The 576,716-nt window shown below is 39.4% G+C and overlaps 3 protein-coding genes and 2 pseudogenes across 26 annotated transcripts; 3 read left to right on the plus strand and 2 right to left on the minus strand.

Annotated features, from left to right (window-relative positions):
• Positions 1-227: 227 nt before the first annotated feature.
• On the minus strand, positions 228-137,891 carry AKAP7 (A-kinase anchoring protein 7). 8 transcript variants are annotated; one of them, XM_082634100.1, is made up of 10 exons: positions 137,820-137,885; positions 130,999-131,130; positions 122,010-122,149; positions 113,932-114,068; positions 111,452-111,511; positions 101,358-101,518; positions 82,065-82,177; positions 63,667-63,814; positions 34,120-34,188; positions 1,571-2,583 (listed from the first exon to the last, which is right to left on the minus strand). In XM_082634100.1, the coding sequence occupies exons 1-10, from the start codon at positions 137,836-137,838 to the stop codon at positions 2,387-2,389; spliced, it is 1,176 nt and encodes a 391-aa protein (XP_082490226.1). In that variant the 5' UTR covers positions 137,839-137,885; the 3' UTR covers positions 1,571-2,386. The 8 variants fall into 8 exon arrangements, with proteins under 8 accessions (XP_082490228.1, XP_082490230.1, XP_082490226.1 ...); XM_082634102.1 differs by lacking the exon at positions 34,120-34,188 and having other exon boundaries at positions 228-1,703; XM_082634106.1 differs by lacking the exon at positions 122,010-122,149 and having other exon boundaries at positions 137,820-137,891.
• Positions 96,883-98,118, plus strand: LOC309811404 (ubiquitin-like domain-containing CTD phosphatase 1; annotated as a pseudogene). Its single transcript has one exon. The product of its transcript is annotated as a ubiquitin-like domain-containing CTD phosphatase 1 (transcript).
• Positions 137,892-159,657: 21,766 nt separating the features above from the next.
• LOC309811283 (small ribosomal subunit protein eS27-like) lies at positions 159,658-159,907 on the plus strand (annotated as a pseudogene). Its single transcript has one exon. The product of its transcript is annotated as a small ribosomal subunit protein eS27-like (transcript).
• Positions 159,908-195,034: 35,127 nt separating this feature from the next.
• EPB41L2 (erythrocyte membrane protein band 4.1 like 2) lies at positions 195,035-470,888 on the plus strand. 15 transcript variants are annotated; one of them, XM_082633256.1, is made up of 24 exons: positions 195,037-195,146; positions 253,779-253,892; positions 295,952-296,436; positions 297,142-297,354; positions 328,462-328,566; positions 338,809-338,851; positions 342,996-343,071; positions 346,789-347,007; positions 348,597-348,684; positions 353,230-353,382; positions 353,883-353,980; positions 358,333-358,505; positions 363,501-363,673; positions 368,242-368,304; positions 370,463-370,609; positions 371,955-372,056; positions 375,892-376,059; positions 378,018-378,071; positions 378,285-378,863; positions 380,749-380,871; positions 382,655-382,753; positions 384,481-384,561; positions 390,874-390,979; positions 412,110-413,377. In XM_082633256.1, the coding sequence occupies exons 3-23, from the start codon at positions 295,966-295,968 to the stop codon at positions 390,976-390,978; spliced, it is 3,333 nt and encodes a 1,110-aa protein (XP_082489382.1). In that variant the 5' UTR covers positions 195,037-195,146; positions 253,779-253,892; positions 295,952-295,965; the 3' UTR covers position 390,979; positions 412,110-413,377. The 15 variants fall into 15 exon arrangements, with proteins under 15 accessions (XP_082489384.1, XP_082489382.1, XP_082489390.1 ...); XM_082633264.1 differs by lacking the exons at positions 375,892-376,059; positions 378,018-378,071; positions 412,110-413,377 and adding an exon at positions 470,478-470,888; XM_082633250.1 differs by lacking the exons at positions 375,892-376,059; positions 378,018-378,071.
• SMLR1 (small leucine rich protein 1) lies at positions 416,934-424,251 on the minus strand. Its single transcript, XM_082633979.1, has 2 exons — positions 424,043-424,251; positions 416,934-419,313 (listed from the first exon to the last, which is right to left on the minus strand). The coding sequence occupies exons 1-2, from the start codon at positions 424,173-424,175 to the stop codon at positions 419,228-419,230; spliced, it is 219 nt and encodes a 72-aa protein (XP_082490105.1). The 5' UTR covers positions 424,176-424,251; the 3' UTR covers positions 416,934-419,227.
• Positions 470,889-576,716: the final 105,828 nt, after the last annotated feature.

Consider the following 576,716-nt stretch of genomic DNA (forward strand, 5'->3'; position numbering starts at 1 on the left):
CCTGGTAAGCAGCTCCTTGGTCTTTGCATCTGGATGGACCCTCTCTCTTCATCTCTGCTACTGATATCACTTCAGCGACCCACTGTTAGCAGTTTATGAGATGCTATTGAGATTTTCTTTGCCTTCAATGTTCTGTTGTTAATTCTCTGTGAAACTGACTGATTTGAAGAGCTTTAAAAATTTCAGGTTAAAGGTGCTCTGACAGCTGTGCTATCTTAGCATGAGGGACAAAAACATAAAAGATAAGAAACACTAAACTCTCAGAGTGCCTGTTTCTGATTTCACTATATTCACAAAGATCCAACAGCTTCTAAGAGGGAGAAAAAATGAAGAAAGGCAACAAGGGAAAACAATACATTTATTAACGGGCATGAAAATGCATAAACTCACTTATAAATAAATGTAGTATAATTTACCCAGTGAAAAAATAGCTAAAATCCATGAGTAAACTGGATTTTATCTTTGAAATGATCACATATTTGATCTCTAATAATTTCCCCCTCCATCATGATCTCTTAGTAGCAGCAATTTTACACTGACTATAGAAAAAGCTGTGATTATCGTATGGGAGGGAAACTTTTCAAGAATTTTCTTTAAAAATGAACCAGTGCAAACAAATTCAGATTATGAGGGATACAGTAAGACCGGGGGCTTATCTTCAGAAAAGTAGAAAATAAAAATCCCAAACGTTCATTAAGAAATGAAAAACCAAATTACATTTTGATCACTGAAAAATAACACATATGGATATTATAAAACATTCTTAACCAGTGACTGCAATAATTACATTTATAAATGTTCATTCAAGTACTAGTGATCAATAAACATTCAAAGTCTCATTAAAAGTAACACTAGGGGCTTCCCTGGTGGCGCAGTGGTTGGGAGTCTGCCTGCCGATGCGGGGGACGCGGGTTCGTGTCCCGATCTGGGGGGATCCCACGTGCCGCGGAGCGGCTGGGCCCGTGAGCCATGGTTGCTGAGCCTGCGCATCCGGGGCCTGTGCTCCGCAACGGGAGAGGCCACAGCAGTGAGAGGCCCGTGTACCGCAAAAAAATAAAAAATAAAAAATAATAAAATAATAAAAGTAACACTAGGCATAGATACATGTGAACAATGCTTCTGATTTAACAACAAAATTCATGTCAACAGGAGACAAGTTACCCTTAAAATACTGTATTTTTTTTTTGTCTGTAGAAGATTTTCCACGGTCTGTATATTTTATTTGTGAGGACTCAACGAACATCTCACAATGGCTAATTAAGAAGTCCTTTCTACAAAATGAATCTCGATATTATAGAGATAAACATTCTAAAACGTTTAGCTTAAAAATAACAGTGCAGAATCAGTTTTCTTTGGTAAGAAATTGTTAACTCCTTACCAATGTTGGTTTGCTGTTGTGCAGACTCTATCAGAACACTTCTGTGGTATTTACCAAAGAGCTATTTAATGAGCTGAAAAGATTTCATAAACTCTGGTACCACGATAGCAATGTAGAGCTTATGTCAAAATTGCGCTGAAATCAACATCATTTCCTTCATTACTGTTGTTAATGAATCTTCCTTCAAAAAGCTCCCTCCTAATTTTGGCCTGAGTCTCAGGCTTTAATAAAAGTTCCTTTATCTGTTTCACTTTGGACTGCAGACCCATCCTCTCTCGACGCAAAGCTTCATTAATTAAGTCCCGGATTCCAATAGGTTTCTGGCCTATGGAAAAAAAATTATATGATATATTTTACATACAAATGCCAATGAAAAACATTAAATATGGCACACTGACTTATCAAAAGAGGGTTAAAAAGAAACCTTTAAAATGCTGCCCACATTTTATAGAAAAGGTTGCATTTCACCAAAAATATATCATTTACATGAAACAAACTTACTGTAAATAAAGATCACTGCATAGCGACAGCACGCATAGGACAAACACGAAACATTATGGACTAGCTATATGGATAATAATTTCAACAGTGATCATTTTAATCGTAGCACTTGTCAGCTCTGTGTGTGTTTTGGCCTCAGATAAAGTAGTCAAATGCCCTGCCAAGCAATATAAATGGCAGTATTCCATTTATGGCAAGGCCCCTTCCATGGCCTTTGAGTCCACGAGGCATCACGCAAAATACTCTCTCCCACAGCCTCGGCTGAGGGCAAGTAAAACCTGGGCCATTCTTCCTTCATAAATTAATTTCCTCTGATAGTCCCAGCACTCCATTTCTCTTCTGTTGTGTTTCAGGAATGCAAACACACGGATCATGAAAGTATCAGGCCATCTCCACAGATTGGACAAGAGACACTTAAATAGCAAAATGCAAATCAGCCCATTGACTCGGCAGAGGGGAGCAGGGATGCTTCTCACGGAGCGGCGGGGGCCTGCCTGCCTCCGGGTCTCATTTCCTGTTGTTGTCACTGTCAGTGCCATTCCTATCAGCCTCTTCAGTTTTCACAGAGCTCCCATCCCCCGGCTTGTTTCTGTTCTGTGTTTCTTCCAGATACTGCTGGACGGCCTTGAGCACCGCATTCTCCACCAGCCTCTTACTGAGCCTTACCAGTTCAGCATCATCGGGCTCACCTCCATTCTTATCACCTACATTCCACAATAAAGAAGATAGGTCACTGAGATCATATTGCCATAGAAACTCAGCATGCAGGGGCCAGCTAGTTCAGTTAGTTACAAAGAGCAAGTGTCCTTCAGTCTGGTAAACTGGATCTATCAATCCAAGAATACTGGTTTGGCTTTTCATTTGGTATTTGCAGAAGCAGGAGACTGCCTGTTCCTGAAGACTTCAGGCTGAAAAGCAGTTCATTAGCCCCAATCAAAAAACAGTCTACCTAGCGATGCTGGAAGTTCCCCATTTCTACATGGGATTTTTGTTTTTCTCTCATCCAAAAGTGATTACTACTACTAAAGTCCACATACCCACCACCTGGAGCCTCAGACATGTGAAATCACCAACAAGATGTATTTGCTTCCACTTCGCCACTACCAAACGTCAGGTAATTGAGATTTCCTAATCAACTAGCCACATAGGATCAGTAATTTTATAACCCTTGGCCTGGATGGTTGGTAAAGTCTCAGCCCTCCCATGAAGACAAAAGCAATTACTACTGCTTAGGAAATGGTTAAAATAAGCTTGTAAAACTAATATTCTTTTTAATTTCAGAGCTATCACTGCAATTTAAGAAATAGGAAACTCTTCAAGGAAGAGTTAGGATTATGACAGTAAATTACTAGATGTTAGTATTTTATTGCCATTTTGCTTCCCTGCTAGTGATGATCAAGGTTAAATTGTCCTTTCATTTTTCTGTAAAAGGGGTGGTTGTCATCTGTTCAAATGCTGCACATTTCCCACTCATTCTCTTTCTTGTCTCCCTTAACTGAGAAAAAAAAACTAGGGGGCTCATCTCTCATGCCCAGTCAGTCTTTCATCTCCTTCCACTGAGCTATGGATCCAGGAAGGCAGATGACTGGAAGCAAAGACATCTGAGCACCTAAATATATTAAGTAAATGCTAACAGATCTCAAGGGAGTGATAGACAGCATTACAATAATAGGGGATTTTAATACTCTACTTTCAACAATGGATAGATCATCCAGACAGAAGATCAATAAGAAAACACTGGATTTGAACTATACTTGAGGCCAAATGGACCTAAGAGACATATAAAGAACATTCCATCCAACAGCACCAGAATACACATTCTTCTCAAGCACATATGGAACACTTTCCAGGATAGATTATATATTAGGTCACAAAACAAGTCTTAGGAAATTTTTAAAAATTGAAATCATACCAAGTATCTTTTTCTGACCACAATGGTATGAAACCAGACATCAATAACAAGAGGAAAACTGGAAAATTCACAAACATATAGAAATTAAACAAACACTCATGAACAACCAATGAGTCAAAGATGAAATCAAAAGGGAAATTAAAAACATATATTTGAAACAAACAAAAATGGGAACACAACATACCAAAGCTTATGATCCAGCAAAAGTAGTGTTAAAAGGGAAGTTTATAGCAATAAATGCCTGCACTAAGAAAAAAGGATGATCTCAAGTAAACAACCCAAACTTGGGACTTCCCTGGTGGTCCAATGGTAAAGAATCTGCCTTTCAATGCAGGGGACGTGGGTTAGATCCCTGGTCAGGGAACTAAGATCCCACATGCCACGGGGCAACTAGCCCACACGCCACACTGTTGAGCTTGCGTGCCTCAACTAGAGAGCCTGTGTGCTGCAAACTACGGAGCCCAAGCATTCTGGAACCCACACGCCACAACTACAGAGCCCAGGCACCCTGGAGCCTGTGCGCCACAACTAGAGAAGAGAAAACCTGCACACCACAACTAAAGAGAAGGCCGCGGGCCACAGCGAAGAGCCCACGTGCCACAAAGAAAGATCCTGCATGCCTCAATGAAGATCCCGCATGCCACAACTAAGACCCAACACAGCCAAAAATAAATAAATAATAAATAACTCTTAAAAAAAACAACTTAACTTGACATCTCAAGAAACTAAAATATAAGAACTAAGCCCAAAGTTAGCAGAAGGAAGGACGTAAAAATCAGAGCAGAAATAAATGAAATAGAAAAACAGTAGAAAGATCAATGAAAATAAGGGTTGTGTTTTTGAAAAGATAAAACAAAAACAACAGACGTTTAGCTAGACTTACCAAGATAAAGAGAGAACTCAAACAAAATTATAAAGAAAGAGGAGACATTACAACTGATACCACGGAAATAAATATCATAAGAGACTACTGTGAACAATTATAGGCCACTAATCAGACAACCCAGAGGAAATGGATAAATTCCTAGAAACGTACAACCTTCATGTCTGAATCATGAAGAAACAGACAATCTGAACAGACCAATAACAAATTTAAGATTAAATCAGTAATCAAAAACCTCCAACAAATAAAAGCTCAGGACAGTATGGCTTTATGGGTGAATTTTACCAACTGCTGATGTGCAATAAATCTTACTGTACTGAGATTGCACACAACATCTCCTCCAAGAATCGCACAGCCATTGTGGAGAGAGCAGCCCAGCTGGCCTTCAGAGTCACCAAGTCCAACGCCAGGCTGCGCAGTGAAGAAAATGAATAGACAGCTCGTGTGCACATTTTGTTTGTGTTAATAAAACCGTAAAATGGCAAAAAATAATAATAATAAAAAATAAAGAAGAATTAATACCAATTCTTCTCAAACTCTGCCAAACAAAACAAAACAAAACAAAAAAACATCAAAACAACAATAACAACAAAAACCCAAAGAGGACATAACACTCCCACACTCATTTTATGAGGTCAGCATTACCCTGATATCAAAGCCACGTAAGGATACTATAAGAAAAAAAAACAAAAAAACAAAAAAACCCCAGGCCAATGCCCTCATAAATTTAGATGCAAAAACCTCAACAGAGTACTAGCAAACCAAATTCAACAGCACATTAAAAGGATCATACACCACAATCAAGGGATATTTATCCCTGGGATATAAAAATGGTTCAACATATACAAATAAATCAATGTGATACACCATATTAACAAAATAAAGGATAAAAATCATATGATCATTTCAATGTATGTAGAAAAGACATTTGACACAATTCAACATCCCTTCGTAATAAAAACTCTCAACAAATTGGGTACAGAAGGAACATATCTCAACATAATAAAGGCCATATATGACACACCCACAACTAACACAGTCAAAGGTGAAAGGTTGAAAGCTTTCCCTCTAAAATCAGAAACAAGGCAAGGGTGCCCACCCTCACCACTCTTATTCCACATAGTAATGGAAGCCCCAGCAAGAGCAATCAGGAAGAATAAGAAAAAAAAGGCATCCAAATCAGAAAGGAAGAAGTATGATTGTCTCTGTTTGCTGATAACATGATCTTGTGTATAGAAAATCCTAAAGACTCCACCAAAAAAAACTGTTACACCTAATAAATGAATTCAGTAAAGTTTCAAGATACAAAACCAACATACAAAAATCAGTTGCATTTCTATACAGTAGCAATGAACCATCTGAAAAAGAAATTTTAAAAATAATTCCATTTAAAATAGTAGAAGAAACAATAAAATACTTAGGAATAAATTTAACCAAGGAAGTGAAATATCTATATACTGAAAACTATAAGATTCTGATGAAAGAAATTGAAGAAGACACAAATAAATGGAAAAATACCCTATGTTCATGGATTGGAAGAGTTAATATCATTAAAATGTCCATACTATTGAAAGCCATCTATAGATTCAATGCAATCCCTATCAAAATTACAATGGCATTTATTCACAGAAATAGAAAAAAATATCCTAAAATTCATATGGAACCACAAAAGACCCCCAAAAGCCAAAGCAATGATGAGAAAGAACAAAGCTGGAAGCATCACACTTTCTGATTTCAAAACAATATGGTACTGGTATAAAGAAAGACATATAATAGGCCATGGAGCAGAATCAAGAGCACAGAGATAAACTCACACATGTATGGTCAACTAATATTTGGCAGTGGAGCAAAGAATATGTAATGGGGAAAGGACAGTCTTTTCAATAAGTAGTGCTGGGAAAACTGGATATCCACATTCAAAAGGATGAAATTTGACCCTTATCTTACACCACTCACAAACATTATCTTGAAATGAATTAGGACTGAAACTATAACATTCCTAGAAGAAAACATAGGAGAGGAGAAAAGCTCCTTGACTTTGGTCTTGGCAATGCCTTTTTTGGATATGACACCAAAACAACAAGCAACAGAAGTAAAAATCAACAAGTGGGATTACATCAAACTAAAAAGCTTCTGCACAGCAAAAGAAGCAATCAACGAAATGAAAAGGCAACCTACAGAATAGGAAAAAATATTTGCAAATCACATATCTGATAAAGGGTTCATATTCAAAATATATAAGGAACTCATACAACTCAATAGCAAAAACACAAAAAATCTTATTTAAAAATGGGCAGAGAACTTGAATAAACATTTTTCCAAAGAAGACATGCAAATGGCCAACAAGTACATGGAAAGGTGTTCAAATCACTCATCATCAGGGAATGCAAATCAAAACCACAATCAGGTATCACTTCACACATGTTAGAATGGCTATTATGAAAAAAAACAAGAAATAACAAATGCTGGTGAGGATGTAGAGAAAAGGGAACCCTTGTGCACTATTGGTAGGAATGTAAATTGGTGCAGTCACTATGGAAAACAGTATGACGATTCCTCAAAAAAATTAAAAATACAATTACCATGCGATCCAGCAATCCCACTTCCGGGCATATATCTGAAGAAGATGAAATCACTATCTCAAAGAGATATCTGTGCTCCCATGTTCACTACAACATATTTCACAATAGCCAAGACATGGAAACAACCTAAGTGTCCATCAATGGTTGAATGGATAAAGAAAATGTGGTGTATATATATACAACGAAATATTATTCAGCCATTAAAAAGAACGAAATCCTGCCATTTGTGACATGGATAAACCTTGAGGGCATTATGCTAAGCGAAATAAGTCAGAAAAAGACAAATACTGTATGATCTCACTTACATATGGAATCTAAAAACACTGAACTTATAGAAACAGGAGAATGGACGTTGCCAGGAACTGAGGGGGATAGGCCCGGAAAATATGTTGGTCAAAGGGAACACACTTTCAGATATAAGATGAATAAGTTCTGGGGCTCTGATGTACAGCATGGTGACTACAGTTAACAATACTGGATCCTATACTTGAAAGTTGCTATGAGAGTGGAGCTTTAATGTTCTCAGCATAACAACAAAATTATAATTATGTGAAGTGAAGGATATGTTAACTAATCTTATTGTAGCAAACATTTCACAATATATAAATGTATCAAATCATCACCACTGTACACCTTAAATTTATATAATGTTATATGTCAATTATATCTCAATAAAGCTGGAAAAAAAAGAAGTAATTAGAATGCTCACACATTAAACTTCAGCTCAGTTTTGGAATATCACCCATGACCTCCAGAAGCCAAAATCCCCATGCCGCACTTACGACCTCAGGTCTGGGACAGGCAGACACAAAGGGTGTGAACAGGAAGATAGACATTATTTTCTAACGTCACATGTAACAGGGATTGGAATACAAAAGCATATATGCCAAGGGTGAGAACTGGCTCCTAACCTTCCTTCTGAGCCCCACCACTTCTCCTTAACACATGTCCGAGGCCAATTATGCTTATAACCATCATTCCTAGCAACATCCAAGCAGAAGAGGGATGGGTTAAAGGCCCATCTGGACACACTACAGTGGGAGGCCTTAGCAACTGCTCTCCCCTCAAAAGTGACAATATGGTACTCCAGACCCATGATCAAAAGTCCTGGATAGGTAAGCTTCAACTCAGTGATCTCTATATAGAATTTACTAAACTAAATATGTCAAGATATTGTTAAAAGAAAGATAAAGAAATTCATTACTAATACCATACTTGGGAGCAAGTTAAGACTATTTTTATTAGTAAGAATGAATGAGTACATTGCCTCATATTTAAAGAATTCTATTAATCTTACAACACAGTGTTTATACTGTATAGATGTACCTCCAGATGTGTTACCTGGAACTATTTTATAGTGGCTCTTCAAATTTAAGAGGGAAACTCAAACTTCACATGAAGAAATACTTCTTAAGTACCCTTCAATACACTGTAAACGACTCTCTACATCTGCCACCCTATTCGTGCTCTGCATCTAGGCCAGAGATTGCATTCTTGCAACTCTTCCTGACCCCAGTCAGCTTTAAGATAACATCACTCGTCACATTACTGATACATCACCAGTAAGATAACAGGGTTGGATTTGAGTCTAATCATTACTCAGTCTCCAAGAAGCATCTCAGGTCAAAAAGTGTGTGCTTCAGTGATTTCTCTCAGTACCCAATAAAGTGTCCCATTACTTCAAACATTAAGAAATTTAAAACACAAAAAATCTTCCCACAAAAAGTTAATTTTCCCTTCTGACTTTCATATTTCTGTTTATGCTTTTACTATTAACCAAGACAACCAAGCTCAAAACAAGATTATTACCATCTTTAACTCTATCCAGCCTATGGGTCAAATATTAACTATCTACAATAACAAACTAATTAACCAATCAATAAAAAATAAATTTATAAATGAATCTTCCAGATCTGTCCTGGATTCTTGCCCCACCCATGATTTCCACAAAGGCATCCTCAGACTATCAACGTTGGCCCAGGGAAAAGCCTATTGCAAGGCTCATCACAGAGGCCTGCGAGAATGCAGCAATTCAAGAAATGCATATCTTCGTTCCAGTGAGATTTTTTGTGTTCCCACTTTCAGTAGACTTAATTCACCTTACTTGAAAGAGGCATTTTAAGATTAAAGTATTTTTCTTTTGACCACTACTTGAATAAAGGTATCTGTCTCCCACAGTGACCTCTAAGATAAATGATTGCATTCATTTTACCTGAAGCCTAGTTAACAATGGCAGTTCAATGTGTCACCGCAAGGTACATGATTTATCATTCGATATTCCAACAAAAGTACACACAAAAAATATTCCCAGTGGGCGGAATCTAAAAAGAAATGATACAAATGAACTCATTTACAAAACAGAAATAGACTCAGAGACTTAGAGAAGGAACTTGGGGTTACCAGGGAGGAAGGGCTGGGGGAAGGGATAGTTAGGGAGTTTGGGATTGACAAGTACACACTGCTATATTTAAGATGGATAACCAGCAAGGACCTACTGTACAGCACAGGGAACTCTGCTCAATGTTATGTGGCAGCCTGGATGGGAGGGGAGTTTGGGGGAGAATGGATACATGTATATGTATGGCTGAGTTGCTTTGCTGTGCGCTTGAGACTATCACAACATTGATAATCGGCTATACCCCAGTACAAAATAAAAAGTTAAAAAAAATAAAATAAAATGTCTGCATTTTTTATGTTAAAAAAATATTCCCAATGTATGCAGCACCCTCTCGACACAAATATTCTTTCTTGGTCTACCAAGGTTACTTACTATCATACCTATTTAAAATGAAAGATTAATCTTTCTCTTTGACACTGTTTTTTTAGAAATCCCCCCCAGAATATTTTTAGTCAATTTCTTAGGAGAATACTAAAAATATAAAAGAAAGGGAATGAGAAATGCTATCAAGTCCACCAAACATAGTAGTGTACCTAAAAGAACAGACTTAAGAAACTTTTCAACAAATTTGAAGGAAGCAATTCCACTCTCTGTAAGATCATTAATTAGGATCATTAATCCAAGGTATGTACCCAAGATTCAGCTTTTATTTATATTACCTGAGATCGCTGATACCAAGCCAGCACATAGATAAAATTTATATCTGTGATTATAAAAGAGAAAATAAGTGACCTCCTTTGTGGTAGCAAGAATATGTGCTACCTACTGCGATAATTTAAGGTCAACATTAGTGTGGGTCAGCTCTTTTTATGTGTGAGCTGACCCAATAATTGCTTAACTGATATCACATGAAGGGCTCCAGAAACCATTACCACCCTCCACCCAATGCCAATATCTAGGTGCTTATTTGTCCTGACAAGAATAAATCATATTAATAGTTTTTAAAAGAGAACCAAAAAAATCTTCATAACAATGCCATGTAAGATCTGAGAGAAAGAGTGCAAACACATTAAAAGTTCTCATTTGTCCCAATCAAAATCCCAGGAAATTATTTTGTGAATATCAACAAACTGATTCTGAAGCTTACATGGAAAGGCAAAAATAAACATTATAACCAACACAATATTGCAGGAGAACAACAAAGGCAGAGGACTGACACTATCCAACTTCAAGACTAACTATAAAGCTACAGTAATCAAGACAGTGTGGTATTGGCAAAAGAATAGACAAAAACATCAGTGAAAGAGAACAGAGAGCCCAGAAATAGACCCAGACAAGTGTAATCAATGTGATCTCTGAAAAATGAGCAGAAGCAATACAATGGAGCAAAGACAATCTCTTCAACAAATGGTGCTGGAACAACTGGACATCCACATGCAAAAAAATAAATCTAGACACAGACCTGAAACTCTTCACAAAAATTAACTCACAATGGATCACAGATCTAAATGTAAAAAGCAAAATTATAAAACCTCTAGAAGAAAACACAAGAGAAAAGCTAGATGACCTTGGGGATGGCAGTGACTTTTTAGATACAACACCAAAGGCATGATCCATGAAAGAAATAATTGATAAGTTGAACTTCACTAAAATTAAAACCTTCTCCTGGGCTTCCCTGGTGGTGCAGTGGTTGAGAGTCCGCCTGCCGATGCAGGAGACACAGGTTCGTGCCCCAGTCCGGGAAGATCCGACATGCTGTGGAGCAGCTGGGCCCGTGAGCCATGGCTGCTGAGCCTGTGCATCCGGAGCCTGTGCTCCGCAACGGGAGAGGCCACAACAGTGAGAGGCCCATGTACTGCACAAAAAAAAAAAAACAAAAAACCTTCTCCTCTGTGAAAGCCAATGTCAAGAGAATAAGAAGACAAGCCAGAGTCTGGGAGAAAACATTTGCAAAAGACACATCTGATAAAGGACTGTTATCCAAAATGTACAAAGAACTCTAAAAGCTCAACAGCAAGAAGACAGACAATCTGGTTAAAAATGGGCCAAACAGGTACATGAACACATGCTCAACATCACTAATCACCAGGGAACTACAAATCAACACCACAATAAGATATCACCTCACACCTGACAGAATGGCTATTATCAGATTAAAAAAACCAAGAGATAACAAGTGTTGGAAAGGAAGTGGATAAAAGGGAATCCTTGTTGCTGGGAATGTGCATAGGTGCAGCCACTATGGAAAACAGTATGGAGCTTCTGCAAAAAATTAAAAACTAAACTACCATGTGATCCAACAATTCCACTTCTGGGTATTTATCCAAAGGAAAGAAAAACCACTAACTCAAAGAGATTATATGCTCCCCCATATTCAATGCAGCATTATTTACAATAGCCAAGATACGGAAACAACCCAAGTGTCCATCAATGGATGAATGAAGAAAGAAACTGTGGTACATACATACAGTGGAATATTATTCAGCTGTAAAAAAAGAATGAAATCTTGCCACTTGTGACAACATGGATGGACCTAGAGGGCATTATGCTAAGTAAAATAAGTCAGACAGATAAAGACAAATACTGTACAATATTACTTATATGTGGAATTAAAAAAAACCAAAACCCATAAATACAGAAAACAGATTAGCAGTTGCCAGAGGAGAGGGGCTGGGGGTAGGTGAAATGGGTTAAGGGAGTCAAAAGGCATAAACTTCCAGCTATAAATAAGTCATGGGCATGTAATGTACTGCCTGGCAATTATAGTTAACAACACTATACTGCACATTTGAAAGTTGCTGAGACAGTAAATCGTAAAAGTTCTCATCATGAGAAAAACGATCCTGTAACAATGTGTGGTGATGTATGTTAACTAGACTTACTGTGGTGATCATTTTGCAATATATACAAATATCAAATCATTATGCTGCCTAACTGAAACTAATATAATGTTATATGTCAATTATACCTCAATTTATAGAAACGGGCTGAGGACCTTCATAAACGCCTCATCAAAGATATACAGATGGCAAATAAGCATATGAAGAAAGGCTCCACATCATATGTCATCAGAAAATGTAAATTAAAACAACAATATATCATTATACAACTATTAGAATGGCAAAAACTGGAGCACTGACAACACCAAATGTTGGTGAGAATGTGGAGCAACAGGAACTCCCATTCATTGCTGATGGGAAGACGAAATAGTATGGCCACTTTGGAAGACAGTTTGGCAGTCTTACAAAGCTAAACATATTCTTACCATAGGATCCAGCAGTCATGCTCCTTGGTATCTACCCAAAAGAGCTGAAAACTTATGTCCACACAGAAACCTGCAGAGGGATGTTATAGCACTCTTACTGATAATTGCCAAAACTTGGAAACAACCCAGACGTCCTTCATTAGGTGAAGAGAGAAACTGTGGTACATCCAGATTATGGAATATTATTCAGGGCTAAAGTAAAATGAGTTATCAAGCCATGAAAAGACATGAAAGTACCTTAAATGCATATTACTAAATGAAAGAAGACAATCTGAAATGGCTACCTACTGTATGATTCTAACTATGTAACATTCTAGAAAAGGCAAAACTATGGAGACAATAAAAACATCAGTGGTTGCCAGGGCTTGGGAGAGGGGAGAAAGAGATGAATAGGGAGCGCACAGAGTACTTTTACGGCAGTGAAAATACTCTGTATGATACCATAGTGATGGGTATGTGTCATCACACATTTGTCCAAACCCACAGAATGTACAGCACCAAGAGTGAACTGTAATATAAACTGTGGACTTTGGGTGATTACAGTGTGTCCACATAGGTTCATCAATTGTTAACAAATGTATTGCTCTGGTGAGGGATGCTGATAATGGGGATGTTATGCATGTGTAAGGGTAGAGGGTACATGGGAGATCTCTGTACCTTCCTCTCAATTTTGCTGTGAACCTGAAACTGATCTAAAAATAATAAAGTCTTAATTAGAAAAAAAATATTCTCACTTGCTGACACCCCAAGTATCAAAAAACTTGAGTTGGTAACTGAACCAAGGCTTCTTAAGCACCTTCCCATCACCTGCACAATCTTGCCCTTCTCATTCCTGCAGCATAATGTATCCTCCTTAGAAGCAAAATTCTTTTTAGCTGAGTTTACCTTTTCTTTCACCTACATAGACTAAAAGAAACACTAAATATAGATCTACAGGCTATTCAGAAAGTTGAGGTGGCACGCTCAGCTTCCTTGCACACCACCTGCAACTCACTGGAGATGAGGGACAGGTCAAGAATTGCCCCCAAGTACACATTTAAACTGACACTGTCCTCGGACACTTGTCTGCCAACACTGCAGAAAACAGAGTTGCTGTAAAGAAAGCTTCCCTCTTCTTGTCAAATACCAGAACTCTCCCCCACCCCCAACACACACACACACCAGAAAATGTTAGAATTAAAACAACAAAACCATATTTTAAATATTTTCTAGAATATAAAGTCCAAAGAGGAAACAATCCTGCCTTTGTAAGTTTTATTCTTGATTTAGGAGCACAGAATAGATTTTTTAAATGATGATGCTTTAGGGCTTCCATGGTGGCGCAGTGGTTGAGAGTCCGCCTCCCGAGGCAGGGGACACGGGTTCGTGCCCCAGTCCGGAAGGATCCCACATGCCGCAGAGAGGCTGGGCCCGTGAGCCATGGCTGCTGAGCCTGTGCGTCTGGAGCCTGTGCTCTGCAACAGGAGAGGCCACAACAGTGAGAGGCCCACGTACCACACACACAAAAAAAAGCCTAGAAACAAATGACAATGAAAACACAATGATCCAAAACCTGTGGGATGCAGCAAAAGCAGTTCTAAGAGGGAAGTTTATAGCAATACAATCCTACCTCAAGAAACAAGAAAAATCTCAAATAAACAATCTAACCTTACACCTAAAGGAACTAGAGAAAGAAGAAAAAACAAAACCCAAAGTTAGTAGAAGGAAAGAAATCATAAAGATCAGAGCAGAAATAAATGAAATAGAAACAAAGAAAACAATAGCAAAGAGCAATAAAACTAAAAGCTGGTTCTTTGAGAAGGTCAACAAAATTGAGAAACCTTTAGCCAGACTCATCAAAAAAAAGAGGGAGAGGACTCAAATCAATAAAATTAGAAAAGAAAAAGGAGAAGCTACAACAGACACCACAGAAATACAAAGTATCCTAAGAGCCTACTAAAAGTAACTCTATCCAATCAAATGGACAACCTGGAAGAAATGGACAAATTCTTAAAAAGATATAACCTTCCAAGACTGAACCAGGAAGAAACAGAAAATATGAATAGACCAATCACAAGTAATGAAATTGAAACTGTGACTAAAAATGTTCCAATAAACAAAAGTCCAGGACTTGATGGTTTCACAGGTGAATTCTATCAAACATTTAGAGAAGAACTAACACCCATCCTTCTCAAACTCTTCCAAAAATTGCAGAGGAAGGAACACTCCCAAAGTCATTCTATGAGGCCACCATCACCATGATAGCAAAACCAGACAAAGACACTACAAAAAAGAAAATTACAGACCAATATCACTGATGAATAAAGATGCAAAAATCCTCAACAAAATACTAGCAAACAGAATCCAACAACACATTAAAAGGGTCATACACTATGATCAAGTGGGATTTATCCCAGGGCTGTAAGGATTCTTCAATATACGCAAATCAATCAATGTGATACACAGTAACAAACTGAAGAATAAAAACCGAATGATCATATCAATAGATGCAGAAAAATCTTCTGACAAAATTCGACACCAATTTATGATAAAAATTCTCCAGAAAGTGGGCAGAGAGGGAACCTACATCAAAATCCTAAAGGCCATATATGACAAACCCACAGAAAACATCATTCGCAATGGTGAAAAACTGAAAGCATTTCCTCTAAGATCAGGAACAAGACAAGGATGTCCACTCTCACCACTACTCTTCAACATAGTTTTGGAAGTCCTAGCCATGGCAATCAGAGAAGAAAAAGAAATAAAAGGAATACAAATTGGAAAAGAAAAAGTAAAACTGTAACTGTTTGCAGAGGACATGATACTATACACAGATAATCCTAAAGATGCTACCAGAAAACTACTAGAGCTAATCAATGAATTTGGTAAAGTTGCAGGGTACAAAATTAATGCACAGAAATCTCTTGCATTCCTATACACTAACAATGAAAGATCAGAAAGAGAAATTAAGGAAACAATCTGATTCACAATTGCAACAGAAAAGAATAAAATACCTAGGAATAAACTTACCTAAGGAGGTAAAAAACCTGTGCTCAGAAAACTATAAGACACTGATGAAAGAAATTAAAGATGATACCAATAGATGGAGAGATATACCATGTTCTTGGATTGGAAGAATCAATATTGTGAAAATGACTATACTACCCAAAGCAATCTACAGATTCAATGCAATCCCTCTCAAATTACCAATGGCATTTTTTATGGAACTAAAACAAAAAGTCTTAAAATTTATATGGAGACACAAAAGACCCCGAATAGCCAAAGCAGTCTTGAGGGAAAGAAACAGAGCTGGAGGAATCAGACTCCCTGACTTCACACTATACTACAAAGCTACAGTAATCAAGACAATATGGTACTGGCACAAAAACAGAAATACAGATCAATGGAACAGGATAGAAAGCCCAGAGACAAATGCACACACCTATGGTCAACTGATCTATGACAAAGGAGGCAAGGATATACAATAGAGAAAAGATAGTCTCTTCAATAAGTGGTGCTAGCAAAAATGGACAGCTACATGTAAAAGAATGAAATTAGGACACTCCCTAACACCATACATGAAATTAATCTCAAAATGGATTAGAGGCCTAAATGTAAGACTGGACACTATAAAACTCTTAGAGGAAAACATAGGAAGGACACTCTGACATAAATCACAGCAAGATCTTTTTTGACCCACCTCCTAGAGTAATGGAAATAAAAACAAAAATAAACAAATCAGACCTAATGAAACTTAAAAGCTTTTGCACAGCAAATGAAACCATAAACAAGATGCAAAGACAGCCATCAGAATGGGAGAAAATATTTGCAAATGAATCAACAAAGGATTAATCTCTAAAATATATAAACAGCTCATGCACCTCAATATTAAAAAAACAAACAACCTAATTAAAAAATGGGCAGAAGACCTAAATAGACATTTCTCCAAAGAAGACATACAGATGGTCAAGAGGCACATGAAAAGCTGCTCAACATCACTAATTATTAGAAAAATGCAAATCAAAACTACAATGAGGTATCACCTCACACCGGTTAGAATGGGCATCATCAGAAAATCTACAAACAGCAAATGCTGGAAAGAGTGTGGAGGAAAGGGAACCCTCTTCACAACTGGTGGTGGGAATGTAAACTGATACAGCTACTATGTAGAACAGTATGGAGGTTCCTTAAAAAGCTAAAAACTAAAAAACTAAAAAACTAAAAATAGAATTACCATATGACCCAGCAATCCCACTACTGGGTATATACCCAGAGAAAACCATGATTCAAAAAGATACATGCACCCCAATGTTCACTGCAGCAGTATTTACAACAGCCATGTCATGGAAGCAACCTAAATGCCCATCGTCGACGAATGGATAAAGATGTGGTACATATGTATAATGGAATACTACTCAGCCATACAAAGGAACAAAATTGGGTCATTTGTAGAGATGTGGACAGACATAGAGACTGTCATACAGAGTAAAGCAAGTCAGAAAGAGAAAAATAAATATCATATGTTAATGCACATATGTGGAATCTAGAAAAATGGTACAGATGAACCATTTTGCAAGGCAGAAATAGAGACACAGATTTAGAGAATAAACGTATGGACACCAAAGGTGGAAACTGGAGGGTGACGGGGGTGTTGATGGCGGTGGGATGAATTGGGAAATTAGGATTGACATATATACACTAATATGTATAAAACAGATAATTAACAAGAACCTGCTGTTTAAAAAATAAATAAAAAGAAAAAAATAAACTCACCCATATTTATCATCATATAAAACATAAGATGCTCTAAATACTCCAATAAAAAGTCAGGGGTTGTTAATTTGGCTAAAAAACATGAATCAACAGTGATGTCAACAAAAAAAATCCTTCAAATATAAAGACACAGAAAGGTTAAATGTAAAAGGATGGAAGAGGATGTATCATGCTAACACTAATCAAAAGAAAACTAGAGAATCAATACCAGACAAAGCAGGTTTCAAGAAAAAAAAATTACCTGCCATAAAGAGGGACATTTTACAATTATAAGTGAGTCAGTTCATCAAGAGGAAGGATATAAAAATCCTAAATGTGTATGCACCTAATAATAAGAGCTTCAAAGTACCTGAAGCAAAAACCAATAAAACTGAAAGTATAACAGATAATCCACAATTACAGTTTGAGATTTCAAGGCCACTTTTATAGTTGACAGAACAAGGAGAGAAAAATCCAATAAGAATATGTAAGATGTGAATACTAGTAACCAAAGCTACCTAACTGATAATTATAGAACCCTCCACCCAACAACAGAAACACACACATTCTTTTTAGTGTACAGAAAACCTTTACAAAACGAGATCGTATTCTGAGCCATAAAACAAGTCTCAGTAAATTTTAAATTATTACATTCATCCAGTGCATTGATTGAAGCACAATGGAGTCAAATAAGAAATCAATAACAGAAAGATATCTTTCAAAGATAATCATTTTAACAGCATAACATGTGAAACAGTTAGGTACAATTCAACAAAATGTATGCAACACCTAAACACTAATAACTGCAAAATTTCCTAAAAGAAATGAAATAAGACCTGAATAGAGATAATAAGCTATACTCATTGATCGAGAGACTCAATATTGTTCAGACGTCAATTCTCCGTCAATTGCTCTATAAATGCAAAACTACAGAGTTTTGCAATCCAAACCTCACCAGGCCTTTTCATAGAAATTGTCAAGTTAATTCTAAAAGGCATATGAACATGTAAAGGAATTAAGACAGCTGAAACAATTTTTTAAAAACGAACAAAGTTGGAAATCTTATACTACTTGATTTTTAAGACTCATATAAAGCCACAGAAATAGAGACAGTGTGGTATACGTATAAAGACAGACATATAAATCAATGAAACAAAACAAAATCCAGAAACAGACTTACAAACATATGGCCAACTGATTTTCAACAAAGGTACCAAGACAATTCAACAGAGAGAATAATCTTTTCAGGAAATGGTGCTTAGAACAATGGTATGTATAAAAAAGAATCTCAACCCTTATCTCATACCATATATAAAAATGAACTCAAAGTGGATCACAGACCTGTTATAAGAGCTAAAATTATAAAGTCTTTAAGAAGAAAATATAGAACTTCTCAGTAGCCTTGGATTAGGCAAAGATTCTTAAATAGGACGTGAAAAGTACAATATATTCCCTATAAAGGATAAATTGGACTTCATCAAAATGTAAAACTTTTGCTCTTCTTAAGATACTGTTAAGGCAAAAAAAGCAAACTACAGTCTGGGAGAAAATATTTGAAAAAAATATATACATAATACATATAAAAAAGTGTATCCAGAATTCAAAAATAACTCCAACAATTTAGTAAGACAAAATAAAATAAAATAAAAAAACAGCCAAAAAGAATCGAAGCATTACTTCACAAATGATATACAGATGGCCAATAAACATGTGAAAAGATACTCAATATTATTAGCCATCAGGGAAATGCAAATTAAAGTCACAATGAGATATTACTACTCATCCACTAAAATTAAAATTTAAAAGATAAACAGTATCAAGTGCCAGTGAGGATGTGAAGCAAATGGAACTCCCATTGCTGGTGGGAATGCAAAAATGGCATAGCTGGTTTGTAAAAAGTTTGGACATCTCTAATAAAAGATTTTCTTATGAAAGTTGGCTATATTCTTGCCATGCAATCCTGCAATCTCATTCCTAGCTAGAATTGAAAACAAGTGAACTGAAAGCATATGCTCACATGAAAACCCACACATGAATGTTTGTAGCTTCTTTATTCATAAATGCCCCAAACTAGAAACAACTGAAATACCTTCAACTGGTGAATGGCTCAATAAGCTGTGGTAGATCCACCCAATGGAATAGTACTCAGCAATACAAAGGAATGAATACTGATATGTGCAACAACACAGATGAATCTAAGGTGTGTTATGCTAAGTGAAAGAAGCCAGAGTCAAAAGGCTGCACACTGCATGATCTCATCTTTCTGACATTCTGGGAAAGGCAAAACCATCAGTACTGAAACAGACCAGTGGTTACCAGGGGCTGAGGATGAGGACAGGAGTTATAAAGGGGCATGAGAGCATATGAAGGATAATGGAACTGTTCCCAGTTTTGACTGTGGTGGTGGTTATATGACTCTATGTGTTGATTAGAACTCATAGAACTGTACACACACAAAAAGAGTGAATTTTCCTTTATGTAAATTATACCTCAATTAAAAAAAAGTACTAATAAGAACAATTTCTTCCCCATGATGAGGAGCTATTGAGAGGTCTATTCAACATGTGGCCTCATTGAATGGACTGGCACCCTATCACTCTTTGCAACTAGCATGGTAGCTAGTAATAAGGATGACTTTCTCAGCTCCTCTCTGTTCTAAGATACACGTCTCAACTGTGATATCTGCCATCTCTCCCAGGTGCAGGCCTCAGATTCTCAAGTGCTTTCCTTCTGAATCATAGTTTTTCTCTTGTGCTCAACATCAAAATTTGAAAATAATTTCCAGTGAAAGAGACTGGGGTAGTTTCTGAGCATGAATAAAGCCGAATCATTTTAATTCTCCTCCTCAGTGTATCAGACACGTATCACTTGCTCCAATCTACTCAAAGACTGTAAACTAAATTGGTACCCAGTACTTGACTGACAAGTGATTACCATCACTCTGTTGCTGAAATCTGTTTCCAAGGGGCACTGTACTCACTGTGGTTTGTTTTGCTCACCTGTTTTGCCTTGTATTGTTTATAGTTGTCTATCTGCTGTTCTATATCATAAATTGCTCTCTATTCAATGGAAACTGTGGTTGTTGCCGCCCTAAATTTTGATTCCTGTATTTGTTCAGGTAGGAATATAAGGAGTTCTCAATATCCCTGACTGTTTGCTCAGCACCACTATATGTCATTTTGTGCAGATGGTTGAGGAGTGCAATTTGAGCAGTGATAAAAGAAGCAGACGTTCCAAACACAAGTCCTGGTGCAAAGAAGTATCAACAGAAGTACAGCTATCGTTGGAAAATTATTCTTATGACAAAGAAGAAATAAATAAGTTTCAAACATGTCAAAAGCATAGATTTTCAAATAATCATGCTCTTGTCTGGCAGAAAAACAAGGAGGCTAGGAAATGAGCCTTAAAATGAGCCTTGAACCTTAAAATTATTACGTTCATGTAATTTATTATCTTCTATTTAAGAGAGTTTTACATAAAACTTAAAAGTACAACTAACTAGAATTAATTTTCACTTGTTTGATGAACACACCTTCTCATGATAATATATACTTTTGTTTCTAGGCTGACGTTCCAGGTTGGGAGTTGATTCAAGCAGAAATAAAGGTCACTTTCCTGTTTTGAAGGCAATGTTCACCAACGTAGATCAGCAGCATCAATGTTGCCATTAATCTAACTGGTGAAATAAATCATAATTGTAGATATCACTTTACCTCTTTTATAAGCAATAAGGACACACCCAGATCAGAAGGTTCCAAAGGCTGCGAAAAACCCCACGGTACCAGGTCACTAAATAGCAATGCAGGAATGCATCCTCCGTCTGCTTAGGTAACACTTCATACTCTCCAAAGTGCTTTCAGAAACATTCTCTCATTTGGTCCTCAAAGAAATCTTACGAGGTAAAATAAGTATTATTCTTCCATATTACAAGTAAGAACAATGAGATACAAAAGGCTACACAAATTGTCTAACAATACCACACAAAAGTGATGGGAGTCCATAGCTCCCACTCGAAGTCAGGAAGATGAGTTCATCCAGGACACCCACACCCTGGCAGATACTCCACAGCTCCCTGGTGCCCCCCATCCTGGGGAAATGAAGGTATACATGTAAGAAACACCACATCATTTAATGATTGGTTGACTGGAAAAGAGAAAGATTCAGAAGGTTTTGCAAGCAGATTGAAATTTTTATTTTATTTTTTTACAAATATTTAGTCTAAATAATGGGTGTTGATTAATGTAGTACAATCCCTTCCTTCCTTCCATCTTCCTTCTCCCTTGCTCTCCTCCTTCCTTCCATCTTTCCATCCACACAATCACTGAGCACCCTCTATTTGTGATAAGCATTGTTGCTGTGAATACAGAAATGAATCCAGCATGGGCCCTGCCTTCAGGGAACCTGAAACTGAGTAGAGGTACAAGTGTGTGTTAATAAATACGGGCTCATGAATGCTCTGAAGGAAAGATGTACAATACAGAGTGGATCCATAAAGAAAAGAGTGATCAGTTCTACTGAGGAGAAAATATCAAAAGAAAGTTTCATGCTGGAGGTGATGCTTGAGCTGGATCTTGTGAAATGAGTGTTTCTCAGGCATGACAGGGAAGGAAGACTAGGCTGGCCTGTCTGGGAAACTGCAGAACTCGGTCTAGTATAAGGTGACTGAGGTGGTGGCAGGGAGGGAGAATGATGAGGCTGGGAATGTACACAGGAGAGACCACGAAGGCTCTTGTAGGACACGCTGAGGAGTTTGTACATGTCTTGTTTCTAGAGCATCTAGTATCATCAAATTACACTTCTAGATTCTGAGATATACACAGATTACTAAGGCTTGTCTTCAAGGAATTGCTTATTTCGACTCATGAGGTATAATGTTAAAGAAAATTAGATTTTCACAACCCTGCTAATGCTTCCAGTCATCAAACTTAGTGACAGGGATGAAATCTAAGCATAACTACAATGTGATCAAGAACATCACAAATACTTGAAATATCACACACCGGTTGAAAGAAATCTGATTTTTTTAAAGTATTCAAAACGTAGCTCACTTTAACACGGCTAGCTGCCCAATCCAAAAGCAAACGCTTTTGGGATGAGCATGCAGAGTACGTTTTATTTTATAAAATTTACCACCTAGTTATTCAACTAGAGAACACATAAAGTAGGTTAAACCGCCTCTCTTCATTTCCTTTCATGGCTTCCAAGATCTACTTTTTAAAGTCTGGCCATGAAAATCCAGGTGCACAGGACGATTTAGTCAGTGTACTTGGCTTGTGAGTACTGAGAAAACTGTGGACCCCGTCAAATGGGTATCACACCAGCAATGATGGTGGGTCAAATAAAGAGTGTTCTGTGCTAAAGAAAACTTGAAAATGAGATGATTAAGAGTTAAAATAAAATCAGGAGAAACCTGATCATTTACAGTCATCCTTGGCTATTCTTCCAGGCATATAATAAAAATGCATAAAGAAACCGAGCACGCGTTCAAGCACTGAGTTCCAAGCACTGGAACTGTTTCCCCAACTGTAAAATGCGGCAAGTCATCCTGCTCTGCTGTCCCCACAGAACTTTTGAGAGGCTCTGAGGGGGACGGTGCGAGTCCACAGAGAGGGGAGAGGCGCTGCTCCACCACCCTGGCCACTACAGTCCTCATAAACACTCCGTCGCCTGAGCCCCCATGGCCCTTGCCTGTGCTGCCCACTGTGTTCAGTACACACGGTCTCGTTATATTAAAAAAAAAATGAAGCTTGGTGAACTCCTAAATTTATTGCTTTTGCCTCAGGAAGAATGACTGAGAAAAGTAATTGTTTAGGATATACTTCCCTTTTCTCGATGACCTAAGGCTATCAATTTACTAGAGGCTTCCACAAAGCATTCAGACAAAAATCAAATGATGTTTAAGTTCTCTTTGGTGATATCCCCTGTTCATACAAGTTCTCTGAATATGTGAATTCCTCCTAGAGGAGATTAAATGAGCATTTGAACTTGTTGAGTAATTAACTGCCGGTGGTCTGTAAGTGTAAATTCATTTCTTCCAGGAGTGGATGTTTGCTTCTCAAGCTCTTGATGTCTAAATAGGGAAGAATTGCTCCCAGTCAAAGGAATTTCAGGAATCGGGTAGAAACACACACATGTGGTACGGGGTGGACAAGGGACAATCACTACTGCACCGGGCTTCCTCTCCAGGCCCCCTGAAGGCAAGATTGATGTTCCTGGGGAAAGCAAGGCACCAAAAAGATGGTTAGAAGGAGATGAGAGATGATCTCCACGGTGTCCACTGTTCCTCTCTGAGGATGAAACCAGAGCTGCCCCCATCACCGCTGCTTAGAGACTCTTCCCAGGAGCCTTAGAGGCTGAATAGCCACGTTCCTTCATCACCAACTTCTTCTAAGACCTAGTTAAGTCCTGCATATCAAGTCCCAAGACTCTGCATACTTATGTTTCCATGACACGTAGCACATAACTTGAGTTGTAATAGTTATATTTATGGATCCTTTTAATAATAATAAACCTACGATTAACTGCCTATTATGTGCCTTTTGTCTTTACACATTTAAATCAAAAGCTTACTATTATTATTGCTATTTTACCTACGAGAAAACCAACAGTTAGAAAAGCCATGAGACTTGCCCGCATCTACACAACTAAAGAATGGCCAAGTTGAGACTCAAACCACATTTCTGCCATTATACCACCATGCTTCTTTATATCTAGCAACTGGAAATTATTCTTATGTTCTATGATATTTTTAGTTCTAAAATGAGACTTCCAACCAGAAAATATTTATAATGCTTCCTGTTTAATTATAGAGTCAAAATACCTGGACTAGAATCCTAGCTCCCCCATTCACTAGCTCTGTATCTCTGTGAAATTTACTTAACCACCTCTAAGGGTCACTTTCTTTATTTGTAAACCAGGGATAACAGTAGTGTTATACTACAGGGCTGTTGTGAAAATTAAGTAAGATAATAACACAAAGCACTTAGCCCAGTGCTCCCCTTACAGTAAATATTCAACAAAATTAGCTACTGTTACTACTGTTTTGATTTAAATGAAAGGGATACTATGACCCTCTTTTAATTTATAAGGCTACAAGGCTATTTGTTTATGAGCTCCCTGCTATAGGGCTCTGTAAGCAAACATGATATGGGCAACCAATTCACTTTATACAATTGGAATAACTGCAAACAAGAAATGTATGCATTGCTCTATATAGTTTACATTCACATTCTTTTGCAACTAAATGATGTTCCTTCTTAGGTAAAGAGAAGAGCTACTGCTAATTAATCTTGTAAAAGGCCTCCAAGCAGACATATGAACAGACAGTACTCAAAACAGTGAGATACAGATGGTTTTAGGTTTCTAGATGCACCAAACTGAAAGGTGAAGCATTGAAAACAGTGATTTTTCTGTACTTGAAAATCACAATAGATAAAAACAATCATATCAAGTTTAGTATATATGCAACTTCCCAGGAACATATCAACTTTAGAACGTGTGTTATGCACATGTGGTAAATGTCACCATCCTTCGTAGCCTCAGGTTTGCTCTTGTCTTCCTAGTAGAGCCATTACGTACTTTCAGTCACAGTGCTTCTTTCCATCCATTCATTCATTCACTGTCAAATACTCAAAAGACTTGAGATAATTCATGGCAAGAAAAAAAATACAGTAAAAGGTAAACTACAAGTAAAAAGTAAAAATCAGGATGAAGGAAAAACATAAATTACAGTAGCAAGTAAAGAACAGAGGGAAATATGGATCACAGAAGTGCAGGTCATGAGAGCCATGAAATGGAGTTGAGCTTCCTGATATTCGGAGTGAAAAGGGAAACATGGTGGTTCCTCTTGTCAAGAGTAGAGAGAGCAGGCACCTCCCTGGTGGTCCAGTGGGTGAGACTCCACTCTCCCAATTCAGGGGGCCTGGGTTCGTTCCCTGCTCGGGAACTAGATCCCACATGTTGCAACTAAAGATCCCGCGTGCCGCAACTAAGACCTGGTGCAGCCTAAATAAATAAATAATTAAAAAAAAAAAAGTAGGAAGAGCAAATCATGGTTCCTTTCGGATCAGAGTGACTGCTCCATTGCTGACACTCCCACAGGGCTCCAGGCCACATCCACTTCCCCAAACCCCTTCCTCATGTACCTCCAGCCTTTCTGGTAAAAGCAACCACTTCACTTCTCCCCTTCAGGTAACTGCCCATCTCATATTCTATATGGCTCCAGTGGGGCCGCTGATCTGCCAGAGCTACACTGGTTCACATGATACATGTATAAATTTTTTTAAAGTGCCTCTTCCTCAAGATACTTCATTTCTATCTCTTGGAAATTTTTCATAATATACTTTTGTTAGTATACAAAAGTACTTTATGCCACAATATATAAATTACAATGTCTCTGATATGTATAGTGCCCTCCAGGGTTGTGTAGTTTACAACCTGTACCTTCCCTCAGATTTTACATATGGGAATTAGAAGAGAAGAACTCATTCTACTTGAACGTTGAACAGTAAAAATACTCCCCAGAGCTGTTGGAAGTCATATCCCCACCAATGAGTAAAACCTGAGAAGGTGAGGACACAGAGGATGCCGGAAGCCACAGCCACCACCAGCAAGTAAATCCCGAAGTGTGTTAAATTGATCTGGGTGAGGGGTTTCCCTAGAAACATCAACAATTAATTTGAATTACTGTAGCATGTAATTAAAAAAAAAGTTCCTCCAAAACTTAACGAATTCCCTGTGTTAAATTCTGTTAAAATAACTGGTGTAACTCTGACTTTCTTGACTGGATCCTAACTGACACAAACTATTTCTGTATTTTTCCCCTCACAATGCTGTATTTACAGAGGACTAAGATATAAATGACAAAGGCAAAGGGTACAAAATTAAAAGCAGCTGTGAGGCTAATTTTTTAAAAAATATTGCTAAAAATTGCATACTTCATGAACTTGCTTCCCTACAAAACAATTTGTTTACTATCTTTTAATTTAATATTCAAATTTCATATAGTTTTACATATACTTTTTAGGTTTTATAAAATCTAAAAATCTGTATATCTAATTTTACATTGAAGATTAACTAAAGGATAGTGTATATTATACATAGCATCACAATGAATTTTTATCTTAAACTTACTATACCCATATTATGGAAATTAATTTAAAATAGATGTAAATTTGGACAAAATGTTTTCGTAAATATTTTGTTCACAAAGACAATCATACAACAGGCAATATATACCTTAGCTTGTTATCTCTAGGACTTATTGATACCAACTGCCTGCTGTTACTACAGAGTTCAGTAATCAACATTTTATGTGCTGCTTAGGTGATACAACAGTGTACCTAGACTCGAACCCAAAGTTGTATGTTACATTTCTATTTTAAACAAAGTTTGTTGATCCTAAAGGTACTAATTTAAAATAGGCATTAACAGTCATTATAAACTATGAAATAATGAGGCATATATTTTTTTCATAAAAATTGTGGTCTTCCACTTAAAGAAAGAGTTTGATGGCTTACAACAGTTGAAAACGTTACCTTAAAATATCTTCTTTCAGGCAATGTATTAAGAAGTATTAAGGTAAAATCTGACTGTGATAACTTCTTTCTCTTTTAGGGCTCCATTTCAGTACTTTCGTTATTTAAAATGGGAATTATGCAAACATAATTAGAATACTACTGGGTAAATATATCTTTACCATTTGGCTCCTAAAATCACCAAAAGAAAATGTGTTAAAATGAACACTCACTGTCCTAATTCTACCACCCTGGAGCCATAGAGAATAATTTCTTTCCCTTCCACATTAAAGAATCCTCCAAATAATTTAAGACAATTAATTTATCATCCTAGCTAAGCAGCTGCAGTCCTTCAGCCTTCTTCTTATGATGTGGTTTCCAGCCTCCTGACATACTCCTGATTGTCAGAATTCTAAATAAGCTTTGACTGCTATAGATCTAGATAGAAAGTTTTAGATTAACAGATCAACTGCTTGCCAGTTTATTAGTTATCATAAACACCAATCAAAACCCAAAAAGCTGAGTTTCACAGCTAACTTTAGCTGGGTATTTTAAATGCTTAGAAAGTGTGAATTTTATTTTTGCTCTAACAGTCAGATGTGAGGTATCAAACTGAAACTTGGTATAATTCACATGGCAAATGCCAACATCAGCTATCTAACCACAAAGTTGGGGGGATGGGGGAGCAGAGACTGCTGAGACACGTTAAAAAAAAAAAGTGAATCACCCTTTTCCATCAGATTCTTACCAACTGGGTGAGTTCTCTCCATGTACTCCAAGTACCCTGTTTTTACATCACTTTCTCCCGGCACTATAATTTTTCTGTATATATATCTGAGGTTTAAAAATGACCTTGACTAAAGACCTAAGTTTTGGGGGGGGGTGTAAAAACAGAAAATTATAAGCCTCAAATATCTTTGACTCAGCCTTTAGTAAAATTAACATCACTTATATCCTAGTTAGCATAGACTATACTTACTCTTTATATTTTCAGTATATAGTTAAAACTGTACTCATTCTTTATATTTTCATCATATAGTTGTTTTTGCCTACGACTATTTGTTAAGGGCAAAGAACGTTACTATACAGCAGAAAGGTTGGTGTTAATAATTCCAAGTTCCATTAACTTGTACCTTTGACATTATAAATGTTTGTTAAGGGAAACTTTATTTGCTAAAATGTTTGTTGTAGAAACTGTGTTTGCCTGCGTCAAGCTGTATCCGCTGCCTGTGATAGGAGCTTGAGGTAACTTCCACTCTGAGTGGTAATTAGCTCACTTTCACTGGACTTGGCTGACTTAGCTCTGTAACTTTCCTGGAATGAAGGGGTGTGGCTCTGCTTGTTAGACTGAGAGCATAAAGATCTTTCATCCCGGCTTTCTCCCTTCAGAGCATGATAAATACTGGGACCCAAAACATCTCTTTTTAAAAAGCCATGTAAATTAAAAAGAAATCCTCCAACAATAGGGACCTTGTATCATCACTGTATCTTCCTAACACTTGGCTCAGGGCTTTCCAAATGTGACATGCTCAACAATATTTATTAGTTGAAGTGAAGTGAATTACTCTTCATAACAGCTCTCACTTAAGGCTAAATTTCATTGCCACTAAAATGGAACATGAAAGTTGAGAAGAAATCAAAGACTTTTTACCTCTTCACTAGGTTTAGAAATATTTGCTCCAGAATGGATGTACCCTTAGACACACTGAGTGTCTTCTAGAATATATCCGAAGCCTTTTGGTTGCAGGTGACAAATATTTAACCCAAGCAAGTTAAACAAAGAAAAGAAGGAGGATTTATTGCTTCATAAGATAAGGTCTCAGTCAAAGCTGAACTCAGAGGCTCAAACAGTATCAACAGGACTATCTCTTTCTCTCTCCTTCTCTGGCCTCCTTCTGTGCTTCATTCTCAGGAAGACTCCCCCTCACTCCCTACCAGCTAGCGACCTTATGCTTACATCCTTTCCACTCACAACCCGAAAGGAAGATAGATCCTCCATCAAATCTCAGGGAAGGCTATGGTTAACTCCACATGGACCACATGTCTCTCCCAGGGCAGGGAAGCACGGCATCATGATGGACAGAACCCCAAGGAGAAGAGGAGGGAAGCTACAAAGATAAATGTTGTAAGGCTGCTATACAATTCAAGGTCTGAAATTCTAAGTCCCTTTTTTCCCCTCCTGGGCATGATGGAAATAAAACCATAGTCTGCCAGGTTGACTTCTAAGGTGACTATGGTTGTACAGTACATTCTCATTCATTACAGAGAAATTAGATTTACTGGGTCTATTATTAGCCAATCACTGTGTCAGGCATTTTATAGACATTTGCTTGTTTAATTCTCATGATAAGTACACATTTAAAATGGGGGTACAGAGGCTTAGAGAAGTTACTTAGAATAATAAATACTAGAGCCAAGGATGCAAGCCGAGTCCCTTTGCCTCCAAAATCCTCTGCTTTCAGCACTGAGAGTTCAGGGGCTCTTTTGAGTTTCTTTACTGTGGGCATCAGAAGTTGGTGGATGAAAGCTCAAAGATCTACATATTAGGCAGGGTCAACTTAGTTAAACAGAAGGCAACTATCTACAGGAAGTGACTTATCAGATGCCCTGAAAGAGTTTACTAGTTGCCTGAAATTCCTTCATTAGAGATTATTTTGGGCTCAGTCAATATCTTAATTTATTATTTTACTACAAATACTTCCCAAGATCACTTGGAATAATTCAGTCTTGTTAAAGGCAAATGTCCCAGGAAGGGGTAATGTTCGAGGCTTTCTTCTATTTACCAAAACCTTTATGTACATCAGATTCCCCACTCCTTTTTTCACATGGCCCCCAAGAAAGAAGATACAGGGACAGGTAGCATCACATTGTTTGACAAGGCATCTAGGCAGAGCTCACAACAGCCAAGGACTGCACTAGGGGCTGGGAAAAATTCTACAACCTTTGTACTCCCAATGAAAATTAGCATTTGATCATAGAATCAGCAACAAAAAATTCAGTTACCATATAGCCTATGAATTAACAAAGGGAACCAGGGAGGTGACATAGGCATAGTAACTATTAGCATTTGCTCTAATGTTCCAATACTTAATTTTTGAAACATAAACCTCTTGGGTATACATTATTTAATAAAGGAAAAATCTAATTTTTAGTGACTAGGGTTAAATGTTTGATATTGCACATTACTGTTGCTACCACAATGTCACCCACAGAAACCTTAGGCACAATGTAGGCTCAGGTTACACGGAGCACCACTGGTTTTGCTGTGCTTCATCGCTTCAGAAAGGAGGTAGCAGATAATGGGCTGCCTGGCGTCCCAGCCTCCTACAAGCTCTTGGCCCCATAGCACCCCTGGAGGACAGTAACTGAGAAGTCCCTCAAACTACTAGCTTTCAGCCACTTCCCCTCTTAAATGGGACAGATGGGAAGCAGTTTTTTCTAATAGTTTCATTTCATAAGCAGTTTTCCAAATGGCCCTGGCAGAGTACCTAGCACACAGTAAGCATTCAATAAATTAAAAAGAAGAGAATGAGGATGAGGTGGGGAGAAAGACCAGGAAGAAGAAACAACTGCATCATATCTATAATATGTATTTCCTAGACTCTTAGCTCTAAGGGACAATGAAGAAACTTTCAAGATCATGGTAGTTCAACCCCCACTTCTTAAATATGAGGAATTGAGGCCCAGAGATATCAGCAAGTTGCCCAGCGTCAGACTGGATGTTAGGAGCAGAGCTGGGTTTATCACCCAAGTCTCCGTTCTCCTAGTCCTGTACTCTTTCTATAGTAAAAGCTGCATGCCAAGGGGTGGGCCATCTGTATTCAATAGGTAGCAAGAGACTGGAGTCATGCTGTATCCCCTGCAGAAACACATTTCTAAGGAAGGAAAATGAATGTTGTTGTCCACTGATGTGGGGTTCCCTATCACACATTTCCTGGGGCCCATGCTGCAGTGTCTAAGTGAGAACCTGCTGGGATCTGATGCTATGAAGAGAGGTATACGACCTGGGTCCTGCTTGAAATCTATGAGATGAAACAGAGCACATGTCTGAAAGATAACCGTAAAGTCAGTGTATCTAAGTGCAAGTGAGAAGAGCAGAGTATATGGCTGTAGCGTTTATAGGAAGCCTTTCGGAAAACTGGAAAATCTAAATGCTTCTCTGAGTATGACTGAACAATAACCACCATGGTAATTAATGTTCAAAAATGAAAGCATTCACCAGGCATGAAATGAACAAACTGCTTACCTCAGTTTATATATTAATGTTATATCATCAAATTCCAAATCATCAGAAACAAACCACCTTGAGATTTGACTCATATTTATAAAATACTATAAATGGTTCATTTAACTCATCCCACACAAAAAGACTAGAGTAATGAAAATAAAAACAAAAATAAGCAAATGGGATCTAAATATACTTAAAAGCTTTTGCACAGCAAAGGAAACCATAAACAAAACAAAAAGACAACCCTCAGAATGGGAGAAAATATTTGCAGATGAAGCAACCGATAAGGGATTAATCTCTAAAATATACAAAGAGCTCATGCAGCTCAGTATCAAAAATACAAATAACCCAATCAAAAATGGGTGGAAGGGCTTCCCTGGTGGCGCAGTGGTTGAGAGTCCGCCTGCCGATGCAGGGGACACGGGTTCGTGCCCCGGTCCGGGAAGATCCCACACGCCGCGGAGCGGCTAGGCCCGTGAGCCATGGCCGCTGAGCCTGCGCGTCCGGAGCCTGTGCTCCGCAACGGGAGGGGCCACAACAGTGAGAGGCCTGCGTACCGTAAAAAAAAAAAAAAATGGGTGGAGGATCTAAACAGACGTTTCTCCAAAGAAGACATACAGATGGCCAAAAAGCACATGAAAAGATGCTCAACATCACTAATTATTAGAGAAATGCAAATCAAAACCACAATGAGGTATCACCTCACACCGGTCAGAATGGCCATCATCAAAAAATCTACAAACAATAAATGCTGGAGAGGGTGTGGAGAAAAGGGAACACTCTTGCACTGTTGGTGGGCAAGTAAATTGGTACAGCCACTACGGAGAACAGTATGGAGGTTCCTTAAAAAACTAAAAATAGGACTACCATATGACCCAGCAATCCCACTATTGGGCATATACCCTGAGAAAACCGTAATTCAAAAAGAGTCATGTACCACAATATTCATTGCATCTCTGTTTACAATAGCCAGGACTTGGAAGCAACCTAAGTGTCCATCGACAGATGAATGGATAAAGAAGATGTGGCACATATATACAATGGAATATTACTCAGCCATAAAAAAGAATGAAATAATGCCATTTGCAGCTACATAGATGGACCTAGAGATTGTCATACTGAGTGAAATAAGTCAGACTGACAAATATCATATGATATCACTTCTATGTGGAATCTTTAAAAAAAACGATACAACTGAACTTATTTACAAAACAGAAGTAGAGTCATGGATGTAGAAAACAAACTTATGGTTACAGGAGGGGTGGGGGGGGGAACAAATCGGGAAATTGAGATTGTCATATACGCACCACTATATATAAAATAGATAATGAATAAGAATCTGCTGAATAGCACAGGGAACTCTACTCAATAATCTGTAATGGCTTAAATGGAAAAAAGTCTAAAAAAAGAAAAAAGAGTGGGTATATGTATATGCATAACTGATTCACTTTGCTGTACACCTGAAACTAACACAACATTGTAAATCAACTATACTCCAATAAAAATTTTTTAAATAAAAAATAAAGACTATATTGAAACATATTTCATATATAAAAGTAAAGTGTCTGTGTACTGTTTAAACACATACTTATAAAATTAAGATATGTGTCTTGTTAAAATACATACTAATACTCTTTCATTTTCAGCATCACAGAAGATCAGGGCTAGAAAGTAACTGAGTTGTCAGTGCACCCATTCATTAGCTGTCCCATTCTCCCCTACGACACATTCCTATGACAAACTACCATGGGAGGAGGCTTGGTTCATCTCTGGACATTCACCTGTTTCATTCTACATAAAACAAATGTACTTCAAAATGGGAAAATCTGGGGCTTCCCTGGTGGCGCAGTGGTTGAGAGTCCGCCTGCTGATGCAGGGGACACAGGTTCGTGCCCCGGTCTGGGAAGATCCCACGTGCCGCGGAGCGGCTGGGCCCGTGAGCCATGGCCACTAAGCCTGCGTGTCCAGAACCTGTGCTCCGCAACGGGAGAGGCCACAACAGTGAGAGGCCCGCGTACCACAAAAAAAAAAAAAAAAAAAAAAAAAAAAAAAGGGAAAATTTGCACTAGGAAAGGAGCAAGTAAAATGTCTTCTAAATTAGTTATAGGGATATCTCTTTAGTGATTTAAGTTTCCTTTTCAGGTTTATTTAGTGAGTCTGATAAACTGCAGGGGCCAGTAAGCCTGTGCAACAACATTCTTATTCATGAACATTCCCTTCAGGAAGCTCACTATGAGACATGCGGTAATTCAAAGGACACAAGCGCTATAGAAGAATTCAGCAAAAACTACATTGGAGACTATCTACAACATTTGTTAATCCTACAATATCTACGGGAATGTTTCAGGTTAAATATGGTCCTGTGTAGCAATAGAAAGTACTTAATCTACCAAGAAATATGCATTTATTGTCAGTCTATTCTACCTTTTGTGGCCAAAAAGTATACAGTTTGAGAAAATGTTCAACTGCTGGGATTTAAACAAAAAAGGGTCTAGCTGCTTTGTGCCGCATTAACTGAAAAATAAACCATGACAAGTTCTACTGTATTTGACTATTCACCCCACTACCAAGATTTCTGGCTGTGCATACAGTTAACTTCCCACACAAACATAGCCCTTACACAACTAGTTGATTTTTAAAAAACTCATTTCGTTTGCTCTTAATAGATTAAAATGGTAGCACTAATAAATCAATGAAATGAGAATACTTTCTATCTACCACCACCACCAAGGGCAAAAGCAGGATAAAACAGCAGCAGGAGGGGAGAGGGACCACTTGATTCTTACCACTTGGCCAGCTGGGTACCTCCTTTCTGTATCTCTGCAGGGCTACAGAGGATGGGCTTCCCAACTCACCTGTTTTGAGAATGACAACCATAAATTTCAACTTTCACCAAAAACTTGTTTAATTCTCCATTTGAGCTGCTCTCAGAAGATACATTCTACGGCCACCACCCTTTAGAGCAGAATTAGAAGGGTGTGGGCATAAGCACTTTTGTGCTCTGCGGCTAGGAGGTCCTCACTGAGCATGTGGCCCAGAGCAGGCTAACAAGGCTACGAGGTGGGGTCCACGAAGATGCATAAGACCCAGAAGGTTACTGTACAATCCACTAGCAAGATCAGGCCCTCCCAAATGTCTACTATGGGTTCTTTTACATGCAATCAACATAGCTTATGAACTGTATATTTATAGTTAGTGCTAATTTACATGTTTCTTGAAGCATGCTGGCTAAGGAATTCTCTGCCTTTTTTTTCAAGTCCCCTTTGTAAGTACTGGTAGACATGTATTACCAGCAGCATAGCAGTGCCTGGCAGAGAACCTTCTCTTTAGACTATCCCGTAGCAGAGAAATTAAACACAGCACCAGAAAACAGCTGATGTGGTATGTGAACAGAGCGTGGAGCAGATTAGGAGGAGAAAAACAGTGAAGTAACGACAAAATCAAAGACAGATGAAAGAATAATGAGGAGAGAACGGGGAAGATCTGGGACCAGTGGGGGTGAAGAAGAGGAAAGGGGGCACAAATGCATTGATTCTAACCATAATTTGCACTTTCAGATTTGAACTTTGCTTCAGACACAGTGTCTTAACTTAATTTTCTTTTTAAAATTTTGTAACTTGAGAAGGTAAACCCCAAAAGCACCTCCTGTCGATCAATATTGAGAAGCGCTGTATGTAAAACAGAAGACTTTGCACTCCAAGGATCCCAGGTGAGAAAGACAGAAAAGAGCAAATTCCTCATTGAGGTGAAACTTGATTTCTTCAGTTACAGACAGGGGACAAAGAGAAAGAGAACACAAGGAAAAGCAGGAACTCCAAGAAAACCTGGAGCAGTGGAATAGGAAGTGGAAAAAGGTAAGGAAAGAATTCACTCTCCCGACATCTGTCCAGACCAAGGTATTTCAGATCGAGATCTTCCTCAAGGAATCAATCAACCAAAACCCTCAGGAACTACAAATGGATCATTCTGACAAATATCTGCAAAGCTTCACGCTGCCAAATGAATACCAATGCTCACTGTTAGAAAATGAACAATTCTGTTGTGAAGTCACCTCAGGTTTTAAGCTCAGGACCATCGCCTACTGTACAGTATCATTTTCACAAGTAAAATTTAGAGCACAGCTATGGGCTCTTGTTAATAAGCAAACGCTCCAAAGCCTCCCAACATTTATTCCACAGCATTCTCAGAAGATTTCTTGTAAAAAAAAAAAAAAAAAAAAAAAAAAACTGGCTTATCTTCCCAAGTGAATATGTATAAGATATGTATTAATTATTTTTAAACCTGTCCCTGGCTAGTTTCCTGAGGAATGAGCAGCAGGAAATACAAGCCAGATGTGTATCTTTGAGTATCTGAATCAGATATCAAGAGATTCTGTTGACCTATTTAAATTGATTTAAATAAAGCACTGATGTGACATAAATGTGGCTGCAAATTTTCATCAGTATGTCTGTAAACATTTTACTGAAAAAGAACTAAAAATTCAATATTTGGGGGCAACTGCCATTAAGGCAAATTCTATTCAGCAAACTAACTGCAATGCCAGTACTGTCTTTAACAAAGTTGAAATGTAAGTGCACACACATAAGCCAGTGAGTAAGAAATTTCAGTGCAATGTCATCGGTTTAAGTTCTGTTTTCGGCCATAAGCAGATGTGGAACCTGCCTGACATTAGTTTAAAAATATTCAGTGAAGTTTTTGCAGACATTAAAGTGGCATCACTTGTTTGAAGGGATCTTACAGTTACACCCGAATTCCCTCCATGGAGAACAAAGCAGAGGACACATGAAAATATCTGCAAATGTATAATATATGTCATTTTCGGACCAGCTTTACTTCTCTATATGTTATTATTGAGCATTGCTCTGAAAACATCCCACCCAATTTCAGATAAGAAAAATGAAGTCTGGCGTGTATAATTTATCAAATTGTATGCAGTGATATAAAGAGACTCAAAATTAAATTCTGACTCTAGATAGTGTGATAAAAACGAGCTGTAAAATACCAACAGAAGAAAATGAAAAATGACTTCGGTATTCTGTATCTTTAACATAGCTCTATTCATTGAGTTGCTGTACTTCGACAGTTAATTATTAACCACACATCTACCAATGCTTTCAGTAAATGCACAAGAAAAATCACAGCTCATTAGTCTGCTATGTTTCCCATAAGAAAAAAACAAAACTATCCCTAGAAGACAGCCACATAAAATAGCCAGGCACTTAGGATTTGGCACAGGACAAATCACACTTACTGATTTTCTCCTCATCTCTTGAGAAGGGAAAGCAGCAGAGCTGGCCCATGGCACTAGTGCTCTCTACCCTTCCTGGTGTTCTTCTCCCCGGGCTCCCCAAAGAGCGACTGCGGTTTATCCCACGGTCCGCGGAGCAGCACAGGAGCACGACGAGTGGCTGCACAGGATACCCTGCCGGCAGGCAGGCAGGCAGGCAGGCAGGCAGGCAGAGGAGGGGGCACTCGCCGCCGCCGGGAGCAAAAAGGCTCCGCCTCCCCGGGCTCCAGCCCCACGCAACTGCTCTGGGACTGGCTCTCGGAGAAAGAACTGGCCCTCCGCTCGCCTAATTCTCGCAAAACTGGGAGCTCTCGCCCTGAGGTGAGTGCCACGTGCGCTGCGTGGCTCTGCGGATGTGTCTTTAAGAAAGGTAATCTAGAACAAACCACAACCGGTCCTTTCTCCTACAGACAAATGCAGTAATTACACAGGGAAATTCAAAGGGGAAAAAAAACCCAGATTTTCTGTCTGCATTTAAAGAGGAAGAGCTTTCTTTCATCCCCAGGAGATTTTTCTTTCTTTGTTTTAGGAATAGGGAACCTGACCTTGCAGAACACAGAAAACACAACTTGAATGAAGTACCACGGACTTCAAGCTGCAAGAAGGGTAGAAATGCAGGGTGGGGGTGGGTGGGTGGGTGGTGGTGGTGGTGGTAAAAGGACACCAGTTGTCGTCTGCACTCTACATCTTATCTTCTAAAGTTAAATACCTGCTTTCTGAAACACTGCTCTCTTCCTCAATTAAAGCATTAAACCAATACTATGAATTTTAAAATTAGAGCATCAAGTATGTCAGTAGCCCACAAAATGCCCCAAATCTAGAAGCATCGCTGAGAAAAAGATCAGCGATAATAGCATCTTTCTTAATGAAAACACAAGGTGGTTAGGCAGATTCAGGGACAACAAAGCAGTTGATTACCAGACATGACGATATATTTTGAACTTCATGACATAAGATTTCATGTAACCGTTCCAAATCTGTTATCTTATCTTGGGAAGAGCCTTATTTTATGACACCATGAGAAGGAAAGACTGCTCATAGTGCCAGGGTTACCACCCAAATTCTTTTTTTTTTTTTCTTTTTTTTTTGCGGTACGCGGGCCTCTCACTGCTGTGGCCTCTCCCGTTGCGGAGCACAGGCTCCAGACGCGCAGGCTCAGCGGCCATGGCTCACGGGCCTGGCCGCTCCGGGGCATGTGGGATCTTCCCGGACCGGGGCACGAACTCATGTCCCCTGCATCGGCAGGCGGACTCTCAACCACTACGCCACCAGGGAAGCCCACCACCCAAATTCTTAACTTTACTCCTCGACTTCCCAGCTAAGCACTCACACCCATTCACCAGGCACTGAAAGGAGAGGGCAGTGGATGATAATGAAAACTGCCCGCAGTTCTGCAGGCAGTGTGTCTACCTTCCTACTCATCTGAACAAAAAGAGTGTGTAGTCTGGAAGAATAAAACCTGTCAATTTTTAAAATCCTAAGCATTACTTTTTGTGTTAAAGAAAGAGATATTTGCAGTGAACACTCTTCATTGAGGAAAATGAGCAACTCCTGGCATCCCCCAATCCCGGCATTGGTGTAGTGATAGAACCTTTAGAAATAAAAAGCCAGAGGTTTGAATCTCAGATCTGTCAGGTATTAACAGTTCTGAAACATTGACCTCTTTGTCTGAGTTTTGATTTCTTCATCTGTAAATCTGGTAAGTTCAATATAAAGTTTTAATTTGTTGTTGGAAAGTAGGTAGTGTTTGGGAGGAGAGAAAGGAGAAGAGAACAGACTGTGGGAGCAGTGTATCAATATGCGCCTCAGTCTTCCCAGCACCAGCTAGCAATCTCACCTCCTCCTCTACAAATTTCTGGCCCCCCTAGCCGCCATCTTGAGTTACTGCTTATCCATGGAAACTCCAAACAAGAAGACCCCTCACTCCAGTGCAGCATCCAGGATAACATTCTGCGATGAATCCTACCAACTTCACTTTATTAATTAGTCCCTGTTGGCACTACTACTGAAAACATACAATTAAGAATGAAAGATATAGGGCTTCCCTGGTGGCGCAGTGGTTGAGAGTCCGCCTGCCGATGCAGGGGACACGGGTTTGCGCCCTGGTCGGGGAAGATCCCACATGCCCCGGAGCGGCCAGGCCCGTGAGCCATGGCCGCTGAGCCTGTGCGTCCGGAGCCTGTGCTCCGCAGCAGGAGAAGCCACAACAGTGAGAGGCCCGCGTACCGCAAAAAAAAAAAAAAAAAAGAATGAAAGATATAAATTGTATCATTAGCTAAGTAACAGTGTGTATCTCAGGATATCCTGCAATCCAAGGCGGGGTGGGCAAGTGGCGTGGCTATGTTAAGAGGCTTTTTTTTTTTTTTTTTTTTTCATAAGCGTTAAAAGTGAATTAACCATAATAAAAGATTAGAAAACAACTGAGAAATTCAAGACAGGAGTTTTAAAACTGGCTTTTAATTGTGCAAATAATTAGCACACCGTTTAACCTCAAAGAGGGGGTGGGGTCTGAGTTCAAGGTCACTAAGGTTTTTCTCAGTTCTGAAAGGCTGTAATTTCACCCTGTAGGTTTATGACTACTCCTAGCTCAGGATTTCCAAGAATGGTTTTTACACTGCATAGTTTTAGAATTTTTCAATAAAGATGATTCCTTCAACATACAATTAAATGTGATTTTCCTTCTACAGATTTCATACGTTTTCATATACACAAATTTTCAACTCAAAAATAACTAAGAAATTCATGTGTCTGTATGTTTTCATTTAGGAAACAAGCTATATATATGGAATTCTGGTGAAAAAAATAGATCTTTTTCCCTGCCATTCCATGCCCCCTCCCCCCCGCAAATCTGAGTAGCTATCATTCAGAAGGACCTAGAAAGTATCCATCTTTTACCCAATTATTTGGAAATACAACAGTATGTCAGTATGTAACTAACTAGAATAGTTTAAGATGTAAGCCCCTCCTCACCCATCCCTATCTCACAAAACAATCAAGTTGTAAGTTAAAATTAAAAATAATCGCTAACATTTCCTGGACACCTACTATATACCAGGCACTTGCTAAGGGCTTTACATTTACTCATTCATTTAAGCCCTACCACGGCTCTGAGGTATAGGTACAATTACTATCCCCACTGCACGGGCGAAAAACTTAACCTCAGGAAAGTAGCTTGGCCAAAATCTCTCAGAGAACTATGACAATAATGGGATTTGAATTCAATCTGTCTGGCTGCATAAGCCCTGAGCATCTCATTGCAGAGTTCTGTATTATTCAACACAATTTGTGTGTGGTATCAGGTATATACTTTAGGAAACCTCTTACAATTTCAGAATAATGTTCAGAAAAATAGTTATTTAATCAAGCTCTATGGTAATATGTTGTAAATGCTTTGGTTTCTCATGTTTTGTCACCAGATCCTTTTATTAATGGTGCTAGAGTATTTAAAATCCTATTTTAAAACAAAGACTTAAAGACAGAACCTTTATTGGAGCTGGAGCCCTGCTGCCTGCTATGCCTTGGGGAAATGACTCAAGGGAGAACACGGGCACCAGAACAACCCTGGGAAGCCTTCAGCTTCCAGGAAAAAGAGCAACTTGGACCATTCACAAGTAATCCTAGAAAATATTAGTAGGGTTTTATTAGGGGGTTAACAGACTCCTTTCAGTAATACATAGAGATCTACCATAACTAGAAGATTAGAAAAAGAAGTAAGGTTAACATCAATGAGAAAAAATATCGGATATCATGTTCATAAATTTAAAACCATAACCTTTTCATGTTTTCTTTTCTCACAGGCCTCGCTACAAACAAATCATGGTTAAAACAGTTGCCCATATCTGCTATAGCTGTTTCAATTTTTATAATGGTTGAAATGGCAGGAATAAAACTAAAAAGTATGAGGAGGCAGCAGCTGCCACTTCTTCATGTACTTTGAAATGTCAGCTCTGATCACTATCTCCAATGGGAAAATATAATTCTTAACTATGACCAAAGACTCTATTCTCTTTGTCATTGTTTGGCTTTATTTTCTATCTATAACTAAAAACATGTATATGTGGATTTCTGGGCAATCTTGCTATAAAAGTCTGACTCTAAGGGAAAAAATCTCACTGTAATATTCTGACTCTGTAAAACTGTACAGATTACCAATTCTTCTGAGATCTCCCATTCATTAAGAAAGGAAATCTGAGTTTGACAACTTACAGAAGCAAATGAGAAAGAAAAGAAAAAGTAAATGTTCCTGTATTCAAAAGAGTGGAGAGAAAGAGGACATCAAATCATGAAGTGTAAAAAGACGGGGAGGGCTTCCCTGGTGGCGCAGTGGTTGAGAGTCCGCCTGCTGATGCAGGGGACACAGGTTCGTGCCCCGGTCCGGGAGGATCCCACATGCCGCGGAGCGGCTGGGCCCGTGAGCCATGGCTGCTGGGCCTGCGCGCCTGGAGCCTGTGCTTCACAACGGGAGAGGCCACAGCAGTGAGAGGCCCGCGTACCGCAAAAACAAAACAAAAAAAAAAAAAAAAAGAGGGGGAAAACGCTTTATCCCTCCAAATTCTGGAACCAAGCCTTAGGAGACATGCCTTTAAGCACAGAAGGCACACTTCAGGAAGATTTCCTTATAAAGCAGGTAGCACTCTTACAGAAACTGTTACACCAAGAAATGTCACAGTTTCAGTGAAAAGTTACATGACTTCAAGAAATGCTTGGGGCTTCCCTGGTGGCACAGTGGTTAAGAATCCGCCTGCCAATGCAGGGGACATGGGTTCGAGCCCTGGTCTGGGAAGATCCCACATGCCGTGGAGCAACTAAGCCCATGCTCCACAACTACTGAACCTGTACTCCAGAACCCGCAAGCCGCAACTACTGAGCCCACGTGCCACAACTACTGAAGCCAGCGTGCCTAGAGCCTGTGCTCCGTAACAAGAGAAGCCACCGCAATGAGAAGCCCACACACCACAACGAAGAGTAGCCCCTGCGCACCGCAACTAGAGAAAAGCCCGCACGCAGCAACGAAGACCCAACGCAGCCAAAAATTAAATAATGAATTAATTAAAAAAAGAAAAAAGAAATGCTTGACAATTTATGGAAACACAATTCATAAAAATTGGGATGTTCTGGAATATATCCCAGTTTTTTTATGTTGACATCAGTGTACCAAAAACCAAGCAGTTACTCTGGGCTTGAAGAAGTTTAGATGGACTTACTCAATATTGTATTCTGTTTCTCTATGTTCCTGTAAAACCAAATTTTAATTTTCAATAATCAATCCACAGTAAGCATATATTTATCACATAGATGCTACTCCATTTTGAGTCATGCTACATCTATGTAGCCATTTTGTACCCAAAGGGCAAGGTTCTGAAACTACATCATTAAATATTGATATTTGAAAGCTGTTCTTATGAGTGTCTATCTGCAAAGGAAAGAGACTGAAAAATTATAACTGAAAAACTTTAAGGGTAATCTGTAAATCTCACCAGTAAAGTCCTTTTTAATTACCAGCTAAAAGAATCTTGACCAACCAGAAATTTGGGAGCCAAGAATTATTTTTTAACATTATTCCTACTTTAGTCATATTTTCAACAAAGACTTTTTAACTTCTCTCTTCAGTGCTTTAGCCATTTTTCTCAAAAACTGAAAGTTATAGTTATCTGCATTTGAAACTGCCATATGCTATACAATTTCAGTAGGTAATTGGAAAGACAATGTGTTTTTTCCTATATATGAAACACAAGGAGAAAAACATAACATACCATGTGCATTTAGGAAAGGAGAGGAAACAAGCAGATAACCAGAGGTACAAAGGAAGTCCTTCCTTACCAATCCATGATGTCCTTCCCAATCTCCACTGACACATGCCAGCTTAGCGCCCAGCTTCAAATACCTCCACCCTGCTTATTATTCAGTCAGTTCTCTTCTATGTATGTGGCCAAACCTTGAACAATGTATGTAACTGAAGCCTTTTCCTTAATGGTGAGAAATCAATTAGGGCAGAGAATCTATTTCCCTGCTCAGAGAACAGACAGCAGCAGGGCTGGGAGAAGGGCTGAGAAGTTACAGTGTGTACCTGGACACCTTGAATTTGTGTTATACCATTTTATCAATTCAATTTGATTCCAGGTGCTATTTATTACACACTGAGTATGTGCTCATGTGATAAGCACGTCGGCTCTTGGGGTGAAGTTAACTCTTGAGTCGAGGGGTGCTGCCAGAGGAGGTGAGAGAGAAAGCCTGGGTCAAAGGAAGGTGGGGGGCCCACATGTGCAGGCACGCGGGAAGGGAGCAGAAGGAAGCCCAGCATTTGCATTGTGGTAAATCCCATTGGACAGTTTTAGGAAGGCAGTGCAGGACCAGGATGACAAAGGCCGGGAACGGTCACCTACCCTGGACAGATACTGTTCAGGCCTGCTTTTTTTTTTTTTTTTTTTTTTTTAGTTTCTGCTTTATAACAAAGTGAATCAGTCATACATATACATCTGTTCCCACATCCCTTCCCTCATGCATCTCCCTCCCTCCCATCCTCCCCATCCCACCCCTCCAGGCGGTCACAAAGCACTGAGCTGATCTCCCTGTGCTCTGCGGCTGCTTCCCACTATCTATCTACCTTACGTTTGGTAGTGTATATATGTCCATGACTCTCTCTCTCGCTTTGTCACAGCTTACCCTTCCCCCTCCCCATATCCTCAAGCCCATTCTCAAGTAGGTCTGTGTCTTTATTCCCATTTTACCCCTAGGTTCTTCATGACATTTTTTTTTTTTAATTCCGTATATATGTGTTAGCATACGGTATTTGTCTTTCTCCTTCTGACTTACTTCACTCTGTATGACAGACTCTAGGTCTATCCACCTCATTTCAAATAGCTCAGTTTCGTTTCTTTTTATGGCTGAGTAATATTCCATTGTATATATGTGCCACATCTTCTTTATCCATTCATCCGATGATGGACACTTAGGTTGTTTCCAGCTCCGGGCTATTGTGAATAGAGCTGCAATGAACATTTTGGTACATGTCTCTTTTTGAATTATGGTTTTCTCAGGGTATATGCCAGGCCTGCTTTTTTACAGGCATTCTTCTTTGCAGGCATTAGCAATGAATTCACAAAAACTGACATGAGTTACGTACTCATGGACAAGGCAAATGTTTGCATGTTAAAACCTATTTAAAAAAAGAAAGAAAGAGGGCCTCCCTGGTGGCGCAGTGGTTGAGAGTCCGCCTGCCGATGCAGGGGATACGGGTTCGTGCCCCGGTCTGGGAGGATCCCATATGCCGCGGAGCGGCTGGGCCCGTGAGCCATGGCTGCTGAGCCTGAGCATCGGGAGCCTGTGCTCCGCAACGGGAGAGGCCACAACAGTGAGAGGCCCGCGTACCGCAAAAAAAAAAAAAAAAAAAAAAAAAAAAAAAAAAAAAAAAGAAAGAAAGAAAAGCAGAGAATACACTTAATCTGCTGGCCAGTATTTGTATTACCCGATATGGCTGCTTTCTTATTCAAGTGCCTTTAATCCTTTAATGCCCTGAACCTTTCAGAGAGAAAGAAACATCCTTCATAGGAAGAAAACATGTATTTCAAAAAGCCAAAAGGACCCAATAAGTAGATTCTATTTGTAGTTTAACAATGTAAACAACACAAAATTTGGTTCTACAGTTCCCAGCTTATTGGGGGGTTTTCACAGGTCCTAATTCTTTATGTAGAATATCCTCCATATGTGTAGTTCTGAAAGTGGTTCACTGTTTGTCTTGAGCAAGACAACAGTCACATTTCCTGCTATGTAAAGTATTTGAAGACTTCAAATAAAAGGTGCTTTAATAACTCAGTATATAATTATTAAAGTTTTTTCCCTCTAATAACATTTAAAGTGATACAGAAGAATGAAAGTGAATCCCCAAGATAAAGAAAAGAAAATTCTCTTATACTAGATGAAATGCAGTTAAATCAAGATTGGTTTCAGCAGGTCTCAGGATCTGTCATGAGCCACCATGGTCTAGGCTGACATTCATCTGATACACTATGTCAGTATTCATTCTGTTTATGGATTCATCTAACAAGTTTTAGTAACTATCAGAACTGTGCTAAAAACCCAAAACACCGAGTCTATTTTCTGTTAATACATTTTGTAATTTACATCCAAAATGTGTATCTGTTAGGATGCATTCAGCTGCAAGTAACAAAAAACACCTGATTCAAGAGGTTACGAATTTTTCAAAATGTCATTACCCCCTATAATCTGAGGTAGAGTTGCTCTAAGGTTGGTTAATTCTGTGACTTAAGATCATCAAGATTCACCTTCTAGTCTCCCATACTCAGCACATGGGCTTGAAGTCACCTAGTGTCCCTGTGGTTAAGATGCTGCTAAGTCCAGGGATTGCATGTATACTCAACAATTTCCAGCTAAAAAATGACGTTCTCTTCCCAATAAATTATACATCATCAAGAAAACTGTTCTCTGAGGTCCCAAGCAGAGTTCCCCTCACTTATCAGAACTGGGTCACGTGACACTTCCTAAACTAATCACTAGCAAGAAGAATGGAACCAATCAGGGCGAAAGTGGAGCCCACGTGCCCTAAAGCCCACCGCCTCACAGGGAAGGGACAGCTCTGCCAATCAGCAATCAGGGCAGGAAGAGAATGGACTCAGAAGAGGCAAAACTCAGAAGAGTTTTATATTTAACTTTTAATAAAAATGTGGTATCTACTGTTTGGTCAATTAAACTTAGAAAAGTTCTTGAAAAGCTCTATAAATAATTTTGTATAGCAAAAAAAGATAAAAGCCTTAAAAAGTGAATCAATAAAGGGTGGCATGGTAATTTTTATTTTTATTTATTTTATTTTATTTATTTATTTATTTTTGCAGCATGCGGGCCTTTCACTGTTGTGGCCTCTCCCGTTGCGGAGCACAGGCTCCGGACGTGCAGGCTCAGCGGCCATGGCTCACGGGCCCAGCCACTCTGTGACATGTGGGATCTTCCCGGACCGGGGCACGAACCCGTGTCCCCTGCATGGGCAGGTGGACTCTCAACCACTGCGCCACCAGGGAAGCCCAGATTTTTTAAAAAATCTATCATATATAGATAAATGTATGCCACACTTATCAACTAAATTCTTGCTAAAAATGCATAGTTGGAGCAAAACTGTGAACTCCCTTTCTCTAAACCATATTAGGCTAAGATTGACTTCTTAAGTAAAAGCTTTTGCTTTGATCAGAGCTGTTAGCAATGAAAATATATTTGGAAGCTATGGTTCCCTGGTATGAAATATAAAACATGATAATCAAATGTAGTTTCCTGTACTCAAGAGCCAGAATCTAAACAAAATATTCCCCTGAATACCCTAGTCAATAGAAGATCAAATAGAGCCACAATTCATGAATTGACAAAATGTTGTTCTTCCTGTTAGCTACAGATAGTGCTTTAGGTATTTTATACAAAACATAGGTAACACTTTATTGTGTTTTTCCCATAGCTCCCCAAACATGTCAGTTTTCCATATTCACCATTGTATTTTTATACATAAATTATATATAAATATGTGTGTGCAATATAAAATATTACATAAATACAAAAAGGCACTTGATAGATATATCATATATGTGTATATATGCATTTTTATTTTTGAAATGCACCAATTAATCCATGCCAATTTAAGGACAGCATTAGGAATGAGGCAAATTTATAAAAATCTGACTGGGTGTTCTGATGTTAGGAAAGTAAGAATACTGTTGCAGTAAGTATTCTAGTATAACTAGTACTGCCATTAATCTTAATAACTAACATTTTTATAACTTTATATGTCAGGCACTGTGTTAAGTACGTTTAAAACATTAATAAGCATTAATTAGTTTGGTGAAAAAACACGTTCAGAGGCAATTAGGCAATGTGATGGGTTAGCCATAACTTTTGGCAACTTAGGCAGGCTCTCCTAAGACTAATTCCCTATATCTTAATGGCTTCTTTTGACTGCAGAATCTGCCCTCCAATCATTTCATTCATTTATTTTTCTTTTTATTTGGAATTCAATATTTTCTTTCATGTTTTCTAAAATACACTTAAAATCAGAGGCTGTACACATAAATCATAAAATAACACAAATTATTACTGCATCATCCTAGCAGTGATGCTTAATTTGTCACATAGTTAAATTTACCACATAGCACTACCCCTTTAATATGTAAGGTTCCCAAGGCATCTAATATAAATCATAAGGTTTGAAACCAGGCCAACAGATGTTGGATTTTCAAAATAGCCTGAGCCACAGCTGCCACTCTGTGTTAGCATCAGATTAATAGCTGATATACCAATTAAAATACAGTGAGCCATCATTACGATTGATTTGCTCAGTTACTTACCCTGCAACTTCCTCTAACTCAAGCAGATGGAAAGCAACAAGCTGAGAGTTCCAACTATCAGCTGCTTTTCAATTTTATTAGGGGCATAAATAATGAAACTTCACTTTCTTTTTAGAAGACAGGTTTCATCAAGGAAACATTGTAAGAAGAGGACAATTACATTACAAAAAGGAACAAGATTGGCATTTGAAATATAATATTTTACCACGTCAAAGGTTCCACTTTTCAAGAACACTATGCTTTCTAGGTAGGATGATGTAAGTCCCATTTAAAGCAGGATACTCTTGGTTTTCTTCTTTTAACCCAGCATAGTACACTTACAAGTATCCATCTGGGTAATAAATTACATGGTTATTCAATTTGTGTGTCATAGAGTAAATAATTAAATACCTTGCACTCAGCTCTTATTAAATTACTTGATAATTAAGTTTTCAAGTAAAAAAAAAAATGTACAGTTCCCTTAGGTGATAAACTGTCTTTTCTCTTTTCCCTCTTCTAACATGCTTGAGGTAGATTCATCTTACTCAGTCTAACTAGAGATGAAATTTTGTTAATCATCTCCCTGTCAGCCTGTGCAAAAGAAAACAAGACAAAATGTTTTGGTCCTGCCTACCACAAAAGAGGCATTCCTATATTATAGAATATACATTTCACATAATAATGATTTTTTTAATGCATCGTTTCATATAGATACGCTATTGTCAGTCTTGGGTATTTTTCTACTTGTCACATTTTTACCACAGAATGCTTAAATGGAAACTTAAAAGGGATGAACAGAAAAATTAAGGAGAGAGGGATCAACCTAGTTTATATTTTATAGAGAGATAACTGAGTAGCCACCAAAATTAATTTGTTCAAAGAAAGAGTAGGAAATATTGATCAAAATTAAGTTTGGAATGTTGTCTGAGGATTAAATTTTTTCATAGTTTTCTTGGACACATGAACTAAATCAGGAGTTCTTAAATGTTTTGGCCTTAGGACCCCTTAACATTCTTAAAACTTATCTACAATCTCTCCCTACCAAGAGCTTTTGTTTATTTGGATTATGTTGTCAATATTTACTACATTAGAAATTAAAACAGAATTTTAAAAAAATTATTTATTCATTCCTTTCAAAATATCAATAATAAATCCACTATATGTTATAATAAATAATGTTTTGTGAAAATACCTATATTTTTTTAATTAAAATTTTTTCTAGTGAAATGAATGGCATTATTTTTCATTCTCATAATTTTCTTTAGTGTCTGGCTTAATCAGACAGTTTTATCCTCATATCTGATTCTGCATTCAATCTGTTGCAATATGTTGTTTCATTTGAAGTATAAGAAAAACCCAGCCTCACATAGAAGTATATTTAGAAGAAGGAAGAGAATAATAGCCTTTTCAGATAACTGTGGATATTCTTCTTTGATATTACATCAAAACTTGACAAGTTGTAGTTTCTTAAAGTTTAGTTGCAATGTGGAATCTTAAAAGCATAACAATGAACTTTTCATACTCTTTACAGTCAAATCTTGTGGTCTATATTGACCTTTTAATGGGTCTTTTATCCATGCATGTCTTTGTAACAACACACACCAGTCATTTTAAAAATACTGATTCACTGAGTTATGCAGATTCTCCCTATTTTGACGTATTTCATTATATAACATCAAAAAATTCATTAATATAACACCATCTCATTAGGTAAGTCTTTATGGATTACCAAGGGAAGCAAGTAAATGTTTGGGGGTGAAGGAAATTTTCAGTACCTTGATAATGATAATGGTTTCACAAGTGCATACATATGTTAAAAACTCATCAAGTTATACACTTTAAACAGGTAAAAGTTTCGTGGATAAGTTATACCTCAATAAAGTAAAGACAGATAGTGTGATAGATAAACTGGAAAAATGGAGTTCCTTTTTCTACTCTGTGTTCTCTACTTTTGTGTATAAAATTTTCCATTAAAAAAGGGGGGGGGCTTCCCTGGTGGCGCAGTGCTTAAGAATCCGCCTGCCAATGCAGGGGACATGGGTTTGAGCCCTGGTCCGGGAAGATCCCACATGCTGCGGAGCAACTAAGCCCATGTGCCACAACTACTGAGCCTGAGCTCTAGAGCCTGTGAGCCACAACTACTGAGCCCACGTGCCACAACTACTGAAGCCCATGTGCCTAGAGACCGTGCTCCACAACAAAAGAAGCCACTGCAATGAGAAGCCCATGCACTGCAACGAAGAGTAACCCCGCTCGCCACAATTAGAGAAAGCCTGTGCACAGCAACAAAGACCCAACGCAGCCAAAAATAAATAAATAAAATAAATACATTTTTTTTTAAAAGTGGGGGAAAGTCTTTAAGTTTAGGAATCTGTCAACTCATGGTAATAGATTAGTTTTCTAAAATTCTTATTATTGCCTGAAAGCTTGAATTTTATTATTAGCAGTAAATCATGTCAGTTGTCCTTGATGTGACAGGTTTATTTATTTTCAAGAAGATGTCTGCCAAACACCCAAGTGTGAAAATGAAAAATGTCCATGGGTCAATTTTCAAGAAAAAATGGTGTTCCATGAAGGAAAGTGGCTATTTTAGCTCGCAACTTAAACAACCAGACAGTGCTCTTCCCTGAGTTAATCTCCCACTTCAATATGCAGAGATGCTTTATGAGCACCTCCCATTTTTGTTACACAAATATTGAAAAGACACATTCTCAAAGGTTGAGATTAAATACAATTAATAATTCTTACTACTCAGCAAGACCATTCTTAGGTGAAATTGGCTTTTTTTTTTTTTTTTTTTTGCAACTGCCTTGATTCACACTGGTAACCCACAGTTTTACCCACCACTGCTTTTGCGTCATCAGTGCAAATGTTAACCCAGAGGAAAAAGCAAATAATATCTTAGTATTATTATAAAAATAGTTTTGCCCTCACAGACCCTAAAAGTATCTCAGGGACTGCCAGGGATCCATGGACCAAACTTTGAGAAATAGTGACTAAAGCCATAAGAGTATAAAGCCCAACAAAAGTGTAGCCTTAGACTATTAAATCATTCATAAGATAAGCACAATGAAGCACATTTTTACTGGTCCTACAGAGTGAAGGCAGAAAGAGAAAAACAAATACTATATGCTAACACATATATATGGAATCTAAAAAAAAAATAGTTCTGATGAACCTAGTGGTAGGACAGGAATAAAGATGCAGACGTAGAGAATGGACTTGAGGACACAGGGTCGGGGGAGGAGAAACTAGGACGAAGTGAGAGAGTGGCATTGACATATATACACTACCAAACGTAAAAGAGATAGCTAGTGGGAAACAGCTGCATAGCACAGGGAGATCAGCTCGGTGCTTTTTTAGAAGGGTGGGATAGGGAGGGTGGGAGGGAGACGCAAGAGGCAGGAGATATGGGGATATATGTATAGCTGATTCACTTTGTTATACAGCAGATACTAACACAACATTGTAAAGCAATTAGACTCCAATAAAGATGTAAAACAAAAAAAAAGTAAATGATTTACGTGAGAAAAAACAGACATTTAAGCACATATCTAATGCCAATACCCCTACCTACTAAGTAAACCTTTAAGTGAGTGTATGACATTATAGCAACATAAACATGTTCAAATTAAACATTTTAGAAATTTATTACTTATCACTGATATGACAAAGGCTCAGATTTATGGATTCTAGAAAGCTGAGATTTGTCCTAGCTACGCCTTTCACCCAAGGAAGAGAAACTGTTCACTTCCTTTTCCCTCCACCCCTTCCTACCCTATCAACCAATGGGTCAATTACATTGACATCATTACCTTCCATAGAGAAGACTCTCATGCTTACATACCAAACTGGGCAAGATCCAGAGCTTTTGGAGCTGTGCCCTGACCCCTAATGGTAAAGAAGTACTGAAGGTTAAAACACCAAAGTCACATCTCAGGGTCTCCTTAGAAGTAACCCCAAAAAGTACTTTCCTTTTGGCTGAACCACCACCTATACAGGACCACCGGGAATCACTGGATGGACCATGACAAGGCTTTTAAGACTGACAGGACTGGTCTAAGCTGTCCAGGTCTAAGAGTGATTCTAAAAAGGCGGGGACACCTGGATAGAATAAAGTCATTGACTCAACTCACTTGGAATTCTCCGTAGTTATTTCAGCCCATAAAGTCTGAGTCTGGTGTCTTGTTGGTCTGACCTATTTGACATTGGCTACAGACTGCTGACTACAGCTCTGATGACGCTAACTTACTGACAATGACCCCTCTCCTCTTCTATCACCATATCTGCATAGGCCTGTTTGTTTCTATTTCAGCTGATGGTCGGCCCAACCCTAACCCTCTCACTGCCTCTGTTCTACAGTTAGAACTAATTGAACGTCTTATCTTTAGGATCCAATCCTAAGTCATTATTGAGTATTAAACTTCACCCTCTTTTTATCTCACATCTATCTACTCAGTTTCCTTTATCACTTACTGACTTAGTATATTCAACTGTGCCCATCTCCTTTTTCCACCTCCCTCACCAACTCCTCAAACACACAAACCTCCCCTCTGTAGCCTCCTCAGCTAACTAGACTGTAGACTCAGTCACAGTGCCTCCTAGCTCTAATATTACTATTATTCCTATCGCTTAATATTATCACTAATATTACCCCCACCCTGCCTCCCAATCTATTGCTTCTCTCCCCCTGTAAACTGTACCTATTGTTCCTGGACAGTGTCCTTTCTCTACTATCCACCTCATCCTATTTATCCACGCTCTGCCACTCCCCATCCCCACTTTCCTAGAAGCTAAAGTTATAATAAGCTTCTTCCACTGTGTCCTATCAAAGCCCATTACTGTTAGGGATGAAGCCCTACTGCTCTACTCCTCCTCTCTCTCCATTTCTCAGATGTAGTCTTAGCTCCCCAGTGATGCTATATCACTCTTAAGGGCTATGTCTTATACTTCTCTGTATCTCATTATACCTGAGAGAAGTGCACGCATTGTACACTTTCAATAACATTCATTAAATTAATGGTGAACAATTATTATTAAACCAAAAAACAGCTGGGGTTCTCAGAAAATCATGTTTGTACCTCTGCTTGCAGAAGCTATAAAGAAGTACACTGGCCTGCAAAAAAAAAAAAAAAAAAAAAAAAAATATATATATATATATATATATATATATATATACACACATGTATCTCTTCTAGACCTTTCCAAATTCCCCACTGCCTCCTCTGACAGCTGAAAGTAAACTAGCTTTGCAAGCATTAAACTGCTCATCAATCTTACAAAGGGTGTCATTTAGTCAATTACCTTCCCTAAGGAAATATAAATGGAAAAGAGCTGCAAGAGAAAAATTAATTCACCCAACTCCAGTAAGTAGCTCACAGAGAACAGCTTTCACCACCCTAGGATATCTGAGCTATAGTTCATTCCTGGATTCACCAGGAAGAACTGGTTTTTCACTTTTTTTTTTTTTTTAATTTTAGCTGATTAATGCAGTTAGGTTTGTAAGAAGTTATACCTCAATATTAGGTAAGCATAATATCAACCACATTTCTTATTATGAGAGAATTAAAATGTAGTTCCTTTCTCTTGCATCTGAACATGTGACTGTTGCCTCCATATCCTACCAAACTCCCCTAACACTCCATATAAAGATGCATGATGGCAGAAGCTGGAGAGGAAAATGCTCAGCATGGAAATGAAAAGTAGACCCAGGGAAAAGCAGCAGCTGCCAGGGGATCCAAACTCAGATGCCTTCAGGAACCAACCAAGTAGTGCAAGTGAGTTAGGCAAATTGTAGAAGAACAAGAGTCAGGGGATGATGAAAGGCAGCTACTTTCAAGGTGTGCCTACTACCCCACCCAGGAAATCACTGCATGCAAGAACATAGAGCACGTGTGGCCACATTTCTGGATTGTTCAAAGGCATCAGAAACCTAGATTTTTTACATAAAATCACCCCCAGATTGGAAAGTAAATAAAATTATAAAAACAAATTTTAAAACCCTGTGTTAGTTGAGTACAACATGAAAGGCTGCTGATTTGTGATCTTTGGAACACAAAGTAAGGTTGGTGGGGTGTAAAAAAAACATTCTAAAAAAATTTCCTAAAACTAAATCTCTATTTCACAACCACTTTTAGTAACTGGATTTCTATGTTAATCCTCTATGTCTGACTACTTAATTAATGATCACACCAGATAGATGAAAAGCTCAAATGCAAAAATAATAACAAAAAAATCAGAAGAAAATATAAACAAAAATGTATCAAATCTTTGGTTTGGAGATGACTCTAATCATAATAATTAAAGAAATCACAGAATTTTTTATCTATAGTTTTACAAAAATTAAAAACATTCAATATGAAAAATATCTTGTGACCAAAACTAAATGCAAAATAAAACCTGGAAAAATATTTGAAGTCAATATGGCAAAGGGCTAATTATCTTTACTCTTAAGAAAACCTCACAAGTTGGTAAGAGACACAAGAAGAATGCACTCCAACTCCTTACGGACAAAGATGGTTGCTGTTGCCAGTTCCTAACCTAATACATAGTAGTGTACCCTGTGGGACTAGGACTGAGACAGCTGCAAAACCACACATGGGGTTATGAGGGGGAAACTTGCACAATTAAATGAGCTCTCTAAAAAAACTTTAAAAGCACCAGAGGAAATCAAGTGCCACAAAAGACCCAACAAATAGTAGAATTCTATAGAATCCAAGGAGAATCCAAGGAGTCAGATTTTCAAAACCTGAATTTTCAAAATTAATTACATTGACATCATCAAAGAAATAAATGAAGGAATAGCATCTATAAAGCAAAGATCAGAACAGGAAAGGATGAAAAAGAATCAACTGGAAGTCTTGGAAATGAAGCATATAGTCATTATTTTGTTTTTTTTGTTTTCTTTTTAATGTCCTAAATGATATAATTGAGACAGCTGAAAAGAAAATCAGTGATTTGGAATCCAGTGCTCTCCAAGAATGCACCATTAACAAATTAAGAGATAGGAAGTATGTAAATCTAATAAATTCTCTCCCCAGAAAAATCCACATAGGTACCTACATACAAAGTTTTATAAACAATTTCAGAAGGTTCTCAGAGTCCCTGAAGCCTAACTTCTACTCTAGAATTCTGAATACAAAATATCTTAAGATCTGAAATCTGTCTCACTCTTTAATGCATACAACACAATACTGATTCAAAGTTCAGGAAAGGACATTAACTTTGAGTTAGTATCAAATTAAAGATAAGCCATACCAATGGAAGCCAATTAAATCTGAACAAGAAGGCAGAAGATCTAAATAGACATTTCTCCAAAGAAGACATACAGATAGCTAAAAAGCACGTGGAAAGATGCTCAACATTACTAATTATTAGAGAAACGCAAATCAAAACTATAATGAGGTATCCCCTCACACCGGTCAGAATGGCCATCATCAAAAAATCTACAAACAGTAAATTCTGGAGAGGGTGTGAAGAAAGGGAACGCTCATGCACCGTTGGTGGGACTGTAAACTGGTACAGCCACTTTGGAGAACAGTATGGAGGTTCCTTAAAAAACTAAAAATAGAGCTACCATATGATCCAGCAATCCCACTCCTAGACATATATCTGGAGAAAACCATAATTCGAAAGGATATATGCACCCCAATGTTCATTGCAGCACTATTTACAATAGCCAGGACATGGAAGCAACCTAAATGTCCATCAACAGAGGAATGGATAAAGAAGATGTGGTACATATATACAATGGAATATTACTCAGCCATAAAAAAGGACAAAATAATGTCATTTGCAGCTACATGGATAGATCTAGAGTTTGTCATACTTAGTGAAGTAAGTCATACAGAGAAAGACAAATATCATATGATATCATTTATATGTGAAATCTAAAAAAAGGGTACAAATGAACTTATCTACAAACAGAAATAGAGTTACAGATATAGAAAACAAACTTATGGTTACCAGGGGGTAAGGGAGGGGAGGGATAAATTGGGAGATTGGGATTGACATATACACATTATATATAAAATAGATAACTAATAAGAACCTGCTGTACAGCACAAGGAACTCTACTCAGTACTCTGTAATGGCCTATATGGGAAAAGAATCTAAAAAAGAGTGGATATATGTAATGTATAACTGATTCACTTTGCTGTACAACTGAAACTAGCACAACATTGCAAATCAACTATACTCCAATAAAAATTTTAAAAAAAAAGATAATACAAAAAAAAAATCTGAACAAGAAATGAAACTCACAAAGAAAGAGACCTGAATCCTGCCCAGTATTCTCTGTTGCAAAACTCAGGTAAGATCAAGAAAATCAGTAATTATCCATAGCAAATACAAGACTCTAGTGTGTATTAAAATTGGCTAATTATTAAATAATTATCATTTTAGATGCAGATATTGCTTTAATGTTCATAAATGCAGGAGAATATAGAGTATGTGTAATAGGCAAAAACCATTTTTTAAATAATGTTAAATGATTGATATGGGGATATAAGATGGGTGAAGTTTGAAAGAAACTAAATTGCTCTGAATTAGAAAAGGGTGAGAGATAAAGAAGCCTGAGAGAAAAATCTAGAGAAATTGCCTACAATAAAGGGAATTTTAGAAACCAAGCTGGTAAAGAGCAATAAAAGAAAACTCAGTGAGCGGAACACAGTAATCTGGGATGACCTGAACAGAGCTGTCTAATGGCAATATAGGAAATCCATGCTGTAAGCTATATAATGCAGCCCCACAATACCTTCAGTAAAATCTACATACTGCTTTTTTTTTTAAAAATGGGAGTGGGAAAGGCAATGAAGCACTGAGTTCTCCTTCAAGGTTGGTCTAAAGTAATTACAGAGAAGATATGGAAAGCCAGCCAAAATCTATATTACACAAGAAGCATTTAAATTTGCCTTTTACAATGAACCTAAACAGCAATGTTTGGTCTTCATCAAAACTTTGATGGAAGGCAGCTCTCTTACAGAGATTCTGAAAACACAAAAATCTTCCTTAAAGCACACTTGAAGTGTTTCAGAACATAAAATTCAAATGACATATTAATTATCTTCTGTTTAAGATAGCTAAGTTCTTTGGAAGGTAAAATAATGACTTCTCTGAAGATCTCTAGTGAGAATTTAGAAACAAAATTCTGTCTCTTGAACATTTCTAAAATACTATAAACTTCAGTATAAAGATTCTTTCAGGATGTATATTTCCATAGGTTTTCTTTTTTTTTCTTTTTTTATTTTATTTTTTTTAAGTCTTTTTTTTTTTTTTGCTTTATAACAAATTAAATCAGTTATACATATACATATATTCCCATATCCCCTCCCTTTTGCGTCTCCCTCCCACCCTCCCTATCCCACCCCTCCAGGCGGTCACAAAGCACCGAGCTGATCTCCCTGTGCTATGCGGCTGCTTCCCACTAGCTATCTACCTTACGTTTGGTAGTGTATATATGTCCATGCCGCTCTTTCACTTTGTCACAGCTTACCCTTTCCCCTCCCCATATCCTCAAGTCCATTCTCTAGTAGGTCTGTGTCTTTATTCCTGTCTTACCCCTAGGTTCTTCATGACATTTTTTTTCTTAAATTCCATATATATGTGTCAGCATACAGTATTTGTCTTTCTCTTTCTGACTTACTTCACTCTGTATGACAGACTCTAGGTCCATCCACCTCATTACAAATAGCTCAATTTCATTTCTTTTTATGGCTGAGTAATATTCCATTGTATATATGTGCCACATCTTCTTTACCCATTCATCCGATGATGGACACTTAGGTTGACTCCATCTCCGGGCTATTGTAAATAGGGCTGCTATGAACATTTTGGTACATGTCTCTTTTTGAATTATGGTTTTCTCAGGGTATATGCCTAGTAGTGGGATTGCTGGGTCATATGGTAGTTCTATTTGTAGTTTTTTAAGGAACCTCCATACCGTTGTCCATAGTGGCTGTACCAATTCACATTCCCACCAGCAGTGCAAGAGTGTTCCCTTTTCTCCACACCCTCTCCAGCATTTATTGTTTCTAGATTTTTTGATGATGGCCATTCTGACTGGTGTGAGATGATATCTCATTGTAGTTTTGATTTGCATTTCTCTAATGAGTAAAGATGTTGAGCATCCTTTCATGTGTTTGTTGGCAGTCTGTATATCTTCTGTGGAGAAATGTCTATTTAGGTCTTCTGCCCATTTTTGGATTAGGTTGTTTGTTTTTTTGTTATTGAGCTGCCTGAGCTGCTTATAAAGTTTGGAGATTAATCCTTTGTCAGTTGCTTCATTTGCAAATATTTTCTCCCATTCTGAGGGTTGTCTTTTGGTCTTGTTTATGGTTTCCTTTGTTGTGCAAAAGCTTTTAAGTTTCATTAGGTCCCATGTGTTTATTTTTGTCTTTATTTCCATTTCTCTAGGAGGTGGGTCAAAAAGGATCTTGCTGTGATTTATGTCATAGAGTGTTCTGCCTATGTTTTCCTCTAAGAGTTTGATAGTGTCTGGCCTTACATTTAGGTCTTTAATCCATTTTGAGCTTATTTTTGTGTATGGTGTTAGGGAGTGATCTAATCTCATACTTTTACATGTCCCTATCCAGTTTTCCCAGCACCACTTATTGAAGAGACTGTCCTTTCTCCACTGTACATTCCTGCCTCCTTTATCAAAGATAAAGTGACCATATGTCCGTGGGTTTATCTCTGGGCTTTCTATCCTGTTCCATTGATCTCTCTTTCTGTTTTTGTGCCAGTACCGTACTGTCTTGATTACTGTAGCTTTGTAGTATAGTCTGAAGTCAGGGAGCCTGATTCCTCCAGCTCCATTTTTCGTTCTCAAGATTGCTTTGGCTATTCGGGGTCTTTTGTGTTTCCATACAAATTGTGAAATTTTTTGCTCTAGTTTTCTGAAAAATGCCAGTGGTAGTTTGATAGGGATTGCATTGAATCTGTAGATTGCTTTGGGTAGTATAGTCATTTTCACAATGCTGATTCTTCCAATCCAAGAACATGGTACATCTCTCCATCTATTTGTATCATCTTTAATTTCTTTCATCAGTGTCTTATAATTTTCTGCATACAGGTCTTTTGTCTCCTTAGGTAGGTTTATTCCTAGATATTTTATTCTTTTTGTTGCAATGGTAAATGGGAGTGTTTCCTTGATTTCACTTTCAGATTTTTGATCATTAGTATATACGAATGCCAGAGATTTCTGTGCATTAATTTTGTATCCTGCAACTTTACCAAATTCATTGATTAGCTCTAGTAGTTTTCTGGTAGCATCTTTAGGATTCTCTATGTATAGTATCATGTCATCTGCAAACAGTGACAGCTTTACTTCTTCTTTTCCGATTTGGATTCCTTTTATTTCCTTTTCTTCTCTGATTGCTGTGGCTAAAACTTCCAAAACTATGTTGAATAAGAGTGGTGAGAGTGGGCAACCTTGTCTTGTTCCTGATCTTAGTGGAAATGGTTTCAGTTTTTCACCATTGAGGACGATGCTGGCTGTGGGTTTGTCATATACGGCCTTTATTATGTTGAGGAAAGTTCCCTCTATGCCTACTTTCTGCAGGGTTTTTATCATAAATGGGTGTTGAATTTTGTCGAAAGCTTTCTCTGCATCTATTGAGATGATCATAAGGTTTTTCTCCTTCAATTTGTTAATATGGTGTATCATGTTGATTGATTTGCGTATATTGAAGAATCCTTGCATTCCTGGAATAAACCCCACTTGATCATGGTGTATGATCCTTTTAATGTGCTGTTGGATTCTGTTTGCTAGTATTTTGTTGAGGATTTTTGCATCTATGTTCATCAGTGATATTGGCCTGTAGTTTTCTTTCTTTGTGACATCCTTGTCTGGTTTTGGTATCAAGGTGATGGTGGCCTCGTAGAATGAGTTTGGGAGTGTTCCCCCCTCTGCTATATTTTGGAAGAGTTTGAGAAGGATAGGTGTTAGCTCTTCTCTAAATGCTTGATAGAATTCACCTGTGAAGCCATCTGGTCCTGGGCTTTTGTTCGTTGGAAGATTTTTTATCACAGTTTCAATTTCAGTGCTTGTGATTGGTCTGTTCATATTTTCTATTTCTTCCTGAGTCAGTCTTGGCAGGTTGTGCATTTCTAAGAATTTGTCCATTTCTTCCAGGTTGTCCATTTTATTGGCATAGAGTTGCTTGTAGTAATCTCTTATGATCTTTTGTATTTCTGCAGTGTCAGTTGTTACTTCTCCTTTTTCATTTCTAATTCTATTGATTTGAGTCTTCTCCCTTTTTTTCTTGATGAGTCTGGCTAATGGTTTATCAGTTTTGTTTATCTTCTCAAAGAACCAGCTTTTAGTTTTATTGATCTTTGCTATCGTTTCCTTCATTTCTTTTTCATTTATTTCTGATCTGATTTTTATGATTTCTTTCCTTCTGCTAACTTTGGGATGTTTTTGTTCTTCTTTCTCTAATTGCTTTAGGTGCAAGGTTAGGTTGTTTATTCGAGATGTTTCCTGTTTCTTAAGGTGGGACTGTATTGCTATAAACTTCCCTCTTAGAAGTGCTTTTGCTGCGTCCCATAGGTTTTGGGTCGTCGTGTCTCCATTGTCATTTGTTTCTAGGTATTTTTTAATTTCCTCTTTGATTTCTTCAGTGATCACTTCGTTATTAAGTAGTGTATTGTTTAGCCTCCATGTGATTGTATTTTTTACAGCTCTTTTCCTGTAATTGATATCTAGTCTCATAGCATTGTGGTCAGAAAAGATACTTGATACAATTTCAATTTTCTTAAATTTACCAAGGCTTGATTTGTGACCCAAGATATGATCTATCCTGGAGAATGTTCCATGAGCACTTGAGAAAAATGTGTATTCTGTTGTTTTTGGATGGAATGTCTTATAAATATCAATTAAGTCCATCTTGTTTAATGTATCATTTAAAGCTTGTGTTTCCTTATTGATTTTCATTTTGGATGATCTGTCCATTGGTGAAAGTGGGGTGTTAAAGTCCCCTACTATGAGTGTGTTACTGTCGATTTCTCCTTTTATGGCTGTTAGTATTTGCCTTATGTATTGAGGTGCTCCTATGTTGGGTGCATAAATATTTACAATTGTTATATCTTCTTCTTGGATCGATCCCTTGATCATTATGTAGTGTCCTTCTTTGTCTCTTCTAGTAGTCTTTATTTTAAAGTCTATTTTGTCTGATATGAGAATTGCTACTCCAGCTTTCTTTTGGTTTCCATTTGCATGGAATATCTTTTTCCATCCCCTTACTTTCAGTCTGTATGTGTCTCTAGGTCTTAAGTGGGTCTCTTGTAGACAGCATATATATGGGTCTTGTTTTTGTATCCATTCAGCCAATCTGTGTCTCTTGGTGGGAGCATTTAGTCCATTTACATTTAAGGTAATTATCGAAATGTATGTTCCTATTCCCATTTTCTTAATTGTTTTGGGTTCGTTATTGTAGGTCTTTTCCTTCTGTTGTGTTTCTTGCCTAGAGAAGTTCCTTTAGCATTTGTTGTAAAGCTGGTTTGGTGGTGCTGAACTCTCTCAGCTTTTGCTTGTCTGTAAACGTTTTATTTTCTCCATCAAATCTGAATGAGATCCTTGCTGGGTAGAGTAATCTTGGTTGCAGGTTTTTCTCCTTCATCACTTTAATTATGTCCTGCCACTCCCTTCTGGCTTGTAGAGTTTCTGCTGAGAGATCAGCTGTTATCCTGATGGGGATTCCCTTGTGTGTTATTTGTTGTTTTTGCCTTGCTGCTTTTAATATGATTTCTTTGTGTTTAATTTTTGACAGTTTGATTAATATGTGTCTTGGTGTATTTCTCCTTGGATTTATTCTGTATGGGACTCTCTGTGCCTCCTGGACTTGATTAACTATTTCCTTTCCCATATTAGGGAAGTTTTCAATTATAATCTCTTCAAATATTTTCTCAGTCCCTTTCTTTTTCTCTTCTTCTTCTGGAACCCCTATAATTCGAATGTTGGTGCGTTTAATGTTGTCCCAGAGGTCTCTGAGACTGTCTTCTGTTCTTTTCATTCTTTTTTCTTTATTTTGCTCTGCAGCAGTTATTTCCACTATTTTATCTTCCACCTCACTTATCCGTTCTTCTGCCTCAGTTATTCTGCTATTGATCCCATCTAGAGTATTTTTTATTTCATGTATTGTGTTTTTAATCGATGCTTGATTCATCTTTAGTTCTTCTAGGTCCTTGTTAACTGTTTCTTGCATTTTGTCTATTCTATTTCCAAGATTTTGGATCTGGGAAATAGAATCTTGGATCATCTTTACCATCATTATTCTGAATTCTTTTTCAGGTAGACTGCCTATTACCTCTTCATTTGTTAGGTCTGGTGGGTTTTTATCTTGCTCCTTCTCCTGCTGTGTGTTTTTCTGTCTTCTCATTTTGCTTATCTTACTGTGTTTGGGGTCTCCTTTTTGCAGGCTGCAGGTTCGTAGTTCCCGTTGTTTTTGCTGTCTGTCCCCAGTGGCTAAGGTTGGTTTAGTGGGTTGTGTAGGCTTCCTGGTGGAGGGGACTAGTGCCTGTGTTCTGGTGGATGAGGCTGGATCTTGTCTTTCTGGTGGGCAGGTCCACGTCTGGTGGTGTGTTTTGGAGTGTCTGCAGACTTTTTATGATTTTAGGCCACCTCTCTGCTAATGGGTGGCGTTGTGTTCCTGTCTTGCTAGTTGTTTGGCTTAGGGTGTCCAGCACTGTAGCTTGCTGGTCGTTGAGTGAAGCTGGGTGCTGCTGTTGAGATGGAGATCTCTGGAAGATTTTCGCCGTTTGATATTATGTGGAGCTGGGAGGTCTCTTGTGGACCAGTGTCCTGAAGTTGGCTCTCCCACCTCAGAGGCACAGCACTGACTCCTGGCTCCTCAATTTGGGATGATGTGTTGTCTATTCATGTATTCCACAGATGCAGGGTACATCAAGTTGATTGTGGAGCTTTAATCCGCTGCTTCTGAGGCTGCTGGGAGAGGTTTCCCTTTCTCTTCTTTGTTCTCACAGCTCCTGGGTCTCAGCTTTGGATTTGGCCCCGCCTCTGCGTGTAGGTCGCCGGAGGGCGTCTGTTCTTCGCTCAGACAGGACAGGGTTAAAGGAGCAGCCTCTTCGGGGACTGTGGCTCACTCAGGCTGGGCGGGAGGGAGGGGCACGGAGTGTGGGGCGAGCCTGCAGCGGCAGAGGTCGGCGTGACGTTGCGCCAGCCCGAGGCGCGCCGTGCGTTCTCCCAGGGAAGCCGCCCCTGGATCCCGGGACCCCGGCAGTGGCGGGCTGCACAGGATCCCGGAAGGGCGGTGTGGACAGTGACCTGCGCTCGCACACAGGCTTCTTGGCGGCGGCAGCAGCAGCCCCAGCGTCCCACGCCCATCACTGGGCTCCGCGCTTTCAGTCGTGACTCGCGCCCGTCTGTGGAGCCCCTTTAAGCAGCGCTCTTAATCCCCTCTCCTCGCGCACCAGGAAACCAAGAGGGAAGAAAAAGTCTCCTGCCTCTTCGGCAGCTCCAGAGTTTTCCCGGACTCCCTGCCGGCTAGCTGTGGCACATTAGCCCCCTTCAGGTTGAGTTCTCGCCGCCAGCCCCAGTCCTCTCCCTGCGCTCTGACCGAAGCCCGAGCCTCAGCTTCCAGCGCCGCCTGCCCCAGCGGGCGAGCAGACAAGCCTCTCGGGCTGGTGAGTGCCGCTCGGCACCGATCCTCTGTGCGGGAATCTCTCCGCTTTGCCCTACCCAGGTATGTGGGGAGTTTCTTGCCTTTTGGGAGGTCTGGGGTCTTCTGCCAGCATTCAGTAGGTGTTCTGTAGGAGTTGTTCCACGTGTAGCTGTATTTCTGGTGTATCCGTGGGGAGGAAGGTGATGTCCACGTCTTACTCTTCCGCCATCTTACCTGGAAGTCCCCATAGGTTTTCTTCAAGCTGACGTGGAGAGAAATTACCTTGGTTGAAGACCTTGAAATATTTAGATACTGGTATTTATCTTCTCTGAGTATTTTCATGTTACTTCAAAAGTATACAAATCAGGTTTTCTTGAAGTTCACAATTTTATAAGAAGACTGCCCAGTTTGAAATTGTATATTTTAATCACAACAGATCAGGCTCCTTTAAAAGACTTTCACATTGCAAACAATGAGAAATACCCCTGTTCTGGTTTTTCAGATTCTTCATTTGGTGTACACACTTTGCACTCGGAAACATAATTGTGTATGAACCTGTCTCATCACATGCCATCTCCCTGATACGATGACAGAGCATTTATGTATGAATCTTTGTTTCCCCTTAAAACATGTTTTTCTTAGGGAAGAAATTAAAGGACAAGTTTTCAATCTTTGCAGGCCACCTATGCTTTCCCTTCCCAGAGTGAAACTTTCTGGCCTAGCACATTCTCTTCCTAATTAGAAGCAGTGAACACAAAAATGCCTGGTATAGAATGCTGTGGTCATGTAGGCCTTCACTGGAGAAAATGCTTTCTTCATATTCACGAAATAAAATTAAACTGAAATGAATTATGAATCAACATTTGAAGAATTCATGATGATTGTGTTTAAAGCACAAAAGTATAAAAACTACAGGTACTAAAATCTTGATTGATAAACATGAATACTAAATATGTTCCACAAAATGTTTAATATATTATTGTCAAAACGTAATATTTAGGAAAATATGTCATTGAGAAAAACATACAACATAAACATTTGCCAAAACAAAATGATGCTAAAGAAATCAAAATCAAAGATAATAAGTAATTTTTAAATGGCACTCACCAATCACAATTGAAGACTCACAGTGATAATAACCATTACTTTGCTTTTTCTTCAGCATGGAGCAAAGATCTATGCGATGTACCATTTCTTCTCCAAATCTGTGACTGATAAATTTTTCATAGAATTTGGGGTCTATTTTTTTCACTCCCTTGAAATAAAAAAACAAAATCACATCAATCAATCATTTCACCTAAGCAACCAGTTCACATCTATACCACTTTCTTAGAACCTGCTATTACATTTTGACTGCCTACTGGCATCTTAAAATGGATACCACAAAATTGTTGTAAAGTTGTTTTTAAAGTCTCTCTGCCTAGAATGAGTTGTATTTTTTTTAAAAAAAATCATTAAAGAGTGTTGAGTTTGAACGTGGAAGCATTCAAATCTTCATATACTTTAAGCTTCAGAAATAATAAAATATATCAAGTTGAAATTTGATATACCATGGGAAGAGTAATCGTCTCCAACAACAATGAAGCAATGGGTGAATTTTTTAAAGTGATATGGATCTTAACACTTTACAGTGTGTAAAATGTTTTAATAAATGGATGCAATTTTTAAACTTATGTAAAAATCAGCTGAAAGACAAAGGTTGTTTGAATTAGAGTAGAGCGGTCAATGGACCTTCCAAGTTTTTGTTTACCTGCCCCTCCTGATTCTCAGTGTACTTTCACAGCAGGAATACGGCTGGTTGTTGAAAAATTACAGTGGGATGCCCTTGGTAACTTGGTAGTTCCCCCAAATATGGGAAAGAACGTCTTCCCCTCCCCTTACTATACATGGTCTTATACCCATCTCATAGTCCAAAAACACAGTCCATAAGATGAAGATACAGTACTTTACAGGGCAAGGTTACCGGCTGACCGTGCGCAAACTTTTTCTTTAAATTCATATATATTTTTACATCACCCTGGAAATACCTGTTATTTGTTAAAACTTAGAAAATATAAAGAATCTAGAAAAAAAGAAAAGAAAAATCACTCATGACCCTGTTATTTATATAAAATACATTAACCCTGTGGTGCATATCCTTCAAGTATCCTTTTTATGCATATGTATTATCAAATTATATTTATATAAATCTTACTCAAGTGCAATTAGAATACATACTCTCCCTTTTTACTCACAAAAGTTACAAAAAAATTTTAAATAGAGATATAAAAACAAAAGTATTAAATCACCCCAAACTACTACTACTAAAATTTTACTATGTATTTTATTTTTCCTATGCACAACGTGAGTTATACCACGAGTACTAACTGACAACCAGCTTTTTTTCCCAGTTAATATGTCCTATCAATAAATAATATATTGATGTGCAAAATATTTTTACATTTCCATAGTACTCCATTGTGTGGAGATATAATTTATTCATTCAATTCTTCACTGTTGAACATTTAGGTTGGTCTTAAGTTTTAATATTATATTTAACATGTTTTGTTGATACATGTTTTTGTTCTATGTCTGAACTGAGCTCCCCACCTTTCCTAACCCCTTCACTCACAGACTTTCTTTCCCACCTCAGTTCGAGTTGATCAGACTGGAAGCCTTGGGGTCATCCTTGATTCTCCTCTTTCCCTCAATGCTACCTCCAATCAAATCCTGTTGGTTCTACCTTCAAAACACACCCAATTCTCACCACTCCCCTGCTACCTTTGTCTGAGCCACCTCTGCTTTTGTCTTTCACCTGGATTATCCCAACAGCCTCCTGTTTTCCCACCGTTGCCTCTTCTAAAGCCAGAGTGATTTTATAAAAACATACATCCAGATCAGGTTATCCTCTGGTCAAAATTCTCCAAAAGGTCTCCTTTCTCTCAAAGGAGTCAAACTGCCAGACCAGCCTGCAGGCTCCTGTTCTGCTCTCCCCCTACTTCCTGGGCCTCATGCCCACCACTCTCCCCCTTGACCCTCTCCAGCCTCCCTGACCTCCTTGCTCTTCCATGAACATGCCAGGCATATCCACCTCACAGCCCCTGTGCTGCCTGTTCCCTCTTCCTGGAATGCTCTTCCCCAGATATCCTCCTCATTGCCCATCCCCATCTCCTTTAATTCCTTGCTCAAATATTACTTTCTTAATAGGGCCTCACTTAACCATGCCATTTAATTTGTACTCCCCCCACCCAGGAGGTACTCCCAAATCCTCTCTATACTTCTCCCTTTATACATACTTATGTATATTTTTAATAGCACTTACCATCTTCTAACATACTCTGTAATTTATGTTTATTTCATTGTCTGTCATTAGCTGTCTCTCTCCATTAGAATGTGAGCTCCACACAAGGATTTTCATCTGATGGTTATTCTCTGAAATATCCCCAGTGCCTAGAACAGTGCTTGACATGGAGCAGTGCTTGATAAATAATTGTCACAAATGCAAAGGAGGATAAAGTTTCAAGAAGAGGATAGTTGACAATATCAAATGCTGTTCATTCAGAGTTCAACAAGAATGAAACTGAATGGATTTCTTTTGATTTGGTGAGTTGAATGCCTTGAGAGACAGCAGAGCCTAATACTGAGGGCCAGTCAGTGCATGAGTTCAAGTCCTGGCTCAGCCACTTTTCAGCCATGTGACCTGAGTTTCCTCATCTGTAAAATGAGATGAACAATACTACCTACCTGTAAGTGTTACATGCACTAAATGACTAAATTTATAGAAGTGCTTAAAACAGTGAAATATGGTAAATGCTATAATATATTGATATATATAATTACCATTAGTGAAAATAATAGGTAAGATTTCAGGGGGAAATGGTTCCAAGTAAATGGAAACTGACCATTCTTATTTCTCTTTCAAATGCTTTTTCATTTGTGTGTGTTTATTGGGTGGGGGTGGGGTGGAGTAAGGGTGTCATTCCCTTTGACCAGACAGAAGATCAGTGATAAGTCAGCAGAAAAATCAGGACCTTCAGTTTTCAAGATACCACTGCCAGCACTGTCTAGCCACTATAATCTCCATTTCAGTTTTGTAAGATGGCATTGTTTAAAAAATAAGAAATAAGGGAAACCTAAGAGCTACTCTAATCTGTTAAGCTAATTAATTTAATTTTAGCAAAAAGTAAGCACCAACTATTTTGCAAGAATTCTCCATAGATGACTTCCAACATGAATATTAAGGAGTTATTTTTTACCAAAGAGTGAAATGGAATTAATTGTTTAACTCATAATTTATAGAGAGAGCTATGGTTCAAAGAGGCATGAGGCCTTAGAAGGCACTGAAGTTATATGTCCTGATCAGAAAACATCTTCAATAATAAAGATCTAGAAGACCTTTAAGATTCTATAAGAATCTGCTTTGTCTGATATATAATATTAGCATGATCTTTGTTCTCTGGGGAATTTTTTGTTTGACAATATATTTTGCAGGATTTTTTTTAAGCTCTTTTGTCCCATGGCAATATAGCTCTTTTCTAGTAAAATCTATGTGAATTAGTCTCACCATCCAGCTACAGCAGGTGGTGTTCTTCCTTCATAATAAAGAAACGACTATCATTCAAAGAAAATAAACAAGTACATCAAAATTGCATATCTTTAGAGTAAGACTAGGCAGCCTCATATTTTCTGAATGGATCCACTGGGTTGCCAAACTAGTCCCAGAGACATCACCCTGGCAAGGTTATATTATAAAGCTTAAAAGGCTGGTTTTCAGGTTTTGGACCACAAATTTTTCTTTGCTTCCCTTGTTCACAGCCCAGACCCTTTCCAAGGTACCTTGTCATTTAAAGAAAGATGGAGGTATAATATGTTAGGAAAGCTCAAAGAAAAACCACAGAAAAATGGTTAAAGCCAGGAAAATTTGACCTGTAAAGGCTGAGAGAGTTGGGATTATTTCCAACAATATGTAGGGTATCTTCAACAAAGCCACGCTAAGGATGTTGCATTTCTGGAATTCTGAATATGCCTTGTGATTGTCTAGTACTATGTTTGAAAATTACGTTTGCCTTGGACTTAACAGAAACGGTATATTTTTTTAAGGCTTCATATTGATAATTGTACCCAATATAACTGACATATCAATTATGCATCATAACATTGAAGGAGAAAATAGGAAGTTAAAGACAGAACAGCACACTTTGAAACAATAAATTAGTGGCAAGAAACATCAAACAGAAAAACTTTTCAAGACTATCCTAATTAATCATCAGAAATGACTGAAGTTTTACTTCCCTTTGGCCTAGTTTCAAGTATTGTTTAGGGAGAATTATCAGTGCTGTTCAAAGCCACTTGATAACTTCTGATACAATGGACCATGAAACCCTGAGGAAATTAATTCTTGATTGTAACTTGGCACGCAAAGAGCCAATACAGGAAAAATGCCATTGAGAGTGTGATGTGTAGTTTTAGAATCGTCTGATGGCTGCATCTGGTAAGTCATGGAAATTATTTACTCGGGAAGCACTCACCATATCATTTATATTTAGTTAAATGATGTGTATAATTTAATAGGCACCAAAGAGGGCTCAGTCTTATATTACTATGCATCCAACTCTATTTTCAATATAGGAAGGAAACAGAGCCACAAAATATGTAAATTCACATTAATGTGTGAAAATCATTCAGTTAAGGTTCTGAAAGATGAAATACTTATTATTCATCTTTAGTTTCTACAACAAAGTTATTGAGATCAGAAAAACAATGGAATGCCAGTTTTGTTAAGGAGGTTAACTTTTTTTGTAATAGAAGATAATTTCATATTGTTACTTGTTATTTTATTATAATAATCGCAACTTCCACGATGAAAAATTAAACAGCCTGCATATCAAACAAAAAAATTGTGTCCTTCTGAGGTTACACTTGATATTCCTGGAGCTCTGTTGTTTTCCAATAGTTTATTCCTGTCACCAACAGCTATGAAAGAAAAGTATGTTTCCTGTGATAATGGCCTGAAACCAAAATTCAGGATGCAAATTAAAAACCAAACCAAATTGGCCTGTCATTTTGGGCATCACCTGATTAAAGAGGAATGGTAATCTTTTACACTCATTTTCATAAGTGGAAAACAGTTACATATCTTTAGTGATACGATATTGGTTAAAAAACTAAAATTATTTTTAATGATGAATAGTCACCCTAGTGAAAGGTTACATACTGGTGATTCAAAGTTATAAAAAGATTATATATTGACAAGGGGCTTCCCTGAAGCAAATCTTACTTTACGATTCTTAATGACTCCATCTCTCAGCAAAACTACATTTTTCACTCTTACTTGTACTGTTTTACTTCCATCTTTCTCCTGATACAGACACTTGATGACCTCCTTGTTGGCTGCAGTCCTCCCTCAGCCCCTCTCAGTGGAGAAAATGGAGACACTTCCCATTCAGGCTCAATTCCACCCAAACCTGTTCCTGACAGGGATGGAGAGAGACGAGGAGTCTTTACCACACAGCTAATGTTCTCTGGAACAGCATGGTGGTTTGAGAGCCAGTGCCCAGCACCCCCGAGTGAGAACTGCCTTGAAGCCTTCCCATCTCCTCCTGCAGCTCTCGGCCAGCCTGCGGGCCTGGGTTCTGCCTCGACCCTCTGTCCAGCAATGCCCATTTCCTACCTGCCTGGGCCCTGACACCCTCCCTCGTGCCTGTCAGTAACTTCAGAGATGAAAAAGTAACGAGTGATGGAAAATAGAAAAAACAGTTGTACTTTGCTCATTGTTTTGTACCAATCTGAAAAAAATGATGCTTCCTACCATCAGTGTAACAATAATAGAAAATACTTACATAGTATTTACTATGTACAAGCACTGCTCTAAGAACTTATTAACTTGTTTAATAATTGCAATAACCCTATAAGATTAGTACCATTATTATCCCCAGACAAGGAAATAGTCACAGAGAAATCAGGTCACTTACCGAAGGACACACAGCTAGTAAGAAGTAGAGCTTGGATTCAGATTTAGGATAAGTGGAGAACACAGATAAATGGAAAAGAACAGAATGCTAATATTCAAGCTCTTTCACTATTTAAAATACTAAAATTCTAAGAATATTAATCATTCTTAAGATATAATCATATATACTATCATATTTCTAAAACCAATGTGAAAATTACTTTGAGAATCTCGAGCATCTAAAATACCTGCATTTAATATGTGCATTAGTATTAATAAATAAAGTGATAATTATATGTCCATAGTAAATGAATTTCATAAAGGGAGATGAGAAAGAATTCATAGATGCTACTTCCACATAGTAAAAATTACCCAAATAATCCAGCCTATAAAAAGAACTCTTCTTAGATATGGGAACATATGTATATGTATAACTGATTCACTTTGTTATAAAGCAGAAACTAACACACTGTTGTAAAGCAATTATACTCCAATAAAGATGTTAAAAAAAAACTCTTCTTATACTGCAAATATGCAAATAATCAACTAAAATACTGGCAGAGATTATCTGCGTTTTTTAAACCATTTATTTGAGTATCCAGTATTTCTCAATTCTTCATTTTACCTTACGCTGGAGCATCTATGCATCTTTTTTCTTTTTTTTTTTTTTTTTTTTTTTTTTTGCGGTACGCGGGCCTCTCACTGCTGTGGCCTCTCCTGTTGTGGAGCACAGGCTCCGGACACGCAGGCTCAGAGGCCATGGCCCACGGGCCCAGCCGCTCTGCGGCATGTAGAATCCTCCCGGACTGGGGCACAAACCCGCATCCCCTGCATCGGCAGGCGGACTCTCAACCACTGCGCCACCAGGGAAGCCCTATGCATCTCATTTTATGAGGCTTTTCAAAAACCTCATAAGGCTTTTGAAAGAGGTCATCCTCTTAATCCCTATATTTATATACTTGCTTTTAGCACTACTGTTTTGTTTAATCTTGAGGCTTCAGAGAAAGAAAAAGCAGAAACTCTTTACCCTAGCACTATATCTAACATTTACAATATTGCACCTTTCAGCAAATAACAAGTAGAAACAAAGCTGCTAGAGCTAAATTTTTAATCTATTGTTGACACCCCCTTCTCCCTGTCCTAACACTGAGAAGAGCTGGATGCTTCTTGGGTTTATCAAGTGACAAGGAAAGCTGTCACAGAGGGCAGGTGATAAGACAACTCCTGGTAGCAGAAGCCACCTCACAAAAAGCACCAAGAGAATATGCTGTATTGTTTCCTGGGCCTGGAGTTTCCTTCCATGAGGTGCTGGCCTCAAAAAGAACAGAGGAAGAAACATGAATTTGGTCCACAAACATGTACCTCATTTATACTGACTAACGACACGTTAACTGGGAGAGAACATGTTGATGGCAACCAGGAAGTTCTCAAGGCCGCAGACTCAGTGCAACAAGCACAGGGATGTCTCAATACCTTTATTTACAACACAGACTGTTCCCATATAAGCTCATTCTTTGTCTACTTAGCAAACCGCAATTCCTTCTCAAGCTTTCTCAAGTATAGCATAAGAAATCAGATGCTGTTTGGCCATATAACTGTTTATGATATTTGTGTGTGGCTTTTCTCATTCCAGTGAAACAAAAAGCCTCATAACTCAAGCATCCAAGAATGTTAACTTGATAGCCCAATCCAGGCTGGACCCTCAACTCGCCTTGATCAAACTCCAGCTGAGTTCTTGGCTCGGCGCAGCCTGTGGTCACTCAGGTGTAAACAAACTACAGCCTGCTCTTCCCCACCACATCTGTTTTCTTAATATTTTGCTTTTTGGAGCAAATAAGGACATGTTCTCCTGAATTCACCCACTTAACCATTTATTTCTATCAACTAAAGATAAAACATGAAATATCCCCCACCTCACCAACTCTCTCCCCAAATACAAGCTATACACATAACTTAACCTGTTTTCCTCCTTTGTTGCAACAGCTTTCCCTTCTAATCAATAGTTCTCTCCACATTAAGTAATGCCAGCAAGCCACTGATGCAAAAAATTCTCAGGATCTCAACAATGAAAGGACAGTGAAGCGTTCTGCAGAAGCACATTCAGAAATCAGTTCATAGAAAAATCCTAACGAACAATTTTAACTCGGCCTATAACACTGACCTATATACCGCAACATACTTCTATTGTGGTTGAATCCATTCTGCTTTTATAGCCTAGAGGTCAGAAGCATGGAACCATTCCTGTAAACTGGTTGGATTATCCACAGACAGAATTTCAGACCAAATTATAGCCTCAGATTCAACCTAAATGAGAACTGAGTACCTAGACAGTGTAGCAGGGACTGTACATTGACAAAATATTTTAAATGCATCCATAGACATCACTAAGTACAGCACTTAATGTTAAGCAAGAAACACCTAGAGCCTTTTTGTAGCTCATTCGGCTCCTATGCATCTAGTACTTTCTTCTTTTCCCACTTTCTTATGAATTAATCAATTTCCTTGACTCCCCTCCCATCAACATTCTTCCTTCCTCCCTCCCTTCATTCTCAGAGAACATCTTACTTCCCCTAACTCATCCTCTTTCAACTGCCTGGGCATATTCCCTGCGCACCACTTAGGACAAAGCTCCTTCCTAACAGAAAGGCATCCCAACAAGAACTAAGCTAAAGAATGGGAAAGAAATAATGACACCAAGGTTCACACTGAGTGTGCTATAGGGTAGGAAATGGGGCAAGCAAGAAAGTGCTCACCAATACAAGCCTTTTCACTTACTTGGTTGGAAACATTCCATGAATATCATATTAGATAAAAGGAGATTTAGGGGAAAAACCCCCACAATAATTGGATATAGAACAGTCATTAAACATATATCCTGGGAATCACGTGTAGCCCTTAAACCAATTTCAAAATGAATATTTCTCTCCAAGTAGAGCAAGAAATGTATTCATAGATTTTCTTTTTCAATGTGACACAGATTGCTATGTAAAATAATTTTATATATAATATGCAATAGGAATCTTTCTTTTGACCACATTTCAAAATTAATCTAACATTCATTTGTGAAATCACCCTTTGGTGTACTCTTGAAATACAAAATTAAAAGGATTACATAGTTTTTCTACCGGACTCATAGCATAATATATGAGTATTCAATTACATACTGCTTCCCAAAAAGTACAGTAAAAAATAAGATAACACACCAGCCAGTAATTTTTAGACATTTTAAAAATTAATGGGCTTCCCTGGTGTCACAGTGGTTGAGAGTCCGCCTGCCGATGCAGGGGACACGGGTTCGTGCCCCAGTCCGGAAAGATCCCACATGCCACGGAGCGGCTGGGCCCGTGAGCCATGGCCGCTGAGCCTGCGCGTCTGGAGCCTGTGCTCCGCAGCGGGAGAGGCCACAACAGTGAGAGGCCCGCGTACCGCAAAAAAAATAAAAAATAAATAAGAATCTCTTCAAAATTTCAGAAGCACTTCCAGACTAATAAAATAAGCAGCGGGTTTAGTAGGCAAAAAATAAATAAATAAAAAAATAGAAGAGTTAACAAGAAGCAAGGACCCTTAGGATGACAGTATGCCAAAGAGCATATACACTGGCATATTCCATTCGCTCTTCTGCTCTACCCAGTACATTCATCACCCAGGGAAGCTAGAGAAGCCAAACCTGACACCATCCCCTGCACGTCTACCTCATCCCTACTTTGTACAATTTAGGCACATGCCAGTAGGGATACGTGTGATAGAAAGTTACAATCTGTTGGGAGGTATGTTTGACATGATTCCCCTGTCCATTCAGCTAATTCCCAGGTGATTACTGCCCCCACTTGATTCCTTTGAATTAAGTTCTAGAAATATTTGCACTGGAAGTTCAAGAGCACAGAGTCCTCTGTTTATCGTTCTCTGATTATTGGGATAGGTCAGGGAGGGTGAGGGGCAAGATGGAACCCAAAGGGACCAAGTCATGAAAAACAGAATGGGTACGAATAGGAAGAGGACGCTGCCAAAGGTGCAGGGCCACTAGAAAAAGTCACAGAACATTCTCCCAGGTAATGGCTGACTAAGATCCCACAGTAGTGAGCTTCCCTGGTGGTGCAGTGGTTGGGAATCTGCCTGCCAATGCAGGGGACACGGGTTCGAGCCCGGTCCGGGAAGATCCCACATGCTGCGGAGCGACTAGGCCCGTGCGCCACAACTACTGAGCCTGCACTCTGGAGCCTGTGTGCCACAACTGCTGAGCCCGTGAGCCACAACTACTGAGCCCATGTGTCACAACTACTGAAGCCCACACGCCTGGAGCCCGTGCTCCGCAATGGGAGAGGCCACTGCAATGAGAAACCTGCGCACCGCAACAAAGAGTAGCCCCCTGCTCACCGCAACTAGAGAGGGCCTGCACGCAGCAACGAAGACCCAACTCGGCCAAAAATAAATAAATCAATTAATTAGAAAAAAAAAAAAAGATCCCACAGTACTGCTGAAGACATGCGAAATCACTCTGAAAGAAATGTTCTGGTCTAAATAATGTTATGTAACAAATTGTTGTAGTCAAATTCAGCTGTGGGGAAGGCCACAGCCAAGGAAGGAAGAAAAGTATTTTCACACTCTGGCCATCAGCTTGAGGGCAATGTAAAGACACAGTTGTACTTAGAAGGCCTTAAAGACGGGTCTCCAAAATGGTGTCACAATGTTTACTAACAATTAAAAATGTTGCTATCAGGTAGGTTATAGAGAAAGAACACTTACTGCAGGAACCAAGCTGGAGTTCCTCTAGTCAAGGGTGGCTAATCCCTCAGGCAATATGAGCTAGATTTCTTAGGTCTTAACTACAGTTAATGTGAACTTTTGCCCTGGCAAAGAGACGAATAACATGTTTTTCCTTTAATTTACAGGAGTAATCAATTAGAAGAACTGAGCAATTTAGTATTATTCTATTTTTAAGGTACCTCTCCTTGGGAAAATAAGATTCGAATGAATGGTCAAAATAAATCAGCTCATACTTAGGAATGGAAATATAATTCCAACATAAGCTAGTTATAGTTTTGGATTGCAACCTTACCTTCCCCTCAAATCTAAATGAGGTTCGCAAGAAAAATACAGCTTTACCTTCTTTTATTTTGCAGTTAATTATAGTTAACAAGAGGTGACTGGCCAGTGAGCTTGGGCACTCTTTGCAGTGGTAGAGAAAATCTCATTGTCATTCATATAATTTTAGCTTGCTTCCATGTGACTATTCACGTGGGTTGGAAATTAGCTGTTACCTATTAAACAAGCTAATTTTACAGCAACACCATTTTGGAATAAAGTCTACATTTTCTTGATCATATGTTCCATTTTGCCTTTAACCATAATCAACCCACTACGGGGCTTGCCAGTTTCGTACAAGATCATTATGCTCCATTCTGTCCTTGACTAGAAAAATGAAATCTAGAGAGATCTCAAAATGTTTAAAAATGACTTGTTGAGAAAAAAATTTTCCCATCACTAATGGTAATAGTTGAGACAGAGAGAACATTTATCTTTGAATACGGTTAAGGCAAACCCATGCAATTCTAATTACCCTGAATACTTCATTATTGCATCTTTTAATGCCAGCTCTAAAACTCTGTTTCTTAAATTACACTTAAATCAGAATTCTGCCTGTGGATACAAGTGCTTGAAAATAAGTAAAAATGTCCACAGAATCTGTATGTTTGAAGCAAAAGTAACATTTAAGCCTGAGTTATCACGATCAGCATTTCCTAAACCACGTGCTGCCAAACACCAGTGCTACAACACGATGGATGAAAAAAGGCCAGGCTGATGAACTATATCTGGAAAATGATGCTGAAGTAGAAGGTATAACTGTTCAAAATATTCACTGCCCTTCTGGTGGGTCCTTTTCTGCACTCGGGTTACATCTCCTGCTCTGATGAACTCAGAAAGGACCACATGACCTGCTTCGGCCAATAAGATGTGAACAGGAATTACGTGTGTCACTTCTTAGCAGAAGCTTTCAGCTTGTGAATCACCAACTCTCTTCCTTCTGCCAAAGACCAGCAAAGTCCTAAACGGAAGCTGCTCGGCCAAAACCCTGAATAAAGACAACAAAGACCAGAGCCACAGATGACCCGTGTCCAGAGGCAAAAACTAAACCTTTGTTGCTGTAAGCTCTTAAGATTCACACTAGACGTTCGCATTTCAGAGATCCTAAGAAGTCCTGAAATAAAGACCCAGATTAACTTTATTTAACCCATCACTGCTAGCACGCATTTGACCACAGAATCGTTACCTCACATAAAATCCTGAGAAATGTTCTGAGAGAACATTTTCAGGAAATGTCAATGAAGATACTTACTTCAAATCTCCATTCCACTTTGCACAGGCTTATTATTAGGTTGACTGTGTCATTTCTTCCAGGGTTTTCAAATTTTTCAAAATCTCTAACAGAATAAGGGTCAACCAGGAGCCATTTTGGTATTGTGACATTAATCAATTCTCAGAATCCTTCCTTAAAACTAATTTCACTTTCTGCTTATTATTTTCTATATGTTTCACTATTCAAAGACGTATAAATTACTGAAAGGTTACAAATGAACATTCAGTCTACCTTTGTAGATATCATTCCAATTTTTAAACAATTATAAGCATACTTATTTAGGTTTTTTTCAATATATGGAAACAGACAACAGAACAGCATGAAGTTGAAAAATGCATTCAAAACAAAACTGAAGTCAGTTGCTATAGATAGTGCTCGGACACACAACAGATGACACAGTTGACTAATAGCACCTAGAATCTCAGAAGAAATTACAGTTCCATCTCACAGCAGATTTCACTGAATTTTTAGTTTAAAAAAAAAACACATTAAAACAAAATGTGTGGGCTTCCCTGGTGGCGCAGTGGTTGAGAGTCCGCCTGCCGATGCAGGGGATGCAGGTTCGTGCCCCAGTCCAGGAGGATTCTACATGCCGCAGAGCGGCTGGGCCCGTGGGCCATGGCCTCTGAGCCTGCGTGTCCGGAGCCTGTGCTCCACAACAGGAGAGGCCACAGCAGTGAGAGGCCCGCGTACCGCAAAAAAAAAAAAAAAAAAAAAAAAAGTGTGATTTTTAACTAAGAAAAATCCAAAGAGAATTCCATACTATAGCCTTAAGTCTAAGTGCACTTGACAGTATGAAAAGAGACTCAAAAACAACTAAAAATTGTGATTAAGTCATTTGGCATTGGGAGATTCGGGAATAGGTTACTGAAACAATCTGCTTTATCTTGTACCAAGGATATTTCTAAGGCCAGCTTTTGTCTGGAATAATAAAGGTTCGCTGGTACTAAGGGCACCTAGAGTGCCTTCTTTCAGGGAAGGAGAGAAGACAGTGGCAGTGCAGTCTGGCGGGGCCTCTTCTGCTACAGTGATGGGCTATTCTTCACAATAAGGGTCCCTGTGAAAGTGACCTGTTCAGCCTCTCTAATACCCGCCCTGAAGACACTCCCCTCCCTTTCTGAAGGTGGTACCTGCCAAGACTCAACCCCTCTGGTCCCCTTTTGACGTTTTCCGTGCCTCCTTACAGTGGAGCACTCACCCACTGGGAGTGAAAGTCTGTGGATGATTTCTGAGCTCTCTCACCAACAGGCCTGCTCCTCCCTGCACAGCCTTCCCCACCCGGAAGCAGCTTCTCACGCAAGTCCTGCTGGTCCCAGCTGCTTCCTGGCCACACCTGCACGTGATCTGGCATTTATAGATTTCTCTATCTCCCAGTTTCACTAAAAATGTAGTCTGTGATATATTCCCAATGGTCTTTACTGTTCTGTAGGTTTTCCAGGAAGAGAGGTAGCAAGATTGCCACCATACTCCTACCAGTACTTAAAGACCTTTCCCCTGTTTGTCATTTTCCTTCCACGCATACAAGAAAGCTAATCTACAATCAAAAAATTCTCCACGTCAAGCCAAAATTAGCCTATTTGGTCATAATGCTTACCTCATAAGACATGTCAGAAGAGGCCAGGAGTCAAGAGTCATTAAGACCAAGCTCCTCCTTTCACTCTGAGTACAGAGGTCAAGAACGGTAATGAGATTTTGTCCAGGGCTAACCAACAGAGATAAAACAAGAAATCTCAAGCTCCTTCCAATGTATTACAGAGACTCCTTTGAGAGGAATAGTCAGTACTCCTGAGTTTTCAAATGGTTTATAAAGGCCCATTATCATGCAGACCCAGGAACAGGCGTGGCAGCCAAATTACACCAGGCCAGTTATCAAAATCCCGAGAAAACGTGCGACCTGATAAATGAATAAATAATAATTGGTTGTAGGTAAGGAAAGATGACAGCAGAGAGTCCTAGCTGGGGAAGGATGTAGAAGAAAGTTGGAATTTGGCCAATTTTTAATTACAATCTTGGTCCTGTATATCCAATCACCAATAACTCAGGGATTGGGTTTTCCTTTTAGTTGTACCGTCAGAACAGAATTCTCAAACACACACTCTTGTTTTCCACTACCCATTTCCACTCCTACTGATGCCTGCCGCATATCTTCATCCCTAATTCTCCTAACCTCATCATCATATGGTCCAATAACCACCCCTCTGCCCTTACTATGTGCATATCGAATTCTGCACTCAAAACAAACTAGTCTAAGTGACAATGGGAGCGAATAATTTCAAAGATCATTTCTTTCATTCTAAAGTTCTCTCACTGACTCTGTGAAAAGCTTCTATAAGGAAGTGCTGATTAATAACCTACAGCTTTGATTTTAAGTGCTACATTAGTAATTTGAAAGAGTCATAACTCAGGAAAGATATCTAAGAAGCCCAGAAAAGAATTCATGCTTAAAAACAACTGATCTATCCATGAAAAGACTGCATTTATTTCTTGAGGAATCTGGATCTGCATTAAGATGCATGTTTGATTTGAAACTGGTCTTCTTCTGCCACCAAGTGTTAGCACACACTTCTAACCAACCAGTTTCTGCAATGTTCAAATCACAGAAATACAACGTCACTCAATGCGAAAAATAAATCCCAAAGAATGCACTGTAAAAAAGCACTGACCTAAACAAGTAGTAGTCTAACCATGTGAAACAAATATACTCTAAAGAAATTATACAAATAAATAAATTTTAGCTACTCTTTCAGAGACAAAGCAATTTAATAAGATTTTCTGAGGCTTCATTCATTTGATTTAAAAAACTACAACTTTGAAAACACAGTGATAATCAAAATAGCTTTACGATACACAAAACTACTTTCAAAGGAATTCCCTGGTGGTCAGTGGATAGGACTCCATGCTTTCACAGCTGAGGGCGTGGGTTGAATCCCTGGTCAAGGAACTAAGATCCCGTAAGCCTCATGGGCAGCCAAAAAAATAAATAAACTACGTTTAATACTCTCTTACGTGATATATTCCACTAGAATTTTATGAAACTAAGATGTAAAATTAACACATTGACTAAATGCCTCCTGGTGTTAGAAAAATATATAATTATCCAAAAAAGTCTTATGTTTCCCAGAATCTCAGTTAGAGAACTTAGTTCTCTAGCTTGGGAACCAGAATACCATGCTGTAGCAGAGGAAGCTTCATATCGAGACATTTGAAGGAGAGTTTCTATATATGTTGGTAGTGTATAGGAAAAGGTCAGGAGGATATAGTAGTAGTGGTACCTAAGACAGAGAAAGTATACTGGGAGGAAGGGAGTGGGAGATTGGTGATGAGGGAAAAAAATGTATCTTTCAATCTGTAGGTTTGTATGTATCAATATTTGGATTTTTTACAGTGAGCATATATTCATCTAGCACTTCTGTAATTAAAATAACTTTTAAAATAACAAGTACTTGAAATGAGACAAACTTCCTAATATGAGTGAAAAAAAGTATTCCACACCCCTCTCTCTCTCTCCTCCCTTTTATTTCATTATCAATCTTAAGTAAACTGAATGCTGGTAATACATTCCACTATTGACTTTATCAATGGTCTGTCTCACCCTTGTAAATGAGTGGACCCAGAATGAAAACCTAGAAGAGAATTAGTGCTGAGAGAGGAAAACAGACAGCTGGAAATGTAAAAAAAAGTTAAGAAACCAAAGAGTCACATATTTTAAAATAATCTACATTCCAAACCACAAAGCATAATAAAAATCTACTGATGTGTATGCCACCTTTTCATATTGGTTTTAAGTTTTGCAGTGGACCCACTGATTTGCTGCACAAAGAAAATACTGGCCCTGCATAGCATAGGGAGATCAGCTCGATGCTTTGTGACTACCTAGAGGGGTGGGATAGGGAGGGTGGGAGGGAGGCTAAAGAGGGAGGGGATATGGGGATATATGTATATATATAGCTGATTCACTTTGTTGTACAGCAGAAACTAACACAACATTGTAAAGCAATTATATTCCAAAAAAGATGAAAAACAAAAAAAGAGAAAATACTGGCTATTTTAAGCCTGTACATCTCAAAGTATACTACTCTTCAGAGCATCTGGATCAGAACCCCTGTCACACTGAATGAAAGCCAAGGTCTTAGGTCCAATTCCAGATCTGAACTTAGAGAATGGAAATCTGCAGCTTCAACAAGTACACCAGGTGACTCATGAATCCCAAAGTTTAAGACGTATTTTCTTAAGCATTCAGAAACACTAACCATCATAATAGTAAATAGGAACAGACTGATTCCACAAATTAAAGGCAAATATTCTTATTTGGCTTTCTGAAAGACAGTAAGATCTTAGTTTATTTTCCAAAGATTAACACTCTAATCAAAACAAAACGCAACCTGATTTAGATTTTATACAGTCTTCAAGCAGGGACTGTTTCTATTTTGATCATCACTCTATGCCCAGCACCCAGTGTCTGACACATAGTAGGCACTTGATAAATAGTTGTTGAATTAGTAGGATTCGGACCAAGGAGCTCCCCACATAGAGAAATGAAACTGGATGGACAGGACTTGGCAAGTGGGAGGGAAGAAGATGAGACTGAGAATGAGGTAAGAGGGATTCTGGACGGGGCTCTGCAACTGAGGACGATGTGATCTCATTTCAGTCACTTAACTTCTAAGTCTCAGGTCCCTTTTCTATAAAGTAAAGGAGCAGATTCTGTGAAATCAACTGCCAAGAAATCATTTAAAATGCATGCAGTCTGAAATGTTGAAATACAAATTCTAGAGTTAATTTAAACATCCCTTTGATAAACGTCCTTGGGTGCTCTCATTTCAAAGTTAATATTATAAAGACAGAAACATTTTGAAATGTGGGTATTACCTGCACCACTGATTTGTCATTCTGTGATTAAGTTTGATACCACTGGGAAGAGGACAATCCATTTGAAAGCAAAACAAGAAAGATAATGAGTAAAAAAAGTAAACTGTCAGTCTACAGGTTTTGTCAGTTGTTATCATTCCTAATTCCCAAATCTATGATTTACACAAATGATTTTACCTAAATATTCTGGAGTGGTACCTAATCTAGTTATTATTTAATTTGGGCATAGCTATTAAAAAAACATGCAAGATATGGGGGGGGATTTTTTACAATAGTGTATAGAAAACTCATAACCACAGGATGGTCAACCACCCAAACACATGTTTTTACAGGACCAAAAAGACTTTCTGAGCACAGAGACATTAAATACAAACTGTTGAATTTAGAAAAAAGATCTACTTACTAATAAACATGACCTTCATTTACAGAGCTGCAAATCAGTCTTAACTGCAGCAAAGAGTCATGGAGAGCAGGAACGAATACTAATCTGTATGCCCATCTCCAAAACTCTGGTACATCAGAGCAGGTCAGCAGATGTCTTAATTTGCATGAGAACCTCCCTAGGCTGAAATGGGAAAAAAAAGGAAGGGTGCCCTTAGGATTCCAAGCGAACTGCTCATGACTCCAGAGAAAAGTCCAAGGTCACTCCAACCTCTGAGAGAGGAGGCAGTGGCCTAGGAAGGCAGAAAGTCACCCTGAGATAGGGGAAGTCAAAAGACATGTCCTCTGGCTGTGGCACTGCTGACCATTCTCAGGGAGAAGTACTGTTAAGTACTGAGCTGGGGAGTGGGGAGCCCTTCTGTTACCCTCTTACCCAGTCCCTGGAACACTTGTTCCACACCCTCAATGGAGACAACTGCTGAAAGAGCAAGGTGGCTTTTTGGAAACCTTGAAAGAGCTATGTAAAAGGGGGCGGGGCGGAGCTTGTCCCACCTTGAAGAACCCAGCCTCAGGAAGCAGCACCAGTATATGCAGGCCAGGGGAGAAAGCTTTGAGCGCAGCAGGCTGCAAACAACCAGAAGCAAAGAATGCAGCGAAATACAACTCTGGCACTGCCCCCAAGGCTTTTCAAGGGATGAAGCATATGTGGCAACAGATGAAGCAACAGTAAGTGATGGTCAGAGTGTGAGGCTAATAGCCACGGTGGCAAAGGAGGAGACAGCTGCCATGGCCTCCATGGAGGCTCTTGAGACAACTCAGCATCCTTGGGAATTGGAACCAGACTGACTTGGAATTCCAGGAGCAATAGTGGCAGGGGTGCCGAAAAGCACTACAAATGTCTCTCATGCCCCAACCATGCTCAGGGCTGGTGTGGCTGGCAAAACAGGGCTTATAGGAAAAATGCCCACTGACCTTCTTCCGGAGCCATGGTGCTTTGGACAATTTCATGAAGGTCAAATGAGGCTTAAAAGTTCTGCTTTCTCCTGCCAAGATACCTTTTTCTTGAAATGTCCTTTTTGCAGCATCTGAAGAAAATAAAAAGAAGCATAAAAATGCTACCGTATGATAACCATATGAGACAAGAATCTAAAAAAGAGTGGATATATGTATATGTATAACTGAATCACTTTGCTGTACACCTGAAACTAACACAACATTGTAAATCAACTATTCTCCAATAAAATTAAAATAAAAAAATGCTACTATAACACATGGCAGTCTTTAATCATAAAAATGGCATTTCAAAAGATAACAAATTATCTTATAAGGAAAATTATAAACTGGTTTGAGATTTTTTTAAGAGAGGAAAAAACACAACATGTATGATAACAAACACATTATGACAGTTAAATCTGCAGTGATGTCACACTTTCGGTAAAGCACACAAAAGCCACAATTTGACAAGGAAACATTTAATAAATAAAATAACTCTTGGCTGATATGATGCAGATTTCACACAATATCCCAGTGGTGTCCATATGTATAAAAAAGGACCAGCTTATCTGTAAACCCTCATATCTAAAACTTCTGCTTCTAACCAAGATAGAATAACAGGAATCAGGTTTACCCTCCCATCTAAAACAACCAAAAAAAAAGGACAAAGTATACGAAACAATGGTTTGTGAGACACTGTACACCAGGCAATGAAGGTCGGTGATCCCTCAGAGATGAGAAACAGACAAGGTAAGCCCTACAATTGTTCAGCTTACGTCCCTGGGTGTCTAGGTCTCTGCTCAAGGAAGAGAAACCCAGATAGAGCCCAGTCATCACACTAGGTTCAGAAAAAAGAGCAGAAAGTAGAAAAGACCAAGGCATCTGGAGCTTATGGGACAGAGTGCCAGAGAAGTGAGACCTGCAGAGAGAAAACTGCAGAGATCCACAAAGGGTCCCCCTAGTGGATTCAGCTAAGCCACTGACCAGCACATGTGTGTGAGCAAACTACCAGAGGCTGGAAAACACACTCCAAAGGATTAGGGAGAACATGCCCAGCTGTCACCCAGGGTTACGAATTCTGTCTGTTCCCATCAGCCAGGCTGGAAAACCTCAAGATTCATGGGACACTTGGCAGAGTAATCTAAGGGTCTTGCCTCAGTGGAGAGGAAAAATTAGCTCTGGCCTGGTACTGCTCTAGTCCCACCTAACAAATCTTAGAAGCAAGATGCCAAAGGAAAAACCTGTTTCCAAGTAATTTAATTATGTCCCAGAACCAAGCCCAAGAATAATTATAGTAAAACAAATTATCCAACACCCAACAAGGTAAAATTTATAATGCCTGATATCTAATCAAAAATGACCAGGCATATAAACAAACAGGAAAATATGAGCCACAATGAGAAGATAACTTAATTCATCAAAAGTGACCCAGAACTAACACAGATGTTAGAATTAGCAGATAAGGGTTTCAAAGTAGTTATTATAACTGTATTCTTTCTGTTCAGAAAGTTAAGTGCAGACATGCAAACTACAAAAAAAAAGACCCAAATTAAATTTATAGAGATTAAAACTGCAAGGTCTGAGAAAAATAAATTAGATGGAATTAAGAACAGATTAGACACTGCAGAACAAAAAACTAGTGAACTTGAAGACATAACAATAAAAACCACCCAAAATAAAACAGAGAAGAAAAAGAAATAAGAAAAAAAAAAAAGGAACAGAACATCAGTAAGCTATGAGGCAACTTAGGTTGGCAAATATATGTGTAAGTGGAGTCCCTGAAAAAGAGGCAAGAGAGAAAGAGATAGAGAAGATACTTGAAGAACTAATGGCTGTTAGGGAATGAGAGCTATACCACAACCACAATGGAAAATAATCTGAGCAGTTAACTACTGAAATTTAAGCTGCACAAGCATTTTGAAAAAGTAATTCCAATATTAGGAAAATACACAAAAATAATATTATTCAGCCATAAAAAGGAATGAAACTGAGTTATTTGTAGTGAGGTGGATGGACCTAGAGTCTGTCATACAGAGTGAAGTAAGTCAGAAAGAGAAAAACAAATACCGTATGCTAACGCACGTACATGGAATCTAAAAAAACAGCACTGATGAATCTAGTGGCAGGGCAGGAATACAGACGCAGACATGGAGAAGGGATTTGAGAACACAAATGGGGAAGGGCAAGCTTGGACAAAGTGAGAGAGTGGCATGGACATATATACACTACCAAACGTAAAACAGATAGCTAGTGGGAAGCAGCTGCATAGCACAGGGAGATCAGCTCAGTGCTTTGTGACCACCTAGAGGGGTGGGATAGGGAGGGTGGGAGGGAGGGAGACGCAAGAGGGAGGCGATGTGGGGATATATGTATAAATGTATATTTATAGCTGATTCACTTTGTTGTACAACAGAAACTAACACAACACTGTGAAGCAATTATACTCCAATAAAGATATAAAAATAAATAAATAACTATTCAGTGAGAAACTGTCCCTTTTAAGTTCAGCTAATTCTCATCAATTTTAAGTATGTTCTAATTTTTCTAACAATTAAAACCATGAGCCTAGTGAAAGATTATCTAATGTTTCAAGGAAATGTGTCCTTATAAATAAAAGATACACCAGGTACTGTTCTGGATGCCAGGGATACAATGGACAAAATAAATCCCCAGCCCTCAGGGAGCATCCAAATATACTGGGTGCCACAAACAAATAAATACACAATGCTGGGTATCAACAAGTGATACAAAGAAAAATAAAGCAGTAGGGGTATACAAAGTGATGTGGAAGAAAAGGGGTTGTTATTTCAGAGAAGGTGGTCTGGGAATCCTGTTCCGAAGATGAGACATTTGAGAAGCCACCTGGATGAGGTCTAGAAGAGAATCACGTGTGTATCTGAAGCGAGGGTGCTCATGGCAGAAGGAACAGCTTCCATGGGGAAAAGTGGGTAGTAGGTCGAAAAGCAGTAAAAAGGGTAGGATAACTGGAACAGGATGAGCGGGGGATCGGGGAAGAGGTAGGAAAGGGGTTTAGAGAAGTGGGCAGGGGCCTTACGAGGCATGGCAAAACCTTTGGACTGTATTCTAAGTATGGTGGGAAATTCTGAGGGTTTTAAGCAAGGGAAATTTATGTATGATAGTAACTTTCTTTACTCATCTATATTTCAACTGAAATATACATGTCTTCCTGGTGAGAGCAATTGAGTCTCAGGAGATTGAAAGTGCTCCCCTCTTTCCCTGGAAATGTATTAGTTGAAGGAAAGACAGCTAAATGGAGTGTCACAGTGTTTAAGATGGGAGGGAGGGGGAGCACTGGGGTCTTGGGTCACCATCTGGCATCTCCTGAGACATGTACCAGACTTGGCTTTTGAAGTTGTATCCTCCCTTGTTCCCCTATACAATGACTCTCTGTAATTTCTGTGCCCTTGCAGGTACACAAGATTTCATTCTATTGCTCACAAATTCATAAACTCAATGGAGCTGAGGCCCCTTACCACCCTTCCACTACTCTTTTTTTTTTTAATTTATTCATTTATTTATTGGCTGTGTTTGGTCTTCCTTGCTGCGCACGGGCTCTCTCTAATTGCAGTGAGCGGGGGCTACTCTTCGTTGTGGTGTGTGGACTTATCATTGCGGTGGCTTCTCTTGTTGCAGAGCATGGGCTCTAGGAGTGCAGGCTTCAGTAGTTGCAGCACGCAGGCTCAGTAGTTGTGGTGCACGGGCTTAGTTGCTCAGCAGCATGTGGGATCTTCCCGGACCAGGGCTTGAACCCGCGTCCTCTGCACTAGCAGGCGGGTTCTTAACCACTGCACCACCAGGGAAGCCCCCTTCCACTACTCTTGAGCACACAGAAAAAGCAGAGTTCCCCAGTGCAAAGGTGGAACTGGTGAGAATACTGTACAAGACCATCCTCTCTTCACTTCCACTGCCACTCTGGCTTTGCTACTTCTATGGACATGTCTCAGAAAGAGACCACAGGTCACTTCTGCTCTCAGACTTAGGGCGTTTCTGTTGCTTCGTTCAGGGGATGATGGAGGGGCAAGAATTCACACTCTAGCTTAGTCTCTGACTCTCAACTTCACCTAAACTAGGTAATCTTCCCTAGCATCAGGGCAGGAAAAACACCATTATCCTTTGTTGTTGAAACCCCAAAGCCCTTTCTCTATTTTTTCTGCTGTATTCTCTCTCTTCTGAGCACGAGGTGCCACTGTTTGGAGGGGTGGCTAGGCATTAAAGAAGGGGTACAAGAAACACACGGATAAAAACTTGGTATCTCAAAATATTATCCCACCACATTTTCAAAAATCTCCCTGTTATTTTACTTCTGTAATATCTACCAAGTGCTAGTATGTGCTAAATGTGATGTTTTGATGGGTTTGTAAATTTGGGGCATGTCCTAAAACCCTTCACTGTGAGTCACTGCCACCATATGATTTTTCCTCTCTCTTCTATGGTAATAAAAAAGGTTATGCAATAGACCATTAAAATACCAAGAAAACACTAGTTCTTAGTTGTAAGCAACAGATGACAACTTTGGCTGAGTTAAGCAGGAAAGGAATTTATATAATGACACTGAGAGGACTAGAGCTGCAGGCTGGAAGGCTAGGAAGCCAAGACGTCCAACATTACAATGGATAACAGGTCCGGGGATGCCACCACCTCTCCCAGCCGGCACTACTGAAGCCATGCACAGACACAAAGGGCAAGAACTCTGTCACTTGCTTTAGACACTGATGACACAACCTATCCCCACAATGGATTCTGCACAGTCCTTTTTTGCTCAGATTGCTAGCTTCTGACTCAAAGTCTGGGCCAAAGTAAGATCATGTAACACCAAAAAGAAAAGTCTGTGAAAGCACATATCTGACATGAGAGATAGTGGGGAAGAGTTTAGATACTAGGCAACCTACACAAAGAGACAACAATCCAATATATGCGTGTTTAAAGAAGACTGTATTCGTACCAATTACAGTCATGCCTCAGAGATTCTGAGGGTTCAGTTCCAGACCACCACAATAAAGCAGAATATCACAATAAAGCAAGTCACACAAATTTGGGGGGGAGACATAAAAAAGTTATATTTACACTATACTATAGTCTATTCAATGTGCAATAGCATTACACCTAAAAAACAAAGTACTTTATTGCTAAAAAATTCTAACCATCATCTGAGCCTTCAGTGAATACTAGTTTTTTTTGCTGGTCGGCAGTCTTGCCTCAATGTCAATGGTGGCTGACTGATCAAGGTGATGGCTGCTAAAGGCTGGGATGGCTGAGGCAGTTCCTTAAAATAAGACACCAGTGAAGTTTGCCACATTGATGAACTCTTCCTTTCACTTGAACACTTAGAGGCCATTGTAGGGTTATTAACTGGCCTAATTTCAGTATTATTGTGTCTCAAGGAATAGAGAGGCCCAAAGAGTGGGTGAGAGATGGGGAAATGGACAGTCAGTGGAGCAGTCAGAAGACACACATTTATTAAGCTGGCTGTCTTATATATGCATGGTTCATGGCACCCCAAAGATCACTGACCACAGATCACCATAACAAATATAATAATCACAGAAAAGTTTGAAATATTGCAAGAATTACCAAAATGTGACACAGAGACACTAAGTGAGCAAATGTTGTTAGAAAAATGTCACTGATAGACTTGCTCTATATAGGGTTATCTTCAATTTGTTTAAAAAAAAAAAAGCAGTATCTGTCAAACACAATAAAGCAAAGAGCAATAAAACGAAGTCTGTCTGTACTGTTACAATTAACTTATCACCTTTTAGTTCATATAATCACAAACAGGTATATCTTTTCTCAACTATCCCATCATAACCCAGCTTTAAACTTCTTTATTTCGGCATATTCTCAACTGTTTTAAACACACCTAATATCAAAAGATTAAGCTGAATATTATAAAACTGTCATTTTTATTGCTCAAAAACAGTCAAATATTGGCAATGTCTGATGGTTTAACATATACCATAATGGACTAACTTACTAAATCCCTAAAATTTGACTAAAGAGATTAGGGCATATTTTCTAAGTGTTCAAGTATTTGAAGAATTATCACATAGAAGAGCTTCGGATGGCAACTCAGCAACGTGTTCACACCAACCCTCAAAATAGAAATGGCTAGAAAGTGTCAAAGGTAAAATTCATTTGTTAAGTTATTTACTGAGCAGTTCTCCTATGTGCCAGGCACAATATGACCTGAAGACAGCAAACATGTCCCTGCTTTTATGGAGTTTATAGTCTCATTGGACAGATTTTAGCCCAAGAAGTAGAAAGACAATATTAAGAATTATCAGAAAATACAAGAGATATAAGGAAAGGAGCTTTGTTAACAGAAATCAAAATACTAGGTATTTGTATGGTTCATTACAATCTACATTTGTTTTTACATATTATTTTATTTGCTGTATCAATATTGTAAATTGATTCTAAAGAAACAACATTTTCTGATTTACTGGCTTCAGTTACATCAATTTTTTTTTTTTTCCCTGCGGTACGCGGGCCTCTCACTGTTGTGGCCTTTCCCATTGCGAAGCACAGGCTCCAGACGAGCAGGCTCAGCGGCCATGGTTCACGGGCCCAGCCGCTCCGCGGCGTGTGGGATCTTCCCGGACCGGGGCACGAACCCATGTCCCCTGCATCGGCAGAGGGACTCTCAACCACTGCGCCACCAGGGAAGCCCTACATCAAATTTTGATCCAACAGTTCTCATTATTCACTGGGCCTGAACTCTTTGATGGTGGATATCTATCCACAATACCGGTTTAAATAATATTTGTCACAAAGCACATTTCATTTTTATTACTGTGTTTTTCCAGCAGAGTATATTCTCTAGGTACATAGAAATATGGGGAACAAATGTCACCTTCATTTGGGAAAGTATTTCTTAGGATTGACTCTATGTTCCTAATATAATCTATAAGTATAATCTATTGCTTAGCCAGAATACTGGGTAATGGTTATAGAAATATCATTCTTGAGATCAGAAAAATTCTTGCTAGTGTAAAAACCACAGGTCATTTTTCAGCTATGTTAACTCATGTTCTGGAAGAGAAGCTTATGAATATTTTTAAAAATTGTTCAATTCCTCCTAGTACCAAAGACATTCTTTCAAGCGCTAAATAGAAAAGCACATAGCAAATACATCAGATATCCTTCAAAAGTCATCTAAGAATGCTCCCTAAATAATATAATTCACCTCATATTTAAAGAAGCAAATTGTCTGAAGAACAATTTCTTAATGTATATTTTAAACACAAGGAGACTTTGCTGTATAAAAGAACATCAAAATGAATAATAAAGAGACAATACTTTTGTAATCCTAAGTAATATAATTTTATCTATTTTTAACTTTTTATTTTTTGTATTTATTTAATTCCTTCCCATACCTGAAAAGAAGGCAGTGTAACTGGAGCATACTGAGGGAGAAGAGAGAAGCAGGGTAAGACAGGAGACCTCAGCATGAGACCAGAACACAAGGATACCGTGGGCCATAGCAAGGCGTCTGGAAAGTTGTGATAGACAGCTATACCCAACTTAAGGTCTCAGAGTCATTCTGGCAGATGACGAGTTAAAGATTTCACTATGCTTACAAACTGCTAGAGCGGAGTATGGGAGGCTACTGTCAAAGAACTCAAGGGATTTCAAGAAAAGGAACAGTTGTAATGGTAGTAGTTGGGGGGGTAATTATTATTATTATTACTATTATTATTATTACTAATGATAATAGCTATCATCTATTTAACACTCTACATGTGCCAAACACTATACCAAAGCACTTCATGTATATTATCTCATTTTGTTTTGAGAATAGTTTCTATTATGTTCGTTTTACAAATACGGAAATTAAGTAAGGAATTAGATAGATTGCTTAAAGTCACTCAGCTGGTCACAGGCTGCATTGTGGGTCAGGGAGCAGGCCGGCAATCAGCTCTGACTGACCCCACAGCTCACTTTGAGCCAGGATGGTTGGATGGCTGTGCTCACAGTGCTGCAGCAAGAGAGCGAACAAAGCCCTCAATGCCCAAGAGGAAATATTCAGACAACAGCAGAAAGGAGAGGTAGAGGGTAACAAAACCTGACACCATGAACCATCAATAAAAAAAGGCTTTTGTGTGAGGGCAAAACAGGGACAAAGCAAGAAAGAACTAAGAGAAAGTGAGTGACATTTCTGGGTCCTGTGGTGCGAGGCATTTGGTGCAGCGAGGAAGCTATGATCTCAGACTGGAGCCAGGCTTCAGCTTAGGCTGGAAGGTAGAAGGCGTGCTTCCAGAAACCGGTTAGGAGTCCTGTTGTTCATTTACAGTGTAACAGACCAGCATAGTGATTATGAACACAGGATCTAGTGGGAGTGGCAAGATGGATGAAGGAGGTCAAAAGATGCAAACTGCCACTTATTAAAAAAATAAGGGCTTCCCTGGTGGCGCAGTGGTTGAGAGTTTGCCTGCCGATGCAGGGGACACGGGTTTGTGCCCCGGTCTGGGAAGATCCCACGTGCCACGGAGCGGCTGGGCCCGTGAGCCATGGTCGCTGAGCCTGCGCATCCGGAGCCTGTGCTCCACAACGGGAGAGGCCACACGGTGAGAGGCCCAAATACCACAAAAAAAAAAAAAAAAAAAAAAAAATTAAGTCCTTGGGCTTCCCTGGTGGCGCAGTGGTTGAGAGTCCGCCTGCCGATGCAGGGGACACGGGTTCGTGCCCCGGTCCGGGAAGATCCCACATGCCGCGGAGCGGCTGGGCCCGTGAACCATGGCCGCTGAGCCTGCACGTCCAGAGCCCGTGCTCCACAATGGGAGAGGCCACAACAGTGAGAGGCCCACGTACCGCAAAAAAAAAAAAAAAAGTCCTGGGGATGTAATGTACAGCATGGTGCCCATACTTAATAATACTGTCTTGCGTATTTGAAGGCTGTTAAAAGAGTAAATCTTAAACATTCTCATCACAAGGAAAAAAGTTTTATAACTATGTGTGCTGATGGATGTTAACTAGACTTATTGTGGTGATCACTTTGCAGTATATACAAATATCAAATCATTATGTTGAACACCAGAAACAAATATAATGTTATAAATCAATTATAGCTCAATTTTAGAAAAATCTAACAAGAGGGGAATAGTAAAATAAATTATAATGTAATAGAATATTATACAACCAGTAAAAGTAATGCTTTCAGAGACTATTTCATGACAATGATAATGGTAGCTAACATTTCTTAAATGGGCATTTATTCTGTACCAAATATTCTTCTTTATGTAGACTGTATATCACACATACATTATAATAAATAATACTAACTGTTAAAAAAAAAGAACACAGGTTTGTCACTTCACGCCTCGTGATATTGCAGTGCTTATGTTCAAGTGACCCTGATTTTACTTAGTAATGGCCTCAAAGTGCCAGATTAGTGACACTGGCAATTCAGATATGCCAAAGAGAAGCCGTAAAGTGCTTCCCTGAAGTGAAAAGATGAAATTTCTCTGCCAAGGAAAGTAAGAAAATCATATGCTGAGGTTGCTGAGATCTACGTAGATCCATGTGTCTCCTCTTCAACATCCCTGGTGGAAAGTCCAGGTTATTTGTACAAAGACAGCAGAGAAGGAGGGAGAAGTAGAGTGCAGATCAAAAGGCTTCCAAAAGAAAGGAGCTGCAAGGAATATTCTATACAACCTCAGCATCTTCTAGCTTTTCTGGGTGGCTGACAGAGTCTTGGTGCTCCAGCAGAGTGTTGGGCCTGAGTCTCCGAGGTGCGAGAGAAGAGAAAAAAGACAGTCTCTTCAATAAGTGGTGCTGGGAAAACTGGACAGCTACATGTAAAAGAATGAAATTAGAACACTCCCTAACACCATACACAAAAATAAACTCAAAATGGATTAGAGACCTAAATGTAAGACCAGACACTATAAAACTCTTAGAGGAAAACATAGGAAGAACACTCTATGACATAAATCACAGCAAGATCCTTTTGGACCCACCTCCTAGAGAAATAGAAATAAAAACAAAAATAAACAAATGGGACCTAATGAAACTTCAAAGCTTTTGCACAGCAAAGGAAACCATAAACAAGACAAAAAGACAACCCTCAGAATGGGAGAAAATATTTGCAAGTGAAGCAACTGACAAAGGATTAATCTCCAAACTATACAGGCAGCTCATACAGCTCAATATCAAAAACACAAAGAACCTAATCCAAAAATGGGCAGAAGATCTAAATACACATTTCTCCAAAGAAGATTTACAGATTGCCAACAAACACATGAAAGGATGCTTAACATCACTAATCATTAGAGAAACGCAAATCAAAACTACAAGGACGGCTTTCCTGGTGGCGCAGTGGTTAAGAATCCGCCTGTCAATGCAGGGGACACGGGTTCAAGCCCTGGTCCGGGAAGATTCCACATGCCGTGGAGCAACTAAGCCCGTGAGCCACAGCTACTGAGCCTGTGCTCTAGAGCCCGTGAGCCACAGCTACTGAGCCCGCATGCCACAACTACTGAAGCCCACGTGCCGCGCCTAGAGCCCGTGCTCCACAATAAGAGAAGCCACCACAATGAGAAGCCCGCGCACCGCAGCAAAGAGTAGCCCCCGCTCACTGCAACTAGAAAAAGCCCGTGTGCAGCAACAAAGACCCAGTGCAGCCAAAAAATAATTAATTAATTTAAAGAACAATGCGGTATCACCTCACACCGGTCAGAATGGCCACCATCAAAAAATTTACAAACAATAAATGCTGGAGAGGGTATGGAGAAAAGGGAACCCTGTTGTGCTGTTAGTGGGAATGTAAGTTGATACAGCCACTATGGAGAACAGTATGGAGGTTCCTCAAGAAACTAAAAATAGAACTACCATAAGACCCAGCAATCCCACTACTGGGCATATACCCTGAGAAAACCATAATTCAAAGAGTCTTTTACCACAATGTTCATTGCAGCTCTATTTACAGTAGCCAGGACATGGAAGCAACCTAAGTTTCCACTGACAGATGAATGGATAAAGAAGATGTGGCACATATGTACAATAGAATATTGCTCAGCCATAACGAGAAACGAAATTGAGTTATTTGTAGTGAGGTGGATGGACCTCAAGTCTGTCATACTGAGTGAATTAAGTCAGAAAGAGAAAAACAAATACTGTATGCTAACATGTATATGTGGAATCTAAAAAAAAAAAAAAATGGTTCTGAAGAACCTAGGGGCAGGGCAGGAAAAAAGACAGACATAGAGAATGGACCTGAGGACACAGGGAGGGGGAAGGGTAAGCTGGGACGAAGTGAGAGAGTGGCATGGACATATATACACTACCAAATGTAAAATAGATAGCTAGTGGGAAGCAGCCATGTAGCACAGGGAGATCAGCTCGGTGCTTTGTGACCACCTAGAGGGGTGGGATAGGGAGGGTGGGAGGGAGACACAAGAGGGAGGAGATATGGGGATATAGGTATATGTACAGCTGATTCACTTTTTTATACAGCAGAAACTAGCACACCATTGTAAAGCAATTATACTCCAACAAAGATGTTAAAAAAAAAAAAAAAGAACACAGAACATGGAGCCAGACTGCCTGGATTTGTGTCCTGGCTCTACCACTTACTAACAAATTATTTAGCCTCTTTGTGCCTCAGATTCCCAACTGTAAAACGGGGGTGATGACAATCATCCCTGTCTCACATAGTTGTTAGGATTGAAAGGGTTAACATTTGTAAGATGATTAGAATAATATCCAGCATAAAGGAAATCCATTTAAGTGTTTGATTGAAAATCAAGTAAAATAAAAGATATAGGGAATATGCCAACCCAAAATGTGCCACTTGGGCATAAGGCATATTTTGAGCTAGAGACAAAGAGAATCAATAGATGCAAAAAGAAACTTTCCCAGAGCTTCCCTTGTCTGACCAAAAGCAGACACTTGTGAAAAATGAGGATTGCCAAGTCCGCTCTCCTGGGGAATTTGTATGGCCAAGGTGGACCTATGCATACAAACCTTACTCCATTAGAGGCTCCCCCCACAGTCTGCCTGCCCTGAAAGCTTAAAACCCTTTTCCTTTGTCTTGTCACTTCTCTACAAATTTATTATTCTTCTGTTAAGATGCTATATGAGCCCATATTCTAGCCAACCCCGTGAGTTACCCTTCATTGAGGTTTCAGCCATGTGATGTGTATTGGACACATTACTAAACTCTTTGCTTTTCCCTTGTTAATCTGTTGTCAGTCTAAGTCTACAGGGTCCCTGGGGGAGAATCTAGGAGGGTAAAAGGAAAAACAATTTGTCCCTATACCGGACAATGGAAAGGGTAAAAAGAGAGGTGAGAGGAGAGAAGAAGTATGAGCATTTGTGCCTGGGGGCCTGCACAGAGGCAGGGCGTGCGACAGAGGCTCTGAGGACCCTCTAGGGAGCGGGGCTGTGATTCAGACATCCTGGCTGGGGAGAAAAGCTTGTCTTTGCTTAGTTCTAAATGATGTGTGGCTAAGGTGTGTTGATGTCTCTGAAGACAGCTTAGTCCAGCCATTAAGGGGGAGGGTCAGCAGGCTGCTGGGATGTCCACCTGCCTGCGGTGGTTAGAAGTGCAAGAGCAGAACAGCTTAGAAAAAGGCCCGAAGATACCAGCAACTGAACAGAATCCGCACAAGGAGCAGAAACACAGGGCATATACTCTCCATCTTTTGGGGAACATGACGGTCATAATAAGAGAAAGAGTAATGTTCAAATGAACACCCTGAAAACCTTTCATTTTTCCTTTTATGAGATAAATGCACTTGGAATCTTTTATCATGCTACACAGGCACATTTTTCTCATTAAAAAAAAATAGATTTGCAAGGACTATTATAATCCCAGCAGGCTAAATCTTTAGCAATCTCTCAATCTAATACACTTCTTAACAAAATTACATTTCACACAAAAAAATGAATGAAATCACATTCATTTCTATGCAGAAAGCTTCCAGTGCAATTTCATCACTGTAAAATGTGGAGAAATGATATGTAAATGCCTAATTTTCAATACCTTCTTAGCTCTATGAGCTATTGTGTACTGCCAGGAAATCAGAAGGTGCTTTTTATTCTGGAAAAACAGGCTCACACAAGGTCAAGGTAGTAAGCTGAGACACAGTCTTGGCTGCTGTATACCGGCTCCCTCAAGCGGCTACCACCATAAACCTACATGTACACAGTGTGCAAAAATGGGCGTGGCCTCTTTTTGTTTCTATTTTCATTACTCTAGGAGGTGGATTGAAAAAGATCTTGCTGTGATTTATGTCAGAGAGTGTTCTTCCTATGTTTTCCTCTAAGAGTTTCATAGTGTCCAGTCTTACATTTAGGTCTCTAATCCATTTTGAGTTTATTTTCGTGTATGGTGTTAGGGAGTATTCTAATTTCATTCTTTTACGTGTAGCTGTCCAGTTTTCCCAGCACCACTTATTGAAGAGGCTGTCTTTTCTCCACTGTATATTCTTGCCTCCTTTATCAAAGATAAGGTGACCATATGTGTGTGGGTTTATCTCTGGGCTTTCTATCCTGTTCCATTGATCTATATTTCTGTTTTTGTGCCAGTACCATACTGTCTTGATTACTGTAGCTTTGTAGTATAGTCTGAAGTCTGGGAGCCTGATTCCTCCAGCTCCTTTTTTCCTTCTCAAGATTGCTTTGGCTATTCGTGGTCTTTTGTGTTTCCATACAATAGCCAGGACACAGAAGCAACCTAAATGACCACTGACGGAGGAATGAATAAGGAAGATGTGGTACATTTATACAATGGAATATTATTCAGCCATAAAAAAGGATGAAATAATGCCATTTGCAGCAACATGAATGGATCTAGAGATTGTCATACTGAGTGAAGTCAGATAGAGAAAGACAAATATCATATGATATCACTTATATGTGGCATCTAAAAAAATGGTACAAATGAACTTACTTACAAAACAGAAATGGAGTCACAGATTTAGAAAACAAACCTATTCTTACCAAGTGGGAAAGGGGTGGGGAGGGATAAATTGGGAGATTGGGATTGACATATACACACTACTATATATAAAATAGATAACTAAAATAAGATAACTAATCTTTACAAAGGCTGCAAATGAACTTATCTACAAAACAGAAATAGAGTTACAGTTGTAGAAAATAAACTTACAGTTATGGGCTGGGGGAGGGATAAACTGGAAGACTGGGATTGACACATACACACTACTATATATAAAACAGATAACTAATACCTACTGTATAGCACAGGGAACTCTACTCAATACTCTGTAATGGCCTATATGGGAAACGAACCTAAAAAAGAGTGGATATATGTATATGTATATCAGATTCATTTTGCTGTACACCTCAAACTAACACAACATTGTAAATCAACTATATCCCAATAAAAATTATTAAAGAAAAAAAAAGATGGGCGTGGTCTCTTCAGCCCACAGGCATCTACCAAAAATAACAGTTACTAGCTCATCAATTCAGACTTTATTAGTTCAAAATGCATAATAATTTTCTTCAATATTACACATTAATTCTAAATTACTCTTTACCCTGTAAATTTTCAATAATGAGTTCAAATATTAGTGTCTAAAATTCAGTCTTTTTTCATAACAACTGTGTAATATTTTAAGAATATGTTTCTTTTAACTTGAAAATTGAAAAACTCTATGAAAATTAGGTAAATCAGACTATTCATGAACTATAATTTTCAACTATTTTTCAAGTTAGTTTCACTTCATAACATGTACTTAAACTTAACTTCTTTATCAACACTTTAATAATTAAATTTATGTTCTTTAAAAATTTTTCCTGGGCTGCTGCTGGTTCCGCTGCGCTCCACGTATCTTTTTCTGAACACAAGCTGCCTCATCATATATTTCAAGGATGGCTCTTCCTATCATTGTAAAATGTGGTAGACAGGAATATTCAGTGACCACACTTTCAGAAGATGATACTGTGCTAGATCTCAATTTCTCAAGACCCTTACGGGAGTGCTACCAGAATGCCAGAAGTTACTTGGACTCAAAGTTAAAGGCAAACCTGCAGAAGATGATGTTAAGCTTGGAGCTCTCAAACTGAAACCAAATACTAAAATCATGATGATGGGAACTCATGAGGAGAGCTTGGAAGATGCCTTAGGTCCACCTCCTGACAATGATGATGTTGTTAACGACTCTGATATTGAAGATGAAGTAGTTGAAGTAGAAAATAGGGAGAAAAACCTACTGAAAATTTCCCACAGAGTAAAAGAGTACAAAGTGGAAATTTTGAATCCTCCCAGGGAAGGGAAAAAACCTTTGGTATTAGGTGTTGATTATACATTATTTGACCACAGTCTCTTGTGCAGAGACTGGGGTAGAATTAATGTGGCCATATCTTCATGAATTCCTAACATCTGCATATGAGGATTATGACATTGTTATTTGATCTGCAACAAACATGAAGTGGATTGAAGCTAAAATGAAAGAGCTGGGAGTGAGTACAAATGCAAATTACAAGATTATCTTCATGTTGGACAGTGCTGCTATGATAACAGTGCATACTCTAAGGAGAGGATTAATAGATGTAAAGCCTCTTGGTGTTATATGGGGCAAGTTTTCAGAGTTTTACAGCAAAAAAAACCCATCATGTTTGATGACATAGGAAGAAATTTTCTAATGAACCTACAGAATGGACCAAAGATAAGACCTTTTATGAAAGCACACCTAAATCGAGATAAAGACAAAGAACTTTTTTTTTAATCTGAAATACATTATGCAGAACTTTTAAAATTAACCCAGTACCTCAAGGAAATAGCAAAATTAGATGACTTTTTGGACCTAAATCACAAATATTGGGAAAGGTATCTCTCAAAGAAGCAAGGACAGTAGTTACAAGCTACACTGGCAGTTATTGAAGATGCTTGAGATCCATGAATTTCTTTTTGCTTTTATGCTAAAGATCATTATGATAATGTTGGACATTGCAGTAAATACCAGACTGCTTATACTTGTTCTTCCAGTTTTTTGCAAATTTAATTATATATTTTTTGAAGATCATAGCGATATGCAAAAAAAAAAAACATTTTCCCCCTGTATGAATATACTGTAACTCCTGAAAAATATTTTCTCCAGCATAGAGTACTGAGTTTTTTTCCCCACACACACACAAAAAGCTGACAAAAATGTATACTTAACAATGTCATTTTGTGACTTTGGAAACAAGTATGTCTTGTGTTTTTGTCTCACTGTGTTTTTATCTAAGCCCAAACCCAATTTGAAAATACTGTTTTTAAAACCAAAAAAAGAAAAGTTTTTAGTAAGAAACCTAGTTTGGTATGCTTAAAACCACTGAGAGTTTTTCTTATTCCTTTGTCATAAACACAATTTCTCTTATTACTTCACTACTTAACATTTCTAAATTCTGAGCTGTCTCAGTTTGGTGTGTATGTGTGTCAGTGTGCTTTAAGTAAAACTGGAAAATGTCTGCTCTGATAGATAGGTCACAGTGTGACAAACAGAAAACATGAGACTGAGGAATGAAACTAAGGAACAAGAGTGTGTTTCTTTGTGCTAGCCAAGTAGAAGCACTCCTGCCTAAAACCAATGTCCTAAAAGCAGTTAAAGGCAGTACATTTTGAAATGGGACGTATCACTGGTTCAGACCTAAAAAGCATGAACAAAAAGTTTTTGTCCTATTCCAGCTCTGTCTTCTCTAAGTGCAAACACTGTGTTGCAGTGAAAATATCTAGCCACAAGATTAAAAAGAAAAGGTTATTAGCAATGCTTATGCCTGCAGATAGGTAATATGACCACTGTTTTGTGTTGACAGTATTGCTTTATACAGTTCTTCTATTTGAAAGGAATCTGATTCTTTCAAATAAATATGGTATGTATTGTTCTTACGGGGGACTATTTCAGTGATGTAAATAAGAAATTCCTTTTCTTAAAAAAAAATTTTTTTCCTTCTTTCCATTAAGTCAACTAGCTCGGCCTCCTTTATGTTGAACAAATAAGAGTTTACTATTCCTGTATATGCATACACATATACATAGTTTATAACAATGTTCTAAGAAATGTATTACCCTGGTCAATGGAATATATTCTTCTGAAAGTTGTAATATATTTGAAAAATAGTTTATAATATATGACACAAAAACAAATATGACATTATTTTACTGATCCTGTCGGACTAAAGCAATACTAATCCTGAGGCATTCTTTTAAAAATAAATCTAATGAAGTGAAATATTAACAAAAATTCCATGTATTGAACATCTGGACTATCTGAACACTACACAAATTGAGGCTCAACTAAACTTCACTGAAATTTTCCATATACATATTCAAATATTTAGATGTCTTATAAAATTGCATAAAAACTATAATCCAGGGAATTCCCTGGTGGTCCAGTGGTTAGGACTCCATGCTTCCACTGCAGGGGGCACGGGTTCGATCCCTGGTGGGGAACTAAGATCCCACATGCTGCAGGACACAGCTAAAAAAAATTAAAAAATAAAAAACATAACCCAAAACAACAGTACAGTATACACACAAAAGATTAAAAGCAAGTGATTATATGAGTAGACAGAGTGCCATTCTATTTTCCCTTTTTTGTAATGTTTTGTTTAAACGTTTAGAAAAGTATATATATATTTAAGAAACAGTCTCTGGCATCTAGAAAGGAATCACAGGGGCAGTGGCCTTTTCTAAAATGACAAACCAACACCCTTGAGCTCAGAGTCACACTAAAGCTGGTGAGATTTCACATTCCTCACCACACAATGGATCTTTCATCAATACTGGAAACTGCCTTTGTGAGACTACTGCTAAGAATGGATGGAATTCTCAATGTTGCAAGCACCCATTGAATTATTTAAAAGAACAATGAATGAATGACTAATTAGAAATGTTTCTTGAGCTCAGACATATTTATATTACAAAAGGAAAGACCTGAATCTAGCATTCTCTCCAGAGCAGTTCAGGATGAACAGATTAAGTCTGTTAACTGAAGGCATGGGTTCCCAAATGCTTTGCCATCAAAACTGTTAGAGTTGCTTTCTCCTTAGCCAACTAATGATTTTAAATCCTACTTGACTCATGACTATTGTTTAAATGCTTGCTTGTTTGTTGTTTATACATACTTTGCTCCACAAAAGAAAAACTTAACCAACAATGAAATGGAATCTGATCCTCATGCCTCCCTCACCCCTAAAGAGGTGCACTTTTGAATGGGCAACTAAAAACGGCATAAAGACAATATATTAAGTTTTTTAAAAAGTTATGTCTCAAAAAATCTCATACAATAGGATATCCTTTTTATAAGATTAAAACCAATTAAAAATACATATACTTGGGGAGAATACAAGGAAATAAACCCTGACTCAGGATGATGGTTAGCTTAAATGAAGGAAGGCCAAAGGATAGATTAATGAAAAGGACAATATGGTTAGATTACTACCAAGGTCTTAGCTTTTGTTTTGGGTGGTGGGTTCCCAGATGATTATGATATTATTTTAAGACAGATAAATAGATAGATAAAAATAAACCCAGCATGGAGCAGTGATGAGAGTGTGTTATGAATCAAGGATTATTGAACCTGAAATGATATGACATGAAACGACCTGGCACGATATGAGAGGAAATGGAAATAAAAATTGTTTCCTTAACAATTGTTTTACTAACACCCAACTATGATCTCTGGATCATCTTTAAAAAGCACTCATCCAGGCTTTATAATTTTCTGCTTCTATTTCCCTAACATTTTCAATTGTGCTGCACAAAGCAATGTGTCCTCCAATGGATATGAGACCTTCTACCACCACCAATGGACTTTCTGCTCATAGAGCAGTACCTAAACAGGAAGGTAAAAAGGTAGCGCAGAGAAACATGCTGCTGATTCATCTACTGATTCTCCGGAATGGGGCTGACAATGCCCACAAGCCTCCAAATAGGCAATTGGTGATTCTTATTAATTCATTCAATAGTTACTAAATGCCAACCACATGTCAAATGTCATGATAAGCATTGGATCCTTCAGACTTATGATTAGGACAGTCCTAACAAATACTTGAGTCCAGTCCATCATCTTCCAGAATCAACATATTCCTCAGGTCAAAGAATCAAGATAACTTTTCCCACCCTTTATTTGGCTACTTCCCTATATAAGCAAATGCTGAAGCAGCTCACTTATAAAGTGAGGTTACACTGGCTCCCCCAAATTAAAAGATGTCAAATCTCTATTATAAGAATTGGGAGAAGAAAATTGCTTCTTCAACAGATGAGATTTCATGGAAGTATATCACTGTTTGTTTTACCTGCTATCTCCAAAAGTGGGGTTATGTGATCTCCTTCTGCCAGCTTCACAAATCCAACCTGATTTCCAAAAGTGTCAACCCCTTCAAAGGGCAAAGTCAAAGTTTTTCCTTGGAGGATTTCTTCCACAAATGGTTTTAATTCCAAAAGAGCATCAATACCACTGGTAAGAAATAATATATTTTTCAGTAACATATTAAGTAATAAAATATACAAAACCAAATGAGAAACAGTTTTAGAAAGATAAATTTTTATACTTGTACTAATTACTTTAATGCTCAAAATACCTTCAAAATCTAATCCATATGATCAAAATAAAACTAATATTAATTTTTAACAAAATCTGTAGAATTGAATTCATCTTTACCTAATTATAATTTATTTTATATTAAAGACGCAAAAGAAGATGCTATGTTATAGTTCACCAAAAGGTTTTTAACCAAGGAAATACTGCATGGACAACTAAAAAAGAAAATTACTGACAGTATGTTGCAGAAAAACCTAATACCTACAAAACATTATATTAGATTACGTCAAAGTTCTAGATTCTTGTTAAAAGTACTAACACTTATATAGTATTTACTATTTGTGAGGCACTCTACTAAAATTTAAAATACATTATCTCTTTAAAATATAATAGTCTCACAATAAGATAATTTATTATACTTGGGTTCAACCAAAGTGCAATTTATATTTACCAACTACAGCTACATAAGTCTGTTGTATCTGTTTAGCTTCTATGATTAAAGGGCTATTCTGTGTTTCAAATGCATTATTTTTCTTTCTAAAAATAAATGTTTACTATATTAGTGAATTAGACATTATAAAGTTTGGAATATTTTGAAAATTAAGATCAATTATTTCCATAGAGGAGTTTGGTATAGGTATTTTATTATGAGAAAAAAAAATAAAATCTCACTAGAGGGCAGCAATTACTCAAAAAAGAAATAAGGACATTATTATATTATGGAGAGGGGTTTTAAACACCCTTCTGGTGAACCACCATTAATTTAAATTATCTTGATCAGCAATTTGTTCGCCAGTAGTAATTATGTCAAATGTGTGAAAAGAAATTTAGGTATTTTTCTAGATCTTTCCTATTTCTAAATTAGTATTCGTATAAAATTTTTAACTGATTTTCATCCATAGCTCCCATACTGAGTCTTGTTTCTCTGTCAAAACAATACATAATACTTCAAAATAGCTTTAGAAATGTCAGCATTTCTCGTTGTACCTCCAAATCCACATCCAAAATCCAATCTTGCCTACCTGTATTTATGTTCATCCAAAAAGACACACTTCTGCTATAATACTGTCCTTCACCACACACTGAGTTAAAGCATGTGAAAACAGATCAGCCACTTCTGGCTCATCTACCAAAAATGAGGGGAATTCAATATACTCATTTTAAATTTAACTCTATATGAAAGCAGGCCATGCTAAAGGTCAGGATTTTTCAGAGACAGTGAATTCTATACCCCATTTTTCTTTAAAGAAATATAGGCGATCTAAATTCAGTCCAGTTTTTCAGTTCTTCAGAATCATAAATCAATAAATTTGTCCTAATGAGATGTCACTGGTCACAGAGTGAAAGGAGTCATAGTGCCTACTGATAAATATCACTAACTTTCAAACTCTTTTAAATAGAGTATCTTTTCAAGAACGGTTTATGGAAAGACTTCTTTATGGTAAAATGAATACAGTACAGGCACGTAGGAAACAGAATTCTGAAACTAGAGTTCAGACCCAAAGGTTGTACTTAAAACTAAGATAGGACAGCATCTTTGCAAATCAGCATCTGGGCTAACATATTTTTATTCCTTTCTTCTGCACTGTGAGGACACAAAGGGTGATACCTACCTGAAGAAATTCATTATTTAAAAAAAAAAGTTTCTGGGGCTTCCCTGGTGGCGCAGTGGTTGAGAGTGCTCCTGCCAATGCAGGGGACACGGGTTCGTGCCCCGGTCCGGGAAGATCCCACATGCCGCGGAGCGGCTGGGCCCGTGAGCCATGGCCACTGAGCCCGCGTGTCCGGAGACTGTGCTCCGCAACGGGAGAGGCCACAACAGTGAGAGGCCCGCATACCAAAAAAAAAAAGTTTCTGCACACTCCATATCCAATCCATTGATCAATACTTTCTTAAATACTTAAATTTGATACTAGACTTCGAAAAGTAAGAATATAGAACAAGAAACCAACAATATGTGTCTCTAGCATATTATACTGTATAGGATGAAAGATAAAATTTAAAAATTAGGGACTTAGGAAATCCGTCATATAAACAATGTCTTACCAAGAAAGCCAATCAGTTTCACTCTCACTATACAGCTACCCAAAATGAAGCCACACCTTGAATCTCATCATCACCTAAAAGTCGATACTTATGCCACAAACACTTCCCTGGTTCCCCAAACTAGAAGCAAATCTTCTCTCCTTTGCAATTCCATTAATACTTTACACCAATTGCAACATACCACTTTTTACATTTATCTGTTACAGTTACTTGGGTCCGTATGACCTAGTCAACTACCTGGTATAATCCATGAGTACAAGACGCATTCACGGTTCATCTTTATTTTCCCCAAAGCGCTTATCTCAGTATCTAACACATGGTTGGAAATTAATGTTGGTTGAGCTGTAAAATACTGTCTTGTCTATACAGCAAACTTCAACTATTATTTAGATCTTTCATTACAACTTAGTCAAGAATAATTGCTAAATTGCAAATATCTGGTCATCATTTTCCAGTAGAGCTGTGACTCCCAGTATCATAAAGTAGCATAAGAATGTCACTTTAATCCTTCAAACACAAAGTAGACTTGCTAAATATTTAATTTTTTACACAAAACTGAAATTTGCAAACAGACATTGTGAAACACGGGACTGAATGACTCAGACTGTCACTGTGCTCTGTACTGTAACTCTTCAACAAGTGATGCCACGATTTAGGGCAACACAATGCTTCCTAATTCAGGATTGTCCCATGTACTGCAGGTGATTTAGTAACGCTGAGACCTGCCCATAAACGCCCACGGCACTCCTCAGTAATTGTGACTACCAAAAATACCCCCCAAAATATTTCTAAAAGTCTCCTAGAGGAACCTTCAAGATGGCGGAGGAGTAAGACATGGAGATCACCTTCCTGCCCACAAATACATCAAAAATACATCTACATGTGGAACAACTCCTACAGAACACCTACTGGATGCTGGCAGAAGACCTCAGACTTCATAGAAGGCAAGAAACTCCCCATGTACCTGGGTAGGGCAAAAGAAAAAAGAAAAAACAGAGACAAAAGAATAGGGATGGGACCTGCACCAGTGGGAGGGAGCTGGGAAGGAGGAAAGGTTTCCACACACTAGGAAGCCCCTTCGCGGGCGGAGACTGCGGGTGGCAGAGGGGGAAAGCTTCGGAGTAGCGGAGGAGAGCACAGCAACAGGGGTGCAGAGGGCAAAGCAGAGAGATTCCCGCACAGAGGATCGGTGCAGACCAGCACTCACCAGCCCGAGAGGCTTGTCTGCTCACCCACGGGGCAGGCGGGGCTGGGAGCTGAGGCTCGGGCTTCGGTCCGAGCGCAGGGAGAGAACTGGGATTGGCAGCGTGAACACAGCCTGAAGGGGGCTAGTGCACCACAGCTAGCCAGGAGGGAGTCTGAGAAAAAGTCTGGACCCGCCGAAGAGGCAAGAGAACATTGTTTCGGGGTGCGTGAGGAGAGGGGATTCCTTCCCCATCTGCCCACAGAAGGCAGAGCACCACCTAAACGAGGTCCAGAGACAAGCACGAGCCGGTCTATCAGCTCAGACACCAGAGACGGGCATGAAACGTTAATGCTGCTGCTGCAGCCAACAAGAAGCCTGTGTGCAAGCACAGGTCACTATCCACTCTCCCCACTGGGAGCCCGTGCAGCCCGCCACTGCCAGGGTCCCATAGACCAGGGACAACTTCCCCGGGAGAACAAATGGCGCGCCTCAGTCTACTGCAATGTCACGATGGCCTCTACTGCCACAGGCTCGCCCCGCATTCCAATTATAAATACTGTACCCCTCTCTTCCCCTGGCCCGAATGAGCTGGAGCCCCCCAATCAGCCACTGCTTTAACACCATGCTGTATGGGTGGGAACAGATGCCCGAGGGCTACCTACATGCAGAGGCAGGGCCAAATTCAAAGCTGAAACCCAGGAGCTGTGCGAACAAGCAAGAGAAAGGGAAATCTCTCCCAGCAGCCTCAGGAGCAGTGGATTAAAACTCCACAAACAACTTGATGTACCCTGTATCTGTGGAATACCTGAACAGACAATGAATCATCCCAAAACTGAGGAGTTGGACGTTGGGAGCAACTGTAGACATGGCGTGTACTGTCAGCAACAGTTTGGTTTCTGATTTTTTTTTTTTGCGGTATGCGGGCTTCTCACTGTTGTGTCCTCTCCCATTGCGGAGCACAGGCTCCTGACGCGCAGGCTCAGTAGCCATGGCTCACGGGTCTAGCGGCTCCATGGCATGTGGGATCTTCCCGGACTGGGGCACAAACCCGTGTCCCCTGCATCAGCAGGCGGACTCTCAACCACTGCGCCACCAGGGAAGCCCTTGTTTCTGATTTTTATCTTTATCTTAGTTTAGTGTTTAGCGCTTTTTATCATTGGTAGATTTCTTTATTGGATTGGTTGCTCTCTTTTTCTTTTTACTATTATTATTTTTTTAATAATCTTTCTTCCTTCCTTTCTTTCCTCCCTTCCTCCCTTCCTCCCTCCCTCCCTCTCCCTCTCTCTTTCTTTCTTTCTCCCTTTTCTTCTGACCCATGTGGCTGACAGAGTCTTGGTACTCCGGGCCGGTGTCAGGCCTGAGCCTCTGAGGTGGAAGAGCCAAGTTCAGGACACTGGTCCACCAGAGTCCTCCCAGCTCCATGTAATATCACTCGGCGAGAGCTCTCCCAGAGATCTCCATCTCAAGACTAACACCCAACTCCACCCAACAGCCAGCAAACTCCAGCACTGGACACCCCAGGCCAAACAACTATCAAGACAGGAACACAACCCTACCCATTAGCAGAGAGGCTGCCTACAATCTTACTAACTTCACAGATACCCCCAAACACACCACCAGACATGGCCCTGCCCACCAGAAAGACATGATCCAGCCCCACCCCTCATAACATAGACACCAGTCCCCTCCAACAGGAAGCCCACACAGGCCACTAAACAAACCTCACCCACTGGGGGCAGACACCAAAAACAACAGGAACTACGAACCTGCAGCCTGTGAATAGGAGACCCCAACACAGTAAGTTAAACAAAATGAGAATACAGAAAAATACACAGAAGATGAAGGAGCAAGGTAAAAACCCACCAGACCAAACAAATGAAGAGGAAATACGCAGTCTACCTGAAAAAGAATTCAGAGTAATGATAGTAAAGATGATCCAAAATCATGGAAATAGAATGGAGAAACTACAGGAAATGTTTAACAAGGACCTAGAAGAACTAAAGAGCAAACAAACAATGATGAACAACACAATAAATGAAATTAAAAATCCTCTAAAAGGAATCAATAGCAGAGCAACTAAGGGAGAAGAACGGATAAGTGACCTGGAGGATAAAATACTGGAAACAACTACTGCAGAGCAGAATAAAGAAAAAAAAATGAAAAGAATTGAGGACAGTCTCAGACGCCTCGGGGACAACATTAAACGCACCAACATTCGAACAATCAGGGTCCCAGAAGAAGAGAAAAAAAAGGGACTGAGAAAATATTTGAAGAGATTACAGTTGAAAACTTCCCTAATATGGGAAAGGAAATAGTCAATCAAGTCCAGGAAGCACAGAGAGTCCCATACAGGATAAATCCAAGGAGAAACATGCCAAGACACATAATAATCAAACTATCAAAAATTAATTACAAAGAAAAAATATTAAAAGCAGCAAAGGAAAAGCAACAAATAACATACAAGGGAATCCCCATAAGTTTAACAGCTGATCTTTCAGCAGAAACACTGCAAGCCAGAAGGGAGTGGCAGGACATATTTAAAGTGATGAAAGGGAAAAACCTACAACCAAGATTACTTTACTCAGCAAGGATTTCATTCAGATTCGATGGAGAAATCAAAGCTTTACAGACAAGCAAAAGCTAAGAGAATTCAGCACCACCAAACCAGCTTTACAACAAATGGTAAAGGAACTTCTCTAGGCAGGAAACACAAGAGAAGGAAGAACCTACAAAAACAAACACAAAAAAATTAGAAAATGGTAATAGGAACATACATACCAAAAGCTACCTTAAATGTAAATGGATTAAATGTTCCAACCAAAAGACACAGATTGGCTGAATGGATACAAAAACAAGACCTGTATATATGCTGTCCACAAGAGACCCACTTCAGACCTAGGGACACACACAGAGTGAAAATGAGGGGATGGAAAAAGATATTCCATGCAAACGGAAATCAAAAGAAATCTGGAGTTGCAATTCTCATAACAGACAAAACAGACTTTAAAATAAACACTATTACAAGAGACAGAGAAGGACACTACATAATGATCAAGGAATCAATCCAAGAAGAAGATACAACAATTGTAAATATTTATGCACCCAACATAGGAGCACCTCAATACATAAGGCAAATGCTAATAGCCATAAAAGGGGAAATTGACAGTAACACAATAAAAGTAGAGGACTTTAACACCCCACCTTCACCAACTGACAGATCATCCAAAATGAAAAATAAGTAAGGAAACAAAAGCTTTAAATGGCATATTAAACAAGATGGACTTAAATGATATTTATAGGACATTCCATCCCAAAACAACGAAATACACTTTATTCTTAAGTGCTCATGGAACCTTCTCCAGGATAGATCATATCTAGGTCACAAATCAAGCCTTGGTAAATTTAAGAAAACTGAAATCATATTAAGTATCTTTTCCAACCACGAGGCTATGAGACTAGATATCAATTACAGGAAAAAGTCTGTAAAAAATACAAACACATGGAGGATAAACAATACACTACTAAATAACCAAGGGATCACTGAAGAAATCAAAAAATTCCTATAAACAAATGACAGTGAAAACACAACGATCCAAAACCTATGGGATGCAGCAAAAGCAGTTCTAAGAGGGAAGTTTATAGCAATACAATCCTACCTCAAGAACAAGAAAAATCTCAAATAAATAACCTAACCTTACATCCAAAACAATTACAGAAAGAAGAACAACAAATAAAAAAGCCCCAAAGTTAGCAGAAGGAAAGAAATCACAAAGATCAGATCAGATATAAATGAAAAAGAAATGAAGGAAACAATAGCAAAGATAAATAAAACTAAATGCTGGTTCTTTGAGAAGATAAACAAAATTGATAAACCATTAGCCAGATTCATCAAGTAAAAAAGGGAGAGGACTCAAATCACAGAATTGGAAATGAAAAAGGAGAAGTAACAAGTGACACTGCAAAAATACAAAGGATCATGAGAGATTACTACAAGCAACTATATGCCAATAAAATGGAGCTGGAGGAATTAGGCTCCGTGACTTCAGACCATATTACAAAGCTACACTAATCAAGACAGTATGGTACTGGCACAAAAACAGAATTATAGATCAATGGAACAGGACAGAAAGCCCAGAGATAAGCCCATGCACCTACGGTCAACTAATCTGTGACAAAGGAGGCAAGGATATAGAATGGAGAAAAGACAGCCTCTTCAATAAGTGGTGGTGGGAAAACTGGACAGCTACAGGTTAAAGAATGAAATTAGAACACTTCCTAACACCATACACAAAAATAAACTCAAAATGGATTAGAGACATAAATGTAAGCCCGGATACTATAAAACTCTTAAAGGAAAACATAGGCAGAACACAATATGACATACATCACAGCAAGATCCTTTCTGACCCACCTCCTAGAGAAATGGAAATAAAAACAAAAATAAACAAATGGGACCTAATGAAACAAAAGCTTTTGCACAGCAAAGGAAACCATAAACAAGACAAAAAGACAACCCTCAGAATGGGAGAAAATATTTGCAAACAAAGCAACTGACAAAGGATTAATCTCCAAAATATACAAGCAGCTCATGTAGCTCAATATCAAAAAAACAAACAACCCAATCCAAAAATGGGCAGAAGACTTAAATAGACATTTCTCCAAAGAAGATATACAGATTGCCAACAAACACATGAAAGGATGCTCAACATCATTAATCATTAGAGAAATGCAAATCAAAACTACAATGAGGGGCCTCCCTGGTGGCGCAGTGGTTGAGAGTCCGCCTGCCGATGCAGGGGATGCGGGTTCGTGCCCCGGTCTGGGAGGATCCCATATGCCGCAGAGCGGCTGGGCCCGTGAGCCATGGCCGCTGAGCCTGCGCATCCGGAGCCTGTGCTCCGCAACGGGAGAGGCCACAACAGTGAGAGGCCCGCATACCGCAAAAACAAAAAAAAACAAAAAACAAAAAAAAACAAAAAAAAACTACAATGAGGTATCACCTCACACTGCTCAGAATGAAAATGTACAAACAATAAATGCTGGAGAGGGTGTGGAGAAAAGGGAACCCTCTTGCACTGTTGGTGGGAATGTAAATTGATACAGCCACTATGGAGAACAGTATGGAGGTTCCTTAAAAAACTAAAAATAGAACTACCATATGACCCAGCAATCCCACTACCTGACATATACCCTGAGAAAACCATAATTCAAAAGGAGTCATGTACCACAATGTTCATTGCAGCACTATTTACAATAGCCAGGACAGGGAAGCAATCTATGTGTCCATCAACAGATGAATGAATAAAGAATATGTGGCACATATATACAATGGAATATTACTCAGCCATAAAAAGGAACGAAATTGAGTTATTTGTAGTGAGGTGGATGGACCTAGAGACTGTCATACAGAGTGAACTCAGAAAAAGCAAAACAAATACCATATGCTAACACATATATATGGAACCTAGAAAAAAAATGGTTCTGATGAACCTAGGCACAGGACAGGAATAAAGATGCAGACATACAGAACGAACTTGAGGACACGGGGAAGGGGAAGCTGGGACGAAGTGAGAGAGTAGCACTGACATATATACACTAGCAAAATGCAAAATGGATGGCTAGTGGGAAGCAGCTGCATCGCACAGGGAGATCAGCTCGGTGCTTTGTGACCACCCACAGGGAGGGTGGGAGGGAGGTGCAAGAGGGAGGAGATATGGGGATATATATATACATATAGCTGATTCACTTTGTTATACAGCAGAAACTAACACAACATTGTAAAGCAATTATACTCCAAAAAAGACGTTAAAAAAAAAGTCTCCTAGAGAAGGCAGTCCCACCTCCACTGAGAAATGTAAACATTATAATACATTATAATACATTATAATCCACCCCCTCACCCCAACCCGACTGCACACCACTTAACAGTATTTCTAGTCAGTTCCGTGTCCATCAGTAGAGGCTACTGAGACACAGGAGGCCGTCTATACTTCCAGAAGACTAATCTCTCCTGCCCTTCACGCACTTGTGCTCATCTTCTCCCTCCTGTCCCCGTCCCACTCCTCTCCCTCTACCTCTCCACCTTTCACAATCACACTCCATGGAATAATAACAGAAAACTGATTAGTTCCGGCTTGTCTACTGACCCGCATTCACTTAATTCCTAGGACTGCCAGTTTCCTCCAATGTATAAAAAAGGTGACCTTTCTGTGCTGCCCGACTCAGAACACTTGTTAAGGAAATAAAATAAAATAACATTTGTTTGGGGAATCGTGGCTGAGGAGCAGAGACTGAAATATATCTACAGGCCATAGCCAAGACCCATTTCCGGTAAGAGAGATAAACCCTAAACGTATCAATCAATGGTAACTCAGTCTTCTCTGGTTTAAAAAGGTCTCTTTGGGATACAATTATTCAGTTAATTCAAACCTCCTTTCAGGATTGTTTTTCCCTTCCCTCTCCCCTCCCCCTTCCCAGGGACTCCAGCATACTCTTATAAGAGGACTGAAGAAGCTCTTTGATCTGCTTGCTGTTTGGGTCCTAAGAGATTCCTATTTCAGGGCGACTGGTCTGGTCATATCCCTGGGTGCCCTACACTGGTGTCCGTGAAAGCCCACCTGTTCTTTCTGGGCATTGCAATGGCATGTTCTGCTGAAGCACAAGATTCCTGCTGGGGCCTGTGATCAAGAAACATGGATATTCAGCAGTGTCGCTGTCCCCCATCCTGTTCCTTCTGATCCACCGATTCTCTCTGAACTTCCAAGTCTACCCACCAGGGCACAAAGAAATTTCTGGATCCATCTATATACCTTGATAGGCAATGGGGAACTGAAGGAACTGCCTCAGGTCCAGGTGTTAGAAATCTCCCTCGACTCGGATCTACCAGCTGTGTGGTAGCACATTCTTTCAGCATTACTGAACAGGAACTTCTCTAAAGAGCTTGAGCTTTTCCCAGCTACACCCTAAGAACCCCAAACCAAGGTGAGTGTCTCTCTCACTCCCAGTTCTCTGCTCCAACACTGGTTGGAACAGTCAACCCCAAAAGGGGAGCCAGGATGTGTCCGGCTTCGTACCTCTTCCTCTGATTTGCTCACTCCGCCCAGCACAAAAGGGCCTCTAGATTCCTTCCCATCCTGGATGACAACCCTCCTCCCAGCTGGCTGTGGTTTCACTGACCACGTGCAGTTCTTCTGAATTAATCACTGGTTCAGCATCTCCTACTTGCCATCCGTGAGACCAGCTCAGTATTTACTCCTGCTCTTGTCCTTTGTGTTGGTTAATTTTGTTCGTCAACTGAGGCCATGATACCTAGTGTTTGGTCAAGCGCCAGTCTAAATGTTGTTGTGAAGGAATTCTTTTAGATGTGATGAACATTTAAATCAGTAGACCCTGAGTAAAGCAGATCATCCCCCAGAATGTGGATGGGCTTCATCCAGTCAGTTGCAGGCCTTATGAGACTGAGGTCCCCCAAGGAAGAAGGAATTCTTCCTCCAGGCCGCCTTTGGGCTCGAGTCTATACTGTCAACCCTCGCCTGGGTCTGCCGCTTGCCAGGCTGCCTTGCAGAGTGTGGACTTGCCAGCTCCCCACGGTCATGTGAGCTAACTCCTTAAAATAAATCTCTCTATATATAGCTACAGCTGTAGATACAGATATCTCCATATATCTAGATATCCAAATGGGTATCCATGCTGTTGGTTCTGTTTCTCTGGGGAACCCTGACTAGTCCACCATTCTAACACACAGGGGACCACTCATTTTCTCTCAGGCTTTCATCTTGTGTCACATCTTCTCTGGCTTCTTTTCTTTTAAGAGCATCAGAGTATTTCTTTTTTCTTCTGATTGGCAAAGTGAACAGTGAAAATGAGTTAAGTAAAATCTTCTGGTCCTCTCTGTCACTGCAGGGTGCTCAAGACCTGCTCTTGGGTGGATTATGTTGAGAGAGATCAGAAGACTGATCCCTAAAGACATGCGGTTCTAACTATTTAAAAAGACATCACTACCCGAATCATAATTTGACTGTATATTTTGAGTTACTAATTTATTGTTTTCTCCCTTTTATTTTTCCTTTTCCTCGCCCCCTTCCCAATCCAAGCCTTGCTCTTCATTCCCTCAGGAGACTGTATGTCAGGGTAGAAAACAGAAGTAACCTGTAACCTGTAATTCTGGTTTTGGCTTTCCAAAGAGCTTATGCTTGAGCTTAATCCAGGGGGCTAAACAGGGGCTAACAGGGCAAGGGGTGCTCATACCGACAGACAGAGTATCCCAGAGAATTTGAGGGAGAGCAAGGTTTCTCCACTCCAGGCTGGAAAGCAGCAATCAATGACTAATACTCAACTTTTATGGTACAGCTCTGGGTTTGGAGGTTCAGGGTGTACACATACTCTAGGAATGAAGGAAGTGAAACTGAAATTGTCCCTTAATCTAGTAAATGACAGCTCTAATAGCTAATAATATCAAGTGCCTGCTATGTGCCAGGCCCTATACTAAGAGTTCTTACATGTATTAGTACTATTATTTTCTCCATTTATTTAAATAATTTATTTAATCGGACACCAGATTAATAATTTATTTAATTTATTTAAATAATTTATTTATTTAAATGATTTGCCCAAAATTGGGCAGCTGTTAAGATGTGGTTGGGCCACGGTTCCAGAATCTTTACCTGGAATCCTAACCTAAATGGTCAGACTCCAGAGTGCTTACATAATTAACACAGATAAAATAACTGCATAACCAATGCATCTGATAACAATAACAGTTTAAAAGTATAGATTAAGGGGAATTCCCTGGTGGTCCAGTGGTTAGAGCTCTGCTCTTCCACTGCAGGGGGCACGGGTTCGATCCCTGGTCAGGGAACTAGGATCTTGCACACCACGCAGCAGCATAGCCAAAAAAAAAAAAGGGTAGATCAGGAAGAATATTTATATGGCTAATTCTGTACATTGACTTATTAATTGGAACAAATTATAATAAAGAATACTTCTTAAAAAAAAGAATACTTCTTTAGAATTTCAATGCCTCTTTTGGTTCTGCTATGATTACTCAAATTACAGTAATAACTTGGAAAACAATATTCCAGAAAGATGTATTACTCACATGTTTATTTCATCTTCATTTAATAACTGCATCACTAGCAGGGTAATATGAAAGGAACCATCACCGCTCATTGCTTTGGCCAGTCTCTGATCTTGTTGTTTTATTGCATTTTGCAGGATCTTAATTCCTTTTGTAACCTAATCACACATAGACAAAACAGAGATTAGGTAAGCAAAATTTCCTTACGGTAACACTGAAATCGAGAAGAAAAATAAGCAACATATGAAATGAGAATGATGTCAAGATCCTTCAGCCAAACAATGCTTAATTGTCTAACTATTCTCAAATATCCTGGAGAAATGACTTGGAAAGTTTAATAGGATGTTTAAGTTAAAAAAAAAATCACACAAAGCTTGTCCGTTTTAAGAGCATCAAGCCCAACACCCTTCTTTTACAGACTGGGCCACTGGTTGAGTGGAAAAATTCTCAATGGCCATGTATCTTTTCAGAAATTTATCCTTGGAATATACAGTATGACTCACTATAATTATGATCTTTCCTAAAAATAAAAGTTTTATTCTTGCCACAGAAAGGTCAAACTGGCAGACAACATTCCATTTCTGTTGGCAGCAATATTTATTTGTCCCCAAGTGAATGTGTCTGAGAACCCATTCTTCATGGCCTTTAAGATTTTTTAGGACAGCAATAATTTCAACGGGAATGACTACTGTCATTTCCCCAGACATGTGAGGAGGGGCATCACCATGGAGAGAGAGCTGCAAACAAGTGGAAATGCGTATGTTAGAAAAACTGTACAGTCCGCACCTAAGCGAAATCCCTGGTCCCTCACCAGCCTTCCCCTCTCAACCTAATGAGAACAGAGAAGAGGAACGGTGGCTTTTCCCTCCTCCATTTCCAGTTGGAGACAATTCTAGTCAACTTCTAAATGTGAGTGCACTGGAAAATAGTTTGAATATGGACTAGCAAACCAAGCAATCCCCAGAGAAAAGAGCACACGTAGAAGCCCAGAGGCAGCAGAATTAGAGAGAAAAGGAAGAGAGAGGGGGCTGGCGATAGAAGCAGAGCCCTAAAAAGACAGCAGAGATAAGAAACAACTGAATCATGAGCAGAGCAGGCTGTTCTGATACTAAAGAAGCTGCTTCATGGGGAACAATGTTCCCATTATCTGCAGAATGCAATTGGGCAAATCATGAGATGCCATCCTGGGATCTGACTTCTCAAGTATCTTTACAATAAATCCACATCACCCAAAATCACCTCAGCATTTCTCTAGTCCTTGCAACCTGGAGGACAGTGACATGAGAAGGTGTTTTCCTGGTAGGAAGTTATGCAGTAACACCTAACACAAGATTTCCCAAGGGAAGATGTCACTTCCACGACACCCAACAAAAGAATACTGACAGCCTGATCATTCAAATGCTCCTAAAGCAATAATACACAAAGATCTTACAGAGTCAGCGTTTCCTCTACCTCTATATTGATAAAACTAAATTGTAAACTCCCCGAGGGCAACATCTATTTCTTCCACCCCGCCATCTCGCCACGGTGCCTGGTAATAAAAATAAACACAACATTGAGACCACAACAGTAACTACCCTTTCTTGTGTGGTCACTAGGTTCTAGGCACTAGAGTGAACATTTTACATATATTCGTTCACTGAAGCCTCCCGCCGATCCTGTGAGGTAAGATATTGGTACTGTCTCCATTAAAATAAATTGAAACACAGAAGATTAAAAACATCTTTTCGGACTTCCCTGGTGGCGCAGTGGTTGAGAGTCCGCCTGCCGATGCAGGGGACACAGGTTCGTGCCCCGGTCCGGGAAGATCCCACATGCCGCGGAGCGGCTGGGGCCGTGAGCCATGGCTGCTGAGACTGCGCGTCCGGAGCCTGTGCTCCGCAACGGGAGAGGCCACAGCAGTGAGAGGCCCGCGTACCGCAAAAAAAAAAAAAAAAAAAAATCTTTTTAAGATCATATACCCAAAATAGCAAAGGAATTTGAGAAAAGGATAAATTACAATACGTGAGAAAAGATGAGGGAGGTACCTGGAGGAAAAGATCCAGGAGTGAGAAGGAGAAGCGGCCAGAGAGCCGTGCAGGAAGAGGTACAAGTAATGTGTTTTCAAGAGGAGACAAGGAGAGGGGCAGACATGTGGGTAGTGACTCAAGACATGAAACATCAAGGGAAAAAAGGGCATTTAAAGGAGATTCTGAGGAAGTCTTACTGGATCCTGTGTAATAGAGCACACAGGCCCTCTCATAAAAGCCTTTAGTATAAGTCTACACTACTCTGCGAGGATTTTACACATGAATTTTTGAGAGATTTTTCCAGGTGCAATGAAGTGCTGAGATCAGCTTTCAGGAATGATGAAGCAGCTCAAGAGGGTCCAGGTTCACGTGGGAAGGGCCTAGCCAGTGCCGAGTAAATCATGCGAGCTCAAGAATATCAGATCTCAAAACAGTATAATTACATCTTCAAATCTTAGCTGGTACAAATGGTAATTCTGGCTTAACTGATCGTGAAAAAGTGGTTTAGGATGAGAACTTTTTAATACAGAGTGATGCAAATTAAAGGTACTGGACTTGTATCAGAAATCCTGGATTTTAACCCCAGGTCTGCCGCGGGTGGAACCCCATAGAGGTCACCTAGTCTCAGTGGGTCTTGGTTTCTTCAATTGTAAAGCACTGCCAAACTTACAGGGATGTGTTAAAGGTCACGCAGACAAGCTACAGGAAAGCACTTTGCAAGCTCTGCACTATTTGCCTAATATAAGGTCTGCAACACTGCCACTATTATTAAAATCAATGGTTCTCTACCCCAGGGGACATTTGTCAATGCCTGGAGACGTTTTCATTGTCACACCTGGGGTTTGCCACTTGCACTTAGCGGTAGAGTATCTGCATTTTCATAAAAACTGAGTCTTCATTCTAAGCTCAAATACTAATTATATGTAAATTCAGGACAATGCTCAAAAATTTCCATCCATTTGTATATTCAGCATTTTAGTGCAATGTCCTACTATTTAGTGAAAAATAGTTTTAGGCCATTCATATCTTTGAATTATCCAGTAGCTTGTAAAATTGCACATTAAAATTTGTAAAACACTTTGAAGACTATTTCTCTGAAGTCACACCGTACTTATAATGCAAAATTAACCTTAACATATGAAAATTCTAAAGATAATCTAATCAAGTAATGTATTTCGAACTATGCTTTGATGCTCCAGATCAATTTACATATTCCTTGATATCATCTTTAAAAAAATTTTTAATGCATTTTATTACTAATTATATTCTTTTTTTTTTTTTTTTTTCTTTTTGCGGTATGCGGGCCTCTCACTGTTGTGGCCTCTCCCGTTGCGGAGCACAGGCTCCGGACGCGCAGGCCCAGCGGCCATGGCTCACGGGCCCAGCCGCTCCGCGGCATATGGGATCCTCCCAGACCGGGGCACGAACCCGCATCCCCTGCATCGGCAGGCGGACTCTCAACCACTGCGCCACCAGGGAGGCCCCACTAATTATATTCTTAAAAGATAAAAAGAAAAAACGAAACTACTTCAGAGTCTTCTCTGTGTGCCATTTTAAAAGGTACCAGTGTCGGGCTTCCCTGGTGGCACAGTGGTTAAGAATCTGTCTGCCAATGCAGAGTTCAAGCTCCGGTCCGGGAAGATCCCACATGCCACGGAGCAACTAAGCCCGTTTGCCACAACTACTGAGCCCGACTGCCACAACTACTGAAGCCCGCGCGCCTAGAGCCTGTGCTCTGCAACAAGAGAAGCCACCCAATGAGAAGCCCGCGCACCACAACGAAAAGTAGCCCTCGCTCACCGCAACTAGAGAAAAGCCCCTGCACAGCAACAAAGACCCAACGCAGCCAAAAATAAATATAAATAAATTTTTTTAAAAAAAGTACCAATGTCATTAAAGGCCAAAGGAAACTAATTTTTACAGTCCCTGTTTAAAATTCTACAAAGCCTTTAAAGCGTATCTGTCATCATAATCCCCAGCCACTGGCAGTATTGCACAATGCACATTTTTTATACCTAATATTGTAGAGCCATATTTAAGTAGAATATTAAAAGAAACTTTAAAAAATAAAAGCTTATTAAAATCTTAAATATTTCATTCATTGAGTAGTTTCTTTGTATTTAGAGAATAAAAGCAGACACGAATCTGCTAAACCTCACCACTAAGCCGTGTTCCACATGCCTAAAAATGACACAATAAGAAATTTCATTTTTCTATCTCTTAAGCTTTCTAGTTGATTCAAAGCATACATGAGCTCAAAGAAATAGCCTTCAAGTTAGTTCGTGAGGGAGAGTAGTTATAGTCTAGCACACAGAAGGAGAATGTCCTTGACCTCATCTTTGGACATTATTTTTGGATTTTTCCTAAACTGTTAACATAAATTATTCCTAAATTTGCTGCCTCATTAAGATTTAACAGAATTATCCCAACAATTTGCTACCTAACTTTTCTTCAAAGCTGAATACAGTCATTTTTCTTGCTTGTTTACACAAAGGAAAAAACTTGAAAATTTAATGATACAGCAATAAGTAGAGTAAAAATTTTAAAAACATCTTAAAATAGGAGAATTTTCTGTATTTTAACATACATGATGATATCAAGTATTTTCACAACTACATTTCCCAGAAAGGAACAGAATGCACAAATCATTTTTCATCTTTTCATAAGACCAATAATTTTCACATTACAAAATGATGAAATACAGAATTAAATGTAGAAAATGCCTTTTAAAACCCCTAAAGAGCATCATATTTTTCCATTAGTATAAAACAATTATCTTACCAAAAAAATTAATACACTCCTAATTTCAATCAGCTTCTGATTGTTCCCTTGCATTTTTCAGTGTTGACTTACCTTAAATTATTACCTCTCATAAGAAAGCATATAAAACCAACATATGAGCAAATCCATCCAGAACTAATAATTAAGCAATTCTAGCCAGTTAAGAAATATTTAGGATTTATTTTAACGCCATTAAATTTCTCATCTTTTTATTTTTAAACTAATGTGTAATTGCAGGTAGTGGAGAAACACATACTTTCACATACATGCAATTAGGATATTTTTATGCAGTCATTCTAATTCATCTTCCAATTCTATTTCTTAAAAATATGAAAATCATGATTTTCCAAAACTAAAGCATTCCAAATGTCTAATAACGTGTTTAAAAATCAAAGACCCTTATAAGTCTGAATACTTTTTTCTTTAAAACTAGATGCCAACAAGTAGAGGCCAAAAGTAGAGCAGCTCATTGTCAATGTGCTAGCTTCCAAAAGCTTGTTTGCAGGTCACTTAATTGGAACTTGGAATACAGTCTCCCATTGAAATAATGTTATAAATGCTGCTCCTTTTCCCAGGCCTTCCCACAAAAGCCCATAAATAGTTTCAACAGAAAATTAACATTAGATACTTTAAAACAAACAAACAAAAAAGGTGCTCATATGAAAGATATAAAAAGTATCTCCTAATCTCGTCCTATTCCTAGTCCTCCTCCCCATATTTGTATTAAGCTTTCTCTTACCCACAAATAAGTCTCTTGAGAGGGAAATATTAAATTCTTTGGTTTCCAGGTTACTTGAAGCTTGTGTGCCCCACTATTACAAGTCACCCTACCTCCTGGAAAACAAACTGCCATTGAACCTATGTTATAAAACCAGCATTTGTAACACTGTATTTATTATTTATAAATGTTCTGGTTGGAATTTGGTGCGCCAGAAACACACCTTCCACCCTGAAATGACAGTATTTTGTGTGTGCGCGCCTATTCTTGCCAAACTCCGTTCTAGGTACTGGGAACGACCTGAAAAACTTTGTGAGGAAGATTAACAAGTGTCAAATTGCAAGGATGACAAATGACAAAAGGAAAGCCATGAACGTGTTGTGTTTTGTTGTTGTTGTTGGGGGGTGGGGGTTGACCTAGTCAGGGTGGTCATGGGTGGGAGAGGTTTGAGCTGAGATTTTGGCATTAACAAAATCAAAAGGAGAGGAAAGGAAACTCCCAGCCAGAGAAGGCTTTCCGGAGGGCAGAGGGAAACTGGCAAGTTCAAGCAAGGCCAGAGGGGCTCAAGCAGAAGGAACGAGGGCTGAGGTGGAAAAGGCCAAGCCATGTAGAACCTTCTAGAATATGGTAAAGCCTTTGTCTTCATCCTAACAATGGGAAAATACTGAAGTGTATAAGCATGTAGGTGATGTGTCCAGATTTGGATTTAGAAAATAATCATTATCACCTCCATTTTACAACTGAAGACACCGAAACTACAGCAATTAAGTAACCTGACCTACATCCACAGTGGAGTTTGTAATCCAGCTGGTATCCGAACAAGGTCTGTCAGGTTCCGAAGCCTGTACTCTCCTCACTTTCTACAGAACCTCCAAAAAGTTGAGAAGCAGAAACAAAAGCTACAGGGTGAAACAAAGCAGCTTGGGGGGTGAAAACTAAGGGTTGCAAAGAGTTCTCTCATCCCCTCCTCTCATCTTTGCAGCCTGAATCCTGAACTAAGTAGCAGAAGAAAAGAATCTCTCCACCCTCTTTCCCCTTGGTCCCCTTCCCTGCCAGCCCTATCCCAGCACATCACCCCACCAGTCTTCACTGGAGGAGGAGGGAAGCCGGCACAGGGTTGGAAGGGGCTGGGGCAGGCTCAGAGGGGTTGCAGAGCTGCTGCTCTGACCAGCAGGGCCAAGAACAGAAGCAGGCAGGGAGCAAGAGGAAAGGAAGGACCTAAGCAAAGCAACTTAGAGAAGGGCTCACCCAACTTCTACACTTACAGACGCTGGGTGAAACAATCTCTAAGCAAGAAATCAAAAGAAGGAACCTGGCGTCTCTTCCAATCAGAAATCATGTGCCCTTGGGGACATCACGTGGCCTGTTTCACAGGCAGTTTCCTCAGGACCTGGCCTCTGTCTGACTGCTTGCTTAAATAGCACCACCTGTGGCTTCCTGCTCTCTTCTCATTCCCATAGGTACACGTGATCCTAAATCTCAGAGAAAACCTGTCCAAATAACTCGCAAGTATTTTAATATATAATTTCCGATTGCATTAAACACTGCATCAGCTAAACACTTTTAAGGGCTATTTTACTGTTAACCTGCCACTATGTGCCAGTAAAACCAAAGTCTGATTCTTTACTGTATCAAATTCTAAAATCCTGTATTTCTAGGTAATACCATTTCTCTTTTTATGTGTTTTTCTCCCCAACTAAACTGTATCTCACAGACTAGATATTTCCTAGAGTGTCCTAAAAGAATTTATTTTTTTCTTTGATATTTATTTCTTTGATTTCGATTTCATTTGCTTTGATCTTTAAAAATTCACTAGCATTGTGTAGAAACATTCTAGTTAAATAAAGGGAAAAGCAACCTGAAAATATGCCCAGTTAAGAGATCAGAGCCCACAATCAAACAGAAATTCAGATCCAGCTCTTAAGATATATGAAATTGGGCCAAGATAAAAAACAGTCAGTCATCCGAATGAGGTGTTCTTTCCTAAGGCATTTAAATTCCTAACTCACTGCTCTAGAGGTCTTAGATACTGAAGTTTTCTCTCTTAGTCACATATAAGGGTTTCTTAGTGTGGGCCAGTTGGCTGGTCCCATTTTCTATTACTGATGCCACATTAATTTTTCAGACTTTTAATAGATTTCTACCAAGTTTGTCATGCACTATTAAGTTGGTACAACAATGAATAATTTTTAAAGAAACTGCGTTGCAATAATCATTACCATGAACTGGACTAAGCAGCAGGAAATCCCAGTTTACTTTCCCCACAGAGATTTCATAATCTTTTTTTACCAGCTCTCTGCTTCTGAAAGATTCCTCCACTATGATGAACAAACACTTAGAAAGGACCTTGACATGCTACCTGGCAACACTTTTTCAAGCGGCTTTTGCAAAATTATTGTTTAAATATGATTATTTAAATAGTGTTTTTTAAAATTATTGTTTACACATATTCTATATTCCCTGTGTGGCCCAGCTAAAAATGCCACCAAAGACTCTTAAAAGCTAAGAGCAAATAGACTTATGAGCATTTAGTGTACCTTAAATATAATTTAGAATAAACTTAGTAAAAATAATTTTTAAAAAAATAGCACCTCTTTGTTGGTGATCGGAATGGATAGGAAATAGTTGGGTTGATAATCTTTTTGCTTTTTTTTCCTCTTCTTTATTTTATCTTTATTGTTCCATTCATTTTCTTTACTTCTCTCCAAATTTATCTTAGGTACATCAGTGACTAGAGAAGAAAAGTCAAACAACACGTCTAATGCATTTAAACAAAGATAATATAATCAGAAAAAAAACAAGCACTATACAAGTAGCAATCATTCTTAACTGTCATTTTCAAATCTAAAATAGGAATTGGCAAACTCTTCTGCAACAGACCTCATAATAAATATTTTAGGCTTTGCAGATCATACGGTCTTAGTCAAAACTACCCAAGTCTGCTATAGACAAAACACAGATGAATGGGTACAATTGTTTTCTAATAAAAATTTATTTACAAAGCAGATAGATTTGGCCCATGGGCCATGGGTTCACTAACCTCTGATCTAAAGCATAACTAACAACCATCCTCTTCCCCTTGCCACAATTTTCATGATGCTAGGAAAAATCACTTTTTCATCCATCCTGTATATGTATATTTGTAACTTTTACAACAAAACCCCTTGCAGCAGTGCCATTCAAAGTCTGGTTCATGGCCAGTGTCACACTACAAACCATTTGTTCCAGAAACTAAGAGGATGCTTTATAAACTTTCAGAGCAATTAGGCAAAGTAATTTTGTCTGTCAAATTTTGGCTTCTATTTTATAGATCTTTTTCTTTAACACCTTTTTGCTAATAATTCATTGTTTTATTATATTTTACAAAAGTATCAGTCAGCAACATGTAAGAAATTAAAGAAAAAAAAATGGTCCTTGACCATAGATAACTTGAGAAACACTTAGCATGCTTTTCAAGGTCATCTTCAAAAGACATTTCCAACACCCAACAACTCTTATTATGAAGCTATACCCCCAGAAGTAATTTCCAAATCAGCGTGAAATGCCATTGTCTCTTTTACAAATTCTATCAGGGGCTTCCCTACCCATGCAAAACTACCATTAATTTATTTTTCAGGTGTGCCTTCTTGAACAGTAGCTTACTGTTCAAAATACAGTACCTCATAGAGACTTTGAAAAATTCAAATATAATTGTATATTCTGAGGTATGATTTTGGAAAGAGGGAGAGAAGGAGGAAGCACCTTGCTTTACATTCAGTCCTATGAAGTTGGTTTCATCTTTGGGATCAACTCTAACAGACCATAGTGACCAAGAGCACAAGGCCCACGTGCATCTAACTAAACTCCTTATTTTACATATGATGAAAGAGAAGAGAAGAAAAACTTTTTAAAGCAGCTCAATGTCACAGAGTCAAGCCTGGTATCAAGACCTTTTAAAGGTCTCCTTCTAGTGTACTTTCTACTGGAGCAAACTGCTTCCCTCTCGCAGTTCTAGATAAGTACTTACTACTACACACAAAACCAAAGAGCGGAAGGAACTGTCCTTATTCTGTTGTTCTTTGAAATATTAATAGTAAACAATTTTCAAATGAATGCTGCAAATAATACTTTAATGCTAACTTCTAAGAAAAATAGTAGAAAACGTTTAAAATTTAAAAATTAAGAGTTTGTGGGAATAGACATGCTTTCTTTCTAGGACTAACATATCTGTGAGCCCTAGAAAAAGACTTAAGACAGGGGTAAATTAAGAGCAAGTTGATCTGGGTAATAAGTCTGACTGTATCATTATGAGTTAAGGCAAAATTACCCAGTCTGTTTGTGCAACCATTTCTCTACTACATTTCTCAACAATATGCATAATGACTAACATGGTTAAAATGATATATCTTCACAGAGAACACATATTTGAAATATCAATTATTAGCTTCTTTTGTACCTGTGAGCTTGTCAGAACTTTTAAAAAGTTCGTAGCATTCTCTGTATTATGAGCATTATCCGAATTGCTTCATAAGATGCCACTGGGTTTTATTTCCCATGCAGGTTTTTTCATATGGAAAATCAAATCAATACACTGAGCTGCTTATAATTTCAGATATATAAGAAATAGTCCTACCACTGATTGTAGTAACATGAATTAAATGTACTAATTTTAAACAAAAGCCACAAAATATGCTAATGAAGTACCACATATTTTAAATCCATTTCTAAAATACATTCTTAGCCCACCTCCATCTGCTGTTAGGAAACTGGCACTCTGGAAAAGGAAACCATTTTTAACATAATCTGGGCTGGAAGCCTGGCTCTACACACTAGCTGTGTGACCTTAGATAAGTCACATAAATTCTCCTGACCTAAGTTTCCTCCTCTCTAATGTGAGGATAATAATAATAGCTACCTCAGGGCTTCCCTGGTGGCACAGTGGTTGAGAGTCCGCCTGCCGATGAGGGGGGCGCGGGTTCATGCCCCGGTCCGGGAGGATCCCACATGCCGCGGAGAGGCTGGGCCCGTGAGCCATGGCCCCTGAGCCTGCACGTCCGGAGCCTGTGCTCCGCAATGGGAGAGGCCACAACAGTGAGAGGCCCGCGTAACGTAAAAAAAAAAAAAAAGTAATAATAATAATAATAATAGCTACCTCATAGGAACATTTAAACATTGACTTAGGGACTTTCCCTGGTGGTCCAGTGGTTAAGACTCCGTGCTTCCACTGCGGGGGTATCTGACAGTTATCAGCCTATGACTTTGAGTAAAAGTAATCCACAAAAGGAAAAGGGGGAGTGGAAATGGCTGCTGGGAAGACAACCAGCAATGCAGCAGAGGCAGCACTAGATAATGAAAGGGCACTGACCCAAAGACTAGTCTGCCAACAAGCATTTTTCCATCAATTCACTTCATTTCTTTATCTGAGAACTTAAAAATCTGGCCAATCCATGGAGAAATAGCTAATTCTAGGTTTGGGGGATAAAATGTACAAGAGAAGGCTAGAAATTCAAAGACTCCTGGGATCATGTCAGAAGGTCTCTAGAGCCAGTTTGAAAGTTCCCCCACAGGCCAAAGATGAGACAATTTGAACATCAAATGACCATAACAGTAAACTTCTACACAACTTGATTTCTTCAATGATAAACATGCACGCGTGCACGCACACACACACACACACACACACACACAAATGAAAACAAAAGGAGGAGGAGATCTAGAGCTCTCCTAGAAAAGAGACTGAAGAGATGTATCAAATATAATGCATAGACTTTGGTTCCTAAATCAAACCAGCTTTTAAAAAATTACAATACAGGGACTTCCCTGGTGGTGCAGTGGTTAAGAATCCGCCTGCCAATGCAGGGGACATGGGTTCAAGCCCTGGTCTGGGAAGATCCCACATGACGTGGAGCAACTATGCCCGTGCGCCACAACTACTGAGCCTGCGTGCCACAACTACTGAGCCCGCACACCTAGAGCCTGTGCTCCGCAACAAGAGAAGCCACCACAATGAGGAGCCCGAACATCAAAACGAAGAGTAGCCCCCACTCGCTGCAACTAGACCGTGCACAACAACGAAGACCCAACGCAGCCAAAAATAAATAAATAATTGCAATACAATCAGAGAAATATGAATATGACAGGGTATTTGATGACATTAGGAATGACCATTACTTTGCTCACGTAGTAAGGACATTTCAAGGATGCTTACTATTATATGCTTAATAAGATTCCTCATCTTTTAAGGATATACATTATTTACAGAAAAAAGGACCTCTCTGCGATTTACCTCAAAATAATCCAGTGAAGAAGAGGTAATGAATACATGAGGCACATTATACTATTCTACTTTTGAATATGCTTAAAAGTTTCTATAATCAATTTTTTTTTTTTTTTTTCAGTACGCGGGCCTCTCACTGTTGTGGCCTCTCCCGTTGCGGAGCACAGGCTCCGGACGCGCAGGCTCAGCAGCCATGGCTCACGGGCCCAGCCACTCCGCGGCATGCAGCATCCTCCCGGACCGGGGCACGAACCCGTGTCTCCTGCATCGGCAGGCGGACTCCCAACCACTGCGCCACCAGGGAAGCCCTCAATTTTTTTTTTTTTAAACCCAGGAGCATGGGAGGAACAACAGCTGCATAATCTAGTAACTAGGGGTCTCCTCTGGTTCTAGTTTTCTGTGATTTGGAATAAAGGTACCAACTGTTACTACCTGTACTAATTAGGACATTTTATGGTGAAATTAAACAAAGAATGGTGTCCAAACTAATAATCCAGCTGATTTTATAACCTTTAGTTTATCTCAAAATTAACATAGTAGAAATAGAATCCTAAGCCTATAGTCTAGTTTTTCTTTTTTCAAACTGTAAGTATCAATCCACTACTGGGTTATGAAATCACCTTAGAAGATAAAAAAAAAAAGCACTTTTTAATAACTAGAATGGAATGGATTGGAATGGAAAGAAAAGGAAAGCAAAGCAAAGGACAGAATGGTAAACAGTACACTGCTTATGATACATGTATTACTTCGTGAAATTTCAGTTTTTTACATATATATGTATATTGGGTGGCAATGTAAGATCTATTTCTTACTTTGAACATAAGACATACTTTTGCTGTATTTTACTCAATATAACAGTACTAAGAAGAGGAACAGACTTAATAAAACAGTATTTAAAAGACCACTGGAGTGTTCACTATTTTGTTTTATACCTTACCTGTTTAAAACTAAAGTGTCCTCCTGTCTGTAGCTACTCATTTTTGCCATTTCAAATGTTTCATAAGTCCATTTTGCAGATATCCAGAGAAGGAAAATCCTAATCTCTGAAGGTAATAGTTATAATGTGAAATAGGTCTAATAATTCTGGTATCGTGAGGATGACACAGAGTAAAGCCCCCAATTCAGAATGCAACCTCTTGGTAAAAATAAAGAAGTACAGGGTTTTTCTAAATTCCCTTAGTTTCCTCTTATCAATAACTATTAAACTTCCCTCTGAACTGGATTATCTACATTTTTCTTTTCTTAGGCATCACAGACAGGGTTAAGTTTAAAATTATCTGATGTGAGCTGGGCAAAAAAGGGGGAAAGAATTCTGTGAATATTAACTGTTATAGTACAGTTTAATATACCATTATAAGTAGTTTGTCTGTCTTTCTATTTCAGTGAGTCCTGATGATTTATGGTCAACTTGCTAGACACCTGTTTGCATATCTTCTTTGCCTTTCATTTGCACGTTTATTTGTATGGTTTATTTGCAGGTTTATTTGTATGGTTTTCATTTGCAGGTTTATTTGTATGGTTTATTTGCAGGTTTATTTGTATGGTTTATTTGCAGGTTTATTTGTATGGTTTTCATTTGCAGGTTTATTTGTATGGTTTATTTGCAGGTTTATTTGTATGGTTTTCATTTGCAGGTTTATTTGTATGATCAGACTATAAAATCCCTCTTTTCCTTACTGAACTTCATTTTATTTCTAGCTTTTAAATCATAATCTAAGTTCTAAAATACAATTTACTATTATACTTTTTATTTAGTTCATATGAAAATACAATGAGCAAAGTTTTCAAGTAATATCAAGTTTACAATAAAAACATTATAAAGATCAATGACCATAGAAGCAAAATGTAGAAAGCTTTTGGCAATATGCCCTGGATCTTTCACTGGATTATTTAGAGTAACTTTACTGTTTAGCAAAAAAAAAAAAAAAGTATCAGTTGTAGTAGAGCCTGTAAACGCATCCCATACATTTATTACATTTGTTAATTTTCATAATGATTTCAGTAGCCATTTTAATGTGCTCTAATGAATCTGATCTTGTTGACAAAGGCTGTAACTCTCTCATCCATGAGTTGGCTTTTTTTACCTAAAGCACCACATATGTCATTTTATGTAAATTAACTAATTTTCCTAAAGTTTGTTTAATTCCCTCAAAAAACTACAAGGGAATGAATTATGGGAGAAATTAATGTAATGAGGTTAGTCCATCTGTCATTGCTGGTTGATTGTTTTCATACTTGCTGTTAGCCAAAAGGCTGAGAATGAATTCGATTTTGCTTTTATATTCTTTTCCTTTTCTCTTGTTACTTAAGCAGTCAAAATCTTTGAAGTAACCATTCTTAAAACTTCTTAAGTATACAACTTAGAATATTACCTTCTATATTTCATAGAATTACTCTGAATAATCTTTGGCAAATTACTAAAACTTTCCAAAAAAATAATTTACCCCTCTCATTCATTGTGAGGATTAAGTAAATAAATAATAAAGCATTTACTGATGTGCTAGAAGCACTCAATGATATTATTATAAAATACTGCTCTCAAAGGGCACATTTTTTAATATTTAATTCAACAAATATATTTGGGCAAAAAATTTTGGTAAGATTAAATTAATAAAAATTTACGGAGGCAAGTTCATGCCACACACTGCTGTAAGGACAGCATTAACAAATTGAATCTTCCCAACAACCTTATGAGATAACTACCATTATTAAACCAATTTTAGAGATAATGAAAGTAAGCCCAGACACTTGCTCAAAGTACACAATAGAAAAGTGTAGGAGTAAATTTTGTCCCTTGACAGTCTGACTCCACAGCCCTCATTTTTAACCACCTAACTTTAACACTATTAGTGATATATTAGTGGATAGTATCCAAAAAAAAATGAGTTTCTCTAGTTCTCTGTTTACTGAATTGACGAAGCTTACATCTTTAAAAGCAAGTTTCTAACCACAACTAAAAATTTTAATTATATTTTTTCATGAAAAGAATCAAGAGCATTCAGGGACTTCCCTGGTGACACAGTGGTTAAGAACCGCCTGCCAATGCAGGGGACACGGGTTCGAGCCCTGGTCCGGGAAGATCTCACATGCTGCAGAGCAACTAAGCCTGTGTACCACAACTACTGAGCCTGCGCTCTAGAGCCCGCGAGCCACAACTACTGAGCCCGAGTGCCACAACTACTGAAGCCCGTGCGCCTAGAGCCCGTGCTCCGCAACAAGAGAAGCCACCACAATGAGAAGCCCGCGCACCACAGCCAAGAGTAGCCCCCGCTCGCCACAACTAGAGAAAGCCCGCGTGCAGCAACAAAGACCCAATGCAGCTAAAAATGAATAAATAAAAATAAATTTACAAAAAAAAAGAATCAAGAGCATTTATAAAATTTGAAGATTAGAAAAAGGAAAAAAGAAATTGCTCAGAAACCTCCCATCTTAACACAACCACTGTGAATTTTGGTGACAAAGCACCTAAAGTATTTACACAATTGTAAACAAACAGCACATATATTTTCCCCCTACTTTTTCACTTTGCATTTTATATAGGAAATGTTCACTATTACATAGTTTTCAGAAATATTTTCATAATATATAATTCCATACTATGTAGTCTAAAGGCGCTAGTATAGCTTATTCAACCACACGCTAATGGACATTTGGGTTTTCCCCAATATTTTTACTATTTAAAAACACTGTGACACACATATTTATAAATAAAACTTCTTCCCACAAGACTATGTCCTTATAGTAGGAATTCCATGAGTGACTCTACCCCATGTATGAACATTGCTCAAGATCCCAACAAACTCCATTCTAAAAGGACTATAACAGTACATTGTCAGAAGCCATGTAGATATAACATTAAAATCACTGAGTATTATTTGTAAGAGATATTGCCAATCTGATAAGTTACAATTGTATTTTGACGCGCATCCTTTGATACTTATGAAGTTGAATAATTTTCCATATATTTGTTTACTGAGTTTTATCTTTTATACCCTTTGCCAGATACCAATTATTTTTTATTATTTGGGACAAATATTTGCCTTAAGTCCTTTCACAATAAAATTTGAAATATGCATTACAGGCTTCCCCAATAAATTACAGAAAGGTACAGGATATAATTTACCCTTTTTTTAAAATTGACTCAGGACAATCACTTACTTGGTATACCAAGTACTGAGATTCAATCTTTATTTGATACACATTTTTCTGTTACAAAATTTTTTTCCAGGTAAAGGGAGGTTTCAATTGATACTTTAAAATACTTAAGATTCAAAGTATTTTTTAATATACTACTTAATAGTATTAGCTAATGAATAAGGAATAAAATGATAATTTCCCATATCTCTAAAATCTTCAATAATTATAAGTTAGACCTAGAATTCTGTGAGGTAAAATAAGGATTACAGTAATTTCAATGAGGAGAGCTGAATGCCACATTTAGGAGAGACATGTGACTAAAAAAAAAAAAAATCACTTAAGTACTCTGTTTTGAACCTTGATTTAAGTGTGGCTTCATAGTTAAGGGCTGTGATTATCTTAAGAGAGTAGAGTTAATTAAACTAAAGCTCTCCACAAATTTTTACACTCTGTGGGAAGCATACTAAGTTATTCCTATCAGCAGTAGAATGAAAGACTCTCCATTGCACGCTCCCACTCAACTTTCAGAGGCAGGATTCACAGCAACCTCAAACCTCTGGATGGTTTACTGGGTTTCTAACCAATTGACCAACGACCCTTCCCCTTGTAAAGAGAACAGACCCATCCAGGTCCAGGTCAGCAACTCACTAATGCTGGATTCTCTCCCAGAAAACATTCAACCTATAGGGCCAAAGGTGTGGCTCAGGTTGTACTGCTTCCTCAACATTTCTGAAAGATTTTCTTTTTACATACATTTGTATATTTTATTTCATATATATATTTATTTATTTTACTTACCTTTATTTATATTTTTATGTATTTATTTATATTCCAATACATATCATTTTGGCCAGTAAACATCTGTTAGATGAATGGGCACTGCTGAATTAGCAGTAGGTCCAGAATAACTGAGGTGGTTATAAACCATGGAATGTTGTGGCCCATTGTTTTCTGAAGTAGCTCATAAACTACAGAATGATCTGGCCCCAAATTCTGTGAGACACGCCTTAATATTATCTGTGATAGTTGTATCAATAGACTACCAACAGACAATTATTAATTAACAACCCAAACTCAAAAACATGACAAGTACTTAAGGTGAAGTAATTATTAAGAAAAAAATATATGTATCCCTAAATTTACTATTCATTGCTTCTAAACACATATTTATTTAATAAAGTACTTACTTCCACAATCATCTATAATATCGATAGTAGCAAACGGCAAATCTACCAGAGAATCCACTGTGTTGGCTTCAAATTCTTCCGACATTTCCCTCTTACTTGACACATTTTCACACTCATTGGAATGTATTTCTCCTTTAACATCACAAAAAGAAAAGTATATTATTTTATTTATTTTAACTCATATCCTAAGCTAAAATAACTCAACTAACTGAACTCAATATAAATTAACATCTGTTAAGAAATGCTAAAACCGGTATTCAAATATATTGTACAGCTATTTATATAAATATATATACCATATTCTCCATTTTTATAAATGCATTTTTATGTTAAACAGCTTTAATAATTTTCTGAAGCACAGTACTCAACTCAGGGTTAAATGAAGTTGAGTTAATCAACAAGCCTCAAGATCCTTTATAGCTGCATTTTCTTAATTCTAAAACTACAGTTTTTCACATACCTTTTGAAAACAAGCCAACAAGGTTTTGGCAGTCTTTTCCATGTTTATTTTTTAACAATATCACTTATCTGTTCTCATCTGTACAAGCTCTGACTTTTACTTTTTTCTTCATAAAGACTTTAAAATTTTTTTCTCTCCATTATTATATTAACATTGGAAATTCAAACATTAAAAATACATAGCTCTAAATACGCTTTTCTAGAAATTCAGTGGTTAAAAAGCAAAAAGATCTTACAGTTTCCCGACAGCTCTCCCATGGATACATATTAATATTAGAGCCGCATTTCACATTTGGTCCTTGTTTTGTTTTGTTTTTATGGGTGGAACAATCATATGCATTGGGAGGAGGTTAAGGGAAAGAGGGTGTCTGTTCAAACTGATAGAATCAATTGCTAAATTTATCAGTAGGTGGTCTCCCCAGTACTATTATTCTCCATGCTTTTATTGACAGACACAAATGTTGTTTGAACTAGAATTGAACAAAATACTGGGATACTTATCTAATTTCTACTCTATATATTGAGTAAAGATTAATTTACCACTAACAATATTAAAGAAGTCATTTATTTCATTCTGCTGTAATCCTCTATTTTCATATATCAGGCCTTAAAAAAACACACTTCATTAAGAATATGGCTTCAATATACAAGATAATAAATATCCTGATAGGTCATAGCTAACATAAACCAAAAAAACTAAATTTTTATTGCAATTTGGGTAATCTCTAATATTACTTACACACACACACCCCTATTTTCTAGATAAAAGCAAAAAATGACAATAAAACCTTTTTGTTGTTGCTTTTTGTATATCAGCTAATCATGTTCAATACCACAACCAAAAAAATTAATAGTACATTCTTAATAATGCTATTTATTTATATTACAGTTCAAACCTTATTGAGTATGAGTGCCTGGAACGCAGGTGTTCAACAAATGTTAGTTTACTCTAAATCGAATCAAACTCACAACTATTTGAAACATGTGAGAACAAGTAAATGTTTCCTTTCTATGTTTACACTTGCATTGAAAAATACAAATGCAGCTTATATTTAAACAAAAGTTTTAATAGATCAACAACATAACTTTATATTTTGGGGCACATGCAGCTATGCAGAAAATATCATCACTGACCACGTAGCTTACACTTAAAAGCTAGCAACAAAGAGTATTTGTGCACTTACAAGTGCACAAAGCTGAATGAAAATATGGACAAAATGAAATAAACCCAACTTTTGTTTTTCTATTTTAACCTAAGAACTTAGTAATAAATTCTAAGGATCTAATGTACAGCATAGTGACTAGAGTTAATAATACTGTACTGTATACTTGAAATTTGCTGAGAGTAGATCTTAAGCATTTTCACCAAAAAAAAAAAAGTGAAATGTGGATGTGTTAATTAACTTGACTGTGCCAATCATCTCACAATGTGTACTTATATCAAATCATCGCGCTGTACACTTTAAATATATACAGTCTTATTTGCCAATTGTACCTCAGTAAAGCTGGGGAGGGGAGAAATTAGTGATATTAAATTGGCCCATTTAACAGTGACATCTCAATACTAGCTCCAAAGTGCCACTTGGAAATATACTGGATTCTTGGCAATATGTGGAATGGGGAAGGAAGGCTGAATTCTATGCTCACATTCTGAAGGCAAGATGAAGAATTAAATAACATGATGAATTAAATTTAGTCATTTTTTTAAATGAAAAATGTTGTTGAAACAATTTAATGTTTACTTTATCTTAACCAATTAATCAACAACAATTAGAGAACAAGTGCTATGTGGATCTCTCTGGCTATACCAAAAGGACAATCGAGCAGTGACAATGGTAATAGTGGTGTTTGGGTAACATGCAAGGCAAGCTGGCTACTATAAAAGAAAGGGTTGGGGACTAGAAATCAGGAGACAGGGACTTCCCTGGTGGTCTACTGGTTAAGGTTCTGTGCTCCCAATGCAGGGGGCCCAGGTTCAATCCCTGGTCAGGGAGCTAGATCCCGTATGCCACAACTGAAGATCCCACGTGCTGCAACTAAAGATCCCAGATGCCTCAACTAAAGATCCCGCACGTGGCAACGAAGATCTCCCGTGCCGCAGCTAAGACCCAGCACAGCCAAATAAATAATTTTTTTTTTTTTTTTTTTTTTTTTTTTTGCGGTACGCGGGCCTCTCACTGTTGTGGCCTCTCCTGTTGCAGAGCACAGGCTCCGGGCGCACAGGCTCAGCGGCCATGGCTCACCGGCCCAGCCGCTCGGAGGCATGTGGGATCTTCCCGGACCGGGGCACGAACCCGTGTCCCCTGCATCGGCAGGCGGACTCTCAACCACTGTGCCGCCAGGGAAGCCCAATAAATATTTTTTAAAAAAATCAGGAGACAGATATTCTAGTATTAGACCTGCCACTCACTTGTGATCCTGGGCAAGTCGTGTGAATTCTCTAGGCCCTAGTAGTTATCTCATCTATTAGATGACAAGGTTGTCCTAGTTGACAAATTCTAAAGCTTGGTCATACATTAGAATCACCTAAAGAGCTTTTTTTAAATGATCAACATCTGGGTCTCACCCCAGGCCACCTAAATCAGAATCTCTGGAAATGAGGCCAGCCTCTTGTACTTTTATAAAGCCTCGCAGGGTGACTCTAACGTGCAATGAAGTTTGAAAACCACTGCTCCCCTTTCACTTATTCCATACCTTGATTCTATGCCAGACTAAGAAATTATGTTAACAGTTGAGAACAATCAACTTAAAAGTAAAAACTCTGATTAATCGTCTACTGGCAGGGAAAACGTTCCTGATGACCAGCTCAGGGCTGAGTGAGGTAATCCAATCTCTTTCCACGTACAATCACAGCATGAATACATCATGTTATAGATGTCCACTTACATGTCTTCTCCATTAGACTCTAAGCTAAAGTGACCAGACAATTTACGGCCCAAACCAGGGCTCCTTTGAAAAGTGAAAGGGGGAACTTTTCAAATTACACCCCTATCTGTCTGTATGGTCACCCTACTCTAAGTTCTTTAAGTGCTATGTCTTATCCTCCTTTGATTCCTCAATGCCTAGCACAGTGTCCAACTCACAGGAGGTGCTCAATACACTTGTACTGAACAACAAAGGTAAGTACCCATTTGGGAGTGGTTAATAAATTACTCAAGCTCCATGGCCACACAGCTATCTCAGTGCTCCTAAAAAATAACTCCTGGTGTTTAATGGCATCCTTAGCACATCACAGATTCATTTTCACAGGGTAAATGATATTCTATTTGACATAAAAATAAAAATTGAAGTATAACACGACTTGCTCAACATCATTCCCCATCTTGTTAAAATAAAGTACATGTAAACTCTTGAAGCTTGGGATTAACATACACAGACAACTATATATAAAATAGATAACCAACAAGGACCTACTGTATAGCACAAGGAACTCTACTCAATATTCTGTAATAACCTATAAGGGTGAAGAATCTGAAAAAGAATGAATATATGTATATGTATAACTGAATCATTTTGCTGCACACCTGAAACTAACACAACATTGTAAATCAACTATATGCCAATAAAATGTTTTTTAAAAGATTTTTTTTTATTTTAAAATAAATAAATAAACTCTTGAGTGCAATGGTATGTCAAAATCAACAAGCGTCTAGAACTTGAAATACAAACTTTGTTCTATTAAATTACAGAGTAGTTGAAAACCTTTTTGTAGATATGAATTATTGACTCAGAAAAAAGAGAATACCACTTTCAAGTAACTCTTGAAAGAACTGCTGGCCATTCTATAGAACAATGTTTCTCAGCAGGGCTCATATCTGGAAGCCTTCCTCCAGTTCTCTAAGCTCTAGTGTTTGGGCAAAGGCTGGCAGACCTGAATTAAACACAGCCATCATAACTACACTTTCTTTTACAGAAGTGCAAATATTTTGCTTTGGGAAAACTGCCTTAAAATAACCAACCTTTAAATAAAGCATTTAAACTGTAAATTCACCATTTTAAGTACTTAAAATCTGGTCTAACTATAGTTAAAATAAAATTCTATCTTTTATACAAATCCAAATAATAGTAACACAGCTAAGTGCATTAATACTAAAAGACAGGTGAAACTGGTTAACTACTACTAGTAACAACGGCTAACATTTGAGCACGTTTCTATGCCAGGCACAGCTGGAAGCACTTTACAGACAGTAACTCATTTCACCATGCTATCAGGGAGAACTCTTATTATACTCATTTTACACCCTAGCCGATTAAGTAATCTGCCTCAGGTTACAGCTGTAGGTCTTGGGGCTAGAATTTGAATCCAGTTACTCAACGGCCAAAACCCACCCTTTCCAGCAACATGCACTTCTGGAAAGTTCACATACGCGGTTTATAGCACTGTAAACTGAGGCAATCCTTTCAGAAAGCAATCAGGAGCCATGAAAATTTTCTTCTTACCCCAACAGATACCAGATACATATCTGGGAGTCTATCATACTTGCTAAAATAGATTCACCTCAGCTCTGTTTAAACAAAAAAGAAAAAGTTTAACAACTTAAATGCCTAATAATAGGGAAATGGTTAAACAAAGGATACTCACTATAATGACAACTAAGAATAATGGCTAGGAAGACTACAACAGCTGAAAAAAGTTCATAACAAATACAGGATTCCCTGCTATCTGAAAGCAAGAGCCTTCCTACAAAAACTTTTGTAAGCCAAAATGATGTCAAGTGAAGAAGCAATTATCTTTGGTTGAAAAATCCTTTTAGGATTTCTTTTGATTAGTGAAAACAGGTGCTAATGGAGGTCTTTCGTAAATGTAAAAGCAAAGTGACATAATGTGAACTTTTGAAAAGCAGGGGATACCTGTACTGACCTTTTGAAAAGCAGATATAAGACTACTTATGCACTTGCACTATGTTTACGATTATATATGAAAAGGCTGACATACCTGCACTCAATATATTTCTGCTATTCAAACGTTTTAAACAGAATTAATATTACTTTTATAAGAAAACAATGCACACATTTAAAATATATTATAAAACCATACACGAAGTATACACTAATATTCAAATTTAGGTGCACTTCAGCAAATGCCTTCATCAAAGACAGACCAATAGAAGAGAAAAAGGATAGTCTGTCCTTTGTCACACAAAATGTAAGTTTCCTATTTGGATAACCAAGTACAACTTTACTGAGCAAGATTCTCTTTTATTCACTCTGCTAGGTATATAGTAGGTATATTCCCCAAGAACCAGTAGAAAGGGTCAATCCCATCATCCATGTCAGTCCTGACCTGGCTACTAAAAATAGAAACATCTTACAGCTGGAGAAATGTTGAGAGCGGTCAACAAGTCACCTGACCTCCATGCTTTGGTTTCCACATCTTTAAAAAAGAAACTAAAGTATAACCCAAATTACTAGAGAGTAATGGACCTAAGTTAATAATATCTGAAAAGGAATGTAAGAAGACAGTAAACTCCACAAACATCTTAAAAGTACGCCGTCAGCGTCTTCAGTTGCAAGGTCAGACACTAAAGGAGCTGGGGTGTGAATCCTTTCTCTTTGACACGGACAATCCCCTACAGGCCCCCCTTTAAAAATGCATCTCAAAAACTCCCGCCCTCAGCATCCACCTACAAGGTCTTCATCATTTCATTCCCTCAACAACTGTAAACATAGTGACACTAGTTAATGGCTATTGCATAACATTTTAACATTTTCATGCTTTTTATATCGTTTCATGCGTTTATATTATAAAAACCTCACAGAAGAGCACCTTTCCTCTAATTGGCTTGTTGGTCCCTTTCACCAAAAGTCCAACCCCTAACCCGCTCTACCCACAAAGTTCAGTCCACAGCAAATGCCGACCTAAACTGGAAATCAATTCTGGCGCCAGTTTAAAGAGGTCATTTCCACACCTAGAATAAAATCCTAGAAGGAAACCCCAAGTGTAGTGGTTCAAGTCTTTGATTGTTTGTGATAAAGCATAAAAACTGAGCTTTTTCTAGGTTTGCCGACCACGCAATAACACCGTCGGAGGGTGTGTGAAGGAATCAGGTTTCTAAAAGGTCATAAGATCTTCGGGAAAGAAAAGTGAAACTTAGCGTGGGTTCACACCCCCGGCCTCCAAAACGCTTGCTTACAAGCAGCACTGATCACAACCCGGTTGCACTGGGCTCCTCGCGGCTACAGGATTCCCGCGCTGAGCGAGGAGAAGAGCCCCCGAGCTGAGCAGGCGTGGGGTCGCGCTCCAAGCGCTAGGGGCGCAAGGTGGGGCGAGGCCGGGCCCTCCCCGAGGCCGAGCGCCGAGCGGGGCCCACGCCCCCGGGCTCCGGTCACCCCACCCGGCCCGCTCGGCTGCCCGGGCTCACCGGCTCCGGTGCGCTCCATAGTGCTGGCGTTGGCTGGCTGCAGGTCTCTGCAGGCGGCTGCGGCCTGGAGCTACGACCTGAGGCCAGCTCGGAGGCCGGGGCGGGGCCGCGGGGCGCGAAGGCGGGGCTGGGGGCGGTAGCCGGGGAGGGCGGCGGGGACTCGGGCCGAGGCGGCCAGGCCTGCGAAGGCGGCGAGCCTCCAGAGCCGCAGTCCCCGCAGAAGCTGCATGCCCATGCCGGGAGCCGGGAACGAGCGGAAGGGGCCGACCCGCTGCGGCTGCGGTACCGGATTCCGGCCAGCGACGCGGGCCCGGCGCGGGGAGGGCGGGGGCCTCCTCTCTGCGCTGCGACGCTCCGCCCCCGCTCCCGGCCGGGGCCCCCTGCAGCCTTTGGCGGCGCTCAGAAATCTCCAGTGGCACGGCCTTTACCATCCACCAAGTTTGGAGGGGTGAGGTTGGGCCTGGGCTGAAAGCGTTCCCCGATCTTGAGGATCCATGTGTTTAGGGTTTTTTTTGCGGCACGCGGGCCTCTCACTGTTGTGGCCTCTCCCGTTGCGGAGCACAGGCTCTGGACGCGCAGGCTCAGCGGCCATGGCTCACGGGCCCAGCCGCTCCGCGGCATGTGGGATCTTCCCGGACCGGGGCACGAACCCGTGTCCCCTGCATCGGCAGGCGGACTCTCAAGCACTGAGCCACCAGGGAAGCCCCATGTGTTTAGTTTTAAAAAGGGCTTTCAAAACACAGAGTTGTGATTTAAAAATATTTGGGAAGAGCGAAATGTATAGGAACAAGACCTTGTCCATCTGTATAATTAGATAATTTACTTTGCTTTAAAGAAAAAAAACCCAAATTGTGGCGATATCTCAAAGTTTTAACAATGGTTTCACGCCTAGAAATTAAATGGAAAGCAGCTACTGGTGTTTGTAGGGTAAAGCACTAATACGAATAAAATGGGAGAAAAAAACAATTTAGTTAATTAATAAAAAAAGAACTTTTGAGTTTGGGTCAGAATTGTACTGTAGTTTTCTTTTAAGTGTAAAGAAGCCATGCAGTAAGAAAATGAGGTACATCGCTCAACAAATTAATGTGCCCTATTTTGCAAATGATAACACTTATCTTTTTTTTTTTAATTTTTGGCTGTGTTGGGTCTTCGTTGCTGCGCGGGCTTTCTCTAGTTGCGGTGAGTGGGGGTTACTCTTCATTGCAGTGCACGGACTTCTCACTGCGGTGGCTTCTCTTGTTGTGGAGCACGGGCTCTAGGCGCGCGGGCTTCAGTAGTTGTGGCTCGCGGGCTCTAGAGCACAGGCTCAGTAGTTGTGGCGCACGGGCTTAGTTGCTCTGCGGCATGTGGGATCTTCCCGGTCCAGGGATTGAACTCGTGTTCCCTGCATTGGCAGGCGGATTCTTTTTTTTTTTTTTTTTTAATTTATTTATTTCATTTATTTTATTTTTGGCTGGATTGGGTCTTCATTGCTGCATGAAGGCTTTCTCTAGTTGTGGCGAGCGGGGGCTACTCTTTGTTGTGGTGCGCGGGCTTCTCATTGCAGTGGCTTTTCTTGTTGCAGAGCATGTGCTCTAGGAGCACGGGCTCAGTATTTGTGGCTCGTGGGCTCCAGAGCACAGGCTCAGTATTTGTGGAGCATGGGCTTAGTTGCTTCACGGCATGTGGGATCTTCCCACACCAGGGCTCGAACCCATGTCCCCTGCATTGGCAGGCGGATTCTTAACCACTGCACAACCAGGGAAGCCCTGGCAGGCGGATTCTTAACCACTGCACCACCAGGGAAGTCCCAGATAACACTTACCTTGAATACATCCTAGAATGGAGATGGAAGCAAGGACCTCACTCAGCCACAATAGTTGACATCAAAACCATACACAAGAAGTCATAAAGCTTGTTACCCTAAAATAATTCTAGCAAGTTGGGTATCTGGTTTGCACACCCATAGCAATTATGGGCTGATTGGAGAGGGACAACAGATTCCTCTAAAATCTACTCCGTCCTGAGGGTGTGCAGGTGAAATCAGACAAGTCTTTTCCTTAAGGAGCCGGTCACCTAATAGCAGAGAAAGAAACATGAGTAAATTGCAATAGGTAATACACTAAAAGAAAAAAAAAAGGAATCCACAGTCAACATTGAAGGGGATCAAAATATGCCACTTTAGCGTTAAGATAATTTTTGGAGGCAACTGAGAAACGGCAGATACTGAAGAACTCTCTGCCCTCCCCTTTCTGCCTAATAGCGGGGCATCAGTTTTACTTTGTGAAGGTGACGTAAATTTCCACTTGTAAAGGCAGTGTAGGCACAGGGTCCTAACCACTGGACCGCTAGGGAATTCCCGTGAAGGCACAGACTGTTTTAAAAGTGTTTGTTTGCCCAAGTGCATAGAGGTTATTCAATGAACAGTTGTTGAATGAATGAATAAAAGTTTTATAACCATCAGACCTGTACTGGTATTTGTTAAAAAAAAGAAAGCAACACACCCAAATAAATTTCAAAAAAAGAAAGAATGTCATGGGTAATCTTAATGTCCCAAAGCTTCACCAGCTTGAGGCTAAAAATCAGTTGATATTAACACTAATACCTAAATCTGGATAGCTAAATTAACCTATTTGCTCAGGCCAGAACTCCAGCCCCTAATGAAACCCCTCCAAAATACATCTAGGGTTCTATACTGTGCCTGACATCACTAATGAATCTTCCAGGCTGCCACCATGCCCAGTCCTTGTCTCACTGGTCCAGTTTCCTTTCCAGAAAGTCCTCTGTCCACACCAGACATCAGCTGATTGGTGGTTCACTTGGTCATGATGGATCTTCTCAGTCCTCAGGATGACAGTCTCTTGCAAATGAATAGACCAATTCCTCCACCACATGTTACACTTCTTAGTGCATAGGGCACAGTGACTGATGCCAGGAAAATTATTTGGACCTCTGAGAGATGCAGAATTCATGGAGATAACATGTTCCTTTTGTTAAAAATGAAACAACAAGCCAAAAATGGAGTCACTTCTGCTAAGCCCCACGTCACCAGAGACTTATAGTTTCTATTCTCCCAGAAATGGAATCTTAAACCAGTCAATTAGGAATCGTCTGATCAGCACTAGTTAGGTAATCTGCCTGATAGACCCCTGCCTTCCCCTAAAGGGAAGTAACCTTGCAATAACGAACCCAATCTTTTGCCTATTATAACTTCCTTGTTCCCACTCCCTTCTGCCTATAAAAATCTTTCATTTTGTACCTCTCCTTGGAACTCCTTTCTATCTGCTAGATTGGATGTTGCCAGTTTTGAATTGAGTTTTTGCTCAAAAAACTCTTAAAATTTGTAATATGCCTCTGTTTATCTTTAAACAGTTCACACATACAGCCCTTTTTCTCCCCAGATGACAGTGTACACTGCCAAGATAACTGGATTGGAAGGGTTCCAGTTCAAGCTACCACACTTTTCCTGTTCCTCCACCCACCTCTGACCTCCGACCTCCAGGGTCTGCTGCTGAATTGGCGTATTTGTTCTGCCAGGCTCCTTCTGTGTGGTGAGTTCTCTCTTTAGTTCCCTCATTCTCTTTTGTGGTGTGGTCCTGTCCCCATAACCAAAATAGTTGTTGTTTTCATTCTGGTCCTAGGAGTTTCTTCGGGCCTCCCCATCAACTACAGCTGTAAATGTTCATCAAGTAGTGAAATGGAGCAGGACCCTGTGGGGCCCTCGTGGTACAAATCCTTTCCGTGTCCCCCATTTCCTGTTTGTAGGAAATAGGCTTCATTCAGCCTCCTTGACCCTCCCTGAGTTCCAAAGACAGATTCAAACAGTTGCTAATCAGGGAAGAGAGGGAATTCAGAAAAAAGGGAGGAACAGTCAAGAAACCATCAGTGCAGCCTTCAGGCAGGGTCCTGGTTCCTCTCAAGGAATCTACATAACAGTATCTTTGAGTTCTTCTGCAGAAGATTCCCCCGGTGGAGGGTGGTAACTTCAGACTGAGGGCAAGATTCCTGGAGCACTGCCCTGTTACCTCACTGACCAATCAGAAGAAAGTCACACACCCTGTAGCCCTCACCCCAAATTTTGCCTATAAAAACTTCTCCTGCAAAACAAACCATCAGGGGCTTCAGGGTTTTTTGAGCACGAGCCACCATTCTCCTTGCTTGATCCTGAAATAAACCTTTCTCTGCTCCAAACTCTGACATTTTGGTTTGTTTGGCCTCACTGTACATCAGGCACAGGAATTTGCATTCAGTAACAGGAGGATGAAGTCATGCAGTTCTACAGGACATGGTCAAATACCAGTATTTGGTGACCCAAGGTGACTCAGGATGACATTTCATTTTGTTGGAAGAGGGACATGTGTTTAACAATAAAATGTGCATGCTTTTCAATTAATGTTTGAGTATAGTATTTGTTTAAGAAATCATTTTTATTACATTAAAAAATAATAAAGGGGCAAAGGGAGGCCATGTTTATTACATTAAAAAAAAAAGAAATCACTACACCGATTTCATAATAGATTTATTTCAGTAGCCAGACACAAAGAGCCTGATAATATTAAATATCAGGGTGAACATTTTAAATTATTTTAAATATTTCTGACTTCAAATTTATGTACATAAATTGTACTGTTTTATACAATTTTTAAATTCAGAAAAACTCATGGAATAACATTAAAATTATCTATAATACATCAGTCAGAAGTCTATCTCTCTAGATATACATATGCATACACACACCATTATAGTATATTTTTATAAAAATAGAATCATGTTGCATATGGCTTTGTAGCCTGCTTTTTTCCTTGCAACATATTGTGACGAATTTCTCATGTCATTAAAAATTATTTTTTCAATGACTGCATATTAAATCTTTATATAAATGTATCACAATGTGTTTGATCAATTGCCTATTGATTATCGTTGTTCAGTCTCATTTAAATACATCTCAGTTTTTTCATTATTAAAAATATCTCTATGATAAAACTTTATTCTATAAATCTTTGTATATATTTTTTATTATTTCCTTAAAACAAATTCCCAGAAAGAAGCTTGATAGGTAAAAGATTATGAATCATTGTAAGGCTTTTGAAATATATTGCCAAATTATCTACCAATTTACATGCTTATAAGCAGTTTATGAAATTCTAAGTTCTTTCCTCATTTTTCATTTGAAAGATAAAAATGCTTGTTATTTTACCTTGAATTTCTTTTTTTTTTTTTTTCTGTGGTACGCGGGCCTCTAGCTGCTGTGGCCTCTCCCGTTGCGGAGCACACGCTCCGGACGCACAGGCTCAGCGTCCATGGCTTACAGGCCCAGCTGCTCCGTGGCATGTGGGATCCTCCCGGACCGGGGCACGAACCCACATCCCCTGCATTGGCAGGCGGACTCTCAACCACTGTGCCACCAGGGAAGCCCCAAATTTCCTTAACTGTTAATGAATTTGAATATTGCTGAATGTGTTTAAGAGCCATTGGCATGTCTCTATAAAAAACTTTTGCTTATTTTTCTTCTAGGTTGTTTATCTGTTTCTACTGCTTCATAAAATCTGTCTATTAATTAACGATTTTTTTTTTGCCGCACCACACGGCTTGCATCATCTTAATTCCCCAACCAGGGGTCGATCCCAGGCCCTAGCAGTGAAAGTACTGAGTCCTAACTACTGGACCACCAGGGAATTCTCTATTTATCAATATTAATGATTTTAAAACCTTTGTCTTATATATTGAAAACATTTTCCCTAATTTGTTATTTGCATTTTAATTTGTGTGCAGTAGTTTTTGGCATGCAGAATTGAAATTTTGTATATAGTCTTATGTATTAATTTTCCTTAATGATTATATTTCTTTACTGTAACAGTTAAAAATATTTTCCTTTCACAGGACTATTTATAGAGGCTTCTACATCCTTATTAAAATTCCTTTACTTGGAATGTATCTTTTTATCCCCCCTTCTTTTTCTTAATTTCTTAAGAAAAAAAAGATAGCTAAAATGAGGGAAAATGCAAAAGTGGGATCCCTTTAGCTATGTATTTATCTAAAGGTCTCAGCCCCAGTTGGCCTATCCTTAGCTCCAAAAAGTGTCCTCCCCACCTTCCTTTACTCTCCCTGGAGCTTTCTGTGGCCAGCCCTGACATCTAAATTTCCACAGTAGGCATGCACAAAAAGCATGGCCTTCCTTTCCTGCCCCAGGACCCTTGCCACATATATTACAGCTGCCACACATATTACAAGTAGAGTGACCAGTTGTCCCAGTTTGCCCAGGGCTGTTCATTTTCAGCACTGCAGGTCCCATGTCCCAGGAAACCTCTCAGTCTCTGGTAAAACAAATACAACTCTCATCCTCATACAGATGGAGAGAAATTAGATCATGTGTCCAAAGATTTCTCTGGGCTTAGAGAACCAGGAAAGGCTTGAAAGAAGAGATAATATTTGAGACCAGCTCTGAAAATGAGTGGATTAAGAGAGCTAGTGTGAGGACAGGTGGGGTGGGTCACACCCTGAAGACTTGGGAGGCCAGATGGTACAAGTAGATGCAAAGGAGAGCGGTTCTCCCAGTTTGACTGGTTCAGGCAGCAGAGGACTGGGAGATAAGGCCAGAAAATTAGTTTGGGACCAGATTATAGGAGGGTTTAAATGCCAGACTAAGCAACTGGGACTCTATTACATGAGAATTAGGATTTGTTAAAGAACTTCCCTTGGGACTGACTTGGTGAAGGATGGCTCTAGAAAGACACATCTTTGAGGTCTGTGCAGGATTTATTGGAGAGGGTAGAGTCAAAACCCCACGTCTAGTCAGTTCACTGTGGTACTCCAGTAATCCACATGGGAGGGTCAAAAACCCAAGCTAAGGTGGTGTTCTAGAAATAAAATCAAAAGTGATAGATTTAAGAGATTGCAATACAATAGTTGGTGAAACTTTGCAATCAACAATGTGGAGAAAGAGAAAATTGGTTGGCTGGCACAAAGAGGTAGAAGTGGGGTGAAACTGGTGCTCCCAGAGCAACCAGGAATGAAAAGGATGAGTAGTGAGAGGATGGAGAGAGGGGTGAGTGCATGAGCAAGATGGCAGCAAATGTGTGCTGGATGATGGACCCTGTCCTCCATCTCTCAGAGGTCTTCAGTAAAGTCAATAATTCAATCCACTGATCTTAAGTGTGAGTGAGTTTGTTGTGGAAACCAAAGAGAAAGCTGAGGAACAGAGGGCACACAAGAATTCCTGGGCTTGGAGGCTGGAAGGGTCCTATGGTTGTAAGCACCTAAGAATTTGAACTTGAACTTTCACATGCCATCAGAGTTTGAGGCAGTTTCACTGGATCTTGAGGGGGCAGGAGTGACATTCAGCTGGGTTCCATTTAAATGCCCACGGAAAGAGAGAGATACAATAAAGGAGGAAAATTGATTGAGGAATATTGGAAGTATAAAGTCAGAGCAAGATGAAGGCATTGATCTTAGATAGGAGAGATGGGTGGGAAGTAAGCTGGGATAGATGGATCTTGGTAAGTATTCTGATCGGATGGGGCTGTGGTTAAGGGAGCAGCTTTCTAAAGGTGTCAGTTTCCCTAATGAAAATAGGTGAAGACATTTGCTGGAAGGAGAAGGTGGCACTGCAGGAAGAATCTTGCGATTTGGAAGTTTTATAGATGTACAAATCGTCCTTGAAACTGCGGGTTTGGATGAGGTCACCCAGGGAGAGTGTATGGAGTTAAGGGACTATGGATGAAACACTTTCACCATCTTTGTGATAACAATCGAAATTAAAAAAATATATACATTTCATCAGCTGCCTAGATTATTACATGCTTACCACATTTCTTTCTTTCTGGCTAAGAATAAGACAATCGCTGTAAGAACATATTCATCAAGAACATGATTCTTCTTCTTCAGTCAAGTGAAAAGGGAACATTTACATATTGTAACGAATATGCTAGTTTGTATCATTACTCAGAGATAATGATGTTCTTAAATTATCATTTGGTTTGGTTTTTATAAATACAGATCATGTCGGTTTGTTGTTTTTTTTTTTTTTTTTTTGCATTACGCGGGCCTCTCACTGTTGTGGCCTCTCCCGCTGCGGAGCGCAGGCTCCGGACGCGCAGGCCCAGCGGCCATGGCTCACGGGCCCAGCCACTCCGCGGCACGTGGGATCCTCCCGGACCGGGGCACGAACCCACGTCCCCCTCATCGGCAGGCGGACTAGCAACCACTGCGCCACCAGGGAAGCCCTCATGTCGGTTTTTGTACCCTAAAGTAATTAGTGCTCCTGACCACATTTTGGACACATGCCAAATTGGGAGATTAGACTTAACAGCTCTAATTATGCTTCCTGAATTTGATTAGTGCTGGGGATTAGTTTCTCACTTGATAGTTTATAGGATTTCTTACCTTGAAACTATGTTTTCTTGGCTATTTTCTATATCATACACATCATGTAAACCATCATTATACTTTTCAGTAGAGCATTCTGCATTAATGACTTGTTATTGTTACTCTCTAGTCAGACCTTCTGAATACTAAAAGGAAAGTGTTAAGAGGTATGTTAAATTCCACTTTCTGGGGTCATCAAGGCTGTATATTATTATTTGTTGGTTTCATCTTCCTCTTCACATGCTAGAAAGTATTAATGCAATTTATGTTTAAATTTGTTATTTTTCACTTCAATTCTTTTCAGGGAGATATTAACTTAGATTATATTAATAGGATATTAGTATCTAGCTTAGTAGATTTCACATCTTTCTAAATTTATTCATCTCATGGCTTACTTGGCATAAGTGTTCCTCATTTTTTACCTGTGTAATTGATATTTAAATCATTACACAAGACTTCACTGGCAAGACTAATCTTATTTGCATGCCAATCAGAGTATAATTGACAATTATATTATGAGGTTTTCTTTGAATAATGTAAGAAGTAGATGATATAAGAAATAGAAAAAAAATAGAGTTTAAAAGTCCCAGAAGGAAATAGAATCAGAGTTCGAGGAAACTTGAGTCTATTCTCCCTTGTACTGTGAAGGATTTTCTTACTGATAGTCACCTATTTGAATACATTCACTACCTAACAGCTTTTTGCCTAGATAGTATGTGGTTTCAATTCAAAGAATATCTTTCTGGGGCTTCCCTGGTGGCGCAGTGGTTGAGAGGCCGCCTGCCGATGCAGGGGACACGGGTTCGTGCCCCGGTCTGGGAAGATCCCACATGCCGTGGAGCAGCTGGGCCCATGAACCATGGCCGCTGAGCCTGCGCGTCCGGAGCCTGTGCTCCACAACGGGAGAGGCCACAACAGTGAGAGGCCTGCGTACCGAAAAAAAAAAAAAAAAAAAAAAAAAAGAATATCTTTCATTGTCTATTGACACATATCTACATAATGAAAGAAAGCCAAAATAATTATAATCAAAAAAACTGGAAAAATCCCCTCTCTATAATGTATCAACTGCTCAAGATCTTCTGACTCTTTCAACCTTTATCACTTTGTAGTAACATAGTACAGTTTATAGACATAATTTGTACATGTAGACAAATAATGTATAATAGTTTACACCACTTTTATTTAATATTTTTCTAATAGCTATTTCAAATGGGTATTTTTTTTTTTTTTTTTTTTGCGGTACGCGGGCCTCTCACTGCTGTGGCCTCTCCCGTTGCGGAGCACAGGCTCCGGACGCGCAGGCCCAGCGGCCATGGCTCACGGGCCCAGCCGCTCCGCGGCATATGGGACCCTCCCAGACCGGGGCACGAACCCGTATCCCCTGCATCGGCAGGCGGACTCCCAACCACTGCGCCACCAGGGAGGCCCTCAAATGGGTATTTTTATATATAGCATAATTTACACTATATCGTAATGTTTTACTGTATTATACCATCATCTGTTTAACCAGTCACTAAAGCTTGGTCATTTTGACAATGTTGGCTTTCCAGTAGAAGGCACTTACAAATATCCTTGGATTTTTTTTCCTTTCTTTTGTATTATTTTCTTGACACATATATCAAAAGTAAATTTACCAAGTTAAGAGAAACTTATTTGCTTTTTTGACTTTTGTTTAGTAGTATATCAGATTGCTCTACAGGTTAAAAAAACCAAAAAGGTAGTGTAAAAGACATCTGCTCCCCAAAAGCCCTCACTACATTGGGCTTATTATTTATTTGGTACTTCCTAATTGTTTACAGTTGCAGTTCTTAAATCATCAGCAATGCTAAAATTTTTCCAAGGGTCAAATATTTATCAAGTACCTAATATTTGCCAAAAATTCACTGGATCTTATAAGTAGGCATCATTGTCCATAGGCAGCATAGGAGTGGTTAAGAGCATAGACTCTGAAAGCCAGATTGCTATCTGTGATGAGCTTTTGAAGCAAGCCTCCCATACAATCAGGATTGCCTACCCAATTAAGTATGAGTTCTTCAGCTCTGCATTCAAGGCCTGCCATAGCTCATCTCTACACACTTCTTTATTGGGGGAGGGAGGTTGTTACTATTTTTTAACACCTTTCAAATACATCAAACAAACTAATAAATTAGCTATTTCCTAAGCATCCTTGAAGACTTCCAGCAACTATATTCTAGTGTATGATGTAAACTTCGTCTAAAATATCTTCTTCATTACCTGTAGAAAAAATTTCAGTTCTTCCTTAAATCTCCATCTCATATGTCTCCTTCATCTGATCTTTCTAACCAAATGGGAATATTCTCTACTCTAAAAATCCCCTGAGCTTTATTTTCTTTTGCAGTAGTTAAAATATTCTACCTTCCATGATAGGTAATCCTCTTATTGGATAGTTAGCACCTTAAGGGAGCCTAGTATTTTGCTTAATACTTAAGACAGACTTGATTTTTTTTTTTCTGAAACAAATGACAAACTGATCTACACTTACACACCAAAGCCTTCTCTCATCCATGCTATAAAAGAGAAGTAGAAAATCTAGGCAATTTCCAGGTGATTTTAAACAATATATATTTTTTAATTTTTATTAATTAATTTATTTATTTATTGGCTGCATCAAGTCTTAGTTGCAGTGTGCGGGCCACCCTTTATTTGTGGCATGCCAGCTTCTCTCTAGTTATGGCACGTGGGCTCCAGAGCTCATGGGCTCATTAGTTGCGGTGCGTGGACTCTCTAGCTGTGGTGTGCAGGCTCAGTAGTTGCGGTGTGCAGGCTTAGCTACCCCATGGCATGTGGGATCTTAGTTCCCCGACCAGGGATGGAACTGGCGTCCCCTGCATTGTAAGACGGATTCTCAACCACTGGGCCACCAGGGAAGTCCCTAAACAATATTTTTGAGTCGATGATGCAGCAATTTCCTCACCAAAACCTTTGAGTGGCTACACTTTTTTTCAATCTTTGCCTCATTTCCAGTACAGAGATTTGACTTCCATAATTCCCATGATTGAATCTCAAAGTAATTGACCCCAAGACCTTGAGCTAATCTTGACAGAAGCAAGAAATTTACCAGCAGCTTTGTTTACCAATATGGAAGGACTTAGAGCTTCAGACTCCTCAATTATGTGCTATTATTATTGCCTAATAATCTCTCTTCTCTCCAACAATTTTTTTTTTTTTTTTTTTTTGCGTTACGCGGGCCTCTCACTGTTGTGGACTCTCCCGTTGCGGAGCACAGGCTCCGGATGCGCAGGCTCAGCGGCCATGGCTCATGGGCCTAGCCGCTACGCAGCATGTGGGATCTTCCCAGACCAGGGCACGAAACCGTGTCCCCTGCATCAGCAGGCGGACTCTCAACCACTGCGCCACCAGGGAAGCCCTCCAACAATTTTTTAAAATCATCTCTTTGTCTTTGGAGCACTGTAGTTTTACTTTTCTGGATCTAGACATGAATTTAGTTTCCTTACCTGCTGGGAAACATGGGGCTTCCTGAATCTGAGAATTGGTATCTCTCAACAATTCAGGAAAATATACAACCATTGTTTCTTGTATCATTGCCTAGTCCTCATAATCTCTTTCCTTCTTCTAGAATTCTAATTAAATTGTGTTAGAAATCCTCTTTGTCTTCAATTCATTTTAACCTCTCTATATTATTCTCCATCTCTTGGTCTTTCTGAGCTTCATTTTGGCTAAGTTCTTCAAATGTTTTCTCCAGTTCACTAATCCTTCCTACAACTTTGTCTAATCGGTTATTTACCCAACCACTGAGTTTTGAATTTCAGGCATTATATTTTTCATTCATTCATAGGGCTCTATTTGTTTCTTTTTCAGATCTGCTAGTATTTTTTTTTAAGTCTGTTGCTCATGTTTCCAGGTCTCTCCTTTTAAGTTTTTAAACATGTTAATCACATTATTTTGTATTCTAAATGTGATAATTCTAATTTCTGAAGTCTTTGTGGATTTAACTATACTTCCTGGATTTTTTTCCTGATTCATACTTATACTTCCTTTTTCTTCTTATATATTTTGTGAGTTTTTATTGTGAGCTTATGTTGGATTTTAATCTGAGGAAATTCTTAGAAACCTGGTTTGAAGTTACATTCCTCCAAAAAGATACAGGTTTGTTTCTATGTCACCAGGGGGCACTATTAACCAGGAACAATTTAAATTTGCTCTTTGATGTTTCATACCACATAGGTAGGGTTGCCAATAAAATACAGGACACCTAGTTAAATTTAGATTTCAGATAAACAACAAACACTTTTTAGTGCAATATTTGGAACATATACTAAAAAACTGTTCTTTATCTGAAATTTAAATTTACTGGGCATCCTCTATTTTTATTTGCTAAATCTGACAACCATACACATAAGTAGCTTGAAATTGGCTTCAAATTCATGTAAGGGCTTGCTTAAGTTTATGAATTCTCAGGGAATTTTTTTTTCCATTCTCCCAGGGCAAAGGTTGAGACAGGTTAATTTTCAGTGTCTTCTTCTTTAAGGTGGATTTATTTCTTGCTCATTCTTATAATGATAGCATTGTTCATTAGAATCTCAGATCTATGCAGTGATCTCCCATAGATCCTTGGCTTTATCTGCTATCTTCTGCACACCATGTAATTATCAAAATGTAAATACAGGGTCCTTTAGGTTGACACTTGGTGTGAAAATCAGCTTTACAGATCACTTACCTTTTAGGAGTATTTTCTTTTCCTTTTTCTTCTTCTTTTTTTTGTTTCTATAGATTCATCACTATCTTGCCAGCTCTATGAAACATTAAAAAATATTTCTAGGTAGTTTATCCAGTATTTCTAGTTGTTTTTGGCAACAAGGGATTAAGGAGATGATGTTGTGAGGGGGAGTCATCCCGAGTATCTCAAATGATATTCTATCAGAACCATATGTCCTTCAGTCCTTTTTACTTGCTGGCTCTGATATCTGGTATTCTTGGTATCTCCTCCAATTTTTCATATTCTTGCCAGTCAGTAGGTGTAATCCAGAATAGTTAGTATCATTTGACTTTGGTTTCATACTCTACAAAGGCTGGTGATCTGTCCAGTGACAAAGTGTAGAAGCTGGCTCTGAGCTCCATCTAATGACTTGGGCTCACTGCCACATCTATTTGCTACCAGTCAGTGCTTTTTCTCTGAAGTTAGACCCTAGTTCCCTGTGCCCTAATCTCTTGAGGAATTTTATAAAATATAGGTCGATCTAATGCTGCCACCAACACCACCCCAACTTGTTTTCCCAGTTAGTCCAAAGGAATCCTATTCTTTTTGGTGTTTCTGGAACCACACCTAAGACTTCTCATGGGATTAGCCTTAGATTATTTTTCTAGTTGCCGTTAGGAAGATCTGTTTTCAGAGCAGGGTTAGATTCCCCTGGGCACCCCTGCCTTCATGGGTGAGTGACCAGCAGCATCTTTCTCCTATTAGTCTCGACATCAGAGTTTTACTTTGTCTTTTTTCTAGGACCACTAGCAAGGTATATTCCTAGTACCAATGGTGTGCTGGAGCTGACTCATACCAAATTACAATTGCAATAGCCAATTGTTGAACTTCAGGAATTGTGAAGGCTGGTGATTAAGCTCAGCTACTATTAAAAATTAAATTGTAGGGCTTCCCTGGTGGCTCAGTGGTTGAGAGTCTGCCTGCCAATGCAGGGGACATGGGTTTGTGCCCCAGTCTGGGAAGATCCCACATGCCGTGGAGCGGCTAGGCCTGTGAGCCTGCATGTCTGGAGCCTGTGCTCCACAACGGGAGAGGTCACAACAGTGAGAGGCCTGTGTACCGCAAAAAAAAAAAAAAAATTATATGTTTGACATAAATCACAGCAATATCCTTTTTGACCCACCTCCTAGAGAAATGGAAATAGAAACAAAAATAAACAAATGGGACCTAATGAAACTTAAAAGCTTTGCACGGCAAATGAAACCATAAACAAGACGAAAAGACAACCCTCAGAATAGGAGAAAATATTTGCAAATGAAGCAACTGACAAAGGATTAATCTCCAAAATTTACAAGCAGCTCATGCAGCTCAATATCAAAAAAACAAACAACCCAGTCCAAAAATGGGCAGAAGACCTAAATAGACATTTCTCCAAAGAAGATATACAGATTTCCAACAAACACATGAAAGAATGCTCAACATCACTAATCATTAGAGAAATGTGAATCAAAACTACAAAGAGGTATCATCTCACACCGGTCAGAATGGCCATCATCAAAAAATCTACAAACAATAAATGCTGGAGAGGGTGTGGAGAAAAGGGAACCCTCTTGCACTGTTGGTGGGAATGTAAATTGATACAGACACTATGGAGAACAGTATGGATGTTCCTTAAAAAACTAAAAACAGAACTACCATATGACCCAGCAATCCCACTACTGGGCATATACCCTGAGGAAACCATAATTCAAAAAGTGTCATGTACCAAAATGTTCATTGCAGGGCTCCCCTGGTGGCGCAGTGGTTGAGAGTCCACCTGCCGATGCAGGGGACACAGGTTCGTGCCCCGGTCCGGGAGGATCCCACGTGCCGCAGAGCAGCTGGGTCTGTGAACCATGGCCACTGAGCCTGTGTGTCCGGAGCCTGTGCTCCACAACGGGAGAGGCCACAACAGTGAGAGGCCCGCGTACCGCAAAAAAAAAGAAAAAAAAAAAGTTCATTGCAGCTCTATTTACAAGAGCCAGGACATGGGAGCAACCTAAGTGTCCATCAACAGATGAATGGATAAAGAAGATATGGTACATATATGCAATGGAATATTACTCATCCATGAAAAGGAATGAAACTGAGTTATTTGTAGTGAGGTGGATGGACCTAGAGACTGTCATTCAGAGTGAAGTCAGAAAGAGAAGAACAAATACTGTATGCTAACACATATATAGGGAATCTAAAAAAAAAAAAAAAAGTGGTCATGAAGAATGTAGGGGCAAGACAGGAATAAAGATGCAGACCTACTAGAGAATGAACTTGATACGGGGAGGGAGAAGGGTAAGCTGGGACAAAGTGAGAGAGTGGCATGGACATATATACACTACCAAACATAAAATAGATAGCTAGTGGGAAGCAGCCGCATAGCACAGGGAGATCGGCTCGGTGCTTTGTGACCACATAGAGGGGTGGGATAAGGAGGGTGGGAGGGAGGGAGGTGCAAGAGGGAAGACATATGGGGACATATATATATGTATAACTGATTCACTTTGTTATAAAGCAGAAACTAACATACCATTGTAAAGCAATTATACTCCAATAAAGATGTTGAAATAAATAAGTAAATAAATAAAAGAAAAAAATTAAATTATAAAAATTATAGTTAGATAAATTTTAAATGATGTTAAGTATAAAACTCTTAGAAAAAAATATAAGGATCAATCTTTGTGCCTTAGGCAATGATTTATTAAATATGACACGAAAAGTAAAAATGACAAAAGAAAAAAAGTAGATAAATTGGACTGCATCAAAATTTAAAAGTTTAGGCCTCCCTGGTCGCGCAGTGGTTGAGTCCGCCTGCCGATGCAGGGGACATGGGTTCGTGCCCCGGTCGGGGAAGATCCCACATGCCATGGAGCAACCGGGCCCATGAGCCATAGCTGCTCGGCCTGCGCGTCCGGAGCCTGTGCTCCACACTGGGAGAGGCCACAACAGTGAGAGGCCCGCGTACCACAAAAAAAAAAAAAAAAAAAAAAAATTTAAAAGTTTGATGCTTCAAAGGACACGTCTAAGAAAGTGAAAATGCAACCCATACAATGGGACAAAATATTTGCAAATCATAAATCTGGTTAGAATATGTTTTTTAAAACTCTTGTAACTCAATAATAATAAAAACAAAAAACCAATTAAAAGATAAATGACTTGAATAGACATTTCACCAAAGTAGATATACAAATGGCCAATAAGCACATGAAAAGATCTTCAACATCATTAATCATTAAGGAAATGCAAATCAAAACCACAATGAGGTACTTACCCACTAGGATGTCTATAATCAAAATACAAACAATAACAAATACTGGTGAGGATGTGGAATGTTAGGAATGTTCAGAATAGGCATATCCATAGAAACAGAAAGTAGATTTGTGGCTGCCTATAGCTGGGAGGCAGGGGAAGGGTTGATGACTGCTAATGGTAATAGGGTTTCTTTTTGGAATGTTGAAAATATTCTAAAATTAGATTGTGGTGATGGCTGCACAACTCTATAAATATACTAAAAATCATTGAATTGTATCCTTTAAATGGATGAATTTTATAATATGTGAGTTATATCTCAATAAGCTCTTATTTGAAAAAAAAGATAATAAATATTTAAAACACACCATTTTCTAATTATTTTACATTACCTATGCTCTTGAGGTTATTTACTAAGAGGTGGTACCCAAGTGCCCCTAGAATATAGGATCAAATTGTACATGATGTTAAACCAGCAAGGACTGTTTATCTCAACTAAGATCTTGTTTATTTCTTTATATCAGACAGCCAGATGGCAGTGAGTGATAATACTCTGTACTAATCCCTTAGGAAGACTCGTTAGCTTGAGCTTTAGACGCAAACAATAATGATCTGTACCATTATGAGAAATATAACGGTGCCAGAAAGGGCTTCATGACAAATAAAATGATTGGAATATGGTTATAGATACAAAAGATCTCGTCAGCCATCCTGCTGCACTCCATCAACAAATATTTGTTAAGAATTATAGAAAATGCAAAAATGAATTAGATTCTGTACACAGTCAAGGCTCAGTCAAGAAAACAGAAAGCTATTTAAAGCTAAACGCATTTAATACCAAGAAATAGGTACTTATAAACTTTTGAAAGTGTTTAAGGAGTGAAAGTCAGAGGAGATACCACCAGCTTTCAGATTCACTAAAACTGAATCTGAAACTTCTTGCTTTCATGCGGAAGTCAGGAAGAGGAAAGGGACCGAAATCAATAATCCTCGTCGCCCTGCCGCCCTGGGGTGACAGGCTGGACAGGAAATATGGAAGTTGCTGCAAAAAGTCCCATCTTAAATTCACACGTCCACGGCCACTGCCGAGAAAGAGAATGGCTTCTATCTCTCTTCAGCCTTCTAATTCATGCATATGTACATCTCATCGGCAGAATCTAAACTGTATTTGTAAGCCTTCTGGCAAGGAACTACTTGGAAAATGTAGCTCTCATTCATCCAGTCCCTGCAATGAATGAAAGAGAGAGAATCAAAGGGATTGGAAATGGTGCTAAGTACCAACAAATAAGGTATGACTCATTACCCTAAGGGTAGTCAGATAATGTTCTGAGACTAAATGTAGTATGCATTAGAGATTGTTTCTTTGCAGCTGCAGATGCAAGTTGCAGAAATCTAATCTTTCCCTTGGGTAACTGGACACGCCTGGAACCACTGGACTCCCAGGCACTTTACCAAGTTAGCACGCCCTGATTTGTTAGGAGTTTATCTCCCACCCTCTGGCAGAGGTCCTAAGAAACGTAAAGCGTACCTGTGAATTCTTCTCACTTGTTCCAATCATCATTACATCACTAATATACAGTGGACCAGTGTGAAGTCCTGTGGGTGTGACAAGACTATCAAATTCCCTGTGGACTAGATTATGACAGAGAGCTGGAGATCTGATACAGCCTTGGGACAGGACTCTTGTGTACTGCTGGGTATAAGTAAGCTGTTTCCGGTCTTTGCTTGTAGGCTGACCATTTTTTTGTTTTGTAAACAAAGTTTAGTGGGATCCTAGCCGGTTCCCATTCATTTATGCATCATCTATGACTGCTTTCACCTTACGACACCAAACTGAAAAATTGGGACAGAGACCTTACTGATCAGCCAAAATATCACCCTCAAATAAAGATAAATAGCAATAAAACAAAGCTTTAAGTTTACTTCTAAAAGTAAATACTAAAACGTATTTATAAGTGTTAAAGCCAAATACTTTTTCCTGAGACTTGAAATAATCAATAACTATTTAAGTGGACTTTTCCCCCTCAGTCTTCACATTATAGTGTAAAATAGCCAGAGCTGTGCTGCTTTCAATCTCTGATAAAAAAATAATAATAAAATTTAAATTAAATTTAAAAACTGTTTACAAAAATCTGTGTATTCTCTACATGATTGGACAAAGTTATTTGCCATACTTGATTGACAATTTGTTATTACTTCTAATGAAGCACATTTAAAAATTTTGTTTGTTTGTTTGTTTGCCTGTTCTGAAACAACTCCAATGCAAATTTCAGCACAAGTCAGGACCCTCATTTGGAATTCGCTGGGCGTCACTGCTGAAATGCCATATTGACTTGAATGAAGAGAGGCTTGTCTACAGTATAGACCCAGAGTTCTCTGTTTGTCAAGTAAACACACTCACTTCAAAATCTAGATGTGGGTGGAGAAAAGACAATGGCAAATGTTGACTCTCTGACCTTTTAATTTGTAGTGCCATTTGTAGACATTTTTCTTATATTTTTGAATTCTCATTTCCCCATAATAATTTATAATTATATAATGTTTCATAGGGTTAGAGTCTTCAATATCCGTATCATCCCAGAAAGTGTTTTCTTCTCACATTTCATAGTTAAGGAAACTGAGGCTCAGAGTCAGTAAATTACCCAGCTGCACAGAGAAAAAGACTGAAGAGAACAAATATTCACCAAACACCCACTATATTATAGGAACCATCTTAAGCCAGAACACATCTTGATTTTTAGACTCCAAGTCCATTATTCTTACTAGACAATTTATTAATTCCAATCATTATGAGCATTGGGGATGGTTATATAGTGGTGGTGATAATTTTTAAACACATAAAAATATACCAAGCACTGCACCCAAACTGAAAATAAGATGACTAGGAAGATGGGAGACACAACTATAAAACTTTATGGCAAAATAATATGTTTATATTACTACATGAAGAATAAAACTGAAGGAAAGGAAGTACTTTATAACAGTTTATTTGTGACATTCTGAAATACCTAACCACAGGAAGTTGTAAAGTGTCTATGGATTATTATTATGATTATTATAGATCAAACATCTTTTGGAAATGATTCAAATACAGTCCTGCTTAAATTCAGAAGCTGTATGAAATGTTTCCCTCCTCGTTCTGTAAGCAGATAGCTTAGGGGGTCCCCAGAGAAAGAAAACCAGGAATGGCTTTCTTGACATAGGAGAAGCCATCTTTGCCCTAAGTCATTTTGTGATCTAAGCCTGGCTGCAGTGCTTTCCCTTGAATAGGTCTCAGTAATCAGTGATCTTAAGGGAAGTAAGGGCATTCAAACGCAAAGGAAAAACAGTCAAAAAACAGTAGTTCAGCAATAAAAGAGTCCTAGTTCCTCCTCAAGGCATATGCATAACAATTTGATACAGTCTTAGAGTTCTGCAGGAACTAAAGTCCCCACCCAGGTGGAGGATGGAATGAAGATGTTGACCTTCCAGACTTCAGTCTACTAAGGCTTGGACTCTGTTGACCTTTGCCCCAATTCTATGCTGAGTTCTCCTCTGCTCAGGCCCCTTCATGAATATGCATACACCCTTAGCTTAAACCTTCCTCACTTTTCCTGTTTGGGGAGACACTGCTTTAAGAAAGATCCCAGGTGTTTTCCTTGATTGCTGCAAGTAATAAATCCTTCCTTCTTCCACTCTCTCGCTTGGTTGTATCTTCTGGCTCGACACCCACGAAGAGACTGTTTTCGGTTAACAGTTCTATTATTCTATGATACTGTCTCTAGTAACAGGGTGTTTATTTCCCCGACTTTAACATCCTATAAATCTGTTGGGAAAGAGTTGTAATCTCAGATATGGATGTGCTTCTTGAATTATCCATCATCAAGCTCTGTGCAAATATGCAGCAGGAATAAGTATGCCTTTCTTTTAGCTTCTTGCTGAGGCTGCATGCTTCCAGATTCATCGGAGTTACCTAATTTACTAATTTGATAAACCTTTATTATACACACCCTATGTGCTAGATTTGTGAAGACTATAAAACAACTTATTAAATCCTTTCCTACATAATAGATTTTGAGTGGCCTAGTCAAAACCAATGCTAATGGCACATAACCTTCATTAGAAAGTTTAGATACTATACAAAAGAAACTAAACAAGCATGCTTTTGCCATCTAGGACAGGGGTCAGCAGACTTTTTCTGTAAACCGCTGGACTGTAAATATTTTAGGCTCTGCAGGGCCTTTATGGTTTTTGTTGCAACTACTTAACTCTCCATCACAGTGCAAAAGCAGCCATAGATAATACATAAATGAATGAATGTGGCTGTGTTCCAATAAAATTTTATTTACGGACACTGAAACTTGAATTTCAGATAATTTTCATGTGCCACAAAATACTATTCTTTTTATTTGTTAAAAACCATTTGAAATGTAAAAACCCTTCTTAGCTTGCACACCATGCAAAACAGGCTATGGACCATAAATTGTCAATCCCTGATCAATGAAATTACTATCTATGAAAGAAAATACAGTTGTAGATGAACATGAAGGATGCGGGTAATATAATATTAAAATAAGTATAAAACTAAATGTTAAATATTTAAAATATTTTCATACCAAGATTTGGAAAGATGATACAGTATTATGTGGGTTCCGTATCTCGATGGAGTAGACCTACCTCTCCTTAGATGAGTAATTTCAGCAATTCGTAGGGGAAGGATCTGAATGACTGCATACAAAAAAATGAAGAATAAAGACATGATCCCTTCAGATTCATCATAGTTCTTAGCCTTATGCTCTCTGGAAGTTGAATTTCTTCCCATACAACTCTCTGTACTTGGTTTCTGTTTTTTGTTGTGGTTGTTGTTGTTTTTTAAATAACTGACCTGTGTATTAATCAGGGTTTTCTGGAGAAACAGAACCAATAGAAAAAAATATATATATACATACACACACATATATATAATATGTGTATATATATGAGTTTGTTTTTGTTTTTTTTTTGCGGTACGTGGGCCTCTCACTGTTGTGGCCTCTCTCGTTGGGGAACACAGGCTCCAGACGTGCAGGCTCAGTGGCCATGGCTCATGGGCCCAGCCGCTCCGCGGCATGTGGGATCCTCCCGGACCAGGGCACGAACCTGTGTCCCCTGCAACGGCAGGCGGACTCTCAACCACTGCACCACCAGGGAAGCCCTATATATGAGTTTTTAATAAGAAATTGGTACATGCAATTATGGAGGCTGAGAAGTCCCATGCCCTGAAGTCAGCAGGCTGGAGACCCAGGAGAGCCATTGGTATAGTTCCAGTCCGAGTCTGAAAACCTAAGATCCAGAAGTGCCAGTGGTGGAAGTCCCAGTCCTAGAGCAGAAAAAGGCCAATGTTCCAGCTCAAGCAGTAAGGCAGGGAAAGTATATTCTTTCTTCCTTCACCTTTTCATTCTATTCAATAGGCCCTTAATAGGACTGGATGATAGCTACCTATTTAGGGGAGGTGTGATATTGTGATTTATAATAAGAAATATAGTTTCCAGTGGTGATGACCTCCCCCACAAGAACATGCCTCTTGCAAAGGACCTCCTTCATTCCTCTCCAGAAGAGGAGAAGAGGAAGCACAAGAAGAAGCACCTGGTACAGAGCCCCAGGTCCTACTTCATGGGTGTGGAATGACCAGGATGCTATAAAATCATCTTCAGCCATGCGCAAATGGTGGTTTTGTGTGTTGGCTGTTCCACTGTCCTCTGCCAGCCTACAGGAAAAAAAAGCAAGGTTTATAGAAGAATGCTCCTGTGGACAGAAGCAGCACTGAAAGCACCCTGAACTAAGGTGAGTGGGAAACTATTCCAATGAACACATTTTGGATTTAAAAATTGTGTGTGTGGGCTTCCCTGGTGGCGCAGTGGTTGAGAGTCCGCCTGCCGATGCAGCAGAGGCAGGTTCGTGCCCCGGTTTGGGAGGATCCCACATGCCGCGGAGCGGCTGGGCCTGTGAGCCATGGCCGCTGAGCCTGCGCGTCTGGAGCCTGTGTTCCACAACAGGAGAGGCCACAACAGTGAGAGGCCCGCATACCGCAAAAAACAAACAAATATACAAAAAAAAACCTCCCATGATGAACAAAATAATCACAATTTCCAATAAAGGCAGGACCAGAAAAAAAAAAAAGTGTGTGTGTGTGTGTGTGTGTGTGTGTGTGTGTGTGTGTGTGGAGGAGGGGGGCAGCTTTGTCCCAATTTCTGGCCCAGAGCTCCCAAAACCCTTGGAATTTCCTGAGTGATAAGAGAAAAGGAAGGATCTTTTGTTTAATATTTGATCTGTTGTCCTCAGTTCCTGAAGTTGCTTCAGAGTCATGAAGGTGAAATGGGTGTCCTGTTGTTCATAACCACAACTGAGTTTATGTTAGTGATGTGACTTCTGGAAATCCACTAAAGATGGTGGAGAAGGTAAGGCTGGTAGCCAGGGGAGTCAACCATGTGATTAGAGGTTTGGAACTTTCAGTCCCACCCCCTGGTCTCCTGGGAGAGGAGAGAGGCTGGAGATTTGACTTTAGTCACCAGTGGCCAATGATTTAATTAATCATGTCTGTGTAATGAAGCCTCCATAAAAACCCCCAAAGAAGAGGGTTCAGAGAGCTTCCTGGTTGGTGAACACCAGGCTGGAGATGCAGGGAGCATGGTGTGCCTGGAGAGGGCAGAGAAGCTCAGCCCCATTTCCCTCATTTACCTTGCCTTCTGTATCTCTTCATCTGGCTGTTGATTCACATCCTTTAATATCCTTTGTAACAAGTTGGTAATCTAGTAAGTAAAATGTCTCTCTGAGTTCTGTGAGCTGCTCTAACAAATTAATCAAACCTGAGGAAGAGGTTGTGGGAACCTCCAATCTATGGTCAGTTGGTCAGCAGCATAGGTGATAATCTGGGTTTGTGACTGGCATCCAAAGGGGGAGGGGCAGCTTGCAAGACTGAACGCTTAACCACTGGGATCGGATACTATCTCTGAGGAGACAGTGTCAGAATCAAGTTGAATTTAGGACTTCAAGGTGTTGTGGGAGCTCCTCGTCACCACCACTACCACGTCGGAATTGGTACCCTTTCTGGAGGGGAATCTGCTCCAGAAACACACTTCACAGAGACACCCAGAAATAATGCTTAACTATAGATCTTGGCACCCCATGGCCCAGGCAAGTTGACACAAACTTAACCATTACACCTGTATTTCCAAAATTATGGAAATACACTTGTAGATAGTATGATAGAAGGTAGATAAATGGGGTATGGTGAGAAAATCTATCAGCTCTCTTACTAAAATCAGACACGAGCCATCCAAGCTTTGGAATGGAGGGAGGATCTTCAAGTGAAGTCTGTGACTGGAGTTTGTAGTGGGCACTGGAATCCACAGACCTGAAGAGTCTCCAGCAATTCCCTGCACTGAACATCTCTTGTTCCCTGCCTCAAGTGTTTTTGCACATTTTTTACTCCACTGCTGTAGCAAACAGCTTCATGCAGTTAGCACCTGCAGTTAGCACCTTGCCTCAGTTGCTCTTTTTTTTTAAACGTTTATTTATTTATTTGGCTGCTTTGGGTCTTCGTTGAGGCATGTGGGATCTTTCGTTGCGGTGTGCAGGCTCTTCGCGGGCTTCTCTCTAGTTGTGGCGTGCGGGTTTTCTCTTCTCTAGTCGTGGCGCTCAGGGTCCAGGGCAAGTGGGCTCTGTAATTTGCGGCATGTGGGCTCTCTAGTTGAGGCGCACAAGCTCAGTAGTTGTGGCGTGTGGGCTTAGTTGCCCCGCAGCACATGGGATCTTAATTCCCCCCCACCCCCCAACCAGGGATCGAACCCGCGTCCCCTGCATTGGAAGGCTGTTTCTTTACCACTGGACCACACGGGAAGTCCCCTCAGTTACTTTAACTCCCATTTTTACGTTGGGGCTTCCCTGTTAGCATAGGGTGAAATGTCTACAAAGACCTATCTGGCATTCAAGGAAATGCAGACTGGAAGTGTGAGAGTTTTATGCTTCAGGGGACAGCCCTTGGCTGGTGTGGGGCAGGAGCCAGTAGGTCCCATGCTCCTCTTCCTTCCCTTAGTGTACAATTCTGAGGCTCTTTGAAAGGTCCTGGCAAGATAGCATCTTTTATTGGCTTTCTCTTCTTGCGGTATGCAGGCCTTTCACTGCTGTGGCCTTTCCCGTTGCGGAGCACAGGCTCCGGAAGCGCAGGCTCAGCGGCCATGGCTCACGGGCCCAGCCGCTCTGCGGCATGTGGGATCCTCCCGGACCGGGGCACGAACCCGTGTCCCCTGCATCGGCAGGCGGACTCTCAACCACTGCGCCACCAGGGAAGCCCTCTCTTCTTTTCTACTCAGGCTCTGCTTTGAAGGGTGAGTAGGATACCCACAGTGTCTGCTTGGGTTATCATAGCAAAATACCATCGACTAGGTGGTTTAAACAACAGAAATTAATTTTGTCATAGTTCTAGAAGCTGGAAGTCCCAGATCAAAGTCTGGTAGGGTTGGTTCCTACTGAGAGCTCTCTTCCTGGCTTGTAGATAGTCGTCTTCTTGCTCTGTCCTCACACGGCCTTTCCTTGGTGTGTGTGCGGAGGGGTAAGCTCTCTGGTGCCTCTTTTATACGGGCACTAATCCCATTGGCCCAGGCCCGACTCTGTTGACCTCATTTAAACCTAATTACCTCCCAAAGACCCCATCTCCAAAAACCATCACATTAGGGGTTGGAGATTCAATATACGAATTTGGGAAGGACACAAACATTCAGTCCATAACACAGGATAAGACATTTACCTTTCCCTCGGGGAATCACTGTCTTATTTTTACTGGCACAGTTATCCTGGCTTCAGAGGCCACCACTCATTCTTTTTTAAAAAATTAGTTAATTAATTAATTCATTCATTTTTGGCTGTGTTGGGTCTTCACTTCTGCACGTGGGCTTTCTCTAGTTGCGTGGAGCCAGGGCTACTCTTCATTGTGGTGCACGGGCTTCTCACTGCGGTGGCTTCTCTTGTTGTGGAGCATAGGCTCTAGGCACGTGGGCTTCGGTAGTTGTGGCACGCGGGCTCTAGAGCGCAGGCTCAGTAGTTGTGGTGCACAGGCTTAGTTGCTCCGCAGCATGTGAGATCTTCCGGACCAGGGGTTGAACCTGTGTTCCAGGCACTGGCAGGCGGATTCTTAACCACTGCTCCACCAAGGAAGTCCACCACTCGTTCTTTAATGCTCTGATCCAAGCCTTAATTGGTAGCCATAATTAGTGAAATGAATTAATTTCTTGTAGGAGCTGAGTGATATTATTGTGGTTAATTATAGAGAACATGGGCTATAAGATAAGATTTCCTCTTAGTTCTCTGAGGGCTCCAGTGGGAGCCTATCTTAGACTTGCCGCTCTGATGACTGATACCAGATTACCCTAGATTAGGCGTTCTCAGCCCTGTCTGCACAATAGAATCATGGGGGAGAAGGGTGAAAAATACCAATGCCTTAGCTCATCTCCAGCTTCTAATTTGGTTGCTCTGGTTCAAGGATTGAAGCTTCAGTGTTTTTAAATTGTAATGTGCAGCCTCAGAGGTGCAGGCTACAGTCCAACCATCCTACACTGGCCTATGCAAAATTGTCCACTACCTGCTGTGAATTTTAAGGTTTAACGTGGGGCTATATTTAACAAGAAGCCAAGCAGCAGTTAATTTAAAAAGCTCTTTGAGGGACTTCCCTGGTGGTCCAGTGGGTAAGACTCCGAGCTCCCAATGCAGGGGGCCCGGGTTCGATCCCTGGTCGGAGAACTAGATCCCACATGCATGCCATAACTGAATCCACGTGCTGCAGCTAAACATGCCACAACGAAGATCCCGACTGCTGCAACTAAGACCTGGCACAGCCAAAATAAATAAATAAATATTTTTAGAAACCTCTTTGAATGGCTAGAGAAAATAAACACTATCATATTTAGAAACAAAACAATGTACACCAATGTGCATAGCAGCATTTTTCACAACAGTCAAAGGGTGGAAACAACCCAAAGGTCCATCAACAGATGAATGGATAAACAAACTGTGGTTTATACACACAATGGAATATTATTGAGCCTTAAAAAAGAATGAAATTCTGTTACATGCTACAACATGAATGAACCTTGAAAACATTATGCTAAGTGAAATAAGCTAGATACAAAAGGACAAATATTGTATAATTCCACTTATGAGATTCCTAGAATAGGCAAATTCATAGAGACAAAATAGATTAGAAGTTGCTAGGAATTGGTGGTCATGGGAATAGCTAGTTGGTATTTAATGAGTACAGTTTCTGTTAGGGATGATGGAAAAGTTCTGGAAATGGATTGTGGTGATGGTTGCACAACATAGTAAATATACTTAATGCCACTGAATTGGTCACTTAAAAATGATTTAAATGGTAAATTTTATATTACGCATATTTATCACAATACAAGAAGACAAAATGAAACCTCCTCTTTATAAGTGTGGTGCTTCTGAATGAAAATTGAAGCTGCTCCATAGTTATGAGGGCTACCATACCACTAATAGTAAAAAGATGAATGGGCAACAGTGAAAGAGAAATCACATTTAACAAGGGTTCTTAGAATGTTATCAACAGCCTGAAGTCACTAGAAAGTGATATCTTTGCATGACATTTTTCCATTTTTTAAATATCAGTATGTATGTTCAAGCCGTTTAAAAAAATAATGTTTTCTCTGTTTAGAATTTATTTTTCTGAAAAATTTGAAATCAAAATGTTTTGAAAATAAAAGTAATGACAATCTCATCAACTTAATCTGGTATCGTAACTATACATTTTTAGATACAACAGTAGAAAGTATCTTTAAGTATCAGCCTTAAAGGTTATCAACCAATGATTACCATAATGTTGGAGCAGGTGCTATAAAGGATGAAGATTATCATGCTTTTGGAATTTCTGACTCATGCTATATAGCCTGCCACAAAGAGCAGTATATAAAAGGATTTGTTCAGACCAAGGAAAAACGCATATATAGTTCTTTTAGTGACATTAAGAAGTGCTTGGGGCTTCCCTGGTGTCGCAGTGGTTGAGAGTCCGCCTGCCGATGCAGGGGACGCGGGTTTGGGCCCCAGTCCGGGAAGATCCCACATGCCGCAGAGCGGCTGGGCCCGTGAGCCATGGCCGCTGAGCCTGCGCGTCCGGAGCCTGTGCTCCGCAGCGGGAGAGGCCACAACAGTGAGAGGCCCGCATACCCCTTAAAAAAAAACAAAAAGAAGTGCTTGTAGTAAGATAATTCTAGAGCAAATGTCCTCCCTGTACATTAACTGTCACCAGCTCCCTTTTTCTTCCATGACAATTTATGCAAATTTACTCCTTTCAAATTCGGATAACGCCTCTGTTTCTTTGCTTATTATTAACTTGATTAATCTCTTTCTCACACCTCCATCTCTCTCTCTCTCTCTCTCTCTCTCTCTCACTTCTCTGCGTCTCTCCCACATGAAATCTTTTTTCATGGTAACATATTCCCAGAAATTATAATGAATGTAATGAGAAAAAAAGTAACTCATGATTTCAACATTGTCTTTTGCAAACAGCTCTTCGGTTACGGGTCAGCAGTGTGCGGCTGTGAAATGCAGGTAAACAGGGCACTGGAAAGAGCTTCTTCAAGCTGTTTACCAAACTCCTCCTGCAGTTGAGAGTTTAGAGTTGAACGAGTGAATTAGGAGAAGAAACAGAAATAGTCTAAAACATTCAGGTTCATAAGACTTTTATAGAATGCCTTGGAGTCCTGCCTTCCTGTGATGAAATTCCCTTCCTCATCTCTCTCCCACATCAAGGTAACTTGTCTCAGAGCTAAGAGGCTTTTGTGAGTGACATTCTGTCTTTATTCCCAAAGGAATTTCCTGACTCCAAAATGCTTGGTTGGTCTAAATCAGGGGTCTCCGCTTCCTCAATTTACTACCCTTCCCTAGCTAGTGGCTCCACTGTTCGTGCGTATAAAGGGGAGGGTTTGCACCCTGTGTTTCCTCCTCTCTTCTAACTTGACTAAGGACTTTTAGAAGCTTCCCTTTCCTTCCCTGCTTCCTTTGGACCTTGGAGAATCTTCACCCCAGTAGCTAGGGCTACATTTGGCGGGGGGTGGGGGGGTATTTTCCTCTTGGTCAGAGTTGAACATCAGAATGAGTTTTCACTTGGTAGCAATGTCATCCAAGGAGCTGTATCCTATTGGTATAAGTATAGATACATGGTTGAGCCACGTTGTAGCCACATGACCCAATCATTCATTTGTTGGTTCAACGTGTATTTATATGTTTATTTACCGAGTGGCTGCTATATGCCAGGCACTGTCTTACAGGCTAGGTATAAACTAGATAAGAATCATTGCTCTTGTGGAATTCATATTCTGGTAGAATCAGGTAAAAAATAAACAAGTAAAACATATAGGATGTTAGATGGTGATAAAAGCCAAGAAAAACTAATAACAAAGCACAGAGAGAGAGAGATAGAGAGAGAGAGAGATTGCACAGTGTTACATAAAGTAGTGAGAGAAGATGTCTCTGAGGAGGTAGCATCTGAATAAAGATCTGAATGAAGAGAAGAAGCAAGTCTTGCCTATATCTGAGGGAAGAACATTCCAGGCAGAGAGTTCAACAAATGCAAAGTATCTGTGTGAGGTCGTTGTGAAGATGTGTTCCAGGATGAGCGGAAGGACCAGTGAGGCTGGAGTGGAATAAGAAAATGGGAGGGCATCAGGGGATGGGGACAGAGAAGTTGGCCAAGTCCTGTGAGTCCTTGGAGAACATGGTGAGGGCTTTGGTTCTTCTCTAAGTAACATGGAAAACTATCGGGAGGGAGGGGGTTTGGGCAGATATTTGACATGAACTGACTTTTATTTGAAAAGGCTAATCCTGGGTACAATGTTGAGAAAAGTCTGAAGGGGGCAAGAGCAGAAATATCTAAACCAGTTAGGAGGCTAGTGCAATAATCCAAGTGAAAGATGATGGAGTTTAGACCAAGACAAGAGCAATGGTGATGAAAGGAAATCTAGTGGAAATATTGTGAAGATAGTCTCAATAAGCCAATGCTTATGGATCCAATAAAGGGTGAGCAAAAAAGGGACGAGTTGTGATGATTCAGTCTGATTGAAGTGTTCTACGACAGGGGTCCGCAACCCCTGGGCCAAGGACCAGTACCAGTCTGTGGCCTGTTAGGAGGTTAGCAGCGGGGGAGCGAGGGAAGCTTCATCTGTCGCTCCCCATTGCTTGCATTACCGCCTGAACCTCCCCTCCACCACATCCATGGAAAAACTGTCTTCCACAAAACCAGTCCCTGGTGCCAAAAAGGTTGAGGACCGTTGTTCTAGAAGATACTGACATCTCAGTTTGCTTCTCTCCAATTGAAATAGATACTATCAATAATGCCCATATTTACAGATGAAGAAATGAAGTTTAGAGAGGTTAGGTAATTTGCTTAAAGTCACACAGTTTGTGAGGGAAAGAACCAAGGCTTAAACTCAGATCTATCTGATCAGAATCTATAATTCTAATCATCACTATTTAGTAACACAATTTTTAGATAAACATAAGAACAATATTTTAGTTTAACAGCTATCTACCCTAAAAATTTTTTTAAGTAGGAGGTGTCATTGTAAAGGTATATGCAAGAGAAAGAAACCTATACACACTGAGTTATAAAATCTGTTCCTTCTATGTTTCATATCATCATTCGTCAAATGAATATATAATAAAGTTTGACCAGCTGATAGGCATAGCTTCCAAGAGCAGGAACACTCCTTGCAGAAAATGGACCTGGCTGGGAGCTGACTGTTAAGTAGGAGAGTGTCTTCCTTTTTTTAGCTTAATTTGTCCAGCCTGATCAATGGTCTTTTTTTTTTTTAATATTTATTTATTCATTTGGTTGTACTGGGTCTTAGTTGCAGCAGGCAGGCTCCTTAGTTGCGGCTTGCCGACTCCTTAGTTGCGGCATGTGAACTCTTCAGTTGCAACACGCATGTAGGATCTAGTTCCCTGACCAGGAATCAAACCCGAGCCCCCTGCATTGGGAGCGTGGAGTCTTATCCACTACGCCACAAGCCAAGTCCCTGATCGATGGTCTTTAAGGAGCTGTCCCCAATCTGGGGAGCTTCCACTGTATTCTGAGGGTTTAAATCATGAGTCACCAGGCTTGATCCACCCCACACCCTGTTCTTTGATATATTTTTGACCTCTTTTCAAGACAGCCTCCATGTACAGCTCAGCCTAAGCCGATCCAGTTTGCCCTGTGTTTTGGTACGTCACGGCCTCAGGCCTTACTCTGATTCTCAGCTATTGTTTTCATCTCTTTCTATAGTTCAGGGAATCAGCAAACAGTTTCTCAGGTAACACTGCTCTTGATTTATTTATATGCCTTGTGTAGTCCCCTGTTTGGTTCATTTTTTTTGGGGGGGGCATGCTGCGTGGCTTGTGGGATCTTAGTTCCCCGACCAGAGATTGAACCCAGGCCCTCGGCAGTGAGAGCTCAGAGTCCTAACCACTGGACTGCCAGGGAATTCCCTTTGTTTTTGATTTTAAGTAGCCCCCCACCCAGATCTGTCCTGACCCTCTACATCTGTTTGCAAGTCAGTGGTTTAAAACTCAACATGCATTTTCTATTAACACTGTACAAGATTGTTTGTCCCTCAGGCACATCTATAAAAGCAGGTGGCAGCATTTTTGAGCAAAAAAAAGCATGAGCTTTAGGGGCAGGCAGACCTGACTAGTATGAGGATAAAAATGAGCAAATATTATAAAATATAATGTATTATATGGCTCAGAATAGGGCTCAATAGATTCAAGTTTTCTTCTTTTATTTGTGACTCACTGCCAAACAAAATATATACTCACAGCTTTCCCCCTACACTCCTGTCCCTGAAGTAAACACATAATCCTCCCAAGGAGTTCTAGTGTCTTAAACTGTTGATAACAGTGGAAAAGCATGAAGTATGTGGAAGTTTTAAAAAACTTTTATGCAACATCCCCTTAGGCCCTAAAGTGGAAAGCCAGTGTAACATACTGGCAACAGTGGTGAAAGAGGAGGAAGCAAGATGGAAGAGACAGGAAAAAAAGGCAGGAAACATTTACTGAGCATGAACTCAGTGTGAGGGGCTGTGCTAGGCTCTTCCAGGTGTTACGTTACTTAATCATCTTGCGTTTTAAAAAGAATGAAATAATGCCATTGGCAGCAATATGGATGGAGCTAGAGATTATCATACTAAGTGAAGTAAGCCAGAGAAAGACAAGCATCATAAGATATCACTTATATGTGGAATCTAAAAAAAAAAAAAAAGGATACAAATGCATGTATATACAAAACAGAAACAGATTCACAGACATAGAAAACAAACTTATGGTTACCAAAGTGTAAAGGCGGAGGGAGGGATAAATTAGGAGTTTGGGATTCACATATACACAGTACTGTATGTAAAATAGATAAATAACAAGGACCTATTGTATAGTCCAGGGAACTCTACTCAGTATTTTGTAGTAACCTATAAGGGAAAAGAATCTGAAAAAGAATATATATATACATATATATATGTATAACTGAACACTTTGCCGTACACCTTAAACTAACACAACGTTGTAAATCAATTACACTTCAATTAAAAAAAGATGTCTGTTCTATACAGAGAAAAACATCAGGGCTCCCGAGTTGACGAATCTTGCCTAAGTTCATGCAACTAACATGTGGTGGAGCTGGAACTTAAATCTAACTCTGTATTCTAAGTCCATAATATTTCAATATGTTTAATACACATCAAAATGTATATAAATAGTATGTTAACATTATTATTTAAATCAGCATTTATACACCTATGATAAGATAAGCAATGTCATTGCTCTCCCAAAGGGTAATTTTATATTTCAATCACAATATTTTTAAATGTCTAGGCCTAATTAATATGAGAAATTTGGGTCAAATGGTAATGGTAATTTAGTTTTGTTTTTGATAGACTTACTTTATAAGGAATTTTCAATAAAAATACCTTCCTAAATGTAGCTGTGGCATAACTTCCTCAGTTCTTTAATAGCTTCCAGATGTTTAGATAACTTTGTTTAGAAATTTTGTAAATTATCAAAGTTCTTCACTAATTAAATAAGACTTACAATAAAGCAAGCCTTCTCTGCCCTGTTAGACCTCATGATGTTGAAAAGCTTTTTGAAATCATAACTTCAAAGTTGTTTACGTGGTTATAGTCTCATAATAAATACAGGATTATAGACATTTCTGTAAGATTATAAAGGAAATGAAATAAAAATAATGACAAAATGACTTCCCATGTTCATATCTCTTTCTTTAAATGTTTACCGATTGGCCAGCAAACTTGATATGTTGAAAAGTCTTACTGACATCAAAGGATACTTGCTGTGGTACAAAGGGTCAAGTACAGTGCCTGTCAACCCACAGACTACTCTGTAACAGAGTTAAATAGTTTACTTGAGATAATGTCAAAGCAAATGACAATTTGTACAGCGGGGATTAAAAAGTCTAGATTTGGGGCTTCCCTGGTGGCGCAGTGGTTGAGAGTCCGCCTGCCGATGCAGGGGACACGGGTTCGTGCCCCGGTCCGGGAAGATCCCGCATGCCGTGGAGCGGCTAGGCCCGTGAGCCATGGCCGTTGAGCCTGCAGGTCCAGAGCCTGTGCTCCGCAACGGGAGAGGCCGCAGCAGTGAGAGGCCCGCGTACCGCAAAAAAAAAAAAAAAAAAAAAAAAAAAAAAGTCTAGATTTGTAGGTTGGAGACATGAATACTAAAGAGTTAGTAAAAGGTGAAGAGTCATTTGGGAAAAAGGGTGGAGAAATATTAATAAGATGCTCAACTACTATGGTTACACCCCAAATCTCAAGGAGTCTGAAAGTTACAGAAAGGGATCTGATTTTAAAAACAAAAACAAAAACAAAGAAAGGCTTGTGACTGACAGTGAGAGAGAAATTTTTTAAAAATTGATCTATTTGTTTTAAAGATAGACAATATTTTGGGACTTCCCTGGTGGCCCATTGTTTAAGAATCTGCCTGCCAGTGCAGGGGACACAGGTAGAGCCCTGGTCTGGGAAGATCCCACATGCTGCAGAGCAACTAAACCCGTGTGCCACAACTACTGAGCCCATGTGCCACAACTACTGAAGCCCGCACACCTAGAGCCCATGCTCCGCAACAAGAGAAGCCACTGCAATGAGAGACCCGTGCACCGCAACGAAGAGTAACCCCCGCTCGATGCGACTAGAGAAAGCCTGTGCGCAGCAAGGAAAACCCAACACAGCCAAAAATAAATAAATAAAGATAGATAATATATTTTTTTCTGTTACAGTGTGGTTTTTTTCTTAACATCTTTGTGGAGTATAATTGCTTTACAATGGTGTGTTAGTTTCTGCTGTATAACAAAGTGAATCAGCTATACGTATACACATATCCCCTTATCTCCTCCCTCTTGCGTCTCCCTCCCACCCTCCCTATCCCACCCCTCTAGGTGGACACAAACCACCGAGCTGATCTCCCTGTGCTATGCGGCTGCTTCCCACTAGCTATCTATTTTACATTTGGTAGTGTATATATGTCCATGCCACTCTCTCACTTCATCCCAGCTTACTCTTCTCCTTCCCCATGTCCTTAAGTCCATTCTCTATGTCTGCGACTTTATTCCTGTTCTGCCCCTAGGTTCTTCAGAACATTTTTTTTTTTTTAGATTCCATATATATGTGTTAGCATAAGATATTTGTTTTTCTCTTTCTGACTTATTCACTCTGTATGACAGTCTCTAGGTCTATCCACCTCACTACAAATAACTCAATTTCGTTTCTTTTTTACGGCTGAGTAATATTCCATTGTATATATGTGCCACATCTTCTTTATCCATTCATCTGTTGATGGACACTTAGGTTGCTTCCATGTCCTGGCTATTGTAAATAGTGCTGCAATGAACATTGTGGTACATGACACTTTTTGAATTATGTTTTTCTCAGGGTATATGCCCAGTAGTGGGATTGCTGGGTCATATGGTAGTTCTATTTTTAGTTTTTTAATGAAACTCCATACTGTTCTCCATAGTGGCTGTATCAATTTACATTCCCACCAACAGTGCAAGAGGGTTCCCTTTTCTCCACAACCTCTCCAGCATTTATTGCTTGTAGATTTTTTGATGATGGCCATTCTGACTGGTGTGAGATGATATCTCATTGTAGTTTTGACTTGCATTTCTCTAATGATTAGTGATGTTGAGCATCCTTTCATGTGTTTGTTGGCAATCTGTATAAGACAGATAATATTTTAAGGCTACAGAAAATAACAACAAAAAGGAAGACTTGAAATTTAAATGTGATAATACAGCAGAGATGTCACATGTAGCCATTGTCATTTCATATGTGAGGTGAACTTGCACTATTATCATGCTTCTGGATGGAGCTGTGTCACACAGCTTGCTTTCTCTCTACTGATCATCACCATCCTTTCCATATGTATTGGTGTGAGTACGAAAACCACAGTTTTTTTACAGAAGGATTTACAAGATAACTCTAAACTCCTTACAGTAAACTGGCTTTTAGAGTATAGTTTAAAGAACTTTAAAGGAGGCACATACTGTAAATATTATTGTAGTGGAAAAGTCCACCTGCTTAGAATTAACCCCATTCTATCCCAAACAATTGGTGAAATACTTATTTAGAAGCGGTTTTCAGTTGCTTTTATTACATTGTTTTCTGGGTCTTCTTTCACATCCTTTCCCCTGGGAATTCTCTTTACTAAAATTGTTCTGTGATCCAACAAAGGGACCATGCTGCCAAACTGGAAAGAAATAAACCGTTTACTTTCCTTAGCCTGTTGTTTTTTGTCTCGATTTGTCTTCTAATCCTTTTTTGTTTTTTAGTTTTGGTTTTTTGATGGATAACAAGGAGATTATAGTAAGGCAAGGCTTCCCTTGCCGAGATAAGTTCTCCCACAAGCTATGTGTCGTATATTCTGTGATTTTTAAAAAACTACTTCTCACTTTGGAACCTATATGTGATGAGGGATGTATTTCTTCAGATGAGCACAGGTACACAAAGATAATTATGGTATTGTCCTAATTTCCTAACAAGATCAATCATATCTAATTCACATTGTTATGTTGTTCAAAAAAATGAATACATACCTCGGGAATCAAGGTCATATAGGTAGAAATACATTTCTACCATGTATTTATCTTAAAGTCAGTAATTGATATTCCTGAATACAAAACAAAACTGCTCTTGAGAATTAAATGTTAAGTATATTTATTTAAATAAGAGGCCTAAAATTATCTATAATTTTGAGGGACAAAAGCGTATTTAATTTTGACAATCATGCTACTTTATTTTATTTATTTATTTTTTATTATTATTTTTTGGCTGCATTGGGTCTTTGTTGCTGTGTGCAGGCTTTCTCTAGTTGCGGCGAACAGGGGCTACTCCTCATTGCGGTAGCTTCTCTTGTTGTGGAGCACGGGCTCTAGGCATGTGGGCTTCAGTAGCTGTGGCGCACAGGCTTAGTTGCTCCGCGGCATGTGGGATCTTCCTGGACCAGGGATCAAACCTGTGTCCCCTGCATTGGCAGGCAGATTCTTAACCACTGCACTACCAGGGAAGTCCCCATGTTTCTTTAAAAAAATTTTTTCAGAAATAAAAATAAAAGCTGGTAATTACTTAGCAGTAACAGGTTGGTGTTAAGGAGGCAAATCAATCCTATTAAACCAAATGTTAAGGGTAGTATCTATGCTATTTTAAAACTGGTTTTTTTTTTTTTGATATAGACGTAATCATTTATTTATTTATTTATTTATTTATTTGGATTTTTTTTTTCTTTTTATTAGTTTCTGCTTTATAACAAAGTGAATCAGTCATACATATACATCTGTTGCCACATCCCTTCCCTCATGCATCTCCCTCCCTCCCACCCTCCCCATCCCACCCCACCAGGCGGTCACAAAGCACCGAGCTGATCTCCCTGTGCTCTGCGGCTGCTTCCCACTATCTATCTACCTTACGTTTGGTAGTGTATATATGTCCATGCCTCTCTTTCGCTTTGTCACAGCTTACCCTTCCCCCTCCCCATATCCACAAGTCCATTCTCAAGTAGGCCTGTGTCTTTATTCCCGTTTTACCCCTAAGTCCTTCATGACTTTTTTTTTTTTAATTCCGTATATATGTGTTAGCATACGGTATTTGTCTTTCTCTTTCTGACTTACTTCACTCTGTATGACAGACTCTAGGTCTATCCACCTCATTACAAATAGCTCAGTTTCGTTTCTTTTTATGGCTGAGTAATAGTCCATTGTATATATGTGCCACATCTTCTTTATCCATTCATCCGATGATGGACACTTAGGTTGTTTCCAGCTCCGGGCTATTGTGAATAGAGCTGCAATGAACATTTTGGTACGTCTCTTTTTGAATTATGGTTTTCTCAGGGTATATGCCTAGTAGTGGGATTGCTGGGTCATATGGTAGTTCTATTTTTAGTTTTTTAAGGAACCTCCATACCGTTCTCCATAGCGGCTGTACCAATTCACATTCCCACCAGCAGTGCAAGAGTATTCCCTTTTCTCCACACCCTCTCCAGCATTTATTGTTTCTAGATTTCTTGATGATGGCCATTCTGACTGGTGTGAGATGATATCTCATTGTAGTTTTGATTTGCATTTCTCTAATGATTAATGATGTTGAGCATTCTTTCATGTGTTTGTTGGCAGTCTGTATATCTTCTTTGGAGAAATGCCTATTTAAGTCTTCTGCCCATTTTTGGATTGGGTTGTTTGTTTTTTTGCTATTGAGCTGCATGAGCTGTTTATAAATTTTGGAGATTAATCCTTTGTCAGTTGCTTCATTTGAAAATATTTTCTCCCATTCTGAGGGTTGTCTTTTGGTCTTGTTTATGGTTTCCTTTGCTGTGCAAAAGCTTTGAAGTTTCATTAGGTCCCATGTGTTTATCTTTGTTTTTATTTCCATTTCTCTAGGAGGTGGGTCCAAAAGGATCTTGCTGTGATTTATGACATAGAGTGTTCTACCTATGTTTTCCTCTAAGAGTTTGATAGTTTCTGGCCTTACATTTAGGTCTTTAATCCATTTTGAGCTTATTTTTGTGTATGGTGTTAGGGAATGATCTAATCTCAAACTTTTACATGTCCCTGTCCAGTTTTCCCAGCACCACTTATTGAAAAGGCTGTCCTTTCTCCACTGTACATTCCTGCCTCCTTTATCAAAGATAAGTTGGCCATATGTGCGTGGGTTTATCTCTGGGCTTTCTATCCTGATCCACTGATCTATCTTTCTGTTTTTATGCCAGTACCACGCTGTCTTGATTACTGTAGCTTTGTAGTATAGTCTGAAGTCAGGGAGCCTGATTCCTCCAGCTCCGTTTTTCGTTCTCAAGATTGCTTTGGCTATTCGGGGTCTTTTGTTTTTCCAAACAAATTTTGAAATTTTTTGTTCTAGTTCTGTGAAAAATGCCAGTGGTAGTTTGATAGGGATTGCATTGAATCTGTAGATTGCTTTGGGTAGTAGAGTCATTTTCACAATATTGATTCTTCCAATCCAGGAGCATGGTATATCTCTCCATCTATTTGTATCATCTTTAATTTCTTTCATCAGTGTCTTATAATTTTCTGCAAACAGGTCTTTTGTCTCCTTAGGTAGGTTTATTCCTAGATATTTTATTCTTTTTGTTGCAATGGTAAATGGGAGTGTTTCCTTGATTTCACTTTCAGATTTTTCATCATTAGTATATAGGAATGCCAGAGATTTCTGTGCATTAATTTTGTATCCTGCAACTTTACCAAATTCATTGATTAGCTCTAGTAGTTTTCTGGTAGCATCTTTAGGATTCTCTATGTATAGTATCATGTCATCTGCAAACAGTTACAGCTTTACTTCTTCTTTTCCGATTTGGATTCCTTTTATTTCCTTTTCTTCTCTGATTGCTGTTGCTAAAACTTCCAAAACTATGTTGAATAAGAGTGGTGAGAGTGGGCAACCTTGTCTTGTTCCTGATCTTAGTGGAAATGGTTTCAGTTTTTCACCATTGAGGACAATGTTGGCTGTGGGTTTGTCATATATGGCCTTTATTATGTTGAGGAAAGTTCCCTCTATGCCTACTTTCTGCAGGGTTTTTATCATAAATGGGTGTTGAATTTTGTCGAAAGCTTTCTCTGCATCTATTGAGATGATCATATGGTTTTTCTCCTTCAATTTGTTAATGTGGTGTATCACGTTGATTGATTTGCGTATATTGAAGAATCCTTGCATTCCTGGAATAAACCCCACTTGATCATGGTGTATGATCCTTTTAATGTGCTGTTGGATTCTGTTTGCTAGTATTTTGTTGAGGATTTTTGCATCTATGTTCATCAGTGATATTGGCCTGTAGTTTTCTTTCTTTGTGACATCCTTGCCTGGTTTTGGTATCAAGGTGATGGTGGCCTCGTAGAATGAGTTTGGGAGTGTTCCTTCCTCTGATATTGTTTGGAAGAGTTTGAGAAGGATGGGTGTTAGCTCTTCTCTAAATGTTTGATAGAATTCGCCTGTGAAGCCATCTGGTCCTGGGCTTTTGTTTGATGGAAGATTTTTAATCACAGTTTCAATTTCAGTGCTTGTGATTGGTCTATTCATATTTTCTATTTCTTCCTGAGTCAGTCTTGGCAGGTTGTGCATTTCTAAGAATTTGTCCATCTCTTCCAGGTTGTCCATTTTATGGTCATAGAGTTGCTTATAGTAATCTCTCATGATCTTTTGTATTTCTGCAGTGTCAGTTGTTACTTCTCCTTTTTCATTTCTAATTCTATTGATTTGAGTCTTCTCCCTTCTTTTCTTGATGAGTCTGGCTAATGGTTTATCAATTTTGTTTATCTTCTCAAAGAACCAGCTTTTAGTTTTATTGATCTTTGCTATCGTTTCCTTCATTTCTTTTTCATTTATTTCTGATCTGATTTTTATGATTTCTTTCCTTCTGCTAACTTTGGGATGTTTTTGTTCTTCTTTCTCTAATTGCTTTAGGTGCAAGGTTAGGTTGTTTATTCGAGATGTTTCCTGTTTCTTAAGGTGGGATTGTATTGCTATAAACTTCCCTCTTAGAACTGCTTTTGCTGCGTCCCATAGGTTTTGGGTCGTCGTGTCTCCATTGTCATTTGTTTCTAGGTATTTTTTAATTTCCTCTTTGATTTCTTCAGTGATCACTTCGTTATTAAGTAGTGTATTGTTTAGCCTCCATGTGTTTGTATTTTTTACAGCTCTTTTCCTGTAATTGATATCTAGTCTCATAGCATTGTGGTCGGAAAAGATACTTGATACAATTTCAATTTTCTTAAATTTACCAACGCTTGATTTGTGACCCAAGATGTGATCTATCCTGGAGAATGTTCCATGAGCACTTGAGAAAAATGTGTATTCTGTTGTTTTTGGATGGAATGTCCTATAAATATCAATTAAGTCCATCTTGTTTAATGTATCATTTAAAGCTTGTGTTTCCTTATTGATTTTCATTTTGGATGATCTGTCCATTGGTGAAAGTGGGGTGTTAAAGTCCCCTACTATGATTGTGTTACTGTCGATTTCTCCTTTTATGGCTGTTAGTATTTGCCTTATGTATTGAGGTGCTCCTATGTTGGGTGCATAAATATTTACAATTGTTATATCTTCTTCTTGGATCGATCCCTTGATCATTAGGTAGTGTCCTTCTTTGTCTCTTCTAGTAGTCTTTATTTTAAAGTCTATTTTGTCTGATATGAGAATTGCTACTCCAGCTTTCTTTTGGTTTCCATTTGCATGGAATATCTTTTTCCATCCCCTTACTTTCAGTCTGTATGTGTCTCTAGGTCTGAAGTGGGTCTCTTGTAGACAGCATATATCTGGGTCTTGTTTTTGTATCCATTCAGCCAATCTGTGTCTTTTGGTGGGAGCATTTAGTCCATTTACATTTAAGGTAATTATCGATATGTATGTTCCTATTCCCATTTTCTTAATTGTTTTGGGTTCGTTATTGTAGGTCTTTTACTTCTGTTGTGTTTCTTGCCTAGAGAAGTTCCTTTAGCATTTGTTGTAAAGCTGGTTTGGTGGTGCTGAACTCTCTCAGCTTTTGCTTGTCTGTAAACGTTTTAATTTCTCCATCAAATCTGAATGAGATCCTTGCTGGGTAGAGTAATCTTGGTTGCAGGTTTTTCTCTTTCATCACTTTAATTATGTCCTGCCACTCCCTTCTGGCTTGCAGAGTTTCTGCTGAGAGATCAGCTGTTATCCTGATGGGGATTCCCTTGTGTGTTATTTGTTGTTTTTGCCTTGCTGCTTTTAATATGATTTCTTTGTGTTTAATTTTTGACAGTTTGATTAATATGTGTCTTGGCGTATTTCTCCTTGGATTTATTCTGTATGGGACTCTCTGTGCCTCCTGGACTTGATTAACTATTTCCTTTCCCATATTAGGGAAGTTTTCAACTATAATCTCTTCAAATATTTTCTCAGTCCCTTTCTTTTTCTCTTCTTCTTCTGGAACCCCTATAATTCGAATGTTGGTGTGTTTAATGTTGTCCCAGAGGTCTCTGAGACTGTCCTCTGTTCTTTTCATTCTTTTTTCTTTATTTTGCTCTGCCTCAGTTATTTCCACTATTTTATCTTCCACCTCACTTATCCGTTCTTCTGCCTCAGTTATTCTGCTATTGATCCCATCTAGAGTATTTTTCATTTCATTTATTGTGTTTTTAATCGATGCTTGATTCATCTTTAGTTCTTCTAGGTCCTTGTTAACTGTTTCTTGCATTTTGTCTATTCTATTTCCAAGATTTTGGATCTGGGAAATAGAATCTTGGATCATCTTTACCATCATTATTCTGAATTCTTTTTCAGGTAGACTGCCTATTATCTCTTCATTTGTTAGGTCTGGTGGGTTTTTATCTTGCTCCTTCTCCTGCTGTGTGTTTTTCTGTCTTCTCATTTTGCTTATGTTACTGTGTTTGGGGTCTCCTTTTTGCAGGCTGCAGGTTCGTAGTTCCCGTTGTTTTTGCTGTCTGTCCCCAGTGGCTAAGGTTGGTTTAGTGGGTTGTGTAGGCTTCCTGGTGGAGGGGACTAGTGCCTGTGTTCTGGTGAGTGAGGCTGGATCTTGTCTTTCTGGTGGGCAGGTCCACGTCTGGTGGTGTGTTTTGGGGTGTCTGCGGACTTTTTATGATTTTAGGCCACCTCTCTGCTAATGGGTGTGGTTGTGTTCCTGTCTTGCTAGTTGTTTGGCATAGGGTGTCCAGCACTGTAGCTTGCTGGTCGTTGAGTGAAGCTGGGTGCTGGTGTTGAGATGGAGATCTCTGGAAGATTTTTGCCGTTTGATATTATGTGGAGCTGGGAGGTCTCTTGTGGACCAGTGTCCTGAAGTTGGCTCTCCCACCTCAGAGGCACAGCACTGACTCCTGGCTCCTCAATTTGGGATGATTTGTTGTCTATTCATGTATTCCACAGATGCAGGGTACATCAAGTTGATTGTGGAGCTTTAATCCGCTGCTTCTGAGGCTGCTGGGAGAGGTTTCCCTTTCTCTTCTTTGTTCTCACAGCTCCTGGGTCTCAGCTTTGGATTTGGCCCCGCCTCTGCGTGTAGGTCGCCGGAGGGCGTCTGTTCTTCGCTCAGACAGGACAGGGTTAAAGGAGCAGCCTCTTCGGGGACTCTGGCTCACTCAGGCCGGGCGGGAGGGAGGGACACGGAGTGAGGGGCGAGCCTGCAGCGGCAGAGGTCGGCGTGACGTTGCACCAGCCCGAGGCGCGCCATGCGTTGTCCCAGGGAAGCCGCCCCTGGATCCCAGGACCCCGGCAGTGGCGGGCTGCACAGGATCCCGGAAGGGCGGTGTGGACAGTGACCTGCGCTCGCACACAGGCTTCTTGGCGGCGGTAGCAGCAGCCCCAGCGTCCCGCGCCCGTCACTGGGCTCCGCGCTTTCAGTCGTGACTCGCGCCCGTCTGTGGAGCCCCTTTAAGCAGCGCTCTTAATCCCCTCTCCTCGCACACCAGGAAACCAAGAGGGAAGAAAAAGTCTCTTGCCTCTTCGGCAGCTCCAGAGTTTTCCCGGACTCCCTGCCGGCTAGCTGTGGCACATTAGCCCCCTTCAGGCTGAGTTCTCGCCGCCAGCCCCAGTCCTCTCCCTGCGCTCTGACCGAAGCCCGAGCCTCAGCTTCCAGCGCCACCCACCCTGGCGGGCGAGCAGACAAAGCCTCTCGGGCTGGTGAGTGCCGCTCGGCACCGATCCTCTGTGCGGGTATCTCTCCGCTTTGCCCTACCCAGGTATGTGGGGGAGTTTCTTGCCTTTTGGGAGGTCTGGGGTCTTCTGCCAGCATTCAGTAGGTGTTCTGTAGGAGTTGTTCCACGTGTAGCTGTATTTCTGGTGTATCCGTGGGGAGGAAGGTGATCTCCGCGTCTTACTCTTCCGCCATCTTACCCGGAAGTCTCTAAAACTGGTTTTAATGTATTACAATTTTTTTTTTGGAGTAGTAGAGTCGATTTACAATGTTGTGTTAGTTTTGGGTGTACAACAAAGTGAATCAGTTATACATACACATATATCCACTTTTTTGTTGTTGTTGTTAGATTCTTTTCCCATATAGTCCATTACAGAGTATGGAGTAGAGTTCCCTATGCTGTATAGCAGGTTCTTATTAGTTATCTATGTTATATATATAGTAGTGTGTACATGTCAGTCCAGTCTCCCAATTTATCCCTCCCCCCATCCCCTGGTTTTAATATTTTTAAGACAGTTTGAAATATATTCACAGAGTGAGGAGTTGTTTAATTATTTCTGCCGTGGAGGCCTACGATAAAAGCAGAGAGACACCACCACTTAGAGACCATATAGATACACATTTTTTTCTCAGAATTTTTTAAAATTAAACTTTTAGGGACTTCCCTGGCTGTCCAGTGGCTAAGACTCCACTCTTCCGGTGCAGGGGGCACGGGTTGAATCCCTGGTCGGGGAATTAAGATCCTGAATGCCGCACGGTGCAGCCAAAAAAAAAAAAAAAAAAAAATTACACTTTTAAAATTGAAGTGTAACATTCATACAGAAAAGTGCACCAATCATAAGTTTATCATTCAATGAATTTTGCAAGGTTAATACACCTGTGTATTACTGTGTAACCACTATCTGGATCAGGAAATAAGTCTTTGCTAGTACCCCAGAACCCCTTCTCTGTCGTTACTCCACCAGCAAAATTAAATCATCCTTAATTTCTATCACCATAGACTTATTGCTTGTTTTTGAACATTACATAAATAGAATTGCACTGTATATATTCTTTTTTTTTTTTTTTTTTCGGTACGCGGGCCTCTCACTGTTGTGGCCTCTCCCGTTGTGGAGCACAGGCTCCGGATGCGCAGGCTCAGTGGCCATGGCTCACGGGCCCAGCCGCTCCGCGGCATGTGGGATCTTCCCAGACCGGGGCACGAACCCGTGACCCCTGCATCGGCAGGCGGACTCTCAACCACTGCGCCACCAGGGAAGCCCATTGTATATATTCTTTTGTGTCTGGCTTTTTTCATTCAGCATTATACTTTTGAGGTACATCCATGTTTGCTTGTATTTGCTATAATTCATTTGTTTTAATTGTTGTATAATAACTGATTATATGAATATACCATAATTGTATTGTTTGTGGATATTCTGTTATTTGGGCTGTTACAAGAAAATGCTGCTATGCACAGCTGCATACATATCTTGGTATATTTATGTCCATATTTCTTTAGAATATATTTCTTGGAGTAAAATTTTGAAGGCATAATATATGCATATGTCCAGTTTTACTATATACTGCCAAATAGTTTCCCAAAATGGTTTTACCAATTTGTACTCTCACCATCCTTAACATTCGGTATTATCATTCTTTTAATTTTAGCCACTCTGATGGTTATATAGTGGTATAACACTGTGATTTATTTATTTTTATTTATTTTTATTTTCAAAAAAATTTATTTATTTTACTTATTTATTTTAATTTTGGTTGTGTTGGGTCTTCGTTGTTGTGTGCGGCCTTTCTATAGTTGTGGCGAGCAGGGGCTACTCTTTGTTGCAGTGCGTGGGCTTCTCATTGCAGTGGCTTCTTTTGTTGCGGAGCACGGGCTCTGGGTGAGCAGGCTTCAGTAGTTGTGGCACGTGGGCTCAGTAGCTGTGGCTTGCGGGCTCTAGAGCTCAGGCTCAGTAGTTGTGGTGCACGGGCTTAGTTGCTCCGCGGCATATGGGACCTTCCCAGGCCAGGGCTCAAACCCGTGTCCCCTGCATTGGCAGGTGGATTCTTAACCACTGTGCCAACAGGAAAGCCCAACACTGTGATTTAAATTTGCATTCCCTATGTGACTAATAATCTTGAGCACCTTTTCATATATTTGTTGACCGTTTGAGTACCCTGCTTTTATGATGTTTCCATGCCTTTTGTCCATTTTCACTGAGTTTTCTGGCTTATTTTATTGATTTGTAAGTGTTCTTTATATATTCTAGGTAAGGATACTTTGTGAGATATATGAATTCCAACACTCCCACTTTGCAGCTTGCCTTTCACTCTCATCATGTTGTCTTCTGATGAACAAACGTTCTTAATTTCTTTTTTTTGGCCGCGCAGCCCACAGGTGGGATCTCAGTTCCTCAACCAGGGATCAAATCTGTGCTCACTGTAGGGGGAGAATGGAGTCTTAACCTCTGGACCACCAGGGAAGTCCCCCCAAATTCTTAATATTAGTGGTGTAGTTGATCAATCTGCTTCTTTATGGTTAGTGTTGTGTGTGTGCATGTGCGTGTGGGTGTGTGTGCTAATTGTGAGACATTGTTGCCTATTCCAATATGATGAAGACATTATTTTATATTATCTTGTAGATAGAAGAAGCTTTATTGTTTTTACCATTTACACATGTCTACAATCCTGCTACAACTGATTTTTATGTATGGAGGGAAGTTTGGGTCAAGATTCATTTCTTTTCCTATGTGGTTATTTGATGGACTTGATATCATTTATTTAATTAATTTATTTAATAAATTTATTTATTTAGTTTTGGCTGCATTGGGTGTTTGTTGCTGTGTGTGGGCTTTCTCTAGTTGTGGCGAGCGGGGGCTACTCTTCGATGCAGTGCCTGGGCTTCTCATTGCAGTGGCTTCTCTTTGTTGCGGAGTATGGGCTCTAGGCACACAAGCTTCAGTAGTTGTCGCATGTGGGCTCAGTAGTTGTGGCTCATGGGCTCTAGAGCACAGGCTGAGTAGTTGTGGCACACGGGCTTAGTTGCTCCGCAGCATGTGGGATCTTCCCGGACCAGGGCTCGAACCCGTGTTCCCTGCATTGGTAGGTGGATTCTTAACCACTGCACCACCAGGGAAGTCCTTGATATCATTTATTGACAGAACCGTCCTTTTTCCATTTCCCTGCAGTGACGCCTTTCTCATGAATAAGTGACCATATATGTGTGGGACTGTTTTGGGACATTTTATTGTGTTCCAGTGGTCTATTTGTCTATCCTTCTAGGGTTATCACACATCCTATAGCTTTACAATAAATCTTGATATCAAATATTATTAAATCCCCTAGATTTGGAATTAAAAGAATATTTTTAAATGAATAAAAGTAAAAATGTGACAGCAAATTGTGCAGAATATTTCAAGAGAATTTTATAGTCGTATTAGAAAAGAAGTACCAAAAATCAATTATCTAAGTAAGTTTTTCAAGATTTCAGAAAAATAACAGCAAACAAAAGAAATAATGAAGATAATCTCAAGTACTAATTAGAGAGAAAACACTTGAATAATGGGAAAAAAATAAAATCAAAAGTTTTTCCTTAAAATAACTAATAAAACTGATAAGCCTCTAGGAAGATGAATCAAGGGAAAAAAAGAGAGAAAGCACAGTGACCTAGATCAGGAATGAAGTAAAGGACATCACTACCTTTTGACATGAAAGGGTAAAAAAACATTATGAACAATTAATCAGTAAATTTGAAAATTCAAGTGAAAATTTAAAATTCCTTGAAAAATGTTACTAACCAAAACTTTATTTAATACAAATGTGAACCCATAATTAATCCTTTCCACAAAGAAAACTCTAAGCCCATACAGCTTTATCAGTGAATTAGTTATACACTTAAGGAAAAAATAACTCCAATCTTTTTTTTTTTTTTTTAGTATTTATTTATTTGGCTGCGTGGGGTCTTAGTTGCGGCACGCGGGCTCTTAGTTGCAGCATGTGGGATCTAGTTCTGTGACCAGGGATCGAACCTGAGCCCCCTCCATTGGGAGCACGGAGTCTCAGCCACCAGACCACCAGGGAAGTCCCAATAACTCCAATCTTACACAACCTCTTTCAGAAAGTAAAAAATGAGTGTAAACTTTCCAGTTTGTTTGATAAGGTCAACATAATCTTGATATCAAAGCCTGAAAAGGATATTATTTAAGGGAACAGATGTATATGTATGACTGCTTCACTTTGTTATAAAGCAGAAACTAAAAAAAAAAAAAAAAAGGATATTATTTAAAAGGAAATATTACAGTCCAATCTCTCTCATGAATGAAAATTTAAAAATCCTAGCTACAATACTAGCCAATTGAATATGGCAATATATACAAAGGATACTACTTCACAATTAAGTTTTATTATAGGAATGCAAAACTGGCTTAACAGGGACTTCCCTGGTGGTGCAGTGGTTAAGAATCCTCCTGCCAATGCAGGGGACACGGGTTTGATCCCTGGTCAGGGAAGCTCCCACATGCCGCGAAGCAACTAAGCCTGTGCACCACAACTACTGAGCCTGCACTCTAGAGCCTGCAAGCCACAACTACTGAAGCCCGTGTGCCTAGAGCCTGCGCTCCACAAAAGAAGCCACTGCAATGAGAAGCCCGCGCACCACAACAAAGAGTAGCCCCTGCTCGCTGCAACTAGAGAAAGCCCACATGCAGCAACGAAGACCCAATGCAGCAAGAAAGAAAGAAGGAAAGAAAGAAAGAAAGAAAGAAAAAGATTGGCTTAACATTTGAAAATCAATTAATGTGATTCACATCATAATCAGATAAAGGAAAGAAATTATTTATGATCATATTAACAGATTCAGAAAAAAATCATTTGATTAGATTCAATACCTGTTCGTGATTTTAAAAAAGAAAAAAAATGTAAAGTCTTGGCAATTTAAGATTAGAAAGTATTTTTAATTTGATAAAGGATATTTACCAAAAAAGCTCATACATGTACTCATAGACATATGTACAAGAATATTAGTTTTGATGTAGGTATTGCTTACAGAAGCAAAAAATTTTAAGTACATACATGTCCATTAGTAAGGGACAAGTTACATACATCATAACCTAAAAATCTAGCTGTCACAGTGACACAGATTAATAGGTTTCTTTCACTCTGTCTTATTTGCGTGCATATTATAGATGACTCTTTCCCTTGGGGAAGTTTTATTTTTTTCACTGTAGGTTTTGTCTCCTGCCCTTGCCCCCCAGGGTTAACTTCTGGACAACCTTGTTAGTTTTCTTTGTGGCATAAGGTTTAGAGACTACTCTTATCTTTGAAAGTCTATCCTTGTCTGTTAGCCTTTTCCAAGACATACCAAAACACTTTTTAAAAATATTAAAGCTATAGCTGAAATCAACTGAGCAAGATGTTCTCTGAGGTCAGAGTTTCTGGAGATCTGAACAGGTATCAGTGCTGAAGCAAGGGAAGCTGCTTGACCAGGTTGATAAGATTTATCAAGGCTTGTGGTTAATTTAGCTGATAGGTGTCCCACTCAGGCTATTCTCACATCTTAAATTTTAGTTCTCTGAAAAACCTCCATGTGCCTGGGATTCTCCCCATGTGTTCCTACTCCAGTCAGTGGAATGCCCAGTTCAACTCGGCGAGACAGCTTTGATTGACATCACTGAGCTCAGATGAATAGTCAGATCTTACTTATCTCAAAGTCTCATGTCCATCCACCTTTGGAGGATTTTACTTAGTCATACTTTTTTAGTTCATCTCAATTTTTCTTACGGGAGCAGACATTTTAGAATATTAAATACTTGATATGTGTAACCCATTAGGGTGAATATTATTCTCTTACAAAGGGCACATGAGGCTCTTATATGAAAAGTGCATTGTTTTTTATATGTAATGATTTCATTAAGCCACTACTTATTTAGGTGTCATTGATCAATGGGTTAAACAGTTATAAGCCAAGTGCTAGTCTTTTTTGGAAGGTGGCTTGCCTGTCTACTTAGCACATGGTACATCACAATGAAAATATTTGCTCTATTTACTGAGTTTAAATTTAAATGAATTGAATTATCATGCTTTGAGGTTTTCGCTTAGCTAAGACTCTCTGGGAAAGTTATATTTAAAATAATAAATGGATAAAACACTTAAAAATCTAACACTCTTATGAAAACCTGCAGTGAATCCTAACCCAAGCTCCTCTTTCAAGCCTTAATGCCTTTGCTCATGTGTTTTCTCTTAAAAGCTACCCATCCACTCTAATTTCCATGATACCCTTAATCAGAATTTATCATTCTTTTCTTTACATTACTAGTATCTTCAATTAGGACTTGAACTGTTCTGCCTGATTTTGAGATTTACTTCAAGATCTTCCCTATTGTACTAGTCTCCTTGAGTTTTGGTATTATACAATGACTTGGAGCATGTTACTTCTTGTTTTCTGGAAGAATTAGTCTAGCATTGCTATAATTTCAAAATAGGCTAATTGCTATTATTAAAAAAAAACTCACCTCAAAATCTCAGTGGTGCAATATAATAAAAGTTTATTCCTCACTTATTTCTTGCTCATAGTCCAGTATGGGTTTTGCATGGGGATAAGGAGGGACTCTGCTCCATACATTCAGGGACCTAAGCTCTTTACATTCTAGAGGATCTATCATCTCCTAAGGCCTTGAACTCCTCCTCTGGGTCCTCTGCATCTAGCAAATAAAGGAAGAGAGATAAACAGTGTGAAGGATCATGCGGGAGATTTTTTTAATAGGAACTATGCCTGAAGACACTTTACACCAACTCTACCCACCTTCCATTGGCCAGAACCCACTCACATGGCCACACTTAACTGCAAAGGAGGCTCGGAGATGTGGACAGTTTTGTGCCCCAGAGGAAAAGAAAATATACCTTGTCGCATAGCCTTATCTCTACCATCATCTATTCTTCTGTCAGCAAATACCTGTTTTTTCCTTCTTTCCACACAAAGTACATACACCTTCCCTCTACAAGGGAAAAAACACAAAGTCTCATCCTGTCATGGAACCCAGCACAATGTACAGGATCTCTGGGAAACGTGCAGTCTTCTCCATCAGTATCAAATGTGGCTCCTTGTAATCTGGCAAACTATTAACAAAAAAGCCATGGTATCTGTAGCCCTTACACCCAGTACTGTAGCAGCAGAGCAAAGACAATTTGTACTCTCTTGTTCCTTGAATATTTGGTAGCTCTTATCTATAAACCACTTCACTCTAGTGCTTCCTTTTTGTGAGTTTTATTTATTATTATTTTATTATAATTTTTTTCTTTTTTGGAGTTTTAAAACTTCTGATTCAATTTCAGTGGTGTCTGTGGAAATTTCCTTTTCTTTTTCTTTTTGAGTTGAGTTTAGCAATTCACAATTTTTCTAAGAATTTTTCCATTTCCCCTAAACTTTTAAATTTGTCTTAAAGTTAATAGTATTTTTCTGTTATTTTAAAAATTCCTTTATCTGCTCTCCTTTTCTTATTGTTATAATTGTTCACTTGTGTCATCTCACTTTTTTTCTAGATTGGTCTTGCCAGAGGTGACTTATTTTATAAATATTTTCATAGAACCAAATTTTGACTGCAATGATTCTTTCTTCTGAATATTTCTTAGATCATTAATTTCCAATTTTATATGTATTACTTTCATATGGAATATTTTCTTTTTAAAACAATTAATTCTGTAAGTTGGATGTTTATTAATTTTCAGCCTTCTTCTTTTTCAGTACATATATTTAAGGCCATGAATTCTTTCTGAGCACCATTTTAGCTGAATTCCATGATTGTTCTCATGATTTTGTAATTATTTTAAGCATTCATAATTTCTATTATGTTTACTCCTTTCCCCGTGAGTTATTAAGAAGTACCTTCCCCCAAATATATGGAGTTTTTTTTTTTTTTGCGGTATGCGGGCCTCTCACTGTTGTGGCCTCCCCCGTTGCGGAGCACAGGCTCCGGACGCGCAGGCCCAGCGGCCATGGCTCACGGGCCCAGCCGCTCCGCGGCATATGGGATCCTCCCAGACCGGGGCACGAACCCGTATCCCCTGCATCGGCAGGCGGACTCTCAACCACTGCGCCACCAGGGAGGCCCTATATGGAGTTTTAAAAGTTAATTACTATTCTTTTCTTACCTAATTGCTGTGGATTATGACATATGGTACATGATATCAGTTGTATGAAACTTGAGACTTGAGTTTAAATTTGAAATCTGAGATTTATTTTATGGCCTGATATGTAATTTTCATAAGTGGTGTTTGTATGCTTGAGAAGAATGCATATTCTGCAGTTGTTGAAATCTCTGAAAATTTCTACATATTTTCATTATGTCAAGATTGTTCATTGTATTTTCAAAACCATATAATCTTACTGAGTTCTGTCTGCTTGGTCTGTCAAATATTAATAGAGCTGTCATACTCTCCCTTTATGATAGTAGTTCATTAACTTTTACCAGGAATTCCATTTATATTTGCTTTATATATTTTGAAGCTGTGTTATAAGATGCATGTTACAAACTATGTTAGAAGCTATGTTACAAGTTTAACATTTTTATACCTTCCTGGTGAATTAAATTATTTTTCCATAATATTGATCCATCTTATCTCTAGTAGTGCTTTGCATCTTAAAATCTATTTTATCTGTTATTAATAGAGCAACATTAGCTTTCTTTTAGTTAGTATTTGCCTGGTTTACCTCTTTCAATCCTACTATAACCTTTCTCTGTCCTTAGATTTTAGGTGTTCAGATTATAGTTGGATTTTTGAAACGGTAGTCAGTTTCAGATTGAATTTTAATGGCATAAAATGGAACTCAATGGTGTTTGTATATTGATATCAAAAAATTGTTTTACCCTGGTAGTTCATGTATACTCTAAAGTGGTAGAGACTAAGTGTAGTCTGTGTCAAGTAGTGAGGACACTTTCAGGGAAGAGATAGGAACCAATATTCCCTTTACTGGGAATCTACCGGTTTGAAACTATACTCTCCAGGAGGATATTCCTCTGGAAGGTGGGATCATAGGACACACTAGCGTATACATAACCTTAAAATCCCGATCCTTCTAAGTGTTTTCCAATAAGTAGAACATAGATGTATAGCTCGGGGGAAACCACACAAAACTAAACTGAAGGTTTGCTAATACCAACCTCATACCTCACATCTGTTTTGCATAAACTGAGGACCACTCCCTAAGATGGTCAGTTTTCCAAACGGAGGAATTTGGTTAGAAACTGCAACATTCCAGTTCCAATCCCACTGTCTTTACTATTTCCAGTGGCTATCTTATAAACTAGCCAGTCAGGTCTGGGCTATGTAGCTATCGCCAGCAAAACCCTTCTAACCCAGGGGACTGCTCTTCTAATTTTTCTTCTGGTGCTTTTATTCAACAGTCTCTTCTGCGGCCGCTGTTGTAGCTGTTGATGGGTTTCACCAGTACTTGCTGAGGCCACTTAGAAATTACGTTCCACACGTGGTGCCCCTCACCGCATGCCCAAAGAACTTAGCTCCCGCTGCCATGTATGTCAGAAGCATGCTGCAGTACTGGGGGGCAGTTTTGCCTGCCCAGTGAAGTCCAGTGATGCTGCTTCAAGGTCATTTTGCCCCCCAATCCCCACATCTAATTAAGTGTGCATTGGAAGTGCACCTAACCAAGCTCTCCCTCCATTCACTGTTCGGGAAAGAGCTTAGTGACTGCGGGTCTGCTGACCCCAGTCCTGTGAGGGGAGGTCACATGGCAATCCATTTTCGTCAAAGCTTGGTGTTCTGTCTCAGCCATTCCCCATCCTAGGACATCAGCCTGCTCCCGGCAAAATGAGGATCCAGGCCCCTAAGGCTCTTTCCACGGTCTCCTCTTTCCCTTAGATTCTAGGTTTACATCTGTGAATGGGCCTGGAGCCTTCTCTTTGGACCTCTCTAAGCCCTTCTGTCCTGAAGATCAGGCACACACGGAAGGCTCTATAACCTTTCTTTATTTATCACTGAGAATCAAAGTAAAATATAAACTTTCATAAACTTGCTCTGTGTTACTGTCCGAATGTAACTGGTATAAAATGAGACTTGATGTTTGTATACTGACATCAAAAAACATTGTTTTGGGCTTCGCTGGTGGCGCGGTGGTTAAGAATCTGCCTGCCAATGCAGGGGACATGGTTTCGAGCCCTGGTCTGGGAAGATCCCACATGCCGGGGAGCAACTAAGCCCATGCGCCACAACTACTGAGCCCACGAGCTGCAACTACTGACACCCGCGTGCCTAGAGCCCGTGCTCCGCAACAAGAGAAGCCACCGCAATGAGGAGCCCTCACATGGCAACGCAGAGTAGCCCCCACTCTCCGCAACTAGAGAGAGCCCATGCGCAGCAATGAAGACCCGACGCGGCCGAAAATAAATAAATGAATAAATGATAAAAACAACAACAACAAAACATTGTTTTATTCTCCAAGTTCACATAGCCTCTAACTAAAGAGGCAGAGACTAAGTGTAGTCTGTGTCAGGTGGTGAGGACAATTTGAGGGCAGAAATAAGAACCAGAATTCCTGACTCCCTTTACCCGATTTGTTGTCTACCAGACTGTGAACTCCACCATAGCAGGGATGATGTATTATTCATTTCTGAATGTTCAGAGCATGGCATGAGTCCTGGTGCATGATGACACTCAGATTGTTAAACTGAAATAATACATCTTTGTTTCACCCTTTCCAAATGTAACTTTTGGAGGGGATTTTTACCGGGCCTGTTCTATATCTGCGCTCAGTGCTAGGGACCAATCGACTGTGAGATCCCATAGTAAGCAACTGGGAGATTCACAGACGGAGAGAACAGACGTGTGGTTGCCAAGGGGGAGGGGGAGAGGGAGAGGGATGGACTGGGAGTTTGGGGTGAGTAGATACAAACTATTACATTTAGAATGGATAAACAACAAGGTCCTACTGTAGAGCCAGGGAACTATATCCAATCTCCTGGCATAAACCATAATGGAAAAGAATATTAAAAAAAGAATGTATAGGGCTTCCCTGGTGGCACAGTGGTTGAGGGTCCGCCTGCTGATGCAGGGGACACGGGTTCGTGCCCTGGTCCGGGAGGATCCCACATGCCACGGAGCGGCTGGGCCTGTGAGCCATGGCCGCTGAGTGTGGGCGTCCGGAGCCTGTGCTCCGCAACGGGAGAGGCCACCACAGTGAGAGGCCCGCGTACCGCAAAAACAAAAACCAAAACAAAACTAAAAAGAATGTATATATGTGTATAACTGAGTCACCTTGCTGTACAGCAGACATTAGCACAACATTGTAAGTCAACTATACTTCGATTAAAGAGAAAAAGGAGATTCTGTTCCAGTTTCAGCATATCCAGGCCTCTTTCTGTGTCTCTGAGCCAGAGGAAGCAGGGGTGTGTGGGGCACAGCTCCAGCTATGATTGAGGGAGTACCTCAGTTCGGCAGGCTTGAGATGCTCATGTGAATCATTAGCAGTAGTTGGGAGTGACCTTTCAAAAGGATATTGTCATCACTCAGTGTGACTCAGATGGAAAAGGGGCCTTGTGATACTTTTGAGGAAAAACCAGTGGAAGATTTTACTGTAGATGGAAAGGAGAAGGGTTGCTTGAGGGCAGACTCAAATACTAGACTAGAAAAACCCAGCTTCCGTGGTAAGTTGTTTACCAAGATGGCTGCCAACAATTCTTCCTGTCACTGTGCACACATTCCACTCCTCCTATCAAGAGGTGAAGTCTATGATCCCTCTCCTTGAATTGGGGCTGGTTCTCTGACTTGCTTTGACCAACAGAATGGGGCATACGTGATGCTGTAGGACTTGTGGGCCTAGGCCTGAAAGGCCTTGCAGCTTTTGTTTATACCTTCTCAGAGGCCAGAGGCCATGTAAAGAAGTCTGGGTTATCCAGCTAAGAGGCCGCATGGAAAGAGAGAGGCCCTGGAAGATGAGAGTCCATGTAGAGGAGAAATCAGGCTCCCCAGGTGACAGGCAGCACATGGGAGTGAGGCCATCTTGGATCCTTCATTCATGGTTGAGCCTCCCAAGCTGACACCACATGGAGCAGAGACGAGCCATCCTGCTGAGCCCTGCTTGAATGCCTGCCCCACAGAATCGGGAGCAATAAAATTGTTGTCATTACATTTTGGAGTTATGCAGCCACAGGTAACTGAAACTGCTCCAGTGAGTGGCCAGGTGATGGAGTGACTCCTCTTGGCATTTGCATGGTGTCTTTGTTGCTTCTGGCAGTGGAACTGGGATGCATGCATTCACAGGGAAGATTGAGATTGCCTCCATCAGACAGCATGTGAGGGCATTGCCAGGTCTTCTTGCCTGTTCTCAGGCAAGAACCTGTGAGCAGGTTCTCAATCTAGAGCCATCCAGATACTTCCACCTGGTTGGCCTTGGCACCCAGAAGTCACAAAGATAAAAGAATGAATCACCGGTATAGTGAGACAAAGATTCCTTAAGAGCATGCCTGTGTGAGTGAGTTGGTAAGTAACAGCACTAGGAAGTCCTGGGTGAATTTAAAATCCAAATTGCCAGGCTGGCTTTGCTTGCAGATGGTGCCCAGGATTAAGGCTGTGATGCTAACCTTGGATGTGGTGAATCGCAGGTCTGGTATCTATTCCTGTCTTGTTCTCAGTGTCAGTCTTGCCTGTTAGTCCAGTCTGTCTAATGGGAAGACCCAGACTTGCTCTTATCAGTTTTTTTTTTCCTAGGGATTCATGTTCTGGCTTTGTCCAGGCAGCCCGTGTTCCAGCCTGCCTACATCTCTAGATACCACCTGTTCAGGACTTTGTCCTGCTGTCTGTCCAGTCCCCTCTTCTTGCCCTGTTAAGACTTGCTTGCCTGGACTACCACCTGTTGTTTACTGACATCTGTACGGTACCCTGTTCCATCTGTTTTCTTCACTTCCTTATAGGCCCTAGTATTTGATTTTCCTACCTTCAGTTCCTGCTAGGTCTTCACGGAATCTGCTCCATTCCATTGAAATGTTGGGGCCAAGTAAGGCTGTGTCCAACACAGAGTATAATTCTTCATGATAGCCTTTAGATATTTGATCACAACTTTCCCATCACCTTTCATCATCTATCTCTTTAGGCTAAGTCTTGCTGGCTCCCACATTATCAAGGTCACCCATCTACGGCTATAAGTTAGCTTGTCAATATTTCTCCTAAAAGGTGGTGTACAGAAGTGATTTGCAGACTTCAACAGAGGATATAGTAGGGATATAATTTCCTATGATAAGGACATTATGTTTTATAAATTATGCCTACATTTATGTTATTATATTGCATTAACATTTTAAAGGGGTTTCATCACAGGTAGAACAAGGTTCTGTAGGCCCTAAACCTTATATAACTTTAGGGATTCTTTAAAAAAAGTAATAAAATTATGCATATAGTTTCAAGGCCTGTGTAGTTTCAAGGACTAATTTCATTGTAAATCTGCCTTTAACTTTGTAATAGTATTGTCTTGTAATATTCCCAGGTCTTCTTTACCAGAACTGCTTTCTAGTCAGACTTCCCCTCTATAGTAGTTAACATACCTTATTAAATTTTACTTGGCTGCTTAGCATTGGGGGCATTAAGTAAGTTAACTCATGTGTGGGACTGCAAACAATGCCTGGCACATAAAGCACATAGTAAATGTTAGCTTTTATTATTTTTATTATTCCCTGGCAGGACCTTAGCAAGTAACTTATATTCCTGACTCTTACTTTTCTCTTTGATGTAATGAAGATAAGACTTGCCTTGCCTTTTTCATAAAGTTCCTGTGAGGATCAAATGATAAAATATGTTAATGTGGTTTGTTAACTGAAAATATCATATGCACGGAAGGCATTGTAACTGAGGTTTGATTTGACATTGTTAATTTTAGAAAAGGCTCTGTTTAGGAAAGAAAAGAAGATTTTGGCCGAGGTGCAGTCTCTAAAGACCTCCGACGAGGTGCGAGGGGGCAAAGGACAAGAGGTACATGTGTGCCAGATGCTAGAGGCAATGACTTGGACAGCCCGTTTGACATGCCAAGGTTCAGAAAAGAAGAAATAAGTAGAATCTGAAAGAAGGCGATCTAATTACACAAAAGAACGGGGAGGTATCGTTTGTGTGTGTACGTGTGTCTTTCCACAATCGGCCTGAACCTAGGTTTCCAGCCTTCAGCCACATCCTGCTCTGCAATCCTCCCAGGCCCCCGCCTGGAGATCCTATCCACACTTTGGGTTCAGCATAAAAGCCCCTCCTCCAGTGGGCTTCCCCAATCCCTCCAGTCCCTCCCACAGGAAGAATAAACGGTTCCCTGCCACTGCCCTCTCTGTGAAAGCACTTCTTCCACTCTAGACTGAGGAGAATCTAGTTTTCCTTATTTCTGTATCAACAGGGCCTAGCCTGGGGTAAAGGTTTAGTCAATGGATTCACTTTGAAGGAATAACTTTTGAAAGTTGACAAAAGGGCATTTAAGATCGGGATTCGCGGGTAACAAAGGCTTGCACACAGGCATCAGCACTCATTATCCAGGGCATCTCCGAGGGCGAGACGCGTCCTTCCAGCGCAGGGTACCCGGCCAGGGCGCGCGGCGAATCCCTAGGGAAGGGTCGCCCGGGCTGGCGCGGGGGCGTGGCCTGGGCACAGGGGGCGTGTCGCAGCCCGCGGGGGTTTCCGCACCCGGTGCGCGTCCGGCGGGGGCGCGGGAGGGGCTTCCGCCGCGAGGGGGCGGGGCTGGCGCGCGGAGTCCTCTGACGGACTCAGCCAGGGAATTTCAATTTGAAACCTACGGGAGGGAGGAGGCGGGTGTTGCGGCCGGCGGCTGGCGCTGAAGCTGGACGGGTCCCTGCGGCGAGCGAGCTCCTGAGTGCGGCGTCCGGGTAAGGAGGTGTGCGGAGCTGCGGAATGGCGGGCCCGGGGCGGGGTATCCCGGGCAGAGCGTCTGGTCCCTCCGGAGCTGCAGGGGCGTCTCGGATTTTTCCTGAGACTGCAGCTGGGAAGCTGATCCTGGGCAGGAAGCGGTGGCGGGACGGTTCCACCAGGAGGGGGAGGGCTGCCGGCTTTGGGGTTTTCTGCGACTCCCTGTCTTCTCTCCTACTAGTTCCCGCCCCGGGGACCGGGTCCTGTTGTTGCTCCAGGCCGGATCCCTGCTTCCCCGCTCCACTGCGGTCCCCCACTTCTCCCTTCTCGGGAGCCGGGGCCGCGTCTCGTCGGCGCCGGGAGAGGTGGGGGCCTGGTGAGGACTGCGCCGGCCCCGCGGGGGTGCGGTGGGCTCAGGATCACGCGTCCCGGGCCCCGCGGAGCGGCTGCAGGAGGGATCCGGCTCCATCCTGGGCGCGGGCCGCGAGCCGCGGCGCGCGAGCCTGTCCCAGTTCGGAGCGGCCGTCCTCCTTCGACTGTTGGCGATGAGCGCGGGGGCTTGGGGTACGCGGCGGCGGCGTCGCCCTTCTGGAGGATGATTTTGGGAGAGGAAACGCAGGCGAGGACGCCGCGCGTCCCTCGGCCGACCGCGCGCGTGGGCGCTGCGTGGAGCCGGGCGAGGGCCGCGTCAGTCCCAAGCACGGTGCGCGTCCCCCGCCGCCACTCGCTCTGTCCCGCAGGACGGGTGCGACCTGGCCGATTCGGAGAGAAGCGCACGTTTTGCTCTCTAATCCGTGCAGTCCCGGCACTCAGGCCATCTCACTACCCATGGCTTATTTTTCTCCTCTAGATTTGAGGGCAGAGGGTTGGGAGGGTTGTTAGTTGAGCTGCAGGGGAAGGACCAGGAGAACAGAACAGAAAGAGCAGGGTTGGAATCGGAGTCTAAATCTCCAGCCCCAGACGCTGCCTGCGGCAGCCGGGATGTCTACTGGAAGCCGTCGGTCATCATGCTTCCCGAGATCGCTCATCTCCCTTGAGGTCAGGGTTTTTTGGTGAAGTGAGACGAGCTCTCGCCTAGAGTCTATTATTTTTTTTGGGGGGGTGTCTCTGTGGAGCCCTCCCTATTGACCTAGGACGCCTTAAATTACATTTCTTATCACCACCACCGGTGCCCGTTTTTAAGAGCCCTGGTGGGGTGCGAGGGAAGGTAGAACCTAGAGGACCTGTGGATATATTTTCTCTTTTCTGAATCACATCTTTTCCTCAGTTTTTTGAACTTCTCGCATCTGAAATGGCACGTGTATGCTAGACGTCTTGTTCTTGTTACTGTTATTTAACCTTTTCTTTTAACAAATGAATCTTAACAGTTTTTCCTTTATTCTTCCGTTTTATTCAGTGACCTTTTAATTTTTCCCCTTGTTTTTTTCTTCTCACCGGAATCTATTATTTCTGTATCCTCTATGTATAGTACTGTATTGAGAATTAGAATTTTGGCCCATGTTCTATCACATTTCCCACTGGATTTAGGACTTGAGGGAAACTGAGTCAATTTCTTGGCCACAGGAGCTGGGATTTAGAATTCCCAGTCTTTGAACAGGTTTTACTGGGAAACGAATAACACTTCGTCCTATTCAGTTTCTGTTTGGAGGGCTCTTTGCTGTGAGAAATCACTGGATTGCTGTTGCAGCCACGGATGGGGCTGCATTGCAGTGCAATCTTGGATCGTGATAAGGGCCAACTCAATACATCCATCAGGCTGACACGACTTTTAGAATTAGGCTGTGTCACCTGTTCCAGGGATCAGTCCTAAAATTCAATTTGAGAATCACCATCAAACCTCAGATATCTACTTTATAGAGGTTATTGGAGAACTGTACAGGTGGTAATGGCTTGGAACAATGGCGTGGATTTAGGGCTAATTTAATCTTATCCTGTCTTCCTCACTTCTTGGGCAGAATTCCCACTGAAGTCAGTAGTGGTCTTGTGTGTAGAAGGACTGCTGAGAACAAGAGGCTGCTCATTTAGATTAACGGGAGGGGACAGTTTCTTTCCTTTTGAAACATCCCTCTTTAAGAAAGACCTAGTCATAACGGTGCTTTAATCTTTTATCTCTAGTCAAAGTAGTTAGACCTTCCAGAGAAAATATGTGGATGAGTTGAGCCCTCAACTTCAGATTCTTGATACCTAAATTGAATGGGGATTGCCTTGCCTAAAACGGCTAAAAGTGATAAAAAATATCATTTAACGAATTTCAGTAAAATTATTACTAACTTCAGTAAAAACTCTAAATTGTTGTAGAATATTCTCAACTGGGTCCGTATATTAAACTGGGTAAATATACAACTGGTTATGTATATTAAAATCTGAAACTTAATTCCAAGTAGAAAGAAGCAGATTTGCAGATTTAGGGGACAAATCTGAAGAGGGCTCACCCCAAAATAACTATGGAAATATAAAACAAGAGAATTCAGATAGCCCTTGCTGTATTTGGAGAGGTAGTTTTTAGTACAGGTTGTGTATGTATAGGCTTTAGTGACCGTCTGGGCTCATCATTAGATTTGGAGGTTTCTAAGTTAGTTTTATGCTGATCTGAGTTGGTGAGCTTGTTAGGTCCTTTGCTTCTTAACTAACCGTCTTGTGGTTTACCCTTTCCAAATTACCAGTTCAAAAGGATTGAGTTTAGAAAACCTATCCAGTCACCAGATCTTAAAAATAGATTTTTAAAAATCTGAACCGTGTGCACGTGGACTTCCCAACCACTTGCTTTCAACTAAAAATACTTGCAAAGATGACAAAGCAGTCTTCAACCAGAATATTTATTGGTAAAATTACTCTGTAATTTAGTAATATTGTATAGTTATGTTTAAGGTCGGGTTTTGCCCTGAATCACCACTCTCATATAATTGACTAGAGAACTACAAAGGTTCTATCTTTGCCACTTTATTTAGGAATGTGGGGTTTATATTTTATATAGCAGAAAGCTAAATATTTTTGAAGATTTGCTTTTGTTTCTGTTTCCACAGGAAAGTATGGGCCTTTTTCTTTGTTTTTTTGAACTGAAGTAGCCTGTTTAAAAGCTATGTGTGGACTTTTTGGAAAAGTATGAATTGCTAGTATTTTTATAAGGCAATAAAATAGTTTATAGGGATCAATACTGCTGAGAATCAAATTTTGCATTTCTAAAAGTCTGTATTGTTTACTTGGGGAAAACAAAGGAAATATGGGGGAAATACCTCCCTACCCCACCTTTATTTAGAAATATTTCCAGTGGCCTTGTTTGTTTTTTTCAGATTCAGAATTACTGTACCTAACCACTGGGTACCCTTACACATTTAAAAGCCTCAAGTAAATGTTTATGCTGGCTTCAGTAGTCAGCAAATACTAGCCAAACACTAATTTACTGCCCTTTTATAGAACTCTTGGAATCTCAAGGCTGGACCTTTAGGAGTCAGCAAATCCACTCTCAGCCCTTTCGCCCTCCCTCCAACACACAAACATTTCCAGCCTCTTTGGAAGGCCTGAGTTAACAGAAGATTTGTATATGATTCCCCCACAGATTCCAGACAGAGCATTCTTTGGGAATGCCATTTTTTGGCACAAACCGGCAACCTGATAGTCATAAGATTTCTATCATTACTCTGGCTGAGCAGTGCCCCAAACTAAAATCTAAAATGGAGTTAATGCCTGCTATCATTAACTGGAGGGGAATGGCCTCCAAGTGTAAATACTACAATTATGTAGATGTTACAGTTAAGCCAAAAAGAAAGAAAGAAATTAAAAAAAAATAAATTTATTTATTTTATTTTTGGCTGCGTTGGGTCTGTTGCTGCGCACGAGCTTCCTCTAGTTGCGGCGAGCAGGGGCTACTCTTCATTGCGGTGCGCGGGCTTCTCATTGTAGTGGCTTCTCTTGTGGAGCACGGGCTCTAGGCGCGCAGGCTTCGGTAGTTGTGGCACGTGGGCTCAGTAGTTGTGGCGCACGGGCTTAGATGCTCCATGGCATGTGGGATCTTCCTGGACCAGAGCTCAAACCCGTGTCCCCTGCATTGGCAGGTAGATTCTTAACCACTGCACCACCAGGGAAGTCCCAGAAATCATTTTTAATATCAGATAGAAATAACTGAGATAGTGATAACTAATGTTATTTTTTAGTTTTTTCTATAAAGTACGTGTATTTCGTATGAGAGAGGGAATACATATGTAGAGTTATGTGAAGTACCTATAACATTATGTGTACTTAATAAATTTGATAAATCAATTTGTTGAAACTTTATATGATATATTGGAGGCGCTTTTAATTAGGATTCTTTGAAAGTTGGAGTTAACTTTGTAGAACCTGGTACTGTTTCATGTAGAAATGTCACGTAGGTTATATTTCATATAGGTGATTTGCTTTTCTTACTCGGGTATTGTTTCCCCTTGTTTTGTGGTTGGCTTGATATATGTGGGTTTATTAGATGCATGTTTTCCATGTCTAGAAGGGTAGATAATCTATATTTCCCTAAATATCTAGTTTTGGGGATAACATTGATTTAATGAGAATTTTAGTGGTTTTCTCATTTTTTAAAGCGATGTCGCTTTCCCTTTAGTATAGGGTAGACCTCAGGTGGCTTATGGGTGCATTCATACTGCTTCTGCTTTTTTCAAAGACTGAATTTGGACTAATTTCATATTCTTAGTTACTTTTAAAGTAGAAATATATTTTCATATCACACATACTTCTCTGCATTTTTTTTTTTTTACTTTAGTGTATTAGAACCGTAAGGGTCTAAATTCATTATAGATTGCCTCACAAATAATCTTTATGGTAATATGGAATTTATGTGAGGAATAAGAATTATCTTTTTATTTGCTCTGAGAATTATCACAAGTAAGGTTTGCTTTAGGCAGCCAAGCTGATGCTTCACATATGTGACTAAATTGAACTTCATGGGGATGGTTTCAGCTATTTCCAGGTTAAGAACCAGAGGGCATGGAAAGTTCTAAAGTGGTTTTGTCACTTGTTCATCTGTAGGACCTTGTTGTCTGGGTCAGGTAGGAAGTTCATTGTATTTAAATTATTCATGCTTTTACCAGGAAGACAGTTTCCTCTTGCTTTTCTCTTTTTATGGCCTATTTATCTACCTCCATGAAAGAATTTTCAAATACTTAAAGACTTATGTTACCCTCTAATTGCCTTTTTCCAAGAAAATCATGATTTTAAAAACTTTTCACAAAAGTCTGGTTACCAAGTCTCTAATCATTTTTTCCAAGCCCTGAATTCAGGTTTCCAGACCTCCTGATGAGATTTGCAGCTGGACCTACCACCATGATAACAGCAGTGCTGAATTTAATCATATTTTTGAGTTTCCTATATTCTATCAATATATGTACACATCCCAGTATCCTGAAGATACTAAATGAATACGTAGTTTAAACTTCGCCATAATTCTTAGGTCTTTTCTTTTTTCTAAATAGTCTACTTGTTTTTCACCCTTGATTCATCCACCTAGGGTACCAGAAGGGAGGGTGAAAATCATTTAGTTTAGATTTTTGACCTTGAGGTGGGAAATGTGGGGTTAGTGGGAAAGGCGTTGCCCAGGGTGGCCTCAGGGGTTCATGAACTGACTGAGACTGTTAAGTAAAGTGATGTGTGTGTGTGTGTGTGTGTGTGTGTGAGAGAGAGAGAGAGAGAGAGAGAGAGAGAGAGAGTGAGATTTGGGGGAGCAGATTTTGAAAAACAGAAAACGTTGAAAACTGCTGATGTAGTTCTATTCTTAATTTTTGAGATTAGAGAATCGAAGTCTTACGAGATTTTCTGGTTTTTTTTTTCATGTTACCCCATTGCACTTTCATGCCCCCACTGTTGTGCTTATTTCCTTTCAGTTCTTTTGGTTGTCCGATTTTAGCCAGTTGTCAAGGTTAAACTGAATTCTGATATAATACTGACCTCGTATTTTCTTACCTTGAACTTAATGTGTCTTTATTTCCTCACAAATTTCTTTGCTGGAAATATTAGTTAGAAGGGATCAGTAACAGGTCCACAGTGTGGTGCTGGTGAGAATGCCACTTATGCCAGTGGAACCTTGGGTAAATTATTTCTCAAGGCCTCAGTTTCCTTATCTTCACTATGGGGGTGAACAATCATAACCTACCTCAGAAAGTTAGATGTGGATTAAATGAGCTAGTGCTTATAAAATGCTTCACACAGTGCCTGGCTTCTGTGAAAATTGTTGGGTTAAGAAAAGACTTAGTGGGTTGCTTGTGAAAATGTGGTAAGCAGTTTTTTTATGCAGTGGTCAGGAATAATGATCTGTGTGGAAGTAGAGTCTTTGATATGAAACTGTAATTTCCTATGGTGATCACAAGTTAAAACCACTTTTTAACAATTTCAGTATGGTATCTCTAGAATTTTTTTAACTATCCACTGCTTTTGGCAGTACTCAAAAAAGCATATAGATGAGAAAACTGTCTGCATCTAATTTCAGCATCACAGAGAGGTGGTAGTCTTTTTTGTTATGTTGCCTGAGGTAGCTGATTCGGAGGGTAAAACTTGTATGCATATGCTATATTATAACTTCCTCTCTCTACAGCTTCAGTGAACTTGCTGCAAGAAGGCTGTTAGTGGAATTTTTATTGATAGTGTTTAAGTCTCTGCATGTGACATTAAAATGTGACCTTTTCACATCCAGCACATCTTTTCGTACCTGAAATAGATCTGCGGACATATTTTTCCCCTAACAGAGTGTTTTAATTTTAAATTAGTTGACAGCATTAAAAAATCAGGAGGTTTCACAGAAATACCTTTCTTTTAGGTTTCTCTGGGAAAATTGGAGGGCCTTGGCCACACTGGGCCCACGCTCCTCTGTTGCAGCGCTGAGGAGTTCCTGCCCCATCTCGCGCAGGTCATCTTCCTACTTTGCCAAAGTCCTGCCCGTTTCCTTTTGGCTTACTGCTGGACCTTTTCATTCATTTGCATTAGATATATGGCTCCTCTAGACTATCCAGTTTGCATCTCTTTTACTAAATACCAATTTGGAGGATGCAAAAAGGACTCGATCTATATGACCTTCAAGAAGGTGTTCCTGGCAGTGGGGCTTTTCTACCTCTAGGGCCAGCAGTCATTTCCCACCTCTCCCTTTGTGAAGGCTGGCCGCTGGGTCACTGTCAGTCATGGTTTCTGGAGCCCAGCATGCAGTAGGCCCTCGGTCACACGTGGAAAGAATGCTTTTTCTAGTTTCCTCCCAGACTTTGTGACTCCTTCTCAAAGCAGATCGCCTGGTTCTCTGAAGCCTAGTGTTACACTACTGCAGCCCATAGCTGTACCTTATTTGTATGTTATTTGGATTTTTTAGAGGACTTTTTTTTCATTTCATCCTTTAATATTTTAGTATGTGTCTCTAGAAGGTAACTCTTTTGTAAACATGATTGGAATACCACCATCACACTAAAAATTCCTTAATATCATCAAATATTCAGTTGTTGATATTCAAATCTCCAATTACCTCAAGTATCAATTTTTGAAAAAGTTTGTTTGAATCCAGATCCAGTTAAGATTTGCATGTTATAATTGGTTGGTGTATCTTTTTTGTTTTTCTTTAACTTTTTATTTAATATTGGAGTATAGTTGGTTAACAGTGTGTTGTGTTAGTTTCAGGTGTACAGCAAAGTGATTCAGTTATACATATATATGTAACTATTCTTTTTCAAATTCTTTTCCTGTTTAGGTTGTTTGGTTGGTGTTTCTTTAAAGACTGATATGCTCTGGTTTCCCCTTCATCTCTTATTTTTCCTTGCAGTAGTTTGTATGTTGAAGAAACTTGATTAGTTGTTCTGTTTGGTTTCTCACAGTCTGAATTTTGCCGATTTCAATCCTCTAGTGTAGTTAACCTGTTCTTCTGTTCTCTGTATTAGTAGTTGGAGCTAGAAAATTGGTCTAATTCAATTTATTTTCTTTCTGTTTTTCTTTTTCTTTTTTCTTCTTCTTTTTTTTTTTTTTTTCTTTTGTAACATTCCTCCATGGTTTAGGCTTCTATTTGACACTTCTTGCTTGCTTTCCATCCAGGCTTCATCCTGGCTTCAGGTGCTGTCCCATTAGCTTCTTTGTCTTCTTTTTAACCTGTGCTGGACAAGTGCATTTTACTCTAGTGGCTCAGCTTTGTTCTAGGTTCCATTGTATGTAATCTGATAAGGCCAGAAGCACTGATAATAAACAGGTGAAAAAGGAAGAAAAATAACTTTTGGAACAGATGATAAGTCACCTACTGTAGTTGGTGCTTTATATATTATATGTTAATATCCCCAATCCTTCTTACAGCAACACCTTGAAGTAGCTGGTACGCTCATTTTACAGATGAAAAACTGAGGCTTAAAACCAGAATAATTTGCTCAAGGGCACCCAGCTTGTGTGCTGCTAAAACTTCTGTTTCTTCTGCAGGGGAGGGTGAATTATTGCTTTTAATTGTTTGATGCTGCTACTCTGTAGAACTTGAACGTTTTAGGCATTTGTTGGCGTCTACAGTATCTAACTTTACGAAAGATAAGCTTGCTTTCCTAACGGGTTTCTGCCTCCTAGTTTCTTTTGTAAAGGTGTGATTGTGAAGCAGAGTACTACTGTTAGTTGTGTGATTCTTGAATCAAGCTGGAGTGGCGAGTACCCTTCATCTTGTTTTTCACAGTAGTGTAGTGTTTCCAGGCTGATGTTTCAATGTAAGAAAAATGTCCCAGGGTATAAAGCACGTCAAAATAAAATGTGTGCCTCCTTCCCTTTCAGTTTTTATCTTTCAAGCAGTTTTACACTTTTTGCTACTTCATTTACAGTGCAAATAGCATTCCCCAGGGTGCTAGTATATGATTTAGAAAGTCAGGTAATGGTGTAGGGATTATAAGGAAAAGCAGCAGACCCCTGCCTTTCATGTTCCTTCGTGACAGATTTCTGCTCCTCAGAGGCAACTGCTTTCAGTTCTTTTGGTTTTATTATCCGTGTGTTTTGTTTAAAACCACGATATTTTTGCTTTTTTGCTTTTACTATTCTAGACAATAATAGATGTTGACTTTCTACCTTGGTTGGGGTTAGCCTCCTTTACAGACTCCCTCTTCCTGTGCACAGATGCACACTCTTCTGTCCTTCCACAGCACATATAGGCAACAGCTGACCTGTGTATAGTGCTTTGATTGCATATACTTTCTTTTACAACTTTTTGTTTTATCCTGAAGTTAATTGCCTATTTTTTTCCTCATTTGTATAGTTTTCTTAGTACCTACCCTTAATTTAGCTCTAAACTTTGTTGAAAACGATATGGCAAACCATATTCTTTTTTTTTATTAAGGACATCCTTCCTGGACTGGTTATTTCTAGAACTGCTGTGCAGCTGTATTCTGGGGATTGCCCTTTTCCTCTCTTCCTGGGCTCCCGGGTGCCTGGGCTTTGTGTCTCTTTCTTATCTCTTACTTTACATGAGTGCATCCTCCAGTAGTTTCCCAAGAAAGTGCAAATGGAAGGTGAATTTCTTGAGACCTTGCATGTCTGAAAGCAACTTTTTCCACTCTTAAACTGCCTCTTTGTACTCTCAGTTTGATTGCATTTATAGTTTGGCTGGGTATAGAATTCTAAGTTAGTGGTTACTGTCCCTCCGAATTTTCAAAGTGTTGCTCCATTGTATTTTCACATCCCACTGTTCTGTTGAGAAGACTGACTCGATTCCCATTTCTGACTCTGTGTATGTAGCTAGTTTGTTTTCTTTAGAAGTTTTCAGGATTTTATCTTTGAACTTGGTGTTTTGAGTTTCATGATGGTGTGCCATGGTATGGGAGTCTTTCACTCATTGTGCTGAGTACTCAGTGGGCCCTTTCAGCTTCGAAACTCTTGTCTTTCAGAAATATTCCACTATGATAATGACTCTCTCTATGTTCTCTATTCTTTCTGGAACTTCTATTAATTTGGATGTTGAATTTCCTGCCATGACTTCAGGTTTGTTACTTTTTTCTCTCTGATGTCATCCCTTTGTCCTTTTGTTCCCTCTTTTCGGGAAATTTCTTCAATGTTTTCTTCTAATCTCTCTACTGAACTTTTTTGCTTTCCTATTTTTGAAGCTGCTCCTAGGCTATTGAATTTTCTTTTTGATAATGTCCTTTTCTTGTTTCATGTATATAGTTTCTCCTGTCCTGCCCATCTTGATGTACCCCTGTGCTTGCTTTCTCTCTGTCTGGAATGTTCTTCCCTCAGATACCTACATAGCTTACTCCCTTAACTCCTTCAGAGCTTTGCTTCCATGATCATTTATTTGAAAGTACAATCCTGCTCCCACCCCTACCCCAGGGTGCCCTAAATCCCTTCCTTGTCTCTTCTTACTTCTGCAGTGTGTATTGCTGAAATCTGATACCCTTATATTTTACTTTTTGTTTATTGACTCTCCCCTCGCTGGAATGTAAGCTGCATGAAGGCAAATCTTTTGGTGTATTTTGTTCAGTATTTCCAGTACCTAGAATAGTGCCTGGCGCAGAGTAGGCAACTTGGTAAATATTTGTTGACTGAGTGACTGGACCTCCCTGTTTTCTGTATAGAACCTCACCTTTGCCCTCTGAGCACAGAGCCTTTCTTTTTCAAGTGCTGTAGAGTGAACTTCCTGTCTTCTGGCTGCCAAGTTTTGATGAGGGTGTGGGTGTGGGTGTGGTTTAAACATTACTTGTCCTTATTTCCAACAGGTCCCTGTCTTCAACTTGCTCTCCCATCTCAACCCTCAGAGTTTTCTGGAACTTCCAATTCCTAAGGCTCTCAAGCCTTCTCCAACAATCACATTGTTTTTGGTAGGTCCCCACCAAGATAGCAATGCAAGTTTAGGCTGCCTCTGCTCTGCTAAGTCAGTTACTTTGTACATCTGTTTTCCATCTTCTAAAATTCTGTTGATATATCTCATCTGATGGCCCGTCCCCTCCCTTTTTTTTTTTTTTTGTGAGTTTGTACCTTTTTTTCTTTAATTTTCTTTCTGTCATTTTAGTGTGGTTTTGGGAGCGAGCAGAAATTAACTCATGTTCAACCCACTGGATTTAGGGTTTTAAACTGATAAAAATAAATTTCCAAGATTATTGTGGTACTCACATTTGGTAAAAACTGCAGCCATAATAAAATTGTCCTTTTTCTCATGCCAAATGCTGAGTCAAACTTTAGCAGTATATAGAGAGAGACAGAAAAGACAGGCGGTTGAGTTAACATCTAGGGTGGATGGGAGTGGTTGACTGATATGTGACTGAATAAGAAAGTGCTTCTTAGGAAGAGCTCAGAAAATGTATTATATTTTTTTCTTGTGATATTTCAAGGATTAGTTCAGTATACACACTTACAAATTTTATATACTTGAACTAGATTTAAAAATACACAATGAAAACAAATTTGGTGAATGTGTATCAGAAATGGCAACCTTATTAGAGTTTATTGAGTATCTTCGTTTGTCTGTCTTTAGACTGACTTATGATTGGCATACATAAATTTGAATATTCTTTGACTATTTGAATATTCTTTGGTTATTAGAGGAAACTTTGAACTCATGTGGATTCTGCTAAATACTTTAAGGGTGAAAAATTTCATTACTGGAGCATAAATAGAGAGTGGGATTTACACTAATGTAAAGATACACACATTAGCAATTTTTATGTATGAGTTTTGGGGAAAGTGAAACAAAAACGGAGGGTCTGAATAAGGCAGTGGCTGTGAGGTCTGAGAAGCTCTAGGAAGATCCCAGGGCTCCTGAGTGCATGTGATTAGTGTCAGTTAAGTTGCCGAGTGGGTTTTAGGGATTTATTAATTCAAATACTCTGTTCATTAATGTAGAAGATGTTATAGACAAATAGATCAGGACAGTAGTATCTCCCCAAAATGTGGTGGTATGTTAAAATGATTTGAGGTGGTGCACAGATGAATCTTTTTCTTTTAATGGTTAAATACATGTGCATCAGAAAAATATCCAAGTACTTCAAAACTATGATTACATTGATATTACTTAGTATAAGGCTAAAGTAGGTATTTTAAAGTGACTTGCTTAAGGATAAGTATTACATAAATAATAATACAGTAGCTGTTTGGATTTGGCAAAATTATAAAGTAGGTCTGATTACTAAAGTCTGAGAAACTTTGGGCAGGTTTAAAATAAGATTTCTCCTAATAGATAACAACATAAAACTGTATATGCTGACTGTGGCATAGACTTCTAAGTTTTCTTTTTTAGAAATTAACACTGTTTTTATTTTTAAAGTTTATTTTTTGGTTTTCTTATCAAAATAAGTCCTCAGAACATCTTCTCATTCCATTCTTAAACCAATTTTGTACCAGAGTTCTGACAGGTAAGCAAAGTGAGTTAGGAAGGGGTTAAACTTACTCAAAGCCATTCAGCAATTTAGTAATGGAGCTTCAGGCACAGCCAGGGTCTCCCTGTGTCCAGAGTTGTTCCCTCTACTGTGTCCTCTTTTGATGTTAATGGACTTGCCAATTGAAGTTTTCTTGGGGAACTTAGGAAGCCTGCCAAGTTTTATAGCTGGGAGGGCTGTCCTGTAGCTTTTATATATTTGTATCTTGAACCCTGAAGGTAGACAGAGCTAGGTCTTCCAAAAATAGTTCAATAAATGTGTCAACATTTTCAAATACTATTGAAAAAACAAGGAAGTGGAAGTCCTATGGGATTATTGGAAAATGGTGCCAAATGCTTTCACAAGTATTTGAAAAGCAAATGTGGCACTGTGGTCATATGCTAGACAATGGTGCATATTTAGCCTTCATTTTGGAGCCCATTTTTATATGATAATCTTATACTTTTCCCCAATACTCTCTGTTTAATTGCAGACTCTGGGAAGAAAAGCTGCTAAATGAACATTTTTTCTTGAAAAGTTTTCTTTAATTCACTTCTCTTACGGAGAAAAAGGCAAACTTCTGTTTTCTTAATAAAATGAATACAAATTGTGTATGGGAAAGATTAGAGTGACAAGTAATGAGTGGGGTCTGTCCACTGACAAAGGAATCAAGAGTTTATCCACGGGCTTGTAACAAGAACTGTTTTTGGATCTTGGCCATTAAAATCAACATCCATAAAGACTGCATCTTAATTTCCTCAATGCTAAGATTGTCTGTTTTAAATTACGCACATAAGGGAACGTGAATACGTTCTTCCTTCCGAGATCTCTCACCACCCCAAACAGAAAAATAAAGGTGCAGGGAAGATATTCTTCCCTCGTGCAGTTCTGCACTGAAGGGCTGTCGCTGTGGGCAGCATGTGTAGTGCATATGTGGCTCCAACTTTTCTCCTAATTGAGGCCAGTTCACTTTCATCCTCAGTGCTGCCAGCTTCAATGGAAAGACTTGAGGGTGGAATCTAGAGCATTCTATAGATCTGTGATCTGTGTGTTACTTGCTCTGTGCAGCACACATGTAGCAATGAAGGATAATATGGCTCTTTTTTTTTTTTCTCCCCTCCCCAATGTGGCTCTTTTTTAAAGGACCTTCTTTTTTGTTGTTCTTGTTAGGTTTTTTAAGCCATGGTTTTACTGTATCTGATTATCTACTGAAGTGTTTTTTTGCGGAAAGACTGTACCATTGTCAGCTATAGAAAAGTATTTTTCTTTTTTAAACTTTTTATGATGGAAACAAAAATATTCAGAAGTAGAGAGAATAGTAGTGTAATGGACCTCGTGTAGCCTCACTCAGCTTTGACAATTACTAGGACACGGCCAATCTTATTGATACACCCCACCCCCATGATTTTGAAGCAAATTCCAGATAATTTCATTTCATATAATTTCATTTGTAAGTAGGTAAGATTCTCCCCCCCATTGGCATGTGATCACCAAAATAAAGTCCATGTTCATTACTGATTTTGTAGAATTACAGAAATTAGTTCATTTATGGCATATTCAGTTGTGTTTTGGGGATAAATATCTGAATATTGTTTTGATCAGTGAGAGCAATTTCATCTAAGTTTTAATCCATGAAAGCAGTTTCATCTAAATGCAGCACTGTGGACATGAAGGAAATGCTTTAGCCAGTTCTCAAAGACCTAATTTCTAAACCAAATCTGAACTGACTTTCAAATTCTAGTATATTCTCAAGGTAATGTTGATGTTCTATAAATTGTTTTTCCATGGCTCCTGCTTATGTTAATACTAGATTTTAATGTTCTTTTTAAAATTTTTACATTTTATTTATTTATTTACTTGAAATATATCTGAATTACAATGTTGTGTTTTAGGTGTACAGCAAAGTGATTCAGTGATTTTAATGTTTTTAGATTTTTCTTTTTTCTTTCTCTCTCTCACTTCCTCTCTCCTCTGTCTCTTTCATTCTTTTGCTTAGCATAGTTTAGTGGCAATATGTTGGAACCAGACCAAGTGAAACATTTTTTTTTTAGCTGACTGAAATTTAATGGAACTATGCAGTTATGAAATCACAGCAACCTGCCATGTGTATAGTTCTGTGAGGCTGTACAGAGGGGAAAGTATATGCTTTAAACATTTGTCATTGGACTTCCCTGGTGGCGCAGTGGTTAAAAGAATCCACCTGCCAATGCAGGGGACACGGGTTCAAGCCCTGGTCTGGGAAGATCCCACATGCCGCAGAGCAACTAAGCCCATGAGCCACAACTACCGAAGCCCACGTGCCTAGAGCCCGTGCTCCGCAACAAGAGAAGCCACTGCAATGAGAAGCCCACGCACCGCAACGAAGAGTAGACCCTGCTCACCGCAACTAAAGAAAGCCTGTGTGCAGCAACGAAGACCCAACACAGCCAAAAATAAATAAATAAAATAGTTAAAAATAAAAATAAAAAACTTAAAAAATTCATCATATACTAGTTGAGAAATCATACTAGAGCGTTGGCATGACAGACAAAGCTGACACTTAATAGTTGAAGTGCTTTTCCTGATTAACAGGCATGCTTTTTATGTTGGAGATAGTTTACTTTATACTTTAATTTGATTTTTTAATTAAAACGTAGTTTAATATATTTTTTGTAAAGACATCACATATTGAATTAGAAAATATTGATAACAATAGAAAACATTTCCTGAATACTTAATATGTGTCAGACACTATTCTATAGGCACTTTTACATATATTTTCATTTAATCCTCACAGTAACCCTGGGTGGTAGGTACTGTTATCCTAGGTTTGCCTCATAAGAAAACTGAGGCACCACAAGATTAAGTAAATTGCTCAAGGTCACTCAAGTAGTTAATGGCCAAGTGGGGATTTGAATCCAGGCCATTTGAGCCTATAGTCATCACTACTTTCCTATATTATACCTGAGAATATGTAAATTCCTCTTCGTACCCTGTTTGTACTTCATTTCCCTCCCCAGAGGAACCATTGAACCAGAGCCAATGCTACACTATTGTATGAGGGTATAATTTGATCACTGGGTGGGTATTTTTCATTGAGAAACTTGAAAGCTGTGTTAATGAGATTCTACTCATGTTCCTTTACTGGCTTTAGTTATGAAGGAGAAGAGGGGAAAAATGGAAGCAAGTGGAAAGTAAAGTGGTAACCGCTGAAGTGTCTTCCTCCCGCCCACCTTCAAAGGAACATTGAGCCCATCTGTATTGCTGACAGGTCACAAAGGAGCTTTGGAAGCCAGTACTTCAGAGTACCACTGAATCTTCAGTTGAGTACCTTGAAGTACCAGGTATATTGTTGGAACACTGGTCATCGTTGGTCTGTCCTAAAATGTGTAGACTTTGTGGGAGTTTGTCCTGGGTCTACAGTGACTGGAATTTTAACAAACCAGGTACCTGATACTCTCCCCCCCTTTTTTTTTCTGAAAGAAGTGGAGGGTAGAAAGAAAATTGTTTTAGCCCCGAGTTTCAGTCCCAGTTCACCAATTACTAAGCGTGACATTGAGCAAGTGATGTTGCTTCTTGTGTCTGTTTTTCTCTTAAGTGGTTCAGTTGCCCTGACATAAGTCCAAATCCATTTAAAATGTCGTCTGTGGCTCATTCATTTGTCTCTGTTTGTGGAGAAGGTAATTGCCTTTCCTTATAGGAAAAACATAGACAAAGAACTTTGACAAAACATTTGATAACGTTTTCATGGTGTCTTTATGGCAGCATTGGGAAAAAACTGTGTAGTGGAGGGAATCTGTGGTGGTATTTGTTACTGAAATTTTAACCTTTGTCATCTTCTATCCAAAATATTTTTGCCAGTAATTTTTATGATGACAGACAAGGACTGCTGATCAGATTTACAGATTTCATGGACGTTTGCAGGGAAACCAAATAAGGCTTGTACAGATTGTCTTGTTAGCTACAAAATGGGTTGAAATAAGATGAAGGTTGTTGGAAATAAAAGTTAAGTCTATTTAATTATAAGGTCTTTGAAAGAGTTCTGAAACAGTGTTGTCTTGGCCCTTCTTTTCAATGTGAAGTTTTATTAAAAAGTAGTAGATGCCTTTTTATTCCTTTTATTGACTTCTGGTCTCACAACTCCAGTGGAATTGTTCTTTTCCAGGTAATAGATGGCTCTATTCTCAAGTCTATTGAACACATTTTCCCCTATATTATTTTTGACATTAGTGACCAACCATATTGTCTTTGAAATTCTCTCTTGACACCGTTAGAGCTCTTTTTCTATATTCCTTCTGTTCTTTGCAGGCTTCTTTTCCTCTGACTATCCCTTCAGTTTTTTTTTTTCTGTTTCCCAGGGTTCTCAGCCTTTGATTCTGTCTTGACTAATTTCGTATCACCCAAGACTTCACCTACAATCTTAGTTTGTTAACTCAAATCTCTCTCCAGGCTAAGTCTTCCTTTTCAGCTCTGGATCCTTATATGACTTAGAGGAATCTACCAACATCTCAAAGTTTTAAAATGAATATGTGAAATATTTTGTGAAGAATGTGGGCTTTAATTGATTATTTTACTTTGACCTGGAATATTTTGTTCATTTTTAAAAATTAATTTTTATTGGAGTATAATTGCTTTACCATGTTGTGTTAGTTTCTGCTGTACAGCAAAGTGAATCAGCTGTACATACGCATATATCCCCTGTTTTTTGGATTTCCTTCCCATTTAGGTCACCACAGAGCATTGAGTAGAGTTCCCTGTGCTGTACAGTATGTTCCCATTAGTTATCTATTTTATACATAGTATCATAGTGTATATATGTCAGTGTTCATTTTTAGGTACTACATTTTAAGGGGCATGTTGTGTGCACTAAGTATATATTTGTTCAATAAAAATGCGTGGAAGCTTAGACAAACTGAGTCCATGTCCGTGGAAGGGATGTTGAAGTTAGGAGAAACCATAGCGCATGAGGAACTAGCTGTTGAAATAACTGAAGGGGTAAGACTTGCTGGGGTAGGCAGCCTCTTGAGAGCTGTCTTTTGAGCACTGGCTTTCTAACTTTCTTAGGACAGAATCCATTTTGAGATTTTATATCTTGACCCTTTATTCAATATGGAAGTCTATGTGTGTATATATGTGAATAACAAACAAGTTTCATAAAGTTAGTTCTTAGCCTAGCTTATGTGCAGTGTGCTCAGATTTTCTTTTCTACTTAATAATAATAATAATAATAAAATGCCGGTCAACAAACCACTAACTTGATTTCACAACTTACCAATGGACTGATCTGTGTTGGAAAAATCCTTTTTCCATGGATAAAAATAAGAGATTCAGCGAAGGGAAGTTTTCTACCTGGTATGAGAAGAACTTTTTAACAGTTGGAGCAGGCAGAGAATGGAATGGGCTACCGTGGGAGGGAGTGACTTTTCCACCGTTTGAAGGACCCAGGGCAGAGGCTGATAGTCACCTCTTGGAAGGCGGGAGAAAGATTCATTGGGTGGGGGGTGGGACTTTGTGGCCACCAAGGTGTCTTACGAGCCTAAGATTTTATGATTCTCATTTTGATAAAATTTTTAATTTCATTAGCTAACTTTATTCCATATTTTTAAACAAAAGAGCTTCATTTGGGAAGTTTTAAATATGTACAAAAGTAAACTGAATAGTATAATGACACCCCTACCCCTCATGCATTCTTATCACCGAGCTTTAACAGTTATCAACTCATGGCCAGCCTCGTTTGATCTATATTTCTGTTCTCTTCATGCCAATTGTATTATTTTGAAGCACATCCCAGGCATCTCGTTGTTCTGTTTGCACATATTTCTGTATGTATTTCTAAAAAATAAGACTTCTGAAAAAACCCCCACAATACCATTATTACACCTAAGAAATTAACAGCAAATCTTTAATATCAAATATTCACTGTTCAAATTTCCATTTGTTTTTGTTTTCTTTCGTAGTTTTTTTTGCTAGAATTAGGATCCAAATTAGGATCCACATATTGCGATTAGTGATTCTTTTTAATCTATAGGTTCTGTCTCTTTTATGTTTCCTTGTAATCTAGTTTTTTGAAGAAACTGGATTGTTTGTCCTCTGTCATTCACACAATTTTCATTTTGCCGATTCTATCCCTGTGGTATACTTTAACTTGTTCCTCTGTCCTATAAATTGGCAGTTACATACATAGGCTTTTATCAGCTTCAGGTTCAAATTTTAAAATATTTTTTTTGGCATGAATATGTTATCGGTTCTGTTCTTTCTTAAGACCACTCACGGAGTACAGCAAAGCTAATTGTAAAGACGATTGGATTGCTTACTTAGTTCTTCATTTTCTGAAGTCATCCTAAGCCAAATTCCCCATAAAAACAGATGGAACCACTTAGAAGTTTGGGAAGATAATAATCCTCTGCAAACACCACATCCAAATACAAATTACAAGAGTTTCTTGTCTAGCTTCATTTCCAAAAAAGAAAGGGAGAAAGCAGATGCCTTAGTAATTTCCTCAGACCACAAACCAGGTTTTCAGTTAAAGTGAGACATTTTATAGTAAAGTCAGTCTTGATTTTTCTAGCACAATATGGAGACATTGCAGTTTTGCTAGTTAAATTTCCCACCCAGTAAGCAAGTACTGTCAATGACTACTCCCCCGATGCCCTTCTTCCTTGGCAGTTGGAAGTAAAAGAGTAAAAATGGGAAGATGGCAAGTCAGAAAGGAGTATATGTGGGGAATCAAATAATTGTGTTCTGTGGTGATCCTTTTGAAGGATATTTGTAATCTTCTTCTTACTTTTTATTATGGAAAATTCCAAATGTACAAATAAATTGAGAAGATACTCTAGTGAATATCCATCTCCCCACCACGTAGTTTTTTCCCTCTCATGTATAGTACATTTTCTAAAATTGGGTATGGGGTCACACCGCTATTCACCAGAATCTTTTTATCATTTGTTTCATTTGTGAGGCTTGTGGCATAGCCCTTACATCTTTTTTTCTTTGTTTTGTCAGTGTTGGTAAATCTTTTGCCAGGTTTTATTTTATTTTATTTTGGTCCTTGTTTATTATATTAGGTGGTAGGTGAAGAAGATTATATTATCCAGTGAAGATAGGTTGTGATTAGGCTTCATTCTCTGCCTTCTGTTTTAAAAACTTTATATAATGGAAGCCTACGTAAATGAAGAGAGATGGAGAGAGTAGAATAATGAATTTCCATGTGCCCATCTTCTAGGTAATTATCAACATATGGTCAATTTTGTCTCATTTATGTACCCACAAATCCCTCTGTTCCCACCCTGTTTCATGCCGGATTGTTTTAAAGCAGGTCCCAGACGTTATATCACTTCATCCATAAATACTTTTTTGTATGTCTGGTAAGCATTAAAAAAACAAAATAAACACAATTCCATTGTTACATCTAAAAAATTTAATATTTCCTTAATATCAAATATTCAGTGACTGTTCATATTTTTCCATTTGTTTGTTTCATTTGTTTCATAAATGTTTGTATAGTTGGTTTGTTTAAGTTAGGACCCAAATAAGTTCTACATTACATTTGGTTGATATGTCTCTTATTAAATATCTTAATATGTAGTTTCTTTCTCCTCTTTTTCAGTTTACTTGTTGAAGAAACTGTGTTGTTTCTTTAGAATTTCCCGCCTTCTGGATTTTGTTGATTGCGTTTCTGTGATAGTGTTGAATATGTTTCTCTTGTCTGAATTTACTTTTTTTTTTTTTTTTGCGTTACGCGGGCCTCTCACTGTTGTGGCATCTTCTGCTGCGGAGCACAGGCTCCGGACACGCAGGCTCAGTGGCCATGGCTCACGGGCCCAGCTGCTCCGCGGCATGTGGGATCCTCCTGGACCGAGGCACGAACTCGTGTCCCCTGCATTGGCAGGTGGACTCTTAACCGCTGCGCCACCAGGGAAGCCCCCTGAATTTCCTTTTAATTGGTAGGTAGATCTGAGTCTTAATAAGATTCAAAGTTGGTTTTTGGTGGTGGTGGTAGTGGTTTGGAGAATCCTTCATAGTTGTTGGTGTTTATTTCTTATTGCACCGCTTCAAGAGATGCAATGTATGGTTAGCTTCGAACCATATTTTTTTTCTCTGAATTACTTAAATTATGGAACTCATGACATTTTGCCCCCATTTCTTCATTATATATTTGTAAAAAACATGAATATTTTCTCATTAACCAGAGCACTACCATTATATATAACAATCAATGGCCAGTAGTTCTCTAATATTATCTGGTATCGAGTTTATATGAAAATCTCTCCAATCATCCCCATGACTTCCTGTATAGCTCATTTATCAAACCAGGACCCTATGAAGGAGCACATATATGGTTATGTCACTTAAGTCTCTTGTGACCTAAAATAGTCCTCCTCCTTTCTCTTTTCACTGTCTTCTTATGACAGTGACCTGTTGGAGAGATGCAAGATGGCTGCCTAAAGTCTGGTAGAATCTTTATTTTTCTGGGTTTGTCTGGTTGTTTCCATGTGATGGTATTTAACTCAGTGTTTTATCCTCTTTATTTTTTGCAAAGTAGAATTTAAATCTAAAAGCATGATTAGATTCAGAATAAACATTTTTGGAAGAGTACTTAATAGCCAAGTCGTATACTTATTATTGTATCAGATCAGGATCCACATAATATAGCTATCCCACTATTAGTGAAACTAAGATTGATTAAGATGATGACTGAACTCCTCATTTAAAGTTATAGTTTCCCTTTTGAGATGGGCAAATAATCTCGGGGGAGTGAGACTTGAGCACCATACAAATATTTAGTTCTTTATCAGTCTTTCACCTAATAATGTTCGTATCTATTGATGCTCCTTACCTGACTCAGTTATCTCATTGGGAGTGGCAAAACGGTGCTAAAATGAGATTAAAAAAAATTACGGTAAAATACATAGCAAAAATATACTATCTTAACCATTTTTAAGTGTATATGGCTCAGTAGTATTAATACATTGACATTGTTGCACAACTAATCCCCAGAGCCTTTTTCATCTCACAAAACTGGAACTCTGTACCCTAAGAGTTTTATCATTCCTTCAACTTTATAAGCTTGCAACTCTCTGTGCAAAATAGCTTTTTCTCATCAATGTGGGCTGTTTGATTACCATGAAATAGTTTTTAATTTCAAGTGCAGGATAAAACAATTAAACAATTGAACAATTAAAAACTTAATTTTTCCCTTTACCAAATTTCAGAATAAGCCATTAATATATAATAGTTGTCTCAAGTTTTTTTGATTGGCTTGCAGATTTTTATATATTAAGTGCATTTCAATCAGTGCATTTCAATACAGTCATTCTTTTTGATGTTCAAATTGTCCCAACTTTGGCCAGGGGCAAACCCTTCAAGTTGGCTCTTAAGTCCTTTTGACATGACCCTGTTAGGTTTTGAAAGTAAGGAATATGTTTGTTTAAAGGCAGTAAAATTTTCTTTGGAGAATAGGGTCAAATCTCTCTCAGCCATAGCACAAAAAGCATCCATATTATAGAAAAGTGCCAAAGAGCAGAGTAAAATCTGATACTAATTTGTCAACATAAGGAGAAACAGGGTGAAGTTAGATGACCTCTTAAGGCCTCTTCTCATTTTATATTTTGTTATCTTTTACCATATATAAAACTGTTTTATTTTTTTCTTATTAGTGGAACAAAATATTTCAAGAGTTTGAATGTTGTCAGATTTTGCCTTAAACAACATCTTTATTACTTTCTTCTTATTCTGATAGTCAGCTTCCTGGGCCAGGACTGGATTAAAGGACTGTAAATTGGGAAATGTGAGGGTTTCAGCATGTTTTCACAGTTATAAAGTCCATCCTCAGAGGAAATAAGAAGGGGTTTGCATCCTAACCTTTGCCTTTTATTCCAATAAAATGTGGCTAAACATTCCGCATAAAGAAGGTCAACCTTTAATGCTCGATCAATAAGCTGCTGCCTCGTTTCCTGCAGACAGCTTTATTTCCTCTGATTTGAGTAAACAGATGAGGTTTCATCAGGAGTTTAACTGTATAACTGAATTTGTGCAGACCTGTTTTGTAGTGGGGTAACATCGCAATGCTTATGTTTCCAAACCTCTGGAAGTTACCATCTGACATTTAAAAAAACTTGTTGGTTTTGAAATTTGACGTTTCCCAGTGTAGTTTAATGTGGATAATGGTCATCCCATAAGCAATAGTTCTTTTCCATTAAGTAGGTTTTCCTTTCCAGAATAAGTGTGGCTCAGTTTTACCCTTATGACCCCAACAGTCACTATGATGACTTTTTGGTTACGAATTAGATATGAATGGTCAGTTTTCCTGAATGCTTTGAACACTTACTGAATGTTGGGCAGAAGTACAAACAATACAGCTACATACCATACTAATAAAAACAAAATGTTTTGCCTTGAAAAATGATTTCTTCTCCAAGAATAGAATTATTATGGAATTCTGTATTTATTCATCAACGAGTTAAGTTTTTGAGTAAATAAAAGACTATACTGTATTTTTAGTTAGAAGTATTTCTTTTCAGTTGTTAGGCGTGGTTGGTTTGTAAAGTAACCCTCTATGATCATTTTTATAAGTATGAGAAGATCATTAACTTTTTTAATGAAAGCCAACCCTTTAAAAATGTGTCAAGTTTCTTTAACTGCAGATACTGTGAATATTGTTATATCTAGTAAACAAAGCTCGTTCTGTGAATTTTCCAGATGGGGACAGCAACTGGAAGAATTTGATTCATTCTTCCCATTCGTAATATTAATGAATTGTGAATTAGTGCAATTGAAGTCTGTACTGGATTGTCTATATAAGACCGTAGAGGCTTCGTGTCTCTTGCATGAGAAATACCAGTGTATGTATTTAGAGAGGTAGTTATTTTCTCCATCATTGTAGCAAGATTTGAGATACAGGGAATATATATGATAAAATTGCTTAAGTAAAAACAAATTGAAGTTAGGTAAATTTAGAAATAAAAAGAAAATAGCAAAAGATCTGCCCTCCACACACCTTCTATTCCTGAGCATATTTAAGCTGTAGCTATAGCCTAACATACATTTTTATTGATGTTTTGTTTTTGTGTCTATATTTGTATATGTTTTGTTTTTACATAAGAAGTATTTTTATTTATTTATTTATTATAAAATAAACTTATTTATTTATTTTTGGCTGCGTTGGGTCTTTGTTGCTGCATGTGGGTTTCCTCTAGTTGCGGCAAGCGGGGGCTACTCTTCGTTGTGGTGTGCAGGCTTCTCATTGCAGTGGCTTCTCTTGTTGGGGAGCACGGGCTCTAGGTGTGTGGGCTTCAGTGGTTGTGGTGCGCAGGCTCAGTAGTTGTGGCTCACAGGCTCTAGAGCACAGGCTCAGTAGTTGTGGCACACGGGCTTAGTTGCTCCACGGCATGTGGGATCTTCCTAGACCAGGGCTCGAACCCATGTCTCCTGCATTGGCAGGTGGATTCTTAACCACTGCGCCACCAGGGAAATCCCTATAAGAAGTATTTTTAAAGAATATAATGACTGATAAACTCATTACTCTTCTCTGAAATGTCTGCTGGAAATTATTGAAGATTCTTTTCCATGAATATTATCCTTAAATGTTTTGGCACTTTAAAGTATAAGGATGAATAACTTTTTTTTTTTTTTTTTTTTTTTCCCTGTACGCGGGCCTCTCACTGTTGTGGCCTCTCCCGTTGCGGAGCACAGGCTCCGGACGCGCAGGCTCAGCGGCCATGGCTCACGGGCCCAGCTGCTCCGCGGCATGTGGGATCTTCCCAGACCGGGGCACGAACCCATGTCCCCTGCATCGGCAGGTGGACTCTCAACCCCTGCGCCACCAGGGAAGCCCCAGATGAATAACATTTTTGAAAAAAGGAAATCGTGATAATTAATAGTTGAGCCTGATTTTTTTTTTCAGTTTTAAAAAATGACAGGCATTTATATTCTTAAGAGCCAGTTCTTTTAAACCCTGGTCCCTGTGAAAGTGAGTCATTTCATCCAAGGTACATCTCATATGTCAGATTTTCTGTGAAGTCTTTTCGAATTTCCACAAGTACAGTTAATATATCTCTGTTTTCTGTGTCTCCCAAGAAATCTAGTGGAAGTTACCAGGTTGGATTTCAAAATCCTAAACAGGTCAGTTTTTTCCACTATATAAATTTTTCCAGGGCAGCAACCCTGTATTACTTGTGTATTCCCAGTGACCAACATAGAGGAAAGCATTATATAGATGTCTGTGGATTGAATGAACACCAGTAAGTGAGGTTAAAGTTTTAATAAGAGTTTAGACTATGAAATATTTTGCTTGTTTTGGAATAAGTGAATATACTTACCGATTTCGATAATCTTTTTATGGTTCAGAAACCTCTGAAGTGACAATAGTAACGTGAATTGACTTATAGTTAGAATTTGAAACAGATTCTTTTATGGAGAAGATGCAGATGATCAGCTGATAACAACTGCTTTTCTACCCAACACTGACTCACCCGTCCTTTCCTCTTTCCTGCCCCTCAGTGGAAAAGCTAGCCTCCTTTCATCCTGTGGATAAGTAAGCTCCTACCTGTCACGCCCTAGAATCCTATCCCCATCACTTTGGGCTGACTCAGAGATGTCTTTCTATTAATTAACTGCTAAACTGTTCTGTGTCTTCCTTCTCTTCTTCTAGACAATGGTTCTCAACCTTGGTTATACATTAATGTCATCTAGGGACCTTTAGAAAAAAAACCCTGGGCTCCAATAGAGATCGATTATATTCGAATCTTAGAATCATAGAATTGTAGAGTTGGAAGAAATAAAAGTTAAGTTTTGTTTTGTTTTACTTTATTTTAATTAATTAATCCAGTACTTCTAATTAAAGACTTGAGGAAGAACTCAGGGATTTGTATATCTTTTCCATGGCTGCCATTTTCCATCTCTCCACCCCAGAATCATTGAATTCCATCTACTCAGTCTTCTAAATGGTTTTCACCCCCTTAATCTCCATTTCCCAGGTTATTCTGTCTTCTTTGCTGTTATTTTATCATGTCCTTTTCCTCTTCTTAAGATGCTGTTCTTATGCCACTCTCCTGCTCAGTCACCTCTAGTAGCTCCCTTTTGTTGTAAGGAAAGTTGAAATTAGAAATTTATTCACCCCACTGCCCTCCTTTGGATCTTATGCTCTAGCCAGAGGATTCTTCACTGTCTTTTGTACAGTCATATGTCTTCCTGAGTTTTCTTAAGAAAATTCCATAAACTGTGCCTAGACTTAACTTTCTTCTTTCACTTTGCCCATTGGTTCCTACACCAAATTATAGAATGTTAGCTCAAGAATATTTTAGCAGTCATTTAATTCAGACTTTTTAATTTACAGATGAAGAAACTGAGACTCTGAAATGTTAAATTACCCCTATTGCCCAGGCCACACAACAAATCAGCCTCGGACCCAGGTTATCACTCAGGTCTCTTTGTTCACTTTTCACACAACCTTTTTCTTTTAAGATGCAACTCATTCTCGCATTTCTCTCAGACTTTCTCTGATTACCTCAGAGAGTCTATTCTGGCCTCCAATCTGTGGTGCTATTTATTGTCTCGTGCCAGCATTTGTGCTTCTGTGTTCATAATAATTAACAATGACGTTACTGACCTTTGAGGGCTTAGTTACCAGTGCTTTTACTAGTTGAAGAACTGCGAACACTAGTCAACTAGTTAACTCATTGCTTATTTCATTTTTACCTCATGACCACATGACAGGGTAGGTATTATTATCCACATTATAGAAATAAAGAAGCTGAAGTATAAAGAGGTAAAGTCTGAAAAGATCAATGCTTAGGTTTGAACTCAGGTCGGTCTTATCCCAAAGGAAAGCTCATCTGTGCTGTTTGTAGTCTTTTACTGGTAAACATCTTTTATTTTCCACTGGACTATAAATCTCCTGATAACAAGGAACAGGTCTTTGCATGTCTTTACACATCTTTGTATTTCCTGTAACATCTGTCATAGAAGAGTTCAGTAAATACTTGATTTCAGTTGGAAGGATCATAACTCGTTGACCACACTTTGAGGGTCAAGGTATTAGTGTGCAGTGGGGAAGGAAGCAGGTGACCTGTGAAGCTTTTCTCAAATTTAGGCATTAGATCTAGGAAGGGGATGTAGGTATGGGGCTGACTGAAGTTTCCACGGAATGATGAGGGCAGGAGAGTTCTATAACTTAACGTGTTTAGTGGTTATAATGAGATATTCTTTTTTTTTTTTTTTTTTTTTGCGGTACGCAGGCCTCTCACTGCTGTGGCCTCTCCCGTTGCGGAGCACAGGCTCCGGACACGCAGGCTCAGTGGCCATGGCTCACGGGCCCAGCCGCTCCGCGGCATGTGGGATCTTCTCAGACCAGGGCACGAACCCGTGTCCCCTGCATCGGCAGGTGGACTCCCAACCACTGCGCCACCAGGGAAGCCCTGTAATGAGATATTATACCTTTATCTACCTGTGAGAGTTTGCAAAAGCATCTCAGTGGCACATTGTCTTTTCTGGCTTTGTTTGTTGTATTGGGTGTTGCCTTCTTGAAGGAGTCCTGAATTTCTCTCTCAACCAGAGTATTAGCAAATACCTTTCCATATACGATTGGTCTTTTTAACCAAGAGAGGTCTTGGACACTTTTCTCAAATAAATTCTTGAATTTTGTCTTCTTACCTGAGTGCTTCTGAACTTGTGGATCCTTAAGCTGTGCAGGTATATTTTGATTATGGATGTGGGTTATGTGAATGATTGTCCTTTTGTAGTCACACAGTTAGGTGTGAAGAATCTTTTGTTCCTTCTTCCTGTTAGCAAAGTGACACCCTTAAGCTTTTAGGCATATTGGTTTCCCATTTTTCTAGGGTTTGAGGTTATTAGTCTTTGTTCTTTTGAAATAACGCCCCACAGAATAATGTGCCAGCTTAATTTTGTAGCGATCAGGAGTATGGGAATGAGCCCCTTCCAGTTAAGGGAGGTAGATTTAAGGGTTATAGGGTGATCTTTGAAGTATGATTCCCAGGACATTTGAATAACCTTTTGTAAAATGAATGTTTATGCATATCTTGAGAGGGAGGATAAGTAAAATAAATGGTCAAGCTAAACTGCGTGTAGAAAGAGCACTAGTTTAGGAGACTGGAGACCTGAGTTGTTCTAGTCTTTGTTATTAACAAGTTGTATGGTTTTGGAAAAGTAACTCTGAGCTTCATTTTCTTCACTTCGCATTTTTAATGAGTTGGATTATATTACCAGCCCTCCCTCCACCCCCATGTTGGTTGGTCTCAGATATCAAATTTACAGTTTCTGGTAGATATGAAACCATAAGTAATATTCTTTTTTTTTGCGGTATGTGGGCCTCTCACTGTTGTGGCCTCTACTGTTGCGGAGCACAGGCTCCAGACGCGCAGGCTCAACGGCCATGGCTCACGGGCCCAGCCGCTCCGCGGCATGTGGGATCTTCCCAGACCGGGGCACGAACCCGTGTCCCCTGCATCGGCAGGCGGACTCTCAACCACTGCGCCACCAGGGAAGCCCTAATATTCTTATTTATTTGGGAAAACACAACTCTAGTATCAATTTGCAACAGAAGCTGGAATGCTGGCTTTATGGTTCCCCATATTCAATAGGGGATGTTTTAATAGTCATAAGTCCTTTCTGTGCTCATGTCTTCAAGTAATGGTTGCTGACTATAAATTTAGCCCCTGAGTTTAATTTTTATTGTGGTAAAATACACATAAAAATACATAAAAATGTACATAAATTTACCATTTTGACCACTTTTTAGTGTACAATTCAGTAGCATTGAGTGTATTTACAGTGTTGTGCAACATCACTACTATTTCCAGAACTCTCTGATATTCCCAAACATAACCTCCATATCCATTAAACAGTAACTCCTCCTTCTCTCTTTTTCCCAGCCCCAGGAAACTTTTATTCTACTTTGTCTCTGAATTTGCCTATTCTGGGTATTTCATATATGTGGAATCCTATAATATTTGTCCTTTTGTGCCTGGCTTATTTCACTTAGCATAATGTTTTCTGAGTTCATCCATGTCATAGCATGTGACAGAATTTCATTTCTTTTTGAGGCTGAATAATGTTCCATTCTATAAATTATGCCATATTTTGCTTATCCATTTATTCATGGACATTAGTGTTGTTTCTACCTTTTGGCTGTTGTGAATAATACTGCTTTGAATATTGGTATACAGATATTTGAGTCCCTGCTTTCAGTTGTTCTGGGTATATACTTCAGACTGGAATTGCTGGGTCATGTGGTAATTCTTAAATTTTTGAGGAACTGTCAAAATGTTTTCCACAGCGGCTATACTGTTTTACATGCCCACCAGCAGTTCTCAAAGGGTCCAGTTTCTCTACATCCTTGCCTGCACTTGTTTTTTCCATTAAAAAATTTATAATAGCCATTCCAATGGGTATAAATAAAGTGGTATCTCAATGTAGTTTTCACTTGCATTTCCCTAATGATTAAATGATGTCAAGCATCTTTTCATGTACTTACTGGCACACGAATTTCTTCTTTGGAGAAATGTCTTTTCAATACCTATGCCTGGTTTTGAATTTTTTTCTTTGTTGTTGTTAGCGTTTGATTCTTAAATGTAGTATGAGTAAGGAAGGTACCATTATGAGGTAAGTATACTTACCTCAGTGTTGGTATATATGTTAGGTTTTTACCTTACTGTTATTATTTTGGCTGGGCTAGTATATAAGAAGACGTCCTCTTTCATACAGTTTCTTGCCAATACAAATTCTCTGTACCTTGGGATATTAAGTGATATTAAGTAAACGGAACTTGGATTTTAAAGTTCAGGACCTGAGTCCTTGCCTTGGGCCAGTTAATCTGGCAAGAGGACATGTAATGTGCTGAGTTGAGGGTTGCGCTGCCTCGCTACTGGTTCTTGGCGATTAAAGTATGAATCTGAATGTACTTTGTAAAGTGGATACTGCCATCGATGATTTTTTACTTTTGGCCCATTGAGTTATTGTAACCTGTGTAAGCCAGTTTTTGAATTGTGAGACAAAAAAGGAAGGTAGATAAGCAACTTTCTTTAGAGGATCCAAAATTATTTCCTTTATTTCCCTGACATTCTCAGGAGCTGAAAGGAGATGAATGTTAGCGTATTTTATGGGTAAAAGAAAATGAGGGAAGGATAAAGCCCTTGTACTGTTCCACAGCTTTCTAAACTTCTTGTGCTCACTCTCTTTAAGCAAGACTTCACTGTGCTGTCTCAAGGCTGTACCTTTTCTGTGGTTCCTAATATGATCATGTATAGGAAACTATTTGATACATAAATTTGGTCAAGGGTTTATCTGGTCAGCATTTCTTTGAGTGGTTGTCTTTTCAGATGTGTTTTTAGGGACATCTTTCTGAGAATCAAAGCCGTTTTGAGATTTGCTGTATAGTTTAAACAGATGCCTGTTTCCTCTTCTCCTTTACACATTATTCCCTCGGAGTCAATGGCTTTGCCATTTGTGGTTACACCCTCTTCTTCCTCAAGAAATCATTTCATGGCATTTAAAGAGGGAAATGTGTCTTCTACTAACGTGAATATTAAAATAGAAATGTTTTTCTAATCCTCTTTGGTATATTTTATTAAATGCTGCCTTTAGAATTGGAGAAAGGTTGAGATAGAAGATGTATTGTTAGAACTTCATAGTCACAATCCTGGAAAACACATCTATAATTTCCATGGTTCATTTTAGAGTGAATGTAATTAATAACTCATGGGTTGGATTATTTATTTATTCTTTTGGTTATAAATGTTTATAATTCTACTGAATTTTTCGTATGTTTATAAATTATTTTCTTTTTTTGTTGTAATTCGTATCATGGAAGAATCGAATGAAGAAATCTGGAAGTTTTGAACAGTAATATTGGCCAAGAGTTGGATTTAATTTGTAGCTAGTAAAATTTCCAGTGAATTAAATCAGATGATTTTAATGCTTCGAGTTTAGCGTTTTTTTCTTTCAACCTCCTTATTAGCACAGCCTGTTGAATTTGCTGCCTGTATTTTGGAGCCATTTTGGTTACCTAGTCAGCCCTTTCTATGGCATTATTTTATTTTAGTTCATCGTTATTAGTTAAGTTAATCTTTATACATTTTCTCATTCTTACTTGTTTGCTTACTTTTCTACCCATTAGTTTAAGTGGGCATTTAGATAAATCTGCTCTTTAAGTACTTAAACCAACAATTCAATCATTTTGCCTTTTTTTGGAGGCGTCTAGAAGGTGTTTAGCTCTGTGCTATATTTCAGTATTCTCTACCACTCTTTATAAACTTTTGAATAAGTTAGAGCCTTTGGTGCCTCTAGGCGAAGGATGTCATTTAATTTATTAGCAGCTGTTGCTATATACATGTAATTAGATTTGACTGCAAGTGCATTTTTACAAGATGAGTCTGGTGGAGTCATTATATAAATGGTTCAGATTAAGGAAATTATTGACCACTGAGGTAAGTGCTTGAGAAACTGCCTATTTAGAAATGACTACTGTGGATCTAAAATATGCAGGGAAGGCTGCATATTTTACTCTGACCTTATTACCATACAAAGGAAAGCTTATGTAAAAATAACTTGTCACTAACATTCTGCTTTCTGAAGATATAACAGCCTGTTATGCAACTAAGTCCTGGCGATTTAGTCAAGGGAGAAATAGTTTCAGTAGAAGCCTGCTGGTGTATTGGGTTGGCCAGAAAGTTCGTTTGGGTTTTCCCCATGTTACTGATAGTTGCGGCAATTTATGGAGCATCTGTTCCAATAGTTGGTTTTAAATACTTCACAAACGGGTAGGAGAGGTGGGGTGAGAGCAGGAGGTTCAGGCAGCAGGGAGGGTGGCTGAGAGCTGCCGTTGCGTGAATGGCTGTGCTGCGTGGCAGTTAGGGAAGGGGTCCGGCCCTGCCATCAGTCAGCACGGGAATCTGCCTCTGCCTCTTGCTGGCTTTGCTCTGGAGCTTGTCACTTCTCTGAGCCTCTGGTTTCTCATAGGGTTGCTGCAAGCACATAGCATAGGTCCCAGAATGGAGCAGCTAATAATTGAGTCCATACTCTTCTTAGTGGACCCCTGACCTTTTGTTAAGGTAGTTGAAGAACTGGAAACAGGGGTTCTGAATAGTTGTGTAACTAGCTGTGTTGTTACAGTTGTGTGAGTGTGTGTGCGTGACTGTGAGTCTACATGTGTTTGTGGATGGCTGCAATCCACGTGTTAATCTCATTGGGTTGAGGATGCTGTATGGGAAAAGCAAAACAAAGCAAAAATCCTTCCCTGAGGATTTCAGTGTTGGATAAAGGGCTCAGAACAGTCAAATCTTGGTTCAGACTTTGAGGTAGTATGGCCACCAACAGCTGTGGATGATTAAAGATCAACTTTCAGCAGTTTGGTAGCAGTTAAATGTCACTGGAATGTTTATGTACTTGCTTTGTAATTTGACAGGCATCTCAGAGTTTCCAAAGTAAATGTATAAAATCTAAGTCATTCTTTGGCATGTTGAATCATAGTCAAGATTCCATGGAGGGACATATCCTTTTAATTTTTGGAATTAACTTGGCAATTTAAAAATAGAACTGTGAATAGATGCAATCCTTTCTGCATGTTTTAAAAAAATATTTGCATAGAATGAAATTATAGAATGTAACTTAAACTTTTGAAAGAACAGTGATGAATGTACTTATTTACCCAGGTGATTCTTTAGAATTTGACTGGTAGAACTTACTAAAAATGCTTTCACAAATGCTGAAGTGAGGAATGGAGTGAGGTGATATTTTCAGGTTTTGGTAAACACTAAACTTCTAAGCTTTTTCAGTCCTAAACGATAGCACTCAGCATTCACTTGATGCTTTTCCCAAGTATAGCCCTCTAAAGGGGAAAGTAAGTCATCAGGAGATAAAGTCTTCTATTTCCTTACCAGAATTTTGGAAAGGAGAACTTCTAGGGAGGAAAATTCCCATGTAAATATGGAATGTTTTTCTTTTTCCCTTTAGTATTCTCTCTTGAGTGTTATCACTGAGTCATACTGATTGGAAGATTGGAAGGTTGAAACGTTTGCTCTATGATAAAAGCAACTGATCATCAAAACTCCCAGGGAGAATTGCTCTACCTTACAAGTAGATCCCTTTCTACTTTGCAGCCCTCTTCATTTGAGTTGAGCAGTCATTATGGTGTCCCCTCAGTAATTTGGGCGTTCACAAATGTGGACTTTTATCAGATGTATGGAGAAGTGGGAACGCGAGGAATAAGGACCTGACAAGTTCAGATTATTTCAGAGTGAGAAACATTGAGTTCAGTAATTATTATTTTTAACATTTGAGTCATCTGATTACTCAAGCATGATTGGAGAGCAATAATGAAAAGAAAAATATATATGTAAGTATGTATTTATCTGTAGTAGGTAATGTACCCTGAAGACCTTTCCATGAAATTGGTATAATTTAGTATATGATTTAGTTAATTTGGTGTATGACTTAGAGACGGCACGATCTTTTCTTTTTTTCTGATTACGGAGAAAATTCAGTTGTCCGAGGGCTACTTTGGTAAGGGACGTGTACTTTAGACAGTATAGTGTTTTAATGTTCAAAGTACTGGATCAGATTTAACGGTTCCATAATCATTTACAGTTAACATTTTCCCTTTTAAAATCATAAACCAGTTAGAGTCAACTTCTTGTGTAGTCTAGTATGTCCTGAGTATCAGACAGTGGGATATTTTTACTTCATTGCTTTATTCCCTAGAGAGCAAAATCGTCACACTGAGGGATGACCCAATCCATTAGTGACAAATAGCACATGACTAGGTAGTCTCAGAAGGGGAAAATGAGTTCTGTACACAGAACAGAAAAGTGCTTTGTGCCCATGTCACGAAGGACTTGTTAGGCTTATACTTTTCTGAGGGGCCTAATAATTGCTTTGTCTTCTCTTTTAAAACAGGTATGAATTCTGGGAAGGTGTCAATAATTCTGATGTTGCTCTAGAGTGACTGGTTATGTGAATTGGTTATCTGATATCATCTCTGTTCATAGCCGTAATGAAGGACAAATCTACTTCGTGAATAAGAGCTTTTAAACTCAGATACCTAATTTATAACAACATGTTGGAATGCTGGCTTTCTGTGTACTCTTAGCAGTTTTTTGTCCGATCTTTTGAAATGATCTTGGCAGCCAACAAATAAATATACAACATGGTGGATGTTTGTATTTAGCTTAGGCACTTATGACATAAATTATGATTTAGAAGTGTTACTTTGCCTTTCTTGGAAATATTTCAAATCCTGACAGTTTTGTGTAAACTGTTTAAAATTAAGCAGAAAGTTGAATTTACCTTGAAATATTTTGAGACTCTTAGAAACATACTTTTTAGGTATTTCTTCTTTAAATTTTAAGGAACTCAGGTTCATGGTCATCATTAAACCTCTAATTCCTAGTTTAGGAACTCAGTACATTTTTGTTGAATGAATTTTTTTTTTTTGTTGGGGGGCTTATTAATAAGTTGAAGTTTCCCAGTTTGGGGACTATCTAAAGGCAATGCTGATTTTAAATGCATACTTACCCAGGAAATTGCATGTACAGCTTTTGTAAACTGTTATTATGAGAAATCATCACGGTTGCATTACATGTTTTCCTGAAGTGGTGGAGAAATGATTGGTCACTCACTATAGGGCATGGAAACTAAATAAGGATTAATGGTCCCCAGAGATTATACTTCATTTATTTAAAAAATATGAACAATCTGCTGCCCTTTAGAAGTGTTATCTTGAGATAAACATTGGAACAAGAACTTATGGCACACAAGTATTTCATTTTTGCTGATGTAATAATGTCCGTAAAAACTTTTCAGAGTGATGCCAGTTCTACTGCTGTAACGTTTGGCTTGTGGAGCCACTATTAATCATTGGCTGCATTCACCATTGGCCTGTATCTTTTTGGCAAACATTTGCATCTCTGCAAGTTTGTGAGGTAATGGGTAATAATTGTTTGACTTATAGTCAACAGCAGCCCACCGAGACGCAGTCTGCCGTGTTCCAGAGGGAGCTATGATGGTTATAGCCTGGCCCTGTGGAAAGGAAGCTGATTTGCCTTATTGTCAACTTTTGTTGTATTAAAATACATACTTGAATGTGAGTGATACACACTTAGATAGGAGTCTGAATTGTAGGCCTTACTGTTAAGACCAAGTGTATTTTAGATTTAAAGAATTCAATTACATCTAATGGTTCTGGCTTGCAGAGGGAAGAAAAAAATGTCAAACCCAACTCTGATATAGACAAGAAATTTAACTTTTTAAAATTTGGTTATTATCAAGTATTTTAATTCATTAGGAAAACATGTATTTTTCCTATGTGTTTTGTCCCATACATGCTTGGAATGATGGATGAAAAAGCGGTAAGAATTCTTGTACTTGAGCTTATGTAATGAGCATCAAAATTGAGCTAATTAGATAAAATAAGACAGTGATTTAAAGACCAGATTATGTGTTATTGAGGTACCTAAAGGAATTGATAGTACAGGAAGAGGTTTGGGATGAGTTTATAAATCAGATTAGAAAGTGGGGGAGCAGAAGAATGGAGGTGAAAGGGGTACAATCTGTGCCGAGACTGGGATGAACGCAGAGGGTCTGGACTATGGCCGGAGGACGGGGAGAGGCCTTCCGTGCAACCAGAGGAGACAGTAGGTAGCTGTAGCTGCTAAGTTGTGGCCAGCTGAAAATGACATTTAAAAAAGACGAATAAGACTTGGCAGAGGTGTGCAGGGTGGTTGGGGTGAAAGGCCTGCACTGGTGTTGAACGCCAGGAGAGACAGGCTTATTGATGCCTGGTGGCTTCCCTCATGGCATGACGTTTATGTTGTTCAGTTCACTTTAGCTCAGAGTTTGAGCCTTTACCTTAGAGAGACAAATTTGATCTCGTCTGTCAGTATCTTGTTAATAATGGGGCTTGGGAAACAGGAATCAGGCCCCTCTTCCTCCTCTTGCCAAGCAAGAAAAGCAAGAACCCAAAACCCAACACCTACAAACAAACAGTGAAATTTTATAAGAGATAGAAGGTTCTCGATTATTAGAATGCCAGTTTATTATAGTGGGAAATAACGGGCAAGAGGAATAAATTTGCATCGTCCTGGCTAGTGCGAGTTCTGCTTGTTGCTCACGTGGCACACTGCCAGGTAGGGAGCGGTGAGTGTGGAATCAGAACTGGAAGGTCGGTTATAATGATAAGAGAGGGCTTATGAGTAATTCATTAATATTTTCTGTATCTGTTACATGCCTGTTCCAGGGCTAGGTGCTGTGTCTTTTTCATACACCATCAACAAAATGGATCCAGTCCCTGCCCTCATCCATCCTCACAATAAAGCTGTTCTTGCTAGAAGGGACTAAGTATGTGGGTCTGCCTGACCACATACTCTCTCTCTTTGAATTTCCTTTCTCTGTCTTCTCATTGCTGGCCACTCTTAAGGTTGACGAACTTTTCTTAAGTCATTTAAATACTTTCAGTCATAGTGCTGTAAATCTTAGTGACCTGGGGGTTGTTTGGTATCTTTTAGGTGATTTTGCACAGCTTTTGCTTTGATTCATTTTCTAATTTTTCTGTGCTATTAAGGGATAATCTTATATTTAGGTTTCCTTTGGCCCCCATGAACTGCATACAATATGAAATAGGACAAGACTGCTGGCAGGGAAGTCAACCAGGAAGTCAGCTCGGGGTCAGCTTCTACCCACATGATATTCTGGCTCTGAGCTGCCTTTCTGCTTGTACAGTATTTCCATACTTTAGGGGGCTTGGAGGAGAGGGGGTTTGCTGTGGGAATGAAGACAAAGGGATGAGTCTACCAACCTTTGCAAAGAACAGGTGACAGGTGCTAGTGATGACAAACTTGAGTGAAGGAGAAGATGGAGTTAGAAGCAACTCGGAAGTGAAAGCCTAAGAGGAAGTTGATTTTGTGGGAAAATGATTGATTAAAAAATTTATTTATTTATTTATTTGTTTATTTTTGGCCATGTTGGGTCTTCGTTGCTGCGCGCGGGCTTTCTTTAGTTGCGGCGTGCGGTGGCCTCTCTTGTGGAGCATGGGCTCTAGACACGTGGGCTTCAGTAGTTGTGGCATGTGGGCTCAGTAGCTGTGGCTCGCGGGCTCTAGAGCGCAGACTTAGTAGTTGTGGCGCACAGGCTTAGTTGTTCCACGGCATGTGGGATCTTCTGGGACCAGGGCTCAAACTCTCGTCCCCTGCATTGGCAGGTGGATTCTTAACCACTGCACCACCAGGGAAGCCTGATGATTGATTTTTGACAAAGCCACCATAGATCATCCAAGTGGAGATGAATATGGGCCAGTAGTTTGATATTGTGACTTTGGTGATTAAGGCCAGAAATGTACATTTGGCCAGTCTCCATTAGAAATAATGGCTGTCTGATCTTGAACACATCTGTTTAAAAGTTCCTTAAGTTCCTTAGGATGTTGGCTTGAATGATTAATAATAAAATAGCTAACTGTGGTGTAATGCTGATTACTGTGTGCAGTGTCTTATTTAATCTTCAAAACAAGTAGGAATTGGATATACTTATCCCTCTTGTATGGGAGGGGAAACAGGCATAGAGAAGCAACCACGATCACATATTTACCAAGGGTAGATTTGGGACTTGTAGGTGTGTTTGACTGCTGAGCTTACACTCTTAACCACTACATTGTATTGCCTCTCAATTAGATAATTTATATGAAAGCAATCAGAAAAGCAAATGGCTTTAAAAACAAAACAAAACAAACTTGAAATAAGCAGAGTAGAATGAGGCCTCCGGTGGCGAAGGAAATGAGCTGTACTGAGTTTTGGAATGATACTCAGAGAACGAGGAATATAGAGGAAGTGGACCCAGAAACCAGAGAATTCAGAGAAGGATGACTTTGAATACAAGTAGAAGTGTTTTAAGGAGGAGGTTATTTGTTGTTAAACGTCAGCTGAGGATGTAAGTAGAGGATAGGAGTTGAAAATCCTACAGGCTGACCTTTTCTCATTCTCTGGTGCCACCTGAACTATCACTTCGTCAGAGAGGTCCTGCGATTAGTTGGGAGGAGATAGTGTAAGATCCATGAGTGTCCAGTGCTAATTATAATTTCTAGTGCATTGCAGGCTCTTGACATCTGTTAAGTAAAGGAACTGCGGCAGTAGGTGTCTGCGATATAAACTGTAATAAGATGTCAGAGACCTCTCAGTCTGGTCTGGGAACTTGATTGTTAAAGCGTAAATAAGTTGTCGTGTGCTCATCGTTGACGTGAATGCTTTGGCTAGTGGTCCTGCTTATTCGCCATCTGTCACACGTGATTCTAGGACAGAAGTGGGAACCTCTTGAGCAGGGGAGACTTAATAGTGCCTTAGCCTCTTCCTCGGCCTGGGTATAAGACCCTTTTTGGTGAGCACCCCTCCTTCCTGGCAGCTCTGCTACCTCCTTTCCCCAGACTCTCAACCGTAAGCCCTATGTTGTAGTGATACCAAAATACAAATTACTCATTCCCCTCATGGACACGCCGTGTTGTTCCATGACTTGGGCTTTTGTATCTGTTACTCCCTCTGCCTAGTTTCCCTTGTCATCACCTGTTAAACTTCTACTGACCTTCCAAGTTCAGTTAAAAGGGTGCTCATCCTAGTGAAGTTTTCTTGCACTGCCCTGGCCCCCGCAGCAGATGGCTTCTCCTTCCTCTGTGATCCTGCCCGTTGTAGACCTTTCATATTGCTTTATAATTATGCCTTTATGTCTGTCTCCATCAGTGACAGGGAGTGCTTGGAGAACATGGGTTGTGTCGTACCTTCTTCCTTTCTTAGAGTTTATCCCAGTGCCTGAGTCACAGGGAGTGTTCAATAAATAGATCCTGAATGAGTGAAATAATAATGGCCGCCTGCCACTTATAAGCTGGAAGATTTCTCTAATATTTTGTTTTTAAAAAGGTTTATTTATTCGATATGAAAAGAAAGGTAAATAATCCTGTGGACATAGAGTTCTTTTCAAGAAAGGGCAGTTTGCATTTGTATCCACTGAAATCTTGGGCTCCCTGAGGATTCGATGGAATTTTGGAGGGAAGCTGAAGGAGAGCAGGAAAAGAAATACATAGGAAAGGTGTTTGCATCCTTCAGATGATTTTTAGGTCATCGTGGGTGTATAAACTTTTAGGGTAGATGAAATAATAAAATCCTTTAAGCGTTTGACTTACTACTTAGTAATTACATATATATTAAAATAGCAGTATGTCATTCATCAATATGGAAAGATTGCTTTTGCCATTCTTTCATTTCATGAAACTTTTTGTGGAAAAGTTTTTATCTAACATAGTTTTCCAGGACGTAACATCGTCATTTCCTTCTAAATTGCTTGAGATTAAGCACTTTTTTATTCATTTATTCTACAAACACGTATTGGTGCCAAGCAGTGCTGTAACTGATGGAAATAGAATGATTTACAAAACAGACACAAATTCCTGTTTTCATGGAAATCATGCTCTAGAGTTGAATCTGGTAAGATGATATCACAAGAATTTTATCCAGAGACATATTTGATTACTTAATATATGTAATATCCACAGTGTCTTACAGAATTTGATTTTTAAAATATTTTTAAAAGGCTTACATATGATGACTTTTTATAATTGGAAGGAAATACCCCCTAGGAACAATGGATTAATGGTGATTACACTATTCTTATAATGGTTCTGACACAGATTGCTTGCCAAGTACCAGGTTCAGTAATATAACTAGAATGTTTTTTTTGTTTGTTTTTATTTGCGGTACGCGGGCCTCTCACCGTTGTGGCCTCTTCCCGTTGCGGAGCACAGGCTCCGGACGCGCAGGCTCAGCAGCCATGACTCACGGGCCCAGCCACTCCGCGGCGTGTGGGATCCTCGCGGACCGGGGCACGAACCCATGTCCTCTAGCATCGGCAGGCGGACTCTCAACCACTGCGCCACCAGGGAAGCCCATGACTAGAATGTTTTAAGTCATTTAAAGCCCACACTCAATTTATGAGATAGGTGCTATCAATATTCATTTTGCAGGGCTTCCCTGGTGGCGCAGTGGTTGAGAATCCGCCTGCCAATTCAGGGAACACGGGTTCGATCCCTGGTCCGGGAAGATCCCACATGCCGCGGAGCAGCTAAGCCCTTGCTCCACAACTACTGAGCCTGTGCTCTAAAGCCCGTGAGCCACAACTACTGAGCCCACGTGCTGCAACTACTGAAGCCTGCACGCCTAGACCCCATGCTCTACAACGAGAGAAGCCACCGCAATGTGAAGCCCGCGCACCGCAACAAAGAGTAGCCCCCGCTCGCTGCAACTAGAGAAAGCCCACACACAGCAACGAAGACCCAACACAGCCAAAAATAAATAAATAAAATAAACAAATTTATTTTTTTAAAAAAGTGAAAAAAAATTCATTTTGCAGATGAGGAAACTGAGGAGAGTAAATCATTTGTATAGCACCTGATTGGTTGAGCCAGGATTTGAACTCAAGCATGTTAGTAATTTATTATTTAAAATAAAGCAATTAAGAGATTGTTCCCTTTGATGAGAGACTTTATGAAGGTTTTACTATAGAGCTGATAGACAGTTATCCATGGGAGCTGGTATTGAGCATGTGGTGTATAGTGTAGTAATTAGGATCACTACTGGAACTAGAATGCCTGGGTTTGTCACTTAGCAGCTGTGTGCTTTAGTTTCATCATCTATGAAAGGGGAACAAGAATGGAACCGACTTCATAGGGTCTTAGTAAGGATTAGATCAGTTAACAAATACAAAAACTCTCAGCAGAATGCCTGGTACATGGGAAGTGTTAGGGAAGTATTAGCTGATGCTCTTATTATTACCATTTTTAAAGGGGATTCCCTCTTTCCTTAGGGTTGGTTGGTTCGTTTGTTATTTTTTTAGGAAAAAAAAGGGTGTATACCTTCCATATTTCCTGATTTTTTTGTTTGTTTGTTTTGTTTTATTTTAGTTTGGTGATTTTCACCAGGGTTTTGCTCAGGAGCGTATTGGAATGCAGTTCTTTGAGTCTATGTAGGATTTTTAGTGTTTTTCATTTATTCTTGCCTGCTATAGCTTCTAACAGATAGTTTGAACCACCAGCATATAACATAGGAAGTCCTCCAGTCTTGAGATGATGCTTGCAGAAATGTTATTCCTCCAGGTGAGCTTCACTAATGACATGGTATTCTTCTGGGTGAGCTTCACTAAACCACGTTAAGTGGGTGAGAGAGGGTGGGGTCAAGGTGAGCTCAAAAATTGTTTCAAGAGTGTGAGCAGCACATCGAGAGCTGAAGGGTGAGGGGCTCCTGGGAAATCCTATCAGTAAACTGAGCAACTTTGATTATAATCATCAGTGATGGGCGAGTTGACGCCATATAGAGAGTGAGCATAAATTGTTGATTGACATATCTTACCAAATATGGAGAGAGGTACATGGAAAATCAATTCACTGGTCTTTTTGTTGTCATTTCATTCAACTGTGGATAACTCCAGTGTTTGTAACATCTTGGAATGCGTGTAAGCAATAGAGGAAGAGGAAACCACTTTGGGTCAAGAAGAATATAAAAACTAGAATTATAGATTACTTAGAACATAGTAACAAGGAAAATACTACATAGCAAAACTTAGGCCACAAAAGCTGAAACCAGACTTTCATAGCTTTAAATTACTGTCATACTAAATGAAAAAAAAAACAAAACTGAAATGAACTAAGCATTACATTTAAGACAATAGAAAGAGAACCAAGAATAAGCCCTGATAAATAAGGAAGAGGGAATTAATGACAAGAACAAAAATTAGAAGAGGAAAAAAAATGGAGTTGGTACCTAAGAGCTAATTCTGTGAATGGGGGAGAGATGGGAAGTTGCCCAATAAAGGATAAACATTTAGCTAATATAGCTGGAAAAAAAATGGGAAAAAAATTTTACACCCTTAGAACTAGTAGAAGATATTTTGAAGATATACTTCTGGTAATAATTTAGAAGATAACCAGCAAAAGAGAAATAATCCTAGGAAAATATAAATTTTTCCTCCAGAAGATATAGAAAATCTTGAAAATAATAATCATAGAAAAGATTGAAAAATATGAATTGCTGGGCCTAACCATAGGGAAGTGCTTTCATATTACCATGGAACAGAAAACTCCCTGTTCTAGAACTATATCAAAGCATTGTTCTTAAAATATTAAGACCAACATAACTCTGATAACAAATACTGACCAGAATAATGGGGGAAAAAAAAAAAAGAAAGAAAACTATAGGCTAATGTCACTCATAAATATATGTAAGGACCCAGTAAAAAAAAGAAAAAAAGTCTGTTATAACCAAGTAGAATTCAAAAATGTAGGAATAATATACCTTTTCATATTCCTTTAATAGATTTTATCATATTGCTAACTGAAAGGGAAACATATAATTGTTTTGCTAGATAAGGCATTTTATGAAATGCCAACATTCTTGAAAATACTAACTAAATTTGGAATGCAGTATAATTTTCTAATATGCTAAATAATATTTTTCAAAATAATATTTAACTTTATACTTAACAGTATGATAATAATATTCTTAAGTTCAAAGTAAAAAATTACTTTTAGTCATTTATGTGGTTCTTGAAACTTGTCAATACAATATAAGAAAGAAATGAACGTAAGTATTGGAAAGGAAGAATCATTATTTTTCATGGTTTATATAATATTTGTGTGCAAAACTCAGTTGAATCATGGATTGCCAAACTTAAAAATGCTATGTAAAGAAGATCTTATTTCTAGTTCTAATAATGCAGAGTATCTATGAACAAATCTAACAAGATGTGTAAAACCTTTATGGATAAATTATGGAACATTGAAGGATGTAAAACAATGGCTGCCGAGTAAATGGAGAGCTGTTCATTGTCCATAGATGGGAACGCTTGTTATTATAAGCATACCAGTTTTCCCTGAATACATCAATAATTTCAGTGAAAGTCCACTCAAAATCCAGGCAGGGTTTTTATGGAACAGTTGATCTTAAAATTCATATGGAAATGAGCAAAGTAATTTTTAAGAACACGTTGGGAAGACTTGCCCTACCACACATATCAAAGCTATTAAAACTGTTGAGGTGGGACTTCCCTGGTGGCGCAGTGGTTGAGAATCTGCCTGCCAGTGCAGGGGACACGGGTTCCAGCCCTGGTCCGAGAGGATCCCACATGCCGCTGAGCAGCTGGGCCTGTGCGCCACAGCTACTGAGCCTACACTCTAGAGCCCACGAGCCACAGCTACTGAGCCTGCATGCCACAGCTGCTGGGGCCCGCACGCCTAGAGCCCGTGCTCCACAACAAGAGAGGCCTCTGCAATGAGAGGCCCGCACACCGCAACGAAGAGTGGCCCCTGCTCGCTGCAACTGGAGAAAGCCAACGCGCAGCAACCAAGGCCCAACACAGCCAAAAATAAATAAATAAATTTATAAAAAACCAAAACAAACCAAAAAACTGTTGGGCAAGGATAGATAATTAGACTAGTGAACCTGCTACAAGCCAGAAACTTCATATAAACTAATATAAGGAAATTTGTTATATTATAGAGGTGGTCTAAATCAGTATGGAAAGGTGAAAGAAACAGGGCTGGTATGTCCACTTATTTGTTTATACAGGAAAAAGATGAAAGTTCATTCCTTACTTCATATCCCCAAATTCATTATAGATGCATTATAGATAGGCTTAAAGGCGGAGAGCCAATCTTTAAAATTCTTAGAAGAAAATGTAAGCATTGTTTCGGAGTAGGAAGCAGAAAGCACAAATGATAAAGGAAAAGATTGAGGAATTTTACTCTATTAAAATAAACTTCCATACATGAAAATATACTGCAGTGCAATGACAGGTCTATGAATATGTTTGTAAAGCATGTTTGAAAGACATTACTAGTAGCTTACCTTGCTTTTAAGTCTTTTACTAACTCTACTAATTTTATACCCATTTAAAAATGGCTGTCTTCTTTGAGGTCCTTCAAAAGTCATCAGCTGTGAGCAATGAGATGTAAGCTAAGAATTTCTGAGAAAGCTTTGCTTCCTGAATATGGGGTCTGGTTTTTCTCTTTCCATTTTTTCCCTCCTTCTGCCTGGAATATGGATATAATGTCTAGAGCTGCAACAGCTGTCTTGCAATGAAGAAGCTGAAGGTACTGGTTAAAGATGGCAGAGCAGGAGGCTAAAAGGCCAGTTCCTTGGTGACATTCTTGGCTAGGCATGTCAGCCATGAATCACTTACTCCCATACTTGTAGTAATATGAGAAAAATGGTCTGTTCTAGCCTGTATCCTATAAGGATTAAAAGCTAGCTTATGTGAACAATTCCTATAAATTAATAAGAAAAAGAAAGACAACCTAATTGAAAAATTGAGGATGACTGGAGGCAATTCACAGAACTGGAAACCAAATGGCCAGTAAGTAAGTACTAATAGCTAGGAAATCCAAGTTAAAACAGAGACTGAACCATAACCATAAGTCTAAAAATATCAAGTGTTGGGGAACATGTAGAGAAATTGTTATTATCATTCACTGTTTGTGAGAATATAAATTGGGACAACCATCCTGGGAGAACATTTTGGCAATATCAAGTAAAATTGACCATATCACACTAGCCCGCATTCCACTAGGTAGGAACCCTAGAGATTCCTGCACCTTTGCACGGAGACATGGAAGAAGTGGTCACTGACATGTTATGACTTAAATATATGAACTACGTGAAGTTACATATATGAGCACAGGTAAATCTGAAAAACTTAGTCTTGAACTAAAAATGCAGGCTATGAATGTGATGATAATATTTATGTTAAGTATGAAAGCAGTATTAAAGCTATGTCAAATAATGTCACTACCTGGCTACTGAGAGATGCAAACATGGGCAAATACTTTCTATTCATCAGTAAAGGTTCTGGAAGCCAAAAATATATTTTTAAAATCCAACCAGTGTTAGTTCATTGCCTCTTTTATTCCTGACAGGGTCTTCTTTACTGCGGATATTATAAACAGAGCTGCTCCTTGACCAATAGTAAGCTAAGCTTTTAAAGCACTTTGCAAAACATTTTCATGTATATTTTCACTTAATTATTCTAATTGCTTTCTGAGATAATAGGCAGGATTTTAATTCTTATTCAAATTAAGTGGCATTAGTTGGACTTAACCTATCTGAGTTTTAGTTTAGTTCTTTTTATCATAGTTATATATTTTTCCAATACACAATTTAATTGTCTAGGTGTACTTCATTTATGCGGCATAAGAAGTGATATTTTACTGAAGACTTTTTTTTTTTTTTTTTTTTTTTTTTTTTGCGGTACGCGGGCCTCTCACTGTTGTGGCCTCTCCCGTTGCGGAGCACAGGCTCCGGACGCGCAGGCTCAGCGGCCATGGCTCACGGGCCCAGCCGCTCCGCGGCATGTGGGATCTTCCCGGACCGGGGCACGAACCCGCGTCCCCTGCATCGGCAGGCAGACTCTCAACCACTGCGCCACGAGGGAAGCCCCGAGAAGTGATATTTTAAATATAGCTATAGTGACTGTCTAATTGGAGTGATCTAGTGTTGAGTCTTTTTTTTTCTTTTTTTAAGTGAATAATGACTTACTAATTTATTGCCTTTTGGGGGCGGGGGTGAATACAGTTCTCAAACCTTAAATCTTAGTTCTTAAACATTAAACCTTAGTTCTTAAACCTTAGTATGCACAAGAATCATCCAGTAAATTTATGGAAAACAGATTCTCTGACACCTCCCCCGCCTCCAGCCTCAGAGTTCTGCCCTTTCCCTTTCTCTGCATTACTAGATTAGTAATTCTTAAGGACTGTGGCTTTTCTCATTCATTTTGGTTTTCTCCACAGTGCATAAACAGCCTGGTGGTGTATGTGTGTTTCCTTATTAAGTGCTTACTAAATGTTTGCCGGATGCATTCAGGAAGAACTTCCCAGAAGTGAATACCTGGACAAAGTTAATACTGTATTAATATTATGGATGGAGAAGACTAGAAAGACTTTTAATGCTAAAATGTTAGGTGTGTGCTGACATTGGTTTTCAGTTAACCTGTTAAGCATTATTTTCAAACTCTTTTCCTAGGCAAGATCATTTAAAACCATGATTATAAAATGCCAGGGAAGGGTTTTACGGGAAAAGGTGTAACAAAATAAGAGTAAATGGAGAAAAAGCATGTTAGTTTGCACAAGTATAGCAAGCCAGCTTGAAGGTCTTCTTAAAGAAGTTGTTCTCTAACACAAGCTACTGCGAATTGTTCAGCCCATTGGCAGCAGCACAGAAAACTGCCCTTTTCACCCTTTCCAGCACACAAATGTGGACAATTCATGGCTGGAGCCTATCTTCAAGAGACTGCTGGCTTTATTGAAGCCAAATGTGTATAGTTTTTTATTTAGACACATGAAGGGCCTTCAGTGCTCTTGCCATATAGAAAGTAAACCACACAGAGATAATTAAGAAAACAAAAACACACAAAACACCCTCAACTTACTGTGTGTAAATACAGATGCAGACATCACCTATTTGGTAGTAAATACAGCTCTGTTTTGTGCAGTCTTTACCCCTCTCAGTGTTAGCTGTGCTTTTTAATATAGTAACTGCACAAATAAATACTAATTGAATATAGGTGAAAGCAGGATGAGCACTGAGATAAATTAGTGACCGATTCTACATTTTTCATCTCTTCTGCTGTTTAAAAGAGTCCAATTATATTTTAGGATGAGTTTTCTAGTGGTGTGAGAAATTTAAAAATGTAACAGTAGTAAAGAGATTCTTTAATTGCCCATTTAGCTCAAATCTGAATTAAATGTTCCCAGGCTGAACTTTTCTGACGTGGGCCAGAAAACCCATGTGTTTGAACAGTGAACTTGAGTGCTTTGACTTCTTATGCCAGGCCTCTGGATAACCTTGGGGCAGCTGTTCTTCTGTTGTTGTTTACTTATTCGAAAGTAAGTTTTGTGAAGGTGTAGGCAGTTAACTCAAGGAATGATTCTTTTTCTTTCTTTGGTGATTGTCTTACAGCCTGTTTCCTGCTGGCGTTGACTACCTCAGACCCCCCAGGGTAAAGACATCTCTAACAAGGAGGCCATTTCTTCCTACGCCTTCAATAGACACTTTCTCAAAAACAGTAACAATTAGATGTACTTTGAAGATGCTGTTAAGCTGATAAACAGTAGTGCAAAATCTCTTTGATGTTCTGTTTTGAGGAAGGAGATGAAAGATGGTCTGGTTTATTACCGGTTAAGGTTAAATCAAGCAGTGAATGAAAGCATGTTCTCAATTAGTGCTTGTTTTACACCTGCAATTTATCTGTTTAAATTGGAAAGATAACCTACAGGGTGTGCCTCCTGTACTTACTAGCTTCAGGCAAGCCAGGTCTCTTTACCTACTAGACAGGTAAGATACTGCCTTTGAATTTTCAATTTGGATTCTTTGGTTTGCCTTCTAGTTTTCTTCCCAGTATAGTCTGTAGGATTTATTTGCTGGAAAAATTTAGTGTACCTTTGAAAAGGAGTTCTGAACTTGAACATATTTTAAATTAGTGTTAATATTGGACTCTGAAAAATGTGGTTGTCTTTTATTAAATCAAAGTAATGGGTGTGTGTAATTGAATCGAGTTTCCTTTGCTTATCATTTTTGTCTGTGTGGTTTCTGGACAGTTTCTGACACTGTACCCTTTTGGAGAGGTTACCTTTGCGTCATGATTGGAACTTGTTTGAGGTTGTAGGTCATTCTGGGGAGACAGGAAATGTTCCCTGGAAAATACTGGGCTGATTTTCTTTTTCAGTTTGTGAATTATGAGCTCGGTTCACCAGATTGCATTTTGGCATTTGACTCTCCCAGGGCAGAGTAGTGTCCAGCGTTATTTTGTGAGTAACTGCAGATGCCTTTTTGCCATTTGGGTCAGTTTGTTTGTTTGTTTGTTTGTTTTGGATTTGTTTATTTATAAATGATCTGTGAAATTTTAAGCCAAATGGGATACAAAGGAATTCGTGGTTTTCAAAGGTTCTTCTTTTATTTTGCATTCAAAAGGCAATTTTGCCTTTATTTTTAGAAGTTAAATATGTTACAGCTGTTGAGTAATTTACCACCGCTTGCTGTCACCTCCGCTGAAATAATTGAAGGAGAAAAATATAGATTTATTTTGTATGCCTGAATATTAAGCTGAGACAAACTTCATCTTTGCGGCTTTGTGTGATCCTTAAGACTGTAGAAAAACCCGAGATTCAAAAAGAAGATATGAGGTTTTTGGTTTTTTTTTTAATCAAAAGGCAGATGTACCTACTTTGACTACTTATTTGAAACATGACAAGTTGAGAATAGTGAGAAGCCAAGGACAATTAAGCTCGGGAAATGGCTTCACATGTTGCCTATTGCATCCCGGATGATTTGGATAAAACAGAAACAGCTGTGATGCCAAATGCCCTGTAAATTTTAACTGCCGGTGTATAGCGTGGGGTTAGCAGTTCATGAGCTGACTTAATACAGAGCTTTGCCCACAGGTCTTCTGGTGACTTTTCAGCTTTCTTCCCAAAAATGCAAGGTATTTGGGACCATTTCATATTGCTAAATGAAAAATGGTGTGTATTTGGCTCCATAAAGCAAGTAGCCTTGAGAGATGGGCCTGCCTAGAAATTGACTACATTTTTGTGGGAGAACGGGTGAAAAGGGCAGTTTCCTGTGTTGCTGCCAAAAGGTCTGAACAATTTGTAGTAGCTTGTGGCTGGAAAACAACTTCTGTGAGGCAAAAACAGCAACTGCAAACTGGTTCTGGGTATGTGTGAGAAAATGCTCTTCTTTCCTACTTGATTGTTGGGCTTTACAGAAATTTTATATAGTGAATTTTAAAACTCAACTGCTTCAAGTGGTGTTTTGGTTGACTTGGGTAAGAACCTGGGGAAATATATTTGGAGGTAACCCAAGTGGTGCATAGTGTGGTACTTAAAAAAGGGCAGCATTTATACTTTGCTTTTACTGTAACCATGGGCTTGGAGGGTAATCTGTTTTTCTCCTGCCTTAAAAAGTGCAGGTAAATCTTGGCATCTAAGGCGTGTGTTTTTACAGGAATGGATTTTTTTTTTTTTTTTTTTTTTTTTTTTGGCGGTACGCGGGCCTCTCACTGTTGTGGCCTCTCCCGTTGCGGAGCGCAGGCCCAGCGGCCGTGGCTCACGGGCCCAGCTGCTCCGCGGCATGTGGGATCCTCCCGGACCGGGGCACGAACCCGTGTCCCCTGCATCGGCAGGCGACTCTCAACCACTGCGCCACCAGGGAAGCCCAGGAATGGATTTTTTTAGTTAACTTATTAGGCGTGTGTTTTCTTAGTTCACTTGGGTGGTGTGTTCCATTTTGTATTAGAAGTATGTTTATAAAACATATGTGAAACTACTGGTAATTACCACTTAATGGTACTGACGGTGTGCCGGGCACCATGCTCATGTCCTTATATTGGCTATGTCATTTATTTCTCTGGAGAGGGAAAAAGCTTAGGATAAGTGTCAGGTAACTAGAAAATGGTTGAAAGCGGCCAGGATTTGGAGTCTGGTCTGTGCGTTACTAATTATATCAGAATAGTTACTATTTCAGATACTCATTTTGTAGAATTAAAATCTGTTAAAGACTTTTTTTTTTGGTAGAATGGGCTTGGATATGTGGAATAAAGATAGACTTGGTTTGATTTAGTTTTAATGTTTTCACTAAGCTCTCTTTCAGTTGCAGCTTTCACCAGATCTGAGGATCTGTATACTTATTGTTGCCTAAATTGTTTCTTAATAACTTAAATCCAAAATAAACAAACAAACTGACCCAAATGGCAAAAAGGCATCTGCAGTTACTCACAAAACAACTTGTTGTTGCCTTATTGTTGCTCCAGACTTTACTTTTTTGGCCATAATTTTGACCTCCCTCTTCTCTTGGGGATATCTATTAGCTTTTCATTAAACTACAGACAATAGATGATTAAGGTATCACCCTTTTTTTTTTTTTTTTTGCGGTACGCGGGCCTCTCACTGTTGTGGCCTCTCCCGTTGCGGAGCACAGGCTCCGGACGCCCAGGCTCAGCGGCCATGGCTCACGGTCCCAGCCGCTCCGCGGCATGTGGGATCCTCCCAGACCGGGGCACAAACCCGTGTCCCCTGCATTGTCAGGCGGGCTCTCAACCGGTGCGCCACCAGGGAAGCCCAAGGTGTCACCCTTTTCTTAACATTTTGCCCTGTTCATCAACATCAGTGTCTTCTTTATTTAGTAAATAGGCTGGTGCTCATAATCTAGCACAGTGATTCTCAACTGGGATGGGGATGGATAGGTGATTTTTGTCCTGTAGGGAACATTTGGCAATGTCTGGAGACATTTTTGATTGCCATGACTTGAGGATGCGCTACTAGCATTTCTGTGTAGAGGCCAGGAATGCTGCTAAACATCCTACAATGCACAGGACAGCTCTTCAGACAACAAAGAATTATCTGGCCAAAATGTCAAAGAGTGCAGAGGTTGAAATACCCTGACCTAGCTAACATAGGACACAGACCAAATCTTATTAGAAACTGTTTCTGTTTTTGTGAGATTTTTAAAAAAAAATATTTAATTAATTAATTTATTTTTGGCTGCGTTGGGTCTTCTTTGCTGTGCATGGGCTTCTCATTGCGGTAGCTTCTCTTGTTGCAGAGCACGAGTTTCAGTAGTTGTGGCTCACGGGGTCTAGAGTGCAGGCTCAGTAGCTGTGGTGCATGGGCTTAGTTGCTCTGCGGCAGGCATGTGGGCTCTTCCCGGACCAGGGCTCGAACCCACGTTCCCTGCATTGGCAGGCGGCTTCTTAACCACTGTGCACCCAGGGAAGTCCTCTAAGATTTTTAAAAAAATAAAAGAACAGCTCTGTTAATTTGGCAAGTTTTTATTCTCTATTCTAGAGGTGGCGGATGAGGGTATCCATCTGTCTGCTCACCTAGCCCTAAGCCAAATGACACAAGTTGACCTTGCACTGGATTCTATCTTCTAGCTGCTCCTTACCTTCATCCCCTACCCTGACCTAGATGAGGTCACACCTTCAACTGTTATCTGCCATTATCTTAGCCAGGATTAGTTGACTACCTCATAAGAATGCTACATGAAATACCTTAGCTTGGGGTGGGAGAAAAGCAAAAGAATGGAAGGAATACCCACTGCAGTTTTGACTGGGATGAAGGTCGTAGTGTGCCTCTCACCGTTATATTGAGTTCAGAGGATACAATTGTGAGTGATCTTCATAGGCCCACACATACCGACAGTGCCAACTGTTGACTAGCTTTTGTAAACTGAGAACAAATAGAATGGATGAATGGAATTTTCCGATAATCTGAAAAAGAAGAAATCTCTAGGTCCAATAACTATCGCATAGCTGCCATATTGGTAGGGAAATTGACTTTTGCATTTTGTCTTGTGAATTCTTGGGCCTAACCTTTGTGATTTTGATTAAATGTAACAAGTTGCAAGGAGCAACCTGTACTGGTATCTTGATGTCTTTGCAAGTACTTGGGAGGCTGTACCTCCTTTCTTTGTAACTTCATCCTTCAGAGATGGATTTTACCATCATTCTCTGCGCGTCTGCTTTTTTGCAGGTTGCTTTAAGTAGGTATTTCTCAGAGTGAATTGTAATCATTGGCTTCCTCTCCTGCAGCCCTTACTAGGTTATGTGTCCTAGCACAGTGCTCGGTATATAGTGGCCATTCCCTACACATGGAGTGGATGAACGGAGGAGGAGGGGGAGGGAGGAGTAAGAGGAGGAAGAAACACCTGAGGAATCTTAAAACTCAGTAACAGAAGACAGTTGGTAGAGCTTTGGAAACTCAGGGTGCCAGAAAGGAGCCTAAGTAAGTGAAGGGTAGGAATTGTTATGTTAACATGACCTTATTGGTGTTGCTTGTGCTGTGCACTTTTGTTTTTTTTTTTAAATGTTAGCAGTCTGGCTGACTGAGGCGGGAAGGCTAGCCCGTGGCCTCGGCCATATCTGCAGGTCTAAGTGGTGTTCATGTCTTTTACCTGAGGTTCCTCTAAGCTAAATTACCCTCTTGCTCTGAAGGACATATAGCCTTTGCATGTTCTCAAATCTACCTATTTTCTGGCATATGTGATTTCAGTCTGGATTTCTCAACTGAGTAGTCAGGTCGTGTATGGCCCCTCTCCAGCAAGAACTGAGATAGATAGATAGATAGATAGATAGATAGATAGATATTGGCTGCGTTGGGTCTTCATTGCTGTGTGCAGGCTTTCTCTAGTTGCAGTGAGCAGGGGCTACTCTTCGTTACGGTGCGCGGGCTTCTCATTGCAGTGGCTTCTCTTGTCGTGGATCACGGGCTCTAGGTGCGTGGGTTTCAGTAGTTATGGCACACGGGTTCAGTAGTTGTGGCTCGTGGGCTCTAGAGCACAGGCTCAGTTGTGGCGCACGGGCTTAGTTGCTCTGCGGCACGTGGGATCTTCCCAGAGCAGGGATCAAACCTGTGTCCCCTGCATTGGCAGGCAGATTCTTAACCACTGTGCCACCAGGGAAGTCTCAAGAACTGAGTTTTAAAGTGATAGAAGTAACACTTGAAACCCTGCAGTGATTTCCCTGTGGCAGCTCTCTTACAGCACATTGAATTCTGGTCTTGACCTTTTATTGTCTCCTTGGGCAAATTTGCTAACTTAGCTTTCACTTCTCCTGGCCCTTGAATTTCAAGAGACACAGCTTTATTTTGCTCTGGGGTTTATTATGTGCCTGAGTGCCACTGTTAGTGGCCTGGGTTAGAATAAACAGCAACTCTGTAATGCACCTGTTTTGTTTTTCTGTTGAATTACATAAAAACATTTATTAGACATTTTGATTCAAAATAGAGATAATTATGGGAAAAGCTGTTTCTTTCAGCAAAAGGCCCACTAGCCAGGCACCAGTGCTTATCACTGTGGCCACGCCGTTGGACTTGTCCCTTGTAAATTGAACATGCCTGATTGCACAGGTGTTTGCATGGCTGAACAAATTATATTTGGACAATGAACTGTTATGCCTGACAGTGATTAGAGAGGCAGGGCAGAGTTGCACATGGACTACTTTGGTAAGAGAATTGAGAGAATATTACCAAACATTTTTGTAAAATAAGAGAAAACCAAGACTTTTTCTTTTCTTCTTTAATGGTTAAATGCCCTTAAACTTGTTAATATTGGAAGTCAGCCTTGTACTGGGCAGATTTTTTAAGAAAAAGAATGGCTAGTAACTTTTTTGTTTCTTTACTTATAACATTGACTTTGTTGAACACTCTCTGGTTTTCTTTATTGGAGGACAGCTGTAGTTAGATTGTGGCTGAGATCATAGGAAGATCCAGTATCCAGTGTCATATTTTTTGTCTGTCATTTTTTTTGCTTTATGTATAAGTGTGAAATCTATGTTCAGGAGAGTGGCGGTGTGGGTTGACTAGGGAACTGTCGTAGGATATATCTGGAGATCTCTACGAGTCCTGTTAAAGTTCGTGACCACGAATTTGAATGGAGAAAAGTTATCATCACATGTTTTTTGTTTGGCGGCATGGGTGCAAGGCTGAAGTAAGGCTGGAGTTAGGTGGAGCCACAGAGCACACAGATGTGCTGGAGGACAGCGGGGCTGGGAGCTGAGGATCTAGTGGTGGCCCCTGGAATCCAAGCTGCGGAAGTAGGGTAGTGAAGACAGGGCAGCGGGAAGGTGGTGGAGGCACAGGCTGCTCAGGGCCAAAGTAGTTGGGGGTGGTGGTTCAGGAAGCAGGGCGGAAGGGGATCAGAGGTTGGGACGAACGAAAATGAGGTAATGGTAGGATTATATATAGGTCTGGGGCAGGATTTCCCAAGAAATCATTTTAGAAGGTCGTGACTGGCATTTAGAAAATGAATAAACAGCATGAGAGTTGGGGCTTTATCTAGCCTACACAGAATTCTACCTGAATTGAAAAAAGAAGCCTTCCCCTTTGGGAAAAGTTTTCCATCAGCAATTATCGTACCTTGGATCCACCTCCCTGGCTGGAGTGGAGCTCTGCCACTGCATGAATCTTCCCCTTGGGAGAAGAAAGAGAAAGGGGAGTGGAAGGAAAGAGGTGCCCCTTTTTCCGCTGAGGCAGCCCGCTGGCAGGGAGAAGGCTCACTGGGGAGAGGGGCTGGGGCTGGATTTGGCACAGACTGCCTGGGCTTAGGCTTTAGGCCTGATCAGAGCGACCATTTGAAAACTGTGTTTCCACTAAAACTGGGTGTGTTTACCGTGTATTTGTGAACTGGGTTGGGATGTAAATGTTTTACTCTGGGTCACAAAAAATTGAAAGCTAGTGTTTGGGAATCGTGGCAATGGGTAACTGAGGGTGCGGAGGGCAGGATCACGGGGTTCGCTTTTAAAGTAGGAACCAATGCGCACGCGTGCGCGCATGCACACACACCCACACCCACACCCCTCTGCTCTGTGCCTTAGAGAAAGGAGTAGGTAGGAGTATGGGTAATAAAAACGATTTCGATTTGGGATTCAGCCCCCATCTCCCCTAGTAGAGACTACACGTGGTCGGGTGGTAGAGAAAAGTATGACCCAGGTATCGGTTGACCTTCTGGCTCAACACTGGGTCTGTGGAGCTTCCCTGTCAGACTGAGGGAAATAGATTGGAAAAAAGTCGGCGTGTGGATCATCGCCAAGATTCTGTACTTCTGTAAAAGCTGGGGGGTGAGGAGAGGGGGCTTTTGATGTGCTCTGGGTCATAGGGAGAGAGCTTTCTGCAACTTAGAGTTATGGTGACCATATAACACGTAATCAGCCGTAGAAAATTGAAAATTAATTTTTAGAGGGTTGTGAGGGGAAAAAACTCAGTGAAAGATCAAGTAGACAGTCGTGGGAATTGTGAGATACAAGTTCTGGCTTCTTCTTCTGCTGTCCTGATGATTTTTAAAAAATAAATTAGCATTAGCATCCCAGTGTGATCTTGGCTTTGCCTTTAGAAATGTGAAACAGACAAACACATCTGGATGTTCCTGGTCCATTTCCCATTGCTTTTTTTTTTTTTTTTTTTTGCAGTACGCGGGCCTCTCACTGTTGTGGCCTCTCCCGTTGTGGAGCACAGGCTCCGGACGCGCAGGCTCGGCGGCCATGGCTCACGGGCCCAGTCACTCTGGGGCATGTGGGATCTTCCCAGACTGGGGCACGAACCCGTGTCCCCTGCATCGCTAGGCAGACTCTCAACCACTGCGCCTTCAGGGAAGCCCTCCCATTGCTTTGAGTAGTAAAATCTTGACAGTAAATTGTAAGGCCTTGTGTGGCTTTCTAGACTGAACTCGGGAGGTGGAGAGTTTCGTTTCCCTTCGTACTGGACCATGTTGGTCAGGTGTTGGCAGTGGGAAGCAGGTGGCCACAGTTCCGTGGCTCTTAAAAAAGGGATCAGGGCACTGTGGAGTGGGGAGTTAGGTGGTTTGGGCGGAGGCCCAGTTTCCCGTGGATCTTTATCCCCAGTTTCCAAGAGTTGCCATGCCAACCCCTGGTCAGGTACCCGATCTCTGGGTGGGCCCCTGGCTGGAGCAGTGGTGGGATCAGGATTCTTCATCGGGCTGTCTAGTATGAATGAAGGATGGCAGAAAGGGTCATCCCCCGCTCATTCTTCTGGGGAGCAAATGTGTTTTAGTTGAAACTCCTTATGTGTGTTTTCCTTAGAAGTGTTAAAATTTGCAGTTAAGTTTTCAAGTACTTTCAGGTGTGTTATAGATTAATTGGACCTTCTTAAGCAGGCTTGGGGAATTAATATTCCTTTTAATGACTGTTTCTGGGGGAGAAAAATAATAATAGCTAACATTTACTTAGAGTTTACTTTATGTCAGAAACCGTCATTCTATATTATTTTATCTTACCTACAGATAGCCAAGAATTAGGTTTTCTTAGCTTCATTTTACAGAATAAGGATTGAGGCTCTCGTCTCCAGCTTCCCTTGTGTCATCCTCCTCTCATCCCCCCACTGTGCTCACTCTGTCCCCAGGCAAGTCCTCACTTCATCTTGGGTTGGCGTGCATGTATGTTTTTTTTCCCCCCAAGGCAATGACTCAAAATCTGGCCTATCATGAGTCAGGGGTTGCCTATAGACAGGCGTGCAGAATTAGTCCTTCTCAGGCCTGCTGGATGTTAAGTAACGGTTTAGAGCTGCTGAAGTTTGACCTTCAAGGATGGTGCTGGTTGTATCTGCTGTGCTCTACGAAATGTTTAAAGCTGAAAAGTTGTAAATGCTGGATTCCTAAGCCGAGTACAGTCAAGTGTGACTGTGAGGTTTCTTGGGCCAGGAAAGACTGTTTTTATGTTAAATAGCATTGGGTGGCCTAAGCTGCATTCCAGAGACAGTTCAGAGCCATGGCTGGTAATGACATCACCTCCACAGGTGCCAAATCATTCTTTTTTTTTTTTTTTTAATATAGCCTGCCCATGCCTTTTTTTTTTTTTTTTTTTTTTTTTTTTTTAAGGACGTTTAAGTACTGCTGTGAGGTTTTGTTGCAAAATAAGTATGAAATCCAATTCTGGGTGTGTGTGTGGAAGTAGGGAGATGAAAATACAGTGCTTTTGGAAGACCACGCACTTCCAGAAATTCCAGTTTTAGGTTACTTGCGTTCAATCACTCCCAAGAGATTTTTATGGGGAAGGGTGGGGACAGCGGAGGGGATTCATACTAGTTGAGAAAAGTAGTTGTGGAAAAACAAAGTTGAGGGGCTTTCCCCCTAATCCAAGACGGGCCTGTAATGTTTCCAAGAGAACTCTGATATCCCGTGTATTTCATAGAGGCTGAAGAGCTCTGATTCCAAATGTCAAGCTTGGATGCAAGGGATTGAATCTTTTTCATGATAAATGTATGTGTTTGTTGAATAAAACTTGGAATACAGAGAAACAAATAATAAAAGCCAGCCTTATTCCCACTTTCAGACATAATCACTCAATATTATATTGTTTTTATTATTTATAACCATACATTCTGTGGTTTAAATACTTCAGTAAATGCATATTTGTATACGTTTCACAAAGTAGGGCTCATACTATATGTTTGGTTTTGCCATGCCAAGTAGTTTTTTTAGAATGTAGAACTTTAGAACTATGAGGTACTTTAAGAGGTAATGAATCCTCCCTGTCTTTATTTTATAGATGAGAAAATTTAGTAAAGTGAAGTGAAATGACTTGCTCTTAATTCCCATGACTTTCAGAGCTGGCATTAGAACTGGTTCCACCTAGCCCAGTATACTTTTAACTATCCCATTCTGCCTATTTAACTGGTGAAAATTTGTGAAGTATTATCCTCTAGGATAAATTAGAAAGCATTGCCCCAGAGAATTTATTGAATCCATCTCATATAACTTTGAGTCTGAAAAAAAGTGAAACATTGAGACTACCCAAACACACCTGTGTAGTTAACTTAATTTGCCCCAAGTGATTTGGAGAAGTTTAGAAACCATTATGAGATGGCTGGATTGCTGCTATTTTAGGATTATTTGATGTGAACCTGAAAGGAGTGAAGTTTGAAAATGTATGTTTTACACTAAGCATAAGTGTCTTTGAAGTGTTTCTTTTCTGCCATGTTAAAACAATAAATGTCTTCAAACTTTTTAGTGGTTTTGCCAAACTGTTAGTTATCATCTCCTATGCCAAATTTCTTCTACTCTGGAATTATATTTGCCTTATTTTGCTGAATTCCTGTAGGAGTTCTTAGCTGTATAATTCCTTTGGCAGTTGCTCACACAAGTCTTAACGGCATTTCTTCAACTGTTATCTTGAAATGCGGGCACGTTATGAATGTTAACCTTCCACGGGGTTGTGTGAATGAGCAGTCTGGACTCAGCTCAAGGCCAAGGACGTTGTCTTGTCATTTTCCTTCTTTCCTTCTACTTCTCTCCGCTCCGCTTTGTCTCATCTCCGTAGTACTAGCAGGGCACCTTGTAGGCTCACCCTATTATTACTATAACTTGTTAAAAGGGTTCTGAACACATTTAAGGCAAATTAGGGAACATGGCCTCCTCTCTCCTCTCTGCGAGTTGATAGTCCTGCTGGTAATGCGGATTTCAGGAATATCTCTGCAGAAAAAGCAAGTCTAGCATGATTTGCACATTGCTTTGGTCGGTGGGTATTTAGATGTCCTTTTTGAGGCAGTTGTTATGGATTCAGACAATATACTGGCACACACAGCCTCAGACTCACTGTCACCTGTGTTTGACCTTAGTTAATCTAGAAGAAACCATATAAAACAGCTGACGGGAGGGCTCCTGGAGGGCTGTCTGAAAAGTAGGTGATGGAGAATCCTGTTTTTGTTTTTCTTGGAAGAATTCCTCTACAAGAAGTCTTCAGCATATTAAATTCTGCATCTTGAAGACTTAGGATTTTGTACATTTCTTGACTTTCTGTATTGAGAGAAGAATTGAAGTTGCGATGAGGGGAATGAAGAAACTTACTGTTGAAAATCTCAGGAGTTAGGGAGTGGGGAAGAAAGGAAATAATTGCTGGGATATGTTTGTAGTTGGGGGAAGACGGAAAGGGAGTAAGAATGGAAAGAGATGGAGAAATAAGGATGAAAAGCCAAATATTAGGGTGGGGACAAAATCTGAATGTCATTTGGCAAAGTTGATTATACTTTTGGGTTTTTTCCAGAAGTTTTTCAAATGATTGGGGTGGGTGGGGAAATTCCACTAGAGATGACAGCTTAAGTGTTGGAGGAATATAATGGAAATATCCTGAGTGACTAAAGTAGGAAGAAACAGAATTAAGAAAATTCTGTTTCTTTCTTTTTTTCTGGCATTGCTCTGCGTTTCTTATGATGCTGTGCTTAATTTATTCCAAAAAGTTTGTTCAGTGTAGTATAAAGAATCTCCTTTTTGATCAACTCCTTTTTTTCCTGTCTCTAAGCTGCTTGCCTTAGAAAAGGTGTGGAGGCCTCCCCATCACCCAACTTGCTCACTGTGGAGAAGTGTTAGGACATAGAACATGGGATGCAAAAGGAGACCAATTCTAGGAGCTGGCAGCACAGGGCAGCACCCACATCACTCAGGGACCAAGTACACTTGTATGATGTGTGTGCATGCACAAGTGTGTTCTTTTTCCTTAAAGAAGTCTCGTGTTGCTAGAGTGTGATCTTATTTCTCTTGCGAAGTCTTTTTAAATTCATTATATTTAAGTAATAATGGCTCTGCATACTTTCCAGCTCTTTGGAATTATTTTCTACCTGTTTCTGTTTGGTTCAGTGAAAAGAGTAAAATAATTTGGGAATCAATTTTACGATTGGAAAAGGAACACTACCTCCTAAAGATATTTATGTTTACCATTGGGTTCTAGTATCAGTCGTATTATTTCCTGACCCGGGGCTGGGCCGCTTCTGACATAAGCGTTAGGAACTGAATTGTGTCAGCACTGCTACTTAAGGCGTTTATCTTAATCCAGGCGTCCTTGGATCGTGCCAGCGAGCAAGGTGGTAGCAGTGATCGCAGAGCTGGGCTACACGTGTGAGTTCCGAGGAGCTCCGGTGATTACCCAGTGAATCCATTCCTGGTAAATGTGAGTCGGTGTTTTTCTTTAGATGCTCTGTTTTGAACACATGAGAGGCAGTGGTATTTAAGTTATTTACAGTGTCATTCTCCTAAGACGGAATGAATATCCCTGAATTCTATCTCACAGGGCCCTGTTATGCAGCAGAGGTAAGTAGAGGATGACTACCAGTGAGGCACCAGCCGCAGAGCTGGTTGAGATACGGTCGAGATTTTGGTATTTGGGTTGGTTGGCTTTTCTGGAAGATAAGCTTATATTGTGTTTATATACGTATGTCCTAAAAGTTCTTTGTGACTGTTACACAATATATTTAAGTGTTCCAGAAGAATAAAATAGTGCGTTTCTTGTCTTAAGGCTTCGGTCTGATAGCCACGGCTGCTGCTTTCTTGCGCAGGTACCCCTTCACTTTTTCCTTGTTCCTGCTTTCTGCCCTCATTTTCTGTGCCACCTTGAGCGGTGAAAGGAAGATCTTCCATACTTCCATCTGATAAATACTTTGCATGAAGGAGAGATTATGACAATGCCTGTAGTTTTAATAATAAAAAAAAAAGGTAGCCATTAGTCTACTTTTTTTTTTTTTTTTTTTTTTTTTTTTTACTGTTTTTAAGCCTGTGGGGAATTGGAAGCTCCACAGTACGAGGTGCATTGGGGAAAGAAAAACCAAGAGGAAAGTGTGTTTTGGAAAAATGAGCTGCATTTGAGAAAACGCTGAGGGGCAAATTCATTCAGAAACATGAGCTCATCACCTGGTTGATATAATAAGTTCATGCAAATGAGAAATACCTGGCCAGGAGGTTAGGTTGCTGCCTTTTCTTACAATATTCTTTAAAAAAAAAAATCCCTCAGTCACTTAGCTCAGTTTAGAATTTCTTAGATTCTTTGGTGTTTGTGATACAAAGGATTGGCTACATTATTTTTTCAGGCACCTCCCAGACCTAAACTTACGTGATTCAGGAGGACTGTATATCCCAAAACATATTATCATAGGACTTATTTCAGAGCCATTTCTATTTTCTTCTTGCTTCTCTTAGAATTCAGTACCTTTTTGAAGATAACAACCTTTTAGGTCAGTCTTAACCCATGAGAACCCATGAGCAGGTGAAGATAGTAAGTCCTACACTCCTCACATTTTCCTTGTATGAATCTTAAAAGATGGCATGAGATTTCTCATTATAAATGTGCCAAAATAGTGTTTATTCCATTAGAGTATCATTTAGTTTAATATTAGGCTTACTTTATTGAATCATTAAGGTGATTATCTTGGTTAATAGAAAAATAAGATGATGATGCCTGGAATTGTTTGGAAAAATAGGTGCCCTCAGTTTCTGTTTTTAAAGGTGTTTTCTGATACCCTCATTTCTTTCTACCCAAATGGACTAAGCATAGCTTTGTACAAAGTGGTGTGTCTTTTGCTCTGGGGGATACAGAGATGATGAGTAAGACAGACTTGTTAAGTATGGTGGGTAAGATGTGGGCATAGGTCCAGTACTGTAGAAAAGTGCTGAGCTCTGGAAGCGGGGAAGGGAGTGCTATGGGCATCTGGAGGAGAGAAGGATGGCAGGGAAGTCTTTGGCAAGGCCATAGGCTGGTAACTGGATTTTGCCTGATGGTGGTGGTGATGGGCATGCTTCTCAGTTTGCTCACTTCTGAGAAGAGTCTGGAGGAGTGAGCCTGGAGACTCTTGGCTTTTCCCCCCTCAACAATAGAAATCATCATGGATAGTACCGAGCAGAAAAGCTAGAAAGGAGGGTCTGGCCAGGGCCTGCATGTCAGGTGGAAGACTTTGGGTTTTTTTCCTGCAGCTACTGAGGTTTTCCAAACAGGTGAATGATGTGATCAGAACTGGAGTTTAGGAAGATTAGGTGGGTAGCCCTATTCAGAGTAGGGCTAACAAATTTATGAGAAAAAATTTACCTTTTGGTAATTTATTTACTGGTTTTACTTACTTTAATCAGAGTCTACTGTTTGTAATTATAACTGTGTTTTTTTCCTACAGTACAAAAATCATCAAACTGTTTTTTAGGGCATTCTCCACTGAAGATAACTAAGTACATACACTTCAGATAAAAGTGAGGAACCTTCTCCACCAAATATATTTAGTTATTTATTTTGTAATTAATCCTGACTCTTGGCATTCTCTTGCTGGTTTTTTTTTTTTTTTTTTTCTGAAGGCACTTCTTAAGCCCTTCTCATAACAGTGTTTTGAAGACATTACTTGATGGAGTGGGTATATCCTGATTTCCTCTCTACCTCCATTTTATTAAGCATTTAGTTCCATTTCAGTATGCTATTTTAGGACATTTCTTGTCCCATTTTTGACAGTAGTTTGTCTTTAATCCTTGTGAACATTATTTGATGTTGTTAGTCTTGAAATTCAAAGTAAAGGTATCTTGGAAAGAAAGAAGAATCTCATAGCTAATAAGTGAAAGAGTTGGAATCAAAACTCACGTCTGCCCGTTACTGAATCATTTTATACTGAGTCATTTTACATCTACAAGTCTCAATTTCCTTATCTGTAAAATGGAGGCATTGACAGTACATTTCTAATACAGTGTCTTTGGGAAGTTAAGTGAAATGATAAGTGTGCTGGCATAGCTTGTTTATAAGCCATCTTTTAAACAAAATGAATTATAGATGCACAGTGTTTATGAATCTAACATCGTTGATTCAACTGATAAGTAATTTTATATTTCGAATTTTAAAGTTATTTTTCTTTTCAGATTTACAATTTGCAATTACCCAACTTTTAAAACCTTAAGCACTCTTTTACTTTTCGGTACTATAATGAGTGAAACTTGTATTCTCAATAGTTTCTTTTAATTCTTCTCCACAGACTGTCATTCTACACGTTCAGCTCTGTTTTGTGTTAATTTTTACTGCCTTTCCCCCATGAAATACAATAGTCCTGTAGTGTCCTAGTGGAAACATTGTTCTCTTTGTTTGGGCTAAAGAAGTGCCTTTGTCATTCCTTTGAGACATTCTGCAGATGCCATTTTGCAGTTCTGAAAAATAATGTCGCTGTCCTCCTTGCGCTGTGTTAAATTGTGTGTGTGTATGGCTTGGTATTTTAATGAAGTTGTAGTGAAAACTTGACAGTGATACTTGTCATATGATGATAAAACAAAGAAAGGTTCTTTCCTGATTGAATGTAGATACGCGTTCCCTGTCTCTATAGTGCTGTGTGGTCTGAAAGTAGATCCGTCCTGCACTCAGATGTTTGACGCTTTTTGACTAACTTCATAGGAAACTGTAAAAACAACTTCTTCTGACATGGACTGCTTTTTAAAGATCTCTTAATTTATATGTTCTGAATAGCATTTTAAGTGGCAAGTACACAGTCTAATTTGCTAAGTGGCTTTAATCCTTGTAGTAAGAAGTGGGGCAAAAATCTTTTAGGGAAATTACCCTGATAAAATCCAGGAAATTCCTTTCATTCTTTTAAATCCAGTTAAAATCTAACTTTAAAAAAAGGCCTCTGATGTAACAGTGTCTGAAAGCATGTGCTTCTTAGAGTAATTTCTTGTAGATAGTGCCACGCTCAAGGAAGAATAGCCTGAATGTACCTCTGTGTTTTAGGTAAATCTATACCACATGGACGTGACCAGTTTATTATAACTTTGCTGGGACTTAGTCATCCTGTTTTGCACTGCTTTAAAAGTGCTAAAGCAGGAGTATAGAAATAAAGGGAGAAAGCTTCATATTTTTTATTTTAATGGACTTTAATCTATTAAGATATTTCTTAATTATAATAATATATGTTCAGTGGAGAAAACTTGGTAATATGGAAAAATACAAATAAAGCAAAATTTCCCATTGCTCACATTCAGAAAGAACCATTGTTACTGTTTTGGCTGAGCATTTCCAGTGTTTTATCTGTGAATTTACACATGGGGTAAAATCAGAGCATTATCCTTTTTTTTTTTTAAACGATTCTTTAAAAAATTTTTAATTTTATTTATTTATTTTTGGCTGCGTTGGGTCTTTGTTGCTGCACGTGGGCTTTCTCTAGTTGCAGTGAGCAGGGGCTACTCTTCGTTGCAGTGCGCAGGCTTCTCATTGCGGTGACTTCTCTTGTTGTGGAACACAGTTGCTGACCACAGGCTCTAGGCGCATGGGCTTCAGTAGTTGTGGCTTGTGGGCTCTAGAGCGCAGGCTCAGTAGTTGTGGCACACGGGCTTAGTTGCTCCGTGGCATGTGGGATCTTCCCAGACCAGGGCTCGAACCCATGTCCCCTGCATTGGCAGGCAGATGTTTAATCACTGCGCCACCAGAGGAGCCCCAACATTATCTTTTTAAACCTGCTTATTTTCCCTTGGAAAAATACAGTGAATGTATCTCTAAACTCTTTTTTTTTTTAAATTGTGAAGTATAGTTGATGTACAATATTGTTAATTGCAAGTGTACAGCAAAGTAATTCGGTTATACGTATGTATATATCTGTATTCTTTTAAAAATTCTTTTCCATTATAGTTTATTACAGGATATAGAAGATTGTTCTCTGCACTATCCAGTAAATCCTCGTTGTTTTTCTATTTTATATATGATAGTGTGCATCTGTTGATCCCATACTCCCAACTTATTCCTCCCTCCCTTCCCCTTTGGTAACTGTAAGTTTTTTTTCTGTGTCTGTAAATTCTTTTTTATTAAATGTAAATTTATTTATTATGGCTGCATTGGGTCTTCATTGTTGCACGCGGGCTTCCTCTAGTTGCAGTGAGCAGGGGCTACTCTTTGTTGCAGTGCGCAGGCTTCTCATTGTGGTGGCTTCTCTTGTCGTGGAGCATGGGCTCTAGGTGTGCGGGCTTCAGTAGTTGTGGCTCGCTGGCTCTAGAGCGTAGGCTCAGTAGTTGTGGCACAGGGGCTTAGTTGCTCTGCAGCATGTGAGATCTTCCCGGACCAGAGATTGAACCCCCTGTCCCTTGCATTGGCAGGCGGATTTTTTTTTTTTTTTTTTAAACATCTTTATTGGAGTATAATTGCTCTACAGTGGTGTGTTAGTTTCTGCTTTATATTAAAGTGAATCAGCTATACATATACATATATCCCCATATCTCCTCCCTCTTGTGTCTCCCTCCCACCCTCCCTATCCCATCCCTTCAGGTGGTCAGAAAGCACCGAGCTGATCTCCCTGTGCTATGCGGCTGCTTCCCACTAGCTATCTATTTTATGTTTGGTAGTGTATATATGTCCATGCCACTCTCTCACATTGTTCCAGCTTACCCTTCCCCCTCCCCGTGTCTTCAAGTCCATTCTCTACGTTGGCACGCGGATTCTTAACCATTGTGCCGCCAGGGAAGTCCTGTAAATTCTTAAGGTAGTAGTACTTAGTTTTGGAAATGTTACTCCATAGGGCATTCATGCGTTAGATGGACTCACTTGAAAGTTCTCAGTTAGTAGAAAGTCCGTGCATTTTTTGCCTAAAGATATACGAGTCAGAAAAGGATAGGCTAATCATTTTGGATGTGTTCTAGGATCATAAAAGCATAATAAGTCTATATTAGAACTGTTAAGAAGCCTTTGAAACAAGTAAAGATCCGATCACATAAGCCCTGGCTTGTCCTGGACAGCTGGCTCACTGATTTCCAACAAGAGCTGATTCTGCTGTGGCCCGACTCCTGTCGTCTGGGGCAGAGGTACACAGGGATTACAGTGTGTGTATATGTCTAGCCATCAGCTGGGCTTGTTTTAGACAGTGATACCAAGCCCTGTGTCATCCCATTCCATCTGTTTCTTTTAAAAATAAATATACAATTGGTACAGGACAGATCCTGTTACAATAAAGTCCACGGCAGAAATAAACTTTCTTTACATGGGTATTCCTATATAATTAAAGGTTGAGGTGGGAGGAAACCCTCCCCCTGCTATTGGTGGATACTCAGACCAGTCCTTCTCCAGAAGACAAGAAGAACCTCAAGCCTGGTTCTTATTACTCTAGGATCCAATGGGAAGAATATTTACTTTTGATATTAAGATGGTAAGAGAGCAGAAACAAATTTCCTTGTTATAACTGTGCTGTTTTGTTTGTTCATTCAACATTTATTGAATTAGATGTTCTCATATATATAGTTAACATGGAATTACAGGGGATAAGGGGAAGAGATAAAAAGGGATTCAGGAGGAGGATATGAGATACCTGAATTATGGCTGAACCCAAATGGCTTGAATAGACCTAGGCAAATTCTTTATAGAGCGTGGCTGACTATGGTGGGAGGAAAAGATCAGGGAGATGGTGACAAAGGGGGAAGTTAGGTGTGGCAGCTCAGTTGATTACTTAGGAGTGCTACATGTCACCCTTTTTGTCTAATATATATGTATGTACACACACATTTCTATACATGTAAGTATAATGTATATTTGTGTGTATATCACCTTACATAGGTCAGCTGCAGGTACAGTCCTGCCCTCCCCAAGCACAGTCCATACAGAGTCCTCTTGACCTGCTGCATCTAGTTGCAGTGACTTGTCTCACAGAACGCGGTGTACTGGTGATGTTTATTCCTCTAGCTTCATTTCCATCTAGATCGTTTGTCAGTGATCAGCTGCATTGTTCAGATTTCCCCCTGGACAGTGATCTGCCCTGCCCTGTCCCATAGCCGTAAGTATTGCTCTGGGCATAGCTCGTCCTTGAAGTGTGATTCCTGATCAGATCTTACTGCCCCTTGTTCTGTCCCCTGGGAAGAGTGCCTTCCTCAGTCACATAGACCTCAGGGCCGTCTTGGAGGAGGGGCTGCATTACTCTTAGCCCATTTGAGTCCGACTTGGCCATTCTTGGCATCCTGCTTTCTCTGCCAGTAGGTATGGCTGGAGAGGTAGCCACTCCCTGCTGGGCTGGTTTGCCATGTACCAGACTTCTCTTTCAGAGCCTTGTGATTTGTGAGAGTGTGTGTGTACCATAAACTCACAAATAACTTGATCCCCATCCACACCCCCAAAGTTTTATTCTGAGTGTTCTGTGGTTTAAAAATCAGCAACAGAGCTATTGTTAGGTTTGGTCACAAACTGCCTGTTTTTAACCTTATACCTGGAAGCTTGGGTTGGATTTTTTTTTTCTTTTTTTCTTCAAGTGTAGACAGGGGAAGTGGACAGTCTAGACAGAGGAGAGTCAGCATTAATGAGGACACGGAAGCATTTCATGTTGAGGAGGCTGGTATAGCTGGAGTTCAGGGTGTGTGTGAGAGGGCATGGGAAGCAGAAGACGAGCTGCAGATCTGGATTGGAGCCAGTCGGTGCTGAACCCAGGAAGTTATACTGAGGAGTTTGGTCTCCGTACTCCCTGCAGAGCCACTGGAAGCCTTTCAAAAATTTTCATTGCTATTATTTTTTTGAAGTAAGAGACATAATTATAAATATCTGTGTTTTAGAAACATTACACGCCAGGTTTTCTGAAGAATTACCAGATTTCCCTGGGTATTTGTGCTGGTGATTTTTACCCTCAGTTAAAGGTGTCTGCCCAAGGAAGCCTCCTTTCATATTTCTTTTATTTATGGCTTCTAGGTGACACTTCCAACTCCAGTAAGCACTTGTGTATTTCTGTTCAGTAAAATCTGGTGCTATGATTTGGGTGGTATTTATTGTACAAGTGACTAGGATCACACATTTATTTAACTTAATTTTAATAGTAAATCTCATTGTTACTAGTTCAGTACCTTGTTTTTACTACACAATAATAATCTGAAGCTTGGCAATACTGATTGAAGGAGGTGTCTTTGGTATTTGTTGCTCTTTATTATGAGGCAAATTTGTGCCCAGTCTTACTGTGCACCAGGCTGGGCGTTCAAAGATGAGGAAGAAGACTGCGTTGCCGTTAAGTTCTCAGTAAGGCAAACTGATACCAAGAATTCAAAAATGGTCATTTCAGCAGTAGAAATACCTATAGAGAAAAGGACAACAAAGTGAGCCTGGATGAAGAGAGAGGAAAGGATCAGGAGTGACGCCTGTACTGAGTTTATTTTTTTCTTTTACTGGGGTTTTTGTTTGTACTACTTAATGAATATGATTCATCCATCCATTCATTCATTCATCAAATGTTCTTTTGGCTACCTTACAATATTCCAAGTATTGTATTGGGCTCTGAGGGATACGGTTGTAAGATTGCAGTCTTTGCCCCTAGGAATCTGACTGTTCACATGGAGAGGCAGCCAGTCAGTAGCAGAGAGAAGCATTCTGGGGACTGGGAATTGCCCCGCAAAACTGGATAAATAAAATTTTCATAATCATTTTGCTTAATAATTAATAAAATCATACCATGTATCAAGTATGTGAGAGGGAGAATCCATTTGTAAATTACCTTCTTAATAGTTGTTCAAGAAACATTTGTTGAATGAATGAATGTATCTTGTGTAAGAATAGGTTTTTACAAATTGGTATTAATACAAAAGAACATTTGCATCATTTGCTACTGGCTATCCCTTCAGGGACGGGATACTTTTTTTTTTTTTCCCCAATTGAAATTTCCAGGAAGTATAACTGTCCTGGGGTTTCTTTCCAAGCATTTTTCTGAAGGCAATGGGTGGGTGTATGTTTAGATCCAAGAGAAACAAATTATAACCATGATGTGAACTTTTCACAGTCTTAGAATAAAAGCTTGAAAAAATATTTTTATGCTTCTCTCTTGCAAATGCTAAATATCCTTTTCTAAAGAGGAGTAAAACAAAGATAACACGTTAAGCATATTAGGTCTTCATATTGTTCCCACCTCCCCTAGTAATTAGCACGACCCCTCAAAATGTTCATTGATAATTTTTGGCCGTAATTTCAAATCTTTAAATTTGGTAGAAAGAAGTACATACATGGTGAAGTTCAAATAACATTAGACATTGATGTTTTAAAGCATGTAGGCATTTTCAGAGTCAAAGAACAAAAATATTACTATAGCATTAGATTTATGAAGACAAGCAAAATAAAATGTGGGTACCCAATAGTAAGAGCTTTCTATTATACAAAAGATAAATTAGACACGTCAAAAGTCTCTTAGCTTAAATTTATTAAATATGAATGTAATTGGGAAGAGGTAAAGGCTTTGTAAACTGTAAAGCCCCTGTGAGTGCATATTTGGTGTAACAGATTAAATTCCCCCCCCACCCCCCCGCCATATGACTACCAGCATGGTTTGTGTAGGTGTGGAAGAAGACAGCCATGGAAGTGCACGTTCTACTAGGTGAGCTAATAGAAAGGGAAAGGGGAAATAAGGGTAGGAAAGGAGTACCACAGCCTTAAAATGCACATACTTTAGGTTCAAAGCTGCTGGTGTTTCCACATCATGGACTTTGAGCCAAGATTATCCAGTTTAGTAACAAAAATTTACATGTATAATTAGGTTTTAAGCACCTTCAGGACATTTACTTATACCCTAACATAGTATATGGACGACAGTTATTTATAGTGTTATGAATTCTTTTTCTAGACTTTTTTACCCCCTTAATCTTATAGTAAACAGAGCACCTCATTTCTGCTGTCTAGGGCCATCTCTTTCGTTGATTTGCCATCACAATTCATTCTGTACAAATCACACTTTGCTTCTTCATGCCATTTCTCTTGTTCCCAGTCCTTGTATTTAAAGTAGATTTTTTTTGTACACAGCGTAGAACTGGGTCTTCCTTTTACCCACTCTGACAATCTGTCTTTTTTTTTTTTTTTTTTGCGGTATGCGGGCCTCTCACTGTTGTGGCCTCTCCCATTGCGGAGCACAGGCTCCGGACGCGCAGGCTCAGCGGCCATGGCTCACGGGCCTAGCCGCTCCGCGGCATGTGGGATCTTCCCAGACCGGGGCACGAACCCACATCCCCTGCATCTGCAGGCGGACTCTCAACCACTGCGCCACCAGGGAAGCCCAATCTGTCTTTTAATTGGTGCATTTAGGCCATTTACATTTCATCTAATTGCTGGTGTTGTTGTCGGGTACCATTTTGCTCTTTGTTTTCTGTTTGTCCCATCTGTTCTTTCTTTTTCTTTTCCTGCTTCCCTCTGGATTGAGTATTTTTCTTCGAGTCCATTTTATCTTCACTGTTGACTTATTCCTTTATACCTCTTTGTTTGTTAACTAATTTAAATTAACTCATTAATTTGTCTTCAAACCCTCTGTTCCTCCTTTGTTAACTATTTCAGTGAATGACATTGCTGCCTAATTAATTGCTCTTTCTTTATCTCTTTCTTGACTCCCCTGTGTTGCCAAATTCTTATCATTCTACCAATTGAATATTTCTTGAATTTATCCATTCCTTCCACTAACACCTTCTCTATTCAGATACTATAACCTGCACAAAGCTGAGATCTCTCATGGTCCAGTTTTTTTTTTTTTTTTTTTATAAATTTATTTATTTATTTTTGGCTGTGTTGGATCTTCGTGGACTGTGCGCGGGCTTTCTCTAGTTGTGGAGAGCGGGGGCTACTCTTTTATTTTATTTTTTTTGCAGTACGCGGGCCTCTCACTGTCGTGGCCTCTCCCGTTGCGGAGCACGGGCTCCGGACGCTCAGGCTCAGCGGCCATGGCTTACGGTACCAGCCGTTCCGCGGCACGTGGGGTCTTCCTGGACCGGGGCACGAATCTGTGTCCCCTGCATCGGCAGGCAGACTCTCAACTACTGCACCACCAGGGAAGCCTGGGGGCTACTCTTCATTGCAGTGTACGGGCTTCTCATTGCAGTGGCTTCTCCTGTTGCGGAGCATGGGCTCTAGGCACGTGGGCTTCAGTAGTTGTGGCACACGGGCTCAGTACTTGTGGCTTGCAGGCTTTAGAGCGCAGGCTCAGTACTTGTGTTGCACGGCTTAGTTGCTCCGTGGCACATGAGATCTTCCTGGACCAGGGCCCGAACCCGTGTCCCCTGCATTGGCAGGTGGATTCTTAACCACTGCACCACCAGGGAAGCCCTCATAGTCCAGTTTTAACTTTGGTAGCCAAAGAAGCACAGGTCTCAACATTGACAAAGAATTGACAAACCACTTACATTTTTACTCTGGTCTCTTGAAAAACCAAAAAGTGGTTCCATTATAACAGCAAAACTTAAAAATTCTCTTCATCACTTTATGAATTTTTCTGATTCTTCCTCATCACAGTTTAGAAACAGCCCTCATACTCCATCCCTTCAACCACTCTCCTCCCAAACAATAAACACCAACTCTCTCAGTTACAGTTTGAGTCTCTCCTGTGTTCTTTATGGATCTATTCTTTTCTCTAGTAATTGAGCCCATCCCACAGTAAATCAGTCAAGTTGCTTTCAGAATTGAAATTACAATGGCAGAATTCTCTTTGGGGGAGAGGGAGCAGAGACTGTGGCTACCCATTTGTTAATATTCTATTTTTTAAACATTAATACAGCTATCATTTCTTGTCTGGATAAATATGTAATGTTCTGTCTGGCCTTCGTGGGCTTTTTTTTCCCCCCTCTAGTTTAAAAAAATTTTTGTTCTTCGTGTTATAGTCGGAATAGTAGTTTTAAAGTCCTTTCAGTTTTCTGCTTAAAATCCTTTCATGGTGCCACTTTGCTTTTCAGAAGAGGCTCAAACTTTGTGACGTAGCTTTTACCTTATGAGGTTCTTGCTGTTCTAGATTTTAACTTACTAATTGGGTTTCCCTGCTCATATGTCAGGTTTTCTCTCATGTCTAGACTTATGTGCATGTTGCCAGCAATATTCTACTCTCAGGTCTTAATTTAGAAATAGCTTCGTCTGGGTATCTTTCCTTCTATGGTTCTTCCTTCCACTGGGCCCTCTCCTCCCTGTTAGGTATACCTCCCCCCTCTCCTATTGACTTTACTTTGCCTTTCTCCCTCATCAGGTTATAAGCTCCACAAAGGCAGTTATCACATCTGTGTTCACAATTGTTTGACAATCAATGGGCTCTTAATTATTTGCTGAATGAATGAATAATTTCTGAATAATCTGATACTGGGTTTCCTATCTTTTCTTTCTTAGCACTTATCTTGCCCTGTTGAGCTGGTTTGTAGCCAATGTTCCTTAGGTAGATTAATCTGATATAGTGAGACTTCCTTCTGAATATTTCCTCATGAAACACACGTAGGTGATGCTGTATCTGCTTGAGTAGGTAGATTCCATCTACCATGTTTGGTTGTTATAGTTCCTTGAACTCCATTCTTGTTATGCAGACTTTTATTTAGTTTTAGCCCTTTTGGATGCTCTGCCAGTCAAAAAGTACTTTTTTTTTTTTTTTTTTTTTTTTTTTTTTAGGAAATCCTAGCTCTTAAGATGCTTTTTCCTCTATTATTGTATTACCAAAACTTTCAAGAATAGTCACTTGTTTGGAACTAAGGTAAAAGATTAATAATAGTAACAAATGCTAGAAGTAGGGTTATTCTCTCCCAAATCATCAAATCTTCCTTTTTTTTTTTTTTTTTTTTTTTGCGGTACGCGGGCCTCTCACTGCTGTGGCCTCTCCCGTTGCGGAGCACAGGCTCTGGACGCGCAGGCTCAGCGGCCATGGCTCACGAGCCTAGCCCCTCCGTGGCATGTGGGATCTTCCCGGACCGGGGCACGAACCCGTGTCCCCTGCATCGGCAGGCGGACTCTCAACCACTGCGCTACCTGGGAAGCCCATCATCATCTCTTTGATTTTTGGAATCCTCTCCAGGAACTTAGATATCACATCATCACTTCAAACTCAGTGTCCCTAAAAGTTCCAAAATCTTGAAACTTCCCGTCTTTTGAGCTGGAAAGCTTGGCATTATTTTTTAGTTGTGCCTCTTCTTTATCTACTGTCTATTTAGACATCAATGCCTATGGATTTTTTCCTCTGAAACTTTAAAAATATCAGTCCTTAATTCATATTGCTACTGCTGCTTCCACACAAGTGTGTTTTTCTCTTAGCTTTATTGAGGTATAATTGACAAAATTGTAATATATTGAAAGTGTACAACATGATGATTTGATGTATGTATACATTGTGAAATGATTCCTAAAATCAAAGTAATGCATCCGTCACTTCACAGTTATGTTTTTTTGGCGAGAGAATACCTAAGACCCACTGTCTTAGCAAATTTCAAGTATACAACACACTATTATTAACTGTAGTCATCATGGTGTACACTAGCTTCTCAGAACTTATTCATAAGTGAAAGTTTGTACCCTGTGACCAACTTCTCCCTGTTTCCCTCACCTTCATGAACCTTTTTATGTAGCTTTCCATTTAGATTGTCCGTGCTTCTACTATCTCTCCTTTCCAATCCAGGGCCCCCAAATTTATCTTCAAGCAGCATTTAGTGGTTATCCTGCTTGGCCGCAGCCAAACATTCAGGGGATTGGAACCCGTGGACACTGCAAGTGGGAATGTCAGATAGTGCAGCCATTTTGGAAGCCAGTCTGGTAGTTCCTCAAAAACCTTAACACAGAGCTATCATTTAACCTTGCTATTCTACTCCTAGGTATATGCCCAAGAGAAGTGAAATCATATGTCCACACAAAAAGTTGTACCATGAATGTTCACAACAGCATTATTCATAATAACCCCAAATTAGAAACAATACAAGTGCCCATAAATTAATGAATGAATAAACAGAAATGTGGTCTAGCCATAAAATGTAATATTATTTGGGCATACAAAGGAATGAAGTACTGATACATTCCACAACTTGGATGAATCTTGAAAATAGTATGCCAAGAGAAAGAAGCCAGATATAAAAGGCTGTATATGATATGATTCCATTTATGTGAAATGTCTAGAATACTGAAGTCTATAGAGACAGAAAATAGATTAGTGGTTGCCTGGGGCTGAGAGTACAAGGTTTCTTTCTTTCTTTTTTTTTTTAAAAAGTGATTAAATTGATATAACAAATTCACCATTTTGAAGTATACAAAGCAGTGGTTTTTATTATATTCAGAATGTTGTGCAACCATCGCTACTATCTCAGAATATTTTCATCCCCCCAAAAGAGACCCTGTATCCCTTAAAGCAATCACACCTCATTCCCCCCTCCTCTTCTGAAACTGCTGTACCATTTTAGATTCCCGCTAGCAGCAATTAATGAGGGTTCTAATTTCTTCAAATCCTCATCAACACTTGTTATTTTCTTTCTTTTGTTTTTTTCAATAGCCGTTTTAGTGGATTTGAGGAGATAATCTCCATGTGGTCTTAGTTCCATTTTCTTTTTCTTTTAAAAAATTTATTTTATTGAAGTATAGTTGATTGACAATGTTGTATTTATTTCTGCTGTACAGCAAACTGATTAAGTTATACATATATATACTTTTTCATATTCTTTTCCATTATGGTTTATTATAAGATATTGAATATAGTTCCCTGTGTTATACAGTAGGACCTTGTTCTTAGTTCCATTTTCTAATGACTAATGATGTTAAGCGTCTTTTCCTATAGTGATTGGCCATTTGTATATGTTCTTTGGAGAAATGTCCTTTGGAGTAATGTTTATTCAAGTCCTTTGCCCATCTTTTAGTTGGGTTGTTTGTCATTTTGTTGCTGAGGTGTAAGAGTGCTTTATATATTCTGCATACTAGATACCCTAGTTGAACAGATGGTTTACATATATTTTCTCCCATTTTGTGGATTGTCTTTTCATTTTCTTGATAGTGTCCTCTGACTCACACATTTTTAATTTTGATGAAGTCTAATTCACCTATTTTTTTCTTTTGTTGCTTGTTTTTTAGGCATCATATTTAAGAATGTGTTGCCAAATTCAAAGTCATGAAAATGTACACCTCTCTTTCTTTAAAGAGTTTTATAATTTTAGCTCCTACATTTTAAGTCTTCGGTTCATTTTGAGTTAAATTTTGTATATGGTGTGGGGTAGGGGTTCACAGTCATTCTTTTACATTTGGATATCCAGTTGTCTTAGTACCATTTGTTGGAAAGACTGTTCTTTCCCCACTGAATGGGCTTGGCATCCTTGTCAAAATCAGTTGGCTATAGATATGTGGGTTTATTTCTGGACTGTCAATTCTGTTCAATGACTGGTATCTAGCCTTATGCCTGTACCATATTGTTTTGATTACTCTAGCTTTGTAGTAAGTTTTGAAATCAGGAAGCGTGAATCCTCTCACTTTTTTCTTCTGTTTCAGGATTAGTTTGGCTATCTGGACTCTTGCAATTCCATATGAATTTTTGGATTAGCCTGTTCATTTCTGCAAAAAAAAAGGGCAGTTGGAATTTTGATAGGGATTACATTGAATCTGTCAGTCAATTTGGGGATTATTACCATCTTAACAATATTAAGTCTTTGAATCCATAAACATGGATTTATTTACATCTTTGATTTCTTTGAACAATGTTATGTAGTTTTCAGTGTACAAGTTTTATGCTTCCTTGGCTAAATTTACCCCTATGTACTTTATTCTTTTTGATGCTAAGTGGAGTTATTATTTTTGGATTTTATTGCTTATGTATAGAAATATGACTGAGTTTTTGCATATTGATCTTATATCCTGAAACTTTTCTGAACTACTCTGTTGGCTTTTTAAAATAGATTCTTTAGGATTTTTTATTTATATAGTCATGTCATCTGCAAATAGAGATAGTTTATGTCTCCCTTTCCTATTTGGATGCTTTTTATTTTTCTTGCCTAGTTGCCCTGACTTGAACTTTAAAGTACAAAATTGTATAGAATGATGAGAGGTGGTGAGAGGGGACATCTTGTCTTGTTCCTGATCTTAGGGGGAAAGCTTTCAGTCTTCACCATTTACTATTATGTTAGCTGTGGGGTTTTTTTTAGATAACCTTTGTCATGTTGAGGAAGTTTCCTTCAATTTTTATTATTTCTATTTGTTTTTACTTTAATTTTTTTAGTTTGAGTGTTTTTTATCATGAAAGGATGTTGGATTTTGTCAAATACTTTTTCTCTCTATTGAGATGATCATGTATTTCTTTCTTCCTTCTATTAATATGATTTATTACAGTGATTGAATTTCACATTTTGAATCACCCTTGTATTCCTAGAGTAAGTTCCACTTGCTCATGGTGTAAGATCCTTTTAATATCTTGCTGGATTTGGTTTGCTAATATTTTGTTGAGGACTTTTGCCTCTATATTCATTAGGAATATTGGTTTATAGTTTCCTTTTTTGTGTGTGACATCTTTGTTTGGCTTTGGTATCGGGCCTCATAGAATGAGTTGGGATGTTTGGGGTTTCTTTTTGGGTTGATGAAATGTTCTAAAATTGTTCGTTGTAATGGTTGCACAACTGAGTATCCTAAAAAACATTGAATTTTATGCTTAAAGTGGGTAACTTGTATGGCATTTCAATAAAACTATTACCACCCACCCAAAAAAAACAAACAAACACCAAAACAAAACTTTAGGTGAGGTGACCTATCTTTTTTAGCCCAGAGTCCTTATACTGGCCTTCAAAGCCCTCAACAGTCTTTCCAGCTATCATATTTCAGCATTACCTCTGACTTATCTTTGTATGTGACTGATCCAGTGATAGTAGTCAGCCCACTGCCCTGCTCACTGCTTCCCCAGACCTCCAGAATATCTTGTGCATCTTTCTGCTTCACTTGCCCAAGGACTGTTCTTGCCTATTTTAAATTTTTATTATTATTTTTTTTGCGGTACACGGGCCTCTCACTGTTGTGGCCTCTCTCGTTGCGGAGCACAGGCTCCGGACGCGCAGGCTCAGCGGCCATGGCTCGCAGGCCCAGCCACTCCGTGGCATGTGGGATCTTCCCAGTCCGGGGCACGAACCCGTGTCCCCTGCATCGGCAGGCAGACTCTCAACCACTGCGCCACCAGGGAAGCCCTTGCCTATTTTGAATGTCCGTGTCCCTCTTTCCCACCGAGGACAATCTATCCTTTCTTGCAAAGTTCTGTTCAAATTTTTTCTATTTACCATTCTAGCCTGCAGTTATCTTAGTCCCAAATCCCTACATTAGATGATTATGTTATCTCACTTAAAAAATTGTTATGTGTGATCTGGAATGTGTAAGTTTCCGTAGAAGAATGGGACGGAATATTTGAAATCAGAACTACTTTGGGAAATCTGATATATGTGTTTGTAGTGTTCATAGGCATATACTTTATGCATTTACAGTTAACTCACAAGTTTATAGGGATGGCTTTTCATTTGCACTTCTCTGGTCTTCCCAAATAGTTCTCAGAGCTTTGAAGAAAGGCATGATGTGGTATACCTAGCCATTAATATTATGTGCCAGGTAAATATCTGTTGAGTTTATGTGTTTGGAAGAAAGATCCAGAATTTTCACTTGTGCTTTACAGTTTTCCTTATGTAGTTATAAAAAATATTTTTTAAGAGAGTGTATTGTATTAGAGTAGAAACAGTTGAGTAAAGTCCTAATGTATGAAGCCCATGTGCAAATGTGAGGCATAGGTAGTGAGACTGTTTATATAAAGGCTGCATTTTGGTATTCAGTGAAGTATAGCTGGGAATTTGCATAAGCATTGTGGTGTAATGTAAAGAATGTATAATGTGTTGGAGTTGTACCTAATTGATTTCAGATAAAATAGAATTGGCTTCAAGCCTGAGGCATCTGTCTCCTACATAGAAATTGGAGGTTAAGCCAGTATCCAGGTTCAGGTTTGTCTCCCTCCAGGATTGATGCTCCAGGTTCAGGTTTGTCTAACTCCAGGACTGACGATTAACTACTGTAGTATTTTGCACTCCATGCTTATTAAGGGAAGTTATTTCATTTCTCTGAGCCTCATTTTATTGACGTATAAAATGAACTTGATAATAATTACTGTGCAGAGATGTTTTGAGGCATAAATAAGGGTGTTTGTAAATAAGGGTGTTTGTAAACTCAGCAGAGAGCTTGCTCACAAAATAGGCAGGCCTATTAATCCCAGTAAAATATTTTGTTTACTTCAAAACAATTCCAACAAAAGAGATTTTGAAAGCATATCTGAAACTTACACAGAGAAACTTCCTTCTCTCTTGGCTTTAGCATATTGACTTCTTTGCTTTACATTTTGGCACAGTTTTCAGTGTTCCATTTCTCTAGAATTTAGATAATTTTCCAAGTAAGTAATTTGTTAGTAATTTCTTCCACTCTCATCTCTGTTGTTGTTCCTAATGAGTTATTGTCAGAAAAGTAATAAAATTATACCTTCTGTCATTAACCTCCCTTCTGAAGAATTTGAGAATATCTCACAGTTGTGGTTAACTGCAACTGTTATATACTATTCTTAAGCCTTAGGTTTTGAAGTTTCTGGAATGAAGTTTAGGAAGGCTGGTTTTTTTTTTTTTTAATTTTTTTTGGTTGGAAGCCATCGTAAGAATGAACTAGAGAAGTGGTTATTGGTTTTCATCTTGGGTGCAGACGTATTTGTATAAGAGTATTTTGTTGATGTTGCTATAGAAACGTAGTCAAAACTCCAGCTTGGAAAGCATCACAAATAAAGTACTGATTTGGTTACTTGAATTGTTTTTCTTATGTTGGTGTTATACCTAATTGATTTCAAAATGTCTTTGACTTTTTTATTCTTAGCTGTCACAAATATCCAGATATCAAAAGTTCAAGTCAGTATTGAGACTATTAACACTAATCATCTAAATTTTTTTGGTCACTGCTACTCCTTAGAGATTTGGGGAAAAAATTCTGTTAAGGCAAATCCAAATTTCCTGTTTGTGATGGTGATGGGTTGTAATTTAAAAAATGTGTATATCCATGTATTATAGGATAGTTTTGGTTCAGTTGGGGATTTTTCTTAATGGAAACCATGTATAGATACTTTTTTCAAGATTTATTTATATTTTCTTTTATAAATTTATTATGAAGTTGTATTGGCCATGTTGTCTATTTTAGCTTTTTAATAAAGCTACAATTTTGGATCAGGAGAAAGTGATTCCACTAAGCAGTTTGTAGGGGAAAATAGCTCTGCTTCTGGCTTTCATAGACTCTCTTGCTCAAAGGAAGGACTGCTATTGAGTCAGTTACAACTGCAGTGGAAGATGTCTTGCAGCTGTGCCTTTTTGGTTTTGTTCCAGAGATAGTATTTGTGTGTACTGTCAGAGTGTTTTAAAGACCCACCCTGGAAAGGATTCAACTCTATAAAAGGAGTTTTGTTTTATAAGCTTTCACATATTCTTATGGGGTTCTGGTGGTGACCGTGGTCTTTATTGTCTTGTCTTTTAAACTGACATCTTATTGAGACATAGGCTTCACAGTCTGAGAATAGGAATTACAGTTATAGTTATTGTATCTTGTAAAATAGATTTAGCCAAGCCCTTGGCACATGCTATAATTAAAGCAAAACAAAATATCCCTCTCCAAACCTTGTGATTTCAGTGACTTATTTTTTAGCTTCTTTTTCTGCCTCTATACAGAAGATATGAAGGTAGCACTCATTTTATTATATTCTTGGTAATTTAATAGATGTTGATTTACAAATCAGTTTATATATTAGAAGATAGCAGATTTTGTGGGGCACGCCAAGGTTTGAAATGTTTACAATGCCAATAACTTTTCATGTTGAAAATTGTTCAGTTTAACCTGTCTTGAATCCTATGTTGACATGAATGCTATTACTGAATGTATTTTAGGAGATTGACTATATTTTCTCTTGTCTTGTTTTATTTTCCTCCTCTTTTAAATGCTCCAAAGTTATCAGTTATTTGGGATGGAGAATAGGACTCCAGGTGCACAGCTGTCTTTCTAGCTTTCTTAAACCTCTTCCTCTTCCAGCCCATGTATATTTCCAGTTACCTTCTCTTTGGTCTCCAGGCTAGGGTGTCCCTCCTGCTGTCCAAGACTAAACTCTTTTCTCGAGGTTTTGATCGTTTTTCTTTCTCTTCTAAACTACCTGACGTTTGTTTTCCTTTTTCTCCTTTGTATCTTGAACCTCTCCCTACTTTGTCTTTCCTACCAAAAGCCTGCACCAAACAAAACAACCAGAACATCTCAGGTACATATATATCTTCCCGCAACCTGCACTTTTTAAATTATCTACACAGTATTCTTTTTTAAAATAATTCTTTCTTTCTTTCTTTATTTTTGGCTGTGTTGGGTCTTCGTTTCTGTGTGAGGGCTTTCTCCAGTTGCAGCAAGCAGGGGCCACTCTCCATCGCGGTGCGCGGGCCTCTCACTATCATGGCCTCTCTTGTTGCGGAGCACAGGCTCCGGACGCGCAGGCTCAGCGGCCATGGCTCACGGGCCCAGCCGCTCCGCGGCATGTGGGATCTTCCCGGACCAGGGCACGAACCCGTGTTCCCTGCATCGGCAGGCGGACTCTCAACCACTGCGCCACCAGGGAAGCCCTGCACTGCTTTTATCTTTAATGATTCTGTGCCCTTCACTTACTGTTCCAATGGTCAGGGGTGTGCTTCTACCCGCTTAAAATCGGCCCAGTAAGCTCCTCCTTCTCCTTCAAGGTCAGTTCATATGTCACCTCGGGATTCTTCCCTCATCAAGTCAGTTGTACTGTTGAAATGTTTATGCCTATATTTTAGCTCTTATTCTCTTTGGGATATAGTTATTTATTTAAAAATCTCTTGCGCTGCTGAAGCCAAGTTTTACACAGGTGTGTATTGTCAGCAGCTATCAGTAGGCAAAGAGCAATTCCTTATTGGATGAACAGATCTTAGCAAAACCTAAAAGTACGGAATTCAAGATCTCATAGGCACAGGTAATGGTGAATACTCCAGCTTAATGTTGTTTATTGTTTATTTATGTTGTAAATATAAGTGTATCTTGGTTTATTGTTTTGGATGGGTAGGGGCTGTGGCTTGAGAATGTATTAACACTTGTGTTTAGGGTTTTCTTTCATAATCCAAGTTCGGAGGGGTAAGTTTTAAAGATGAAGCTACGGAAAGAAAGGAGTGGAGCTACAGTTTCAAATTATGGAGCTAATAAGGGTGTGGAGGGTTGGAAGTACACTGGATTCTCAAACAAGTGTCCAAACCATGTAGATGGCAGATATCAGGCCAAAGGTTGGCTATGATGCAGGTGAAGTGAGGAGGAGACCCCTAGATGGGGTTGTACCTCCCTAGGGCATGTCATGTAGCTGTGCACTGCATGTTGCATACACCTTAACATCTCCCCGGCTTGTCTCAAGTGCTCAACTTTCTACAGCATGTTTTTGAAAAGAGCCCTGTGTTGACAGGTTTGATGTTTATGTGGTTGTAGCAGGGAGTCTGGGAAATACTAGTGGCCATTTTAAAGGGAAAGAAAGAAAAGAAGGGAAATTATGGAGGGTAGATTAGGGTGGGGGAACAGTTTTCCTTCTACAAGTTGAGTAAAAAACCTAAATAAATGGTCGAAGATTACTATACGTTAATATTTTTTTTTTTTTTTTTTTTCCGTACGCGGGCCTCTCACTGTTGTGGCCTCTCCCGTTGCGGAGCACAGGCTCCGGACGCGCAGGCTCAGCGGCCATGGCTCACGGGCCCAGCCGCTCCGCGGCATATGGGATCCTCCCAGACCGGGGCACGAACCCGTATCCCCTGCATCGGCAGGCGGACTCTCAACCACTGCGCCACCAGGGAGGCCCTATACGTTAATATTTGACTTTTAAGAATAAATGTAATGATATATTCAACCATTTTGAGGAGAAAGCCTAGATGAATGTTTTTGATGATTGAAATTGTGTGTTTAATAGTAATTTGCATTCATTTAGCATTTTGCACTTTACCGGTAGCTATCGTGGTGGCTATCCTGTGATGCTCACAAGAGTCCCATTATACAGGCAGGTTATCTCCTGGTACCTTCATTTTACAGACTTTGTTAGCTAAGTGACAACATGGAGATACGTCTAGACTCTTGGAGCATGAATTTAATGTTGCTGCAGATTGGGAAGAGTAAATAATTTCTCGGCAGTGACCTCTTTATTTCGGAAACATAATTTTGGGGGGAGTGGGAAGGTGTAGGATTTTTCTTGGGTCTGCAGGGTGGGGCAGAGTTGGGGGGCTTTTGGGGTCTGCTGGATGTCTAGCATCAGGGCTCTCTGTTTCTTCTGGCCCTTGGACAGCCATAAAAGGTCTCTATTGCTGGTTGTCTCCTCAACAGTGTCTCATCCCTTTCCTTCACATCCGGGCAGGGCAGTCTGCAATAGGGAAAGGCAATGGAATTATTAGGCAGAATCTGACATCTAGCCTGGGTTCTGCTCCTGACTTACGGTGTAACCTGGACAAGTAACCTAACTTCTGGGTTTCAGGTTCCCCGTGTATGAAAGGCAAGAGCTAGAGGTACATAAATGCTGAGATCTCTTTTGGTTCTGTATTTCTTTATTCTATAAAAACCCCATTTTGCTCGGTCATTTGTAGGGTGTTGCACAGGTGCTAGTATGATCTTTGTTTCTGCTTTGCATGTGATGGGCTTTGTGATAAGTACTTTTATTTTTTAATCCGTAAGGCAAGGAGGGTCATTACCACGTTATTAGCAGTAGCAGTTGTTCATCTCAAATGAGAGACGAATGAGCCTAAACATTGTCATCCTGTAATGCCTTCCTAGTCCTCCCCAGGGGAGTTGTCCACTTTGCTGTGTCTTTCCTGTACCTCTGTTATAGCCCTTATCACATGTGGTATAATTATTTGTTTATGTCTCTGTCTTCCCTGCTAGACTGTGAATTCCCTGAGGGCTGGTGTGGGGAAGAACTTTCCAGTCCTAAGGGCTTAGACCAGTGTCTGGGGTGAAGGAGGAACTCAGCAAATGTTTCTTAGATGTAAGTGGAATGAAAATAATACGTTTTAAAGTAAATGCTGGATTACTGTACTGGTCTGAATGTGTAATTCTAATAGTGATGCTTTTGAGTTTTGAAGTTAAAAAAAAAAAAGGGGGGTGGATTAGTTATTGCTTTGTCCTAACACTTTTTAGATGGTTTCAAAACATTAACCTTTTTGTTTAGAGATTCCCAACCACCATCCCTTTATTCTTTTTCTTCCCTCCTGTACCTGTTCCTGCTCTCTCTCCAAACCCCCTGTAAAAATCTGGGGTCATACAGGACTTTTCTTTCCCAGAGTCTCATAAATCTGTAATACTTTCTAATGTTATATTTTAAAAAATGTGGCAGGAAAGAGACTTTACGAATGGCTCATGTGCAGTTGTGCAAATTATTCTGGGTTTAGAGCCTGAGAGAAGTTAGACTGTGCTGGTGTGTGGTCAAAAGATAATAACTTCAGCATACAAGCCGTGGAAGTAGGGTAGTTGTTGTTTTTTGTTGTTGTTGTTGTTTTGTTTGGTTTGTTTTTTTCTCTTTTGTTGACACCAGATAGCAATGATCCTATGAAACGTGGACTGTTAGAAAATTCCGTAGTCCAATTGAAGTTCATCCAGATTGAGAGAGTCATAAAACTTTTCTCCATGTTTATTCAGGAAGGATAGTCTCGCATGATGATTGGTATATAGGAAGGTTGGATTCTCTGTAAAATCAGTAGAGTCAAAAACAGAGGGGTGGTTTTTTTATTTTTTGCAGTACTTTTTAGGTTATTTTAGGGTTATGCCAGAAAGTTGTGTTTGCTTTTTTTCTGGTTTGACAGATGATGATTGCTTCTCAATTGGAGGCTGGATGAATAAAGGTGGGAGACTGAAAGGAACCATCTTCCTCATTGTCTTTCTGTGACACTGAGAACTTTATTTTCTGCACAGAGTTTGTGTCCCTTATGGTTTTGGAGCTTTGAGTGGCCATCAGGTTATTCCATCCTCCACATCTTATTCAGTTCTGTTCCTTTTCCTCCAAGGCAGAAAGTAGGACTTATTTATTTATTTGTTTATTTGTTTGTTTGGCTGCTCTGGGTCTTAGTTGTGGCACGTGGGCTCTTCATTGCCGTGTGTGGGCTATTTTAGTTGCCACATGCAGGATCTAGTTCACTGACCAGGGATCGAACCCGGGCCCCCTACCTCGGGAGCGCAGAGTCTTAACCACTGGACCACCAAGGAAGTCCCAGGACACTTTAAAGAAGTCAAGAAATTATGATAGTGGGTTTGATTCTATTTACACATCAAACTCACATATACAAATATAGGAAACCCCTCCTCCCCTCCCCCCGCTCCCGGCCAACTCCCTTGAATACTTAAAAAATAATATTCTGAGGATAAACGTTTAATATCCCTCTTTAATGGAGCAACAAAACAGTGTCAAAACAAGGCTATTTAGGATCTGTCTAAGACAGATGTAATGGATACACATTCATATGAACGATTTTTTATATTTAGATATTTGTGGATGTTTCAGCACAAGTATTTTTATGTACTTTAACGTGTTTAAAATCTTACTGGAAATAATTTAAATGACACTGGACCTCGTTTGTGTTCAGTACCTTCTCTGCCAGTAACCCACTGAGTAACCTTATTTATAAATTATTTCACTTCTTTGGGTTTAATTTACTCATTTGGAAAGCAAGGGTGTTGAAATTGAGGTACTGCAGCATTGGTGGAAAAGTGCATTGGCTTTGGAAGGTGACTGTGCTCTCCACTGTGCCACCAGCACCACCAGTGTTGGCTTTGAAGCAGGCCAAACTGGTGGAGATTCCGGCTCCACCACTTACTGGGTATGTGAGTTTGGAAACTCATTTAAATTCTCTGGGTTCTCGTTTATCCACTGTATTAATGGTTTGTTCTTTTTCCAAAACATAGTGCCACAGAACTCACCTTCTGTCTTAATTCTCTCAACCTTTGTTCGAACAGTGAGATTCTGATGTCTTATGGGCAGGATTGAAGCCAGCAGAGGATCTTGAGCAGTAGCATTGGGTTCTGTAATTAAGAAAGTAGATGCCTTAGTCGGCTTGGGCTTCCATAACAAAATGCCATATACTCTCTTGCTTAAACAGCAAGTCTATTTCTCACACTTCTGGAGGCTGGGGGTCCAAGATCCAAGTGCCAGCTTGGTCAGTTTCTGGTGAGGACCCCCTTCTTGGCTGGTAGGTGGTTGCCTAATCTCTGTGTCCTCACATGGCGAGATGAGAGAGAGCAAGAGGGAATGAGCAAGCTGTCTGGTGTCCCTTCTTAGGCTACTAATTCCATCACGATGACCCTACCCTTATGGCCTCATCTAAATCTAATTATCTCTCAAAGGGCCCATCTCCAGATACTATCACTTTGAGGGTTAGTGCTTCAGTACATGAATTTTGGGGGGATGCAGTTCAGTCAATGGAATTAGGGGAGTTAGGAAGGCAGGAGGCACAGGGGTGATGAGAGCTTCCTGGGACAGATTGTAGAGATCTACCAATGACAGCTTCACTGGATCCAGTGCTAATGTCAGTAGTTCTGAGACTTCTGCATTCTATGGAGCAACACATTTTAGAAAAAGGTTTGGAGCCAGTATTTTTCCAAGTAAGCATATTGAACTAAGTCTGCCATTCTACTGCAGTCTTTATTGAAAAAATACATTTAAACAATGTAGGAGGAATACAGTCTGAATAAAAGATGCTTTGAATTGAATAAAATTGGCTCTACTAAAAAACTTACCAAATTGCCCTTTTGTGAACCAGTGAAAACTTTGTGGTGGGTGGGTAGTGAAGTTTACTTCCATATATAGAACGACTTTTTTTTTTTAAAAGTTTTATGTTTGTTCATTTTGACAGAGGTTAATCTCTTCAGAACTGCTACTGAAACATATTTTCGTTAAGTTCCTGTAAAGCAAACCTTACCTTTTCTCTAGGAGTGATATCTTGTTTATTTAAATATCTAATGTGTTTTATTCATAATAAAAAACATCTTTTTTTTTTTTTTTTTTTTTTTTAGGACTACGGTAGGTGAATGTGAACATATAATACTCATTGACTTAAGAATTGCTTGTTAGGGGAGCAGTATGGTATGGTAGCAGGGTCAAGTTGTACAAATGCATACGTGGATCCAGCCATAAAGGGTCTGACTATCTTGGTCCTGAGTTAATGTAAATATCTATTCTGGGGGAAAAAACGAGCAGAATTTAAATTGTCGAAATGTAAAGGGAGGGGGGTTGGTATTGTAGAATAAAGGAAGATAGGTTGTTTTTCAGATCTCTCTGACCTGAATCTTAAAATAAATATTCTCTTTTAGTGACTTTAAATTTTTGCTTCCATCTGTAGTTGTATTCGTATGACAAATGGATGTAGGATTACCTTTTGTATCCATCATTGCTCAATTTAGGATGACAGTATAATAATAAAACAGGGATTTATCAACTTTGTAACTATATGATGATACCTATAAATCTAGATTAAAATGAGTCTCCATTTAAATACTGTGTGAGTGAATAAGCAAATTCTTTTACAAATGAATCAAAATCCAGTTTTCAATATTTAAAAATGAAATATCTATATATTTGAATGGTTTTTCAATACCAAAATGTATATATCAGTTTATAAATAAAGATGATTAGACTGTATGTGGTACACATGTATGAGTACTTTTGGTGTCTATTTATGGGTGGATTAAAATGACATGAAATAAAAACAAAGTTGAAGGATGCAAACCCAAAGCAATGTAAACACTATACAAAAAAAAACGAGGAAAGAATTCCTAGCAGTAGTAGAATAGTAAGCAATTATAATCATAGGATTACAATTGTACCATTAAAACTATTCTTTACGTAAAATGTTCTTCCTTTAGTGGGTAGAACCGGCAGCAGGAGGATGACTTTTTCTTTGACCCATGTGGATTTTCTAGCTGAGGAATGAAGTAACTTGGAACCTAGCTGGGCTTTTCTACTGAGCATGCCCTTTTTCAGCAGGGTCTGGCCTGGGTGGGGCCGGTCTTGCTCATTAAGCTGTTGGAAGCTGGATTTCCATCAGCTTTCCAGTCTTCTAATGACAGGGAACAGCAGACAACGGGCTCGATATACTTTTTTAAAAGCTGAGTATGTATTTGAAGGGGTAGATTTTTAGGAAATTTCTGTTGTAGCAGTTAGGTTTGGTGATATATGCTTGTTTGTTTTTGTTTTTGAAGGAAGTTTGCCTTTGGGACTATCAGTATCTAGGAGACTTGAAAATTTGGATAATACTAATGTACAGAGTAGATGGAATCTGATTATGTGTACTATCTGGCAAGGGAATATGTTCAGTTATATTTGAACCAAGCACTGTGAAACGTACGTATGTACTTTTAGACCATTTATTTGCAAAATTCAAATGTTGAATTTTGTTAGGTTATCTTTAACATAATTGCTTTTTTAGGTTTGACCTATGAGAATAATGAAGCCAGCTGGTTTTATATATTTGCCCTGCTGTTACACAATTGATTTGTTCAGTGGTACAGTACACTATACGAAAGTTAATTATTCCTAAAGCACAGTGAGGACTATATGTAAGGTTAATAGTGTACAGTTATTTTTTTTAACATGTTAAAGGATGATAGATTTCAATTTAATTAGCATGAAGATGAAGCATTTTATAAATTAATTCCTTTGATTAAAAAATGTATTGTGGCTAGCAGAGATTTGAATTTGTTTTTTAGCATCTGCAGATTAGTGGCCATTAAGAACTATCAAGAATTGTATATTGTTTTAATGCTGTCACAGCCTAAGTAAATATTAATTGAATAATAGGTATCAACATCTTTTCCTGAATATTTAATCTGTTGTCACATTGAAGAAATGTGAAAACTCACCGTGTTGCCCAGATTCAAGCATCCAGACTTAGAAGAAATCGTCTTCATGCTTTTTCTTGATATACTTTACCACTCTAACAACCTTCCTTCAAAAAGAACCTTGTTTTGATGCTACTTTCTAACAAAGTGAAAAGCAGTACTATTGTGAGGGCCAGATGACCTCTGTAAGTTCCTTCTTTATTGTTGACACTGCAGGGAATGTTTTTATAAGACTGAGGTAATTACCTAGTATTTTTGGGGGGGGGGCTGCATGTATCCTCGTGAAGTTTAAGTTTTCTATTTTTAGGTTCAACAAAGAATTGTCTTTTCAAATTATTGGCAACTCTGGTGAGGGAATAGATGACTGTGGAGTTGATGCTGATGATCTGGATAGCCATTCATAGGACCCGCACCTCCCCTGTGGACCATCTCCTTTGGAGTGTTCCATTGCACATTGTATGATATATTGATGACCTATAGTTTAACGTCATAGCTGGATCACAAAGTTGGAAAGGGAAATTTTAAACTTTGACATTTTCTTGGTTTGAAATTTTTGGTGGATTCCAAGGGTTGAATGCCTGGCATATTATTCACCAACAGACTCCTCCACCAAATCACATTTACAGATGTTGAATTTTGAGAATCTTACCTCCAAAGAAACAAATATATTTAGCCAAAGTAAAAACTTGTCCTGGCCAGCCCCACCTAAAAAGTAGTTATTTGAAGCTTTTGCTGAACTAAACCAATGCTCACAGTAGAACTACTTGGGGGAAAAAAGTTTTTAAGCATTCCAAATGGCATGTCTGTAATTCCACTGTAGTTACAGCTTTTCCCGCCTGGTGAAAGTTGCTTTTATCATACCAGGCTTGTAGGGTCCACATGCTAACAGTCTATGGCACCTTCTGCTGACCAACTGGAAGACTGGCGTCAACACTGGGATCTGCTTACCTAAGCGAGAAAAATCGTTCAGTTTATAGTCTCATATTTTAAAAATACATGCTATGCGTTGACATAACTCTTTGGCAGTGCTGTAAATATTGTAAAATGGCAGAAGAGCTAACGACCAAAACTTAAAAAGTGAATTCTATTTTTGACAAGGTTTAGATATTCACGCCTGTCAACTGCAGCATTCCAAAGCTTATGGAGAAGAGGATTTGAAAGCGCGAGATCAGTGTAGGCTCCAGCCTGGTGGCCTTGTCATCGTGTGGGGAGTTGATTGAGTGTGACAGGCTTTTGTCTTATGACCTATTAAAGTGCAGTGTCTGCAGCCTGTGCATTTGTCCTGTGCAGTTAACCTTGGTGGATTTGTCGTTAGCTTATTTGAGAAAAGCCTGCCGAACCGCTGTTATTTTTTAGCTAAAGCATTTTGAGTTCGATTCATAGAAAAATAGTATTAGACTGGTTGTAGATTACCACTTGATACTAAGTGAGTTTACCAATGGGGCTGAGTAGGGATTCCATGCAGAAGGTAGTTGTGGGATGAGCTCAGACAAAGTATACTCCCTGGTATCTGAAACCACCAGGAGGGAATTTTGGTGGTGTTTTTGCTCTGTTTTGAGCCTGGTTATGACATTATCAGAAGAAACTGCACATAAGTGTATTTTTCTTCTCTCTAGAATGTTCTATTTAATGATGGTGGTCCAAAGAAATGCTCCCCGAACACTAGAAACATCACAAAAGACATCAAGAAGCCACCGGATGCATAACAACAGTGCACTGGGAACATGCAGTTACTCATCTGCACAGAAGATTCCCCCCTTCATGGGCGCAGAGGACCAGATGCTGGGCAGGGAAGGGGTGTGGATAGGAAACATGACATCCTTGTGCTGGTCCAGCCAATTTTATTCCTGCCTTTCCCTATAAATGAGGAAACTTCTGACCAAGACTGGAGATGTTTGTGTGTGACCAGCTTAGGAATTTAGTAAGAATCTTCCCGTTCTGTTTTACTCTCCTTTGAAAACATTTCCTCAACTTTCAGAGAAATCTGTTTCCAAGTTCCCTGTTCCAACTCCTCCAGCAGAGAATTTAGGAATAATCTTTTTGGCCTGCCTGCGTAGGCACCAGTATTATTGTTAGCAAAAGACAGCTTTTTGTTTTAAGTCCACGCTGAGGAGAAGGAGGATAAAAAGCTAGCAAGGTTTCCTAAGGAACTATTAGGAAAAACTATAAGTTGTTGTTGTTGTTTTTAAATAGATACTCAATATACTTCTTAAAAGATGTCTGGCTGCTCTAAAAGCTTAGGTTTTGAGCTTGTCCCACTTTGGAGAGCAGTCTGTACAGGGTAAGAGGTGGGTTTGTGAAGTATGCTGGATCGGAGGTTAGCAGAAATCGGTTTCTTTGAGGATATAGAGATAATCTTAAACATCATATGCCAGGAAATCAGTTTTATTTTAGGCTATCTTAATGCTGCTGCTAAGCTGGAATAGACTGGAAGGCTTTTGCACCCAGACTGTTCTGAGGCCAGAACTATGTGACAGGGCAAGGTGACACCATCACTTGTGGCAATGTGGCATTCAGGTTGTCTCCAAGGAAGCCGACCACTTGTGCTGGGTTCACTTAATGCGTAAGATATTTTAATGAGTAAGTATTGCCTTTCTAATAAAGCGTTTACGTGCTTCAGTTTGTGCAAACTTCTGCTCAGTGAAAACTTTGTCTCCATATCTGCTCCTTTGTACCTCATCTACCCAGGGTCAACCACCATTCCCCATAATCACTGCTATTTTCTATATGCATATACAGGCAAACATGTGCATATGGGTTCACCTCCCACACACTTTGCTTTCAACCCACAAGGTGTAGCATATCATATGTGCTATCTGAATCTTGCTTTCTGTGCTTAACATGGTAACTTGGAGATATTTCTATAACAGGAGTGGAAACCTTCCTCTTTTTATTTCTTTATAGCTGCATAGTATTCTGTCGTGTGAATGTCGCATAATGTCACCTATTGATGGACATTGATCTTTTGCTGTTACGAGCAGTGTTATAATGAATCTTCCGTACGTAATTTTACTCTTTTACTGGCAACTATCTGAGAATGCCTCTGTTGCCATAGTCTTGCTCAATGATTACATAATTGAGCTTTTGGATTTTTCCATTCTGATTTTTTAGCTTGTATTTATTTTACTATGGGTGTGGTAAGCATCTTGTCATGGGTTCATGTGTCCCTTGTATTTCTTTTCTTCCTGTTAACTCTGTACTCATCCAGTAGCCACTTTTTTCCCTATTGCGGGGGGTTGGTCAGCCTAGCCGACTTAATTTGTTTCGGAGTTTTTGATGTTGAGGGAATTTATAATCAGGACTATTTTATTTGCCTTTTTATTCAAATTACTTAAGTTTTGCTAGAGAGCAAACATGTTTCTAGCAAAAACAATTGAGAGTGAGAATTAAGTGCTCCTTAAAAAGCATGATGCCTATTTGTATTTTATGAGTGTTTAACCAAGCTTTCCCATGTGTGACTTCCTGAAGAGATGACCGTGGTAGTTTTAAAGAAAACCGTGCCAGCTTTTCAAAACTAATTTCTAAATCTAAATTACCAAAATTTCTGAATTAGTGACAAGTGGTTTAAATATACGTTAATGCTAATATTGGTACCTCTGTCCCCCACTAGGCTGGGAGTGGGCTTCTTTCATCTGTATTGCTGATATCTGGTACATATGCTATGAAAGTCCTCAGAAAACATTTGTTTTGAAAGAAGGGGCTAAGATAGTGATATAACCCATATCCTGAAAGTGGGTAAAACTTTTCAGGGGCTCAATTAGAGCATGTTGCTTAGGATTGTAAACTACCAAATGGTAGTAATAGCTTATTGATTTTTGTTTTTCAACAAATAATGAACTTTAAGGAATTACGCTAGGTGCTGGTTATAGAGCAGTGAAGTTGTTTGGGATTGGTGGCAGGATTGCCTAAAGCCTCTGGAGCTGGATGGCCTGGGTTTGGATCCTGGCCCTTCCATTTATCGGTTGTGTGGCTCTGCTCATGTTATTTATCCTCCTTTTACCTTCTTCATCTGCAACGTGGGAGTAATTTTAGTTCCTCCCTCAGAGGGTTGTGAATTAAAGGGATTGCTACATGCAGAGTCTCTAGAATAGTGCTCAACCGATAGCTGATATTATTATTTATTGTTATTTCTGTCGTTACTGTTAATGCTGTCACTACCATTAGTGAAGAAACAGATGCAGTCCCTTCTTTTATAGAATCCCTATATGATGACAGTGGCCCGCCATTTATTATGAATTTATTATGTGCCAGGCACTTTATGTATAGCATCTAATTTAATCCTTAGAGCCACCCAGCAGGTACGTATTAATATCCCTGTTTTGCTTATGAGGAAGCTGAGACTCAGTGACGCTAAATAACTTGTCCGTGGTTATGTGGCTAGTATGAAGCAGAGCTGGAATTCTAATCCTGGTCTGTTTAGTTCCCAGACTTCATCTCCAAACCATCATGTTATTTTATCCAAAGATTAGTTCGTTTCGCACACAAAGAATGTAGCTCCGGCTCTGGCCTTTACAAAAATCAGGGCCCCATCTGAGAGAAGGAATTTGAGCAAATGCAGTTCATCAGTAATTCTGACCATACAACTCAGTGGGCATAGTTGATTAATGAAGAGCCAGCAGTGTTCTGGATGTCTCTGTCACCTTGGTGAGGGTGCGCTGTCAGAGTGCCCAATATGACAAGGTTTATATGCATTTTGATTATGAGAATGATGTGCAGTATTGGGACCCTTGATGATTTATGCACAGCCTCTGGTATACTGAGCTCCAGGAAAGGGCAGCTCTTCCTAGGGTGACCTAGTTGCTTGCGGAGGAGACTGCCTGGCACAGATTTCTTTCTTGACTTGATTCTTGATGAGAACAGCAGGGGCTTGCTATTAACAAATAATATTGTTAGCAATTATCTTGGGTGTTATTTGACTTGGACATTGCAGAGAATAATGCCTTGGTTTTCTTTTTTTAAAAATTTTTATTTATTTTTGGCTGTGTTGGGTCTCTGTTGCTGCGTGCGGGCTTTCTCTAGTTGCGGCGAGCGGGGGCTACCTTTCATTGCGGTGCGCGGGCTCTAGGGCCTGCGGGCTTCAGTAGTTGTGGCACACGGGATCAGTAGTTGTGGCTTGTGGGCTCTAGAGCGCAGGCTCAGTAGTTGTGGCGCACGGGCTTAGTGGCTCCGCGGCATGTGGGATCTTCCCGGACCAGGGCTTGAACCCGTGTCCCCTGAATTGGCAGGCGGATTCTTAACCACTGCGCCACCAGCGAAGCCCTGCCTTGGTTTTCATATACCTTCCTCTCCAATCTATGAAGGAGGGGAACCTTACACTTTGAACTCTAAGATAGTTTAATTTGTTTCATTTTTATTTAAAGTTGTTAGAATGAAGAATTAATGGTTTATCTCACTAACATTAACTCAAATATTAGGTTTTTAAAAATTGAGCATCTGAAATAAGTGGAACATTTCGACAACCATGGCTCTTAGGCGTGAGGGCCGTAAAACGCAGTGGGGAGTAATAATTACCTGAGATGGTTCTACATGTGCTCCCAGTTTCTTAGGGCTTATTTTCTAATGCTTGCTCAGGTTACACAGAGGCTAATAGTGGCTGCAAGAAACCGCAACCCCAGCTTAATTGTTTAAACCGTAGGGGAGGATGTTATCTCACATAACAGGAAGCTCAAACTCTGGGCCCTGGACCTGGCCACGTGTAGCATGCGCAGTGGGCTGGTCCTCTTCTCTGTGACCCTCTCGCCAATGCCCTTTACTATATGTTACTTTGTCTTTAGACCTTCCCCTCTCATGGATTATTCAAGATGGTAACAACCTTTCTAGGAATCATGTATACAGTGTTCAGAAAAAGAAGAGGGGCCGTCTCATGGCTCTTTTTAGAAGGAGGAATCTTTCCCCAGGAGCCCCCACCGGCAGACCTTTTACATGTCTTTTTGGCAAAGGGGAGGGGAACTACCACGATTGCCCTAGACGAGCAGACCATTACCTTGTGGCCTCATCTGGAGCCAGCCTCCACTGGCACGCAGGGGGAAAAGCAAGAAAAGCTGAACAAAATTTGAGTTCTGTTAAAAAGTAGAAAGGTTGGAGGAAATTCATGCTCTGAATGTAACCCGATCCTGCCTAGACTTGAATTAGCAAAGGGCTACAGTTCGTATCTTTTGTATATGTGGGTTTAATTTAAACCAGATGTTTGCTTATATCTTTATAGAAATAGTTCTCTCTCTCTTATAGGTCCTTTACCCTTTAAAGAAACCAAACAAGCGATATAATGTGTTATTAAGGTAACTAGGGTGGGCAACATTGAATTATTTAAAAAATAACTCTTGTTTATCCTCATCATATAGATAATTTAAACTAACAAATAGTCCCTTTGGAATGTAGTTGTACTTATTTGGATATGGGATATAGTATTTTCTAGACCTTTTGACACTTAAGAAAAATAAACCTACAAGGGAGAGGAATTACTTGCAGTCAGCTCTCAGTCTGCCTGTTTTTGTTATTCCTTCTCCCTCTCCAGATATTTCTTTCTCCTGTTTCCTCCCTTTCCTCCTCCTCCTCCTTCTTTTCCCTCCTTCCCTTTTTTTTTTTTAAATTTTTTTTGCAGTTCGCGGGCCTCTCACTGTTGGGGCCCCTCCCGTTGCGGAGCACAGGCTCCGGACGCACAGGCTCAGCGGCCATGGCTCACGGGCCCAGCCGCTCTGCGGCATGTGGGATCCTCCCGGACCGGGGCACGAACCCGTGTCCCCTGCATCGGCAGGCGGACTCTCAACCACTGCGCCACCAGGGAAGCCCCCCTCCTTCCCTTTTTGAAAACATGTTGGCTATTATTTGAGAAGCATCACTCTTATTACTTCCTTAGCAGAGTTAGGTGGTTGCTGAATCATTCCTTTCTTGGGGTTGCTGTTTTGTTTCTCTCACAGTCAGCGCTTTAAGGGAAGGTCGTGGGGCTATTGAAAGACCTTTTCTTGGGATACAGGCTGTTTGGGGAGATGAACATAAGCAAGTGATCGTAGGTATCAGAAAGTGGCTCACCATATCCTCTGCCCGGTCACACGACGGATAAAAACAGGATTTGTCAGAGTGGAAAATGACCGAATTGGAACTGTGTACACGTTGCCAGTATTTTTTAAGTTTAATTGTTATTTGTTACACAGTTTTGTTCCTGCCTCAAAACTCAAAGGAAAGCCTCTCTCCATACCTGCATTTTCAAGTTTAGAAATGCGTATTTCCCCCTTTTGTAAACCTTCAGTCCCCTAACGAATGGATTGAGCTCTGTTGATAGAAATCAAAGACCTCCTGTTGCTTGTGATCTCAGCAGAGGATGGGAGCCACTCAGCTGGCAGCAGCACCTACCCTGTTCAGGGATTTTATTCACAGTGAGGTCTCTTAGAGCAGCACTGGTTCTCTCAAGGTTTTAAGGAAACATCTGGACCCAATAATTAGCATGAACTTCTTGCTTGAAGTTCTTTGTATGAGTGTCTAGAGTTGTGCATGTATCTGCTTGCCTGGCTTTGCTTGCTGTTGTACTCTGATTAAGGGCTAGCGCTCTCAGCAGCATAATGTTACCGGCTAGGTGGTTTAAGCTAGTGGTAGTGACAACATCTTGGAACTTACCTCCTTTTTTAAGCATCAGAAAAAAAGAATAGTTTCGCATAACACAGCTCCTTACCTAAACAGTGCTGATCCTCTGTTGATGATGGTTTTCTGCTTGGTCGTGTGTTAAATGATGCATGCTTTTTTCTCATGGAGCTGTTACAATAATGAACACTTTTGTCAACCCGGATGGAGCATGCCAACATGGTAATTGTGTCAAAACCACATGACTGTCTAATGGGCTGGCTGTTCACAGCAGTGTTCTTTTTGGTTGCTGGTAAGTAGAGAGGTCTTTACTTAGTATGTTATATAACTATACTAACGATGGATTTTAGGTATTTGTAATTAAAGCTTAGTGGAATGAGCATTGCTTGAGTTTGGGAAACTGTAGTTCTTTGTTTTTGGCTTTACCCACCTGGCTTTGTGATCTCAGGCAAATCTCCTAGTCTTTCGGAGCCTCAGTTTCCTTGTTGATAAGATAAAATGAGGGTATTAGGCCAGATGATCTCACAACACTCATTGAGTAAATATTTTTCTGGTGTCCCTTATGTGCCAGTCTAGGTGCTGGGAACATAGCAGTGAAAAAAAGAGAAAGATCCTGAGATCCCAGCCCTCAGGGGGCTTTCATTTTAATAGAGGGCTTGTGTTCTGCTTCAGGAGTTTCCATTTTAGTGGGCAGTGGTATTTAAAGGCTTATCCACATTGGAAACTCTGAGCGATACAGGCATGATAATTGTGGTAAACTGATGTGCTATAATCATGTTTTCTCGATGGTGGTAATTTGTTCAAGAAACCATTTTGTCAACAAAGAAGGTGATGTTTAGGTTTGATTTAAACACTGTTGATCTCTTGAAACTATTTTAAGAATGTACTTATTTACATAAATTATATCTCCCCTTATTGTTGAATATTTACAATCCATTTAGCCATTTCCATTGTATTTTATCTTGTAATTTCCCTTTGCAACACTGCTCAGCTCTAAAGTTTGTAAAACTTAAAAGTCTTGCGAGTACAGTTGTGGTTGAGGACTGCCTTGTGAGACTCAGTGGTGTGGTGTGGTTTACCTGTGCTCTTTGTGTCTGTAGTAGCACCTTGTCTTTGTTTTTTGTTTTGTTTTGTTTTTTTTTTTAATTTTATTTATTTATTTATTTTTGGCTGTGTTGGGTCTTTGTTGCTGTGTGCGGGCTTTCTCTAGTTGCGAGCGGGGGCTCCTCTTCCTTGCGGTGTGCGGGCTTCTCATTGTGGTGGCTTCTCTTGTTGTGGAGCACGGGCTCTAGGCACGCGGGCTTCAGTAGTTGTGGCACGTGGGCTTCAGTAGTTGTGGCACGCGTGGCACGCGAGCTCAGTAGTTGTGGCTCACGGGCTTAGTTGCTCCGCAGCATGTGGGATCTTCCCAGACCAGGGCTCGAACCCGTGTCCCCTGCATTGGCAGGCAGATTCTTAACCACTGTGCCACCAGGGAAGCCCTTGTCTTTGGTTTTGATCTATCAGCTCAGTTGTGATTACATGGCCAGGTAATAACCTTCAAATACGATTTTCTTGGTGGTGGGAACTCATTGGTATATTTCTTATTTGGGGGAGGGGCAGGGCTAATTATAGTAAATCACAGAATAGATTCATGTTGTTCTGTAATCTTTTTGACAGACCGGCATGAATCGTCTTTGAGGACTTAAGCCAAGGGCTCTGGTTGTTTCCGTCTTTCATACACAATGGAGTTGTGACTGCGTTAAAAAATACGGGTGTGCACAGCTGTGTGGTCCTCCATTCAGTGGCCTTGGACAAGTCACTTAACTTCTACTCTTCCATTTATTACCACAAAATGGGACTAATACCTACTCTGTAGGATGTTGTGAGGAGCAGAAATCCTAAGTGTGATGTCTGACTCAGTAAGCAGTGAGTGATAGAGCTTAGGATGAAAATGCAGATATTAATGCTTTTAACATAACATTTAGTTTTATATTTCATTGCTTCTGAAATGTTTTGACCCAAAATCAGCTTTAGTTGATCAGTCTCCAGATTGTTTCTCACAGCCAAAGTAATTAGAGAGCTGCCAATTATCTTGGTTAGCTCAGACAAATGTGAGGCATTTTTGTTTTCATTTTACCAGGGTATTGATTCAGCTCTCAAAATGTAATTAGAGAGTATATGCTGAAAGTCAACTTTGGTCATTTCATGATCAATGTAAATAATATTTTCCACTTAATTGGTACCTCGAAAATGGTACCTTAAAGAAGGAAAAAAGATTTTCTGTGCAATATGGAGCCAGTTCAAGTACTCATGAGGGTCTTACTGGAAGACATGATTTTGAACTTTAAGTGCCTAAGAATAAGATGTAAGATTGGACATGTGTATATTATAGTTACCTAACTGTTCCCTCTTTTGTAGCATTGCCCTCAAGGACATTACTGTCCCCTGATCTCCCTGTCTCACTGTGTATTTCTTCTCACCCTTGTGCCTTTTCCCTCTGCCTGGCCCTTAAATGTTGGTGGTTACAAGGGTTCTCTTCAGGGCCCTCTAAGCTCGAACTCTACTTTTTTTTCTAGGTGGTGTCAATGTCACTTGTGCTTTTAGCTATCACTCATGTGATGACAACTCCCAAATCTGTATCTCTAGTGCATATTTGGTCTCCTTTTAAGACCTGTGTGTCAAGTGGCCACAGACTTCTCAGTCGCAATGAACTAAAAATCAAGTTTAATTGTGTCAACCAGGCCTTCTTTTCCTCAAGTTCCCTATTTCCATGATGGTTCTACCATCACCCAGGCTCTCATAACTTGGGACTTTTCCTGGACTCTTTCTTCTCTTTGACTTGCTATTTTCAGTTAGACACCACGTCATGTGCAGTCTTTGTCTTTACCATTTGATTCATTTCTTATCCTATACCTCGCTGCTTCCTCCGGAGTACAGACCATTATCTCATCATGCCTGGATTATAGCACCAGACTCCTGGATGCCTTTCTGTTTCATTCTCTTCTCTCATCCTGTACTTTACAGCAGGGTTGGGCTATCCCAAATGTGAATTTGATTACTTTACTCCTCTACTTAAAGTGCTTATACGACTTCTCACTGCCTTTAAATCAACCTCCAGACCTTTCTTAGCATGACATGTAAAACCTTTCATGTTCTGGCTTCTGTCTACTTCTCCTGCTTCATCATCAGCAATTCACTTTCCTCCTTCCCGCACATCCCCACTCACAAGCCCCCACTTCGCTTGTACAGTGTTTTATTGTTCAGTACTTGTAGTTTCCTACAGGAGGAATATCCTCATGTTTCTACACAACTTGCCTATGCCTGGCACGTGCTTCCCATTTTGATTCTCTTGCCTGAATAATGAATACTCATTATTTTAAAGCAACTCCAATGTCAGCTTTTGCAGAAAGGCTTGCCTAATGACCCTCATCTCCTAATCCAGGTTAAGTGTTTGTGCTGTGCTTTTTAAGCAGCATGCTCTTCATTTATCTATACCCCGACTCTGCTAGCTCCTTGAAGGTAGTCTTTTATTCATGTGCCTAGGGCTTGGCATATTGTAGGGGCCCACTAAATATAGACTGACTGACTGAATGAATGTTTTTATGCTCGCCTATTACAAGTATGTAACAATTTAAGTTATTATTTTTTAATTGAGATATCACCCCTTTAAAGTTTACAGTTCAGTGGTTTTGAGTATATTCACAAGGCTGTTCAACCATCACCGCTGTCAAATTCCAGAATATTTTCATCACCCCCAAAAGAAACCCTGTACCCATTAACAGTTGCTCCCATTCTCGCCTCCTTCCAGCCCTTCGCAACCACTAATCTACTTCTTGTCTCTGTGGATTTGCCTTTTCTGGAAATTTTATACAAATGGCCTTTTGTATCTGGCTTTTCCTTAGCATAATGTTTTCAAGGTTCAGTAGTCTTCCTTTTCAAGACTACTTAATTTTCTGTTGTATGGATGTATCACATTTTGTTTATCCATCCATTAGTTGGTGGCCATTTGGATTGTTCCCGTTTTTTGACTGTTATGAATAATGCTGTTAGAAACGTTCATTTACAAGTTTTGGGGTAAACATATGTTTTCATTTCTCTTGGGTAGATACCTAGGAGTGGAATTGCTGGGTCATACAGTAACTTTATGTTTAATTTTTTGAGGAACTGCCAAACTGCTTTTCAGAGTGGCTGTACCATTTTACATTCTTGCCAGCAATGTTGAGAGTCCCCAAATTTCCAATAACCTCACAAATACTTGTTCCTCTCTGCCTTTGATTATAGCCATACTGGTGGATGTGAAGTGGTATCTCATAGTGGTTTTGATTTGCATTTCCCTAATGACTGCTAACGTTCAGCATCATTTCAAGTTCTTATTGGTCACTTTTTCTTTGGAGAAATTCTACTCAAATCCTTTTGTGCATTAAGAAAATTTCTTTTTTTGGTCTTTATTGTTGAGTTGTAAGAGTTCTTTTTATATTCTGGATACAGGACTCCTCAGATATATGATTTGCAAAAGACGGTGAATAATATTTTAAGAAACAAGTATAGTACTGATACATGCTACAGCATGGATGAACCTTGAAAATGTTATGCTAAGTGAAAATGCCACAAGTTATATGATTCCATTTATTTGAAATGTCAAATAGGCAAATCTATACAGACTGAAAGTAGTTTAGTGATTTCCATGGGCTGCAGGAAGGAGAGGCTGGAGAGTAACTGTTAATGGTATGGTGTTTCTTTTGGGGATGATGAAAGTGTTCTAGGATTAAACAGTGGTGATGGTTGCACAACCTTTTGAATATGCTTAGAATAACTAACTGTACAGTTTAAAAGGGTGAATTTTATGGAATGTGAATTATATATCAATAAATCTTTAAAAAGAAAAATCAAGTGTATTTTATTTTTTGAACTTTTCAAGTTTGTACCACTTTTGAAGATAGCTGTGAAATTTCCCATTAGTCAGGGTGCCAGGCCTTTGAGTATATTTATCCTTGGCAAGAGAGGAGACAGTGTGCTGTGTCTGATGTCCCTATTGTTTTTTTTTTTGTTTGTTTGTTTTTTTTTTTGTTTTTTTTTTTTTTTTTGCTGTACATGGGCCTCTCGCTGTTGTGGCCTCTCCCGTTGGGGAGCACAGGCTCCGGACACGCACGCTTGGCGGCCATGGCTCATGGGCCCAGCCGCTCCGTGGCATGTGGGATCTTCCCGGACCGGGGCACGAACCCATGTCCCCTGCATTGGCAGGCGGACTCTCAACCACTGCGCCACCAGGGAAGCCCCCCTATTGTTTTTTATTTAATTTTTTTTTCATTTTTTAATTGAGGTATAGTTGATGTACAATATTATGTAAGTTACAGGTGTACAACATAGTGATTCACAATTTTTAAAGGTTATATTCCATTAATAATTATTATAAAATGCTGGCGATATTTCCTGTGTTGTACAGTATATACTTGTAGTTTATTTATTTTATGCATAGTAGTTTGTACTTCTTAATCCTTTACCCCTATCCTGCCCCTCCTCCTTTCCTTGTCCCCACTTGTAACCACTAGTTTGTTTGCTATATCTATGAGTCTTTTACTTTTTTGTTATATTCACTGATCTGTTTTATTTTTTAGATTCCACATATAAGTGATATCATACAGTATTTATCTTTTTCTGTCTGACTTATTTCACTTAATACCCTCCAAATCCATCCATGTTGTTGCAAATGACAAAATTTCATTCTTTTTTATGGCTGAGGAGTATTCCATTGTAGATATACACTGCGTCTTCTGTATCCATTCTTCTGTTGATGGACACTTAGGTTGCTTCCACATCTTGGTAATTGTAAATAATGCTGCAGTGAACATTGGGGTGCATGTATCTTTTCAAATTAGTGTTTTGCTTTTTGGGCATATATACCCAGGAGTGGAATTGCTGGATCGTATGGCAGTTCTACTTTTAGATTTTTGAGAAACCTCTGTGCTGTTTTCCACAGTGGCTACACCAATTTCCATTCCCACCAGCAGTGTACAAGGGTTCCCTTTTCTCCACATCCTCGTCAGCATTCGTTATTTGTGTTCTTTTTGAAGATAGCCATTCTCACGGGTGTCAGGTGATATCTCATTGTGTTTTTAATTTTATTTCTCCAATTAATGATGTTGAGCATCTTTTCAAGTGCCTGCCTGTTGATTTTTTTTATGTCAGTGGTACTACTGTTCTTCTAAACTCCCTCTTTGCTTGTGTAAAATTTAGACAGCCAGATACTTTGAGATTTCATTTCAATTTTGTTTTCATTAGTTATTATAGGATTGATTATTAGATGCATTTCCCCCCCACCCCTATGATGTCTTCATTTGGTTCAGGTTGGGACCCCTAGATACTTTTCTTATAATCACATATATTAGGAAAACTGTATATGAGGTTGGGTGGGATGGAGGTTTGGAGTTTTGATTATAGTTTTAGTACCTTTCTTAGAAGACTAATTTTTGCATTACAATAGTGATGGTGAATTATGGGATTGAATATTGGAACAAAAAAGAAGATACTTTTGTTCCAGATTTAGTTATCTTGCAATTAAGCCCCCAACACTTAAAATTCATTTTTATAATAGCTAACATGTTTAAAAATTTTGGTTTTAATGTGTGAAATTGTAGTAAATGTGTCTCAGAATTTTCTAGCATTATCAGTAACATATTCATATTGTAGAATAAGGAATATCAAGTATAGAGAAAAGTAATTTTCCTTAAAAAATTGAATTTTCCTGAAAAAGTTGAATTTTGGGGGTGAATTACTGTTTATAGCTAGGTGAAATCAAACAAAAGTAATCTTTCTAGAGCTTTTGATGTTTTGAAGTTTTCTCTGTACAGAATCAGAGAGTTAATTCTATTGTGGTGCTAGTTTTGGTTCTTTGATTCTGATAGAGAATTATAAGCTTGGAGGGTAGCAGTCTCCTTTGTCTCTTGTGCTTCTGAACCTTCTTTTTCTAAATGTGTTTTCTCCCTGTCATCTTTCTGCCATTCCCCTTCCCACCCTTCCTTACCCTGCCCCTTGCGTCCAAACTAAAACTGGAAGAGTTTGTAAAATAACCTTTGGTGATTTTGTTTTGTTTATAGAATAAGCTGTGACCATGACTACTGAAGTGGGCTCCACATCTGAAGTGAAGAAAGAATCTGACCAGTTAGGAGCAGATGCAACCAAGGAGAAACCGAAAGAAGTAGCAGAAAATCAGCAGAATCAGTCATCTGATCCAGAGGAGGAAAAAGGTTCCCAGTCACCTCCTCCAGCTGAAAGCCAAAGTAGTCCACGCCGCCAGAAGAAAGAGAAAGATCCATCTGAGAGCAGGGGGATTTCTCGATTCATACCCCCGTGGCTTAAGAAACAAAAGTCCTATAACTTAGTAGTGGCCAAAGATGGAGGAGATAAAAAAGAGCCTACCCAGGCTGTTGGGGAAGAGCAGATTTTAGATAAGGAGGAATCTCTTCCTGAAGAAGAAAGGCAGGCCAAGGGTGATGCTGAAGAAACAGCCCAGGGAAAACAACAGGAGATTAAGGTCGATGTCAAGGAAGAGAAACCTCTGGTGAGCAGTCTGGAGACACAGGTGTGTTTGAGAAGTGATTGGAAGTGAAAGCTCTGATGGAATAACCATGTTAACAAAAAGGATTTGTTTTGAATCATTTTCAGTGATCTTATATTAAGATACTGCTTTGGCTTACTGTATCTGGAATATGGGTCTTAGAGGGTCTACCACAGCCCTCTCCTGTTATTCCTTTTAAAACTTTCAAAATAATAAAGCAAAAGAAAACAAAAATCCCCTGTTTATGCAGATCATAAAAAGGTCATTATCTATTCAGTTTAGGGTTAGACAGGTACTCTTCAATCCTTCTACCTCTCCTTTAAATAATATGCACTTTTGTATCTTTGATTTATTTAGGGGTTCAGTGGATAGGAAGAAGTAGATTTGTATGTGTGTGCCTTTTGGTTGCCTGATGAAGCCTAGGTTTTGCCATGGTATGAAATTGTAATTAGAAATATTATTTGACATGGTATTTAAATTGTAGTTGCTGGGACGTAGTTTCTTTTACTCATTTAATGCTGACGTTGCCAAATTGGCAAAATGAGAAAATTGGAGGCGGATTGGGGGAAAGAAATGTAGGAAAACACCCTTTCTGGCAAAGTTTTTGAAGTCTTTTAGGCGCGCAGTGTTTATAACAATCACAGTTCTTACTTAAGATTTTCTTTTTTCGTGTGTTGCCTTCTGCAAATTGGTCACCTTTAGTATGAACTTAATTTTTTTCCTCCACAGCCTGTTGAAGACGTAAGTAAAGAGAGAGAAGAGGAGAAGGTAAAGGAAATACAGGAGGACAAATCGGATGAAGCAGCTAACAGGGAGACAAAGGAAGTTCAGACCAATGAGCTAAAAGCAGAGAAGGCCTCTCAGAAAGCCACCAAGAAGACCAAAACTGTTCAGTGCAAAGTGACCCTCCTAGATGGCACCGAGTACAGCTGTGACCTGGAGGTGAGAGTGGGAGCTGATAGGAGAACTATCTTGATGTGTGGAATGACAGTAAAAGTATCGTCTGCCCTCATTTGTGACCTGGCACAGTGAATAGATTTTTGTGTTCCTATAAGATAGTTTGTCACAGTTCTGCATTAGAAAAAAAGCAAAACAAGAAAACATAGAAGAGGGTCATCATTTCCATTAGAAACGATAGTTCCTGACCCTTAAGGGTAAGCAGGGCTGATGTTCTGCCAGGCTGCACTGGTCATGTGTATTGGCTGGTGTCTGTTGTGGATGGGCATTAAATAGTTTGAATATTACCCATGGCCACAAGTGTTTCACTTTAGGAGAAACATTGCACTAGGTTGAAATTTCAGAGTAATGAAATTTCAGCAGTTTAATCCCAAGTGTTTTCATCCCGAGACAGATAATGATTTAAAATCTAGCTTATTTAGTTTCATTTAATTAAAAAACACTCTTGATTTGCAAAGCATGTAATTGATTAGCACTGATGCTGACCAAAGCCAATGTAATTTTTAAAAAGCATTTAATGCCTTATTTTATGACAATCAAAAGAGCCTGTTGCTTTTCATAGCTAAATTACTTTATTTACATGACATATACTAATAGCTAATGTTTACTGAAGAACTATGTGAAGAACTTTGAATGAGTTACCTCGTGTAATATTTATAAGACTCTGTATGAGGTAGGTATTATTATGGATATCCCCATTGTAAAATGAGGGAATGTAAGGCTTTAAAGACAAATACTGTATGCTAACACATATATATGTAATTTAAGGATATTCTTTTCCTAGTTTCTAAGACTAAACTAGAAAGTTTCATGAATAGGTGGTGAAAGACATGAATAGGTAGTGAATCTTATCTAATGTACTTTCTGAATCAACTGAGAGGATCATATGTTTTTGTAATCTATTAATGTTGTAATTTACATTGTTTTCTAGCATGAAGCCGTCTTTGAATTCCTAATATAAATACTACTTGTTCACGATGATTTGGCATTGATTTTGTATTTTTAATTTAGGGTTTTTGCATATATTGTCTTTAATTTTCTTTTATCAAATTATCTTCATAAGATTTTGTTATCTGGGTTATGTACTAATCTCATAAAGTTGCTTCTCTTTAGAATTCTCTGGAAAAATTTGCCTAAATTAGGGATTTAACTGTTCTTTGGAGATCTGGTAGAACTTGTCTTTAAAACTGTCTTGGGGGGACTTCCCTGGCAGTCCAGTGGTTAAGACTCCACGCTTCCACTGTAAGGGGCATGGGTTTGATCCCTGGTCGGGGAACTAAGATCCCGCATGCCCCGCAGCATGGCCAAATTAAAAAAAACAAACAAAACGAACAAACAAAAAACTGTCTTGGGAAGAATATTGTTGGGAGGTTTTTTTTTTTCTTTAAATCATTGGTTTGATTTTCCAATAGTCTGTTTCTGGTTTTCCTTGAATAAGTTTCAGTAATTCATATTTTTAGTGGAACTGCCCATTTCATCTAACTTGACAAATCTGTTGGTATGAAGTTGTTCGTAGTGTTCTCATCTTGTATCTTTGATTTTGATTCATTTTTAATTTCTTGTGTTATTTGTGCTTTCTTCATCATTCTTGCTATAGAGTTAACCATTTTAATCTTTCAAAGAAGCAGCTTGGTTTTATTTGTTTCTTTTCTGTTTTGTAACATTTTGTTCTTTATTTTTTCCTTGGGTTTATTCTGTTTTTTTTCCCCCAATTTCTTGAGTTGAATATTTGAAAGAAAAGTATGCTTTATGCTTTCATGGCTCTAATTTTCCTTTCAAGTACCTCTTGTTGAGTGCATAAGTTTTGAAATACTGTACTTTTAATTGCCATTCAGTTCTTCATATTTTCTCATCCCATTGTGGTTCAACTTAACTTGGTTGGAGAAGCAGAGGAGTCTTTATTTCAATGACTGTATTAATTTACAGGTTGTCTTTTCAGCTAATAAGTGATAAGTTAATATACCATTATAAGAACGAACTTCTGAGGATCATAGATAAATTTGAAATAAGCTTGTAGCATATAAGTGTTGTGTAAACTTTTTTTTTTCCTGTCCAGTACAAAGCAGAACAAACTTTGAGTAGACTTAAGTGATGTGACCACACGGCAGATTTTATGCCCCTGGAAACCTAGGCAGTGACTGTATTTGACCAGAGGCTGTAGTTCATCAGTGTCACCATAGTTGTTACAGTGCAGGCGTTAAAAGTGATATTTCCTCTTTTGATTAATTTCTATTTTATCCAGTTCTCCTTCCCACCTAGGTTCTTTGAGTTCTTAGTATCATTAGAATGGGTCTGATACTGATCAGACTGCTGCTAGTTCCTCTTCAGGAGCAGAGCCCAAAGAGCAGCCATCACGTGGTCTGAGCACGCTCTCGTTTCCCAGTTCCAGCACTGACCTTAGGCAGTTGGGGTGATGTGCTGACGCTGCTTATCTGTCGTTCTGTAGCTCTGTACCGGAAACGGGTGTCTGCGGACTACTTGGGGGGAAGTATGTTGTGGGAAACTGCGACTGTAAATGAAGTTGCAAGTACTTAAGGAAGTGAATACAGTGTGGGAAATAAATACTTTTACTTTATTTGGTTGGCGAGATTAGATTTGTTTGCAGCTGTTTACTGTCATTAAAGATGATAATTATGTCTTTCATGGCTTTTTAGAGGCCTATAGTTATTGCTTGCTGTTTTTCTGTATGTACATGTATCTAATTTTCAATTAGATTTTTAGATAGTAGCATGCCCACTGAAGAGGGCCTAAATGCCTTCACTTAGGGCACCTACAACAGTAGAGGGAAGCATGGCCTGTACAGGAGGTCTTGAGGAGTTGGAGCAGCCTGACTTATAGGGACCTTGTAGAGTAGGATGAAGTTCTACAAGGCGAGAAGTGCCAGGATAAGATGATTAAAACTGATGGATAGAGCAAAAAGGAGCTGGAAGAAATGGACCAGAGATTGTAAAGTTATTAGTAGAAAAGACCTAGCAAGGTCAAGAATGCTATTCGATATTAGAACATGGCTGCAGTAATTTAAGGGGGACTTTTTTAATCCACTGCCTTGGTTATGCTACACACCAGTGGTCTTTATAGACATGGTTTTATCAATGTGATTAGAGCATTGGGACAGTTAGGCAGATTCCTGTTTTTGTTATCTGTCAGTACCTTTGGTCAACAAAAATACCCTTTTTATACCATTTAATGCCAGTGTTACTGTATTAACTGAATAATTTTTTTTAAATCAAGAAACATAATTCTTGGGGATATTTTTGTTTATTTGGTGTCTTAATATCATCTCTGCTTCACAGATTATTCCCTTAAAATAGATAGATCGATCTCCATATATCCTTTTTTATCCTCCTCCCAGCCCCCTGCCCTTTCCTGGCTCTCTGTTTCTACATTCTTTCTCCCGTGGGCCATCTGAACCTATTCTCGAACCTCAGGAATTAAGTGGAGAAAACTGCCCAGGGAGCCATGGCAACATCGTTTTCAAAAACTGTTATCTTTGAAGTCTGCATTCTTTTGAAGAAAGAGAGTATATGTTAATACTAAGTGCATAAAAAATGCTTCACACACACAGTATTTATGAGCATAAATATTGGATAATGGTGCATTTTTGGAGAATGATTTTAGTTAAGTACAAAAACAATATGGAAATGGCTTGACTTTAATTAATGTTATTTCTGGCTTATGTGACAATAGACTTATTGCTAAGCCATGCATTAATTTTGACACAAGGCCGAGTCTCTTTGTGCATTTGTTCCAAATCTTTGTGTGAAGTATTTTTTCATTAAAGTTAGTAAAAATTACAATTTACATTTGTATACTAGTCTGTCATCTCGATAATAAACTGAGATCTCAAATATTTTTTGAAAAAAAAATCTTTACTTTGAAGATTATTGTTTTCTTTCTTTTTTTTTTTTTTTTTTTTTTTGTGGGGGGTACGCGGGCCTCTCACTGTTGTGGCCTCTCCCGTTGCGGAGCACAGGCTCCGGATGTGCAGGCTTAGCGGCCCTGGCTCACAGGCCCAGCTGCTCCACGGCATGTGGGATCTTCCCGGACCGGGGCACAAACCTGTGTCCCCTGCATCGGCAGGTGGACTCTCAACCACTGCGCCACCAGGGAAGCCCAAGATTATTGTTTTTAATGAAGAAAATTTATAATTTCTACTCTCTGATATGTCTACTTTTATCTCGTTGAGATATGCAATGGTATGTGACAAGCCCCTTTGGTACCAGAATTTAATGGTAAAGAATTTTCGGGAGTCTCCTGGATTTTGCATGCTTGTTCCAGGGACTCTGCTTTAGGAGGACTCTTGTGATATTGCCACTGAAGTCATTTACATACTCCATGTGTTAAAACAGCAGGGCTCCTTCCTCTAAGGAAAAATACACTAAGATTTAGTTGATGCCATGGATATAAAGTCAGGAGATCTGTGTTTACTTTTCTTTTGACTCTTTGGATGTCTTGGGGAAGTCACTTCCTCTTTTTTCTTCTATTCTCAGATTGCAAAGTAAGAATGAAAATATTTGCTTCCTCTATTTCTAGGATTGAGCTGGCTTTACTACAGCTGATAAGTCTGTATATATATTTTTAAAGTCTGAAAATAAATGTGAAAGTTCCTGTAAGACTTTGGAAGCATGAGTGAATGTGCATTCTGAGTTAGAGTTGCTCACATTTTCCTCTGGCATCTGAAAGTTTTTCCCACGTGTTGATTTTGTCTGAGAATTGAGGGCATTGTTCCTGCCCACACAGGAATGTCAGTGCCATTTTTTCTCAGTGCTATGAATAAGGCTGTCAGAATGTAGGCGCTCTTCGTCAGTGTTCTGTTGATAAAACTATTTATCAGGCAGTAGAATGTGTCAAGGTCTTCTTGCCTTTTTTGTGTAGAGTACTGGCCTCAGAAATCCAATTTGTTATCATTGCTTTTGAGTGTTTTATTTGCTTACTTGATTGTTTATGTCTACTGTCACCCTCCAAGGCTGTTCTTTTAGACTTCTGTATAATCGACCCTTACTCGGTTTACGAGTTAAATAGTTTTAACTGTCCACATCTTGTAGAGGATCTGGAAGTTGTGGCCCTCTAAACTCTTGCAAAATAGCGTTAGATTTAAATATGATTTAAATAGAACTGTGAACAATTTAATTGGCATATATTATATGCCATTTAAAATTCCAGTGACATAGGTCCAGATGGAATGTCTCTGGTTAACTGTCCATTTATCCCTTTAGCTCAAAAAGGAATTTAAGGTGATAATTCTATCCAATAACGTAATTTTTATTTAGTAAATGGGAAGAGGCTGCCACGCCATATGAGTAGTTGAATACTTTGGTCCAGCTTGAAGAACATGAGGGGTTCACAGCAGCAGAGCGTCTCATTAGCTGGGCATTCAGGACGCTGTTGCCTGTGACCTCAGGAGGTCTTTTGATCTATTACTGTAGGATTTTCTATGTTTTCGCTTGCCAGCCAAATAGGTCTTCTAATAAGGCACTGAATTGTCTGGCCTTTCTTTCCTCAAGTTTCTGATCAGATCATCTCTGCCATTTCAATTTCCCCATCCACACGATTCCCCCCAGTCTTCTAATGTCTAACTTAAATCCAGCTGTCTGGATGTTTTTTCTTCCTCTGAACTTGTTTTCACCAGTAATTGGACGATCATGTGCTGCCTTGTGAGAGTCTCTTGTTGTGTTGAACAACAGCTAAACTCTTGTATTATTGTTTGATTTTTCTCATGCTTAGGTTGTTTCTTCACCTGGATTGTTAGTTCCTTGAGAAAAAGAACTTTCTTCTCTCTCCCCATAGGGCATCAACGTAGGACTTTGCCTTTAGCACTCCTCATAAAAAGTGAATTGTTGGTTTCTCTCTGCTTTTCTCATATGTGTCTAAAACTTTTATCCTTATCTAACCTAAGTGATTGTGTTTGCTTGTTTGTGTTCCTGGTTCTTCTCTCCATCCTTTCCAGTTAGAAAAGAAAGATTTGTGTGCGTGCGTGCATGCGTGTGTGTGTGTGTAATCCTCCACCCTCTCATATTACTACTTCTATCCACAGCTGCCCTGCTTTTTAAGTGCTTAGAAACAGTAGGCTAACTTCTTGTAGAAACACTTCATGGGTTTAAATAAATGAAAACGATTTATTAAATTTCTATAAAGGCTGTGAACCGACGAGGCGTGAGAGCGATGCAGACGTGGATAAGGAGTGGTCTTGGCCCTTCAGGATCTCACAGCGTAGAGAGAATGTAGACTCCCAGAAGCCTAAGAGTTCTTTCACACAAATCTGAGCTGCCACAGGTCAGATGGCTGGCTGGCTGGGTGTAGGCTGGGCTTGGAGAGGAGAATATAATTAACACCTTACTCCCTGCCTCTTTTTCTCTAATGCTCCTCTTTTCTCTTGAGCAAACTTTTAATTTTTCAGCAGTCAAGAATTCAACCACGGTTTTAATTTTTCAGCAGTTAAGAATTCAACCACGGGCTTCCCTGGTGGCGCAGTGGTTGAGAGTCCGCCTGCTGATGCAGGGGACGTGGGTTCGTGCCCCGGTCCGGGAGGATCCCGCATGCCGCGGAGCGGCTGGGCCCGTGAGCCATGGCCGCTGAGCCTGCGCGTCCGGAGCCTGTGCTCCGCAACGGGAGAGGCCACAACAGTGAGAGGCCCGCGTACCGCAAAAAAAAAAAAAAAAAAAAAAAAAAAAAAGAATTCTACCACATTCGTTCTCCTTTGTCTTCCCCACTTTTGGTTTCAAAATCTGCGGCTTGCCGTTTTTGCCCTTGCATCGGTGGTTTTTGAAAGCATTAAATTGACACTTGAAAGTAACTTCTCACTATGAGTAACCATCCTGAGGTAGTTTTGAAGGCAGCATCTATCTCTGCCTGCCCCTTTCTCACACGTGCTGCCAGGCAAGCTGACTCCTCAGTAATTTGCCACTTAAGTTTTACTCTCACCTGAGGGTGATAGTAGAACAGGCACCAGATCTTTGAATTTTTTTTCCTGTTTTGGAATGAAAATTATTTGAAGGTTGAATAACATTTGAAATAGTGGGGAAAGTCATTTTCAGAATAAAATTTGCACTTTAGAATCTGTTCGGATATGTTTTCTTGCTCTCTAACATAAGTAGGTATTTAAAAAAATTTAACTCCTTTTCAGAGTTCATCAAATGATACGTAATTTTATTTTTCTCATTCGACAAGAAACAAAGTATCTTTTGTTAAACCCCTTGCGCTGGGAATCCCTCTGTTTTCATTACTGTTTTATTTCTAGTCTCTTTTCCAGTCTTCTCCTGAGCAAATGAAAGATGTTTCTGACAGTTTTTATTTCTCAACTATTAGGAAATTTTGCCAAATATTCTCCTCTTTGATCCTGTCTCCCTGTCCCCCCCGCCCCACCAAGGTTTCTATGGAGATTGTGTGCAGGGGCTTGAATGGGGGAACAGAAATTTCAGAATCTTGCCTTTACCTGTGAGCGGTGTTGAATTTATTTCACGGAAGCTCGAGCTGGGGCCATTCTTTCCATCCATCCTTTCCACAGTGGGATCCCACAGTGGGATCAAGACTCTGTGACCTCGTGGAAACATGTACAGAATTTATCATCCCTATTTACAGCACTTTAATATAATATGCTAACATTGGAATCTTAAAGGGACCAAATGCAATATAACATAATAAAATACAGTCTATAAAAAGCACTGGATTAGTCAGAAAAACAGTTTCTTCATGCAAGGTGGCTACATGATTAAAGTACTGAAAAATGATCTGTCAGATTCCTATTTTTATATTTGTTATATTCTGCAACAGAGTTTCACATCAACTCTTATGATTAGGAATATTATTATTATTATTATTTTTAATTCTAGAGAGACAGCCTCAAAACTACTAACTGAACTACATTTCATAACTGTGCTATATTTGCAGAATATGCCATTTTAACCTGTTTTGAGTTGTCTAATTTTGTGCATCATCTAGTTATTAACATGGGAAACAATCTGAGTCTTATTATGATCTGTTTGTTATATTCACTGATCTCTTTCTATATTTCAGCAGCAATTTAAAGTGAATCAAATAGGAATACTCTAATAAGCTTTTCTGCTATAGCACAGAAATCTTGTCTGAATCAAATGTCAAAATTCACTGTAGGCAAATAGTTTACAGAGAATCTGCTAACCTACAGAGGTTTGCTGCTTACGGTTCTTTACATAAGTTTTAATGGAAATGGTATTTGGCAGTTTCTTAAAAAGATACTTAGAAAAATTTGGTGTGCTCATCTGGCTAGAAGTTTGATAACAGCCTCTTTATATAATCTAACAGTTTTAGTCACCGCTGTTTTTTAAGAGGTTACAGTTTTCACAGATTTATTCCAAGTTTTGCTGTTCAAAGTGAATAAGAGAAAAAGTTGGACAAAAAGAATGTGGAATTTCACTTCTTAAAAATTACTTTAGTGACTGGTTACTGACCTTTAGTGATGGTATATAATTTTTAAGAAAAACAGAAAGTTAAAGAAGTCATATTTCCACAGTATTTTATGAATTTGGCCTCAAAATAGTATTCATTTAAATATATATTGTGAGTTTAGAAGTAATTTTTGTCCCCCAATAATGATTTGTTTCCTGTCTGAGAAGATAAAGAGAAAAGTGTGAGGTATAATTTGTCCTCTTAAATTGAGTACAGATTTTACTCTCAGAGGTAAACTTTACCTGTGAAACAAGAATATGCATATAGTTGATAAAGTACTGTTTATGGTTTAGATAAAAGTGCAGAAGTGCCAAGTTATTATGGGCTGGAGTTGGTAAGCAAATCTTCATTGAGGAGAAAGGAACTCTTAGACTTCGAAGAATGATGTACTTAGGAAAACTCGGCAATACTTAGCCTAGTACATTTTTCGTTTGAAAATGGTTAAATAGTAAAATTCAAGCAGAAATTTGGGGTTATAAGAAAAGGCTTGAATGCCTACTTCCTTATACGCCAAGGATAACACAATTAAATGTAAACTTTGTTAGGAGCAAACCATGCTGGCCAGTGCTGTCAGTTTCAGCCCAGGCTTTGCGTGGCTTGGCTTTAACTAGGAATCCTCTCCTCTTACAAAGCCAGAATACCATTGGGGTTCAAATGGATTAATCTCTTCACTTCTGCTATATGTTAAGAAGAGGTGGGCTCCCACCCATAGGAGAGGTTGCAGAGTAAACATAAAATAGAAAAAAATGCATGGACTCTATTGTTTACCCTTTTCCAGTCTGCTTTCCAAAATTTTGTTGGCACTGATTCCATTCTCTTTCTCCTGTCCATTGTCGGGGGGGAAAGAATATGTGCGTGTTGTGCTCTTGTGTGCACTTAACCACTTCATTTTAGAATAACTTCCATAGGGAGCAGACCTAAATATGTATTTTCAATCTACCATCTTTAATTAGAAGTCCACTTTCTACTTAGGAAAATCTGGACAATGAGCCTGTTCTATCACTAGGATAAAGTGAAGTGGGCCCTCTCCCTCAATATAGCCAGGAAGCTTTCTGGATATCTCATTATAAAAAGACTTTTAATTTGGTTGTGGTAGCTTTAGTAGCATCTGTTTTGACGTTGTTCGTTGTTTTCTTACAGATGCTTTTTGTTAGTTTTCATTTTCTTGATTCACTATTTCCTGCAGGTGTCTAGATAGTCTATTTTGTTTTGCATGTGTGTTTAATTGGGCAGAGCAGAGGTAGGTCATAGGAGAAGAATGGATGGAAATGCTATTCTACTTAACGTATGTTATTTTGCTTTTTGCAATTAATAGGTATAGTTTAGTTCTTATCCACTTGGTTTGGGTCCTAAGCTATGTATTATGTAAAGTTTGTGGCTTTGTTCATCAAACATTTCTGGACCAAGCATTGGTGATAATGTTGGTGGAGGGGGGGGGCGGGTTCTTCAACAAGATTGGACTTGGGAGAATTTCACTGTGCAGGGTCTGGTGCTCAGCATTGGGACGTACGTTAACTCTACTCACAGTGCCTGAGTCAGGCAGAGGAAAACTGCCCTTGCTGACCAGTTCCATAAATGTAGACATAAGAATTCCAGGAAATGAATTTACAGTGAGAGATAACTGCCAGGAAGAATGAAACATTTAGATTTATTGGTCATTTAATTCTTTCCTTCATAATAAGAAAGTTGTCAAATGGTGCTAAATCTCAGGATATCTTTGTGAGCATGAAATTCAGAGCAAGGGGTATTATATCAACATAGAAACAGGTGTCTTTAGCCTCCTGTAGCTTGATCGAAAGCCACCGTGGAGGGTGAATACTTCTGCCATCAGGTCAAGAATAATTGTGCTTTCAGGCCAGGTCACCCTTCTTCCTAGCGATACTGCTAACTTCCCACTTCTAGCTCTCCCCATGCCTCCCCCTTCAGGAAGCCTTGTTGGATCTGTACATCTGTTGGATACCTATACATACATGCAGCCGCCTACCCTTTCTTCCCCTAACATTTTAGACCTTTCTTTCTTGGGTCTCCTGCAGTCAGATTATTTCATCTATCACGTGTTGATTTTTACTTAGGTTTCCCAGTGAATGTTAAACTAACTCCAAATTCTGCTGGAAAACGTATGATGGACCTTAGTCTTTACATTTGGGCATGTTACTGACCTAATAGGTGTGGGGATGGGAGTTGAAGTTGGGAAGGGGAATGATTGGCCTGAAACCCATTTACCATGTAAAAATATTATTTCTGTTGGAAAAGATTCTGAATTTCGAGTAGCTGTCTGTCACATGTCACGCTGCATTTTATGGTATAAGTAATATAGGAGGGCTTTGAGGTGACCATCTGAATATGTGAATACATATGTGCAGAGAAGCATTATAAAGGACATTTCCAGCTTATGAACAGGTTATATATATGTATACGTCAGTAAGTTATTTGAAGAGTATGTTTTCCCATGGAGATAAGGCACAAATGATTAGACTTACAAGTCGATTTGTAAAAGTCTGTAAAGTTTTTGAACTGAGTTCTGGGTGCTAAATCTTGGAGCAGGTACATAAAGACAGAATTTCTACCCCACTTTTCTAATTCAGGCCAAAATTTAAAATCCCTTTTTTTTCATATTCTTTTCATATTTCTTGTTGCTTTTTTCCCTAGACTTTCTTGTTCCTAGTTCCATGATGATATTCTGTTACTCTTTTGTAGTATCATAATACAAAAAGTGTCCGATACTTCCTGCTTACTTTTTCTCTGTCCAGAATTAAAATTCCTCTAATTTCTCAAACGTAGCCAATCTCTCACCTAAATAATGAGAGGATCCGCAATCTGAGTGAATGACTCCTGTGTGGATGATTACTTGTATTTGCCTTCTAGGAGGTATTTGCATTTTAACAGAAGCCTGTTCACGCTAAAGAATCATAAGTGGTAGAGTTTCACTCAGGAAGCCAAGGGAAATGAAAAAATGAAAGCAGTTTGTGAGGGCAGTAGAGGGCTGGGTTTTTGGCCTTTGGATCAGGTGGACATACTGCTGGTAAGGTGGCCTTTTGGGGAGGCATACCCAAATGCTCCCTAACTTTCTTGCTTTGGAACCTCCATGTTTCTGATGCCTCACACTTTTTCTTCTTTCTTTCTTTTTTTTTTTGCGGTACGCGGGCCTCTCACTGTTGAGGCCTCTCCCGTTGCGCGGAGCACAGGCTCCGGATGCGCAGGCTCAGCGGCCATGGCTCACGGGCCCAGCCGCTCCACGGCATGTGGGATCTTCCCGGACCAGGGCGCGAACCCGTGTCCCCTGCATCGCTAGGTGGACTCTCAACCACTGCGCCACCAGGAAAGCCCACTTTTTCTTCTTAGGTAGTTGAAGTAGTTGATTTGTGTGGGTTTTAAGTCAAGCAAAGTCTTGAAGACTCATCTGTTGCTCTCTACTTGCCCATGGTTAACAAAGACCTTGCCACTTTGTCTTCTGTTTTACTTTAGTTTGTTAGTCATCTACCGGGAATGACAAACTTTTACCTGGGAAGAAAATGTCAAGCTGAATAGAAAGACTGCTGCCTCAGATCAGTGTTTAAGAATTGAGATATCTCAAAATGAAATGTACTTTTTTCCCTAAGATTACCCAGAAGTTGCTTGTCATTGAGTTCAAGAATCAGAAATTCATGTGGTGAGGTATAAGGAAATTACTGTTATTTCTTAAGAAACTTTTCAAGACCTCTTTCTTTGTATCAGATCCTGTTTGCCTCTGTTTTACAATAATAAAGTAATAAAGTAAATATTTAAGTGATTAAGATTTTTCTGCATTACAACTTGACTTCCACTTTGGTCAGTTGTTAAAAAATACTTGAAACACTCCTGGCCAGTAGAGGTAAGAATAGTTTCACTGGGCCTGATTTGTGATAAGATCTATATTCAAACAGGTGTCTTGTGTTTTTCTACCTTGTGATTTCTTTCTCGAAGGTAGTCTCAAATACAGTTGTCATTAAAGATTGTCAGATAAATTTTATATTATCAGGCTATATGAAAGTCTTTTTTTACAAAGGATTTTAAGTGAAAAGTTGAGCAGTTGATATACCAGTTAGTGCGTTGGGTCCTGGCTTTTGTGTCTGGGTCTTTGAGAAGGATAAAAGATGAGTATGCTCCTTTGGATGGTGCCTGGCCAGAGTGAAAACAGAAAGCTGATGAACTTGAGTGTGAGGGCAGATAGTCTTAACCATGGGAGAGGGGAACTGTTTGCTGACTTTGGTATCGGCCTTGCCTCATGGTCAGAATCCTTGGTTAAGCTTTTTAAAAATACAAGAGCACAGAGCCTTTTTTTTTTTTTTTTAGGGCAGTGAAAATATTCTGTAGGATATTGTAATGGTGGAGCCACGTCATCATACATTTGTCCAAACCCATAGAATATACAAGACCAAAAGTGAGCCCTAATGTAAACTATGGACTTGGGGTGATTATGATGTGTCAGTGTAGGTTCATCAGTTGTAACAAATGTACCACTCTGTGGGGGACGCTGATAATTCAGGAGGCCGTGCATGTCGGTGGGTAAAGGGTATATGGGAAATCTTTGGACCCTTTGCTCAATTTTCCTGTGAAGCTAAAACTGCTCTACAAAATAAAGTCTAATACAAAAATTAAAAAAAAATACAGATGCCCAGGTGTTGTCTTTGAAGATTCTGATTCAGTGGGTCTGATGCTGGACTTGAGCATCTGTGCAGCCAGACTTAAAAACTGCTTTGAGGGCTTCCCTGGTGGAGCAGTGGTTGAGAGTCCGCCTGCCAATGCAGGGGACACGGGTTCGTGCCCCGGTCCGGGAAGATCCCACATGCCGCGGAGCGGCTGGGCCCGTGAGCCATGGCCGCTGAGCCTGCGCGTCCGGAGCCTGTGCCCCGCAACGGGAGAGGCCACAGCAGTGAGAGGCCCGTGTACCGCAAAAAAAACCCCACCCCAAACCCCAAAAAACCCAAAACTGCTTTGAGAGGCCATAACATGCTGCCTACCAAGGCACTCCCTGGCAGAGCACCTGTTCCCCAGGTATATGGTGAATTGATCAGTTAGCTCCTCCTTGAAATTGAACATTGCTGGTGGGGAATTTTCCCCGAGTGGTCGGGAAGTGAGTGAAGTAGAGTTCCTACAGTAAGACTGTGGGAAGTCTTATTAAGTGTCTGGCTGAATTTGTCTGGTTCTGATTTGCTTTGAGCAATGCCCAACATATAGTAAGGGCTTGATCAATATTAGGTGCAATTATTATCATCATGATATTTTGAACTCCTGACTATATTTTTTCTCAGGATCTTACTATTGTTCTTGAACATTTGATGAAAATGCTAACGTCCTTTGCCTTGGATGAATTCTCAGTATCTTGCTATTATATTTTATCCATAACTTAGTGACTTGGAAGGTCCATAATATAAACATATACCACTTAAATAATCACATTCACTTTGTAATTAAAAGAACTTGCTTCGATTCAAAAAATCAAACGTTAGTCCTTTTATAAGCAGGAGGAAAAACAAGATTTAAAAACAGTACACTTTATATTGAAAAATTTTTTTTTTTTTTAAGATTTTTTTTCAATGTGGTCCACCCTTTAAAGGCTTCATTGAATTTGCTACAATACTGCCTCTGCTCTATGTCTTGGCTCCCTGGCCGTGAGGCATGTGGGATCTTAGCTCCCCGACCAGGGATCGAACCCGCACCCCCCGCATTGGAAGGCGATGTCCCAACCACTGGACCGCCAGGGAAGTCCCTATATTGAAAATTTTGAATAAACCCATCTCTGCTGTCCAAGGACTTAATCCTCTTGTTGGAGAGTCAGAAGAGAAACATTGGCCAGAGCCAGCTGGATTAAGAAAACAACATCAAAGATCAATTTATCTACTTTAAGCTCTAGGAATAGAAATATAGTTGGATTTTGCATCTGAGAAATTGCAGGCTCTTTGGCAGCTGTTCGCTTAGAGGAAATGAAGATTTAGATGATTTTTCCTCATATGCTACAATACCGTTACATTAAACTTTTATTACCAAAGGAAGGCATTTAAGGGACCACATTTTATGAACAGCTGAGCAACCGACACATATTAGAACTGACAGAGGTGTTTATTATTCTTTATCGTTTAGTTAAAGCAAAAAAAATAAGTATAATTCCTTGTGTAAAATGTGTGTGTGGATATTTACGTTTCATCAGTAAATAGTTTGCTTAACAAGCTTCACGATCCATCGCCCTGGAGGTTATGTGAGATTTTTCTGAAGCTCCATTCTAGAGCTTGGCTTTCAGATTACCCTGGAGCGAGCATATTGGTGAGAGGAGTAGACTTGGCTTCTGGAATAGCCGTCGGCAGGCCTGTCCTGCAGCTGGAGATAGACGTCCTCCAAGAGGACACCCTTTGGTTAGCTAGTTGATTCTTGTGTCCTGAAAACAGCTGAAAACCTCTGGTTTGTGGAAAATAAAAACTATAACCACCTTAGAAATGAAGGTTGTGGCTATGGATGAAAGAGTAAAAGTTTGATGTTATATTTATTAAAAATAAAATTAGCATTTGTTTGCCATTTTCCATGTACCATAAAGATGAAACATTTTTCTATCTTGTTTGTGATCTAAACTTACCTGGTTGCTTATGAGATGAATTGTGTACTCAGTTAAGAATTATGAAACATTTCAAACACCAGCAGACTGGGGTAGAAAAGCATGCCATCTCAGTACTGCATTTAGACTTGGATAGAATGGGAATCATTGAGCTCATGAAATAGGGTTTTATAATATAGAAGAAAGGCAAGCTCCTCTGTTCTTCAGGAGTTCATTAAGGTATGCATGTGATTTTATTAAAGGTGAGCGTGTATGCATCTAGCTACACTAGGGTTTCCTTTAATATTGCAGGACACAGTTACCGGAGGGTATTGTGCAGTGCGTTCTGGTCTAGTGTGTGTTTTGTTTTGTAGCAGCTTTTTCATTTTTATTTCTAGCACCTAAAACTATATTGAATAGTATTTTATGTCATTCATGTCAACAGCACTGCAGAATTTCCTCAGTGTTGAAGCATAATTCCTTGAATCCTGTGGAATGGAAAGAAATAGAGAGTCTGTAATGAACTATGAGAGGATTTTTCTTTTTCTTCCCTCTTCTTTTAGAGGCTGGTCTTGAAGGAAGAAAGATTTCTTCTTATCATTCTTTGTAGTGTCTTTTAAGAAACCTACATGCTTATGTAATTTTGATAATGCATGTCTGTCTATCGATATACATATATACAAATTTTTCCTGATCGTTAATGAAAATTAAGTTTGGAAAAATTTTTTCAACTACTCAAAGAAAAAACAATAGGTATGTGTGTGTATGTATACATGTGTATGTGTGTGTATATACACATATTTATTTATACTATATCTACGTGTGTATGTTTATATATTTTTTATATAATACACTTTTTTTTTTGAGCAGTCAGAAAAACTCTTTCAAACTTAATAATGATCAGGGAACTTTAAAATCTTCCTTTAGTATAAATGTCTCATTTACTTCTGGAGTTACATTTTGAATACACATATACACAATCATTGGATGTGGTTTCTTTCTTCCTTTTTGCCAGGATTTGAATGAACTTTGGGACAGAGGTGTGTCATTCAGATTGGTAGGAAAAGAATGATCCGATAAATGATGACCTGTGACTTTTTAAGATACTCCTTTCCCCTTCTGTTTGGTTATCTTTGATTTCCTCCACCTCCCACGACAGTGTCTCAGTTGTTGTGTTTGCTCTGTGCATACCTTTCTTTCGTTGGCCTTTTATACTTGCATAGTGTAGTTTAGAGCTAGTGCAGAATACATGGCTCAAGGGCTGTGCTGTATGGATTGCATTGTACGCTTCCCAGCACTGTCTTCTCAGTGCACAATAACTGCAGTGTGGAGGGGCCTACACGGAGACAGTGATGGTGTTTTATAAAACGCCAGTGGTGTGTGGTGTTGACTGCAATCCGCCGGGTAAGCAGTTGCACAAATTCCTCCAAGTTGAGAGGCCTCCAGAAATGTCATGTTTTGGCCTCAATAATGAATGCCACAAATAACAGCACAGGCACGGGGAACTTTGCTCAGCGTCTCAGATTCCAGGCTGCCTTTCTTCCGCTCAGTTTGCTATAAATTGCTTTCCTCCCAAAGAAAGTCCCCCAAAGCTAGCCTTCCAATCCTTGAATAATATATATTAAATCCACCTAAATTATCTTGTTTTCTCTCTCTTTGTTTTCTTTTCTTGTTGAAAATTTCAGCCCATTGATTTTATACTAGTGTTCAATGGTGTAAGTGAGGTTAGGGAGAGGCAGACAGGGGCAAAGTAGAGGGTAAAGCTTGTTGGCATTTAATATAGAATGTAAGATTTCTTTTTGAAGTGTACTTGGCAAGTTGATTAACTGTTGTATGGTTTTAATTGTTTAACTGGTCCTAGGTTATCAGAATAGAGATGAACACAGTGTGCACTCTATAAAGATTCTAGTGTAAGATGGGATATAAAGCAAAGGCATGCTTCAGATAGCAAGAAGAAATAACAGCAACTGATGTCTTAGGGCAGGAATGTGTAAAGACTGCAAAATCCCACTGTCGCCTTTTGCATAAAGGTGGTTCATGGTCAGTTTTTAAGAGAAAGGGGCAGATTGGCTTTTCTGCTGACGTCTTTCCTCTAGTTCCCAAGAAGTATTTGGAAATGCTCTAATTACTAAGGAAGAGTCTAAGTACAATGTAGAATTGTGAAAATAAAATTCAGGACTCTGGCTGTTCTTCTCCTAGAATCTAGTTGGCAGTGTGTGTTTGGCTTAGTTCCTTGAATATCTGTGGGTTGGTAGTCCATGAGCTAGAGCCAGGGGACTGCATAAGACTGAGAGCCAGAAGACCTGATTTCTAGACTCAACTCTGCCAACTTTTTGGCTGGCATTATAGCACCAAGCCGTTGCATCCAGCATATCTTTTGGCCTACGAGTGAGTGAAGTGATTCAGTGAGGAGCTGCTCTAGGAGACATTGAAATGAGTCAGACATAACTTTTGCTTAAAGAACCCAGTCTTCAAAAGTAATAAGTATCAAAAGGAGTAGAACGACAGGCCCTTTGGTGGGGCTAATGGTGGACTCCGGGAGAGCTCACATCAAGGAGTACTTCCCAGAACTTCTGCTGCCAGTGTCCTTGTTCCCGCGGTGAGCCCCAGCTGCATGCCACCGTCCCCCCCCCCCCGCCCAACCGCCTCTGCAGGAGCCCTTCAGCTCTAGTAGCTGTGTGGCTGGCAGGGTCTTGGTGCTCCGGCCAGGTGTCAGGCCTGAGCCTCTGAGGTGGGAGAGCTGAGTTCAGGACACTGGTCCACCAGAGACCTCCCAGCCTCACGTAATATCAAACAGTGAGAGCTCTTACAGAGACCTCCGTCTCAACGCTAAGACCCAGCTCCAGCCAAAGGCCAGCAAGCTCCAGTGCTGGATGCCCCATGCCAAACAACTAGCAAGACAGGAAAACAACACCACCCATTAGCAGAGAGGCTGCCTAAAATCATAATAAGTTCACAGACACCCCAAAACATACTACCAGATGCGGTCCTGCCCACCAGAAAGACAAGATCCAGCCCCACCCACCAGAACACAGGCACCAGTCCCCTCCACCAGGAAGCCTACACAAGACACTGAACCAACCTCACCCATTGGGAGCAGACACCCAAAACAATGGGAACTATGAACCTGCAGCCTGTGAATAGGAGACCCCAAACACAGTAAGTTAAACAAAATGAGAAGACAGAGAAATACGCAGAAGATGAAGGAGCAAGGTAAAAACCCACCAGACCAAACAAATGAAGAGGAAATAGGCAGTCTACCTGAAAAGGAATTCAGAGGAAAGATAGTAAAGATGATCCAAAATCTTGGAAATAGAATGGAGAAAATACAAGATATGTTTAACAAGGACCTAGAAGAACTAAAGAGCAAACAAACAATGATGAACAACACAGTAACTGAAATTAAAAATTCTCCAGAAGGAATCAGCAGAATAACTGAGGCAGAAGAATGGATAACTGACCTGGAAAATAAAATAGTGAAAATAACTACCACAGAGCAGAACAATGAAGAGAATTGAGGACAGTCTCAGAGACATCTGGGACAAAATTAAATGCAGCAACATTCGAATTATAGGGGTCCCAGAATAAGAGAAGAAGAAAAGGTCTGAGAAAATATTTGAAGAGATTATCCTTGAAAACTTCCCTAACATGGGAAAGGAAATAGTCAAGTCCAGGAAGCACAGAGAGTCCCATACAGGATAAGTCCAAGGAGAAACACACCGAGACACATATTAATCAAACTATCAAAAATTGTAAAATACAAAGAAAAAATATTAAAAGCAGAAAGGGAAAAGCAACAAATAACATACAAGGGAATCCTCATAAGGTTAACAGCTGATCTTTCAGCATAAACTCATCAAGCCAGAAGGGAGTGACAGGACACATTTAAAGTGATGAAAGGGAAAAACCTACAACCAAGATTACTCTACCCAGCAAGGATCTCATTCAGATTCCACGGAGAAATTAAAACCTTTACAGACAAGCAAAAGCTAAGAGATTTCAGCACCACCAAACCAGCTTTACAACAAATGCTAAAGGAACTTCTCTAGGCAGGAAATACAAGAGAAGGAAGAGACCTACAAAAGAATTAAGAAAATGGTAATAGAAACATACATATTGATAATTACCTTAAATGTAAATGGATTAAATGCTCCAACCAAAAGACATAGACTGGATGAATGGATACAAAAACAAGAGCCGTATATATGCTGTCTACAAGAGACCCACTTCAGACCTAGGGACACATATAGACTGAAAGTGAGGGGATGGAAAAAGATTTTCCATGCAAATGGAAGTCAAAAGAAAGCTGGAGTAGCAATTCTCCTATCAGACAAAATAGACTTGAAAATAAAGACTATTAGAAGAGACAAAGAAGGACACTACATAATGATCAAGTGATCAATCCAAGAAGAAGATACAACAATTGTAAATATTTATGCACCTAACGTAGGAGCACCTCAATACTTAAGGCAAATGCTAACAGCCATAAAAGGGGAAATCAACAGTAACACAGCAACAGTAGGGGACCTTAACACTGCACTTTCACCAATGGACAGATCATCCAAAATGAAAATAAATAAGGAAACCCAAGCTTTAAAAGACACATTAGACAAGATGGATTTAATTGATATTTATAGGACATTCCATCCAAAAACAACAGAATACACTTTCAAGTGCTCATGCAGCATTCTCCAGGATAGATCATATCTTGGGTTACATATCAAGCCTTGGTAAATTTAAGAAAATTGAAATCGTATCAAGTATCTTTTCTGACCACAATGCTATGAGACTAGATATCAATTACAGGAAAAAATCTGGAAGAAATACAAACACATGGAGGCTAAACAATACACTACTTAATAACCAAGAGATCACTGAAGAAATCAAAGAGGAAATCAAAAAATACCAAATGACAGTGAAAACATGACGACCCAAATGCTATGGGATGCAGCAAAAGCTGTTCTAAGAGGGAAGTTTATAGCAATACAATCCTACCTCAAGAAAGAAAACAAATCTCAAATAAACAACCTAACCTTACACCTAAAGCAATTAGAGAAAGAAGAACAAAAAAACCCCCAAAGTTAGCAGAAGGAAGGAAATCATAAAGATCAGATCAGAAATAAATGAAAAAGAAATGAAGGAAACAATAGCAAAGATCAATAAAACTAAAAGCTGGTTCTTTGAGAAGATAAACAAAATTGATAAACCATTAGTCAGACTCATAAAGAAAAAAGGGAGAAGACTCAAATCAACAGACTTAGAAATGAAAAAGGAGAAGTAACAACTGACACTGCAGAAATACAAAGGATCATGAGAGATTACTACAAGCAACTCTGTGCCAATAAAATGGACAACCTGGAAGAAATGGAGAAGTTCTTAGAAAAGCACAACCTTCCGAGACTGAAACAGGAAGAAATAGAAAATATAAACAGACCAGTCACAAGCACTGAAATTGAAACTGTGATTAAAAATCTTACAACAGGGCTTCCCTGGTGGTGCAGTGGTTAAGAATCCGGCTGCCAGTGAAGGGGACATGGGTTCGAGCCCTGGTCCAGGAAGATCCCACATGGCATGGATCAGTGAAGCCCATATGCCACAACTACTGAGCCTGTGCTCTAGAGCCTGTGAGCCACAACTACTGAGCTCACATGCCACAAGTACTGAAGCCCGCAGGCCTAGAGCCCGTGCTCTGCAACAAGGGAAACCATTGAAATGAGAAACCTGCGTACCGCAACAAAGAGTAGCCCCTACTCACCGCAACTAGAGAGAGCCCACACACAGCAACAAAGACCCAATGCAGCCAAAAATAAATTAAAAAAAAAAAAAGGAATCTTCCAACAAACAAAAGCTCAGGACCAGATGGCTTCACAGGTGAATTCTGTGAAACATTTACAGAAGAGCTAACATATATCCTTCTCAAACTCTTCCAAAATATGGTAGAGGGAGGAACACTCTCAAACTCATTCTACGAGGCCACCATCACCCTGTTACCAAACCAGACAAAGATGTCACAAAAAAAGAAAACTACAGGCCACTATCACTGATGAACATAGATGCGAAAATCCTCAACAAAATACTAGCAAACAGAATCCAGCAGTACATTAAAAGGATCATACACCATGATCAAGTGGGGTTTATCCCAGGAATTCAAGGATTCTTCAATATATGCAAATCAATCAATGTGATAAACCATATTAACAAATTGAAGGAGAAAAACCATACGATCATCCATCTCAATAGATGCAGGAAAAGCTTTGGACAAAATTCACACCCGTGTATGATAAAAACCCTCCAGAAAGTATGCATAGAGGGAACTTACGTTAGCATAATAATGGCCATATGTGACAAACCCACAACCAACATCGCTGTCAGTGATGAAAAACTGAAACTCTTTCCTTTTTTTTTTTGGTGGTACGCGGGCCTCTCACTGCTGTGGCCTCTCCCGTTGTGGAGCACAGGCTCCAGACGCGCAGGCTCAGCGGCCATGGCTCACGGACCCAGCCGCTCCGTGGCATGTGGGATCCTCCCGGACCGGGGCACGAACCCATGTCCCCTGCATTGGCAGGCGGACTCTCAACCACTGCACCACCAGGGAAGCCCATGAAACTCTTTCCACTAAGATCAGGAACAAGACAAGTTTGCCCACTCTCACCACTGTTATTCAACATAGTTTTGGAAGTCCTAGCCACAGCAATCAGAGACTGAAAAGAAATAAAAGGAATCCAGGGCTTCCCTGGTGGTGCAGTGGTTGAGAGTCCGCCTGCCGATGCAGGGGACACGGGTTCATGCCCCGGTCCGGGAAGATCCCACATGCCACGGAGCGGCTGGGCCCATGAGCCATGGCCGCTGAGCCTGTGTGTCCGGAGCCTGTGCTCTGCAACGGGAGAGGCCACAACAGTGAGAGGCCCGTCTACCGCAAAAAAAAAAAAAAAAAAAAAAAGCAAATCAGAAAAGAAGAAGTACAACTGTCACTGTTTGCAGATGACATGATACTATACATAGAGAATCCTAAATACGTTACCAGAAAACTACTAGAGCTAATCAATGAATTTGGTAAAGTAGCAGGATACAAAATTAATGCACAGAAATCTCTTGCATTCCTATACACTAATGATGAAAAATCTGAAAGAGAAATTAAGGAAACACTCCCATTTACCATTGCAACAAAAAGAATAAAATACCTAGGAATAAACCTACCTAAGGAGACAAAAGACCTGTATGCAGAAAACTATAAGACACTGATGAAAGAAATTAAAGATGATACAAACAGATGGAGAGATATACCACGTTCTCAGATTGGAAGGATCAATATTGTGAAAATGACTCTACTACCCAAAGCAATCTACAGCTTCAGTGCAATCCCTGTGAAACTACCACTGGCATTTTTCACAGAATTAGAACAAAAAATTTCACAATTTGTATGGAAACACAAAAGACCCCAAATAGCCAAAGCAATCTTGAGAAAGAAAAACGGAGCTGGAGGAATCAGGCTCCCAGACTTCAGACTATACTACAAAGCTACAGTAATCAAGACAGTATGATACTGAAACAAAAACAGAAATATAGATCAGTGGAACAGGATAGAGCCCAGAGATAAATCCATACACGTATGGTCACCTTATCTTTGATAAAGGAGGCAAGAATATTCAAGGGAGAAAAGACAGCCTCTTCAGTAAGTGGTTCTGGGAGAAGTGGACAGCTACATGTAAAAGAATGAAATTAGAACACTCCCTAATACCATACACAAAAATAAACTCAAAATGGATTAAAGACCTAAATGTAAGGCCAGACACTATCAAACTGTCAGAGGAAAACATAGGCAGAACACTCTATGACATAAGTTACAGCAAGATCCTTTTTGACCCACCTCCTAGGGAAATGGAAATAAAAACAAAAATAAACAAATGGGACCTAATGAAACTTCAAAGCTTTTGCACAGCAAAGGAAACCATAAACAAGACGAAAAGACAACCCTCAGAATGGGAGAAAATATTTCCAAATGAAGCAACTGACAGAGGACTAATCTCCAAAATATACAAGCAGCTCATGCAGCTCAATATCAAAACAACAAACAACCCAATCCAAAAATGGGCAGAAGACCTAAATAGACATTTATCCAAAGAAGATATACAGATTGCCAACAAACACATGAAAGGATGCTCAACATCACTAATCATGGAAGAAATGCAAATCAAAACTGCAATGATCTGTCTCCTCACACCTGTCAGAATGGTCATCATTAAAAAATCTACAAACAATAAATGCTGGGTTGTGTTGGAGAAAAGGGAACCCTCTTGCACTGTTGGTGGGAATGTAAATTGATACAGCCACTATGGAGACCAGTATGGAGGTTCCTTAAAAAACTAAAAATAGAACTACCATATGACCTAGCAGAGAGAAAACCATAATTCAAAAAGAGTCATGTACCACAATGTTCATTGCAACTCTGTTTACAATAGCCAGGACATGGAAGTAACCTAAGTGTCCATCGACAGATGAATGGATAAGGAAGATGTGGCACATCCATACAATGGTATATTACTCGACCATAAAAAAGAAATGAAATTAAGTTATTTGTAGTGAGGTGGATGGACCTAGAGACTGTCATACAGAGTGAAGTAAGTCAGAAAGAGCAAAACAAGTCCCGTATGCTAAAACATATATATGCAATCTAAAAAAAAAATGGTTCTGAAGTACCTAGGGGCAGGACAGGAATAAAGACACAAGCGTAGAGAATGGAGATGAGGACATGGGGAGGGCAAAAGGTAAACTGGGACAAAGTGACAGAGTGGCATGGACATATATACACTACCAAATGTAAAATAGATAACTAGTGGGAAGCAGCCACATAGCACAGGGAGATCAGCTCGGGGCTTCGTGTCCACCTAGAGGGGTGGGATAGGGAGGGTGGGAGGGAGATGCAAGAGGGAGGAGATCTGGGGATATATGTATATATATAACTGACTGACTTTGTTATACAGCAGAAACTAACACACCATTATAAAACAATTATACTCCCAATTAAGAGGTTAAAAAAACAAAAGGAGTAGAATTTAAGACTAAGCAGCATAGATGTGAAATAAAGTGCCTGAAGGAGAAAGGTGAATATTGGGTCTTGGAATAGGCTTCACAGAGAAGGAGAATTTGTCTAGAGGTCAGGTTTCAACAGTTGGAAATAAAGGTAGGAGAGAAATTCAGAGTATGCCTTGGCAAGTCAGTAGACCTTTTTATCTGGGACAGGCAGCTATGACAACTAATGAACCAGCTACACATACTGCTACCTTAGGTGCACATTGTAAAGCAAAATATCTGTGTATTCTGCTTGGTTGACAAATGTGTGTTTGTATTCCTTCCATGCAGTAGAATTCAAGCTGTTTATAAAAAATCAAAACAATGATAATAGGAGAAAATTGCCATCTTGGATAGAAATGTAGAGTACTAATGTTTATGTATATTGCAGATAAGCATTCAGTTCTTTGAAACAGTGGTCCACAACCTTTTTGGCAGCAGGGCCCAGTTTTGTGGAAAACAATTTTTCCACAGATGGGGTCAGGGACGGGGGGCGGATGGTTCAGGTAGTAACGCAAGCAATGGGGAGCGGCAGATGAAGCTTCTCTCCCTTGCCCGCTGCTTACCTCCTGCTGTGCGGCCCGGAGTTGGGGATGCCTGCTTTAAAAGAAATTCAGGGAATCAGACTGAAAAGTTCGAGCAGTTAAGCTCTCTCTAACCTCAGTTTTCTTATTGTGAAATGAGATTGGATGAAGTAACTGTGAAAGCTCTTTATAATGGTATTTAAAATCAATTATTATTTTAGAACAGCTCAGAAAAGTCCTGTGCTTTCAGCTGCCTTTTAATGCATTCACATAATGTGCCAAACATTTTAAAGTACTTTAAATATACTTCATTTAATTCTCTGATCACCATCATAAGGTGAATATTTTTATTTTAAAGAGAGGAAACTGAGACAAAATGAAGTTAAATAACTTGCCTGAGGTTACACACCTGTTAAGAGGTGGGGCTGGCGTTCAAATCTATGTTACTACCTTTCTGCTGTGGTACCTTTCTAGGAAACTGTTGAGACTTGAAGATTCTCATGAAAGGTGGTACATACCAGAATCTGGGAGAGGAGAAGGAACAATTTCACCTTACATGCCCCAACACATTTTTTTTTTTTTTTTTTGCCACACTGCACAGCATGTGGGATCTTAGTTCCCTGACCAGGGATCAAGCCCATGTCCCCTGCAGTGGAAGCGTGGAGTCCTAACCACTGCCACCAGGGGGGATTCCCCCCCACCCAACACACACATATTTTTATGTACTTGCATTATGAGTTGTGTCTTGGTTCCTCTTCCCCAAATGATGACCATTTTTATTTATGGAGTGAGTTGTGAAAAGCATGAAGGCAGAAAAGAAGTTGTGAGCCACTGGGTCTTATTGCTGTCAGAGCACACTCAGGCAAGTTTGATTACAGATTAATGCTTATAAAATGTAATAACTTGGTCCATTTAATGTATATCATTTAATATGCCTCCTGAGTATTTGATGTGTTTTCTTTATGAGATAAGAAGAAATGTACTTTTTTGTTTGCCTTTCTGAATTAGCTTACAAGGTACATCAGTTTTAGGTTTTTAAAGAATAACTTCTCTGGGTTTTCTGTTACAATTTTCTTTCTCTACTCCTTGTTATTCCCTATCTCATGTTTCTTTCCTTCTTGTCTTGATGGCTTTATAATGTCTATTATTTTAAAATAATGAATGCCAAAATCTTTTGAATGTTAATGTGTGTAAATAGTTAATGGAATAAAGTGATTGTAGGTTAATGGGTTTTATTTTATCTGGCAAGAAATCCATTGGGTTTTCTTATTTTGAGACTTTTAGCATTTATCAGCCATTACTCATTTAACATTGCCTCTCCCTTATTCTGTTGTCTTCATGTAGAATTCTGGGGAGGTATATATGGACCCCTTCTTCTAAATTACATGTCTGTGAATTTCTTTCATAGTGTTCATCTGTCTGTGCTGTATTCTGGATAATTTTTTCAGATCTACCAGTTCACCAGTTTTCTCTTTAACTGTATCAAGCCCTGTCCATTTGGATTATAATTTAATTAGTATAGCTTTATTTCCAGATGTTCTAATTGGTTCTTTTCAGAATCTGCTTTTTGATAGTTGCTTTTTCCTTGATATTTTAAAATATTCATTTATTTCTTTCAGCATATAAAAACATACTAACTTTGTGTTCTGTAGTTGATAATTCCATTGTCTACAGTCTCTGAATATCTGATTCTGATATCGTGTCTAATGTTCAATAATAGTAACTTGTTTTCTTATGTGTTTTTGATTTTTTTGATTATACTTGTTGGGATTTTATCTATGGGAATCATTTGCTTTAGCCAGACATTTGGGTATTCCAATCCTGGACCAGTTTAAACTGAATTCTCTCTTTTGTCGTTTTGGAATAAAAAAGATAATGTTATTAACAGTCTCCAAATCTGCTTGAGGGCCATGTCATGGTAATTTTTCTCTCTCTCGTTTCTTGAGGTAGTGTCTGTAGATCAGTAATTCTGCTGTGGAATAAGTTACTAAGTGTTGTATTAAAGAAAGATAGTAGTTTATTTAGCCAAATAATTTTGATAAACATCAGGTTGAATGGTGATAAACAAGTTTGTTTCTTTTTTTTCCACCATAGAGCTTCTCAGGGTATCTTATATGCAAGTAGGAGTTGTGATGCTCAGTAGTTGTGTACATTAGGCAGAATTTTCCTTGTCCCACTCTACTCCCTTTTTTGGGGATTTGGGTGTATATGTGAAGCATCTCACGGGACCAATGGGAACAATAGAGCATACTTTGGCAAATATAAGTCTGCCCCCTGATACCCTTGGCTTCTGCATACTGCCTTCTCACTGGCTCGGCCTTTGTGTTTACACACTCTGTGGCTCTGTGTGTGTGTGTGTGTATCTATCTTGTATTTAAACTCCCTGAAGGAAGATGTGGTTGTATCTGGTAATCTTTATCCCCAGAGTAAGACATTGTCGTTGGGTAGAGCTCTTATATCTCATAGGCCACTGGTCAGTGTTCTTTGGACAAGTTGGACCAGGTACGTAGTTCAGTCTAGAGGGGTAGATTCATAGGACTTTTTTTTCAGGGGGGGAGTAGGTTTCCTTTTTATTTTCTGTGTCTACCATTCTAATGTAAACTTCCTGAGACCATGTGTGTTTTATTTATGGTTCTTTCCTCAATGTCTTAACATAGGAACTGATATATATTAGACACAGGATTAGTATATGTGGAGCTTTTCAGCCTGGCAAGCCCTTGTGGTCATCTGAGAGTTCATCGTTCTGTAACCTCCAGTATCTTTTGAATAGAAACTGGTTCTGTCAGACTTTATAAACATCCGAAGTGAAAAGTAAGTTCTTTTGAATATGCTATTACTTTATCTTAAAAGATCATTTCCTTGTTTAAGATTCATTTCCGATTCCACAGTCTTGGTGAAGCTATGATATTTCTTTCTTTTTTTTTTTTTTGGATAATTTAACTTTTTATTTAAAAATAAATTTAGGCTTATAGAAAAGTTGCATACACCCAAAGCTATGATATTTCTCAGATGCTGTTACTATTCCATTCTTGGTGTTCCTCCATGCACTTTGTACGTGCATCTTTCAGTACACGCCTCATAGTATTGTTGCTTTTTTGTCTTCCCAGCCAGTCTTTGAGTTCATTGAGGGTGGAGGTGCTGAATGGAAGCTTAAGTAATACGTGTGTGTAGTTAAGATCTTATCAAGCATTTAAAATATCTATTTCCTGGAGAAGGGAAGGAGAGAATCATAGAGAGGCAGTCTGAGCATCTAGAAGATATTTTGGTGTTTGTTAGATGTGGGCTAATGAAAGACAGTTGGGAAGAGAATTCAGCTGTGATTGAGTGAGGCACTTGGTGTGGCACTTTGACATACACTCTCTTACTGGGTTAATTTGACCCTCACAGTGAGCTGTAAGAGAGCTGTGATCTCATCTTACAGTTAAGGAGACTGAGTGGTTCGCCCATGGTCACACACGTCCAGTAATAGTAAACAGCTTACACAATGTCGAATGAGGGAGGGACTGAGTCTGACTGCAGCCCCATGCGGACGCGTCCTCCCTCTGCTGCCTAGCGGTACCAACACCAGATTGCGGTGGTGAGCTTTGCAGATGTTTTAATCTTTTAGGGGAATGCTGTCCATGAGAGCATGTTTCTATTTTTGAAATGGAAACCAGTGAGAAAGTATGATTTATTAATAAAAATCGACTGTAAGCCAATGTCAGAATGTGTTTTTCTCTTTGAACTGAGGTATGTATGTATAGACATCAGTTGTTTTGACTATCCTTTTTTTTTTTTTTTTTTTTTTTTTTTGCGGTACGCTGGCTTCTCACTGCTGTGGTCTCTCCCATTGCGGAGCACAGGCTCCGAATGCGCAGGCTCAGCGGCCATGGCTCACGGGCCCAGCCGCTCCGCGGCATGTGGGATCTTCCCAGACCGGGGCACGAACCCGCGTCCCCTGCATCGGCAGGCGGACTCGCAACCACTGCGCCACCAGGGAAGCCCTGACTATCCTTTTTACCCTAATTTCAAATAGCATTACAACCAAATAAAATAGCATGAATCTCCTTCGACGCTGTCACGTTTCTCCATGATTTCTATGGCCAATCAATTTCAGCAGTTAGCTTATTTGAAAGTAGTTGTCATTTAGTCAGAGGTTTCCTAGAAGTAATAAGTTTGTTTGGAAACTATATCTGATTAAAGGCCAACTTCTTATATAAGCTTCCATTGAGTTCTTAGTGTCTTTCTCTGCTTTATAGCAGATAGAATATCTTCTGTGGCTCATTTGTACCTCATTATAAATGCATAGTGTGTGATGAACAAGTAGATAGATGTGGCAAGAGCTGTACTAGTTTTCTCCCTTTGTTATCTTAGATAAGGATACTTCCTAATTACAAAGTAGGCACTGAAATTATAACTATGGTCAGTCATTATGAGCCTGAGTGGGTAAATGTCACCTCATTTAAAATAAGTATGTCACACAGAGTACACTGTAATATTGTATTTTTAGTTGATTCAACAAGCACCTATTATGCTGGGTAATCTACTCACTGGAGATTGAGGAGTGAACAATGTTGTTGAAATTAATGTCAGAGAAAGCGAAGTCTATCTTAGATTATTGATTACCTTTGAAATATTCTTTGCTGTTGTTTGCAGCCAAATCTCCTCACATCTACTCCAGGCTCTTATGAAGAAGAGATAAGGATTTTACTGCACATTTAAGAAAGTAACAACCATGATATGAGTCACCTTCTCCTCATAAAGTTAATTTAAAATACCTCCAAACTCATTCTTAATTATTTAGATTAATCATTGCATGCAGACCAGATAGTGAAATTCAGAACCTTTCGTTTTAAAAGTTCAACACAAAATTTCATGTAAGTGAAGTTAGTCATTTTTCATGTTATGAAGCTCTCCAGCTTATAATAATAAGAGCCAATATTGGTTAAACCCTTACTATGTGCCACACACTGTTCTAAGCTCTCATTATGTATTATAACTCACTGAGTACTTACCACATCCTGTGTGGTATATTCCGTTGTCCCCATTTCACAGATGTACAAATTAAGGCAAATAGCAGTTAAGTGTCTTGTCCCTGGTCACATAGATTATAAATAATGGAAAGGTATTTAAAACTTTGGTATTTGGAATCCAGAGCCCAGTACTCTTATTTACTACAGTATTATTTGCATGTACTTAAACATGTGGACACATAAACACATATCTGTTTTACATGTACTTAGTCATTTTTTGAATCTGTAGTGATGTGGATAGCACATTTCTTGAAATGTTGAAATAATGTAATCTGTGTGGCATTCTCCCTTTTCCCTCTACTATTTAATGTAATTCTACCTTTTAATAAAAAAAGTTACTATAAAATGTTTGATAATAAAAGTTGCAGATTCTCCTTCGCAGGTCCTTCAGGTATGGATTTCTTACCTGTGGTTTAACAAGAGGAGGAAGAAAAGGTTAGGGGAGAGAAACACACTCTTGAATTGAGTTTCTGTGAAGACTTTATCTTTTGAAACCCCTTATCAGAGTTGTCCTGATTTGAAATTGAAATGTCTTTTATATCTTGTTCCATTTTTAAAGATGTTTGTATGGGAAACATTCATTTTCACACACTGGATGAACTAACTAGTAGACATTTTGATAGTATGAGGGCATTCATCTTGAAGATGAACAAGTCTTCTGGCTTGTTCCTTTCTCACTCTCAGTCCAAGGGTTGCTTATATCCACGCAGGGCAGGGAGGCGTGTGTCTAACCTGACTTTGCGGTTGGGGGTTCCCAGGGCCGTGCATCTTAGTTGGAGTCACCACTTTATGTTTTGCCATTGATTAAATAATGAGCTTTTCTTCTATGGCTGTCACAGGCTTTTGTATCTCTGTTGATAGCAGCTTCTTCAATTAAAAAAAAAACACAACAAAGCAAGGGAAAAATAGGTTAAATCCTTAGAGACAGCTGATTTACTGTCTCAGTTCCTCTCCCTTATATTTTTAAGATTTGTTCTAAAGAGTGAATCATTCTTGAGAAAGAGTGTAGCTTGTATTGAAAAACATAATTTCTACTCTACAAATATCTTGGAACCAAAATCAAACCTAAGTGCTAATGGGATGAATCGTGTTAGGATACATTGAGAAATGGAGCTAAATGATTTTCCTGGGGAGAGTATACCTTGTAGACGTGACATGAGCCATCTTGAGGAACTGAGGGAGGCAGCTTGGACATATTTTTGAACTATTTGATAAATGAATAAATGAACTCTTAGCATTTTACTTTTTTTAGTTTCTGAAGTATGGACATGGAGTAACAGTAAAGCATAGGGGCTGATCGTGCTTCCGTTTTAGAATTTATGCTTTATGTGTGCGTTGGGGGAGTCTAAAGTGAAAAAGTTATGAATCACTTTTTGGTATTGTTATAAAAGAGGATTGGAATATAAATATTTCATATTAAGTGATGCTAAATAATTTTATTTGATATGATGCCCTTGGTTTACAGTACTCATGGACTCATTAGTGCTTGAAAAGTAAAGATATTGTTCTTTTTCCTCAGAAACGTGCTAAGGGACAAGTGTTATTTGACAGAGTGTGTGAACATCTCAATCTCTTGGAGAAGGACTACTTTGGACTTGTGTTTCAGGAGAACTCTGAGCAGAAAGTAAGTGAAGTTATTTCAAGTTTGTTTATATCATCTTAGAAAAATACTGTGGGTAACCTGTGTAAAATTTAGCTTTCAAATAACTTATTTTATGTTTTTACTATGACATATTTTATGTTCATGGGAGAAATTTGGAAAGATTGAAAACTTGTGTTTTCATGTATAACTTTTTGCTATTGTGTGTTTGTATGCTTTTCTACTTATATCGTAAGCAGACAGAATGGAATATCTTATACTACATTAATTGTTAGAAACTGAAAGAACTGGTTTTAAAATTTTTATGTTGAATGTTTAGCTCTTGAATTCCCCTGTATTCTAGGAATTAAGCTTGTCTGAAAAGCAGGGAAGGAGGCATATTAGAAGAAATGTCAAGGGAACCCATTTTTACTTGTCTGGAGAGAGTGTTTGCCTTGCTGAACAGATTAGTGGTTGTGTGGGGTGAAGGTGTTCCTTGCCCTGTGGTGTGGGTTATTGGGGGCAAAAAGAAAAGCAGAGCCCCGCCTGACTCAGGTGGTAGATTTGACCAGCCAGGACCCTGTGGAGATCTGCCTGGCACCGGGAGTGTGTTGAGATTGTTTCTGCTCCAGGAATTTCCCCAGTTACTACTAAGCAGGATCATCAGAGTGCTCTAATGCTTGATGCCAATTCCAGGGACCTTCAGGGCTTCTCCGTTTCATAAACATATTAAAAAGAGAGAAATATTTACCAGTTCTGGCAATTAACCAGACTTAACCTCTAGCCTTGTGTCTTAGTCAGTTTGGGCTTTTGTAATAAAGTACCATAGACTGAGTGGCTTATAAACAAGAGACATGTGTTTCTCATAGTTGGGGAGCCTAGGAAGGTCAAAATCAAGGTGCCAGCCAATTCAGTGTCTGGTGAGGGCCCCCTTCCTGGCTCGTGGACAGGGCCTTCTCATGGTGTCCTCACATGGTGGAAGGAGGGTTACACCCTAAAGTGAAGCCCTTTTAAGTCTGTTAGATGGTGGCTGTGGGCAGACTCACTGTGATCGTTCTGTCTGAGGATGCACAGGGCACTTGGTCACAGTGCACTTTCCAGCACCTAACATTCACATCACAGTCAGTTGGTAAGATGGATATAGGCTGTAAATTTTATTTACCTGCATGCCATCATTATGTGTATTTATACATCCTGGTAATGAAATATAGGGTACTAAGAGTGATAATTATATATAAATTAAATTTTCTCAACTTACTTAGTTTGAAATCTTTGATACCTAATTTGTGGTTTAATTCTACATTTAAACTAAAGACAATTAAATTGCATGCCTGCCTGCTGAATAGTGTGTGAGCATTCTCATTAGAACTCTGTTTAGAGTACTTTTCTTAGAAGTAATAACATATTAGACATTTGACTAAATAAACTAGGTGCTCTTTTTAGACTTTAAATTATAAGGTAGTCTTGATAATGTTTCCAACCATGTGCCCTTCTCTTGGCCCTCAGAGCTGCAAAAGAGAAAGTGATGGAAATTTGACTGTCATTACCCACTTTTTCTGAGATTATATTTTGGTACATTCACAGGAGCATTTAATCTTTTTAAAAAAGTAAGACCATCTAATATGTTCTGGAATATGTAGAATAACATGTTCTGTTAGTAGAAATAGGATATGCTATATTAAGACATACGGTATTTCTGGAACAGTAGATTTGCGTGAGGAAGAGTGGTGCTTAGATAGAAGGATTCACTATTTTTTATTTTGCTGATTCTTATGTGTCTAATCTGTATCTTTCACCTGGATCTCAGACTCATATACTTCACTGCCTACTGGACACTACACTCAGTTGTCTTAAAGCAAACACGTCATCTTCCTCTTAAACTTCATTTGTTCCCTGAAGAGTGAGGAGAGGTTCCTTCTACTTTTTATACCTCTTTTCATTGCTTATCAGTCAGCGAGTTCTGTCTTTTCTACCTGCTAACATCTCTCTTCTGGTTCTCTTTGTCCACAGTTCTTGCTTTGGTTTAGGCTCTTGTCATCTCTTGCTTTGACTATTTTATTAGCCTCCTAACTGGTCTAACTGTCCAGTCTTAGGCCTCTGTGATCATTCTTCACCTTGCTGCTGGATCAAACTCTCGAAGGCATATCCCATCTTGGCACTCATTGGCTTCAAACCATTTAATGGATACAATTTAACCCTCTTAGTGTGAATTACAATCTTGGTCATGTGACTTGCATCTACTTCTTTACCTCCATTTCTCAGTAACCTCTCACATACAGTCCATATTGAACTCACTCCAAATTTCTCTCCTAAGGGGAGCTTTGCCAGTCCGTACTATATCTGCTTGAACATACTATCCCTTACATTTGGAATATCCTTCTCATTTTTTGGTATCTGAATGTCTACTCTTCCTTAAGATCCAACTTAGGTATCCTACTCTATGAGATTTTCCTTGACTCTTTTCCATCACCATCCCTCCTGCCCGCAACTCAAGGACTGAGTTGACAGTTCAGTCATGTAGACATTTAGCACAAACCTTATTTGTTTATCAGTCTTTCTTCCCATTGCTCTAGGGACTTCTTGAGGGTAGAGGCCTTACCTTTTATCTGTGTAACATCTGTATATCTAGACATTATCAGATATTTTAAAAATACTACCTGTGTGCCATCTCACATCCATTAAGATGGCCACTATAAAAAACCAAAACAAAAACCCCAGAAAATAAAAAATGTTGCCGAGGATGTGAAAAAATTGGAATCCCTATGCACTGGTGATGGGAAGGTAGTATGGTGCAGCTATTAGGAAAACAGTATAGAGGTTACTTAAAAAATTATAAATAGAATTACCAGGTGATCTAGCAATCTTACTTCTGGGTATATATCCAAAAGAATTGAAAGCAGGATCTTGAAGAGACATTTGCACACCTGTGTTCATTGCAGCATTACTCACAACAGCCAAGAGATAGAAGCAACCCAAATGTTTCCTGATGGATGAATTGGATAAACGAAATGTGGCATATACAAGGTGTGGTGAATGGAACGTTATTGAGCCTTAAAGAAGGAAATCTTGTTCATCCTATAACATGGATGAACCTAGAGAATATTATATTGAGTGAAGTTAGTCACAAAAAGACAAGTACTGTATGAGTCCCTTATATGAGGTATCCCTAGTCAAACCCATGGAAACAAAGTAAAATGGTGGTTGCCTGGGAGTGGGGGGAGGAGAAAATGGGAAGTTGTTGTTCAATAGGTATAGAGTTTGTTTTGCAAGGTGAAGAAGTTCTAGAATCTGTTGCACAACAATGTGATATAGTTAGCGCTACTGAACTGTACACTAACAATTGGTTAAGAGGGTAAATTTTTATGTTACGTGTTTTTTACCACAGTTAAAAAAAATACTACCTGTGTGCAAACCAGTGTACTTCCGCAACTCTAGCAGTAAATAATTAAGACACAGACCCTGCCTTCATGGATGTCCCCACTTAGTCCTAGTTGAGAAGACAGAGTTAAAAAACCTGAATTACACAGTTACTGAATTTTGATTACTGTTCTACAGGAAAGATTCAGGTTACTAACGGGAAAGACTTCTTAGGAGAGCATGATGCTTAAGGAGAGATCTGAAGTGTGAGTGGGCTTTGGGCGAAGGGACATGGGAAGCACACACACAGGGCCCTGGGCAGGAATAGCTGACCGCTTGCTAAATGGAAAGACATCTGCTGTGGTTAATGGGGGGAGACTGGATATTGATAAGGGGTCAGATTATGCAGGGCTATCTAGGCTATATGTCTATATTTCAAGGCTTGGGAGATCTCCTTTATCCTAAGAAAAATGGTTAGTCATTGATAGGCTGACACAGTGATGTAAGACAACCAGTCTTGCCTTTAAAAAGGTCTGAGAGAGGGAATATGAGCAGGTCTGCTCACCCAAAGCACAAAAGTGTAGCCTCAGTTGAGGCTGTGGTAGTGAAAGTAGACGAGCCAATGATTTAGGAGAGATGTGGATTGCTGTTGACTGTCCGGCTGAGATTGGAGATCATAAAACTGTGATGGCAGCAGAATACATTGGTGTGTGCTTCTCTAATTGCTCTCTGCACCCTGGGTATAACAGTGGAGAAATGGGGTATTAAAGGGGAGTTGGCTATGTTCACGGTGGTTATGGTTAGAGGGCAAAAGATTGAGAAAACTGGAGATCCTGATGCACAGGTTATCAAGCTGATCATTCATAGGATCACAGGAACATAATTGAAGCTGAAATGGGCTGATAGGCTGGGAGAAAATGGCTGAGACCAAGGGATGAAAGTCCAAAGAAGTCGACGGGCAGGGAGAGTGAGAATAACTGGCTAGAAGACTTAGGAGAGGAAATGATTGCATCTGAGAATGGAACAGTGACATCTAATGAGGTGGAGAACTCTGTGTGGTGACACGACTGAGTGTTCAGCTATGAAAAGGGATGGCTGAGGTCAAGGAGAGGCTAAGGTCATTAGGACAGAGACCACTAAGATAAGGTTAAGTTTGGAGGGGTTCTCCAGAAGGTTCTCATTGACAAAAAAGCTAATACTAAACAGGGAACTCATAATTCCTTATTTTACTCTGTAGTTTCTCTTACAAAATTCGAGATGAAAATGCTCACAAAATTAGGCACACACTTTGTTATCTAGGCTTTAACTATAGAACAGTGGGAGAATAAACAGCAGTGTCCTTTCTGAAATACTCACTTTTCAGGAAATCAGTGCTCACATGTGATTGGGAATATATTTAATCATTCATATATAATCTGATTTGCCTTTGTAACTTTTGTGTTGTATATATTTTGTTTTGTTCCTTCTTGCTTATGTGGACAAAATCCAGTCCTCAAGATGTCTGGGCTAAAGAACTCTTATTTTTCAAATTTAGATTTGTATCGTGTCCTTTTTTTTTCCATAGAAAATTATTACTATTGCACCAACTCAGCTCATGCGATTTCAACAATAGGATACAATAGGAAATAGGAATTTAAACTGTTTTTTAAAATGCTGAATATTATCTGTATTTATGGACGTTTTCAGTCCCTGATCATTTCAACATATTATAATGTAAAGCCATGGTTATTTGTATGAAAATTTTCCATGGAAAGGAATATCTCATCTTATTTTAGTGTAGTGCTGTGTCTCTCATGGTTGGAAGCCTTCCACTTTACTCTTGAGTATGAAAATCTATCATTATTAGTGTTAGAACTTTTTAATGTCTGTAGAAAACTCATGCAAACTTTACTATGGAAAATTTCGTTAGAAATATGTGAAATCAAGCAGCCTGTTATTCTTTTATACACAGAATTCCCAGTCCATATAGTTCTTGTATTCATGTCTAAATGGAACCATCATTAAGGATTTTGGACTATCTTTAAAGGGAAAATATTGTCTTGAATTTTTGATGTTAACAGAGTTTGGCATCTAGCCCGGGATTTTAATGTCATTTTGCTTCAAGTCATATTGAAAGGGGAGCTTGTTTGAAGCGTAGTTGATATCCACAGCTAACTTTGTGAAAATTGATTAACGCATTTCTCTGATGGCCAGACCATTTCCTCCCCCAGAAACTAGAACTAAAAACTCTCGTATTAAACTGTTTGTCACATATAAACTATTCTTTAATAAAATTCTATATTCAATCCAGTTACACCTTATAATACCGCAGACAGGTGTTGGGATCATGTTCTCCCAGATGCATAGTGAATGTTTCACTGTAACAGAGGGCCTGTAAGGTTTCTGCTAACACCAACGTGATGGCAGTGTTCTTAGACTTAATTTAGACAGAGGTATAATAAAGGGGATCTGCTTCAGTGCTATAAATTCTTTTTTTGTTTGTTGTTTTTTTTTTTGCGGTACACAGGCCTCTCACTGTTGTGGCCTCTCCCGTTGCGGAGCACAGGCTCTGGACGCGCAGGCTCAGCGGCCATGGCTCACGGGCCCAGCCACTCCGCGGCATGTGGGATCTTCCCGGACCGGGGCACGAACCCGTGTCCCCTGTATAGGCAGGCGGACTCTCAACCACTGCGCCACCAGGGAAGCCCCAGTGCTGTAAATTCTTAAAGGAAAATGCAGATTTTAGACAAAATTATTCTTTACTTTTAACATTTGGTAATAGGGTGTGTGTTGGATTAAGTTTAATTTCTCTCATCTGGCAAAATTGACAAGCACCAATTTTGAAGGCATGGCTAGGCATTTTAAAAACTTCTAACTTGGGTTTCTGCTTCTCAGAACAGTGTTTGAAATGTATGATTATAAAAAACAGGCCTATAAAGGAATCCAATAAATAACATTCTCAACATATTAATTTAAAAACTTGGGATAAATTCATCACCAATATCTAATCCCTACTGTGATTTCAAAATATTGATTAGTATAAATGATATTTTAAGATCTGCAACTACTCTAATGTGCTGTGGAAATAGTTTTGATTCCTATGAGTGACAAAGCTAAAGGCACTGCTGATATTAGCCAGGTTTTTTTGTTTTTCCCCCTACATTCATAATTAATAGTAATGCTAACTTTCAGCTAAAAGTTAATGAAGATAAAGATGTGACATTTTTTCCCCCCACCTGATTCACAGACTCTTGATTTCATGTTCTAAGGTGATTTATTAACACTGACATTCTAGGACCACATTTTAATTTTAATTTACTTTTGTTGGAAGCCTGTGATAGGATTCTCTAAGGAGAAGGGGTCTGATTTTTAATCTCATCTGGCCCATGACTACAGTGAGTGTAGTTTTTGAATCCAGAGTCTGATTTATTAACTTTTTGTGGGTAGAAGTAGTCACATAAATATTAACTTCCTTATATATGTAATATATCTCCTTTGGAAATAAAAAATTATGGAAGAAGGGATATATACTGAAAGGTGATAGAACAATTTAATTTTATCATTGCCCGAAAACGTCTACTATTAAAGGCACTAGATAAAGTCCATTGCATGTGTACTTACTCTTCACAAAGCATTTGAATGAATGTTTGAAGAGAACAACCCCATGGGGTAGATGATATGATCTTCATCTTGAGATTGAGGAAACCGAGGCTTAAAGAAGACAAGGAATGAGCCCAAGGTCACAGAGTCGGTGGAAAGCCAGAATTTGACTCCATGTAGTTCTGATTCCAAAGTCTATGTATGTGGCAGCCGAATCTTTAAAAAATGGGAATGGTGCGCTCTAAGCTGTCATGGTGTGTGTGAGTGTGTGCACTTATGTCATTCTCTGTTGGCTTTTTCCATCTTTTTGCGTCTGCTTGATCCACCCAGCACTCCTCAAGTGTCCGAACCAAGAAATTCATTTTTATTATTTATCTGTTAAAAAGAGTTTTATGTCCACTATTTACTTACAATTGATAATGCAGATAATAGACTGATATTTCTTTTAAAAGTCATGTTAGGCATTTTTGGTTTTTTTACTTAGGGATTTATGACCCTAGGCAATAAAATTGTATCCCACTCATGATCTAAGTGCTCATTGGAGGTAATTATTCAAATAAAAATAAACCTAAGACAAATAATATAACCTGTGGTCTTTTAAATTGATCACAGCATGGGAAGGGAGGAGACAAGCAGTGGGCCACCAGCCAACAGGTATTAATTTAGTACTTACACTGGTTGCCTAGAACTGCCAAGTCCTGTGAAGGACGCAGGGAATAATGGTCTATCCTGGCCTTGCAAAGACCTCCTTACTCCTGGGTGGGAATGGAGTTCACAGTGTGGAAGTGGGTGTGGTTAACAAATGGGTACCAAAGGGCAAACCAGGTCAGTGGATGCAACAAATTCTCTCTGCTGCCGCTGTTTAATCATATCAGGTAAACTCTGCCCGCTCAGTTTTTGGATGGGCTCTGAAATAAAGAGAATAAGCCTCTTTGGTCATAATATTGTGCCTGGCAATGTTGTGGAAAGTGGCCCGAGAATGACAGCGAGTCTGAATGTGGTTAGCTGGTGCACAGAAACTTATTACTCATACTCCTGGGTCTGCAGAGCCAGATTGACTCTCTGCATGCTGTGCAGAAACTGTCAGGTGACTTGTACGAGGCCTTGGTGCTTCATGTGAGAATGGACAGTGCCGGGTGGCTGGGACACAGGGTTACTTCTTGGGGTTACAGGAGATGATGCTGCTTCCACCCTCTTCCTCCGAGAACAGAGAGGTCTTTTTTTGTCGTTGTTGTTGCTGTTCTGTGATAGACATCTATACCAAAACACGCAGTGAAACTGGGGATTTGGAAGGGGTGTGTCTAGGCCTTTAATAAGACCAGTAGTTTCCCCTCCCCTCTCTTCTTTCTTCTGTGCTTATGTTCTGCGGGATTTTTTTCCTTTTCAGTTTGGCACGAGTTGTGTCTGCTTCAGTTTTTCTTGCTGTGGTTGTTACATCCTTGGACGAAATACCAAAACACTTTTGACTCTCCTTCCCTCTCCCCCAGCCACTCCCCTGTCTGGGCCAGAGGCTGAATGGTGTGTTTTTCTCATTCTTGTGCCTCATGATAGCCCACCATTTGGGAGCCAGCTGTTGCGTGGACAGCTGCTGCAGGGCTGGGAAGCTGAATGCCAGGCTCTCTTCTCGGGGGAGAATTAGAGCTGCTCCTTGACACAGCACTGGAGGTACCGTGAGAGGGTCCCATTGGCCCTTCATATCAGTGGGCCATGCAGCTGGGCCGCCAGTGCTATGAAACTTAGACCAAGCTCTGGTAACTCTTTGTTGAGAGGGTTGAATATAAGCAGTGTTAGAACAGAGCCATGCACACCTTGGATCCTTGCTGCCCCGAGTATAAGCCCTGAATGGTATAGTAAGACCCGTGGGGGTCTGTGCAGCTTTGCTTTCAAAGCATCCTGTTGTTACTACTTCTTAATAGTGTGTAAGTTAATGTTCCGTTGTACCCATTCAACATATCGTTAAGATAGTAGGTTATAATTTTCTATGTAGCAGTAAACATTTTAATTGTTTGCTTTATGTATCTGAATAAAATTCTGTTTAAATACAGATGTTATAATACATGATTTGGGATGCTTTTAGAATGAACGAAACTTATTTATTCTAAAGCCAATTATTTGAGTCAGTTTAATATATCTCAAAAATGTAATTGTTCTATTAGTGAAGATAAAGTGAACTTTAATAATGACTTGAGGATAACGTAGGAGAAGTATAAAAAATAAACATATATATAGTATATACATAAACACACACACACATAAGCAAATTTTTTTTATTGGATACATCTTTTGCCTGTAGCTTTAAAAAAACAAATATTTAATGTCCTTAGAGGGTTTGAACCTAGTAGTTCAAATTTGGTCTTTTTTGCTTTAAGATATTATAGTGGTTTCCTAGAATCTTTTTTTTTTTTTAATTTTATTTATTTATTTTTGGCTGTGTTGGTTCCTCGTTTCTGCGCGAGGGCTTTCTCCAGTTGCAGCGAGCGAGGGCTACTCCTCATCACGGTGCACTGGCCTCCCACTGTTGCGGCCTCTCCTGTTGCGGAGCACAGGCTCCAGACGCGCAGGCTCAGTAGTTGTTGCTCACGGGCCCAGTTGCTCCACGGCATGTGGGATCCTCCCAGACCAGGGCTTGAACCCGTGTCCCCTGCACCGGCAGGCAGATTCTCAACCACTGCGCCACCAGGGAAGCCCTAGAATCTTTTTTAACTTTCTCAAAGGGTGGAAATAAAGGAAAAGTGAAAGGGAGCCCCTTAGGATTGTGACTTTCAACTTGGAATGAAGTTTTAAAAGGATGTTTAAATCTTACAGGAAGGAAAATACTGGCTCCAATCTGACAGTACTTCTCCATGGCCTTGTACAGTTGCAGGCAGAAACAAAGTTTAAGGAGGAATTGGCTTTAGGAGTTGAGATAATTGTGTTTGATTGGGGTATGTGTACTTGTAACCAATAGTTTCCAATTCACATTTTATCCATGAATAAGAGCAGTTATTGTCCTTGACTGAGCTCTCATTTCAGCGTCCACAGGGGCTGTTTGCTGGCAGTACTACTATAGAATAAAGACTAGATGTAGATGTATTACGTCTCGTCATTTGGGTAGATGTTTGATTTCACATCCAAGAAAATAAGGCCCAAGAGACCCACCTTAAAGTGTTTTAATATCTTATTTATAACACACACACAAACACGCATTCAAAAACAAACCAGTACTGAGCCCAGTGGAATGCTAGTAGCTGTTTGCATAGGACTTTGTTAAAATGTTTACACTTAAGTAAGTATGTGAACTGTAAACTGTTCCATTTTGGACTCTGGACTACTTCTTATGGGTTAATTAACCTTTTTTTTCACCCCCTGCAGAACTGGCTAGATCCCGCAAAAGAAATGAAGAGACAGCTGCGAAGTGAGTATTAAATCATCATACTTTGAAGTTATCAAGTTAATCTTGACATCTGTGTTTTTCTGTCTTTACTGAAATTCACAGGAATGTAAACTAGACTAAGATAGTGATAGAATGATCAGCTCTGTTTTGCATTCATATCATGAAGGAAGTTGAAACTCAACAATATTTCTGTAGAATCATGACTGTTTATTTTGGTCATGGCTTAGGGACTCCTGGTCAAGAGGTTGTAGACTCCTCTTCTTAAATATTCCCTCACGGTGTCTACCACTGTGAAGCAGCACCTGATCTTTATCTCTGGGGGAAAGTATGAGAAGCTGCTTTTCTGTCACTTTCCCTTTTTATATGCAGTGTGCCCAAGAGAGCCCTACTACTCTTGCTTTGTTTACTTGATTTTGGCTGCGTGTCCAATTAGTTGAATTAGTAAGCGTGCCTCTGGCTCCAGAGGCATATGGATACACTGCTTCTGGATGTCCTGGAGTGAGGGTTTGAGGAGTGAAGGCCATGGAAAATGATCCTTCGAGTCCTCTGGGGTGTTTGCCTTCTCTCCTCCTTGGGCCACTTTTTGTGCTCTGAGTCTGGGTTTGTTCTTAGTTCTGTTTGTCCCTTTCTTCCATTTCCCCATTTGTTCTTACTGTCATCTCCCTAAGTGACTTATGTGTCCCACTCTATCTAACCAGCTTCAGTTCCCTCCTGTGGCTGGTTTTGTGATATCTGCATCACGAGTCTTTATCACCTCAGAACAATCTCTGATAGGGGATCTGGCTACTTAATGTACTTCAGGGTCTGTGAATGACTTAAGCAGGAAAAGGAGGGAGCCACAAACAGCTGGACTGTTCAGACAAGAGAACACAATTCTTACCAGCCCTTTGGACGGTGGGCCCCAGAGCTGTCCAGGGAGAAGCCATTTCCCTGAGTGCCAGCCAGCAGGATGCTCTTTGCACTGTTGGTTTCATTTCCCTACTTCTTTAGAATTCCCAACTTATTTATTCCCAACGTCAAAACACTGGAACACATCTATGCTTTTCCCTCCGGTTCCTTTCTGTCTACCTTCCATCTCATTTTCAGTTCTCCACATTTGTTTTCTTTATTTCTTTTTCTTTCTCTCTCAAATTAGTAATAAGTTTGGGAGTTTTCCCATCATTTCTTTCCTCCTCTACTCTCCTTTTTTTTTTTTTCTTTACTGAGTGTATACCTTATTTTTCCTATTTCCTCTCCTTGTAGACTCATCTTTCTTTTCATTTTTCAAATATCTTTGATTAGACTGACCTTCCTGATTTGCCCAGGACTGTGAGGGCCTGAGGGGTTTCTCAGAATGTGGGACTTTTAGTGCTAACTGGGGTGGTTGGTCACCCTATCTTTTGACTTTGACGGTTATCCCTGGCTTTCCATCCTTCCCTCCCTCCCTCCCCCACCCCTCTGCCATGCATTTATTAGCTTGGTGTTTCATCCATTCATGTTTGCTTCATAATAGAAAAGGGGGAAAGTAAAGAAAAGGAGTAATTAGACAGAGATACATTATGCTTACATTATGGAAGAAACTGTACCAGAAAGCTTCGGAACTTTTTCTAGTCCCTTCTGTGGTTGTTAAAACTCTGCAAAGTGCGTGAATTCAAAAAGGTATGGATGCTTGGTTCTTCCACTTTCTCTGAAACCCTACTTGCCAAGTGACCCAAACCATGGACGGAACAGGAAAACCTCTGAAACATGATTGATGTTCCATTGAATTTGTTTCCTATAGTTTTGCTTTGGCTTCTGTTGGATTATGTTTGTGTGCTACTCACTTCAGAGTCATGGAGCTGTCCTAACTTTTGGAAGGCAAGACTCTTCTTGCTGATTATGAATCACGGTCTTATGTTTTGATTAATTGTGAAGGTTTTTTTTTTTAGAGTTATTTCAGGACTTTTGCCCTTGTGGTTTGGCAAGAGGAATAACAGTAACACAGCATTTGGCATTTTCAAACTATTGGAACTAGTTCCCTAATGGAATCCTGTACCGTCCTAATCATGAAAGTAGGCTGAGGAAATGAAGTTTTAGCTGTTGCATTTTACCTCTTTCGGCTTGTGTTGAAATGGATGAAAGAACTGTTTGTTCTCTCTTAGCCCAACCTCTGCTGTGATTTATTGTCATTCAGTTAACAGAGGTAAACAATCTTTTTTGAGTTACTTTTGACAACTGACAGCCTATCCGTTTCTGTGTAAAAGTTGCCTAAAAATCTTTATTTTCTCAAATGTACACAAATAAGACTATATAGATATATAAGGCTATATATCTTAGGCTTGCCTGTATTAATATATAAACAATCCATAGCTAGATAGACTGTTTATATAGCTAGGTAAAAATGATAATAATCCATAACTAAATAAAAAGTTTAGCATTATTGGTACAACTTTATCAACTTTAGAATTGGAAATAGAACCTGAAATATGTGTTCTATTAGAAACTTATCCCTGTCGTCATATCCAGGTAAGCATGTGCTGGTGTTAATACCTAGGAAACAAATAAATAAAGATCCATTAAGAAATGATATGATAATCCTGTGATGACTTTGCTTAATTATGGGTTAGTAATTACCTTGAAGAAGTACATATGCATCACAGCCAACCTGGTGCTACTGGCCAAGAAATGGCATGTCTCTTAATACTCAAGAAGGTTCTATATCTTTTTTATGATGTTTTAAATGTATAGAGGGAACTTAAATCTGTTTATTAAATTTGGCAGGTTTGCGGTATTAGTAGAATAATGATGTACTGAGCCAAAATCCAGCAAGAGTTCTGTGTATTCACAGTAGCTATTCAATAACTCTTCATTGACTTCTGAGTAGGAGAAAAGTTAGCATGTCTATGGTGAGAAAAGAATAAAATGACCCATTGAACAAGAGAATGGGATTCAAGAAATTTTTCTTCAAGTCCCTAAATGAAAGCAACTGTGAGGCCTTCAAATATGTGTGAAATGAAATTACACACACACACACACACACACACACACACACACACAGTTTTTATGTTTTTATTTGGAAATAGCATGAACTTTGAGTATAACTCTGAATTCAGACCTTTGGAATTATTTTGATCCCTTTACGAAAATAATACCTGCCCTGTCCCCAGAGTTGAGTGTGTTTTTTTTTTGTTGTTGTTGGTTTGTTTTTAAAGCCATCCGAAGCATGATGAATCAAACATAAGTTAAATGGTAATGTATACATAGCAGTGTTTTAACTTTTGTTAAGTCATTATGGCATGGTTGTTTACTGTATTCACGAATATTCTTAAGCCTACTTTATAAAACCTGGGAAATATTTTTATTGTCTTTAAGTATTGTTACGTTTTATCACTCTCTCCCTTCCAATAGCCCATTAATCATTTCTTGAATAGTTATAGTGATCATTTGATCATTACTCCTCTTCCCCCAGCAATATAGAAATCCTAAATTTCTTTTTTTAAAAAATAAATTTATTTTATTTATTTTATTTTTGGCTGTGTTGGGTCTTTGTTGCTGAGCGCGGGCTTTTCTCTCATTGTGGCAGGCAGCGGCTACTCTTCGTTGCGGTGCACGGGCTTATCATTGCTGTGGCTTCTCTTGTTGCAGAGCATGGGCTTTAGGCACGCGGGCTTCAGTAGTTGTGGCGCAGGCTCAGTAGTTGTGGCACACGGGCTTAGTTGCTCCACGGCTTGTGGGATCTTCCCGGACCAGGGCTCAAACCCGTGTCCCCTGCATTGGCAGGCAGATTCTTAACCACTGCACCACCAGGGAAGCCCTCTTTTTTTTCTTTTAAAGTGTGGAGAATATTTGGCATCTAGGGATCCTGTGGTTAAAACAAATCTTATCTCAGAACTATTACATGAAGTTTATATTAAAATTTTTGCATACTAGATCACCATATAAAACACTTGTTGACATACCAGTAAATGTTTATAAAAAAGTGAACCTATTATTCTTTGATGATGGGTTATTTATGGAATTGATTTTTACTTTATTTTTCTCTTCATTTTTGTTTTGTAAATGATATCTTCTTTAAATTAAAAAAATTCTCTAAATTGATTTGTAGCAGGACTGATCTATACTATTTGAACATTGACCTTTAAATTTTATGAGTATAAATGGTGATTGTGTTGGTTGCATAAATAATCATGATCTTTAATAATTACAGATCTTCCTTGGCTGTTCAGCTTTAATGTGAAGTTTTATCCTCCTGATCCTTCTCAGTTGACTGAAGATATCACCAGGTACTTTACATTTATACTAAAAATGATTCTTTTTTATTTTATTTTATTTTTTTTGCGGTACACGGGCCTGTCACTGTTGTGGCCTCTCCCGTGCAGAGCACAGGCTCTGGACGCGCAGGCTCAGTGGCCATGGCTCACGGGCCCAGCCGCTCCACGGCACATGGGATCCTCCCGGACCGGGGCACAAACCCGCATCCCCCGCATCAGCAGGCAGACTCTCAACCACTGCGCCACCCGGGGAGCCCCTAAAAATGATTCTTTACTTACAGCTCTCATTTATTTCATTGCCCTGGGGGGGAATGGTGGTAATTTTAGGATTAAAACCAAAACATTTTTTCTTAAGCTGAGTTTTAGAAGTTTCCTTGGAAGTGGATATTCCAAAATAGTTTGAAATGTTTCTGGTTTCAGAAATTTTATTCACTTTTCTTTAACTTCCCATTTATATTCAAGTAATGGAATATTTTTTTAAAATTGCAGCAGGGACTTCCCTGGTGGTCCAGTGATTAAGACTCCACGCTCCCAATGCGGGGGGCCCGGGTTCTGTCCCTGGTCAGGGAACTAGATCCCACATGCCACAACTAAGACCTGGCGCAGCCAAATAAATAAATATAAAAAAAAATTGCAGCAACTTTGTTTCCTATGTTATACTTTCAAAAATCACTGGTATTTATTAATATTTCAGATTTTCATACTAAGATAGTTTTTATCGTGTAACCCATGTGTGCCAGTGTACTAATCTCAGCTTACAAACGTTATATAAAGGTAGAAAAATGAAAAACTTTATAAAAGTTAATTTTTGGAAGTCTCTTGAACTGTAATTTTTACACACACACACACACACACACACGCGCGCGCACACACACACACACACACACACACACCTGCTCCCCAGGATAAAAAACTAATAAGGTAGGCTTTCTTATGTAAGAGTCAGTAGCTATTTCTTTTCCATCTCCTCTCAGATTATCTGGACAATACAGACACATGCTTAAATTGCAAATAAAAGTTTCAGTTTATGAGCAAGAGAGCATTTACTGATTTTGAGAGTGACTAAGTGTTTGAATGGGAACAAGGAACATTTAGAGTCCACGAGTACCTTGATATCTTAGCCCTATTAAGCTGGGTATCAGCGATTGGAATTCTTAGCTTTGGTAAGAGTAGGTCTATAGAGTGATTTGTATATATTTTAAAAAGATTATTCACCTGGCCAAGGAAAACTGCATTCTGTATATATACTCTTGGAAAATTAGAGGGTGTTAGCTGAAGACTCTGTTTTTGATTCCAGTGGTTCCTGTGTCCTTGACATTTTCTGCTAGGCCAGTTTTGTCATCAGATGTGAAGTTGGGTAGATATTTAAGCAAGTGCGTGATATCCATGTGAACTAGGAATAATGGAGATTTTTTTCCAAGATTCGATAAATGACAGACCTTTTTTCCCCCCCTTTACTGGTTATTGCTGAATAAGGATTTACTGATAGTAATTAAGTTTTTATTGAATTAGCTTCAGCTAGTAAATAATAAATAGCAGCTTTTGTAACTACGCAGTGAGCTGCTTAGAGCATGAAACTTGACAGGTTGCCGTGCGTAGGATACGCACGTAGGCCTCACTGCGGGAGGGCCTTTGAACAGTGCACATAACTGGGACTTTGTGACCCAGTGCCCTCTTTGTACATACATTCCTCCTTGCAGTGATTCATTTGGGGATGATAATCCTTTGGTGATTGCAACTTTATAACATCGGTAAAGTGCTTTGGTTTTCTTTTTGAGGGACCTTGAACAGTCTCCCTACGTGTTTGGGGAAGAATGAAATAGCAGTCTAGTGAGCTAACTAAAAGCCTGAGACCAGCCTGTAGCTTTGCAGCCTAAATATTACGATTGAAATCTTCACTATGACTTGAGTGAACATCTAGAAGGTGGGATAGGCTTTTGAGGAGGGCAAGAACACAGTTCAGAATTATGCCTGAAGAATGATCTGTCCTGCTGTATGAAGGAGATGGACTTGGGCAACTCAGGAGGCTGTTGCGGCTTTTGTTTGAAGTTTTCGGGCCTTAGCCGTAGGCTTTAAAAACAGAAGAAAGGATCAATGTGAAAAGTAGATATACTAATATAAGGAGGAGCAACAAGATTTTAGTATAGATGGAATCTTTGTGTTCAGGTCTTAACAGTGCTGTAAGATGTGGAGAACTAGTGATATTGTTGATTAGACCTAGAGAATTTGAGGATAACGTGGAATCGTAGTTTACAATTTAGTTTGCTGAAATAAAGCCGTGATGCTCATGTTGTTCTAGGGGTCAAGGAAACACATAATTCTCCTTGGAAAGAGAGCTACTGCAGTGCTTAAAAATACTCAGACTGTAGTGATAGTGAGATGAGTTTCATTCTTAGAAACTTATGGAGCACTCGTCATGTGGCAAGTACTTTGCTAATAACTGTGGGCTTATGATGATGATAAACAGAATCCCTGCCCTGCCTGACAGGAGATTTGGGTGGTAATACAGGTGTAACTGAGGGATGGCTGATGCCGTGTTCTGGGACATGCTCTCTGACACAACAGCAAGAGCCCTGGACCACAGGCAGCGTGTCCCTTTGAACATGGCGGGGGTAGAAGCAAAAGGAGGGCGGAGCCATGACACCCCCGCCAGGCAAAAGCATCCACAGGAAGAAGCCACCAGCCAATAGGAATGGCAGTCTCTTCAAGAATGAGGGAAGGCGCTGCCATTTTCTTGGGAGGAGTCAGTGGTAACCTTAGCAAGTGGTTCAATTCAAGACTAGAAATTAGGTTTTCAAATGTTAACAAAAGGAGTTGATGGGGGACCCCCCCAACCCTCATAAAATATAAGTAACGTGTTTTTGCATGTTAGTAAAAGCCAGAATCTTTTATAACTGTGTAATAATCCACTTGGAACACTGAATGATTGTTATTATAACTAATAATAACATTATGATTATGGCTACTAGTTATTGATTGCCAGGTACCATGCAATGTCTTTTATTTATATTATCTAATTTTTTATCCTCATCTTTAAAGGGAAATAGAGTTCTTCCCATTTTACAGGTGGGAAGTTAGACTTAGGCAAGTAAATTAGCTTATTCAAGGTCACATGGTCAGCTCTGCCAGGCTCTGAAGCCCATGATTTTTCTACTGTAAAAACTGAATTAGTTGCCTCTTTAGATGGGGTAAATGGGCAAGTAAGGGCTTCCAAGTAGAGACTGACTTATGATTGTTGTTAAAGGGTCTCGGGAAAAGAAATTAGTATGAAAAGCGTAGAGAGGATAAAGGGTGGGTGACCTTAGCTTTTCATGTAAATCCTGAAGAACTGTAGCTATTTCTTAAATTTTATTAGTCTTTATAACTTTCGAAGAGCACGCTAATTTTGATTACAGTTTTAAATCCAAGGAGACTGTCTAAGTGATTAGAATTTCACCTGCAGTCACAAAACTCTTTTTTTGTAATAGTAAAAATACACTGTTGCCTGAATAGCAATTCAGAATTTCCACTCTATTACTTTGCCCTCTAGATGCATTTTTTATAAATAAGTCACAAGTTTAGGAGTCCATGGAGGAAGGTGGGCTTCTTATTACAAAACACTTCTTTTGTTCTGCATTTGAAGAATGCCTGTATTATATGTTTGTTTCAGAGGACTATCAGAACCATATTTATGAGCGCTACAATCTTAACTAACTGTTCTCCCACGCTTTTGTCCCCTGTTCCTCACAGATACTTCTTGTGCCTTCAGCTCCGGGAGGACATTGCCTCAGGCCGCCTGCCCTGCTCTTTTGTGACGCATGCCCTCCTGGGATCGTACACACTGCAGGCTGAACTTGGGGACTATGACCCAGAAGAGCATGGCAGTCATGACCTCAGCGACTTCCAGTTTGCCCCTACACAGACGAAGGAACTGGAAGAGAAAGTGGCAGAGCTGCATAAGACCCACAGGTCTGTAGACTTGCTTACTGGAGAGAGTGACCATGGTGGGTTTAAATGGCTTCTCTTATAGCATTTGCTGGACATTTGAGCATAGTTGATGGGATTATTCATTAGCCCTTGTGGAGCTTCACCTAGTGTTAGTCAAGATAACTTGGAGTCATTGAGACAGGCTTCCATTGTCTTTATGACTGGAATATGAGGAACTGTGCTCATGAGACTAAATGTTTTCATTTATTAAAAAAACTTCCTGGGCTTCCCTGGTGGCGCAGTGGTTGAGAGTCCGCCTGCTGATGCAGGGGACACGGGTTCGTGCCCTGGTCCGGGAAGATCCCACATGCCGTGGAGCGGCTGGGCCCATGAGCCATGGCCGCTGAGCCTGCGCATTCGGAGCCTGTGCTCCGCAACGGGAGAGGCCACAACAGTGAGAGGCCCGCGTACCGCAAAAAAAAAAAAATTACTTTTCCCTATGATATCTCCTGTGCCCTATTCCCAGTCCTCTCCCTTCATATACACACGTGCACACACATACACATACACACACCTGAAACAAACATACCCACGTACTTGTTTGGCATTGATCATACATTTCTTCTGCCTTTTAATTATTTTTATTATTTGATAAGAAAGCCAGGGAGATAATGAGGCATCAGGATTTGAGTCAGAAATGTGAGTGTAATGGGTGTTAAGGGTAGTAAATCTACAGGTGGTTTCTGTATCCACAGAAGATGACTTTTGGTTTAGCTGAGGGTTATTAATTACTGAAATACCATGTTACACTTTGAGAACTTTTATATCTGTGAAAACAAATGGTTCTCTTAAGCATGAGTTTTTAAAACTCCCAGCTACGAAATTCTCACTTGTCCCATATGGCAAAATTGAAGTTTTCAAAAATTTTGACTGAAATAATTTGAAAGGAACTTTCGGAGAGTAGAGGTTTTTAAACAGACTACCTTCGCTGACTTTTCTTTAAAAAAAAATGCAGTATTTGACTTTAAATATTTTCTTATTAACTTCATTCCAAGTCTGTTCAGTAGACATGTATTATATAATTTGAAATTGAAATATCAGGTGCTGAAATGCCATGGGGAATATGAAAATTAATGGGACCCTGCTTTCTAGGAGCTTAAGATTTGTTTAGTTGGGACATGTCAGGTATAACATCAAGCACAAGTACTTCTCATCTTTAGTATCGTCAGTCGTAGTGAAATAAAATTAAGAAGAGAATTTGTCTATTTCAGAAAGATGAAATGACTTTCTATTTTTTTATTCTTTTATTTTTAAAGTTAATTTATGTTGTACCCACTATTGCTGGGACTTTCTCCGTAGTGGAAAAAAACGAAAGCAACTTTCTAAGATAAAAAGGGTAAGGGTGGAGGGACACATCCTTGCAATGAGTAGGTTCATGTTGGAGGATCTTAAGAGAAAAATGCTGGAGGTTTAGAGTTGAGCCTTCTTCCCTGATTTCCTCCTTGTCTGCACATTCAGCTGGGCTACTCCCTCCACCCCAAACTCTCCAAGCTCATGCACCCCTTTCTCTAGTTTGGTTACATTTGCTTTGCATCCACCAGTAAGATAATTCTGTTTCTTTTGATTCTTAGGGGTTTATCTCCAGCACAAGCTGATTCTCAGTTCTTAGAAAATGCCAAGAGGCTTTCCATGTATGGAGTCGACCTGCATCATGCCAAGGTACTGTGTGTGGAATGGAGAGGGGGCCTCTTTCGAGTCTGTTGACTGAAGTTTCGAGAGGGCTCCAGTTGTAGACTATAGCCTAGTTCACTTGCAGAAAAGGATCCTCACCCTCACCCAAGGGACTCTGTTTCTTTGGGGTTTCTAATTGGGGGGTTTATGGTTGTGGGGAGGGATCATTGATTCTTCCTCTTACTCTTTCTTCTTTTCCCAGTCTTTTACGTTGATACCCTTTCATATATACTTACGGTAAGACTCACCTTATCAGCCTTCTTCACCCCTCATCCTACCTTTATCCTGTCCCAGCTTTTGCTCTCGCAAGTGCTGCCTCTGTCCCAGCCCCGTCTCCCACCTGTGTCCTAGGAGAGCAGAGCAGCTCTTAGCCACCATGAAAGGGCAAGGCAGCATGGCTATGACCACTTTCCGAAAAACTGCCGGTGAAGGAGCCCTGGAGTTGGGCTTTTCCCTACAGGCCTGTTGCACTTTTTGTAGGGAAAACTAGGCTGGTCCAGGCTCCAGGCAATTAGACCTTCTGTCGCATGTGAGCAGTGGGAAAAGAATGGAATCATGGAGGTAGCTGATAGGAGAGGCAGGATTTGGTGAGGAAGATGCCAGTAACAAACATCACCTACTTCATGATCCTAGTTTGGACGATCAGGTAGTAGGGAGAGTCGGGGCGGGAGCAGTAGGTGGGGGGAGTACAAGAGACAAGATGAAAGATGCATTTGGTTTTGAAAACTATGTCCCGAGTCGGCTCAACATGCACAGGGAACCTATTGTTGCCTGCTTTTAAAGGACCCGTCAGTCCCTTGGTGAAGTTTAGGAAGCCCAGGTTATATGATTTGAGAAATCCCTGGGAAAGCCTATCACCCAAAGGTATCTTCCTTCCCTTGGCCTCAGATGACTAATCCTTGCTTTTGTGTTAATAGTGCTTCATAGCTGCAAAGCACTCCTTTTTCCTCTGTGCCTTCCTTTATTCTTTAAATATTTTTCCTTATTACAAAAGTAATACATCTTCATCCTAGAAAATAGAGGTGAACAGAAAAATATAAAAAGACTGAAATGTCTTCATGCAGAAACAAGCACTTGTTAGTATTTTGGTATTTTCTTGTTTTTTAAAAAAAAAAATCCCTGAGCAGTTGAACTCACATTTTAAAAACGGGATTATACCATGAGTATTATTTCATAATTTTTTTTTAACTTGCTCTTATAAACACTTCTCCATGTTAGTAAATAGTCTTTGGCAGCAACATTTTTAACTGCTAGGTGCTGTAGACCCTTAATTTTTAAAAGTACTTTCACTTACACTATCTCATTTAAGGGTCGGATGTTTTGGTTTTTACAAAAACTACATAAAACAGAATGCATATGGCTTGTTACACTATCTGGCTTGTTGCCTCAAGCCACATAGTGTAAAGTAGTCCCATCTGTGTGATGTCTGCTGATCAATCCTACTAGGAGGTAAAACAGATCTTCTCCACACTTGAGTGTCTTGTAGCTCATTTCTCTGTACGATGGGGACAGGCTGGGTCAGCAGGCAAACAGAAATAAGGGAGGGAGGACAGCAGATGTGGTATCAGAAAGATGCCCAGAGCCCATCTCTCCTCTAAACCCTGTTATTCTTGCCCCACGTGAATCTTACATCTGCTGCTTTTGTTGATCATTAGTGAGGAAGCAGTCCTCAGATGACGGTCCTGGAAGGTTTCGGGATTCTTGTTTTTGAAGTTGTATGTTAGAAAAGTTAAAAAGTTGCTGGTTGTGTTATAAGGGTAATTTCAGTTCTTGCTGCGTGGTTAGGAGTAGATCACTTAAAAAAATCAGAATAACACGCATTCATTCAACTTATCTGGGGGATAATATTAGATAATTAGATAATATCTGATGCGCAAGATATTTGTAAAGCTCATGGGAGAAAAATCTGTAGCAATGTAAGAGAACTTTTCATGTAGTTTCAAGTTTTGTGCCTGTATACATTTTTCATTGCCTTGAGATCATATTTAAAAATTATTTTTAGGGGCTTCCCTGGTGGCGCAATGGTTGAGAGTCCGCCTGCCGATGCAGGGGACGCGGGTTCGTGCCCCGGTCCAGGAAGATCCCACATGCCACGGAGTTCCTGGGCCCGTGAGCCATGGCCGCTGAGCCTGCGCATCTGGAGCCTGTGCTCCGCAATGGGAGAGACCACAACAGTGAGAGGCCCGCGTACCGCAAAAAACAAACAAACAAACAAATTATTTTTAAATTAATATTTTATCCTCAGAAGAGTCATTAATGGCACACTTATGTTAGGACAAGGTGAGGGTGTTGAATAAAAGGGCTCTTGACAAAGATAGAAGGAAACCACAAGGGTAGAATGATGCCCATGAGCTGGTAACAGCAGCTCTCCTAACCCCTCTGGGTGGGGGGGTGGGGGTGAGGCAAAGAGTAGTTGCCAGAACCCAGGGGAGGGATCTGTGTGGAGAGGGCTGTCTTGAGAGGAGCTGCGATTGTCAAGGATATAGCCACCCTGATGCGACCACACAAGGAAGGAGTCTGGGTATTAAAAACCCTGACCTCCTTGCCCTCCTCCCTGTCTCTGATCTTCTTCAAGAACTTTCCATTGGCTGAAGTCAGTGGGAGTGGGATCCTGTTGATGTCCATATGGGGTAGCTTCCTGAGGCAGTGAGCAAGGTGGAGAAGATGCTCCTTTTTTATTAGTTTATTTTTCTGACTTTGTTGCTGAATGGCAGAAGTCAAATGTGGAGAACTAAGGCATGCCTTTTTTCCCTTTAACTTCTTTCCCTTTATCTGTAATTTTTATTCACACAAATACTGATAATTCTAAAACAATATGTGGAACAATTGAACCTCAGCTGATTTACTTGGATCCAGATTGTGTTTATTTTTCAGTCAGATAAAATAGCTTCAACGTCCTGTTGAAAGATTGCCTCACACTAGAGATAGCTTTGTTTAATGTTCCAAATGAGGGTTGCCTCCTTATTTGTGCTGAGAACATGCTGTCTTGGGCAATCTTCCGGCCTGCTCCCTGTGTCCCTGGCCAGTGATATTTTGGGCAAAACGTCATTTGTGTCTGGTGCCAAATTGCTTAGGCACCTGTGCCTGGTTCACTATAGCTTTTTACTCTGTTCCTAGAGAGAACTGTGGCTGTCAGGATATGGGTGAATAAAGCACCTTTGTAGATGAGATTTTTAAACCTGTTCAGATGTTCTAATGTAATTTTTTTTGCGGTACGCGGGCCTCTCACTGTTGTGGCCTCTCCCGTTGCGGAGCACAGGCTGCGGACGCGCAGGCTCAGTGGCCATGGCTCACGGGCCCAGCCACTCCGCGGTATATGGGATCTACCCGGACCAGGGCACGAACCCATGTCCCCTGCATCGGCAGGCGGACTCTCAACCACTGCGCCACCAGGGAAGCCCCGGTCTAATGTAATTTTATTTGTATATATGAGTTGTTCACATATCACAGCAGTGAATGCCATTGGCATCAGTTACCTAGTACTGTATTTCTATTTTTAAAAAACTGAACTAAATTGTGTTAAATTGTTCTCAGTAACAAGTCAGTTGAAATGTTATAGTTTTATTGACTTGAACCTAGACTATGTGGGGTTTGTTTCAGCATATTTTGTGAGAATTTGTTCCATGTTGCTAATGATTTCTGAAAATGTGAATATCTGAATAATAATCTTCAATTTTCCGTATCTTGAATGAGATCTAGTTCTTCTCTTAAAGATATTTGAATATTGTACATATTAGATCTTCAGCCACTACTTGAAATGTGAGGAGGCAGTTTCTTACTTTTGTCTGTAAATGTATTTGATTTAAAAAAAAATCTTTCAGGCTGGCGATTATTCTAGATTGTCATCATTCCCAAATTAAAACGCCGAGGAGAGAAAACAATAAGTTCAAGAATAGTCTGTAGTCTATTTGAAATATGCCAGCCAAAGGAATGTTGTAATGAGAACGGGATGTCAGCAGTTAGTGTTATTGAAAAACTGCTTGAAAGAATTCAAAGATTTCAACACCATCAGCCTAGAAGAGAAATTTTCTGTGAGGAGTTGGTGTTCTCCAGAATATAGATGTTACTTAACAGCTGTTAGCTAGCATAATCATCTGAGATAAAGTTGCCCGCAGTAAAATGGCTGACTGCACCTCAGGGTAAGCCGACAGACTGTCCCCAGGGGCTGGAATAGCCTCTAGGAAACATGTTTTATCTCCTGTATCTTCAGGATGTCTAAATTGAGGTCTATTTCCTTTCCTCCCTTTTAGCTCTTACAGCCGAGCTCGAGGACACATGCGTTAGGCCTTTTGAAGAGTGTTGTGTCCTGTACTCATGTTACCGTATCTCAGATCTGACCCCTCAAGAGGAATATCTAGGTTTAAGATGTGTTGTATGTCCTACTGTTTCTTTTAACTTGTGTACTGTCACTGCAGTTGAAATACAGACCTGTTAAATTGGCATTCCTGATCGTGACTTGGGGGGGATCATTGACTTCCCTACCTATATAACTTTCACAGCTCTAACCATGGTCAAATGACTTATGCTTGGCAGGACTCAGAAGGCGTGGACATCAAGCTGGGTGTGTGTGCTAATGGGCTTCTCATCTACAAAGACAGACTGAGAATCAATCGTTTTGCTTGGCCGAAAATCCTGAAAATCTCCTATAAGCGCAGTAACTTCTACATAAAAGTTAGGCCAGCAGAGGTAAGCAGAGTCATGTAGCCCTTGGCATATCTAATCGGGCTTTGTCAGTGTTCTCCTCTATGGCCACGAGCTACCAGAATTCTTTTCCTTTGAATGTTAAGAAAATGATCTATTATTTATTCCTCCATGGTAAAAAAAAAAAAAAAAAAGAGTCAGGGTTTTTGATGATAAACTTGCATATATGTATTCCTGTTGATAAAAAAAACAAAACAACAGCCACAGTTTCACAGAAAAGGAAAAGTAGTCAGTGCCTGCCACATCTGGGGGGGGGCTCATTTTTCTTTTTTCTTTGCATCAGCTAAGTGGTCAAGATTGATAGGAAGGTGGTAAAATGAATTTTAGTGGACATTGAGGGATAGCTAATTCATGTCAGTAGTTGATATTTGCCCTTCCTCAAGAAGAACAATTACTTCTTAGTGAAATATCTGAATCCGTGTTTTTCACTAGCTTCTAATCAGCTCTTAAGAGATATGCTGATTTGTTTTATGGATTTATTCTAGCTGGAACAGTTTGAGAGCACCATTGGCTTTAAACTGCCAAACCATCGGGCAGCGAAAAGGTTATGGAAAGTGTGCGTGGAACATCATACTTTCTACAGGTAATTTTGAGAAAACAGCTTGGGATTCATGAATACAGCTCTTGGTACCCTCCAGATCCTAGGAGGGGGCAGTGGATAGCGTGGCAGATGCAGCCACAACTGCTTTATGGTGCTTTGCTCTCCCTCTTCGTGGATCTGTTTCTGTCACCAGGCCCTGCTGGTCCTGGCTCACAACTGCTCTGCCTCTGCAGTGGTCCCTCACTCCAGTTGCCCTCCACCACCCTACCCTCCCACCCCGGCTGCCGCTCTTTCACTGTCACTCACCTTAGGCTTCACTTAGTTGCTTTATCAGCTCCCTCCTGTCTTATGTCTTTCCCAACCAGACCAACCCTGAACCCTGTGCTTTGTCCCTTTGCTACTTTGTTGGGAGTGTTCCCCCGCCCAAGTCCCTGTCCCTTTTTGCACATCAGCCTCCAGTCTCCTGGTCCTGGATGAGTCCTGTGTCCCAACCTCACCATTTCTACACCTGTGCTACCACGTGTTGCTTTCAATAGCATAACTATCCAGACAGACACACTCACACAGCGCTTTGGGTTGGTGCAGTTGCAGAGAGATCATTTCCCATGTCAGCTGGATCCTAGTGCCACCATCACAGATATTCCTGGTCTTCTTGAGCCCCAGGGCACCCTGGCCCCTCTGCTCAGATGTCCTTCATTGGAGGGTGTACTGATAGTAGATGCTGTGGGTCATAAGCATTCTTGGTTTCATGCATCTTCTCTTTTTTTTTGTCTATAATTTAGCATCGTTTCCCTCTCCCTTCATTCATTCTTTTCTTCCTCTCCTGTTTCAAGAAAGAGCATATATAGAACTTTTATTCCTCTACCTTGATCCCTTGTTTCATGCCTCACGTAGGATTGTGCTTTGTAAATCATGTGCCCCATTGGGTGGCTTCGATGAGTCCTTTGGCCAATAAACATGTCCATGTCTTGCTCCCTGAAAAACCAAAAAACCCCAGAAGATCTCCTTAGACCTTTTAGCCTCCTATAGCTTTTGTCCTGTCTCCTTTCATACTTTTATTCAGGGGCATACTTTTTAACATTGCTTTTCTTAGCAGAGTGTGGTTTGCTGATCTTCCTTTTCTCTGTTTCCTCAGTTTCCTATTACTGCAGTCTAGATAGCTGTGATATCTAGACCCTTCATCTTTAAAGTTTTTGCTTTGCACTCTTAAGGTCTAATGCTGCCCCTCCACATACTAGATGTGTGATTGTAGGTAAGTTACTCAACCTTTGTGTGTCTCTCCCTTTCATCATTTGTGTGATGGTGGTAATGATAATAGTGCCTATATTACAGGGTTGTTTTGAAAACTAAATGATATAGCTCACGTGAATCAAACTTAGAACCATTTCTGGTATGAAATAATGTTTATCATTATCATCATTATTCTTAGTTTGGTAGCATAGTGTGCTATTTATTTTCAAAACTGCTCTAAAATACTCATTTCAGAGGAGTCATATTACCATTGACTTAAATCACCAAAAAGATTCTTTTAGAGAAAGCTCATAAATGTTTGTGGTCAACACTTTTTCGTTTTGGTACTAGTTTCTGTTTAATTGTAGCTTAATTGCTTAAGGATTTCTTTGTGATCAGAAAATTAATCTGTAATCTAATACTTTGTGTATGTGGGCACCAGTGCCAGTTGGGCAAGAAAGCACTTTATCTCAGTTTGACATAAACAGAATAAAAATCCTCTAGTTAATGATTTTCCCTCTTTTGCATTATGACTTAAATCTGCCTTTAAAATATTTTCCTTGTATTTCTTGGATTTATATTTTTTGTAAACTGGAAGTAAGGGAAAATCCTCATGGAGCTGCTCATTCTGGGAAGATGTGGCCTTTGGTTGAGATATAGTCAACTGAAGTGAACTGCAGAAGGGTTGCAGATAACCCAGTCTCACTCTCCTGTTTGCCTCTAGTCTTTTTTTTTCTTTTTCTTTTTAAATAATTTTATTTTATTGTGGCGAGATCACTTAACAAATTTTAAATGTATAATATATTATTACTGACTGTAGGTACAGTGTTGTATAGCAGCTTTCTAGAGCTTATTTATCTTATTTAATAGACATTTTTTGCCTGGTGATTAACAACTCCCCATCGTACCCTCCCGGATCCAGCCCCTGGTAACCACCATTCCAGTCTTTGATTCTGTGAATTTTGACTGTTTTGGATACATCATATAGGTAGAATTATGTAGTACTTGGCTTTCTGTGTCTGGCTTGTTTCACTTAGCGTAATGTTCTCAGGGTCCCTCCTTGAGATGGGCCATTCCATCTCAAGGATGTTACATTCCAGAATGTAACAGGTCTATTCTGTTACATATTGCAGAATTTCCTTCTTTTTTAAAGGCTGAATAGTATTCCATTGTATGTATATCCTGTATTTCCTTTATCCATTCATTTGTAGATGGATGGTGAGGTTGTTTCCATATCTTAGTTATTGTGACTCATGGTATAATGAACATGGGAATGCTAATATCTCTTTGAGATCCTGATTTCAGATCTTTTGGAAAAATACCCAGATGTGGGACTGATGGCTCATGTGATGGTTCTATTTTTAATTTTTTGAGGAGCATCCTTACTGTCTCACGTAGCTTCGCTACCATTTTGTATTCCCACCAATAGTATGCAGGGGTCTTAGTTTCTCCACATTCTCGCCAGTGCTTGTTGTCTTTTGTTTAGTTTTTAAAATTTTGTGGAGGAGGGGGTCTTTCCTTTTGGGTCATGACGCATGTTTCTCCTTTGAGATATTTTTTAGAAATGTCCCTTTTTGTCCACTTGTTGATCTCCCAGTACCTACAGGGCATGCTTCATGAATGGATGATAAGATAAATGTGATTTAGCCAACTTGTTTTTCAAGGAGAATGAGCATTTCTTAATTACTGCACTGATGAGCTTGCCAATGACCCTTTTTTCTATACATCACTGCTTTCCTACACAGCATTCTTAGACCACAGCTAGCTGGATTGCAAGGTAGGGAAACCCACCATATTCAGCCCATCAGGAGGCAGTGCATGGTAAATGACCACATTTCTCACCCTGCCCCTGGTGCTCATTACCAGTGTGCTAAGACATTTAATCTTTCAGCGCCTCAGGTTCCTTCACTGTTAGAGAAAGAGATTACAGAGCACAGATAAGAGTTAATTTCTGGTCTAAATGTCTAGCATTCCGGCTTTCTAATTTAAGAATATAGAGCTTTTTCCAAAGTACAGTTTGAGGCACTGACGTCTTCAGATTATGCTTTCTCAGCAACATCATCTCTGTCTCCCTTGAAAATCTATTGGCAGAGAATGGAAGTTTTCAAGGAACACTTCTGCTACCCTCTATGACAAGACTAAAGCCAAGAGTGTATTAGTTCTTTTGTCATCAGTCTCATTCTAACAGGTTGTTTTCCTGGGTTGATATGATTGAGAATCCTGAATTGATGGGGGAGTACCTCTTGTATTACTACATGTAGCTTTACCTTGACTTGAGTCTCTTTTCATTGCTTGTTAAGCAGAAGATTTCTAAAAGTTGAGCAGAAATGCTAGTAATATTCGGAACGGTAAAGAACTCTTTAAGAAACCACTCTTCTTTGGATAATGATAGGAAAAATTTTGGTGGAGTTCTCCATATTCTGGAATTGTCAACTGCAGTCTTCTTATTTAATACATTCTCTAAGAGCTCTGGGATTATCTTTTTTGTTAAGATGTTTTGCCAGCTCTTCATCAGGCAGTGAAGGCAAGATAATTTCAGTTGTATACCAGACAAGATTGGCTCATTTACTAAAACCGTGCTTTCACATAAATCTGGAAGTACTTGCCATCAGGAGTTGTACTTCATTCATTACGGACCTGGGGTTTAAGCAGTAGAATTGTGCTGACAAGAAAGGGTGTTAGTTATCCCTACAGATCCACTGTGCTGTGTTCTTCATGGGACAGCATTACTTGATGGGACAGATTCCTGAGTTAGATGTTCTTTCCCAGAGAAATAGACATAAATATTAAGAATTACTAATGGTAATGGATTGCTACTTGGCACTTCTGGCTTGGAGCAAGAATTCAGGCATATGTGTTTATATAAATGATTTAAGTTAATACAAATAAATAACCTTTGATATACACTGAAAACAGCTGCGTTTTTGCTCCGGTTGAGGAAGACATTATTCATGAATGTGTGAATGAGGATTTATTCATCTTATCATTATCATAAACCTCTGTATATAGGAGGGTTTATAAATAATGTTGATTTTTATTAGAAAGTTTAGGCAGCATTTTTTGGACCAAATAATCATACTTAATGAAATGAGATATTAAAATATATAGTTTTAAAGTTAAAAAAAATCCATAAAGTCTAATTTTGTTCCCTTTTTCCCCCACAGGCTTGTGTCTCCAGAGCAGCCACCAAAGGCCAAGTTCCTGACCTTGGGGTCCAAATTCCGCTACAGCGGCCGTACCCAAGCGCAGACCCGCCAGGCCAGCACCCTCATTGACAGGCCGGCACCGCACTTTGAACGCACTTCTAGTAAGCGGGTCTCCAGGAGTCTAGATGGAGGTAAACACATTTATTAGGATTCTGGATTCCATTAATCTTTCTCTAATCCAGTGGGATCAGAAAATGTTGATCTACTTATTAATAAGATCCCCAGAAATACCCTAGAGGGAGAGCCATTCTATTTTCCTGAGTAAATAAAATACTGTTACTTACACTCATAAGAAAATAATTTTATAGTGTTTTTTTTTATTAGTTTCTACTTTATAACAAAGTGAATCAGTCATACATATACATCTGTTCCCATATCCCTTCCCTCTTGCATCTCCCTCCCTCCCACCCTCCCCATCCCACCCCTCCTGGCGGTCACAAAGCACCGAGCTGATCTCCCTGTGCTATGCGGCTGCTTCCTGCTATCTATCTACCTTACGTTTGGTAGTGTATATATGTCCATGCCTCTCTCTCGCTTTGTCACAGCTTACCCTTCCCCCTCTGCATATCCTCAAGTCCATTCTCTAGTAGGTCTGTGTCTTTGTTCCTGTTTTACCCCTAGGTTCTTCATGACATTTTTTTCCCCTTAAATTCCATATATATGTGTTAGCATACGGTATTTGTCTCTCTCTTTCTGACTCACTTCACTCTGTATGACAGACTCTAGGTCTATCCACCTCATTACAAATAGCTCAGTTTCGTTTCTTTTTATGGCTGAGTAATATTCCATTGTATATATGTGCCACATCTTCTTTATCCATTCATCCGATGGTGTTTTGAAGTTGTCATTCTGAACCTAAATTTTCTTGGCACTGTAAATACACACAAATATTAGTTGAGTTCTTGTTGATGAGATGTTGGACAGATGTTTTTACTGGTCTGACTTAACTGTGATATATATTATGTGACTTAATTTCTTGAACTTGTTAATTAATGACAGACATGTAATTCCAAGGGTGTTTGGTGTGATAGCATATATAGAACTTTTATTCAAAGGAACGTAAAACGTTCATTGCATCATCACATTTTTGAGTTTAAAAACCCTTACTAAAGCTTAACAGACATTCTAGCATACGGGAAACCATTCACAGCTTCAAAGGATTAGTTTAAATACAGTGTTTAACAAAAAGGAAATATAGTGTGTTCATCTGTTTTTACACCCAAGGGGAGACATGTATAAATTTGTATAAATTTTTTCTATTGGAATTCTCATTAGCTACATATATGTAGTTTTTAAATAAATTACACATGGAGATGAATTGATGTTGCTTCCCTTCATTTTATATATATATCTTATTACCTGTCTAATTTTGGGTTAATAGCAGGTTTCCTATAAAAGAGCTGAGGTTAATTTTATATTAGAACGCTTAAAAAATTTTTTTTTTCTTTCTACCTAATAGCAAGTAATTGGTATGGATACCCTTCTACCAGAAGTAGTTCTCCAACATTTTTTGGCTGATGAATCTCAAAACATATACACAAAAATAGTAATGCTAAATCGGAAAATTTCTATTTTACTACTGTTTATCAGCAAAAACCTGTTTTTGATTGTTATTACTGATATCTTTCTGAAATACGAACTTGAACAACTTATGTTTCAAATAATTAGCTAAACAGATTGGATATGCTAATAGATAAAAATCTTCTCTCAGTAGTGAAGGATTGATACTCCTTGGCCTTGATCTATTTTTCCTGGAATAAACTTAGAAAACAGATCCAGGCAGACGCACAGATACTTCCCAAGTTTTGTTGGTGGGCATTTTGGTACATATAGTTATTGAATCCTGCTTCTGGAGAATCTTTCATATAGTTTTATGAGACCACAGAAAAAAATGTGCAACAGAATCATAAATTGTGGTTCAAATAAATGTCCACGTTCCCAAATGCAGTGATTTAAATTTAGTGAATTATTACTGCATGATAGTTGTCAGAGTATCTTTTAGCTCATCAACAACTGAGTACTTTTTCCAAGTAAATCCAAAAAATGTGCCCGGTTATGTAAGTATTTCACAAGTCTTGCCCCTTGTCACAGAGAATTTATACAAGTGCTGAATAAATGTGATCAGTGTCGTTTAATGCCTGAGAGAAATCATTCCTCTTTCTGGAACACTGTCCTTTTTAGCCTTTGTTTTAAACTATGAAGTTTTTATAACTCTCATGTTGCGAATTTTAGGGCTTAAAAAGAGCAGTAAACCACTGCTTTTTCTTTGAGGTATATAAACTGTGCTCAAGGAAGCCCACCATCTTGTATGGGCAGTTAGCGCAGAGGGTTATAGTGGGTCCGTATCTGAAAACAATGATTTTCACAAGTAAAAGCAACAAACATGGCACAGTAATCCATTATTTTTCCTTTTGTGTTTTGGACACTGTAATTCATCAGATGGGCCAGCCATTCAAAAGGATTATTGTGTTGTTGTGAAAAATAGGAGGCTTTTCATGCCAATACATGACCAGACAGGGAACTATTTGGATAGGGCTTATGTTTTTTTTTTCCCCCAGAGCAAAGCTAGGCTGTAACCTGGTACTGAGCTTTATTTTCCCCACCACACCATCAATATACCTTTTTTTGTTGTTGTTGATATGTGTTATGTTTTCTTTCTCCTGTTTCTAAACAGGCTATTTAAGTATATAAATATTCTTCACTTTAAGGTTTGACAAATTAAGTCTTTTAGTGATTATGTAGAAAGTAAAAATCAATGTGATATCTAAAGATCAAATATCAAAATAAAAATTAATCTAGGATAGCTATTTTAGAACAATGAGATTCCAAGATTGCTCTTCAAACCAGAAAGGAGGCAAATCAGTCATGGAGAGCACTAACACCCCGGATGCATGTGAGAGCAGGGGAACTGATGATTTCCTGGAAGTGGAAATTATAATCAGGGGCATTTACAGATTGGGTCATCAGGGAAGGAAGGCATATCTGAGGAAGAACCATTTCAGGTGAGACTTGGAGGATGAGAAGGAAGCAGCCGTGAGTAGAACAGGAGATAAAGCATTCCAGGTAGCAGGAGTAGCAGGTCTGAAGATCATAAGTTTCGGGACAGCTTGATACATTCTAGGAACAGAAAGAAGGCAAGTGTAGTCAGAGCTGCCTAGTGATAGGGAGAGGTAGGGTGGGAGCAGGTCACACAGGGCCTTGCAGGTCACATTCTCTTGGTGCCAAGTGTGGTTTTTATTCTAGGAAACCATTGAAGGGTGTGTGTTGTACATACATACACATGTGTACACACTTATACAAGCACATATGTGTATAGTGCTATCTTTAAAAGAAAAAAAAAGTCACTTGATGCCATGTCCAGAGCAATTAGAGAGGATGAGAGAGGAGGCTCAGGTCGACTTGTCAGGAATAATCCTGGTGAGAGTCATGGTGGTTTTGTCTCAAATGGTAGTAGACCTATTAGTCATTGGCACCAACGCCTTGGGCCTATAAACTTCTCAGGGTTCTACACGGTTTAAGACCTGACAAAAATTATTAGCTGCAAACTGAAATCATTAAGTGTTTAACAAAAGTATGCAGGGTCAATATTTTGCCAACTTCATTATGTAACTTTAAATTGGATATTCATTAAAATTTTGATATCATTACATTTGAAGCCATTTCTAGGTCAGAGTTTCTCATTTTGCAGTAAATCTCTGAGTATGCATAATGGGTGCTTAGAAACCATAATCATAGGTTAAAGAGTTACTCATATACTTTCCAAGGAAAAATTGTTAAAATCTTTTTAAAAGTTAAAACCCTAGAAAATAATTATATTTAATGTACGGTGTGAATTCATTTTAATGTTTAATATGATTTGTTATGGGCTTTCCAAAGTATGAGTGTTTAAGAGCCATGAAAGTCTTAAAAGGGACCTGGGTGGTAAAATAGAGATGGAAGGAAGTGGCCACATTTAGAAATACATCCAAGGACTCTATTGGACTTGCTGGTTGTTGAGGAGTAAAAGAAGAGACTTCAGGGTATCTGACTTGAGTAACTGGGTGAAGCATGTGAGTGTATTTGGCAAAAAGTCGATACTGAGAAGAAGGAAATTTTGGACAGGGCAGCTGAGGGGTGTGGATTAAGAGGCTTCTAGTAACACATGGATTAGAGGTCTAGGTGTTGCCCAGGTTCAGTATGGTGGGTCACACACAGTCTCTGCCCTCCAAGAGCTTGCAGCCTAAAGTTAAACACTGGGCTTCCCTAGGGGCAGGGGGCCAGAGCAAGGCACCCTGTGTCAGGAAAGCGCTTTTTATGCTGGTGAAATGACCTCAGTGGTTTCTTCTTTGGGGAAGAAACTACAGATGGACAGAGGCTTTTGCTGGTTGCTACTCACTTTGCCTTGTTGAGATTTGAGGCCGTCTTGGGTTGATCTGCCATATGACAGAAATGTCAACACGATATATGTTCCTGCACATCTGTAGGATAGAGGAAGGGAACACATAAGGCCAGATTTGCTGAGGCAGAGGGTTTCTATGTATTAGACTTACTGTAGGTCAAGTTGAGGCATTCAGGAGGGAGGTTAGAAAAATGAAAAATATTAACATAAACATAGAAGTTGATTCTCTAAAATCTACTCTTCCTGTCTTGTTGCAATTTCGACTGGTGTTCTAATTAAAGGTTCCTTTATGGAGGAATTCTTAAAACTTACTGAAGCAAATCATTTTAATAACTAGGTAATTATTTGTTGCCATAGGTAGATTCAGAAATAAGTTCAGGCAAGATTAAAGAGACTCCAGAGAATTAAAATACTGCTCACCTTGTAATTCTGACATAGTACCCTGACTCTGGTCTTTCATCTGGTCTTAGGGCTCCTTCTACTGGCCAATTCTATGATCAGTGTTTATCCTTCAAAAATCTGTGACTTGAGAGATTGATCTAATTTATTGGGTTACAATTCAGAATACTTCTAGAGTTTATTAAAAGTTTAAACATGAGTTTATTCGATATGTTATTTTCATGATCCAACAGTGTTCCCGTTTCTATTAATTGTCTATAACATGCCTGTTTATCTGGGAATGGGGGGCGTTCATCACATTTTATCGCTTAAGTGTCCTAAAGCAATCCGTATGATCATTCTCAACTAGCTCTGATTGGTATTGTGGACCGAAGTCTTACGAAGGATTTTCCTGGCCCTGCTGGGGAGGTTTCAGCACCGGGCCCTGGAGCCGTGAGCCCTGCTGTGGTACCAGATGGTGATGGCAGCAGGGACATTAGAAGCCCAGCTAAAACCCCACACGTGCAACTCACTGAAGGAAAGGTATGGTAAATTAGTCGAATGCGTGGCTTTAAATGTGTATTTAGACAAGAGGCTGTCTATTATTGCATTTGTTGTTTCAGAACTCACATATCTTTTAAGGTCAGTCATTGTATGTTCTGTGTTGATAAAAATTTCCCTCTTTTCAAATATGTGTATGCTCTTGCTGGTTTGGACTGAGTCTCTAACCTTTTTCTGGTTGTTGTTCAAAGCAAAATATTTCAGCGTAAATTACCTTAATGCAAGCAAGTAATTTATTGGTCTTTTGTCCATCCTTATAATCATCCTATTTAATTAAGCCCCCAATTATAAAAGCTGTGATGATTTGAAATTCATATTTGGTTTGTTTCAAGTAAATTTTAAGGTGTAGCCTATGTCTTGATTATTTTATTGTAGTATTGACTTGAATTTTTTAAAAGAAGAAAGGTGGTCTTTATGAAAAATATGATTTTTAATTAATAATCTACCACTGATGAAGAAGAAAGTTTTAAGTAATTGTTTTTTGAATGCTGAGTGAGAAGATGGTGTGTTGCTTTCAGTCTTCTTTGGTGTGTATACCATAGTGAACAGAGAAGTAACCTATATTGTATTTTCAAACTTGCCGGGGTTATTTTATATTACCTTGGGCAAGTACAGTCACTTAGAAGTTGATTTGAAGTGGCTTTGAGTTCTTCAGATCTCTTTTCCATGTCTGCACAAAGCAACTTTTGAATGGGTAACATTGGAAGTAAACATGAAAAAGAAATGAAATCATCCTATGGATTTATAATGTTTTCAAAATTTTAACTTTGAAAAATTCAAAGATGTGCAACATGAATTTATAAAGAACTTGCTAGATGAGGTAGCTGCCAGTGTCTCAGGATTTCCTGCACTGACAGCCCCCAACCCCAGCAGAGAGGAGGGCTCGGGCACCATGGGGGCCCTGTCTTATGCTACAAGGACAGATGCTTCTGGTAGCACGTGCCATCAGATCCTCTTCATTCCTTTGTTAAAAAATTTGTGAATATTACATTCCACAAAGGATTTGGTTAAAAATTAGTTTAGAATAACAGGAATCACAGCAAACAAGGTATCTATCAATAACTGAAAAGTTGTCAGGATAGGTTAATTATAATTATGCTACCAAGACACCCAGGAGTGACTACTTACATCAGAAATAGGAGAGCTGAGAATCTCAGAAAGTCTGTGTTCCATTCTGCCTAGATAATGTGATACAAAAGAAAAGTTCTTTTAAATTCCAAGGGAAATTCTGCCTGTTTTTGGTAAATGACTGGCCTTTTCACTAATGCTTTCAGTGTTTGTCAGCGACCAGGTTCAAAAGTAATAATGCTATTTGAGTTTCATAGGATCCGTTTGCAACCAGTTGAAAATTAATAATTAAATCAGCCTATTACCTATAAGTTGTATGTGATAAAAGTAGTCCAGTTTTCCTGTTTTATAAATGGATTATTTAATTCAATTTCTAATGACACTGTGTTAATACAATCCTTCTGAGTAAACGTTTTCACTAACAACCCATTTCTTCTCTCTTCTTTCTCTCTCTTGCTTTTGGTTCTCCTTTGAATGTATCCGCTGTGTAATTTCACATTCAACCATGGGTTTGCTTTGAGAATAGCTTATTTCCATGTGCCCACCTTCACCACTCATCCACTGTGCTTCATCTCTTTCCCCATACATATTGCCAGCCCCTGAAATGGACTTGCTTTCAGACATTTCGGAGGAAGACCCCTTTGGGGAGGCCGATCAGATCACACTAGACAGCTTAGAGCTCCCTTCCACGGGCGAAACATCAGAACAGGGGGATTGTGATTCTGGCTTGGATCCTCTTGAAGCCCCTCCTGAGACTGACTGTCCTCCCGCCCACGAGAAGCCTCTAAAAGAGGCTGAGCACAAGGATTCAGAGTTTGGGTACTTCTTCAGTTTCTGCAGACGCTTTCCACCTCGCTTCCCCTCACTGCTTGATGATGGTGGGTGCCTTGCCTTCTCCAGCCTCCCCAAGGTCTGGGTCTCCTTCCTCCCCACCGACATCCAGCACTGTGTTCCCATCACCTCCCCTTTGTTCCTTCCCTCCCTCATCCTCATTTTTGGACTCCTTCTCTCTGCGTCTCAGTCAGTGCCTTTTTCTCTCACCTTTTCCCTTCCTCTGGCTCTATCCCTCTACTATCTGGAGGCAAAAGCCACTTGCTTGACTGTTTCTTATGACTGTGACTTGAATGACAAAATGGAGGAAGAGGAAGCAGTTGCTGGCTCTCCTACATGAGCTTTAAACCTGTGTGGTCAACAACACTCCACTTCGTCTTATACCCTTCCTAATGTAGAGTGTAAACATGTGCATAAATTCCATCACTGGTTAACCTCAAAATAGTATGATCTGCACACTTTCACACACATCGTTTTAGTACATGAGAAATAAGTGTAATTAAACACTTTCCCTCCACTGATATTAATTGACTAGGTCCACACATTCTAAGTTAAGAGCGAAGTTGTAGGATTATTTTATAAATACCTGAACCATACTAGGCCATAAAAGCAAGGAGAGGGGGACCTACGTTGCCCTTCATAATCTGTTTTGGGTCTGTCCATTTTGCAGATAAATGTTCATGCTGTTCCTTTAGGATGGAAACTTTATTTTGATATAGAACTTAGGATGCACTGGACATAACTGTGATTGATATGTATTAGTAGAATTCCTTAGTGTTATTATTTCTCTGTTAGAAAGCCAAGCTTGTTCTTGCATTTTTGAGGATGCATCTGTGACCTTTACTCCTGACATGCATAGGTCTAATCTCAGAAACTCCTTGTCTCCCTATTATTGTAGCATTTGGAGCCCAGATGAAGTTCAGGTAGTTTGTTCTCTTTTCTTTTCTTTTTTTTAAACTCAAAATCATGTATTATATAAGAGTCACTGTCACGTATTTTGTAAGGAAGATACTATTCTGTTATCTTTCCTTTAACAAATATGTATGAAAAATGAACTATAGTATTTTGAAAATTTAGACTCCGTAGCACTAAGGTTGGACTGGACCTCTTAGTGTTCTTTTATTTAAATTAGGTGTCTGGTTTGATCCGAGGATTTTTGCCCCAATATAGGGCGACCTCTGCAGTACTAAGCAGTGCTCATATGTGTAGTAGTTTTTGATTTGTTTTGCTAAATGTGGTCTGGGACTTAGTGTCTCATATCCTGTGGTTACTATTAATACATAAAATAAATCACAAAATTTAGAGCAAATCTAAAGGAAAATGTGAAGATAATTAGGCATAGTGGGAGAATCCTTGATTCCTGAAGTTTACCTGAAGAATGCCAGATCGACATTTTCGAGAATTAAGTGCTGACCAAGGAATTGGAAGATGATTCTTAGCAAATTGTTGAGTGGCTGTGTCTAATTTTTCCCTGCTGATCAAAAGATACTCTGAGTTCCCTGCTTACCTCTCAAAAATGCTTGAATAGTTTAAAAAAAAAAAACACTTTTGAACTCTCGGATTTGACACTGTCATTACAGTAAAGAAGAAAAAGAATATGTATAAATGCTATAAATGCTATATGCTATAAATGAACATGTAAAGGTTAAACTATTTTCCTTTGGTATCTGAACCAATATTTTTCTTTTATGCTCTTCCCTTCCATGAGTCAGTAGTCATCAGTATTTATGTTAGTTTTAAATGTACAGATTAATTCTTTGGGTCATTAGATAACTGAGAATTGTCCAACTATGAAAAAATATTCTTGCTTAAAGAATTTTATGAAAGAAAAGTGGCTATAAAATATAAAAATGTTTTTAACTACCCACCATTTTTATGAAAGTAGCAAAATAAACCAGTTTCCCCCCAAGGAAAGAAATCTGTGTTAAAAAACTAAATAATAGGGTGAACATTTGTCCCTGATAGAAAGTGAAAGCCAAAATTTACATCATGACACTTTGCCCTCACCACTAGTTGATTTAGATGTTTCAAGTTAGAACAGATTGAATTATGCCATTTTTACACTCTCATGTTTTCATTCCTGAGTCAAAACATATTAAAAAGCAGCGCATAATCTAGGGACTGAGAAAGAGTGAAGCTTCCATTCTCCATTCCACCTTTGCAAAGGACCATTTCCATCATTTGTACAACACTGTAGGTGAAGAAAGACCAAAGTGGCTTAATAGTCTGCATCTTCTGAGGGCCAGACAGTAAAGGTTGGTAATGCTGGTTCACCATTTAAGTTCAAATACAGCTTCTTTGCACTGATGGTAGCATTTCCACTAACACTCCCCTTCTCTCTGGCTGCTTGCTGGGTGACTTCCAGGCGAAGACGGAAGAGGAGGAAACACAGCTGGAGGAGGTGGATATTTTTCCCCCAAAGTTAAATACCTGGTAGCTGCTGCCTGCCATTATCATTGTGCGGGGGGCGGAGCACTTTTAGGGTTTATTTGTGAGTTTTGCTCGTTGTGGCTTTAGGTTCTTAAGATTTTTATTCCTCTTTTATTTTAATGTCTTAGACTATCCAATTCTGAGTCATTTCTGGTGCTTGCTGATTGATAAACTTATGTTTATTTGCCTTTTCCCCCCCTGTGTGTGATTTAATTTCACAGAAAAATTCCTTGAGGGTAGAAGGGGATAATATTTATGTCAGACATAGCAATTTAATGTTGGAGGTTTGTATAATTTAAGAAAACAACTCTGTCCTAATGGCTGCCAGGCTGCTGTGAACGGGGGGTCACGCACAGGCTGGCTGGCTGGCAACTTTGAAGCACAGTGCACGAAATGCATGGGGGAAGTTCACCTTGGGAGTGCATGTTACCAGTCCAACTGTGTTCTTTTAAAGTGGCTTAGGTAGGAATATATCTACTATAAGTTCTCAAAGTGACATCTGGGAAAAAAAAATTCTGTGTAATCAAATGAATAAAGTTTTTATTCATTAATCTTGAAGTTCTGCAAGTAAACCTGTTTTCTCCTAATGGGTTATCTCCAGGGTTTAGAGTCTGAAGTAACATAATCCCATCCTTAATACACGTTCACCAGAACAAATATATGTCGATCTGGCACTAAGTCATTTGGCCCTGTGTCCACAATTTTTTTTTTTTTTTTTTTTTGGTGGTGCGAGAGAGTGCCAAAATCCATGCAGTTAAGAATGTGGGGCTTCCCTGGTGGCGCAGTGGTTGAGAGTCCACCTGCCGATGCAGGGGACACGGGTTTGTGCCCCGGTCTGGGAAGATCCCACATGCTGCGGAGCGGCTGGGCCCGCGAGCCATGGCCGCTGGGCCTGCGCGTCCGGAGCCTGTGCTCCGCAACGGGAGAGGCCGCAACAGTGAGAGGCCTGCGTACCGCAAAAAAAAAAAAAAAAAAAAAAAAAAAAGAATGTGGTCCACTTAAAATCTTCCATTTGAGAGTATGCTAATTAATGGGTTTGTTTTGATTAAAAAGAATAAATGAAAGAAAATAAGAAAGAAAAGAGGAGGAAAAAAAAACCTAGCCACCCAATTAGGAATGTAAAATGTATTGTATTCCCCGTGTCACGCGAGAATGGTTTTTTGTTTCTTTTCCCCCCTTCTTTAGGGTAGTACATGGCAGCATATTCAGTGGAGAGCTGCAATCCTCAGTAATTTGACTAATCCGTTCGGTTGCTTTCAGCAGCTTTGATAACTGTTGGAAATGTATTTTTGCATAACTTACTAAAATGCTCTAAAGTGTAATACATAACATTGCTTTGAACAAATGCAAGAAATGTGCCTGATCTCAAGCCACAGTCATTTTTCCATGCCATGCAAAGATTTTTAGATTTTCATGAGATTTTGCAAATGGCAATAGCAGCTCATAGATGAGCTACTATGCTTGTGCATGCATATTGAATATCTAATTTAATCAGATGCATGACCTGTTTCTCTGGGAGTAGTGGGATTGAAAGCTATAATCCACAGGTGGCCCCATGATTTTTGAAATATAAGAAAACATTTAAAATTCAGTTAAAACTGTTTTCTCAATACTGCCTTTTATTTCCACAAATATCATTTCTCAGGGCCAATCTAAAAAATCCCACAAGTGACATTTGTCAGGGCCTACGTACTTCAGTGAAAATTGACCTGGTAGTTTTCCTCGCATCTTTTTATAAGGACTGTTTGGTATGTGGGTGGCTTTTGTGCTTGGCAAGTACATGAAACCAATATGACGTTCATTGATTTTAGAGAAAGGCCAAACAGAAGCAGCCTCTGGACGCTGTTCCATTTATTCCATAAGGATTAAAAACCATTGCTGGAGTTTCCTGAAAAAAGCCAACCGTGGGTCCCCCACCCCCTTTTTTTGGGATGACCCTGAACTGGATTCCTGTCAGGCCAAATGGGCTCTGAGTCCACCTTTCTCTATTTTCACTTGCTTCATTATATTACAGAGTGCAACTCTAGTAGGAACCCTAATCAGAAAGGTAAATTTGCAGGAACAAAGTCATTGGCTGCATTTCAAATCCAACTATTAGAAAGAAGCGTTATTGGCCATGTTGAGTATTAGTTCCATAGCCTCCTTCTACTGATTTCTTAAACAATTCTAAACAGAGAAGAAGTCAGAACCCTTTAAGACAGGAATCATAAAAAAATTGCACATTGGTTTTATTTTCAAATTTGGACAAACTCATATTCCTAGGTGATGGTATGGCTTTTGAGACTTGGCATTTTTCTTGCTTTACTATGTTTTTTTGATCGTAAGTTTACTTTGTCTTATTTTTTGGTTTCATTTTTTATTTTTATCCTATTGGGTTTTTTTTGTTTTTTGTTTTTTTTTCCTTTTGGATTTTTCCCCCTTTATTACGTTACATATTGCTAGGACCTGGATAAGGCCCAGGAGGAAATACTGAAACACCAGGCTAGCATTAGTGAACTCAAGCGCAATTTTATGGAATCCACACCCGAACCACGCCCTAATGAATGGGAAAAACGACGTATCACACCTCTGTCCCTACAGACACAAGGGGTATGTCACTAGCTATTTGTTGGCTGTATGTCTCAATCCAGCTGTTCAGTAAAACTTAGGTTGCTAATCTATTATGTTGATTCTCAAGAAGTTACAAAATGTTCCCTTTTTTTAAAAAAAAGTAACTGCTAATAATTTTTAAAATACTAAATATTTATTAATAATGTGTAATACTTATTGATGTAGTTCTTGGGTAAATTGTGTGAGTTTTGAAATACCTTTAGAATAGTTTCACTATTTTACTCAAGTAAATTGGTAGTAATGAATCGTTTCATAGGGCAACTTAGAAACTGACGTATATTATATTTAGTAAGTTAATTATTAACTTCTGAAATAAGAGTTTGTTTAATAATTAAAGAATTAGTAATTAAAGGGATGTAGGAATGTAGACCATATTTAGAATGGTTTAAGGTAATTACTGTGAAGATAAAGAGCTAAATTTAGCTTTAAAGACTGATGAGCCCTGTTGAAAACTTGTAAAATGTTAATTATACAACTTAATACTGAAACTTCTTAGTAATGAAATGTAGATGAGTACTTTAAGAACATTTTCACCCATAACATCTCTCCAAAGTCGTTCTTTTTCTTTCCATGGTTTATTTCTCTCCGCCACCACTATAAGCATTGCCTTCAGAATATATTCTCAAAATATTTATTCATTCTCATCTATATCTGTTCTTTTTGATGCTCCAAAATCTCTCCTGTTGTCAACCAAGAACTTCATGGGCTCGTTTATTTTACTTGAGGGAGATAGTGATCATACTATATTTAATACGCAGTTTTAAAAAGTGTGTTCAGGTGTTACCCTACAATTTCCTCTTTCCTCTTTTCCTTTCATCCCTCTCTTCTCCTTAACTTCATCATCTAGTCTGACTTGAATGTTACCAAATTGTAAGCGTTTGATTTATATATTCTTAGGCTATTTTTATTCACCTTTTCTTAAAAAGCAAAGCTGTTGGTTACTTTAAATTTCTAAGTTTGTGACAGTGAAAGGAAAACAGCTCTTTAAAGCAGGTGAGCAAAAGTAATTGCTAAAAACCGAAAAAGCTTTTGACAATATTAAGATTTAAAACACCATAGCAGGGTCTTCTGAAGTTGTATACAACTTTAATTCTTATTTTCAGCTTTTCTGAAGATATTAATGTCCATATTTCAGAATCAACTCTAGGGCATTGTGTTTTCTGGGGAAACAGTGTCTGATAACGTGCTGGGATTGTGTCCTCTCTTTATGTGCCGCTTCATCTGATTTGTTCCGCTGACCCACACAGTCGTTTTATGTCTGTGTTGCTATAGATGTAATGTACTTGTCTTATTTGTTGATCATGTCTATTGTTTAAAACAATAGAGCAAAGGAGACCATCTTTTCAAGGATATTTTATCTATGACGGAGAAGCATCAGATGGCAGCCGCATGGACAGTTGAAGAGAAAGCCCAGGAGGCAGACAAGGTGTTCACCTTGCATCCTTGGATCTACTCTTGCTTTTTCCCCTTTTCCTTTATTTCTGTCCACAGCCATAAGATACTCCTTTTTCCTTGTGTATCAACCTAAATTTTAAAAAATAAACTTTTGAGTGTTTAAAAAGTAAAGTAGAAACATAGGATCATTAGATGAGAAGCACCATATTGCAAAAGTACTTTATTTGAAAATCCACCATCTGAAGTGCAGACATCTCAACCGATTTAGGTGATAAATGACCCCTTATTTTGATGGATGTGGCTGGCAGTTGGGAAACCATGATTTCACACGAAAATGCACTGGTTTGTGCAACTCACACTGTGGTGGTGGTAGAGTAACGAATTATGTGTGATTTAGGTTACGGTTTTACTAATTACATTTGGAAACCTTTTGAATTTTTATTTTTTAAGATTTTCAGTGGCTAAAAGATTTTGGTGTATGTGAGCAGCCCCTCGGATCTCTCTGTGCTCCTGCATATATGAAATATCTGGCATTACTAGGGAAGTTAGCTTTCTGTTGCTTTTACATTGTTATTCTTCTATTTCTAGTGATTTTGCTTAGCCAGCTGGTCAGCTTGTTGTTTGTTGGGACTAGAATGCTTAGAGTCTAGTGGAGGAGATAGCTGACATGCAAATTAGTAACTAGAAAATTTGGAGCGCTAAGAAGTGTTAAGGAGATGAAATACTTGTCGAGTTAGGAGGTGATTGGGAAGGCTTGGGAAGAGATAGCATTTGAGTTGAGGCCTTAGTGATGAGAAGGAGGTGGATGTGTGAAGTTTTTTCCATGTGTAAGGAAGAGCAAATGCAGCCCTAAGACAGAAATTAATTTAAAGGACTGAAAGACCAAATGACAAGGTCTGAGAAAAGCCAAAGAGGTCAGACTCCAGATCTTGGCAGGATCTTCAAGAACATATTAACAATTTGGAATTACATTATAGGAGTGATGGGAAACTATTGGAGAGCTTTAAGTTGAGAAGTGCTATAATCCCACGTGTATGACAAAGACCCCTCTGGTGCTGGTTGAGGAATGGATTATAGGGGGATGGGAATGAGAGCACAGATCGGAATAAGGAGAAAGTGTTTCCCTTCCACCAAGTCTGATTTTGTTAGTTGGTAGAGAGTATTACTCATCAGAACATACAGTGGAATGGTGGGGGAGGCAGATTAAGTGGAAGATGAAGCCTTGCGCTAAGAGAATCTGAGATCTGGTTGAGATGAAATATTTCTGGAACACTGCAAATGAGAAACATAATGTCATAAAGCTAAACCAAGTGACATCTTTATATACTTTAAAGGTTAGCTTGAAATCCAAAGCCAGTCAGACTCTGCGTGTAAAATGATGACTTTAATATCATATGCTTTGAAATATTACATAGTTTTGAAAATCTATCCTTAGAAGCGAGTCAGATGACATCATTTGATCAATTTAAAGTGATGTCCTTGCAGTAGGAAACTTTGGGATTTTGGTGAAGATGTTTAAAATGATCATTTTTTCTGGATGTCATCGTTTAGGGGAGTGTACAATATAAACCATGTACAGTGAAAACCATCCACTCGTTATTGTAGAAGTTACATTAAAATGATGTTATGTGAAATTTAAATCTGGAGGTTATCCACTGTTAAGCTCCTAAACGGTTTATCTACCCTTGAAGGTACTGCTTTTTTCTTATTCTTTTCCTCTCCAGCACATGCAGGAAAATACGTACTTACTTAACACACATATGGACTGTTGTAACTGCAATCATCCATTCACCCAACAAACATTTTTTGACCACTTACAGTGTATCTGCCCCACGCCAAATAACACATCATTGCTATTAGTTGAAAGTTAAGTCTACTGGAGTGTTTTGACTTTTAACAGAATATCTTTTAAATTTCTGTCTTTGTTTCATCTTCATTTTGCTCCTTAATTTTTCAGGGTGTCCTGATTATCTTTAAATTGCAGTCCTTAATAAAATGTAAAATAAAAAATTATGCATAAGAGTATAATTTGACCAAGTTTTCCAAATGTCTATAATATGTGTTTTGTAGATAAAAAAAAGAACAGTAATAGTTTCTTGTTTAGAAATCAATACATCAAACTTTCAAAATGGTTTCAGTACATTATGAATAATTTTGAAAGTAGAGCAAAAAATTGGAAACCAAATCATTTAGTCTTTAATAGGCAAATAACTATTGTATATCAGCTTATGTATTGTGAGAATTATGACACACTTGAACTTGTATAAAATATGAGTTTATATTTTATATAGAAACTCCTCAGTCTAGTAGAGATTACATACGTTGGACTTTTAAGGTAATTTTGGAGATATTTTATCGAATAGTTAGATGCATGGCACTTATTTAAACTCCCCAGTGATCTCTTACCAGTTAGGACACCATCTCCACCCACCCGACCCTAGGGATGATGTAATTATGGAGATTGTAATTAAGCTGAAATTGTCCAGAAGCTTTTTTTCTCTCCTGAGTATTGTGCTTACGCACCTCGCCCTCCTCATCTCGTTGTACCTTCCCTTCACCCCAGTTAGTGCCCCCTCTCCCAAGGGGCATCCCAGAATGCCATTCATTTATTCATTCATTTATCTGTCTTTAAGACCTCTGAGCAGTGGGTTTTATTAGGAAGCATTCTTGAATACATCTGACGTGAGGGGGAGCTTCATGGTGACTCTTAGCCATTGGCATTCTAGGTACCTGGGATAGTCCCCAGCTTTCCTGTTGTGCCCTCAGGCAGATTAAGGACTGTCATTTAAGGGCCAGAAATATGAAGATTAAATTCACCTTAATAGCCTTTCAGGGATAGATGATTTTTACATTGCTCAGAGTTTCCCCCTCTGAGTTTGTCTTCCTGTTTAGAGTTTTTTATTTTCTTTACCTGTTTATTGTTGAAAAAAAAAAAAGAGAGATACTGTTTCTTCATTCCATGGCACATTTAGCATGTCTGAGGGAATTTCAGTGGGTTACTGTCAAAGCGCTTTCCGTACAGACAGAGTTATGGGGCAGGGGAGAGGTCATAGGAGCTGAAATGGTTAGTGAAGGCCATACACAAAATGTGGAATATTAAGTGGACCTCAGAGAGATGACAAAATTGGCAAGGCCCAGAGTGCCTGGGGAAGGGCATTGGAGGCAAGGGGTTAGGGACACCCAAGCTCTAACACAGAAATAAGTGTAGCAAGTGCAGGGGCCACCAAAGAGGCTGTTCTTTGCAGAAAGGCCCGCGCCGAGAAGATCCCTGAAGAATATACAGAGTTAGGGGCTTTCCTGGTGGCGCAGTGGTTGAGAGTCCGCCTGCCGATGCAGGGGATGCAGGTTCGTGCCCAGGTCTGGGAAGGTCCCACATGCCGCGGAGCGGCTGGGCCCGTGAGCCACGGCCGCTGAGCCTGCGCACCCGAAGCCTGTGCTCCGCAACGGTAGAGGCCACAACAGTGAGAGGCCTGCGTACCAAAAAAAAAAAAAAAAAAAAAAAAAAAAAAATATATATATATATATATATATATATATATATATATATATATATATATACAGAGCAGCGTTTGACGGATGAGTGGGTTGGTTATTCTCAGCTTGAGATAAAGTTTCAGTGAGAAACTAAAGAGTTTCAGCTTGTTTCTGTAGGTTAGAACTATCAACGATCCTCAGGTAGGGTGGAAAGCTGTCATTCAGGCCAATGGCCACAGATGCCTGCTGCAGAATCTTTTAGAATCCTTGCCTTTCTTTCAATTTATGCTGCTCTGTGATTCTTTCTGGTGTAACCTTTCCTTTCAGTAGGTCACTGCTGTCTGTTCTGACTTATTGTTAACTCTTTGCTCTTCCTTTTCTGACCTCTCTAGAGCCTAGAAGAGGAGATAACATCAATTTTGTTTAGTGAAAAGGGCTTTTCTGATAGCGTGAAAGCCTCCTTCACCTCAGCCACCGCTTGGACAGCAGAGGGCACTGTTGTGAGCCCTAGTGCACCTTCTGAAAAGCTTTCTTCCTCGCCCTTCTCACAGTTGCCTGAGGTGCATTTTACTTTGTTTCCCTTGTTTTTAAAAGCCACGTATGAGAGTGATTTTTATTTTTTGAGTATTAAGGAACCCCGTCCTCCAGTGCTTTCACTGGTGCAATTAACTCTTCCTGGGAGAAACATTCAAGAAATAATGACAGAATTTGGACTCGAGGAAAAGATACTGATTGGATGTTTCTCTTGCTTCCTTTCCGTCCACCCCAATCTGCCTAAATTCAGAGAATCATTTAAACCACTAAGGCCCAGAGTCTGAGTTGTTATGTGGAGGGAAACCTTCAACCAAGTAGAAGCTAAGTATTTTTTACAGAAAAGTTTTCAAAGCCTAAATGTCTTTTAAACATCTTCTGATGGTTTATTATTTTAAAAATCCTGCTTATATGGAAAAATTTGAAGTGCTTGCCATACTCAATGAAATAATTCTTTTCATTTTTTGGAATGACCCCTAAGGGATTCCCTGAACTTGGGCAGAACCCATCTGGCCATTTGAGGTTAAGTCATAAAAATAATGATTTAGAAATGTTCTGATCACTGGATATCTTTATTTATAAAGAAGTTTATAAGTAGGTATAGTTAAATGTTACCTATTTACCAAAATAGATTTAGAGATTTCCAGTTTAACATCTGAAACCTCTGGGCTTTCAGTAAACTTGGAAGGATGGCTCTCTTGGTCTGTCAGTAACGTGATTTACATGGTATTAGTTTTGAGCAATGAAAACGTGCCCTTACCATGCCTTTAAGAATAACAGGGCAGATCAAAGGCAGTGTGTGAGTATATGTTGATAGGTGCCCTTTCAGGACCTTTTGCTCATGGTTGTCCATGTTGCTGGAGCACATAAACATGAGGTCGTGTTACCTGTTAGAGGAAACAGCTCCAGTCCAGTTAGTGTCTTGGCAACTTGACAGCAAGGTCTGTTTCTGCCCAGAGGGTTCAGGGGTGCAGTGCTCTTCATTCAGCATCGAGATACTTTCTTGAATAAGTAGGGCTACTATCTCTAGCTGAATTTTTAAAGTTAGAGCACAAGGCATTAGTGCTACCCGACTGTCAAAAAGTTGGCCAGGCTTTATGTAAAGTAGCCTTTTAAAAAAAAATAAGGAAAATTTTAATCTTTAAAAACAGATTCCTTTGTAAGACAGTTTCTACCCTGATTATCAATACTATAGCATAGGAAGTTATTTACTAATGTATTTCATCTTCAGGCATTTATTGAACATTTAGGTCCTGTATTTAACTGGAGTAAATCTACTCCCCCAAAGTAGATGCCTGCAGGGACTAGCAATGTGCATCTCAAATGATAAACTGGGTCCATTTCAGTTTTCAAATGGAGAAGCTAAATTCTAAGAGAACGCACTTGGAGCCATAACTGACATCCGCCCTAATGTTATAATATCCCTTTTACTAATCTGTCGCACAGTTTGGGATGTTAATAACCGTTTCTGAAATGACAACATTTTATGTTAATAACTGTCTGAGACAATTATAATTTTGCCAATTAAAGCTGATATTTAAACAAGCCAGCAAAAAACAAAGGCGTCATCTTACTAATACTATATTCATTTAGGAATTAGGGGTTCAGGCAGGATTTTTTTTTTTTTTTGTCTGATTAAAATCAAACTGTCGAATAGATTTTAAAAGTCTTAACATTTAAACTTTAAAATCATGAGTAAGCACTGGTATAATTCCATTTTTCCCCCCTACCTTTTCAACAAGAAGGAGTTTATAGGTATAATAAAACCATTCATCTCTTTGGGAGGACGCTAGCTGTTTTTGTGTTTTTGTTTCCTTCCCTAAGCTTCTTGCATTTGTCTGGATTGTCCTTCATGTGACTTCGGGCAAAGGTTTTTGTAGCTCTTGATTCTTGCTGTTGTGTCTTCGCGGTGTCGGATGTTTGTTTTGGTGGGTGTCGAGGTAAACCTTTATTGATTCTGTGTCCTCGGTTGCTTTTTGTTCCGCAGAAATGCGCTCCTGAGTCGGAAGGGCCTTGCGCCGGAGCCAGTGATGCTGTTAAGGTTCTCCCCTTTTCCACGTTAATACCATTGCCCGACGTATCCGATCCCGCTCACGTTTTCACCCGCTTCCCTTTCAGTCCACCACCACCATCATCATCATCATCTTCGCTTTCCTCCATGACATGAACCCGCCATCGGTTAAGTTTGCTTGCCGTCGTTTTGATTTATTCATCTATTTTTGTTTCCCCCTCGTCCATTTTTGTTTCTGTGCAGAGTTCACTTGAGACTCTGAATATAGTGGAGGAGAAGAAGCAGGCAGAGGTTGGGAAAGACGAAAGAGTAACCCCGGCAGAGCTGAACGGTAAAGAGCCGTCCCCTGGGCATGGTCCTGGGGAGATGCGGAAGGCGGAGCCGGGGACGCAGAAAGACCCCACCCCCCTGTCTTCTGAGAGCAGCAGCGAGAGCGAGGAGGAGGAGGAGGAGGAGGCGGAGGACGTGGGGGAGTACCGGCCCCACCGCCGAGCGCCAGGGGGCTCCCTCAGGGAGGAGCAGGGAGAGTATGAAGAAGAGGTGGACGAGGCACCCGGCCCAGCAGCCAAGGTAGTAGAGAGGCAGGACCCGGTGCCGGCAGCCAGCGCGGTCCCGCAAGCAGGTGCCAGTGTCGGCACAGTAGAAACAGTGACCCAGGAAAAGGGAGGAGCGGGCCCCCACATCCCTGCCGAGAAGAGTGGAAACGAAGGCGCTGTTAAGCAAGACGTGAGCGAAGAAACGGAGGACGAGCAACAGAAAGTTAACGGAGACGTGGCTCCCGTTGACATTGATGTTTTGCCACAGATTATCTGTTGTTCAGAGGTAAATGGGAGACCCCAGCGGGAAGCTCAACGCTAGAGCTGTTTCTCAGGTGGAGCACACCTGCCTCTCTTCTTCTTCCTGTCCTCCCAGGTCTCCTTCAGCTTTTTCGACAGGATTCTGATTTTGATCTCTCACGGGAGGAAGGGGGAAGGCCCTGCTCTGTCGATTTCCTGCCCTCTCGGGTCACGGTTTCTGGCGTCTTTACCGCAACTGGATCACCCGATAAACTTTCCAACAGCAGCCGTGTCATTTTTTTTTTTCCCTTCTCATTTCACGTTGAAATTTTTCTTTGCATGGTTTTGGATGTGTTCGATGGTTTATCTTCAGTTGCACTGTCTCCTCATACTCAATGCCTTTGTGTTCATTAGAAAATTGTGTGTGTATTGTTGAAAAACGGGCAGTGTGTGTGTGTTGCTGGTGTCACGACTGGGTTTGACTCTCTGGCTCATTCTCTCTTCAGTTTAAGATTTTCAGAATGGCAGCAGGCTCCGATTACCATGATGCTCTGCATTCAGCATCTAGCCCTGATGAAAACATTATTTCTTGAATACCCCTGGCATTTCAGGTTTTAGATTCCAGGGACTGTACGGTCTGGTCAGGAGACATAGCTTTCCTTCTGGGCAGCGAGAAGCTAACAGGAGGATCCCCTTCTCTTCTCGTTCTGTCGTGTCATCAGTTCTGGATTATTTGCAAGTTTGATTATGTGTTTTGTGAGTTGTCTCCATTGGGTATGGGTCTTCTCCTTTTTCTCTTCAAGAAAGAGAACTTTCCATACTCCTCTTAGATTAAGTCTTGGTCACTAGGTGCAGTGTCTCTGATTTGGGAGGTAAAGTTAGGCTGAGGGAGGATTTACTTCCATGTGAGTGTTCCTTGATTACAATTAAATGCCGACAGTAGAGGGATTATCCGTATTTGCTGTCTTTCATGGGGTAGAAAATCTTGAAGTGACTTTGTCTTGAAACAATTAACTGGATTTATGTTACTTTTAAACTTCCAATTTCACTTCAGAGAAGACGTTTTGAAAGTCTTTGAATGCTTTGAACTATTATTTTCTGCATTTAATATACAGGTTATTCCTCTTTAAATAATTACACTTGGGAATTTTCTCTCAAGGAAAGCACTGTAGTGTTTTGGTAGTAGTATAGTCTGATGGTGTATGCAAGATACATGCTCAGCAGACTGCAATGTTAACAGGCATCTCCTTGAATGTTTTAAATGGTTCAAAGCATTAGTGCAACGATGGTGGAGTGACTCTACAGATAGAACGTTTTAACTTACGTAATACAGAAGAAACACTGCAAGATTTAGACAGGTATAACTGAAAACAATCCTGGTTGAAGATATTTTTTCTGAAAATGGGATCTCCTTGTCAGTAGGGCAGAAAAGGCTTTTTGGGAAAAGAGCAAATCTTAGCCTACTGACCAAGTGTGCCAATTAAAGACACACACGCAAACATTACAGCCTTCACACAAACTATATGCTTCTTTAAACTGTAATAAAAATTGAGGCAGGTCACTTCTTATCGTTCATTCTGTTTTGTTTTATTTTCAATTTTATCATTACTTGCTTAAAGCTAAAGTTTCCATATCACTGTATGCCAGGCTTGACACGTAAGTAATTTGAGACCATCATAATTTGAAGCCCACCACGATTTAGGGAGCCATTATGCTAGCTTATTCTTCATATATATCTATACACATATATATGATATTTGAAGGAAAGTGTTTTTCTTTTGTCTTTTGTTTTAGATGATTTCCTTTTACTCTTTTCTTTTGTTCATGAGTGTGTGTTTGGATATATTTCTTACAGTTATTTTTGAAGGCTCCATTAAGCACTTTTACTTTATTACCTCTAGAATTTATGTTTCCCTTCCTTTTCACTTCAGCCACCAGTGGTAAAAACAGAGATGGTAACAATTTCTGATGCCTCACAAAGGACAGAAATCTCCACCAAGGAAGTCCCTATTGTCCAAACTGAGACCAAAACCATCACATATGAGTCTCCACAGGTACAAAGTCTCTAGACTTGGACTGTTTGAGTTCTGTTTTACTTAGTCTTTCTGTTTCATTCTGTCTTCTCCTAGTTTATGTTTCTGACTTTGACGTAGCTTTTTATATCTCCATTTTATAACTGTACTTCAGCAACGTAACTTGCTACAGTCAAATTGGTGACCCAGTGATTATGGGGGGAAGCATACATGTGATTTTTTTAGGACAGGCAGTACCAATGGTGTTCTTATTATTCTTATAAGCCATTTCTGGCTTGATGTATCCAGGAGTGTTTATGTACACTTGGGAAACAGATCATCTTACAAAGTTTGTTGGATCTGATTTAATTTATGGATTCATAGGATTTAATTTAGGCTTTTATCCCCTCCTCCAACTCCACGAAGACAGAGCCATTCAACTCACTCTTATTTACAAGTACACACATATGCACACACACCTGTGCTTCTCCTCATGTGGGATTATTTTCTGAAAACATATATTGCCATTCTTATGTAAATGTGATACTGTGCGTCTAAATAATTATCAGATTCGTGTGTTTGATTTTAGGTATTCACACATTGATTCTGCAGCGGTTTGAAATAAGATATTGAACCTTAAGGGTAACAAAAAAGGGGAAAGTAGTCATCATTTCAAAATGGAATCATTTAGAAACTGGGACAACTCTTTTCTCAACTGAGAAATTTAGTGTTCTAGTAGGATTGTACCACGGTGGAGGATGGCAGATTATTGTCCTCTCGAAATATTTTTTAAAGGTGTAATGCGTTTGTGTGTGAAACATGCCTTAAAATCACTTTAAATACACTCTCTGTAAATGTGCGTAGATCCCACATAAGCACAAATAGGTTTCTTATGAACGGGCGTGGTAGGAGAGCGTGTACTCATGTGTTTCTGTTGTGGTAAGTGCCCTTGTAAAGAAGTAGAGGTGCGTGACCCAAGTTCGAGAGATCTCCTCCTAACTTACAGTAAGAAAGACTCTGCACTTCCCAGTTATTTCCTGTCAGTGTCAGGAAACTGGAGATAAATGTGTTTGGTGATCTTAGCATAAACTCGTAGCCTATTAATGTGCTTCATTATTTCCCTTGGTAAACTCTAGAACTTTCTAGTATCAAAGCAAAGAAGTTAAACCCTATATAGACATAGTATAAGATTTATATATAAGCTATATACACACTTATATATAGAGAGAGTGCGTGCGCATGTGCACACACGTGTGCATACGTATTGAAATACATGTAGCCGTGTATACGCACAAACTATTACAGGAACAATGTCATTAAAAAAAAATCTAGAGATAAGCAATTAACCAAATCGCTTAAGCTTAGTCTATCCTAGTCAGGTTCTGTTGCTTAGTAATCTGAGAAAACGTTTATTTTTACCCACCTGTGCTTAAAAAAACAACAAACTCAGCACTTTTGGTCACTGTGGAAACTTCTCTGCTTGGTTCTCTGCTTTCTTCTTCTAGCTTCTGTAAATGGCCCTCAGTCAGATTTTCTCATGACTCCCCTGTAGATCTCAGTCCCACCTTCTACTTCCATTCTTTGTTTTTTCTCTCTCCGCCCAGCGTTGGCTTCTCCACGTGCATTTAGCCCTTGACTTTACTCTGTTTATAAATGCCAGCCAATCTCTGTAAATCACCACTACAGACATGCAGAGGATAGGCAGCTAGCATCTTCTGTCGACTCCTTAGGTCTTAAAAGCTGCATGTTCGATGGGGAGGGGTCTTCTCTGACAACGTAACGGAAGTTAAGCCTTACTTTGTATTTTCCCCCCAACTCTTCAAAGATTGATGGCGGGGCTGGTGCTGACTCGGGCACGTTACTGACTGCACAGACCGTCACATCTGAGTCCGTGTCGACGACGACAACCACACACATCACCAAGGTAAAGCAATCCAGGGGAATGTACACTGCCAACAAAATCTTTTCTGAATGGTTTCTTTGTTCCTATTCACACTTCCAATTATTATGCACAGTGCCAGTGGAATAAAAACGCCTAGATTTAAAGTATGCAAGAAACTGGGCTCCACTGACATTTGTATTTAAACCAAATTCAAATTGCAAATTTGTAAAGTACAAGGGGGTAAAAATATGTTCTAAATAGCTATACTTAAGGCAGCTGTAGGAGCAGAGGGAACCTAATAAAATTGGAAACCTAGCTTTGGTAAGTACAAGTCAGCTCTCCTGACTGAAGCAAGGAGGTGAAGACTGCCATTGAAAATTTTCACCGAGTTGTTCAAATCATGTAAATTTCCCCCATTGATTTAAGATACTAGTATGTCAATTTGGAGCATTTCTCCAGATCACTCTCTAAATGTTTAACATCTGATGACCAGTGATCCTCAAAGTGTGGTCTCTGCACTGTCAGCAGCAGTCTCACCCAGGGACTTGTTAGCAGTGTGAATACTGTGACCCCACTCTGGATCTTCTGAAACCCCAGAAGTGTTTAGGAAGCCCTCCACGTGATTCCAGTGCGTGCCGTGGTCATCACCTTTCTAACCCAGCATTATTTTCCAGTCGTTCCTTTTGCTTCTGCTTCTCACGTTTGATTAGTGCTTGAAGGTCTCAAATGTATCCCTTGTGCCCTCCTCACGCCACATTTCAACAACAAAAAAAACTTTGTGAATTGAAAAATGTCCCATAAGTGCAAGATGGTATTGGTGTTCATTTTAAAGCATATCCAGTTATTAAGACCTAATGATCTTAGCGATCAGCCTTGTTTCTTACAGTTAAGTGCAATACCTGTGACCGTGTGTAAATTTATCAGTGTTGTAGAGGTTGAGTGTGCACTTTCTCAGGACTGGGTGGTATTTGCTCATTGTTTAGAGTGTCACAGACATATGATCTCTCAGCTTCTATCATGCTCCAGGCTCTGTCACCTCGCTCCAAGCCGGTAACTCTGTAACTCTGTGGGCAGTTCACCCAGGAGCTCCTACCCCTGGGTCTCCTCACAGCCTTTGTTCAGCCACATTCCATGTCCATGTCACAGCCACGTGCAGAATCAAATCAAACATTGGATGAAAATCTTTATATCGCCCTCACACATCTTACCTATCTTAAACCAAGTCCAAGTCTCCTTTTTTTAAATTATTATTGCACTAAACCAAATGAATAAAATCACCAAATGAATCTGTATGATGCCAGTCAAGCAATTTCCCAAACCTAAACTAGATGCCTAAATTATTAGCATTCCTTATAAACTCTACATAAAACAAACAACTATTTCTCCTTTGCTTGCTTCTTTTCAAAAATTGGCCAATTGGAAGTGAAGAAACTCAGGAAACTGTAATGGAATGTTCCAGTGGAACTGTTTGGATTAAATGGCATCTGTTGCATCTTAATCTCACCTGAATCTTGATAAGATAGTTTTTAAGGTTGCTTTCAGTTTAGGAGTGCTTACAGATGATGCTACACTTTGAACGATCGATCGGATTCTCTATGGAGCTTAAAAATAAAGAAATTTCTAGAACATCAGTCTTCCCCACCCAGTGTGAATTGCTTAACGATGATTGGAAGGTCTAGGTGTGCGCCATCTCTGTTTTCTCTGATTATGTGTAAACATGTTTTAGTGATTGCTAATCCTCCCTCCCTTCTGTTTCTTTATGCCTTTAGACTGTAAAAGGTGGAATATCTGAAACGAGAATTGAAAAGCGCATCGTGATCACGGGAGATGCAGATATTGATCACGACCAGGTAAAGACTTGAGCTTCTGGTTCTGAAACTGGCCACGTTTATTTTCTAAGTTTCTGTCATCATGTCAAGTCCCTGTGTCAAACCACTTCTCTCAGTATCTCCTTCCTAGATGAATGCACCTCCTAAGCTTGGCATAAAGACCCTTCACAGCCTAGACACAACCTGTCCTTTCAGCCTTCCTAGCACTGAATTAGCACAAAATGTGGGTTGTTTTTCATTTCACACTAGCTTTACATGCACCTTTGGCTCACAATAATCAAGAGGATTTTTGGCAACCATCAGGCATTCACGTGGGCCTGGTTTAAAGGCAAGTCATCAGTTATTGAAAAATAAATGGCAGTTAAACGACACTGGCTTCCAAAAAAATAAGGAAGCCGCTAAGTTTGACTTATGCCTGCTTTCAGGAACTTATCAAGTATTTTTTAATAGCATTAGAAAAGTTGGGCTATTTACCTCTAGATGTTTTCTTCTAGTTATTACTATTATTGAAGGGTAGGAAAAGGTAATATAAGGTCTCTTACAAAGTGAAAATTTATATGTATTCAGAAAAGATTTTTTAAAGAATTGTACTTCCATTCTACTGTTAAGCTGAACAGGTGACGAATGGAACCGCCGGAGACTTGGAGAGTAGCTTTAATTTTAGACTGCAGTCCCAAGTGATGGTGAGAATTTTTTGCTTTGTTATTTTCTGAGTGATTTTAACTCAACTTTAAAGGAGACCAAGCTCTTTTCCTTTTACAATAATTTGAAGAAATGGAAAGGTTCAGTTGACCAAATGTTCAGTTGTCCTCAGCTGGGGAGTAGGAACAAATGATAGTCACCCAGCTTTGAACACAGAAATTTTAGAGAACAAAATTTCTCATTTAAGAAAGGCTTGCTATAAGAAAGGCCAAACAGGAATAGATTTTCTTCTATGCCTAAAAAGAAAATTACTGTTTTTTAAAAACTCCTGTATACATAATTTTACTTACGTATTTCATAATGTATTTTTAAAAATTCCTTAAGAGTTATTATAGGTTAAAAGGTTGCCCTGACTCTGAATTTTGACTTAATAATAGAGCTTCCTAGTAGATGACTATACATGTGTCTGTTCACCACTAGAAAATGAATTACCTGTGTGGAAACCAAGCATCTGGTTTCCCTTATAGAGGATTTATTCTACTTCTCTTCACTGGGACAGTTTTCAGTTGCTCTGACCTTAAGTTGGAGCAAACTGTATTCTTACTCTTTTTTCCTCGGGGACTCTCACTCAGCATTTATTGAATTTCTACAGTGTGCTGGGCAGGAACCCACATTCTTTGGCCTGATGGAAGGTGAAAATCGGGGTCCTCTCCCAGCCTTTGTTTCGTCTGCCCTCTGTCTCCACCAAACAAGGCCCTTTCAGGGTTTCAAATGCCACTTTTTCCCTTGAGGGGTTACTTGCAGGTTTTATTTTATGTGTATTCTTTTGTCCCGTTTTTCCTGAAAACTCAAATCTAGATAGTAATGCTTCTGAACGGCAAATATTAAAAACACAGTCTGAAACGTAAGTTCCAAAATAACACAAAATAACAAAATTCCTAACTCCTCCATTAGAAGAAAATCATGACGCTGCAGCTTTAGCTGTTGCTGTGAGGACGCACACTTTCAGCCCATTTTAAAACTGAAGTGGGGCGAGGGGGCTAGGGGAGGGATAAATTGGGAGTTTGGGATTAACAAGTGCACACACCACTATGTATAAAATAGATAAACAACAAGGACCTACTGTATAGCCCAGGGAACTATAGTCAATATCTTGTAATAACCTATAAGGGTGAAGAATCTGAAAAAGAATAGATATATGTATTTGTATAACTGAATCACTTTGCTGTACACCTGAAACTAACACAACATAGTAAATCAACTACGATTAAAAAAAAAAAAAAAACCCAAAACTGAGGTCAGATATCCAAATGAAGAGAATAGATATTTACCTTTTTCATGTTTATTTATAAGATGTCATAAACTTTTTTGAGTAAATGTAATTGTGGCTTCTGGTACGCTTGTCACCAGAAGCTCATGACGAGTTTGCTTTCCCCTTAAAGACTGTAAATGAGATGATGGAACTATTTAAAAGTAAAGAGGGAAATTAGTTCCCTGCCAAAAACTGATGTTGATCATGCAGTGACGTTAATGTCATTGACACCTTTTCAGTTCCTTGCCCACATTAAAAGAATTTTAATAGTGGAAGGAAACCCTTCATCTGAGCAGGATAGGAAAAGAAGGAATCTCTTTTGTGCTGGCAAATGAAAGAGGCGTGCTCCTGTAGAAACTCGCTTTGCAGGTTCTATACCCAGTGCTAGTTGTGGCTCTCATCTCCGTACCCGGGAGGCATAAACAACACGGCAAAGTGTATTTCTTTCTAATAAAATAACTTCTCAGCTTGGCAGTGTGATGTGATCGTTTTCTCACAGTCTGTACTGTTGCTGCAGTAAATTAACATTTTCCAGTATTTAATTACGTGTACTGATATTATGGAAGGAAAGGAACTGAGGGCAAACGGACTTCAAGTACGTTTGAAGATGATAATAGCAGTTTTCCATTTTCCCTACTTTTCTGTTAATTAAAGCATGTGTCACGCCGACTACCTTCCCTTGGGTATCATGTATCTTCCTCTTTGACAAATACAGGGTTTAATGTAGACAGGTCTTTGTAATGAACATAAATTCAAAGGAGCTGAGAAGTTGTTCTGTAGCTACATTGGCTCCCATCAGAGCTGTCCTTTCTCAAATTGGATTCCAGAAACCAGCAGGGAGTAGACAGTGTTGATTGTTCCAATCTCCCTCTTGCCTCTGAACACAGACTTAGAGCCTCCCTGATGTACTTGGTCTCCTTCCCCACCCACATGGCACTTAGTACACGGCAGCACTTGCTGTCCTGCTCTGAGATGAGGTCCCCACTCTGCTCCTGCCCACTGGGCTGCCTGCTCTCCCCACGTGGCAAGCAGTTGTGCTGATGCTTAAATGGAAGCCTGGTCCCCTGTCTGATCCACTCTTGTCCCAGCACAGGTAGGTTGCCAGAGTTTGTTCCCCAGTGGAAATTTAAGCACCCTCAAGTGTCTTCCAAGCTTCTGAGTGAAAAGTTTTTGGCGTAAAAATAATTATGGGGTATAGTTTTATCTTTCTTTGTGGAGTGCGGCTCAGGGTTTTGCTCAGTAACCTTCCAGCTGACAGAAATGATACTGCAAACAAGAAATGCAGTTGTCCCCAAAGGCAGGTGACAAAGCAGCAGGAAAATTGTGCTGCTTTTTTCAAACATATGTTTTCCTTATGAGATATAGCAGTCTCTCTCCTAATAGGATTTCTTTTTTGTTTTCAAGTTCTTTCCTAGATTTTGAGTGTTGTTCTGTGTGGTTTTCTTTTACTTTTTCCCCAAGACCTCTTTAAACATCTTTCCCTCTGAAGAACAGGATCTTTCCGCTTTGCCATAATCCTCGTATACAGTTTACTTTCTGATCAAACTCAGAGAAATCTTGTCTGCTTTCTCACAGCCTCATCCAGGCACGAGCCCATGAATCAGTGGAGGGGCAGCCCTCTCCTGCTCTGTAGCCCCCCTGGCAGGATGGTCCTGAGGAAGACCCATTAACCTTTTTGCCTTCACTATTTCCACCTGTAAAATAGGGAGCTGTCTTTTATTAGCTAAAGATTAGTCTCTCTTCTTTAGCTTTACTGATTGTTTGTCGTCATTGTTGCTTGTGGTTTTAATTGTTCTATGTCCTAGAAGCTAATAGATATTTTTCCTGTAACATTTCTCAAGCAATTACTGAGAGCCTAAGAGGGCAAAGATGAGCAGAGCCTGGTCCTGCACCGTGAGTTTTTTTTTTTTTTTTAATTTTTTTTAACATCTTTATTGGAGTATTGATTGCTTTACAGTGGTATGTTAGTTTCTGCTTTATAACAAAGTGAATCAGCTATACATATATCCCCATATCCCCTCCCTCTTGCATCTCCCTCCCACCCTCCCTATCCCACCCCTCTAGGTGGTCACAAAGCACCGAGCTGATCTCCCTGTGCTATGTGGCTGCTTCCCACTAGCTATCGATTTTACATTTGGTAGTGTATATATGTCCATGCCACTCTCTCACTTTGTCCCAGCTTACCCTTCCCCCTCCCTGTGTCCTCAAGTCCATTCTCTAGTAGGTCTGCATCTTTATTCCTGTCCTGCCCCTAGGTTCTTCATGACCATTTTTTTTCTTTTCTTTTTAGATTCCATATATATATGTGTTAGCATACGGTATTTGTTTTTCTCTTTCTGACTTACTTCACTCTGTATGACAGACTCTGGGTCCATCCACCTCACTAAAAATAACTCAGTTTCGTTTCTTTTCATGGCTGAGTAATATTCCATTGTATATATGTGCCACATCTTCTTTATCCATTCATCTGTCGATGGACACTTAGGTTGCTTCCATGTCCTGGCTATTGTAAATAGAGCTGCAGTGAACATTGTGGTACATGACTCTTTTTGAATTATGGTTTTCTCAGGGTGTATGCCCAGTAGTGGGATTGCTGGGTCATACGGTAGTTCTATTTTTAGTTTTTTAAGGAACCTCCATAACCGTTCTCCATAGTGGCTGTATCAATTTACATTCCCATCAACAGTGCAAGAGGGTTCCCTTTTCTCCACACCCTCTCCAGCATTTATTGTTTGTAGATTTTTTGATGATGGCCATTCTGACTGGTGTGAGGTGATACCTCATTGCAGTTTTGATTTGCATTTCTCTAATGATTAATGATGTTGAGCATTCTTTCATGTGTTTGTTGGCAATCTGTATATCTTCTTTGGAGAAATGTCTGTTTAGGTCTTCTGCCCAGTTTTGGATTGGGATGTTTGTTTTTTTGATATTGAGCTGGATGAGCTCCTTGTAAATTTTGGAGATAAATCCTTTGTCAGTTGCTTCGTCTGCAAATATTTTCTCCCATTCTGAGGGTTGTCTTTTCATCTTGTTTATGGTTTCCTTTGCTGTGCAAAAGCTTTTAAGTTTCATTAGGTCCCATTTGTTTACTTTTGTTTTTATTTCCATTTCTCTAGGAGGTGGGTCAAAAAGGATCTTGCTGTGATTTATGTCATAGAGTGTTCTGCCTGTGTTTTCCTCGAAGAGTTTGGTAGTGTCTGGCCTTACATTTAGGTCTTTAATCCATTTTGAGTTTATTTTTGTGTATGGTGTTAGGGAGTGTTCTAATTTCATTCTTTCACATGTAGCTGTCCAGTTTTCCCAACACCACTTATTGAAGAGCCTGTCTTTTCTCCATTGTATACTCTTGCCTCCTTTACCAAAAATAAGGTGACCATATGTGTGTGGGTTTATCTCTGGGCTTTCTATCCTGTTCCATTGATCTATATTTCTGTTTTTTTGCCAGAACCATACTGTCTTGATTACTGTAGCTTCGTAGTATAGTCTGAAGTCTGGGAGCCTGATTCCTCCAGGTTCATTTTTCTTCTCAAGATTGCTTTGGCTGTTTGGGGTCTTTTGTGTTTCCATACAAATTGTGAAATTTTTTGTTCTAGTTCTATGAAAAATGCCAGTGGTAGTTTGATAGGGATTGCATTGAATCTGTAGATTGCTTTGGGTAGTGTAGTCATTTTCACAATGTTGATTCTTCCAATCTGAGAACATGGTATATCTCTCCATCTGTTTGTATCATCTTTAATTTCTTTCATCAGTGTCTTATAGTTTTCTGCATACAGGTCTTTGTCTCCTTAGGTAGGTTTATTCCTAGGTATTTTATTCTTTTTGTTGCAAGGGTAAATGGGAGTGTTTCCTTAATTTCTCTTTGAAATTTTTCATCATTAGTGTATAGGAATGCAAGAGATTTCTTGCACCGTGAGTTTTGAGGCAACTGGGTAATTGCAAGTATCACTCGAGTGTGGAGGGCAGACACCACCCTGGAGGCTTTACATCATTCCTTCAATCCATACATAGAACCTTAACATTATCTTTATAATCTTAGCATAAGTCTCAGGTTGCAGATGAGAATCCAAAGGTCAGAGAAGATCTGTTTTCTCCACGTCTCACAGTGTGTGCCAGGCTGAGTGATATTCAGAGCCAGCGTGTTTCTCCTACGTCTATCATTATTTGGCAGTGGACTGAAGAAATGGGAAATCTGGGGAAATGAGATGCATTCTCTAAAATGAAAAAGGAGCCCATTTCAAGTCTCCTGCTTCCCCAAATAAAGCAGTGAAACTGTCTTGGCAGGAGGAGGGATGGATCCCAGGTGATGGCTATGCTCTTGTATAGCCATCCCGAGAAAGAGCCTTTTCCTCTACTCACAGTGCTCTCTCCTGACCCCGCAGGCACTGGCCCAGGCCATCAGGGAAGCCAGGGAGCAGCACCCCGACATGTCGGTCACGAGGGTGGTGGTGCACAAAGAAACCGAGCTGGACGAGGGGGAAGAGTAAGGTAAGAGCCTCGTCGTCGGGGCCTTTCTCATGACTGTTCTGTATTCCTGAACCTGCCGAGCGATGCGAAAGGTATGTCTGCATCATGGTGCCTGTCTCCTTCAGTTCATCTGATCTTTCAGACTATCATCTCTGAGTACATCTGCTCGGGTGACCTGCATATAGTTAATTATAAACTCTGTGGACCACCGGGCATCATGTGGTGTTAATAACTGCCATGTATTGAGAGCCGCTAATAATCAACATTTATATGTTACGTTACTATTTGTAAAGCACATTAATATAAGTTATCTCGGTGTTCACAAAGAGCCTGTTAGGAAGGTGCTATTGCTTTCCTTTAGATGAGGGATTTTTGTCATAGGGCCCCAAAGGGGAGATGAGTTAATCTTTTAAATGGAGACATTAAGAACTCTGTATCAGAGACGGAACCATAAAGGAAAAGATTGCTTTGAATGTATAAAGAGGTAAAAATTTGAGCCAAACCAACAAAAACAAAAGTAAAAGGTAAGTGATAAAGTTCAACATACCTGGCAGAGACAGGATTAATATCCTGAATATATTATATTAAGAAGCTCTGATGTGTCATCAAGAAATGTAAACACTTAAGTAGAAAAGTGAGTAGAGGATTAAGCAAGTAAACCATGTAGAAACTAAGTGAATAATGAGCAAAAAGTGTTCAGCCTCAGTATTGTTTACATCAACACAAGTGAAAAATTCACTTCTGAATCTGGCAAAGTTTATGTTTTTAGCCAGGGTTGGGGAGGTGAGGGGGCGTGGAATACACTTATGCTGCTGTATCAATTAGTAATATTTCCTGGAGGACAATTTGGCAAAAACCCACGTCAGATATGCTTACCGTTTAAACCACTGTGAGAAACTTATCTTAAATAATCAGAGACGGATACAAAGATTTACCTACAAGAGTATCACATGTTTATATATACTAGGAAGAAATTTGAAACAATCTAAATGGCCAGCAGTAGGGAGTGGTTATACATTATGCTGCTTCCATGTGATGGCAAAATACATATAGCCTTTCAAAGTTGTGTTAAAGAATTCTTAAAAACTGAGTAGGTGTTCCTGATCATGTACGTATTAGGGCTTTAAAAAGCAGGTTTTATCACACAGCGCATATACTAAATATTGCATTTTTGTTTTTAAAATGATCCGTACATTGGTCAGTTGATAGATAGATCCCCACTGGAGGGGCTGGTCACAGAACCTGTCTTCCTCCTTGTGGCAAGGCCAAGTGCTCTCCCGTCATAGGGCGTGAGGGGTCCTACAAGTGCACAGCCTCCCCTCTGACTTACTAACGTTTGCCAATCTGATAGATATGAAATGGCATACAACTTAAGACATACGACATATAACTTACTGCCATATAACTTTCTTGCAGATTCTTGATAGATTCTGGATACTAATCCTTTGTCAGTTTTATGTGTTACAGATATCTTTCTTTGCGGTTTGTCCTTTATTATTAATATAGGGCAATATATTAATACATTGAATGTAGTATTTAATATGTTAATATAGTTGAGTTATCAAGCTTTTCTTTATGGCTTATGCTTTTTCCATATCCTGAGGCGTTAAAGATGTTTTCAATCCAGAAATTTTAATGTTGCCTTTCATGGATCAATCCTTAATGTATCAGAAGTTTTTTCTGTGTGATTAGAAACAGTGATTTGTTTGTTTCCCATATAAGTAGCCAACGCTCCAGCCCTGTTTATTGAAGAGCCCGTCCTTGCCCCATCTAGTCTGTGGGTCAGATATCAAGTTTCTTATATGCGTGGGTGTGTTTCTGAGCACATTCATTTCTATCAGTCTGTGTGTCTGTCCCTGCTCCAGTGCCATATAGCTTTAAAATGAGACTTGGTATCTAGGAGGACAACACTCCCCAGTTCTTTGTCTTCAAGAACGTCTTGGCTGTTCTGGGCTCCTTCTGTTACATATAAATTTCAGAATCAGAGTGTTAGGTTCTAAGATATCCTGTGGTATTTTGATTGGAATTGCATCTGCTCTGTAGCACAGTATACTGAGAATTACACCTTTATGATATCGTCTTCTTTTCCACAAATATTAACATCTTTCCATTTATATAGATCTTCTTTAATGTCTTTCAATAAAATTGTATAATTTTTTTTCCCCAGAAGCTGTTGCTGGCATAGGGAGATACAACTAACTTTTCAGTATTGCTCTTATATCTAGCAACCTTACTCTTTATGTTTTAGATGATGTTTTCAACACAGGGTGTATAAAGGGCCTACGAGCAGAAATCATTTAAAGTTTTGGCACAAGCACAGTATCTGTTTTACCTAAATTAATGTGCTATGTTACATGCAAGTCTGAGAACATCCTTAGCTAGGAGTCAGAAGGTCAAGTACTGTGTTTTAATCTTGCCAGATCTCAAACTATATGGGACGTTGGGCAAGTCAGTGGGGCTGGTACAATGTACCTTTTCTACTTATATATAATATGACAATGAATGGGAAGATTGAGTGTTGTACAAATGTAAAAATAATGTGTATTTCTCCTCTAAATTCTATGAATCAGTTACTTAATCAGGAATATGAGACAAAAACTAGTGACCACTAGCATTACCAGCACTTGACCTTCATTTGTGGTATTTTAATAAGTTTTTAAATAAATTAGTTATGTCATTTATTCTTAACACCTTATATTCATTTGTTCAGTGGAGACGCACACACACACACAGCCTTTGAAGTTTGCCTATCTCGGAGGCCATCTTTTATAAGCAGCCTTGTTAAACAAATTTGGGAGGTTAAAGTGTAAATTCACATGTAAGGTGAGCAAACTAGATAAATTTGGAAAGATTCATTTATTCATTGAAAAATATTTAGCAAGTGCCAAAATATGCTAGGCTAGCTTAGGCAGTGAGGATTCGGATTGTCACATTGGTCGACAACACAGTCCCGGTTCCCCTCCTCAGGAAGGATCCACTCCAGGAGGGGAGGTGTCAATATTAACAAATAAACAGAATGTAATTGCATATCTGATAAATGCTCTGAAGGAAATAATGTGCGATGAGAGAACAAAATAGGGGGCTTGAACTATTATCAATTTAACCTGTTACTTGGGAAACAGAATTTGAGTTGCAATCTGAAGGACAAATGGGAGCTACCTCAGTGTCTCACAGTCATTTTAGCATCTCCGCTCCTGACTGGCCGCACTTGTTCTTGAAAAATTTCCTTTGCTGACGCGGGTCAGGGCTGGGAAGAATGTGTTTCCACTGTTTCAGCTACCCTCTGGCTGCCCTGCCAGAATCCCACAGAGGCAGCAGTGGGTCAAGGCAAAGAGCAGGACCAGGACAGTATCCCGACATCAGAAAAGAAGAAGAAAGAACTATGTGTGATGTATCGGTCCCGTCTCCCTTTTCGGGCGTGAAAAGCTCTCCTCGTGGTCTGACCTGACCTCTTCCTTTGGAGTAGCTCTGACCTCTTGATCAAGCATTGAGCGTGGCAGGTGGGGAAACAGAAAGACGGTCAAAGAACAATGTGCCGAGGACTGAACTCCCGGTCTGCTTCCCCAGGCTGGGCGGTGGCCAGCGGTGAGGCAGAGGGGCTGAGTGCAGCTCCATGAACAAGAAAACGCTTAGAGGAGCACTTGCCTTGATCTCTGTATCGTTTTTATTTCCTCTTAAGGACTACTCCCTCCTGCTATTTTATCCTAAATGCATATTTATGAGCCCTTGAATGGACACAAAATGTTACTGACCTTGTCACCGCTAGAACGGTGTCCCCTCTGGTCCTGAGGAGGGAGAAAAGCCCAGGCTTGGTGGTGTGGTCTGCGTGGTCCGGGAAAGAAGGAGCCCCAGGAGGGGGAACGCACGACCCTGCTTCAGCTGGTGCCGTAAGCTCTGTGAACGCAGACTTCAGACGAGCCTCTCAGACTCCTGCAGTAATCATTGCCGTTGCATGAAAAAGTGAACGACGCCTCCTTTTCATTGGAAAGCAGTGAGCAGCCCAATGAAAACATGATACAGGAGCAGCCTCTCATCCATTCACTCGTTTTATTCTTTTCTGTCGTTATTGTTCGTTATACAGATATTATGGAAGTCTCATTAGGTATCATCTACTGTTTTACCACTGAGATTTCAAATCAAGGTCTGTACTCACAGACAGTAAAGCAGCGGTAGCAGCATAGTCTCAAGTTTTATCAGAGGCTCTGGACTGAGTTTCGTGGGAACAAGAAGGCGAGATCTCTGAATCAGGATGGGGCCTCAGAGGTGGCTTCTCACTGGAGCTTCACGGCGAGTTGGAGTGAGCCCAGAGAGGGAAGGCGTGGAAAGGGGGCAATTCAGGCAGGATCTGGTACTGTGCACCAGACACTCCAAGAACGGGGCAAAATCAGATGCAGCTGCCTCGCAGGGCACTTGAAGCAGAGTCATGGGAGATGAGGGCACAGAAGGGCAGAGGCCCCATCACAAAGAGTCTTAGGAGCCAAGCAGGAGGCTGAAATTTATCCTGAAAAGCTGTGGGGTACTCCTTTGTATATGAGAGGTGGTGAGGAGATAAAGGCTTGTGACTTGTTGACCGTTTGCATGAGGATATGGAAGTTAGTGAGTTGGGAGGACAGAGGAGTGGGGAAAAATGCCAGATAACGCCCAGGTTTCTGGCTTGGACAAACGGGTCGATGGTGATACCTGTAATTTCAGTCATGGAACACATGAATTTCATTTTTCACATGTCATGTGCCATGTGACCAGTCCTTTCAGTTTAGCTGTCTTAAAGCAAAGATGGAAGATGGCGGAAGAGTAAGACGCAGAGATCACCTTCCTCCCCACGGATACACCAGAAATACAGCTACACGTGGAACAACTCCTACAGAACACCTACTGAACGCTGGCAGAAGACCCCAGACCTCCCAAAAGGCAAGAAACTCCCCACATACCTGGGTAGGGCAAAGCGGAGAGATCCGCACACAGAGGATCGGTGCCGAGCGGCACTCACCAGCCCGAGAGGCTTGTCTGCTTGCCCGCCGGGGCGCGCAGCGCTGGAAGCTGAGGCTCGGGCTTCGGTCAGAGCGCAGGGAGAGGACTGGAGCTGGCGGCGAGAACTCAGCCTGAAAGGGGCTAATGTGCCACAGCTAGCCGGGAGGGAGTCCGTGAAAACTCTGGAGCTGCCGAAGAGGCAAGAGACTTTTTCTTCCCTCTTGGTTTCCTGGTGCGCGAGGAGAGGGGATTAAGAGCGCTGCTTAAAGGGGCTCCACGGACGGGCGCGAGTCGCGACTGAAAGCGCGGAGCCCAGTGACAGGCGTGGGACGCTGGGGCTGCTGCTGCCGCCGCCAAGAAGCCTGTGTGCGAGCGCAGGTCACTGCCCACACCGCCCTTCCGGGAGCCTGTGCAGCCCGCCACTGCCGGGGTCCCGGGATCCAGGGGCGGCTTCCCTGGGAGAACGCACGGCGCGCCTCGGGCTGGTGCAACGTCACGCCGACCTCTGCCGCTGCAGGCTCGCCCCGCACTCCGTGCCCCTCCCTCCCTCCCGGCCTGAGTGAGCCAGAGTCCCCGAAGAGGCTGCTCCTTTAACCCTGTCCTATCTGAGCGAAGAGCAGACGCCCTCCGGCTACCTACACGCAGAGGCGGGGCCAAATCCAAAGCTGAGACCCAGGAGCTGTGAGAACAAAGAAGAGAAAAGGAAACCTCTCCCAGCAGCCTCAGAAGCAGCGGATTAAAGCTCCACAATCAACTTGATGTATCCTGCATCTGTGGAATACATGAATAGACAACACATCATCCCAAATTGAGGAGCCCGGAGTCAGTGCTGTGCCTCTGAGGTGGGAGAGCCAACTTCAGGACACTGGTCCACAAGAGACCTCCCAGCTCCACATAATATCAAACGGCGAAAATCTTCCAGAGATCTCCATCTCAACACCAGCACCCAGCTTCACTCAACGACCAGTAGGCTACAGTGCTGGACACCCTGAGCCAAACAACTAGCAAGACAGGAACACAACGCCACCCATTAGCAGAGAGGTGGCCTAAAATCATAAAAAGTCCACAGACACCCCAAAACACACCACCAGACGTGGACCTGCCCACCAGAAAGACAAGATCCAGCCTCATCCACCAGAACACAGGCACTAGTCCCCTCCACCAGGAAGCCTACACAACCCACTAAACCAACCTTAGCCACTGGGGACAGACACCAAAAACAACAGGAACTACGAACCTGCAGCCTGCAAAAAGGAGACCCCAAACACAGTGACATAAGCAAAATGAGAAGACAGAAAAACACACAGCAGGAGAAGGAGCAAGATAAAAACCCACCAGACCTAACAAATGAAGAGGTAATAGGCACTCTACCTGAAAAGGAATTCAGAATAATGATGGTAAAGATGATCCAAGATTCTATTTCCCATATCCAAAATCTTGGAAATAGAATGGACAAAATGCAAGAAACAGTTAACAAGGACCTAGAAGAACTAAAGATGAATCAAGCATCGATTAAAAACACAATAAATGAAATAAAAAATACTCTAGATGGGATCAATAGCAGAATAACTGAGGCAGAGGAACGGATAAGTGAGGTGGAAGATAAAATAGTGGAAATAACTGCTGCAGAGCAAAATAAAGAAAAAAGAATGAAAAGAACAGAGGACAGTCTCAGAGACCTCTGGGACAACATTAAACGCACCAACATTCGAATTATAGGGGTTCCAGAAGAAGAAGAGAAAAAGAAAGGGACTGAGAAAATATTTGAAGAGATTATAGTTGAAAACTTCCCTAATATGGGAAAGGAAATAGTTAATCAAGTCCAGGAGGCACAGAGAGTCCCATACAGAATAAATCCAAGGAGAAATACGCCAAGACACATATTAATCAAACTGTCAAAAATTAAACACAAAGAAATCATATTAAAAGCAGCAAGGCAAAAACAACAAATAACACACAAGGGAATCCCCATCAGGATAACAGCTGATCTCTCAGCAGAAACTCTGCAAGCCAGAAGGGAGTGGCAGGACATACTTAAAGTGATGAAGGAGAAAAACCTGCAACCAAGATTACTCTACCCAGCAAGGATCTCATTCAGATTTGATGGAGAAATTAAAACGTTTAAAGACAAGCAAAAGCTGAGAGAGTTCAGCACCACCAAACCAGCTTTACAACAAATGCTAAAGGAACTTCTCTAGGCAAGAAACACAACAGAAGGAATATACCTACAATAATGAACCCAAAACAATTAAGAAAATGGGAATAGGAACATACATATCGATAATTACCTTAAATGTAAATGGACTAAATGCTCCCACCAAAAGACACAGAGTGGCTGAATGGATACAAAAACAAGACCCATCTATATGCTGTCTACAAGAGACCCACTTCAGACCTAGAGACACATACAGACTGAAAGTAAGGGGATGGAAAAAGATATTCCATGCAAATGGAAACCAAAAGAAAGCTGGAGTAGCAATTCTCATATCAGACAAAATAGACTTTAAAATAAGGACTACTAGAAGAGACAAAGAAGGACACTACATAATGATCAAGGGATCGATCCAAGAAGAAGATATAACAATTGTAAATATTTATGCACCCAACATAGGAGCACCTCAATACATAAGGCAAATACTAACAGCCATAAAAGGAGAAATCGACAGTAACACAATCATAGTAGGGGACTTTAACACCCCACTTTCACCAATGGACAGATCATCCAAAATGAAAATAAATAAGGAAACACAAGCTTTAAATGATACATTAAACAAGATGGACTTAATTGATATTTATAGGACATTCCATCCAAAAACAACAGAATACACATTTTTCTCAAGTGCTCATGGAACATTCTCCAGGATAGATCACATCTTGGGTCACAAATCAAGCGTTGGTAAATTTAAGAAAATTGAAATTGTATCAAGTATCTTTTCCGACCACAATGCTATGAGACTAGATATCAATTACAGGAAAAGAGCTGTAAAAAATACAAACACATGGAGGCTAAACAATACACTACTTAATAACGAAGTGATCACTGAAGAAATCAAAGAGGAAATTAAAAAATACCTAGAAACAAATGACAATGGAGACACGACGACCCAAAACCTATGGGATGCAGCAAAAGCAGTTCTAAGAGGGAAGTTTATAGCAATACAATCCCACCTTAAGAAACAGGAAACATCTCGAATAAACAACCTAACCTTGCACCTAAAGCAATTAGAGAAAGAAGAACAAAAACATCCCAAAGTTAGCAGAAGGAAAGAAATCATAAAAATCAGATCAGAAATAAATGAAAAAGAAATGAAGGAAACGATAGCAAAGATCAATAAAACTAAAAGCTGGTTCTTTGAGAAGATAAACAAAATTGATAAACCATTAGCCAGACTCATCAAGAAAAAAAGGGAGAAGACTCAAATCAATAGAATTAGAAATGAAAAAGGAGAAGTAACAACTGACACTACAGAAATACAAAAGATCATGAGAGATTACTATAAGCAACTCTATGCCAATAAAATGGACAACCTGGAAGAAATGGACAAATTCTTAGAAATGCACAACCTGCCAAGACTGAATCAGGAAGAAATAGAAAATATGAACAGACCAATCACAAGCACTGAAATTGAAACTGTGATAAAAAATCTTCCAACAAACAAAAGCCCAGGACCAGATGGCTTCACAGGTGAATTCTATCAAGCATTTAGAGAAGAGCTAACACCTATCCTTCTGAAACTCTTCCAAAATATAGCAGAGGGAGGAACACTCCCAAACTCATTCTACGAGGCCACCATCACCTTGATACCAAAACCAGGCAAGGATGTCACAAAGAAAGAAAACTACAGGCCAATCTCACTGATGAACATAGATGCAAAAATCCTCAACAAAATACTAGCAAACAGAATCCAACAGCACATTAAAAGGATCATACACCATGATCAAGTGGGGTTTATTCCAGGAATGCAAGGATTCTTCAATATACGCAAATCAATCAACGTGATACACCATATTAACAAATTGAAGGAGAAAAACCATATGATCATCTCAATAGATGCAGAGAAAGCTTTCGACAAAATTCAACACCCATTTATGATAAAAACCCTGCAGAAAGTAGGCATAGAGGGAACTTTCCTCAACATAATAAAGGCCATATATGACAAACCCACAGCCAGCATCGTCCTCAATGGTGAAAAACTGAAACCATTTCCACTAAGATCAGGAACTAGACAAGGTTGCCCACTTTCACCACTCTTATTCAACCTAGTTTTGGAAGTTTTAGCCACAGCAATCAGAGAAGAAAAGGAAATAAAAGGAATCCAAATTGGAAAAGAAGAAGTAAAGCTGTCACTGTTTGCAGATGACATGATACTATACATAGAGAATCCTAAAGATGCTACCAGAAAACTACTAGAGTTAATCAATGAATTTGGTAAAGTTGCAGGATACAAAATTAATGCACAGAAATCTCTGGCATTCCTATATACTGATGATGAAAAATCTGAAAGTGAAATCAAGGAAGCACTCCCATTTACCATTGCAACAAAAAGAATAAAATATCTAGGAATAAACCTACCTAAGGACACAAAAGACCTGTATGCAGAAAATTATAAGACACTGATGAAAGAAATTAAAGATGATACAAATAGATGGAGAGATGTACCATGTTCTTGGATTGGAAGAATCAACATTGTGAAAATGACTCTACTACCCAAAGCAATCTACAGGTTCAATGCAATCCCTATCAAACTACCACTGGCATTTTTCACAGAACTAGAACAAAAAATTTCACAATTTGTATGGAAACACAAAAGACCCCGAATAGCCAAAGCAATCTTGAGAACGAAAAATGGAGCTGGAGGAATCAGGCTCCCTGACTTCAGACTATACTACAAAGCTACAGTAATCAAGACAGTATGGTACTGGCACAAAAACAGAAAGATAGATCAATGGAACAGGATAGAAAGCCCAGAGTTAAACCCACGGACATATGGTCACCTTATCTTTGATAAAGGAGGCAGGAATGTACAGTGGAGAAAGGACAGTCTCTTCAATAAGTGGTGCTGGGAAAACTGGATAGGGACATGTAAAAGTATGAGATTAGATCACTCCCTAACACCATACACAAAAATAAGCTCAAAATGGATTAAAGACCTAAATGTAAGGCCAGACACTATCAAACTCTTAGAGGAACACATAGGCAGAACACTCTATGACATAAATCACAGCAAGATCCTTTTGGACCCACCTCCTAGAGAAATGGAAATAAAGACAAAAATAAATACATGGGACCTAATGAAACTTAAAAGCTTTTGCACAGCAAAGGAAACCATAAACAAGACCAAAAGACAACCCTCAGAATGGGAGAAAATATTTGCCAATGAAGCAACTGACAAAGGATTAATCTCCAAAATTTATAAGCAGCTCATGCAGCTCAATAACAAAAAAACAAACAACCCAATCCAAAAATGGGCAGAAGACCTAAATAGACATTTCTCCACAGAAGATATACAGACTGCCAACAAACACATGAAAGGATGCTCAACATCATTAATCATTAGAGAAATGCAAATCAAAACTACAATGAGATATCATCTCACACCAGTCAGAATGGCCATCATCAAAAAATCTAGAAACAATAAATGCTGGAGAGGGTGTGGAAAAAAGGGAACACTCTTGCACTGCTGGTGGGAATGTGAATTGGTACAGCCGCTATGGAGAACGGTATGGAGGTTCCTTAAAAAACTACAAATAGAACTACCATATGACCCAGCAATCCCACTACTGGGCATATACCCTGAGAAAACCATAATTCAAAAAGAGACATGTACCAAAATGTTCATAGCAGCCCTATTTACAATAGCCCGGAGATGGAAACAACCTAAGTGTCCATCATCGGATGAATGGATAAAGAAGATGTGGCACATATATACAATGGAATATTACTCAGCCATAAAAAGAAATGAAATTGAGCTATTTGTAATGAGGTGGATAGACCTAGAGTCTGTCATACAGAGTGAAGTAAGTCAGAAAGAGAAAGACAAATACTGTATGCTAACACATATATATGGAATTTAAGAAAAAAAAATGTCATGAAGAACATAGGGGTAAGACAGGAATAAAGACACAGACCTACTAGAGAATGGACTTGAGGATATGGGGAGGGGGAAGGGTAAGCTGTGACAAAGTGAAAGAGCGGCATGGACATATATACACTACCAAACGTGAGGTAGATAGCTAGTGGGAAGCAGCCGCATAGCACAGGGAGGTCAGCTCGGTACTTTGTGACCGCCTGGAGGGGTGGGATAGGGAGGGTGGGAGGGAGACGCAAAAGGGAGGGGTTATGGAAACATATGTATATGTATAACTGATTAAATTTGTTATAAAAAAAAATGGGAGAAAATAAAAAATATATGCATAAAAAAAAAAAAAAAAAAAAAGCAAAGATGTATTTTTTGTCCTCTGGTACTATAAGAGAGACCAACATGGGAATTATAGTGGAAGCTTGGAAGTGAATGTATAAGGCTCTGTCTTACACACACACACACACACACACATACACAGGACATGGTTAATTTGAAACTTACCAGATAGTCTGAGTGTTAAGAGGAAATGTAACAGAAGATTTGCTGGGTTCAAATCTACTTCATAGTTGTGTGACGTGTCCCGTTTATTTCATTTCTTTATGCCTCATGAACTGGAGGTGATAATAGAATCTATAGAGGGTTTGTTAATAAGGCATGTTGTAAGAACTTTTTATAACATAGAAGGCCAGCCATGAGCCCTTTTTGCTCTTAAAAATCAAATAAAAACTTCTACCCCAGAGATGTTGAGCTTGAGATGCACGTGAAATGTCTTCATGAAGAGGTCCAGGAAGTAGCCAAGAGCTGAGAGAGAGAGAGACAGACAGACAAGCAGACAGAACAGCAGGCTTCAGAGCAGGAGGTAGACACATCTGAATGTGTCATCCACTGATGAAGCCCTTGGTTTGAATGATGTTACCCAGGGCCAGGTCAGAGAGTCAGGGCCTGGGGAACAGAGGGGCTACAGGAGGAGTGAGAAGGGCAAGAAGATAGAAAACAGGGAGATAAGGCGGCCACGGAAGCTGCCAGAGAAGCTAGCTCCAAGAAGGAGAGCATAATCAGCATTAAATATGGCAGAGAAATCAGGTGCCTGTGTCCTTTGGAATTGTCGGTACAGAATCTACCTGGGAGCTTTATCAGAGTTCGTTCAGTCAAATAGTGGAGATGGAGCCTGTAACAGGTTGAGGAAATAGGATTTACACAGAGTGCTTTCGAGAAGCAGGAAAACTCAGTAATTGGCGTTTTGCTTTTCTGTCCACCTTGCCTGCCTTCATCTGAGAAGACAGAGCATTGGTCTGACAGAGCCACTGGAGCTAGTGCAGTGATTACTAAAAACCTGGTACATCCATCATTCCTTTGAGACTGTCAGGTGGACCCTGAGTTCCAGTCCCCAACCCGCAATAAATAACTCTCAGTTGTGTTGCTCTCTGTGCTAGCCTGCGTCTATGAACACCAGTTTCTAAACACGATAATATTGTGTTCCAACCAACATTTCAAAGTCAGGGTGATGTTCACGGTTTCAAAATGAACTCGCAAAAACAACAGGAAACTAGCATCAGCTGTCTAACTACCCTGACAGGAGGGAAGAATGGCGTTGGCTGAATGGAGCTCTAGCCGATCACGAGCTACTCATTTACATGCGAGCGTCTCCCTGTCCCTGAAAGAAAAGCACCAGCCTATTGGCTTCCAGATGACGATTTTCAATTCAGGGATGTTTCAGGCATGTCGGTTTCAGTTGTGTTGCATTTTTATTTTATAAGTTTGCCTAGTTGTACTACTCTCGTACCAGAAATTAGCATTTTATTACAGCTTAGTTTTCAATATAAGTTAATCAAACATAACATGAAGACTTCTACCTAGAAATGAAAAGCCATTTTGGATTTAGTGAGTTTTAGGCACTGCCAGTTTTCACTCTGGATTGCTGGGGAATACTCTGTTTAACATTTATAAATCTGGCAGGTGCTATCAGTGAGTCACAATATATTTGAACTACCCAACAGAAGAGGCGCTGGATGCCCCTGCCATTGTGCGTTCATTAGCACCTGGGACTCACTGATTCCCCGGAGTTTGCTCTTGGACAGAATCATTACTGACTGTTGTTTTTACAAATGAAACTATATGTATTTTTTCTGGCAACAAAAAAGCAGAGGCGGTCATAATTTTTTGAAAGAGAAAGATGGTAGAAAATGTAAGTGACCCATAATTGCTCTGCTGCTAGAGATAGATAATCCCTTTCACAGTGTATATATACTTGTAAGCACATACTCAGATGCACTCACATGTGTTCTCACACCTCTATTTCTATAGGCTGATCCTGTTGATTCTATAACATATCCGGCTTTTTTCTCCACTTCACAGTACCTTGTAGATAAGTTTGCCCATCATTATCTCATCATTTTCCAACAGCCATCGAATAGATGCAGGATGGTTTACTTGACCCCTATTAATGGGCATTTAGGCTATTCCTCAGTTTTCACAAGTAAATTCACAGCTGCAAAGATTATACTTGTGTGTACATTTGGGGGGCATTAACTTCATTGTTTCTCTAGGACAGATATTTTTAAAAATTAGAGTTGGTGTGTTAAAGGTTTCTTTTTGACATAGTGCCCACCTGCCCTCCTTAGAGGTTCTACAAAGTTAGACGCCCACTAGCAGTTTAAGAATATCCCCGTTTCCCCGCATCCTTGCCAGCACTAAAGATTATACGACATTTGAAAAGTCTTTGCCAACCTGGTGAGGAAAGAGCATTTGTCCCCCCCCCCCTTTTTTTAAATTGTGAGGAAAGAGCATTTTTTAATTGTTACTATTGTTCATTGCTAAGGAGGTCACAGTACACATATTCAAACATATATAAATATATGTGCACACAAACACAATTTGCATTTCTTTGAATTGCCGGTTTGGGTCCTTTGTCCATGTATCTATTCAGGTGTTTATCATCTTTTATCTTTTACAGAGTTAAGGTTATTAATCTCTTAGTCACAAATGCTGGGTGTTTTCTCCAGTTTTTCATTATTTTGGGGAATTTAAAGTGGCACCGAAAAGAGGGGGAGAGAGCAAGACAAAATTGACAAACAGGAGACAGGCAGGCCGTATCCAGAGTTTTGGTTTGTTTTTCAGCCCAAACAGTATGTCACGGAATTTGAGTTAATTATTAATGCTTAAAATGGAAAGATATTTAGCGATTCGAGAAACATCAGAAGCTCTAACACCGAGCATGCTTTCTCTCAAGGCTGCAATGGCTCAGTACGTGCAGCCACTTTAGGGGAAGGAGGGGCTCTCCAAGTCCCCAGTGTCTCTTCCTCCCATCTCTTCATGTTGAGGTCCCGGTGCCCCGTCTCCCCACTTAATGTTACCCAGCCAGCCTCTGAGGAGTGTGGAGGTGGTAGTTATGACTTTAATGTACCCTAGTGCAGGGTGTATTTAAGAGTATGGGAATTAAAAGAATATTTAATTTAAAACTGCATATAGACCATCTTCTCCCCCCCTCTTTTTAAGAGGAAATAGAATCCTAGAGATTTGCCATAGGTCCCTTCTCTATAAGAACCAGCAAATACCATCCATGTGTAGAGCTGAGTATAGTTTCATTTGTTTCAAGAACTTGTCTAATGTTAGATATCTCAGATACTAGCTTTTAAATAGTAATTTTAAATTTTAATGTAAACTTGTGGGTAGGTTAGGACAGAATTTTGCTGGGGGAATGAATTAATAAGTCTGTGTGTATGTGTGTGTGTTTTTAAGATACTCCTGTGCTCATGAGGATTACAGTCCCAGGACATGTTGGCCCTATGTTTATTTAACTCTCATGCATCAAAATAGTTAGTATTAGAGCAAGTGAGAATCTAGTCTTGTTCTGTTCAGCATGGTAGCCAGTACTCACGTGTGGCTCTTGAGCATTTGAAATGTATTCCAAATTGAGCATTGAAATGCTGTTCCAAATAGAGATGTCCTGTAAGTATAAAATAACATACTGGATGCTGCAGAGGTAAGGAAAAATTCTTAACTAATAAGTGACGGAGTTGGGTCTGGAGATGAATTGTTTTGATTCCCACTAACCTTCCTATTTAATGAAAATATGAAACGAACATTAAGTGAGTTCTATTCATATATAGTTCAAAGACGTTTTTCTAAAAGATAAGGGTTTTGTTACTGTTTTTCTAAAGCACAACTTTTATTTGATACTACAGAGAAATTTTTTTCATCTCTACTCATGAACCTAAGATTGACAAAAGCTTAGCTAGAATAAAGTATACCGAGTGTGCCTTACTGTAGTCCATTTGTTATTTAAAAGAAGCTTTAAGATTTTGTGGAATGCTTTCATATCAAGTTCTCACAAGATTTGAACTCAGCAGAGTGAATGAGAAGACCTTCCTCTAGCTTTAGGGCCAAATACTAACTACTCTTAGAAATCTTTGTCAAAGCTTCAGATTTGGGAGATTCGGGAAAACCAGTTTTTTAAAGAACTAAGAGTCCTCCTGGGATATCACAGAAGTGTTATTCAACAAAAGAGAACAGAAAAATGAACCTGAAATTTTTTCCACTTAAATCAGCAGATGAAACTAATGGTGAGGACAGGCAGTAGTGCTTTGTTCCTAGAATACAATTCTGTTTATTTTTCCCCTCCCAAGCCCTTGCTTTGCAGCCTGGCCTTGCCTTGCAGATTAGTTGCTATTACTTCATTCATGGATTCATTAATGTATATTGGGAACATACTGCGTTCAAGGGACTATGGTAGTTGTGAGAAAGGTAAATGCATAGGAGCAAGTGTACAAATAACATACAGGGTAAAAAATAGTGTTTAAAGAGAAGCCTAGGACTTCCCTGGTGGCACAGTGGTTAAGAATCCTCCTGCCAATGCAGGGGACATGGGTTCGATCCCTGGTCTGGGAAGATCCCACACGCCACGGAGCAACTAAGCTCGTGCAACACAGCTACTGAGCCTGCACTCTAGAGCTGGTGCGCCTAGAGCCCATGCTCTGCAACAAGAGAAGCCACTGCAGTGAGAAGCCCGTGCACCACAACGAAGAGTAACCCCCCCTCTCGCTGCAACTAGAGAAAGCCCACGCACTGCAACGAAGACCCAACACAGCGATAGATAGATAGATTGATAGATAGATAGATAGATAGATAGATAGAAGCCTAGCTAAAGGGCTATGAGAGTCAACAGGAGAAACTGTTTCTGGTTGGCAGATCAGGGAAGACTTCCCCGAAAAGGAGCAGAAAGCTGTGTGCAGAGTGCGAGGAGGATTTGAACATACAGAGAGGGGCAGAGAGGAGAGAGCACATAGGAAAACCACGGGCTGGACATCAGGAGAAGCAAATCCTACGTTGTGTCTGTGTGTTGAATTCCATCAGGGGCTGGAAAGATTTGTCAAAGGCGAATTGCAAAGGGGATTACACTCCGTGTTAGTACCTTAGTTTAGGCTTTGCTCTATAGATCATCTGCGTAAGGGAAGAGAGCATTTTCAGCACCATCCTTCAGTAAGATTAATTTCTCAGTGGTGTGCAGGATTGATGTGAAAGGATGCTTGATTGGATGAAGTACCCTGTAAAGAAACCATTATACTGGTTCATGCAATTATTAATGGGGAAACTGAACTGGACATCTCTGTCTTTAAGAGGAGAGTTGAATTGGGTTTGGAAGTAAAACCAGGAATGAAATATCATATGTGAGAACCCATAATAATAGTATCAGCTCACATTTAATGAGTGCCTACTCTGTGCTGAGCTTTGTTGGAGAACTTTGCCATTTATTTCAGTTAGTTCTTACAGTCACTTAGGATGTAGATGACAACACCGAGGCCTGGAGAGGTTAAGTCCCTCCCCCAGTCACACAGTCGGTGAGTAGCAGAGCCAGAGTTGACCGTCCGTCAGTCTGAATCCACACTGCGTATTGCTTTGCTGAGGGATTCATGATGGGAACCTTTCAAGTAACAAACTCCCACTGATGTAGTTGAAACACACTTCATTTTAGAAAAATTTATTTTGGACAGAATGTCTTTGAAGTTGCAGCTACGATATGTAGCTAAACGAACAATACAACCATTATTTTATAAAATAATCATGTTTAAAAATGAGGCAAAATTGATGATGCTTTCATTTGACAGGATATTCCGAAATTGTGGTGTGTAGTAATTCTTTAGGTGGAGTGACTGGAATGTGCGTAAAGGCTCTAACACAAAGATGACTCTTAGCTTTAAAGAAAACCCATTTAATTGGCCTGCCGAGATCACTGACAGCTCACCCTTTCCTCAGAGGTCAGGGAACATGACTGGCTTAAAAACTGAAAGAGATTTGACGATTACAGGGTGGGAGGAAAAGGAGATGCTCTTCCTAAAACGCCCTCTGGAGGGGAAATAACTGCAGCTAAGAGAGGCAGAGACAAGCCTTTTTTTTTTTTTTTTTAAAGAAACATATTTATTGGAGTATAATTGCTTTCCAATGGTGTGTTAGTTTCTGCTGTATAACAAAGTGAATCAGCTATACATATACATATACATATATCCCCATATCTCCTCCCTCTTGTGTCTCCCTCCCACCCTCCCTATCCCACCCGTCTACCTCTAGGTGGTCACACAGCACTGCGCTGATCTCCCTGTGCTATGCGGCTGCTTCCCACTAGCTAGCTATTTTACATTTGGTAGTGTATATATGTCCATGCCACTCTCTCACTTCGTCCCAGCTAACCCTTCCCCCGCCATGTCCTCAAGTCCATTCTGTACGTCTGCGTCTTTATCCCTGTCCTGCCCCTAGGTTCTTCAGAACTGAGACAAGCCTTTTTTGTTTTGTTTTGTTTGAGAACAAATGGAAATTCAGGGAAAACATCTCAAAATTGACTCTCCTGGAAGCAAAAGTACTTAATTGACTTGTGGTGCTAGCAAGCTTTGAACTGAATTTTTGTCTTTGAAGTGAAATTATGTTGGCGTGTATGTTAGCAAGCACAATATATCTGGTACTCAGAGGGGACAAAGATCAGGGGGCCAAGCTTGTCCTGAAAGACCTAAATCTGAGACATGAGCCTCAAAGGGCCCACGTGAGAGCCTCCTAAGAAAAGACCAACCCCCAAAAGAGCATTAATATACTCAGGCAAACCAAGGAATACAAAACCATTTTGCTGAATTATTTGTAGAAGAGATATTGAGTGCCATTTGACCGAAAAGGAAAAAACACTAGATTTCATTTTTCCTTCTGTATTCAGAAGCCACACAAATATCTGTGAGAGCAGGAAACGCCAGTAGGTTAGGGAGCAGATTCCATAGAAGCAGTTCTCAAGCTTAATGGTCTCAGGAACACTTAAAAATTATTGAAGAGCCCAAAGAGTTTTTTGTTTATGTGAATTTTATTAATTGAAATTTGATCTATTTATATTATAAATCAAATAGTTTTCAAGATATTTATTCAGTTAAAAATAATCACCTAATGAAAGAAGCCTGTCTGAAAAGGTATCATGTACTGTATGATTCTAACTATATGCCATCCTGGAAAAGGCAAAATGACTAAGACAGTAAAAAGATCTGTGGTTGCCACTGACCCCACTAGAAGAGTCTCTAAATATTGGGAAGCTATCAAGCTCAAGGTGGCCGAAATACAATTTCCAAGAGTTATAATTTTCACATGAAAGCTTGAATTTTATCATTGGCAACAAGTTCTGTCAGTTGTTTGCCTTGAAGTGACAGGCTCATCTCATTTTCAAGAAAATGCCTGCCAAATATCCAAATTGAGCAACGTCGTTTGTCAGTAATTCTTTCAAGTAAAGAAAGTGTTTTAATGAAAACAGCAGCTTCAACTCACAATTCAAACATTCATACAAATTCACTTTCCTCCTAGACATCTACTGTACTTCTCTGTATGCAGCAGGAATGTGTTATGCATACGTTCCATTTCATCACACAGAATATTAAAAAGATGTACTCCAGGGTAGAGATGTAAGAAAATTAATATTCTTTTCTGTTTCATCCAGGACATCCTTAAGTGAAACTGGCTTGCTTGCTTGCTTGCTTTTTATTTCACTGTGAGTGCATGGTGGTAAAGAATGCAGTGACTTCGGGTACAGTTTGGTGTCACTGCCTTCACCTGTGCTAAGATGCCAACAGGTTTACTGACCATTGTTTCTGCATCATCAGTGAAAATGTCCACACCTGACAAGGGTAGAGAGTGTCTTAGGATGATTATGAAATAGTTTTGACTTTATAACCCCCTGCAAGAGCCATGGTGACCCCCAAGGTCTGCAGACCACAATTTGAGAACTGGTGGGTCTAAATTATAGTGTTAATACAAACATTGTAAGAATTGACTATTTCCTGGTCTAACCACATAGAAATTTATCATACTTTCATTTTTGGCTCTAGGATTTTATATTCTTACAATGAAAATTCTGTTTTAAAATTAAATGTGCAAATTGAGAGCCAAGAAAGAATAAAATGAAAGTTTAGAAATAACTGAAATTCATAAACTATCATATTTAAAGCCGAATTTCACACGGACCTCATGTTTATTTAGGAAATAGTTGCATTGTGCCTTACATAAATAATTTACTCATGTTTTCAAAATCTCAGGCTATATTACTGCCCTGTGGTAATTGAATCTTCATTAATCTGAAAGGTTATGTTTTCTTCATTATTTTAACTATTTCAGATCAAAGCCACAGCTTTGCATTTTTATTGAGACTCCCCTCTGGATGAGTGCTTTACCACTTGTCATTAGGATGATTTTTTTTTTAAGTGCATATTTGCTGTTCACCAAATCTGTTTCTAGAGTAGAGCATGCTCCAGATTGAGACCATGTGAGCCCCTGTCTCTGGAAACTCCGAGGTTGTGCTTTTCAGATGACTTCATAGAACTGTGCTTGAGCTTGACTAATTTCCCACGGCTCATCAGGCACACTGAGAAAGATAAATTGAAGACTGCACTGGACACTCTGTAAAGACTTAAGGCAAAGTAGGCAACCAGCATGTATCCTTGAAGAATTTAGACATAGAATTAGACCTGTGATTAGATGAAACAGCTACATTGACCTGTTCTCACAATGGCCAAAAGAGGGGGACACAAACTAAGGAACGTGACTTTAGTAGTTAGAAATGTTCAGTGACATTGTATAGTCTGGGGGTGGGAAACTGAAGCAAGGAAATAGTGGTTTGGGTTTTTTTTTTGTTTACTTGACCAAAATTCTGATAACATAAAATATAACTCATACTTAACAGCTATAACCATATCCAAACTCGAGGTGAATGATGACACTGTCAAAAGTGAAAGTAGGTTGAATTAATTATAATAATTAATATCTGTCAATTTGCATTGACAAAGAATCCAGAAATCTGTGTCCCCACCCCATTCATTCCTGTCCTCCACCCCATACATCTGTATACTCATCTTACCTATCAGGCACTTTCTCACTTTCTTGCATCTTTCCTCATTCTTTTCTCCCAACCTGAGGCAACTTTTATTCATTTCAATGAAGTCAAAATTACTTTTTCTTCTTCTTTGAATCTAACTTCAAAACCTACATTGGTTTCTCTTTTTTTTAGATTTTTATTATATGAATTACCTCTGGTTTTATTGATTGATTGATTGATTGATTGCTGTGTTGGGTCTTCATTTCTGTGCGAGGGCTTTCTCTAGTTGTGGCAAGTGGGGGCCACTCTTCATCGCGGTGCTTGGGCCTCTCACTATCGCGGCCTCTCTCATTGCGGAGCACTGGCTCCAGACGCGCAGGCTCAGTATTTGTGGCTCACGGGCCTAGTTGCTCCGCGGCATGTGGGATCCTCCCAGACCAGGGCTCGAACCTGTGTCCCCTGCATTAGCAGGCAGACTCTCAACAACTGCGCCACCAGGGAAGCCCCTACCTCTGTTTCATAGTTAACTTTTTGGTCAGATTCTTATTTGCCACTTGTTTCTCATGTGCTAGTCAATCCTTCAGGTATTTTAAGGCCCTCAAGGGTGGATCAGGGTCTCATGCTTGTTTCTGGCAAAATACTGTTTACTATAGAACCAGGCAGATGGGAACTGTTTATTACTTGATTTGGAATTTGGTGAATCTTACTTACATTTTTTTCCCAAACCTGTCTTTGGAATATTTAAGCCTTGTCTCTTTTTTTTTCCTCCTAGAAATTCATTTTATAGACAACATTCAACTTTGTGAACCTGAAAACTTTTGACCATTCCAAGTCTTAATGCCACACCACTGCTCCAGCGAATTTATACTACGACTGGTAACAATGGCCAGAAGCCTGAAGAATTAAAATGCCAACACCAAACCTTACCTTAACAGCTCTGGTCTATACCGTTCCCCCGCATTTTAATATATTATTTTGTTTTATAACCACTTCTAAATATTCTTGGTTATTTCTTTTCTTTGTTTTTTTTTTTTTTTTTTTTTAGTTAGAGAGTTTTGTTTTTTGTTTCCTGTTTACTTTGTGTACAACTACCTGCTTTCTGTGACTCATTTTGATCAAATGATAGTGAACAAAGCCAGCCCCAGCTGGTAAGGTGCTGTTCACTGGAACAGGTGCTGTTGTGCGGAAAGGAGACTCTGTGACTAATTTCGATAGTGGCTTTCCTTCTTCCGGATGCTTCCCATTGAGTTCTTACAAGTCAATATTTACAGAGTTCTCAGTTTGCAGTAAATATACTGGTATGAGAAAATATTAATGCAGATTAAAGGCGTTTCTTACATCGTGAAAATTTTCTAATGTTTGAGAATTTCATTGGGGCTATTTTTTGATATTGAACCCTTTTGACTTTCCAGTACTGTGACTTTTTACTTTTAGCGGAAAGTCCGGGAATCTCCAAACTGGAGAATTATGATGAAGTTCACTGACCACGCACTGTGTTTAGAGGCCCTGTCGCACCACAGTGCCGATGCTTCTCAGACACGGGCTCTTCGGCAGCATTCCAGAAATAGGAGGGGAGAGAAAGCAATATCTTCCCTCCTACTAAAATATTCAGGCAGCTTAAAAACCTTAGTGCTTTCTTTCTTAACATGTCCAACTTTCAGTACTTTCCATTATTTGAACACTCGTGTAGAACACTTTGCTTTGTATTAAACCTCCTTGTCTCCATGTAAAACTGACCTTTTGTTATTGAGCAGGTATATCTCTTTCAGATAGCGTGATGATCCACACAGGTGTGAGGTTGCCAGGACGAGGAGTTAGGGCCGTGGTGGTTTTTTGACGGTTGTAAGAAGGCTACACCATTTAAAGCTGACACCAGAGACCTGATAGGGACTTATTAACTGTATTGAACAGTCTTTCCTTTGCTTTGGCCCTATGTATAGTTATGATGCCAGATTAGATTCCTAGCAGCTTCAAGTTGTATTAAATGATATTTTACTTTCTGTAATACTGTTATAAAATAAAGTTTGTTTATTCTCTAAACTTGTCACTTCTCTTTTTATGAAGGTTTAAAAAGATAAGCTCAAGTCATACTGTCAGTCAGAAGTTCTAGTATTTTGTGGGATGTAGCATGTTTAAAATCTGTTATTCAGATCTTTTATAATTTCATGCTGCTGCCAGCATCACCGATTTCAAGTGGCTAAACCATTGTCAAATGTTTGTAAATCTATTTAGAATGCCAGTTCCTTCTGCTTGGTTACATAATCCACCCCAGCTTGTACAAGTTCTCCAAGGCATATTTTTGCTTGTTTTCTTTGTGTATTTTTTGTTTTGTTTCAGGAAGTATCTTAGCTGCACCATCTGAAACCTGGTCCTCTGCTTCAGTTTTGCTTAACAGTCCAGTGGGTCTTAGTGCATCAGGCAGAACGGGCTCTGCTGAGGGCTGCGTCCGTGTCTCATCAGGATGGTTCATTGTGAAGCTTTTGCCCAGACACATCAGATGAATTGCTGGATTTTCTTTCAAACGTTAAAAAGCATTATATAGCAAATGACCAACAGCGTGTGGTATATTCCATCTAAAACGTTCTATAGAGTGTCTTTCCCTAGTTGTTTAAAGTGAGCATGTTAAATATAATTTGCATGACTGTCTTCTTTGGGATCGGTTCCCACTGAATTATCTCTCACCTTGTGAAAGATCTTTCTCACTTTCTCTAGAATTATTACAAAAACAACTCCTCTCTGGGGAAGTATATCTCAGCAAGCCAAGCCTTAGAAATGTTATGGAACCAGATGTGACTCTGTAAATATAATTTTCATCAGAAAGTGTGTATGTATAACATTTGTCTTTAAAGCAGAGGTTGATCTGTCAGGGTTTTTTGAGAACCACATCCTTCCACATGGAAGGAAGTGATAGGAGGTAAGTATGTCTATAGCAGCTCCAGTGGAAGAGGACATGCATTGTTCAGGCAGGGCTCGGTTTTATCTGCTGAGATGGCAAGGACAGAGTTTAGGGTCCCAGAGGCATCTGAAGTATCTGTGGGGTCTTGATACCTGAAGAGCAGCTGAAAACAGTGTTGATCATGCCACCTGTGACTATGGCAGCAAGACTGTCTATTTTAGTATTTTGTAGTTCTTGCAAAATAATGCTCAGGATGTTATAATCTCATTCTGTGAACTGAGCCTTCAAAACCCCAAGTGATAGAATAAGAAAATAGGTCAACAGGGTTTCCTGCCGTGAGACGTCCAGGCGCTAGTTGTTTATCTTAAGTCAAAAGCAATATAATGTGGGGGTGATAAGCAATCATTCCTTTTAGTTGTACAGGGTTTTTATGAGTATTTCACATAAATCTTCCAGCGATCCTGTGTGGAACACAGGAAACAGAGCAATGCCTTTTCCACAGGCCACAGCAGGATAAAAAATGATGTTGTTAAAAAAAAATGTATAGAGTTGGTGAATTTTTGGCATTTCACTGTTGTGAGTAGCTTCTGTTTTCCTTTATGATGCACATAGCATTCCTCACTGCATAGATCACAGTTCATGGAGTGATCATCCCCAGGACTCTGGCAATGAAGCAAACTGTAGCATAACGACTGCCCAGCATGGACTTCATTACGTTTTCCCCTTACTTATGGATAAAATTATATAGTGTTTGAGAACATCATATAATTGAGAATTAAAAATAATAGGATAAGGAGGAGTGAGTCGTGGTTTAGGTGAAACAAGATTGGCCGTGAGTTGATGATTGCTGAAGCCAGGCGGCGGTAAATGGGGGGTTCGTTATATCATTCCGTTAGAATATTCCATGGTAAAAGACTAAAAAATGCCATAAAGCCCAATAATTTTGTAAAAAGGTCCTGTCTCCATGTACTGTGAGGTAGTACATTGCTCTTCCGGGTATGGTGCTCTGGTCAGTTTCCAGCAGAGTCTTAACGCACTTGCACTAGAGAATAGGACCGGGGTCTACAAGGTCTTGCACGGATCCTTGCATGCGCGTGCACCTGTTCACATATCTGCCGGGATTAGGCCACGATGCGGAGCTGGCCCCGGAAGAGAGCACGGTCGGCTGGCAAATCTGAGGTGTCAAACTCCTGACCCTTGGCCACAGGGTCAAAAACACTGACCCTCTGTATAGTCATGATGCCCAATTAGGTTTATAGTAACTTCAAGTTGTATAAAATACTTTGCTTCAAAAACACTGGCTTCAGTGCTTCGTGACCACCTAGAGGGGTGGGATAGGGCGGGTGGGAGGGAGATGCAAGAGGGAGGAGATAGGGGGATATATGTATATGTATAGCTGATCCACTTTGTTTTACAGCAAAAACTAACACACCATTGTAAAGCAATTACACTCCAATAAAGATGTCAAAAAAACAGACTGGCTTCAGACTCCTACAGAAGGGTGTTTGCCCTACTCTGAGTATCTGAACCATGTGTCTTCAGTGAAGGTACTTAACCATCTATAAAGGGAAGGTAGTAATACATCCCAGTGTAGGGGTGTTCTCATGGTTAGATGGAGTAAAAATGTATAAAGTGCCTGGTGGAGCTCCTGGCACAATAATGCCCTCCAAAAAAGTGATCGCTATGAGTATTAAACAGCACTGTGCGTGAGTTAACCCACCAAAGGCAAATTATGGGAGATACTGCCAGTCTGATCTGTGTTCTTGTGAGAACTTTACAGAATAGAACTCTGTACCCTCAGGAACTAGGTTACTTGGGAAGCCTGTGGGAAGGTTTTGGCTTGGAAGTTGTGTGGACCCAACTTCCTTGTGAGCCCTGCAGTGTCAGGAACCCCTTATGGTCTACTCATTCTCTGCTGTATGGCAACTAAGGTGGCGAGTGTAAAACAGCACAATCCTTTCCTAAGACTCTGGCTGCAGGCTTCCTAACCACAGATTCCTTGATGGACTTCAAGGGGCTAGGCTTTCCCACAGTATATACAAAATCATGGGTATATGCATTTTTCCTACAGAAAAAAAAATGTTTCCTATCTTTAATTAAATTCTCAAAAGTCTTCTTTATTACCTAAATAAAGGTTAGGAATCTCTGCTCTTAAGAATCTAGGTTTTGGAATATGGATTTGAAAATTTTTTTAATGGAAAGAATTTCAATCGTGTTAATTATACATAAAATTTCTTAAATACGTATTTCCTGTTTATGTTCTGCCGGGGTGAATGCCTTTGCGTAAACTCTGATAAATGCAGAGGCCTCTTCTGATTAGCACACTAATTATAAAGTCAGAAAGCAAGACTCAGAGCATTTGTTTGGAAAATTCTAACTTTTTATAAACAAGTCAGAAAATTGATTTCCAAATTGTGTTTAACCGTTATGAACTCTTATTCTGAGATACAGTTTTGCCAAAGACTTAAGATTCCAAGGAAAAGCTGTTGTTGGATGTGTGAACTTGCTTATCTGTTCTCAATTTTCCAGTTGCTACTAAATTATATCTAGAAAATACTGGTGGCTGTTACCTGGTCAGATTACTTGGAAGTTTTTTTTTTAAGGGGTGTAAATAATACTTCAGAGAACATGATGTGTGCCCATCCTTGCTCCATTTTCTGTTTTATCAATGTGTATAAGCTCAAAATGTGAAGAAGCAGTCATGGACTTGTAGTGTCCCAAGGCCAAATTTCCAAATTACCAACACAGTTAACGAGAGAGAGAGAGATGTTATTAACAATTTTAGGTTAGCTCTGTAAAAAAATTTTTTTTTCATTGAATAAATGGCAGTGTAACAGAACTTACAACACCCATTAAAGTATTTTATTGAAGGTCTCATGTTGGGGAAACAGAATTGGGAGTTTGCTCAGATACTAGAAATTAGAAATAAGGTTAGGAACTGTTGAGGTGAAACCACTTAGGAACATTTTTGGCCCCTGATGAAAGGCTTTGGAGCACAGGAGGAAACAGAGTATAGGATAAGGTAAGGAGACCACCAGCCTGGTCTAGGTGGCAACAGCGATGACAAGGAGGCAGGCAGTCCAAACTGGAAGGAACTCTTCCCCTGTACTCTAAGCAGGTGGAGAGCAAAGATGTGACCGGGCAGCTGATTGGCTGCGCTCTGTGAGGGACTAGTCAAATCCAGTACAATGCCTTCAAGCAGGTGGTAGAAAAACCCTTGGACTTGGTCTCTCTGTAGGAAGACTAACGTTTCTGTTCCTCTCTACATGTAAAGAACATTCATGACTCTACTCATGATTTCAATGGACATTCTTTGTACTCTCATCTCATTCAGCAGCAACAAAGGAATCAGGTCTTGCTTTACACAACATGTTTATGTTGAGAACATGTATGTTTCGAGCTCCTCTGTTACCATAGTAGCTGAGGTGCATTTTCCCTGGTAAGGCAGAGGTGGTGGAATGCATCCACCAGAGTCATCAGTCAGGCTTATGTTGTGCCTGTTTCCAGAAGAAGGTAGAGCAAACCCTGGTGGCTGAGCCACAGATTTGGCTGGCAGCTGGGAGTACGATGCATCCTTTCCACACCTTCTGTCCAAGAAAGCATTTTACATAAGCTGATTTCCACCAGAGGCTAAAAAGAGATCCCTCTCAGAACTGAAAGAATATTGTCATTCCTTCCATATGGCATGCACACTTATTCTAAATTACCTCAGTCTGGAAGCCCCAGGAGACATTTTCATTGTAATCAAATGCAATGAAATACAGAAATGAGTGTCTCCAGTTGAACAGTGAGTTTTATATTATGCAAGAAGTGCAAATGGAGACTAAATTCACTGGATGCATATGAAGAATTTGAGGCTCGGGGAGGGGGAGGGAAACAAAATATCTGGCTCTAGTGGCGCATTCTTGCTTTGGGTCGGCCAAACAATCTTTTGCATGTTTGTATTTCACTGCAGAAATTGGTGCATTTCTTACAGGTGAACAAATTCATTATGTTTTATAAAGTCTAATAGCCCGTTGGATTCAGATGCAAACATAAGAATACAATCAGACTTACACTTAGGACATGTTAAGTGTCTTTTGTTAATGTTAGCTAGGAAAACTGAAGAGCCCGGTAGTAATCACAATCTATTTGAACTACTACTTTGAATTAAATGTTTCTTTTCAGTTATCTAGGTTGGCTATTTGGGGTTCCCACTGGGAGAAGAATTGTGCTAGTGAAATGTTGACTTCTTTCCATATTTAGAAGTAGCTCCCCAATGTTTTGGTTTTAGAGGCAAAGTCTTGAGTTATTCTCCATATGAGTCCCATGAACTTTGTGTTCTTTCCTTTTCCCACCAAATTGCCAGTATTTCCAAGTCATGTCATGCTGAAAACTACTTTCATGGTGACCCATACCGAGTATCGAGAGACTCTGCTTGTTTTGTGGGTTCTCACAATGATGATGCGATTTGTGAAAGCAATTGGGAAAAGGGGAGAAGCAAACCAAGGGCCAGAAATGATGCCTTAAAAGGTGTCATTTCAGTGTTGCCGAACTTCCAGGGAGGAAGTGGGAACTCTCACAGCAGGAATCCACAGGCACTCATCTTTTGCTATTTATTTGATCTCTACCAGAGTATCTTCACCTCCAAAGTCAGAATAATGCGGGCTTCCACGGGATTATGTAATAATGATGCTTAAGAATTTTAGTTTGAAAATAGTGCCCTTCAGAGTAGACATAGTCCTATAAAAGTTAAAAAGTTACAATGTGCCTAGTTCGTAGAGCACATCCAACAAAATCTTACATTCTTGGGACTCGCCGAAGAACTGCTATTTAAGTCAAGTCTCATAGCTGTCCTCTTGAACCACTTCTCAGAACAAGCATCTTAGTATTCTTTTTGTCTTGCTGTGGTTCTAGTTTATTAACTATTTGCTAAGCCATTGACCTTCGCTCTCTGACCAGTAGAAATTGACTGTGCTTTAGCCATTGATCAGCCATTGATCAGTCCCCAACAGTCACGTCCGTTTCTCTCTCTGGTACCAGGAAGAGCTAGCCTTACGATTGTGTTGGTGATCAGGAGTCTGTGACAGTTCTTCATTAACTGAAAGGAAAAATACCAGTTAATACTGTGGAGGCAGCTGCGTGCCACTGGTCATTTACAACTCCCCAGGCGTTATTGGTCAGCATTTCTACTGTGGTGGCCCCAGCAAGTTACAGAAGTCATTGTCATCAGAGCAGGTCCTATTGCAGGATCTCTCCTTTCCTCCTCAACCACTCCCAAAAGAAATATAAATGCTTATTTCTAAGGAGTGGTCCTGGTTAGAGAGGGCAAACTACCACTGTAATAAAAGGTGTTACATGCTAAGTATATTTTATATTCAGTAGATTGTGTTGACTAAATGTATTAAGGCTCCCACATTCAATAGGCATTTATTAAGCATGTCTATTACCCAAGACCCGGGGATATGCAAATGAGTAAGATAGGGTTTCTGTCCTGTTCCTCCCCGCCAAAAATGTGTTTGGGTGTTTGTAAGTCTTTAGACCAGTCGAATTAGTCTCCTTTTTACCTTTTGGCATCTTTGATTGAAAACTGAGTGTCAACTTTTCGCCACTTACATACTCCTTATCCCCTTAAAATATAGCTTCAGTTAAAGCTACTGAAATATTAAAACTTATCTATGATGTCCTAATTACTAAATCTGGTGGCATTTTCCAATCCCCAGTTTTCTCCTCTGTAGCATTTGACATGAGCCCCCTTTCCATGATGCCCACCCCCAGTCATACTCCTCCCTTTGGCTTTTATTATGTATCATCTTTCTGTGTATTCTTATCTGCTCCTGTAGCTTCACCTGTTACCTCTCTGGCAATAGCAAATTTGAACTTTAGCCCTGAAATCCTGACAGTTATCCTTTGAGATCTTCCTGGTACGTCCAAAAAAAAAATTTTTTGTTTTCTTCCTCAGCACCACCAACATGAATAACTGAAACTATTTTTTACTCTTAATAGTTTATTTTCAGAATTGTAATTAATCAAATTATCCAAGCCGGAGACAAGGAGTTCATAATCTCATAGGAGATAATGTACTTTAGAGAATTGAACCTGAAAATGTTCTTTTTGGTTCCCACATCAAATCCCAGCAACTTATTCTTTGCCAGGCCCTTTATATGTCATGAACTCTAGGACATGAGCACTCTCTCTGACCTATTCTTTTCTGATTCCACACTGCTTGTCATCTCAGTTCAGAGAGGGTATATATGCACTGGATGGTAACAGGTCTTAGGTTACAAGCGGCTCAAGACTTAACAGCTAACGTTTCTTGATCACTTATGTGCCAGACACCGTGAAAAGCCTTTTCTCATTTAATTCTTGCAATGAAATTATGTTGTAGTCACCATTATTATTCTTACTTTACAGGTGAGCAAACAGAGGCATAGAGAAATCAAAATGAGGCAATTTGCCCAAGATCATAGAAACTGATGGATTCAGGATTCAATCCCAGGCAGTCTGACTCCAGAACCCACATGCTTAGCCACACAGTTTCACTGCCTTTCCACATAGATTATTGCTAGTTCAAAGGCATTGCTTGAGATAGCTCATGCCTTAGATTGTAGACTCACTGAAATATGAGTAACTTCTTCTCTCTTAACTACTGAAGGCTAACTGCACAACAGGTGCTTTGAATGAGAAGCCAGGATACAAATTCTAGAGTGAAAATGGGTGACCTGAATAATGACGTTGAAAGAATAGAACTAGAAAATGGAAAACTAGGAGAGAAAGCAAAACCCATCATTCCTCAATGAGTTATATCTACCAAGTGAACCAAATATCTGTGCCAGGTGCAATGAAGAAAGCTAGAGAAATAATTTATCCTTCTCCTGAAAGCGCTTGCAATTTGGCCATCATTTCATTTTAATGGGTCTGTTAAGGACAGTGCAGAGATTAGACAGGTGAGATTAGACAGGTGACCATGAAAACATCCGAGTTTGTAACTGTAGAATATTCTGCAGGCAATGAAGTTTTCCTTCTTGGGCCACAGGTGAAGAAATGTAATCTTCTTGACTCAGAGCTAAGTCTTTATGCAGAGGAATCACCATCATCAGTAATTAGCCCTGTTACAGAAAGAGATTGATCGAGTCCCCTCAAAACTTTTATAAAATTCTTGCCTTGTTTAATTCTCCCACTGTTGGCTCTCATGTTGGTGATGTTTATTTGCCTGGGCCAAGAGGATTCCTCCATTCAGCAGATACCTACTGGACACCTACTCTGTGTTCAATACTCCAGGGGTAGTGTTTTGGCTGAGAGGGCTAGCTCTGGAGCCAGACAGCCAGGGTTCAAATCCTGTCTCTACCATTTTCTCGGTGAGTGACCTTGGGTAATTTACTTAATTTTAAGTAAATTTTATATAATTAATTTTATTTCTAAATAAAGATCAATAATTTTATCTTTAAGTTTAATAATAGCTACTAGATATATTTTAATAATAGTTATTATAATGACACAAACACTGCCTTCTTAGAATTTATAAGTCAGCAGGGGTCATAATGACCAATGGTTGTTCAGAACAGGCACTGTTAAGAACCTTACGTGTATTGCCTCACTTAATCTCCACACCAACCTTACAGCTATGTCCTGCTATTATTTCTATCTCACAAGTGAAGAAACTGAAGCTTCAAGAGATTAGGTAGTGTGGCCATTGTTACAGACCTGGAATTCAAACCTCCATTTGGTTTGACTCTGTCATCTGAGATCTTAACAATTTCACTCTGCTAACCCTTAACTTACTCTTGACTTTTAGAAATGCTTATCTGTTTCCTTTTGGATTGCTGACTATCAAAACATATATATAAAGTTCAGTGAGAGATGCCTAGCCGCACTGTACATTTTCCATGCTTTAGTTAACTGTTTTAGAATGTCAATTGCTGAAGGCCAGAACCTGATCACTTACCTGACCTTATTTTATTTTATTTTACATCTAGCTTCATACAAAAACTTTCAGGCATTCAAGAGACACAATTTCTTTTCCATAGTGACTATTTTTGGCAATGTTGGTTATTTTAGCAAGCAATTTGTTCATGATCAGGGTGATAGTATTTTGAGCGGCACTGAAAGTAGCAGTTTAGGAATCTCAGGACTTGGGGAGATAAGATAATCAAAACTTCTACCCGAGGAGAGGTGACATGTCCCTGGCAGTGGTTGATGCAGGGTTTGGTGATGGAAAGTTCTAGACTCAGACCTCCACCTTAAGAGCTACTCCTCAAGGCAACTGATACAGATTGAAGAGTGCAGGATGTTAGAGAATTTTCTTTCTTCCTTTGTGAGAAGATTGATGTTCTCTACATACTAATTAAATTTACATGCACCATTACCTCCTAAGCCTTGAAGTACGGGGATTAATGAAGAATGATTGTGATACCATCACCTGCTTTCCATCACATCTTAAAATGCCTCTTGTTTGATGGACTAGGATTATGAGGTAGGCAAGATGACTTTCTGTACCAGGATGCAGGAATCGGGGGTTCTGTGAACACACTAGTTTATCTGTCAACGTCCCTTTCTTTACAGGGACAAAATAGGGATGATTACACTTGCCATAACCCTGGTTGCAAGATTAATGACATGACATTTGACCATCTGTTTAAAGTTTTTAAGTGGGAGCTGCTAAATAGAGATTCAAACTGGTGATATCTTCTTTGGGGCCAAGTGTTCTTATTTGCCCTCAAACTGGAGAGAAGATATTACTACTTGCCCTTAGGAAAGCAGCTACAGAAAGAACTATAATTTTAAAATCCACATGTTCTCAGGGGTTTTTTAATAAGAAAGGAAAATTTGGAATTAAAGGGATCACATCCACATAAAAATGAAAACATGTCTAGCCTAAGGTTATCTGCTAACACTGGAAAATGTAATCAGGAAAAAGGATACACAGATCCCATTGGGGGAGGAGGGAAATATAAGCAAAGGACGGTTTGAGGAGGGGTTTTCAAATTTGTTTTTAGTACTTTAATGGCATCATCCAACTTAAGAAATATTACTGGTTTTTGATATTGCTAAAATAGCTATTAACCTCTCGTATTAAACTAACATTTGCTGGGTACATTATTAACACATAGTCTATCAAATCACAGTGCAGTTTCATTCATTTCAATTACAGCAGAATAAACAGGCTCAATCCAGGACCCAGCTTTCTCATGTCCCAGTCACTTTAAGCTTCCTGAGGGTTTTGTTTTGGTTTGGTTTGGTTTGGCTTTGGTTTTGTTTTTTTTTTTTTTTTAATGTTAAGACCCCAGTTTCATGGTAAATTTACATCAAGCCATCAAATATCTATTAAGGCTTGACATTTGCCAAACACTGTGATAGCACAGTGTTGGCACATTTCCTTAGTAGAAGTTCAGCAGATGAGGAGTGTGTGCACACACTCACAGGAACACACGGGCACGTGTGCGCACACACACACACACCTGTCAGGTTCAGACGGCAGACCAAGAAACACATTGTAGTGTTTGTGAATCTTTCGGCCTGAGAGACAGAGACAAGCAATCACATGTCCAAATTGCTGATTCACACTTTGCCTGTCTGCAAGGGGCTGCAGTTAAGGGTGCCCACGGCAGGCCTTCAGAGCCTAGCACGTCATCCACATTGCTGGAAAGATCAAATTTTGCCACATTCACCACGGAAGGTATCTTAAGGGGGGTGCTTATTGAGAAGCATCTACATATCAAAAAGATGTGTGGCTCCAGGCCTCCCAGAAAAATGGACAGTACATGGACTTGTTCCAAATGTGTGCCATGGGAAAGGACTCTAACCCCTGCCTTGTGTGGCTTCTGACTTACCCTCCATCAGCTTGATCCTGAAGTAGGCAATGAGAAGGAACAGCAGCAAAGTCACGGGCAGGAAGATGCCAGAGAGCAGGAACCAGCCTGGGAGCTCTCTCAGGAACTCCAACAGTACGGGGCTCATTGCCATATCACACAGACCACGGATACCCCCTCAACCCCGGGCTGGTGGGGTTCACACTCAGATGAGGGCAGCTTCGCTGAGTCCACACTTGTTTTCTTCTGGGGCTCTGGCCTTTGCTCAGCACGTCTCAGTGGAACTTTTTGTGGACTTTGCTCTATTTAAACAGCCCCATGAATTCTGAGAGGATTGCTGGCAGGTTACTCTGTAACTCAGCTACAAAGTATCGAGGAATTGAAAGGTGATTCTCCCAGGCCATTCCAGAGATGAGTATTTATCTGGCAAGGTTGGGAATGACACCAGGAGACCTAAATTTCTTTGTATTCAGCTTATCTGATATGAAAAGTACCTGACTTTAAGCAAACCTCCTTGCTGTATATATTCTACCAATATATGCCCAGACGTAGGAAGAATTTTTTCTACATTTTCTAAATTTCAGAGAAAATATTAATTAGTAGCTATGTTAATGTACCTGTGTTGAGAAAAAGGGAATTTTCCTCCATACATAGTTTATACAACTAATAGCAAGGAAGGAGAAACAATTTTCTTTCCATATGTACAAACTCTTCCTAATATGTCCTACTGTGAATGCTTTTCTGAGAGGTACACTGGTTTATTCAGTTATTCAACAAAACTTTAATTCTACTACAACCCAACCTCTTGACTAGATGCTGGATGTACAAGAAAAAGTCATGGTACCTTCCCTCTGAGAGTGGAGGCAGACAGAGATAGAGAGAATGGCCATAAGACATAATGGTGGAATGGATGGTAATATGGGCCCTGTTCCTTCTCCCCCCAGTACATCAGTTTGCGCTTGCTGCTTTAGTAGCTGTCACTCTCAGCTGCTTCCTGCTCACACAGTCCTGTGGCCCACCCTTAGCAGTAGAAGGTGCCCCCTGAATGATAGTGATGTGGCTGGTGTGGTAACTACCAAGTTTCTGGGAAAAGATTAAAAGGACAATAGACTATGTTGACGCTGGTTTATAAACTGAGTTGAGTTGCCATCCACTGCTTTAGTGAAAAAATTTTGAAGATACTGGTCTACTAAACTAAAACCAACTAAAAAATCCTTTTTATCATTAAAAGGCCTCCTGGAGGATTTGGAAAATTTGGGGAGGGAGATTGGCAGCCACCTCCTTGGGCTGATTTCTCTTCTCATGTTGTTACCCTGTCCCCCATGGCCACTTGCGTGAGTGGCTAGTGGCTTCCCTATCAAGGGCATGCTGCTGTCAATGCCTCCTGAATTTTTCCATCAAGGGTTTTGCATGTAAATGCAGAGTTTTACTCCCAGCTGTAAAGTCAGCACCCTAATCTATAAAACAATAAGAATGGGGAGGGTCTCTGGGATGCCTAGCTGGCTTCCTAAGCAGTAAACAGTAAATAGATTTCTGTCAGATCTACCCCTACGTATTTCATATTTTATGCTATTGTAAAGAGTGTTGCTTTTAAAATTTCAATTCTTGATTGTTTGTTGCTGGTATTAAAGGTTTTCTTAATTTATTAAATATATCACATCACTGGGAACTTTTAGAAGATTACATATTAGGATTTGTTAAACACCCTTTAGAGCTTAAGAACTTTTATCAATAAAGACTCTTTTCCAAATTCACACTGGTTGCTTGGGTTAAGTAGCCCTAGCAGGTAGAAGGATAGAGATGTTTGAAACACTGGTAATCAGTCTATTTGATTGACCAGAATTTGGGGTGGGGTTCCATAGAGTGTACAATATGCTACCATAATGACAGCAGATTCTTTACCTAGCTTTTTACCATGTGGTGGGTGTAATCATTTATGTCACTGGAAAATGTACATCTGTGAAAATAGAGGGACATGTTACATTTGGGGTTAAATTCTCCTGTTGACTTCCTTAGTAGTGAATGAGCCCACAGTTGATTTACATGACAATTTATGGCACAAGTGATTACAGATGTTGATGTGAGTTCCTAGGAAACTACTCTTATACCACCTATTATGCTCTTAGTGACAGCTGGACAAAAGCCTTTTTTAGATAACTGTGACCTATTGAAGGTGATACCAAAACCACCAAGCCTCTGATTTGGATTCTGTATTCATCTGAATAAGCCATAAAGGATGACTCATTCCAGTGACATGGCATAGAGCAGTGAAGGTTCTGAAGTCCATCAGTGGAAGGTGCCAAGGTGCTGTTGACTGATATCTGGAGAATCAAATTATGTACAGCTGCAAAACCAATACAAAAAAATAAATACAAATGAAACTAACACATTTTAAATGAAGTGCTCTGATTTAATTATATGGGTGATGTTTTGCTGATGAAACACTGCTCACTGTAAATGTAGTAATGACTGCTCCAGTGTGGGCCTTTTGGGTAGGAAAGCCTATATTCTCTGACCCTTGTTAACTGCCCTTCTGAACTTGGTTCATTAGCCCATGTCAATTAAAGTAGTATCACTTGGGGTTTCCCTGGTGGAGCAGTGGTTGAGAGTCCGCCTGCCGATGCAGGGGACACGGGTTCATGCCCTGGTCTGGGAGGATCCCACATGCCGCGGAGCGGCTGGGCCCGTGAGCCATGGCCGCTGAGCCTGTGCGTCCGGAGCCTGTGCTCCGCAACAGGAGGGGCCACAGCAGTGGGAGGCCCACGTACCGAAAAAAAAAAAAAAAGTAGTATCACTTGGCACCAGTACTACAGTCAACACAAAAATAAGGGCTCTGAAATCATGTGGCAGTGGTAGGTTATAAGGTACTCTTTCAATAAAAAGATAGACATGGAAGTGACAGTGAAGAATTTAAATTCTTTGTGAACTTTGAGAAAAGGTCCACAGGCCTTCATTTATTCATATTTCAAGTAACAAATATTTATTGAGGGTTTAACATGTGCCCTGGAGGCACTGATTTGGGGCTGTGAACATAATCATGGATGACAAAGTCCCTGTCTTTATGGAACTTACATTCCAATGGGATGTAGTAGTATACACCCCAGGGAGTAGTATAAACACTTCCCATGTTCTGTCTCATTATAGTCTTATAACAACGCCTTTGAAGTAAGTACCAATTCTGTAAAGCCCACGGAGCTTTCATAATTTATCAGTGATCACACCACTAGAAAGTGACACAGTTGGAATTTGAACCCAGACCCCAAACACTTATCCATTATATTCTACTGCCTCTCAACCTCCTAGAGATATAGTGTCAAGTTATGATAAGCGCTTTGCAGAAAAAAAAAAAAAAAAAAAAGCAGGACAAGGAGAGAAGAGACTAACAGGAAGTGTTACTTTTAGGTGGGTGGTCAGGGAAGGAGTACTAGCCTGATAGAGCTGCTGTAACAAAATACTACAGACTGGGTAGCTTAAACAACTGAAATTAATTTTCTCACAGTTCTGAAGACCGGACGTCCAAAACTGAGGTGCTAGCAGGGCTGGTTTCTGTTTAGACCTCTCTCTCTGGCTTGTAGATGGCTGGTTTTCTTCTTGCTGTGACCTCACATGGCCTCTTCTCTGTGCCCGGGTACCCCTGGTTCTCTTCCTTTCCTTATAAGGGTACCAATTGTATCAGATCAGGGTCCCACCCTTATGACCACATTTAACCTTAATTACCTCCCTAAAAGGACCTATCTTCAAATGTACTCACATTGGGGGTTAGGGCTTCAACATATGAATTTTGGTGGGGTAATCAATTCAGTCCATTACAGAAGATTTCTCTGAAAACAGACTTTTGAGCAGAGTCTTGAATGAGAAGAAAGATGGAGCCATGAGCATATTTAGAAGAATGGAGTTTTAGGCAGAGAGAACAGCAAGTACCAAATTCCTGAGATAGGGATGTTTTTGGTGTGATAGGAGATGCAGAAGTAGGCCTACTGTGGCTGGAGCACATTGAGAAAGGGGAAAATTGGTAGAAAATACACTTTTGAGAAACTGATCTAGAAACATGACGACACTGACAGTCGCTCAAGAAAATGTGCCCACAGGGTGGTCTGTGAAACTAATTCTACCGCATTTTATTAGGCATTGCTTGGAAAATGGTTAAATAAATGTAGAGAATACTGGAGTAAGATGATTTCTTTACTGCAATGTTTCTTAGAGCCTTTAATTTGGTAGGGCGCATTGTGAATCCTCAAGAGGAATACAGCATGAGTCTTTCCCAAACTTACTGGACCATTGAGTCCTTGTTGCCAGGAGAATCTCAGGAGATCACGGTCTGCAGAGCATGCTTTTGGGTATCGGCCATTAGGTAAGAAGATTTGTCTTGGTGCTCTGAGTATCAACCCTACCCTGAGTATCAACCCTACCCTAAGTATCAACGTATAGGATTGGTATTCTTAGGAAGGGAATGGTGGATAGGAATCAAGTGATTCTGAGAAATTATGGGGCTTTTTTACTTCAGTTTTTATAAATTGTACTAGCACAGACTGGCCCCAACAATTCAAGAAGCATGAACATTGTCTGATTCATTAAATTCTCCAAGTATCAGACCCTCTCACTTTACAAAGTTATTTTGTTTATAGGAAAATGATCTTGTCTCATTCATGAAACTCTTTGCAAGTTATTTTGTTCATGGGAAAATGGTCATTGGAACATGCCCACCTGAAACAGTTTCTTTGTAATCCTGTCTTATTTGGGGTGGTGATACAAATTAGATGTTTCTGTTCATTAACAATGGGCTGTGACAGGAGTGGGTAGCTCTCTGGGAGTAGTATAAGGATGAACGTTTGCACCCCAGGGTCTCCAGGGAGGGTAGGGCACTTTGACAAACCAAAAGTTACTTGTTACTTGAACATGTTTAGAACATCAGAGATGGAAATTCTGTTCAGTTCAGCTTTTCTCTCCATTCACCCATTATGCTTTGGTCAATCAACATGACCAAATAAGATATAAAATAACCTCTTATTTTATATCTCTCATATAAATAAGAGATAAGAACAGAGACTGATTTATGCTAATTTGAGTTAATGACGTTTAAATTTCAGCACCCCTCATCTGCCTGGACCCTTCCAAGACCCAGGGAGGGATACCGAAAATATGTACACGTGGTGTTAGTTTTTGTTAGCAAACAAAAGATATATTAGCTGCAATAGATATCTTTCCACTCCAGATTCCCATCTTTCACACTCTTTATGTCAGGAAGTGTTGGAGCAGCCTTGGAAATTTTGGGAACAGCTCTAGGGGGAAGATGAGTTGGGGACACATTTAATTTGGGTTGGTGGAAAGTTTATGTGTTTTGCAGTTGTTTCTGTATATAGTTAAGTTGTAGTTAGCTGTCTTGGTGTAGCAATGACTTTCAGAGGTACTCATACCACCCCCTGTGCTATAATTCTTTGCATTGTGACCCAAATTTTCAGGGGCAAAAGGTTGTATCACAATTTGAACATGTCCTATGCACTTAACTTCAGAAGTATGTGGGAAGTGGGAGAGAAATAGGATTTGAAATGTATGGGGCCAGAAGCTGCTGTGGAAAATTCTTCCAAATCTCATGCATGTAGAATTATAAGTGGAAGATTTGATTTTTATTCCTGCTCAGTCAAGATGAAAGTTCTCTCCTGCAGTGTATACAGTTATAAACACAATATGCATTTTGGTGTTAATGGAGTAGAATAGAATTTGTCAGAACTCCTGTGTCTGAGGATGAAAACCATCAGCAATAATACTACAAACAGTAAGTGCATCTTTGTGTAATGTTGCACATTTTAAAGATCCCAAAGCACTGGGTTACATTTTAGGGTGTGTGAGAGATCTTGTCTTGACAAAGTGTGGCAGTTCTGGACAAAAGAGAGTACTGAATTGGGACCTGAGGAAACCCGTGTTCCAATAACAAAACTACATGTATACCATGTAGTATTTCTACATGTATTTCTGAAAGTTCAAAGTGTGTAATATAAGGGAAATTTGATTATATGGTTATTTAGCAATTAAAAACACATTTAATTCCTCTTGGAATTCCTTAATTTCAGATTATTTTTGTGTGTTTCAAAATGATGGATTATACCAAAATTCAAATATGATGAGAGGGAAAGTTCCCAGTGGAGGCCAAAATAAAAAACTGAAGGATTGACAGAAGCTCCAGAATGTAAAAAAATTTGCTTGATTAGCTTTTTAAAATTTGTAATTTATTTCTTTTCTCAGTCTACGTAAATATTCACTTTCATCCAGTTTTTTGTGTTTGCAGTTTTGTATTTTTTTCTCTGATATAGGGACCTTCAAAATGTATAAGCTTCAGACCTGGGTATTACCTGGGTCTGCTGCTGGGTAAGAAGAGAAATGTTCGAGAAGAATAAAGCCTGAGACAAGTACTGGAGAACCTTGCTCTAATTTCTCTAGTTTATGCTTCTTACCATAATTTCAGGAGGCTGACCCCTTCTCATTGGTCTCTCTGGCTATTTGGAGGCTCTTAAAGGCAGTTCTAATTTAGGGGGAGGTGGTGAAAGTGATTCTGCAGACTCTGTCAGAGACGAGCTTTACCCAAGCAAGAATTAAATTTAACCCAGATATCATCAATTGATTTTATGGGTTTTTTTTTGTAAATTAAGACTCAGCCTTTTCCTGTAATATAATATTATGCTTAAATATACATCCCGGAGAAGATAATCCAGCATAATGCCATTACACAGGTTTATAGCTGACCTTTGAAATCTAAATCTAAATTTTCTTTGAAAAAAACCCCACAATTTTGTTTCTTTTTCCCTTTAGAAAAAAATCCTTGCGACTTCTGCAATATCCAAACAGTAAATCCAGTGTTCATTTAGGTCCGAGAGTTTGCAGATGACTGACAAATCTATCGTTTTGCACAAGCCCTGCTTTCTGTCGGAGAGCTGCTGTTTAGAGATTCACTGCTACAACACAGGCAAAATTCTTTCCTTAGCAGAGTCGGTATAATGCACAAGTTTGTATTAATCACTAAGGGTAACCTAGAAGGCCATTGCTAGAACTTTTGGCCAAGGTGGTAACAGGAAAATAACAGCTGTTTGTATAAAGAAACTAGGAGCTCATTTGCACAGCTATTGGAGGCAATAGGGAGATTAATGCATGTTGTCAGTTATACAGGTTTAATTTGACTTGCGCTGAAATAGCATCAATACACATCTCCCCTTTGCCGTTCATTCCTTCTGAATGCTGATTAATTTACTCTCATTTCACCCTGACTGCTGCCAGGCAGTAATGAGTTGTAGCCATCTGGCAGTCCTATTTTATCTTGCCCATTGCCCCTAAAAAAAGCAGAGATGGGAACAGTCTTTTCCTGGGCATCCATCCAGCTGCTCAGAGTTCCCAGCCCTCTTCTTGGGGAATTCAGGGCAGATATCCATCCAGACAGTGAATTCTTGAACTGGCACGTGGTTTTTGTGTTGAAGCTGGTGAGCCAAAGCCTCCTAATTTCAGAATTGGGAGGGATGTATAAGAGAGCCTGTATGTCAGAGTTAACAGTTAAGCCACGTAGAAAGAGATTTGTAAAGTACAGCTACTGCTATAAAGTGGTATTTTATAGATGTATAATAATACAATGTACACAGAGATAAGGCTCTTTACAGACATATAAAGCAATACTGTTAATAATGTCTTAACTCCTGAAAGAACAGGAAACCATCTGGTCTCAGTAATTGCTTCCAAATATAATTTTTTTCTTTTCATGATGTCTTCAGAAAAATCAGACATATTACCTCATTATGGGCAAAAGAATAATAAATAAGATTGACATAAATTTGATTCTATTTCAAGGACACTGTTTTTAAAAAATCCACTTTATTGAGGTATAGTTCACACACATTAAATTTTGCCCATTTAAGTCTATATTTCAATGCATTTTGACACATTCACATACTCATGTAATCATCACCACAATCAAGATATAGAATATTTCCATCTGTCTCCCAAATTGTCCTTCTGGCCCTTCCTGGTCAGTCTTCACTACCCCAACACCAGGCAACCTCTGATCATCTGTCAATGTAGATTAAATTGACCGTTTCTACAGTTTCATAGAAATGGAGTCTTACAGTATGTATGCTTTTGTGTCTGACTTTTTTGCTTAGCATCATTCATCCACACTGTTGCATTTTTTAGTAATTGATTCCTCTTTATTGGTGAGTAGTATTTCAGTCCATATCTATTCTATATCACAATGGATATGCCATAATTTGTTTATCCATTCACCTGTAGATGGACATTTGATTTCCAATTTTTAGCTATTATGAATAAATTTGTGTACATGTCTTTGTGTGGACATATATTTTCATTTCTCTTGAGTAAGTACAGATTTGAATAAGAACAGAATTTCTGGGTCTTATGGTAAATGTATGTTTAACCTTATAAGAAACTATCACACGGCCTTCCAAAATGATTATGCCATTTCACAATCTCACTAGCAATGAAGGAGGAGGATTCTAATTTTTCCACATTCTCACCAACACTAGGTATTGGCATCTTAAAACACTTTTATCTGTGCTAATGAGTATGGAGTCCTATTTCATTATGCATTTAATTTGAATTTCCCTGTGTTTTAAAATATAGGTTTTATTATTATTCAGGTATAACAAGGTCAATAGATCAGGAAATAATTGCTATAAGGGTCAGCAAGGACCTAAAATATTAAAACATAAAAAATATAGAATAAAAAGGCATGATTAATACCCCTAATGACTAACGATGTTGAGCATTTTTTCATGTGTGTATTGGCCATTCACATAGCTTCTTTTGTAAATTGTTCAAATTTTTTGCCTATATTTTTATTGTGTTGCCTTCTTAATGAGTTATAACTAAATTCTTTATAAATCATGCACACAAGTCCCTTGTCAGATATTTGTATTGTGAATATTTTCTCCCATTTTGTAGTACATCTTTTAATTTTCTTAGTAATGTCTTTCAAGGGGCTTAAGTTTGAAATTTTGATGAAGTCCCACTTAATTTGTTCTTTCACACTTTTTGTGTTTTATAGAAGAAATCTTTGCCTACCCTAAGATCATAATAATTTTCTCCTATGGTTTTTTGTTTGTTAGTTTGTTTTGTTTTATTGGGTTTTTTTTTTGGCTGTGCAACATAGCTTGTGGGATCTTAGTTCCCTGACCAGGGATCGAATCCTGTGTTTTTTCTAGAAGTTTAGTAGTTCTAAACATTGCATTTAAGTCTGTGATCCATTTTGAGTTAAATTTTTATACTGCCTGAGGTAAGGGTGAAGGTTCATTTTTTTTCCCCAAGCAACATTTGTTGAAGAGACTTTCCTTTCTCCATTGAATTAAATTGGCATTTTAATTTTTACTGAAAATCAATTGACTATATATGTGGGGGTCTATTTCTAATTCTTTGTTCTGTTCCATTGATCTGTAGGTCTATTCTTCTGCCAACACCACATTCTCTTGATGACTTACTGTAGCTTTACAGTAAGTCTTGAAATCAGGAAGTGTAAGTCACCCAAATTTGAATCATTTGACTATTCTAAGTCCTTTTCTTTTCCAAAAAATTTTAGAAACAAATTTACAAAAAAAAAAAAAAAACTGGCTGAGATTTTGATTGGAATTGTGTTGAATCTAAAGATCAGTTTGGATAGAATGACAATCTTAGTAGTATTGAGCCTTCCAGTTCATAAATATGGTCTATATTTCCATTTATTTAACCTTTTGAATGTTCTCTCAGTAATCTTTTGTGGTTTTCAGAGTACAGGTTTGCATATATTTTATTTAATTTATTCCTAAATATGTCATGTTTTGGATGCTATTATAAATGGAGTTAAAAAATTCCACTTCCAATTGTTTGCTGCTAGTATATAGAAATACAGTTAATTTTTTAATATTGACCCTGTATCTTAAAACCTTTCTAAACTTGCTTGTAAGCTTTAAGAGGTTTTTTGTTGTTGTTTTGTTTTTTGGTAAATTCCTCAGGGGTTTTTATGTGTCATATGTACATAGAGTTTTACCTCTTTAAAAAAAATTTTTTTTTTAATCTGTATGCTTGTTATTTCTTTTTCTTGCCTAATTGCACTGGCTAAGGCCTATAGTACAATACTGAATAAGTAATAAATGTTCTTTCCTTGGAAGTTATTCTGCTTAGTTTCTCACGGTTTCAATCTTGCATGCTTACATTTGTGTTGGACAAATGACTCAAGAGGATTCCTAGGCAGATTTTTGAAACTGTTTCTCTGCTTAGCTCTCTCCTCTTGGGGACTCTGCTCTGCAAATTCCAGCTTCCTTGTTCTCCCCAATTCCCAGTCTCTGAATCTTAAACTCTTAGGCTCTGTTTGGGTTCACCCTCCCTGTCCTGCAATCTAGAGACTGTCTTTTAGCAGAAAACCTGGGTAATGGTAGGACTCACCTTATTTTTTACCCTACTTGTAAGGATCACAATCCTCTACTGTCCAGTGTTTGAAAATAGCTTTTTCTGTGTTTTATCAAGTTTCCTAGTTTACAACAGGAGGGTAATTCTGCATCCTGTTACTCCTTCATGGCCAGAAACAGAAGTAGATACTATTTAATTTCTAATTATCTACCAGCTTATTATTATTATTAATTTATTTTTATTTCAAAACTTGATGTGTGACTTAGCCAGTTTTGTTCTGGTAAGAGAAGGGAAATTTTGTCCAGTGGTTCTCAACCTGTCTCCCATTAGCCTTACTTGAGAGCTCCTAAAACATTCCCATGTTCAGGCTGCTCCTTTGGTGATTCTGACTTAAATGGCATGGATTGTTTTTAAAGCTCTCAGGTGATTATAGGTGTCACAAAAAGTTGAGAACTACCAGTTTACTCTCAAAACTCTACAGAACTTGCCAATGATGTGTTCCTTGGTATCCAGGTGTGACCAAAATGGCTTACAGGTGTCCTGAGTCACAGACCTATTCATCCCTGGGGACAGCCAGTCTTAGCCAGAGCCCTTGACCCAGCAGGAATCAGCATCCTCAGTTTACTCCAACGTGCCACACAAATGCCATCATTTCCTGAGTGTGTTGTGACTCTAGAATATTGGAGCTTTAGAAGTAAACCCTCCTTCAGTCTCTCTCATCTTCAGGTCCCAGCTCAAACATCACAAAACCTTTCTCTGACCCCTCAAGGACCATCCTTTTTCCTTCTCACCCATTCCCTTCACAACACATGTGTACTTCTATGACAGCAATATTAGGGTTTTAAAATCTGTTTCTATTTAAGATTTCAGTCCCTGGAGGGTAGAGGATGGTTTCTTTAATATCTTCTTGTCCTTCCTATTACCAAGTAGAGTGTTTTGGTTTCTTTAATATCTTCTTGTCCTCTCTATTACCAAGTAGAGTGTTTTGCATTTAATATTTATTCTTTTTGGGTAGGCCATTTTGGAGTTTAATGTTTGGAAATGTTCTGTGGGCAAAAATATTTTGTCTTATTAAAAATATATTCTGTCAATGTATGTTTTCTGATTTGCTGTAAGTCAGTTGGGTGGGAGAGGAATACAAAGTCTGTACTTGGTGTTACATTATTTATAGTGGCCCTTGAACTCGGTTCACGTCTCTAATCTTTTTTCACAATTAATTTTGTCCTTTAGGGAGAAGAATTTGGTATTGCCTTTCTACCTTCAGGTATTTATACTTCAGAAATAAAATGGATTTTGATGAATTTTGCTCTTTATACCATTTTAGCTTTTTAGGTCCAGATATTTTTATTAGTTGAGATTATTTTTTTTAATTAGTCAATAAATAAATTGGATGGAAAATGAATTTCTGTAGGGATAATTTGGAAGAAAATGTGAATGTTCATTGATATTCTTGTTGGCATAATCTGTTTGGCCACATAGCACTTAGCTTGGCATGTTTACTCAATTCTTTTTTTACATTAACATTGACATGTCCAGGATCACTCTGTTCAATATGGTATCTTTGCATAAGTTAAGGAAATTCTCCCCATCTGAGCATTGCTTGGCAAACAGGGCAAAGCCTGCATCGTAACCCACTCACCTGGGTCAGGAATCCTTGTACAGGGAACTATTTGTACAACCTGCCATGGTAGCTCTCTGATGACCTCTTTACTTTTAGGACAGTTTGTTTCTGTATAATTTGGCATATTTCCAGGAGATAAACATAGACTTAACATCCTCCAATGGGTATAAGACGCATGAGTACTAATTGTGAAATTAACGTTGGAGGCAAAAATTAAGGAGGTCTTCACTAGAGTCATTTAAATCTCAGTTGCATGATTTCTTCTGTGGAAAAAGGCCCAAAGGAGATCAAAGATAGAAAATTAGGTAAATATTTACCACATGCTGAGGCAGGGGTGAGGAGACCTGTGGGAGCCAGACACTGAAAATCACTGGCTGATGTCTTCCATTAATGGCATGTTTTTGTTGGCTAAGACACAAAGGAAACAGCACATTTGCCAAACGGATGAACATGCACTCACTTAACTTCTGGCCACGAAGAAAAAGGGTGAGGCTGTCAGCTGTCAGGGAGGAAGAGCCAAGGACAATGCCAGAAAGTGCCAGAGTAATAGTAGGAAAGGACCACACATGGAGTCCCTTTGTGAGCTAATGACTCTGAAATCTTTAATTTCTCGCCAACCATGAAATTTAATTTTGATGTGATAAGCGCTACACTTATCCACTGACCACGAACTTGATGCCTTGGAGCCACTTCTCAGATTGCACGCAGGGAAGGGAATGGAACAATAACACTTATTGAATAGCCCTGTTTGCTCTCCAGAGCATCTGATGCCTTCACATACATTGTCTCATTTAAAACAATCCTTAAATTGTTCCATTTGACCTAAAGAGGAAGATGTTGTCATTGGCAGAAGGGACGAGTTGGATGTTTCTGTTATAGGTTTTGCTGGATGGAAGTAATGAATTTCACTTAGGCTTGACTGTATTTTTCTAGTTGCAAATCACAGTGAATGATGGTCTTAAATAAATGACCTCATTCATTAGTACATGTTTTCCTTTCTTTTTTCACCTACTGGTCCTGGTTCTGTTTTCTTTCCCCCTGCTGATTTTCATGATCTGCTTTACCCCTTCTCTCTTTATTTCTGGTTAACATCATGTATCGGTAACCTGCTGTGTCCCCAAGCCCTCAGACCTAATTTGTTATACAGGGCTCTTCTCCAATCAGGGTTCCATCAGAGGCTCTCTGAGGTTTTTATTTAATGGGCTTCAATCAAGGTCATTAAGAGAGATCTATTCTGAAATTATTTTTGCATATTTTTCCTTTTGTTTCTTAAAGTAGAAATATCTTCACAGAAAAACAGGAATCTCTGTCTCATCCTCTCTCCTGGTTTATTATTCTTGTTAAAACTGAGTCTGGGCTAATGGATATTCATATGGGGGATTAAGTGAACAATGTAAGAGAAGAATATTATGTTTGCTATTATGATTGATTTAACCTGTATTGAAGAAATAGAATAGATATAAGGTACTACTCAGCGCATACAGGTGATGGAGGGCCAGGCCAATAGGCCTATAGAAGTCATACCTCAAGGAGAGCTCGTTGGATCTTTGGACTTGGCAGATGCTGTCTTCCAATGTCTGACTATGTAGACTTTATATACAAATATTCCCAGTGCAAAGTCATCACTTTAAACGTTTTGATTTTGAAAACCCTGTGCAGTTCAACATTAGGAGGCTATTTAAAATATTCATCTCTGGTTTTTTGTCAAGGACAATCTGCCTTCACTTTCTTGCTTCTTTACATTTAGATCTTCATGTATCCAAGCTCCAAAAGTGAGGCCTCTCCTCTTGAGGAGCAAACAATTTAAATATAAAATGTTATAAAGGTACTGAACAAACTGCAGTAGGGAGGGGGATGTTAATCATGCCTTTTTATTTTCTGTAATTTTAATGCTTTGACATCTTGGAGCCTTGCTGATGCTGGAAAGGCTGCTCTTCCCAGAGCTAGCCAATTCCTAGAAATAGTAAACAACTTCACTACCAGAGAGCATGCCTTTCATATGTAAACTCACCAATCCAGAGATCACACAACTCTCCTCTACTGGGTGTTCAGACTCAGGGCTAATATTACTCTACCCTAATCACTCCAGGGCCAGGTACTAGACAGCTAGAAACATCCCTATACGCCAGAGCCTGCTGAAGTTATTCAAAGTAACCAACACTAAGCCTTCTTACCTTGCTCTGTCTTGCCTTTCTGGCAGAAAGGACAATAAAGGCTCTTGTTCACAGTTTTCCCATATCTCTTCCCTCTTGCATCTCCCTCCCTCCCACCCTCCCTATCCCACCCCTCTAGGTGGTCACGAAGCACTGATCTGATCTCCCTGTGCTATGTGGCTGCTTCCCTCAAGCTATCTATTTTACATTTGGTAGTGTATATATGTCCATGCCACTCTCTCACTTTGTCCCAGCTTACCCTTCCCCCTCCCCATATCCTCAAGTCCATTCTCTAGTAGGTCTGTGCCTTTATTCCCATCTTGCCACTAGGTTCTTCATGACCATTTTTTTTTTAGATTCCATATATATGTGTTAGCATACGGTATTCATTTTTCTCTTTCTGACTTACTTCATGCTGTATGCAGACTCTAGGTCCATCCACCTCACTACAAATAACTGAATTTTGTTTCTTTTCATGGCTGAGTAATATTCCATTGTACATACGTGCCACATCTTCTTTATCCATTCATCTGTTGATGGACACTTAGGTTGCTTCCATGTATGGGCTATTGTAAATAGAGCTGCAATGAACATTTTAATACATGCCTCTTTTTAAATTATGGTTTTCTCAGGGTATATGCCCAGTAGTGGGATTGCTGGGTCGTATGGTAGTTCTATTTTTAGTTTTTTAAGGAACCTCCATATGGTTCTCCATAGTGGCTATATCAATTTACATTCCCACCAACAGTGCAAGAGGTTGCCTTTTATCCACACCCTCTCCAGCATTTATTTTTTGTGCATTTTTTTTTTCCGGTACGTGGGCCTCTCACTGTTGTGGCCTCTCCCGTTGTGGAGCACAGGCTCCAGACGCGCAGGCTCAGCGGCCATGGCTCACGGGCCCAGCCGCTCCGCGGCACGCGGGATCCTCCCAGACTGGGGCACGAACCCGTGTCCCCTGCATCGGCAGGCGGACTCTCAACCACTGCGCCACCAGGGAAGCCCTTTTGTGCATTTTTTGATGATGGCCATTCTGACTAGTGTGAGATGATATCTCATTGTAGTTTTGATTTGCATTTCTCTAATGATTAATGATGTTGAGCATTTTTTCATGTGTTTGTGGGCAATATGTATATCTTCTTTGGAGAAATGTCTATTAGGTCTTCTGCCCAGTTTTGGATTGGTTTGTTTGTTTTTTTGATATTGAGCTGCATGAGCTGCTTGTAAATTTTGGAGATTAATCCTTTGTCAGTTGCTTCATTTGCAAATATTTTCTCCCATTCTGAGGGTTGTCTTTTCATCTTGTTTATGGTTTCCTTTGCTGTGCAAAAGCTTTTAAGTTTCATTAGGTCCCATTTGTTTATTTTTGTTTTTATTTCCATTCCTCTAGGAGGTGGATCAAAAAGGATCTTGCTTTTATTTATGTCATAGAGTGTTCTGCCTATGTTTTCCTCTAAGAGTTTTACATTGTTGACCTTACATTTAGGTCTTTAATCCATTTTGAGTTTATTTTTGTGTATGGTGTTAGGGAGTGTTCTAATTTCATTCTTTCACATGTAGCTGTCCAGTTTTCCCAGCACCACTTATTGAAGAGGCTGTCTTTTCTCCATTGTATATTCTCGCCTCCTTTATCAAAGATAAGGTGACCATATGTACGTGAGTTTATCTCTGGGCTTTCTATCCTGTTCCATTGATCTATATTTCTGTTTTTGTGCCAGTACCATACTGTCTTGATTACTGTACCTTTGTAGTATAGTCTGAAGTCAGGGAGCCTGATTCCTCCAGCTCCGTTTTGCTTTCTCAAGATTGCTTTGGCTATTCAGGGTCTTTTGTGTTTCCATACAAATTGTGATTTTTTTTTTCTAGTTCTGTGAAAAATGCCAGCAGTAGTTTGATAGGGATTGCATTAAATCTGTAGATTGCTTTGGGTAGTATAGTCATTTTCACAATGTGGATTCTTCAAATCCAAGAACATGGTATATCTTTCCATCTATTTGTATCATCTTTAATTTCTTTCATCAGTGTCATAATTTTCTGCATACAGGTCTTTTGTCTCCTTAGGTAGGTTTATTCCTAGATATTTTATTCTTTTTTGTTGCAGTGGTAAATGGGAGTGTTTTCTTAATTTCACTTTCAGATTTTTCATCATTAGTGTATAGGAATGCAAGAGATTTCTGTGCTTTAATTTTGTATCCTGCTACTCTACCAAATTCATTGATTAGCTCTAGTAGTTTTCTGGTGGCATCTTTAGGATGCTCTATGTATAGTATCATGTCATCTGCAAACAGTGACAGCTTTACTTCTTCTTTTACGATTTGGATTCCTTTTATTTCTTTTTCTTCTCTGATTGCTGTGCTTAAAACTTCCAAAACTATGTTGAATAAGAGTGGTAAGAGTGGGCAACCTTTTCTTGTTCCTGATCTTAGTGGAAATGGTTTCAGTTTTTCACCATTGAGGACAATGTTGGCTGTGGGTTTGTCATATATGGCCTTTATTATGTTGAGGAAATTTCCCTCTGTGCCTACTTTCTCAGGGTTTTTATCATAAATGGGTGTTGAATTTTGTTGAAAGCTTTCTCTGCATCCGTTGAGATGATCATATGGTTTTTCTCCTTCAATTTGTTAATATGGTGTATCACATTGATCGATTTGTGTATATTGAAGAATGCTTGCATTCCTGGGATAAACCCCACTTGATCATGGTGTATGATCCTTTTAATGTGCTGTTGGATTCTGTTTCCTAGTATTTTGTTGAGAATTTTTGCATGTATGTTCATCAGTGATACTGGTCTGTAGTTTTCTTTCTTTGTGACATCTTTGCCTGGTTTTGGTGTCAGGGTGATGGTGGCCTCGTAGAATGAGTTTGGGAGTGTTCCCCCCTCTGCTATATTTTGGAAGAGTTTGAGAAGGATAGGTGTTAGCTCTTCTCTAAATGTTTGATAGAATTCGCCTGTGAAGCCATCTGGTCCTGGGCTTGTGTTTGTTGGAAGATTTTTAATCACAGTTTCAATTTCAGTGCTTGTGATTTGTCTGTTCATATTTTCTATTTCTTCCTGGTTCAGTCTCAGAAGGTTGTGCATTTCTAAGAATTTGTCCATTTCTTCCAGGTTGTCCATTTTATTTGCATAGAGTTGCTTGTAGTAATCTCTCATGATCCTTTGTATTTCTGCAGTGTCAGTTGTTACTTCTCCATTTTCATTTCTAATTCTATTGATTTGAGTCTTCTCCCTTTTTTTCTTGATGAGTCTGGCTAATGGTTTATCAATTTTGTTTATCCTCTCAAAGAACCAGCTTTTAGTTTTATTGATCTTTGCTATCGTTTCCTTCATTTCTTTTTCATTTATTTCTGATCTGATCTTTATGATTTCTTTCCTTCTGCTAACTTTGGGGGTTTTTGTTCTTCTTTCTCTAATTGCTTTAGGTGTAAAGTTAGGTTGTTTGTTTGAGATTTTTGTTCTTTCTTAATATGGGATTGTATTGCTATAAACTTCCCTCTTAGAACTGCTTTTGCTGCATCCCATAGGTTTTGGGTCATCGTGTTTTCATTGTCATTTGTTTCTAGGTATGTTTTGATTTCCTCTTTGATTTCTTCAGTGATCTCTTGGTTATTAAGTAGTGTATTGTTTAGCCTCCATGTGTCTGTATTTTTTACAGATTTTTTCCTGCAATTGATATCTAGTCTCATAGCATTGTGGTCAGAAAAGATACTTGATATGATTTCAATTTTCTTAAATTTACCAAGGCTTGATTTATGACCCAAGGTATGATCTATCCTGGAGAATGTTCCATGAACACTTGAGAAGAAATTGTATTCTGTTGTTTTTGGATGGAATGTCCTATAAATGTCAATTAAGTCCATCTTGTTTAATGTATCATTTAAAGCTTGTGTTTCCTTATTTATTTTCATTTTGGATGATCTGTCCATTGGTGAAAGTGGGGTGTTAAAGTCTCCTACTATGATTGTGTTACTGTCGATTTCCCCTTTTATGGCTGTTAGTATTTCCCTTAGGTATTGAGGTGCTCCTATGTTGGGTGCATGAATATTTACAATTGTTATATCTTCTTCCTGGATTGATCCCTTGATCATTATGTAGTGTCCTTCTTTGTCTCTTGTAATAGTCTTCATTTTAAAGTCTATTTTGTCTGATATGAGAATTGCTACTCCAGCTTTCTTTTGATTTCCATTTTCATGGAATATCTTTTTCCATCCCCTCACTTTCAGTCTATATGTGTCCCTAGGTCTGAAGTGGGTCTCTTGTAGACAGCATACATACGGGTCTTGTTTTTGTATCCATTCAGCCAGTCTGTGTCTTTTGGTTGGAGCATATAATCCATTTACGTTTAAGGTAATTATCAATATGTTTGTTCCTATTACCATTTTCTTAATTGTTTTGGGTTTGTTATTGTAGGTCTTTTCCTTCTCTTGTGTTTCCTGCCTAGAGAAGTTCATTTAACATTTGTTGTAAAGCTGGTTTGGTGGTGCTGAATTCTCTCAGCTTTTGCTTGTCTGTAAAGTTTTTAATTTCTCCATCAAATCTGAATGAGATCCTTGCTGAGTAGAGTAATCTTGGTTGTAGGTTTTTCTCCTTCATCACTTTAAATATGTCCTGCCACTCCGTTCTGGCTTGCAGAGTTTCTGCTGAAAGATCAGCTGTTAACCTTATGGGGATTCCCTTGTGTGTTATTTGTTGTTTTTCTCCTTGCTGCTTTTAATATGTTTTCTTTGTATTTAATTTTTGATAGTTTGATTAATATGTGTCTTGGCATGTTTCTCCTTGGATTTATCCTGTATGGGACTCTCTGTACTTCCTGGACTTTATTAACTCTTTCATTTCCCATATTAGGGAAGTTTTCAACTACAATCTCTTCAAATATTTTCTTACTCCCTTTCTTTTTCTCTTCTTCTTCTGGGACCCCTATAATTCGAATGTTGGTGTGTTTAATGTTTTCCCAGAGGTCTCTGAGACTGTCATCAGTTCCTTTCATTCTTTTTTCTTTATTCTGCTCTGCAGTAGTTATTTCCACTATTTTATCTTCCAGGTCACTTATCCATTCTGCCTCAGTTATTCTGCTATTGATTCCTTCTAAAGAATTTTAAGTTCATTTATTGTGTTGTTCATCACTGTTTGTTTGCTCTTTAGTTCTAGGTCCTTGTTAAACATTTCTTATATTTTTTCCACTCTATTTCCAGATTTTGGATCATCTTTACTATCATTCTGAATTCATTTTCAGGTAGACTGCCTATTTCCTCTTCATTTGTTAGGTCTGGTGGGTTTTTTACCTTGCTCCTTCATCTGCTGTGTGTTTTTCTGTCTTCTCATTTTACTTAACTTACTGTGTTTGGGGTCTCCTTTTCGCAGGCTGCAGGTTCGTAGTTCCCGTTGTTTTTGGTGTCTGTCCCCAGTAGCTAAGGTTGGTTCAGTGGGTTGTGTAGGCTTCCTGGTGGAGGGGACTAGTGCCTGTGTTCTGGTGAGTGAGTCTGGATCTTGTGTTTCTGGTGGGCAGGTCCATGTCTGGTGTGTTTTGGGGTGTCTGTGACCTTACTATTATTTTAGGCAGCCTTTCTGCTAATGGATGGGGTTGTGTGCCTGTCTTGATAGATTTTTGGCATAGGGTGTCCAGCACTGTAGCTTGCTGGTCGTTGAGTGGAGCTGGGTCTTGGCATTGAGATGGAGATCTCTGGGAGATTTTTGCTGTTTCATATTACTTGGAGCTGGGAGGTCTCTTGTGGACTAGTGTCCTGAACTTGCCTCTCCCGCCTCAAGTAAAAAAAAAATTTTTAAGTAATTAAAAAAAGAGAGAGCAACCAAAGCAATAAACAAATCCACCAATAATAACAAGTGCTAAAAACTATACTTAAAAAAAAAAACCAAGAAAAAAACGGACAGACAGAACCCTATGACAGATGGTAAAAGCAAATTATACAGACAAAATCACACACAGAAGCATACACATACACACTCACAGAAAGAGAAAAAGGGAAAAAAATATATATCGTTGCTCCTAAAGTCCACCTCCTCAATTTGGTATGATTCGTTGTCTATACAGTCATTCCACCGATGCAGGGTACATCAAGTTGATTGTGGAGATTATATCCGCTGCTCCTGAGGCTGCTGGGAGAGATTTTCTCTTCTTTCTCTTCTTTGGTCGCACAACTCCCGGGGTTCAGCTTTGGATTTGGCCCCGCCTCTGCGTGTAGGTCGCCTGAGGGCGTCTGTTCTTTGCTCAGACAGGACGGGGTTAAAGGAGCAGCTGATTCAGGGGGCTCTGGCTCACTCAAGCCGGGGTGAGGGAGGGGTACAGATGCGGGGCGAGCCTGCAGCGGCAGAGGCCGGCATGATGTTGCACCAGCCTGAGGCGTGCCGTGTGTTCTCCCAAGGAAGTTGTCCCTGCATCATGGGACCCTGGCAGTGGCAGGCTGCACAGGCTCCCGGGAGGGGTGGTGTGGATAGTGACCTGTGCTCGCACGCAGGTTTCTTGGTGGCTGCAGCAGCAGCCTTAGCATCTCATGCCCGTCTCTGGGGTCCGCGCTGGTATCCATGGCTTGCGCCCGTCTCTGGAGCGCGTTTAGGCGGTGCGCTGAATCCCCTCTCCTCGCTCACCACGAAACAATGGTCTCTTGCTTCTTAGGCAGGTCTAGACTTTTTCCCGGACTCCCCCCCCCCCCGGCTAGCTGTGGCACACTAACCCCCTTCAGGCTGTGTTCATGCTGCCAACCCCAGTCCTCTCCCTGGGATCCGACCTCCGACACCCGACCCTCAGCTCCCAGCCCCCACCCGCCCCGGCAGGTGAGCAGACGAGCCTCTCGGGCTGGTGAGTGCCGGTCGGCACCGATCCTCTGTGCCGGAATCTGTCCGCTTTGCCCTCCGCACCCCTGTTGCTGTGCTCTCCTCCGCAACTCCGAAGCTTCCCCCCTCCGCCACTCGCAGTCTCCGCCTGCGAAGGGGCTTCTAGTGTGTGGAAACCTTTCCTCCTTCACAGCTGCCTCCCACTGGTGCAGGTCCCGACCCTATCCTTTTGTCTCTGTTTATTCTTTTTTTCTTTTGCCCTACCCAGGTACGCGGGGAGTTTCTTGCCTTTTGGGAAGTCTGAGGTCTTCTGCCAACGTTCAGTAGGTGTTCTGTAGGAGTTGTTCCACATGTAGATATATTTCTGATGTATTTGTGGGGAGGAAGGTGATCTCCACATCTTACTCTTCCACCATCTTGAATCTCCTCACTCAAGCTATCTTTTCAATAGCAATCATCTCATGGTCTGTTTGGCCTTACCTGAATAATACTAAACCCTGCATTTTAAAACAAGGGGCTACGCTGCCCTGTAAGCTTGGAGAAAGTGTCCCCAATGAAATCTAGGGCTTGAAAGGACCTTGAGTGTCACGTGACTGTGATATTACCATAGAGGTGTCGGAGGTCGGGGAAGGAGGGGATCCAGGAAGTGGGAACAGCCCATATGAAAGTAAAAGTGTGGTGTGTTCAGGGAACAATGGATACATGGGGTGGCTTAAGGACGGGACAAGGGGAGAGGTGGCAGATAAAGATGGAAATATTGCTAGTGTTAGATTGCCAAGGGCCTGCTAAGAAGCCAGATTTTACCCTATCTGTTTGAGGCGGTAGCAGATGTTTCAATCATGGTAGCAGCATGAGTAGGTATATGTGACAGAAAGATAACACTGGCACTGCATGGAGGATGACTGAGCAGAGGACAGACTGGAGCCGGGGAGGCTAGTTCAAGCCCGTCTCAGAAGTTCAGTTATAAATGTGAAAACCGGAATCAAGGAAAGGTAAAGGTCAGACAGGACACTGGGAAGAGAATCAGGAATAGTATTTAAATCTCCGTACTCTTCCATGTGTTATCTGCTGCCACATTAAACTTCCTGGCTTCACAAAAGCCTTCCCTGAAAAAAGTGGGTGAGTAAAAGAATATCTAAGGTGACTACACATTACTTGAGTGCCTTCTGGGTTTTCCTTTACTTGTTTCCAGTTGAGTTTGGAAATTCGTGACAACCGTTTACACGAGTTAAGTGAGCTAGAAAGGTTGATGTATTAGAATCCAGGAGAAAGAAGTGTTTTACATCCTGATTATCTTAATGCTTATGTAAGACACTATATTCTTCCTTTTCCCCCTTCTATTTCTCATTCTCTCTTTTTCTCCTCCCTCTGCCCCCTGAAAGTATTTATTATATTCCCATATTACCTTAGCTGCATATATTTGATGGGTTCAATGATGCCTTCTTGAAAGCCAAAAACATTTCACAGCCAACAGGAAAGGGTTCTGAGTTTCTGCATGACAGGTATTTAGAACTGTCTGCTTTTATAAATGTAGCATCAGTGCCATGACTAGAAAAAGAAAGTTTGATGAATAGTGATCATGGTTTGCCAATAGGAGGGGAGCGTAAACAGCAGAATAATTTAATTCTTCTCACTGTCAGCTTGTCTTATTCAAAAGTTTCCCAGCTGAAGAAGGGCTTATTGGGTTCTTTGTTATAGAGCAGGTAAAATGTCGCCCTGGATTATTCATGCCAGTGCTGAAAGTTGATTTTATTACTCCGACTTGCTGAATTCCAAACTAATGAGACTTGACTGTTATACAACTGTAACTGTTGTCAAGTAGCTTTACAGTTACCAGAGCTAGATTCTTTTATGAAAAAACAGCTGGTAGACTTTTCTTTAATATTTGACACCTTTTCTTTCTCTGCTCACTTTTCCTTAAACTTCCCCCAATTATGTTCTCTTTCTTCATCAATAGTATACCAAATAAGTAGCAAGGATTATTCCCCATAAGAAGATTTTTTAAGAAGATTTTTTTTAAGTGAGACATTATAATGTACATATATGGAATCTAAAAAAACAGTACTGATGAACCTAGTGGCAGAGCAGGAATAAAGACACAGACATAGAGAACGGAGTTGAGGATACAGCAGGGGAAGGGGAAGCTGGGACGAAGTGAGAGAGCAGCATTGACATATATACACTACCAAATGTAAAATAGACAGCTAGTGGGAAGCTGCAGCATAGCACAGGGAGATCAGCTCGGTGCTTTGTGACCACCTAGAGGGGTGGGATAGGGAGAGTGGGAGGGAGGCTCAAGAGGGAAGGGTTATGGGGATATATGTATACATATAGCTGATTCACTTTGTTGTACAGCAGAAACTAACACACCACTGTAAAGCAATTATACCCCAATAAAAATATAAATAAATAAATAAAAAGTGAGGCATTAAATATTGACATTACAAATGTGATAGTACAAGTGTTTTCCTTCTGAAAAATTAATAAGGATTAGTCACTTTCTGTTTCAGATTCAATTAAGTGAATATACCACAAGCCCCTCATAGTATTTTATGGTGTCTATGGACATCCTGTTTTAAGTGCAAAGATTCACAACTCGTGGAATGGTGACTGACAGCAGTGTAGATATTTGGGGTGCCCTAAGCAAAAATTTCTTTGAGGCATTTTAATCTTCTGTTAATTGTGGAATCATTAGCTGTCTAGCTCACTTTCCAGTTTCTCTCCTGTCTCATTCCAACTTGTTCTTGATACCCATTGTGTGTTTTCTCTTTGCAGACTGTTGATATGTGGATACTTTTCCTTTGTCATGTTGTGTAGTTTGCTGACCTTCAACAGAGCCAAGGTTTGACTAAACAAAGAATTCTTTACAGTGTCACAAAATCCTTGAAGGCCAGGCTGTGTTTCGAGATTCTTTTGGGTACACATACCCTGTCTGGTACACAGTCCACATAATGTGTAGGGAAGATAGGCATCATTGTTGGTAATCGTGGTAGATTAGGGGACACTGCAGTGAGCCTATGGTCCTCTGTGACTTGGGTTGTTGGCCTCTTAAGACTTATAAGGCTGCTCCAAGGTAATTATATATTTGACAAAAAGCACTTTAAAGCTTAGTTTCTTAGACTATCTAGGACTATCTAGACTATGCAGGAAATTAATTTATTTTTTTAATTTGTGAATGTAATGCAAACTAAATACAGGCTGTGGACCAAGGGGACAGTGCTTTGCACAATGCCTGACACACAATCAGTCCTAAAGAAATACTTGTTGAATGGAAATGGACTTGAAACAGAGTATATATGAGAATGGGATAGTATCCATCTTTTAAGCCAGTCAGTGCCATCTCCATTGGTTGAAGTTGCCATGAATCTTTATCTGTTGAACAATATTAACTCTTTGGAGGAAACTCACTTATAGTAAGGCGTAAATTCAATTTACTGATGAGAGAGCTGTAATTGTCTAGATGCTATTAGGGAACAGCCTACCTTAAATGTTCCCAATGAAAAATCATTTGTAAACATAGGCATGTTAGCATTTTCTGAAAGCAAGTTGAAAGAATAAAGGGGCCTCACAATAACAAATATAAATAAAAAGTAGATGGTTAAGGCAGAAGCTAGGTCCAGGGTCACAAAGCTCTTGAAGAGAGCTTTCAAGATCACCTAGTGAAACAGAGCAGGATGCTATGGTCCTCCCCACATGTCCTCTGTCTGCCTTTTGTCTATGGAAAAACTTTAGCCAAAGAATAATTTTAATCAGAGAAGTGAGAAAATGCAGAAGCAAAGGAAAACAGTCCAACAGGACTAAATAATAATAGTTTAATCATCAAGCATAGTCAAAGACCCTTAGTTCCTCTTCAAGGGCTATAGATAATATTGTGAGCCATGTCTTTTGAGCTGTCTTGTAGATACTGAAATCCCCATCAGGCGGAAGAAGTTAACCACATCATGACCAGACTGTAGCCATGACATAAGCTGCCACAATTCTGAGAGCTGGCCTCAAAGAAATGGGAACAAACTGACTCTGGAACTGAAAATTAGCTGTACCTAAAACAATCTCTCTCAATGACACTGGTCAGACCACCACATGACCAATTTCAAGATGACTCTCAGAGCTGACTGTGCTGTTTCAACATGTAGCCCCCTCCCTCTGCCTATAAAAACTCTTGTCCCCTGATAGTGGCAGGCGGGGAGAGTCAGCCTTTGGACAGGAGTCCTCCCTCCCACCCTGGTTGCTGGCATCCGAAATAAAGCAAACTTTCCTTTCCACCAAGCTTGCCTCTTTGTTGGCTTTTGGGCTTTTGAGTGGCGAGCAGCTGGCCTCCACTTTCAGTTACACTAGTTCAACCCTTTTGTGATAAAGATGAGGATACTGAGAGCCATGGTGCTCACTGCTTTCTTGGTGTTTCTTAGAAGGAGATAATTCAATCGTTTTTAATTTGTATCTTTCTTGCTCTTTCATCACTTCATTTACCCCATAAATATATTTTGAATGCCTCCTCTGTGCCAATCAATGTCTAATATATTAAAGAAATAAAGAAGATGGATAATTTTTTCTATATACCAAGAAATCTAGAAAAAGGGGAATTGGAGAGAAAGAATTTAATTATTATAATTATATACTGCTTTAAAGTTTTCTGAGTAATTTTGCATAGCATATTCTATCTAACCATGACAAACAACTTTCAGTTATAGGCACAAAATTTTCAATATTTCTTTAGACTTGACTCGGGGAGAGTCTTCTCTCCTGGTCAGCAAGCATCCTTCTATGTGAGAATGATTCATGAACTATTATTGATCTGGCTCTCTGAATAGCATTTGAAAACATGCAAGGCCAGTGGAATTTAATACATATTTCTTTTCTGGTAACAGCCAGACTTCTAAAAATTAGGGCAACATGAACTAGTCCTCCCTGAATCAGTTGACTGTTGATTCAGGGATTTATCTCTAATAATGGTCTTTCAGTCTCCAAGGCAGTTATCACAATCAAAGTCACCCAGATAGGTGAGCAATGGCTGATCACACCTATAAGCAAGGCCAACTTTACCCCTTGGGTACTTTAAATATTTGGCTTACTTCCCCAAATGGATTCTCTGACTGGCCATGGAATCTCAGGGTTAAAGATATTAGGGGATCAGGGAATGAGTCAGAATATGCAACTCATTGCCCACAAGAAATGATCAGATGATGTGATTATAACCTACTTGGGCATGTTCTGGGGTAGTCAGTATAGCCAATGGTGAATGTTATCTGAGGATTAACTCCCCAATTGCTTGGGCACGGAAGCTTGACCAGGAGCAGGATATAAAGACACAATGTGTTGGCTAATCTCCGCAATTTCTGTAACTATGATTTGAAGGAGCTTATAATTTAGTGGAAGGAAACAAGAAATTTTAATGCATGGAGTACTTTTGCTTAAAGAAGGATCATTTCTCATAGCCAGTGGTTTGTGGAGAAGATGCCTGAGAAGACTTTCTGAAGGGTCAGATCTGATCTTAGTTCTGAAAGATGCATGAGAGTTGGCCAGATGATGAATGAGTGGGAGGGGTTCTAAGCAAAGGAAACAATATGAGCAAAGTTTAGAGGCAGAAAACAGGAAGGTGGTTACAGGGAGCTACAATTTGGTGTTAATAAAGTAGGAACAGCAAAGCAGCTGGGAGATGAGGCTAAGGAGGCAACTCTGTATTGTGCTGAAGAACCCATAGCAACAGGTCTGTCTAAGGGCAGCCTGAATAGGGATGGTGGAAATAGAAGAGGAGATAATTTCTGCCTGGGGAGACCATGATCTCCTATTCACAGTGGTTGTCGACTCTTCAGCTAGAAATATGCCACTTTGGTATAAAGGTTATTTTGAGCTGAACACAATTGAGAAACAGCAGATTTCAAAAAACCCTCCTCTTTCCTCTCATTTGCCTAAAAGCAGGACATAAATTTCCATTTTTAAAAGTGTCTCACCCTCTCATACCAGGAAGAGGAGGACAACTCTTAGGTTTTTAGTCAAGGGAGACAACTCTAGACTCTTAATCAGCCCAGAGAAGAACAAGAGGAATCTACATAACAAACCTTACTAAAATAACCCTTATCTTCCATTAGTTCTGCCCATATACTCACTTTTCCACAGTTTCTGGCCCCTAAAAGCTAAACCCCTTTTCTCTGTCTTGTCACTTCTCTACAAATGCACTGTTCTTTGTTAAGATGCTATATAAGCCCCAAGTTATAACCACCCCTTCGAGTTACTTGTCAGTTTCTCCTGAGTGTATGTGTGCTGCACGTATTAATAAACTGTTTTTCTCTTATTAATCTGTCTTTTGTCAGTTTAATTTCTAGGGCCCCAGCCAGAGAACCTAGTAAGGTAGAGGAAGAGTTTTTTCCCTCCGCTACAGAGGCAATGTCTTCTGAATAGCTCTTCTTATTTTGTTTTAGTCAAACTTTGCACTTAACCAACTTCTGAAAGAATGAAGTCAAAGCAGGTCATTTCAGAATCTGCACTGAAAGTCAAAGCATCCTTTTACTTAACCCAAGACTAATAACTAAGGGAATCTCTGGGAAGGACCATTGAGTAGATCTGCCCAGACTCTGCACTGCATAATACCAGGCAGAGCTTTGCTGTTGGCTACAGTATGAATGGTACCTCCTGGAGTTCCATAGTATAGTTATCCCTGTTTGGAACTGAATTGACTTTAACATGAGGAGAAACAAATTAAGCAGAGTTTCTAGCACTTTGACTTCTTCAAACCTTCAAAATTCACCTCTTAAAAACACCAGCCAATTGACAGAGACATGGAACTCTTTTATATACTGTTTAGTGAACTCAGTTTCCTCAGTAAAACGATGGTTGTCTAAGATAATCTCCAGGACCTTTTGTTTAGAAGAGTCTATATTTATGGGGATTGATGTGTTTTTTTATTGTTTGCAGTTATAGGAGTTGTAGTTCAGATAAATGCAAAGAACGTCCCCTTCTCCACTGCCCTGCCCCCGACAAGGTTAAGAATTTATAAGGAATTTCTCTAAAAATACAAAGGGTAATTTTAAAAAATATTTAGATACAATTGATATATAACATTATGTTTGTTTCAGGTGTATAACATAATGATTCAATATTTGTATATACTGTGAAGTAATCACCATAATAAATCTAGCTAACATCCATCACCACACAGAGTCACACCTTTTCCTTTTTGCGATCAGAACTTTTAAGATTTACTTTGTTAGCAACTTTCAAACATACAATACAGTGTTTTTAACTACAGTCACCATGCTGAACATTATATCCCCAGGACTTATTTATTTATAACCGGAAGCAAAACACGGTATCTGAAGACATTTGAGCCTGTTTTGGAAATGTAGTGTAGGCTATGTAGCTGATACCTAGGGCTCGATACCTGGGTTGCTTGTTCTAGGTGTTAAGAGGCTACTCTCCTGAGATCCACTTCTGTAAGTCCTGTTCCTACCCGGGAATTTTCCTGGCTTGCAATTATGTCATTGTAGAGACTATGGATCTTTATTTTATTTGAAGAAGAAAACTGCATCACGGTTTCTGGTTCAAGGTGGGTCCTCTACGTGGAGAACAGAACTTGTTGTGCAAGATTCCTCTTTTCCTTGTTGCTCATCTAATAGCACTCCTTTGGGCGAGTAGGGCAGTCCTGTTTCTCTCAGAACTTCTATCTGAAGAACAACATCAAAGCCTGGTTGTCTCCTGGGTCACTTTGTTTTCTTGTTGGGCCATGCTTCTGAATGATTTTCCAAACAAGGAGAAATTCTCCTCTTTTCTTCATATTTCAGTGTACACTTTGCTCATTGTCCTGTTGAAAGTGAAAAACGTTCCCTTGGCCCAGTTTTATCTTATACTGTTGACAGGATGAAAAACACTCTGGCGTGTGACTTGGTGCTCAGATGTCCCTCCACCCGCATGTCAATTGGAAGACCGTTCATCTTCGCTCCCACACCTTCCCAGAATGATGGTGGGCTAGGTGACATTTTAAAATTAGCTCCCTTTGATTTATGAATGGGCTTTATTCTTTCACCTGTAATAAATGCACTCATGCCATTTTCCTGTCAGAGTTCTGGCAAGCCCTTCTATTCATCGGGGTGCAATTTTCCTAGTTGTGTGTGGGTAGCACCTGGGGGAGGAGAAGAATATATGTGGCTGTTAGTGGAAGGAATTACAAACTTTCTGTCGGCAACAGCAAATATCTCTGATAGTCAGGTTAGGAGTCACATTAAAGTTGAGCCATGAAGTCACTGAGACTATACGAAGATAAGGAAAGAGTGCTTCTCATGATGGTGCTCCACTCATTATGAGAGAAGTAAGTGTCACAATAGCTTACAGGGTCCTAAAGGATCTGGTCCCAGGTTACATCTCTGATCTCGCCTCCCACTATTCTCTTCTCATTCCCTCCACTTCGGCCACACTGGCTTCCTGGTTGTTCCTTGGACAAGCCTGGTACACTCTGCCGTAGGGCCTTTGCATTGGCTGTTTCTACTGCTGGAATTCTTTTTGCTCACATGTCTGCTGGGCTAACTTCATCCTTTCCTTCAAATCTTGGCTCAAATGTCACCTTCTCAATGACACTATTCCTGCTCTCCTATATGAATGGCAAGCCTGTCTGCTACCTCTCACTCCCAATATTACTTACCCTGCTCTACTTTTTCCTTTTCCCATGGCACTTACCTATTGTACAACACTAAATAATCCATTTACTGGGTCTATTATTGCCTGTCTCCCCTGATAGGTGGATCCATATGAGAACAGGGATCTTGGCCTGTTTTGTTCATTGATATATCCCAGATGACTAAAACAGTGCCTGGGATGTAGTTGCCCTTAGGAAATATTTGCTGAATTAAGGAAACATACAAGCCAGGGAGGTCTTTACTGTCCGCCTCTCTGTATGACCCCCACCCCCTGCCTTATCCTACACTTGTCTCATTTTTATTTTTTATTTATTTTTTAAAATCATTTCTTTTTTCTTTTTCTTTTTGGCTGCACCATGGGTATCCCACAAGGGCTTGCAGGATCTTAGTTCCCCGGCCAGGGATTGAACCCAGGCCCTGGCAGTGAAAGCAGAGAGTCCTAACCACTGGACTGCCAGGGAATTCCCACTTGTCTTATTTTTAAACGTTCTTTTTTTTAAAATTGAAGTATATATCCTATGATAAACCATAATGGAAAAGAATATATATATATGAAAAAAAGAATGTCTATTTAAACATCCTTTTTTACTTGAAATTACTTATTCAATGTCAGTATTTCCCCATAGACTGCAGTCTCCCCTAGCACAAGATCACATCTATTTTACTGTATTTTCTGTATCCCCAACATTTTTATAATACCATGAAAACAATGGGTACTCAACTAATTGTTATATGAAGAAATATAATGTGGATGATGTTTAATTGTGATGACATTTGTTATCTATTTCCTGAATAAGTGATTTATTTCATCATTTTATTTTAGTCTTAAGTTACATGATATGGCCACCACTCAGAGTAATCTGTACTGTCCATTCCAGGTCATTAGATAAGTGTTAATGATGCCCTAGACCAGATATCTGGAAAAACTAACACCTCACTTATGCCTTAAAATGACCAGAAGAAAATACTCTAAATATCCCATGGAAAAATTACTTAACAAGTTAATTAATTTGGACTTCATAAATTTTCTTTCCAAATATTATTTCCCAGGAAGTACTAGAAGAGATTCAATCATCTTCCTCACTCTCTAAAGTAGCTCTTGGTGACATCTTTCACTTTGTCCTGTTTTGTTCTCTTTATGTACTTACCTTTCACTGTATTACACTTCCTTGTTAGTTTATTTTGTCTTTTCGTTATAATGTTAAGTACCATGAGAGGATGCATTCGTTGTCTGGGACTGCTGAAACAAATGATAACAGACCTGGTGGTTGAAAACAACAGAAATGTGTCCTCACAGAGTTCTGAGACCAGAAGGCTGAGTCCCAGGCATCAGCAGTGCTGAGTTCCCTCTGAGGGCTCTGGTGGAGAGTGCCTGCTTGCCTCTCCCAGCTTCTGGTGACTGCTGACAATCCTGGCATTGCGTGGCTCCTAGGCACATCACCTCAATCTCTGCCTCTGTGTTCACATGGCCTGCTCCCCTGTGCTTCTCTGTGTCTGTGTCTCTGTTTCCCCTTCCCTTCTAAAGACTTATCATGGGATTTAGGACCCATCCTAATCCAGGATGATCTTACCTCAAAAGCCTTCACTTAATTACCTTTGCAAAGGTTCCTTTCCCTAGTAAGATTGAATTTATAGGTTCCAGATGGATATATCTTTCGGAGGGCCACTATTTACCCCACTGCAGGGGCTTGACTATATTAATCAATGCTGTATCGCTAGTATATAGGATGATTCCTTGAAGATATAGTGGGTGCTCAATAAATATTTGTGGAATGACATAAAGGAAAAAAGGCCATAAAATACAATGATCCCTAGACTTCCTGGCAAATACCAAATACGGTGGCAGTGTGGCTGTTAGAATCCTATAGGATGAGGCAGAGGATCCTTCGGAGGGTGTCAAAGGGCAAAGTACTTTAGAACAAAGCCAGTTCAGTCTTTGAAATTTAAACCCCTCAACTCACCTCTCTCTCTCCCTGATGCTTTGGTTCTCAAGGAGGAGAACCACCAAGGAAGTCAAAAGATGATCAGGTGCTAATGGTAGACTGTTACTGGGAGAGTTAATAATTGCATGCAGAGAGAGAAGGAGAAAATGCATCCAGAAAGCACTGGATTCTGCGTTGCCCTCTCTATAGAAGCACTCTCTGTGCTCAGCTTTGCATCAGGCACAGTTATGTCATCAGAACATGGGACGTGGTTTCCATACCATGTATGAGCTCCCCTCTAAAAAAGACCAGTGTATGTAAAAGAACCTCAAAAATATTAGTCCATACATAGGCTGTGTTGTATGGCAGACCCAGGTGCAGGAGAATTTAGAGAAAAGATTATAATGAAGGCAGAAACTGTCAGAAAACATAGGTTTTAGCTGGTCCCGAAAGGGTGGTTAAGATATAGCTACGTGAGACTTTCCCGAGGAGGAAGATGTTGAGGAAAGACATGAAGACAAGGATGTATAGGGCACATTAAAGAGGTGCACAGCTCGGCTGGGGCTCTGGGAGGAAACAGGTCAATTTGGAGAGGATAGGGAGTTAGAGTGCATCATGGGAAATCAGGTGAGACATGTGAGGTGAGGAGAAAGGACAGCAGATTCATTTTTAAAAATCAGCTTTCTTTCTAGTTGAAGATTATCAGAACTCATTTTTTTTTTGTCTCATCTTATTCCTTCATCTCTTAATATATGCTCTCTTACAGTGGGCAGCTGAGAAAAAAAGAAATGTCTCCACTTGTCCTAAGCAGATGAATCCTACTTTTTTGTGTTTTGTTATTTTAAAGCCAGGACCATTAAATAATCTTCATTTGTTAACTTTTCAGCATTTTGCCCTCTAAATAGCATCATAAGGCACATTCTGCTTTTTATCTTATGAATTTTTCCATTTCTCTTGTGATTTTTTTCCTCTCTGAAATGTCCATTTTATTAAATGCTGTCATGTAGCAATTCTTGTTTCTTGTCACATTAGATTTAGTTCCTTAAAAGTATTTGGCCAACACCAGAGTTCTAGTTCTGGAAAACTGTATGAGGCTTTAATGTTCCTTAAAATGGATTTCACTATAGTTTGTTGCCTACTCAGTAACATAGTATTTGAAATGAATGAAAACAATTGTACTCCCAGATCTTAAGATATTATTGGCATTAGTTTAATGGTAATTCTCTTCATAAAGTGCCTTGGAAACTAAGTTTTCAACTACCTATTAATTATTTAAGCGCTGGAGCTGAAGAACAGTTCAAAGGAACTCTGAACAAGTGCCAAATCTTTAGATTTGTTACTTTAGCCTCCTTAAACTTTCAAAAGAATCTGACATGCAAATTCTGTAAGAATTATTAAAATAAGAGTAAAAGTTCAAGAACCAATTAAGAAAATCATTGGAGATGATTGTATCTGGAATTTAGACTAAGGTTTGTGTTAAAATGAAGTGCACAATGATAAGCCAAAGCAAAATATAAGAAAATAAAAAATGTAGCCCTTATCTGATAAAAAGAAAAACAAACCAGAAAATCTCTTCAATCAGAAGAAATGGATTTTTGATCTGGAACTAATTTATTGCCTAAGTCAAGGAACAATGAACACTTTGGATGATATATTAAGAATTTCTTAAAAGATGCAGAAATATTCTTTGGCCATTTAGTGTGTCACTGATCAGTAAAAATTAAGGATATGATATTAAATTCTACATTGAATGTTTTTATATTGAAAGTGAAGGGGACTAACATTTAATGAAAGTTGTAGCAGACAGAACCTATCAAATGCCAATTCTTCCTTTTTTGTGAAAGAACCCAGGGCAGTGTGCCCAGCTGAAAAACTGTTTTCCAGTCTACTTTGCAGTTAGATATCGCTGTGTGACAGATTTCTGGTCAGAGATGTAAATGACAGTTACTTCTGGACAGGCTCCCATAAGGGAGGGTTGAATTATTCCCCTCCACTGTGCCCAGCAGCCATCTTGACCATGTGGTGACTTCAGAGATTGGAAATAGGAGGTCTCTGGGCTCCTAAAGACTTCTGGATCTGTCATACCAGCCTTGGACTTCCTACCCCTGGGCTTCTTTTCTGTAGGAGAATAAACCCTTGTGTGTTTAATCCACTGGAGTTGGATCTCTTTTGCCAGCAGCCAAATTAAACTGCTAACTTAAACACATGCCCATGTAGTGTCAGTTGCTTTTTAAATGGTATCTATCTCTAAGTTGTCTCAACTGCCCTTTGAGTCATATATTACTGATTTAGAGCATTTGAGGACCTGGCTAAGGTCATAAGAATATTTAGGAGAGTTAGGATTTGAGCTTAACTCAGGTCTGTATGCATTCAAGTGCTAAAGTTCCCAATACACTTGTGATCTGACCTAAAGGCTTGCTCCAGGGGCTGAGCTTAGAAGATCTGGTGTCTCTCTCCAGATTTCCATTTTGGATCTCCATTGTCATAACATTTCTTGGCAGTGCTAAGAGGAAACTTGGGAAGAGCTTTGTCTGGTATAATAAAAGCTTGAAGGTAGACTCCACATCCTTTGGGATCCATGTATTGGAAACATGAGAATCAAAAGAAAAACTCTCAAAAGGAAGAGGAAATTGAAGACAACAGTTCATGCATCAGCATCCTTTCTTGAGCTCTACAATAACCCTGGAGATTCTATAGTTTATTTTGCTAAGTGAGGTATTATTGCTTCTATATGCCCTTTCTCCTCACTTACAAGAAAGTTGTATTGCCTGGAAGACTGATTTGTAAAAAAAGCATGAAGAATAAGAGGGATGGTGATTAAAAAGTTGACTTAGAGGGGCTTCCCTGGTGGCGCAGTGGTTGAGAGTCTGCCTGCCGATGCAGGGGACACAGGTTCATGCCTTGGTCCGGGAAGATCCCACATGCCGCAGAGCGGCTGGGCCTGTGAGCCATGGCCGCTGAGCCTGTGCGTCCGGAGCCTGGGGTCCGCAACTGGAGAGGCCACAGCAGTGAGAGGCCCGCGTACCGCGAAAAAAAAAAAAAAAAAGTTGACTTAGAGAATGGCTTTCTAAAGCCCATGACTCTACTAAAAGGATAATGGTCACTCACCCCTTCTTCCCACATCACGCTTATTTCCCAGTGGTTTCCTAGGGCAAGTCCTCAGCAGTGCTTATTGCAAGACCTCTAGCTGGCCTCCCTCTGCTGGTCTCTGGCCCACTCCAGGCAGTTATATGCACCTGCACTGGAGTCCCCTTTTCCAACATAAATGGGAATCTGTTGTTCCCCTTCCTTACAAATTTCTGATAAATCCCATTACCTTCAAGTTGGAGGCCAAACTCCTTGACCTGTCATTGTGTCCCTTAATTCTCCAGTTTCATCTCCTATAGCCTCATCCCCATACGCTAATGCTCATCTCCCCATAGGTCACACTGAGCTTCCCATTCTGCAACATTCTCTTTTACACATGGCCAACTTCAGGCTAACCAGTTCTGACAATATACTATTAGAACCAGGCTATTTTTGAATTTAACTTACATTGCTCATTTATAATGCCTGAGTCCCACTTCCCAAAGGTCTTACATTTGCTATAAAGGTGCCAGTGTTACCTTTATTTTTCTCTTTCCTCCTATTCTCTCAAGTGATTTTAACAGCGGGCTGTGGCTTCTCAGAGCGTGAGCTTATTTCTCTTGACACTAGGTAATATTTGCAATTTAAGGGTGTCACTGACCAACCTTGAGGCACTGCCTCCTATTCATTTTCCCCCAGCTGAGTTGGCAGTATTGCTTTTTTGTTATTCTCTAAAATATTTATTTTCTCAGTTTATAGACAGCACACATTTTCTTCTTCATTCAGCATCTCAGCTTCATTATTTATTACCCCCTTGCAAAAAAAAAATTGTTCATGAACTCTTTAATCCTAGTAATGAAGCAACTAAAGACCATTCTAAATTTAGCCTATTTGTTGGACTGAGAGGAGGCGTCATCTTGAGGGTATTCGAGTGCCCTATTGTCACCACCTGCCCTCTAATTGAGCAAAGTCTAGTCTTCTTTTTGGATGTGGTAGCTCTCTGGGGTTATTTAAAATGTTTACCGAAGGAGAATGAGCCCAGAGCACTCATCTCTTCTCATTGCTTCTCTAATGCTCCTCTATACAGATAATTCCTAAATCTGTCTTTCTGACATTGATAGCAAGTTCAGATGCCTATCTCAGAGTTTATTGGGCATTTCCACCGAGATATCCTACTGGGACATAAAATTTAATATCTAAAAATAAACTCTCAACATCCCATAAAACAAACAATCTATCCTCCAGAGGGATGTAGATCTATTAATGGTGCCATCTTGGTCAAAATCATCAAGGTAATTTCATCAGTCTCTTTCCTGCTCAAAAATTACTTACGGGAAATTAAACTCATAAACTTGATGTTCAAAGCATTCTACAGATTGACCCTGATGTCTTTCCAGCTTCCTGCTTCACTATTTCCTCCCACCAATCCTTCACTGTGGTCAGGCATGTATTCACTGCTACAGAGAATATTTTTTCACTCTATTTGTTTAAGCAATACTCCTGCAGGAATGTCCTCCTTTCTCTAGTCATAGAGTTGCAATGAGGTCACTGAAAGCTTGGCACCTTTGGTCCACAGAATTGTCCTGACTCCCTGAACTATTCCTTTAGACTTTGAGTATGTACCACTCCTTTGGTACATATTAAATATATTATAGAAGATACGATATGACTTGTAAAAGTTAACACAGCACAAAATTAATGATGAAAACTAAAACTATTTATAAAGAGCAGGAAGAGGTGTTAACAGATAATCTGAGGTGAAATGTTTGCTCTACTGGGTCACAAACGTGGCTGACTTTCCAAGCAGCTGAGCCAAACCACAAGGTGCATTGGGTCACATCATCCTCATTTTATGGTTTAATTTTTAGAAAAGGGAACCATATGAGAAAGCTCTGGAGAAAGCAACATTTTTCTGGAACGAAACTCACAATTGATTTACAGTGTGCATCTTTTAGCACAGGCTCTGGACACGCAGGCTCAGTGGCCATGGCTCATGGGCCTAGCCACTCTGCGGCATGTGGGACCTTCCCAGACCGGGGCACAAACCCGTGTTCCCTGCATCGGCAGGCGGACTCTCAACCACTGTGCCACCAGGGAAGCCCCCAGTGTGTGTCTTTTTTCATAGGTAAATCTAGTTCACAGTGAAAAGGGGACAAAGGTACTTCTTGCATGAAATCTTCCAGTATCAACCCTTTGTAAAGAATACAGTGTGAAATGAAGAGCTGAGATAGTGTGATTCTGGACCTGTACTTTCTATTGATCTAACAATACCAAGATAGAGCTTGGTAAATCTAAAAAAAAATAGGTGGTGTGCTTGTCCATTCGATTCTGTCCTATTGGATATAAGAGCTTTTGGATGACAGTCAATTTCTCTGACAAGTGCTTGTTCTGCATGCAGTTTATGTTGCTGATAAAAGTGAGAACCACATGCTTAGAGACCAGATGCACCGAAGGCAGAGTTGTCATTCTGTTGTGAAAATTTAAAAACCAGAGTTGTGTTCCACCCAGACAGTCCAGCCTACTTCTCAGATGACCAGAAATGGAGCCAATTTCCTCCTTCCAAAATACCCCCCAGCACTAAAAATCATGAGATTGTACCTATAAAACCATTACTACAATGTTACCTATAAGTGAGTCTAGGAAAAAAGACTGGAAATGGAGATTGAAAATTTTTAAATTTTTATTGAATTAAATTTTATTAAAAAGATAGAATTAAGGGATCAATAATTTCTGGTCTTAAAATTTGCTTGCTGGTTAATACTTAACAACAAATAAAAATATGAAAAGAGCATTCTATCTTCTCCAGCTAATTTAGTTGTGTGAGACCCAGAGTCAGCTTTAACGTCTTCAGCAAAAATCCTTCCAACAAAAATGCTTGACACTCATTTCTCTTCTCCAGTAGAAAGACTGACCCAAGGGAAACAGGGAGTGACCAAGTTGGTCCTCTTTCCCTCTAGTCCTCTAAACAACACCCTTTCCTGAGTTAAGACCCTAATATTCTTGCAGGATCTGATGCTCGTTCCCTGGAGGATACTTTTTCTCTCATCTCTTACTTCTCTCTATCCCAGGGCTGAAGGGGGCTTATACTGTGCTTCTGGCTTCTTCTGATGTTATTTAATCATCAATAACAATATTTAATTCCCTAACACCATTATCTGGTGTCATAGAATTAATTTCTATGCTTTCTTTGTTATTTCTGCCTCCGGAGATGTTACTATGTTGGACATGACACGACAGGTCAGAAAAAACCGAAGCGAAATAGTGTGTCTTATAATTGTTTGTAAAGCTGGTGAGTATCCATTACTGAGAAACTGACATAAAGTGATTCTGGGACTATGCTTTCTGGTGACCTGACAATTCTAATATAGGTCTAGGAGAACACAAAAGGTTGGGCAATTAATGATTTTGCTCATAGGACCCCTGGTCTTAGTTTCTCTTAGGTCTTAGCTCCAGATTATTGGGAGGGGATCTCGAAGACCTCACAGTTCTCTCCCCATCTCTGGCCATTCTTACTCTCTCTGTCACTGAGCTAGGCCAGTCATCCCCTTGTCCTATGGTTTCCTCTGCCTGGAATATTCTACCCCGGGTACCCACGTGTCTGGTTTTCTTTCACCTTCTAAGTGTCAGTTTTAACGGAACCTCAGAGACACTTTCTATAGGCATCTAATATAAAGTACCTTTTACTTTTGTACGCCCTATCCAATTATCCCACTTTATTTTTGCCATATATAAGAACATGCATTTATTGCTTGCTTCTTGACTGTCTATCTCCAAAACCTGATTAGAATAGGCTATTTTCTGTCTTGTTCACTGCTAATTTCCAGCTCTTATATCACTCCCTGGCAGATGGAAGGTGTTCAATAAATATTTGTTGAATGATTGAGTTCTGTATGAATATAAGAGGCGCACCTAAATGTAGGCAGCTCTCTGATCAGGAGAAGTCTTGGATTGGGCAGACAATGTAAGAGTTGCATTTTCATCTTATTGGAGAAGATTCACAAACATTATAATGCTAGTACTGTAGACAAGGAGATGGAGAATAAAGTTGTAACTGGAGTAGAGTGCAGGGGATCCTGAAAAGTGCCTTGTGAGCACATGAAAGATGCAGAACAGGAGAAAGATAATATTATTCAGAATGTAAAATAACTTACAGAATACAAGCTAGAATACCAACCAATCTGGGCCAGTGATCTTTTGAAAATTTTCCAGAAAAAAAAAGATGAATAAAAAAGGCAATGTGAGGGCTTCCCTGGTGGCGCAGTGGTTGAGAGTCTGCCTGCCAATGCAGGGGACACGGGTTCGAGCCCTGGTCCGGGAGGATCCCACGTGCCGCGGAGCAACTGGGCCCGTGAGCCACAACTGCTGAGCCTGCGTGTCTGGAGCCTGTGCTCCGCAACAAGAGAGGCCGCGACGGCGAGAGGCCCGCGCACCGTGATGAAGAGTGGCCCCCGCTTGCCACAACTAGAGAAAGCCCTCGCAGAGAAACGAAGACCCAACACAGCCATAAATAAATAAATAAATAAAGCAAACTGTCAACAAGTAAAAATAAACAAACACTATTAAAAAAAAAAAAAGGCAATGTGAACACCTCTATGCACTGGTGGGGATAAATCTCCAAATGACATTGTAAAATGGAAAAGTATGAAATTTTTCTCTTAATCTTGCCCAGACTTTTTTTCTTTCTTTTTTTTTAACATCTTTATTGGAGTGTAATTGCTTTACAATGGTGTGTTTGTTTCTGCTGTATAACAAACTGAATCAGCTATACATATACATATATCCCCATATCCCCTCCCTTTTGTGTCTCCCTCCCCGCCTCCATATCCCACCCCTCTAGGTGGACAAAACCACCGAGCTGATCTCCCTGTGCTATGCGGCTGCTTCCCACTAGCTATCTGTTTTACATTTGGTAGCGTATATATGTCCATGCCACTCTCTCACTTCATCCCAGCTTACACTTCCCCTGCCCTGTGTCCTCAAGTCCATACTCTACGTCTGTGTCTTTATTTCTGTCCTGCCCCTAAGCTCTTCAGAACCTTTTTTTTTTTTTTTTTTTTTAGATTCCATATGTATGTCTTAGCATACGATATTTGTTTTCTCTTTCTGACTTACTTCACTCTGTATGACCATCTCTAGGTCCATCCACCTCACTACAAATAACTCAATTTTGTTTCTTTTTATGGCTGAGTAATATTCCATTGTATATATATGAGACATCTTCTTTATCCATTCATCTGTCGATGGACACTTAGGTTGCTTCCATGTCCTAGCTATTGTAAATAGAGCTGCAATGAAGATTTTGGTACATGACTCTTTTTGAATTATGGTTTTCTCAGGTTATATGCCCAGTAGTGGAATTGCTGGTCGTATGGTAGTTCTATTTTTAATTTTTTAAGGAACCTCCATACTGTTCTCCATAGTGGCTGTATCAATTTATATTCCCACCATCAGTGCAAAGAGTTCTCTTTTCTCCACACTCTCTCCAGCATTTATTGTTTCTAGATTTTTTGATGATGGCCATTCTGACTGGTGTGAGATGATATCTCATTGTAGTTTTGATTTGCATTTCTCTAATGATTAATGATGTTGAGCATCCTTTCATGTGTTTGTTGGCAATCTGTATATCTTCTTTGGAGGTGTCTATTTAGGTCTTCTGCCTATTTTTGGATTGGGTTGTTTGTTTTTTTGATATTGAACTGCATGAGCTGCTTGTATGTTTTGGAGATTAATCCTTTGTCAGTTGCTTCATTAGCAAATATTTTCTCCCATTCTGAGGGTTGTCTTTTCATCTTGTTTATGACTTCCTTTGCTGTGCAAAAGCTTTTAAGTTTCATTAGATCCCATTTGTTTATTTTTGTTTTTATTTCCATTTCTCTAGGAGGTGGGTCCAAAAGGATCTTGCTGTGATTTATGTCATAGAGTGTTCTGCCTATGTTTTCCTCTAAGAGTTTGATAGTGTCTGGCATTACATTTAGGTCTTTAATCCATTTTGAGTTTATTTTTGTGTATGGTGTTAGGGAGTGTTCTAATTTCATATTTTACATGTACCTGTCCAGTTTTCCCAGCACCACTTATTGAAGAGGCTGTCTTTTCTCCATTGTATATTCTTGCCTCCTTTATCAAAGATAAGGTGACCATATGTGAGTGGGTTTATCTCTGGGCTTTCTATCCTGTTCCACTGATCTATATTTCTGTTTTTGTGCCAGTACCATACTGTCTTGATTACTGTACCTTTGTAGTATAGACTCACCTCCATTTTTGAAAGATGTTTTTGCTAGGTATAGAATGTTTGACAGTTTTTTTTTTCAGTTTTTTAAAGATGTGGTTCCATTGTCTTCTGAATTCTATTCTTTCTGATCAAAGCTCTAATTGTTGTTGTTGTTCCCTTTATGGGATGAGTCTTTTTAAACTCTGGTTGCTTTAAAGGTTTTTCTTTCGTCTTTTGTTTTTATAGTTTCTTTTGATGTTACCAGGTGTTTTTTTATTTGTTTTTTATCCTGCTTGGGTTTCACTGAGCTTCCTGGATCTGTGGCTTGAGATCAACTTTAGAAAAATTTTGGTCCTTATTTCTTTAACTATAATTTTCTGCCCAATGCTTTCTCTTCTTTCCTTCTGGGACTCCAGTGACATGTGTCTTAGACTGCTTTATGCTATTCCGCAGGTAATTCATGTTCTGTTTATTTTTTAAAAATATGTTCTTTTTCTGCACTTCTGTTTGGATGACTTCTATTGAGCTGCATTCAAATTCACCAATTATTTTCTTTGTTATGGCCAATCTTTTAGAGTGATCCACTGAATTTTTTATTTCAAATATTATATTTTTTAGTTCTAATATTTTCATTTGGTTCTTTTCTTTCTCAAAATTTCTAAAAATTCTATATAGCTTCTAAAATTCGGTATCTTCTCCTCTATCCTACTAATCTTTTCTTGTTGAGTCCTTAAATATTTTTAGTGATTTCAAAGTCTCTTTCTTCTAATTCCAACATCTGGACCATCTCCTGCCCTGCTTTTATTAACTAATTTTTTTTCTTGACTATGAGTCACATTTTTCTATTTTTCCCACATGTAGTGAGATTTAATTGCATACATACTTGATACAGTAATAATAAATTATAGACAACAGAGAATTCTGTTATCTTCCTCTGAAGAGTGTGTAATTTTGTTCTAACAGGTAGTTGTATTGCAGGAAGGTCACCTTGAGCCTGGGAAATCTTGGTTCTAGTCTTTCTCAGAGTAGGTTTGTTTTAGTTTTGTCATCATTCCTAAGGCAAATCTCTCAGCCTGGGGATAAGGTCTTTATTTTTCTTTCAGGGTCTTTTTAATAGCTTAGTTGGGGCACCGTTTACATACCATAACATTCACCCATTGTGAGTATATAATTCACAGATTTTTGGTAAATTTATAGAGTTGTGCAACTATAACCACAATACAGTATTTTTAAATTGTAAAATACAGATAAAATAAAATTTACCATTTTAACTATTTTTAAATGTATAGTTCATTGGCATTAAGTAATTCACACTGTTGGGCAACTATTACTGCAGCCATCTCCAGAACTCCTTTGTATCTTGTTAAACTGAAACTCTATGCCTGTTAAACAGTAACTAACCATTCCCCTTTCTTTCCAGCCACAAAAACCTCCATTCTACGTTCTGTCTCTGTGAATTTGACTACACTAGGTACCTATATATGTTGAATCATACAGTATTTGTCCTTTTGCAACTGGCTTATTTCACTTAATATACTAATGCTTTCAAGTTTCATCTATGTTGTAGCATGTGTCAGACTTTCCTTTCTTTTTAAGGCTAAATAATATTGCATTGTGTATATATACCACATTTTGTTTATCCACAGCTCAGTTTTAGAACATTTCCATCACTCCAAAAACTCCCTTATGCCTGCTTGCAGTTAATCCCCACTCTCTCCCCCAGCCCTAGACAACCACTGATCTGCTTTCTGTGTTTATAAACTTACTTTCTCTAACCATTCATATAAATAGAATAATAAAATATGTGGCTTTTGCATCTAGGTTCTTTCATTTTAGAAATTGAGAAGAGATCTTTGTTCCTAGGGCATGGCCATTCTGGAGTTTTAATTGACGCCAAAGACATTTACCAAATCCTTCTAATTTGAGGGGTCTTGAACTTCAAACTCTGTATCCCCTGGGGTGAGTGGCCACTGAAATCTATGCACAGGTCTTTCAGCTTTCCAGCTATCACTTCCCTCCTGAGTCCTTAGAATCTTACCCTGAACCAGTACAGTTCAAAGGTTAACAGAGAACTTGGGGGTAGTTAATGCACAGATTTGGGGGCTCCCACTATTGTGACTCCCTTCTGAGATTTCTTACAATTTCTAGCTACTATGGTAGTCCACAAATCCTCAAGCTAGTAATATTAAGGCTCTCTACTGGAACTTATCCTTCATGCCCAGGATCGGAGTGTGCCCCCAGAAAAAACAGAATAACATGGGTCTTACTCACTTTAGTTGCCTCTTTTAAGTGTTGAATGTCTTCCCAATTCTGCCTCCTTTTGGTCACTCTCCAGTGACTTTAAATGTTTGCTCTTTACATTTTGTCTAGAATATGTAATATATATATATATATATATATATATATATATATATATATATATATAAAATGTAGTTGGTAGGAGGGTTAGTCTGAAAGAAGATACCACCATTACAAGAGTCAGAAGACTTCATGACAAGAAGATTATATGTGTATGAAAGATAAGCATTAAGAAAGAGGTTCAGACTCAGTAATTAAGATACCATCACTTCAGAATTTGTGATAATTCAGACAGAACTTTAGCTGTAATTTCTTTAAGGAAATGAATATTATCAATAGGATCATAAGAATAGTTCTTCAACTACCTAGGGAGAAAATCCTATATCTTTCTGGTCATTTTTATTTTGTACTTTGTTTTAAAAACATCAAATTCTTTGTAATATATACTTCTAAACATGTAACTACCATGGTGATAGTTGCTGGATAAATAGTGAGAACAGTTAACATTGCTTGAGCACTTATTATGTGCCAGGTACTATAATAAAAGCTTTATAGTATGAGCTCTTTTAATATTAACAAAAGAGAAAGTGCATCAAATTAGTAGTAGCTTCAGGAACTTGAACCCAGGGACCTACTTGTAGAGCCTGCTCATTTCACTATCAGGAATACCTCACTGGGATGAACACTTGAGGACTAAGGATGCCATGTGAAAGGGGAGGTTGTGCACTCTGTCGGCTGATTAGTCCAAACCTGCAACAGGCTGGTCATATCCACCCTTGATGCTTCTGGAGAAGCAAGGCCTCTTCTGAGGAGGATCTGGGTGAATGTGGTGTCACAGATTCCACTCACCCCTAAGCTGGAGGGGAAAATTCACATTTTTTTTTCCTGCGATGAGTTGTAGAGTTTGTCAAAACATCAGCCAGGACTGGGTGACCTTAAATTCTATGAGAAAACTAATGGCTCAGTTTCTATGGAGCTCATTTATGGGCAGACTAACGGGTCTACTGGTGTTCTTTGTATGTGGGGAGAGGATGCTGGAGCTGTCATTAAGTCTCAAAACTTAGATGTTCCAGGTTTCTGCTGCCTCCTCTTTGGCCTCCCAGGATGGACAATTTTTCACATGTGTCATCCAGTTCATGCTTCGCCGCCCGAATCCTCTTTCTCATTCAGGCAGCTTTTCTAATTATCTCCTGCTGAAGACAGCCAACTGACCGCGGACGGTTGTCAGTTAGGCAGGACTTGGTTCCCTAATGGGAAGGCACAGCTAACTGCTGCTCTGATTATCAAGTTGAAGCATTTTTATTATACCCTAAACAGCCATCTAATTTCATTGTGACAGGAGAGGGAAGAAAATGAATAGAATATCTTGATGGGTCAAAATACTGCCAACATACTGACCCATGAATTTGTTCACAAGATGAGCAAACATTTCCTTACTGGAAACAGATATACCAATATATTAACAGAGGTTACTTCTTGGTGGTTAGTTTATAGATGGTTTTTATTTTCTTATTTGTGTTTTCCTGTACTTTCTGTATTCTAAAAAATAATATATATTACTTTTGGACTCAGATTTTTAAAAAAGGAGAGATAGGGTAGCCTGGCCTTCAGGGTCCTACTTTCAACATAGAACTGAGGCTCAGAGCCCTGCTTCAGAAAGCTATAAACCATCCCTAAAGCCTAAGACCTTAAAAAAATTCAAACAGACCCAGAATTGTAATTTTCCTCTGAAAACTGTCCAACTGCTCAGTTTCTTATAAATATATAAATATAAACAATATATTTATTTAAAATATTTTAATTTAATTAAATTAATTAATTTAAAATATTTATATAAATATAAATAAATATATAAATATAAATTAAAAATGAACAGGGTATATGATTTTTCCATTTAAATCCAACATGTGGTAGACATCTAATAAACATCTGATGAATACATGCAAGAAAGAGTGAGTGAAGGCATGAATAACATATTCGGCCAGGAGTTTTTCAATTGCAAGTTTCTGAAAACCGAATATAAATAGGGCAATACTGATTATTGTACCTGGAAGGTTGAGGGTCAAACTGGACTCAGGTATATTTTTCCTTTGCTTAGCTGCCCATGAATTGGCTTCAGATTCTCCCTGGCTCCTTTACAGGTATGTCACATGAATGTGACCCTAGACAGCTTTGTAGTTACATTCTTAGAGCTTTTAATTCAAAGTAAAAGAAGAACTTGGCTTCAGCTCCCATTTGGGAATTCCAAGTAAGCCTTCAACTGGATCACTATGAATCATAGCCCACCCTTGTAGCCAGCATGGGTGGGTATTGTGACTGACAACCCCTCCAAACCCTACAGAGCTGGGAAGAATCCCTCAGAGAAAGGGAGTGGGAGGTGCAGATGCCAGGAGAAGTAAGAAGGGAGGCAAACAGAGCAGACAAATTCCACACATCATCTAGAGAGAAGCATTATTAATCATGAAAATGACAACATTGATAATAACTGAGATTTGTTATATGCAGGTACAATCTGAGCCCTTCACACACATTATCTCAAAGCTGTTCCACAACCCTACAGGTACTAAGGATCAGAGCCATTAAGTGACTAAGCCAAGGGCAAAGAAAATGATGGATAATGAAGAGGTTAGCACTTAATGGGGTCTAATAGAAAGGGGGCAAATGAATTGAGATGCTTTAAACTTAGACATGCCCGCTGATAACATGCTTGACCTATTTTTTTTCAAAAAAAGGAAAGAAGGTCAACCGTGAACAAAATTTAGGGCTAGATTGCTGACATATATTTTAATTTACAAATTTATGCCTTCATTGGACTCTGGCAGCCAGACATTTAACTTTTCATGTTACTTGATTCATTTCATGTTAAGGTGATTCATTAAACATGTAACTGAACAACTTAGTTTTTATGGCTTTTAAAAATATAAGTAAACTCATTTTTATTCAAGCAAATCCAGAAATTAAAAAAAGTCACTTAACCAGGTATGTGTTTTCATTTGGGATTCAGGAAACATTGACAATGTATGACTTTACATTAAAAAAAAAATGTTTGTATAAGGCCAGTCATGGAAAGGTCATGTATTCAGTGGTTCAGAGGATGGGGTCTGGGCCAGATCTGGTTTGGAATCCAGGCTCTTGATGCTGCCTTTTTAGCTGTGTGCAACTGAACAGTGTGTTCAGTGCCTTGTTCTCCTCATGTGTGGAATGGAGATAAGCATAGATGCTCTCTTAGAAGGTTGCTGTGTGGATTACAATGCATCCATTCAATCCATCAAAGGTGTTAGAGCAATGCCAGCTTAATAAATGGTCGCCCTTAATTTTATTAGAGCTCTCTTTGCATTTGTGTAGGGGCTTTTTTTTCAGTTTCTGCATAAGACTTGTTTTGTTTCTGTTTTTGTTTTTATCACAGATCTACATCAAAGAGGAAATAGTATTGCTGTCAGCATTAGAGAGGCTGTGTTCAATCCCTCGATCTGCAGCCGCTGGGGGATATGGGGGAAATCATTTCACGCATCTGGGTTGCTGAAGCATTAAGTGTCCATACCAATAACAACTAATTGACTCTTTTGTATTACACAGTATTGAACTCCCCAATTGAGACTGATGTTCAGTGAGAAGATGAAAAGATGCCTGACGGCAAGGACTTTGCAAGTCTCAGGAGTTAGAGAAAAGAGGGCTGAGTCTTCAGACCAGGGCATTTACAGCATCAAAGAAACAAGGTGGCAATTGGGTAACTGCTGTTAAATCAAGGACCCCAAATACCAAAGTAAAATAAAATAAAGTAAAAGGCATTCTTTAAAACCTACAACAAATTTCAAAGCTGGCAGATTAAAGTTAAACTTTGCATATTTCAAGTTGATCACATGAGAATATTGATGTCTAAACAATGAAAATGTATTATTTAATTGCATTTGTCTTTGCTTTTCCGTTACTTATTAAGAAGCTAAAGGTCGATACTTTCTTAGCTTTGTCTTCCTAGGTTAGATGAAAGTCCACTGAGATAAGAGACTCAGAAGAAGAAATGAACAAAAGTAATGCACCAATCCATATTTATTCCCATATGCCGGTCATCGATTTTGAATAATTTACTGTGTGTGCACACAGTTTACTACATCAAGAGGTGCCTGGAAATCAGAGAGAGTGATGATCAAGTTGAAAACTCTCTGATCAGCTAATATCTTGTTCCAACATATATTTAGGTACTGAGCTAATTCTTCTGCTGATCTTAGGTTTAATGGGTTGATTTTCTTGTGATCCAAAAACTTAAAGGTAGAAATACGATCATTCTAAATTTATTGCCTACTTTTATCATCCTATGAACTTGTGCTTTATTGATTTTTAAGGAAAGAATCAGGTACTAACCATCCATGAACATAAAAGCCAGGAAAAAGATGAATTTGCATTTTGAAAAAGAAAAATATCTGTATCGTCTTTTGCTTTGAAAGTTTTCCCCTTGAGATGAATATACACGCTTTATAAATATTAACTCAAGTCCCTTTTGACATTTGGCCTGTGTGAAGAAGATTCTAAGTCAAAACCTGGAAGCTTTAAGTCTCTTCTATGAATGAAAAGTCTTCACTGTTCTCAAAGCAACCACAAATTGCATTTGAATCTTTTCATATTTTTTTTTCTTTAACTTGGCCTGGGCCTCACCTCTGCCCCACTCCTGAGATACAGAGTTCATTTAGCATTCCAAATGTTCATGACATTGAAGTGGGGGGCTTGGATAGAGGTAAAAATGAGGAAAGGGAAAATTTCTGTGTTTGTGGGGTTTAAGTTCTAAAATTGGAAAAGCGTAATTTTTTTTTTTTTAAAGAAACTACACTGCTCAAGATATTAGTCAAAAGAATTTTGGAAGATTTTTGGGAGGGGTCTGTATAACTTAGCATTTATCTTATAGTTCTATGAGAATATTCCAATGATAAAATTTTAGATTTAAAAAGTTATAAATATCAGTGTTGGACCATGTTTGAATTTTTATAAGCTTGTAACTGATTTTTTTTCCTGTACCATTTCTTCCAAACATTAAAAATCATGACTTAGGCTTCTGATGGGTTAAAAATATATTCTGAGTAATGTTCAACCTTTAGTTCCACCACATGCTCTTGTATGAGTAATGCTACCTCACCCCAAATCGAAGCATGGGAAATTTGCAATTCCCTCAAAGGATTGTAAATGAGCCCCTTGTCAAGCTGCCAGAGTAAATTAACAAGATTTAAATTTTGCCATAATATCTATCGGAAATTCAAATGACTAGTAATTAAAGCAGTGCTTGCTCTCTTGTGACATATGCAGCGTGACAAAACAGTCCTGATATGTCACCTCTCTGCTTCTGCCTGTTTTATTATAGCTAGTTGGGCACCAGGTGGCTTATCTGTAGAGTGTCTTGCAGTCTATTAAATTCTAAGTGTGAAACAGAAATAAAACACAATAAATATTTTATGGTATGAGTGAATACATGTTCCTCAAAGCCATTCTGTACCCTTGAGTTTTATAAGGATAGCCTTTTCTATAATAAAATAGTTTATCATTATAGAAAAAAAAATTAAATACACAAGAGGGAAAGACTACCCATAATCCATTACCCAGAGATAATAGCTTTTAATATTATATTTGTGTATTTGGGCCCAGATATTTGTTTATATTCAGAAATAATTGGGATCATATGACATATAAATTGTATAAATTGGTTTTAAAACATCTCTTTCTGATTATGAAGGCAATGTAGTAACATTAGTGAACATTTGGAAAATAAAAAAAAGAAGAAGATAAAAATAATCTCAAATCCCACCCAGGGATAACAACGATCAATAGTTTACTTCTAATTATAATATTTTTTCTTTGCATATTTGTGTATATTTAAAAGTGCACACTAATAATGAATAATGGATTGTTATATAAATCATGGATGAGGCTAATGTTAATAAAGATACAGGTAACACTGAAAGAAAGAAAAATACACAATAAATAGTAATTTTTTATGGCATAATGAGCAGAGGAATATCACAGAACTTTGGTGGAAGATGCTGTGCAGGGGGGGTAGTGACAGATAATAGGTTTATTTATCTTTCATAGAAAAACTTAATGAGTCAGGTCATCAAAAATGAATTAAAATATTGAAAATAAGTTTTCAGTTTACTTGGCAATGAAAATAGTTCCCACTTATTTCCAGGAAATTCTGATTATGTGTTGAGGGGAGAGGAGACAGAGTTTGGAGAGAAGAAACTTCCCATTATGGGTTTCTCCCAGTCAGTGTCATAACTGCAGGAAATCATTTAGCCACTGTTAGCAATGCTGGACCCCAACTTTGTCAAGTAGTCTTTCAAATGATCATTAAATATGGCAAACAAAGGATTCCAGCTGAACTCTGGGGTGAAGAATGGGTCTCAAGAAACACATTTTCTAGAATTATGGGAAGAAGCCCAACAACCCAGAAGCAAAGGAGAAATACTTGAGAAAGTCTAACTGTATAAAGATTTGTCCCCAGGCTATTGAATACTTCTAAGAACACATATCCAATTGCATTTCCAAGTTTGGAATTGTAACTAAATAAGTTAAGTCTCAAGAGACCTTTATAAAGCTGGGCTATTATAAAGTTTTAAAATTTTTGATTCATCTTGGTTGGAGCACTCTATTAAGTTGTTTGGTTTTTTTCCCCCAGAACCCAGGTGTAGGCTTTCTGGGCATTTTCATACCTGAGACTGTCTTTCTGGACATTCTTTGTTCATATTCTTTTCCTCTTAAATTCCATAGACATTGCTCCAATGTCTTTTGCCAACTGGTCTTGCTGGGGAGACATTTTAAGTCAGTCTTTTTGTATATTTGTAAATAATGGGTAATTTCTGCTTGATCTTTTGTAGATTTTTTTTCCCTTTATTTTTCAATCTTGGTCCATTAACTCTCATTTGGATTTTGATATTGAAACTAAAGAACTGGCTTGCCTTTAAATCCCAAAGTATTCATCAGGGATTTATATACCATGAGACTATATGTGCAACAAGAATATTATGCAGTGGGCACATAAGGCACATGTGCCCTCATGTCCAGATATGATACGCTCACCAACCCTCAGCTGAACAGCTTAATATGCTGTGTTTCTAATATAAGCATTGCTTATGCCAGTGGCCTCTGGCTGGAGTGGGTTCTCCGAGTCATAGTGAGACAGAAGTTTAAGAAGAATCATTTTTCTAGAAAAGGATGACCTCCCTGGACTGGTCTTTTTGACTGCAATATTTCACTTATTGATTGATAGAATTTATGTCAAGATTGAGAAGGGGATTTTGCAGTGAATCCCTGATGAACTAGAGAAGGAGGAACATTTGGCTTGGGATCCATCACAGTCCAAAATGAATACTTGAACATTACAAGTAAAGCAACAGCTGAATGTATATGGTAAAGACTGAGGATCACAAACATTTTGGTCTAATTACATGGCAGTAATTGAAAGTTTTACTCAGGATGTAATACTATCCTGTATCTCAGTAAACTCCTGTAACCTTCACATTCAGGTATTTTATCAATTTCAAAAGAAATTCCTTCATTGTGCCTTTACTGCTTTTAATAAAGTTGTTTTCTTGTTTCCTTCTCAGGAACACAGACATAATCCTTAAGGACGTTTCATTTTTATGTTCTAAATAACTATTATCCTCTAATTTTTAAAAACCTCTTTCTCTTTTTGTTTTGCAATTGAGGAGAACTTAAGTTTGTTCTCCATATCACTGATTCACTTTTCTGTTGTGTACATTTTGCTTTTTGCTGCCAAAAAGGTACATTTTAGTTCTGTCTTAGCCCATCCGGGCTACTATAACAAAATACCAGACTTGGAGGTTTATAAACAACAGAAATTTATTGTTCACAGTTCTGGAGGCTGTAAGTCTGAGATCATGGTGCCAGCATGGTCGGGTGAGGACCCTTTTCTGGGTCATGGACTTTTTATTGTGTTCTCACATGGCAGATGGAGCAAGGGAGCTCAGTGGGATAACTTATATAAGAGCACTAATCCCACCCATGAGGGCCCCACCCTCATGACCTAATCACCTCCCAAAGGCCCCACCTCCTAAAACCTTGGGGATTAGGATTTCAACATAGGAATTTGGGGGAAAACACATACATACAGACCCTAGCCATTCTATCTTAATTTTGTTTCCTTGTAGTTCTTTATTATCTTAGTTATCTCCTTTTTCATTTACTTCTAATTTTGTTTTAATATCAACTGGTTCCTATGACTTTTGGTTCTTTTTTTTTTTTTTTTTTTTTTTTTGCGGTACGCGGGCCTCTCACTGTTGTGGCCTCTCCCATTGCGGAGCACAGGCTCCGGACGCACAGGCCCAGCGGCCATGGCTCACGGGCCCAGCCGCTCCGCGGCATATGGAATCCTCCCAGACCGGGGCACGAACCCGCGTCCCCTGCATCGGCAGGCGGACTCTCAACCACTGCGCCACCAGGGAAGCCCTCTTTTTAAAATATATAATAGAGGCAGAATATTTTTGCAGTCTACCAAGGGTATCAAACAATTTGGAAACTGTTTGGTTCATGAAGTATGTGTTTTTAAAAGTTTAGTTTCATTCTGAATCTTGAGGATGAACCCTTCATGCAGGCTTTTAAATTAACCCTTAGAACAAGAGAGAACTCTAGATTCAGTGTCCATCTGCAAGTGAGTGGATTCCCCTAGGTGTGACTCATAGTCTCCTTGGATGCAAGCAGAACTCCCCCCCTCAGATCCATAGCTGGGGGCCAAGTCCACGTGTGCATCTTCCAACCCAATTTCCAGGTTTGGGCATATTCATATAGTTCCAGGGTGCTGAGATGGGAATTTTTTTCCTTTCAATTTGGTACTCTGAGCAAATAAAACAGAAGAAAATTTGCATATACTAATAGCAAACTTTCTGCTTCCGTCTGAAGTACAGCATTTGTGGGAACTATCCCTCCCAGGTATCAACCTGTCTCCCCCTACTTTATATCTTATTGAATGGAGAAATGGCAGCTTCTGAATGGATAGAGAAGTAAGGGTAGGGGGCAGCCCCCCCACTCATCAGCCTCCTTCTGATGAGACTACTGCCTGGGGGTGTTGCTTATTTCAGAACTAATGGCTTAATACAAGTCCTGAACCTCTTTTCCTATCCATTCAGATGTCTGTTCTAGTAGTCCTTCTAATACAAAAAGACTGAGTATTTACAGGATTAAAAATAGATAAATGGGGCTTCCCTGGTGGCGCAGTGGTTGAGAGTCCGCATGCCGATTCAGGGGACGCGGGTTCGTGCCCCGGTTCGGGAGGATCCCACATGCCGCGGAGTGGCTGGGCCCGTGAGCCATGGACACTGGGCCTGCGCGTCCAGAGCCTGTGCTCTGCAACGGGAGAGGCCACAGCAGTGAGAGGCCCGCGTACTGCCAAAAAAAAAAAAAAAAAAAAGAAAAAAGATAAATGCCATAAATGAAATCCAATTTATAGTTGGTTTTTTTTGGCTACAGAGTCACTGGGTGATTTTAGTATTCCTGTGCTGTATCTTTTGAGTGAAAATGTAGTGAAAAGGAAATTAGTAATAATTACTCAAAGATTTGAAACAAGATTCATTACTAATATATTCCTTTTGCATTTCTAGACATTATGAAATGGCATTTTCATTTGCTAAGACCCTGCCTTGATGCTAAAGGTCACAGTGGAAAATACTTTAACATCATGGAAATTACAGTTTGTAAAGGATGTGAAGCAAGGAAAATCTTACACATACTGCACAGGGATTAAAACACTGCTGGTAATTCTTATTGTGTCCTTGACTCAGTATTTGACTCCAATATTTCAGGGGTGCCTAGAAGCTAAAGACAAAGACAACACATTAAGTATATATTGTTTCTGATTCTGTTGATCCTAATATTAAGCGTGATGTGGTTTTAGTTGTAATGATTGCGACAGTAACTATAATAGTTAACAATCAAACATAGTGTTTATTCAAGCCAGTTTTCAGTTCTCCTCCTGAAAAATTCATCTTTTAGTTTAAAGCATTTACTTGTTTTATTCCAGAAAGAATTAAAAAAAAATTCCTTCAAGCTGTTTTAAACACATTAAAATTATCTTTTCCATATTTTTTAAAGAAAGATCTAGTACCATTTAGAGCTCTGAGTAGACCCACATGTTTAAATTAGTAATTAAGAAAAACTGATCTGCCTTAACCTTGGGAGTCATCAATGGAATTCATAATAGTTGCATATCTTTTTTGTGTATTTTCCATCATAAATGCATGGTTTTACTGTTTGCTTACAATCCAATTTTGCATGTGTAATTTGCATGTGCCAATTAGTGGAAGGAACATGGGCAAGAAGAAATTAGATGGTAATCTGCCACCGCCACCATCCCTGCAGTCACATGCTCAAGGGCTGTACCGATTCTTGTTCCCCAGTGCCTGCGTGCCTCTTCCAGAAACTGGGGAATACTAGATTTTTGGAGTGGTCCTAGATGGATGTATAGCCTAAGAAGTTGGTTTGTGATTACACCTGTAATTGTATGATTGTAAGATGACTGCCACACACTTTTGCCCTCCACTCAAAGCTCACTTAGTCTTTTTACCCTTGAACCACTACGGCCGTTATGGTCTGCATAACTCCTCTGGATTCCTCATTATATACTGCTTTGTATTATTATGTAACTGTTTGGTATATTAAAATTTTGCCTTTTCAACTAAATTTTTAGTTCTTTGAGGGCAGGGGCAGCATCTTATAAACTCTTCACTTATTATCACTCACATATTAGGCATTCAATAAATAATTGTTGAGTTAAACAGGACTGAATGCAATTGACTACATATAAAAATGTTCCTGCACACTCTGGGAATCGGCGTATTCAAGTTCATTTTATTTTCTGACCAAATGAGTATAAGTCAAGAAGTTATTTTGTTTCAAGCCTCATTAACTTTCTTGATTTAGTAACATATATCTGAAGAGTTCTTAATGAAGGGAGAAAACATATGCTATGATGTTAATCAGTATACAAAATTGAATATACAGTGTTACTTCAACTAGAATGGAAAAAACGTAAAAGCATCTACCTCTGGATGATTATGTGAATTTTCCTTTTTTTTTTTTTTGACTTTCATGAACTTTAAACATTTTTGGCCCTCAAAACATTTGCTTTTGTAATAGAAGGAAGTTCAAGAGAAAAAAATCTTTGCAGTCCTTGTATGTGTGTGTATGTGGGTATGTAGGTATGTGTGTGTGAGAAAGAGAATTTTCTCTATAAGGTAAAATAAGCCAATAACAATAAACATCTCTAAATAAAGTTGAGTCATGGTTAACTGTTATCTTACTGAAGCATATATAATAACTTGTTAGAATAAAAGTTGTTTTGTTTAACACCTTATTAACCAGAACTCAAGCTTTATGTTTATCATATGCATATCTCCCTTCTATATTTGTAATGTCTCTCTCCAATCTCTATCTTAATATACACCAAGCTCCAACTTAGATGATAAATGAACATGCGTGTTCTGGTGAATCAAATGTCTGAGTTAAAAAAAGAGAATAGCAATTTCCAGTTGGTAAAATGCTAGGAAACCATATTCTTATTGTTGGTATTTCTATTGATGGGCAATCACTCAGAAAAATTAAACTTCTATATGTAAATATGTATTACTATTTAGCCTCTTTTCTCCCCCTTTTCAAAAGCAGAGTAGGACATTTGAGGAGTTATAAAGTGATCATCCTGGAAGCTAACGGCAACAAAACCGTTTTGAGCACCAAACTGTGACTATGGTCATGGAGGGGAGAGAGCTAACAGCCTCCGGGCTCTGCTCTCCAGGAGCTTCTGTCTGATGGGGAGATGGACGTGCACACATTGTTACAGATGTGCTCATGGCTCTAACCCAGGGTGTGTGTTTAGCCAAGGTGCACTAGCTAGTCTCTCTCTATGATTGTTCAAGGTCACTTTTCTTGGACTTCCCCATGGGCCTCCAGAAGTTCTCACGGATGAGTGCTGCATATTTAATAAGCATTCATTATGCTCCTATTCTCTGTCTGGTTTTATGTTAAGGCCCAGTCTGTGGAGTTGAGGTCACATTTGAATCGTGGTCCTGCCTCTTACCAGCAGTACTAGAGTTTGGGTGAGTTGCAGAAACTGGCAAAGCCTGTTGCTTCATCCATGAGGGGCTGCCGAGAAGACGGGCTGAGATCTTTCACAGGAAGGCTTTGGCCCCAGACCCGGCCAGGGCTCTGTACTTCAGGTGTGTAGCCCTTGGGTCTCAGTCACAACTCAAGTATGAAGGAGGTATCATTTAAAAAATTTCTATGACTCAGTTGCTGACTCTAGAGCCCCATTTCCCTGGGTGACCCCTCCCCGCCCCATGCTGTGTATTTTTTTCGGGGATAAAGAGTGGCAGGCATTGGGGAAGAAGTTTTCTTGGTCATTTTTCAACATCACTAGTCTTGCCTGCTTGGCCCTTTCTGGTCTGGAGGCTCCCTCAGCTTTCTCTGCCACCAGACCTTTGGGGATCTTTTGGTGATGATGTGGGGATCTTTTATATGTACGATGGTGACCCATGTGCCATCTTCCAGGTAAACCACAGCCACACCTCTCTCTGACATCTCATGGCCTATGAGGTAGCTCGGAGAGCCTGGTGCAGTGCCAACGTTTCTTAGACCTCCCTATAACCTTCCTTTTCTTTTTTCCCTCCTGTGTTCTCCCCCCAAATATTTTGTTTGTACCCGCAGATATCACTCCTTTTGAAAGTGTCTAAGAGGAATTCCCTGGTGGTCCAGTGGTTAAGACTCTGTGTTTCTACTGCAGGGGTCACATGTTCCATCCCTGGTCGGGGAACTAAGATCCTGCAAGCTGCATGGCCAAAAAAAAAAAGTATCTAAGAATATTTGATATTCTAAGGGATTATGCTTTTGCTTTGCTTAAGCAGATTGGTAGGCCAGTTCTGCTTTCCCCAAGCCACGTAAGTCCCTAGAGGAAACGAGCGGTCAACCAGCTATCTATATTGAATGGCAGAAAGAGAAAAGGAAAGATACAAGAGAACAACAAAAACAAATCAGTGTTACCTAGCCATAGTAGATTTGGTAAAAGTATCAGAAGGGTAATACTAGTTGACACTTTACATAACTCTGTGGTGGTTTTAAAAATATCTCCACAGGGCTTCCCTGGTGGCGCAGTGGTTGAGAATCTGCCTGTTAATGCAGGGGCCACGAGTTCGAGCCCTGGTCTGGGAAGATCCCACATGCCGCGGAGCGACTGGGCCCGTGAGCCATAACTACTGAGCCTGCGCGTCTGGAGCCTGTGCTCCACAACAAGAGAGGCCACGATAATGAGAGGCCCACGCATCGCGATGAAGAGTGGCCCCCACTTGCCACAACTAGAGAAAGCCCACACACAGAAACGAAGACCCAACACAGTCAAAAATAAAAAATATATATATATATCTCCACAAATTATTATTATTATTTTTTAAAGCATTGACTAATTTAATCCTCACATCCACGGTGGCACTGGTACTTTTGTTTTTAATTAATTTATGTAGTTTTGCTGTGTTGGTCTTCGTTTCTGTGCGAGGGCTTTCTCTAGTTGCGGCGAGCGGGGGCCACTCTTCATCGCGGTGTGCAGGCCTCTCACTATCACGGCCTCTCTTGTTACGGAGCACAGGCTCCAGACACGCAGGCTCAGTAGTTGTGGCTCACGGGCCTAGTTGCTCTGCAGCAATGTGGGATCCTCCCAGACCAGGGCTCGAACCCGTGTCCCCTGCATTAGTAGGCAGATTCTCAACCACTGCACCACCAGGGAAGCCCCCACAAATTCTTTGATCCTCCTATTTTCGAGAAGTAGAACTTAATTTCCCTCCTTTTGAATACTTTCTCTCTCTCTCTCCTTTGGATCGCTTGCTCCGGGGGAGCCTGCTTCCGTGCTGTGAGCTGTCCTGGGGAGGAAGCCATGGGAGAGGAACTGAGGGATGCCAACAGCCCATGAGGAACTGAGGTCTGTCAGAAATGATGGGAATGATCTTAGAAGCAGGTCCTTCAGCCCATTTGAGCCATGAGATGACTGTGGCCCTGTTCCTCTGAAATCTCATGGGAGATCACTCAATATATAGAACAAGTTGGAACCCTAAGTAACCCTTTAAGTACTGTGCTATTTGAATGAATGAAATTAATAGTAGAATATAAGTTATTTCCATCTCATTTGTATCAAAGAAGCCGTTTCCATGGCAACACACTGAAAAATCACAGTATGACAATAAGTTGAAATGGAAGGCAAGACCAGCATGGATGATTTTACCACTCTGTACACCTGGTTGAAATGAGATGCCAGCGTTCCTCTGCCCAGAACCAATAGCAGTGTGTGCGGAGTAGGGAGCCGCACCCACTACAAATGCATCTGTCTGTAGGGTGCCTTGTTATAATCTTGGTCTAGAGTTACTGAACTTGCTTTTCTCTCTACTCTGATGTTTACAATCTGAAACATAATTGCTGTAACTTTGAAACAATTTAAACAATGCTTCAGTTAGAAAAGTTACCCTTAAAAGTGTGATTTACAGAGGAGCACACTGGTCAGCAGCCACAATTATCTCTGTTGTCACAGTAACTTGCAGTTTGAACTTAACCCAGTGCGTTAAAGTAATGGAGTACTAGAGAAATGTTGGCAATATTAGAGTGCAGAAACACACAGATACTACCATTGACATACAGTGACCTTGACATGAAACTTGTAATAAGCATTTTAAATCGCAAAAAGCATTTTGTTTTGAAAATGCAGCACCATAAGTTGAACCAAAAATTACTGAGAATTTCTATGTGGTCTTTTGTATCATAAGAAAAGCTTGGCTTCTGCTTTTTCTAGGAGAAGTTAGGTGTGGGTGAGAAATTCCAAAGGTTGTGTGTGATGCCTACACTGATGATTTTTCTCTCTGCATCAGGAATATCCTTAAAGAAATAAATTTGGAATCATAGTTCCATTAAAGATCATGAAAAAAATAGAAATGAGATCATGACTTTGACAAATTCCTATTCTTTAAATTTCATCACAACCTATGCCACGTGCCTATGTGGTTATATACACACATAACCTTGAAACCTTAACAAGAGTCCGTCTAGATGATTTTATGTGTATTCTGCAGTTCAGATTGTGTTAGTGAAGGTGCCTTGTAGAAGTTCCCTCTAAAACTGTATTCCCAGAGACCTTAAACTAACCACTCAACAGTAAAAGTATTACCTTTGTGACAATCTTACTACCCTTTTCATATGGGATATGGAGTATGAATGGGGGGAGTCAAAATTAGGCAGTTAGGTTTGAAAGTTTTGTGGGTTTTTTGTTTTTACGGTACGCGGGCCTCTCACTGTTGTGGCCTCTCCCGTTGTGGAGCACAGGCTCCGGACGCACAGGCCGAGCGGCCATGGCTCACGGGCCCAGCCGCTCCGTGGCATGTGGGATCTTCCCGGACCAGGGCACGAACCCGTGTCGCCTGCATCGGCAGGCGGACTCTCAACCAGTGCGCCACCAGGGAAGCCCAGGTTTGAAAGTTTTAATACTGTCTTGCTTACATGTCGTAATTTGAAGGAGATCAGAATACGCCACCCCAAAACAAACCACTTTGGCATAAGGATTATTTTGAGTTAAAGACATCTGAGATTCAACAGATGCAGAAAAAATCCTTCCCGGAACTTCCCTTATCTGACTAAAAGCAGAAACTCCTGAGAGATAAAAACTGCCATAAATCCCCTTTCCCAGGGAAGTGTTATGGCCATGAAGAAGAGGGAAACTGGGCACAAGATGGACCTGCACAAACAATCTTTGCTGATAGTGTTACCGAACCAGGTTCACTCTGCCTGACGCACAGAAAGCCAAAATGCTGAGTTGCCGAGGTTTCCAGCAAAGAGAAGTTCTATTCACAAGGCAGCCAAGGGAGGAGATGGGAGAACAAGTCTCAGATTCACCTCCCTGAAGGCAAGGGGCTCAGGGTATTTACGGGATAAAGAATGAAGAAGCACGGTGGTCTGAGGCGTCAGGAGCACATGGGGAGCGTGAGGAAAGGTGATTGGAAAAAGGGGTAATTGTTCTGCGCAGGCGTAACTGCACATTCAAAAATGGAGGTGCTTAGTGTGATCCAAGGGTGAAGTTTTCAGCCCTCTGACGTCAAAAGATCACCAAGCAGACCCTTTCGCATGCCCAGTTGGATAGTCTGTGGTCCTATCTAGTCTTAACTAGCTCAGCTCGGACTAGGTACAGCTGACTCCAAGTTCCTGGAAATAACTCAGGCATTTTACTGTTTAGGCTACATGCCTCTTGGAGGACATGCAAGTCTTTTGTAGCAACAGTTAAAACGACCTTGATTAATGAAGACAGGTGAAATGGATTTGACTAATGATTACCCACGGTTTCAAAAGCCCCTAGCTATCGCCGTATATTTACTTTTCCACAGTAAAGCCCCTAGAAACCTAAAGTCCCCTTTCCTTTGTGTTGTCACATCCCCACAGTGTATTTTGCTCTTTGTTAAAAATGGTATATAAGCTCTCAGACCTATCTGCTACTTTGGGTTTTCACTTCTTTTCTAGGAAGACCCCCATGTCATGCAAAAATTAACATCAAATAAAATTCATATACCTTTTCTTCTGTTAATCTGTCTTATATCAGTCTAATTTGCAGGGCCCCAGGCAATAAAGCTAAGAGTGTGGAGGAAAAAGTTTTATTCCTCCCCTACATAATTGAAAGCCACACCTCAAGATATCCTCTCTGGGGCATCCAATAGTGGGGACTAGGATAAAGATAAGTCAATTTTGAGTTCAAAAGTCTGGGGATTGGAGTACAGGGAGGAGAGATTTTTCTGAGTGAAACAGGGAAATGGAAAACCAGAGATAAAGGGAGAGAGACTGGGAAAAACAGAGGCCCAGTCTGCTTCCCCATCCACTCCGCACACTACTGTGTGTTGCTAGGGGAACATGGAAGAGTCAGGTACTGAGAGGTGTTAGTTAGGAAAAGATTTGTCTTGTTTTTCCTCTTTTAGGCCTTTCAGTTTCTGAGACAACAAGAAGAAATATGTCGTTGTGAAGAGAGATCGAATTAGCAACTCCCACCTGATCCTGAATCCCTGATTAATCTCCCCAAGCTGTGGGTGTGTGGTCTCTCCCAAGGGCAGACCTAGAAGGAGGTCACAGTCACAGCTGGCATCTCTTAGGTTCTTAGGCACCCCCCTCCCCACTTGTTTTTCAAGAAGGACCTTAGGACACATCAATCTTCCCATTTATTTAGAATTCAAATATAATCTGTCCTTCAAGTCCAATCATGTATAAAACAAGTGTTTCCCGATTGGCCTCTTCAGTGTGATCTCTTCATTAACAGCAGCAGCAGCAAGAAGAGTAGCAGCAACGCTGGCCTCTGCTACTGTCATTTAATGAATGTTGATTAAGTGACAGGTACTGCCCTGGGCGTTTTAGAGACATTCATCTGACATAATTGTCTCAGTGATCCCTGGAATAGGCGCTATTACCCTTATTGGTTGGATAAGATATCCAGGCCTGATGAAACTAAACAAGCATCAACACAGCTTCTCTGTTTTCTGAATTTATCTTAAAAATTGGATCTCTTGGGGCTTCCCTGGTGGCGCAGTGGTTGGGAGTCCACCTGCCGATGCAGGGGACGCGGGTTCGTGCCCCGGTCCGGGAGGATCCCGCATGCCGTGGAGCGGCTGGGCCCGTGAGCCATGGCCACTGAGCCTGTGCGTCCGGAGCCTGTGCTCCGCGGTGGGAGAGGCCACAGCAGTGAGAGGCCCGCGTACCGCAAAAAAAAAGAAAAAAAAATTGGATCTCTTACCATAATTATAGAATTCAAAGCACCTGGAGGGCTTATTCAGTTTTGAACTGTATTGATGAAATAAAAATTCATATTCTAAGGCAGGTCAAGGAAAATTTAAACATAAAAAATTTTTCTCTGCCCTTTGGCTTCCTCTCTACCCTCTATGGTGCGGTGTGTATCTACTTTATTCATCAAACAGACCTCGCCACTGGCAGAAATACCTGCGCAACCATAAAAAGCAACATTCTCCCAGCACCAACCAGACAACTCATTAGGCAATAACCTTCCTCCTTAATCTTGTAAGGGGCCATGATGACCCATGACTCACTCACTACTCGCTTTGCACACATAGATCTGGATTGCGTAAACTGTCAATAATACGTCATTTAAGGTACAGCCCTCTGTCTCAAAACCTTATATAACTGTGCTTTGACCTCTGATGAGTGGAACAGTTCTGAGAGTGTTCTGAGAGGCCATTCCCAGGTTATAATCCTCAATTTGACTCAAAAAAATTTTTCCATTTCTTTCTTAGATTGACTGATTAATTTTTCCATCACCAGCATTTAGTGTTGAATGGCTTCATAGAACTGAGAGCAGTATTTTGTTCATAGATACTCAGCTGTCTGCTGATTGATTGCTTGTTCTAGTTTTACATGGGCATAGGTTAACGAGCCTTATTATTTCTGTAGTTGATATGCCATCTATCTCAAGCAGAATTTCCTCTTGAGCTATTTTGTACTGTGACAGTTATTACTGGTTAGAGGGCTTTGAAAGGGAAGGGCGGAAGGATCTTTAAAATATTTTTAAAAGTTTATTTATTCCTAGCAGTTGTAGATTTAAAAAACCTTAGTCTATTCTCCATTTTTATTTATTTGTTTATTTATTTATTTGTTGGCTGCGTTGGGTCTTTATTGCCGCTCGTGGGCTTTCTCTAGTTGCGGTGAGCAGGGGCTACTTTTCCTTGCGGTGCACGGACTTCTCATTGCAGTGGCTTCTCTTGTTGCGGAGCAAGGGCACTAGGCACACGGGCTTCAGTAGTGGCACGTGGGCTCCATAGTTGCGGCTCGTGGGCTCTAGAGTGCAGGCTCAGTAGTTGTGGCGCCCAGGCTTAGTTGCTCCACGGCATGTCGGGATATTGCTTGACCAGGGCTCGAACCCGTGTCCCCTGCATTGGCAGGCAGATTCTTAACCACTGCACCACCAGGGAAGTCCCTATTCTCCGTTTTGATAGCAAAATCTTAAGATTATATTGTAATTTATAGATTTTTAATCCACCTTTATCAAAGCACACTGTTAAGAGAGAATACACTTTGGAAGGAAGACCCACTGCAGAGCAGATTCTTGGACTTTCCTGAATTTTACAGTAAGTGGTTTCAGTTTTTTAGATGGTGAATTAAGAGTTCAGGTTCTGGAGTTCAGAGTGTTTGCATTTTTCAAGATGTTGCAAAGGGAAAAGGAGCTAGAAACCTCATAACTTGGCCTTGGTGATTTGGGGGTTTTGTTGCCATCACATGGGCTCCTCCATTACTCTTAAACCTATTGAAGTGTCAGAAATTACTCCAGCCACCCAGTAGCTACTACTCTTGAATTTGATAGTCTGTCACTCAGGTGATGCCACCTGATCAAAAGTTCAGAGTCAAAATCCACAATCAGAAAGTTTATCATATTTTAGGAAAGCATTTCTTCTCTAACGTTAAAATAACATGTGAACTTTTTACTTTGATTAAAGAGATTTTTTTAAAAGTCATTTTCTATTTAAACATAGAAGAAGGTCATTATTAAAAGGCACAAAAAGATCAATACCTTATTTTGCTTAATATGATATGAAAATTCTGTTTGCAGCTAAATGAATAGCTAATTGCTACTTTAATAGAATCTGGCAGCTCGTGAGTAAATGACGATGCATGTGAATGTGATCTAAAATGGTATTGTCTAAAATACAAAAGTAGCTATATTTGACATCATCACAATTGCACTTTCTTAGCCTCTGTGTTCAAAATTTTCAGGTACATCCGTTGACAGATGGTAGCAAGTGCTAATACAAACATTGAAACATCTACATAACTTGTTCTTAAACAGCAAACCTTTTCTTTTTTCTGTTCCTTAAAAAGCACTTCTTTTATGATAGTTTCTACCTTTGAAATGTTATTACTGCTGCTCTATAGATTATTCTCTAAAAGAAGAGATACCACATTCTCAATTGGGCTTAAATCAATATCATGTTGAAATAAAAAATAGTGATGGATAATCAATACATCATGAAACTGAGAAAATGTGGAAGGAGTTTAGTGTTGTAATCAAATATAACTTACACTAAAATGCATCCTGTTCATAGTCATGACTGAGCTGCAAGTAACTTCCACCTCAGTGGAAATGACTATAACTGCGCATCTTTGATAGCACCAGCCCAGGTGTATGTGGAGGCTGCTGAATAAAAAGAAAAGGAACCTGGGGAGATGCTGAACTTGCTCTGGGACCATGAACAAGAGTCCCAGGGCTTCCCTGGTGGTGCAGTGGTTGAGAGCCCGCCTGCCGATGCAGGGGACACGGGTTCATGCCCCGGTCCGGGAAGATCCCACATGCCACGGAGCGGCTGGGCCCATGAGCCATGGCCGCTGGGCCTGTGCGTCCGGAGCCTGTGCTCCACAACGGGAGAGGCCACAACAGTGAGAGGCCCGCGTACTGCAAAAAAAAAAAAAAAAAAGAGTCCCAGGTGCTATGGTTTGTATGCATTTTTATTAGAGGTGATGCTTCTGCTCCCAGCTATTGGTAGCTGGCCCAGGGCAGAATGTAGTACACCATAAGGCAGAGTGGTACCCGTCCCTCTATAATAAAGTTGTTTCCTTCCACTGAGAGGCGAAAGCATTGCACCTGGGGCTATGGTAGGCTGCACTATGGGAGTCAGAAGGGACTATTCTAACTAGTTAGCCAATTACACCTAACTAGTTCCTCCAATTGAGAACCAGTTCATCACCGATGGATTTTATACACAATGTACTGTGCTGGGTCCTGCTGAGGGCACAAAGATGAGAATGATCCAGTTCCTCTAGAACAAAGAATTCCTCTAAATCATCTGTTTAGGCCACCTTACTCCCATCACTGACTCCAGGGCTGTCCCTCAGTTAAAGTAGCAGAGTGCCTAGTGGCTTAAAGAGAATTTTATGAAACTCTAATCCCTCTGTTGGGGTAGGAAATTGCTTTATGAACACTTTTCCTCCATTCTCCCTGGATCTTTGTAGGTACAATGAGTAGCCCAAAGGGTAAGATTTAGGTAAACTTCTCTTCTTCACCATCAGTTCCTCCCTCCTTTTCCCATCACCTGCACACACACCACAGTTTAATATTTTACCAACTGAAAATCATTTGGGTTGGCAACACTTTTGGAAATTGGGTAGCTCCATGTATCTCCTTAGGTAGCTTGTAAATATCATTTACACTCATCTTCCTATGTCATTTCACCATTCAGTATCTGACAGAAATACAAGAAATGCAAGTTGAATATCTCAGCTCAAGACATGCAAGCTGCATGAATGAATGACAATGCGGGTTAATATCATTAAATTGTTTTCCTTCCACCATCTATCTGAGATTCAGGGAATGTGATTTGGAGTCTTCAATGGTGGGGAGTATAGAAAGAGCGGCAATTTGATCCAATTGTCAGGAGAGTCAGAGGGCAGCCAGAGGCAGCGTAACTTTCACTGGGCTCCAAGAGATGCGGAGGGCTTTGCTCTGGAAGGACAAAAGGAGTGGAGAAGAGGGAAGAAAGGGGCTTGGAAGAATTTGCCCAGAGGCAGCCTAGCCTCATCCAGGCCAAATGTACTTTCTGTGCATCCCCTCAAAGCCAGAGCATCGCTTTTCCTTCAGAATACTGGAGAGGTGAGATCAGAGCAGGAGAGAATGGAGGCTGCTTTACTGAAGAAGCATAATAGACTCTGAGGCAGGGGCCGCTTGTGCCAGAAGTAGTAGGTGTGTCATGAGCACTCTTTAACCCACTTGCTTGATCACGTGCCCAACTCATCAGCAATTTCAGTCTTAAGGAGTGTTCAAACAAAATGTACTCTTTGGGGACTCTTACCAGCTTGGCTGACTTACAGAAGAAAGAAAAGGGGTTCTTCATTACTAAGCATGCAGACACCTTAAATCCAAGGGCTAATCTCCATAGTTGGCAATGGAGAAGATCTCAGGGGAGGAGATTTTTGTACCTAGGTCTTGGTAGGAGAAAAGTTTGAAACGCCCTCATTTGTTAAACCTGGAAGATGAAGTCTTGCCTGCATTTAGGAATGCAGCAAATTTTGTTACTTAAAAATCTTGAAAATGAAAAGCCACAGTGGATTGATTTATAGAATGAGGATGAAAATAACAATGTCCTCAATTTACTTTGTTCCTTTACTGTTTTCTAACTGGGGAAGTCATTTAACCCCATGCATCTCAGTTTTTTGATAAAAGAATACTTATAACTCTATATACTAAGCCTACATGACTGATTAATAACACAGCCAAGATTAGAAATTAAGTTTCTGTCTTTCTAACTCCAGTCTCTTTCCCTGACCTAGAGTTCAAGGCCACAGGAAGGAGGGAGACAATAATAGCATAGCTATTAAAAAGGGCAATAGAGAAAGGGGTATTATTGAATCATCGTAGTACGTGTAAGGATGGAAGAAAATTACAGTCACAAAGTCTGCTATTAAAATCAGAATTTCTAACATTTAATATTATACAAAATAATGAGTGTGAAATTATGTGAGGAACTTTGGCCAGGGCAGGGATGGTCAATGGGTGGCTTTAATGGCAGGCCATGGTTCACAGGCTCAAAACTAAGGCTTCAGAAGACTCCTGAGGAATCAGAGGCATGAAACCTAAAGTTTTTATTATATCTTAAAATAGAAGGAATTCCTTATGTCCATTTTAAGGATGGATGAATTAAGGTATAAATGCTAAAAACACTCATTAGAACCAAAAAGTAAGTGGTTAAGAAAGATCAACCCCAGTTATCACTAGTTAGTTTATCTGCCTTCTATCTTCTGAGAAGCATAATTATGTTTGTGATAAAATTCTAAAAGTTAAAATAGCATACAGAATATGCAACTGCTTTTTGAACTGCTGGTTTAATACAGTGGACTTTTCCCTGGGAAATGATTGTGATTTTCTGCTAAAGGTCTTTATCTCTTTGTTAATCTGCATATTAGAGAATCTGTGAAGTTAACAAATACTTCCCTGTGAAAGTTATAGACATAAATGCAATATAAAGACATAAAGGTCCTTTATTCCTTCTCTCATTGATGAGTTCAGTGATCGGTATTGAGTACAGGGCTGACTACATAATTTGCGGGGCCCAGTACAGAATGGAAATGGGGGAGCCAGGGTTGGAGAGGTCCAGCAGGGAGTCACCTGCACTGAGATGACATTTAAAGAGGTCGGTCTGTAGTGAGATCTGCCTGGAAGAGGGTGTGGCTGGAGACGAGAAGCTGACAGAGTCCCCAGCCATGCCAGCAACTGGAGTTTGAGCCTAGGGACGAGGAGGAACTGGCAAAGGATGCCTGCAAGGAGAAGCTAGTGAAGTAGGAGAAATTTTGCAGCTTGAGGAATCGCTGAAGCCAAAAGAATAAGGTGCTTTAGAGGATGGTGTTGTCCCAAGTACGGACTCCTACTAAGAAACTTGGTTAGGTGATCATGGACACGTGACCCTGGATTTGGGGACACTGAGACTCTCAGTGACCTTGACCAGAGTGGTTTCAGTGGAGTAAAGGGAATGAAGCCTGACTGGAGTGGAATGAAGAGTGAAAGAGAACAGGGAAATGGGATGGAACCGAGGGGTTCCTCAAGGGAGCTGTTCTTCTAAGATGGGAGGAACCAGAGCTGACAAAACTGTTACTGAGCGAGGAGTCTGTGGGCTTCGGTTGGAAGACTCTCCAGAAGTTTCCATGGTTATGAGGAGTGGGATGATGGGGACTCTTCTTCTGAGCTGGAAATTACAGGGGCACAGGTGACCCTGCCCCAAATACATCTCTCATTACTATGTTTTCAATATGTAAATCCACTCACAGGACTCCCTTCCTTAAACTCTTTGATGATTTTCTGTTGTCCTCAATATAAATTCCAACCTCTTGAGTTCATCTCGTCATTTTCCTTGTCTGTCTCCATATACTTCAGGGACACTCCACCACTCTTGGGTTCTCTTTTGTTGCCAGTCTACTAATGATGTTTCTTGTACTCTTGGGCTAATGCTTATTCATCTTCCAGATCTCAATTTAAATGCCACTTTTTCTGGGAAGTCTTTTCTAACCCCTAGACTTGTTATAGTCTTTACATTTTATTTTATCTACTTGTTTACTTAGTTACTTTTTTCACTAGGCTCTAAGCCCAAAGAAGGCAAATATTCTGTTTGCCTTGTTTAAGGAGAATTTACAATGCCTCCTACACAGTGCTTTGCACATAAAATGTGTCCCACCCCCAATTTTTCTTAAATATTGATGAGTCAATCTGAATGCATAAAAGGGGATGCAGTAAGGAAGGGGTCAGGCAGCCTTTTGTTTTAGAGGGTGCCTAGCCTGGTGGTCTAAGCAAAGATTCTGGAGGCAGATTTCCTGCTTTTTAATTCTGGTTCTACCACTTATTCGTTCTGTGACCTTTGGTAATGTACTAAACCATTCTGTGCCCATCCTCTTTTATATAAAATGGGGATAATAATAGCACCTATCTTATAAAGTTGTGAGAATTAAATGAGTTTAAATGTGTAGAGTACTTTGAACCACATACAATCATTATTATTCTACTTACATTCCCTATTAAAATAATCATTCATAGTTTTTGTCTTAGAGAAAATAATAGATACATTTAAAGAAACCATAAACAACCCTCAGAAAATCTCTTTGATTTGCATAGAGTTAGCTGGATAAAGAACATCTCACTAGAAAAAAAATTGGCAAAGCTTATCTACAAGGGAAGATAAACAGTAAGAAATGATTAAGATTGTGATTTCATCATTGATGAAATTACTATGGATTTTGAGTATAAAACCCATATTTACACATTGTGTTCAGAAAATTAGCTGAGAAGGATTTTAAGAATAAATCACCTTTCATATTTGTTCACCCAAATCACTCCACAGCCACCAGAGCAATGTCAGTTTCTCTCATCACATATTGAACTCATGGGACTGAGGGAAAATGGGGAAGAAAACACTCCAAGCAGCTAGGGGGAAAGTAGACACCTGGTCAAAATTTATTGTTAGCTGAAAAAAGTCTAATCTTAGCACCTTTAATATAAAAATATACTGACTGTTCCCTGAGTTTTCTTCTAGGATTTAAGGGATCCCTGGTTTTTAATTTAATCTTCTTATCTGTCTAAAATCTTCAAATATTTCACAGTATCAGAATCTTTGAAGCCCTTTGTAGTCATGTATTGTTGTAATTTACATGCTTGTGAGTTGACTGGGCTTGGTTGATCTTGGCTGGGTCTGTTCATGTGTCTGTGGGTTGGCTGATGCTGAGCTTGGTTAGAGCATCTCACCTGGGGAAGCTCTATTTCATGTGTCCTTTATCCTCTACTGGGAATATAGGTTAGCCCAGGCATTCCTTTCATGGTGATGGCAGAAGCTAAAGAGAGCTAGTAGAAACATGTAAGACCTTTGCATACTTTACTTATTGACAAGTCACATGGCTGAACTTGGGGTCAAGGGGTTTCCAAACACACATTTTTGCAGAATTGCAATCTCATGGCAAAGGGCATAGCTATATGAAAGAATGAAGATCTAGCGCCATTAATGCAATCTACCACATTATATTTTGGAGGATGTAGAAGTGAAATAGAGCTGAATTTAGTTATTATTAAACATCTTTTCTTTAAGAGACTTTCCACTTTCATTGTTATCTGTAAAGAATTGTCCTTTAAAGAAGGTAATTTCATTAAAAATTAACTGTGCTTGCTCTTGGTTGCCAAATGAATACTTCATTAGTCCAATAGTTCATTTAGTATTTGCTCCCCCCATAGCTTATTTGAAATCTGACCCAAAGATTTTCAGAATAAGTGTGTACCATGTATCTTGTTTGACTATTTTAGGTCTGTGGATAACATTTGATTGAGAGCCCAACTTTGCACCAATATTAACATCTCACACCTATAATATCCTGTGTTGCTCACGTCCTATTTTTTCCAGTGTCATAAAAGCTTTTCTTTCTAGTAAACAAAGGAAGAAAAATAAATAATCTAGAAGTCATACCTGTCATCTCAAGTGAAGATTAGGTTGCCGTTCACAGTTCAAGTAGTGAATTGAATGAAATAACTGATTTGTTATGAGCAGTTTATTGCTTTTCACTATCTCAAGGATTTAATTAATTCAGCAATCAAATAAAATACAGGCAGGCATTGGGTTTCTACTTGAAAACTAGCAGCTCGACACAAAGATGAATAGTCTCCTTATACTTTACAGGGAAAAAATGAAGACTAAGTACTGATATACCTTTGTAAGGAATTTCTTAAATCAAAATTTCAAAGCAGTTTGCAAGCATGTGGTACTACACTCAGGAAAGATTATTTAATGTGTGACATACCAGTTTTATCTGGGTGCAGCTTCAGAGAGTACAATCTATGGCTTTTATGAGTGTCTTTGGTGATGGTTGATAAGGAATTTCAAGCTTAAGGTGAGTATACACGAATGGATGTGCCAGGTGAGTGTAGGACAGGGGTGAGGCATCATCAGACAGTTCAAGAGAAATGGTGAAGTGGGTGGTGGTATTTGCCCTGGGGCCCCTTATATGAACCGTTTTTTTCTGCCATTTCCCATTTCCAACACCATCAATTCCTTCTTCTGTTTAAGCATCTGGTACCCTCACGATTGCTCCCACACACCTCTCTTAAAACTAGTGCTATGCTGATAATGTTTAACAGACAGCTATCTTTATTTTTTAAAATTTATTTATTTTATTTATTTATTTTTGGCTGCATTGGGCCTTCGTTGCTGTGTGCGGGCTTTCTCTAGTTGCAGCGAGTGGGGGCTACTCTTCATTGTGGTGCGCGGGCTTCTAATGTGTTGACTTCTCTTGTTGCAGAGCACAGGCTCTAGGTGCATGGGCTTCAGTAGTTGTGGCTCGCGGGCTCTAGAGCGCAGGCTCAGTAGTTGTGGCACATGGGTTTAGGTGCATCGCAGCATGTGGGATCTTCCCAGACCAGGGCTCGAACCCGTGTCCCCTGCATTGGCAGGTGGATTCTTAACCACTGCGCCACCAGGGAAGCCCCAGCCAGCTCTCTTTAAAAAAAAGCCCTGGTTTGTAGCATTGGCCATTTTCTGTGGTGTAAATATTCCCATAGTGGTTAATTTGAAGCCACCAACATGTCAACAGAGCACATTGAATGCAGAGTTGGAAACAGAGTCACACCATTGACTGTGAGCCAGCTTCAACACACCACTGTTAAAACCCAGGCCCTGAAAGTGAAGGATATACTGGCTACGTAAAGAGTTAGATGTTGAGATGTGAAAAGAGACCCCAGACTCGTGTTATGTGGTATTTGGGGGCTGGGGTACAGGATGGGTTGTAATCTAAGATCTCCAGTAACCAAAAGTCCAGGCACACATTTACCATTTCCCCTCTCACCTTTGGTCTAACTGCCAAGATATAGACACTATTGCAGTTTCTATTCATGAAGATCTGGGAATTAAAAGTAATTTTACTCTGTATCATTAGAACTGCCACATTCTGACCCTCTCCCCTGAAGAGATTCAATGACATGTGAATGATGGCTTTCCATTTATCATGCCCTCATTGAAATCAAGTCCAGGGTGGAGCAGTCACCATCACACACCATCACACCATCGCTCTGCCAGCAATGAGAGCCATAAGCTTCAGAAAAGCATTGCAATTCTGGAGAATGGTGACAGACCTGGTAGAGTGCATGAGCTTAGGTGAAGGTGACAGGTGGATGGCTGTCCCAATTCATATTTTGGCGGCTGCAAGATGGCTTTTAAAAAAAAAAATAAAAGCAAAACAAAGCTGAAAATAGTATATGAATCTGTAGCAATGGAAAATTGTGTAATGAAATTTATGTAAGTTTCTAGTTTCCATGGGTTGGAGAAAATACCTCTTTTCATTTTGCTCCTTTTCTCTGTGTCCAGGTCTTTGTATTTTCTGACAACCTACTGCCTATGAAGTGGGCTACTAACCTGCTCCTATAACAAGTTGAGGGCAAGGGTTAGTGTTGCATGGACTTGGGTTTTTTTTGTTTTTTTGGTTTTTTTTGATACTGATTTATCCTTAAGACACCAGAAGTTTGATGCATGACTATTTCTGTCTTATAAAAATGATTACAGTATAACTGATTCACTTTGCTGTACAGCAGAAACTAACACAACATTGTAAAGCACCTATACTCCAATAAAAATTAATAAAAAAAATGATGACAACATAATTCACCAAGCTCTTATCCTGTGCTAGGCATTGTGCTACATTCTTTGAATGCAATATCTTATTTCATTAATCTTATTAGGAGGCGACAAGGGGAGAAGAAATATACATCCTGCAAAAGGGTATCTAATGTATTTGGGGACAGAATTTTTCTTTTGGTAAAAGTAATTGGTGATTTTGAGTGGGACATACAGAGTCCTGAGATTCAATGAAGACAATCTCCATCAATCCTTTACTTTCAAAGACTCATGTACTGCATTTATTTTCCCATTGTTTCCTTCATGCTTGTTATCTCATTTTCCACTGATGATGAGAAGAGGTGTGCTCTGAACGGTCTCCTATAGGAAGCCCCTGAGATGTACCTGAACTACAGTGTCAGGATTATTTGTCTAAAAGGTTTATGGGATAGGGGCCTGACAAGTTTGTTCTGATTCAAAAGGAACCAACAAAACAAGATTGGGAGCTCACTCATACATTCGGTGGTGTATTAGGCATGGTGTTGAATCTGCAGTAAAGGGAGATGCGTTCCTGACATCCCAGAGAGAAACAGAATGAAAGTTCCTTAGAAATACTGTCACACCTGGTGATATTGTGCTGTTGAAAAGTAGAAGTTAGGGCACCAACCTGGGAAACCCAGTCTCCAAGTATAAATTCTTTTAGAGAAGATGGTACCAGAATCTAAGACTGCAGATGGTTTTGGAAAACAGCATGTTCTCAGATTTGGGATTTCCAGAGTAGACTGATATTTTGTCATTTAGCTTCTACTGTGTAACAAGCTACTCCCAAACTCCACAGATTAGAACAATGAACATTTCTTTACTCTTGAGTGTGGTCAGCTTGGCCTTAGCTTGGCTGGACTCTATCATGTGTCTGTGAAGAACTAGAAGGTCAGTTGGGAGATGACTGGTCTAGGATGGCTTCACTGACATGCCTGCTGGTCAGCTATAGCTGAGAGGGTGGGGTGGGGAGCAAGAAGTCACTGGTCTCATTCTCCAGCAGGGTGAGGTGGGCTTGTTTTCATGGAAGGGCAGGTTTCCAAGAAACAGTGGAAGCAGATGGACCTCTTGAGGTCTGGGTACAATGTTACTTCTGCTTGTTTTTCTTTTTTTTGGCCAAAGCAAATCACAAGACAGCTCAGTTTCAAGCAGTGGAGAAACAAACCTAACCTCTTGATGGGAGGAGTTGTGGAATCACCATGTAAAAGTATGATCCAGAGAGGCCATTCACTGGGCCATCAATGCAGTCAGCCTTTCATGGATGTAAAGTTCATAATTCCCCAGGAGTACAAGACCAGCTCCAACTTAGAATCATGGTTGAAATTCACCTTTGCTCTTCTGCTATTTCCCACATCTGATCCCTCTCTTTGTCCTTCAACAAGGTGACTAGTTTATACATCGTTCAGGAAAGCCTAGCTCTCTAAGATCTGTTAAAATCATCACTAGCTAAAGTTTTGCTTTTTCCAGGTATGTTTATATTTAAATAGAGTGTTTCTAAAATCCATAGTGATGGAATTTTCAGACAGTCTATTTGGTGGTAAGGTAAATTCAGAAGGTAGCAAATACACCCTACAGTTTTTAACTCACCTTAATTACTTGTAAGAGTAACCTTGTTAGGAGTCAAATTGAATTTAATTAGTTAATTTATATATTAATCCATTCCATTTTTCATTCTGTTACTTACTCCCCTGAGATGCTGGAGCTCTTACCAAGTGCCATCATGTATTAGTTACGTCTGTTTGGTTTCTTGTGTAGATAAAAGAAACACAAACCAATAACTTGAGTTTAGAAGAGCACATTTCATCAGAATGTCCCCAAGAAGCCAAAGGCACAAATATGGTCAGGTCTCAAGAAGGACTGAAACAGGGACCAGGGACTCTGACATGAGACTTGCAATCTTTATCTCTCACCAGGATTTCTCTCTTCAGATCAGCCTCATCTGTCTCACTGCAGAGCTGCTGTGTGTGAAGCTGAGTCCGAGAGCCGGAAATACAGCAGTTAACCAAGCAGAGTTTGTCTCTGCTCTCTTGGGGGCTACACACTCATGAGGGAGGTCAGAGGAACAAAACCAAGAAAGAGTCCATAAATAATATAATGTCAGATAGAAATAAGGGCTACAAAGAAAAATAAGTAGGGATCTAGAGTCACGAGAAGAATTCTAGATAGGATACTGGGGAATGTGTCCATGAGGTGATTACTTTGGGGCAGAAATTTGACTGAGATAGAAGAGTGAGTATGAACATTTATGTCTTGTTATCCGCCTAACTTCCAGGGAAGGGGCATTGTTGGCCCAGCTTAGATTTGTGCCCAGCACTGAGAGGAGCCTGGGGGTGAGGTGGGGGAGCTGAGTCTTGTGGTGACAACATCTAAAACCATACAGATTGGTGGGAAGCTAGTTTCCAGAGAAAGAAGATACATGTTTCTTAGAGCTGCTGTAACAAATTGCCACAAACCTGGTGGCTTAACACAACAGAAATGTATTCGCTCACAGCTCTGGAGACCAGAAGTCCAAAATCAAAGTGTTGGCAAGGTCACACTCCCTCTGAAGGCTCTAGGGGAGAATCCTTTCTTTCCTCCTCCAGCTTCTGCTGGCTCCTGGTGTTCCTTGGCTTGTGGCCTCATCACTCCAAAATCTGCCTCTGTCTTCACAGGCCCTCTTCCCTGTGTGCCTCTCTGTTTGTCATTTTCTATCTCTTATATGGACACGTCATTGAATTTAGGGCCCATCCTACCCTAGTAATATCTCAAGGCTTACATTAAGTACATCTGCAAAGACCCAATTTCCAAGTAAGTTCACATTCTGAGGTTCAGAGGTACATGAATTTTGGGGGGGCACCATTCAACCCAATAGAGGAGGGGAGAATGATGGTTGGTCCTGGGGCTTGGAGAATGTCTGAGGATGTGTCCACTACCTGTACACTATGCTGGGAAATGAGGATACAGTTGCTGGTCCTAAGGAGCTCACTGTCTAGAAGTGAAGACAAGTTAATCTATGCTGGCAGAGAAGTGAGAGAACTGATAGAAGACTACACAATGCTACGGGACCCTGGATGGAAGTATAATGCAACTCTGCCTGGGGGTGTCAGTGAAGGCCACCCAAGGATGGGGTGTTGAATTGTCTTCTGTGAAGAGCAGAGGTGCATCCAGTGGATGCTGGGATTAGGACATGAAACAATCATTAAGGAAAGAAACAGGGCCCCGTACTACTAAGTTACTATCCCTCTTTCCTTTTTTTTTTTTAAATTTTAATTAATTAATTTATTTTTTAACATCTTTATTGGAGTATAATTGCTTTACAATGTTGTGTTAGTTTCTGCTATATAACAAAGTGAATCAGCTATACATATACATATATCCCCATATCTTTTCCCTCTTGCGTCTCCGTCCCACCCTCCGTATCCCACCCCTCTAGGTAGTCACACAGCACCGAACTAATCTCCCTGTGCTATGCGGCTGCTTCCGACTAGCTATCTATTTTACATTTTGTAGGGTATATACGTCCATGTCACTCTCTCACTTCGGCCCAGCTTACCCTTCACCCTCCCTGTGTCCTCACGTCCATTCGGTATGTCCGCATCTTTTTTCCTGTCCTGCCCCTAGGTTCTTCAGAACCTTTTTTTTTTCTTTTTTTTTAAGATTCCATATATATGTGTTAGCATACGGTATTTGTTTTTCTCTTTCTGACATACTTCACTCTGTAGAACAGACTCTAGGTCCTTCCACCTCACTATAAATAACTCAATTTCATTTCTTTTCATGGCTGAGTAATATTCTATTGTATATATGTGCCACATCTTCTTTATCCATTCATCTGTCAATGGACACTTAGGTTGCTTCCATGTCTTGGCTATTGTAAATAGAAATGCAATGAACATTGTGGTACATGACTCTTTTCGAATTATGGTTTTCTCAGGGTATATGCCCCATAGTGGGATTGCTGGGTCTTATGATAGTTCTATTTTTAGTTTTTTAAGGAACATCCATACAGTTCTCCATAGTGGCTGTATCAACTTACATTCCCACCAAAAGTGCAAGAGGGTTCCCTTTTCTCCACACCCTTCCCAGCATTTATTGTTTGTAGATTTTTTGATGATGGCCATTCTGACCTGTGTAAGGCGATACCTCATTATAGTTTTGATTTGCATTTCTCTAATGATTAGTGATGTTGAGCATCCATTCATATGTTTGTTGGCAATCTGTATATCTTCTTTGGAGAAATGTCTGTTTAGGTCTTCTGCCCAATTTTGGATTGGGTTGTTTGTTTTTTGATATTGAGCTGCATGAGCTGCTTGTAAATTCCGGAGGTTAACCCTTTGTCAGTTCCTTCACTTGCAAATATTTTCTCCCATTCTCAGGGTTGTCTTTTCATCTTGTTTATGGATTCCTTTGCTATGCAAAAGCTTTGAAGTTTCATTAGGTCCCATTTGTTTACTTTTGTTTTTATTTCCATTATTCTAGGAGGTGGGTCAAAAAGGATCTTGCTTTTTTTTATGTCATAGAGTGTTCTGCCTATGTTTTCCTCTAAGAGTTTTACATTGTCTGGCCTTACATTTAGGTCTTTAATCCATTTTGAGCTTATTTTTGTGTATGGTGTTAGGGCATGTTCTAATTTTATTCTTTTACCTGTAGCTGTCCAGTTTTCTCAGCACCACTTATTGAAGAGGATGTCTTTTCTCCATTGTATATTCTTGCCTCCTTTATCAAAAATCAGGTGACCATAGGTGTGTGGGTTTATCTCTGGGCTTTCTATCCTGTTCCATTGATCTATATTTCTGTTTTTGTGCCAGTACCATACTGTCTTGATTACTGTAGCTTTGTAGTATAGTCTGAAGTCTGGGAGCCTGATTCCTCCAGCTCCCTTTTTCTTTCTCAAGATTGCTTTGGCTATTTGGGGTCTTTTGTGTTTCCATACAAATTGTGAAATTTTTAGTTCTAGTTCTGTGAAGAATGCCATTCGTAGTTTGATAGGGGTTGCATTGAATCTGTAGATTGCTTTGGTTAGTATAGTCATTTTCACAACGTTGATTCTTCCAATCCAAGAACATGGTATATCTCTCCATCTGTTTGTATCATCTTTAATTTCTTTCATCACTGTCTTATAGTTTTCTGCATACACGTCTTTTGTCTCCCTAAGTAGGTTTATTCCTAGGTATTTTATTCTTTTTGTTGCAGTGGTAAATGGGAGTGTTTCCTTAATTTCTCTTTGAAATTTTTCATCATTAGTGTATAGGAATGCAAGAGATTTCTGTGCATTAATTTTGTATCCTGCTATTTTACCAGATTCATTGATTAGCTCTAGTAGTTTTCTGGTAGCCTCTTTAGGATTCTCTGTGTATAGTATCATGTCATCTGCAAACAGTGACAGTTTTACTTCTTCTTTTCCAATTTGGATTCCTTTTATTTCTTTTTCGTCTCTGATTGCTGTGGGTAAAACTTTCAAAACTGTGTTGAATAATAGTGGTGAGAGTTGGCAACCTTGTCTTGTTCTGGATCTTAGTGGAAATGGTTTCAGTTTTTCAGCATTGAGAATGATGTTGGCTGTGGGTTTGTTATATATGGCCTTTATTATGTTGAGGTAAGTTCCCTGTATGCCTACTTTCTGGAGGGTTTTTATCATAAATGGGTGTTGAATTTTGTCAGAAGCTTTTCCTGCATCTGTTGAGATGGTCATACGGTTTTTCTCCTTCAGTTTGTTAATATGGTGTATCACATTGATTGATTTGCATATACTGAAGAATCCTTGCATTCCTGGGATAAACCCCACTTGATCATGGTGTATGATCCTTTTAATGTGCTGTTGGACTCTGTTTGCTAGTATTTTGTTGAGGATTTTTGCCTCTGTGTTAATCAGTGATATAGGCCTGTAGTTTTCTTTTTTTGTGACATCTTTGTCTGGTTTTGGTAACAGGGTGATGGTGGCCTCATAGAATGAGTTTGGGAGTGTTCCTCCCTCTGCTATATGTTGGAAGAGTTTAAGAAGGATAGGTGCTAGCTCTTCTCTGAACGTTTGATAGAATTCGCCTGTGAAGCCATCATAGTCCTGGGCTTTTGTTTGTTGGAAGATTTTTACTATCCCTCTTTTCAGAGGGGGAGAAAAGCCTAGAAACTTGAGTACATATTTTAGAATCAGCATAGATTTGAAGCCCTGAATATGGTCAGGTGGATTTCTGGCAGAGGCATGCGACTCTCTCTGTAGACTCATGGCTGTTTTCATGATGTTCCCACTCAGCCTGGTGCCCCTTCCTCTGTCCCCATCAGCCCACTTCGTTTAGTGCAGCTGCCATTACACAGCAAGGGCTTTCACTGAAGACAAGAAATCTTACTAATAAGAAATGTATTAATATTCTTAAGTGTCGTGCGGAGAGGCTTTTAACACTGTGGCTGCAGTCATGTCTTAGATATACCGGAATCATATCTCCTAACATACGGAGAGAAAAGGCTTTTGCTTTCTGCTAGATGTTTCATACAAAGGGTAATTAGGTTCAAGCAATGCCAAGCCAGATGCTTTCTGTAGTTTTGGAGAACTCAATCCCTTTACCCACACATGCAAAGGGGTGAGATTTTAAGAGACATTAGAGACCCACTCTGCATCTGAAGCCCTGCTTACTATATTTCCTGTTCCTTGGTTCCATTTGCTAGTAAAAGGAATAACCTACATAATATTAATATGAGTGTCTGTAGACGCAAGACTTCTCTTTAGCCATTGCTAGGCATTCAGACTTCTAGCCTCTTCTTCTTTTTTTTTTTTTTTTTGAGGTACGTGGGCTTCTCACTGTTGTGGCCTCTCCCGTTGCAGAGCACAGGCTCTGGATGCGCAGGCTCAGCGGCCATGGCTCACGGGCCCAGCTGCTCCACGGCATGTGGGATCCCCCCGGACCGGGGCACTAACCCGCGTCGCCTGCATCGGCAGGCGGACTCTCAACCACTGTGCCACCAGGGAAGCCCTAGCCTCTTCTTGGAATAGGTTTTCCTTCATTCTTTCCTTGGCTTTGTCAATCATGATATTTTTGTGATGAAATCTTGTTATTTGAGATATACAATGCGTCAGTGGGACTCCACTACAAAATCAGAATATCAAAGAGGGAATTTGTTCCAAGAAAGTCTGTGAGATTGGCTGTCTGATCTGAGAGAAAAGAGGAAGAATTAGAATAAGTACATTTAAAAGAATTCATGTAATTACAAAGTACTTTTAATATGGAATTTAAACACAAATTTTGTTGGTATGCTAGATGTAAACAAGGCCAATGCAGAGATAGTGTTGATTACGAGATAACTCATTCCTTTTTTTGTCTTTATTGTATTTAGTGTTGTTCTATTCATATTCAAAAGCAAGCTAACACATTTTATCTTTGTTGTTCCAAATAAAATAGGTCTTTATACTAAACACTGAGGGTTTGGAGAGAGAGATTGCTGGGACTGGAAGTTTTCCAGGGACAAAGCTCTGGATCAGTCCTCAGTGTCTGCCACCGTGCCTCAGGGAGTGGCCAGTCATGCAGAAGCCAGAAATTAGCACAGGTAGGGAGAAACCATCATGTGGGTTTTCAAAGGATTAGGAATGCTTTAGCATCCCTGGTCTGAAATTAACATTTTAGTGATTACACCTCATGAGGGGTATGTCTTTAAGCAGTTACTAGTGATTTATCCTGTCATGTGATGAAAGGATCATGGAACAGTTTGCAGAATCATGCAAAGTGGAGTACCTGATGATGCTGAGGGTCTGAGGAAACTTTGGAAAACACACGGAAGGACCCTTTTGCAGCTGGGGTAGTATTTAGAGTGAGGGCTTTGGGATGGCAGACCAGAGCTTACATCCTGGCTCTGTGACTTTCTGACTTGTGTCCTTCTGTAAGTCATTGATCCTCTCTAATTCTGTCTCCCCTGATCTCAAGGGGAGATACACCACCACCTTGTTTCAGCCTCACTGTGATCACTGAATGCAGTCTCAGAGCCCTGGCATGGAGCAGGCACTAAATAAATGGATATTCTCCTCTGTTTCCCAGTTTCCTCTAGAGCCAGATTTTTTCACTCCACGTTCTTGCCACTAAGCCAGTTTTGCACCTTGCCATCATCTAATGGTTTTCAGTGTGAGAGAGACATCCTGTCCCCTCCATTACTTCTGTGCTACCCAACCAGAACCTTGTTCTGAGTCTGGCTCCCTCCTGGGTTCGGGTCCTACACCTCCAAGGGCATGCTGGTGTTTCCACTTCGATGCTCTGCCATCTCATCAAATTCCTCATCTCTTTAATCTCAGATTGAATTTACCACTTCATCCTCAGAGCTGATTTTCCTTTCTAGTTTTTGTGTCATTCTTCCAGCCATCCTAATGGGAACTAAGAATGATCTTTGATGTACCCTTCTCCTTGGAATCGTTTATAGTAGGCTCCAAATGCCACTGATTTCCCACCCTGCCCCCTTACCCTCAGTGCTCTTTGTACCCGCTATTTCTTTTTTCTTCTTTTTATTATTTACTCATTGAATATATTGATGGAGCACCTTTTATGTGCCATTGCAACAAGTCTAATTAAATGCTTATCATCTCACTTTTACACTCTTGTAATGACCTCGTAACTGATTTCAGAAGTCGGACTCTGGAGCCAGATTCCCTGGATTCAGATCCTGACTCTGCAAATTTCTATCTATAGGACTTTGAGGAAGTTACTTAACCTCTCTTAGCCACAGATTTCTCATTTATAAGGTGGCAATCACGACAGTGCTTATCTCATAGAGTTGATAGGAGGAGTAAGTGAGTTAGTGTATGTGAAGCACTTAAAGTAGTACCTGGCTCATAATAAATATGACATAGTTGATGAATATTAACCAGGTTCCCTCTCTCTCTACTTCCCCTCTCTGTAGTTCTTCCTTCATCTGATGTTTTTTGAATTTGCTTTTAATAAAGCTTTCATCAGATCAGTTTTCAGTTTAGGGAGTCCTCAATCCCTACCGAATAAAATCATTTCCTTTGCTTGACTTTCAAGAGCCTGTATATTTTTGGCCCCAGCCTCACCTCCTGCTATTCACAAGCTCTCTCCTCTGCCACTGTGAACTTGTGTTCACCGTGGGAGAAGCTCTTCCTTTTTGCATGGTCCTTTCTAGCATTAACTGGTTTCTCATGTGTCAGGATACTGGCTAGCATCTCCTTTACCACCCTCTGCTCACTCTCCATGCCTTATCTAGAACGCCTCTTCCCTCCTACCCCCACTTTCTTTTTTAGCATCTTTATTGGAGTATAATTGCTTTACAGTGTTGTGTTAGTTTCTGTTGTAGAGCAACGTGAATCAGCTATATGTATACATATATCCCCATATCTCCTCCCTCTTTCATCTCCTTCCCACCCTCCCTACCCCACCCCTCTATGTGGTCACAAAACACCAAGCTGATCTCCCTGTGCTATGTGGCTGCTTCCCACTAGCTATCTGTTTTACATTTGGTAGTGTATATATGTCCATGCCACTCTCTCACTTTGTCCCAGCTTACCCTTCCCTCTCCCCGTGTCCTCAAGCCCATTCTCTATGTCTGCGTCTTTAATCCTGTCCTGCCCCTAGGTTCTTCAGAACCTTTTTTTTTTTTTTAGATTCCATATATATGTGTTAGCATATGGTATTTGTTTTTCTCTTTCTGACTTACTTCACTCTGTATGACAGACTTGAGGTCCATCCACCTCACTACAAATAACTCAATTTTGTTTCTTTTCATGGCCGAGTAATATACCATTGTATATTTGTGCCACATCTTCTTTATCTGTTCATCTGTCGATGGACAGTTACCACCCCAAATTTGTATATCTTTTCAGTCTCACTTTTTCTAGAGATTTTTCTCAGAACACTCAGGTCCTCAGTGGTACATGGGAATTCTTAAGAGCATTCATTTAGTCCTCTCTCCTTACTATAGTACTGTGTACCCATTTCCATGCTTTGCCATCCTCCTTACCAGATTTTGTTTCCACATCATTTAGGGTAAGAATTGACAAGCTTTTTCTGGAAAGGGCCAGATAGAAATGTTTTTAGGCTTGTGGGCCATACTGTCTCTGACACTCCTGTCAGCTACTCAGCTTTGCCTTTGGGACATGAAAGCAGCCATAGATGATAGACAAACAAGTGAGTGGCTGCCTTCCAATACAACTTTACTTACATACACACGTGGCAGGCTGGATTTGACCTCTGGCTGTAGTTGCCAACCCCTGATCTAGGGAAGTGTCTGTCATATACTGAGATGTTAAATAAAATGCTATTGATGGAGTGATTTTGAATGTGAGAAGATTTTGGTTGGGTTCTAATGGCTCCGTGACCATCTCCACATGTGAGCAGGGGAGATTCACCCACTACTTGGGGACCTACAGTAGCTGCACTTGGAAAAACCACAAAATTCTTGCCATATAACCATCTGTGCTCTTCACAGAAATCCTATCTAAACCCCTGATAGTGGAGAAAGATGGGAAGTGGGGGAAAGATGGCTGCCAGGAGGAAAGTCTGATCACCATGGAAACAGCTTTCTGCATTCCTGCATTGTTCTGTGAACACCAGGTGGTTCACAAACAGCCAAGAAGCATCTGAACTTATTTTGAAGAGATAACGGCTTTCGACAATACACAAAAAAATGCATCGACAATACGCAGAAAAATGCATTTGCCTTGGTCACTGGCCCATGTGTGCCCGAATGATTTTTCTGAGTACCTGACCACCATTGTTTGCTGAACAGCCTTGGAAAACTTTTTTTTTAAAAACTGATTAAACACAGAAAACAACAGTGATTGAAGTTTTGGATATTCTTTCTTTCATTTTAGACTGTAGACTGATGCTAGACAAGTGTGGCTAATCAGATTTACCATTTCTTTATATTTTATTACTTCAACAAATGAGACAGGAAAACTCTCCTAATATTCAAAGCTCCTCAAGATTTCATGAAACTATTTAAAAGATTTATTATTTTTTTCTCCCTAGAGTTTTTTGCTCAATTTTAAATAGTGACCATTTCAATTGTCACTTCCAATGGAAATTTACTCTTTTAAAAATCCACCTCCCCCCCTTTTTGCCATGTAATTAATTGCAGATCAGGCTCTTTGAGGTATGGCATGCAATAATTATTTTCTATAATTAATTTAAGTCTCAAAGTCTAAGCTCTTTATTTCCCTGTGAGGAGAGATACCTGAGGAGTAAAGAAATCAGAGGCTAAAGCAGGTACTGGGAAATAGTGCCCAGATTAATAAAAGTCCTATCAGAGTAAAAAGATGGTGAATTTTGGATTGAGATAATGGAATTAAGTTCCAATTAAAAACACTGATGAGTTGAGTAGGGCTGAATGCTCAGAGAAATGCTGCCAATATGTGTGGCCTCTATGTGACAGCCTAGCCCCCAGGAACTGTGAATGTGACCTTATTTGGAAATAGAGTCATTGCAGTTATAATCAAGTAAATATGAGGTCATACTGGAGTAGGGTGAGCCCTGATCCAAAGACTGATGTCCCTATAATAAGATGGAAATATGGACACAGACACCTAGAGAGGAGAAGGCCATGTGAAGATGGAGACGGAGGTTGGAGTGATGCATCTACAAACCTTGGATTGCCAAGGAATGCCAAGGATTCTGGTAACCATCAAAATCTGGCAGTGGCAAGGAGAAATCTTCCTCTAGAGCCTTCAGAGGGATCATGGCCCTGCTGACAACTTGATTTTGGACTTCTGGTCTTTAGAACTGTGAAACATTAAATTTCTGTTGTTTTAAGCCACCCAATTTGTGGTACTTTGTTATAGCATCCCTAGGAAACTAATACAACTTGTATTATTATTTAAATAACATATTTTATAAAAAATTGATTCTTTTTTAACATATACACATTCATTTAAAGAGTCAGCTTTACTGCACTCCTGTGCATGGAGAAGCAATACCTTTTTCACATATAAAGTTACTACAGAACAAATATGAAATTATGACCCTAAAACTTGTCTGTCAATGAACTAACCAAGGGCTTGCTTCAGCTGTCCTCTGGATAACAACTCTGGTTATCCAGCTGAGTGCCCTTTGCACTGATTTAACTCTCCCTTTTCCAGACTTCGAGGCAAAGAAGTTCCAGCTGAAATCTTTAACTTTCTATGTGATTGGTGCATCAGAACACTTTCGGTTGAAACTAATAAGAACCCCAATTTGAACTGTCTTAGACAATAAGGAAATTATTTATCTCAAGTAGCAGGAAGTCCAGAGACAATATAGGCCTCAGGTACAGTATGATCATGGCTCTGGATCAACTTCTCTGCTCTTTTCTCCACTCTGCCTTTCTCTATGTGTTTATAAGCGGGCTTCTCTCAAGGTTACAAGATATAGTTCCTAAGTGAAGGAATATGGTAGACTGAAGGACAGGTATGTGGGTGGGTAGGAGGGAGAAAGAACCTCTCCCACACCTTGGGTTATGCAGACTTTCCCTTCAGTTGACTGGGTCTACTTAGGACATGTGTACATCTCTGAACCAATAACAACTCTTGCCGGGCGAATACTATGCTCTGGGCTCATGAACCATCCATTGGCAAACTTGATATGGGTTAGCTAAGACTGGTTCAAACATGCTTTGGCTGGACTAAAAATCTGGACTAAATTAGACCTCTATTAGGAAATGTCATGGAAGGATTAGGTGCCGAGCAGGCAAATGACAATAACCTTCACACTCCTCAGGCTGCATAACACCTAACAACACCCTTCTTCACATGATTGCACCCCCATCCCTCCCCATACCAGTAGAGGATGGTAAAGGAGATGCTAGCCACATTTAGGGGTCTACGGCCTCCAGAATCCCACTGCCTATCACCAGTTTCTGTACCAGTCTTAGTTGCAGTCAACAGAAATGGACTCTGTTTATTTTAAGCAGAATAACAATTTATTGAAAGGATACTGGGTACCTCACACAATTGTTGAGAAGACTGGAGCACTAGGTTTGGAAAACAGTCATGATCAAGGAGGCTGCACATCAGGGCCACAGAAAATTCTTATCACAGCCTCATGCTGGCAAGGACCAGCCACTGCTACTGGACTTTGGTCACCACAGCTTGTAGTGACACCACTGCTGCACCTGGAAAGTAGATGCTGATGCTTCTTCCATGTTCCTCAGCTAGATTTCCTGTTCCTATTTCATTACATCACTATCTCCAGATGCATCTGGTTGGCTAAGTGTATTGGGCTTCGCTTCCAGGAATGCTGTGAAAGCAGCTTTCTAGTGTTTTCAGCTTCTACAGAAAGAGACAGGATCTGCCTTACCTGGGACTTCTAAGGTGCAGAATTCTCTATACAGAGAAAGGACTTCTAAGGTGCAGAATTCTCTATACAGAGAAAGGAGATGAGGACACTGGGTCCTTAAAAAGACACGACTTCATTTCAGCTGAGTATACACCTGTTAGTTGCATTTACTCTGAATTCACAATTAAGTTTTAATTTACAGCATTTTTCAAAGTTCAGTGGGTGTCTCAATAATATCAGATACCATTTATAAAACGACCATGAAATGTTTCAAGTGTTATTTGTAGCTAATCTCTTATCTTCACAGCTCTCAAAGTAGATACTATGATCCTAATATTAATGATCATGCTAACTACAAAACTTATAGTAATTAGGATTCAGGCATGTTACAGGACAGGCCCCATGCTAAGTGCTTCATCTGTAGAGCCTCATTTAATCTCCCCCTTTTATTGTTCCAGTTTTATTCATGAGGAAACTGAGGCCTGAGAGCTTATGTAATTGGTCCAAGGTCAACGGGGTAGAGAGAGTTGGAGACAAAGACTGGAATCAGTCTAGATGACTCCATTGCTGGCACTTTCCCCTGTAGCACACTCCAAGACTAGAAAAAATAAGGGTTGCAGCAAAGTTGAGTTTTGGTCTTGGGTTTGGCCCAAATTTGTAATTCAACTTTGCTTTAGCTTTGACCTTTGGAAGGCCAAGTAGCTAAATGCGCCTTTCACTGTCATTTGTAGCATCCTTGAACTCTTGATCAGCAAATTGTCATCACATAGTTTTCACTGTATCTAAGCAATATATCAACATCAGTAGTGTGAACAAACCTTGTCATTTGGGTTCATTGTCAATATCTGAATATTCACATTCACACAAAGTAAGCATTCCCAATGTCACCTGAAGTGAAAATTTCCTCATCAGCCATATGTTTAAATTATATCAGTTGATAGAAATATTTATTATTACAAGACTAAAATGCTTTAAATTAATGGTGATTGCTGGAGTTGTTAGCTTTATGTACCAAAAACAGTTATTAAAGACTTTAAAATGGTTAAATAAATAAGAAACTAGATTGATAGTTAATGTGAATTAGCTAGATTCACTAGCTAGATAGTTTTACAGATTATCATTTAATTTTTGAATCAAAAACCATCTATAAACTTTTCAATAATAACACAAGATTGAATAAAGTAATTAGATTATATTATAATTCTACTCTTCAATGGTTTACTTGGTATGCTGCAATTCTTATTTTAAAAGTATAATCTTTAAATAATTTATGGAATTTTTAGTCATTTAATTCTTTTGAGGCCTTGAGTCTTTTTTTTGGAAGTTCAGCTCTTTTATTTTTAAGGATAATTTTCTACATGTAATAAATTTATCTCAACTTTTGTTTTTTTGTTTTTGTTTTTTTATAATTTTATGGAGTATAGTTAATTTACAATGTTGTGTTAGTTTCAGGTGTACAGCAAAGTGATTCAGTTATACATATACATATAATAATTCTTTTTCAGATTATTTTCTTATATAGGTTATCACAGAATATTAAGTAGAGTTCCCTGAACTATATAGTAGGTCCTTGTTGGTTATCTATCTCTTATATAGTAGTGTATGTATATTAATCCCAAACTCCTGATTTATCCCTCTCCCTGCCCACATTTTCCCACTGGTAATCATAAGTTTGTTTTCAATATCTGTAAATCTGTTTCTGTTTTGTAAATAAATTCATTTGTATCATTTTTAAAAATTATATTCTACATGTGAGTGATATCATATGATATTTATCTTTGTCTTTCTGACTTACTTCACTTAGTATGATATTCTCTAGGTCCATCCATGGTGCTGCAAATGGCATTATTCCATTCCTTTTTATGGCTGTGTAATATTCCATTGTATATACATACCACTTCTTTATCCACTCCTCCGTCAATGGAGATTTAGGTTGCTTCCATGTCTTGGCTACAGTAAATAGTGCTGCAACGAATGTTGGAGGTGCATGTATCTTTTCCAACTATGGTTTTCTCCAGGTATATACCCAGGAGTGGGATTACAGGACCATATGGTAGTTCTAGTTTTGGTTTCTTAAGGAACCTCCATACTGTTCTCCATAGTGGCTGTATCAATTTACATTCCCACCAACAGTGTAGGAGGGTTCCATTTTCTCCACACCCTCTCCAGCATTTATTGTTTGTAGACTTTTGCATGATGGCCATTCTGACAGGTGTGATACCTCATTGTAGTTTTGATTTGCATTTCTCTACTAATTAGTGATGTTGAGTATCTTTTCATGTGCTTTTTGGCCATCTGTATGTCTTCTTTGGAGAAATGTCTGTTTAGGTTTTCTGCCCATTTTTTGATTGGGTTGTTTGTTTTTTTTGATATAGAGCTGCATGAGCTGTTTGTATATCTCTCCACTTTTGAAAAGCATTTACTGTCATTCACTCATTCATTCATTCATTCATTCCATCCATCTACAGATAGTTATTGGTGCCTTTTTTTGTGCTGAGAATTGCCCTTATTTTTCTCATTTTGTCTGGAACAGTGAAAACTTTGGCTCTGTGCAGAGTGGTAATGACATCTCAGAACTTACTACCATTAAGGTTCCCCCTCTGGGATGCCTTGCCTTGTGCTCACCACATTTTTTTGTAGAGGTGCCTCTGATGGACTGAGATTACCAGAAGTTTAACTCATCTCCTACCTAAAAATAAATCAGCCCTCAGCCCTTAAAAGAACTTTCAGGATTTCTTCTTGTGATCTTGGCATTTCATTGCTGAAAGAGATTAGGTATTTTTCAGACTTGGAGGCCTAATCCGGGTCATTTATAAGCATTTTTTAAAAAATTGGCTTAAAGGGTTTATTCAGCAGTTCCAGAGGATATTTCCTTTTTTCCATACAGTCTGCAAAGATATATTTAACAACACAAAATGCTCAGAAAATGTATATTATACTCAACAATCCAGTCTTTTTGATCTTTTAGTGGACATCTTTCTTCCATGGTAGCGTTTCATTTTACTATGTTGAAAAATCCATGGCTTTAAAATTTACTATGGTATTTAATTATTTCATTTTTTGATTCAATAGAGCTGTTATTCATAGTTATTTGGGCTTTTTTTGTTTGTTCTTTTTTAACATCTTTATTGGAGTATAACTGCTTTACAATGTTTTGTTAGTTTCTGCTGTATAACAAAGTGAATCAGCTGTATGTATACATATATCCTCATATCCCCTCCTTCTTGCGTCTCCCTCCCACCCTCCCTATCCCACCCCTCTAGGTGGTCACAAAGCACCAAACTGATCTCCCTGTGCTATGTGGCTGCTTCCCACTAGTTATCTATTTTACATTTGATAGTGTATATATGTTAGTTCTACTCTCTCACTTCGTCCCAGCTTACCCTTCTCCCCCCCTGTGTCCTCAAATCCATTCTCTATGTCTATGTCTTTATTCCTGTCCTGCCCCTAGTTTCTTCAGAACCATTTTAAATTTTTTTTAGATTCCATATATATGTGTTAGCATACGGTATTTGTTTTTCTCTTTCTGACTTACTTCACTCTGTATGACAGACACTAGTTCCATCCACCTCCCTACAAATAACTCAGTTTTGTTTCTTTTTATGGCTGAATAATATTCCATTGTATATATGTGCCATATCTTCTTTATCCATTCATCTGTTGATGGACACTTAGGTTGCTTCCATGTCCTGGCAATTGTAAATAGTGCTGCAATGAACATTGTGGTACAAGTCTCTTTTTGAATTATGGTTTTCTCAGGGTATATGCCCAGTAGTGGTATTGCTGGGTTGTATGGTAGTTCTGTTTTTAGTATTTTAAGGAATCTCCATACTGTTCTCCATAGTGGCTGTATCAATTTACATTCCCGCCAACAGTGCAAGAGGGTTCGCTTTTCTCCACACCCTCTCCAGAATTTATTGTTGTAGATTTTTTGATGATGGCCATTCTGACTGGTGTGAGGTGATACCTCATTGTAGTTTTTTTTTTTAATTAATTAATTTATTTAGTTGCACCGGGTCTTAGTTGTGGCATGCGGGATCCAGTTCCCTGACCAGGGATTGAACCCGGGCTCCCTGCAATGGCAGCCTGGAGTCTTAACCACTGGACCACCAGGGAAGTCCCCTCATTGTAGTTTTGATTTGCATTTCTCTAATGATTAGTGATGTTGAGCATCCTTTCATGTGTTTATTGGCAATATGTATATCTTCTTTGGAGAAATGTCTATATTTAGGTCTTCTGCCCAGTTTTGGATTGGGTTGTTTGTTTTTTTGATATTGAACTGCATGAGCTGCTTGTAAATTTTGGAGATTAATCCTTTGTCAGTTGCTTCATTTGCAAATATTTTCTCCCATTTAGAGGGTTGTCTTTTTGTCTCGTTTATGGTTTCCGTTGCTATGAAAAGCTTTTAAGTTTTATTCAGTCCCATTTGTTTATTTTTGTTTTTATTTCCATTTCTCTAGGAGGTGGGTCAAAAAGGATCTTGCTGTGATTTATGTCATAGAGTGTTCTGCCTATGATTTCCTCTAGGAGTTTGATAGTGTCTGGCCTTACATTTAGGTCTTTAAACCATTTTGAGTTTATTTTTGTATATGGTGTTAGGGAGTGATCCAATTTCATTGTTTTACATGTAGCTGTCCAGTTTTCTCAGCACCACTTATTGAAGAGACTGTCTTTTCTCCATGGTATGTTCTTGCCTCCTTTATCAAAGATAAGGTGACCATAGGTGTGTGTGTTTATCTCTGGAATTTCTATCCTGTTCCATTGATCTACATTTCTGTTTTTGTGCCAGTACCATACTGTCTTGATTACTGTAGCTTTGAGGTATAATCTGAAGACTGGGCGCCTGATTCCTCCAGCTCCGTTTTTCTTTCTCAAGATTGCTTTGGCTATTCGGGGTCTTTTGTGTTTCCATACAAATTGTGAAATTTTTAGTTCTAGTTCTGTGAAGAATGCCATTCGTAGTTTGATAGGGGTTGCACTGAATCTGTAGATTGCTTTGGGTAGTATAGTAATTTTCACAACGTTGATTCTTCCAATCCAAGAACATGGTATATCTCTCCATCTGTTTGTTTCATCTTTAATTTCTTTCATCAGTGTCTTATAGTTTTCTGCATACAGGTCTTTTGTCTCCCTAAGTAGGTTTATTCCTAGGTATTTTATTCTTTTTGTTTCAGTGGTAAATGGGAGTGTTTCCTTAATTTCACTTTCAGATTTTTCATCATTAGTGTTTAGGAATGCAAGAGATTTCTGTGCATTAATTTTGTATCCTGCTACTTTACCAAATTCATTGATTAGCTCTAGTAGTTTTCTGGTAGCCTCTTTAGGATTCTCTATGTATAGTATCACGTCATCTGCAAACAGTGACAGTCTTGCTTCTTCTTTTCCAATTTGGATTCCTTTTATTTCTTTTTCTTCTCTGATTGCCATGGCTAAAACGTCCAAAACTATGTTGAATAATAGTGGTGAAAGTAGACAACCTTGTCTTTTTCCTCGTCTTAGAGGAAATGGTTTCAGTTTTTCAGCATTGAGAACGATGTTGGCTGTGGGTTTGTCATATATGAGGCCTTGAGTCCTTTAAGGTAAACAGTCCTCTTTGGATGTTTTTCATTTCAAGAGGAAGAATTTTACAAAGCAGAATGTCAATGCTGTCACCACAGAATTTTACAAGGAGGAACAAACATTCCAAAATCATGTACAGCAACATCTAGGATGACCCATCCTCAATCCAGACAGAATAAAGAATTTAAAGAGTGTAAAGAAAAGGACAAAGTGTTAGGAAAGACTGAGCACCTCAAGCATATAATATGCTCATGAATCAAACCTTAAAACACAGACCTTACCAAAAAATGCTTTAAGAAGACAATTTCTTACAATTTTCATTCTACAGAGTCTAGAAACTTAAATAAAAAGTTGGTGAATTGATGGCTCTGGAGTTTAGACTGCCAATCATTTTTACTAATTGAAACTGAAGGATTTTTGTTTTTGTTTTTTAGGTTTTCCAGGTCTATGAATCCAAAGGTAAAAATCCCTTATATAAAATATATTTCTGAAAATAGTTTCCCTGAATTACATTCTGCTATGCATTAAAAGGTTAAAAATATTATTAGATAGGTTAAAGTGTTAAACAGTTAAAATGACTGTTCACTACAGCATTGCAACTGTCGCACAGATAGCCAACGGCAAATATGGTAAAATTTTGTTCCCGCCTTTGAAAAATTTGACTCCTAAAAATGTTAGTAATAAAATCAAAACTTGGGGACTAAAATTTCATATTTATACTTTTTTAAGAAGAAGTTCTTCTTTGAGAGCTGTATTTAGCTTTTGTCTTAATTTCCAGCCAAGTACTGTTATAAGCAACTTGACCATTCAGCATTAACACAAAAATGTGTATTATGTTCTCCTCTATCACAAAAATTGTTCCTGCCTGCCCAGAAGGTCAGGTATGCATTTCTTAAAACTTAGAAATAACAAAGTCCTTTGCAGGCAGCAGAGGAATGGCTGAAGCTCACCAACACCAACCCTGGCTCCTCTCCTCTTCTTCACTAGTGGTTTTCTTTTTTTCCAGTGTTCCATGGAGCCACTGGTAACTTTTGCTTCCTTGCTCCACCCAGAGTACTACTTGTTAATTTGATAAGCATTGAAGAGCTGTTGAAGGCTAGCTAAACCAGAGCTCACCTTCTATTAAATTGGGGTGACTGGGAAGCATCACTGCACCACTAAACTAGGCCACTTGGTGGCACCAAAAAGTAAGAGCCAGCATTGCAGGGAAATCTGATGAGGAGGTAACCAGTTCCTTTGCTTTACAAAGAGAAAGCAAAGGATAAACAGTCATTTTTTGAGAAAAAATGGGCTTTGAATGAACCTATTAATTTTCTTCCTTTGTAAAATTAGGGGAATCAATGAGGGAGGAAGCAGGTATTAGACTAGAGAGAAGATCCCTCAAGCCCTTTAACCTTGACCTTCTATGTTCCTCATGTGCTTGGTTAATTAGACAAAAAATGATGGTAGGGCTTCCCTGGTGGTACAGTGTTTGAGAGTCCACCTGCCGATGCAGGGGACACGGGTTTGTGCCCCAGTCCAGGAAGATCCCACATGCCACGGAGTGGCTGGGCCCGTGAGCCATGGCTGCTGAGCCTGCGCGTCCGGAGCCTGTGCTCCACAACGGGAGAGGCCACAGCAGTGAGAGGTCCGCGTACCGCACAAAAAAAAAAAAAAAAAAAGGTGGTAATAGCCAATATTTATTGTGTGCTTATGATGTGCCAGGGTGCTGAACTATGTGTATTGTATGGATTAGCTTATGAGTTTATTTTTCTTTATTATTTTACAAATAATAAATTACAAAAAAGAATTTTATAAATCCTTACACCATAATTATAATCATTATGGTGATAATTTTACACAGAAGGAACTTGGTCCTGTAGAGGCTGAATGGCTTGTACAAAGCCACATCACAAGTAAGTGGTGCAGCTGGAATTTAACCCTGCAGTCAGCCTCCAGAACCTAGGGCTTCATTGCAACACCATGTCCTACTTCTGAACACCTCTTCCCTTCTACGGGAAGTAAGTTTACTTCTATGGTTTTGGCTCTTTGTTAAGGAAAAGGCTCCCCTACATAAAAAACACAATCCATTTAAGAAATAATACTTATTACTACATTGTTATCATTGGGGAAAACAAGATGAAGCTCACTTACTATACTTATTACCAAATTTTAAGTTGAAACTGTGTCTTTAAAGATTCAGAAGCATAAGAGTTTGGGCCAGGGAGTCCCATTGGAGTCCAACAGTGCCAGTGCACTTGCTTTTTTAGCACACGATCCCTGGACAGAAATCTCAGGGGATATTCTTTGTTTCTTATGGCTGTTATATTCTTGCTTTTACTGCCAGACAAGGAAAGGGACCCTTGTTTTGATCTTCCCTCTCCTCTATGAAAGCATGAGTGACTAACCTCCAAGTTAGCAAGCTGGCCGGCAATGGGCATGAAGTGTTCTTAATGTCCCTTTCTTCACATCGTTCTTATTACAGATCAGCATTTTGCAGCTGACATGTTTTCCTCCTTTCATTCTCTTTGTTGCTATTGTTTTTCTTGCTTTTATCCTAATCTCTACCTATGCCCAGAATCCACTCACTCTCCAATTTCTTAAACTTTTAATTAATTTCTTTGAGCTGAATTTTTCTCCTTCCCTGTCAGTCTCTCTGGTGCTTCTGGTTGAATCAACCCTATGGCTGGTCTGAGGTCTGGTTAACTTGACTCTTGGGGCAGCTGGGACCTCTGAGGCTCAGGAATGATATGGGACCAGGTGGGGATAACCTGTGCAGGCCTAGAGTGGTCGGTAGATGTTCATTTGGTCTACTCTACATTGGTAATTGGGTTGGCTCCAAGAGTGATGGTCTGGTCCAGGTGTGAGGTGTCTGTGTGTTTACAGGCTGGGCCTGTGGTGGGATGGTGGGGGGGTAGTTATGCTGCCATGAGATCTGACATGGCCCTCACCCCCTTGGACATCTGCACTGTGGTCAGCTCAGAGTCTCTTGCAGAACATTGCTGGTTCTTCTGTGTGTGCCCACTGTATGCACCAACCATTGGCTGGTCTTTCTTTTAGTTCTTACCCATTACTGACAGTCATCAGTGTTGTGGTCTTTCAGGATTTCCATATCTATGGCATGGCTCGAGGACATGCAGTTTTAGAGTAGTCAGGCAGGTTTCTTTGTGATATTTTCTTCCTGGGACATCTCAGCATAGACAGTCAGTTTCTGTGATGCTGGGCTACTATCGTTTCCAGGGGCAGCCAACTCTGAAGTGATGCTGAAGAGGCCTGACATGTGCATTGAGGGAAAAAATGAGAGTTAAGTCTGGATTTTAGAGGAGTTTAAATGTCAGATGAAGGTCACTGGTGTTTATTCAGTGTGCAGTGGTTTAAAAATAATGCCTAGTATTTGTTCTGATTAGAAAATTCATGTGTGATCTTTGTAGCATGTGTACAGAGAATAATATGAAAAATTTTGACATTGTCATGGTGACTTGGTCTAGAGTACAGCAAAGTGGAGGTGAGAAGAACTCAGATTCGAGGTGGACTTTGTAGAGTCTTCAGCACTTACTCAGGCCTTTTTCAATGAACATTATGACAGAAACATTTTTTTCCAAATTTACAAAACTATTTCCATATTCTCAGCATTGCAATCTTTAAACAAAGGGATGATATGACTTGATATGGAAATGAAGAGGGAGCAAGACAGATGAGAATTAGTTAGAAAGCTGTGGAAATCAGCAGAGAGGGGTAATCAGAGCTCAGACTGAACTGGCTGCTATGACTGTAGAGATGAAGGATGAGACATAACACAAAAGAATAAAGAAATATGATGACTGACATGGAGAATAGGGCCAAGGGAATAATTCATGATCTCCATACTGGAGATGACTGGTGACAACACTGCGAGTGACTCCCTGTTACCAGACCAAATGCTTGGGGCAAATAATAACTTTGGAGATAATAAGTGGAACATATTGTTTGTGATAATTATCCTCTGGAAGCAAAAACAAAACAAAAGCTGGCCATAGCAAATTTTCTCTTAAAGAAATGGCCCATTTGCAGCCATTAAAAGCACAGATTACTCAATATTCCTTTCAAGTTTTGTCATTGTTGTCTGCTCGTTGTAGGGGGCGTATTAGTGGGATCGTCGGGCGCCATCTTGGAGGCTGTCAACCACAAGTGGCTTCCTGCCTTCTCAGCTGGTTAACAGTTTGTACAACTAGTAGTGAAGCACAGCAGGGAAACTCTGGGAAGAGACCCCAATCGGCTCAGGAAACGCAATGCTCTAAAGCTTGGGCTAAAAGACAGAGATGATCTTCCATTCTGAGGAGAAGAGTTTTACGGGTCCATCTCTTTTGTTCCTACTCAAGAATCCCATTGATTTGCCTAATAAGTGCCTACGCTGGAAAACTGATGTAGTGGTGGGTGAATGGCAGGAGAAAAGAGAAGGCTGGTGGCTCGTTTGGAAGCGTAAAAGTAAGGTAACATTGACGTGAGGCGGCTCTGCCATTTGGCTTTTTGCTGGGCTGCTCTGACGGAGGGTTCAGAGGTAATGAGGTAATAGCGACTGTAAAACTGGGTTTGGGATTATCTGTGAATTTTTATTATCCACTGGCTCCCTGCTGTCCATTACCAACAATAACAGTGATTTGGCTGTGGAATCAGAAGGTGTGGATGCCACAATACCTGTTGTAAGCAGCTTCCAGGCTTAGGGTAGGACAATGACTTTTGGATGTGAGGACATAAATTTACGTTGATCCCTTTCCAGGTTCTTTGCTTTAACTGCAGCTTCTGCCCAGTTTACACAGAAGATCATCGAGTTGGAAGCGGCCGCCTATTGCTGTTCTCGGTGTTTTTACATCTCTGAAAGCCATGCAGGTAAATGATGGAAGGGAGAGCCGTGCACCACACTGCTCAGGTTAGAGAGGGCAGGGCAGGTCAGGAGGCGGGACCCTCCCCTTCGAGAAGGGGATTTTGGTCCTGGTCTGGTCATGGGATGGGTAGTGGGGCTAGGGGGATGTGACTACAAACCTGGCTTCTGATCAAAGGATTTGGATGGAGTCTGTTAAGATGTGTTGGCAGTCATGGGTGCTAACTAGATTAGCTCTAACTCCTATTGAATTTAGGTAACTGTTTCACTGCATTGTCAGGAGAATAATTAATGATCACTTTGCCAATAATCGTGGTTTGGTGTTTTGTTTGTATTAGAGGGTGAACAAAGACAGATTTTAATCCTTGTGGCATCCCTAACCCATCACCATATTCCTCGGGTACCAAAACGTGGGTTCAATTCAGGGGAAGTTAGTTAAATGAGATGTTTGGTGTCATTTATTAATTCCTTCATTCAACAAATATTTATTGAAGTCTACTGTGTTTGGGGCTCATTGCTAGGGAGGGACTGACAACTAGTCTGAGCCTCTTACCTCAAAAACCTTTCTGGGGGAGATTTATTGCACACACATGTAACGTGAACAAGCCATGGAGTAGTTCTAATGTTTCACTGTTCAACCGGATATTTGAGAATTAACATTTTTCAGAGCCATCATCTTCATGCTTCTTAACTTATTTTGTCCTTTTTGCTTATTCTTCATGTTTCTCCTTGGCTGGGCTTTATTTCTCTTTCTCTGATTTATTGAGTCATATCTGAATGCCTCTTTGCTCTGGAAAGTTCTGTTGTAACAAGACATGCAAAGTATATTGATGCTCCACCTTCTGTATTGAGAAGCTACAGGCAGATCAAATTGTTCTAAACTGAAGCATTTTTAATGTAATAGAAGAGCTCACCCTTTATAAGAATCTTCTTGCAAAGAATCCTTTGGTAAATAGAAGGATCCTTTTGTAATGTAGATAACCATCCTTTATTTTATCTGTTGACTAGATCTAAATTTAAAATGGGAGGAAACTGTTATAGTGTTAGAATGAGATTGGAAAACACATCACTTTAAAAAATGACTTGGTTATAATAAGAATTCTATGTAAACACAATCATGAACTGATTTTAAGGTTAATGACAAGTGTGGCAAATAGCCAGTCAACATTGAGATTACATTATGTGTTACTTTAAAGGCCCTGAAAGAATGATTATTTCTATCTTTTAGAAAAGTTATTCCAGGAAAGATAAAGTATGAATATGAATTTTGTACCTGAAAATGAGGATGAGCCCTAATCTTTTTTTTTTTTTAACTAGATTACCAGTTTATTATAAAAGGATAGAACTCAGGAACAGCCAGATGGAAGAGATGCATAGGGCCAGGCATGGGGAAAGGTTGGGGAGCTTCCATACTCTCTCTGAGCAAACCACTTTCCCTGCATCTGTATGTGTTCACCAATCTGGAAGCTCTCCTAACCTCATCCCTCTGATTTTTTTTTTTAATTGAGGTATAGTTGATGTACAATATTTTATAAGTTTCAGGTGTACAACATAGTGATTCACAATTTTTAAAGGTTATATTCCACTTATAGTTATTATAAATTGTTGTCTGTAACCCCTGAGTTGTACAGTATACCTTTGTAGCTTATTTGTTTTATACATAATAATTTGTATCTCTTAATTCCCTACCCCTATCTTGCTTCTCCCCTTTTTCCCTCTCCCCACTGGTAACCTAAAGCTAGTTTGTTCTCTGTTTCTGTTTTGTTATATTCACTAGTTTTTTTTTTTTTTTAGATTCCACACAAAAGTGATATATACAGTATTTGTCTTTCTTGGTCTGAGTTATTTCACTTAGGATAATACCCTCCAAGTTGTTGCAAATGGCAAAATTTCACTCTTTTTTTATGGCTGAGTATTATTCCATTGTACATATGTACCATATCTTCTTTAGCCATTCATCTGTTGATAGACACTTAGGTTGCTTACAGATGTGCCCTAATCTTAGTACATATTTCTAGTGGATCAATATCTGTCTTTCTAATAGCAGTGAATGTAATTATTGATACTCAGCAGTGAGCTGCTAGATAAGAGCAATGGGGAAGTGTTAGTGAAATAATGCATGTAGAGGCCTGGAGTGATTTGGAAGCAGACAGCTACATTTCTTCTTAGAAATTCAAGTTCCCAAAAAACTGTCATTTTTTTTCCAGTTCTTCTTTGAAATTATTCTATGAAGTAAAAATTATCTTTTCTTTGTATGTCTGAGAAGAGCAAGGCCTAAAAAAGTTTCAAAATACTCTAAGTCCTTTGAAAAAAGGTACATTAATTATGAATTGAATTGTCTTTCTGTTTCAATTTTTTTTTCTCAGCAAAGAACCACTATAGTATCTAATAGTTAACTAGTAGTATTCTATCTTTGTGGTCAAATGTATATGGGCTAGGGTATAGTTTATCTTTGCCCAAAACATTAAAAAAGATTTTCATATTTAATTTCAGGATAGTTAAGGATATATATAGGATTAATAAGTTAAACGATAACAAACCACCTGTTTGTTATTAAACAATGTGCTAATTAGAAATAATTTTAGGATAATTAATAAAGGTTGCATCAGCTCTCTATTTGGCAGAACTAATCATTCTTTCTTTTTGTTGGAGAGAATTCAGAAAAGTTGCCTGACATGCCATCCAGAGAGAATTGTTATTCGTATATATTTGCTTTCAGTCTTTTTTACATTCATGTGTGTATATAGTTATTGAAATACAGTTAAGATATCATAAGTATAACTCTGCTTTTTCCATTGAATATTATATTGTTAAGTATTTTCATATTATTATATGGAAACTTTTTTGGGGGCAGCATGGAATATTTTCCATTATATTACTTATACTATTTTTTAAAATAATTCTCCTATTGTCAGACATTAAGATTTGTACACATTTCCATTATAATAAATAATATGATAAACAATGTACATATATCTATCTAAATATAATCCTAGAAATGGAACTGTTGTATGAAAGCTATGACATGACCTTTCAGAAAAGTTGTTCAATTTCCACTGTATGAGGATAGGGCAAGAAGGCACACCAGACTCTGCACTTCAATACAAAGCATGATGTTTTAAAAAGTTGTTGCCAAATTTAATTTTAAAAATGGTATTTTATTGTTTAGGTCACACTTGTTGACTATTAGTAAGATTTAGCTATCTTTCATTTTTTAAAATAAATTTATTTGTTTTATTTATTTTTGGCTGCATTGGGTCTTCATTGTTGCATGCGGGCTTTCTCTAGTTGCCGTGAGAGGGGGCTACTCTTTGTTGTGGTGCGCGGGCTTCTCATTGTGGTGGCTTCTCTTGTTGCAGAGCACAGGCTCTAGGTGCATGGGCTTCAGTAGTTGTGGCACGTGGGCTCAGTAGTTGTGGCTCATAGGCTCTAGAACACAGGCTCAGTAGCTGTGGCACACGGGCTTAGTTGCTCCACGGCATGTGGGATCTTCCCGGACCAGGGCTCGAACCTGTGTCTCCTGCATTGAAAGGCGGATTCTTAACCACTGAGCCACCAGGGAAGCCCTTTCTTTCATTTTTTTGATCATTTATATTTCTTGTTCTGTGAATTTTGGCTGACTCTCTTTTTTCATTTTTCTAGTCTATGTACCATAATGATTTCTAATGCTCTTTCTATATTAAGGATATGGACTATAAAATTTTACCAATACTCATATCTAGTTAATCATTTGCTTTTGTTTATAAAAATCTTTTGATGTATGGAAATGTTAATTTTTAATGTAGTCAAATATAAGTGGTCTTTTTCTTTGTGTTTTTTTTGTTTTATCTATGAGAAATCCTACATAAAATTATTCAATAACTACATTTTTCTAGGTCTTATAATTTTTTTGTCATTTAACACTCTGATTTAGCCTTTCTCCAGTTGTGTCTTTGGTGACCTTGGTTTTGTGGAGTTATAATAGGTGAGAGGCACAAGTTTCCATGGTCAAAAGTTTGGAAACACAAGGTTATACATTATGTTGATTAAAAAAATTTCAGGGCTTCCCAGAACATTTAACATGCTAACATACATTGTTTCCTTTATAGAGGGCAAGCAGAGAAAGGATATAACTAGACTTGTTTAACCAACAGATTCTTTTTGTTTTCCTGAGCACTTATTAAAATAAGAATTCCTTGGAGCACACTTTGGGAAACATGGCTGTGATCCACATCCATCCATCCACATAGCCAAATATAGTTTAATTATGGGACAAGGTGAGCCTCCAATTTACTTTTTCCCTGAACTCATTAATCATTTGTTTGAGCATCAGAACATCTTTTATTCTATAACCATTGATTTCCTTATTGATTTGTGAATTTAAACATTTTTCCTTTTTAATCTAAGTTGAGACTGATTGGAAAAGGCTAAAAATGAAAATGTAGAGAAGCAGCAGGCTTGCATCCCTACAAACAAAACCTGAAGGCAATTACATTTCCAAGTATTATGGTAATAACACAAACTGTGTTTAATAGTCAGAAACAGGGAAACAGCAGACGGGCTTTAATTAAAGCTTCACATCGCTTTTCTAAATAGCCTTTTCATCACATGAACAGCTGCTTCGTGGCACACACAGAAGAAAAATGTTTCCATTTGAAAACTTCCTAGCATAAAATGTAAAATTTCAGCCAATAGCAGTTCTCAAAATTGGGCTTCTCTGAGTGACTTGTAACTCCTGGATGGTGTATTACATTTTGCTTATTTTGGAAGTTCTTGAGTATTTTATTGGTGTCTACTTCTGATCGAATGCCTTACATCCATCAGACTTAAAATATATCATTGTGTGTAAAATGCTAAGATTAAAGAAAAATATTAGTTTAAATAAACAGTTGATGACTTCAGATTGAATAATCTTAAAAGGAAAAAAGGCATTAAATGATGAGGACAAATATTAGGTACTTAGAGAGTTTACTTGCTATCAGATATTCTGTGCAGTTAACCTCAGGCTGTAGCAGTCACCTGCTTAAACAGCCTGGCCACCAAGAATCTTTTGTTGAAACTGCCAGATGTCTAAGCAGGACAGAGCAGTTGCATAGACAACACTTTCTAGGAGAATTTTAAGGTATATTTTACTTTTTGATGAATTCTTGAGAAAGCAAGAATGGGTTAAGTGACTCACCCCTTGCTACTTTGCAAACGAAGTCACTTTTTCACTAACATTCGCATGTGGCATCTGATAACTTTTTAGGCTGCAGAACTCAGGGGATTCTTGCTCCATTAGATATGCCAAAGCGATTTATAACCGTGATGTATCCTCTACAGTTAAATTTGAAGACTAAAACAAAACACCATAAGATTATTTAAATGTAAGGGTCCCAAACTCCTAATTTATCCCTAATTAGGAGGTTGGGGTTAACATATACACACACTATATATATAAAATAGATAATCAACAAGTACCAACTGTATAGTACAGGGAACTCTATTCAATATTCAGTAATAACCGATATGGAAAAAGAATCTGAAAAAGAATAGATATATGTATATGTATAACTGAATCACTTTGCTGTACACCTGAAACTAACACAACATTGTAAATCAACTATACTCCAATATAAAATAAAAATAAAAAGACTAAAAAAATAAATTTAAGAATCAAATGCTTTCAAATTCAAATGGAATTTCAGAAGTCATCTAGACCAGAGTAACTTACAGCAGGAAAAAAATTTTAAAAGTTCTTTTTATCTTCCTTAGGACACTGAGTTGATTCTTCATCATCAGTCAGGTGTGGGACAATAACAGCCACCAAAATAATTGAAGAGAAGGGTCCTCATTATCACCGCCCCAGGGAGCATAGCCTTTAAGCTTTGTCTGCCCTGACCAATAGTTTCCCACCTGTTTTGGATGTTCATAGGCAGGTGTTCTGCTGCATACGTAGCTTTTAGGGAGAGGAGCTCAGGTCAGGGGAAGCTGCTGAGCTTTGCTCAGGAGTGAGCTACAGCCGCAGGTGTGGAAGGACATTCAGAAGTTGCACCCATGCCCGTAGCGCGTCATCTGGTATGTCGAGATTCTGGACTCTCTGCCCATGCATAGATCAGTTGCACGGTGGTTTTTTGTTTGTTTGTTTGTTTTTAACCTATAGTCTATCCAATGTATTCATTTCTATATGTAGTATTTTAAGGGTTTTAATTTACATTCTATCAACTTCCAAAATATGTTTAAGATTCAGAGTCTCATGTGCTACCAAATGAGCTGGCTGGGCAACAACAATATATTTGGAATTGCTTCCCTCTTACAGAATAGAACCTAGTATAAAATATGCTTCCCCTAGAGCATAAAACATGGTATTCTAGTCATTTGGTGAAGAATTCCATACAACTATTAGTGATATTTGCGTCATTCATTCATTCTTTCATTCATCAAACCGTTATCAGGCATCTACTTTATTTTGGGTGCTTGGTTAGTTGTTGGGAATGCAGAGACGCGTGGGATATTTTTTCTTCATCAAAAAACTCAGAGTCGGACTTCCGGGTAAGATGGCGGAAGAGTAAGACGCGGAGATCACCTTCCTCCCCACGGATACACCAGAAATACAGCTACACGTGGAACAACTCCTACAGAACACCTACTGAACGCTGGCAGAAGACCCCAGACCTCCCCAAAGGCAAGAAACTCCCCACATACCTGGGTAGGGCAAAGCGGAGAGATCCCCACACAGAGGATCGGTGCCGAGCGGCACTCACCAGCCCGAGAGGCTCGTCTGCTCGCCCGCCGGGGCGCGCGGCGCTGGAAGCTGAGGCTCGGGCTTCGGTCAGAGCGCAGGGAGAGGACTGGGGCTGGCGGCGAGAACTCAGCCTGAAGGGGGTTAATGTGCCACAGCTAGCCGGGAGGGAGTCCGGGAAAACTCTGGAGCTGTCGAAGAGGCAAGAGACTTTTTCTTCCCTCTTGGTTTCCTGGTGCGCGAGGAGAGGGGATTAAGAGCGCTGCTTAAAGGGGCTCCACAGACGGGCGCGAGTCGCGACTGAAAGCGCGGAGCCCAGTGACGGGCGTGGGACACTGGGGCTGCTGCTGCCGCCGCCAAGAAGCCAGTGTGCGAGCGCAGGTCACTGCCCACACCGCCCTTCCGGGAGCCTGTGCAGCCCGCCACTGCCGGGGTCCCGGGATCCAGGGGCAGCTTCCCTGGGAGAACGCACGGCGCGCCTCGGGCTGGTGCAAGGTCACGCCGACCTCTGCCGCTGCAGGCTCGCCCCGCACTCCGTGCCCCTCCCTTCCGCCCGGCCTGAGTGAGCCAGAGTCCCCGAAGAGGCTGCTCCTTTAACCCTGTCCTGTCTGAGCGAAGAACAGACGCCCTCCGGCGACCTACACGCAGAGGCGGGGCCAAATCCAAAGCTGAGACCCAGGAGCTGTGAGAACAAAGAAGAGAAAGGGAAACCTCTCCCAGCAGCCTCAAAAGCAGCGGATTAAAGCTCCACAATCAACTTGATGTACCCTGCATCTGTGGAATACATGAATAGACAACACATCATCCCAAATTGAGGAGCCCGGAGTCAGTGCTGTGCCTCTGAGGTGGGAGAGCCAACTTCAGGACACTGGTCCACAAGAGACCTCCCAGCTCCACATAATATCAAACGGCGAAAATCTTCCAGAGATCTCCATCTCAACACTAGCACCCAGCTTCACTCAACGACCAGCAAGCTACAGTGCTGGACACCCTATGCCAAACAACTAGCAAGACAGGAACACAACGCCACCCATTAGCAGAGAGGTGGCCTAAAATCATAAAAAGTCCGCAGACACCCCAAAACACACCACCAGACGTGGACCTGCCCACCAGAAAGACAAGATCCAGCCTCATCCACCAGAACACAGGCACTAGTCCCCTCCACCAGGAAGCCTACACAACCCACTAAACCAACCTTAGCCACTGGGGACAGACACCAAAAACAACGGGAACTACGAACCTGCAGCCTGCAAAAAGGAGACCCCAAACACAGTAACATAAGCAAAATGAGAAGACAGAAAAACACACAGCAGGAGAAGGAGCAAGATAAAAACCCACCAGACCTAACAAATGAAGAGGAAATAGGCAGTCTACCTGAAAAAGAATTCAGAATAATGATGGTAAAGATGATCCAAGATTCTATTTCCCAGATCCAAAATCTTGGAAACAGAATAGACAGAATGCAAGAAACAGTTAACAAGGACCTAGAAGAACTAAAGATGAATCAAGCATCGATTAAAAACACAATACATGAAATAAAAAATACTCTAGATGGGATCCATAGCAGAATAACTGAGGCAGAAGAACGGATAAGTGAGGTGGAAGATAAAATAGTGGAAATAACTGGCGCAGAGCAAAATAAAGAAAAAAGAATGAAAAGAACAGAGGACAGTCTCAGAGACCTCTGGGACAACATTAAACGCACCAACATTCGAATTATAGGGGTTCCAGAAGAAGAAGAGAAAAAGAAAGGGACTGAGAAAATATTTGAAGAGATTATAGTTGAAAACTTCCCTAATATGGGAAAGGAAATAGTTAATCAAGTCCAGGAGGCACAGAGAGTCCCATACAGAATAAATCCAAGGAGAAATACGCCAAGACACATATTAATCAAACTGTCAAAAATTAAACACAAAGAAATCATATTAAAAGCAGCAAGGGAAAAACAACAAATAACACACAAGGGAATCCCCATCAGGTTAACAGCTGATCTCTCAGCAGAAACTCTACAAGCCAGAAGGGAGTGGCAGGACATAATTAAAGTGATGAAGGAGAAAAACCTGCAACCAAGATTACTCTACCCAGCAAGGATCTCATTCAGATTTGATGGAGAAATTAAAACCTTCACAGACAAGCAAAAACTGAGAGAGTTCAGCACCACCAAACCAGCTTTACAACAAATGCTAAAGGAACTTCTCTAGGCAAGAAACACAACAGAAGTAAAAGACCTACAATAACGAACCCAAAACAATTAAGAAAATGGGAATAGGAACATACATATCGATAATTACCTTAAATGTAAATGGACTAAATGCTCCCACCAAAAGACACAGATTGGCTGAATGGATACAAAAACAAGACCCATATATATGCTGTCTACAAGAGACCCACTTCAGACCTAGAGACACATACAGACTGAAAGTAAGGGGATGGAAAAAGATATTCCATGCAAATGGAAACCAAAAGAAAGCTGGCGTAGCAATTCTCATATCAGACAAAATAGACTTTAAAATAAAGACTATCAGAAGAGACAAAGAAGGACACTACATAATCATCAAGGGATCGATCCAAGAAGAAGATATAACAATTGTAAATATTTATGCACCCAACATAGGAGCACCTCAATACATAAGGCAAATACTAACAGCCATAAAAGGAGAAATCGACAGTAACACACTCATAGTAGGGGACTTTAACACCCCACTTTCACCAATGGACAGATCATCCAAAATGAAAATAAATAAGGAAACACAAGCTTTAAATGATACATTAAACAAGATGGACTTAATTGATATTTATAGGACATTCCATCCAAAAACAACAGAATACACATTTTTCTCAAGTGCTCATGGAACATTCTCCAGGATAGATCATATCTTGGGTCACAAATCAAGCCTTGGTAAATTTAAGAAAATTGAAATTGTATCAAGTATCTTTTCCGACCACAATGCTATGAGACTAGATATCAATTACAGGAAAAGATCTGTAAAAAATACAAACACATGGAGGCTAAACAATACACTACTTAATAACGAAGTGATCACTGAAGAAATCAAAGAGGAAATTAAAAAATACCTAGAAACAAATGACAATGGAGACACGACGACCCAAAACCTATGGGATGCAGCAAAAGCAGTTCTAAGAGGGAAGTTTATAGCAATACAATCCCACCTTAAGAAACAGGAAACATCTCGAATAAACAACCTAACCTTGCACCTAAAGCAATTAGAGAAAGAAGAACAAAAACATCCCAAAGTTAGCAGAAGGAAAGAAATCATAAAAATCAGATCAGAAATAAATGAAAAAGAAATGAAGGAAACGATAGCAAAGATCAATAAAACTAAAAGCTGGTTCTTTGAGAAGATAAACAAAATTGATAAACCATTAGCCAGACTCATCAAGAAAAAAAGGGAGAAGACTCAATAGAATTAGAAATGAAAAAGGAGAAGTAACAACTGACACTGCAGAAATACAAAAGATCATGAGAGATTACTATAAGCAACTCTATGCCAATAAAATGGACAACCTGGAAGAAATGGACAAATTCTTAGAAATGCACAACCTGCCAAGACTGAATCAGGAAGAAATAGAAAATATGAACAGACCAATCACAAGCACTGAAATTGAAACTGTGATAAAAAATCTTCCAACAAACAAAAGCCCAGGACCAGATGGCTTCACAGGCGAATTCTATCAAGCATTTAGAGAAGAGCTAACACCTATCCTTCTGAAACTCTTCCAAAATATAGCAGAGGGAGGAACACTCCCAAACTCATTCTACGAGGCCACCATCACCTTGATACCAAAACCAGACAAGGATGTCACAAAGAAAGAAAACTACAGGCCAATATCACTGATGAACATAGATGCAAAAATCCTCAACAAAATACTAGCAAACAGAATCCAACAGCACATTAAAAGGATCGTACACCATGATCAAGTGGGGTTTATTCCAGGAATGCAAGGATTCTTCAATATACGCAAATCAATCAACGTGATACACCATATATTATTAACAAATTGAAGGAGAAAAACCATATGATCATCTCAATAGATGCAGAGAAAGCTTTTGACAAAATTCAACACCCATTTATGATAAAAACCCTGCAGAAAGTAGGCATAGAGGGAACTTTCCTCAACATCATAAAGGCCATATATGACAAACCCACAGCCAGCATCGTCCTCAATGGTGAAAAACTGAAACCATTTCCACTAAGATCAGGAACAAGACAAGGTTGCCCACTCTCACCACTCTTATTCAACCTAGTTTTGGAAGTTTTAGCCACAGCAATCAGAGAAGAAAAGGAAATAAAAGGAATCCAAATTGGAAAAGAAGAAGTAAAGCTGTCACTGTTTGCAGATGACATGATACTATACATAGAGAATCCTAAAGATGCTACCAGAAAACTACTAGAGCTAATCAATGAATTTGGTAAAGTAGCAGGATACAAAATTAATGCACAGAAATCTCTGGCATTCCTATATACTAATGATGAAAAATCTGAAAGTGAAATCAAGGAAACACTCCCATTTACCATTGCAACAAAACGAATAAAATATCTAGGAATAAACCTACCTAAGGAGACAAAAGACCTGTATGCAGAAAACTATAAGACACTGATGAAAGAAATTAAAGATGATACAAATAGATGGAGAGATGTACCATGTTCTTGGATTGGAAGAATCAACATTGTGAAAATGACTCTACTACCCAAAGCAATCTACAGATTCAATGCAATCCCTATCAAACTACCACTGGCATTTTTCACAGAACTAGAACAAAAAAATTCACAATTTGTATGGAAACACAAAAGACCCCGAATAGCCAAAGCAATCTTGAGAACGAAAAATGGAGCTGGAGGAATCAGGCTCCCTGACTTGAGACTATACTACAAAGCTACAGTAATCAAGACAGTATGGTACTGGCACAAAAACAGAAAGATAGATCAATGGAACAGGATAGAAAGCCCAGAGATAAACCCACGGACATATGGTCACCTTATCTTTGATAAAGGAGGCAGGAATGTACAGTGGAGAAAGGACAGTCTCTTCAATAAGTGGTGCTGGGAAAACTGGATAGGGACATGTAAAAGTATGAGATTAGATCACTCCCTAACACCATACACAAAAATAAGCTCAAAATGGATTAAAGACCTAAATGTAAGGCCAGACACTATCAAACTCTTAGAGGAAAACAAAGGCAGAACACTCTATGACATAAATCACAGCAAGATCCTTTTGGACCCACCTCCTAGAGAAATGGAAATAAAGACAAAAATAAACATATGGGACCTAATGAAACTTAAAAACTTTTGCACAGCAAAGGAAACCATAAACAAGACCAAAAGACAACCCTCAGAATGGGAGAAAATATTTGCAAATGAAGCAACTGACAAAGGATTAATCTCCAAACTTTATAAGCAGCTCATGCAGCTCAATAACAAAAAAACAAACAACCCAATCCAAAAATGGTCAGAAGACCTAAATAGACATTTCTCCACAGAAGATATACAGACTGCCAACAAACACATGAAAGGATGCTCAACATCTTTACTCATTAGAGAAATGCAAATCAAAACTACAATGAGATATCATCTCACACCAGTCAGAATGGCCATCATCAAAAAATCTAGAAACAATAAATGCTGGAGAGGGTGTGGAAAAAAGGGAACACTCTTGCACTGCTGGTGGGAATGTGAATTGGTACAGCCGCTATGGAGAACGGTATGGAGGTTCCTTAAAAAACTACAAATAGAACTACCATATGACCCAGCAATCCCACTACTGGGCATATACCCTGAGAAAACCATAATTCAAAAAGAGACATGTACCAAAATGTTCATAGCAGCCCTATTTACAATAGCCCGGAGATGGAAACAACCTAAGTGTCCATCATCGGATGAATGGATAAAGAAGATGTGGCACATATATACAATGGAATATTACTCAGCCATAAAAAGAAATGAAATTGAGCTATTTGTAATGAGGTGGATAGACCTAGAGTCTGTCATACAGAGTGAAGTAAGTCAGAAAGAGAAAGACAAATACTGTATGCTAACACATATATATGGAATTTAAGAAAAAAAAATGTCATGAAGAGCATAGGGGTAAGACAGGAATAAAGACACAGACCTAAAAAAAAAAAAAAACAAAACAAAAACAAAACAAAAAAAAACTCAGAGTCAATTGGGAGGGACAGACTTCCCGAGAGAGAAATGAGTGCTGCAAGATAAGGACTGTCCCAGAAGGACAGGACTGTGGGATGGACTGTGGGAGCCCATGTGCGAGCTCAGAGGCCTGAGAGCCTGGTGAAGCTGGGAGAGGCTTCCCAGAAAAGGAGACTTTTTAAAAAATTAATTTTTATTGGAGTATAGTTGATTTACACTGTTATGTTAGTTTCTGCTGTACAGCAAAGTGAATCAGTTATACATATACATATATCCACTCTTTTTTAGATTCTTTTCCCATATAGGTCATTACAGAGTATTGAGTAGAGTTCCCTGTGCTATACAGTAGGTCCTTGTTGATTTTCTATTTTATATATAGTAGTATGTATATGTCACTCTCAATCTCCCAATTTATCCCTCCCCACCTTTCCCCCATGGTAACCATAAGTTTGTTTTCTACACCTGTGACTCTATTTCTGTTTTGTAAATAAGTTCATTTGCATCATTTTTTTAGATTCCACATATAAGTGATACCATATGATATTTGTCTTTCTCTGTCTGACTTGCTTCACTCAGTATGACAGTCTCTAGGTCCATCCATGTTGCTGCAAATGGCATTATTTCATTATTTTTTAAGGCTGAGTAATATTCCATTGTATATATGTACCACATCTTTTTTTTCCATTCATCTGTTGATGGACATTTAGGTTGCTTCCATGTCCTGGTTATTGTAAATAATGCTGCTATGAACATAAGGGTGCATGCATATTTTTGAATTATGTTTTTTCCGGATATATGCCCAGGAGTGGGATTGCTGGATCATATGGTAGCTCTATTTTTAGTTTTTTAAGGAACCTCCATACTGTTCTCCATAGTAGCTGCACCAATTTACATTCCCACCAACAGTGCAGGAGGGTTCCCGAATAGGAGACTTTTGAGATGGGTCCTGAAAAATAAATAGAAATTAGCCAGGCTAGCTTGGAGAAGATATTTATCCTGGGAAAACGACAAGCAGGATTAGGTGTAGACAGTCTTGAAAGACCAAAGTTCAGTGTGCTGTGCTGAGTGAGAAGCCCAGAGGTGAGGATAAACAGGGCATCTGGGCCATTTTAGGAAGGTCCTTCACTGTGTGCCAAAATAAGTATCGGGACTTACAGTGTAATGATTAGGACCACAGACTTTAGACCAGCTCTACAACTCATTAGCTGTGTGTCCACGGGCAAGTTACTTAACTTCTCCGTATCTCTTTAAAATGGAAATAACAATAGAATTTAAAATTCACCATAAATACTTATGGATATATATCTGTGTGTGTTTGTGTGTGTGTGTATATATATATATATATAGGTATATGTATGTGTGTGTATATATATGTGTGTGTGTGTGTATATATATAGGTGTATATATGTGTGTGAGTGTGTGTATATACATATATAGGTATATATATGTGTGTGTATATATATGTGTGAGTGTGTGTGTGTATATATAGGTGTATATATGTGTGTGAGTGTGTGTATATACATATACAGGTATATGTATGTGTGTGTATATGTGTGTGTGTGAGTGTGTGTGTGTATATATATAGGTATATATAGGAATATATATATAGGTGTATGTGTGTGTATGTATGTGTGTGTGAGAGTGTGTGTATATACCCACTTAAGAAATGTACCTTAAATAGATAAGATCATCTGAATGTTGTAAATCATTACTGAGTCCAAAGTCTGGCACATAGTGAGCACCGTGTGAGGGTTCATTATTCTTACCTGGGGAGCTGGAAGTTTTCCGTATGGTAGCTGCGGGCTCCCTCTGCTCGCCCACACCTTCCGCGTACATTAGGCGTGAGCAGTGTCCGCTGCAGCCAGCCTCGCTCCGTCTCACCCCACTGCCTGTAGGCACAGTTCCCACCTAGAGCCTGCCTCATCATCTCCTAACTCCAGGCAACTTTCCAAGCGATTCAGGTAGAATAGGGTGTGCTTTGCAACTTTCCCCACCTCCGTGTGCTTTGACCTTTTCCCATGGTTATATTTGTTGGTTTGAATCTCCTGATTGGTATGGATAAACAGCTTCTGGTGATGTAAACACAAATAACATGCACAGACTGAGGGCACAATCCAGTTCTTAATTTCCTTGAAAATTCATGAAGTGTTTGAATTGTATTCTGCATCCACCAGAGCCTTTGACCTCTTCTGCTGATGGATAAAGTAAGACTTGATGCAACACTTCGTCCAAGGCTTCCTGGCTGTTTGCTAAAGGCCATGTTTCTTAGCAGATGGTGGAAACACCAGTTAGGAGTTCTCAGGAGAGCAGTGGGCCTGACAAAGGGTGCAGAGTAAGGGCTGAAAAGTAGCCGAGCTGAGGAGGCCGTGGGGTGCAGAGGAGGAGAACTGTCCTGAGGGTCAGGCGACCGGGCTCTAGATCCTGATGTTAACTTGCTCTGAACTCTGAACCCCCAACTAAATTTTCTGGGTGATATTCTGGCTCTAAATGCCATGATCCTGTGTCGACTTCTCAGATGTGCATCTCATGGGGATTATTATTAGTTTCTCATAGATAATTTGTGCAAGGTGGCCACAGGACACAGTCCCTGGGGTTTCCTTCAGAATCCAGGGGAGGAGGAGCAAGACCATCTGTCCCGTGACTCTCTCTTAACAGCCAGGAGGTTTTTCTTAGGGGCTTCCTGGTAAACCTCTCATTTCTCACTAATTGAAAGTCCCATTTCCATTCTGGAGCCAAGGGGAATGGGATTACCCATAGGCTAGCCAGGACCAACCCTGGAGCTGACATGAGGCACGTGTTATGGGCAGAAAGGGTAGATACCTGAGTTTAATCAGTATTCAGTTAAGTAGAGGGGGATTGGGTGTCTACGTCCATAGTTTCATGCACGATATGGTTACCAAGGGGGAACGGGGTCTTGGGATGAATTGGGAGATTGGGATTGACATATATACACTACCATATATAAAATAGATAGCTATTTTATCTATTTTATAATGAGAACCTACGGTATAGCACAGGAGACTCTACTCAGTGCTCTGTGGTGACCTAGATGGGAAGGGAATCTAAGAAAGAGTGGATATATGTACATGTATAACTGATTCACTTTGTTGTACAGCAGAAACTAACACAACATTGTAAAGCAACTATACTCCAATATCAATTAATTTAAAAAAAAAGGAAAAAAAGGATGATGGAATAGGGTCAGGGGCATGCCTTAGGGTTTTCCATAAATTATCCCCTTTCACAGAATGGGGTGATAATAAATTTTTTCTGTGTGTCTTAACTTGCTTTTTTTTTTTTTTTGGCTGTATTTTTCTTTTTAAAATTGAAGTATAATTGATTTACAATGTTGTGTTACTTTCAGATGTACAGCAAAGTGATTATATGTATATATATATATATATATATATATATATATATATATATATATATATATTCTTTTTCAGATTCTTTTCCATTATGTTATTACAAGATATTGAATTTAGTTCCTTGTGCTGTACAGTAGGACCTTGTTGATTATCTATTTCATATATAATAGTGTGTACCTGTTTATTTATCTCCCTCCCCCACCTTTCCCCTTTGGTAATCAGAAATTTGTTTTCGAAGTCTGTAAATCTGTTTCTGTTTTGTAAATAAGTTCATTTGTACCGTTTCTTTTTTTTCTTTTTTTTTCAGATTCCACATATAAGCAACATCATATGATATTTGGCTTTCTCTGTCTGACTTACTTCTGTCTGACACACTTAGTATGATAATTTCTAGATCCATCCACGTTGCTGGATAATAATTTTTTTGTTGTACTTTTGAGTCCAGTTGTGTCACTGGTGAAGTCAGCTTGATACCAGTCTTCTTTGAATGGGAGACTGACTGATCAATGTTTTGCTGAAATCCAACAAAGGCTTGACTTCCAGGTGGAGGAATGCAGGGATTAGTCCCTGGCCTCTTCTCTCTAGCTGTCTCAGGCCCTTGGAGATGTCATCCAGACTCACGGCTTCAAATACTGTCTACATGTTGATGAAGCCAAAATTTGTGTTTCCAACACTGATAGTTGAATTCTATTCCAACTGCTTGTTCTACATTCCAACTTGGATTTTAATAAGCAACTCAAAGACAGCATATCCAAAACTGGGCTCTTGATATTTCTCCCTGCTCTGACTTGTCCCTCCCCAGTCTCCTCCATCCTGGGAAAGGCAATTCCATCTGTGCAAGTGGCTCTGAGTAAAGACCTTGAAGACATGACTGATTCCTTTCTTTTCCTCACATCCCTACATGCAGTTGATCAACAAATCTTATTGGCTCTGCCTTAAAAATATATCCAAATTCTACTCATGTTCCATCACCTCCATGGCTACCATCCATTGTCTAAGCCACTATGGCCTGATGATGTCAGTAGATTTCCCAGGGGTCTCCTTGCTTCCTCCTTAACTCACTTTCAGTCTGTTTTCAACAGAGCAGCCAGAGTGATACTGACTGGATACTGGCTACATATCAGATCATTCCTCTGCTCAAGAGTAAACATTTGAGTCTTTACAAATGGGTAATTTATGGAAAACCCCAAGGCATGCCCCTAACCCTATGCCATCAGCCAAGAGTAAACGTTTGAGTCTTTACATTGACCTACAAGATCCCTCCTTATTTTTCTGCCTTCATCTCCCATTATTCTCCCCTGCCTTCATTCAGTTCAGCTCGTACTGCCTCCTTATAGTTCCTCGAACACAGGCTGGCCACACTCTTACCCCAGGACCTTTGTACCAGCTGTTCCATCTACTTGTAATGCTTTCCCCAAGACTTCTCCTTGCCTTCATTTCTAACTTCTTTTACTTCTTTGCTAAAACATCACCTTCCTGGCTACTCTATTTAAAACTGTACCCTTTTCCAAACTTCCTGTTTTTTTATGTTTAATTTTTCTCCTTAGCACTTATTACTTCCTAACATGCTATATATTTTACTTATTTATCTTGTTTGCTGTGTGTCTCCCTCGATAGATGTAAATTCCACGAAGGTTGAGATTACTGTTTTTGTTTTATTCACTGCCATATGCTGACAACTTTGAATCATAATAAGCTCTCAGTAAATATCTATTGAATGAATGTTGAATGAATGAACTTATCAGATTGAATTAAATGAAGCCATGATCCTTGGCAGATGAATTGAATCAGGATACCTGGATGGCGGGGGGCAGTGCACTGGAGAAAGGACATCTGTAATTTTAAAAGCTACCCATGTGATCTGAGGCACAGGCACTTTGGAACCACTGATCTAAGGTATTCTCTGACCAACAGTATCTGTTTATTTGTCCCCATTGGTCTGGGCGCCTATTTTATGCAGATCCTGAGTATAGATACCGCACGGGCTGTGTGTCTTTTTATTATATTGGTCAGTGTGGGCAAAATCCTGTTATTTAACAAAGGGAGGAAGAATTTTGACCAAAGTAAATTAAAGAAAGCAGGAAACTTGCTTTTGTTTTCACTGATAGCATTTCTTGCCATGTCAGTAGGTTACCAACGTGAAGGCACTTTCAATTACACAATGGAATTAGCTCTGTAATTACTTTTGCCACATAAACCTACAACTTCTTGGAGCTATTATTTCAATAATACTTTTCAGAACATATTTGTTCATGTGGTTGCTGGAAGAGGCCAAAACATTGATTTATTTTAGCAGGTTTGAACATTCTCTTTGTGCCATGGCTGTTGTGTGGCGTACACACACACACACACACACACACACACGCAGAGCCTTCACATCAGGTTTCCTCAACCCTAGAGAAATAGTGATAGTTTCAAGCTACATTACAAAAAGAGAGGAGAGCGTCACGTATGCTCATCTCCTTCCGTTCACTCTGGTTAGATCTGGATCTCTTTTGCTCCAAATTCTTTCTCCTCAGCCCTTACAAAGTTAGACCCATTACCATGTAAAACATTCTGGTAACAAAAGCTCTCCTTCCCGGGGCTGGGTCCACATCCGGCTCCCCACCCATTCTTCTTCTCTGAAGATGTTCCTTTCACAACACTTTAGAGAGGGAGCATCGTAGGATGAAGAGCCCAAATGCTGAATTTCTCCCTTCTCACCCCTTCCCTTGGCTTGTCTGACACGTATAAGGTCCCAGCATGCCAAAGGGGACAGTAAATTTGCCTCCACTTCTTCCATGAAGACCTACATGGATTCTGGATTCAAGAGAGAAGCCTGCTGCAATCCCAGACCTCTTCATCAGCTACAGAGAATGAGAACAAAAGGAAAAGACTCTCTACCCAGAAGTGAAATGCACCCACAGGCTTTACTCCCCAGACCTTTTTTCTTTGGCGATTGTTGGGCCAGCTCTTCACCCACACTTGGAAAACAGACAGGAGCACTTTTTTGTTGTTGTCCTGCCAAGAGTATGTGTCTTTTTTAACTTTCTGTTTTATACTGGAGTACAGATGATTAACAATGTTGTGTTAGTTTCAGGTGTACAGCAAAGTGATTCAGTTACACATATACATGTATCTATTCTTTTTCAAATTCTTTTCCTATTTAGGTTATTATAGAATGAGCAGAGTTCCCTGTGCTATACAGTAGGTCCTTGTTGATCATCCATTTTAAATATAGCAGTGTGTTCGTGTCAATCCCAAACTCCCTAAATATCCCTCCCCCCCTCACCGTTCCAATGAACTTATTTACAAAACAAACTGACTCACAGACTTAGAGAACGAACTTATGGTTACCAAGAGTATGCCTTTTTGTAATTTCATAATGTCTTGAGGCGTTAGACGAGGCTCTGAAGTCCCTGCTCATTTGATCAGGATGGAGGTGCCAAAACTGTGGCATTTTTCCTTCCTTCCCTCCCTGTTCTATTTGCAATCCTCCCATAGTTTTCTCCCTCCCAGGCATGTGATGGGACAGCTAGTTTAGCCTGTTGTTGGGCAGCCAGTTGGAAACTCCGGCCTCAGTGGTTTTCTGCTTATGGGGTGGAAAGGAGGGCATAAGGTGGTGTGTCGTGCTGTGGGAATTGTTCTCACACTGGGGCCCTGTCTAACCTTTCACACATCCAACCTTGGATTTGGGATTGGAGAGAGACAGAGACAGAGACAGAGAGAGAGAGAGTGTGTGTGTTTGTGTGTGTGTGTGTGTGTGTGTGTGTGTGTGGTGTGAGGGAAAAAAGCATAGAAAATCTCATTCCCCATCTCCTAATTCCCACACCCAGGCCATGGCTTCAGCACTCCCTTCCTCCACACTGTCTTTCCAGAGAATGACACATCTGAGGTCTCCCCTTAGCATCTACCTAGATTCAAAGTCCAGGCTACATCACTTTCTCAAAATTTTGCTTTGACAAGTTTTGACCGGACGAGGATACTTGGATGTTTGCTCTTCTCTTGGCTTCTTTGATTGTAGTAACATTGATTTGGATGATTATTTCAGATTTCTCCATTGTCTAACATGTCAACTGTTCTAACTAATACTTATTCGAAGAAATGGAATGGAGGGATGTGAATCAGAACTGATTAGCTTGGCTATTTGGGAAATTCTAGAGGCTAAGACATTTTCTGATTATTGCTTTGTGTAGAGCATAGAAAAATTAACCTGCTTGTTGAAGTTCTTTTTTATTCTTTTAGACAAGATGGTGGTGACAATGAATCAATTTGTTAACATAAGACTTTGAAATTATAGTGCTTTTTACAGACCTGTGTATCTATATTTTTTCCCAAAGGCAAAGAAACTGAGAGTTGACTGTACATCTATTCAAATGATGCTGTTACATTGCCATTCCAGAAGCATACTTCTGGTGGCGTGCTGTTCATTACTTGATAGATGTTCTTATGGTAAATCACTGTAAAATGAGGAAAGAGTTGGGGAAGAGAATCTGGTAAATTGATAAGAGATCTGTGATGTTACTGCATTCGATTCAGCTTATGATTCAGAATTTGAACAATATGCCTGGTTTATCAATCATGATAAAAGGGACAAATTGGCAGACTGTAACATTAGAAACCTTTGCTTTAGACATTATTTTATGATTTTGACAAGGCTGAGGATTCCAAACTGCTTCATTGGATTATCTTATTTCTATTTGCAGTAGTGCAACCTGTTCCTGCCATTCTGTCAAATGTGTTGAGTGTGAATTGATGGAATAAATGTTGAATTTACTGTCTAATAAAAGTATCCATTTAAAACATGTTATTGTTTAAGAAAAAGTGCATCTTTTCATAGTTATCAGCTACTAATGGGTGAGCACTACATAAGTTTTTATAAGCATGACTAAATATTATGAACATTCACTAAAGTCAGGTGTTTGTAAGCAGTTGATCTGATTTGCATATACATTTATCCACTAGAAGTCAGGTAAAAAATAAGTTCTATTTGTAGTATTTTTTTGTTATTTGTTTTGGTCTTTTTTGTGATGGGATTATCCATTAATACAAAAAAGCTTTACATGGTATACTAACATTTTTCTCTTTCTTGTGGAAATGAAAAAAAAAGCCATTAAAGTTGACATTTTAATTGTAATCATAACAACAACAAACACAACAATGATTTTTGGCTTTGAAATGACTTTTAAATTTAGTATCTTGGGACTTCCCTGGTGGCACAGTGGTTAAGAATCCACCTGCCAACACAGGGGACACAGGTTCGATCCCTGGTCTGGGAAGATGCCACATGCCGCGGAGCAACTAGGCTTGTGTGCCACAACTACTGAGCCCACATGCCACAACTACTGAAGCCCGTTCACCTAGAGCCCGGGCTCCGCAACAACAGAAGCCACCACAATGAGAAGCCCGCACACTGCAACAAAGAGCAGCCCCCGTTCGCTGCAACTAGAGAAAGCCTGTGCGCGGCATCAAAGACCCAATGCAGACAAAAATAAAATTTAAAAATTAAAAATATTTATATAAATAAACTTAATATCTTATTTAATCCTATAATAACTGTATGATGTCAATAGGAAAGGTATTGTTATCATTATTTACAATAAATACAACTAAGCCTATATTATTGTAGATTAAGTAAATACCAGAGTGTTTCAACTGCCCAGAAAAATAGAGATGCATTTCAGTGCTTTTGACTCGAAGCCTTTATGTCCTGCTGATGTTATTGCTATTATTTTACTGTTGAGCTACTTATATCCTAGTGTGGGGTGACCTAGGGAAGTATTTCCCCAAGGTTTTTGATATCTCAAGTAATATCAAACTGCTTGAGTAATGGTTCATTGCCAGAGTTCCCCAGACTACCAGGAAGTTCTATTTGGATTTTTCTAACCAGAAGGGAAAATGGCTAGTGTTTCTCTATATCCATGTATCAAGACACCTTCAGTTTCAGGCTGGACTGGTACAGGAAAGGACTTAAGAGCCACACATGAAATTCACTTACACCTTGTGCACTAAGCACTGGAAATTTCAGATAAAATTTCTGTAATTAAGTGGCAGTTTTTACCTTAATAAATGTCAGAATGTTCTACTCATTTGGAGTCTTATAACTATTTGTCTTGTGCTAACAAAAGATAGCAAATGCAGATGCAAATTTTTTTTCAGGGTACACTAGAAATTGTTAGCAGTGATTTCAATCTTTAAGGAGAGGAGAGAGAGATTTTTTGCCCTTTCTGTACTATTTTAAAAATATACATGTATTACTTAAAAATTAAGTTTAAAAATGTACAATACTCATGTAAAGGAGTGAAACACGAGAACTGTAAGCTCATCTTCAGAAGACCCGAGAGAACACAGTGTGATGAGGGGTCTCTAAGGCAGGACCTCAACCTATGTCAGTGGGTCAGACTAGTCGGAGAATTATGGTGGAGCTGCAGCCCGGTACCACCACCAGGGAACCAGCATTCTGAGTGAATGAAGAACTTGATGATAAAGTAAAAATGAAGGAGTGTATATGCTGAAAGTGACGAGGGAAATTAGCACTTCTATATTCAAAAGTGTGTATGTCAGGTATTCTGAAAATTAAAATCACAGCTAACACAAATTTCGATGCAATTTCTTTTCAAATATATGTCTCCATCTCCTTTAAGATGTGTATTTTACCTCGGTTTATTCTTAATGCCCTAGTTTTCAAAATGTATATTTGAATCACTGTTCAAATGTACACAAATATGTATTTTTATAGATTTGTACAAGAGTCTTCCTCCCTTTTAGGTCCAAGAACAATTTCCAAATAGACTTATCTGTGCAGAGGCAGTGGAGGGGTGAGGATCTCACACTGGTTTTGAAACTGCTGTGTTAAGAACTAAAGTGCAGAAGTCTGACTAGCGGGTGTTCCCCTCATTTCTTCATATGAGCTGATCTCTTGGTAATGGCAAAAGTCATGCTTCAAAACATTCCAAATCTGTGGGCCTGGTTTCACAACAGTGGTCAGGCTAAGCATTATAACTCCTGGGAACTGAAGTAGCCCTTGAATCTCCAAAGTTTGGGAGGAGAGGCAGTGCTCACTCCAATGTGAGAAAATGCAGAGATGTGATATGGAAATAATCTCTGGGCACTTACTGATGGCTCTTTTGAGTGTAGGATGTGCAGAAACACTATGTGTAGTTTTAAGGTTAGTTGAGTTCACTCTGTATCAGGCCCTGTGCTAAGTGCTTTACTTGCATTATTTCCTTTCATCCTTACATGGCGATGTGATGAGAGTTCATCATTATCTTCATTTTATAGATGAGTTAGTTGAGGCTCCCAGAGGAAAAGTAACTTAAGGTCACACGATTAGTAAATAGCCATGCTCCAGGCTCTTAGAACACATAAAGACAAAACCAAAAAACATTTAAATGTTTACCGAGGTTATTCATGCCCTTCTTCCTACATTCTTTCCCTCCCATTGTCATATTCTCCCAAAGCAAACTTTTCATGATTTCTACATCTTTGTTCTTCAGACATTGAACCTCCACAATTTCTTCTTTCTCTCATATTTTCTATCCTTTTTCTCTACATTCTGGGAATTTAAAAAATTGTTTTCAACCATTATATTCAGTAATATTACTATTAAATTATTAAAATATACCAGTGAAACTTTAAAAATTAAACTTTGTATTAATAATACAATATAATAATATTAATAATAATATTCTATCTTGCTGCTTCACAACTTTATAAACTCTCTTTACTAGCCTGATGAAGTAAGGGGCCACGTTGGAGAAGCCCTCTTTGCAAAGAACTACAGAGAGACCCAAGCACCTGTGAGCAGCCTCTAGGAACTGAGGGTGCCCCTAGCTGACAGCTAGCAAAAAGCCAGGGCCTTCAGTCCTATAACTAAACTGAAATGAATTGTGCCAACAATCTGAGTGAACTTGAAAGTAGATCCTTCCCCAGTTTAACCTCCAGATGAGTATATGATCCAATCAACATCTTGATTGCAGCCTTGTCAGATCCTAAACAGAGGGCCCAGTTGTGCTGTGGCCAGATTCTTGACCCACAGAAACCTTTAGGTAATAAATGGGTGTTGTTTTAAGCTGTTAAGTTTGTGGTTGGTGGTTATGCAGCAATAGATAGCTAATACAAGAGGGTTTTTTCCTTTTTCATAACATGCTGTTCTTATTTTGTTATTCTTCTTTCCTTAAGGATATACATTTGAGTATTTTTTTTTAAGTTTTCTTTTTCCTGGATCACTTCTATTTTGTCCAGTGTCAGACTTTTGTTTAATTTATTCATTTTCTTCCATGCTGTTGGTTCAGTGCCTGTTGACCTTTGGTTGTCCACTTGTTTTAAGTCAGAAGAACTGAATATGTTTGACTTTCCTCTGCTCTTGGTTAAGATTTTCTACCTCAAATTCCCTCTTATGAATATGAATTCTGCCTAGAAACTGTGGCATAGGACTGGAACTATGGACTATCAGGGTTTTTAAAATTAATTAATTGACTAATTAATTAATTAATTTGGTTGCACTGGGTCTTAGTTGCGGCAGGCATTCTCCTTAGTTGCAGCTCACAGGCTCCTTAGTTGTGGCTTGCTGGCTCCTTATTTGTGGCATGTGAACTCTCAGTTGCGGCATGCATGTGGGATCTAGTTCCCCAGCCAGGGATCGAACCCTGGCCCCCTGCATTGGGACCACGGAATCTTAACCACTGCACCACCGTGGAAGTCCCTATGGACTAACAGTTTAAAAGTTGTTTTCAACAGTGCATGGGTTCCTAGGTAAGAAGCCAGTTAGACTGCAGACTCTCACATGTGAGAGGCTTTAATTCTGGGTCACCAATATCCACCAAGCTAGAAGGCTTAGTCCTTCAGTGTTTTGTTTCAGCCTTTAGGGACAGACGCTGGCTGGCTTTGTCTGGGCACAGGGGTGAGGGAAGATGATGAAAATGTCACTTTTCACTTTCACCCTTCAGGGGTCAGTTCAGCAGATTCTTTCTTATCTTGACTGCTGCTTCCTCATAATTGCGTTTGGGCTATGGTCCTCTCTGGGTCTTTCATCTACAATAATGTTTTTTCAAAAATTTTTTTCATTTTTTTTTATGAACCATTTTTAAAAATTGAAGAATAGTTAATTTACAATGTTGTGTTAGTTTCAGGTATACAATGAAGTGATTCAGTTATAGTTATACATATATATATTCTTTTCAGATTCTTTTCCATTATAGGTTATTACAAGATATTGAATATAGTTCCCTGTGCTATACAGTAGGCCCTTGTTCATCTATTTTATACACAGTAGTATGTATATGTTAATCCCAAATTCCTAATTTATCTCCAAGATTTTAACCATCTTCAGTATTCCAGAAATGTGTTAAATTCTGTTTTCCATTGTAATAACCCTTCCTGTTGTTTTGGTTCTCCTTTTTGCACAGTTATTTCAGTGAACGTATTCATTCGCTAGGGCTACCATAACAGAGTATCACAGACTAGGCTGTTTAAACAACAGAAATTAGTTTTTTCACAGTTATGGGGGCTGAGAGTCCAAGATCAAAGGGCCAGCAGGGTTGGTTTCTGGTGAGGCCTCTCTCCTTGGCTTGCAGACAGCTGCCTTCTCACTTGTTCTCCCATGGCCTCATCTCTGTGCACACCCACCCCTGGTGTCTCTTCTTCTTCTTCTAAGGACACAAGTCCTATTGAATTTGTGCCTCATGCCTTTGACCTCACTTAACCTTAATTACCTCTGTACAGGCCCTAATTCCAAATGCAATCACATTGGGGGTTAGGGCAACAACTTGTGGATTTTGGGGGGATACAATTCTGTATATAACAGGGGACATCTAAGGAGTCCACCAACTTAAACCAAGCCCCTAGTTTAAGAGCGCTGTGTTGTGTTGCTGGAATGTTTTGAGGTCTGGCACTCTGTGGACAAATGCCAGAATCCTTAATGGCGTAGAGCTACTTAAAAAGAAAATAGCAAAAGCCACATGAGCAACAACAAAAAGTAGGTTTGAAGTTCTTCTGTGGCAGTGAGCACACCAGGCAGAGCTGCTTTCTTCTTTCAACCTTCAGACAATCCAAACAGAGAACCAGATCAAACAGAGTGAATGAGGAAGAAGCATTTAAAGTGGAATCATATGGCCTGCTTGGGAGACCGTGAGGGCAGCAGGGCAGCCCCAGGATTCTCTGGGTGTAGGTCGGGTGTAGGTCCCAGTAGCCAGCAGCTGGGAAAGGCAACAGGTGCAGGACAACCTAAGTATTTCTCTGCACTAGAGGCAGGGATTTGGAGGTGCTGCATTCCAGGGAGCCAGCTGGTGGAGACAAATTGCAGTTCTCTTTTTTCTGAGTGTGACACCACTGTGACTCTTGGCCAGTGGCTGGGAAACACCTGTTGGAGTTCTTGGGGCCCACGGACTGGTTCAGTCTTCTGCAAACTTAAGGACCAGATAGTTATCACCGATAAAAATAACTTATCTTGGCCAATGAAAGACTCCTTTAGCTGGCATTTTTTAGCAAAACTCACTACCCCCTACAGAAGATTCTTCTGTTCAGGTACAGATCCCAATCATGCCTATAATATGAAATAATGTCTTTTACAGCAATCACAAAAATAAACAAAAACACATTAAGGGGATAAAATGTTTTCAACTGTAAAAATAGATGATTGTTTTCACTTATCTCCTAGCAACACTCTCATCTTTTTGAGTTTTTTTTTTTTTTTCCATTTCAAGCTCAGGATTTATAGGTAACTTCAAATTGTGGTCTGTTTTCTCCTTTATACTGATGTATTTATTCACAACAGAATTTTATCTTTAATTTTATTATGGTTGGGTATTTCTAGTTTTCCAGAATACTTTTCAAGGTGGTCGAGTTTCATTCCTCACAATTCAAAATCACAGATAATTTAGTATTATAAGTATAGAAAGAAACAAAAAAACCATTCAAATTCTTTTAATTGGAACTTTGTTGTATATATTTCTTGAAATATCTGTGTGACCTCTTAGAATTTTCAAATATGTTCATTTTATGGAGTTTGTTAAATATAAAAGCATTTGGGGTATTTTATCTTTACAAATTTCTAAATGTTTTTGCTTCTGTCCTTATAACTCATCTGGCACTTTAATAAAAAACAGAATATACAATTTTCCTATTTTAGGGTGTATTTCCCAACCCTTCAATGATATTTTTAGTTCTTTGGGGAAGGGATTGTACCACATTGACCTTGAAGCTTGATAGCAAATGTTTCTTAGGCACCTACTGTGTCTTAAATTCTGTACTTGGTGCTTAGGATACAATGACAAATCAACTGTCATAGTACCCACCAGGTATCCACAGTCCAAATAGAAATGCAACAGACAGAAGAATAATCTCAGTGTAACATAGATCCCAAAATGGATGTGTAGGACAGCAGTTCTCAAAATTTTTGGTCTCAGGAATATATTTACACTCTTAAAAATTAATGAGGACTTCACAGAGCTTTGGTTTCTATGAGTTATTTCTATGAATCTATCAATTAGAAATTAAAACAGAAATTTTAAAAAATATGCATTGGTTAATTAATTAAAAAATAATAAACCCATTGTATGTTAACCTTAGAAATATATTTTATGAAAAATAACTGTATTTCCCAAAACAAAAAAATTAGGGGTAAGAGTGGCATTATTTTACATTTTTGGAAAGCACTTTAATATCTGGATTAATAGAATATAGCTGAATTCCTATATCCACGTCTGCATTCAATATATTGCTGTAAGTTGTTTTGTTTGAAGTATATGAAGAAAATCTGTCTTCTTGCTGATATGAGATGAGAAAAAGGAGGAGTATTTTAATAGCCTTTTCAGATAATTGTGTATATTCTTCTGTGCTAGTACATCAAAATTCGACTAGTAGTTTCTTAAAGGTTAGTTGCAACGTGGAATCTGAAAATGTGTCAGTGAAACTTTTGCACTGTTTTGTATTGAACTCATTGGCCTATTTTGCATTTTGAATTCATCTTTTTTCCATGTATGATTCTGTGACACAGTGCATTGGTTGTTTGGAAAATACTGTTTCACTGAGCTAAGCAGAATTTTCAAACGTTGATACATTTTGTTATACAATAATTAAAATAAATCATTAATATTATCACTGATCTAACCTAATCACTGATTACAAATATCTTTAATGATTGGGAAGGTGTCAAATTCACAGTGGTGGATACATGTTTACCAAAATTCTAATTTTCGCTTGAAAGGTTAAATTTATCATTGGCAACAAATGCTGTCAATTGTTTTCCTTGTAGTGACAGTCTTTCTCGGTTCATTTTTGAGAAAATGTCTGCCAAGTATCCAAGTAGTTTGTCAGTTATCCTTTCAAGTAAAAATGGTGCTCCATGAAAAACGCCAGCTGGTTCAGCCTGCAACTCAGACATCACGCAAGTCTTTAAGACAACTATCAAATTTCAATATGCAGCAGGAGTGCTTTATGTGTACATCCCATTTTGTCACTCAGAATTTAAAAGATTGTACTGAGGGCTGAGGTCTCATAAAATTAATATTTTCCACTGTGAGTACATAACCATGAAGACTATAGTGACTATTAGGATATTTTAATTCATGCTTAATTCAAGCTGCTTTAATTCATGCTGATTTCTAGCCGTTCTACCCACCACTGCTTTGGATCTTGGGTACAAATATCAACACAGTGAAAAAAGCAACACTGTCAAAACATTAATACGGGAATATTTTTGTCCTTGAAGACCCCATAAAAATTTCTTGGGGACTTTGAGAACCATTGCTTTCAAACAGAGGAGAGGCACTTAGCCCTGCCTGGTTGGGGAAGGGTTGGGGGGTTATGGGAGGAGAGGGGTCAGAACCTGGCTCGTGGATGAGATGACTCACCAGCAGAATCCGAGGGTGAATAGGAGTTATTCAGTGAAAGAAGGTAGCGGATGGTATGCATAGAGCACATTATTTTTATATCACTATGTAATAAATTATCACAAAATGAACAGTTTAAAGCAGCACCTATTTATGATGTCAGAGTGCTGTAGTTCAGAAGTTCAGGCATGGCATTATGAGGTTCTCTGCTTAGGGGCTCACCAGGCTGAAATCAAGGTGTTCTCATCTGACGCTTGTGGTCTTCTTCCAAGTTCATGTGGTTGTTGGCAGAATATAATAAGTTGTGGTTATAGCAGCAGTCCCCAACCTTTTGGGCACCAGGGACCAGTTTCGTGGAAGACAAGTTTTCCACAGATGGGGGGTGGAGGATGGTTTGGGGATGATTCAAGCACATTCCATTTATTGTGCACTTTATTTCTATTATTATTACATTGTACTATGTAATGAAATAATTATACAACTCACCATAATGCTGACAGGAGGTAGAGCTCAGGCGGTAATATGAGCGATGGGGAGTGGCTGTAAATACAGATGAAGCTTCCCTCGCTGGACCGCTGCTCAGCTCCTGCTGTGTGCCTGGTCCCTAACAGGCCACGGATTGGTACCAGTCTATGGCCTGGGGGTTGGGGACCCCTGGGTTATAGGCCTAAGATCCCTCTTTTCTTGTTGGCTGTCAGACGGGGGCTGTTCTCAGCTGTTAGAGGCGGCCTGCAATTTCTGCTATGTGACCCTCTCCAAAACATGGCAGTTTGTTTCTTTAAAACCATCAGGCAAATTCTTTACCTTCCAATCTCCCCCTTCAGAAAGAGCCCAGTCCATTTTCAGGGCTCACCTATAGGTCAGGCCCACCCAGGATAATCTCCTTGCCCATTAACTCAAAATCAACTTTTTTCGGATCTTCATTTTTTTTTTAACATCTTTATTGGAATATAATTGCTTTACAATGGTGTGTTAGTTTTTGCTGTATAACAAAGTGAATCAGCTATACATATACATATATCCCCCTATCTCCTCCCTCTTGTGTCTCCCTCCCACCCTCCCTATCCCACCCCTCTAGGTGGTCACAAAGCACCAAGCTGATCTCCCTGTGCTATGCAGCTGCTTCCCACTAGCTATCTATTTTACATTTGGTTGTATATATAAGTCCATGCCACTCTCTCACTTCGTCCAAGTCCATTCTCTATGTCTGCATCTTTATTCCTATCCTGCTCCTAGGTTTTTCAGAACGATTTTTGTTTTTGGATTCCATATATATGTGTTAGCATACAGTATTTGTTTTTCTCTTTCTGACTTACTTCACTCTGTGTGACAGTCTCTAGGTCCATCCACCTCACTACAAATAACTCAATTTTGTTTCTTTTTATGGCTGAGTAATATTCCATTGTATATATGTGCCACATCTTTTATGGCTGAGTAATATTCCATTGTATATATGTGCCACATCTTCTTTATCCATTCATCTGTCGATGGAGACTTAGGTTGCTTCCATCATTTTTTTTCACATAATGAAACTTAATCATGGGAGTTAAATTCATTCTATTTACAATGTCACTCACAGTTAAGGGGTCATAAAGGGTGTGTATTCTGGGGGCTGGAATCTTTCAGGAACATCTCAGATTCTGTTTACTGCAGAAGGACACATGGACAGTTCAGGAAGAGATGTAAAAATGAAGGAAATAAAAGCCTTCATATTTGAGGGCATATTTTCAGTAGGAGCTAAATGTGGGGTGAGGAGGAAATGGAGAAAGGAGAGAGGAAAATTATCCACTTCATAGTTGTCCTGTGGGCCATTCCCTGGGCTGTCACACTGGATTGCCCTCCCCAAATCCTCCACCTTCTCCACCTGCTGCTTTGTGACCTCGTAAGGACGGCTCTGAAGGAGAGATGAGCTATCTTTCAAATTTCATGAAGAAACTTTCCAGAACTGTTTCCAAAAAAGTCTCAGCTGTCACAGTTTACCTAATTTGGAAAAGTGAAAGGTCTTCCTGACCTCAGACAACAAACCGTGATTCAACACAAAATCAATCCGTTGAAAGGATTCTTCCAGATTTATAACTCAGAGGCGAGGTCTCAGTCTGAAAAGCCATGATTATCTATGTCTGCATCCTCCCCAGCCTCCCTAGCTCCAGGGATCTTCCCACACAGTCACCAAAAGCATCTTCATCAAGACTTGGCTTTTAATTAACCCGCTCATCTTCTCAGCAGTCTGAGGAGATTCCTGAAAGTCTCTCAGGTAAACCTAGAATTTCTGAGTGTGGATTGTGAGGCCTCTGACCAGAGGTGCCTTTATTCCCAGCCCATGTCCCTCATTTTTCAGACATTGCTTTGTAGATCACAAAGCACCAGGCGAGACTGAAGAGCTGCACCAGGTGCATGGCTTCGGGCAGAGAAGGTGGAAAGGGAGCCACATCCCTCCCAGGAGCAGCTCACCAGCTGGGCCCTTTGAGCTGGACGGAAATGAGAGAAACAGTTATTTCCTCTCCTCTGTGGAGTCACAGGGCCCTTCTGCTTCAAAACACTTCTAATGTCATATTTTAGATGGCTTTTCCAGAATGAGTCAATTTAGCACAAGTTGTCGGTAGACATTAGGAAGGAATGCAGAGAGTCAGCGAGGGACAACTTGACTGATTGAATAAAAACAAAGCAGGGAATTAAAAATCTTCTTTTTGGAATGTCCTCCCATCTTTGATCATAAATAGTACTAGAGCCACATCCAAATATTCCTCTCTTTTGAGTAGAATTATTTTTCTCTTTAGTTGTTCAATATCTTCTTTCCTCTCTCCCTCCCTCCTTCCCTTTCTCCCTCCTCCTTTCTTCTTCTTTCCTGTCCTCTTTCCAATATGAACTAATGGTGCTTGGCACTGGGGTTATGGAGATCAATATGACAGAGTATCTCCCACCAAGAAGGGTAATTTCCAAGGAAGAAGACATGTAAAGAAATGTCATAATTCAGTGTGATGCAAAGGAGCAAATGGTAACTTCTTCCTCGAAGGTGTGGTGGTCAGCAAAGTCTCCATAGAGGATTCAGCTTTTCAGCTGGACCTGAAACAATGAGTATTTTTTTATGGAAGAGTTTTCCAGGAAAGAGAACAGTATGTGCAGAGCACAAAACTTTGGAATAATAATGATCTATTCAACTTTAATTGGTTGTATTCAGTTACCTAGATGGTCATTTAGACACCACTATATCCTAGATAGAATTTCAGGTCATTTATAAAATACATGCGGTACCATAAGATAAACCAAAATGAAAAAATAAGTGAGTGAGGAAATCAAGACAGAGAAAAATAAGAGAGAGAAAAATAAGATGAATTTGGTATACAAAGCACATGGTGTAGGATTCTGTTCACTTGCCAGAGGAAGGTCATAAATTTGTCTCTAAGCCTTTTGGTGCCAACCCAGAAAGAGAGAGATGCAATCAATTATTACACTCAGTGTCCACGGGATCAGATGGGCCACTTGTTCAGGAGAAGCACAACTATTCCTGGTGTTGAGAACAAAGAGGAATTTCTCCCATGGGTCTGCACAAAGAGGACATTCAGTGATTCTGGGAATGATGTCCTCAGCAGCATCTTTATAGCAGTGCAGGGCTGAGGCTCATAAAACTATTTCTTATAATGCCTTCAATATAAGATAATGACACATCTCCAAGGTGCCAGTGACTTAAAGTATTCTTACATTGCTCAAGGTTAAACATTCTGTCAGTCTTTTTACTGTTTCTTTCCTCTCTGTCTCTCTCTCCCTCTCTCTCTAATTAAGCCAAGATAGGGGCTGAGCTATGTGCAATTAAAATTTTTTTCAGGCTACAGTTCTTGCAGTGATGCTATATGGTGCATGTTTTATTACCCACTGATCTGGGTGCTAGTTGGTTTTATAGTCTTTTCATTGGGTTCTTTAATTTACGCTTATAATGATCTCATCAATTTACTTATCACTTGTATTACATTTTTTTCCCCCTGTTTCCTCCATTAGATGATAAGTTCTTACAGTAGAGGAAGGGGAATCCACAATAGCACACTGTTCTGGCACTCAGCCTGCAGTGGGTCTGGTGTAGCTGACTGACCACTTTGGGGTGATATTATCTCGCATTCAGCTGTTTACTTTTTCTTCATTTAACAAAGTAATTTCTAATTGTTTTAATCTTTCCTGATCTTGCTGTGCTCGAAAACATTGCCTAGTACATTAATTCTTTGATTCAGAAACTCTTGCAACTTTTATTTTAATATCCCCCCAATTCAATGTAAGAGGAATCTAAAAATAAAGATAAGAAATATTTCAGATTCCAAGGAGGAGAAAAAAATAATAACCTTGATTATTTTCAAATGTGATGCATTTATTCAAGTATAAATCTAAAAGACTTTAACTGTAAGGTAAAAGGATCTGTTAATTTTAGTATTTAAGTTGAATTCTGAAACATTGACAGACCATAATAGATTTATATTGTAATTTCTTTCTACCTGTACAAATATATCATTTTTACAAGTCTAGAATTATTTTAAAAAATAAATATTATATGCAAGCCTAAATAATACTTTTATCTAAATATGTCAACTCCAAGTTAATCTATATGTAGGACTATTCATAAGAGAGCCAAACAATATTTTGGAAATGCAATGCATCAAAACAAAATAAAACAATAGGAAGCTCTGTCATAAGGTTTCACTGGGTAGCAATTCTAAGCTATAATCCTAGTTGTACAAAGGGCTGAAGGGTAGGCTATTTATAAAATGATTGCAAAATGATACACAGCAAACCTATTTCTCCATGGGAGTTCAACTGCGGGGAAATGCTTCTCTTCTGTGATGACCTCAGCATTCTACCCAAGGATCTTATAGAAGAGATAAATGAATGGCTCTTAATTTAAGACCTGTTCTAACCTACTTAATGAACTACTATAAAATTCAAATACAAAACCAGATATTCAATACCTTTCAGAAATAAATAATAAGAGACAAAGAAGAAATTCACTAGTGATATAATATAACAATAATCAAAAGATTGTGGATTGAGGTATGAAAATAAATGAAGACCAACCAATGGGAAAAACAAAGGCTATTTATTAAGAGCTTGCTATAGCACGGGGTCAGTGATCATCACTTGCATTTTGGCAGAGACTCCAAGGCAGACAGAGGAGTGGGACGCTTTATAGTGGGAAAAAGGGGAGGCTTCAGGAGTGCCCTGACTGGAGGCTGTTGGTCTAGGGAAGCTGTAGGCAAGCTAATACAAGTAGGGCATGTGATGTGATTGGTTAAGCATGCATATTTGGCTTTCTCTGGTTGGTTCTAAACTGAAAACCGGGACAGAAATTAGGGAAGCTGTCAGTAATTAATCAAGTCTGGTCATTTTGGGCCAATTGTTACAGAAGTTATTCTTTAGCTTCCTGGATCGTTATTAAAGAAAGCAGTCTGATTTCCTTCAAGTCTGACTTCTAGCAGGCTGCCTTTCTGGACTGATTACTGTAGACAATGGCCTGGTTTCCTGGGAAGGGTGCTGTGGGTTGTAGGTCAGAGCTCTATTTTTATATATGCTCTGCCCATTGTCCATTTGTATATTCAGTCTCTCTGAGGACAGAAAAATCTTCAAGTTTACTGCTGGCTCTCTGAACTTCCGGAGATGGCCTCCTAGCTCTGCAGGAAGGATTAAATCCTAGAAAAAAATGGCTCACACAATGAAATTAAAACAGAACTGATTTTTGTTCATTAATTATGTGGAAATTGTCTCTTCCCAGTAGAGAAGCCAGTGTAGGGACTCAAATAAGAACTGGAACCTATTTTGCTCTCAAATGATGGTGGAGATGGTGGAGGAGGGATGGGTGTCAGAATCATTTTAGTTTGTTCTCTCTCCTCTTCTCCTTGCAGAAAATCTCAGCTACAGGGTGGTTGTATAGTTTTAAGTGGCTTCTCAAATGATTCTGGAATATGCTCTGGGCTAGTGGTCCCCTCTATCCCCACATCCAAGATGACCCCAACCCTGGAGCAGGGCAGGAACTCACTCTGTCTGGTGATGGGCACCCTTGTCCTCACATTCTCCTGAAGACATGTTGCCCCTCTTATTTTATTACATGTTGACAAGATAGCATTTAGAAAATTAATAAAGTGCTTCCATGTGCTTCTTCCTAGGGTAGAGGGAGGGGGGAAGATGAGGGAGATTTACATTTTTACAGTAGGAATACAAAGAAGAAAAATACGATAACATTCAGATTCTTAGAATTTGCAGCAAAGCAATAGGCTTGAGAGGCAGGTATGGTAGAGAGAGAAGGAATCATTCAAGTTCCTCTAGAGCCCCACCTAGCACACCCACAACCAAGCCTGAGATCCCATACTCACAGTGTTCCCTCTACACCCCCATCCCAACCACCTTAGGGAGAAGCACAGAGCGAAGGGGCACAATGATGGGACATTTTCATCCAAGGGAGACTAAAACCAACCAAATGAACTGTTTAAATCACTGCCTTTTCAATTCTTTCCATGATTTCACAGTAGGAAATCGATTTTGCACTAAGAAACCAAGACACACAAACACACACACAGAGAGTCTCACTTGCGTGTGCACACACACACAACTAAAATACATTTCATCAAATAATGCTCACTCTGTGTTATTCTGATATTTCTTATTTTATTGTGTTCCTTTTTGTTTTTAACCTGTGATGGTGATAACTCACTAAACTAAAAATCATGACCAACTAATGAGTCATGCCCCTCAGTTTGAAAACAGTGATTTAAATTTTGTCTAGCTCTAAGTTATAATTCACATTTTATATTTAGCTCATTTTTTTCCTGCTAGCTATCATGTGGAGAGGAAATATCCAAATAAGTACAGGGGGGAAAAAGAACAAGAAAAGAAAATTGATATTTATAACACATCTCATCTGTAGTACGAGTGAAATTTCATGACCCTAATCTCTCAGGCTTCTTCTTTCCAATAACTCATAGTTCCTCTTCCCTGCCCCACCTCCACAGGATTAATTTATGCAATTCATTCATAATATAATATATTAAACTACTCTTATGTCCCCAGGACTGTTCTGGGCCTTGAGGATAAGTGGTGAATAAGTTGGACAAGGAGCAACCCCATGAAGTTTCTATTCTATTAAACTGATATTTGTACCAACCATAGAGGCTTTAGGAAAACAAAGCTTCTATTAGGTGGTATTCGCTTTTCAACCACACTTATGCAAGGTGGTCATTTTAGCTTTTCCTTCAGAATTTTAAAGTAAACCATATGGCGTAGAAAAAGCCCACTGTCATGGGGTCAGAAGCTAGTCTCAGCCTGGCCAGCAAATTCAGTGAGACCTTCCTGGGGAAGAAGAAGGACACTGTCTCTGTTTACAATGTTACATAAATACATTGAGAAGAGCAAGCTGATGATATAAGAAGAGCTATAAATTTATCCCAAATTTGTCACCTCCTCAGTCTAAAAGTTTGTTTTAAAATGTTTATTTATGTAAATTTGTAATTTTTAAAACATTGCACATTTATGGTCTACACAAGAATTACAAATTATTGCTGCTTGTGTACAACCTATGCCATTGACAATAACCCAGGGAAAAAGTAAGCCATCTGAAAGCAGCAGCAATAGGGTAATAGAAGATGATGGGAAACTGGCTATTCTCATGAAGCACAGTGTTGTAAAAATGTTCAGGAAGCCACTCAGGCTCCATGACCTCAGCTGGACAGGTGGACAGGTGTCTCAGATGTTGCTGTGACATGAGACCCATTTACAAGTTGTTGTTGTGACAGCCTTCAACTATTAGCTTGAACTAAAAAAGTCAAATTAGAATTTTTATTATCAATTGTTGTTGCTTATTGTGGTTACTATTTTATTATTTCCCAACTGATATGGAAGATTTCAGTATTTTTATAGCTGGTACCACCATATGGTACCAGCTGAGAATAAGCGCTAGGATTTCAGTGCTTGAGACCCTGAATTACCTTATTTGATTTACTTCCCTACTTCTTCTCACATACCTGATACTCAGCTAAACCGAGCTATTTGTCCTGCCTTAAACACTTCCTTCTATTTCCCAGTTTACAGTCTCTACTCATGGTTTTTTCTCCACTTGAAATGTCTTTCTCCCATAGCCTTTGCCTGTTGAATTCTCTCCCTTCTGTTATAATCTGGATCAAATCCTATTTGTCTGTTTCAAATCCCCCAAAGCATCCATTCACCCATCTACCTGGTATTTCATGGCATTCACGATGTACTTGGTACTGTCAAAGAGAAAAGAAATACAGCAATGCCCCTTGCTTTATGAAACTTTCTGAAAACCCACCTCAACACAACCTGATGAAGTTTCTCCCTCCTCAGAAGAAGAACCTGTGGAACTTCATCTACTTCTTCTTATATTATGGCTCACTCTGAAGTTAGATCTGGTCTGTAAACTATTGCAGGCAGAGAGATTTTGCATTTATTTTTATTCCCTTTTACTCCCTGGCGTATTATCCTGCACCAAGTGATCAGTTAAGAAAAATGTGTTTTAAACTGAATTAAAAAGAAGAAAAGCTATGTAAACATTATTTCTTTCAAACCTTCTGCTCTTAAAACACTCTTATGATTTACCATCCATTCTCTCTAGAAAGTTGTCTTTCAGATAACTTTAAAAGATCATTTATATATAAATATATATGTATTTTATGTAAAAATATGTGATCTTTATTTGTATACCATAAGATCAGTTCAAACTCTCATTTATTCTGTCCCTTACGTTACTCCTGATCATTTTCTTGTGGTCAAATCACTCTTCATGCTCAAGCTTCTGCTAAAATAGCTTATGTGGCTTTACAGGGCTTATGTGCTGGCTTGTAACATATCTCATGGAACAGGTGAAGTGATCAGACTGTTTAATAAATATATTAAATTTAGACTATCAGTTAGCTAAAATAAGCCTTGAAAGTATCCATATGCAGAGAATTTGAAAACACAATAAGTTGTTCAAGAAAAGATTCTTTTTTAGGGGTGACAAAAATAGGACATAAAAATCCAGGGTGTATTTTGTGAAAATCATTGGGTAAAAGATAGTTGAGATCACCTTCTTTCTTAAATATAGTTAACACCTTCTTTCTTAAATATAGATAGTAACACATAAAAAAATTTAATGAACAAAATAATCAAAAGTTGTGTTTGGCCAGTTAGGATTTTTGAAACACTAATAGAGGGGAAAAAAGGAATAAGCAGAGAAAACATACAGGACCTTTTCTTCAAAGCCATAATAAGCCATTGTAGTACTATGAGTGTAGCATAGTGAAGCTGCTGCTCATCAGATGATTAAGAAAAATATTACAGTCAAGGCTCTGATTAGGTGAGGAAAGTTTGGAAATGAGAGAGAAGACACCGGGAGACTTAACTCAGAGGATGCCATTGGCTGCAGTAGGAAAAATAGTATCAGAAGAATGACAAACATGGATGTCGGGTTGTATGAAACAGAAATGAATTGGAGGAAAACATACTACAACAGGGTGGAAGAATCATGCAGTGGGTATCAAAATATGAAGCAGAAATGAGAGATGGGAAAGAAATATGATCAAAATCAGCTATATGTGGTATATAGAACCATGTGAGAGATTTTGAAAGTTCTTATTATAATTCCCCAACTTTAGTAGTTGAGATTAAAATTAAAGTGGTAAGAAAGTGTCTACCTTGTATGAGCATTTCCTATATACAGAATATTTTCATGATATTCTTTTCTTAGGAAAGATAAGCAAACATAATTATATACTTAGCTTTTATATAACGAGTATATTTTGACTTAAGAAGTACTTGGAAATGAAAATGTGTTTTCAAGGCAGTAAGAAGCTTGCTGGAGAAATATTTTGATTTGTTCTCTAACACAGATATCAGCTTGGGTCCCCCATCTATCAAGACTTACAGAAGATCAATCAGTTCAAAGCCTCATCCATTCTGTCCCCTGTGTTAGTCCTGATCACCTTCTGGCAGTTACATCCCATTCTGAGCTCTAGCTTCTGCAGGAAGAGCTCGATTTATTTGTGGCTGTATAACACGTCTCATGGAACAGGAGAAGTGCTTAGACTTTCCACAATACACAAACAAAACAAATCCTTTGCTCCCTCAAAATCTTTTAGTGGGAAACAGAGGGTATTTGAAGAACCTTTGGCACAAAAGACAAACGTATGAAAAATGCATAAGCATCAGTGGCTTATAGTTTTTAATAATTCCCAGTGACTTATGTTGTTGATGATAAAACTGATCGTAGAAAATGTGTTAGTCTGTGATCGAAGGTCTTAGTGATCTGTTATTAAATTGTTTCACTGCATATTTTATGTCTTTGTGGTAGGCAGAATAATGGCCCCTCAAGGATGTCCACTTCCTAATCCTTGGAACCTACGAACATGTTACCTTACATGGGAACAGGATTTTGTAAATGCGATTAAATTAAGTGGAAGATTAAATTAGATTGAGGGGAAGATTATTCTGGATTACCCAGGTGAGCCCAATCTAATCCTATATGTCCTTAAAAGTGGAAAACCTTACCTGGCTGTGGTCAGAGGGTATTGTTACTAGGGAAGAATAGTTGGAGAAATGCAGGGATGTTGGCTTTGAAGATGGAGAAATGAGGCTATCTCTGGAAGCTGGAAAGGCAAGGAAATGGATTCTTCCTTAGAGCCTCTAGAAAGGAAAGCAGTCCTGCCAACCCCTGATTTTAGCCTGGAAGACCTGCATCAGACTTCTGACCTACAGAATGCAGAAATATATTTGTATTGTTTTAAGCCTCTAAATTTGTGGTAATTCATTAGAGCAGCAAGAGAAGACTAATACAGGCTTTTTCTACAGTGATCCAAGTTTCTTTACAAAAAAAAAAAATGAGCAGAGATTGAGGATGAATTTCTTTCCCTTCTCACAATGACATATAGAGGAACAAAAGGGAAGTTTCCTGCCCTCCTTCTCTTTGAGGTGAGCCCGTGAGGAGATAGTTTTTGAGGGTCAGTTTGCAAGTCTCCAGAGTCATCATATAGACTTTGGACGACAGGTATAGCCTCTTAAGGCTACCCATGTTTCATATCTGTATGTTTGGGTATTAAAATTATGGCAGTTAAAATATTTTAATCATTATTCTTTAGCCACTTTTGATATACACAGGAATCTGAAGATTTACATTTAAGAATTTTCTTTCAAAGCAGATTAATCATCAAACACACATTAGGAGAATATACTCCTCTCGTCCTCCCCTAACTCACCAGAAAATGCCAGAATTGCTGAATAAAAGATGAATATGGGGCACAAGAAGATGTTTATGGATATGTTTTTTAAATAGATTGCTAACATAGTGTTTCATTTCAAAGTTAACAAATCTTCTTACCCCAGTGAGAAAAATATTACAGACAGTTTACAGTAAGTGAGCAGAAGTGCAGAAAAGGTCATAATAAACCTAAGCCTGCTCTTGGTCACCCCTGAACTTTAAAGTTGGGGTGGAAAGAAATCTTAGAAGTTGTCCAGTCTAATACCCTCATTTTATGGACACCCAGGAAGCCTAAGACATTTATTCAAGTTCAGATAGCTATTCAGTGACAGGGCTGATAATGAATTACTCCTGGTTTCTGCACTTTCCTCTTCATCACACCTCTATCTTTTCTCCTGCTTGTAAATCTCCTACATTAAATCTGCCAGGAAGTCCTGTTGATTCTCCCTTGGAATTATCTCTTAGATTTATTTTTTCTTCATTCCCTGTCACATCATCCTCATTTCATGCCTTAATTGCTACAACTGCCCTCTAACTAGTTTCTCTCAGCCCAGTACAACTTATACCCTTCCACCAGCCTGATCTGCCCTACATGCCACATTCATCATTTTACACCAGGACATCCAGAGCCTTCCACACATGACGTCCAAACTCTTTGGCATTCAATCCCCTGTATCGTCTGGTCTTCTTCATCTCTCCAGTTTACCTCCCGACTCCTAACACCAACTCTGTGCCAGTCAGTATGGTCTGCTTACGCAGGCTCCCTCTCACTTCCACACTCCTACTCTGTTCATGCCATTTTCATGGCCTGAAATGTCCTTTTTTCTATTCTACCTGCAAAAATCACGTCAGCTCCTTAAGCCTATCTTAACACCTTCTTTCTTACGTTGACTCTTTCCAATAACTCCAACCACAGAGAATTACTCCCTCCCCTGAGTACTTTTAGTAAATGCTTCCCATGAATTATGTTTTAGCACCTGATGATATCCAATTGAGCTCTTCTGTGTATGTAGACTGTTTCCTGTATATAATGGAAAGATAGATCCATTTCACAGGTCTTAGAGTTGATTTGTGAGTCATCAGTGAATCAGCAGTGGTTGATTCCCTGGGATTGGATAATGTCCCTCAGGGAAAGCATACATAGGACTGTGAGAAGACTGAAAATGGAACCCGGTAAAGGGAGATAAGAAGACTGGGGGCCAGAGGGAGATTATGAAAGAGAGGTCGGGGACAGTCAGTGGAAGGAGAATTAGAGAGACAGTGTCAAGGTATGGCATATTTAAGATAAAATGTTTCATGGACTACTAGATAAGTTTTGGATTTAGATTTGATTTCTCCAGAAACCAGCTTGTATATAAAAACTCTCATGGTAGAAAAATACAATAAACATGAAAGTACAATCTAAGCAATTCTCATTTTAAAAAGACTTGAATATATAGTTTTTTTAATTAAAGTATAGTTGCTATACAATCTTATATAAATTACAGGTGTACAATACAGTGATTCACAATTTTTAAAGGTTATACTCCATTTATAGTTATTATAAAATATTTGCTATATTCCCATGTTGTAAAATATATCCTTGTAATTTATACCTAATAGTTTGTACCTCATAATGCCCTACTCCTATACTGCCCCTCCCCCCTCACTGGTAACCAATAGTTTGTCCTCTATATTTATGAGACAAATACTGTATGATATCACTTACATGTGGAATCTAAAAAATAAAACAAACTAGTGAATATAACAAAGAACATAGAGTGTTGATGATGTTTCAAATATGTAACTAAAATAAATGGGATAAAAAATTTTCTTTGAATCAAAGAGCTGGTTCAAGAACAAAAAAAGAAGAAGAAGAAAAGAGAGAAGGAGAAAATAATTTAGGCAGCAAAAAATGGAGGATAACAGCTAAGCTGTTTATTATAACTACACAGCAGGTTGTTGGCAAATTACTTCTCCCACCATGGAACAATTTAGTCTGACCAGGCTATTCCTTCAGGGAGACAAGTTGCTAATTGCACCTTGTCAGTGACTTTTAAAAAGTGCTGTGGCATTGAGAACAACCAAATTACTTGTGTTTGATTTATTATGCCAGCTAATTAGATGAGTCTTTGACTCAGTGATAGTCTAGTTTAATTGAGTAAAGAGACTACCTACAGAAATCAACCAAGTCACCTGCCATTATAGGTATATAAGGAGTCTAAAGGTGTTCTTTGGAAAACCAAATCAAGCAGTACGTAATCACATCCTCACTATCAGGAGAGAAAAATTAAAGCCGTGAATCATTATAGAGCTGAATCTGGATGCCCCAGATGTATTCCACTGTATGTTTAGCTGGTGCAGCATTTATTCTCAATATAGCCAACTGCTTCAGTTGAAGAACATTAGGTGACCACTGAGCTGCCCGTTGAATCCAGGATTTTGCTAGAAACCAAAAGACAAATATTACAATTTCCATATTTGCATACAGAGCTACTTTCTATTTTTTATAGGAAAAAAACAGAAAGGACAACTGGTAGTTCAAAAGTCTCCATGACATGCTCCATGTTACACTCTCCTATAAGAAAATGAAGCATACATTCATATTCTGAGTTTTCAATATAAAATTCAGATCAGAGCTCCTCCTTTTGCTGTCTGTGGCAAACGAAGGATAGCTACTATTAATGATCATAGTGGGTTGAATAATGCCCCTCTAAAATATAATGTTTCCTTGGAACCTCAGAATGTGATCTTATTTGGATATAGGATCTTTGCAGATCTAATTAGTTAAGTTAGAATGAGGTAATACTGGATTACAGGGGATGTTAAATCCAATAACTAGTGTCCCTATAAGAAGAGAGAAAACACAGAGACATATACAGGGAAGAGGAGAGACTGCATTTTGACTCTTTATTTACCTTTTATTTTTTTTTAGCTTCTGGGGAGTCTATTCACTGAAATGCCATCTCAACATGGGCCCAGCTCTCCAAACTGCTCCCTGTGTGGGCACAGCTGGTATCTGCTTTGAGCTTCGCCATGGGTATTCAACTGCCCAGGGGATGTTTTTTCTATTCTGTGACATTCCCAACCCTTAAAGGTCATATAGCAGTCTCATGCTGTAGAAATAAACCTACTGGAAACTGAGTTACTGCACAATGGGGCCCAAGAGCCACTGAGGATTTTCCTTAGACAAAAGGTCTTTACTTTTTATTGCTTTTGGAAGCTGTATTTGTTAAAACCTGACCTCTAAGCTTACTGCATTAGTATTCTTTCAAGAGTCTTAGATGTCTGGTCTCCATATAGGAGCTCTGTGTCTGGAGGTGGGTCTCTGGGTTTGGAGATCATTGGTTGATAAAGCAAAGGATTGCTTCTCTTTTCTATGCCATGCAGTATAATGTGATGGTTCCAGGGACAGCTTGGAGGGCCAAGAGGGCATGTGTTCAAAGCTTGCTTGTTTGCCTTCTGCTCTTTAGCATGTTACTTAATACCTCCCACCTCTGTTTCTCTCCACCTTATAGAGTTATTGTAAATTTTAAATGACTTAAAACACATATGGGGCTTAGAAAAGTGTCTGGCACTTTATAAACACCAGATACATATGACCTCTTACTATTTTTTAAACATTTTATTAGTCAATTAAATTGAATGTTAATTCCCCCCCCACCCCCCAGGCTGAGTTTGGTCTTAGTTGTGGCATGCAGGATCTTTCATTGGGGCACACAGGCTCTTCATTGTGGTGCGTGGGCTTAGTTGCCCTACAGTATGTGGGACCTTAGTTCCCCGACCAGGGATTGAACCCTCGTCCCCTGCATTGGAAGATGGATTCTTAACTACTGGACCCCCAGGGAAGTCCCGTGACATCTTATTATTAATCATGTGTATTACATCTTGGATTGAGAGTCTCATTATACTCGGCCACTAATGAATAGACACATTTTAAAGCCAGTGAATAGTATTCAAGTTTCTTGTGATTTTTTTCCTGTCTACCTATTTTCAGAAAGCTGCTTTGGAGGTAGGGATGGTGACGCTATGCTGGGAGAAAAGTGAGAACCAACATCTCAAAATTTTTCAGGAAATATTACTATTTATCCAGTCTGATCAAGTAACAATGTATAGTTCCTTTGCTTATTAGAGAAATGACATTGAAAGCACATATAAATTATTAAGTAATTATGATAAATAAAGGAAAGTAGTTTCTTGCTTAGCACCTGACAAAATTTGTGCATGAAGAGGTTTATACAGAGAGGTAATTTGTTCTGATGAAACATAGTAAAAGGCTTTGAAGTATAGAACAAAACAAAACATTGCTCCTGGCTTCTAAAGAGGGAGAAAGTCATGAAGAGAGTTATAGTATTCATTTTCTATGTGAGTATTCATTCAACTGTTCATTCGTTCACCCACTCATTCATCCAATGAAATATTTAGTCCCAACTGTGTGTCAAGTATGGTTCTAAGTCCTCAGAATTCAAAGATGACTGAGACTGTCCCAGATCTCAAGTAGCTCATTCAGAAGCAAACTGAATAGGCAGTGGGAAGAGGGCCCAGCATGTGCCTTAGCCAAAACATCTTCCACCATAAAGTCCAAGATTGATTCCCAGTTCAATATAGTGCACTGTGACTATCTGTAGAAAGCTATTTTATTACAAAATAAACACAGAAGAATGTCTGTGTCATGCTTTGTGCCATACATGTCACGCTTTTGAAGTCTGGAGCATCTAAAAGGGTATAGAGCCAATCAAAAAAGGAAGATCCCCTTCTGCTTGACCTTATTTTCCATCCAGTGGCTTCTCACACCTTTGTGGTTTTTAAATTTAGAGTCCATGTCCTCAGCTGAAACCCTAGTTTAAACTGGTAGAGGAGAGCCAACCGGCAGGTCTTAGCTCCTAAATGGTTACTGAAGTGGAAATATTGGGAACTCAAGGTGGTAATGAGAAAGCCAAATGGGCAGCAAAATAATATCTGTAGCAGAGAACGTAGGGTAAAGGAGATGATACAACTAGAAGTGGACTGAATTGAAAGTCTTGGTCTCTTCCAAGCAAGCAGGTCCTATGTCCCTGAATTAGATAATTCCAGCTTCTAAGGATTTAAAGATATTGAATAACAAGACCCTTCATCTTGCTACTCATTTCTACCTCATCATGTTAGTTTTCTAGGGATTTTGATGTAAGATTATAGAAAAAAGTTAAGTAGCTGGTGTGTTGATCAGGGTCCCAGAAGGAGGCAGACAGCATACCCAAATTAAGATAATTTGAGGGGAATTTAATAAACAGGCTAATTACAAAGATGTGACTGGGGTATAGGGAACCAAGGGATAGTGAAGCTACCTGGCGCTGGAACAGTGGGGCTGTTATGACTTCTAAGTTTGAAGGGATGAGGGAGCAGAGGTGTGATCAGAAACCAGAAGGAGAGAGAGTCATACAGAGTAGGTACCCTTGAGAGGACCTTCTAGCCAAGGATCCAACCAACCCAAAGTGGTCTTATAGGGAAGGACTCAGAGTAATAAATACCTTGGCCTCATTCTCTTCCCTTTCTCCTATTTCCTGCTAGTGCTTCCCATTGCTGAACCCAAGCAGAAGCCAGAAAGTGTGAGAGTCTATTGATATTGTTCATGTTACATACAGTCTTCATGGAGAAGAGCTCAGAGAAGAGAAGAGTAGATCTGAAGAGGCTGATGAAAGCTACAACAGCTTATATTTGTAAACTTTAGTTACACAGTGTTTTCTATGCACAGCACCTGGACTAGCAAGTTTAAAACCTATAAATCCATGATCCACAAATGTCAACACCAGAGTGGTGTCATAGGCAGAAAAGCACAGTCCATGCAATCAACAATCATTTCAAAACAACTAGTCTTTTACTTGGTTTTCTCGGACACACTGAAGGGATCAGCAGACCAAGAATATTTCTTAAAAATCTGTGTTTCAGTCATAGTTTTTTCTATGTTTCCTATGCCTCTCTCCTCAACACCTGCCCTTTCTCCTCCTGAAATCTCCTCCAGCAATTCATTCTACATTTAACCTTTGTCCACTCCTCTTTCCCCACACTTGCCTCCTGTTCTATTATGAAACCCCCAAATCCTTTGATCTTCTAAGGTAGGGAGGACCCTTGTTAGAGGGTGAAAGAGAGAAAAATCTGCAAGAGTGACACACTGGGTAGGGTTCCAGTGGGCAGGGGAGAGGAAAGCTTCAATATAGTCAAAGATTTTTTTCCCATTTTACAAATATAGGAGGTGCCTGGAGAGGCTGAGTGGTCAAGCTCTGGTGAATTGTGCCAAAGAATTTTCTGGGCTAAAGGGCCTAAATTCAGTCTTAATATTGAGGATTCCACCTGTCTAATGACTCTGAGATAAGATGATAAATGAGACTGTCTTTTCAAAAGACCCACTGAAATCAATGCCATTTAGGGAAAAGCATGTGATCATTTAAATGATTAACCTTAGGATTTATTCACACATGAGACTGAAGTTCAGTAATGCCTGAAGCAGGAGTCAGCTCTCTCTCCTTCTGGCTCCAGAGATGGAGTCAACAAGCCTCGGAAAGCAAGTGGCTGTCAAAATCCTTATTGTGAACATAGATTCCATGAGGATAAAATCCCAGGGCAAGGCAAAATCAATGATAGTCTGGTCATGATCTCTAATAACTGCCATAATGGATTTTTTTTTGAAAATAATTCCAACAGTGATGGGTATATGTGCTGATATCTGTATTTACCCCTCCAGTTCAACTAACGTTTACCAAAAAACCCCCCAAAACAAAAAATTAGCATACTAGAAAATGTGACTTCAGAAAAAATATCTGCCCCTGTTGAGAGCCTACCATATGGTAGTCACTATGATGTCTTTTCTAGTTCAGATCAGCTGGCTTATGTAGTGTGTATACAAATATTCCCATTTTACACACATAGAGATGTTATACCACTGCCCACACTTGCACACGTAGTAAATGGCAGAATTAAGATTTAGAACCATGTGGTCAGTTTAAGATCTACATTATTTCTATCTTGTGGGTGTTTTGCTGCTAGAAGCATAATATGTGTTCGTCAATTAGATCAGTCTCAGCAATGGGAGATTAGAAACAAATCAAACTTCTTTAAAACCAGAGTCAGATATTAGAAAAAGTTGTTCCTTTTGCATTCTGTTATGATCATTCATGCTCACATCTTTCTTTTTCTTTGTGTTTTCCAGTGAATTCGAGTGTATTGTACTTAAGCAAATGGAGTAGGCTTTGGGATCAGATAAAATGCTTCTGGAACTTACTAGGCTAATAGTGAAATGTCAGACTGTTTCCTCATATTTAAAAGAGAGATAGTTTTTCACATTTTATATAAGGATTAGAAATAATAGATGTAAAGTATCTGGCACCATTTGGATAGCTTAAAAATGGTAGCTATTATTCTGGCTTATGAAATAATTCTGGTAAAGAGACTCAAGGCTGCTGTCTGCTTATTTGCCTTGGAGTCCTAAGTTGATGTGAGTTTTGCCGAGCAATAATCTTTATGGAAGCTGCAAAGAACAAAGAGCTTTATTTCGGTATCTTAGGAATCACAATTTGGGAGGCACAGATTTGGGTAACACTGAGAGTGTTCTGGGGAAGATAAAGTGTCAGGGGCTTATAGAGGCAAAAACCACAAGATTGTTAAAGTTGTCTGGCAAGAATTATGATCGACTGATGTAAGAAAGAAAACGTTTGTCCTTTAAGGGATAGGTTTTCACGAGTTACTTAGGGTAAGGGTCCAATAAGTATCTTGAGTTTCTAGAACATTAGGCAGATGTTCTGGATGCCTGGTCTTAATTTCATCTGGTCAGATTCCATCCAGGCTGAGATGTGCATAAGTCACACTTCCTCAATGGCTTCCTAGCTCTATTTTAGAGAGCTCTCTTAGCAATATCAACTCCATTTTGATTTTCCTTTCACAACATGGAAGTATACTGACTCCTAAAAGAGGGTGTTAAGTATGTCAACTCCAGATGTGCCTGTGCTTTAGTCCTATACATATACCTCATCTAATGTCACTGCAAGGCTCAAAGATGATATATATTTTTAGAGTTCTAAAATAAAAATGCTATTGCATTGAATAGCTTATTAACTTTTCATTTATCTGGACTTGGAGGCTGAGCAGCAAATTAAAAGAAAGATTTTCATTGAAAGACAGTGATCAAAGAAATAGAGTGATCCATAGATCTAATGTGTGTTGTCATACTTATCAAATAGGATTAAACCATTAGGGGGCTTTTATTTCAAAGACTGGAGGGCTTCCAGTCTTGTTAATAATATAAAATACAAAATAGATACCTAATATGAGTTGTAATATGGTGTCTAGCACAAAATTACATGCAATAGATTTTTATATTACCAAATTGTTATGTAAGTAGTAATATTTCATATATATGCACACAAACACATATATACCAGCACAAAATTGATGTCAGCAGGCTCTTCAGAATATTTAGTGATAGAGATTACAATTGTAATATGGTTTAGTGGCGCAATTTCATGGCCCAGACCCAAGTCAATTCCCAGTCCATCATTTGAGCATTTCTATCTCATCTTCTCTTTCTGCTCAGTATTGCCTTAGCTGAAAATTAAGTGGGTTCCTATCAATGAAACATAGTTTTCAATAGAATATAGAATAATTTTGGAAGCATTAATTTAAGCTGACTGATTTAAGGATATTATGTTTTGACTTCTAGAGATAAAAGCATTCCAAAAATCCTAGAAGTGCTGAAGAAGAAAAAGTAGGAAAAATTTGAAACTTGAAAAGGCAAAAACCTATAGGCTATTCATTCTCCAAATTAATCACACCAGAACTCAGAGCTAGAAGCCTGAGAGAAAGGAAATGGACCTCCTAAACCCTTCCCTGGATTTGTTTTCAAGATTAAAACTAAATCAAAGATAAATAATACAAGATGGAGTAAATGAACTGAGAAGTTTTAGAAGGTCAAGTAGGCGAAATTCAAAGAAAGATTATTTCAAACATTTTACAATGAATTTTCTCTGGTTATTCCTAATTCTGTTTCTTTTAGAGTGAACACAGTAAAACATTTGTAGTCTTCTACTCTTCTAAGGGCAAATATCACTCAAATCATACCTCTACCTGAGAGAATATAAAATGAACATTTTATGTTCTGTACCAGTTTTACCCTGGATTCAAGACACAATACTTTTGATTCATAATAGCTTCTATTCTCATCTGTCAGCAGTGGTGTTGATCATATGGTGCACGGTAAGACAGACACAAGATTTCCAAATGTCATAAGATATTTTAGAGGCAAGAATTTTACGAAATAAAAAAGTCACGTTAGAATCCTGTTGCTCAGCAAGTTGAACCTATCTGTGCTCAGAGTTTCTGACAACAGGAAACTTCATTCATTGCTCTACAGTGAACACACATGACACTTAGTAGGAGCAGAGCCTATTACCCAAAATACCAGGCAGACAGATCTCTCTGCAAATGCTCTAGAAGTATATACATAGACATTTGGGGATGGACATGTATGCAAATTCACTTGCTCTTTTAAGCTTAAGCTTTCCCATTCCTTGTTCAAAGCTATGAATTTGTGGCATGAATGAGAATGCCAATAGACTAAGAGACAATCATAGTTATTTGTGTTATCATAGAGATAAGAGAGAGGAAACTAATACAGGTGGCATTGTAGAGGAGTGCAGAATGAATAGTCTTTTCAATAAATGGTGCTGGGAGAAAATACCAACTTGGGAAAAAGAGAAATTTGACCCTATTTCAAATTGGACACAAAAATCAGTTCTATGTATATAGTAGTAATAGATCTAAATATGAAAAGCAAACAATAAATCTCCTAGAAGATAACATAAGACCAAATCTTCATTATATATGAGTAGGAATAGATTTTTTAAACAGTACACACACACAAAAACACTAACCATAAAGGAGATGATTGATTAAACTTTACTACAAAAAATTAAGATCTTTGGCTCCTCAAAGACACTATTAAGTGAGCAACAAAGCAGCCATAAACTGGGTAAAGATTACTGGCAACATGTATAAGTAACAAAGCACCATTATCCAGAACACTTAATTAGCATATAACATTGTATTAGTTTAAGGTGTACAATGTAATGAGTTGACATGTGTATATATTGTGAAGTGATTGCCACATCCATCACTTTACATAGTTATGAATTGTTTTTTTCTTGTGATGAAGACTTTTGAGATCTACTTTCTCAGCAACTCTCCAATGTATACTACAGTATTGTCAACTATAGTCACCATACTGTACATTACATCCCCAGAACTTATTTATCTTAAAACCGGAAGTTGGTACCTTTTGATAAACGTCAGAACATTTTAAGAACTCCTGCAGATATGACAATATCAAATGTGGATGAGGACGTGAAGGCAGGGGGGCTCCCATACACTTTTCTGGGGGCGGGTTGTAAATTGGAAAAATTGCAACAGTCACTTTGGAAGACACTTTGGAAGAGCTATGGTTGAAGATACACATGCCCTGGGAGCAACAGTTCCACCTCTAGAAATGTGTGCTTATGTATAGCAAGATACATCTACAAGATTATTCCTAGGAATGTTGTTTATAAAGTTCATCAACAGTTAAATGGAAAAATAGATTGTGGTATAATCATAGGACAAAATGCTATAAAGCAATGAAACTGAAAGAACTACAGCTACATGCAGTTACAAGGGAATGTTGAGTAAAAGAATGCAGAAACAAAAGGAGACATAATATATGATTTCACTTACATGAAGCTCAAAAACAGGCCAAACTAGACTATTGCTCAGGGATTTGTGCTTAGGTAGTAAAATCATACTTTGAAAAGGAAGCAAATAATTAGTTAAGTATCAAGTTATGGTTAACCTTTAAGGGGGAGGAAAAGAAGGAACAGTGAATAGGAGGGATTATGCATGGGCTTCCGAAAGACATGTAATATTCTATTTCTTCATCAGATTATTTGGGTGCTTCCTTTGTGATAAATCAAAGCCTTTGTTGTGCATTTTTTGGTGTAAGTGTTTTATTTTACAAAAAGAGTTAACAACAACAATAAAAAGCCCGGCATGTATGGGAGACAGAAATTCTGATTTCATTTTTTTAATGGTTTTTATTCTTCAATTTGTTAATAAGGTGTATCACGTTGATTGATTTGCATATATTGAAGAATCCTTGCACCCCTGGGATAAATCTCACTTGATCATGGTGTATGATCCTTTTAACGTGTTGTTGGATTCTGTTTGCTAGTATTTTGTTGAGGATTTTTGCATCTATATTCATCAATGATATTGGTCTGTGATTTTCATTTTTTTTGTAGTATCTTTGTCTGGTTTTGGTATCAGGGTGATGGTGGCCTCATAGAATGGGTTTGGGAGTATTCCTTTCTATGCAATTTTTTGGAAGACTTTGAGGAGGATGGGTGTTAGCTCTTCTCTAAATGTTTGATAGAATTCACCTGTGAAGCCATCTGGTCCTGGACTTTTGTTTGTTGGAAGATTTTTAATCACAGTTTCAATTTCAGTGCTTGTGATTGGTCTTCATATTTTCTATTTCTTCCTGGTTCAGTCTTGGAAGGTTATACCTTTCTAAGAATGTGTCCATTTCTTCCAGGTTGTCCATTTTATTGGCATAGAGTTTCTTGTAGTAGTCTCTTGGGATGCTTTGTATTTCTGCAGTGTCTGTTGTGACTTCTCCTTTTTCATTTCTAATTTTATTTATTTGAGTCCTCTCCCTCTTTTTCTTGATGAGTCTGGCTAATGGTTTATCAATTTTCTTTACCTTCTCAAAGAACCAGCTTTTAGTTTTATTGACCTTTGCTATTGTTTTCATTGTTTCTATTTCGTTTATTTCTTCTCTGATCTTTATGATTTCTTTCCTTCTATTAACTTTGGGTTTTGTTTGTTCTTCTTTCTCTAGTTCCTTTAGGTGTGAGGTTACATTGTTTATTTGAGATTTTTCTTGTTTCTTGAGGTAAACTTGTATTGCTATAAACTTCCCTCTTAGAAATGCTTTTGCTGCATCCCATAGGTTTTGGATCATTGTGTTTTCCTTGTCATTTGTCTCTAGGTGTTTTTTGATTTCCTCTTTGATTTCTTCAGTGATCTCTTGGTTATTTAGTAACATATTGTTTAGCTTCCATGTGTTTGTGTTTTTTTACGTTTATTTCCCTGTAATTGGCTTCTAATCTCATAGCATTGTGGTCAGAAAAGATGCTTGATATGATTTCAGTTTTCTTAAATTTACTGAGGCTTGATTTGTGACCCAAGATGTGATCCATCCTGGAGAATGTTCCATTAGCACTTGAGAAGAAAGTGTAATCTGCAATTTTTGGATGGAATGTCCTATAAATATCAAGTAAATCTATGTGGTCTATTATGTCATTTAAAGCTTATGTTTCCTTATTAATTTTCTGTTTGGATGATCTGTCCATTGGTGTAAGTGAGGTGTTAAAGTCCCCCACTATTATTGTGTTACTGTTGATTTCCTCTTTTATAGCTGTTAGCAGTTGCCTTATGTATTGAGGTGGTCCTATGTTGGGTGCATATCTATTTATAATTGTTATATCTTCTTCTTGGATTGATCCATTGATCATTATGTAGTGTCCTTCCTTGTCTCTTGTAACATTCTTTATTTTAAAGTCTATTTTATCTGAGTATTGCTACTTCAGCTTTCTTTTGATTTCCATTTGCATGGAATATCTTTTTCCATCTCCTCACTTTCAGTCTGTATGTGTCCCTAGGTCTTCAGTGTGTCTCTTCTAGACAGCATATATGGGCCTTGTTTTTGTATCCATTCAGTGAGCCTGTGTCTTTTGGTTGGAGCATTTAATCCATTCACATTTAAGGTAATTAGCGATATGTGTGTTCCTATTACCATTTTCTTAATTGTTTTGGGTTTGTTTTTGTAGGTCCTTTTCTTCTCTTGTGTTTCCCATTTAGAGAAGTTCCTTGAGCATTTGTTGTAGAGCTGGGTTGGTGGTGCTGAATTCTCTTAGGTTTTGCTTGTCTGTAAATCTTTTGATTTTTCCTTCAAATCTGAATGAGATCCTTGCTGGGTAGAGTAATCTTGGTTGTAGGTTCTTCCCTTTCATTACTTTAAATATATCATGCCAGTCCCTTCTGGCTTATAGAGTTTCTGCTGAGAAATCAGCTGTTAACCTTATGGGAGTTCCCTTGTATGTTATTTGTTGTTTTTCCCTTGTTGCTTTCAATAATTTTTCTTTGTCTTTAATTTTTGTCAATTTGATTACTATGTGTCTTGGCGTGTTTATCCTGCTGGGGACTCTCTGAGCTTCCTGGACTTGGGTGGCTATTTCCTTTCCCATGTTAGGGAAGTTTTTGACCATAATCTCTTCAACTATTTTCTCAGGTCCTTTCTCTCTCTTTTCTCCTTCTGGGACCCCTATAATGCGAATGTTGTTGCATTTAATGTTGTCCCAGAGGTCTCTTAGGCTGTCTTCATTTCTTTTCATTCTTTTTTCTTTATTCTGTTCTGTGGCAGTGCATTCCACCATTCTGTCTTCCAGGTCAGTTATCCGTTCTTCTACCTCAGTTATTCTGCTATTGATTCCTTCTAGTGTGTTTTTCATTTCAGTTATTGTATTGTTCATCTTTGTTTGTTTGTGCTTTCATTCTTCTAGGTGTTTGTTCTTTAATTCTTCTAGGTCTTTGTTAAACATTTCTTGCATCTTCTCGATCTTTGCCTCCATTCTTTTTTCAAGGTCCTGGATCATCTTCACTATCATTATTCTGAATTCTTTTTCTGGAAGGTTGCCTTTCTCCACTTCATTTAGTTGTTTTTCTGGGGTTCTATCTTGTTCCTTCATCTGGTACATAGCTCTCTGCCTTTTCATCTTGCCTATCTTTCTGTGAATGTGGTTTTTTTTCCACAGGCTGCAAGACTGTAATTCTTCTTGCTTCTGCTGTCTGTCCTCTGGTGTGATTTCATTTTTAATATGCTTCAATTACTGCAATTAGGTCAGGGAGTATAACTTACTGTTTCTGCTTCAGTGTTTCCATTGATTTCTTTTAATTATCACCATGCAAAATATGGTTATAGAGAGAAGAAATGTTGAGGGCTCTCTAATCAATTTCACCAATGTGTTTCCTGACAGAATAAAACGACAATTTGAAAGTACAACTTGATGCTAAGCAAAAGGCATGAGGTGCTGTGCTCCAAATAAATCACAGTTTTCATTGGAACCATCAAAATAATATCATGGTTGTGAAAAACTTACCACTTATTTGGTAGAAGTGACTTTGCACAGTTTTTGCTTATATCTTCTCATCTCATCCACTCAGTGATCATAGACTCACTGTGCAGTTGGAGGAAGTCTTAGCATTCCTCTTTGCTGTGCCCACACAAGTCACAGAGTTTGCAAGATTGCTAGTCCAGTTAATGGAGGCTATAACATTGAGAAGTACTTATCTCACTAACAACATTGACACTTATTTCAGAGAGTTCTAATTAGCACTCATGAATTACTTGGGCTCTCTTTTCCTGTATATCTCAACTAAAGGTCAAATACTCAAACTAATGCACCTGGGAGAAAGAAAATGTAGTATACGTATAACTTATTCTTTTGATTTCACTGTGTTTCCTAAGTTGTTTCTTTTTCCAATTTAAAGGGAGAAGTTCCGGCTTTATTTAGGCCATTTGCACATGAGGATTTGCTTAGCCTCTTTCGGTAATATAACAGAAATAACTACGAAAATGTAAAGCCTCTTTTATTTTTTCATGATGACATATGCTTTTATTCCCATCACTTTTACTTTGAAGCAATCCATAGCTTTCCAATTTCACATACCTTCCTATGTCCGGAGCATATTATCATATTCTTTTAAAAGAGGTAACTGGAGAAAATTATTAAAGCTAAATTTTCTCTTCATAGAGCTCATTATTACATTTTGGAAAATGTGGTAAATGTCAGCACTCAATGATTGAAACTACCAAAATAAATTAGGAAGTATCTACTATTAAGACAAAGACGTTTGAGTCTTCAGTAGTTAACTTGGGTTGTTTCTTATTCTGACCCAAGTAAAACATGTCTGCAGAAGAATTAGAAAGCTTAGAACAAAAACACAAAGGTATTAGCCAGGGATACCATTTTTTTGGTGTAACTTCTTCTAAATTCTTTGCTATGTATGAAAGTGTGTATGTTTACTTGTATGTATACATTTACTTGTGTGCATAAACCCACATACAGTTATTTTGGTTAAAGGAATAACAATTTATTATTTAACAATAAATGCAATTATTTATTAATTATCTAAATACTGCCTACTCCCAATAGCCATTTCAGGTGATCAGCCACAGAGCAGAACACTCAAAGGACTGAAAGGCAAGTAGAAAGGGCAAGGGCCCACTGTATAATTACTATGAAACTCTCCAATCACACATCAGGCTATATTGGTGAATAACACACCACAGTTTTCTAGGTCAGTCTCCAGAATTGAATCATCTCCTTGAAAGAAATTATTTTAATTTGGGGATTTAAAATAGGAAAGCCAGTAAAAGCCCCACTGACATGAACAGTAAGAAGACATAATTTTAAACACGAACTAAAGGAAGTTTGTGTGAATACAAATGCAAAACCTGCAGAGCAACTTTCTTAGGTCAGCAAGAGAGCATTGTAAAGCTGCTGTGACAACACAGAGAATCACTGGACACTGTTTGTATGGCAATGTTACGGTACATCACATTTGCATAATGTTTGATAGTAATGATTTTGAACATTTGATCTTTACACCATCTGTGCCATATGTAGCAATGAAGATACTTAAATTAGGGAGTCTCATGGTCAGGGAACTTTTGCTGAGTGGAAGAGAAAAAAAATCTTTCCTCTATTTTAGTAGGTTCTTCTGCCTGGTCTAAGATTTAAATTGAGTTTAAAAGGAGAGAATAAAATCTAATTACATATATGCAGGGAATATGAACACAAGAGATTCTTAAGACAGTAAGACAAAATGAGGTCTCTATTGTCATTCTAGACTGGGGTCTGGGACTTCAAAGGGAAGGAAGATAATTCACAGGAAGATGAATTAAGAACAAATGTTTGGTAAACAAACGTTTGCTGTGCCATGTAGAGACAATGGGACCCAGTGAGGAATTTTAACAGACTTTGCTAGGTTCCTCCCTGTCTACCATGCCTACTTCATATTATACTATAGATATCTCTGGTGATAGTTCTCTTTCCTGGAATAGGCCCTCTATCTAAATTCTTTTAGACAGTTATGTGGGAGGTGAAAAGAAAAACTTCCTTCATCTTCTGTGTCTTTCTCATGCCAAAGAAACACATTTAGGGGTGGCAAATTTTGCTTCCCTACAGCTGCTACAGGCCCATGGGTCCTTCCTCAGAGGCCCAAAATCTCTGGTTGATATATACAGTAAATTCATCCAGCAAATTTACTACTTTAACCATTATTACGAACACATTATTTGCTAGATGACTTACCACTGATTGTAAGAAACCACAGTACAGTTTCAATTAGATAGTTTTGCTAAATACTGTGTGTGTGTGTAAGTGTGTATATAATGTGATATACATAGAAAAAAGTGGCTCTGAGGACTGAGAGGCAGAAAGGATAGAACGGAGAAAGAACCAAAACATGTAACTTTAGGAGTCCGATGGTATTTTTGATTGCCTTCACTTGTAATAAAGAAAGACATTCTGATCTTGAGTTTGGTTCACCTCAATCAATTCCAGCAATTTTTTTGTTTTATCCAGTCTACAAAGACAGGACAGCTGTAATCTTTCATATATCTCCTCTTTCAGGAAGGGTGCTATGTGGGGAACTTTTTATGAAAAAAGAATCAATATTTAGAGGGCACCTTCACTTTAGAAATGTGGGGATGATCCTAAATCAAATGTATCTGACATGCAATTCTTTTTCTCCTGGGACACATGAAAATGAAAATACATTGCAAATGAAATACATTTTCCCCCCTTGGAATAAATAACCTTTACTTGTGGGAAAACTGTACAAGGTGAAAACAGAATATGTGTAGCTTTATGATATGTTACAATTTTACAGCTGGTGTGAAAATTTTAATTTGAGATATTTGGTCCAATTCATCATCAAAATTCAATCATCATCCACATGCAGACAATATGAGTGTAAATACATCTGTTGCTTACTTATGGAGTCTAAACTTAAAATGTGAAAACAAAGAAGGTTTGGTTTGATTATTTTCTGAGGCAAAAAATCTATTTTTAAAAGTCCTTCCTGAAGGTCATGGCCTGTTCTTGAGCTGATTTAAACTTATGGGAAATGATTTTTTCCCCTCTGAAACCATCCCCTTCCCATTTTCCCTCACCTTAGGGAATGCTTCTTTCTTCTCTTCCATTAATTTGCATACTCATTCATCAGCTCCATGTCCCACACCAGCCTTTTCTTGACTGAAAGAGAGGTTGAGTGACAGGTGTGTCTCGGGCTCCCGGGCTTCTGATCCTGTATTATAGGTGGGGCTTGTCAACTTCCTGACACACGCTCTTTGTTCCCTGAACACTTTTCTTTCAAGCTCTTTATTTCTGAAATCATTTTATTTGGGATTTTTCTCTTGCTCTCTTTTGATATTTTAATTTTTGTATAACTTAGTGATTGCATAATTATGTTAATTTTTACAGAGTTGTAGGTTGGCCATTCTCTCCTATA

The sequence above is a fragment of the Mesoplodon mirus genome (assembly GCF_964341445.2).
Source record: "Mesoplodon mirus genome assembly, chromosome: 10".
Lineage (NCBI taxonomy): Eukaryota > Metazoa > Chordata > Mammalia > Artiodactyla > Ziphiidae > Mesoplodon > Mesoplodon mirus.

What these genes read in the sequence shown, in the direction of transcription:
- SMLR1 (XM_082633979.1), bottom strand. Translation starts at nt 424,175, where the DNA reads ATGGCAATGAGCCCCGTACTGTTGGAGTTCCTGAGAGAGCTCCCAGGC. An exon ending in CAGGATCAAGCTGATGGAGG is followed by an intron (nt 419,314 to 424,042) that starts GTAAGTCAGAAG and finishes TTTTCCTTTCAG; the next exon opens with TTAATGAAGAACTGTCACAG.
- EPB41L2 (XM_082633256.1), top strand. Translation starts at nt 295,966, where the DNA reads ATGACTACTGAAGTGGGCTCCACATCTGAAGTGAAGAAAGAATCTGAC. An exon ending in TCGACCTGCATCATGCCAAG is followed by an intron (nt 348,685 to 353,229) that starts GTACTGTGTGTG and finishes TATGCTTGGCAG; the next exon opens with GACTCAGAAGGCGTGGACAT. An exon ending in CAACCACACACATCACCAAG is followed by an intron (nt 382,754 to 384,480) that starts GTAAAGCAATCC and finishes TTATGCCTTTAG; the next exon opens with ACTGTAAAAGGTGGAATATC.
- AKAP7 (XM_082634100.1), bottom strand. An exon ending in TATTATAGATGATTGTGGAA is followed by an intron (nt 122,150 to 130,998) that starts GTAAGTACTTTA and finishes TTTCTTCTCTAG; the next exon opens with TCACTGATGTACCTAAGATA. An exon ending in AATGAAGATGAAATAAACAT is followed by an intron (nt 111,512 to 113,931) that starts GTGAGTAATACA and finishes TCTTGATCACAG; the next exon opens with GCCCCAGCAGGAATCTTGTG.